At 38.4% G+C, this 466,901-nt stretch overlaps 1 protein-coding gene and 1 pseudogene across 7 annotated transcripts; both read right to left on the bottom strand.

Moving 5' to 3' along the window:
* Nucleotides 1–12,922: 12,922 nt before the first annotated feature.
* Nucleotides 12,923–384,953, bottom strand: PDE1A (phosphodiesterase 1A). Of its 7 annotated transcripts, none has more exons than XM_051849383.2 (16): nt 384,936–384,953; nt 384,110–384,220; nt 118,018–118,131; nt 94,546–94,728; nt 89,161–89,227; nt 85,948–86,064; nt 84,997–85,137; nt 76,472–76,572; nt 67,796–67,921; nt 63,929–64,030; nt 63,706–63,826; nt 55,639–55,720; nt 53,402–53,522; nt 52,835–53,022; nt 18,918–19,034; nt 12,923–15,436 (listed from the first exon to the last, which is right to left on the bottom strand). In XM_051849383.2, the coding sequence occupies exons 2-15, from the start codon at nt 384,208–384,210 to the stop codon at nt 18,961–18,963; spliced, it is 1,638 nt and encodes a 545-aa protein (XP_051705343.2). In that variant the 5' UTR covers nt 384,211–384,220; nt 384,936–384,953; the 3' UTR covers nt 12,923–15,436; nt 18,918–18,960. The 7 variants fall into 7 exon arrangements, with proteins under 7 accessions (XP_051705343.2, XP_051705342.2, XP_008257034.2 ...); XM_051849382.2 differs by lacking the exon at nt 384,936–384,953 and adding an exon at nt 384,856–384,899; XM_008258812.4 differs by lacking the exon at nt 384,936–384,953 and adding an exon at nt 384,489–384,625.
* On the bottom strand, nt 292,628–305,926 carry LOC127491739 (FUN14 domain-containing protein 1 pseudogene; annotated as a pseudogene).
* Nucleotides 384,954–466,901: the final 81,948 nt, after the last annotated feature.

The raw sequence follows: 466,901 nt of genomic DNA, 5'->3' as shown, positions 1-466,901 counted from the left end.
ATTTAAATATGAGTATTATAATTTAGGTATTAAAGGAGTTATGTGAAAATGTTAGAGAATATAGTAGAAATAACAATCATTTTGCTTTGTTTATTTTCCCAAAGAAAATAAATACAGAGCTCACTAAAAGAAACAGCATGAAGATGAATAAGTGCTCTGGTTTCTTCCTGCTGTCATCCCTCTCTACTTTCACTCTTCCTCCCTTCCTCTCTTTCTCTTTTCCTTCACCAGCTCTCCTCCTTCCCCATGTGACTTTTTTGGCAAACAAGTTTCTCCCAAAACTTTCTGGAGTTTCTACACCACCTACTATGACTTTGTTTGATTTCCTACATTTTTTCTACTTAAAACAAGATTAATAGCCTTATTTGTTTAAAGTGATTTTGAATTATTTGTGTTTGGAGAACATCTCAACACCCTTTGAGAGTGTTTGAGACACCGTGGGGTACTAAAAAAATACAACTGCCTATCCCTTTTCTAGAAGAGACACTTTTACAATTTTTTAAGCAAATTTTAGCCAAAATCAAAACAAAACAAAAGCTTTTGTTTAATTTGTAAGAGCATTTGGGGACATATCTAACATAAATTATGAATTCTTCTATTCTGTTCTCTATTCTGAAAAGCAAAAAGAGATCAAAATAAATTAAAAACATAAATTTTCCTTGGGAAACATTGATTTCTTCTCTTCTCTTCTTCATTCTCAAAAGACAAAGAGATTACAGTTATTAGCTAAAGTTTTCCTTGAGAAATGTGTTGGATTTCTCAGAAATTTGAAGGAAACTATCTGATATAGTGGAATTTCAGTTTCCTTTTCACACAATTATAGTTAACTACAAAAAGGTTTTTTAAGAGGACCAGTTGACTTCCATTTGGCTGAATGGGCAAAGAAACTTTCTGACCAAAGCAAAACAAAGCTAACCAAAGTTTGTGTTTCTGAGACCACTTTTATATATGATATCACATAATATAATAATTAGTATGAGGGCTTTAAGTCCCTCTGACTTGGATTTAAATTCAGTGTCTACTTGCTTTTAAACTTAATGTCTTCATTTGTAAAATGGGTACAATCCTACCTAAACTAATTGGTTGCTGTTAATCTTAAATGAGTTAAAATCTATAAGAAGCTCAATCCAACATAGTGTGCTTTCAATAATTGGTGTGTACTATAATTAGTATCAGGACTTTGAAGGTCATATTTCTAAACCTTATCTAATGTGAGATGCTCTTCAATATCACAGACAAGTGATTGATCTTGTATCCAAAGCTTTAATTGCTTGTATATTGAATCCTACCTTTTTCCTGTACTTGCACTTTAACCACTCTTTTCTCCTTTGAGGATTCCAGAATAACTCCATTCCTATATCTTAGACATTTAAATATTTAAAAATATTTAATACCATCTCCTTAGTGGTTTCATTTCTTTGATCAAACATCATCTGTTCCACCAAAACTTTTGGATTCTCTTCAAGTGTTTGTATTGAATATAAGAAAGGCTATGTCAGAAGACAAAGTTATAGATTACTATTTTCTCCTTGTATATGCAAGAAAGGCATAGTGTGGCAAGGTGAGGCAAGCATCTAGGCCAGAGTTCTTTCTATTGGACAATAAATTTGTAACCCCTTTTTCTTCCAAGAAATGTCCATTATAGAAGTACCTATAACAAAACAACATTGTCAGGCTAATTTCTGTTCTTAAGTAAATTTTCACAGTTCACTTTTAATTGAGTATTTACCAATGTTTACTATTGTGAAAAACAAGATGATTTTAGTTTGGACAGGAATAAATTATTTTTATTTTTATAGTTAAATATACTATTATAATATGTATAAGAACATACAACTGGATGCCCAACCCCATGATTTTGTGATTATTATTGCTTAGGATGAAGCAATTTAAAGTATGAGTATACTTTGAGTCCATTTAAAGAAAACTATTAGACAACTATAGTAGAAGTGATACCCAAAATCACAAAATGATATACAATTAAATGAGTAGAGGCACTGGTTTTGGATATTTCCATAGCAAACAACTCAAGTATAAGGATTACATAGTTCATTTAACTGCAACATGGATTTATGAATTAATAAATAAGCCATGTATGTTGCATTGATTTTGAAAGTATTTATGTTTTTCATCTGCAAAAGGAAACTAATGCAAAATGAATAATAGGAAAAGCCTGTCTATTTACATAAAGATATTTATGTCCGTGTGCAATTCTGAATATTTGTTTTCCTTGAGTAATGGTTATGCGGGAAGAAATGCTGTTACTTATTTTCTAAGTCTATGATTCCAAAAACTAGTCCTAAAAGTTCCTCCAGGTATATTAAGTAATAAAAACGTCTCTATTGTTGAAATGTGAAGTCTGTTGAAGAAATTAAATTATTAGATTTCATAACATTCTGACAGACTATATGTCAGAGAAAGAGTTTAGGAAAATGCTGGGGGAATCTGAAGATGCCTGAATTTTAGTGAAATAAATTCACAAGGTTTGTAGGGCACTTTATCATGGCTGTATTTTCAAGGGATGAGGCCATCCTAGCTACAGAAGCCAGCATTGATTGAGCTGAAAAATGCAACAGAATTCTGGTCCCTGTCTTTATTTAACAGGTGGGAAAACCACGGCCTAAGATTTTTTTTACTGAAATATATACACTCAGTTAAAAACTGTGCCAGGTAGGAGAGCATTTCTCAGCATATATTAGAGACATTTGCAGACAACCATGGGGAGGTTGGATTATGATAGGCAATGAAATATTCAGGACAGGAACATTCTATCAAAGCTCTAACAAGCGGCCGGCGCTGCGGCTCACTAGGCTAATCCTCCGCCTTGCGGCACCGGCACACCGGGTTCTAGTCCCGGTCGGGGCGCCGGATTCTGTCCCGGTTGCCCCTCTTCCAGGCCAGCTCTCTGCTGTGGCCAGGGAGTGCAGTGGAGGGTGGCCCAAGTGCTTGGGCCCTGCACCCCATGGGAGACCAGGATAAGTACCTGGCTCCTGCCATCGGATCAGTGCGGTGCGCGGCAGCCATTGGAGGGTGAACCAACGGCAAAAGAAAACCTTTCTTTCTGGCTCTCTCTCTCACTGTCCACTCTGCATGTCAAAAAATTAAAAAAAAAAAAAAAGCTCTAACAAGCAACAGGCAATTTTCATTTTCCTTGACAGTCTCAGAATTGTAACCATTTGAGCTCAAGAGCTGTTGCTCCAGGTATCTGATCTTTTCCAAGCAGAAAGAAGACTAGGAAGAAAAGCAGGGATGGGAAGTGGGTCTATAGCTAAGAGAGAAAGCCTTCCCAGAAACCTTGAAAAAAGCAGCTTAGAGGCCAGAATTGTGTCTCTCCTTGATACAGGAAGTTCTGGAAAATAACTATCTTTAACTGGATGCCTTGTCACATCCCAAGTAAATTAGCGTTCTCATTGTGACACATAAAGTCATTGTGGATATTGGCTAAGTGGACAGCAGTATCTGGTTTTCAACTGAACAAAATCTAGGGACTTTGCATTTCTCCAGTGAATTTGAAAGAAGTCTAGGCAAGGAGTTGAAAACATTAATACTCACAAGATATCACTGCTAATTAAAATGATTAAATTAGTAGTGTTTATGATAGATCTGTAGCTGAATAAAACCAGTCAGATATTCTAATTCTATACAGTTTTCATAGGATCATTTGGTATAGGTTTTAAAGCTTTACTTTATGAACAAGAAACCCAAATTCTAGTTCACTATTCAGTGAACATATATAAATGCCTATGCCACACAAGACATTATTTAAGTGCTGGAGATACAGCTATTAACAAGATAAATCAAAGGATGTATATTCTAGTGTGTGAAGGCTGCCAATATACACATAAATTAATAATTAAGTGAGAATTTCCGAAGATGAAAAATTTTTGGAAGAAAATTAAACAAGGGGATATGACAAAGAGTGGTGTCTTCTGTTTATTGTAGAGTGTGACCTTGGGTAATTCTTTTAATCTCTTGGGGAGTCAGTTTTCTGATTAGGAAAATGGAATGCATGATGTAGATGACAAGATGTTATGGTGAGGCCCCTTCAGACTCTAAGATCTGTGTTTCTCCATCTAATTCCTTTTCAGGAATTTCAGGAAGCCACAAAGGAGCAGAGAAGATATGGGAACAGGAAGAAAGCAGCAGTAATTAGGGGAAGATGGGATTAGAAGAAAAAAGGGGTATCCTTGTATGACAACCAACAGAATAAAATTAAGTTAGAACTATACAAACACACACACTTGTACGTACATCTGTAAGTATGAAACAGCATTAACACCGTAACCAACTGTTTTCTATCTTTCAAAATATCTTCTTCAAAAATGGACTTTTTTAGGATTTCAAAATTCTTCTGGTAAAAATTTCCTCCTACAAATCACTAATTAGATAATTTACTGTATCCTCGTGGACAAGCTTTGTTACTATTAAGTGCTGCATACCAGATTTTTCTCTTTATAGAGATTTATGTAATGTAGTATTAAATTCTCTGGAATGTTTCCACTGTGTTCTGGAGTACTTATTTTCTTTCTCTCCTTCAGGTGCAAAATAAGTTGATAACAACCAGAAGCTGACTTTTCACTTGAGCTTGGAAAAAGACACAAAACAAGTACTACCACTACCACCTCCAACTCCAATGTGATGGATTTACTCCCTACCAGTTTGCCTTCTGAACAACTAGATGTTTATACATAAATAATGCCATATTTTTCAGAAATAACCCCTTCATTTTATTATTTTTTTCTAATTATATCATTGGCCAAATTCTTCTGTTTGGTATTAATTAAAACTGAAATTGAATTTAAAAGAGAGATCTTGAATCTGGATTAGTTTTAAGTATTTCATTTTTAGTTTTTCTAATTTTAGACTCTAAATCTGCTCTGACAATAGGGAAGCTTTCAAACACATTTTCTTTTTGAAATTCATTTCTTTGTTACATTTTCAAATTCCAATGTCCTTGATTCAAGTTAGTCCTGCAAAATCTGTGTTCATAGTCTACCTTCCAAGTACTGATTGAAACATCTGGATTGTAAAACTGAAAAGGCTATTAGTACAATGTGAGGCTGGTAACAAATATTTGTTCAATTCTTTATAATTGATAAAATGGCTTGAACTATGTTTCTCAGTTAATAATCATGTTAAATATTTCTGTCAGATAGGACTCATTTTATAGATAAGGAAACTAGTGTCCAAAGAAAACAACTGACCCAAAATGAAGCAATAGCCAACAAATCCTTAAACTAGCTCATCACCTGTTTGAGAGGTTGTGATCATTTTTAGTATAGAAAATCCCAACCACTTTAGGAGCCATTGGCTTTTGTGCTTTCTTAGTCTTATAGATAGACTGAAAAGTAAACTTACTACTTTCAGACATAACTATAGGGTAATAATCTTCTTAATAAGACTGAGGTAGGAAGATGAACCTGGATTTTTCTTCTTTTTTCTCAAATGTTTATTTACCTATTTTCACCTACTTGAAAGAAAGATTGACAGAGATAGAGACAAAGATGAGAGAGAGAAGAGAACACCTTCTTCTAGCCTCCAACTGGTGGTTCACTCCTCAAATAGCTGCCAGGACTGGACCAGGTTGAAGCCAGGAGCCCTGACCTCTGTCCAGGTCTGTAACTTGAGAGTCAGCTGCCCATTCACTTGGGCTGTTATCTGCTGCCTCCAAGAATGCATTAACAGGAAGTTGGATTGGAAACAGAGTAACTGGGACTTGAACCAGCACTCCCATATGGAATGCGGATGTCCCAAGCAGTGGCCTAACCTGGTGTACAACAAGGACAGCCCCTAGCTTAATTCTGTGCTATTGACTTCAAACTAAGATGGCCTTGGCAAATAAGAGAAGCAAGTTTGAAGTTCTCTGGTTTATTTTAAAATATTTTCTGTTTAAATCTATATTTTAAAAATAATCTCTAATATCTTAAAGATATTTGCTGTATTTATGACACTTAGGTATAACATTCTCTTACCGAACAAGGCATCAATCTTTGTATTTTATATAATACAGTATACTATCTTTATATATATATATATATATATATAGAATATGTATATAGAGAGAATATGTATAGAGACAGTATTGTTTCTAATAAATTATAAAATGAAACTTAGATCAATCTCATAATTGACTTTAAAAGTTCTTTTTCTTCCCCTGTCTTTCTCCCGGATTTCAGAAATGATAATTTTCACTCAGTACTCTAAGACTTTGTATTGCCAAAGAAGTAAAATAATGTAACAAGCATAATTCCCCCTAGATCTAAATGTGTGATTGTGGAATATACTATAGATGTTGTGACATGGAAAGAAACTACATGCTACTTAATGAGGAACCAAAGAGAACATTTTAGCTGTTGCACTCCTCAGGCTCACTGAGAAATGAGTTTAGTTGATCTTAAAATGCTATTTTTCTCAAAAGTAGCAAAGGTGTAACATGGCTTTATATAGATCAAAGCAATGAAACCATGAGAACTTTATAAAAACAAATAGCTCACAGAAGGTTGAACATCTCTTCAATCATTACGGAGGAACCTTTTCTTCTTTGTTGTTTAAAGAGGAGTGCATTTTTCAAGGCATGGCAGCAGATAGGCAGCTTTCCCATTACATTTCCCCTGCAGCATAAATTCTGCGAATGTGTTTCCCTAATCATACTTGATTATATTACCATATGTTGCTCTCTTTTTCCTTCTTTTGCCCTAGCGGAACATAGATTTCTCATTTTTAATTTGTCACTAGTTATATTTGCCATGTGTTTTCAACATTATTTTGATCCCTTATTTGCTCCTGGGAACACTCAGGAGTCTAAAAATTAAACCAACATGAAGGTCAATTATAATTAAGATAAGGATTATGCAACTAAATCTTGGGCTTGTACATATACTAAACTTGAGCTACATGTTTTCATTTCTGATAGAAATGGAGTTTACATTAGGAAGTAGATCATTGGAACTGGTATATAGCTAGATGACATGTTAAAGTTTTGTAGTATGGGTAGAATATATTAAAGTTGGCATTTCATAAACTATCAAAATTTTACTTGTATAAAATAATTCAATTTTCCAGGAAAAATATAGTTGCCAAAATCAATATTGTTTTCTTCCATTGTGTAATGTGGAGTAAAAATTTTTCTATGGAAGAACATGTATGAATGTGTTTGTATTCATGTGTGTGTATGTATGTAGTATTTATGTATGTGTGTTTGTATAGGTAAATATGCACACATATGTATTTGTATAAAAATGTATATATACACATATGTAATTATTTTAATTACACTAAAATAAAATAAGGAAGACTGAGAACAAATTTAGCCTCTAGTTAAAATAAGCACAGAGAATTCTAACTTTATTAAACAAATACTTCCCAAAGTTATTTCTATGTTCTCTTCTGTTAGGAGAGGCCAGGTGAGAGTGGGGAGGAAAAGGCCTGGTGCACAGCCAACGCCTGCTCCTTCCCTTCCCTGCCTGTGGCCACACAAGTTGCGAGACTCCTGCCACTGCTGCTGCCAGGTTGTCTCCTTAAGAATGTGTCTATTGCATCTGGACTAAATCTAGTGGCCCTGTGCTCTGTTGTGGGCTTGAAGATTACGACGCCAATGTTGACACAGTTGGCTTCTAGATTGTATCTGACTTATCAGGCTTGGTGAGCATAATGAAAGGTCCTTCTGTTTGGTTTTCTCCAAATAAAATGTTTTTGTTTTGCCAATGAAGAGTTCGTAAAATCTGGGAGTGTGCTGGGTGTGTGTGTATGTAGTTTTTCTTTTTGAAAAGCTTCTATGACTGCTTCTGCATGTCCAATAATGTGTTTTATTTAACAAGCCACTCCCCCAAATAAAAATAAAATTATTTTATTTTTATGTTGATAATTTTCCCTTAACATTTGCAGTAAATCTCTTTTTTTGCCTTAAAATAGAATGCATGGTATAGCAACTTACAATCAATGTATCTACACATATTATGAATTTCTACCTCCATCTCTATATCATCTGTGTATATACATTTATGCTTAATTTTTACCTTCTCCTCCTCGAGCAAAGTTCTAAATGCAGAAGTTGGTGGTAACAGGATCTCTGCTGTGGAGTGTCAGGCCTCTTCTTTGCATGGAGCAACCTCCCCATCCTGTGGACTTTGAGGATATTGCTACCGAGTTGAAGCCATGCATACTCTTGAAGCTGTAAACGTCAACTAATTTTAAAGAACAGGATGGAGTTCTAGGAATGTTCTTATTTTTGTAGCTCATATCATTTCATGTTTTTCTAAATGTCAGACAATATTCTCAGTGTCTTACATGAACCATTTCTTTTAATCCTTCCACCAATCCTGTAAGTTGGGATTTCTTACTATCTTACTTTATAGATATGAAAATGGAAGCTTGTCTAAGCCAACAGAGTGAGAAAACAGCAAAGTCCAAAATTGAACTCAGGGCCAAATTCCATGCTTGAATAAGACATCTCTTGCCTCAGGTCTTCTACATAAAATCCAACAAGAAATAATAGCACCTGGATAAATAAGAAATAATATTACTTTCTGTTCATTGAAAATCAACAGTGTGTCAGGTACTTCCTAGACCCTTTAAATATTTTTATTATTTTGCCATTTTGTCAATATCTTCATGGTGAGAGATTAGAAAATGTCAAGATTATTAGTTACCAGCCAGTCATAACTAAGATTTAAAATCATCCTTCCTTCAAATCCTGTATGTTTCCCACTATTAGTCATCAAGGCTATAGGATTCACTACAGTTAATGTACCTCTGCAATGCTGACCCATCTCCCTAAGGGCAGAGACAAGAGACAGATGGAAAGATCTTAATGTTTCTCCCACAGAGTTCAGGTTTGCTCTTAGTAGGCTATTAAGAATAAATTAAGAATTAATGAACTTCCCATTTGTATACACTGAGAAAAAAGACAAATGGCTTTCTGAGATTCTGCAGATCTAAAGTGCTTGAAAATGGAGTCTTGTTTTGATGGAATTAACAGGAGATATTATCTAAGAAAGCTTCACTCAATCATGTACCAGTGAGGACAAAAAAGAAAAACTTTCCTTCCTGCTGTCATTGATGTATTCAGCAAGTACTCATGAAAAACCTGCTATGTGTGAGTCTCAGTGCTTCTTTACCTGCAAATCCAACAGCCAGCGTATGATGAAAAGAGCTACAATTTTTTTGCACAGAGCAATGAAAGATGGCTCATCCACAGAAGAGGAAGTGAGCATTCTCACCAGCGTGAGAAGAAACTTTGTGGGAGAGCTGGCGTATGCATAGATCTTTACAGGAAGGAGGGATCCTGACAGATAAAGATGGCAAAGGAAGCAGCAAGACCCAGACAGAGAAGAAACTGAGTGCAATCCAGTGTTAGACTGGGAGGGACTTAGAATATTATGCTAAGGGGTTTAAGATTTAACTATAGGCCAGTGGTTCTCAAAGTGAGTGTCCCAGGCCAGTGGTATCAGTTCCACATGGGCCCCCATCACAGACCTTTGGAATTAGACTCTCTGGGGATAGAGCTCAGTCGCTTGTATTCTAACAAACCCTCCAGGTGATGCTGAGGCATGGGCCTGGCTGAGAAGCGGTGCTGGAGCTAGCCCTTCCAAATGAATATGTACACTGGGATGGAAGCAAGATATACTGAGGATACTCATCTTGCCAGTGCTTACAGTGGCTGGGCAGGGAGCAGGCAGGCTGGAGCTCTTGCGGATGACTGTTGGTGGCACCAGCAGGCTTATTCTCTTCCCCATAGACACCAAATACCTTGATCTGAAAGAGGCAGTATATAGAGCATCCCTATGGGTCAACTCTGCCCTGTGGCCTGTTTTGGATGCCATTTCCCCATCAGGTGAAGAATTTTTTTTTATAATTGGAAAGGGTTTTAAAAGAGGTAAAAGGAGGGAAAGAGAAAGGGGAGAAGAAGTAAAAAGGAAGAAGAGGAGGAGGAGGGGAGAGAGAAAAGAGGAAGGAGTGGGAGCAGGCAGAGCAGAAAGAGGAACAGTGGAATATATGTGGTCTGCAAAACCTGAAATATTTACGCTCTGACTTTAGAAAAATTTAATGACCCCTAGCACAGGAGAACCTGGTTTTAAGAAGAGGCACCAAGGGTTGGAAGAAGCTCGCAGGTAAGAGGGAAACATATCAAACTGTTCTGAGGCTGTTAGGTGACATGGTTGTCACTTGTGAAGGTAAAGTTGGCCTGGTACACATCATAATTCAAGTACAGTACTTGATAGGTGAATGAAAGCGGGATAAATCATCTGTGTGTGTGGGGAGCAACCCGGACTGGACTGAGTTACTGGAATTAAGACTTATTCTATGCATCTGCTCTCCCACAATATGGCGCTGGGAGAGGAGAAAACAGCTTCTACGCAGCTGCCTCCAGTTCAACCAATAAACTGTAGGACCTGCTCCTGATTGGAGGAGAGCAGCGTACTCGGCGTGTGGGTAGCAGAGTTGGGATTGGTGGAAGAGGACTATAAAGGAGGAGAGAGACGGCATGCACCAGGAACATCTAAGGGGAACACCTGTGCAGCCCCCGAGAGAGCCGGCCAGCGGTGTGCCGCTCCCCTGCGGAAGTGGGGAATGTGGCCAGGGGGAACTGCCCTTCCACGGAGGTGGAAGGGATAGTAGCCAACCCGGGAAGAACCAGCAGCAAACCCGGGGAGGGCCGAGCAGACGAAAGAACAGCGCAGGGTCCTGTGTCGTTCCTCCACGAAGAGGGGGAGCGACAGTGTGGGCTACCTTTATAAAGTTGCTTTCAGTCTGCAATAATATTCTCCTGGAAAACCAAATGGTCATATTCACACACTTATTGTTTATTCCAAGCTTTCACAGCTCTTCCTCTTTTAATCATTCGTGTAAGAATTCACATTTTTTAACACAGAAATTATACCTCATTAGAAGATACAACAGCCTGGATGTGTGGCTTTCGTTCTGTTATCCATGTTGATGGACCTGAGGGAAAGCACGGGAGTCAAATGACACTGATTAATAAGCATCTGTAGTGTGGAAAAAAACAACCTTGTATTTAAGTGCTTAGTGGGTGTTTAGAATTCCTCCATAATATTTAATTACTGTTTAGAGCAGCCGAAATCATAGAACTCACCAGTTATCTATTAAAATGTCAAGTCAAGTTTAGTAGGTCTGCATGGGGCCTGGATTCTTTATTTCAAGAAATTTGGAGATGTAGACTACAGTTAAGTAGCGAAGATCTATATTGGGCACCTGTGGTTATTTAAAAAGCACATTTTATGGTCACATATGAAGCATGGTGATTCCTTCCATCATGAAAATCAAATGCACCTTATCTACAGTGATAATTTGCTTAACTGTCTTCAAAGCACATGCCACTGTGCTCTGCCCACTCAGGGTGTGGGAATTTTAGGGACAACTGCCTGAAAATAGAATAAATAGCAGAAAGGGCGCGTGAGAGTTATGGTGGTCGGAGAACTTGTGATAATCCCCACCACCACCTCGTGGCCAGAGGCAATGCAGCTTAGGGGTTTTGAGAGTCAGATAGCCTCTAACTTCAAATCTGTGCTTCTCCACATATTAGCTGTGTGATCTACGTGAAGCGTTTCATCCTCCTCAGCACATCTTCTAGGCCAGGTTGAAGCCAGGAGCCAAAAACTCCATCCCAGTCTCATGTGGTTGGCAAGGGCCTGAGTACTTGAGCCATCCTCTGCTGCCTTCCCAAGTGCTCAAGCAGAAAGCTGGAAGGGAAACAGAGCAGCCAGGTCTGCATCCAGCCCTCTGATATGGGCTACCAACATCACACGTGTGAGTTAACCTGCAATACCACGGTGCCAACCCTAAGAACATTATTGTCTATATTTTGATTCTAAAGTATATAATGTCCTTTTTGTCTAAGGTTTGTACTAAATGAAGCATAAGCTTTATCGTATTTCAAAGAAAACCAATTAAACAGAGAACAGAAGGCTGAAACAGCTTCTGAAGCTAATTATCTAAATGAAAATAGAGCCTTTAGAAACTTTATGATATAAGGTGGAAATTTATCATGTAATCAAATTTAAGAACAAAGTTAAGTATCATGTATCTGATGACGAGGTAAATTTTGCTATTTTCATCTGGAGCTGTTTGGCATCATGGAGACACAACTTGAGGTGACACATACCATGCCAATTCTTAATGTGGTTGATTGAGCTCGCGTATTCTTCACCTTGACATGACACACTTGGCTTATTTATGCTTCTCTGATGTTGCCTTCTTCACAATGCTCTTGTTCACAGAGTTCTTGTTTCACTGTGCTTCTGCCGTACCCCACATAGATGTGGTAGAAAGAAAAAGAGACAATGGGTGGCAGAGAAGTCTAGAATCACATTGAGGGCAGAATCTGCAACTGCTGACTTGTGTGGCCAGAGGCAAACCTCTTTTTCTGAGATGTGGTATTATTCATGCATTCAACAGCACCTTGTTTGGTTATCATGAAGTTTTCAAATACTTATTTGATAAGTATTTATGTGGACACCGCACATGCAAAATAAGCAATGTGTCATCATTATTTGTTGTGTCAATTCATATACTACCTATTTTAAGTCTTCTTTAAAGCCCTAAACATGGAAACAGTTTTTAACCTCCTGTAATAATCACATGTGTATTTCATTTGAACCTGGCTACTTTTGTATGTGTCATTATAGTTATTATGTATGAATTACTGTATTATAGATTATCTCTTCTATATGACTTGAAGTTTCTGGAGTGAAGATTCAGGTTTCCCTGCTTTTATATGCATCATCCTTGTGGCTGAGCACTTACAAGTAATAGCTGTGATAGCATGTTCAATGAATATTTCTTTAATAGGGGAAAAAGACTTTATGACTCATGTCAATTTTTGAGATGCACTACTTCTGTTTTCCTCCAACTTCTTGATTATCCACCAAACTGAATTACATAAAACACCAAAAATTTCACAATGTTTCCCCTCAAATATTATTTATTTTGTAATCATATATATATAATAGGAAGTACAGAGAATTACAGCATAATAAAAACACAAAAAATCATAAGTTGCCATGTTACAAATTAAATAAAAGAGGTTCTGGCTAAATGAAAAGGCATATAACATGCAAGATATTTATTTTGAGTAGCTGAGTATAAAAATGAGAAGCAGGACATTCAAGGGGCTGCAGCCTAATTCATCAATCCCTCTTTCAGAATGGACTCAGCATTTGTATCTGTAGAAGAGATGGCCACAGGCAATCTCCATTCTGACTTCCTGGTAGTTAGTGCTAATTACTATCTGTCTTAGAGATACAGAGAGAGAGAGAGAGAAAGAAAGAAGAAATATAAAAGCTAAGCAGGAAAAACATGGAGAGGGAGTGTAAGAGATGGAGAAAGGGAAGAGAGAAGTTAGGAAAAGAACAGGTACATCAAGCAGAGTGACAACCCCACTGAAGAGCACTCCACATCCTCTGGAATTTCCGTCACAATGCTTTATAAGCCACATCACTTGGGAAATTAGGCTATAAACTCCATATACAGAAATTGATGAATTCTTTATATTCCTCTATTTTTTTAGCAAAAAGGTCTATAGATCTTAAAATATTAATAAGAACACAGTGGATATGTTTCCCACAATGTTTGAGAAGCGTTTCAATTTACTTCTCCCTTAAGAGTGTCTATAGATTTACTGAAAGACAACTGGCTCAAATAGAAACAACAGTAATTAGACTTCCCAGATACAGCAGTCAGATTCTATCTTAAGTGCAGGAGATTTTCTAGCTCATTTTAAAAAGACATTAAAAGCAAAAGTTATTGTTTCTTCATAAATAGAAATAAAATATACATTTTAAAAGACAAAAAAATCACCATGATGTACATATCTATAAATTTCCCTCAACACATTATTTCAGATCAATGTTTCTTTACTGCTTACATTTAAAATATTGATTGCATTGTAATGTCTATGATACAATTGAATTATTTAGCTATGTTCTGCACAAGATTCAAGTGAAACTAAATCTAGGGACTTTATTCACAAAACAATTAAAAGCATTTTATACACAGTCTAGATGCAAATATATCTTAAATTACAATGATGCATACTAAATATGCATAGAGAATATGGCTTACACATTAAAAGAGATCTAAGTTGTGAGTTACAAAATCTCATTACTTAGATTTAAAAGCTTATGATTGTATTCATTTCTAAAATATTGCTTAGCATTGTGGAACCCAAGAGGGAAGCAGGTACAACAGAGAACTTATTGGAATGGATGCACCTCCATCATGTCATTTAATTGATGGCTATTCTTGACTCTTCCCATCCAATTTCTACCTTTTACAAAGATGAATTCACTTAAGCTCACAATCGTTGAAGCATCTGTACAGTGAAAAGCTATAACACTTTACTGTGCTTGACCTTTCTCAACAGCTGATAACAAACAAAGGTAGTTCTCCAGTTTGGAGCAAAGGAAAGGCTTTGCACATGCTCAGGCAAAACATGACAAGGAAGCAGGGTCTCACAAGGGTTGCAGTTTATTTCTGTGTAGCAAAATTTAAAAGTCATGACCAATAATGTTATCTATACAGAAAAAGTGTGGGTTTCCTTTTTCTTAGACATTTGTAACACACACACACACACACACACACACATGCTTCTTGCCTCTTATCCCTTGTCCTGTAATGTAGTGTGTCACATCCTGCTGCTGTCAGCATCCCAGAAGACAAATTCCATTCTGGATTCTAGTGTCTGTCTCCCACAGGGGCCGATGGTTCTTGTTAACCTTATTATCCTGGACTGTGGGTTATGTGTGAGTGGCATTATGACCACACCCAGGTAGTGCTTTGAAGCCAAAGGGATGGATGCAGACTCGTCCCCCAGTTTCCCCACTTGAGAGTTACCAAGAGGTCATTGGGTCACTGAGCTGGTGCTATGATGCACCAGTATTGTCATGGGACTTCAAACACAGCTTCCGAGTAGCCCACCTCTCATTTTGTTCCCATGCATTTAAAATAAGAAGGACAATCTAAATGGCTTGTTCCACAGCACTGCAAAAATTTTTTCCATAATTATGTTTTTGCTTTCCTTTTACATAAGAACTTGAAAAATTTGTAGTTACAGCACTATGTGATACAGTGCAAGAAAGTCAATATGAAAATGCTTCATCTTCTATCAGTATTTCATCATCCCCGTGACTAGGTTCAAAGTGCTGAGAATTTAGAACTGTCCAACTTTTGTCTCTCTGGCTTGATTGAAGAAGGCTGAATTGTGGAGGAAATACAGTGGCTGAAGCACTGGCCCATAACTCTGATAGCAACTTGAGTATATTTGGCCAGAGTTACAATCTCAAAATTTGTGTTCTTCTTAATTCTGATTTAGATCATAAAAAAATGATCTCATCCCATCAGATGTTGAAAAAGGAGAATACAGCTTTGTGGAGACTTGAGACTTGAGGATTTAGGCTGTTTTAGCTCTGTTTTCATTACCCTGAAATAAAATCCAAATGAAAACAAGATCAGAGATGAAAGGGTTGGGTGGAGAGAGGGTACAACTGGAGAGGCACTGGTCAAAGATACAAAATTTCAGTTAAAATTAAAAGTTTCAGTTAAAAGTTCAAGAGATCTTGGCCGGTGCCACGGCTCACTAGGCTAATCCTCCGCCTTGCGGCGCCGGCACACCGGGTTCTAGTCCCGGTCGGGGTGCCAGATTCTGTCCCAGTTGCCCTTCTTCCAGGCCAGCTCTCTGCTGTGGCCAGGGAGTGCAGTGGAGGATGGCCCAAGTGCTTGGGCCTTGCACCCCATGGGAGACCAGGAGAAGTACCTGGCTCCGCGCCCGCCGCAGTGCGCTGGCCGCGGCGGCCATTGGAGGGTTAACCCACGGCAAAAGGAAAACCTTTCTCTCTGTCTCTCTCTCTCACTGTCCACTCTGCCTATCAAAATAAATAAATAAATAAATAAATAAAATTTTAAAAAGTTCAAGAGATCTCTTGTACAATATGGTAACTATAGCTAATAATAATGTTTTGTCTTATAAATTGCTAAAAGAGTAGATTTTAAGTGTTCTAACCACAAAAATTATGTGAGGTTTTATATATATGTGTATATATATATATATATATATATACACACTCAATAGCTCACTTCAGCCATTCCCTAATGTATATGTCTTTCAAAACAGTATCTTTTATGATACATAAACATAATTTTTATTTTCCAATTAAAAATGAGAAGCAAATAAAAAACAGAAAATGAAGGCCATGATTTAGTCATATACAGTCATCAACTACTGTGTGGAAATTTCACATTGGACTTTATATATCTTTTCAAAAAGAAGGGAATTATTGTTATAGACTAGATACTGGTTTTATATGAGTTGCAATTTCTCTTTGAATTTCTGCTCTCTGTGTGTGTGTGTGTGTGTGTGTGTGTTAATCCTAGGAAAACTTTGGTTCTTTGGGACAGATATGGTAAAGTCAAATAGCCACGTGGGCCTGGCAGGCAACGTAGATGAATTAAGTGGACCTGTGTTAGTACAAAACAGCTAGAGTAGCAAGGATTATATTGATCTAAAGAATAGAAACCCCAACTAAAGGTATGAAAAAGAGATAAATTATCATGGAAGTCAAACAAATCAAATCTATAGGCTAACTATTCCCATAGGCCATCATTTTTCCCCCTCTTTTTCATTGGAAGAAGAGGAAAACACCCAACACTAAAAAGCTGACATTGGTATTTTTTTCTGACAGGCAGAGTGGACAGTGAGAGAGAGACAGAGAGAAAGGTCTTCCTTTACCGTTGGTTCACCCCCCAATGGCCACTGCACTCCCGGGCCACAGCAGAGAGTTGGACTGGAAGAGGGGCAACTGGGACAAGAAATCTTGGGCCAACATAAAATATGGAAAAATTGTTGCGCGAATACCTCTTAGTCACTAGGGACACCTGAAAAGAGTGGGTCCATATTCTTTCATAGTGGAAATCTGCTGTAGCCAGAGTGGCTGGCTGTAGCCTTCAAGTACAGAGTGCTGTGCCTTCTCTGTTTTCCAAACTGATCAGTCCCTGTTGTTTCCTAGACAACCATGCCTGAGTCACAACTACACCAGTCTTTATTCCTGAACTCCCAGAGCTTGCTGGCTTCCCTTCTTTAAAGGACTTGCCTGTTCCTTGAAGGTGAATTTTGCCTACTGAAGGCCATGTTTCCTGGATGATTGTGTACCCAGAGAGAGGCAAGGTTGTCTTAAGCAGAGAAGAAAGATAAAGGATTGAAGTGGTCTTAACTGGAAAAAAAAATGTCAAATCATCCTCTGGGATTTGAGTAACATATTTAGTTTGAGTGAGTCTCAAACTTGTTCAGCTTTGGAGTTTTTTTAGTTGAACAACAAAAAAAGAGACTTTATTAATTTCCTATTGAATCTCATCAAAAACTCTCAGTGATGAATTACTAGACTCTAAAGTATATACGTATATAGCCTTGGACATTTTCATATATTGAACAGTCACTTTTACAAATGTACTGGTAATCGGTGTTTCCTACATATAATTTGAAAAATGTTTGTAAGTATTTTGGAAATACTGATCCCAAAAGTTGGGGCATATTTGTTTGTTTTTCTTTTGGAGCTAAATGAAAGCACCTCAAGGAGATCAAGGAAAATGGAATTAAAGATAAATTTATTTTGGTGCACATTTTTGAAACCCATGCAGAGTTTTTTCATAATAAACATTTCCACAAAGTTTTTGAAGATCTTTCATATAGCATACACTGGTTTGGAGGGGTTCTATGGAAAAGAACATCATTCAATTTTATTTTACTCCATTTTCTGATTACATATTTGCCAACAAAACCTTCTGTTATTTAAAATATCCATAAATACTCCACTGAATTGGTTTTCTTTAAGTATACTTAGGAGCTCCCTAATACATATCAGGACCCAAGGACTCTTCTAAAATGACCATGGGCTCTAAAGATAATAAATTTACAGTTTGGATGGGCAGGACGGAGAGGCGTTGCTGTGGTTAATATGAGACAATATAATTGCTAAATATAGGGATGAGTTTTAGTTGCTGTACAGCCACTTTATGTCTTGATTTGTTTCTAAACTTCATATATAAAACAGGAACCAAACTAATTCTGGAACTGTTGAGAAGACTGAGATAATACATGTAAAATGTTTACCCAAGTGCCTAAAACTTGATAGCTACTATTAATGAAACTGTTATTACAAATAAAGCAGTCTTCAAACTGTCTTTGTGAGTTAAGAATAGTGAGGATTTATTTTAAATCCTAATCACATTTTAACTCTTCCATATCTAAAACAAAGTCTGAGGAGCTCATGGCAACATGTCAGAGCCCTGAGGTGGGACCCTCAGTGTTTTCTCTTTTCTCCAGGGTGCCCTCCAACCCCACAGCAGCAGGACTTATCCCAACACATGGGTTTTATTTTTCACCTTTCCTTAGGAGACATTTACACTTCCCACCTTGCTAATTTCCTCCTTTGTATATCTGAGAGAGTAGTTCTCAGTGTTAGTGAACAGAAGTACCAACAGATGGGCTTATTAAGAATTAAGATTTCGAAGGGATCACTTCCAGAGTTAATACCTGAGTAGACTGAGGGTGAACTCTAGAAGCTAGTTAAAAAAAAAAAGTCCATAAAAAATGTCCATAGAGTATAGCAAGCATACTTGTTGCATTACATATATTTGCTTTATTTTTATCACCAGGTGTGAACACTGATATTTCTTACATGAGGTAGAAAAACAAGTGAGGACTAAACATCCCCATGGACTTTTATGTCTGATGATTTTGAAAGGAATAGTTTTTCTCAGTAACTATAATTTTATTGATGAGCAAGTTAGGAACGCTTCCCAAAGACTGAAGACAGAATTCTTTATAAAGAATCCTGGAGGGCATTTAAATAAGATAATGTTGTTTCAAAAGACATTCTACAAATCATTAATTTAGATATTAAAATTACCTCTCATGTTCAAAATGACAGACGTCTTGAAGGTGTTTCAGACCTACGGATGTGTGTCAGCATGTTTTTCTTCAGCATTTACTAAGTCTTCTGAGTTCTTATGAAGATCAGAATCACCTACAGAAACAAGCAAACAAAACCAAACAGGCCTTTGAAGCAACTCAGTAAGGTCAGGAGACTCAATTTCTCAATGGCTTTTGCAATCCGTTTTTCAAAAGTACCAACCATTTTCTTTTCAGCCTGTGTATCTAGAGTCATCTTTTCGTGGTTATTTAACTTTTGAAGCTGCACTTTAATCTGCTAACACAGAACCAAAATCAATGAGACATGTTTAAACAGCTATTAGGTCATGTAAAAATGATGCGTGTTTTTCCTCAATGATTTTTAATTGAAAGAAGTTCTTTGTGGAAAAAAATACTCTAATCATCAATGTCTTTTATCACACACTCTTACTTTCTAAAATTAAAAAAAAATGAGAGTAAGAGAAAATATAATGTTCAAAAGAAACTAAAGAAGCTTATAATATTAAAATACCTCAGCTTTTATATAAATCTTGAAGAAGGCTAAAACACAAGCATGGAAAAATGTTCCAACAGTTCTGGGGAGGTTGCAGAGAGACTGTCAAAACTAGAACTAAAACTTAAAATGTACAAAGAACAGAGTCTTACTGCACACAAAGAAAGTAACCAAAATAAGCAGAAATGATTTTTTCGAGTCAATGACACCAAATACTTTTACATTTTAGGAAATATTGATATATGATGAAATGTTCTTTCTTTCTGAAATTTGATTGAAGGTATTCTAACAATCAAACTTTCTACCAATTAACTTTGAGGTTACTCCTTCCACATATATTGTAAGACTGTGTCAGTTCAGTTGTCATAGATTTTTATTGAGGTTATATAATTATTGACCACATACATAGAACTCATAGGGTGCTTTCATAAAGCAAATTTATGTTGTCTCCTATTGTCCTTTAAAAATATATTGTGTTTCCCATTTTCCCTATAAAGTACATACTTTTAAAAATATTTTATTTATTTACTTGAGAGGTAGAGTTGCAGACAATGAGAGGGAGAGACAGAGAGAGAGAGGTCTTCCATCAGCTGGTTCACTCCCCAAATGGCTGCAACAACTAGAGCTACACTGATCCAAAGCCAGAAGCCAGGAGCTTCCTCTGGGTCTTCCACGTGGGTGCAGGAGCCCAAGGACTTGTGCCATCTTCAACTGCTTTCCCAGGCCATTGCAGAGAGCTGCATTGGAAGTGGAGCAGCTGGGACTAGAACCGGTGCCCACATAGGACGCTGGTGCCCCAGGTGTGGCCCACTGTGCCTCAGTGCCAGCCCCTGAAGCACATATTCACAGTTATCTTCTGTACCAAGATCAAAATGTCAGGGAGTCTCGTGACTCTGATTATTTCTGATTGTTCTTCTATGGTAAAAAATATCCTGTGATCACATTAACTTACTAAAGTCTCAACTCAGACATTAGAAGAGGCTGGTAACAAACACCAAACAGCAGAGACAAGACTTCCTTCCCATCTTTGGTTTGTTACAGAACCCAGAAATGGTGTGTGTGTTGGGGTGTGGAGGGATAAGACTGAATTTCTTTCACTTCTTTGTCATTCTCTCCCAAATGGCTCCTTGGGACTCCTGAGCTGCAGCAAAGGAGGAAAGAGCAAGGCGAGCAGCAGAGTCCCCACTTGACTCGCACCACTGTAAGATGGCTTTGTGCCCACTAGACCTGCTAGACGCTTAGAGCACACCTTCTTCTGTGAGCATATTCACGGGCTCTTCAGAAACTCCGTACCAAGGACCCTGCCTGGAGATGATGCACCAGCTTGGTTGGGCAGAGAAAGCTTTGGTTTCTTTACCATGCTCACAGCCCATGGAAAACTGTTGGTTTTCACCGGCTGTCTGCTGAGGTTCCAGCTTCAGAATATAGGTGGGCCGTGGAGAATGTTCACTCATGAGGCCTCCTTGCCTGTGAACTCCTTGAAGAAAGGCTAAAACCCATACCACCTTCTCTCCTGTTTTACAAAGAAATTTTTTTTGTATTGTTGAATGTTGTAATGTTGAATTAGTTTTAAACAGATTCAATATAGTTTGTAGATACAATTCTGAGAGTACAGTGATATTCCCTTCCTCTCTCCCTCTCTTTCTTCCCCTCCCTTCCTCTCCTTGTCCCTTTTTCTTTCTCTCTCTCTCTCTCTTTCTTTCTCTCTCTTTCTTCTTCTTTCTTTCCCTTTCTTTTTCTTTTTTTCCTTCCTTCCTTCCTTCCTCCCTCCCTCCCTTCCTGCCTTCCTTCCTTCCTTCCTTCCCTTCTTTCTGCTTTTGAGATACTGTATTTTCAATTTACATTACAGTAAACAGGCGTAATGCTTCCCCAACTAAAAAGTTTAACAAGTAAAAAGCAAAAAAGACACTAGTTTAGTGGGAATATAGGCAACATCTGTAAACAATAATTGAACGGAAAAATGACTCATCTGTCACAATCTAACTTTATAGATCTCTAAGTAGCAACTAAATTCTGTTCCCCAAATCCCCTTAACCTCACACTCTCCAAGGGTCCTGTGGATGCGCTGTGCTCCAATTTGAAGTGAAGAAGGAAGCATTTCTATTTTTTTTTTAATTTGACAGATAGAGTTGGACAGTGAGAGAGAGAGACAGAGAGAAAGGTCTTCCTTCTGTTGGTTCACCTGCCCCCTCTCAAATGGCCAATACAGCCGGTGCTGCGCTGATCCGAAGCCAGGAGCCAGGTGCTTCCTCCTGGTCTCCCATGTGAGTACAGGTGCCCAAGCACTTGGGCCATCCTCCACTGCCCTCCTGGGTCACAGCAGAGAGCTGGACTGGAAGAGGAGCAACCAAGACTAGAACCCGGCACCCATATGTGATGCTGGTGCCGCAGGTGGAGGATTAACCAAGTGAGCCACAGCGCCATCCCTGAAGGGCACATTTCTATCCCTTCCCAAGTGGCAGAGACCTCTTTCAGAAAACTCTCCTCATAGATCTTTTCTTAACATTTGCATCCTGACCCTTTAATTATTTGTACAGGGTGAGGATTTTAAGCTTCCTATAACTGGCTTTTTAATCTTTCTTGAAATTTCTGTCTCACAACTCTGTTTTATGACATTGGTCATAAGTTTTTAAATTAATTTCCTATCATTGAAAACTAGATAAGAACAGAATGAATATTCTAGGTAGAACAGGACAGCAGAGACCAGCACAGAGCAGAGAAAAACATAAGTAATTAATTCACTCACTAGCTCGCAAAAATGTTAAGAGTATTTACAACAGATAAAGGACACTAAAGTGGGCTTATTACTAAAGATGAAGAAAATAATCAAACTGTAACAATGAAGCAATTACCAAAAAAGAAAAAAAAGGCACATTGAGTCCAAGGACAATTTTGCATATAAAATTAGAAAAGACACAACGGCAGTCTATGATCAACTCAAAACAACAGTTTGGCAGTAGTGAAAAAATGTCTTTCTTAAAAAGTAAAATTCCACATTTTTGAAAAAAAATTATTTTATTTGAAAGGCAGAGTGCTAGAGAGAGAGTGAGAAACACAGAGAATTTTCGACTCTCTGGTTCACTTCCCAAATGGTGTCAATGGTTGGGGCTAGCCCAGGCCAAAGCCAGGAGCCAGAAACTCCACCTTGGTTTTTCATGTGGATGGCAGAGAACCAAAAGTTTGGTCCATCCTCTGTTGCTTCCCCAGGTGCATTAGGAAGGAGCAGGATCTAAAGCAGAGCAAACAGGACTTGAATCAGTACTCCAATATGAGATTCAGGCATTGCACGTGGTGGCTTAAACCACTGTGCCACAACGCTGGCCCCATCCACCTGTTTTCAGTTGTAACACACACATACTTGTTAAGCAATTTCATGGCAAACAGATGGTTTACAAAAATACTGAGAGTCCTCACCTCTCTTGACTTACTAAATCATAAGTGATCTGTGTAAAAAAAAAATTAGATCATAAAATAATGAATAAGAATAAGCTGCTTATTCTTATTCTTAGCAGCAACGGAAAAAATGTAAACATTCAGAGGACAACCACTGTGTTTAATCTCTCACATATTTTATCATTTAATTCTGCTGACAATTTTTTTTTTTTTTTTTTTTTTTTTTTTTTTTTTTTTTTTTGCTCAAAGCCACCTACCACATCAGAGACAGCTGGACCTTCAACCTCACGGCCAAGTACTTCACCCATGAGTGAAGAGTTTGGTCATTCATTGCTGACTTTCTGAACCAGAGGAGAAACTTTCTACTGATCTGTGAGAGGAATAGCATTCCTGTGGTCTGGAAACGTACAGTTATGAAGTTTCTATTGGGAAACACGCAGGCAACATGACATTTTTCTTCTTCCTGCTCTAATAAGCTGCTAGGATTTGAAATCCAGAGGTGACTGAGTTACCCAATTGTAAGAATTGTGAGCAGCACTTTTTAAGAGAAAAGATTCTCTTCGTCATTACTCTGTGCAGTGAAGCCTGCAGGAAAAGATAAGCTAAGGAGGGCTTGAATATCAAAGCCCACACAAGTCCTATACTCTTGACGATTCCAAAATAAAGAGCTGCCAGTTCCATGGAGCATGATAGAAATTTGAGACTCCAAGAGTACTGGCAAGTTATTTCATTTAAAATCGGTAAAAACATATGACTGCAATTAAACATCTATCCTTTAAAATCCAATGCGTAAATGAGTGCAAATCTTTCCATTATTTTTGTCCTGCTGAATTCTGACCTCCATCCTGTGACCCCATTGCCAACTACCTCTAACAGATCTTAGCAGTGTCACGTTGCACACACTGTTTTCCTTGCTTGTTCAAACACAGCAAGAGTAATGGATTGCTTCTAACCCAGAGACTCCAAACATCAAAAGTTTCTGTAGATCCATTTTTAAGGTTTATGTTCAACAAATTATTCAGAAGGGAAAACACTATAGTATTTGTTTTCATCTAGGAAAGATGAGAGAAGAGGGTCAGGAAAGCATGTCTTTTTTGATTTTCCTCTGTTTTCACATGGTGACAAACGCCACGTCAAATCTTCACCAAGCTGAGTACATACTTTTCACCAAGTGGGTAACTCTTACAGCAGAAAGATTCAGCAAATGCTGGCAGCATGTGTAATTCAAAATCCTTGGAGGTTTTAGATACCCTCATGCAATTCTGTAAGTGTTGCTAGAAAATGCGTACACTGAATTGATTGGGGCTATCAAATACTCTCCTCAATGTTTTTAATCTTATAATAAACTGATACTATCTTTTAGTTTTAGGTCATCAAATCATAGATGATTTAAAAATTTGGTATCTTTGTTGATTAAGCCCAAGAATCAGTAAAGATGGAAATTGATTCTACATATTCAGCTATCTGTCTTAACTTCTTATTAAAAAAAACTATTTTGATTTTATTTGAAAAGCAGAAAGGAAGAGAGGAAGGGAGAAAAAATGGAGGGAGAGAGGAGAGAGAAAGAGAGTAAGCTGGAGAGAGATTTTTGCAGCCTATTGTTTTTTCCCCCAAAGCCCTTAAAAGCTGAGGTGGGGCCAGGCCAAAGCCAGGAGTCCAGAACCCAATCCTGGTTTCCCAGACAGATGTCAGGAACACTTGAAACATCATCTGCTGCCTTCAGGGCATGCATTAGCAGGATGCTATATCAGAAGCAGAAGAACCAAGACTCAAACAAGGCACTCTCATATGGGATATTAGCATCCCAAGTGGCAACAACCACTGCACCAACAGTCTGCCCCAGACTCTTGTGTTCTTACAAAATTCCTTCTAAGTTATTTCTTTCTTTCCTACACACACACACACAAATATACAAATTGCTCCTATTAATGTAAGCTTCTAATTAATGTAACTTCTAAAAAATGAAAGCAATACAATTAGTTACAAAGTACTTTATTGATTTTTCAATTTTCAGCTAATATTGTGAAGAGCAGTGGGATTTCTACTATTTACAAACTCACATAACAGGATTATTCTCATAGTGGAGGTTAACATCTAAACAGAACTGTGGGGGCTCTATTATCTCTTCAGCAAACTAACAAAATGAGCATCTTGTTTTTGTTTCACTGACTTTATTTGGTGATATTTCTTTTTTTTTTTTTTTTTTTTTTTTTTTTTTTTTTTGACAGGCAGAGTGGACAGTGAGAGAGAGAGACAGAGAGAGAAAGGTCTTCCTTTGCCGTTGGTTCACCCTCCAATGGCCGCCGCTGCAGCCGGCGCACCGCGCTGATCCTGGCAGGAGCCAGGAGCCAGGTGCTTTTCCTGGTCTCCCATGGGGTGCAGGGCCCAAGCACCTGGGCCATCCTCCACTGCACTCCCTGGCCATAGCAGAGAGCTGGCCTGGAAGAGGGGCAACCGGGACAGAATCCGGCGCCCCAACCGGGACTAGAACCCGGTGTGCCGGCGCCGCAAGGTGGAGGATTAGCCTATTGAGCCACGGCGCCGGCTCTATTTGGTGATATTTCTATTTATTACTGGTGTTACTGGATTTTCCTTAGTTATCAGACTTGGTCATTACATTTTACAGCAGCCTAACCTAAGATGGAAGAGTGATACAGGAACACAGGTCTCTTCTAAATGAATCACAGATTTAGAGTGATGAGTTAATATTCCTGAGTGTATCTTTGGACTGAATTTCTCCCATTGCTTGCAGCAAGTTTTACTGATATGAACCAAAACTAGTGGAAGTCTCCTAGCATCACTCACTACCAGCTGTCTGCTAAAGAATGGATCTGGGTTGTGTTCTGAAGATGACATTGTTCTCAAATTTGAGCATCAGATTCCTGAAGGTTTTCACCATTGCCTCTTGAAGATTTTCATACTGAATCCCACTTGAAGATATCTTTCATTTTATTTGGAAGGCAGAGAGAAAGGGAGAGAGTAAGAAGAGGGCAGGTAGGGAGAGAGAGAGAGAGAGAGAGAGAGATAGAAGATTTTCCTTTTCCCCTCATGCTAGAGCATTTCTTCTATGGAGAAGGAATCAAATATGAAAATTAAATATATATGAGACAAACATAAACCTGAACTATAATATTTTATACATTATTTCTGGGAATTTCCTGTATTTCTATAGTTACCAAGGGAAAATTCTATTAGCCAAAGTATGAAAATAATCCTACAAAAAGTCAATTTGGGGGAACTAAAGAATCTTGGTTGTATTTAAACTGTAAATTTAGGCATATGTTAAAGGATAGAAAGTAAGAAGGTAAAAACTCTTTCATGAATGAATTGAATTGCCATAGACCAGATTTCCTAAATTAACCAAAGTATATTCTTTTTGAGAGCATCTGGGTCTACAAAACACTCTGTTAAAGAATATTTTTCTCAATTGATAGGAACTTCAATAAAAATATTTAGATAAAGTTTGTTCACTTACAGTTTGACAAAATAAATAGCTCTTTAAATCATTTAAAATAAGCCAGTTTCATTCTCTCATTCACTCAGGAAGGAAACTGAATGGATCTGAGATACTTGGGAGATACAGGCTTTTTCAATGGATGAATTAGGAATGGTAAGGTGATAATTGCATTTTTAATCACAAACAGTTCACCATACAGCAATCCACTTGATTGATGGAAGTGTCCTAATGGATCTCTTATCGTGAGTTAAGCATACTCTCATAACAAAACTGTTTTTGAGTAATTTTTCCCATTATAAATTTAAGGAAGCCTTCTATAAGGGCTCCATAAATAAGGAAGCATATATATGAGCCCTGCTAATAATTGGAATTATTATAGAAAACACCAAGTTTTGAACATTGACTCATTTTGTTCTCATAACATCTCTTTGGACAGACAAATGATCAAACTGAAACACGACGAGATTCAATTTTCAGTATTAAATAATTAATGAGTAGCAGAATTGAATATAAAAGTCAGCTTTTAGAGCCCTAAATCCCAAGTCTATGTCATGTATGATTTAACATCTGCTTGTTATTGTCTTTACTTAGTATAAGGACATTCCTTATATTAGAAATTAAATCTGATAGTATATTATAGCCCATTTTCCCCATTGAAACATGACTGTAGGCATAAACATTCTTCTTTGTGAAAGTATATTTTTAAATTTTATACATCACTCATTCTGAACTAATTAATTTTAGGATATCCTGATAGTCTAGTACAACTAACCATTAAGTCAGCTGTTAGATCATAGTAAAAGAGGATATATAAGGGCAGCTCCTATACAAACAAACAAACAAACAAAAAAACCCAGGATTCCTCCAGGAAGAAAATGACTTTGCTTAAACTGAATCACGCAGTGAAAAAGCCATTTTCAAATCCAACAAAGACAAGTATATTAAATCATTTTAACTCTGTCATTTATTTCTGATTTTATATATATACATATGTGTGTGTGTGTGTGTGTGTACACGTAATGCTGGAAATAAAATATATACATAAAAATATCTATTTGTGAAAAGTTTTATGAATTATTTTTAATGTTAGCAAACCTACTAAAGCATTTATTCAGGAGGATGAATGGAATTCAAATGAAAGATAAGGTTACAAAACACACACAACCTTTTTATAGTTTAGAAAAGGGACATCCAAAGAGAAAAATAAGTGGATAGACTTTATTGGGAAAAATGACAAAATTAGTGACTGGCTGCTCAAAAAATTTATTGGCACTCATTATATTATCTCAGTAAAGAGAAATGCCACAAAATATTATTTAAACAGATATTTAAAGGCATAGTGATGTTGATGTAGTCACCAGATGAATCTATTCCATAGCAGTTTAGTCAGGTCAATCAAGGAATTTGTAGCTGCTATTTATATGGTTCGTGACGATATATTTCCACAAGAATATTGAAATCTCCAAGTCTTTTTGTCAAATTAGAGCTGCTACCAAGCATGAGGCTTTACTTAAAGGTGTTTACTCAAAGAAAAACTCAGGCTTCTGTGAACTGGCTTTTGCTTCTGGAAAAAAGAAAGGTACTTATTTTAACAATTTAGAGAAAATTTTATAATTAGCATTTATAATCAGCCTATTTGTAGGAATTATTGTAAAATTTTAAAGACAAATATAGTTGACATATATTTCTTTATTTTCAATATTTTTTGTTTTGCTACTGAACCCTTTTGTGATTTTTTATATTCATCAACACTGATCTTGAGATGATTCTTTTTATATTTTAATAATGAGGGGCCAGGGCCAGCACCGTGGCTCACTTAGTTAATCCTCCGCCTGCGGCGCCAGAATCCCATATGGGCACCGGGTTCTAGTCCCAGTTGCTCCTCTTCCAGTCAAACTCTCTGCTGTGGCCCAGGAGGGCAGTGGAGGATGGCCCAGGTTCTTGGGCCCTTGCACCTGCATGGGAGACCAGGAAGAAGCACCTGGCTCCTGGCTTCAGATCTGTGAAGCGCCAGCTGTAGTGGTCATTTGGATAGTGAACCAACACAAGGAAGATCTTTCTCTCTCTCTCTCTCACTGTCTATAACTCTACCTGTCAAATAAATTTAAAAAAAAATAATAATAATGAGGGGCCAGTGCTGTGGCGTAGTGGGTTAAGCCTCTGCCTGTGACACTGGCATCCCACATGGACACCTGTTTGTGTCTCTGCTGCTCCACTTCCAATCCAGCTACCTGCTTAAGACCCTGGGAGAGCAGTGGAGGATGGCCCAAGTGTTTGGGTCTCTGTCACCCACGTGGGAGACCCTGAAGAACCTCCTGGCTCCTGGCTTTGACCTGGCCCAACTCTGGCCACTGTGGCCATTTGGGGAGTGAACCAGCAGATGGAACATCTCTCTCTCTCTCTGCCTCTCCCTCTCCATGTCCGTGGCTCTACCTCTCAAATAAATAAATCAATCTTTGGGGGAAAAAAAATGAAGCTTTTTTTTTTTCTCCACTAAAATTGTTGCCTGAATTCTTAGGAATCTCAATTCTGCTTAATTTCACTACAGTAGACATTCTCAGAATGTAACGCAAAATTATTTTGAAAGATATTAATATCATTCACGAACAAATAGTTTACAAGTATTTGGATGTAGTGCTATATCATACAAGGAGATAATATTTTACCTGTAATTCAGTCTAAAATTAAAAATCACGATTCCATATTTTATCATAAATCATATCTATCTCCTATTAATCCTGTTTATTAACACTAACAACAGTAACAAAAACTCCCAGAAATTTCTCCTAGGAACTCAGAGCTAGAGAGGCCAATGCTCTTATACAGGTCGTAGTATGATTTTCAAGTAGAATTTCACTCTACTGTTATTTAATCTTTTGAGAAAACATCAAAAAGTAAAGACTTGTGTGTGTGTCTCACAATTTGTAATCATGCCCAATATAATGCTACTTTAAAAATAATATAAGTACCATATGAGCATTCAGTAGATTCACACGCATTTTGCTAGAATGTACTATGACAATTTTGCAGCTTTTAGAGCAGTTCTTAGCTCATTGAAGGTCAGTTTTCCTCCCTTCACTGTTTATAAGCCTTTACAGTGATTCCTCCATGTTTGAAGAGTTACGAAAATATATTTTTAAAGTACAGTATTGTACTCTGAAAAAATACACTGTGATAAACACTGGAAATTACATACTAAGAAATATGCATATTTAGCAATTTGTCCACAAGTGTGGAATAAATTTTATTTCTGAACACAATATATATCAAAAGTTCTGAGTGTTCCAATTAAAAGGATGAAAAAAAATGGCATTAGATAAAATTGATAATTACTATGGGAGTACCAAGAGAAAGAAAGAAATCTGTAATATCAATACGGATCACCAGTTAGGGTTTTCTTGACCAAATAGGAATGAGAAGATATGTTCCTTGAGTGGAGGAACCTTCTGGAAACACCTTCTTCTCTCCTGCCTACATCTAAGTATGGGTAAGATTTATGAGCTGCTTTAAGATGGATCAGGAAGAGATCACCCCACTTACAAGTCCATCAAAGCTCAGTCTTCTGACAACTCATGCTCCTACTGTCTCAGATCCCCGCTCATCCTACTCCTAAAATGCTCTGGAGAAAACTTTATCTTCATGGAGGCAAGCATCAATTATTAGGGGATGCAGCCCATTGCCTCTACCTTCTTTCCTATGTTCATTGTCCATTCAAATACTAATGGGCAGGACACATACACACAGTGTCACTTAAAATGTCCTTAATTCTTCTGCTATCACAATTTCTCCATCAGCCTGGGCATGTCTTTGGCTCTGAAGGAAAGTTTAGAAAATGTAACTAAAATCACCCTTTTACAATTAACTTCTAGAACATAATCTAGAAATTCCTGGACTTTGAATTTAGTTAAACTAGATGCATATTCCAGTCTTTTCAAAGACTAATTTTATGAATTTAGACAAATAATTTAGGTGCTCTGAGTTTCAATTGCATCAGGCTATAATTCTTGTGGAGAAATTGTAATACATTTGTGTATCGATGATGAATGAGTGAATAAATAAATGATAAACAATTTCATTCCAAAATTCAAAATTTTAATATTTGCATAAATGCACGGATGAACCCATTTGAAAAATCCATGGATCAGCTGTTCTAAGATTAGACAGGAGTAAATTTAAGAAAACAGTTATGCAGTCTCTGGGGTAATGTTCCACAAGAAATCGTTTCCTCTTGCAGTGTTCACTCCCATCACATTTTCTGTGTCTACATGAAACTATGCGAAAGGGTGAGAAAGGTGGATTTATTTGTAATGTGTATACGGACCTCCAATGTTGGGTGACTTATCAAGTTCCCTTAGACCTCAGTTATCACCTTGGGAATAAGGTGACAACATCTAATTCACAAGACTGCTTGGCTGACTAACTAGCGTGACTATTCTGCTCAATATGTCACCTGGAACATAAATATGTACTTAGTAAAATATGAATCTACATTCTGTTTGACATTAATATCAATATAATTATAACATTACTTATTATACATAATATATAATACTGTATTTTGAAGTATTTTAAACACTGTAGAGCCTCCTTATTCATAGTTTCACTTTTTCACAATTTCAGCTACCTGAAGTCAACTGTAGTACAAAAATATTAAGTGGAAAATTCAGACATAAGTAATTTGTAAGTTTTAAATAGCTCATTGTTCTGGGAAGAATGCTGAAATGTCATACAGTCTCACATCCCACCTGAGGCAAGAATCACCTTGTTGTCCTGTACATCCATGCTATATCCATCACTCACAGTAGCCCTCTCTATTATCAGATTGGTTGTCACCATATAGCATTATTTGTGTTCAAGTAAACTTTATTTTACATAAAAATGGCCACAAGACATAAGAGTGGTAATGTTGGCAATAGATATGCCAAAAAGAGGTCATAAAGTGCTTCTTTTAAGTTATCTTGAAAAAAAGAAAGAAAGAAAAGTGAGTACGGTAAAAATTGAGAAAGAAAATTTGGGGGCTGGCACTGTGGTGTAGCAAGTAAAAGCCATCATCTGTGGCTCCAGGATCCCATATAGGTGCTGGTTCGAGTCCCTGGCTGTTCCACTTCCAGTCCGGTTCCCTGCTAATGCTCCTGGGAAAGCAGTGGAAGATGGCCTAAGTCCTTGGGCCTCTGCACCGGCGTGGGCGATTTGGAAGAAGCTCCTGTCTCCTGGCCTCAGGTTGGTCCAGCTCCCTCATTGTGGCCAATGGTGGAAAATTCTCTCTCTCTCTCTCTCTCTCTCTCTCTCTGCCTCTCTCTCTCTCACTGTAACTTGCCTTTCAAATAAATAAATAAAACCTTATAAAAAATTTTGAGAGATAACATCCACATAACTTTTATTATAATATAGTATTATAATTATTCTATTTTATTATTATTTATCTTTCTGTGCCCAATTTATAAATTAAATTTATCATATGTATGCATGAGAGGTGTTCAAAAAGTTCATGGAAAATGCATATTATGAGAAATTTATGTGCCATAATAATCTCATCCTAATTGTTATAATATGCTGGACGAGATCTAATTTGAGGCACTAAGAAGGATGAGATCAGTTTTAAAAGAACCTCAATAAAGAGTAACATATGCTCTACTAAAATTGAAGCAATAACAACCATCAGATTTATGATTACGCTTAAAATGAAGATTGGTGAAATCACTAATGTTCTATGAAAAAGTTATGAGGATGATGTTCTAATGGAATCAGAAGTTTATAAATGGATACTAACTTTAAGAAAAATATTGAAGATGAAGCCCAAAGTGAAAAATCATCAAAATCAATTTTTGAGGAAAATTTAATCTTGCTATGGGCTGACAATGAACAGCAATAACAACCACCCGCACCACAGACAATGACATTGGCTCAGCTGACACATTCTGAGTGAAAAATTAAAGGGGGATATATTTTCTGCCTTATGAGTGCTAGAACTGTTGTGCCCAGGTCGGTTTCAGACAAGAGCTGTGCTTTCAATGGAAATTTTAAACAAGCAGAATCAAGAACTCTGAAATATTTCTTCATAGAATTGGAGCAAGAGATGAAACATGGCTTTACCAAAATGATCCTCAAGACAAAACACAATCAAAGCAATGGCTACCAAGAGGTGGAAGTGGTTTAGTCAAAGCAAGAGCAGACTGATCAGAGAAAAGGGTTTGGCAATAGGTTTTTGGAAGGCTTAACGTGTTTTGCTTGTTCACTTTCTGAAAGGCCAAAGAATGATAACATCTGCTTGCTAGGAGAGTATTTGGGAAAGGTAGTCAAAGCCTGAGCGGAAAAACATCAGGGAAATCTCATCTGGGCAAGTCCTCCTCCACAATGATGCCCCTGCTGATTCTTCACAGCAAAATGAGAGCAATTTTGTGAGAGTTTCAGTGGAAAATCAGTAGGCATCTGATTTGGTACCTTCTGATTTTCCTTTTTGCTAACCTAAAGTGTTTTTTTTTTTTTTTTTTTTTTTTTTTGGACAGGCAGAGTTAGACAGTGAGAGAGAGAGACAGAGAGAAAGGTCTTCCTTTTTCTTTTGGTTCACCCCTCAAGTGGCTGCTATGGCAGGTGCGCTGCACCAATCTGAAGCCAGGAGCCAGGTGCTTCCTCCTGGTCTCCCATGCAGGTGCAGGGTCCAAGAACCTGGGCCATCCTCCTACCACAGCAGAGAGCTGGACTGGAAGAGGAGCAACCGGTATAGAATCCGGCGCCCTGACGGGGACTATTACCCGGGGTGCTGGCGCCACAGGCAGAGGATTAGCCTAGTGAGCCGCAGCGCCGGCCAACCTAAAGAGTTTTTAAAGGGCACTGATTTTTCTTCAAGTAATAATGTTTAAAAGACTGCATTATGAGGTTAAATTCCTAGGACTCTCAATTCCTTAGGGATGGACTGAATGATTAATGCAATCGCTTACCAAATTGTTTTGAATTAGTTTCAGCTTCTGTTGAGAGACAAATTTTATATTTTTCATCTTTTAATTCCATTTTCCACAAACTTGTTGAAGTGCCCCCAGGAAGAAAACATGCATCCTCGCTAACTGTTTTCAGGAAAAAAATGTGCTACACAGTCCCTCCTTTGGCCATTAAGTATCCCTATAAATCTTTCTGCCTATATTTACATTTATAAACACAATAAAATAACATTTTCTAAAAGAAGAGGAACATAAGTCTATGATTTTACAGAGAACAGACATAGTAGGGACATATGAAGAGATTTACACTGTCTTCTGAGATGTAAGGTTAAGAAAAGAAAGCTGTCAGTGTACGTGGAACTATGTTTATTACTGGGGCTTTGTGACAAAGTCTTAAATCTAGCCTTGGTGTCAAATTCTGGTTACACATCAAACTCCTATAGTTGACAGAGGTATGTGGATGAAAGAATGGTCTCAGAGAACTCTTTTCTACTTCACCCAAAGTCTGTTGCCTACTGTGACCCCAACATCTCTGTTAAACAGTACAACATCCAATCTGTCATCCTCTTCTCCACCTAGTCTACATTCCAAATGTCCACTGTGATACTTTTTAAAAAATATTTATTTTATTTTATTTGAAAGGCAGAGTTACAGAGAGAAGGAGGGAAAGACATTCACAGAGAGGTTTTTTTTCTGCTGGTTCACTCACCAAATGGCAGGGGCTGGGCCAGAACAAAGGCAGGAGCCAGGAGCTTGTTCCAGGTCCCCCATGTGGGTCCAGGGGCCCAAGCACTTGGCCCATCCTCCATGGCTTTCCCAGGTGCATTTGTAGAGAGTGGGATTGAAAGTAGAGCAGCCTAGGACTCAAACTGTGTGGGATCAAAAACTCAAACAATGTGGGATCCTGATGTAGCAGGTAGTGGCTTAACCCACTGCCACAATATTGGCCCATTGTCACACTTCTTCCCCAACAGTTTTTAGAGGCTACAAAATATTTGTGAACTCTTATAGGCACTATTCAATATTGCAAAGTAAAATTGGAGCATGGGATTAGATTGGGGGTGTCAGCAAACATTTTAAGTGAACCTTTAGAACAAGAGGAAGCAATTTGAGGGAATGTGTTCAGCATTTAGTTTTCCCTTTTGTCACTCATCAGTAGGCTTTTTAGGTCCTCTAGTTAAGAAAAATACAATAAGAATATTAGTTAATGCCATTATATATACATATATATATGGACTCAACATTAATAGTAGGTAATTCCATTTCATTTATATGGACTCATTTCCATAGAGTGGAGGCAACTCTCCTGCAGTCAACACCTCCTGAACCTATGTCTGGCTCCGAGAAAGAGCTATGAGAGATCTGGGGAAAATAACCAAGAATCCATGAGTTCTGCCCTCAGAAAAAAAAATCTACAGCACTTGTGTTAAACCAGCACATAGGAGGTCTCTGTAAATTCTCTGTAAAGACTTCATTATTGGGTACCAAATCTTTGGTCAGGCACTATACTTTTTACATGTGCAACACAGTTTGATCATAATATTGCATAATATGCAGTGGTGCTCACTGGCTGGAAAGATGGTACATACCTCCAAAGGGGAATGTCAGAACTAGTAGAAGGTGTGTGCGGCTGACAATGTATGCTGACTGCCCTCTTCGCCCCCACTCCTGCTAAAACACTGATTTTGATAGATTCCCTGCAAAGGCATTTCTCCTGCCCATTGTGAGACTACAAGGTAGAATGTGGTAACTACTCCAACTACTGGAAAATAAATAAGACAGCTAAGAGTATATAAGTGATCTTCCTTGGAGAAGATGGCATTTAATTGAGACTTGGAGGTGGGTGGTGTTCTAATAAGCAGAAGGGAGGAGGAGTTTTGAGAAGAGCAATCATTGCGGAGGAAAGAATAAGGTAGTGAGGTGGGAAAATGCAAGGCATGGGCGGTCTTCAGATTGCATAAAGAAGGTTAATCTTATGTTCCAGGATGCAGTCATGATCTTGCTCCCTGACTGCCCCAGGAGTAGAGGGTCACCATTCCAGGCTACAGCAAGGGTGATCAAGACACAATTATTATAAGGGATAACATCCCCAAGGTGCAGCCTATAAAGGTGAAGCTGGATGAATCAGATTCAGATCTGTACTTGGCCTTTCTTGACAATGAGCTCAGGAAGTTTTTTGCTCTCTCCTCCCATGCACAGAGATGTCCTATTTAGATTCCACCTCTGTGAACATGAGACAGGCCATGTGGAACGTCTGAGAAACATAGTAGCCCAGATGCTGCTGATATGCTGCCAGGGTGGAAGACTATGTTAATGAAGATGTGCATGACTGAATAGCACACTGGCACACACTTACTGTTCAGACTGTTATTTAAGCTCTTTTAGGGCTAAGTAACTTTGGTAACTATCATCTCTCAGAATGTTAAAATTCTGAATTTCCAAATTTTCCATTTTACCAAATGCATGCCCTTCGCTCATAATAGTAGTATAATGTGGAATACAAGCTGCAGAGGTTAAACTGAAAGTGGAACAATAAAATACATGAAAAAATAATTTACTAATGTCGCTCCCCGTCTTCGTGGAGGAACGACACAGGACCCTGCACTGTTCTTTCGTCTGCTCGGCCCTCCCCGGGTTTGCTGCTGGTCCTTCCCGGGTTGGCTGCTGGTCCTTCCCGGGTTGGCTACCATCCCTTCCACCTCCGTGGAAGGGCGGTTCCCCCTGCCACATTCCCCACTTCCGCGGGGGAGCGGCACCCCGCCGGCCGGCTCTCTCGGGGGCTGCACAGGTGTTCCTTCAGATGTTCCTCTTAGATGTTCCTGGTGCATATTGTCTCTCTCCTCCTTTATAGTCCTCTTCCACCAATCCCAACTCTGCTACCCACACGCCGAGTACTCTGCTCTCCTCCAATCAGGAGCAGGTCCCACAGTTTATTGGTTGAACTGGAGGCAGCTGTGTAGAAGCTGTTTCCCTTCTCAGCGCCATATTGTGGGAGAGCAGATGCATAGAATAAGTCTTAATTCCAGTAACTTAGTCTAGTCCGAGTTGCTCCCAGTTGCTCCCCACAACTAATAATATAAAACATGTAACAAATTACTAGTAACACCTCATTTAAACTATTTCATTTTGAACCATAATTAAGAGGGAGAAAAGTGCAAACTCTAGCTATTGACTACAAAAGACTCTGCTTCCCTCTGGTTATTTGTCCCCAGAGATGTTAGGATTCACTCTCCTGGGAACTTAGCTATTATGCTTTACATGAAGTGTTTTAATTTACTCAAAAGGTAATGGAAAACTATAACAAATACTTAAAAATAGAGATATCTTATAATTAGAACTTCTTGGGGCTGGCTCTGTGGCATAGCGGATTAAGCCGCTGCCTGCATTGCCGGCATCCCATATGGACACCAGTTCGAGACCCAGCTGCTCCACTTCTGATCCAGCTCTTTGCTATGGCCTGGGAAAGCAGTAGAAGATGGCCCAAATCCTTGGGGCCCTGCAGCCCCATGGGAGATGCAGAGGAAGCTCCTGGCTCCTGGCTTCTGGCTTGGGATTGGTGCAGCTCTAGCTGTTGCGGCCAACTGGGGAGTGAACCAGAAATGGAAGACCTCTCTCTCTGCCTCTCCTCCCCCTCTCTGTGTAACTCTGACTTTCAAATAAATAAATAAATCTTTAAAAAATATAATTAGAACTTCTTAAAGTGTATGGAGCATGATATAATTTTGTTCTGTTGAAAAGATCTATTTTTATTTTCTGTAAATAACAGATGCAGAAGGTAAAGACCAGTTTAGGGGACTAATAGAGATTGCAGGCAAATAAGATTAAAAAAAATAGTCTTCAGGTGTTATTGCCATCAACTGGTTTGGATATGAGACAGTCTAGCCATTATATTTTTTCTCATTAAGCAGCCTGCTATCCGTAAGTTCTACGAGTGCACTCCTGAAGTCTCTCTGGGCGCCCATGGGCCAAGGTTTGGAAGAGAGCCAGCGTCATTTCCTGATGACACGTGTGGACAAGAAGCCAGGCTTTCCCTAGAGAAGCAAAGGATTTGGCTAGAGGTAGCGTTCAGATGAAGGATTCTTCAGCGTTCCGTTATGAAATCGAAAGGAAGAATCGGCCTGGTTTAAATTGTGGAACTTCTCAGAAGGGGCAAGAGAAACTGTGGGTGTCAGTGGGGGAGTGTGAAACTACAGTTTACTTCTGCCTTAGTTCTGATGTTGGCAGGGAAGAAGCCAGCAAAGAGGAGCTGAGGATTGCCAGCACCTGTGCCAAAGCCTTACCTGCACTGCACCCCCACCCCCGCCACCCGTGCACCACCCAAACCCTTACCCCTTTATGCAGGTGCAGCTGCAGGGGTTTTGCTTGTTAAAAGGTGGCACCAGCTAAAAACATTCAAGACAGCTGCTGGCTGTGTCCCCGGATTGAACTGTAGCTCATTATAAAGTCATAATAATAAAATTACTATGACAGACACTCCCACCCCCAACATGCACCTGACACCCTGACGCTTCTGAGATTTCTAAAAAGGGCAATGGGAATGGGTAGTGTCGCTCCCCCTCTTCGCGGAGGAACGACACAGGACCCTGCACTGTTCTTTTGTCTGCTCGGCCTTCCCCGGGTTTGCTGCTGGTTTTTCCCGGGTTGGCTACCATCTCTTCCACCTCCATGGAAGGGCGGTTCCCCCTGCCACTTTCCCCACTTCCGTGGGGGAGCGGCACACCGCCGGCCGGCTCTCTCGGGGGCTGCACAGGTGTTCCTCCAGGTGTTCCTGGTACATGTTGTCTCTCTCCTCCTTTATAGTCCTCTTCCACCAATCCCAACTCTGCTACCCACACGCCGAGTACTCTGCTCTCCTCCAATCAGGAGCAGGTCCTGCTGCTTATTGGTTGAACTGGAGGCAGCTGTGTAGAAGCTGTTTCCTCCTCTCCCAGTGCCATATTGTGGGAGAGCAGATGCATAGAATAAGTCTTAATTCGAGTAACAGTCTAGTCTGAGTTGCTCCCCACAGGTAGTACTCAAGCCTCACCTCAAACTCCACCCTCTTTGAATATCCAGTTAAAATTTGCCTCAGGTGCCATGCCCCATGGCCCAGATCCTATAAAAGGCTGGCCCATTACATTCTTAAGTGCTACTCTCTCCCGAGCTTGTGTGCACTCGCCCTTGGGTGTGTCTTTTCATTTTTAATGACCTCTGCTTCTCTGCTGACCTTTGCCTACCTGACTCCTTAAATTCTTCCTCACCTTGTGACAGAAGCCTGGACCCAGCCTAGCCAGGGGCCATTCCTGCAGCAGTTCCTGGAGATTCTTATGTTAGATACTGAGCAGGAATGAGAGGGTAGTGACTACGTTCACTCCACTATGTACTCAATTTTCTAAGCTTTTAGGATCTTTAACTCAGCTCATGTACTTAATGGGCCTTAAAACTTTAAGCTTTAGAAAGAACAAAAAATTTTCTAAAACTTAGATTTCTCTAATCAAACATCTCTTTCCCTGCTGCTTTTCTCTGAAACATTGTCTTTGAAACTCTTAACCAGACTAAAACCTCAAAATTTAAAATTCTGCATGTATCAGTAAGAAGAATCTCAATTCCCTTTTTCCTGCAAAGTTAAAAATACTTAGTTAACGTCACTAGAATAGTATTTTCAATGGGCAATTCCACAATCACATTTCATTTTTCTCGGGGTAGGGAGGGGCGTATTGGGGGGAAGCCTACAAGTGCTGTTTGCCTAACTGGGCTCCGGTGAACAGTTAACTTCGCCTGGTTTTGTTCTCACTGGTTTATTATCAGGAGCCCAGGCCCAGTCCCACAAGTAGAAGCAGGTGTTGTCACCAGGGTATCTGGAAACAAAAGTACATTCGTAGTCTATAAAAATCATGTCCGCCGCCGAAGGGAAACAGCTTTCCTTGAAAATCCTTACTGCAGCTTTCCTTCCCACAAGGACGTCCATAAGAGATGTTTCTTTCTCCCTGAATATGAATCCAGATTTTCCCCAAGAGAAGCCAGATTTAGCATAGACTGGATGAGGGAGAGGTTCGAATCCTTACAGTCTCAGGGGTCATCTTTTTGACACCCTAGAGAACCAAAAGGACATGTGTGAGGACAAAAGTTTGAAAGTTGAAGAAAGATCTTGGGTCGCTGACAGAGGACCCAGGGTTCTGCTATGCCTACCAAATTTTGCAATATTTCCAAGTGGGTGAAGTGTGAAAAAATTATTAGATTCTGGAGTCACCAGAGACTTTGTCCGGGTATCGTATCTGAAATTCTTAGAAGTAGAGGCCATGTAGGTGTTCTCAGTGTGCAAGGAGAAGAGGCTGTATGGACTGTGGGTCAAGAGAGCCACGCGGAGCCACTCAGCTTGCAGGGAACCCCAGCACCTCTGTAGTGTGGTGAGCAGCTTGTTCTCTGGCCCTGATGGAAGAAGGAAAGAGCAAAGGTTTCATGGTCTGGAGTAGAAACAAGGGGTCAGGTGTTGGAGGTAGAAGGTAGTAGCATGAAGCAGGTGGTAGGATGAATTGGAAGAGAGACCTGAGGTCAAGTAAGGAGCCGATCCTTATCCTGAGTTTGGGATACCACTAGTCCCCTAGCACAGCAAGGCCATGTGAAGGAAGATGAAAGCCTGGCCAGGCTTACTCTGCTTCAGTTAAAACACGGAGTGACAAGCTATGTCTTCAAACAGATAACAGAGGGACTTCAGCTGGAAATGTTTTTGGTACAGAAAAAATGGAAGTTATGTTATTTGTGTGCATGATCTATGGCCTAAGGAATTCATACATGCTATTAAAATACTGTTTGACAAACTAAATGCTAATTTTTTTAAAGTTCACAGTATTCAGATGCTTTCTCATGTTTTCTAACAACAAGAATCCCTGCTAAAACAGAACTGTATCTGTTCTGAGGGATAAATCGCATAAAATGGACACTGAATGCAAAGCAATTCATAAAATACATACAGCATGACTGTTTACAGCAAGTGCTAGAGCAGACAAAACTAGAACATGAGTTGCTTAAAATTATATGAAGAAGCATAACAGCTAAGGAAAAAAGATAAAGGGATGATGATCACATAATTCAGGATAGTGGTTAACTCGGGAGGGAGAAAAGATGAAGTTAACTGAAGAGGCCAGGAAGGAAACTGCCAGGGCAGTGCCTATCCCGGCTTCCAAGTCAGGCTTCCCTTTTCTGCCTCCTCCATTCTTCCTTTCCTTCCCCTCTGTGGCTCTCCTCCCCTACCCCCACCACCCTCTCTCTCAGCATGTGATTATTTGAATTCTTGGTACCAGGCACTGTTCTAGGATTATCAGCATTCAAGGCAGATATGACTGTTCTAACAACAACAAAACTTTTTAATGAGGGGAAACAAAAATTAAGCTATTAAGTCAACTACTTAGAAACTAGACTGAGAAGTGTCTTGGGAAAAATACCTGAAGGTGAGATCAGAAAGGCAAGGAAGAATGTGAGTGGAATTTGAATTTTTTTTGTTTGTTTTTGTATTTGTGGGGTTTTTTTGGGCCAGGAAAGACCTCATTGATAAACTGACAAGGAAAGCTAGATTTGAGAGAGGCAAATTGGCAGTGTAGGAAGGAAAAATTGCTTATAACAGAGATGCAAGTTCAAAACTCAGCAAGAAATACAAATGCATGGAAAGAACAGGACTGTGTGGAGGTCAGTGTGGCTGGAGTAGAACAAGCAGGTGAGGGAGAGCAGCAGGAGCTGAATCAACAGAGAAAGGGGTGGGCACAGGTGTGAATCACAGGGCCCTATACCTGGTGCACCTGGCCCTCACATGTTGGTGGGATCTCATGGTTTCATTTTAGGAATTTAAAATGTGGTTGTTACCTTTTCATTTGATTATTGGTTATAACCCTTGCCTGTTTCCTGCTGGAATATGTTTTGTTGTTGTTGCTGAATTTTTTGCATTATGGCCTTAACTGAAATGTTAATTTAAAATGTTAAATAGTACATAATTTAGAAAAATATATCTTGTGAGTCAAACAGTGGTTTCAAATACACTCATTTAAAAAACACAATGTTACATTAAAAACAGGTAATATTTAAAGCTCATCATTTCCTAAGTATTCTGATACATTTTACTATTTATATTGAGGAAGTATTCTACGATGTGACCACTTTTTCTAACTTTGTGTGTAAAGACACCATAATGATAGCTTGAAACTCGCCTTGCTGGGGATATTTACACCGTAGATATCATTAAATGTTATGAATCAGGGCTTCATTTCTGAACCATACTCATTCTCTAGTTATAACTATAGGTTGAATATGGATAAAAGTTTGGCAAAAATCAATGAAAGCATTAAGAAAGGATGGATTTACTAAACAGAATTTGCAATAAGGACTTATATATTTTACTATTATAAATTTGTGTGCTACAATCTTTTATATTCCTTAAATGTATAATAAATTTATACAGTTATATGTGGCATAATATTTCAAAGATTGGCTACATATACCATTGGTGGCTAGATTATATCACCCAGTGACATAGCCATCTTAGTTTGTGTGAACATTATGGAGTGTCTTTACACAATGACAAAATCATCTAACTGCAATTCTCAGAACATATCCCTGTCATTTGTGACACAGGATTGTATATATATGTGTGTGTGTGTACGTTTTAAAAATGTAAAAAGACTCAATATCAAAGAGCATCTCTCACCCAATTTACATCAGAACAATTAATGAAAATCTTATTTTTGTTTGCTTTTGATGGAACTTATGAGTTACTAAGCCAAAATCAGGTCTCAACAATTTCAAATGAATATACAAACATATTTCATGACCATAGGACAATCATGTAAGAAGCCACAAAAAGAACTAAATAACACATATAGTTTGAAAATTTTAATACCTACTCTAAAATGGCAAACTTGTCTGATGCTCATTCTGGGTTTACTCTAGTTCTAATCACCTGGACTCATGTACAGTGAAAATCCCACTGGGGCCTCAGATCCCACATTTCCTCCTTTTCTCACATCCTTATTCTTTTATCAGGTATTTTAGGATTTCAACACATAGCAAATAAAGCATAAAATTACCCAGAACAGTAAGAAACATTGCATTCCATTCCAATCTGATCTCCAGATGGGGGACTTCTGGGATGTAACTAGTTTTCTTAAACAGATGTTCTCCTTGACAAGAGCAAAGGAAAGTGGAGCTGGAGTTGATTCTTGGTCTTGGCTATTATCAAGATGGATTGGGTGAACCTGATTCTGTTAGGAATTCCTGAGACTAAGGTGAATCAGTATTTCAGGTGGAGCTTACAAAAGTAACTGCTTTGCCTTGAGGGAGAACAAAGATCATCTTTACCATAAAGGAGCTGCTCCAAATAGGAGTGCTTCTCCAACAGTACGACACCGAATCTCCATTTCAGCTCCAGACATGAATGTTGTTCATGGCAAAGAGTGGCAAGGCACTGGTGAAAAGGAGCCACACGAAATGGCCCTTCAAGAGTTGTACATTCCTTTCCTGTGTATTTCCTATGCTGGTAATGAGGCATCTGTCATCCCACCGGCCACTAGTAAAGGCAAATGCAGTTTTTCCCTCCATACCTCACTTCTTTAGGTGCGTTTCTCTTAAAGCATCCTAGATCTTCAAGACGCCCTGAATCTCCACCAGGAGAGTGGTCAAGAATTTATGAAAGTATTGGCTCCTTTTGAGGAGCGAACTTGCTTCAGACCAGACAGTATTATTTCAACTTGTTGAGGCTAACAAAGGTTATGTGATTTTTTTCTTACATTTCATAGGTTGAAATGAAAGGGAAAGGGGAGCTCTTCACTGTTCTTTTCTACCCACTTCTGTAGAAGAATAGCTACATACTCTCTTAAGTCTTCTGTTGGCTCTTAAGTAGCGCAGGAGATGGTGGAGACTGGGGAGGTTTAAGATGGTGAGGAATACTGAATTAGCAATGACAGCATTTTCCTCACTAATGCAGAAAAGTTAACCAAAACAGTAAACAGCTTTGAATGAAGGAAAGTGTTTTTTCTTTACTTTTTAAAAATATCCTGTGTTCAAAAACAGTGTATATACAATCTTATAGGATTCCAGCTCCTTAAACAGAAGTCTTTTTTTTTTTTTAATTATGTATTTGAAAGAAAGGCAGGATTATAGAGAGAGGCAGAGAGAGAGAGGTCTTCCATTCGCTGGTTCACTGCTCAAAAGGCCACAGAGGCCAGAGCTGGGCCAATCCTAAGCCAGGAGCTTCTTCTGGGTCTCCCACAGGAATGCAGCAGTCCAAGCACTTGGGCCATCCTCTACTGCTTTCCCAGGCCACGTGACATAGCAGAGAGCTGGGTGAGAAGTGGAGCAGCCAGGCCGGGAACCCACGCCCATATGGGATGCTGGCACTGCAGGCAGCAGCTTTACTTGCTCTGCCACAGCGCTGGCCCCCAAGTATTACTGAATACAATTATTCCTTAAAAATTTTTTTGTAATTTGATAACTAGGTGCTCAGAGCCTAGGGATCTACAACCTTTCACTGCTCTGGGATTAAGGGATGTTTTTGAGATATCTATTGAAATATAGTTGAAAGACTAATATTATGATGACCTAACATCTATTCCTACTCAAGCATACTGTTGAACATACCATTTTTATGTATTCAGAATTTAGACACTTTCTCCATATCATTGGGTCTAAACTCCTAGCTTTCTCCTAGATTATAAACTGTACCCTTCTTCCTGGACTCTTCCCATTTGTGTCTCTTAAATAATGGAAACAGCTTTTCTATTGGGTAGACAGGGCAATTCTCTTAAAACCTTAGTTCAGATTTCTCAAAATTCTATAGCTGGCTTGCTTTGACCAAAACCAATTACCTGGCACCACACTGCCCATTTATCTCATTTTCTTCACTATTCCCACTTGTCCAGTTTTTCCATTCTCCACTGGCCTGTTTATTTCTTTGTAAGCCAGGCAAGTTCTACCTCCATAGTAATGTCATGGCCATTGTATGTGAGAACTTAATGCTACTCATTCCAGAACACCCCCACCCCCACCAAGGCATGCAGTCTAAACTATCACTTTCTCAGTAAAGCCTTTCCTGACCACCTTATTTAAAAGTGTGATTCTGCATGAAAAAATGTTCAAGGTCACTAGCAATCAGGGAAATGCAAATCAAAAGCACAATGAGGTTTCACCTCACCCCGGTTAGAATGGCTCACATACAGAAATCTACCAACAACAGATGCTGGCGAGGATGTGGGGAAAAAGGGACACTAACCCACTGTTGGTGGGAATGCAAACTGGTCAAGCCACTATGGAAATCAGTCTGGAGATTCCTCAGAAACCTGAATATAACCCTACCGTTCGACCCAGCCATCCCACTCCTTGGAATTTACCCAAAGGAGTTTAAATTGATAAACAAAAAAGCGGTCTGCACCCTAATGTTTATTGCAGCACAATTCACAATAGCCAAGACCTGGAACCAACCTAAATGCCCATCAATGGTAGACTGGATAAAGAAATTATGGGATATGTATTCTTTAGAGTACTATACCGCAGTAAGAAACAACGAAATCCAGTCATTTGCAACAAAATGGAGGAATCTGGAACACATCGTGCTGAGTGAAGTAAGCCAGTCCCAAAGGGACAAATACCATATGTTCTCCCTGATCGGTGACAACTGACTGAACACCAAAAAGGAAACCTCCTGAAGTGAAATGGACACTATGAGAAACGGTGACTTGATCAGCATAGCCCTGACTGCTAATGGACAACTTAATACATTATCCCTCATAGTATTTTTTTTTTGTCTGTTCTACTTAATATGACTGGTTTAATTCTGTAATTATCACACAGTTATTCTTAAGTGTTGAAAATTAACTGAAATGTGATCCCTGTTAAACATAAGAGTGGGAATAAGAGAGGGAAGAGATGTATAATTTGGGGCATGCTCGGGCCGACTTGCCCCAATTGGTAGAGTTGGAAACATACCAGGGGATTCCAGTTCAATCCCATCAAGGTGGCATGTACCAATGCCATCTCACTATCCCAAGTGATCAATTTCAGTTCACAATTGATCATAATGAAAGGACTAAGAGTCAAAGGGAGCACATAAACAAGTCTAGTATCTGCTAACACCAACCGATAGAATAAATAAAGGGGAGAGTGATCCAACATGGGAAGTGAGATACTCAGCAGACTCATAGAATGGCGGATGTCCTAAATAGCACTCTGTCCTCAGAATCAGCCCTAAAGGCACTCGGATCTGGCTGAAAAGCCCATGAGAGTATTTCAGGCATGGAAAGCCAAGACACTCTGGCAAAAAGATCTCTGTGAGTGAGATCCCAGTGGAAAGAACAGGTCTTCAAAGAGGGAGGTGCCTTTCTCTGAAGGGAGGAGAGAACCTCCACTTTGACTATGACTGAGTCTAAACAAGATAAGAGTCGGAGAACTCAAGGGGCTTCCATAGCCTTGGAAACTCATAACTGGTGCATAGGGAGATTACTGATGCCATAAACAGGAGTGTCAATTTGTAAAGTCAACAACAGGAGTCACTGTGCACTTACTCCTCATGTAGGATCTCTGTCCTTAACGTGCTGTACACTGAGGCTTAATGCTATAACGAGTACTCAAACAGTATATTTCACTTTGTGTTTCTATGGGGGTGCAAACGATTGAAAACTTTACTTAATGTACACTAAACTGATCTTCTGTTAAAAAAAAAAAAAAAAAGAAATTATCAATTCCCAACTTGACTCTCACTGGGATTAAACATGACAATAAGTCTGATCTGATTTCATCATCATTTAAAAAAAATCATCTATTATTTTTCACTTTATGTTTCTGTTGGGAGCAAACTGTTGAAATACTTACTTAAGGTATACTAAGCTGATCTTCTGTATATTAAGATAATCGAAAATGAATCTTGATGTGAATGGAAGGGGAGAGGGAGTGGGAAAGGGGAGGGTTGTGGGTGGGAGGGACGGTATGGGGGGGAAGCCATTGTAACACATGAGTCGTACTTTGGAAATTTATATTCATTAAATAAAAGATAAAAAAAATAAAAAAAAAAGTGTGATTCTGCTCCTCTCCTTCATTCTCCCCTAAGGTTATGTATTTGCATCTCTTTCGTTTATTTCCATTTCCTTACTTCTTAGAATACATCACAAAACTACAATAAATATGGTAATAACAAACTCTAAAAACTTCTAAACAGATTACATAAATAACCTTACAGAATTCTCTCAAAACCATTGCTGAAGAAGAGGAGTTTCTGTTATGGTGTTGTAAAAGGTCAGGTTTCTCCTCTACACCGAAAACAAGTGTAAAACTGGATAACATTAATATCAACAACTCTTCTATAACATTGGAAGTCAATCACAGGAATGCAATAATTTGAGATTTTATTCTTAAAAAAAGTTTCCTATGCAGATAATGAACACCAAGTGGGATAATCGTAACAAAAGAATCATCCCTGGGCATATCGTTTTCAAATTGCTGAAAGTAAAAAATGATCTGGAATTCATCAAGAAAAAGACAGGAAAATGATAATGTAGTTTTTGACTCCTCATCTGAAAGTCTGGAAGCCAGAAGGCAAAGGACAGAGTACAAAAAATATAAATTGGTCAAGAATTTTGAATCAAGCAGAACTTCAAAACTGAAAGTAAAATTTAAAATATTTCCAGATTAAAGAAATCTAAGGGAATTTTTGTCAACAGACCTGGGCTATATGAAAATAATGGAGGAAGCACTCTGAGTATGAAAGGAAATAGCACCAGATAGTAACTCAAATCCACAGAAAGAAATTAAGAACATCGAAATGGTAAATATGTGGGAAATTCAGAAGGTTATATATGCAAATATGTCATGTCAAAATTCTCCAGGAATTCGTGTTGCTTCTGGCCCTCTGATCTCATTTGGTGATCCATTTGAACAATCTTGTATCATGGCCAGACTGATTTGGTTTCTACAGTGTGATAACAAGTTTTGGTTTACAACATAGCAGGTTTCTCGCCTGTCTCATCCTTCAGGGATATTGTGCCTATGTTTAACCCTTTGTAGTATCATATAAATTTTAGAATCAACTTCTCAATTTCATGAGAAAACATACTGGAAGTTTTTGACTCCAAGTCTTACCTTGGAGATAATTAAATACTTGAATATACCATGAATATTTTATTACATATAAAATTTATCCATAAAAAATAATATTCTTGGGCTCATGAAAATTGTGAGAGAAGCACTTTCTTGCTCCACTAGAACACCTTAGATAACTGTTTAATATGGGTTTTGACTATTAGAAAGCCCACTGTTCACACATACCTAAGATCTTCTGTGTCATATTTAATAGCCCAACAGTGATATTTTAATCTCAATCTTTAACTTCACAATTGGTTGTGAGTTTAGGTGGTGACTTATGGGACATAAGTTGACATTATTCCCAAACCTCTATAACAATGGTTATATTTCTTAACACCTAGTTTTTAAACATATTTATAATAGATTTGTTGCTGTTTTTATAGAAGTACAAGTGAGTTGTTATAAAAATCATATAGTGAATCAAACTTGCAAATTTCCTAATTGTGACACCATGTGTATATATATTTTTCAGTTTTTGTTGAGGCAATTATATGTCTGAAAATCACAATAGTTCCTATCATTCATAGCTCCTATCATTCAGACCTTAGATGTCTGTATCCTATTTTGTAATTCTGCCATTAGCACTATCTTGATTTTTCGAAACAAAGGTCAGCAATACTCATATTCTCAAATTTCAGTAATTATTACTAATATAAAGTCTTTAATTTGAGGGAAATTTTAGACATTAAGGCTTCTAAAATGTTTTATTTGGTGAAAAGGTAAAGTTATTGATTAACTTCACTACTACTACTATTTATGCATTCAAAGCTTTCCAATTAATCATGAAAATAAGAATATAGCATAAACATTTCAAATCACAAAGGAAAGTAATTGTACTGGGTTAATCAAGAAATAAGTAATAAAAATGGGAAAACAAATAACAATTAAGTATTTGTTATGGGTATTGAATTTTGTTTACTCTTAAATTTTACATCTTTATTTTATCATTAAAATGGTGAGTTCTATTAGCAGGATTTGAAGATGTAGAATAAAACTTGTACTTCTGGCATAAACCTAATAAATTCTAAATCTACTCTGCATACTCATGATTGTGGCAGGAATAAGCATATAATGTCAGGGGAGAGTCTAGCTCTGAAATTTTTTTATCCCCCTGAATTTGTTCTATCTTCATGCAAGCAGGTTCTGAAAGTATACATTTCATGCCAGCAATATCTTAATATTTTCCTAGCATTTAAAATTTTAGCTTTGGATATATTTAGTCTTTAGCTTTATGTATTTCTCCTAAGTTTGCCTAGTTTATCATTGCACTGAAAATATAAACCCAAGAATGCAAAGAAATTAGGCATTATTTGTTTACTCAAAATGTTATACTATATGCAAGCACCCACTGGGGTTTATCAGTGTATACTATGATTTCAATTTAACCAAAGTCAAAATGCCTATGTTCAAACCTGTGTTAGACATTTCCTCATTGAACATCTGAATTATTTCTCAATTCCAGCAATGAAAAATGAGAACATTTTACGTATCAAAATTGTACTATCTGTTCTCAACAAAATATTCAACAGAGCATAGTGCCAGAACATTTGTTAGAAAGGAAGAAATTGTAATCCTTAATCCATTTCTGACAACAAATTTCCCTCCAGGTTTACAACAAAGAGTCCAGGTGGTGGGCTGATGTTTGGGGTTCATTATTTTAAAGACTGTTGAGCGGGTATTTATGTTAAAACCTTCGTAAAGGACAGTATAGTTTGGCCTATTAGAGTCTCTGGATTTTTATCACTAGATAAATACTTTAACTTTTCCCAATTTTTTTAAATCTCCTATTTTATTTTCACTCCAATCTCTTGAAAGGCCAATATGAGAAGAGGTAGCAGAGTTGAAGGCCAAAACTTTGGTTACAAAATTGGACAGCTTTGATTCCCATGCTTTGGAGTGGTGTGATCCTCAGCTTCCATATTCATAAAATAAGTACAGTAGTTTCCACTTTGAGGGGTAGGAAGAAATGGGATAATGTCTGACTCATAGGAGGGATATCAGAAATCATTTCCCTCCCCTCTTTCTTCCCTGCTGAAAATATATTTCCCCTTCTAAATAAGTAATACATTCAAAGTGGAGTTTAAGCATCAGTTAAATCATTCATTTAATAATTTATTCAGTGGGGTCAGCACTGTGGCATAGTAGGTTAAGCCTCCCTCTCCCACATGGGCACCGGTTTGAGTCCCGGCTGCTCCACTTCCAATCCAGCTCTCTGCTATGGCCTGGGAAAGCAGCAGAGGATGGCCCAAGGGTTTGGGCTCCTGCACCCACATGGGAGACCTGGAAGAAGCTCCCGGCTCCTGGCTTTGGATTGGCCCAGCTCCAGCCATTGTGGCCATTTGTGAAGTGAACCAGTGGATGGAACCAGCACACTGATGATACAGCTTTGTCTCTCCCTCTCTCTGTAACTCTGCCTCTCAAATAAGTAAATAAATCTTAAAGCTAAATGTGTTTGCTAAATAAAAATTTTAAGACACTGTCTCACATCAGAGTACCTGGACTTGGTTCTTATTTCTGGCTCCTGACTCCAGCTTCAGGCCTGTGCAGATGGTAGGAGACAGTAGTGATCACTCAAGTAGTTCAGTCCCTGCCATCCAGGGGGAAGTTCTGGCTTAACTTCTCAGTTTCCAGCTTTGGCCCTAGCCCAGTCCTAGATGTGAGCATTTGGGGGAAAGAACTAGTGGCTGGAAGTGAGTCTCTCTCCCTCTCTCTCTCTTCCCCCAACTCCCAATAAATGAATAGTGTGTTTTCTTTGGTTTTGTTTTGTCTTGTTTTTTAAAAATGGGGGCCAGCATTGTGATGCAGCAGGTAAAACTGCTATCTGCGATGTCGACATCCCATGCAGGCCATATGGGCCCCGGTTCATTTCCTGGCTGCTCCACTTGAGAGCCAGCTCCTTGCTGGTGGCCTAGGAAAATCAACTGAAGATGTAAGTGTTTGGGCCCCTGCCACGCATGTGGGAGACCTGGAAGAAGCTCCTGACTTCAGCCAGGCCCAGTGCGGGCCACTGTGGCCTTCTGGGGAGTGAATCGGTAGATGGAAGATATGTCTCTCTCTCTCTCTCTCTCTCTCTCTCTCTCTCTGAAACTGACTTTCAAATCTTTAAAAATGAGTAAGGATTAAAAACTCCTACCATAAACAATTCTAAAGCACCTACAGTGTAAGGGACTTGCTAACTAAGAAAATAATGGCAAGATATTTCTGTGCTCAAAGAACTTATAGCCTAGTGATTTTTATCTTTTGGTACTCTAGGGTCAACATCTTGAGTATAATTTGTTCTTTCTTTAATAATTTTTTATTTATTTGACAGAGTTACAGACAGTGAGAGAGACAGAAAAAGATCTTCCTTCCATTGGTTCACCCCCCAAGTGGCCGCTATGGCTGGCGCTGCACCAATTTGAAGCCAGGAGCCAGGTGCTTCCTCCTGGTCTCCCATGCGGGTGCAGGGCCCAAGCTCTTGGGCCATCCTCCACTGCCTTCCTGGGCCACAGCAGAGAGCTGGACTGGAAGAGGAGCAACCGGGACTAGAACCCGGCACTCATATGGGATTCCAGTGTCACAGGCAGAGTAACCAAGTGAGCCACGGCACCATCCCTATAATTTGTTCTTATAGAGGGGTAATTTTGATTACTTGAAGTTCTAGTTGGATGAATTTGGCAATATTTAGTACTATCCTTCGAATCTGGTATTGTGAAATAATTTATTGAATAATTATATACTATTGTAAAGATGTTCTGTAATGGCTAGTGCTGGCAACATAATTACAGGGGCAATACAAGATGAAAATGAAGACCCTTGCACAAAAGCTATTGGGGATTGCAAGATGATTATATTTAGCCACACAGGACCATTCTAAGCATGGGGCCTTTGTGACTGCACAGGTTACACACTCATGAAGTGGCCCTTGTAATGTCTGTATAGCGTGACCACTGCATGGGAAGCAATTTCTTTTCAACTCAGTCTTACATGTGGGAAAATGTGACTTACAGAGGCAGATGGAGGTATTAGTTCAGCAGTTTTATTTTTTTAGTTAGAGATTAAGGCATAACATGATACAATATGAGACTAATTCCTCAATTAAACAAATTATTGAAACCTAATTAATGAGTTTCTATTACATAGCACTATGCTAGGAGTGGGAGATACACTAGAAAACAAAGTAGATCATGTGACTATTGTGATCATTAGACTTCCATGTAAAATAAACAAAATAATAAAATAAATGTTGTTTGATACCAGCTTTGAAATGACTAAACTGGGCTCTCAGATGGAAAAAGGGGACCGAGACCTAACTACATTTAGTCACCAAGGAGGGCCTCTGTGGGCTCAAAGCATGGGATTTTAGGACACAATTTGGAGAGAAGGACTGATGTTGGGAGAGTCGCATAACTTTCCTCTACCTCAATTTCCTTATCTGTAAAATGGGAATAATAAAACCCATGTGAGGGGTTATGATTTTTGAGTTAAAAATTTTAAAAACATGAGACTCAATAGCCAAGAAACAGAGTTGCAAAGAGCCCAAGAAGAATTCCTGGCTGAAGAAACAATAATTGCAAAGGCACTTGGGTGTCATAAACTTCCAGGAGGCCACTGTGCAGGGGTGTGGTGCACCAGGGAGGCAGGGTTCTAGGAAGGGAGTGTGACAGTGGAAAGGCCAGATCTGGGAGTTTGAAAGATAACAACTATTCTGATACTGACTTCCCAAACCAGAGAGGGACCAATTAATTCACACCAGCAAGTATGTCAGAAACAATTATAGTTAAGTTTCTCATTTGGTTTCTTAGGCTGACTACAAATGAATTTTCTAATTCATGAGAGATTTTTTTTTTTTTGACAGGCAGAGTTAGACAGTGAGAGAAAGAGACAGAAAGGTCTTCCTTTTCCATTGGTTCACTCCCCAAATGGCCGCTGTGGTCGGCGCACTGCACCGATCCGAAACCAGGAGCCAGGAGCTTCTCCTGGTCTCCCATGTGGGTGCAGGGCCCAAGCACTTGGGCCATCCTCCATTACCTTCCCGGGCCACAGCAGAGAGCTGGACTGGAAGAGGAGCAACCGGGACAGAACCGGTGCCCCAACTGGGACTAGAACCTGGGGTGCTGCTGCCCCAGGTGGAGAATTAGCCTAGTGAGCCACCGAGTCAGCCGAGAGAGATTCTTAAAGAAGTAAGTTGATCAAAGGGTAAAAAAAAAATAAATCTGCTGCTAAGTATTACTTTCTTAGTTCAGAATTGAAAAGCCACTTAAGAAACCTGAAGCACAGGCTTAAAAGTACCTCTACATAAACACAAAGTTATTGTACCATGAAGTTTAATTACCGTTTTGTGCCATCTCTCATACCCAGTTTGCTTCCACACACACACACACACACACTCCTACAGCCTATGGCATTAACAGGGAGAATTGCCTTTTATCTAACAAAAGCCAGCTTTCCCACGATTGACCAAAGTGGGGTTATATTCCAAAAATAGCACCAAGAGCTTGCCTGAATCGAAGCTATTCAAGGAAACATTAAGAGAACTGTACCTTGTGCAGCTAACTCTTTCCACCGCTCTTTGTTCTGCTGGATGATGTCCACCAGGTTGTTTTTGAAGCTCTTCAGGTCCACAGCTGAGAGGGAGTAGTCGGGGGAGTAACTTCCATCGCTCACAAAGCCTTTTGTATTTGATCGTCTCAGTGCATCAGCAGCGTGTAAGCCCGCAATGGTGGTTGAACTGGCAGTCACAACCACAGAAACCAAAAGATCACAAGGTCAGGAGATGGCATGAGGGAACAAAGTCTGAGAACTTTACAAAAATGACTTGACTCTGGATAGCAGGTGCACAGCCCTGGTGTTCAGCTGATGGCAGCTGCTCACCTCTCTTCCCTCCCTCATGGCATGGAAAGGGCTAGGGACACTCCTCACTGCACTCCTGAGTACTTCCCATTTTTTTAGTAGTTTGGCCACAGGCAGATGTTGTATAACATAAAGCCACTAGGTGGCAATACTACCTAACAATTCTTGTAAGCATTCCCTGCCTAGCTGTGAGAAACTAGGATAATTATCAAGAAAAATTCCCTCCACTCATCAGAGACGAAAAACGATGGTAATACCTGCTTGCCCCATAGTTAGAAGTCTCGGCTTTAGAGGCTTCCTCTATAAGAGGAATAACAATTTTCTCTGTTGAGTCCGTCAGAAGAGAAAATGTTGGCTCTACTATGAAATCGATGAAACCTACAGAAGCAAAAATTAATAAATTAATCCATGGTATAATTCTAGAATTCTAAAATCAGTAACAATGATGGGTCTCTGGCACCCCTTCCCTTTTTGATATTAGTTTTATTCAATAATGTGATCTTTAAAGTTCCACTGCCATATAAAATTTCTCAAGTGGTAGAAGTGACACAACTTAAGCTTTCTGATTTTGAATCTTCCCTTGAGAACCTCATAAACTAATAGTACATTCGGATCTAATGATAGTGAAGATATTTTCTATTAATGAGGAGAATATTACCTCTTCCAAAAATCTTTCACTTGTTAAATTTTATTATTGACCAACATGCAATAATACCAAAGTTCCAAAAATTGTTTTTTTTTTCCCCCTCAGGCTGTAGGAAAGCTAGCACATTTTTTTCCTTTACTGTATTAGTCTGAGCTTTCTGCCAGCATGTTAATATTTCAAATTTCTGTTTACTAGTCTGTGGATGTAAAGTGTTAGTTTGCAGCCTGCGGGTATGTTCTATCAAATCAATGAAGAGAACATCTCAGGAAGACAGCATCAATCCCACTTGAGATGTCAATCCCATTGAGATGTCAGGATTGAATCAAGACTTTTCCATTGAAGCACTCCTCGAGATCGAAAAGAGGCATTGTCCTTTGGGACCACTCGGTGTTTAGGAAGACAAGGAGATGACCTCTTCTAAGCTCTGTGTATCCTCCCACACCCCAAGGTCCCAGGTGAGGTTTGCTGCTTGAAATCAAGTGCTTGTTGAGTGGTAGCAATGGACCACCACCTAAATAGAGTAAGTGGAGGGAGAGGTTTGAAGTGATAGTGCCCTGGGAGATAGCCACATTTGAAGAACACCTATTGGATGCTCAGATACAAGTAATTCACATTTCAAGAAACTGGATTACTCCTAGTATACATTAAGGCACATTTTTAACTCAAAAAAACTTCAACAGTTTTATATTTTAATTGATGCCATCAACACAAGGCAATATTAATTGGCCACATAGGCGCTATTTAAAGTTCTGTATGATTTTTAGTGCCTGGAATATGTAGGTTGTCAAATGACATTGCCTCTTTTAACTTGGCAATATTGTATGCCTTTATAATATAGCAGCAAGCCCTGAGTACTCTTGCCTTCTCAGCTGGCCAAATGAGGTCCTTAGCCTGCCACATTCCCACTTACTGAACAGTGATAAGCACTTGTGTTACAATGGCTAGAAAAACAGTTGTTGGAACTTGAATAGAAAGGGGAAAGGCCCAGAGAGCAGCCTCTCTGTGGCTCAGCACCCCGCAGCGTTGTGGTAGGTGTTGCTGGGACAAACTGGAGAGGGAAGGGTGGTGATCCTTCTACTTATTGCTTATAGAGTTCAGTAATAAAGATGCTGACTCAGTAATGACTGTGACAAATATTTGGATCACCCAGCATTGCAGTAATGTTTTCTAATAATGGGTTGGACTTGAAACACCTAGACAAATACAGATGATATTGAACATGGTTGGAAGCAATATCATTTTGCAAATTTCCTGTTAGCTTATCTATTCATGAGAATTTTTTCCAAAAGAATATGAGTTAGTGATAACAGAACAGGTACATTCATATTTTTATTGAATTATCCTATGCAGGAGTAGGGAAGCTTTTTTTCTGCCAATGGCCATTTTAATATTTATAACATCACTCATGTATCATACAAAATTATCAATTTACAAATTTTCCTGCTACATGAATTTCAAGTCCTGCCTGGAGTTGCTTTGACAGGGTCAGAACAAATGATTTTTGCAGGCCTTATACTGCCTGTTGGCTAGACCTTCTCCACCCCTGAAAGGAGTAAATCACAGAAAATAATCAGCAACAAAAAATATTCTCTTACAGGGGAAGAAAGTCCTCTTGTGAAAAGATAACAACAAGAATAAAAATTTATATTTACTAATTCAACTTCATTGAATGCATATTCTGAAAATGCTTCATTTATTCCTATCATTCAGCATCATATTGATCAGTCTAAAGATCAAATCTATCATGAACGTGGAATGAGGTTTTCATGGCAGAGTTTGAGCAGCATGGTGAATACATTGGTAAACTGATAAGAACCTTTCCCCTTTCCACGACCATTGCAATGTTACCTATTTGTGACTGGGCCACCATGGTTGACTTCCGATCACAGAGTGGGGAAAATGGAAGCCCTAATTCCGCTTCTTTATCTCCCTGTGGAAAAGAAAGGTGGGTTCGTTCACATTGGGGTAGGCAAAACCAAGGTCATGAGCAGACTGGATACAAAGCCTTTAAAAAGTCACATCTTTCCTTTTGTTCATAACTGTCACTTTTTCAAAATATATAAAACAAAAATTTTATAACTGTGCTCAGATGGCCTCTTTTGGCAGACATCTTGCAAGGGGAACATTCTCAAAACCTGGAGCTGTTACTCCACTATTACAATCCCTTGATTGTAAAAAAGCAAAACTTTGCCTTTTGAAATTTTAAGGCAACATAATATAGTCATCTCAGTGTACTGGCATTTAATTAAAAATCCAGCTCATGGAGTTTTCTGCTGCTTTTTAAAAATGCCAAAAACACAAGCATGACTTCAGTATTGAGATTTCAAGATTAGGCTGTTTTATGAAATGGAAAGTATATGAACACTTTGAAACATCTTACTAGTCATTAATCAAGTTTTATTAAATAACCTACAACAAATAACAGCATACCTTCAACACTACATTCTGTGTGCATAATTTTATTCTAATAGATTCTTAGAGATATTAAAATGTCAATGACTTTTTACTATTATATAAATATCTACAGTAGATTGAGCATATATGTCAAATAATTGCATTTGTGTTCAGATTTAACACGAGAAGCAATTAGATTTTCATCTCCTAAGATAAAGGTGTCTGCTCTTGGCAAATACTTATTATTACAAGGTTTGTGAAACATTTATTCTTTCCCTTGCATTCATGGGAATGTGCTTAGGAGAGAAAGGGAAGAGAATTCCTTGTTCTTGCTCCCTTGAATGTGTTTGGCCATTTGAAGGAATCTGACTCTATTTTCATGTGGTTTACTGGCTATAAACCCTCATGCCGTAGCCCAGTCTTGCATAGCCCTCCACATCTATTTAAGGAGTTCAAACTTGCCTTCTACTCAGTTTCCTCTGAAACAATTTTAGCTTGATCTGTATAACATGATTTCAACACATGCCTTTGAGAATGGTCTCTGATGTATTCCCCATGTGCTGGGCATCTGATTATGAGGATTATAGGAAAAAAGTTTTGAAACCAGAATTGTTTGGTAAAACTCTAAATATGGTCACAAAAGAAGTAGGTAAAGTAACCACAAACAGGAACATTTTACCATTTCATGACTTAGAGAAGATAACAATTCCAGTGAGCTCTGCAAGCAACTCCCCTAATCTCTCATAGAGAATAACAACAATTCTACTTGTAACTGAAATTCAGATCCAGCTTAAGGAATGTGTGGAAGGGAATTCTAAGTACTACTTGTGATGGAGTCAGAGGATAATTGATTACTGCTATTCATGGATTATCTGTTACTTCAGACATGTCACAGCCTTTACTGAAAGAAATTTTCCTCATCTGTTATCTAAGTTTGTGATCATTTTAGAAATAAGATACAATATTATATACCTAGTAGGATTTTTCTAAACTTACCCAGATAATTTTTGTGAAGTCTAAGGATAATGCCTAACGTTTATAAAGTCATTAAATTTAGCTAATAAAAATGATAATTCATAATAGCAGTAATGTCATTAGGCAAATGAAGGTATTGATGATGGCAAATGAATATCTTGTATGGTTTTAAACCACAGGAATAAGAATTAGTTTTCAATTTAGCATGTAATAAAGAGGCATTGGTATTTCTACCTCTTCTTTCATGCAGGAAGGAATTGATGTGGTGGAGATTCTACCTTTGAAGATGAATTTTCAGTAGCATGAAGGATGGTTAGAGTGACTTAAAGATGATTCTTGGGCTTCTCCTTGAATGAGTAAGAGCCTATTGGTGCCATTATTTTAAAAGTAGAAATAAGGCTACTGAAAGACTTCATGAGCAATGTAATATTGTAGATCCTCATTTGATATGTGCAGATACAAGTGAATTTTATATCCTATTGTTTATTAAATGTAGGTAAACTGCATTTAACCGGTTTCATTGGTAAAGGTTCTGCTATATCTTGAACACAAATTTATTATATTATGTATGTATTTAGTAGAGCTAACAATGATAATCTAGGACTGAAAAGGCCATTGCTATGATTTAACTTCCAAGAGTCTAAATTTTAGACTGCTGGACATTTCTAGATGACAACATTTTCAGCTAGGACTTGGGTATTTGATAGATACAGGCAGCTTGACCTTCCTATAGATGAAGTGAGAGATTAATATTTCCCCTCCTGTGCCCCACAATTAAATTAGAATACTAAAATTCTTCACCTAAGGCATATTTGAATGCTGAAGTCCATTAATTATTCAATTTATTTATAAATATTTCAAAATGTTATTCTTCAGCATGAATAAAGGCCATGAATGCAAGATTAGTAGGGTGGCTTCGGGCTGGACTATGGAAGAATTAAAAACCCAACAAAGAGGCAATACTACTGAGGGAGAGGGGGAAGATAAGAAGCCAGCTGGGATCTCTGAAGCCAAATGTGATCAACTTTATGATACTCCAACTCCATCCCTGGATAGAGAATATACATTGTCCATCAAGATGAAATCGCTGCTCAAAGCAAGGTGCATTGTGGGACACTCAATTTATAGTTTTTGGAAGTTGTAGTTTCCTTGAGGCTAATGCCTTCAGGAGGCCAAAAAGACACTTAAAGAATCAATAACTTTACATACACATGTCCTGGCATTTAAATTGATATACTCAAGTGGTTGCAGCAGTTAATCAGTTAGTGCCAGTGAAAAATGTTATTCCTGGATCTCAGCTCTGTGTTCCACGAGCTAGGGAAAGTGGCCCCATCAGAATGGGAACACTCTGCCTGGCAGCTCACTCCTGTCTTAGCAGTCCCCTTGCAGTTTGCTGAGCTTCCTTTGAAGGCCACAACAAAGGCACTTGAACTGTTTTTGTGCTTTTCTAACTGTAAAATGCTCTGACAGCCATTGGAACTATCAAATCAACAAGGCGTCTAATCCCATGGCTTACCAGTACTCCTCCCCCCCCCCCCGCCCTGAAACTGAAGCATTTTCTATCATTTTTAAAGAAATGAAGGAGAGAAGTGTAGAAATCTTGAACCCTCTTGCATTGAAACCTGTTTTACGCCCAGAAACATTAACAACAAACATTCAGGAAGCCCCTGACCACAGGCGTAGAGGCCACGGTGAGGCTGAGGGCAGAATCTCAGGGACCACTATTTCTATGGGCAATTGAAAGAGGGGAATGAGGGAAAATAACACTAGTTTAGGCTTCTTTGTACATTCTATTTATGTAATCAGATTACCTACCTTCATTCCTTAAAAAAAAAAAAAACCGTCTAAACTGTAACAAAGCCACAGAACTATTTAAATGTTTGACAATTAAAGCAACTAACACATTTACCTTTGGTAAAATTTATGATATGTTATAATTGTATTTTTGTGAGTATTATAAATGATTTATACACCATTACAAGTCTCTATGCAGTCGATGTTTACAATACTTTTATGTCTTTTAAACTAGAAGCTCTGATGTTTACATTTTAAGTTATTACCCTGGCTCATAGCTGCAGTTTTTAATATTATACAATTTTGAAAGTGATATCTATGACTTTTTATGCCAGATTCTTGGCTGAGAATATTCTAAAAACATTTTTATTACCAGTAGAAATAAAATTGATTTTTGAAATGACACACTTTGTACTATTTCTAGCAACATTGAATATTGTATACATTTTAGGGAAAAATTGCCATTTTGACATTTCAAAATAACTTGTATTTGCAATTATTACCTTGGCTAACATTTATAAACTAATGTACGTTTTTGCTCAAATATTTTTATGGGTGGCAAAGCTATTAGAAGGAAAATTATGTTAAGTTCACAATATAAAATAAGAACAAATTTTAAGAGGAGCATCTAGTTTTAAAATTTAATTTTAAAAATATATTAACATTGTCAACTTAATGTATGTTGGAGAAAAGACTAAGAACGAAAAATTTGAGGCAGGTGTTCAGTGCAGTGACTAAAGCACTGCTTGGTTCATGCCCATCCCATATTGGAATGCCTGGAATTCAGTCCCTGCTCCAGTGCTGCATCTAGGTCCCTGCTATACCCTGGGAGACAGCAGTGATGGTTCAAGTACCTGGGTCTCTATCACCCACAGAGTAGACCTGGAATGAGTTCCAGGCTCACTGATTTTCAGCTGGTCCAGCTCCAGCTGTTGTAGATATTTGGGAAAGTGAATCAGTGCATGCATGATCTATCTGTCTTCATTTGCCTTTCAAATAATTATTTATCAAACCTCCTCCCCAAAACTGTCTTCCTTTAATTATATTTTCTGGAGAGTGCTGGAACCTCCATCTCAGACCTTTAATGTCAGTCATAGTAGAAATGAAGTTTCTTCCAAATCTACCTACGACAGTACAGAGTTACAGAGGGCATCAATCACGAATATCTCATGATTATTTTGAAAATGTGTTAGCGATGGAAATTTGCTTTTACTTTACCCTCAGCTGCTCACTCAGTCATAAATATACATTTCTCAGGACTGCAAATTCTGTATGTAATTCTCGTGGCTTTAGAGTGTGAACTTAAAATAGTTGTACCAAAGATTGGGGTAATGATGGAATTTTTAAGAATGATACAAATAGCATAGTTTATACTGGTTTGCCCTCCAGAAATACTTGAATAAAATGAGCTTGGTAGACAAGCTAAAAATACATTGATTTAGAAGTCAAATATCCCCAAACCATTTGCATATTTATGAAATATTAATTGATATACACATCACTTTTCTTATTCTTGAAATTTCTAAAAATCTACTCAGTCTGTTTTGATTTTTTTGAAATTTGTATCCTATCTCTACTTTTGTTCCAAACCTGTTGAAGGAATTGAAAATCTGGTGCTATATTCTGCAGAAAAAGAAATACTTAATTGACTACTTTTAATCCCTGTAATTGTATTGAGAATGTGTTTCCAAAATTGTACCTAGATAATTTACAGCTCAACTTTAACTATGAAATCTTTCAATCAATGAGTATCTGATGGTTTGTCTTAGAAAAATATAAAGCTTAAAACAGACTGTGAAGGTTATCAAATGCCACCCATTCTTCACTATGTGTCATGGCTGAGAGTGTGCCAAGCCCTCTTGCGTTCATTCTGTCATCTTGTTCTTCACCACTAGCCTGGGAAAGAGGCAGAACGTGTACACGTAAGAATGTGAAGATTCATGCCCACCACTTCTGGAAGATAAAAGCTAGAAGTTACCCTTAGGTTTTTTGAAGCAGAGTCCAATTGCGGCTCCACTTCACACTGTTTAGTTTCTATTTGAACAACATACATAAAATATTTTCTCTAGCAAGAACCATTAAATGTTCACCTTTATACTACAACTGAGGGCCCTGATGAATTCTTCAGACCTGCTTTGATTTGCTTCATAACCTCTAGTAGAGGCCAGTGGTTTATAAGATGCAGGATTTAAGTTCTTGGTATATTTTGAAGGAATGAAGGAATTTATTTACAAAGTGCTGTATAAAAATGCTGTTTTTACTGAGATGAAAAATTCCAACTACTCAAGCTAGATGCATAGGAAGAAAGTATCTATCATTACAGTAAGTTTGACAAATTGATAAGTTTCACAGATGGCTATGTAATGATAAACAGAGAAATCATATGTAAAACCACTGCAGTTCTGCCAGTTTATAGAAATCTGCACAGATACACAGATCCATTTTAATAGCTTATATTAAATGCATTCTGAACAATGCATGTAACAAGAAGTTTCAGAAGCAAGAGTGCTCTGAGATTAATTCAGCTGAATTCAAGAAAACATTTTACCTGTTGGAGTCAATACCATATTTTAATGCAAGTCTCCCATTGATAAACTTGCTTTGCTTCAAAAACATTCGATGTCAGTTCAAACTTGATTGCTTTGACTTTTAACTCCATATTCTGTTTTACTAAATACACCTCTGAAGGGCATTTGAAAATCATTCCCTCATTAAATTCCAGAAACTGAAAAATGGTATTTCAGTACAAAATTCTATCACTCAAAGCTGAAGTCCTAAATCAATTTGTGATGATCTGAGATTTTCATTTTGGGAGAGATGAAGCAATACTAACCGAGATAGTTTGATTTTAGAATAGTCCATATAAATATCCTTGCTTTTCTCTTCTTTGGCTGTTTTGCAGCCAGAAGGGCATTCAAGCAAAGACTACCTATTTGTAAACACTTTGGGGTTATACAAAATCTTGTTATCACCCACTCTTAAAAACAAAAGAAAACCCTTACACCTCCTTACTCTTTGCAACATAATCAGAAAATGTAGACAACAGAAATATTCCAAGTAGAATGATGTTGTACCTTTCCCAAGACTTAACCTTTCATATTGTATGTGTTTTTAATTTCTGCTAGTCAGATATGTGAGTCAGTTTACCAGGCACCAAAAATGACAAAGAGGTCCACCCACTATAGGCACCCACTGCTCTGGTTTATATCAACATAAATTAACTTTGCAAGTTTTTTAACTTCATATAAATGGAATAAAACTATGTTTTGGGGATTGTTGTTTGTGTGAGTGTTATTAGTCTAATTTTTATTGTTGCATGATACTCTATTGTATGACTATTTCATGATTTTATCCATTCTATCTTTTGGTGGATACTTGGAGTGTTCCTATTATAGGGATACTATAAGCAATACTGTGATGATCACCTTTATAAGACATCTCACGGGCATGAACAGTACTTTATCTGGTTGATATACCTTTGGGAAGAAGTGGTAGATCACAGGAATATGAACTTTAGAAGCTGCTATGCAGTAGTTTTCCATGGTGTTTGTAAAGATTTATATGGCCCCCATCTATGTATGATATGTCTACTTTCAATATATGATGTTCCATATTCTTGGTAACACCTAATATTGTCAGCCTTTTAATTATAGTTGTTCTGGGGGCCAGCATTGTGGTGTAGCAGGTAAAGCCCCTGCCTACAATACAGGCATCCCATATGGGCACTGGCCTCCTGTACCAGCTGCTCAGGTTTTTATCCAGCTACCTTTTAATGGCTGGGAAAAGTAGCAGAGTAGTTGTTGGTTCCCTGCCACCCATGTGGGAGACCAAAATTCAGCTCCATATTTCTGGTTTCAGCCTGGCCCATCCCTGGCTGGCTCACCAGGACCCTCCCACATTTTCCCTAAGCATCTCTTCATTTGGCTGTTATACCACCTTATCCTTTCTAATGAAACTGTTGTTGTAACTGTAGGACCCTCCTGAATTCCAAGAGGACTTTCAGCAAGTTACAAGACCTACGAAGGCTCATAGGAAATCCTGACTTCGTAACTGGTGAGTTGGAAGTCCTGGTGTCCTGTGGCCCTACTGGTGACTGACAACTGAAGCAGAACTAATCATGTGGAAGTCTGAGACTCTACCTCGTAGGAGTTGATGCTAACTCTGGGTGGTTTGCATCACACTTGTATTGCAGTACCCCAGTTGGAAGTGGGGTCAGAACAGTACACTGGAGAAAATTAATATATCTTTGTGGCAGACAACATGGACCATTATCTATGTCCAGGTTTGCTTTTTCACAAAGAATGTGTGTATGCACACACATACACACACACACATAGTTAGACAGGCACATCTTCACACAACTAAACTTCCCTGTGGTCCCCATTACAGCTATGCATATGTGACTAAACGTTAGTACACAGAAATGTTACATATCTTTCTCTTTTTATTACAAAAGCCATCTGCTGTCTTTGCTCTAGCAGCTACCTCCTAATAGCAGGCAACAATTCTAATCCCTCCCTTACTATTTCCTGAGAATAGCATCTGACACCCAAGATGACTCTCCTTAAAATATGTAATTTACTACATAGGTCTATTTATCTGAAACACTAATACATCAGTGAAAATCCTCAAGAATATCTTGGAGACAGTTGATAAAAAGAAGTTACCAGGCCTGGATTGTGTTCAGAAAAGTATATATCAATATGTAGAGTGACGGTTTCCATAAACATGTGCATAGTGTGCAAGAGGCACCTGTAGGAAGAACTCCTCCATTAGGGCTGTGGTCCACCGGTAGTGCAGCTTCCAGGATTTGGCTGGGTGGCTTATATCAGCTGCGTGAAGAATCAGGGACATAGTTTTGGCTCTATCAATCCTGTCAAACCAAGGATATGGTCAAATTATTGAACAAAGTAACCAATCACAGTGTTGATGTAGTTTCCAGGAAACTTTCACAAGACAAAGGAAAATAACCTACCCTTCCGGCTGCTGCAAGCTGCTTCTTATATTTTTAATTTGCTGGAAGTGGCCTGACATGTCTGTAGATAAAACCATTTCAATCACGAGATTCCGAAGATCCCTGTAGAATCATCAAAAGGAGAAACGTTCATCTGCCCTTTATTGTTCTCAACTGGAACAGTTCCTTCAATTCCCCTCATCACATTTTAGTTTTCTTAAGGGACATGGACACAGGATGACACTTTTCAAATGTAAAAGTAACTACAAGAAGCATGCGATTAACTTTAACTCCCATTGATTTAAGAAGTTACCGCTGTTTATCATCTCCCCTGCAGAAAGGAAGGCTTCCCCTTCCCACCGCTACACTACCACAACCCTCCTCCCCTTTCAATTCCTAAATTTTTTCTATCTGAAAGGATTTTTAGCCAGTTTCAAGAAACATTATTTTAAATAGAGTATCTGGATGCTTTGGAAGCAAAAAGAAAAATAGCCCAGTGGGGCTGAGAACGTTCTAAATCTAAATGGTCAACAAAACTAAAAGCCTCCTGTCTCAGAAATGACACAGATAAGAAAGGCTTGTATTCTCAAGACTCTGCTTTTGCATCTTTTTAGTAAAATCGCTATTAGCAAATCCAGTACTAGTTATTTAGTATTCATTTAGTCTAAGTACTGAATAGAACTACGTTGTAGTTGCTTTGCATGAATATTAAGACTCAATCTTCATTAGATGACAGGGTATTCATATTTCCTACCAGGGGAGACTGAGTCATTGGGCCAGTCACACATCTATTCAGTGTTTGGAATAAGAATGAACCGCTAGAGTTCCTCTCTTGAGAGTTGGAACTTGGAAGGTTGGCACCAAGGAGTGGTCCATCATAAGAACCCCAGAGAAGCCAAGGTGCTAGAGTGAGTGGAGATTCTCTGTTTAAGCTTTTGGAACTTCTCCCTGTATAATTAATATGAGAAATTTTCATTGCAAGGCAGAACAAGAGAGACAGATAGGTGGAGATCATCCATCAGCTGGTTCACTCTCCAAATGCCTGCAACAGCTAGGACTGGGCCAGGCTGAAGGAAGATGCCTCCATCTGGGTCTTCCACATGGGTGGCAAAGAATCAATTCTTGGACCATCTTCTGCTGCCTCCCAGGGTTCACACTGGCAGAAAGCTGGATTGGAAGCTGAGTATCCAGGGCTTGATCCCAGGAACCTCCATTGTCGAATGTGGGTATACCAAGCTACTGCTTAACCCACTGCACCATGACACCTGCCCATATTGGAAATTTTAACCAAGACACTGTAAATATGGTAAGCCTATAATTAACAACTTCGCATTAGGTAGAAAACAATCCACCACAGCAAGGCTTGCAGATTACACAATTTGGTGTTTGCTCTGTGCAGATAGGCAAAAAGTTGCTTGCATAAGAACTGTAATTTGTTTCAAAAATATATGGCTCATGGTGTGAGTTAAATCAAAGATTTGGGGTAACTTTAATTGTGATTTTGTGTCAAAGATGTTTTACATCTGGATGATATGATCAGATTATTTTTCAAAGCAACCACACATATTGGAAGTTCTTAGAAATTGTGGATACTCAGTTCAATTGGATTCTGAGATGGGAGCCATGAGCAGCTATTAATCTGCTTTTTGTATATTGAATGGTTTGCTTAAAACACTTTTATCCCAGCCGGCACCGCGGCTCACTAGGCTAATCCTCTGCCTAGCGGCGCCGGCACACCGGGTTCTAGTCCTGGTCGGGGCGCCAGATTCTGTCCCGGTTGCCCCTCTTCCAGGCCAGCTCTCTGCTGTGGCCAGGGAGTGCAGTGGAGGATGGCCCAGGTGCTTGGGCCCTGCACCCCATGGGAGACCAGGAAAAGCACCTGGCTCCTGGTTCCTGCCATCGGATCAGCGCGGTGCGCTGGCCGCAGCGCGCTGGCCGCGGCGGCCATTGGAGGATGAACCAACGGCAAAGGAAGACCTTTCTCTCTGTCTCTCTCTCTCACTGTCCACTCTGCCTGTCAAAAAATAAAAAAAAAAAGAAAAAAACACTTTTATCCCAACATTAAGGTAAATGAAGCTATTACTAGTAGTTAGGAAATTGTTCTCAATTACATTTTTTCTCAAATTATGACAAGATCTATATTAACACAAATATTTTGGTTCACTTGATATTCTAAATAAAATGAGATTAAAGTTTTATGAAATCTGGAATCTAACATGCTGTGCTTTGTACATAAGTGATCAGTAAATGCTAGATATTGTCAATAATCAATCAGTAACACATAAAACTAGGCAACATTGTATAGAAGGGAAATGTTAATCTAAAATGAAAGGTCTGAACTAGGTCCCAAAATAAAGTTCCTCATCCCTCGCTCTCCTTTAGTACTTTATACAGTTGCAAATATGAACTCCTATCTGGAAGCGGCATGGGCAATCAGGAAGAGTTGGAAATTTAGACCAGTAGTCCTGGGAGTTTATGGCTTGCTTGTTAACCTTTTGTTTTGTGTTTGTTCTTAAAAGGCAGTTCTTGATCCCATGTCACTTGTCTTTTGGATATTTCTTTAAATTTTGCTTTATAAACACAAATCTTTTGATATTTACATGTTAGAATCTTTTTCACTCCATTACTTTTTTTTTTTTTTTTTTGAGATTTATTTGAAAGGCAGAGAGAGAGAGGCGGAGAGAGGTCTTCCATCCACTGGTTCACTCCCCAATTGGCTGCAACAGCCAGAGCTGCGACAATCCGAAGCCAGGAACCAGGAGCTTCTTCCAGGTCTCCCATGCAGGTACATGGGCCCAAGCACTTGGGCCATCTTCTACTGCTTTCCCAGGTTGTAGCAGAGAGCTAGATCAGAAAAGGAGCAGCCAGGACTCGAACTGGTGCCCATATGGGATGCTAGTACTCCAGGTGGTGGCGTTATCCGCTATGCCACAGCACCGGCCCCCGAGTCCATTACTTCTTAACAGGATATTTATTAAAGATAAATTATTTATTAAATATTAAGTATTTATTAAAGATATTTATTTAATATTATTAAATATTAAATATATTAAATATTTATTAAAAATTATTTATTAGAGATAAATTATTTAAAGATAAATTTATTAAAGATAATCACTTTTTTTGTCTCAGTATAAGTGTCCCTTAGAATATTTAGGACTCGTGCTAAAAAATATTTATGCTTATCTGAAGTTAATTTTTGTTGAACTCAAGGTCCTTTCTTTTTATTTGCTAGATCTGGCAAACTTCTAGTCAAAATATGAGCATGATGACAACCAAAAGAGGAGGAGGAGAAAGAGGCAAGGTTATGCAGAGTGGTGGTGTTACATCTGGTTATTTCCTTCTATGACAGTAAGAATCACCATTTCATGCAATGTTTTAAACAAACAGATGCCCTGGAGAAACACACGACCTTTCCCTCTGCACTAAGATCATTTTAGTGTATTTGTGAGTTTTTCCACCACACGTTGAAATTTTTTGATTGTTTTATAAAGAATAACAATATATGTACATACAGAAAAATAACAAATGAAGGAATAAATACACTCAAATTTTGAATTTATATAATGTACATACTGAATACAGCTCAGTATATTCAGTTGAAGAAAGTGTATCATTGTGTATCTTGAATTATTTTTATGTGGTGTGCAGTCTTGTACATGCATGTGAATGTTGAATTCACCTGGAAATATTTCAGCTACATTTAAGAGATCCTGGTTCCTCATCAAAGTCTTTTAGGTACTTATCCTTCTCAGATTTATCCAGTCAATGGTAATTGAGTTTGTAGTATTGGGAAGGCATTAATTTTACCTGTTTCCTTCACTTTGTATCACATAATCTATCCTTTTCCCTAAGTTAATTTTCCTCTAGGTTCCCCCTGAAACTCACCTCCAATCATCTTTGGATAAATTTATTAAAATATTCATCTCTTCTTCTTGCATGAGTCGGTAAGCTGCACTCACATGGTGATTCTCAAGGACGGAGCGATCATTATACAAAATGGCAACATCCGACCTAAGAAGCAAAACAAAAGGCCAAGTTGAGGATTGATTTACATACTGCAAGTGTCTGGACAAACAGACTCAACTTTCCAGTTACCTCACCAGTAAATCCTTTAATCAAAAACTTAAAGCTATGAAAGTACTTAGTTTGCTTTTTTTTAAAACGATAATATTTTAAGTGCTTTATATAGGCTTTATTTTTTTACAGTAGTTTTAAGGTCACAGAAAAATTGTGGAGGGTAGAAAGATTGATCATGTATCTTCTGCCTTCACTTGTGTATACCCTAAAGAGTGGTATTTTTGTTAGGATTGATAGACCTATGCTTACATGGTTACCCAATGTACACAATGTACCGTAGGGTTCACTTTGGCTGGTGCACTTTCATTGGGTTTTGACCACGTATGATGATATATACCTATCATTAGAGTCTTTTATGAGGAGTTTCATTGCTGTAAATATCCTCTACGCTCCACTCTTTATTCCTTTCTCAGCTCCTAACCACTGATCTTTTTGACTGTCTGTATAGTTTTGCCTTTTCCAAAACATCATACTGTCAGAATCATATTTTGTATTTTCAGGTTGGCTCCTTTTAACTAATATGCTTTTAAATTCCCTCTGTGTCTTTTCATGGGATGACAGTGCATTTCTTTTTAGTACCGAATAATGCCCACTGGTTAGTGGTTCCAACATTTATCCATTCATCTACCGAAAAAAAGTTTGGGGAATTATAAATAAAACTATTGTAAATATCTGTGTGCAGGTTTTGTATGGACATACATTGTCAACTCTGTACCAAGAAATGCAATTTCTGCATCATATGGTAAGAGTGGGCTCATTTAAGAAACTTCCGAACTGTCTCCCAAAGTTGGCTGTACCAATTCTGCATTCCCACCATCCATGAATGAGAGTTGTTGTTGATCCATATCTTGGCCAGCACATACTCTTACCAGTTCTGATATCTCATTGTGAATTCATTTTTCCATTTGCCTGATTATATCTGATGTAAATATCTTTCCATATGCTTATTTGCTGTCTATATGTCTGCTTTGCTGAGATACCTGATAAAAACTTTGGCCTGCTTTTAAATAGGATTGTTTTCTTGACTTTCAAGTATTTGCTGTGCATTTTGAAGGACAATCCTTTATGAACTATATCTTCTTAAAATATTTCTGCCAATCTGTGTTTTTTTCCCTTCACTCAAGACTCTAGCAGAATAAGATTTAATTTTAATGAAGTCCAGCTTACCAATTCTTTCTTTCATGAATTGTGCCTTTTGTGTTGTATTTTAAAAGTCATTGTCAAACCCAAGTTCATCTAGATTTTCTCTGAAGAGTTCTACAGTTTTTTGTGTTACATTTAGGTTTGTGATACATTTGAAGTTAAATTTTGAAAGGAAATAAGGTCTTGCTGTGTGTACAGAATACCTAAAATTGGGTAGTTTATAGGGAACAGATATTTCTCACAGTTCAGAGGAAGTCCAAGATCTGATGAGTGCCCTCCTTCTGTATTGTCACGTGACAGAAGGAATCACATGGGAGAAGGCTGAGAGCACAAGTGAACCTGCTGCCATGATCCCTTTTTATAATGGAATTAATCTATTCAGGAGGGAGGATCCCTTGTGACATGAACATTACCAACAAAGCCCTACCCATCAACCCTGTCCCATTGGGTATTAAATTTCTAACACATGAATTCTGCAAAACGCATTCAAACCATGATAATCTGTATCTAGATTTCTTTATAAAAACATTCGACATGTGGATCATCCAGTTCTTTTAGCACCATATACTGAGAAGTATACTTTTACACCATTATGTTGCCTTTACTCTTTTGACAAAGATCAGTTGACTATACCTTTCTGGATCAATTTCTGGGCTGTTTATTTTGTTCTTTTGATCTACATATCTATTCTTTCACCAACATCATTCCATCTTGATTACTGTAGCTTTAGAGTAAGCTGTAAAGTCAAGCAATGTTCAGTTCTCTAACTTTGTACAATTCCTTCAATATTATATTGGCTATGTTAGATCTTTTGCCTATCTTTATAACATTTAAAACCACTTTGTCAATATATTTAATGTAAGTTGCTGAAGCTTTTCTTGAGATTCCTTTGACTATATATAGGTCAAGTTGGAAAGAACTGACATAATAACAAGAATGAATATTTCCATGATTATGGAATATTTATGCATTTATTGTTTCATCAGAGTTTTGCAGTTTTCCACAAATAGAGTTGTATATATTTAGTTAAACTTAAGTATTTCATATTGGAGGTACTTAATTCAAAGATACTGTATTTTCAGTTTCAAATTCCACTTGCTTAGTGTTACTGTATAGGGAAGCACTGTTTTTCATGCTAACCTTGTATCCTATAACCCTGCTATAATCAAGTCTTAGTTCTAGAGAGTTCTGTTGAGTCCTTCTGATTTTCTACACAGATGGTCATATCAAACACAGATAGTTTCATTCCTTCCTCCCAAATACGTTTGCCCCACATCCACATTTTCTGTCTTATTATGTTAGAAATTTCACTATGATGTTGAAAATCAAAAGTGAGAGGTTATATGCTTGCTTTGTTCTTGAACTTAGTGGGCAATCTAAAAGTTTTTTCACTTTAAATATAATGTTAGTCATAGGTTTTGTGAATATATTGTTCCTTTACTGTTAAAGTTAACCAAGATTGTATAACTTATGTATAGATGTTTGAAATATGTACATTGTAGAATGGCTAAGTCAAGCTAATATGCATTTTTCAGATATCACTTATGTGTGTAGAAATAATTTAAAATCTATTTTAGTAATTTTTAATGTCACAATATATTGTCATTAACCATAGTACCATGTTATATAGTAGATCTATTGAGCTTATTTCTATCCAATTGAAATTCTGTATTTTGGGGCCAATGTCTAACTACCACCAACAACCTCAAACCCTGGTAACAACTGTTCTATCTTAGGAGATACCCTTCATCAAGTTGTGAAAGTCCTCATGTACTCCTAGTTTAATGACAATTTCTAGCATGAATGGGTGCTGGATTATGTCAAATTCTTTTCCTGTGTCTATTGATATGTTCACATGAGTTTTCTTTAGCCTGTTGTAATGATATTAATTATTATAAAAATCATTAGGACTCCTCTATCCCAGATAGTCTAATTCCATTATGAAAAGGGCCCATGAGAGCAGGTTTACTCATGTTCTCATCCTCCCACCATGTGACTCTTCCCATCACGTGACAATGCAGCAGAAAAGGCACTCCTCAGAGCTTGGACTTTCTGGCCTCCTGAACTGTGAGGAATATCTTTTCCTTATAAACTACCCAGTCTTTGGTATTCTATTATTACTAACTACATTAATTGAATTGGTGTTGAGGCTAAATCCTTCTTTGTCATGGTGCTTAATTTCCTATTAATTGTGTGGTTTAAATGTGTGTTGGCTTTTTTTCCCCGATTTATAATGCATATACCTGTGAGATCCTCTACTTATACTAAGGAGAAAGAAATTCTCAGTCTCATTAAGTCAATGAAGAAATAAAAACTCCTTATACTCATTCCAGATGATTCATACCGCTATTCCTTTGGATCAATGTTACTTTGGGTAAGAGGTAGAGAGAATGTGGAAAATCATTGTCCATTTGTAATTATCACTTTTAATGTTATGATTAAGTTTGAATATTACAGAACCTTGTGCTTTAAGTCGCAGTGGAGAAAATAATTTCTTAAATAATCAATTATATTTCAAAATTTCAAAACAAAAATTATGTCTCACCACCAATTTATACTGGACACTTAATTTTTAAAATGATGAATTCAAGGAAATGTTTTTATTCATCTATCTGTATTTTTATATCATTGGATTATTAAATATAAATTACTTCATGTTACATGGATGTGTTTGGTATTCTCCTGTAGTCTGAAATATTCCAAGCACTCTCATGTGTGTAAAATGGAGAATTTGCCCCTCCTTGCTCTGTCCTCCTAAGTTGCCATATCTTTTTATAAATGTGGAATGAAAGCAAAACCACTGTGCTCAAATGAAGAGCCCATTTGTGTAACTTGGCAAGTTCTAAACAGGCAGCAGAAATATGGAGCAAAAGGAAAGTCAAGTAAAAAGTTTGCTTCCATAATTTTCAACATTTGGACTTCTCTACTTTCCTTCCTCCTGGTATAAAATTTCCTCCCTCAAGACTGACTTAATGTTTCAGGCTTTGTGTTGCTAGAGTCTTAGTTATAACCCAGCACTTCCTCTCAACTGAGTGTTCACTGAGGAGTAAGACAAAATAAATAAAGAAGTACAATAACCACAAAAACAACAACAATAAAAATGTAGCTGAGTGAGATGAGGGATATACTAATTTGCTTCACACCATTTTATTATCCATATGCTTCCCACTACATTATGTTGTATACCTTATATAAATATAATAAAAATTATTTTACAAAAAGAGAAACAACTAAAGAGATCTGGGGTCCCCTGCAGTAACCAAGATTTGTATCAGATGGTCTTCCAGGTGAGCCAAGATTTGTTATTAATGCAATGTAAGGTATATAACCTATCCAGCACTACAGTAATTCATTCCTCTTTTTTTCCTAGCACTGCTATAAAGGTGTGGTGGTATACACTTAGCTAACAGTTCAATTTTTCCAAATAGATTTCCTTTTTAATCACAATAGGTTCCTAAACCTGTATATATGAAATACATGAAACTTGTATAACTTAAATTAAATAAAAAATATCTCAATTGGGCCGAAAAATCATTTAACCGGCTGGCGCCATGGCTCACTAGGCTAATCCTCCACCTGAGATGCTGGTACTCCGGGTTCTAGTCCTGGTTTGGGCGCCGGTTCTGTCCCGGTTTCTCCTCTTCCAGTCCAGCGCTCTGCTGTGGCCAGGGAAGGTAGTGGAGAGTGGCCCAAGTGCTTGGGCCCTGCACCTGCATGGAGACCAGGAGTAAGCACCTGGCTCCTGGCTTTGGATTGGCGCAGCACGCTGGCCGTAGCGGCCATTTGGGGAGTGAACCAACGGAACGAAGACCTTTCTCTCTGTTTCTCTCTCTCACTGTCTAACTCTGCCTGTCAAAAAATAAAACAAAACAAAAAATAATTTAACCAATTATTGTGATTCAGTCTGCATAAACCAGAAATAGAAAGCATACATGAGATAATTAAATATTGCCCAAATAAAACATGTGGATTTCTAGACATTTGCTGAAATCATGGGAAAAGCTGATTTTTCCCCTGAATAACACACTTGTCTCATATAGCCCCAAATCCAGCCACAGCAGTTTTGTCAAGGATATTACAAGACAATAGCTTCAGAGATGACCAACTCTTCCTTTAGAAACAAGCAAAGATCTGTTTTTTGAACCAGGTTTTATTATAGATAACTGTGCATGGTTTTCTCTCATAAATCCAACAAGGATGCTGGGAATACAGCATGGTCTTAATGTTTGAGATGGTCTTTGCTAAGAAAAGAACAAGACTCTAAGCAACATTCAGTATCCATGGTAACATGCAGCTCAGCGTTTTCACAAAGAGGAAATTATTTCCACTTATTTATACTTTCAAGGATTACATGAATTATTATATCTGCGTTGAACTCAAATCCAGCCTCACCCTATGTTCTAAATTACTTTTCAGTTATCTTATATTACACAGTAAATGGGTTTCCAAATTAGAAATGCACTCTAGGCTCAAATAAAAAATGAGTAATGTGAAATACAGAATTACCAATATCAGTGATTTCTAACCTTGTTTATGCCTTGATAAAATATGAGACAGTAATGAGAGTTTGGGGGGAAAAAGTGAATGTACTATTGTTATATTTGGTTGTAACAACAATTGTGCTCATAGAATTTTCAATTTCATGTAGAATTTTCAATAACTGACCATTAGATAATTTATAAGAAAATAAGTAAAATACAGACATTTTTGCTCTCTTATATAATTTCTTAATATAAAATAGGAAAAACATCAATTTTTTACTCCCCCCTGCTTACTCTTTAGCTTCTCTTTTTTCCTGTCTTCATCTTTTTCTTTCGTCCTTTTCTTCCTCTTCCCTTTCCACAGCCCAAACCAAACATAACCTAGGGCTCTTCATGCATTTGCAAAATAACAGCAAAAGAAGAAAGCTAACAAGTGATAATCTAAAGAAGCTTCTGGAAAAAAAGACCCGCCCAGGACCTGAACATTTCAGCATAAAAAAGTGAAGCCCTCATATGAAACAATTTACTTCTCCAACTCCTAAATCTGTTGTCCTGTGCAGATTCCAGCTCGGTAATGAGCCATCTTTCATTAAAATCTTCCTCTTTTTGAGTTCAGTGGATGTCGGGAGACTTTGATAAGCAAAGGCTCTTTCCTTTGATGTTTAACATAAATAAAAGCAGAGGAACCATCTCTACTCTGTGAATAGGTGAATATGAATTAACGCTGCTGCCATCGAACCAGGCTGCAAGCTTCTCCTTGCCCATCATTTACTGTCATTCTGTGGGAGACTGGGGATTTCTTCCATTCCAGGGATGGACAGACTGCTTTCCCCATCATTTCCTTACTTGAATTTCAACCCTCACTGTGTTTCTATCAAGTAGCCACGGTGTGTCTGTGGCTGCAGGAGCACCGTTGTATAAGTAACCTGACGTGAGAGAGTGCCCCTTGTCTCAGCTCCTTGGTCCAGATCCTCCCATTACCAGATTACAAGCAGATGGATGGTTCAGTTCTTCTGGAGATCTTTGTTTTCTCTTCTTAAACTGCAAGTCTTAGATGAGATGGTTTTTGAGCTTAGTCACCTTAGGGTCTGTTTAAGTTCTACAGTGTCTAATATAGTAATTAAATGTTTCTCTACTTCCCATATCAACACAAAAACTCCATATCCCTGGAAAATATAGTTTTTGGAAATATTTCAAAGCAAAAACAAATGAACCAAAGACACAAAAACCTGCACATGTATGCCTATGCCATTGTTGTTGATATGTACCAAAGTCTGGAAACAACCAACATCTCTTTTAATAGGTGAATAGAAAAAACACACTATGGTACATCCAGACAATGGAATATTATTCAGCAATAACAAAATGGTTATTGAGTTATCAAAATACATGGAGGAAACTTAAATGATCATTTCTAAGTGGAAGAAGTCAGTCTCTACAAACAGCTTTACACTGTTTGATTTCAACTATATAGAACTTTGAGAAGTATGAAACTCAGGTGATACTAAAAAGATCAATGATTGCTACAGGAATATGCAGAGGAAAAAGAGAAATAGGAGCAATACCAGAGATTTTATGGCAGTTATCTTATTGTGCATGATTCTGCAACAGTAGGTTCATGACTTTATGCCCTTGTCAAAACCCAGAGGGTCTATAGTACAAACAGTGAGCCCTAATATAAGCTATAGATGTCAGCTAATTACATGTATCAACATTGGTTCCTTAATTTTGGCAAATGTACCACACCAATGCAAAATGTTAATTAATAATGGGTAATTATAGAATGACAGGAGAGACTATATGGGAATTCCTTGTAATTTCTGCTATTTTTTCTAAAAACATAAAATTTCTCTAAGAAAGTCAACTAAACAAAAAAAACTTCTAAATTTAGTTTTCCCTCAGTAAGAATAGGTGGTTATACAGTGGTTCCAGGGAGACATCAGTCTCTTATAAATCCCAGCTAAGCATTCCTGACTAGTGAAAGACTTACAGAAACTTCAGGAACTTCTAAGTATAAATAAGTTAGACCCTTTTGGGCACCAGACCAAGTTCTGCCTCTCAAGAATTGGGATCTCTGTTCAACTGAGTTTAGACTACCTTCCTGTTAGGCTGATTGGTTCTCCTCAAAATGAATATGGTTAAGCTCGAATTCTCAGTGTGAACATACCACAAATCCAACATAATTGATGTCCTTATGTAAAGAAGACTGGACAGCAGGGATGCATGTGCATGGAAAAAAGACAATGTGAGGACACAACAGGCTGCTTGTTTGCAAATCTAGGGGAGAGACCTCAGAAGGAACCAAATCCAGACTGAGCATGATTTCTGTTGTTTAAGCTTCTCAGTCTGTCGCATTTTTTTATGGCAGTCCCTTTTCACTCTGGTATTTTGAGTCAAGTAATTGTCATTATAACCATCATTTCAAACTTTTTTTCAGTTTCTTTAAACTTAAGACTTTATGCTGTCCTAGAAGTGAGATTTTTTTGACTTCTGTACTTTTTTAGGAATCTAATTTTATTGCTTTCAAATATATAATGACACAGAACCAATGCTTTAAATTACATGTTACAAGATAAGTCTGAGTTGTGTGATAGCTCACAGTATAAATTCTGGGCAGAGAGGAATTGCCTTATACTTCTTTAAACTCCTTAAAATGCTTAATATGCCACACAATCTATGTAAGGTTCTTGCAAAATAATAATTAGCTATTTACATATTTGTGGCTGAAGTAATTTTCCTCAAATCTAATAAACCCTTTCTTATTAGTCTTGATTGCTTTTAATTCCCTTAAAATAAGTAATATGAGAAAGAAACACTTTCAAATGTTAACTTATGTAAGTTAGTATTTTATCCAGCTTACCTAGTCTGAATATGAAAGTTGTTTGTGGTCCCTGTATGTTCGTAATCATGAATGGCCGCGGCAAAGACCATTGCTAAAATTTCCAGTTCATTGAGCCAGTGCTGGTAAATAAAAGAAAGATTTCATCATATTTAGAAAGGTGAAAGTTTTCAGTCCACTTAGTATATTTAAACATATAAAATCTAGCAGGTTTCTTTCAAAATTTCTTTCACTGTGTAACTTTCAACTAACTAAAGAGAGAGAGAGAGAACGAGAGAGAGAGAGAGAGATCTTCCATCCTCTGGTTCACTGCCGAGATGGCAGCAACAGCCAGGACTGGGCCAGCCAGAAGCTGTGAGCCAGGGGCTTCATCCAGGTCTCCCATGAGGGCTGCAGGGGCCCAAACATGTGGGGCATCTTCAGGTTTTCTCAGGCTATTAGCAGGGAGTTGGGTTAGAAGCAGAGAAGCTAGGACTCAAACTGATGCCCATGTGGGATGTTGGTGTTGCAGGCAGCAGCTTAACCCATCACACCACAACATTGGCCCCTGGACTTAATTTTTACATTTAAAGATTAGAAGAGTTTCTGAGAATTCAGTGTTTTTCATCATAACACCTATATGATTGCAATTCAATTTAACAATCATAAAGCAAAGTATAAATGTTTTCACTTAATTTTGGACCATGTATCCATACAGACTGATCTTTCTGTTACCAACTAGATGGCTTAATGAAATTTTTCTTCTGTTTATTTAGAAGTAATTAAATAGTTTATTCATTATATCTTGTGAAACACTTTCATTGTGCTATCTAATATGATAACCATAACCACATTTGACAACTTAAAAATAAGTATAATTAAGGCCGGCGCCGCGGCTCACTAGGCTAATCCTCCGCCTAGCGGCGCCGGCACACCGGGTTCTAGTCCCGGTCGGGGCGCCGGATTCTGTCCCGGTTGCCCCTCTTCCAGGCCAGCCCTCTGCTGTGGCCAGGGAGTGCAGTGGAGGATGGCCCAGGTGCTTGGGCCCTGCACCCCATGGGAGACCAGGAAAAGCACCTGGCTCCTGGCTCCTGCCATCGGATCAGCGCGGTGCGCCGGCCGCAGCGCGCCGTCCGCGGCGGCCATTGGAGGGTGAACCAACGGCAAAAGGAAGACCTTTCTCTCTGTCTCTCTCTCTCACTGTCCACTCTGCCTGTCAAAAAAAAAAAAATAAAAAAAATAAAAAAAAAAAAAAAAAAAAAAATAAGTATAATTAAGTTCGCTTTCCCAGTGATACTAGCTACATTTTTATAAAACTATTCTATCATTGAATAAAATTCTATTGGACAACACTATAGAGATGACACTTTATGGTAGGAATGGAGGATCCAAAATTGTGGTCTTATTCCATATATTTGAAACAATTAAATTAAACTTTACACAAAACAACAGAAGAATATTATAATAAGAACACTTGATAAAAATTCAAAGATTAAAGGTACAATCTGTTGAAATAGCATTGCTGAAAGTACAGTTGTGTTGGATGGTCTAACGAGGTGAGATTGAAAAGTGAAGAGTATAGGAAGAGTTGATGGACTACCTTTAATAGAGCTGATGAATTTGGATTTGTATGAAAGGCAAGAAGGAAGAGACATTGTAGGTTTATGGGTCAAAAATGAAGGCAGCAACAATGCTGACTTTCACAATTGTGAAAAACATAGTCTTGTTAATCTTTTCTCCCTTCAAAGAATCTATTATGGTATTTGGTGCATAATAGAAACATAATGTTTGTTGAATTGAGCTTCATCGCATTGTACAAGAAATAAGTGGTAGGGAATAGTGAAAAGAGACTGCAGGATCAGACAACCCTGACTTTAAATCCCTGTGGATACTTAGGAAAGTAAGCTATTTACCCTCTCGCTGCAATTCTCATGAATATGAAATTTAGTAATCATTCCCCGTGAGATTTCAAAGTGGTTGAGAATCAATGTGTTAACTGCACCTGTCCAGAATCTTGTCATATAGTAAAATATGGGATAAGAGGTCTTTTCACTAACTTACTATGTTAAATACATGGTTCAAGGCATTAAATCTGGAGAATAATTGTTAACATATTTCTAATGATTGCAATTAAAGGATAAATGCCTCACAACTGGCTGACTAAAGCAGAAATGATTTTCAAAACAAAAGGGAGTTGATATAACAAGCTGTTCTGTGTTTATATACACAGTTAATTGTGAGTCATTAAAAGGAGGAAAGCGACCTTACTTATGGCCTTTGTAATAGGTTGAGCTGGGACTGAGCCTCCAATGTCCCCAGTGAGACAGTGGAATTAAACACCATGAAATGAATAGCAATTGAAGTTAAACCAATGTTTGTGCCCCAAGAAACCTATGGTTCTATTAGACAAAATTGTTTCCTGGAAAAAAAAAATCACCTAATTTCTTAGAGTATGTCTTATTGGTTATGAATATGCAGATTTAACTGTGGCTTTACAAAAAGTAACAATGTTTTCTATGATAATATAGGATATGAAATTGCAATATTAAGAAAATTGAGATGGAATTTAATTACAAATTAGCTCACATGTATTTGAAATTATCATCTTCCAGTTGTCAAAATTTAATTACAAATGCATCTTCTGGTTTTATTCTAATTAATCTCTGCCTCCCGTGAATAGCACTTAGTCTGTGAACTCTACTTATTTATTGCCACACTATGGCCTTAATTATAAAGTTTATACTACAGAATAGTTTGGGAAGAAATAACAAATTGTCACACCTGGTTGAAAGACATGTCTATTTTGTATTAATGAGAATGGAATTCTGAATTGATTGTTAACTCCTTAGCTGTTCATTCACTCTACATCAAATGAGAATTCACTTGTGTTAAATGAGAATGATAACTCAAAAAATAGATGTTTAAATTCATGGATTTTGTAAGCGATTTGTGAAGACAAGCCAAAGAGAACAGGGCTGAATCATATCACTCTTCCCAACCATATCTTAGGTGCAAGTTTGAGCTTCTGATTTCCAATGAGCAGAAATAACGTTATAACCAATCAAGATAGTGTGCTCATCTGTACCGTAGATTACATTTTTTTTTTTTTTTTTTTTTTTGCCTACAGAAATGCTCAGGTACACTGTCTTTAAAGTGCGCTGTCCTCAAATTGCATTATAAACCAGTATGAGCTGCCAACAACAACATATATAGTAATGACATAAAGGAAGGGGAGAAAATTAGCATTAACTGGATGCTTCAGTTAGTGGTCTCATTTAGGTCTTATAATGACATATTATTTACTAGGTAAACGTTTGATCCTAATGTTATGGATAATAAATCTGAGTCCTAAAAATTTGGATCAATATGACAAAGGGCACATAGCATGGCAGAGCAGGAATTCAACCCAAAATCTGATTCTACGGGTCATAATAATATTCACATTTCAAGAGAGACAATGTGTTGAACCTTCTAAAGTTTTGAAAGCAGCATTTTTAGGTAACTTAGCAGGTATATACACAGAAAAAAGCTAATAGAGCTTTGCTTTAAAACTTCTAATATAATTTCACATTTGAATTTCTCTCTCACTGTGTGTGTGTGTATATATAGGGTGGGAGAATTTCAGGACAGAAAATCAGATTGACTTTTAGTTTCTGATGTCTCTAAAAGAGCTTAATTAACAACTTTTTCCCAAAGTTATGAGTTTGGACACTTTTCTCTATCTCATATCATAGACTGAGGTAGCTTGTTAAAAGTTACAGTATGGAAAACAGGTAAATTATAATTAATTATAAATAATGTATATATTAATAGCTATTATGTTTCAGGCACTAGTTCAGATGCCTTACAAATATGATTTTATTGACTCCTCATTGCCATTGTAGTTGGTATTACTGACTATATATATATATATATATATATATATATATATATATATAAAAGTTAGTGGTGGGGAACCAAGCTAGTGAGTTAGGCATGAAACCATGCTCTGCTACTTCTTATCTTCTACTTCCTTCATTTTCTGCTAAGCTCACACTCTTGCCACTCTTCCAAACAGCATTGGTTGAAAAGCAATTTAAAGGAATAACATTTCCACATAGTTCTTAGAATAAACACAAACTCTCAAATTTTTTGTAGATTGTTTTTTCCTAATCAATCATTTCAAAGCATGGAGACCACTTCTACAAGTAGTCAGTGTACTAAAAAGTCCAAAGGAACCAGCTTCAAATCATCACTATTTCTTCTACTCTCACGGTTAGAAGCAGGAGTGTCAGGAACCCTAAAAGGCATGTACTCTCTGGCTGAGGCCTGTGTACGTTTTCAAGTCCAAGATGACAAGCTGGAAGGAGTTTGGCAGTTCTGTAAAGCCTTTGATCTTTAATGGCTGAACTGAATTATTATACATCACTGTCACCATGGCACAGGACTACATGTTAAGTGACAAAAGGAGAAAAATGGAAGTAGGTTTGCTAGTTTTAACTCTTGTCTGTATTGTCTACTCTCAGGCTTGCTGGTACCCCTTGTGACATTAACAGAAAGACAATGACTTCATTGCAATCCCTTTTAGGCTGTGGTCCTGAATATCTTGCAGATGACAGGATGTATTAGTCACCTGCCAGTGTTGGGCTGCCGCTGGAGTGCTCCATGAATATCATACTGATAGCGCTGTCCTGAAATAGCAGGGCACCAACTAAGACACAAAGTAACTGACTAGTGTCTTATCGGATCTGGGCAGTGAGGAAGGATAAAGAGTTTTAGCTAAATGAACGTTCTACAATGCTATTTTGTTTCAAGGAACTAACACTCCCATATTCATGAAAATAAAAACACACACCACTTTTCCCCGTAGAGAAAAGATTGTTGAAATAACATCCCAAAAATAGGAAAATTGGCAGTGTAACCTAGCTTTGACTAGTATCAACATATTAATTCATTCTGCCTTTTCTTTCACCATTTATTGTAAAGTTTCTTATTTTTTTCTGTTTAAATATATTTTATTGGTCCTGGATAACACTAAAGTTCTACCATCATTACTTTTTTTTTTTTTCACAGGCAAAGTGGACAGTGAGAGAGAGAGAGAAAGGTCTTCCTTTTGCCGTTGGTTCACCCTCCAATGGCCGCCGCAGCCGGAGCGCTGTGGCTGGCGCACTGCGCTGATCCGATGGCAGGAGCCAGGTACTTCTCCTGGTCTCCCATGGGGTGCAGGGCCCAAGGACTTGGGCCATCCTCCACTGCACTCCCTAGCCACAGCAGAGAGCTGGCCTGGAAGAGGGGCAACCGGGACAGAATCCGGCGCCCCGACCAGGACTAGAACCCGGTGTGCCGGCGCCGCAAGGCGGAGGATTAGCCTGTTGAGCCGCGGCGTTGGCCATACCATCATTACTTTTATAATGACCAAACTATTGATGAGTAAACAGCCTGTGACACATTCTTACAAAAGAATGAGTAAAATGTAATCCAACTTTCCAAGTCAATCTTGCTGAATTAGGAGAAATAACAATGTTTGGTAAATCCTGGCCTTCTCAGAAAGTGCCTACGAGAACCTTACTAACATCTTCAACTTTCCAACAGTCATGCCAGCTGGGCCAGATTTCCCAGCTTCCCAAGGAAGTGGGAATAGTTTGTTCTGTTCTGCAACATCTCCCTTGTAAAAAATGATCACATTGTAGAATTGAAGTTCTCTATTTACCCAGTAATATTAGAGAATGTCCAAGTTTGTGCAAATGTGAGATTAAAAATAAGTTCATTTTGGTGCAAAAATTTTATTCATGGACAGTTTTTTCATAGCGGGCATTTTCTACAAACATTCTGAAACCCCCTACCTCTTCAATGTCTCCTTCTGAGCAGACATCAGAAGTTGAAATAAGACATTTTATTTGGAACCCCTTACACTTGTGTCAAACCAAACAAGCAAAAGTGTAGTTAAAATAGAAACATTTTAAAATGATAAAATTCTTATCTCTAATCCTGAATGGTATATATTTTCTCATTGTATTTCATAATTAAAGAAGGTATTTTATGCTGAAGTAAGTATTGCTTTTCCATTCCATCTTGTTCTGAGAAAAGCATTCAGTTCAGTTTACATTTCAGTGATATTTAAATATCTCATTTTCAGCTAATTTCTTCAAAGTCACAGCTTTCAGGAAAGAGGAAATGCCAAGCACATGACAGGACAATTGCTATCAGATTCAGGACAAAGGCCTTAAGGAAAAGCAAGCAGCTCTAAGCAGTAAGGCATTGAAGCAACTTGCCCAAGTATAACAGCATCTGCAGCTGCCAGGAGGCACTTTGTTTAATATGCATCGTATATTCCTGTGAAGACAAACTAGAAACAATGAGTTCAAGGACAGCTATGACAATGAAGCCATATTAAACAAAAAGGTCATTAAAGTAATCTTGGTGAGTGTGTGCGCACACACATTTAGTCTGGAATGGGAAACGGGTAAAGAAGGTCACATACGCTATGTTGAAAGGCTTACAATATTTTTAGGCTATAGTTTTACATCATAGAATGTTAGCATTTGTACTTATAACTAGTAACTACTGTTGCCCTCTTTTCAATTTCAAATTGGACTACTGAAATAAAGGAAGAACAAACTTCAGTCAAGGACTGAGACTAGCCAGGATGTGTTTGATCTAGCCCATTTACACTTTAGATGAGTGGTGTCTGTGTCTGCATTAAATGGGGAAACATATTGTACCTGATTACAACACATCTAATTCAGCTTTACAGAAGGTCACAAGAAGGGTTTTGCCACTGTCTTGTGAAGTTTCTGAGATTTATGTCCCCCTAAAGGTAAGGCTTAGCTCCCAAGCAGGTTATGTGACTTCATGAACTTGTCATACAATATATATTTCTATAGATTTGCAGTGAGATTAAGACAGCCACGCTAGTGAACCATTGGATATCCTGTTTAGCAATGTCCTCAGATGTCATCAGTCATGGTCACTTACTGGTGGCAATCACATGACAGACCCCAAATGACAGCTTTCTAGTTGGGTCCATTCTAACCACAGACCCTACTAAATACCCTACAATACTAAAATATGATTTTAATCCATTATGCTTTGGAATGATTTGCTTTGGATCAATAGATGTGTGGAAGAAGAGACAGGAGTGTGATCTAGGCCCAAAGCATTGATGAATCTGGAACATTTAGGAAGAAAAAGATGAACAGATAATTTCTTCAGTCACCATATGAGACGTTATTGACCAAATCATAGCAAATGGGTGTTATGTGTAATAAACCAGAAGGTACTCTTTCTTGAGGGAGATGACATGATGAGGAAAAATTCTGTATGTGATAAATGCACCTGTTGGGAGTTTTCAAGATCTTTAGGACCCCATGCCATTGGAGAATGATGAAGTATTGAGAATATTTGGACTCCAAAGAATACAAAGTACACAGACCTGAGTGCTAATGATTCTTGCCAGTAGAAAGGATTGGACTTCCCAAACCCTAAGAGATTAGTAGTGCATATTTATGGGGTGAAGCAGAACATTCCATTTACATACATTATTATCTAACTATCTCAGCCTACATTGACAGATGAGGAACCAAGAAGGTAACAGTATCTGGAATCTCACTTGGCTCATATCCCTTTGAACCCCCTTATTTTTGGTACCTTCAGAAAAAAGATGCCCCCCCTTCACATTTAGGGTCATCCTGAGATATAAGACATTACAGAAAGTTGAAGCTGTCTCAGAGTTCCTGTTTTACTCACTGTCACCCCAGTACTTGCACTGTTGAATCATTTATTCACTCATACAGGATTTGTTCATATGCAAAGAAGAGGAAAGAGAATTTGGAAGAATTCACATAAATAATTTCCCCAAATCCCAATTAAAATTTGATAACTAGCAACACAAGAAAAAGAAAAATCTACAAAGTTTAGAAGAGCATAATTAAAAAGAGAAAGCATCCTAATTTTTATTTAGAAGGCTCCTTCTCTGGGTCAAATTTTTAATTCCTATAGGAAAATTTACAAACACAAAGTACAATGCTTCAATTTTAAAAAAACTCATATACTGCAATGCATCCCTAGAAATAATCTTTTTTTTTTTCTCACCAAGTTAAAATACATTTTGAAAAATGTTTTAAATAACTCAATAAACCTCAAAATCCAAAAGATTATTACTGATAATGCTTCTATGGGCACTAAAGAGACAATGGGGGTGGAACCCAGGCTGTGGCACAGGAAGCTAAGCCTTGGCCTGCAGTGCTGGCATCCCATATGAGCGCTGGTTTGTGTCCCGGCTGCTCCTCTTCTGATCCAACACTCTGCTATGGCCTGGGAAAGCAGTGGAAGATGGTCCAAGTGCATGGACCCCAACACCAATGTGGGAGACCCAGAAGCTCCTGGTGTCAGATAGGCCCAGCTCCAGCCTTTGGGGCCATTTGGGAGTGAATCAGCAGGTAGAAGACCTCTCTGTCTCTCCTCCTCTCTGTTTGTAATTCTACCTTTCAATTAAGTAAAATATTTAAAAAAAAAAGACAGTGGGAGATTGGGAGAATGAAATTTGTTGATTCCAAACCAAAAAACTTCAGTTATAAAGATGTTCTTACCATAATACCTGTATGAAGCATTATATAATGCACAGTTTGAGTGACATCAGCTGCATGAACCAAATTGTGATACGGATTTTTGTACTTGCTGTAACCAACTTCTAAAGCTTCTGCAAAGGCAATTAGGCAAGAAACAGGAATCTGTGGAAAGTAATAATTATGATTAAATTTTGACTATGAAAGTGGCACAATGTTTGGAAGTGAGTGCAAAATAAGCAGTGATATCTTTAAGCTCAATGTAGATGGTTCTGAAAAATGACTTCATTAATGTGTTAGCTTTCAAACCTTCAAACCTAAGATGAGTGATCGTAACTCCCAAGTATTTAAATAGCAATCTTATCCACACTATGGTTCTTTAAATGTTTCTATCTTTCAGAGTCAAATAAGACGACCAGTTCTTAAAGGGGTAAAAATCTCCAATTACATAAGGTGAAGTTAAATTTTCTATCTGTAGTATATGAGGGTTAAAAGGGATGACCCCCTTCTCGTATTTCTGGCATTAAAAATGCCATAGTTCTATAGGACTGCAGACTGCTCAGACATCTGGACCAACTCTGTTGTTTAGATGGCTCTAAATGAAGTCAATTAGAAGCCCTTTATATAAGCTTGAGCAAAGCTACCAATAAAGGTTCATTCAGTGTTTTAGGTACCCTGGAGATCTATACTATTTCTTTAAGACATGGCTTCCAATCTCTACATTAATGTTCAATGAGCAATTTTGAGGATGTTGGTATCTTGTTGGGATGAGGCCATCTTGGCCCCATGATCTCCAGGAGGATATACAAGCTGTGGAGGATGTTTCTACCATGTGGTAAATTCATCCACCTTGTTCTGTGACTGGCTAACTAGGAAAATTCTAAATGAATTGACTAGTGACTCAATGTTCTGCATCTTCAGTCTTATTCAAGCAACCAAATCTAACAGCATTTCACTTTGTCCCATGTTTCTGACCTTGAAACGGTTGATCAGATCATATCTGGTAAACAGTTCATAAATCATAAACTTCAAACTATGCTCTCCGCTTGCTTCATTTAGGGCAAATACATCAAAAGACCATTTATCAACATCCTGTAGACAAAAAGAATAAAAATTTCAGGTGGCAATATTTATTTCTACAGAAAATATTGGAAAGATTAGGAATTATACATATGACAGGTCATATTTCAATTCAGCATGTCACAATATATTTTTACTATAGTCTGAAATGACAGGGCCACTTAGTATCCAGGAGTCCACAAAAGTGAGCCCATAATGCTTAATATAGCACAGAGATCTTCCCACTTATTCCAAAGTTATTACAATGATGTAATAAACTAGATAACACTATAATATTACTATTACCTTTAATCTCTCCAACTTTCTGCCATAAATCATTTTTCCAGAGTGGCTCTTGTTTTAAGGTAGAATGCCTGGTAGTGTCAAGTGATGGAGAAAGGAAGGGGGCTTCAAATTCTCTTTCCCACTCACCACCTGCTACATTGCTTAACATTTCACCGTAACAGTCAGCCAGCCATTTGGCTTTAAGTTGTGATATTTTATGTTCTCTTTTAAGAGGCAAACACCATGGACAGAGTATATACCACCTTGTTACTGCTTACTTGAACCTTGGCTAAATCACGTATACCTAATGAAGTAGGCAGGCATACGGTTAAAGTTGATTAGGTTTGTGAGCTGGAAGGCCACCCCTTCGCCACACCCCTGTGTGACCTCATGCCCTGCCTGGCCACACCTGAGTGCCCAGCGGCCAATCAGGTTAATTAACCACTCCCCTTTGGAAGTAGGTTAAAAGCCTGAGACATGGTGTGTCCCGCCCTTCTCTCTTTTCCCTGGCTTCTTGCCAGGAGGGGGCTGGCTGTAGCCCTGGGCCTCCATGGCGCGTGGCCTTCGGACTACCCACCCTAGGCTTCCTGGCCTAGATGCTCCTCCATGTGGCTGGTTCCTGGTGCTCGGTATGAACCCAGATTTACCCCTCTCTCTCTTAGATAAAGCTCTCACTCTTCTATGTATCTTTCTCACTAAATAAAAGCCTAAAATGTACCATGCTGCCTTGTTTATTGATGCCACTATTTAGAATTCTTCTCTAAATATTAGGCAAGAACCCTCTTGGGCTTATTAATATTGGGGATTTATTAATAAGCATATGGTGATATTGTCTGGCACCCCAAATTTCGATAGCATATGTGGCACCCCACATTTTCATATATATTTTAGGGGGTCACTTCCAATATCACCTTTCTCTAGGGACAGATGGTGAGAAAAAGTGGGCATTGTGGTTGAGTTGCAGGATGGTGATTTTGGCATTTCATCCAGTTCCCTAGAGAAGCAGGCAGGCCTGTTGGGCAAATATGAACTAGGAAAGTACATACAACAATGTGAGAGGACAGTGAGCAGGGACGGCAAACTTTACCAGATGCCTGTTGATTTTGCTTAAACCTAAAGAATCACAGTTGCCAGTTTAAAAGATGATCAGAAACTGTTAGCATTGAATGCCTAGCGTTTGCTCACAGTCTTAAAGCTACATATTAATTTTGAATTCAAATAGGCACAGTTTAGAATTTCATTTGCTTAACAAATTTTTAGAGTTCAACTCTCTGTGCATAAAAATTTAACTATGTGATAAAAAGTATTCAAGTTTATTTTTAAAATGAATTCTATGAAAAACAATAGCAATTGCCTCAAATAGCCCCTTTGAGCACTTGGAAACAAACATCCATAAAATACTTTTCAGTTTGCCTGAATACCATTGTTAAAATCTTGCATTTTCATTCCCAACCACTTGATTTATATTTTGGTAAAGTAAAAATTTCTACAAGTTCTGTTTAGCAGGAGTTTTACCACCAGTAAAGCTCAAATGAGACTAACATCTTTTATTGAATTTCAAAACTAACAGGGAAGACAGTTCAAACTCTTACAAAGGTTGCTATTTATAGTTCCAAGTAGGGGTCTCCCAATGAAGATTTACATTTGTAAACTATGACAGATGAGGACAATTGCTTTACTTGCAGACATCTCCTTGGAAGTGTGCATTCACGTGTTTTTACTATAACACATTTTAGAAAATCTATTACATTCTCTCACACCAACATTTTTATTAGTTGATTTCTAAGCAGAGATTATCCAAATAAAGAAAATAAAAATAAATAATTTCCAATAGTTGAGGAAATAATAGGGAAGACAAGATGTCTTGAACTGAGGAATAATTAGTATTCTCTAATGTGACATTTCAGTTATATACTTGTCTGTGTTACAACTTTAGAGACCTAAACCTAAAAAGAAAAATGTACTATTTTTGTAGATTATGACAGAAATCTAATGCAGCAGAGGAGGGACAAATGCAAAGAGGATACATGAAAGGAAATTTAAAAACAAAAAGACATGCAAATGTAAAATAGAAAAGTAGTATAATAAATCAGAAATAAGGCAACCCAAGGACTTTTCTTGCCAATATCCTTTTGGTTTTGAGTTAAGACAGGAAAACCACGATGAAGCTGTCAGACAAATTGGAATTTCCCCAACCAAATCAAGTCATAGAAATGAGGGATTTAGAAAAATAAGCCCATCAAGTGCCTCTGTAGAAATATCATCACAAGCACACACCGTGGAGACAAGACAGCCAACAACTTTCCTCATGTCAGAGCTTCAGAGTAAAATTCTGCAACTGGGCCTCAGAACGGGGGAAGCCAGACATAAGAGATGGATTTTTTTTTTCCCTTAAATTTCTTGGATCTTGCTCTTTTTCAGAGATGAAAGTCTAATTTTCTTCTATGTTTTGTCTTTTGAAAGTAATTCACAATAGCATTAACTTATGATGCATTTACTTCTTCAATAATATACATAACAAAGTATGTTTATGTTTTCACAGGTACTAGAGCCAGCTCAAGATGGAATTCAAGACCCACCTAAATAAAACATGATGGGAAAAATCGCATCCACACACACACACAGATGCATATATTTTGATACAGTTTGTCAGTGTACGTATATCCTCCCTCAAGTTTACAATGAGTCCATGGTTCAGAATTCACTGCCTTTTGTAAATGGTACAAATATTTTTTACATTCCATTATGTAGGCTGCAACAGAGACCTATTTTCATTTTCTCCTAACCATTAGAAGATTTTTAAAATGACTATTCTATGGAAGAAAATAATTGAATTTATTTCACCTTTAATGTTACTAAGACAGCTGCTGGATATGCCAAACCAACCATATGATAGGTTTTTCTGTACATCCTAAAAAAGAAAAAAATAAGCATATAAAATCATTTATTCAAAATTTTCAACTATGTATTAAATGTAGAGGTACAGGTCATGTTTGAATCATTCACCTTTTATCACTAGTTTCAAACTTTTGTGCCAAGGATAACTGTAGTCACTATATATAAAGCATCCACAATTAGGCAAATGTTAACAGTATTTTATCTATTCATAACCAGCCTATAAAGTTAATGTGATTTTAGTTTCCGTCTGAAGATCTTTTTTCCTGGACTTAATCTTATTAAAAAGGAAGACTGTACTCTGCCTATGGCACAAGAATACTTTCTAATGTTCTACCATATCCATAACAGCTGAATTTTATTTTTGTGCCACAATTTTTAGTCTTGAAGTTGAATGTCATTAAAATATTTCCTTTATAGATTTTTTTTTGAAATTGTAAGAGGGAACATGTAGCATCATCAGAATTTACATAACTTTTTTTGTTAAGGATATTCAGGGAGATCTTGTCGGCAAAAATTGCTTGCTTGTTCAAATTGTCATTCAATATGATTTAAGAAAGATTATTCAGAAAGAAAATACTGTTCTTTCCATTCTGTAATAGTATCCATGAAATATTTTTATTAATCAGGGATTTATTTGATCTTTCCACCTTTTGATGGACAACCAAAATGACGTAAATGAAATAAAAGAACCCCCTCCATGGGTTCATATAAAAATCAATGCAGTAGCCACTTGTGTAGAAATAGCATAGGCTTCTGTTTAGGACTTTGATAGCTACATGGTTCCTCCACAAAATCCTAGGAAGAAACAATTCAACTGATTAATCATGTTCCTAAACTTTTAGAAAAAGTTAGCCTATTACTAGATTAACTTGTGCAACTTCTCCCACCACAATGCCTGTGGAAGACATTAATCTTTTTCAAGTCAATGAACCTTATAGTAAAAATCTGTGAGCCATGTTAAATAGTTTCTAAATAAGGGCCATTTTTTAAAAACTAAAACCAAGTAATTGATCATGTCTAATTTTAATCTTCTTGCATGTTCAGAATTAAAATATTGTTTAATTAGATCTCTAGCCTACGCTTCCTTAATCAACTATTTTCCCAATTTATCCCAGAGACACTGTTGCTTTAGTTTTATGTTTATTTTAAATGATTTTTATAAATCATTTCTGGGTGTGGGTGATCAGAGACAAAAAAAAAATTTATTCTTATCCCTCTTCTAAGATTTCTGAGCAGTTTATAAATAAAAATATATTAATTATAGCCATTAAGATAGGTATAATTATTCTTACTTCTTACAGAGCAAGGAAACTACTAATCCCATGACAAAAGATTTAGAAAGTAATTACTGTCAACAGTGGGTGTTATTGGTTTTTTTTTGTTTTTTGTTTTTTTGTATTTTTTTAAACAACTAGACTTTTCTATTTTTCTAGTCATTTTTACTAAATGGAGAAGGTGCAAGGAAAATGGAAGGGTAGCAAGTAGGGTAATTTTCAATATGAAAATCAGGAACAACAAAACATTTAATTCACATTAAATCAGTTTCACTTCATGGTATGAAAGGCAGCATGATACAGCAAAAGAGAACACATGCTTTGAATCACAAGTTAGCCAGTCACTAGCTGTGTGACCTTTGGAAAGCTATTTAATATCATTCATTTGTAAAATGAGAATAATTATAAGCTTTTTGAAGAGAGTAAGTGATATAAATGCCTAGGTTAATCTAATAAGTACTCAATATAAGAGAGCCATTATAATCATTACTTTAATTATTCTCATTAGTCTGTAGCCAATACCATTGGTTCCAATTCCTACATTGTTCAGAGCTCCCTGGGCTCAGTGGGAAAATGTGATGCTACTGAGTTTAGAGTAGGTTGAGCAGTGATTTTCAATGTACTTTTCCATCATATGGAATATAAAGAAAGAAAAAGAGGATTAATTTTCCAAAGAGGTAGACAAACATTTCTATTATCATTACCTTTCTAATTGTATAATCAAGAATAGAATTCTAGGGGACCCATTGTGGCACAGTGGGTTTAGCTGCCAACTACAACATGAGCATCCTGTATCAGAGTGTGGGTTTGAGCCCTGGCTACTGTACTTCTGATCCAGCTCCCTGATAATATGCCTAGGAGAGCAGCAGAGGATGGCCCAAGTCCTTGGGTCTTTGTCATGCAAGTGGGAGACCCAGATTGAGTTCCTGGACCTTGGCTTCAGCCTGGGCCAGCCCTGACGGCCCTGGCTATTTGGGCAGTGAACCAGTGGATGGAAGATCTTGTTCTCTTGTGTCTCCCCCCGTCTCTGACACTTTGCCTTTCAAATAAATTAAATCTTTTTTAAAAAGATTTATTTTATTTATTTGAAAGACAGAGTTACAGAGAGAGGTAGAGACAGAGAGAAAGGTCTTCCATCCACTGGTTCACTCCCCAAATGGCTGCAATGGCTGGAGCTACACCGATCTGAAGCCAGGAGCCCGGAGCTTCTTCTGGGTCTCCCATGTGGGTGCAGGGGCCCAAGCACTTGGGCCATCCTCCACTGCCCTCCTGGGCCACAGCAGAGAGCTGGAGTGGGAGAGGAGCAGCCAGGACTAGAACTGGTGACCATAAGGGATGCTGGCACTTCAGGCCAGGGCATTAACCTGCTGCACCACAGTGCCGGCCAAATAAATTAAATCTTAAAAACATAAAATTCTAGGATGAAAAATTAGACATAAGAAATTAAGATGGAAATTCATGACAACTGAGCCTAGAATCAGGGTGAGTGTGGGAAACACCTTAATCCAGTTGCCTTACACTTCAGTCATTAGACACATTACAAGCTTCTGAAAAAAAATAATGATTTTCCTAGGCTCCCACAGGTTATGAAAATCAAGCTGATAATATGGTATTTTACTTCTTGAAAATTTTCTGTAATTATAATATATAATTTGAGAAACTTTTAAAAACCCCTTTTGTGCCAGATACTGTCTGTACTAGGCGACAGATTATTTCATGGAAAGCAAGGGAAATATGACTACATTCATAGGGGTTTATAAAAATGATGAAGAGAAAAATATACCAGGGATGGTCTCTGATGAGAAGCAGTGGTTAAGTGCTATAAGGTAGACCACTGGTTGGTCACAGCAATAGTGAGAATCAGCACAGAGGGTGATGAGAAATTCTCTAGAAAATCAGAGTCAGCCCTGTGTCAGGGTCGGGAGAACTACTTCTGTCAGGGGGATAGCAGGATGAAAGGTTCCAGGGCAGGACAGAGTTCAGCAATGTTTTTGGATTTGAAATCGGCTGGCATAGATGTTCAGTCAACAATGATGCCATCACAGCGAAGCTACAAGGTAAACAGGCTATTCAGGCAAGGTCTGTGATTAAGGGAAATGGAAAAGCATCGGGTGGTCTGGGAGTGACAGGAGCTAGTTTTTATATTAAAACTGTGTGTTTAGAGAAGGTGAATGAAGAAGAGGGGAGCCCACTTAAAAAGCTGCTGTCATACTGCTGATGGCATGATGATGGCTTAAAATCGGGATACAGGACCTAACAGGAGGAAGTGAGTAGATCTAGGATACTTTTAGATAACTAATTGCCAGCCCTTACTGAGAACTTAAATCTTGAGAGGAATAAGCCATAGACTTCAAGAAAGATCCCTAATTTGCAGGATTGAAGATAACTATTTTTTAATGTTCCAGGTACACCTGTCTCATTATTTTTAGGCACTTACCATTGGAGATCCACTAGTGATAAAAACCGTTCACTTCCATATATTCTTAGTATCTTGATTTCCTTAAGATTGCTCATTAAGTTACCTTTGGAACATTCTGATATTTTCTAGAGACTTTTAAAGGAAATGTGTTTTACGGAGCACGTAAACATGGATATTTAGGATGTGAGTATACTTTATGGCATTCTTCTTAACTTTCTCTTGGAAAGAATTGGAAAATCAGTTTGTATTTCTTCTCAGTTTGCCAAGTTCCACATTAACAAAGAAGACAATATAAATATTCCGTCAGCAAATCCAACATCAGCTCTTCCATCTGTGATGCTCTTACTGACCCTTTGAAATACTGCTTAGAGCTTTAAGATTTGATGCCAGGGGGAAACCATAACTCACGCACTTGCCGAAGCTGTTCTTAAAAGCAAGAATATAATTAAGGAAACTTCCTCGTCAGCCTTGCCTCCCTGCCTCAGACTTCTGGTCCTACCTGGTCCAGAACTCAGGTGGTTAATGCACCATTAGGAGTGGTGATCGCATCACCAAACTGCTCAAACTACTTTTTGGATACTTTAATCTGAGCCAATTAGATAAGGTTAATAAATTTGCAAAATAATTTGAATATTCACTCTGCTGTTTTGGGATACAACCAAAAGCCAAGATACTAGCAGCTGTGTGTGCTAAGGTTACATCTTTAAATCTCACAGTATGCACTGCCTCCTGCAATGCATTCTCATTTGCATTATAAAAATACCCAAGTGTCTTTCAATTGTTCTTTTGAAAGACAAATGTTAGTTTGTAGTGTTTTAGAGGTATTGCCGTAATATATGAGAGGATGAGAAATGATATGGTCTCACTTAAGTTTTAAGTATGTGGACAAAAAATGTTTTTCTATTCCTCAATTTCATTAGTTTTTAAAATATTAATACAATTTTGTAATGTAATTTAATGTAAATTTGCAATATAAGGAATTTCTGATAATTTTTAACTTTGTCAAATATAAGATTGTTATTTTTGGATCTTTTTATTTTTTCAGTTCTGAAACATGCACCTAGAAAAAATAAACCTTTCTTTAGAGCTTAACGAACATAAAATTGAGTCATGTTAACATGCATTTTCACAACTGAAACTCTTGTAATTTGACTCTGTGTTCTAGGGACCAATGAATACCACTTGTTTTATTGACAGAAATGTTGAAAAACTCCTCTAAGTTGAAATTAGAGAAATCTCCTTCCATGATGGAAAGATGATTTGAAGATGGTCTTTTTTTTCTTCAGAACAGAAAAAAAGGCCTGCATAATTTTGATATATAGATTGTTACCCAGAGTAGGATTTATTTTTGAGATGTTATATTTTATTCATATGTGTTAGAGTTGTTTTTAAATAGTTATTTGCAAAGGCTCATGTGAGAATAATGGTTATTCAAAACCTTTTGCTTTCAATCTTCCTGCCAACTTGATACGTTCAGAACAAGGCATTTTTGTTATAGTAGATTCATTATAAAATCCCTAATCTGGTATAATTATGACTGTGCCTTTCCTCATTTAAGACTTATTTTAACTTTGGTATAGTGAACATATTTGCGGCCTTTCAAACAGTATTATCTTGAGATACTAACAGTGCACTTACCTTTCCACAAAAATTCCGGCTTGAACAGCATGTACAATGCTTCGGAATTTTGGTTTTTCCTCAGGTTTCTTTTTCACCATCCCCATTTTCCGTGTAAAGGTAGAAGCCAACCAGTCCCGGACTTCTGAGGGGACTGAGTCTGTCTGAATGTCGCTGAGCTCATCTTCGGTGTCTAGCAGCCGTCTGCCAAAGTTCAGATTCAACATCAGAAAAAAAGTGAAACTAGTAATAGATTTAAAATAAAGATATCTGTCTCTGACCATTATTTATATGAGCTATTTAAAGGAAAGAAGTGAGGTAACATTTCAAAGCTCTTAATTTCTCAATATCATCATTTCCTGGAAGCAAGAATAGACCTGTGCATTTGAAGCTTTTCAATGATACCAGTCTGGACATATAGACTACTAATGTCAATAGTATGCTATTCTAATAATTGATCAAACTAGGGAATGAGAGGGAAGAGGATTCATAAATACATGTCTGTTAAAGGAAAGGACTACAGCAAATAGAATAAAGGGGTTGAAACTATGCAGAGCTATTTCCAGGAGCCTTTCAACAGAATGGAAGCATGCTTTGCTTGACATAACGCATTGCTGTCGGTACCACTGACACCAACATGGTGGGCGAGCCCAATGCCAGTACATATGCAGCTGCCAGAGGCACCTCTGTCTCCTGTACCTAAGGAGAGGATGATAGCGCATCAGGAGCACAACACAGATCTCTGCTAACAGCACAAAGTCCCGGCTCTGTCTCACTGACAAACCACACATCCTCACAGTAGCCCAAGTGCAGGACCCCACAGGTGTGTAGCAGTAAGACTTCATTAGTACTTTATGGTCCACATGATCCTTTAAGGAGGGTTAGAAGCTTCTTTGGCCGAAGCTATTACTGAATTAAATGACGTTAACTAATCTTTGTGAGGTGAAAGTCGCTGTTCCTTGGCATACAGTTTAATGGCCCTACTTCTTTGGCTACTTATTTGGGAGAAGCTGGTATTTGTTTCAATGGGAAGCTAGAAACAGAAAATTTCAGAGGCAAAATTGGGTGTGTTTGCCAATTTTTCTATTCAAGTGTGATACTAAAATCAGTTTATAGCTTTTTTTGCACTTTGTTTTTGGCTAAAATTTTGTTACACTTGAGTTTATAGCATCAAGAGTAGAATAAAGGAATCTTTTTCAAGTCAGAAAGTACTATAGGGGACGAGATTAGAGACAAAATTATTTTATAGCATGAGTCCAGCAAAGATGCCTGTCCCCACCCATCTGCACCTTGGGTGCACGACGACGACAATTTCAGGAGTAATGGGGAGCCTTTCATTTCTCCAAGACCATACTGGGAAGTGTCAGACTTGTCTTTCTACTTTACTATAAACAACCACATAAAATGTCTTAAATGGTGAATGGTTCTCCTTCTACATATCTATCCTGGAAGAACAAATAGAAAGATCATCACTTTGAGCTAAGAGCTTACCCCCAACCACATTCTAGCTAGGGGTTTCATAGTGGGCACTGGGGCCTTTGATCTTCATGATACAATGGTTTTCTACTCATTTACCCCATGCCCTGTAATGTGTGAGCCTTTCTTCATATAAAGAAATCACAACAATCGGGAAATAATTTTATCAGTAGATCTTGAGTAATGCAGAATCACTCTAGAACTATGTAGGTGGGCCTCATTGAATCCGTTGAAAGCTTTAAGAAAAAAAAAAGCTCCCTAAAGTGGCAGGCAATCTGCCTCTAGACTGCCCTCAGGATCCAGACTGCAGCACCAAGGCCGGAATTTCCAGCTGGCTGCCTTGCCTTGCAAATTTCAAACATGCCAGCCTCAATAAAAACAAGAGCCATTTCTTTAAAATAATCTCTCTCTCCCCTCTCTGTGCCTACTTGTTCTTCTAAGAAAGGATATTTTCCCCACTCATGAACACTCTGTGGTAACTCTCATGTGGGTTAAAAATCATATGGAAGATAAAAGTTCAACTGTCTGTTAATATTTACAGACACTATCAATCATATTCTGGTCTTAGAATATGGTAAATGTTCTATTAGCAACTAACTGCCTTTTTAGCTTTTATGAATCTAAACACTGTACTCTTTAGATACTGAAATATTATGGTCAACCTATGAAGTAATTAAAAATTGAAAGAGAATAATCCCTCTCATATGGCCCTTATATTCTAAAGGAAACAGAGCAAAAAGAAATTAAGGAGGGTGACATTAATGAAAATAATTATGAGAAGAAAGTCAGAGAACATATGGGGAAGTCTGAGGAAAGACCTCCCAGACAAAGGGGAAAGCAAGTGCAAAGGTCCAGAGACACTGTCAGTATTGGTGTTCTGAGAAGTAGAAAGGTGACCTGCTTTCCTCTGCACTGCCTTTTCCCCTACCCTGTGTCTTCCTCCTTCTGAACACTACAGGGATCCTCAAGTTTATTTAACCATGCTACACAGGGCTAGAAGAAAACTACAGCATAAGGAACAGTCATCCTGAATTTTTGTGGATAAATAATTATCATAAACAATTTTCCTATATATTTAAGATGTGAACCATTTTAGTACTTTAGGTGATGACACTAAAACGTAAAACTGTATTTATATCATTTTTGAAATACATTCATGCAGCTGGGATAACAGCACAAGATCTCAAACATTAAAATTAACTTTACTTCCCACTCTAGAGCAGGATTGATCTTCATCCCAGTTAGTGGGGGAAAAGTGTGCACCATTGTTGATGCTGTGAGTACTATTAAAATTTTGAGAAATGTACCACGTGAAAAAAATAACTGGTGCATTTTCCTTAGGGATTCTAAAATGCGTTATTCAGAAAATAAAGATATGGAGCACACGTGTAAAATATTATCACTGCTGACCTTTGAAATACGCTTCCACTAGTGTTTGGCATGACTGTTTTGTTAGTCCCAGTGGGGTCAGCAAAGCTGAAAGTGAAGAGTTCCTAAATACGGGCCGTGTGTTGATGGGGGAGCAGCAGGCTGTGAAACCTGACCCTGCACTCAATGAGTGATCAAATAATCTTTGAGAGCTATTTATACTCCAGATTTTCTCTTGAAATCAGATGATACAACTCCCCAAGGGCTTATATTTTGAACTAGAAGTTTGCAGGGGACGGGAAGTAAAGAAGGCGGCAACCACGGAAGGAGAGGTCATGGGATTTTGACTCTTAAGATTACGTCAGTGAACATTTCTGGTCACAGTGGGCTCTTGGGAAGTGGTTACAAACATGTAGGTACAGTTATTTCTATGCAAATCAGGCCTATAATGGTACCTACCGAGTGTCACAATTTGAAAGCTGGATGCAGTTAGGAGAAACCAGCTCCTCAAATTTGAAATTTTCTTTTCCTGCATTCCTATTCCTGTAAGGGCACATTGCAACAGGCACCTCTTTCAGTTCTGCACCTGACATTTGGTGAGCCCAGGGCAGAATCACTTTGCTCCCAGATATTACAGAATCAATGTTTTACAGTTATTTATCAAGTGAACAAACTACTATAGGTTCTGCCCTTCTACCTTTTAATAGGTTTTCTAAAAGGCTGGCAAGTTGAGTTTAGATTGGCTCCTGGTGTGACACTGTTGGGTGAGCTGGCGCTGCCTGCCTGTGTACATTTCCCATCATGGGGTAGGCCCCACACAAAAGCAGGAGGGGACTGTGCCCCCAAGTGCCACTTCCATCAACCTGCCCACCTTGGAAATGGGTTTCCTGGTCATACTTCAGGATGAGGGATGCAAACCCCAGTGATGTTCTGAGCCTCTTCAGGAAGGAAAACTGAACAAGAGGGCCCATTAACACCTAGGAGACTGGCTTAGGGACCTCTGGGCATAGAATTCTGAGGTTTCAGCACCTACAGTATGGTAGATAATCCCAGGAAGCAGAGCAGGTAACTCCTCCTAGCACCTGGGAGTGGGAGAGAGGCAGACAGAACCATCACTGTGATGAGGGGCACATACTGTCAAGCACCCTGAAGCTGAGGTGGCATCCAGAGAAGTGATTCTACTGGCCTAGGGCAAACATTGGTGCTGAAGTCATAGGCTGTAACCACCTTGCAAGACAAACCCTTCCAGTATGGCTAGGAGAACTGAGAGGCTGATCTTTCTGCAGCACAGAAGAGTCCATTAGTAGTATGTTACTTTAACAGATGTCTGTAGTCTGACCCCTGCCCCAATAAACAAAGCACAACAGGACATTAAAGGCAATGCCCATCTTTCACTCTTGCTTCAGAACTCCCTGAGGACAGATATAGAGGACGATACCATCAAACTTTATTGCTTTCTTACCATGAACCAGACCAGGGGAAGATTTAATTGTCATTATTGCCTGTATTTTGCCAACACATTGAAGCACAGACTCCTTAAGTGATTTGCTCAAAATCATACAATGAGGAGTAGCTATGCTACATTTTGAACTCTAATAACTCTCATTTTGGAGTTTAAGTTCTTAGCTGCTACCCTTTACCTCACATGGATGCTTGTCTTACTTCTCACCCAGATTAACCTCATATTCAGAAAATAATAACATTACTAGTCTTTACTTTCCCATCTCTTTAGAAATTTGGGGTTAAAAAATAATTTGGGGCAGCCACATTCCATATCTGAATAACTGGATTTGAGTCTTAGTTCCACTTCCAATTCCAGTTTCTTGATAATGCACAACTTGGGATGCTTCAGGTAATGACTCAAGTGGTTGTACACCTGCCATTCATGGGTGACAGGATTGAGTTACCAGCTCCTGGCTTCAACTTGGCCCAGCCCCAGTTGTTGCTGGCATTTGGGGAGTGAACCAGGAATGGAAAATCAATGTTTATTTCTCTTAGAAAATTTTTAAAAAACTTAGAAATTAATCTCAAAAAAGCTTAAAATGTTTTCTTCCATTAGGGAAGTTCTCACTTGAAGGAAGCTTGAATTTATTTTCTAAGTCTGTTGAATCATTCTAAGTAAATGTATGTATATAGCAAAATTTCAGAGTACTTTGAAGTATAATAAATTAAATATCAGGATGGAAAAATGTAATACTTTTGATATGCTATTTTTACTTGTGATTAACCTACTTTCTGAGTCATAAATACGTTTGAATGAATTCTTCCAGGCCATCACCAAAGCATGTTTATTTATTATTTATTCCCTGTCTTATTCCAAAAAGTATTCAAAATGGTAGTCTCACAAAGCCATTTCAACATCTTGTTTGGCAGTTTCTTTGCTTTTTCTGTCAACCTGATGGCTTTGTTCAATGTTCCTTCTAGTTCTGTTAGTCTAGTTTTTGTTCGTTTAGCTGTAAAACCATTGTATGTGAGTGACCACGAAGACTGAACTTTTGGGTGGAGAAGTCAATTACGCTGACATTAGCTCTGTTTCCAAGAGGTAAATCTTGACTAGAATGAGGTTGACTATGATAGTATTAAAGTTGGATGCCACGTTCTTCAAATGAAGGCCTAAGGAGGGCATGGTGCCTCCTCTGTTCCCATCCAAGGAAGAAGAGGTTGAGGTAGGAAGGCACTGTCCCTCAGGACAGGTAGAAAGGGTCCAGAAGATGTTGGTGGCAAGGACTGTGAAAGAGCCAAGATACTTGGAGGACTGAATCAAGATTGCATTTTTGGAGTCAATTGGAAAGGGAAATGGGAAAGGAGTGAGGCAGAAAAGTACCCTAGGCCTGGCTGATGACTCTTGGCTTCCCACCAGGAAATTATCGTAGCTCAAAAATATCTTTGAAAATATTCCATTAGGCACCCAGCCTAACATTCCTCTAATTACCACACTGTTGATTAATAAGCATCCGCTGTGGTTAGAAAAAACTGCCTCTGCAGTCTTATCCCTCGCTTCATCACCTATTAGCAATGTATTCTTGGGAAAATATTTCATCTGTGTGTGAGACTCAGTTCCTTTCAGTACAATAGAGATGATAATAATAGCACCCTGGTGGCAGGTTCATGAGGATGAAATGGACAAATGCACGGACAGCACTGAGAACAGCATCTATCACAATGCAAGCCCTTGGTCAACATCACCTGTGGGGATTAGTCTAAGCAGGCATCCTTTTTTCTGAAGGGTGGAAAAAGGAGGTTATTGAAGGGTTGGAAGTGCTTGACATTGTGGGAAGAAGATGGTCAAAGCAGACTTTGGGGAGCCAAAGAATATGAATTCTATGGGTTCTAGGAAGGCTGTGAGTTCTCAAAAATAACTTTTATCAAGTGGAACAGAAATTCACAAAGGCAAAAGCAAAATAGAAATTGCCAGGGTCTGAGGAGAGGAAGAAATTGAGAATTACTATTTAATGAATACAGATTTGTTTGGGATGATGGAAAAGTTCTGGTGATGGATCATGGTGATCCTTACACACATTGTAAATATGCTTAATTCAAATTGTATACTTAAAAATAGTTAAAAATTGAAGCAGCCATTTGATGCAGTGGTTAAGACACTGTTTAGGATGATGACTGCATCCCATATGGGAGTACTTGGTTAGGGTTCTGGCTCCACTTTTAATCCAGTTTCCAAAGCAGCAGATGATGGCTCAAGTACTTGGGTTCCTATCATCCATGATGAAAATCTGAATTGAGTTCCAGGCTCTTTATTTTGGCCTGACCCTGCCCTGGCTGTCAAATATAAACATAATCTTGGGTCTCAGATTTTTTTTTTAAACATTCAAGTTTTTGCAGTAGTTAGGTGTTAGCCCAGATGAAGAATAGCCATTTTTGTTTATTTTGATGCATATGCTATAATGTTAACATATTCACTCCAACCCTCTACTCCCAACTCCCTACCCGTGGGTGAAACCTGGAGGACAGAAAGATCCCAGTGCAGGACTGCCTGGTGTGTGTTTAGACAGATGGGCTTGAGAGGGTCTGATGGATTTGAGTGACTCTCACTAGGTTGATGGAGATGGATTGCAAGAAAAGAGAAAGCAAACTGAACCAGCGTATATTTTCAACAGGCTTGCTGATGGAATATAGAAAGGAATGGGGAAATATACTTTTAGTTAATGAGGGAAAAAACCCATACTTGATACTTACTCAAGAATTATCTGTGTTACTTAGCTTCATCAAAGAATCAATATGTTCTGTGGGCTACCTTGGAAACTTAATGAAAATCTTACCTTGTTGTATAAGAAAATAGGTTCTGAATTCTAAATAGCTAATTTAGAGATAAAACATGTTAGGGGGACTGGTGCTGTGGCATAGTGAGTAAGGCTTCTGCCTGCAGTGCTGGCATCCCATATGGGTGCGAGTTTGTATACCAGCTGCTCCACTTCCAATCCAGCTCTCTGCTATGGCCTGGGAAAGCAGTGGAAGATGGCCCAGGTCCTTGGGGCCCTGCACCCACGTGGGAGACCCAGAAGGAGCTCTTGGCTCCTGGCTCCAGATTGGCATAGCTCTGGCTGTTGCAGCCAGTTAGAGAGTGAACCAGCAGATGGAAGACCTCTCTCTCTTCCTCTCCTTCTCTCTCTGTGTAACTCTGCCTTTGAAAACAAATAAATAATTTTTTTTAAAAAAAAGCACTGGCTGGGAGGACCATAAGGTTACCAAGATGCTGCCGATAGTTTATGTTTGATATCACTTGTCAAAGTGACATAAATATTAGAAATGTTATTCTGCTTAAGAAAAAGGCTAAAGATAGACTCCATGCAGTAACAAAGCTTTGATATCAGCTGGCCAACACTATCATTAAGGACTTACGTTTCCTTCATCTTTCTATGTCATGAACTTTAGTATCAGGTTTAGCTTTATGTTTGTGGCAAGATGGCTATTTTGGTTTCAAGCATCATACTCAGTACAACAATAACTTTCTCTACATAGGAAAAAGCTTTTGTTAATACGTCTATCAGTCTTCCCTTTATGCAATGTTCACTGGCTGGGGAAATGGGCTAGTAACTGGTTTAAATCATTTAGGATGCACTCAGTCTAAGCCTGGGTTTGAGTTTTGTCTCGCCTAAATATATTAGACTTGAAAATTTGAATAACTAAAAAATTGTTATTTTGACAAGGAAGGAGAGCAGGTTGAAAGTGAGATTTTTCTATTTAGGTCTGAACTCATCTCTAGTGCTTCACAATTGTATAATCCTAAGCAAGTCAATTAATTTATGCCTCAAAGTTAATAATGTTAGTGTAAATAGTATAAGTATCTAGTTTATAAGATTTTTTAAAAAATTGTGTGCAATTATATGCAAAGTGCATAATGTTTCAAAAGATTTTTCATTGCTACTCATATAATTATAAAAGAATAAGATTTAAAATATTCTCCAAATCTAGGAATATTTATATTATTGATTCAAAATATCACAAATAGTGAAGTTATAGAGCTTTCTTGTGTGTCATTTCTCAAAAGATCTGGTCAGATTGTTTTTTTTCCCTTTTCAGTGTTGAGGCTGTTTTTGAAAGTTTGCAGAAAGTAACATACCACAGATGGACAGAAAATGTGAAAACCAACCAAAAGGTATTGCAACTTTTTCTAAGCCTGCCTTTCACACTTCATCTTTAGGGTGAGAACAGCCTACAAACACAGCACTCCAAAACAGCCACCTCTCTCTCAACTCATACCACAAAAATGGGATTCATAAAAGCCATAGTCTGTTTTTTCATGATTCACTGAGCTCCCGCAATGTCTCAGCACATTTCTCAGAAAATGGTTTCTTCAGGATCTCCTCCAAACAGAAACAATCTCAAAAACCAAGAACCTGTGTTTATAAACTTCCCCTAAGTGAATGATAAGTAGCACCTTCCTATCACCCTCCGGGTGTGCCTAGGGTAGTTTGGTAATGAGCAGGTCCTCACCAGTCCCCCTGTGGGGACTGTGGATAAAACAGAATTCCAGAACAGAAGTGGACTGGAAACTTCCTACTCCACGTGAGAAAGGCAATGATGGGAGAAAAATCTCTCGCCCAGATGTTAATCATCAGTAGGAGTGAAGCCAGGAAAGGAGTTGCAGAGCTGCCAGCTAAGGACTTTTCTCAACATCCAACGCACACCTCAATTCAGGTCTTTCTGCTGGTGGTTGTAACATAATAAACATTTTTAGAGAATGCATCAACCATTCTCAGTTTTTAGGCATGTGATTCGAATAGAATTGAGCTTCTACCTATCCTACCTGTCTCATGAGATGCTTGACCACTGAACTTGTGTGTCCAGTTCCCTTGGACACAATGACTGGTTGAGGGATGAGCAAATTAGCTATTGAGAACCAATGAAACATAATAATATGTTAGCTGGAGCCTCTGGGAAAGAAAACCTTTCTCCTTCCTGGCGGTTTTGGTAGTGTGCATATGCAAAGCTTGAAAATACTGCCACCATCTTGCTGTCATTCCAGGCATCAAAGCAGGCTACTCCCAAGCAAGCAAAACATAGAAGTTGCTCTGTTGATAGTATTGTGAACTGAATTTGATCTGCTGATATCATTTGTGTTCTATGTTCACTACCCATCAATATTTGGGCAGAGGAAGCCAATGAATTCATTTTTTCTATGTTTGCTTGATTGGCTCTCTGTCACTTACAATTAAAATATTCATGAAGATTGCTTTTTAGTCCAGTTTTTTCCTTCTCTTTACCCTGACTCTGATTGTCAAAGGAGCATGCATGAGTCATGCACCAACAAGTATTAACCATAAAGAGTTTGTGCTTTCTGTCACCTTGACCTCCCCAAGTTTTACAATCCATTGCTGACACTTTGACCATAACTATTATAGTACCCTTTACCTGAGATGAGGAGCTGAGTTTAAAATCAAATGCTAACTAGTATAACATAGCATTTGGTTATGCACTAGTTAGCTCCATCGTCATACATATTTCTTACCTACACTATATCTCTCTTTTCCTAGAAATTTTTCCAACGATAATTCTTGACCTAATCTTTCTATGAAAATGTTTTTTTTTTTTTTTTAATTTTGTATTTTATTACAAGTCTCTTTTTAAAAACTATCTCCAGGGTACAAATATATCAGTCTTGCATCCTAAAACCAGCATGAACAAAAACAACAAACAAAAAGTCTTCAAGTACATGTCCCCATCAATGGAATGTTCTATATCTGCATTTTCCTTCACTACCAACTTCTTCAAAAATAGTCTTATTAATTTCTCCATGTAGGCATTCCCCAATAATTCCTCATACTACCAAAACCTGGCTAATGGCTTTTTATATTTATTGAAATTGCATGTCAGAAGCATCAGGACTTGCTAACTCATCCATTAGTTCTCCCTGTAGCATTACTTTCCTTTTTTAGTATCTAAAGTCTGGGCTAATTTGGCACTGCATATGCAAGGTGTCTGGGCCTCTTAACTTACAAGGCCTAAAGCCCACCAGATTATTATCAAGCCCCTTCTGTCAGGTTCTATTTGCCTCTCAATCAGCAAAATTAGTTGTGGCTTAGACAGCACCTTTCTTGGGTCCTCTAATAATGACTCTGTCCTTTGTTCTAGACCCTGTCTAGCCCACCTGGGTCTCATTACTTTGTAATAATAACCTCTACTCTAACATCAATGACTCTACTCCCAACCTGTGTGTACTGATGGTCCTCTCCCCCACTTAATGTTGTATGATTATTCAGAATTTCTCCACAGACAAACCCCTCTACCTGCAAAAGTTGAGTGGCCTTTCTCCCGGTCTTGGCTGGGATCAGCTTTAAACCACATCCATCAAACAATCCTCACAAGGGTCCAGAGACACCCCCCCCCCCCATTTCCTCTCCTCTATAAAATCCTTTCATTACCTGGTTAATGCCACTCTTAGGATCATCGGTTGCTATTCTCACCCTGACTTGTATACTACAGTGTCTGCTTAAGTGTTTACAGCAGGTGATAATGGAATGAACCAAGGCCTTCAGCAACCAGGCAGTCAACCAGATGCCTCTCCATCCATACATGCCTGTCCCTGCAGAGCCCCAAGATACTCCCAGCAGGCCCCTGTAGACGACGTCCCCAGTCAGCAGGAAGTAGCCAGAGAGACTCATCGTTACCCCCTTTCCTATCATCAAAAGTCAGGATGGTAGCTTTGGGATCCGCATGGAGGAAAGACCTATACTTCCAGGAATGGAAAGTTCCTACCTGTACTTCCGGGGAAGAAAAGTCCTTGTCAAGGTCCCCGCAGGTACCTAAAGGTCAGCCAATGAGGATCAGACCCACCTCAACCTTTAACCCCCACGCCCTGAATCTATAAAAGGAGTCCTCCCAAACTCTGTTGTGCGACTTCCCCGGCCCCCACTCTGTTGGGACCGGGGAACCTCGCCCGGGAGCGGAACCCCAATAAAAGTTTGTGAATTAATTGATTCGTTACGTGCCAGACACCTTGCAGCATATTCTTAAGATAAGCCTGCTTTTGAATCTCCTCTTTCTAATTTCTTCTATGGTACCTCGATGCTTAACTTTAAATACCTGGTTCTTTATAACTACCTGTGTGTCTTTAAGTGCCTTGCATTACACAACCCATTTGACATGTTCATCCTTTCCTTTGATTTCAATTATTAGTGCTCATAGTAACTCATTTTGATAGGGAACTCAAGAGTTTTAAAGCCTTAATCATTGTGAGACAAACTAACACTTCAAAGGTCAGAAAGTATTTTCCTTCATAGAAGCTTTGTTTTTACCTATGGTACAGACTGCTCTTGTTTTTATGAAAAATATTTTGAACAGGCCTTTGAATTTCCCTACAATAAAGAGAACTCTCTGGCACATAGAAAATTCAGATAATGGGATCCTAAGAGGTTAAAATTATTGGAGCAGTAATAACATATAAGGTTTTTGTTATGAGCACAGGCACATTTAAAGGACTCTGTATCCTTTAGAAAACTATTAGATTGTACAGTTTTGTCTTTTTTTTTTTTTCAATGTATTGACCCTGGGAGATAAATGCACAACTTGACATTAATTTTGATTGCCATCTTCCTTTATCTTGGTCTTGGATCTTGAGATTCCAAATTCAGAATAGGAAAACATGTTAAAAAGGACTCTCTATAGGGCATGATAACCTTTTCCTGAGAGTTGGGTATCAAAACTTAAAGGGTACAGAGGGGTTTTTGTTAGGGAATCTCTATGAAGAGGTTTGAACTATGGATTCTGAAAGCATACATCAGTCAGTTCTTTAACAAGGGGCAGAAGTCAACTGGGGATGTTTTTATATAGATGTGTACCTCTGTATTAAGGCTTCTTTCTGTTTTTTACACTTAGTTTTTGCTTGTTGGTAACTTGAGTCACCTGCCTTCATTTACTCAGGATCAAAAACTACTCTCGGGAAATTATTTAATACCCCCAATAAGTATGAATTATATATCATTTTTAAAAGATTTTATTTATTTGTGAGCTAGAGTTACAGGGAGAGGGAGAGACAGAGAGAAATGTATTCTATCTGCTCGTTCACTCTGGAAATGGCTGCATCTAACGGAGCTGGGCCAATCCGAAGCTAGGAGCCAGGAGCTTCTTCCGGGCCTTCCATGTGGATACAGGGGCCTGGACCATCTTCTACTGCTTTTCCAGGCTGTTAGCAGAGAGCTGGATTGGAAGAGGAGCAGCCGGGACTCAAATCGGTGCCCATATGGTATGCCAGTGTCACAGGTGGAGGCTTAACCTAATGTGCCATAGCTCCAACCCTGAATTATATATCTTGATGTTTTATGTTTCACAGAGATATTTATATCTTATTATAACAAAAATCATGACTATTTAACTTTTACTCTGCCAGTCAGTGTGCTACATTTAATTCTCATGTCAATCCTATCAAGTGAGCATTCTCCTTATCCTTATTTTGTAGAAGATAAAGGCAGAGATTAAAGATGTTAAGTAATTTGCTTCAAAACAGGGAGTATTGAGTTCCAGGCTTTAAACAACCCACTCTTTCTGAATACAGAGTCTATGCTCAAAACATGGTAATCATAGGAAAGATTGTTTCACATTAACAAAGCTTGAAATTGTGTTTTAGGAGGTGTTTTTGAGAATAATATCAATCTTTGAAAGTGTACCTCCCACTCAACTGCCTACCCTGCTATCATGAGGCCAAGGATGCTACTTTGCTTGGCGGCTTCCCAATTTAAATAAGAACAATCAAACAGATTTTTTTTTTTTTTTTTGGCCACATGTTTCTGGATTACAACTGTGCAACTTTGAAAAACAATAGCCTCTAGGGATACATTTGAAAGAAGGACTCCTAAAATATTGGCATTTGCATATGAAAATGTCTTTTAAAAAATCAACAGTCATATTCACTAGGGAATTGTGCTATGATCTTCACAAAGAAAGTCAGGATTCAATTTCTATCAAACTCTTATTTTTCTCACCAAAATCATCTTTGGGAGATTTTTTTTTAATGTGTTTTCTTAGCAAAGTCCTGCAGCCAGTAAGGAAGAGTATGTGTGTGTGTGTGTGTGTGTGTGTGAGAGAGAGAGAGAGAGAGAGAGAGAGAGCAGTGAATAATTTCTGTTTAATCCTGCTTAACCACAAATTGATCTTTTTCCCAGTCTAGCCCAACTTTTAAACACCAATTCTCTGGAATACTTACTGAATATTTTTTCTAAAAAAGTGACTTTTCCATTAAAAACACCTCAGAAGTCAGTAGCTTTCTCAATAAAGTTTAAAAGGAAACAAAATGCTTCTTGCTTCTTTTTAGAAAATCTTTGTTTTCCTGATATTCTTATATACATATTTCCACAGAAACATTGTCAGTGTTCTACTGTGTGTCTTACTACATATAAGGGAAATCAAACCACATTCAGTGTCTTTCCTCTAAAATTTCTCAAATTGCATTTTGATCATAAAATTAAAGCTCCTAGAAGATTCAAAGAAGTTACCTTAGGTCAAACCAGTAGTGTGATGGTAAATGTTTAACAGGCTTTCTAGAAAAAAAAATGAGTTCTTATTTGTAGCACTTGTCATTTTCCATAGGGCATATACTCCTACAGTACCCAGTTTCAAGTTACTAACATGACATTACTGAAGACAGAATTGGAAGGAGATGCAACAAAATCCATACACTACTGGGTTTGATTACCCTAATGGCATATGAGATGTCATCCAAACTTGCAATACATCCATACATCCCTGATGTTACCTATATGTCCAATGCAACAAAAGGGATGAGAAGAGAACCATGTTTTATAGCCAAAACTCTACATTCATACTGCCAAAGCCTAATCCCACTCGTCAATGTACTCTATGTTCCCTTGGATAAACTACATGTCTCCTCTGTGACTCAGCTTCTGCACATATTAATTCTGATTAATATTATAAAATGGTAATATTAATCATAGGGCTGTTATCGTGTCTAAATGAAATAATACATAGGAAATACTTGAAAAAATTGGAACATATTAAATCCTTTGTACATATTTGCTATTACTTTCCCAGGATTTACATTATCAAGTATTGGTATGTTTTTACATTGTTATCTAAATCTTTCATAGGTCACTGAAAACCATCATGTTTTATAGCAATTTCCTGACAAGAATCAGGTATTGAGAGAAGAATCTAAATGAGTCATAGGTTAATTTCTTGTCCCAGTTTTCACTAACACTTCATTCCATGACCTTTGGCAAACCATTTACTTCTACGAGCTTTAGTTCACTCATTAGTAAAATATAGAAAGTAATAATCACTCTGTCAACTTCATAGGATTGTGGTGAGACTAATGTGAGATAATGAAACTAGGAGCCCTTTGAAGATAGTACAAATGTGGGAAATTATTAGTCCAACTAAAAAATCATGATACCATGAAAGCATTAAAATAAGAATGAAAAGATTTATGTCTTTGGAGTAAAAATTGAGAATGATGTGGTGTTAAAAGCTATTAGGTTGGGGCTGGCACTGTGGTGCAGCAAGTTAAGCATTGGCCTGCAATGCCAGCATCCCATCTGGGCACTGGTTCCAGTCCTGGCTGCTCCACTTCCCATCCAGTTCTGTGCTAGTATGCCTGAGAGAGTGACGGAAGATGGCCCAAATCCTTGGGACCCTGCACCCATGTGGGAGACCCAGAAGAAGCTCCTGTATCCTAGCTTCAGCCTGGACCAGCCCTGGCCATCACGGCCACATCAGGAGTGAATCATTGATTGGAAGATCTTTCTGTCTCTCCTCCCTCTATAACTTTCAAATAAATAAATCTTAGGAAAAAAAAAAAAAAAGCTAGCGCGCTCCATCATAAGGATTAAAATTAACTTCCTACCATGAAGCAGATAAGCATTGTGCTTAACTCTCCCCCCCAACAAAACAGCTAATTTTAAATGAAAAATGACTATAGTTTTAGTGTACTATATGTTTAAATGAGTTAGAGATCATGGGGAACTAAGTTGGCAAAACAGGTATGGAGTCATAATTTTCTGGGAAAGGAATATATCAGAAAAAAGGGGAATGAAAATACCATGAAAGAATCTATCAAACGAAAGATGGAACACATAGACAAACCAGATAGTTAGCAATATGCCAATATAAAATGAATGATATGAATGTGTAAATATGCAGATAATTGTAAAGGTAACTTTTTAAGTTTTATACACAAATGCAAAAACATCTGGTTAAGGACAGCTCGTGAGCAACACAGAGCACATGAGACAAATGAAGGAACAAAGAAATTGTAGGAACATCAGGTTCTTAATACATGCATTTTGATCTTTGTTAATTTACAATAACTGTGTAAAGGGGAGAGCATGATGATACAGTGAGTTAAGATGCCTTTTGGGATGGCTGCATCCCTTATGGGAGTGTCTAGGACTGAGTCCTGCCCAGTTATTATGATGCAGCTTCCTGCTGATGTACCTGAGAGGTAGGAGATGATATACTTGGGTTCCTGCCACCCACAGGAGAAACTCAGCTGGAATTCCTGGCTCCTGGCTACAGCATGACCCTGCCCCAGTGTTTCAGGCATTTGTGGAGTGAACCCGCGGATGGAAGATCGAGTTCTTGTCTCTCTCTCCCTCTCTCTCTCTAAATATCTTTTCCATATTTCATTTTCAGGCTGTGCCTTTGCTAGTGAAGTGAGTTTCTTGTAGGAACAATATCATTGGATACTTTTATTTGTTTTTAATCCATTCAGTCAGTGAATGTTTTTTAACTAGGGAACTTAGCTTACCTATCAATAATAAACTTGGATGTAATTAATGACAGTATTGTCATTTAAAAAAATTCTGTTTACTTTGAGTATACTTTTTTTAATACTTGTTTTCATGATTGTAGTTAGCTTTCTGATGCTTCCATATGTAGGACTTCCTTAAGTATCTTTTATAAAGACCAGACTGCTGCTGGTGAATTCCCTCTGATGTTTTGTCTTAGAAAGTCTTTATTTCTTCTTCATTTATCAAGGATAGTTTTGAGGAGTGTTGGATTCTTGGTTAACAGATCATTTCTCTCTGAACTTGGAATGTATCATTTTGCATCCTCTGAAAAAAATCTGCGTTGTCAAATGGGTTCTCCCTTAAATGTGACTTGGCACATTTCTCTGGCAGATTTTAGAATTCTCTTTTTGTGTTGTATTCTTGAGAGTTTAACTATAACGTTGCACAGTGAGATCTTCTCATGTCTCCTTGGAGTCTTGAGGGCATCGGTATGTAGACTGATACCATACCTTAGCTATTATGAATAGTGCTGCTATAAACATGAAGTACAGGTATCTCTTTCATATTATAGATTTTGTTTCTTTTGGATATAGTCTCAGAAATGGGATAGCTGGGTCACATGTTAGATATTACCTTTAGTTTTTTTTGAGGAACCTCTATACTGATCTCCATAACAGCTTTACTAATTTATATTCCTATCAATCGTGTATTAGGATTTACTTTTCTCTACATCCTCATCAGTTTTTTTAATTTTTCATCTTTTTTACTAATAGCCATTGTATTTGAAATGAAATACCTCATTGTGATTTCTATTTGCATTTCTCTGATGACTAATGATACTGAGTGGTTTTATCCATGTGTTTGCAGATCATTTGCATTTCTCTTTTGAAGAATACCTATTTAAATTCTTAGCCTATTTCCTAACTGGATTGTTTTGTTATTAAATTCTTTTAGTTCCTTATATACTCTGGATATCAGTCCTTTATGCATTCTGTTGATTGCTCTGTTGATTTCTTCCTTTGTATACCAGATCTTATTTGAATAAAGTCCTGTTTGTCTAATTCTGCCTCTTTTTTTGCTTGTGCTATTGCTGTCTTATTCAAAAAAACACATTGCCTTTGCCAATGTCTTCAAGTGTTTTTCTTTAATAGTTTCACAGTTTCAGATCTTTTACTTAGATATCTGTTCCATTCTGAGTTGATTTTTATAAAAAGTGAGAGGTGTAAGAGTTTTGTTTCAAACTTCTGCATATGGAAACACATTTTATTGAAGAGATTTTCTCCAGGAATATTCATAGTACCTTTGTCAAAGATAATTGACTGTAGATGCATGGATTTATCTCCAGGGTTTCATTTCTGTTCCATTGGTCTATATGCATGTTTTTATGCAGTACTATGTTGTTTTGGTTACAATAGCCCCATAGTATGTTTTAAAACCCAATATATTATGCACTAGCTTTGTTCTTGTTGCTCAAAAATGTATTTGGTATTCAGCATCTTTTGTGTTTATGAATTTTAGGATTTTTTTTTTCTAATTATATGAAGATTTTGATGAAGATTGCTTTGGGTGGTATGGACATTTAATCTTTTTCTAATCCATGAACATGAAAGTGCCCTTTTTTTTAACATCTTTAATATCTTTCATTAGTGTTTTATAATTTCATTGTAAAAGTCTTTCACATCCTTGGGGCTGGCACTGTGGCGTAATAGGTAAAGCCAATGACTGCAGTGCCAGCATCCCTTAACGTCCTGGCTGCTCCTCTTCCGATCCAGCTCTCTGCTATGGCCTGGGAAAGCAGTAGAAGATGGCCCAAGTCCTTGGGCCCCTGCACCCACGTGGGAGACATGGAGGAGGCTCCTGGCTGCTGGTTTCGGATCAGCTCAGCTCCGGCCATTGTGGCCATCTGGGGAGTAAACCAACAGATGGATGACCTCTCTTTCTCTCTCTCTCTGCCTCTGCCTCTCTGTAACTCTGTCTTTCAAAAAAAAATAAATCTTTTTTTTTTTAAAAAAACTCTTTCACATCTTTGGTTAAATTTATCCGTATTTAAACTTTTTTTGTTTTTGGTAGCTATTGTGAATGAGGTCATGCCTATAAGTTCTTTCTTAGTGAGTTTGCTGTTGGTGTATAAAAATGTTAGTGATTTGGGAGTACTTATTTTGTGTCTTGCAATTGTGCTGAATTTTCTTATCAGTTATAGCAGTCTCTTTGTGGAATCTTTTGATTGCTCTCTATAATATGTCATCTACAAACACAGATAATTTGACTTATCTGTATGACTTTTATCTTTCTCTTGCCTAATGGCTTTGCTAAAACCCTTGCTGGAGTCTCCGTGTGCACAGGTTCTAGTAGCAAGGAGCAATGCCCTGAGTGGCTAGGCAGAGGGGAGAGTGGGGGAAAAGGACAACCCACAGCCCTGAAGAAGTAGACATCCCTACTTCTGGGATTCTGAGACTCAGGTCTCCGAGGTGCTCTGTATGCATGGTGCTTTGAAGAGACTCCTCTGTGGGCTAGGATGCTGGGGTCAGCTGGAACTGTGAGGCAACTGTCTTTCTTGCCACATTTCTATAATGTCTGTGGGACTCCTGAGATGGATATATGAAAGGAACCGTTGGAATGTCAAAGGTGACTCCTTTCTCAAGATGGCGCCACACGGTAGCAGCCTGTTCTCTGAGGGTTGTGGGAGGAGACAATGAGTTCTTTCTCTGAAGTAGAGTGGCCCTGAGTTTTTCTGGTAGCTCTCTTTACTGAGCTCCTACTCTGTCATGACTAAATTTCTCTCTCCTGAGGATTACCCATGCAAGATATGCAATGGGCTCCCCTGCTCACATTTCTTCTGCAGCAGGGATTCCCAGGATCATGGGGCTGGGGCTTTTATGGCCAGCTGGCTTTATTCTCTCGATGCTGCCATCCCTGGCCTCTGTGTCTTCCTGGGTTCCTGTTATTCTCTTACTGAGCTCCAGTGCTCTTCCTCAGGTACTCACAACAATGCCTTCATTGCTTTGGTATTCAGCCATCTTGCCTGCTCCCAGAAAATCTCAGTAGCTTCTCTATGCCTTTACTCCCTTCTTCCATCTTAGAGATTTCCAATGTTATAATATTTGTTCATTTAATCATTTCTCAAAGGTCTTAGATGCTATATTTATTTTTCACTGCCTTTTTTTTTTCTTAGAAGGGAGAATCTGAGTATCTCAAAAGACTTGGCTTGAAATTCAGATAATCTTTCTTCTCCTTGAGCTAGTCTGTTATTGAGTTTTTCAACTGTGGTTTTTAAAACAAACATCTTTTTCTTAAAAAAAAGATGTATTTTATTTATTTGAAAGGCAGAGTGACAGAGAAGAGATCTTCCATCTGCTGATAAACTTCCCAAATGGCTGTGATGGTGGGAGCTTGGCCAGACTGAAGGCAAGAGTCAGGAAGTTCATCCAGGTCTCCCACATGCGTGGCAGGGGCCTAAGTCCGAGTCATCCTCTGCTGCTTTCACGTGAGCATTCGCAGGAAGCTGGCTCAGAAGCAGAACAGCCAGGACTCAAACCTGAGCTCTAATGTGGGGGATGCCAGCGTCGCCGGCAGCAGCTTAACCTGTTACACCACACTGCTGGCCACCCACCTGGTGTTTTTTGTTTACCCACTGAATTCTTCATGCCTAAGATTTCTGTTTGATTCTTTTAGAGATTTGTATCTCTTTGCTCAAGTCCTTATTCAAATCAGGTATTGATTCCCAATTTTGTTAGACTGTCTGCCTGTATTTTATCTTTGAGCATCATTTAAATTCTTTATAACATATTTTCCCCATCTCTTTGGAGTCTATTACTAAAGCACTAGCTTGTTCTTTTGGGGATCATACTGCCTTGTTTTGCAGATTTCCTATCTCCTGATGTTGATATTTACACATCAGTCAGACCAGCAGTCTCTCCCTTTTGAAGAGTGACTTTCATGGTAAAAGGATTTTTCCTAAATGTATCTTTGGGTGCTGGTTCTGTAGGATTTTTAGGATTTAGTTCCAATTGGATGCTGTAGTGCCATCTTTATCTTCTTCCTCTGTAATCAATGGCAGGGGTCTGAGGAGGAGCATCACATTGGCAGACAGCTGGACGGGGCCTAGGTCACAGGGGCACCTGTCCTCAATTTGTAGTGACTGGAAGAATTGGGAACGCTGGGCAGAAGTCTGGCAGGAGAGTACAGTTCCCCACAGTCCCAGTCCTAGGTTTCTATACAATGTCCTGGCTTTCATATATCTTTTCTTCACACAAACACCTGATTACTGTCTCCATGTTGTTTCGCCTGAGACTAGGGAGGAATGGGATGAGCCTCCTATGCTGCAATGATACAGCACAGCTGGAGCCCACCAAGACCAGTGCAGCACGAGGGTATGGCTGAGGCCCATGCACTCAACCACAGGTGATGATGAGTGGATGTAAGTGCGGTCAAGTGGGACCATGGTTCTTCATCTAGCACTGGGGCATGTCTAGGGGCTCTGTGTGCAGGCACTGGCCTGGGCACACCAATTGTTAAGATGTGACCAGTAAGGAATTTTACCGGAAGAACTCTGTTTTCCAGGACATAGTCCTGTGCTCTCTTGGGTGTCCTTCTCCCCAGTGACTGGCATTGTGCCCAGCTGTACGCCCAAGAATGGGAGAGGAGTGATGAAGGCAGTCCCTTGGTCATGCAGGCTGACACTGAGTTGAGTTGCACCTGGGTCTCATGGTTACCAGGGGCTGTACAGACTCAGGGGTTCATGTCAGGCCTGTGCAATGCGGGTGGTGTTTAACATCAAAATGAGTCCATCCCACCAGGGTGCAGTTCTGTGCTTGATCACAGAAGATAGGATCCAGGATTTGGGACTTTATCCACGGCTGGGTCTTACTGTTGGACCCCCGGCACTGCACTTCAAGGCAAAGTCCTAAACTCACATTTCTGTCCTGCACCCCAGTTCCAGAAGTCTTTGTCCACTGTGTGCTAAGCACTTGTCTAAGGAAGGTCCAAGGGCTCAGTCTGTAGTTTCTGGCCTGGGAATAGGGACCTTAGGGTCCTCCTGTCCAATGCTGGGTTTCACCATACGAGAAGGATTGATGCTGAGATTGAAGTCTAAGATCTGGGCTTAATTCCTTGCCAGCCCCCGAGGGGAAGGAAAGACTTCTCTCTCCAAGCTGAACTTTTTAGGGCAATGGAAAGGGTGATATGGGCACTTAATCCTCCCATTCTGTAATGCATCTATTCTTATACTAAAACCTGACTTCTATAGCTCTTGTGACTTGGTGCCTGAGTAACTGTGCACATCAGTGTTTTTGTGTCTGTGTGGGGGAGATGATCACTGGAGTATCTTACTTCTTCCAAGAAAATAAATCTGTATAGAATTTATAATCTAAACAAATGTGCCTTTTTTGTAACTTATGGCTTCAAGGAATCCTTTGGCAGAGGAATTTTGTTCTGGGGATAATGAAGGAACCACCTGTCCAAGACAACATTAACCATGGCCTTTTCTGCCAACTATTAATGTAAATTGTCAGTTATCACAATATTTAAAATATAGTACAGGGAAAGTTCTAAGTTTTGTTGTTTAGTGGGGGAAAAAAAGCAAGCTGAACGACCATATAATATGTTATCTTCCTTGAAGGAAGAAGAAAAAATACAAAAATACAAAGGGATAATAAATGGCTGAAAAGTGGTACAAGGAATTTATAAAAGAATAAATTGGATTGTAGATTGGATCCAGGGTGGAGGCAAGACTGTCATGTAGTTAGTATCTTTTTTTTTTTTTTTTTTTTTTTTTTTTGACAGGCAGAGTGGACAGTGAGAGAGAGAGAGACAGAGAGAAAGGTCTTCCTTTGCCATTGGTTCACCCTCCAATGGCCGCCGCGGCCAGCGCGATGTGACCAGCGCACCGCGCTGATCCGATGGCAGGAGCCAGGAGCCAGGTGCTTTTCCTGGTCTCCCATGGGGTGCAGGGCCCAAGCACCTGGGCCATCCTCCACTGCACTCCCGGGCCACAGCAGAGGGCTGGCCTGGAAGAGGGGCAACCGGGACAGAATCCGGCGCCCCGACCGGGACTAGAACCCGGTGTGCCGGCGCCGCTAGGCGGAGGATTAGCCTAGTGAGCCGTGGCGCCGGCCGTAGTTAGTATCTTTGTCTTGTTCTGATTTTTGAATCATGTTCCCTTTGTTTTGTTGTAAACATCATTTGTGTGTGTGCGTGTGTGTGTGCTGTGTATGTGTACATGTGTGAAGTCCAGTACTCACACATAAGTAAAACTTCATTCCCATCCCTGGTTTAACATTTCTCACCTTCCCCAAGCTCAGGCCTGACACCTGCAGAGGGGGAGGAGTCAGTGGGTATCTCCCCTCTTTGCGCTCCCATTCCCGCTGCTGCTTTCGGTTGTTCAGTAATGTGATGGTAGAGGCAAGATATTACAGGGCCTATGAATCAATAGACATGTGTTTCATTTTTCCTGCCATCTACATTATTTATGCTGAAATATTGGCTGTTCTTTTTTTTACCTCCTGGGGACTTTTTGTGGTCCTTTTGGAGACAACTAAACACACAAGACAGTACCTTGAACATTTTACATGCTCTGATATCTTGACTTCATTTTTATAATTCTTTCTCTGACTCCTTTACCAACAATCATCTCCTTGCAGCCTCTTAGTCACCATCAAGGTCAGTAATCTCTGGAGCTTCAAGAGATCTTTGCATGACCTGCCATGTGGCTTTAAAAAATTGATGGCTTTTAATAAGTCTCAGGTTCTGTGTTATCTATGAATTCACTTGGTAGCCCTGATCAGCCCATCACCCTCATTTTTTTGTTTTTGTTTTTTGAGGTGAGAATTGGGAACAAGTGTCCGTTCTCTAGCAATGCAAACTGACACTGGTCAAATCTAGATGTGCCAAATGTCACCTAAAGGGTAATTGACAAGCTTGAGAGCCGCAGCACTAGGTTAACAACACTGTCCAAATCCTCTTTCCTAGTGTTCTTATCACTAAGCTAATTATGAGGCGAGGTTTGGACAACAGCTAAAAATACACTTGAGACTGCCCCTTCTCGTGCCCTGCAAGGAAGACCTGATATGTATGGGCACATAACACCCTTTCTCAGCAGGAACTCCGAAACATGACACAATAGGAAAAATCTTTCTATCACTAAAAACCAATATAAGCCTATACATGTCTCCGACATTTAAAATCTGGCCTAAGAAAAGTGAGAGGAGAAAGAGAAAAATTAAGTTTTTTCTCTATTTATAACCTTAGCATTTAACTATTTTATGATATTAAAGTATTTGGATTAAAACTTGCATTTTTCAGATTAATTTTAATCTAACCGTATGAAGAAAACCTTTTATGTTTTAGTAGGGTTTGTAGAAACACTCAAATTCTTGTTTGTGATGAAGAGGGGTTAAGAAAGAGGAACAAAGAGGAGAGGAAAAGAAGATAAGAGGAAGAGAGGGTGAAAAACCACCTGGTTTCATCGATATAAACTGCTTCCAACACAGAGGCCGCATATTCAATGTTCTTCTTCAAGTCCACGACGTTGACATCACCTTTTTCCAGCTGCTTCACTAAGCATCTTAATCTGTTTCAAAAAAAATGCCAAAGAGAAAGAGAAAAAAAGATACGTCTTATAACTACATGGCAAAAAAGTATAATATTAAGTACACAAATTGAATACAACTTTAACATCATTACTTCTAGGTCATCAAAAATAACTTTTTAGATTTTTTGGTATAATTAAGATTAATATTTACCACTTCAGCAATTTGTAAAAACTATATTTACCTGTCACTAACATCAAGGGTACACATAGCTAAAGTGCCACCTTTTAAGTAGTCTTCTTGAAAAATGAAACATTACAGACATTCCTAACAACAGAATTCCATGGAGGTTCTGGTTCCTCAGGGTTGTTGCTAGGAGAATATCTAAAGGTGCTATTCTGACTGCCACGAAGCCATTGGTCACTGGATATGGCAATAGAAACAAAGATGAAAGGCAAAAGTTTCCTACACATTTGCTGTAACGAAAAAAATATATGTGTTGAATGTTTTTATTACAAAGGCTTTTTATATGAGAATCCTGGGAAGTATTTTCTCTCATTTTTGCCCATAGGATGATGTGTTCCAGCTCTCGGAGGAATTTGAAAGCATAGGACACAATTGTGTCTAGATTCCTGATTTAGAGAAATGGTGTGTAATTAATACTATTGTTTAAAGTCACTAAATTTGGGGTAATTGTTGTGTAACAATAGATATCCAAAGAGTGACATTGGACAAATTACATCAAACGTGTAATACTTTTGGAACCCTCTATGCATTCAATAGTAAACTAAACGTTTCTGAAAACATTGCCCTCTACTAAGCAGATAAGTAACAAATATTCCTCATTCTTTACTTACAATAGATGTGCAACAGGAAGACAATTTACTTTCCTAAATCATCAGAAAGGATTTAATTGCACACCCATTTACAGGTACTTCCAAAGAGAATAGACTGTCTACTTTGAGGCACTATATTAGAGGCAACCTACCAGATTTTCTGAAAATTTATTTTGGATGATTTCCAGTCAAGGTTTAGAATACAGAGACAAGTTAGGAATTTCAGAAAAGGTGTTTGATATCCCCCCCCACACACAAGAAACACTTTATTTCTCCATGGAAAAAAGTTACATCTATATTAAAACTTCTTTTTCAGGGAGCTGTAAAAGTTTTTACGATCTCCTATTATGGGATAAAATATTAGCAGGCAACATCATTGAAAAATTTTATAGACCCTTAAATGTCAGCAAAGTGTGAAGCAAAGCACAATAAAAATAACAACTAAAACATGTTACTAAGAAAGGAAAAATAGGCCTGGCTTTCAGGCTCATCTGAAACACTGGCTATGGTGCTAACAGAGCAACACATGGAGGGATTCTAGATTTTTGTAGTGCTTTTTGTGACCCCAGAGATTATATTTAGTAAAATTTTTTTATTCTTTAAAGCAAAAGAAAAAAAAATTTTTCCATAGCTCTACAATGGCTTTTTTACTTGTTGAATATTACAATTAGCTGTGAATTAAATCTGTGATTACAGTGAATTTAAATGAAAAATAAACTGTATATATGAGTTATATCAAAATTTTTCCCTTTATATAGGTAAAAATTTTTTTTCAATGGTAAAAAATATATCATCTTATATCCCTCTTGTGAGGGTTGTATGACGTGTTCTAAAAATCGTAAGTACTTAAGATTGTTGCCTCCTGTTTCTAAAGTTCTGCACTCTGTTTATATTTGAGTTAATAATTTTCCACACTAAAAAGTATTTTATTAGTTTCTCTTAAAGCTAGATATGGTCTTGTGATAAAATTTTCAAAACAGTTATTTTGAAGGGGACTAACTCAGCTGGAAGGAGTGGCTTGCCTGCCTTTCCCACCCTGCAATGCCTGCCGTTCCCACCCTGCAATGCTTGGATGCAGAGAAAGCGTCTGGTAGTCCAGCTGGTTTCTGGGGTTATCAGATGAACTGGTAGAAGCTACACTAAGAATGGGAGATAAGTGGCCATGGGCGGAGGGCCTGAACATCATGCTGTGATATTGTACTTGAATGGATTTGCCCACCTCTGGACTTTTTTGAGATACAGTACAACCAATATCACGTTGATTTCTTTAATGCCTAGCTGAATCCAATCCTGACTGATAAATAAAAAAATAATAAATCCAAACAAAGAACTCAAGAATGAAGAAGTCTTCATACAAAACAAGAGGGGGAAGCCCCTTGGAGTCTATACACAGAAGCACATTCTAACTCATAATGGCCTGCAGGGGAATAATCCCATCAGCAACCAAAACCACAACCCTGTGACCTAAAGAGGCTATAATCCTTGCACAATAAATATGCTGTTTCATGGAGACCTCTCAATGTGGTTTGAAAACAAAATATTATTCATTATCATTCCCTCATGAGAGTATAAACCTATAATCCAACACAAGAACTTCTGTGGGGAAAAATATCTCAGAAAATTTTACCATCTGTTAGAATGTCTAAATACACACTGCTCTAACTCTGTAAAAGTGCATCCTCTCACACACGCATACACCTAAACTCACTTTGTTAAGCCAAAAGACTGGATTACATATAATCATTGGGTTAGTATTACTCCTGTTTTCTTCTTTGCCTACACATAACAAGTTTTAATTAATAGCACACAACTCTCCTTCTATAAATCGAAAACAATTATCTAAAGAATATTTATAATTAGAATACTAGGGTAATGAAATGATTCATATAATTATTATCATAATTGTGAATTTGCTTATGTAATCAAGTTGTACATGTGCTATTTCCAGGGATCTTACTTAGGCTAGTATTTCACTTTCTTCATAGATAATATGAGCACAATGACAAACATCTTTATGAATCATTTTCAAATAATCAAACATTTTAAATCAGTAGGTTCTGACATGTTAAGTTTTTACTGAATACATCTGTGTAACTTATTTGTATTATTGAGAAGATACCACTTACCTAATTCATAATATATACCTTTTTAGAGATTTTTCAGAATAGTTTTAAATGTACAAAGCAAAAATTGTGAGATAATACTACAAAGAGTTCCTCTATCACCTTTCACTCCATTTCCTCTACACACATCTCATATTATGTTTGGCACAATTAGTGAACCATACCCAGGTTCCCCTATATTTTTAATCCAAGAATGTTTTATCTTTCCTACCTCTCCCAATATTCTCTGTTCAGATTGAGTTCTTTTTTTTCCTTTAATTTTAGCTCCCACCTAAGGAAGAATATGCCATATTTCCTATGGACAAATTCTCAGAGTTGAAGAAATCACAAAGCCATATGCAACTATAAACAAGTTCCTTTAATTTATTAAAAACTTTTAAAAATAATTATTGGATTTCTTAAAGCCCATGAGAGTATTACAGGCATGGAAAGCCAAAACACTCTGGCAAAAACAAACAAACAAACAAACAAACACACCTAAATGAAAGATCTCCGCGAGTGAGATCCCAGTGAAAAGAACAGGTCATTAAGGAAGGAGGTACCTTTCTCTGAAGGGAGGAGAGAACTTCCACTTTGACTACGACCTTGTCTAAATATGATCAGAGTTGGTGAATTCAAAAGGCTTCCATAGCCTTGGCAACTCATGACAAGAGCCTAGGGGGATTACTGATGCCATAAACAAGAGTGTCAATTTGTTAAGTCAACAACAGGAGTCATTGTGCACTTACTCCTCATGTAGGATCTCTGTCCTTAGTGTGCTGTACATTGTGATTTAATGCTATAACTAGTACTCAAACAGTATTTTTCACTTTGTGTTTCTATGTGGGTGCAAACTGTTGAAATCTTTACTTAATGTATGCTAAACTGATCTTCTGTATATAAAGAGAATTGAAAATGAATCTTGATGTGAATGGAAGGGGGGAGGGAGAGGGAAAGGGGAGGGTTGCGAGTGGGAGGGAAGTTATTGGGCGGGGGGAAGCCATTGTAATCCATATTCTGTACTTTGGAAATTTATATTCATTAAATAAAAGTTAAAAAAATTATTGGATTTCTTTCATTAGAATGTTAAAGCTGAGTGGAAAATAGTGCTCTTAATGTCTGGCTGAGGCATGTGGGTTTTGTTTCCAGACTTTAAGATAAGTATAGTTTCTTGATGTTCTACCCTGAGCAGTTTCAGACTCAGCAGTCTGTGGACTGGGAATTCCGTTGGCTCTTGTGTTTGGTAACAACAAAAATTAGTAGTCATCCTATCAAGCAATATAAACTAACTGTTAATAAGCAAACTATTGTCAGAAAGGTGTTAAGTCAGTTAAATCAATGATTATTTGGAACAAGTTACTACACTCAGGGACACACATGGGGACACATATAAAGGTACACACACAAATATAATGAATGGGAATCTGTGTATGCACCATACTACTTCTCTTCAAGATATTTTCAATCTGGGGGTCGCACCAATTGTTGAAATGCATGTATTTCCCATTACTGCTTTCATTCATTTCTAATTTCCAAGCAAGCTGGTTTAGTCTCAGTTCCTCATAAACCCTCATATCATCTGAGATTCAAGTTCCATTTCTTCCTGGAATTCCTTCCTCCCACATCCCTACCATCGTTAATTGTCTAAATCATGTTTAGTTACCAGTCATTTCCAGGATGCTTCCTTTGAAGATGCTCATTCCTTATGATCTCCCCCTGCTTAGAAACTAAGCCACACTTCATTTATTGCTCACTAACAGCAATGAAATTTCTCTCACTTCTAGTATCATTTCAGCTCTTTTCCTCATTGATCTCTCATTATAGAAAAAATTACTAGGCATGCAAAGAAGTGGGAAATCTGATCAATAATGAAGATCAAAATAAGTCAGGTGAAAATGACCCAAATATGTCAAAGATAATAGGATTAATAGACAAATTTTGAAATTATTAAAATAAGCAACATTATGTCAAATTTTACAACTTAGATGGAGCGAACAATTTTCTTTAAAAAGACAAAGTGCCAAATCTCAAGGAGAAACAAACTGAATTTGCAGTTTTAAGTCTTCACTAAAAATCAGAAGAGGTTAAGTTAAAATAATAGCTATGGGAGCTGGTGCTGTGGTGCAGTGGGATAACCCTGTGGTGCAGCAGGTTAACGCTCTGGCTTGAAGTGCAGCATCCCATGTGGGCGCCGGTTCGAGACTCAGCTGCTCCACTTCTGATCCAGCTCTCTGCTGTGGCCTGGGAAAGCAGTAGAAGATGGCCCAAGTCCTTGGGCTCCTGCACCTGCATGGGAGACCCAGAAGATGATCCTGGCTTTAGATGGGTACAGCTCCAGCCGTTGCTGCCAGTTGGGGAGTGAACCAGTGGATGGAAGACATCTCTCATTCTCTCTCTGCCTCTCCTCTCTGTGTAATTCTGACTTTCAAATAAATAAATATTTTAAAAAATAATAGCTATGCTGCATATTAACATTAAAATATGACCATAATCAGCAGCACATGGAATCACATGTTGGGAGCTGTCAGAACAAGAAGCCATGATGTCATTTTCAGTAACTCTTGCTTCTTTGGAATCTAAAACAACAAAAAATTGTGGGGAGCAACTGGGAGCAACTCGGACTAGACTAAGTTACTGGAATTAAGACTTATTCTATGCATCTGCTCTCCCACAATATGGCGCTGAGAAGGGAAACAGCTTCTACACAGCTGCCTCCAGTTCAACCAATAAACTGTGGGACCTGCTCCTGATTGGAGGAGAGCAGCATACTCGGCGTGTGGGTAGCAGAGTTGGGATTGGTGGAAGAGGACTATAAAGGAGGAGAGAGACGGCATGCATCAGGAACATCTAAGGGGAACACCTGTGCAGCCCCCGAGAGAGCCGGCTGGAGGTGTGCCGCTCCCCTGCGGAAGTGGGGAATGTGGCAGGGGGAACCGCCCTTCCACGGAGGTGGAAGGGATGGTAGCCAACCCGGGAAGGACCAGTAGCCAACCCGGGAAGGACCAGCAGCCAACCCGGGAAGGACCAGCAGCAAACCCGGGGAAGGCGGAGCAGACAAAAGAACAGCGCAGGGTCCTGTGTCGTTCCCCAACGAAGATGGGGAGCGACAAAAATGAATCCAACAACCCATTACATAACAAAATGATCTTGTCCACTTTACTCACCAATGCTCAGGGAATTAAGATCTAACAACAGGGGCCGGTGATATGGTGTAGTAGGCTAAGCCTCTACCTGTAGCACCGGCATCCAATGTGGGCACCAGTTTGTGTCCAGCATCTTTGCTCAAGGCAGTGAAAGATGGCCCAGTGCCTGGGCACATGTACCTGCGTGGGAGACCTGGAGAAAGCTCCTGGCTCTGGGCTTCAGACTGGCCCAGCTCTGGCTATTGCAGCTGTTTGGGGAGTCAACCAGCTGGTGAAGGACTGTTCTGTCTTTCCTTCTCTCTGTAACACTATCCCTCAGATAAATAAATAAAATCTTTAAAAAAGACCTATCAGTAGTCTAAAAAGCAGGGAATCGGTTATAGATTTAAAGTATTTTTAGACCTTTTTCTTAGTATATATATTTGTAAAGCTCTACAATAGCTTTATTTTATGGGATAAATAATCTCCCCCCCCCAAAAAAAAATTATATCATGGAAGAAAATGGAGGGAAATGGAATCAAGAGTAAAATGTACAGCATGAGGACTATAATTACTAGTATATTATATACTGGAAACTGACTAAGAAAGCAGATCTTATGTATCTTAAAAATCTGAGGGAAGCAGGGTAGGGGGATCTCCCATTCACTGGTTTACTCCCCAAGTGCACACAACAGCTAGGTTCCAAAAACTCAATTCACGATTCCAACACAGGTGGTTGAGACTCAAGTACTTTAGCTATTATGTGTTGCCACTAAGATGCATTAGTAGGAAACAAATTTGAAGAGCTGAGAATCAAACCAGGCACTCGATATGCAATAAAAGCATTCCAGGTGGCATCTTAAACTCTAAGCCACTAAGGAAGATAGTTTGGAGATACCTCATAAATCTGAATGTAGCTCTACCAGACAACCCAGCCATCCCATCCCACTCCTCGGAATTTACCTAAGGGAAATTAAATTGGCAAATAAAAGAGCTATCTGAACCTCCATTTTTATTGCAGCTCAATTCACATTAATTAAGACATGGAATTAACCTAAAAGCCCACAAACAGAAGCATGGATAAAGAAATTATGGGATATGTACTCTATAGAATACTACACAGTGGTAAAATAAAATGAAATCCAGTCATTTACAACAAAATGGAGAAATCTGGAAAAACACTATGCTGAGTGAAATAAGCCAGTCCCAAAGGGACAAATATCATATGTTCTCCCTGATCTGGGACAACTAACTGAGCACCTAAAAGGAAACCTGTAGAAGTGAAACTGACACTATGAGAAACAATGCCTTGATCAGCCCTTGTCCTGACTGTCAAGGATCAACTTACTATTTTATTCTTTTTAGTATTTTATTTTTCTACTTAATACCATTGGTTGAACTCTTTAACACAAAATTATTCTTAGGTGTTTAAATCCAACTGAAAATTAATCACTGTTAAAAATAAGAGTGGGAATAAGAGAGGGAGGAGATATACAGTTCGGTACGCATTCCCTCAGACTTACCCCTTAGGGTAAAGCTAAAAACTTGCCATGGGACTCCAAATCCCATTAAATTGACAAGTACCAATACCATCTTACTAGTTAAAGTGATCCATTTAAGTTCATAACTGATGATAAAGATAGGATTAAGTTCAAAAGGATCACATAAATAAGACTAGTGTCTGCTAATACTAACTGATAGAATTAAAAAGAGGAGAACCATCCAACATGGGAAGTGGGATACACAGCAGACTCATAGAATGGCAAAAGCCCTAAAAACACTCTGGCCTCAGAATCAGCCCTTAAGGCATTCAGATCTGGCTAAAAAGCCCACAAGAGTTTCTCAGGCATGGAAAGCCAAGGCACTGTGGCAAAAAATGACCTAAATGAAAGATCTCTGAGTGAGATTCCAGTGGAAAGAATGGACCATCAAAGAAGGACATACCTTTCTCTGAAGGGAAGAGAGAACTTCCACTTTGACTATGGCCTTGTCTAAATAAGGTTGGTGTTTGTGAACTCAAGAGGCTTCCATAGCCTTAGCAGCTCATGACAAGAGCCTCAAGTCATTACTGACATCATAAATAAGAGTGTCATTTTTTTTTTTTTTGGACAGGCAGAGTGGACAGAGAGAGAGAGACAGAGAGAAAGGTCTTCCTTTGCCGTTGGTTCACCCTCCAATGGCAGCTGCGGCTGGTGCGCTGTGGCCAGCGCACTGCGCTGATCCGAAGCCAGAAGCCAGGTGCTTCTCCTGGTCTCCCATGGGGTGCAGGGCCCAAGCTCTTGGGCCATCCTCCACTGCACACCTGGGCCACAGCAGAGAGCTGGCCTGGAAGAGTGGCAACCGGGGCAGAATCCGGCACCCTGACTGGCTAGAACCCAGGGTGCCGGTACCACAGGCAGAGGATTAGCCTATTGAGCTGCACCGCCAGCCAAGAGTGTCAATTGTTAACAACAGGTATCACTGTGCACTTGCTCGCCATGTAGGACCTCTGTCCTTAATGTGTTGTATTATGAGAATTAACAGTAAAACTAGTCTTCAAATAGTACTTTATACTTGTGCGTCTGTGTGGGTGCAAACTGTTGAAATCTTTACTTAGCATAGAGTTGATGTTCTGTATATAAAGATAATTAAAAATGAATCTTAATGAAGAATGGGATGGGAGAGGGAGTGGGAGATGGGATGATTTATGGATGGGAGGGTGGTTGGGAAGGAAGAACCGCTATAATCCAAAAGTTGTACTTTTGAAATTTATATTTATTAAAGTTTTCTATTTAAAAAACACTCTAAGCTGAATATCTGCCCCAGATTTTACTACCACTTCCCCCAAATGTAATTATGTGAAATAATGGATAATTTGCTTGACTATAGTAATCACTTATACATTAATTTATGTGTTTATTTATATATGTAGTTGGATTTCTTAAAAATATATAATAAAAATAGCATGGCAAATATACTGGCTTTAAAAAATGCTTACAATTTGCATTAAAAGTTGCAAAATAATCCCATTGGGACAGAATTCAATCATCCTTCAGTATTTATTGGGGTATTGGTTTCCAGGACTCCTACAGATACCAAAATCTCAGATAGTCAAATCGCTATATGGTATCTGCATATAACCTGTATACACCCTCCTACATATGTTAAATCCTCTCTAGATTACACATAAAACCTACCATAATGTGAATGTTATCTAAATTATTGAGATACTGCATTGTTTGGGGAATACTTAACAAGAAAAAGAAGTTTTCACAAATTTGGTATTGATATAATTCACTTTTTTCTGATTATTTTTGAGTCAAGGTTGGTTGAATCAAATAAGCAGAACCCACAAATATGGAGGGATGACTATAAATGATGGAAAAGTATGCTTTTTTTAAAAAAATATAAAGGTATGCATAATCTTTCTTTTCTCCAAAAATCACAATTTAGTTAAACTATTACTTTAAGAGATACTGACTTTTAAAAATATGATCAGAGGGGATGGTGCCTTGGCTCACTTGGTTAATCCTCTGCCTGTGGCGCTGGCATCCCATATGGGCACCGGGTTCTAGTCTCAGTTGCTCCTCTTCCTGTCCAGCTCTCTGCTGTGGCCCTGGAGGGCAGTGGAGGATGGCCCAAGTGCTTGGGCCCCTACACCTGCATGGGAGACCAGGAGGAAGCACCTGGCTCCTGGCTTCGGATTGGCGCAGCTCTGGCAGTTGCAGCCAATTGGGGTGTGAACAAACGGAAGGAAGACCTCTCTCTCTCTCTCTGTCTTTCTTCTCTATATGTAACTCTGACTTTCAAATAAATAAATAAAATCTTTAAAAATAATAAAAATATGTTCAGAAATGAACATTGTATAATTCATAAAAAGTTGAAAAATTCCTTTTAGGCATTAGATACAAACATTCAATGAGTTAGCAATGTTTTTAATATCCATGTATTCCTCCTTAGAGACAAAACAAAAACAAAAATAAGAACAAATTGACTCCAAAGAAGGAAGCAACTATTTGTGCTGGGTAAATGCTACCCCTCTGAAATACCATGAACCATGTAGATTCAAGGACTTCCTTTTAAATATTAGATGTTTCAATAAATATATATTGAAATTTAATATACAGGAATTTATCTAAAGCTATGTGTTCTAATGAAGAAAATTAGTGACTATCAACTATTAGTAAAGTGCTTATACCAGGAAACAAGGGTAGGAATAGGTTACACACATGGCAGACCCATAGCTTCATGTCTTATGTCATTCTCTTGGATTCATATGTAGCATTTAACACAGGTAGTCACTCTGCACTAAGTATTTTTCATTTGTCTTTTGGATCTATTCTTCTGGTCTCTTGCCCTGAGAGACTGACATGCAGAGGCTACATCAGGGATCCAGTTGAATTTCACAAATGGGAACATCATTGGAGATAGGAGGAAAGGAGAAGAGAGAAATCGGCACATTATTCTTCTGTTTTTGTCTAAAAACAATCCCCTCCATAGGGGATCACTTGTTAGACAGTCCTCTCATAGTTTTCCTTCTATATTTCTCTCTCTCCATATCTCTTGCCTTTGTCTTTGGGTAGCTGCAGAATCTAGAGGGACAAACCCATAATACTTCAGGTCTGGTAATGTTAACACACAACTGAAGTTCCATGTTACCAGCCCAGAAGTGGTGGATTCTCCTGAGTGGTTCCTCGAACGCCACACAATTTTAAATACTCCCATTAATTACTCCTCAAACTACTGATTTTGACTGTGCTATCTTTTTGTCAAAAATCTGTAACACAACCTACAACATTATTGCCACATACCAAAGACCTTCAGTACAGACCTTCAGTACAGACCTATCGGTTTGTTGAAAATACTGTAGAGACGGGGTTTTAAAGTCAAGGGGGTTACAGTAACAGCATACTATTTGGAAGTATACTTTTTCCTTTAGAAAGAACTATAAAAACTATATACTGAGATTAATTACTTCTGGAGAATTGATGGCTGCATTTTAACAATAACAAAATGAATTTTAACGACATAGTTCCCAATATTCTGCTTACAAAACACATGACTTAGATGTTACGTCCTTCACTTGTGGTTTTAGAGCCAATGTTCACAACAAACATAAATGACTGAAAAATAGCACAATGTCCAACTTCATCTTGAATTGAAAATAAAGATTTTTGAAAGGGTGCAAAATATTCCAATCATGAATTCAGAGTGATATTGAGTCCAGTTTTTCTAGGCATTTTTAAGCAGATGTAACACCAATCAAAGAAACTTGGATTTAGCAAGAAAATTAAATACATACTTACTCATTGCCTATTCGCTGCTCATGTACTGAACTGACTGAAAACAAGCACACATTTTTGTTTTGAGGTATATGCAAAAATGAAACATATTAAGTGAAACAAAGAAAGTGAAATATGAGGAAACACTAAAACATGAGTGGAATAATGTATAATGACTAAATTTATCACGTATTTCTTTTTACAAAATCAGAAGAGAGAAAAATATTTTCCTATGACTTTTGTAAAACTACCCAAAATGTGACTGAGAAAGAATGAAAGGGAGCAGACAGGAGATGGGTAGGTCAAGAGTCCCAAGGGACAGGGCTGACTCAGAAGTAAGAAGGAGCTAAAAAACAGCAATGTCTGTGACAGTGTAAGCTGAGCAAAGCAATCTCAGCACCAGGTCAATGAAAATAACACTGAACTGTTTAAAAGTGGTGTCTAATTTATCTAGGGTGCTGTAACAAAATGACCATATACTGAATGTGACTTATAAACAACAGAAATTGCTTTACATATATATATATATATATATATAGAGAGAGAGAGAGAGAGAGAGATTTATGTGTGTGTGTGTGTGTTGTTTATTTGAAAGGCAGAAAGAGAAAGAGAGAGACAGAGAGAGAGAGACACACAGAGAGAGACAGAGAGAGAGAGACAGAGAGAGAGAGAGATCTTCCAGCTTCTGGCTCACTCCCCAAATGGCCACAATGGCCAGAGTGGGGCTGATCCAAAGCCAAGAGTCAGGAACTTCTTCTTGGTCTCCCACTTGGGTACAGGAGACCAAGCACTTGTGGTATCTTTTGCTTTCCCAGACACACTACCAGGGAGCAGGATCAGAAGTGGGGCAGCTGGGACTTGAACCAGTTCCCATACAGGATGCTGACACTGTAGGTGGTGGCTTAACCAGCTGCACCACAGTGCTAACCCATCAGAAATTTCTTTCTCACAGTTGTGGAGTATGAGAAATCTGTGACCAGGATGTTGGCAGATTCAGTAACTAGAGTGGGCCCTCATCAAGTTTCATAGTGGCTGTCTTCTCACCATAACCTCATATGGAAGGAGTGAATGAGCTTCCTTGAGCCTCTCTTACATGGGCACTATTGATCTAATCACCTCGCAAAGGCCCTGCATCCTCGCATCATCACCTTGTCAGAGGCAGGTTGGGATTTCCGCGTTCAGATTGGGGGGCGGGAGAAGTAGGGAAGACACAAATATAGCAGGTAACTTGGGACATTTGCTCTTAACTACTGCAGTATCATGCAGGCTCCAAAAATACACTGAGAAGGAAAAGCATATAAAAATAGATTTTCAGAGAACTATGCATACAAAAACATAGAACTACAGAGAGAAAAGTCAACATGGAATTTTTCCAATTACAATAGATTGCACAACACGAAAATTCTGTAAACAGAAATATTTCCATGGAAGACACTATCAGAGAGCAGAGAAGTACTCTGTCATTCTTGACACTCAAGGAGAGGAAAAATGAGTCATTTAAAGAAGAGTCTCCTGTAAGGCCAGTCTTCCTCCACACACTTTGGAAAAATAAGCAGGCAAAATTGAGTTCAAATGAATTGATTGAGAAGATGGCTTTTATTGTGATGATTATTGTTGTATTTGTAAAATAATTTTATCCCTCTGATTTAAGTGATTCTCTCTCTCATCTGTTCATATGAATACCTTGGCTTCAAGACACCACCAAAATTGGATGAGAAAAACTTCATGTTTGATTTTACAGAATTTGCTATGCCTCTGGAATGTAACTTTCATATCCATAATCTCTCAGGATCACTGTAAATAATTCCCACTTCACTAAATCTTAGGAGTGTTACACTGACATTGACAATGGCAATTCTGAGAGTGTATCATGGAATACCTACTGAGTCACAAATTTAGTACAGCTGAACAATGGGATAAAAAAATAAATAAAACACTCCCGAATTGAATCAGTCACTGCATAACTAGACAAAGAAAACAACTCTGATCTAAGACTAAGAATTCAGTTCTTGGAACAGTTCCTTGTATGATGGGAGATAATAAAACAACCAGGGAAATAAGCAACTGCAGGAACTTCTCAAGGGTCAGAGGAGGAGAGTTGGTTTACCAAACTATAAAAACTCTGGGGGTTCTGACAGAGGAGAGAGGTACCAGAGGGCCTGTCCGAGGGGAATCTTGCATTACAGAAAAGGGAAGCTGACGTAAGGGGAGGCTTCTGGGAGGAAGGGAGAGAGGGAGAAAAGAACCTGGATTTTCCCTTCCTCCTCACCTATCCCGGATCTCCTGACTGTTTCTTCCATTTGCCAAATCCGGCCAGTTGGCAGCTGACACAGGAACCTGAGAAATTCAGATGCGGGTGCTACAAAGCACAGCAGACCAGGGATACAGCAAGGAATCAATCCAAGGGCAAACAGACTCAGAATCATAGCACACAGTAGTTAGAGAGCATCAGCAATTTTCTTCTGAGATTTGGTAAATCAGGCATAAAGGTGAGTGTATGTCCTCTCTGTCATATTAGGGGCAAAGCAAACCAAGGTTTATATGGAGAACTGTATTTAGTTCACCTCATTATTTGCTGTTGACTATGGAAGCTATTTGTTAACTTGGAGACTTTCGTTTGGTAAGGATGAAAATAATTCCTATCTGGTGAAACAGACTTCACAAGTTCATGACCTCGTTAGTCATTAGCCAGTTTTGAATCTAACCCTGCAATTTTTTCAGAACACTATCTATGTATACCTTCCTAAATGTCCTTTGAACCTGTCACTGATCTCCATCATTACTGCTAATGGTTTAAATAAAAACTTCGACACATGTTCAAATTATAGTTGCAATAAAAGTCATGCAAATTTAATTTTGAAATACATTTTGAGAATCATATTTTTTAAAAGTAGTGACAATGTTGGTAAAACAGCCTCAGTATGTAAAAAACCCTCAGTATGTATAATAACAAATAATGCCCTTAACTCTGGAGAGGGAGTCAAGAAAAATGTTTTCTTTCCTTCCCTCTTCTCTCCCTTCCAACACACCTCTCTCGTTTCTTTCTTTCCTTCCTGTTGGCATTTTCGCCTTTTTTCACTCTTTCGCCTTGTCTGTTTGCCTGCTTTTTCTTTCTCTCAGAACTGATAGACATGGATCTCCTGAGATCCTAGAGTATAGATGAGAAGTCAGCAAAAATTGGTTTTAGGAGGAATGCACTGGATAGCAACTTACTGGAGAATGAGCTCTTTCCCAGCAGATCCACAGAGCAGTAGTTCATAATCCATTTTGTTTTCAAGAAAAATAGTATATATATATGTGTGTGTGTGTGTGTGTGTGTATACATATATATGAAGTAAATATGACAGTGTTAAAATTGTTAAATCTTAAAATTTTAAAAATGTAATATATATGAGTCAAATTGATATTTTGAGATTTGGTTATTTTTTATAGCCCTTGTCTATACTCTTGAGGAACAGTGGTTTTTCTTACTATTTGTTGAATTCTTAATTAGGGAAAGGTTAAATTCATAGTTATAAAGTAAATTGAGAATACATAATTGCAAAGATTAAATGAGAAATAAGAAAGGAAGGGGGGAGGGTGGAAGGGTTGGGTGAGAAGTATCATTATGTTCTTAAAATCATATATATGAAATATATTAAATTTGTTCACTTTATATAAATAAAAATTATTTCAAAAGGGAAAAAGCACTTCTAGGAGCACAAAGGAAAAAGAAATGTCAAATTGTATACTATAAATATGTATTAATAAAATATTTAGAGGGGCTGGTGCTGTGGCACAGTGGGTTAGTCCACCACTTGCAGAGCCACGATTCCTTTTCAGAGTGTATGGTTCTATTACTAGATGCTCTAATTCCCATTTTGCTCCTTACTAATGTACCTGGGAAAGCAGCATAGGATAGTCCAAGTGCTTAGGGCCCACCATGGAGTTTCTTGCTCCTGGCCTCAGCCAGGTCAAGCCATGACTATTGCAGTCATTTGGGGAGTGAACCAGCAGATGGAAGTTCTCTCTATCACCCTTCTCTTACAACTTCCCCTCCCCCTTCCCTTTATCACTCTTTCAGAGTAAATCTTTAAATAAAATAGAATATTTGGGACATGCTCAATTGGACTTGCCCCAAATGGTGGAGTTAGAAACGTGCCAGGGGATTCCAATACAATCCCATCAAGGTGGTTTGTACCAATGCCATCTCACTAGTCCAAGTGATCAATTTCAGTTCACAATTGATCACACTGATAGGTCTAAGAGTCAAAGGGATCACACAAACAAGACTAGTGTCTGCTAATACTAACTGATACAATAAAAAAGGGACAGAACAATCCAACATGGGAAGTGGGATACACAGCAGACTCATAGAATGGCAGATGTCCTAAACAGCATTCTGGCCTCAGAATCAGCCCTTAAGGCATTCAGATCTGGCTGAAAAGCCCATGAGAGTATTTCAGGCATGGAAAGCCAAGACACTGGCAAAAAAAAAAAAAAAAAAAAAAAAAAACACCTAAATGAAAGATCTCCGTGAGTGAGATCCCAGTGGAATAAACAGGTCATCAAAGAAGGAGGTACCTTTCTCTGAAGGGAGAAACTTCCACCTTGACTATGACCCTGTCTGAATAAGATCGAAGTCAGCGAACTCTAAAGGCTCCCATAGCTTTGGCAACTCATGACTAGAGCCTAGGGAGATTACTGAAGCCATAAGCAAGAGTGTCAAATTGTTAAGTCAACAACAGGAGTCACTGTGTACTTACTTCTCATGTGGGATCTGTCCTTAATGTGTTGTCCAATGTGAAGTAATGCTATAACTAGTGCTGAAACAGTATTTTACACTTTGTGTTTCTGTGTGGGTGCAAACTGATGAAATCTTTACTTAATATATACTAAACTGATCTTCTGTATATAAAGATAATTGAAAATGAATCTTGATGTGAATAGAACGGGAGAGGGAGTGGGAGATGGGAGGGGTGCTAGTGGGAGGGAAGTTATGGGGGGGGAGCCAATGTAATCTGTAAACTATACTTTGGAAATTTATATTTACTAAATAAAAGTTAAAAAGAAATTATTACATTTAGACAATTGTAAACATTATTTCCTAACTGGTGTAACTTAATACTCACCATTTTTACTATTTTGAGTTTTAAAAAACAGAAAAAGTAACTTTTAAAATTAAGTAAAATTTTTTTAAATGACTGAAAAAAGATAAATTATGTCAAAATACTGAGAAATTTGAGGCTGCTCACTATCTCTACTCTCACATTCCAAATATTTATATTTATACGTATAGTTTTTTCCAAAATACTGATTTTATTTCATTTTCAATAAACAGGAACCCAAATTTTTTAAATGTAGAAATGCTTGAGCTATGTTTTTAATCTCAAAAACAAATAGTTACTAAAGTGGAAGAGGTATTTTGATATTCTATATATGTACAATAAACTTTGTATAATACTAAATAAAATAAATAAATAGAATATTTTTAATGTTTACAAAAATAAAATATTCAAAAAATATAAAGCATCAGGTATATCCAGGAGCCCACCATAGTTGCACTGCACAGGCAAAGGATCCTTGACACAGTTTTGCTTCCCTTATCTGTCTGTCTGCTTACAAACAGACAAAAAGATGAGTAATTCAACCAGGCAGTTTCTGATTTTAAACATGGAATGATATACTAAACAAGCAAAAAACTTTTCTAGGCCAGTTTTTCCCATAACTCGTCTTCAGAGAATTTTTCATACTCTGGATTCTTACTAGAGGGTTGTTGGATGCTATGGCAATACCTCATATAAGGTACTTTCTTGCAAATTCCAACTCACCTGGGAGAAATACAGTTTCATCTATATTGTGATGCATTGCTACAGAATTTCAGTGGGGATTTCAGATGAAATTAAATTGCTGTGAAAAAAATTATATGGTACTCTAACACTATCAAAAAGCTTTTCACATAGAATGGTTCACAAAACCAGTAAAAGTTCTTATTTTTTTTTTCTCATGTGCCTTCCATGACTAGATTACAGTGAATGATTGACAAGTACCACTCTGTCAATGTTAATTAATCCACAGTACTGGACAGATGTCAAGTCCATGCCCTCTATTACATATTTACCATATGTGATCTGGTCAAGTGGTTACGATCATGATGGGGATGGTCAAAATTTCTTCATAAAATATCCTTATTGTGGTGATTAAATGGTCTGATTTCTTGGGAAAGTCTTGAATTCTTAACCCATTCCTTCATCCCAACAAAGATTACAATGCACACAAAGGCAAAGGCTAATCTGCAGTTAAAGATGTGATTTAACATGCTTAAAGAATTAAGTCTTCTAATTTCAAAGCTCCCAGTAGTTATGACACAAGCACTCAGCCATTTGTTGGGGAAGATGACCCAAGAAATAAGCTTTTGACATTGTTTTTCTAAATATTCAACCATAAATGCTGACCAAAGTCTTTAATTATATGATTTGGTAACCTTTACTGGGAGGTTTAGCATCCAAATAGAGCCCTTAAAAATCATCAACAAAATCTATGTTTCTGTCATCAGAATTCGGAAATCACTTTTTAGCAGCTCCTTCCTAGTTTTGATTTGGGTATGATAGTAACTGAAGATTTGTTTTCATGTGTGTCATGCACTATACTTCAAAATCAGACATGTATTTAATGCTGAATGCTAAGTTTTTAAATTAATGAATGATTTATGTTAATCCAAATGTAAGAGCTAGTTACAAGTCAACACCTGCTTGACATTTCAGAAACAGCCCTCATCCTAGTAAGTTCAAACCTGCATAGCTCAGCAATGGTTAACTTGTGGGGAAAGAAAAGCCTGGTGGGATGGACCAACCCAAGAAAGTTTGAGATTTTTTTCAAAATTATTTTAAGATTTTAAAGTAGGCCAAAAACAGTTTAAACAGATTTGTACAGGATGGTAAGAACAGAAGCATTAGTGTAAAAGCTTAAAGTTGAACTTCCAAAGTTAGTTTTTTTCTTCAACTCAGATTCCTTAATCTAGTAAATAAGGGAAACTTTTTAGAGTCTTAGAGATTCCCTACAAATTATCTCCTATTAAACAGTAACCAGAGTATAATGAAAATAGAGACAAGATTCTTGAATATATTTTCATTTTTTAGTTTAGTTTCTAGTCTTACATAGGCAACGAATGTTCACTGTAAATAGTCAAAGGATTCAACAACAGCCTGCAGTAGGTGAAAGAAAACAAACCTCTGCTTCTTGGGCAAGCACCAAGTCATTGTAACATGGAGGCACTTACAAAGCAGGTCAATGCCACAGAAGCAGAGGGCTCCCTCCCTCACAGAATAAGGTAAAGTTAATATTCTGTGTGTGCTTCCTTATTTATTTACAGTCCATGCCCCTTTGGGATTAAACTTTGACCAAATTCATTGCTATGCCTACTTCCAGCTCCCTGAATAACTCCAGAGTACAGAAATTGCATCTTTCATGTTCCCAGAGATAGAGAGCAGTAAGTTGGAGAGCTACACTCAAAGGCCCATGTGCTATCAGTCTTCTTCAGGGTTGTTTTCTTGAGGAGCCAATGACCATCAAAGCAGAATGCCTTTGGTTACGGGAAACAGGAAACTTTCTTGTAGATTGTACCTCATATGCTCATCTTTTTAAAATCTTGCTTTCCTCTTTCCACAACGTGTACATAGGCTTGGAAAAATATCAACTCCAGTTTCCTACCCTGATTCAAAATTATAGGGTTTAATTATAAGATAAAAAATATGAATTTTTTTCTTTTTGACTCTTAGGCATTTACTTTAAAAATACCTTTGTTAGAGTAAATCATGCACAAAATTAACCACACATATTTAATTTACAAGTAATTTATAATACATAATTGAATACATTTAATCAGTCTCATCTATATAAATATCATGTCTCTGAAATCCTTTTATAACAATTAGCTGTTTATTCACCCACTCAGTCTCACTCTGTGTTCTGCTCTTCAGAGACATCTACTTTAACGTATTTTTATTTTTCTTCAGGGTTTTTCCTCCACATTTTAAAATAGTGTGCTTATTTTGTTATTTCTTGGTTTATCAATATAGGATATTACCTACTGACTTCCTGTTATGGTAGATGACATTTAGTTTTTTATATGTCTGTGCCGTTTTACCTAACCTTAAGGTCCCAGTAATGTTCTCTCTTTTAAAACCCGTTTTTCTAAAGTTTTAAGCCCATTTATTTGAAAAGCAGAAACAGATCCTTCATCCACTGAATCACTTCTCAAATGCCCCACAAAGTCAAACTCGGAGTAAAAACCAGTCCAGTTATCCCACATGGCGGGTAGAGACGCACCTACTTAAGCTATCACTTGTTGCCTCTCATAGTCCACCTTAACAAGAAGTTGGAATAAAAACCCAGATACTCGATATGAGATGCAGTCCTTCAAGCAATGTCTTAAGCACGCTATCAAATGCCTGTCCCTATGATACTGTTATCAATAGCTAATGATCATATTTAGTTGATTATTCATATCAAAGTAACATATGTTTCCTAGCTGAATTGTATAGGAAGAGTATATTTGATACCTGGATTTTAAAAAATTCACCTGTATTATTCATTACTAGCATTATTGTATCTATATCTATCTAAAATTGACACTTCAGCCCCATTTACATCTTCCAAGTAATCAAGTATCAATTTCCTTTTAATCTGGAGATCTCTACTTTGGAGTTCTTTATCTCCTGGCTCCCACATGAGTGCATTATATCCCAGATCTGATACACGACTCTCACCATTAAGCCTCCCTTGACCACAGTCTTTTATGGATCTCCTGTTTCTGAATGCTATGACTTTTTTCTGAATTCTCCTATTTTGCTGGTAAGAGCTCATTCTCCATTAACTTCCAAGAAATGTGCTTGTGACATAAATCTGAGTCTCTGGGTGCTAAAAATCTTTGTTGTCTTCCCACTTGATTGATAGTTTGACAAATTATTTTAGATTAGGAAGCATTTAAAAAAAAAAAAAAACTGGAAAGCTTTGCCTCATTTCTTCTCCTGTGGAAAGTTCTATGCTTGATGTCTGTGCTCTGCTCTGACAATTGCCACTATTCTTCCTGTTTTCATACTTCAAAAATGCATTTTTTTCCAGTGGGTACTTGAACATTTTAATTTGAAAGTTTGATACTCTGACGTTTTGTAACACAGATGTTGGTTTCCTATTGTAATTTGGTATTAAGCTGTCCCATGAAAAATATTACACTGAAGAATGTTTTAATGAGTACTTTGTATTGGTAGTATTTAAAAGAATATTGTTTTTCACAGAAACTACTTAAAACAAGTCAGTGGAACAAATGGTCATACAACTTTAAACTGATGTCAATAAAATAGCTAAGCAACCTCAAGAAACCTATCTAAACACTAACCACATGGACCAGGAGACTCAATTGGAGCTTTAATAATCAACTGTTCTAAGAAAGAATCAGCTGTTAGGCAGATGCTGTTGCTACTGCTGCTAAGAAGGGAAAATAACTTAATATCTAGAATCTACATTAGATTCGCTATGTACTGTCATGGCCCAAATAGGTCTGAAGAAATCCATGGAGTGTGACAAATGTCAGTGAGTCTTCAGAAATAAGGCTGTGGAAGTATGGGTACACTCCTACAGTATACCCATCTTAATGACAGCTTAGACAGTGGTTCACTCTGTCTGATTTAGCAACTGAAAGGAGGAAATATTTTTAATTCCACAAACAAGAAATTGACCAATTCGCCTTATGTACAACTGAATATTTTAGAATTCGATTCTATACATAGTTCAGAAATTTTAGAGAAATATATAGGAAACAAATATTGAGGGAAGAAGCCAGCATTTTATCATCATAGTTGTGTATGTTTACTATTGACTTCTCAGAACATTCCTCCAGGGCCTATGTCCTTTATCTGCATCCATACCACACTCAACGGTGAAGCTTTTATTACAAAGAGTTATACTGCTTAGATTACTCTTGAATGGGAGTTAGCTAGTTCTGGTGATTAAGTTTGCTTACCTTTACAATACAGAAGCTCTTTAACTGTAATCTTAACCTTCTGTCACTACTCCCTTCACTTGCCCTATCCAGCATCATGTTCTCGTGCCCTCTCCTCCAATCATTCCCAGTTATGTAAGCCTTCTTCCATGACCCAGGCTCAGTTAGGTTGTGGCTATTGCTCTGCTCCACGAGAATATGGTCAGTGTCAGGGGAAGTCAAGGCAGCCTCCTAACATCTATTTATTTTTCCAAGTTGGTTACATTTCCTGCCCTAACTTTAGCTGTAAATCATCTTCTGTAAGGAAAACATTTCATGTGAATGAAATGCCTCCCTTTGAACTCATTAGGATCATAAGACTCCTTGTTACTGTTCTACCCAGCTTACAGCAAACTTAACTCAGGCTTACAAAAACAACATTTTCTCCAGATATCAATATCCAGTTCCACTGCACAGGACACACTCAAGAGTCCTAATATTTCTGTCTCCTCATATCCACATCGTGTCTTATATCCTAACATTTAATGTCATGCCTTTTATATTTGTATACAAATATATACTTATAAACAAGCACAATTCCAAAAATTGGCATTATTTTCCTTCTTATATTATATGATAATATAATACATTCTTCCTAAATTCTTTATACTATCATTCCTAATGATTAGTCAATATAATAGCAAAATAAAAAAAATACATCATACATCAATTGCGTGCATACCTATATACAGCCAGGTAAGGCCTACATTGAGTAGTAAATAATCACTGATGTAGACATTTACAGTGATTCCAATGGAATTTTTCAACCACCAAAACTTCTCATTGGTAACAAATTGCTAATATGCTCTTTACTTTCTTCCCTTTGAGGAGGCTTGTTATATACATACATACATAGACACACACACACATACACACAGACACACATGTTGATACACACACACTTGGTCCCACTCCAGCTGTGGCCATCTGGGGAGTGAACCAGCGGATGGTAGATCTTGATCCCTATCTCTCTATCTCTCTGCCTCTGCCTCTCTGTAACTCTGCTTTTCACATAAATCAATCTTTTGAAAAAATGAGTGGTCATTAGTTTAACAAAAAAGACATAAATCTGAAGTTTTTCTAGAAATAAATAAAAGATATATTCATCCAGAAGAAAATAATTACTCTTTACATAAAAAAATAAAAAGGATCATCACTATAACTAGACTTTTTTTTGACAAAAATATAAAGATTATAAAGTGAAAGTGCAGACAAGGAAGAATTCTTTTGATTAAATTAGTGGTTAGCTAGGACTCCATGGCAACACACCTACACTTGTGAAAAGCACCATGGCTCTTAAAATATTGTACATTATCAAGTCCTTGTCTAAGGATGGTGCAAAACTTCAAAGACTTTTGAGACTTAATGTCATTTAAGATTACTATAGCATTAGTTTAAGTAAGTGATTCTTTAACAGCAAAAGTTGCTACAATCAATTACATATTCCACTTTTCTCCAGATACAGCTGAATTAAGTCCCATGTTTCAAGCTGCTGATGACCTGGTAGCCCTGCCCTGCCGGAATTAGTTAGGGATGCCAGAGACCACAAGATAGGAGATGATTCTGTGGAAGAACACAGACATGGAACACTGGCAAGGAAGAGTCAGATCCCATTGTCTACGATTTTAATTCTAGTTTGAGAAGTCTGTGCCCTGTTGTACATGAAAAATTTTAGGAAATGGTCGTGATAAAACAGTTTTGATAGAACAACTTGGCTTAATTCCTAGGTAGAGAAAATTTTAAAAGCAAAATAATACTTCTAAATACCTACATTAAGGGATTTTATTTACTGATGCATCTCTAAGTGTTTAATTAGGTAACTTGATAATTGAAATACAAAGTTGACATATAAAATATTTTCTTAATCATAAATTTTAAGAAGCATTGCTGTGGGGAGCAACTCGGACTAGACTAAGTTACTGGAATTAAGACTTATTCTATGCATCTGCTCTCCCACAATATGGCGCTGGGAGAGGAGGAAACAGCTTCTACACAGCTGCCTCCAGTTCAACCAATAAACTGTAGGACCTGCTCCTGATTGGAGGAGAGCAGCATACTCGGCGTGTGGGTAGCAGAGTTGGGATTGGTGGAAGAGGACTATAAAGGAGGAGAGAGACAACATGCACCAGGAACATCTATCTGAAGGAACACCTGTGCAGCCCCCGAAAGAGCCGGCCGGCGGTGTGCCGCTCCCCCGCAGAAGTGGGGAAAGTGGCTAGGGGGAACTGCCCTTCCACAGAGGTGGAAGGGTCGGTAGCCAACCCGGGAAGAACCAGCAGCAAACCCGGGAAGGGCCGAGCAGACAAAAGAACAGCGCAGGGTCCTGTGTCGTTCCTCCACGAAGAGGGGGAGCGACATAATGGTGCCGTGACTCGGATATGAAGCCTAGGCAGGGTTTAGTGTCGTTCCTCCATGAAGAGGGGGAGCGACATAATGGTGCCGTGACTCGGATAGGAAACCTAGGAGGGAAGAAATGGGAAGAAGTGGGAAAATACCGGAGAGAGAGACTGGCAAAGAGCCTAGGGAAAAGCCGGACGGAAAAGGTGCCGGAAGAAGCTATTGAAAGCCTAGGCATAGACTCGGATACAGACTGTGGGAAAGAAGTTAGGATTGAAAGCTAGGATTGAAAGTGAAAGTGAAACCAAGAAGAAACTTAGACTCGGATGTGGACTATGGCGGGGAAGCTAGGAGATTAAAAGCAAAAGTGGAAGCTGGGAGAAATCTCTAAGGTCGAAAGCGAAAGTGAAAGCTAGAACAAACAGACTTGGATACGGATTGTGGGGAGAAGCCAGGAGAAATGAGGGAGGAATATTGTTGGAAGAAAAGTTAGGAAACATACCGGGTAGAGAAAAATGTTAGGGAGGATGAAGCCGTGGGGGCAGGCCAAGGCGGAGACGTAAGCTATGTTGGAATTCTTCAAGTCAGCCCGGGGAACAAGGGGCGAAAATCTGGAGCCAGAGGCGAAGACGTGGGCCAGGTTGGAATCCGTCAGATTAGCCTGGGGAGCAAAAGACGGGAAGCCAAACCGAAAGGCGCAGACGTGAGCTAGGTTGAATTCGCCAGGTTAGCCCGGGGAACTTAGACTGAATACCGGTGGCGGAAAGGTGAGCTAGGCTGTGTGACTCGCGGAAGCCGCCGCATGCAGAGAGAGCGCACGGGGCACAAACGGGGAGAGCGCACGGGGCGTGAGTAGGAAACGTGGGGCTAGTACGAAGGCCGTGTTGCGGGCGCTAAGGGCGCGGAGACCGCGGAGCGTGCGTGAAGCCGGGGAACCCGTGCAGATGAGAGAAGCGCGGGCTGAAGCGGCGCAGAGCCGGGCAGCCGCCGCGGGGTGAGGCGCCGAGAAGCAGCCTCGGGGCGGGCGCTGGGAAGCCGCGGGGATAAGAGAAACAGAAGTTTAGAAGTGAAATGAGAGAAATAGGAATGCTGGCAGATAGAAGTAAAATAGCAGAAATAGGAATGCCCGGAGATAGAGAAACAGAAAAATAAGGCCTCCCCACAACATGGCAATGAGAGAGCTTGGATTCAGTCTGCCTGATTAGTAAGACGATAAGCACCTGTGGGCGGCTGCAGGTCACCGAAGACAGGCACAAATTAACATCAATAAGTCTCCCCACAATACGGCAATGAGAAGGCTTGGATTCGGTTTGCCTGATTGCTAGGGCTTGTAAGCACCTGCAGGCAGTTCTAGCAGAGCAGAGCATGCGCTGCAGGGCACGAACACAGGCACGCATCAGCGCCTAAAAACCTCCTCACAACATGGCGAAGAGAGGACCTGGATTCGGTTTGCCTGATTGGTAGGGCTTGTAAGCACCTGTGGGCAACTCTAGCAAGCAGAGCAGAGTGTGTGCCACGGGGCACCGAAGACAGGCGCGTATCAACGCCAAAAAAATAAAAAGAAAGGGGGATCTGTGGGGAGCAACTCGGACTAGACTAAGTTACTGGAATTAAGACTTATTCTATGCATCTGCTCTCCCACAATATGGTGCTGGGAGAGGAGGAAACAGCTTCTACACAGCTGCCTCCAGTTCAACCAATAAACTGTAGGACCTGCTCCTGATTGGAGGAGAGCAGCATACTCGGCGTGTGGGTAGCAGAGTTGGGATTGGTGGAAGAGGACTATAAAGGAGAAGAGAGACAACATGCACCAGGAACATCTATCTGAAGGAACACCTGTGCAGCCCCCGAGAGAGCCAGCCGGCGGTGTGCCGCTCCCCCACAGAAGTGGGGAAAGTGGCTAGGGGGAACCGCCCTTCCACGGAGGTGGAAGCGTCGGTAGCCAACCCGGGAAGAACCAGCAGCAAACCCGGGAAGGGCCGAGCAGACAAAAGAACAGCACAGGGTCCTGTGTTGTTCCTCCATGAAGAGGGGGAGCGACACATTGCCTAATTTTTTTTTGCAATCTTTATTTTGTGTGTGTGTGTGTGTGTGTGTGTGTGTGTGTAAAGCAATGATTTTGGACTTTATTTAAATGATGGAATTCTTAACACATCCCTGTTCCCGCATTATTACATGCTAAACGTATGGAAAGTAAAATGAACATTTAAATTTAAATTTCTATTTTGGAGGTACCAGAGAATTAAGGAAGACTAATAAAATCCCCATTCCTTGAAGATCTTGTTTTTTTTTTATTTTTTAATTTTATTTTTTAAACTTTTATTTAATAAATATAAATTTCAAAAGTACAACTTTTGGATTATAGTGGCTTTCCCCCCCTTAACCTCCCTCCCACCTGCAACCATCCCATCTCCCACCCCTCTCTCATCCCATTCACATCAAGATTCATTTTCAATTCTCTTTATATAGAGAAGATCAGTTTAGTATACATTAAGTAAAGATTTCAACAGTTTGCTCCCACACAGAAACATAAAGTGAAAAATACTGTTTGAGTACTAGTTATAGCATTAAATCTCAATGTACAGCACACTAAGGACAAAGATCCTACATGAGGAATAAGTGCACAGTGACTCCTGTTGTTGACTTAACAAATTGACACTCTTGTTTATGGCATCAGTAATCACCCTAGGCTCTTGTCATGAGCTGCCAAGGCTATGGAAGCCCCCTGAGTTCACTGACTCTGATCATTTTTAGACAAGGCCATGGTCAAAGTGGAAGTTCTCTCCTCCCTTCAGAGAAAGGTACCTCCTTCTTTGATGACCTGTTTATTCCACTGGGATCTCACTCACGGAGATCTTTCATTTAGTTTTTTTTTTTTTTTTTTTTTTCCAGAGTGTCTTGGCTTTCCATGCCTGAAATACTCTCATGGGCATTTCAGCCGGATCCGCATGCCTTAAGGGCTGCTTCTGAGGCCAGAGTGCTGTTTAGGACATCTGCCATTCTATGGGTCTGCTGTGTATCTCACTTCCCATGTTGGATCATTCTGTCCCTTTTTTATTCTATCAGCTAGTATTTGCAGACACTAGTCTTGTTTATGTGATCCCTTTGGTTCTTAGTCCTATCATTATGATCAATTGTGAACAGAAATTGATCACTGGGACTAGTGAGATGGCATTGGTACATGCCACCTTGCCCCATCCCTCTTCTAAATGTCTTTGCAATACAATAGGGTGAGTGACCTATGACCTTCTCTTCCTAACCTTTTCCTAGATTAATGTTGACCTCAACCATGTGAGCTGCTTTGGCAAATGAAAGTTTGGCAATTTGAACTTAGTAGCTTTCTTACAGGTATTTAAACGGTAGCGGCCATTTGGGGGGTGAACCAATGGAAAAAGGAAGACCTTTCTCTCTGTCTCTCTCTCTCACTGTCTAACTCTGCCTATCAAAAAAAAAATTTAAAAAAAATCGTTCAGCTTGGCATGTAGGTTCCCTATGACTCACCCTGATAGGTAGTAGCTGAGTAGTAGCTGTTGAGAACAATGAAGGAATCTATGGAATAGACTTGAATCTAACCTCTAACCTGGAGCATGGAGCAATGCCCAGGTGTTCTTATCTGAGTTCAGCACAGAAATGAAAGATTTGTAGACCAATGAGCAAAAACATCGAACGTTACCGCTGTAAACCTCTGGATGGCCACAGGCTCAGCTCTACTACTTAACATGGTATAGAGTTGGAATTGGTGCTCATAACTTCCACTCATACTACATTAAGGAGAAATCAGTCATATGGTCACATCTAACTCTAAAGCAATCTAGCTATGAGCTATACATGGCCTCCATGACTCTAGCCTCGTTCTCTGGATGCCAATTCCTAGTAAGAGTATGGGGTTTGGTTTTCTTTTTGCTTTCTTTATTAAGTTATACATAAATTGGATCATATAATTCATATTTTAACTTCTCCAGAGTCTTCCAGTAGCACATTAATTGAAACTGAAACACCTTACTTTGAATTGTTATTTACATAGAATGATCTTTATAAAAAGGTAGAAAAATTTATTACATGCTATTTAAAAGAAAAAGAACAAAACATTATTACAAGGAAAGCTGAACACTTGATATTTCAAACAATGGAAGACCTTTCTTAACAGTTAACCATTGCTTACTAATTGTGGGGAGCAACTCGGACTAGACTAAGTTACTGGAATTAAGACTTATTCTATGCATCTGCTCTCCCACAATATGGCGCTGGGAGAGGAGTAAATAGCTTTTACACAGCTGCCTCCAGTTCGACCAGTAACCTGCAGGAGCTGATCCTGCTCCTGATTGGAGGAGAGCAGCGTACTCGGCGTGTGGGTAGCAGAGTTGGGATTGGTGGAAGAGGACTATAAAGGAGGAGAGAGACAATATGCACCAGGAACATCTAAGAGGAACACCTGAGGAACATCTGAGCAGCCCCCGAGAGAGCCGGCCGGCGGTGTGCTGCTCCCCCGCGGAAGTGGGGAAAGTGGCAGGGGGCACCGCCCTTCCACGGAGGTGGAAGGGTCGGTAGCCAACCCGGGAAGAACCAGCAGCAAACCCGGGGAGGGCCGAGCAGACAAAAGAACAGCGCAGGGTCCTGTGTCATTCCTCCACGAAGAGGGGGAGCGACACTAATATAATTAAATTAATTAGATTTCTTTATTTGAAAGGGGGTGGCAGAGAGAAAGAGTGACAGAGAGAACTCCCCAAATGCCCACTGGGCCAGACTGAAGCCAAGAACTTGGAACTCAGCCTGAGTCTTTCACATGAGTGGTAGGGTCCCAGTACTTGAGCCACTTACTGCTGCCTCCAAGGTGTGCATCAGCAGGAAGCTGGTTTAGAAGGAGAGAAGCCAGTTCCTTTTAAATGCCCACAACAGAGTTTTTAACATTACCATTAGGAGAGCTATAACTGACCGAGTGCCAGATTTATGAAGAAGCAACCTGGTTGAATTATGTTTAAAGCACTGCTGAAAAGAATCTGAATGGATATCTAGGAGTAGACAATACAATACATTTTTCTCCACTTACTCATGAACTTTTTTTTTTTTTTTTTTTTTTTTTTTTGACAGGCAGAGTTAGACAGTGAGGGAGAGAGAGACATAGAGAAATGTCTTCCTTTTCCTTTGGTTCACCCCCTAAGTGGCCGTTATGGCTGGCGCATTGTGGCCAACGTGCTGCGCTGATCCAAAGCCAGGAGCCAGGTGCTTCCTCCTGGTCTCCCATGTGGGTGCAGGACTCAAGGACCTGGGCCATCCTCCACTGCACTCCCAGGCCACAGCAGAGAGCTGGACTGGAAGAGGAGCAACCAGGACAGAATCCGGCGCCCCGACCGGGACTGGAACCCGGGTTGCCAGCACTGCAGGCAAAGGACTAGCCAAGCGAGCTGCGGCGCCGGCTGAACTTGTGTTTTTTTTTGTTTTTGTTTTTGTTTTTTTCCACAGAAACTTTATTTTTAAGTGCAGTGAAATCATAGCCTGGGACAATTAAATTATTATTGTTTATCTAGCATGATCTTTGTAGATCATTTGGTATTTAAATGAAAAAAGGGAAAAATACCATATTAAAAGAACAAATTATTGATACTTCAAACAATGAAAGCCATTTCTTAATAATTGTTTTAATAATCTTATTTTGAAGTCTACAAATTGGAAGACTTTTATTTGATTCATCCAAGTACAGTGTTCATAGTAAGAAAATCATAGCAGTTAACAGTTGCTGAGAACTTCTGATGTACCTGTAACTACACAAGATCCATATGAACTGAAGAAATTGAGACCTATTTTTAAAATTTTTTAAATTAAACTGTCGTATAAAATTATACATATTTGTGGGGTACTATAAGATGTTGTGGTACATGTATACATTTTGTAATGTCTGATAGTTTCCTGATTTCAGGAAAGCAACGTGATCTCTATCAAAGGTAACCTCCATATATTGTACAAATATAACTTGCAAATCACATTGTAATCATGACATCCTGGATTACTGTCAAAGTGCAGCCAATGTGTTATGCCTGTTAATAGTCATTTTCTCTTCAGTTTGAATACTACCAAAAATTGCATACATTTACATTTGTTCTATAATGATCATCCACTACTCTTGGATGTTGTGAGGCACAATATATTCTGAGAAATCAACAAAAGTTACCTTCACACCCCACAATTTGATATATGATCTATGAGCTACCTTTAGTGTTAGTTTCTGCATATGTGAGACACCATAGAGAAGGCAAGTACAACTCAAAAAGGTGGTAGAGCTGGACCTGTTATCCTTGATGAGCTACTAACCATGCTTCTGGCATTTCTATGGATCTCTCTGCTTAGCTTATCTCTGACTTTGCTGCTTCTTCATTCCTCCACTGCCCTTTCTGCTTAAGCACACATTAGACCTGATGCTGCATTAGAAGTTATGAAATCAACAGATTACAGATTTTGAAGGATTTTTTATGGTAATCAGTTTTAAGATCTTTCTTTTGGCAATGAGTCAGATTAGTTCAGAAGTTTGCCATTGGGACACTCAAACTAAAACGCCAACCCCCTGATCCTACATTCACATTCTTTTTGCTGTACCATACTTTCTCACCTTGTTGCTTGTGGTTGTCTATAATTCCTAAGCATTCACTGAACTCTTAAAATCTATGTCATTCCCAAAGATCCTCACTGTAATATCAGTATCCTACTACTCTTATTCTCAGTGCTGTATGTTTGCTAAGACATTAGAAAACTATATAAATGTTAATGGAAACTAAAGACTGAAATACTCCTGTGCCTTTCTGAGCAAAAATTTCTTTATTTTAAAAATGCATTGTCTAAATCTAATAATTTGGATTTCAGAGAATTTAGTAAACCAAGAATAAGGAGATTTTGGGTAAGGATTTTTCAGATCATCTCAAATCACTTGGGATAGAACAAGCTTCACATACAAGGACATAGAGACAGAGAAGTAGTGATAACATAACAGCTAGATCAAGTTAAATAACATGAGTATAAATATTTAAACTGGCGTTATACATCACTCCCTGTGTTTTAATATTATATCTTTTTTAAAATCACAAACACTACTTTGTTTAATTTTGTCTTCTGGTTTCAAGAAAAAGCAGGGTTTCAAAAGCAGCCATTTCAACATTTAACAATAGGGGCATTTTCTATCATTACTTCTCCAAATGAGAAAGTTTGCAGTTTGCTCAACATTTTTACTGAGTTTCCAGATCTGAAACTTTCTATTGTGTTTTGTCAACTAATGGCAATTTTGTGTACTTAATCCTAAATTTTCATCTTCTCTTTTGACTCTATTCTTTTTTAATTAATTTTTTGAAATTTTAAAACAATGTAAAAAATCAGCAATTATTTTCAATAATCATCAAAAATATTTAAAGAAAAAAATCTAAAAATGTGATTCCATTTTGAGTCAGCCTCAACTCTGTAAAGTAAGGTCAAATATCTTGTACTTACCTAAACCTCATACTAGCTTTTATATATTTATTTGAAAGAGTTATTAACAAGATTTTTTGATGAAAAATTGCATGCCATTACTATACACAAGATGCCAAAATGAATGTTTCTAGTGTGTAATTCAATAAATTATAGATGGTTTCTTTGATTCTAAAGCAATGTGCTTAATATATAATTAAATCACCAATAAATTATCTCAAGAAAATTTTTCATTTGCAAGAATTTTTTATCCACTAAAAGTGAGGAATTTTCAAAATTCATTCATTCTACAACTTGAGAATACATGGAATATGTTTGTTTACATTAGTATATTTGTAAGTGTCTTGTTGGTGAGATTATTTTTCTTAGAGTGTCAAGCATGTTTCCACATTCAAACAAAAATAATACAATGCTTAATAATCTTCAAATTCCAAAGATGAAAAGTGTTGTAATGTTTACTAATTTCCACAAAGTTTAAGACTATTCTTAAGCAACGCTAACTAGGGATAAAAGGAAAAAACAAGGGTTGAATTTGTGGTAATTTTGGTTCATCTTAACACATGCAAAAACTATGACAGATAAGTCTCTATCCTGACCATAAAGAATCCAGTCTGCCTTGAGGCTCCCCAGCTCCATGTTGTTCTCTGAAATTCAGTAGTGTTCCCACGGCTTCTATGACTCTCACTGAGTTCTCATTTTGTTCCAATCTGTTCTCTTTTAGAGGCTTTTATTATTTGCTTTATCATCCTGCTCCTTAAATGTTGATTCTATCCTTGCTCTCTTCTCATTTTTGCCTACATGACCCCAAAATATGTTGGTGCCATATGAAGATTACATAAATCTATATTACTTGCCCTGCCTCAATATTCCAACATCCTTACAACACTTATTTAAATTCTCTATTTTAGAACTGCAATCAGCTATAGCACTCCCATAATCCCAGGTGAAGCTTGTTACCTTCCTCCCAAAACATATTCTTTCCCTTCTCTATATATTCTTTATATAATGGTACCACTTTTCGCCCAGTCCTGAAATCTATAGGTGTGGTATTATGTTAGACTTCAACCTTACGCTAATGCATCAGATTCAGATAGTCATTAATTGCTATTGGTTTCCATCATATCTCCAGTATCCAATTTTCCTTCCTTGCAGCCGTGACTTTAGCTCTGAAGCTGATCCTGTGTTGCTTTTGCTATTAATTCAGCTAACTGCCTGCTCCACTCATGTATGGATATAATTTTATAATTCAAAAAGTATAGTTATGCGCATGACTCTAATGAAGCATAAAAACATCATTGTGAGGTTTGTATGCAAGGCAGGTATTTACACTGTTTCTCATACATTTTTTTAAGGAAAAGTCCAAAATCATTTCTCTAGGATACTCTTTAGGTAGTATATTTAATATCCTATGCCTTTTAGCACCAATCAGGCAAAAGTGAGCACTGATCCAAGGGCAGCTTACAGAGTATCAAGCACTCTATTGTAGCCTGGCACAAAAAGTTAATCTGGGATCAACATTTTCTCTCTAAAAAATGTTAATTGTGAAACAGGAAGAATCATACAGATAATGGCAGGTAAAGATGAAAGTGAGTTTAGAGGTAGAAGCCATGAGGTACAACCAGGGACATGGGAATCATGGCAAATAATTATGAAGGAGTAGAGAAAAACAAAAATGCCATGGAAGAAAGACTTTTGGCCTTTAGGAGCTGCCCCAAGTGTCTTTAAGTAACTTAGTTGCTTGTCTATTTATTGCAATCAAAATAGATCAATAAAATAAGTAATTTAATATCTGCTTTATAGATCAAGTAACAGAAGTTCAAAAGAATTGAAGTCACATTTCTACTTTCACATGGTCAAAGTGTTTTAGTTGGTAGTGGAACACAAGCTTTTCAAAGTGAAGCCAAATGTTTTCTTTGCCATCATTTCCTGAAATTCAGGGGATTGTCAGAATTATTAGGAGAGTTTCAGAAAATGCAGTTTTCTGGGCCCTGAGCAAGACCAGCTGAATCATAATCTCCAGGGGGTATGACTATGGCTTCGTTTCAGAAATTTAATTAAATTCTTCAATATCTTTTCTGATGGTCATCCAGATTGAGGACCAAAATGCCTACTTTTAAAGCAATTTAAAACTTTAAACTTCCTGAGTTTGTCTACTTACAAAATTAGCCTCAGACCCACTTTCTGAATAAAGTACATATTTATATATAGAGAGAAATGAAGATATCTGATTTAACATTATTGGATAAGTACAGTGAAAAGACAGAATCATGGATACTACTGAGTTCTTATATGGAAAAGAATCTGAAATTTTGTGGTCACATTTCTCTGATGTGCTGTGCCTGAGAAAGAATTCTACCATAGTCCAGTCAAACAGACTTGACTTACTAGTAAATTATCAGACAACATATAAACTCTGAGTTCACAACTGTTTGAATGTTTAGCAAGGTATAACTCTTGCAGGGTTTCCACATTAACATCAGTCTAGAGAAACCAAAAACATATCCACAATTGAGCGGAAATAAAGTTGTATGTGTGTGGTGCTTTGGTAGCCACAAAATGAGCGGGAATCATTGACTAAAAGTACATTGCCTATACTTGAGCTTTGGAGTTGCTTTTGCGCTCATTTCTAGATTCTCTAGGCTGCTGTGCCCCAATCTCATGATGTAGATTTCTATCATCATTTTCTTAGTTTTGATACAGCCCCTACTCTTATACAGATAAAGGAGTGAGGGTGAGGTCAAATATTACTTCTGCTTACTTACCAACTGGGGTGTAATTAGGAAAGAAAGCACATTTGGTTTTTCAAATATTTGGATGGTATGTGGATGCCCCCAAGGGAAACCCTGGGTATATAGATACAAGTATAATCATAGATAGATACAGACAGTGATCTTCCTTCCCTAAAGATATAGGGGTGAGTGGCCTATGAGGCCAACTAATAAGGAGGACATCACCAATCTTTAAATAAGGAATACCTAACATAATTCCATTTCGAGGTCTAGAGTCTGTGTGTGTGTGTGTGTGTGTGTGTTTGTGTGTGTGATGGATAATTTTATATATCACCTTGACATGGGTGCCTAGATTAAACATTACTTCTGGAATATCTATGAGGGTGTTTCTGGACAAGATTAGTATTTAAACCAGTAGGTTCAGTAAAGTAGATGATACTTCTTAATACCGGTGAGCATTATCCAATCTATTGAGGGCCTGAAGAAGAAGAAAGAATTTGTTTCCTTTGTTTTTCTGTCTGCTTCAATTAGGACATCTGACTTCTTCTGACTTTGGACTGACACTGTCACTCTCCTGTGTCTCAGGCCTATGGACTAGACTAGAATTACATTTTGGGCTTTCCTGGGTCTCCAGCAGATCGTGTGCTTCTCAGTCTCCATAATCATATGAGTCAATTTCTCATAATAAATCTCCTCCTCTACATATCCATCCTATGGGTTCTTTATCTCAAGAGAGCTCTAGCTAATACATTGTACTATGTTTTATATTGTGCCATTGGAAGGGTAAATTGTAAAGTAACATTTGGCTGACCCTGGCTTGCAAAAATGATTGCTTATTGCACAAAACTTCCACTGTTTTTTCTTTGTTTTGATCTTTTCCATTAGTGGAAAAAAAAAAAAAACTCTACTTACCCTTTCTTCCTCTCCCCAATTCCCACCCACATAACAACATTGTCTTTCCTTGTTAAATTCCATTTCCTGTGCTCAAAGCATGAAAGACGAGCTATTTATTAAAAATATTTATCTTTGAAGCAGCAACAAAGAGGGGTTCTTCTCATTAAATCATAGTGGGTCTCATTTCTATATATGCCACTTTTAAGTAAAAACCTGACAACATTCTCTCAGGACAAATGTGAAAATTACCAAAACAAAAGTTGGAAATCAAACATAGGTTTTCTATCTGCCATGTAGAGACTGTGATGTCAGGCCAGTCACTTATCAAAAAAAAAAAAAAAATCGCTATCATTGCCTTGTCCATAGCTGCTCAGGCTTTACCATTGTAGTGCATGTCTCTTCCATGTCCAATAACCAGCACCTAAACCCCTTCATCTGGGAACTTCCCATGAATGCTGCAGCCTACTCTGCCTGTTCACGCATCATGCTTGACTCTGCCGTCAACCACAACCAATGGCTGCCAATCTTTATAGAAAGAATGATTAAGGTAGAAAATCAAAGCGTAAGTCCTTGAAACTCTTTTGTCCCTTATGGCCAGGAATGTAACAAATGCAGTGTGGCTTTCTAAGTGGAATGGTTACACCATTCTAGCCCTGCAAAGCAGTCCATATTATGACACATAATGGCTAACAACCAAAAATTAAATTTACTGTTATCTCCAATTACAGTTGCTGTGCTAAACATGTTATCTTTTCTAGAGAAGATCATCAAAGTTTCTGATATGTGGCATGAAATTACCAAATCAGTAAGTATTTCATTTTAAATGCCCATAATAAGGTAGAATCAGAAGCAGTTCAGATTCGCAGGGTTTAATAATAGTATGTGTTTACGAACATTGTCCAGATTTCTAACCCTCCTGATTTTTTTTTTTTTATTTGACAGGTAGAGTTATAGACAGTGAGAGAGACAGAGAGAAAGGTCTTCCTTCCGTTGGTTTACTCCCCAAATGGCTGCTACTGCCAGTGCTGTGCCAATCCAAAGCCAGGAGCCAGGTGCTTCTTCCTGGTCTCCCATGCGGGTGCAGGGGACCAAGCACTTGGGCCATCCTCCACTGCCCTCCCAGGCCACAGCAGAGAGCTGGACTGGAAGAGGAGCAACTGGGACTAGAACCCAACGCCCATATGGGATTCTGGCGCTGCAGCCGGAGGATTAACCAAGTGAGCCACAGCGCCGGCCCCCCTCCTGATTTCTGACACAATATAGTATAGAGGAATCTTGATCATTTGGACATTTCATTTGATCTCAGAACATCACACTGATTCACTGTATTTATGATTACATAATATTCATAGTGGAGTAGAAGGAAGTGATAAGGACTGTAATCCTTATTACAGTTATATGTAATCACACTGTTACATATAACTGACAAAGGTCTATTACATTGATGAAGCTCATAGGAGCCCAGTTGCCTGGGACATGCTGTACTTTACCCTCCAAGATAAGGCACAAGTTATTATACTTTGCACTACTAGTGTTAAGAAAGAAATATTGCACTTAGCATAGCCTCTTCATATGTTAGACCGTTCATTTTTATCATACATGTAAATTATCCTCTGGCCTATTTATCAGTCACCTGGATGTTCAACACAACAGAGATAATACATTTGTGAGTAAATAATCCCTAATATACTGATTATACTGAAAAAGTAAAAAGTTTCATTAACAGGTAGATTGGACTTCCACATTGCACTGAATCTTCTTTCTCAGTTCTCATATATGAATCTTGAAAGGTTCCATACGACCAACTGATAGAGCTGGAAAAAAACTTGGGTGTGGTTAATTTATGGGCCATTGCAATAAATCATTAGGGGTTAAAAATGTCACACTCCATGTTCACTCAGTAAAAGCCTTGAAGGACAATATATGAACAATACTCCCAGTAGGCAGATTTTGAGCAGTGTATCTGTGTATCTGGTTAGTAACTGTGGAAGGGTATAATGGCTCAGGGTAGGGATATATATATATATATATATATATATATATACATACACACACACACACACACACACACACCACTGAACAGTGAAAAATGAGTTGGCTGATAAAGTGCCTTGGGTAGAGCAGTGCTTGAAAGCTAAGGAAGATAATTTCTAGAGAAGAAATAGTAGAAAGAATTACAGGAATTGCATAAATTATGTGGATCTTTGTATCTTGTATGAATGTCCTCTGTAATAAGGGCATTGAGCAAACAAATAGAATTATTAGTGAAACTGTTTTTTTCTTTCCCTGGATACTACACTAGTTGTGTAATGACCCATGAAAAGAATAATTGTTCTGGGATGGATGTAGGCTATGGATGATCTCTCTCTTTAAAAGCTTGTCTAGTATTGCCTCTGTTGAATGATTTTCCATAATCAGAGACCAAGAGAGATCACTTGATATAATAGAATCCCTTGAGGAAACCAACCATTCATGTGTGAGTTGATAATATTTGACCTTTTCCTTCCTGGAAAGGGCAGTCATTTATCATTAGTGAGATCAATAATTATTTTAGATATGAGTTTGACTTTTCTGTCCAACAATACTATCCAAGGGCTTGGAAGATAAAATGGATGATTTATCATGGGATTGTGTATAACATCTACTTCAACTAAGTGATCCACATTATAACAAAGGAAAGATGATTAAAATTAGACTGGAATATCATTCATTTTATTACAATATATTGTTTTTCCCCAAATCTGGTGGCCTGATAGAATGTTCAATTAATACCTTAAATGCACAAATAACTCACCAGTGTGAATGCTAGTGTGGGACTGAGATGTCACCTTTTAAATACCAGTGGCTATTGTATGGCACTGTGTCTGTAATAGCTAGAATACATGGCTCTGAGACCAAGCTAGAAGCAATCCATTTTACTATCTCTACAAGAGACTCACTTGCATGATTTGAACTTTCCATACACAGTTTTTAACTCAGCTGCATAAGAGTCACAACTGTAGAGTGAGGGGATGCTTTTACAAGGGAGGATAAAGTAGATTCTTCTAAACTATGGCTACTTTTCTGGTCATTGGAGCATCCTTGTGCTGGTAGAACAGAATGCAAATAAGAATGGCTACAGTGGCACAGACAATAACATTGATTATTGTATTGAGTAAGAGACACTGTAGAAAATGAGTTCTACAAAATCAAAGTAATAAGAATGTCTTAGAATTTGGGAGACTCAATGAGGCGCACTTGATGTTTCCATGCCTCATGATAAGCACAGATGAACAACTACAGCGACCTCGGCATGAAAAGTTCTTTATAGCCAGGGATTCCGGCTCCTTAACATTAAGATTTTTTTTTTTACTCTACTCATACCCTCAGCTCTTGCTGTTTCAACATATGCCATATGAAATATCTGCATCTTTTTCTGACTTATTTCTCTAGAATCTGCACTGACCATGCACGTGGCAGGCCAGATTGCCAGAGAATTAACATACCAGGAGAAGTTCTAAAGCAGTTTCTAATGGCTATTAGTGTAAAAATTCCTCAACTCTATTGCCACTCAGATGAAATAACTGAGGAACATGCGTTGTGTTTCCCCCCAGTAGGACTGAGTTTTAGTTGTCCACAGTGGGGGTGGGGGACACCCACACATAAATTAGTAATAATCTCTTAACACATGCGTTATTGGCTTCCTTATCATCATCCCTTCTCTATTCCCTCACTGGTATTTACTGGGGCTACTTTCCCAATAAATGACTTAAGTTCACATTTTTTCTTTCAGAGCCTTTTATTGGGAAAATTCAAACTAAGATCACAATTAATCTCTCAGTACCACAACTCCCTAATTAGTAAGTAATTTTTGCTCCAGATAAGGAATCAGCAATTTCCCTAGAAATATGAGATCACACACATTTTTTAAAAATCCAAATAGGCAAGGATATCTTTAGCAAAAAGAATAAAGCTTGAGCTTTCATACTACCCAATTTCAAAATACATTATAAAGCCATTGTAACTAAAACAACATAGTGCTAGCATGACATAGGAACAATGACCAACGAAACCGCACAGCAGGCTCAGAAATGAGACTATACATTTACCATCAATTGCCTATCAATGAAGGTGAGCATATACAACAGGAAAAGGGCACAAAGGATGTTGGGAAAATAATATTCAATGCAGAAAATTGATGTGGAGCCCTCTGTCACACCACATACAAAAAATCAAATCAAAATGGACACAATACTTAAACATAACACCTGAAACTGTAAAACAATGCAGCACCCACCTGGGCAATTATCTTAATACATGACCACCAAAACTCAGGCAACAAAAGCAAAACTAGACAAAGGGATTACATGCAAATAAGAAGCTTCTGCATAGCAAAGGAACAATTAACAAATTAACAAAAAATTGATTGGAAAAAAATTTACAATGTCTACAACTGATAAGCTGTTACTGTCCTGTAATTCAGTTCCTGTTACTGTCAAGTAATTCAATATCAAGAAACAAGTAACTTGATTTTAAAGTGAAAAAAGGACTTGAAAAGATGTTTCTTATAAAAGACTTGAAAGTGACCAACAGATCAATGAAACATGCTAACATCACTAATTATCAGGAAAACACAAATTAAACTCATGTAATGATATCCTCTGACACATGTCAAAATGGCTGTTATCAACAGAAAGAAAGGTAGCAATTATTTTGAGGGTGGGGAAAAGGAAACTCGTATTCAGTGCTGGTGGAAATTTAAGTTAGTACAGTCTTGTGGAAAACTGTGTGGTGTTTCCTCAAAAACATCATTAACTTGAACATTTAGGAAAATTGCGTTGACACTTACATTGAAAATACTTTGAAAATAACATCCACTTGGGAAGCTCTTCTCTCATGTCAGGCCCTGTTGATAATATTATTCTGCCTAAGTTTAATAATTACAGCCTAGATCAGAACAAAATCACATCCAGCTAGAGCACTGAGAAAGAAACACCAGACGTAACATATGTAATACTTAGAATCATGAAAAAGTTGTTCTTTAAAGGCAACTGCTATAATTAAATTAATTATGTAAGTAATGTAAGAGAAGTAACTTTTTCTTAACTCTGGTAAAGGTGGATCTGTGTAATGCAAATTATCACTTTTAAATTGCAAACAGTATGTTAAATACTGAAGTTCCAGATAAAATATATTGCTATAAATTTTTAATAAAGAGCCTGAAATATAATTTCAAGTTACTGAGAAATTTAAAAAGCAAATATCTGCATAACCAGCAACTCTAAATCAACAAAACTCCTACATACATCATCTCTTCTTTCATGTTCAACAAGGCAGAAATTTAAAAGGATGGAATAAAATGGAACAATTTAGAAGTTAAAAGAAATAACTGGAGAACAAATGAATGAATTTTAAAACAATGAAATTGGTCAAGCACAATTCTAAAAACTACAAGCAATAATGATGTGACTGGTTACTACATGGCCTAAAAATAAAATACAATGTTAGAAATTACTGCCAGCTCTCTCCTGCACTGCTAGGCTGTTGATAAAGAAAATTTCACTTTAATCCTACTGCACATCTATATATTTTTTCAGACAAGGCATGAATTACATTATGAAGTATTAAAAGCCTATGAAAAAGTCAAATAACTTCTTATATTTAAACTGAAGAAACATGTGTTTTTCTTATTATCATTATACAATGAAATGTGTATCCCTTAAAACTCTATTAGCATTGTTAGGAATTCATTTTAATGGTAAAATTTAACTACTGAGCACACATGTATGTTGAGAAATCCACCCACATTTTCCCTTTTTAAACTGGCATAGTATTTTCCATGTGTTCAGTGTTACTGATAGAATTTATCATAATATTAAACATCCATCAGTAAGAAAGTAGTCATTTGTCTTACTTTCAAAAAATAAGTGACAAAAGTGTTCACATACAGAAAGAAAAGACAGAGTTTGCACATTAATCTAATAAATTCAGGTTCATTAACTTCAGACTTTCTGTTAAGATAAAAAGTTGAATTTGCTTTTATGTTTTATTTAAGAGACTCTTATAATTCATTCTGAAGGGAGGCAAGACCTATTAAATTACCCCTCTATTTTATTTAAGCATACTTTTTTTTAACATTTATTTATCTTCATTTTTATTTGAAAGGGTGAGGATAACAGAGACAGACACAGAGTCAGAGGTGGAGAAAATCTTCCATCTGCTGGTTCACCCCAAAATGCCCACAACATCTGCAGGTAGACCAGTTTGAGGCCAGGAGTTGGAAAATTAATCCATGTATGCCACATGTGTCAGGGATCCAACAACTTGAGCCACTATCTGCTACCTCCCAGGGTGTCATTAGCAGGAAGGCAGAATCAGAGGCAGAGCTGGGACTTGACCCCAGGCACACAACTATCTCAAGTGGTATCTTAACTGCTGTGTCAAAATCTCCTTTAAGCATGCTTTTCACTTCAAATGTGTAAGCATAGAAAAATCAGCATGTTATGTTTTTATTAGAATGAAAAATAATATTGAATGCACTATTACCATAATTCCATAAGAATGTGTAATAAAAATGAAGGGTAATTTATTGCCCTTACATATATCTAAAACATAAAACATTTCTAATGAAACGTGGGGTATAGAAAATGTAAAAAGAACAAATACATATTCAAGGTAAGAAAAAGTTAGAGGGCCTACTTCTGAGAAAAAAATCATAATTATTTTCTAAAACTCTTAACATTCACTGTACTCATATTTCATGAAATTTGTTAAAATACCAAAGGTAAGAAATGTTAAAAATACTTAACTTGAACAACTCACTCATTTTAGTCCAAATCTCATTGAAAAACTGAACATTCATAGAGTGAGAAGAATGACTCGATTTAAAAGCAAACTTATTTTGCAGCAGCTAAAGTGTGCATGAAAATATAATTGGCAGAAAATATCAGGATGATTTTAAATGTTTGTGACATGAAGTTATGGAAAAGTGAAGTAACTGCATGTGATTGATGTGAATAGCTCAAGGATGCTGGAAATGTTGCCCTAGAACTCAATAAAATAGATACAATAGAATTCAAAAGCACTGAGTGGGTAATTAGAGAGAGAGGGATGTGGGGGGGGGGGGTAGGGAGAGCGCCAATGTAATGAACATCAAATTGGGTTTAGAAGTGACTACTTGTCAGACAGCCCTCAGGTGAGAAGCAGGGCTATCAAAGTAATTGAGGTAGAATGAACATCATAATGATAAGGAGGCCATGTGAATAAACCAAAAAATAAAATCTGCAGAGAGAAGAAACAAAATAGGACTTAACTTAGTTTTTTGAAGTGATAGTTTACCATTCCATATTTCAACTATATTTTTATGATATTATTATTTCTACTAGTACAGATAGTAAGACTATTAGCCACAAAACAGCATGGTTGCAAAGAAGAGACACGTTCTAAGAAGTGCTGTGGTTTCCTTCCCTTTATAGTTATTAACATATTAATATCTTCTCTTTAGAGGGTAATACGACAGGCAAAGAAAATAACTATTCCTTATGGGGGAGTATGGACAGGATCATTAGCAAAGCTCAAAAGTTGTGGGGAAAATTATCATTTTAGGGAAAATTAGTGAAAAAGGAAAATGCTTTGCATTGCAGAATTTTTTCAAATTAAATCAAATATGTCATATATATTTAATACCTTATATACCTTGAAAAATAGCTTTAGTGTATTATCCTGTTCCATCCTCAGCATACCTTTGAGTGGTAGGCAATTTTCACCCTATTTCATGAAGATACATTAAAATTCAATGCAAATGTCTCAGTTTTAGCATTTAATGTCCTTCTTTAGTTCCTCTCATTTTCCCTCCCAAATGTTGCTAGCTTCCAAACCAGATTCCTCACCACTTCTCTTCTCCATTCCTGTGGCAAAGACATCATTATGTGTTCAACAAACTAGTTTCTTTGTCTCCTAGGAATCTAGCTTAAACTACATTTCAAAGCATTTTTTTTTCATGCTTTTTGACTAATCGAGTACAGGTAGAAATGATCCATTCAACTTCAATGGCTGAACTCCAAAACCCCCCAGTCAACTTCTAGTGTTCTCTTTCCTTATCTTTCCTGGCCCCTTTCTAGTCCAGGTATAGACAGCAGTTGACTATTCCAAGGACATACACCTCCTGGGACTTGGGATCCTGCATCATCCCTTAGTAGATTTTCCTCCAACTTACCTAAGTGTACTGCATGCAAGAAATGTATAGATATGTACTATTACCACATTGCACCAATGAGTGTGGGGATCACAGTGTAGTAGTGAGTCTTCCCTAATATTACAACTTTGCTCTTCCCTTTTATCTATACATATATACATCTACTCATTTCTCAACCAAGTTCAACAAACTGGCTCTAGGAAAACTTTTACTACTACTTCAGCACGGTTTTCTCTGCTATTCATCAGTTCTATTTACTGTTTAGTGTGTGAAACTCTATTTAAATGTCAGGTGCATTGACATGTAAATTACATAATAAAAAAATCTTATGTGTTCAGAGCTATGAGTTTATACAGTCATGCAGCTATCAGTAAAATAAAGAAACTGAACTTTTCCGTCCTCCCTTAACATTGCACAACTTCCCTTTTCCATCAACCCTTTCCTACTTCCGATGCCTGGCAACCACTGACAATAACTCAAGTCCCTACAGTTTTGCTTTCCTAAAATGTACCATGAGAGGCTTTTATAACTGGCTTCTTTAAGATTTACTTAAGCCATTGCACGTTTCCTACATTTGTTTGTTGTTGTTGCAGAGTTATAGTTCATTGTACAGATGATCACAATTTCTTCATTCATTCACCAGTGGATGGACATCCACACAAAAGACTATGTATTGACATGATTGCATTTATCTTGGATAAATCTAGGAATTAGATTATATCCTAAATATAATTTAGAAAAACTACCTAATTTTTATTGTGTCATTTTATTCCCTACAGCACTATATGACTTCTAGTACCCTCATATCAGTACCAATACTTATTATGGCAATTCCTCTTAATTTTAGTCATTCTTTTTTATTTATTTTTGTATATTTGACAGAGTTAGACAGAGAGAGAGAGAGAGAGAGAGAGAGAGAGAGAAATAGGTCTTCCTTCTGTTGGTTCACTCCCCAAATCGCTGCTACAGCCGGAGATATGTCTCTCCGAAGCCAGGAACCAGGTGCTTTCTCCTGGTCTCTCATGTGGGTGCAGGCATCAAAGCAGTTGGGCCATCCTTCACTGCCTTCCTGGGCCACAGCAGAGAGCTGGACTGGAAGAGGAGCAACTGGGACTAGAACCTGGTGCCCATATGGGATACCTACACCACAGGCGGAGGGTTAACCAAGTGAGCCACAGCGCCGGCCCCTATTAGTCATTCTAATAGATGTGCAGTGGTATCTTCTTGTGGTTTACATTTCTCTGGTGCTAATGCTTCTACTGATATGAATTATCTTTTCATATGCTTTTTAGTCATTCAAATATCTTCTTTGCCAAAGTATCCTTTCTATTTTTCCAAATTTTAATTGAATTACTTTTCCTTTTTTCTCACAGATTTTTTAGCTCTGTATGCATTCCTTATATAAATCCCTTTTCAGATATATTATTTTCCAATATTCTCTCCTTAACCATCACATCCTTTTATGCTGAAAGTGCATCATTGTAAAAATGTGGGAGAGAGAATGGAAGGGAGGGAACAGGAAGAGTGGTAGCGTGGGCAGGAGGGTAGGGTAGGAAGTGTCACCATGCTCCTAAATCTGTATATATGAGTTACATGAAATTTGTCCTCCTTATATAAAGTAATAAAATAAAAATAGTAACTAAAAATAGTATCTTTCAAAGAGCAAAAGTTTTGTGTGTTTCTGAAAAAACTGACAACCAATTATCCATTTCTCCTTAGATTTGTAAATTTTGTGCCAATCCTAACTCAAGATCAAAAATCATTTCTGCTATAATTTTTTCTAGAAGTTTTATTGTTTTAGGTTTTATGTTTAGGTCTCTTACCCATTTTGAGCTAATTACTACATATGATTTGAGGTATTGGTAATTTCTTTTTTCTATATAGAGATCCAACTTTTGGTAGCACTGTTTGTAGAAATAATTAGTTCTCCACTGAACTGACTTTGTAATTTTGTGTCACAAGACTGTAGGTAAAGTCTGTTTATAGACTATTTTCTGTTTTGTTTTTTTATTTGAATCTTTAATACCAATTCTGCACTGTTTTTACAATAAATCCTAAAATCAAGTACTGTCAGTCTTCCAATGTTGTCCTTCTCTTTAAAAGTTGTTTCAGCTGCTATTGGTCCTGGCTTTTACATATGAATTTTAGGATGAACTTCTTATGTTTTATAAAAAAATTAATAAGCCTTCTAGGATATTCATTAGAATTAGACTCTACTTATAGAACAATTTAGAATGAGTTAATAACTTAACAGTGTTGACCCTAAACATGGCATACCTATCTCTCCACTGGTGACTACTTAACCTACCTCTGCTTTCTTCTATAGCCTTTATAGTCTTTAGTCTATAGACTTTGCATATCATTTATATTTACCCTAACTAGTTTTATGATTTTTGTTGCTATTCAAAATATTAGGTGACTTATCATTTTGTTAAATTTACTAATTTTTTCTAGGAGGTTTTTTTTTTTTTTTTTTTTTTTTTTTTTTTTTTTTTTGACAGGCAGAGAGAGAGACAGAGAAAAAGGTCTTCCTTCCATTGGTTCATTTCCCAAATGGCCGCTATGGCTGGCGCACTGCGCCAATCTGAAGCCAGGAGAAAGGTGCTTCCTCCTGGTCTCCCATATGGGTGCAGGGCCCAGGCACTTGGGTAATCCTCCACTGCACTCCCCGGCCACAACAGAGAGCTGGCCTGGAAGAGGAGCAACCGGGACAGAATCTGGCGCCCCAACCGGGACTAGAACTCGGTGTGCCGGCGCCGCAGGCGAAGAATTAGCCTAGTGAGCTGCCACGCTGGCCCTGTTCTAGGAGGTTTTTTTTTTGTTTTTTTTTGTTTTTTTTTTTTTTGACAGGCAGAGTGGACAGTGAGAGAGAGACAGAGAGAATGGTCTTCCTTTTGCCGTTGGTTCACCCTCCAATGGCCGCCGTGGCCAGCGCGCTGCGGCTGGCGCACCGTGCTGACCCAATGGCAAGAGCCAGGTGCTTCTCCTGGTCTCCCATGGGGTGCAGGGCCCTAGCATCTGGGCCATGTTCCACTGCACTCCCTGAAACAGCAGAGAGCTGGCCTGGAAGAGGGGCACCTGGGACAGAATCAGGCGCCCTGACCAGGGCTAGAACCCGGTGTGCTGGCATCGCAAGGCGGAGGATTAGCCTAGTAAGCCACGGCGCCAGCCTCTAGGAGTTTTTAAAAGTAAATTCCATCAGGTTGTCTATATAGATAATCATGTGTCCTGCAAATAAAGGTTTTTTTTTTTTTTTCCTGTTCAATCCAGATATTTTACTTGTTTTATCTTACTGTTTTTACTAAAATTCCCAGAACTACATGGATTAGAAGCAGTGAAAATAGATATTTTAGTTGGCAGTTTATTTTATTTCCATGCTTTACTTGTTTTTGAACACCTTAATATTTCACTTGTAGTCATATTTATTGAGGATCACATCAAAAAGCTGAAGGAAGTGTGTGCTATTAGTATCTAATAATTAAAACTGCTTTTTATAGTGATTGGGTGGTTATAGATTCTATTTTACAAATAAGATGAAAGACTCATAGGTTATAAGTGTGGATATTATGAAGCAATCTACTTAAAAATAACTGTAGTAATTATGTAAATATTTGATTAATTTAATAATAAAGTGTAGTTCATTTTTTTTTTAAATTTTATTTAATGAATATAAATTTCCAAAGTACAGCTTATGGATTACAATGGCTTCCCCCCCATAACTTCCCTCCTACTCGCAACCCTCCCCTTTCCCTCTCCCTCCCCCCTTCCATTCACATCAAGATTCATTTTCAATTCTCTTTATATACAGATGATCAGTTTAGCATACATTAAGTAAAGATTTCAACAGTTTGCTCCCACACAGAAACATAAAGTGAAAAATACTGTTTGAGTACTAGTTGTAGCATTAAATCACAATGTACAGCACACTAAGGACAAAGATCCTACATGAGGAGTAAGTGCACAGTGACTCCTGTTGTTGACTTAACAAATTGACACTCCTGTTTATGGCATCAGTAATCACCCTAGGCTCTTGTCATGAGCTGCCAAGGCTATGGAAGCCCCCTGAGTTCACCGACTCTGATCATATTTAGACAAGGCCATGGTCAAAGTGGAAGTTCTCTCCTCCCTTCAGAGAAAGGTACCTCCTTCTTTGATGACCCGTTCTTTCCACTAGGATCTCACTCACGGAGATCTTTCATTTAGGTTTTTTTTTTTTTTTTTTTTTCCCCCAGAGTGTCTTGGCTTTCCATGCCTGAAGTACTCTCATGGGCATTTCAGCTGGATCCGCATGCCTTAAGGGCTGCTTCTGAGGCCAGAGTGCTGTTTAGGACATCTGCCATTCTATGGGTCTGCTGTGTATCTCACTTCCCATGTTGGATCCTTCTCTCCCTTTTTTATTCTATCAGCTAGTGTTTGCAGACACTATTCTTGTTTATGTGATCCCTTTGGTTCTTAGTCCTATCATTATGATCAATTGTGAACAGAAATTGATCAGTGGGACTAGTGAGATGGCATTGATACATGCCACCTTGATGAGATTGAATTGGAATCCCCTGGAATGTTTCTAAGTCTACTGTTTGAGGCAAGTCAGCTTGAACATGTCCCGAAATGCACATCTCTTCCCTCTCTTACTCCCACTCTTATATTTAACAGCAATCACTTTTCAATTAAGTTTCAGCACTTAAGAAGAATTGTGTATTGATTATAGTATTCAACCAAAAGTATTAAGTAGAACAAAAAAAAATACTAAGAGGGATAACATATTAAGTTGCTCATCAACAGTCAGGGAGAGGGCTGATCAAGTCACCGTTTCTCATAGTGTTCATTTCACTTTAACAGGTTTCCTTTTTGGTGCTCAGTTAGTTGTCACCTATCAGGGAGAACAAGTGGTATTTGTCCCTTTGGGATTGGCTTATTTCACTCAGCATAATGTTTTCCAAATTCCTAACAGGGATCACTTTTCAGTTAAAATTTAAACACCTAAGTATAATTGTGTGTTAATTACAGAGTTCAACCAATGGTACTAGAACAAAAAAAAAATACTAAAATGGATAAAGTATTACATTGTACATCAACCGTCAGGACAAGAGCTGATCAACAGCCTTTGTATACACAGGCAATGCCACGGCTGAGGAAAAACTTCTAAGATCAATCCCATTCACAATAGCTACAAAAACAATCAAATACCTTGGAATAAACTTAACCAAGGATGTTAAGGATCTCTACGATGAAAATTACAAAACCTTAAAGAAAGAAATAGAAGAGGATACCAAGAAATGGAAAAATCTTCCATGCTCATGGATTGGAAGAATCAATATCATCAAAATGTCCATTCTCCCAAAAGCAATTTATAGATTCAATGCAATACCAATTAAGATACCGAAGACCTTCTCAGATCTGGAAAAAAATTATGCTGAAATTCATATGGAGATACAGGAGACCTCGAATAGCTAAAGCAATCTTATACAACAAAAACAAAGCCGGAGGCATCCCAATACCAGATTTCAGGACATACTACAGGGCAGCTGTTATCAAAACAGCATGGTACTGGAACAGAAACAGATGGATAGACCAATGGAACAGAATAGAAACACCAGAAATCAATCCAAACATCTACAGCCAACTTATATTTGATTAAGGATCCAAAACCAATCCCTGGAGTAAGGACAGTCTATTCAATAAATGGTGCTGGGAAAATTGGATTTCCACGTGCAGAATCATGAAGCAAGACCCCTACCTTTCACCTTACACAAACATTCACTCAACATGGATTAAAGACTTAAATCTACAACCTGACACCATCAAATTATTAGAGAGCATTGGAAAAACCCTGCAAGATATAGGTACCGGCAATGACTTCTTGGAAAACACCCCAGAAGCACAGGCAGTCAAAGCCAAAATTAACATTTGGGATTGCATCAAATTGAGAAGTTTCTGTACTGCAAAAGAAACAGTCAGGAAAGTGAAGAGGCAACCAACAGAATGGGAAAATATATTTGGAAACTATGCAACTGATAAAGGGTTGATAACCAGAATCTACAAAGAAATAAAAAAACTCCACAAGATCAAAACAAACAACCCACTTAAGAGATGGGCCAAGGACCTCAATAGACATTTTTCAGAAGAGGAAATCCAAATGGCCAACAGGCACATGAAAAAATGTTCAAGATCACTAGCAATCAGGGAAATGCAAATCAAAACCACAATGAGGTTTCACCTCACCCAGGTTAGAATGGCTCATATGCAGAAATCTACCAACAATAGATGCTGGAGAGGATGTGGGGAAAAAGGGACACTAACCCACTGTTGGTGGGAATGCAGACTGGTCAAGCCACTATGGAAGTCAGTCTGGAGATTCCTCAGAAACCTGAATATAACCCTACCATTCAACCCAGCCATACCACTCCTTGGAATTTACCCAAAGGAAATGAATTGGCAAACAAACAAGCTGTCTGCACATTAATGTTTTTTTTTTTTTTTTTTTTTTTTTATTTTTTTTTTTGACAGGCAGAGTGGACAGTGAGAGAGAGAGACAGAGAGAAAGGTCTTCCTTTGCCGTTGGTTCACCCTCCAATGGCCGCCGCGGCCGGCGCGCTGCGGCCGGCGCACCGCGCTGATCCGATGGCAGGAGCCAGGAGCCAGGTGCTTTTCCTGGTCTCCCATGGGGTGCAGGGCCCAAGCACCTGGGCCATCCTCCACTGCACTCTCTGGCCACAGCAGAGGGCTGGCCTGGAAGAGGGGCAACCGGGACAGAATCCGGCACCCCGACCGGGACTAGAACCCGGTGTGCCGGCGCCGCTAGGCGGAGGATTAGCCTAGTGAGCCGCGGCGCCGGCTCACATTAATGTTTATTGTAGCTCAATTCACAATAGCTAAAACCTGGAACCAACCCAAATGCCCATCAACAGTAGACTGGATAAAGAAATTATGGGACATGTACTCTATCGAATACTATACAGCAGTCAAAAACAACGAAACCCGGTCATTTGCAACAAGATGGAGGAATTTGAAAACATCATGTTGAGTGAATTAAGCCAGTCCCCAAGGGACAAATATCATATGTTCTCCCTGATCAGCGACAACTAACTGAGCACCAAAGGGGAAAGTGTAGTTCATTTCAAAAGACAAAATACCTACAGCTGGCAGCAAGGTGGAACATCTTGAAACCCAGAAATTGTAGGAACACAAAGTGGCATAGTCACTGAGGAAAATAGTTGGGCATTTTTCTAACAAAGTATTCATTACTCACATATCCCAGTAATTCCATTCCTAGGTAGCTACCCAAGAGAACTGAATGCAATATGTTCACATACAGATTTCTGCATGAAAAAATCTATAGGAGCTTTTGTTTTAACAGCCAAACAGACTAAAAGTATCCCAATTGTTCAAAATATGGATAAATATTGATATATCCATACAGAGGAGTATTACTCCAAATACAAATTAATGACTAATTGGTACACATAGCAATATGACCGATTGTTAAAATAATTATAAAGAGTAAAGGAAATTAGGCAAAAGGAGTATCTCCTATACACAGTTCTAGTAATGGAGCTAATTGATACTGACCAAAAGCGGGCCAGTGGCTGTTTGGCACCAGGAAGACAGGGAGAGGATGAAGGGAGGAACATCCAAGAGGATGAGGAAAGTTTTGGGGTGAGGTATATGTTCACTTGGTTGTAGTGGTAATGTGATGAATATATTTATATACCAAAACTTACCAAGTTGTACATTTTTATGCATGTAATCTATTATGTCAATTATGCCTCACTAGAGCTATTTTTAAAAATGACACTTTCCCCCAAGGTTTAATTGTCTTCCAGATTAACTTTTCTTAGAACCAAATTTCTTCTGAGCTGTCACAATTACAAGCATACTAAAATAAACCGTATGTAAAATGAATACTCAGGGACTCAGAAGGTATGCTTTCTTACCCAGAATAAGGATTTTGTGAAAGCTGCTTCTATGAACACTTCAATATCTTTAAAAATAATCATAATGGCTTTAGTTAAATATTTCAGTTAGGGGACTCCCAGATTAATTCATTTTTTCTGATACTCTATTTTTTCATGTTAATGTAATATTAATACAAAGAGAACAGATTCAATGTATTTCATAAATACAGTTCTAAGAATATAATGATATTCCTTCCCTTTCTCTCACATTTCCCTCCCTCTCTCCCTCTCCCTTATTTCTTTCCTTCTTTCTTTTTTTACTTTTTGAGATAATATTTTTAATTAACAATATGATCAAGGGCTCAATGTCCCACTATATAGAGATCAACCAGTAAAAACTAAAAAGACCCCTGTTCAGCGGTAGTATAGGCAAGAACTACAAATAATAATTAAATGGAAAGATGACCATTTTCCCCATGAACAATACATTTTATCATAATCACAGATCATTAAAATACTTTTTTGTGATTAAAAAACTACTAAAGTATCTTTGTAAAAAATGACTGGCTATTAAAAACTAAATTTAAGATGTCTTCATACCCATGTAGTTTTTCCTATAATTTCCATTAATAGTTCGGGAATACTATCACTTTGAGTATATTTTTCTCATTTTTTTTTTTTTTTTTTGACAGGCAGAGTGGACAGTGAGAGAGAGAGAGACAGAGAGAAAGGTCTTCCTTTGCCGTTGGTTCACCCTCCAATGGCCGCCGCGGCCGGCGCACCGCGCTGATCCAATGGCAGGAGCCAGGTGCTTCTCCTGGTCTCCCATGGGGTGCAGGGCCCAAGTACTTGGGCCATCCTCCACTGCACTCCCTGGCCACAGCAGAGAGCTGGCCTGGAAGAGAGGCAACCGGGACAGAATCCGGCGCCCCGACCGGGACTAGAACCCGGTGTGCCGGCGCTGCAAGGCAGAGGATTAGCCTAGTGTGCCGCGGCGCCGACCTATTTTTTTCATTATTTATCCATTCATTTTCCAAGAATTATTTTTTGACCCTCTACCATGTGCCAAGTATTAGAGCTACAATAGTAGAAAAATCAACACAAATTAAGGTGTGTATTTGACCTATCAGTAAAGATACTGTTTGGGATATCCTCACCTCATATCAGAGTGCTGAGTTCAAGTCTTGAGTCTACTTTCAATTCTAGCTTCTTGCTAATTCACATCCCGGAAGGCAGTAGATTATGGCTCAAGTTCTTGGGCCCCTAACACCCATGTTGGAGAACCACATTGAGTTGTTTGCTTCCAGCTTTTCCCTGGCTCAGCCTCAGCTCTTAGGAGCATTTGGGAAGTGAACCAACATATGACAACTCTCTCTCACTCTCTTTCAAATAAATAAGTATTTTTTTTTAAAAAACCTTCAATACAGAACTAATCTCTTGAAACTTAATTCTAAAAAGCTAGGAAATAAACATTTGTCAATAAAAATAACGTAAGTAAAATTCTGTAAGGAGAAAGAAAAGACAGAAATGTCTGATTAACTTTGGGGAAGCTATAACAGAAGTTTATTTCCTAAGATGTTTCACTAAAACAGGAAAAGCTACTTTTGGGTCACTTGGGATTAAGAGTTGGTGAATGAGATTAAAAAGAGAAGACTGTTCCTGTCTCAGGAAATGGTCCCTATCTCCAGTTTGTAAGACTGATTCTACTAGAAAGAGCTGGGACATCTATTTTCATTTGGGATTTTATGGAACCTTGGGGTACAAGCAGGATGCTTTAGTGCCCAGGCAATTAAGAATGGCATGGAGTAGAGGACAGAAGTATTATTCCAACAGTTTCAAGGACTACTATGTGGTTTGAACTGTTGGAAAATTTATTGGTCTCGGTACTTCAAGAGTTTGCAATGCTCAGAGCCCCAGGAAACAGCACCTCCTAACAAATGCATCCATTGCACTGTTAACACTGGTCTCCAGGAGCCTGGAAAACCTCTGCACACAAATGACTTCAAAAGTTGCTGGCTGTGGTTGTTGTTGCAGCACAGCCAGTTAAGTCATCGACTTTGATGCCAGCATCTCATAGGAATACTGGTTCAAGTCCTGATGGCACCACTTTGCCCCAGCTCCCTGCTAATGCACCTGGGAAAGAAGCAGAAGATGGTCTAAATGTTTGGGCTCTGGCATCCACGTGGGAGACCCAGAGGTCCAGGTTCCTGACTTCAGGCTGGAGCAACCCCTACTGTTGTGGCCTTCTGTGGAGTGAACCAGCAGATGGATGATCTCTTTCCCTCTCCTCCCCTCCCTCTCTTTTTGTAACTCTGCCTTTCAAACAGATGAATAGATATTTACTAAAATGAAAAGCCATTGGTCAAACAATGTGAGCTTAGAGAAGAGGTCCTGGTGTATCCTAGAAATAATGGAGTCTCTGAATATAGCAGGAGGACCTGTGCCAAGCAGAGGGAACTCAGTGTCCAAGATGAGGAATAAGATGCACCATTAAATTGTCCTAATTCAGCTGGTGCCGCGGCTCACTAGGCTAATCCTCTGCCTTGCAGTGCTGGCACACCGGGTTCTAGTCCTGGTCGGGGCGCCGGATTCTGTCCTGGTTGCCCCTCTTCTAGGCCAGCTCTCTGCTGTGGCCAGGGAGTGCAGTGGAGGATGGCCCAAGTGCTTGGGCCCTGCACCCCATGGGAGACCAGGATAAGTACCTGGCTCCTGCCATCGGATCAGTGTGGTGCATCCGCCGCAGCGTGCTGGCCGCGACGTCCATTGGAGGGTGAACCAATGGCAAAGGAAGACCTTTCTCTCTGTCTCTCTCTCTCTCACTGTCCACTCTGCCTGTCAAAAAAAAAAAAAAAAAGTAAATTGTCCTAATTCATCAACAAGGTCCACAACATGGTCCACAGCATAATAGATAACTCACATAAAAATGAGATAATATATGTAGTCACATTTGGAAAAAGTGTGATGTTTTATAAAGTAACAACGCTTATAATGATGCATTCATTCATATGTACTTACAAAGAGTTTTCATGCATTTTATCCTATCATTAAATAAACATTAAGTAAAAAAAAAAAAAACAGGAATGATTGTCTACTTTACACAAAAGTGAACTAAATTCAAATGGGATGAGTGATTTCCCCAAGACCACAGATTTGGTAAGCAGCCTGGGCAAGACTAGGTCTTTTGAAATATAACCTGAAGTTCTGTCTGTTCCACTAAACTCCTCCTGGTGAGAATGGTTTAGAAACACCAATTTTATTAATAACTAACAACATTTGTAAAAAAGTTGCTGGAGTCTTCACTTTGGATTCAGGGTGGAAGACAGGATAGTTAGAAAGTCAGGAATGAAGAGTTTATTTTTCATTTTTATTATCTTTTCTGAATTGTATTATAATAGATTTTTACATCCATATAGTTTGTTTACTTCCAGTAAGTATTATGTGGACTATACATTCCAAATAGCATTTAAAAATTATCTGAGCTGGCTATTACTAATGGTTGAAAATCAAAGGTAAAAAAACATGGACATCTATCTCATTTCTGATATGTATTGGCTTGGTGTTAAGCAATGAAAATATGCCAAATTGCTGTTGGATTGCAGCACTCATTTCAAAAAGTGAAAAATGGTTTATATCCTTTTGCAAGACTTCAAGGATGGACATGTTTTCATTGTTCTTCCTCTGACAAGCCTGTGTTTAGGTTTAAAAGGCTTGTGTTTTGGTTTCATCTTGCTTCCAAATAATAAATTTCTGGTTTGGAATTTAGACAAGTTTGGTTATGCAATGTGTCTCAGTACTCACACTTAAACCTGTCTCCATGCTGACCAGATGTTAGCACTCTCGTGCATTTATACCTTTTGACACTTGTAGTGATGCATGGCTCCAAAGCTGTTTTAAATATTTATGCTTAATTTTTTAAGAAAGCAGATGTGCTTTGAACATTTCTCAGAATCTTTTCTTTTTAAATAAGAGTATTGTTTGATAAAATCATGATTTATTGAGCTAAGCATTCTAAATAGTATCTGTCCACACAAAAGGTCAGCATTATCCTCCTGAATGGACCATTTGTTCTTAAACTACAATGTTAGCAAACACGTACTGAACACCTACTAGGCACAGTTAGGGTAGATACTATGGCAGAGTCCAAAATGAAAGGTGGGTTCTCATCCTCACAGACTAGAAATGCAGACAGACAAGTCTGCTCACAATCACCATAGAATATTATATATGCTCTGACTAAAATGTACACATAGCTATGCAAAAAAAAAGTGCATCTTTCAACCTAGACCAGAAAGAGAGTTTGCCGAGGGGATCTTTGGGAATTATCCTGAAAATAAGTACTGACATTACAGTAGGAGTATTCTAAGTGAAGAATGGAAACTCAGGCACACAGAACAGCATGTTTGAAGACATGGAGCCGTGCCAGGGCAGAAATCCTTGAGGAAGCTGCAAAGCATCAGAGACAATGGTTCTCGCAGCCCCTGTCAAAGATGTGGCAGTTGATGACCCTAGAACACAGTTAGGGGCCACAGACATCATTAATATAGTTGGAGACTGGCATTTGGTACAGCGGTCAAGATGCTGCTTAGGATTCTCACATCCCGTATCAGAGCACCTGAGGCTGAATCCCAGCTCCTCTGCATCTGCCCTTGCTAAAGTTCTCCCTGGGAGGCAGCAGGTGATAGCTCAAGCTACTGAATCCTTGACACCCACATGGAAGACCTGGGTGGAGTTCTAGGCTCTTGGCTTTAGCCTGGTTCAGCCCCAGCTGTGGTGCACATTTGGGGAAAGAACCAGCAGGCAGAAGATCTCATTCTGTCTCCTTGTCTCTATTTCTGTCTCTGCTGAAAATAAATTTAAAAATAAAGTGAAGAGGTTTATTCAGAGGCCTGTAGAGGAGCCAAAGTCTGTTTTAAAACATTGAGCATCACTCTAGCAGCACTGTGGTATGGTGGCAAGCATATCTCGAGGGTTGGGGCTACAACAGAGAAACTGAGTCTATTTTGTTTAAGTGAGGAATATGAGAAAGCAATGAAAATGGAGGAAGGGATGATATACGGGATAAGGCAGTAAGACAGAGGGAGATCCTTGAGCTTATCTCAGGTGCAGGAGGTCGTAAGCATCATCATAGCAGTGGCCAAGCGATGGGGAAAAGGCATGTTGAGATGAGAGAAACGATAGGTTCAATCTTGGGCACACTAAAGTGGGGCTTATAGGGCATCCAAACAAACCTGCCCAACCAGAAGTACAGTTCTTGGTTCACTCAAGGAGATCTGAAATGCTGATGGACACACATGGCCTCCTTTTTTTTTTTTTTTTTTTTTTTTTTTTTTTTTTTTTTTGACAGGCAGAGTTAGACACAGAGAGAGAGAGAGACAGAGAGAAAGGTCTTCCTTCCATTGGTTCACCCCACAAATGGCCGCCACTGCTGGCGCTGCGCCGATCCAAAGCCAGGAGCCAGGTGCTTCCTCCTGGTCTCTCATGCGGGTGCAGGGCCCAGGCACCTGGGCCATCCTCCACTGCCTTCCTGGGCCACAGCAGAGAGCTGGCCTGGAAGAGGGGCAACCGGGACAGAACCGGCACCCCGACCAGGACTAGAACCTGGGGTGCCGGCGCCGCAGGTGGAGGATTAGCCTAGAGAGTTATCCTGGCACCAGTGATTCTGAAGATGAAGTCCAAAGAAAAAATCCTAACAACTACTGATTGGGTTAGGCAGCTGAGGAAATTGGAGACTCTAATAAGACCAGTGATAGTGGAAACTACAGGTATCAAAGTCAGTTGTAAAGTGGAGAGGCTGGACTGGTTCATGGGAAGTGGACATAGTGAATGTAGATGAAGAATTTCACTGTGAAACAAAGAATGGTGACAGTGTGGTGGTGATGTGGGGACCCAAGAAGGATGGATTGAGCTCCCTTGTTAGCGAGTAATTCTTTAAGTACACTGACATGCCGAGAGGGAGCTGAAGGGGATAGATATGGGAGAGTTGGAAAAAAAAAAAAAAAAAAACAAGAGCCAGAGGTGGGGCAGAAGAAATAATTGTAGAAGAGGAGGGAATGAATTACTATTGGGTTAAGCCCATGTGCCTGGCACCTCAAACACTGTCACGTTATTTCTTTTGTTTTAATGTGCAGATGTGATTGTTCAGCTATAGGTTTGGATATGATTATTCCAAATATATGGTTTAACTGAAGAAATAAGATACAGCTACACAACCAGCATGGCTGGATCCAAATACAGGATTTTCTGATTGTAAAACCCAATATATTTTAATTACTTCAGTTTCTTGAACTTTTGAAACCTTTCTCTACCTTTCACAAGCATTCAAATTTCACCCCCACAGTCTCGGCTGGCTTAATATAGGTCACTAGAACCTATATGTTCTCACCAGCCAAGAATTTTAATTTCTGTAGTTTGTAATATAAGTTGAATCACACTTTTTATTTACAAATTATGAAATTATACAATTCCAATGATTTTTTAATTTATTATTTTTTTGACAGAGTTTTCAGTGAGAGAGAGAAAGAGAGAGAGACAGAGAGAATGGTCTTCCTTCCATTGGTTCACCCCCAAAATGGTCGCTACGGCCAGCACTGCACCAATCCAAAGCTAGGAGCCAGGTGCTTCCTCCTGGTCTCCCATGCGGGTACAGGGCCCAAGCACTTGGGCCATCCTCCACTGCCCTCCCGGGCCACAGCAGAGAGTTGGACTGAAAGAGGAGCAACAGGGGCTAGAACTGGTGCCCAAATGGGATGCCGGCACTGCAGGCAGAGGATTAACCTAGTGAGCCATGGTACCGGCCCTCCAATGATTTTTAAGAATTTAGTTATTTATATATTTGAAAGGCAGAGTGGCAGAGAGAGGAAAAGGGAGGAGAGAATGAGAGAGAGAGAGAGAGAGACCTCCCATCCGCTGGCACACTCCACAGATGCCCACAGTAGCAGCAGTTGGACCAGGCTAATGTCCAGAGCCAAGAACTCCATCCGGATCTTCTATATGAGTGGCAGGGCCTCAAGTGTTTGGGCAACCATCTGTTGTCTCCAGGCATTAGTAGGAAGCGGGACTGGATGCAGAGGCAGGACTTGATCCCAGGCTCTCCAGTATGGAATGTGGGTGTCCCAAGCACAAGGCCTGCCCTACATTGACGTTTTCTCCACCTATATGTACTTTCTAACCTCAGTTGTCCCCTGCAGAAAATGACTGCACCACACCATACTGTTCCCTGCCCTAACCTCGCCTATGCTTCTTAACATGGAGAAATGATTCCTGCCACTTCCCATTTTCAGTATGCTGTTTCTAAAGATTGATAACACTATATACATGAATCTTTATAATCAAGAGCCAGTTTTCTTTTAATATTTATTTATTTATTCGAAAGTCAGAGTTGCACACGAGAGAAGGAGAGGTAGAGAAAGAGGTCTTCCATCCTCTGGCCCACTCCCCAACCAGCAGCAACAGCCAGAGCTGTGCCAATCCAAAGCCAGGAGCCAGGAGTTTCTTTTAGGTCTCCCACTTGGGTGCAGGGGCTCAAGGACTATCCTCTACCGCTTCCCCAGGCCATAGCAGAGAGCTGAATTGAAAGTGGAGCAGCCGGGACTTGAACTGGCGTGCATATGGGACGCCAGCACTGCAGGTGGTGGCTTTATCTGCTAGGCCACAGGCCCGCCCTTACACATTTTGAGTCAATGGATTGCAACTTGAGTAATCCAATCATTAACTATTCTTTTCCCTATGTCCTCAGTCTCCTTTGTAGCTATGGTGGTCACACCACAGCACGGGCCCCAAGAGCCAGTTTTCATAGACAGCGTTGATATGTGTGGTCAGACTCTTCAGCAGAAAATCAAATGTTGCAATAGTAATGTTCTGGTTTCAACTCTCCCTTGAGTTCTTCCTGATATCCTTATGACAATCAAGTTTGTGGAAAAAAAAAAAAAAAAACTTCACCCACAAGACCAGCCTTGGCAAATGCTCACATCAGTGCCAATTAAGACTTCAGTAGAAAGCTATGCATCAATATGATGCTCTTTTGTAGCATTTTTCCTATGGCTTGCAAAAAACTAGTGGTCCTGATTTTCACCAGAATCACCCCCAACATTTTCTATATAACATGGCCTGTTCTTTATTCCCCTCTTTTTATAACCTTTAAGAAGACTATGTTCAGCCCACACTTATTTCAATTTGTCTTAGCATTCTCCACGTGAATTACTCATTTTCTTAGTCATTCTTCCTATGTTTATACAAATGTGTTGAGAGCTGCCTTTGAGAATGAGTATTTTCTTTTCACTCTATCGCCCCCTCTTCTCATTTTACCCTTCATTTCTTTATGTTCTATAAGTGCAGTGCTTTTTCTTATCATGTAAGGATTTTCCTACTTTAGCAATTTTTGTTTAAGGAACCATGTAATATGCCTTTTACCTCGGTTTCTATAATGGGATCCACTGGTTTAAAAATCTCAACAAAAATGCATGAAATTGGGAGGAAAAACAGATAACACCTAATCTTTATATCACCTAAACATATTTTGCCAGGTCTTGGTTCATTTTATCAAACATTACTTTTAAAAGTTCTTATTTTTAAAGATTTATTTGTTTGAAAGTCAGTTAGGTGTAGAGACAGAGAAAGAGGGATTTTCCATCTGCTGGAGAGAGAGAGAAAGAGACAGAGAGAGACAGAGATGCATCTTTCATCTGCTGCTTCACTCCCCCCAGTGGCCACAATGTTCAGGACTGGGCCAGGTCCAAGCCAGGGGCTTCCTCTAGGTCTCCCATGTGGATGGAAGGGGCACAAGCACATGGACCAACTTCTGCTTTTCCTAGACCATTAGAAGGGAGCTGGATCGGAAGAGCAACCAGAACAAAGTGGGGCAGCTAGGGCACCAACTGACGCCCACATGGGATGGATGCCAGTGCCTCAGGCAGCTTTGCTCAGTATGCCACAACACCAGCTCCAATTAAACACTATTAGCTATGAAATAGATGATAAAAGTTCCAGTCATCAAAAATTTGTTTAAAAAAATTCCATTACAGGGACCGGTGCTGTGTGTAGCCAGTAAAGTCGCCGCCTGCAGTGCCGGGATCCCATGTGGTTGCAGTTTCCAGTCCTGGCTGCTACGCTTTCGATACAGCTCTCTGCTGTGGCCTGGGAAAGCAGTAGAAGATGGCCCAAGTCCTTGGGCCCTCCCCCTGTGTGGGAGACCCGGAAGAAGCTTCTGGCTTCAGATCGGCCCAGCTCAGGCTGTTGTGGCTATTTGGGGAGTGAACCAGCAAATGGAAGACTTCTCTCTCTCTCTTTCTGCCTCTCCTCTCTCTGTGTAACTCTAACTTTCAAATAAATAAATAAATAAATCTTTAAAAAATTCCATAACAAATTAATTCTAAACCCTAGCTTAAACATTTCTTTTTTGGTTTAAGTTAATCAACAAATTTTAAATTATTCACTATGGTTATGCCCTTTATATTAGATCTTTTTTTTTAATTTTTATTTTTGGACAGGCAGAATGGATAGTGAGAGAGAGAGAGAGAGAGAGAGAGAGAGAAAGGTCTTCCTTTTCCATTGGTTCACCCTTCAATGGCCACTGTGGCCAGCGCACCACGCTGATCAGAAGCCAGGAGCCAGGTGCCTCTCCTGGTCTCCCATGCGGGTGCAGGGTCCAAGGACTTGGACCATCCTCCACTGCACTTCCAGGCCACCGCAGAGAGCTAGACTGGAAGAGGAGCAACCCAGACAGAATCCGGCGCCACGACCGGGACTAGAACCCGGGGTACCGGTGCCGCAAGGTGGAGGATTAGCCTATTGAGCCATGGCGCCGGCCAATATATTACATCTTATATCTACCTGTATTTATCAGTAATTGTATCTTTTATTTACTGTTATACTTCTATGTAGAAGTTACTTTGCTTGAACAGCCAGCACAATATACATTAAAATGGTGATATAATTACATGTATATGGAGTTCATTTACTCCTGTGAGAACCTAAGGGACAATTTTCCCTAAAAGATCATCTAGACTCAAAGGGACAGTAGGAGTGTGCCTTCTTCCCTCTTCCCTTAGCTGAGTCATATCTATACAGCTGTTCTTTAGAAATTGCCAGAATAACTTCAGCTCCTGCCAACAAGCCTAGCAACTCAACAAGGAGCACACAAAAAAATGATTCTTTTCTTCTGAAAACTGGCATGACAAAGGTAATAAAGATAACACGCGTTGTCATGAGGTTGTTTTCTAGATCACACAATTCTGAATAGTTTCTACAGGAATTACTTTTTCGCTTTCAAATATTTTTCTTCTCTAGAATAATAAATTCCATCAGTGGTCTATGTTCTCTTGGTAGGACCTGTATTGCCTACACTCAGTGATTTCATTCATTAAGACACAGAAAATAATGACCAGCTAGAAATTATACCAGTTGTTTGGGTTTGTAATAAGGATTATAAAACATAGTATTTGTTTAAATAATAAACATTCTAAGTAATGAATGTGGGTAGATATTGACACTTATATTAATGATAACATAAACTCAACATGGGAGCCCTCTTCTACCTCCTTTCTTATACCCTGGGGCCAAAGAACATGGCTAGTTGATTTAGCCAGCTGTTTGATTGGATCCACGCATAAGGACTGCAGAGTGTATCTAATCATTCACCAGAAACCTGGAGTGATATGCCAGATTCTCTGTATGGTGCTAGGGTTAGAGATTTCTGTCTTAAAGCAGGACACATTGGCCAAGAGGAAGTTCACATAAGAAAATTCAAGAATTCAGCTTCACATAGGCTTAAAAAAATACTTAAAAGCATTTAAAATGATTGACTTGCAGTTTTATATATTTACACAAATATTTTACAGATGAATTTGATTATAACGTCAGATTCAGGGCTGGCGCCGTGGCTCACTAGGCTAATCCTCTGCCTTGCGGCGCCAGCACACCGGGGTCTAATCCCGGTCGGGGCGCCGGATTCTGTCCCGGTTGCCCCTCTTCCAGGCCAGCTCTCTGCTGTGGCCAGGGAGGGCAGTGGAGGATGGCCCAAGTCCTTGGGCCCTGCACCCCATGAGAGACCAGGATAAGTACCTGGCTCCTGCCATCGGATCAGCACGGTGCGCTGGCCGCAGCGCGCCAGCCGCGGCGGCCATTGGAGGGTGAACCTATGGCAAAGGAAGACCTTTCTCTCTGTCTCTCTCTCTCACTGTCTACTCTGCCTGTCAAAAAAAAATTAAAAAAAAAAAAACCAGCAGATTCACTATTACTTATTTTGTGAATTTCACGGTTTCCATGGTATCTAATCACCAAGGTCTATCTTAACTCAAACATAGTCTACATTTAAACTAATACATATCTGTTTTTTAAAATTTTGTGAATTAAATTATTTAAGTCATAAATTCAGTCTTTTCCAATAGGTTCTAATAAAGTGCTTGAGGAAAATAAAGCTGGTTTTAATGAAAAAAAAAAAAACAACAAAAATAGCACTTAGGGCAAATGATTGCTATTTATTTAAAGCAGATATTTTTATGTTGAATGAGATATAAAACCAAGATAATCTTGAAAACAGAAGTAATGGCATTTTCCAAAAGAACATTTGCTGGTGCCCTCTGACTGGCTTCCAATTCATGAGATCACAGCCAGAATTTCCAAACTCTCCTGTGGTTCCAATTGGCATACTTCTCCACTTCTTGCTTATTTCTCTGTGAAAGGGACATGGTGTCCCATTTTTTAATGGTTCACAATGTCTCCCCAAGGCAATATGTTAGAGTGAGCCTGAACATTTTAGTTACAAGTCAACATGTGGCTGTAAAAACTACTTTTCTTTCCCAAATTTAGCATAAAAACACACACCGAATCCCATCTAAAAATGTTAATTCGTGCATGCTTTGCTGAATTCATTAATACAAGACTTTTGAGTTTCTATTAAATTTCAGATGCTGTGCTAATAATGGGTTTTGAAAATTAATGAAAAGAAGAATAAAAAATAAGGTCAGTGTCCTACTGTGTGAATCAAGGTGAAAGGAAAAGCCACAAAGCAAGCAGTCTTATTACTTTCACAAAGCACAAAATGATTCTTTCATTTTAAATACATGGCTAAAAATCTTTTTGATGTATGGAATGAAGATGCTGGAATTTCCAGTGGTTTTGCAAATTACTCCCCCTACAACTTAGACCTGCAAGGATGCTTTAGGATTTTCCAAGAAAGCAATTTAAGCTGAGAATTGTGCAAGCTTCCCCATTTCTCATTTAATCAAGGGCTCCAACTTGTATATTTTAATTTTTAAGCTTCCGGGTAATATTTTATTTGAAGAGCTTCATGGCTAAAAATCCATTTATAACCCATTAGGCTGGGTATTATTTTCAGTTCTCTTCCAGCTTCACCATTCAAGGTTTCCAGGAAATGTTTCAGTCTGGCTCCATAAAGCCAAGGTAGTCATGCTTAGAAGAAGAGTATGTTCTTCTACCACTAAGCCTTGGAAGTGAGAGCTCCAAAGTCACACTGCACATTGAATTTCTTCTCTGCCACTTGCAAGCTTGTCTGACCTTGGGCAAATTAGGTTTTCTTCCTAAACCGCAATCTTCTCTTTTATAAAAGTAGATGAATGGAATCTGTGTCACCAGAATTAAAATCAATGTTGGATGGAAATTTATGCTGGGCATATAGTGAGCTACAGAATCACTGGCAGCTTTCACACATTCCTGAATATTAGAACCTGAATTCACTTTCTGGGAGACAGAAGCTGTGTTATACAAGTAAATAGTTGTGTTATTGACTGCTAGCCTTTGTTTTTATCATCATGAACTTTTCACTTAAGATATTCAGAATAGGCCGGCGCCGCGGCTCACTAGGCTAATCCTCCGCCTTGCGGCGCCGGCACACCGGGTTCTAGTCCCGGTCGGGGCGCCGGATTCTGTCCCGGTTGCCCCTCTTCCAGGCCAGCCCTCTGCTGTGGCCAGGGAGTGCAGTGGAGGATGGCCCAGGTGCTTGGGCCCTGCACCCCATGGGAGACCAGGAAAAGCACCTGGCTCCTGGCTCCTGCCATCGGATCAGCGCGGTGCGCCGGCCGCAGCGCGCCGGCCGCGGCGGCCATTGGAGGGTGAACCAACGGCAAAAGGAAGACCTTTCTCTCTGTCTCTCTCTCTCACTGTCCACTCTGCCTGTCAAAAAAAAAAAAAAAAAAAAGATATTCAGAATATATTACAAGTTTAGTAAAAGTGCTTATAGAACACTCTAATGAAATAGATAGGTAAAATTCATTTTAGAAAAAATAATGAAGATTATTTAAATTTCTTCTCTGAAATCAACAAACAGCTAAGCAGTAGCCCCCAGAAATCAAATCAGATTATGTTCTGTCAAAATAATATAACTACCTTTGTCAATGTATTTTTAAAACATATTTATTTTCCTAAAATGAACTCTTTCTGGATGCCCAGAATACTCAATATTCTGAGTGCTATGTATTATATAAATATTTTGCATTTTGTAAGGCTCATGAAAAATTCTCACTTATTACAAAATAAACCATATTTTAAACATATAAGTTTAAACAAACAAGTCTAAAATAAATAGCTTTATGAAAATTTTTGGGCTTGTAAACATGTTAAAGTAGTGGAAGACAAGGACATTCCAGGAATGAAAGTACTTCAAAATATTCATGGAAAATGTGTATTATGCAGTGCCCCAATATATATGTAAAAGACAAGAAAGCATACCCACTTTCTTTCTTCTTAGTGACTAATTAAAATTATTCACCTATTATCAGTGCTGGTTAGTATGTTATGATTTTAATGAGATAAAAACGAAAGCAAAAAATGCACCCAATTCCTCTCTGCGAATAAGAGATTATCAGTGAATAAAAGATCACAACCAAATCCCTCTCAATGGAAGAGATCAGTCACAAAATTCATGAAGAGAAATTCTTTACTATGAGTGATAGCTACAAAAATGAGCATTTGCTGTAAGAAGGGACAGAGACTACTAGGAATTTGTGCATAGAGAGGAGCCTTATCCAAAAGTTAAATACAAAGGGAATTTTGGGGAAACATCTGTATCCCTATCCTAATATCTAGCAGTTACAGTCAAACATTTCTTTCAGCTCTATGAAAGAGAGGGAGGAATTCTTTGAAAGATGTAGGTACCTGTCAGTAGAGCACTGGAAAAAAAACCATTTTCTGTGTGAGCACTGCTTGTAGGGACTTTATTTAGAGAAGTTGTCTGGCTTGGCTGTTGTCAATGAACAGGGACAAAAAGTCCCCATGGACCACAAGGAGGAGGGTCTCACAGGTGCAGCACCTCAGGAGCTCTGAGAGTGACCTTCTGAGGTGCCTTGCTCTGCCATTAGTATGAGGTGGAGCTGGCTTCCAGGCCCTTCCTGGCAGAGAAGGCCAGCATGCCAGTGAGTCTCTGAGCCATCCTGGGCACAGCTACAAGCCCAATATTGCAGTAATGCTGCACAGGTTTCATGAACGGTACACAAATGTTTCCATGGCACTTTTTTTTAAAGTGCACCAGGGAATTAATCAGACTCATTACAATGACTAGGGAAGACAATCCTGTCTTCAGATACTATAGGAGTGTGGAAGACAGAGCCATAAATATCAGTGGTGATAAAATTTTTAGTATCATTTTCCTAGACTGGTGATGGGAAACAACACTCATTATGAGTGAATATGCTTCTTTTCATCTGAGCCTCAATACATCACTATGAGGAAAATAGGATAAGAAATATTATTTCAGTTTTATTGAGGAGGGAGTAACACAAAGGATTACATATTTCAGCGGTTAGGGAACAGGGAGCAGAATCTATCCACTCTTAGTTTCCTTACTAGAATTTTGTTTCCACTACATTAATCCACTAAAACTCTTATTTTGGGATCACATACATAAGACAATCAATACCAACAATTTTAGGCAAATATAAACCTATAATTATGCTTTTAAAATGAAACATAATTTTGCCTAAATTTACAGAATTCTAAAATATAATAACAATTACCTGAATATGAGGAAAAAATAAAACAGATACAAATCAGGCTTAAATTTGTAATCTTAAAAATTTAGACTTTTTCCCAACTCCAAGCATATCATATTTTAGAGATCAAAGTTTTCGCTGCCATGCCTATTTAGTTGATGTTTTATAATTTGCCCTCTATATTCAAAAAAATAACACCACTGCACTGTGGGTGCCCACTGAAGCAATATGCTTACCTCACATCCACACCTTTATGATGTATCTTGACATCTGTTTATTTTTTTTTCCCAGCCTGACTGCTTTGCCCTCTACATTTTATATGGTTGAGTGCCCCCGACACAAGATCAAGTCAGCTGAGATTAGTCATTCAGAAAAAAACCAGTAGTTTGGCCTTTTGCAATAGGTTCAGTCAGCTCTGAAGTGTTTATTATGTGCTGATTGTTTTCACAGAGGTTATCAAAACAAACTCTGAGGTAGGTATTGCTACTCCTGAATTCAGTAAAGTTAAATGAGTTTCTCAGGGTCATGGAACTAGGTATTGCTGGGATTCAATACAAGATCTTGATTTTGAACTAATTTGTGCCTTTTCCAATACCAATAACAGATCATGGTTAAAATCTCAGGATAAAATGGGCATTTGACAAGTCAACAAAGTCAAAAGTGATAATGAATGAAGTTCATGCTGAATGATTAGAAATAGGATGATGTAATATTCAAGAGTTGCAGTAATTAGCAAGTACAGACTCCTTGGTTAGCAATTAATTTAGTGCTACACAGCTATTGTGCCAACCTATAAAAGCAAATGTGACTCAAAACTTTATATATTGTCTTACAATATACAGAAAAAATAGCTCAATGGTATAAAGACATAGTGTAAGATCTAAAACTATGAAAATCTTAGAAGAAAACAGAAAAAATAAATTTGTGCTATTAGATTCAGAAATGATTTCTTGGCTATGACACCAAAAGCACAGGTAGCAAAAAGGAACATTTAACTTCATTGTAATTACAAACTGGTGCATTAACACTATGAACACAGTGAAAAGGCAACTCATAGAGTAGGGGGAAAAATTACAAAACATATATCTCATAAGAGATTAATATCCAGAATATATAAAAAGCTCTTATAGCTCAACAACACCAAAAATCTCTCAAATCAACCAATTTCAAAATGGGCAAAGGACTTGAGTCGACATGATGCAAAGAAGGTACACGAGGGCCTGGCGGCACTGTGGCATAGCAGGTAAGGCTGCCATCTGCAGTGCTGGCATCCTAAATGGATGCCAGTTAGAGTCCTGGCTGCTCCACTTCCAATCCAGCTCTCTGCAATGGCCTGGGAAAGCAGTGGAAGATGGCTCAAGTACTTGAACCCCTGCATTCACATGGGAGACCCGGAAGCTGCTCCTGGCTCCTAGCTTCGGATCAGTGCAGCTCCAGCCGTTGCGGCCAGTTGGGGAGTGAACCAATGGATGGAGGACCTCTTTCTCTCTCTGCCTTTCCTTCTTTCTGTGTAACTCTTTCAAATAAAATAAATAAATCTTTAAAAAAGAAGGTATACAAATAGTCAACAAGTATATGAAAAGATGCCCAGCATTTCTATTCATTAGGAAAATGCAAATAAAAATCACAGTATCAGTTTACACCACTAGGAAGGCTAGTAAACAAAAGAAAACAAACAAGAAAGTAAGTGTTGGCAAGAACATGGAGAAATTGGAACTCCTATATACTACTGGTTGGACTATAAAATGCAAAAGTCATGTCTACCCAAAAGAAAGGAAAGCAGGAACCTGAACAAGTATTTGTACAATACTATTTATAGCATTATCAAAATAGCCAAAATATGGAAACAATTCAAATGTCCACTGATGAATTAATGGATATACAAATTGTGCTATATGCATATAATGATATATTATTTACTTTTAAAAAGCAAAGAGATTCTTACATACACTGCAACATAAATAAACCTTACACATTATACTTGATAAACTAAATCAGGTGCAAGATAAACACTATGTGATTCTTAGAATCATACATGGGAAACCTGGAATAGTCAAATTAATAGAAACAGAAAACAGAATAGTGGCTACCAGGGATGTGAAGTTTAATGAGTGCAGAGTTCCAGTTGGCATGATGAAAAAGTTCTGGAGATGGATACTGTGTGATGGTCGTGCAATAATGTAAATGTAATTCATACTGCAGAACTGCGCACTTGAAAATAATTAAAATGATTGTTTTGTTATGTGTATTTTACCATAATAATTTTAAAAAGAATGTTTCTGCAGTTACTTGAGTAGCATAAATTAGGAGCCCTTAATAAAAAGTATAGAGGCAGGCACTTGGTATACAAATTAAGACACCACTTGAGACACTTACATCTCATGAAAATCAGAGTGCCTGGTTTTGGGTCCTAGCTCTACTTCTAATTCCAGCTTCCTATTAATATGCCTGCCTATCACTACAGCAGGCAGTCAATGATGGCGGAGGTATCTGGATCCCTGCCACACACATGGGAGACCCAGACTGAGTTCCTGGCTCCTAGGTTTGGCCTGGCCCAGTCCTGGACATTGCAGGCATTACAGGCATTTGGGAAGTGAACCAGTGCTTGCTCACTCTCTCTCCCTTAAAATAAATGAAAAATTAAATATTATATATGTGGATCGGGGCAGAGACTTATGAGGCACATAACATTATTTTTCTCTGAATATCAGTAATGCAATGTTTTCATGCATTTGACATTTAAAAGCACATGTTAAGCCTCCAATGCATTTCTTCATAATGTAAGAAACGCATTATTCCTGTGCTTGGAGCATTTACAGACTGTTCTGATTAAACATTATCTCATACACAAATTTATGATGCTAAGAAGGTTCTTCATCTTCATTCACTTAAAAAATAAGGATTGAATGTCTAGTACATGTTAAATACTCCAGGCTCTGGGGATACTACAAAGTATAAGACAAAGTTCCTTCTACTAATAGTGTTGACATTTCTTTAAGAGGAGAGAAACAATATGCAAATGAGTAAAGGTGCAATGTTAGATGGTGATCCATGCTTGGTGTTGGGGCTGGGGAGGGGGAGGCAGGAATTAAGCCTTGTTAGAGGGGGAGGGAGTGTTTGGCTTAAAGGAGCAGAGGAGTATTTTATCAAATGGCCAGTGGGAAAAGTAGTAATGTGATGTTGGAGCAGAGAACTGAATGAATACAGAATTTTTCTGTAGGAAAAACATTCCAGTCAGGGACAAATGTAATTAAATAAGCCAACAAATTCCCTGAGATAGAGACATGCTTGAGTGTGCAGGAATAAGGAGTGTAGTAAGGCTGGAATACAGGTTTTTAAAAATACTCCAAATTTAAGGGTAGGGGAATGAGGAAGCTTCAGCCAAGGTCATGGAGATGGAATGGTCATTGAGTTGAGGGAAAGGGCAAGTGAAGAAATGATTTAACAAAGAAGAAACATTCAGTCATCTCAAATGCTGATGACTGTTTTCATAAGCAGAGATGACCAACGAGTTTAGCAACACAAGACCACTGAAGGCTGACAAGAGCTGACAAAGCCTGATTCAAGAGGATCTGACAAGTGTGGAAGAGGGAAGGGAGAAAGCACATAGACAGAACACATTAGAATTTTGCAGTAAATGATAAAGAACATGTGGAGAAAACAGGATAGAAATGTGTTAGGATCTCTGCATTACTTAGAATCAAAGCAACATTTAAGAACAGTGATAGAAAACATCTCATACTCCACAACAAGAACTTTTACCCTGGGGCCTTGCTTGGTGTACATAGGTGCATTTTTCTAGGAGAACAATTGCCAGCTTTCATCAGGTCTTCAAAATGGTCTAATGCCACAAAATACAAGAAAATTACCACTAAGGTATAAAACTATGCTTAATAAAACAATAATTCAAATGTAGCCCATTCCTAGAACTATCTTTACTCATAGGTATAGGAGACTGTATGGCTTCATGACTGAAATTGCCAAGCCCCCATTTCACATCCTCTCTCCTCCTCCTCCTGTAGCATCCTCTCAGTCACCAAGCCTTGAACCTGTCAAGGTATCTGCACTTGTAGGCCATGGTACTCATTGCCCTACTGTCTGAAGCTATTTCTAGTAAAGTTCAGTCTCTCACTGCTTTCTGATTTCTACTCATCAAGTGTCTGTTTATTGAATAAGACTTCTATCTCCTATCTACAACAGAACCACCACCCTTCCAAGGACCACTCTTCCTGCCTCTCTACCATGCTTCCCCTTTCTCCATTCTACTTATCCCCAGTGGACACATTTTGTCATTCCCATACGTATTGTTAATTTTAGATAGACCCTGCCTTGGAAGCTCCATGAAAACAGGAATTTGCCTGTTTTGTTTCTGCTGCTGTTGTTTTCCCAGCACTTAAAATGGCATGTGATGTATATGGACCATCTGTATGGTAGCTATTGATTGAATCTCAAATTTTGATCAGTTTTTTGAGTAACAGCACTGAAGGAACTGTTGAAATGCAAATGCAAATTGTTGGGGCCGGTGTTGGTATGGCAAAGTGATTTAAGCCTTCATCTGCAATGGTAGTATCCCATATGAGCACTGGTTCGAGTCCCAACTGTTCCACTTCTGATCCAGTCCCTGCTAATCCACCTAGGAAAGGAGTGGAAGATGAGCCAAGTACTTGGGCCCTTGCCACCCACGTGGGGACCTGGATGGAGTTCCAGGTTCCTGGCTTTGGCCCAGCCTCGCCCCAGCTGTTGCATCCATTTAGGGAGTAAACCAATAGATGGAAGATCTCTCTTTCTCTCCCTTTCCATCTCTCCCTCTTTCTATCTCTGTAATTCTGCCTTTCAAATGAAGCTTAAAAAATCAGTGCAAATTGTTGGAAAGTATGCCTACCTCTTTTTCTTCTTTCCTATTCTCTTTCCCCCAATTCTCAATCCTGCCCTGTTCTTCCTCTGATCCTCTTAATCTTCTGATTAAGAAACACATTTAAGAGTCTCCTAACCATGAAACCTTCTCAAAGCTCTCTGTATCTCTTCATGTGGGGCTGCTTGCCCGTCATTCTCCATCCTCCCTCAGCGAAGCCCTCTCCACCTCTAAATTCACTGAAACCCTCCCTCCTTCTACAATTCTAGAAAAGGGTCTCCCAAAAGGTCAGTGATGACCTCATTGCCAAACATAGTGATCTGCTTTTACTTCTCAAAATAGAAAAGTTATGTTTGGCCTTGCTGGATGGTTTCTCCACTTATCTAGCATCATTCTCTTGTTCTGTCCCAGTTTCTTGAATGTCTCTCCCAAAGAGTGATTCATTGCTCCTGGCCATCTTTTGGAGCCAAGGTAGAATCCCCCTTCACCCTGCTTCACAGAGTCAACTTCTCAGTCCACCTTTTCTTGGAGACCTCATCACTGGCAATTGTGGATGGCTGGTCTCCAGGCTCTGTGCTCCACCTTGCCTCTGCAATTCCAGAGCCACATTTTCACCTGTTCACTGAACATCACCGAAAAGAATGAAGATTATCTCTTTAGTTTGTACTCCCCCACCCCACAAATACACCCAACCCTCTAATACAGAGGAGCAGATGGAGGCATAGGGAGGCTTATTAACCTAGCTGAGTACACAGAGCCAGCTCCTTAGTTCAGGATTTTAATCTTGGAAAATTTGAGTAAGTTATTTAACTTTTCTGTGCCACAGTTCGCTCATTTACAAAAGGGAATAGAAAAATAGTTCCCATGTCACAACTTGGCTGTGAGGATTAAAATGAAAAATGCATATAAACTACTTTAAGATTAAATGGTGGGGCCAGCGCTATGGCGTAGCAGGTAAAGCCACTGCCTGCAGGTCTGGTGTCCCATATGGGCACCAGTTCAAGTCCCAGCAGCTCCACTTTCGATCCAGCTCTCTGCTCTGGCCTGGGAAAGCAGTAGAAGATGGCCAAATCCTTGGGCCCCTGCACCCATGTGGGAGACCCAGAAGAAGCTCCTGGCTTCAGACTGGCGTAGCTCCGGCCTTTGCTGCCAGTTAGGAAGTGAACCAGCAGATGGAAGACCTCTTTCTTTCTCTGCCTCTCCTTCTCTCTCTGTGTAACTCTGACTTTCAAATAAATAAAATAAATCTTAAAAGATTACATGGTAAGTGATGAAAAACTTGTTGCACAGTGAGTGATAAATATGTTAGGCTTTATTTTTCTTACCCAGAGCTTGAATTTCTACTTATACATTGCAGTGCAAGATCTCAAATGCAGGGAAAAAGTTTGATCAGGCGAAGATAAGATTATAACCTTTCGTTTGAAAGAAATGCGTAAGGAAAGATAGCAGTAGAACACTAAATGGAAAGAAAGAAAATCTACACGTTAAAAATTTCACAGTAAATTCCATGTAAATAGTATATGAATCATACTTAGTTGACTGTATCAGATCATTGAGCTATAGGCAATTTACCATCTAAATGGGAGAATGTGTGTAGAATCTTTGATGGAATTGTGTGTAATTATATCATTCTCAAAGTTAAACAATTATTAATTATCTAAAGCATTTAGCAAATAACATACAATATTATCAAATGGAGCCCAGAACTAACTTTTAACCAGTGTTTCTACATATCTGCTAAAGAAAGTCCTTGCCTTATATTTGGGATGCCAGCACACTCAGGAGTAAATAGAAGCTCATTAAAAAGAGCTGCATAGTTTTCTTTCCTTAAACATGGTCAACAGCCTTTGATTCCTAATCTAAAGCGATCATCTAGTCTAATAATTGTCACAAGATATATTTTTATCAGATTGGACTAAATATATTTTTCTTGCCTTTTGGGCAAAAAATTGATTGTTTTTAGTGTACTAAAAACAAGTATAATTTTTTTTTAGTTCATAAGAAAAGGAAAATATGACATCCACTGCTTTTGGTTATATATAGGCCTAAATATCAGTTACAAGTCAAAATCTTCCTTGTCAGTTTTGTTTTTGCTGCTAATGCACTACCCGCCATTTGATGTGCTGGAGTCTTTAGGTCCTTATCATATTTGACTTTCTATTAGGTCCTCCATTTTAAATTGTCTTACAGCAATACTCCACACTGTTAGCAGACTGGTAGTTTGGGCTGACTGGAATATTCTAGTACTAATGTTTCAGAGGTAATGCTATTGGAAACAGATAAGCAACATCTTGGATTCATTTATCTTCTATATTGAATAGGGTCAGGGGAGAAGTGAGAATGCTAGAGCCATCAACACATACATTTGAACTTGCCTCTTCCATGCACTAATTATGTGATAGGGTCTCATTTAAGTCAACTCTGGAGCTGTTTCATTATCTGTAAAATAGGCACCATATAACTTACTCCCAAGGAATTTATAAGACAACCATATAAAATGCTTTTAATAAACATCAGTTCACTTCCTTGAACTGACGTATCTTGATTTGCACTTAGAACACCAACTTGCTTAAGCACTGATGCAGTCAAAACAACTGTACCAATTACATCATTCACTGTCGTTGATTCCAGGCCTTTGTTAAGCACACGGTTTTATTTGTAACTAGGAGGCTAGAGCCTGAGATGACAGGCAAGTAAGGCATCTGTTTTCCCTTGCATGACTGCACCAATGGCAGTAACCAATATTTCAGTGGTAACTACACTGCACTCAGTGAGCTGTTTGAAACCCTTAAGCTTATTTTTAGTTGGTGATGATTACTGCCGTTCTGCACAACTTGAATCGTAATTAAAGTCTTCCTTACAGATTTGTGCGGAAGATATTATTCTTTCAATATATTTATGAAAGGATAGCCCTGTCTTCACCTCAAAGGCATTTTTACTTTTCTTTTTACTACTGCACAAAAGACAATTTTATAGGGTGTGTGACAAGGCCCTTGGTAGAACTCAATGAGACAATAAACAGAAGCTTCTTCACATGCTTAATAGACTATGAAGTTTTTGAATGGTAATTTCAAATGTTTCTCAAAGATGCATTTATTTTACTCTGAATCACTTTATATTACATTTTTATGCAAGTTGTTTGTATAAGAAAATACTGATGCTTTTACCAGCAAATTTCCATATTGAAGGTGAAAGTATGGTAATAAAAATTTACTCCTTGAAAATTACCTTTTTTTTTTTGACAGGCAGAGTGGTCAGTGAGAGAGAGAGAGAGAGAGAGAGAGAGAAAGGTCTTCCTTTTTGCCGTTGGTTCACCCTCCAATGGCCGCCGCAGCCGGCGCGCTGCAGCCGGCACACCGCGCTGATCCGAAGGCAGGAGCCAGGTACTTATCCTGGTCTCCCATGGGGTGCAGGGTCCAAGCACTTGGGCCATCCTCCACTGTACTCCCTGGCCACAGCAGAGAGCTGGCCTGGAAGAGCGGCAACCGGGACAGAATCCGGCGCCCCGACCGGGACTAGAACCCGGTGTGCTGGCGCCACAAGGCAGAGGATTAGCCTAGTGAGCCACGGCGCTGGCTGAAAATTACCTTTTAACAGTTATAAAATCCAAACATAACTCAGACTCAATAAAATAAAGTTTATTTAGTTTGAATAAGATGCTTTCACTAATATGTAATCTTACATAATCATCAGAATATAAGTGCTTTGAAAAGTGACTCAATCCAATTCTCTGGGTCAAATACTCACAGAAGAGTTCTGTTTAGTCTGGGGGAAGCTAATGCACTTTTGCATCTTGAATAACTGGAATCATAAGGCAAGGACTGATCTCTCTTGAAGAGAAAATTAAATATTCTACTGTCATCTATGGCAGTAGCTCCCAAAATAGCTCAATAATGGTCATCTACAGAACTTAAAAAAAAAAAAATCAGCAACCTCTCAATATGTAGATTTATTGAATTGTCAAAGGGAGTTTCAAAATAAACAAATGGCTGTTTTGAGGCCATTTGTAAGTTCTACTAGTTTGCAAGCAATTCCATTAAATTTAAATGTTTTCCCTTAAAGTTTATCAAATAAAATCAAACACTGTAACTTCTGCATGGCTCATGTCTGCTCTCAGCATGGAGGACTAGCTTGCTGTCACAACTTGCAGAGAGCCTCCAAGTAGAAACACTAAAGCACAAAACTTCTAAAGGCTGTTTTGTCCTCACCGCTCCTTTCTCTTTAGGCCATTAAACTGAGCCAAAGGCACCTTGTCTTATAAAACTCACTTCATAAAATACCTTTTGTAAAACAGCTGGAAGTGGAAAGTTTGAAATTACCGAATACAATAAAAAAAAATAAAACTAGTCTTTAACCACATCTATCATCTTCAGATTTTTCAAGTAAAAGCAAAAATGGTTAAGGAAAAGTTTTCCCTGAAAACTATATGTTTTATGTTACCTGCCATTAGAATAGCCAGAATGGAGGTTGGAATTGTTCAGAGAGTTAAATTGCTGCTTGTGACACCAGCATCCCATATCAGAGTGCCCATTTGTTTTCTAGTTGCTCTGCTTCTGATCCAGCTTTCTGCTAGTGGACCTAGGAAGGCAGTGGAATTGGCCCAAGTAATTGGGTCCTTGCCACCCTAGAAGGAGACCAGGGTAGAGTTCCTGGATCCTGGTTTCAGTCTGACTCAGACTTTCTAGACCTCAGAACCTCATCTGTAGAATGGAGTTTGGATATGTGATTTAATTTCCAAGATTCCTTCACAGTTCTCTGGACTCTGATTAAAGCACCATTTCTCCCAGGAGCTTCCAAAGTGTAATTTTTTTTTTAAATTGGTGACTGTATTGTGTGTTTCTCTGGCATCTTCTGGCAGATGACACTTGACTATTAATTAGTGAGAAAATATGTTTTCAATAGGACTTTATATTCTCCAAACACTTTTATAAACACCTCACTTTCAGTCTCTAACAACCTGCAAGGCGGAATATTGGCAAGAATAATTCACTGCTATAACTAGTACTCAAACAGTATTTAAAAAAAAAAAAAAAGAATAATTCACTCCTTTTCATTGAACTGAGAACAAAAATTCAAGGGGATTATGGTCCTGCCAAAATTCCAAGCTCAAGTAACTTCTAATCTGGCTGAACTCAAATTTCTGATAGCTAATTCAGCGCTTCCTATTGATGTCATTTCTATAAGTCATGCTTGTATGTAGAGGCTACTTTTCTAAGATTCAAACTACAAAAAAAAAAAACAGTATTTGTGGCAGTAACTCTTGCATAGGTTTATCCATTTTAAAGATTTATTTTATTATTTGAAAGGCAGAGTTACAGAGAGAGAGAGGGAGAGACGGAGGTCTTCCGACTGCTGGTTTACCACCCAAATGGCCACAAGGGACAGAAATGGGCCAGGACAAAGCCAGGAGTGAAGATCTTCTAAGTCTCCCACGTGAGTGCAGGAGCCCAAGGACTTGGACTATCCTCTGCTGCCTTCCCAAGCCATGGTAGAGAGCTGGATCCGAAGTGGGCAACCAGGACTGAAGGGACCTATGGGATGCTGGTGCTGCAGGAGGTGACTTCATCTGCTATGCCACACTGCCAGTTCTGTATCTTTTAATGATATCTTTGTAGATGCCAAGATTTCTAAGCATCACAGATCACACCTGTGGTGTATTCACATGGGAACTCTGGCATCCACCTTATATATTCCTGCCCCAGAATTCCCAGAAACTCCAACTTGACCCAGTCAGATACTTCTATATACAAGTACGAGATGCAGTTTTACCTAAGCCATCACCCAGACATAGCAGAAGCCCTTGTGAAATATTCTAACTTGACTGAAAGAGCCCCTACTAGGAAGAGGCCTTTTTTATTAAAAAAATTTATTTATTTATGTATTTGAAAGGCACAATTATAGAGAGGCAGGGGCAGAGAGAGAGAGAGAATCTTCCATCCACTGATTCACTCCCCAAATGGCCACAACGGTCGGAGCTGGGCTGATCCAAAGCCAGGAGCCAGGAGCTTCTTTCAGGTCTCCCATGTAGGTACAGGGGACCAAGGACTTGGGCTATCTACCACTGCTTTCTCAGGCCATAACAGAGAGCTGGATTGGAAGTGGAGCAGCTGGGACTCAAACTAGAGCCCATAAGGGATGCCTGCACTGCAGGCCATGGCTTCACCTGCTACACCACAGCACAGGCCTCTGAGACCTATTTTTATTTAAATGTTTTATTGTGTCAGTGTGGGACACTTTATTTGAAGAAATTGCAAAATTGTTCAGATATTTTCTTTAGTTATCATCTATATATTAACAGAATTTGATCATATGTGCTACTGAGAATTTCACGTTCATGTTCATTTTATAGCCATTAAATAATATTTTATGAGTTGAGAATATGTTTAAGACCAAACTTGGTAAACAAGCCAGTAAATCTTTCAAAGATTCAGAGGGAAAAGAAACACTGTTAAGTTTTACTATATTGAGTTTCTATATAAAATGTACATATAATAGTCACTGATAGAACCATATAATATTACATAATTGAATATGGAACTTTTGCAGCAGTGGAAAATCAATATACTCTTTTGTACTTATAACTAGAGATTCTAGTGTGCTATACTGAGAGAGGGGTGAAAGGCTCCAGAAAAGATACTTTCCCATTTAGAATTGCACATATGCTAAGTGTATTAATATAATATGATATACACATACAAACTATACAAGGAGAATGTAATGATGTTTACATTTTGCTTTTCCATAGCTAAGCTCATAATATTTCCTGGCTGATGACCTAAAAGTTCTGTGTGAACGAATTCACCCAATTACAGTGTGCATAATTACACTGTCACTGCCTCAAAGGACACTATCAGTTCAGGTATAGTCACAGTTCAAGGTTACTTTGCTTTGGCATTTTAATATTAAACAGGCAGCTCTAACTTCTGCCTAATCACTATAAATTAGACTTACTTGGTATTCTACCTGTCTAACTTTTTATTTTGATACAATTTTCTTAAATAATAGATCCTCTTACATTTAATTCTCAGCTATGCATTCACCTCAATCCCATCATTACCACCAACCCTGTTCTCTCCTTTGACACTCAAAGTCATGTTGAACTATCATGTAACCACTGAACTCTTAGGAGCTATTATTTAATGATACTATGTAACATTAAGTATATTTGGAATTAACAAGTAGATCCGAAACCTCAAGAAAAAGATGGCAGTATTTGAGTATTTATTTTCAAGAGTATCTTTTAGAATGCTCTGCCCATTGAACTCACTTGGTTTATTTTTGAACAAATTATCCCATGTGAGTGAAAAGAAAGACAATACTGAAAGAAATTTAAAAATGGATTGGTAGCAGTGTAAGCATAACTGGAGGGAGGAAAGGACAGGATGCTTTCTCGACCTAATAATTTTTTGTAAGCAAAATTAATACAAGTATTAAAATAGAAAAGGTTCTCTGTGCACTTAAAACTTCCTCTCAGATGCAGTATCAAATGGAGTCACTACTCTGAATAAAATAAGTATATTATCACTTCTACATCTATTAGAGAAAGACTAGGTAATTCAGGTTAATACTGCTCCTGAAGACAGTTTCAAATGTTGAACAAAACATTTAAGAAATTCTTCTCGGCCGGCGCCGTGGCTCACTAGGCTAATCCTCCGCCTAGCGGCGCCAGCACACCGGGTTCTAGTCCCGGTTGGGGCGCCGGATTCTGTCCCGGTTGCCCCTCTTCCAGGCCAGCTCTCTGCTGTGGCCAGGGAGTACAGTGGAGGATGGCCCAGGTGCTTGGGCCCTGCACCCCAATGGAGACCAGGAAAAGCACCTGGCTCCTGGCTGCTGCCATCGGATCAGCGCGGTGCGCTGGCCGCAGCGCGCCGGCCGCGGCGGCCATTGGAGGGTGAACCAACGGCAAAGGAAGACCTTTCTCTCTGTCTCTCTCTCTCACTGTCCACTCTGCCTGTCAAAAAAAAAAAAAAAAAAAAAAAAAGAAAGAAATTCTTCTCATGATATCCAAGATATTAAAACAATATAGAATCAAGTTCAAGTATAAGAATTCAGAAAACTGGGCTCAGTCCCATTTTTATTCAAATACCATTTTTATTCAAGAGGCATTTGATGATAGGAGTAAGGTTAGTTAAGCAGTTGAACTTCACACGGATATACCAACGAAATTTGAATCCAGGGTCTACTATGGCAGGGTACTTGGTAAATCACCGTACCTTCATCAGCTTTGACCTGGGAGTTAGAAGAGCTTCATTCTAGAAGGAATAACAGCTAACTACCCAGCCTGAGTCATCAAAGTGGTCTATAATCCTAAACTGTGACCTTGGCTTTGGCAGTTGCTGGAGATTCAGAAGTTTAGTAAAAATAATTGAAAATGTCTTTTGGAAAAAGATAAAGTATACCTAAATATCAGTTATTTCTAAAATTATTTGTCAAATTCATTGTTCAATAGGCAAATAAATCAATTCACAAGAAGACAAGACCCCACCTGCAGTACCAGTATCCCATATGGGTGCTGGTTTGAGACCCGGCTGCTCCACTTCTGATCCAGCTTTCTGCTATGGCCTGGAAAAGCAGTAGAAGATGGCCCAAGTCCTTGGGCTCCTGCACCCTTATAGGAGACCTGAAAGAAGCCCTGACTCCTAGCTATAGATCCACGCTGCTCTGGTCATTGTGGCTATTTGGGGCGTGAACCAGCAGATGGAAAACCTCTCTCTCTCTCTCTCTCTCTCGCTCTCGCTCTCGCTCTTTCTGCCTCTCCTCTATCTGTGTAACTGTGACTTTCAAGTGAAATAAATAAATATTAAAAAATAAATAATCAAATGGAAATTCTAGAACTGAAAAATATAATAGCTGTAAGCACTCAGTGGATTGACTTAACAGCATGTTGTATGCTATCAGCAACGGAAGGAATAAATTAGAAATTATATCAAGACTTTACAAAAGGAAATAAAAACAGATGGAAGCTGGTGATGTGGCACAGAGGGTTAAGGCACCATCTGCAGTGCCGACATCTCATATAGATGCCAGTTCAAGTCCTGGCTGCTCTACTTCCAATCTGGCTCCCTGCTAATGTGCCTGGCAAAGCAGCACAAGATGGCCCAAGTGCTTGGGCACCCACGTGGTAGACCTGGCAGAAGCTCCTGGCTCCTGGCTTCCAATCAGCCCAGTTCCAGTAATTGCTGCCATTTGGGGAGTGAACCAGTTAATGGAAGAACTCCTTCTCTCTCTCAGCCTCAGTGTCTCTGTAACTCTGCCTTTAAAATGAATAAATAAATCATTAAAAAATAGACAAAAGGGAATAAGGAAAAGAAACATACGGAAAACATTATAAATATGTAAAATATTATGTTTAGGGCTCCATAAAAAGAAAAGAGAATGGAGTTAAGGGTGATATTTGACAAGATTGTGGAGGAAGATTACAGAATCAAAGAGCATCATAAAGGTGAACATATGGATATTTAAAACCTAAAGAACACCAATGGTACAAAACAATAACTTCTTGTGTGTTTTAAATATATGCATGGAATTAAAATACCTTACAAATTAAAAAGGAAATAAATGAAACAAGAAATTTAATGTTTGCCTTTCCTAGGAAAGGGTAAAATATACATTGATATTAGATTTTAGTAGTCAAGCATGCATATTATAATATCTAGGGGATCACAAAAATGACTGGAAAATGAATTTATCTATTCCAAACGAATATTTAGATAAGAAGTAAAATGGCAAAAAACTACCAGTGTAAAAGCAGAAACTAAAGGTGACATATATAAGAAGTAAGACAAAAGGAAGAAAATTGTAGGTTAGCTTACTGAAACCAGAATATATTTTAAATTATGTTAAAGTTAAATAGGGTAAGTAGATTAAAAATTATACGTATCTTTTTTAAAGCATTTAATTGTATATGATTAAAAATGAAACAATGAAATGGTAGATACTACGTAAACATTATCCGAGAGAAAACTATACATTAATAACTGAAAAAATAAATTTTAAAACAAAAATTATTGTTAGAGATATGGATAAGCCCTACTTGAATACATAAAATTCAGTTTGAAAGAATTTGTTCCAATGTGTGTTCCTAAAAGTATACGCTAAATATATTTAAAACAAAAGTGCAAGAGCTACAAACAGAAATAGACAAATCCAAAATCATAGAGTTTTTAAAAATCTCTCTTAATAATTGAGGAAAAGCAAGAAAATGTAAAGTAAATACATCAAGAGAGTTGAACAAATTAAGAAACTTAACCTAACAAATAAAAACACTGTGTACAACACTGTACACAACAAATACAGAACACATCTCCTTCCAAAGTCATAGGAAACAGTTACAAAACTGACAAAATACTGATGCAAATCTAAACAAAATTCAAAACTTGAAAACATGTGAGTACATTTCCTGTTCACATTGCATTAATGACAGAATTCAACAATGAGAAGATAACTACAAAATCCCTACTGTGCTTGGAAATTAAGAAAAACCTTGTGATTAACTTGTGGGTATGACAATAGAGAGCATAGCAAAATATTAGATGCATGTACAACAAACAGAAAATCCACAACATTAAATGTGTATGCTATGAATAATAAAGATTAGTAATTAATAAACTAAATGTTCATTTCAAGAAATTAGACATCTGTGTTTGTAGAATTTGACCATTTTACTCCCATTTTATCGGTAGTGATGGATCTAACACAATGACAAGTTTTTTGTTGTTGTCCTTGATGGAGGTTAAAATGCGTTGAATTCTCTAAATTGTTGTGTACTTAGAAAGTAACAACTCTAAGTACCTTTCTTACATTTTCTTTTCCCTTTTTAATATTTAGAAACGTTCTCAATTTAATGCAGGAGAGTATTTTATTGTTATATTAACATGTTCTTATGGTTTGATTGTTTACAGAATATTTCAAAATAAAAGATTTTCATAATGGATAAAGTAGCATAATATGATGTAAACTCTGCTTCTCCATGATAATTATAAAGCAAACATTCCATTCAGTACAGCATATACAATACTGGAATTTATTCTAACACAATAATGGAATTTATTTCACAAACTTTCAGCATTTCCTCCACCCTCAAGTGAATTTTGAAGAACAGGCTGTACATAGCTTATCTTCTCAGTTCTCTCAGGCTGTCCATTGCAGCTCACTTGCTGTTGTTATGGGTCCCTGACATTCATCTGTATGCCTGATCCTGCTCACACATTGGCATCAGTGACCAAAACATAGACAGCAAACTTTCCCTAATAAATCTCAAAACACAATTAGATTTAGGCTGTACTATTAAATCAACCTCTGCTAAAGACCAAAAGCACACACACACACACACACACACACGGATTAATGGTGGTGTCCAGGATTCATAGCTGGCTACTTTATGACAGAAACATAGTCTGTACAGATATAAGCATCTCCAAATCTGTAGCATTTCATCCCAATCATTCAGAGCTTTCAGCTTAATGCTGCCTTTGTTTCTTAAACACCTTCAGTTCTATTCATGGCCTCTACTTTATAATTATGTAACCATTGTTGTGTTTCTTCTGGACAAGAAAATATTCAGCACCAAAGGAATATCCATGGCCTTACTTTTGCAGACAGAAAATTTGCATCTTTAAAGTAATAGTGTGTTTGAACAACAGAGACAATGGGACAGAGAAAAGAATTGAGAAAACAAGCAGAGAAGAAGAAGCATAAATCCACTCTGGACACAATTTTTTACTATTTTACATGAATAAATATTTCTTCCCCTTTTGTCTTCCTATAATCTAGTTTAAATGGGACAGCCAGAGTGATCCTTTAAAAATGTCAGAGCTTGTCATTCATAGGCCAAAAAATACCCATAGTTCTCTGTCTCACTCTAAGCTAAAGCTGACTTCTTTAGGATAACTTAAAAATTTTACTGATCCTACCCCGATTACTGCCAGATCTCCTTGCCTACATCTCTTGCTCATACCACAGTCACCCCCAACTCCCTTGCTATTTTTAAATATTTATTTATTTGAAAGGCAGAATTATAGAGAAGAAGAGAGAGGCAGAGAGAGAGAGAGAAAGGAGACAGATCTTACATACTCTTGGCTCACTCTCCAACTAGCCTCAATGCCCAGGGATGGGCCAGGCCAAAGCCAGGAGCAAGGCACCCCCTCCACTTAGGTACAGGAGCCTAAGTAGTTGGCCCATCCTCTGCTGCTTCTTTTAGGTTCACTGGCAGGGAGCTGGATAAGAAGTGGAGCAGCCAGGACTTGAACTGGCACCTATACGGGATGCAGGCACTGCAGACAGTAACTTGCTATTTTTTAGTCCAACTTTTTTCAAAGATTTATTTATTTATTTGAAAGGGCAACAGAAGAAAAAGATAAACACAGAAAGGGAAAGGGAGATGGGGAAGGGAAGAGAAATTTCCAAACACTGGTTCACTCCCCAAATGGCTGCAACAGCCAAGGCAGGGCCAGGCAGAAGCCAGGAGCCAGGACTCCCATCCCGGCCTCCCATATTAATGGGAGCACCTTTCCAGGTGCTGAACAAAGGTGATTTGAAAGCAGAAGATCCAGGACTAAAACAGGCACTCTAATGTAGGAGACTGGCATCAAAATCAGCAGCTTAACTCCTGTACCTAAACACTGGCCCCCTTTGCTATTTCTTGAACAGAACATTCTTCTGTTTAGAGTCTTCACAGTGGTTTCTCCCTCTACCTTCCAGTTGCTCTCCCCCTGGATATCTGTGTACTGTCAACTCCAAGGTCCTGGAATAATGTTCAGACACATAATAGATAGCACATTCTTTCCCCTAGTGAATATTTATATCAGTGTTTTATATCAGTAAGTATGTGTTTTAATTTTAAAAACATCCTTTAGACTAGTGGTTTCAGATAGAAGATCAAGAAATATTTTCATGAAATAGGATGAGAGTAGAAAATTAGGCTAGATGAAGAAAAAGTATAAGGAAAATACTGGTTGTTAATGGTGATATATAGTTACCTTTGCAGGAACTAATACCAGCCACAAATGAAATTATCCCTTTAATTATGGTCACCCCTCCTGGAGAGTTGAGGGCATTATTGAACTCAGATTCATTCATGATATGCTAATTTAAAATTGACAAGCATTTTGTCATCCATTTGAGATCTGCTACTTAGCTATAATCCAAAATTCATAAGAGAAATAATGCATCTGTTAAATTAAAGACCACTTTATGTTAAGAGCCATGAAGAAGTCACTATGAGCAAAGAAAGTATGCAAAAAGTACAGAGATCATTTCTCCATTCTGGGCATGCTTCTAGGAATCTTCAGGAACCTGATTAGGTTACTAGTCTCCTCCAGTAGGAAAAGAAAATGATCAGACTCAAGAAGAGGGACGGAGACAGGAAAGGTAAATGTGGGGGGGGGGGGGACATGAAGAACACACCTGCAGTCTGTCATCTGGGATCTCGACACACACATTAGCTCTCAGCTCACCAGGAAGGCAGTCATTGATACCCAAGGAGAGGCTGCTCCCATGTTCTGTCATGCCCTGGAGAATTTCACCTGCTTCTCCCATGCTGAAGCTATTCTCTTCTGTGTAGCACATTTTACCAAGGAAGGTGGAGCACATCATCCCAACTAACTCTCTGGACCCCACACTATCCTTCCCATTGCACTCCATTCTGTTTCTTTTTCATCTAGAAAACAGTCTTTCATTCACCTTAGCTCCATGTCTAGCTAAACTCTTAGTTGTATTCCTGAATCTAAAAATCTTAATGTCTACCAGAGCTTTGGGCTATTCTATGTCAGGGAGAGTAATTGAACCTTATTCTAAATATTAAGTTCAAATTGGTCTATACTTCACTTTGCTTAAACAAATTGAATGAAATGTTTTTGTGGATAAAAAAAAAAAGAATTTAAGGGGCCGGCACTGTGGCGCAGCGGGTTAAAGCCATAGCCTACAGCACTGGCTGCATCTCATATGGGCACCAGTTCGAGTCCCGGCTGCTCCACTTCCAATCCAGCTCTCCGCTATGGCCTGGGAAAGCAGCAGCAGAAGGCCCAACTCCTTGGGCCCCTGCACCCATGTGGGAGACCTGGAAAAAGTTCCTGGCTCTTGGCTTCGGATGAGCTTAGCTCTGGTCATTGCGGTCATTTGGGGAGTGAACCAGCGGAATGGAAGACCTCTCTTTCTCTCTCTCTCTCTCTCTCTGGCTCTACCTCTCTCTGCAACTCTGTCTTTCAAATAAAATAAAATAAAACTTTTTTTAAAAAAGAAAAAAGTATTCAAGACAGAAGAGACTGTACAAAGAAGGTGGGATAGTTTGAATTTCTGTAAAATGTTTTGTTATAATGCAAAAGAAACTAATATGTTCTGATAAATGTTATATTAATAGGCATCTCCAGTGAAGATCTAGGTAGACTCAAATGTCATTGCTATGGTGACTTCAGTCTCAGGAGAATTAAAAAATACCCAAGTGAGTGTACAGACCAGACCTTTGACTGCTACGTTTATTTAGTCAAAGCTCCTTGCTGCAGTGCCCGGAGAGGTACTTTGCTATACTGAAGAAAACAAAGTGCAGCATGCAGAGAAAAAGCAAAGCATTTGTGGGCAATTTTGGTTTTTTAAACTTCATAAATAAACAGGATAAACATAGAATCTGTCTGAAAATGATACACTTTCCATTTCTCTTTGCCAAAATCACATAGTGACCTCCAACTAAGCCAGTACAGGTCAGTGTAGTAATATGACTATTGAGTCCTGGGATCTTAACCTCAATACAACCACACATTGAATTGAATTGCTTTTCAGCAACAGGCATTTATGTTTAGATTTTCTGTCATGTTTTTTGTTCTTGGTCTGAGACCAGCTGAGCGGAATTTTTAGTAGTGCTTGTGACATAGAAAAGCACTTGAAATTTCTGCAAATTGTCATTCTTCTGATTGGAAGGATTAAGATTTGTCAAACTGCATTCTTTATCAAAGCCATAGGTTTCTAGGACTTGATCTGAAAATCAAAGTAAAAACATAGGCACACATACACACATAGATTTGAGAGGAATGACATCTAAAATCTCTGGAGGGTGGCCTTAGAGGAATATTTTATTTTGCCATGCTCATACAACAAAGGCAGACTGAAACCCAAAGTACTGATTTCCCCCATCCCAATATTTCCTCAACTACCCCAAATGCTGAGGGAATGAAATGAATATTCAGTCAACTACAAAATATTTTGATTACCATAGTAGAGTACAAAAATCTTTTTCCTAAAAGCAAGAGTATGATAGAAATTTGCCAGCTTCCAGTTGGTTTTAGATTTTTCTAATAATCACCCATTCATGCAATGCAGTTGAGCGCCAAGTATGTGAGCCAAGTACTGACCTAATTCTCTTGAATATGAGGACAAGTTCACTTTGCTTCCTTGTAGCTTAGAGACATACAATCAGAAATATGATAATATTTTCAGCTAAAAACTGTTACAGAAGAAAGAATGAAATTCCACAAAATGAGCGGAACTGGTAACTCTGGATTCAAATTGAAGACTAAGGGAAGTAAAGGTTTTATAGGTAAAATAGAAGAGCAGGCACATGAGTGGTCATGACACAAACCTGAAACCACAACAGGTCTAGCCTTCAGGAATGATAGGGAGAAATGGCAGAAGATACGTGAGAGGTACAGTTGGAACGAGGGTAGGGTCAGATTATGAAGAAGTTAGTGAAACATGTTAAGTAAACTATTCAGTTGAATACGTTACAGTCAGCTGAAGTTTATCAGAAAATATTTAATGTTATCAGATTTAGCTTTGAAGAAGTAACTCAGTATAGAAAGGAAACTGGGCTACTCCAAGGAGATTGCAGGCAGAGAAATCGTAGAGGAAGCTGTTGATATACTAGAGGCAGAAATAATGAATTAGTTCAATACTTTATCATTAAACATTTATTTTTCTATTACTTTTATCCTTATTGGATTTGAAATTACCTAACAAATGATGCAAATGTAGAGAATGCTGCAGATTTTAAATATTCTGTAATTATTTTGTAAGAAATTGCATTTGGCTGGCCTTTGCTAATTTACCAATATTTTTATTAAGTTTTCACTGCTCCTGTGAGGAAAATTCTTTGGGGCTATTTGAAAATGTCTCAATTGATTATCCACATATTATCCATATAAATCAATATTGACAACGAAGGAAAAAGACAAAAAATACATAACTGGACTAAATCAATAGTATGGTCCTCTCGCACACCCATTGGGTTATTAATTATAAAAACAAATTGTTTTAACCTTATGAAAGTGGTTCTAATTCCTGACCAAAAATCCATGGGACATCTCTCAAAATGTTAGCACATCCAAATCATTCATGAATATCTATAAAGAATGCCTAAACACAGGGCTGAGTATATAATTTGCAAGGCGCAATGTAAAATAAATATATAGGGTGCTTTTTTTTAAGCATGCTAAAGGTGCAGTTAATGGTAAAACATTGTTTTCTTTCTTCCACAGTCATTCTTTTGACTTACCAAGACGATAATTATTTGTTATGTAACTAGATTCTAAGAAAAGAAAAATGAAAGATTTTATGTTATAGTGTGATTTTTAGCTTTTGGGTCCATGTTGTGCAATGCCAGTTTAAAATGGTAATATGGCGCCACCCAAAATGCATAATCCTTATTTCTGAGGGTGATGTTAGTGGGCTTGAATTGATTAAGCCAGACTCTGGAAGATTGGAAAAAGAGAGGGCCCCTGAAGAATAGACTTAGTAGAGGAATAGCTGAGACCTTGGAATCTCACAGTTGAGTGCAGACCTTCCTAGGCAATGGGACCCAGCTGGAACTAAGATAGCTGTGCATTCAGTCAGATAGCTGATGAATTTCCCTTTGCACGAATAACTGGCGCCACACTAGGCCCCAACTGGGACACGCTTTGTGAAAACTGAAGAAGGCATCTTTCCTTCCCAGGTGCCCACTGCCCCAACCTACAGCAAATAGGCAACTTCCAGCAACCTTTATTTATTTTTTTTGGAAGATTTATTTATTTATTTGAGAGGTAGGGTTACAGACAGAGAGAAAGAGAAACAGAGAGAAAGATCTCCCATCTGCTGGTTCACTCCCCAGTTGGCCACATTGGCCAGAGCTGGAGCTGGGCCAATCCAAAGCCAAGAGCCAGGAGCTTCTTCCAGGTCTCCCATGGGGGTGCAGGGGCCCACGATCTTGGGCCACCTTCCACTGCTTTCCCCGGCCACAGCAGAGAGCTGTATTGGAAGAGGAAAAGCCAGGGAATGAACATGCACCCATATGAAATGCCACCACCAGAGGAGGAGGCTTAGCCCACTATGCCACTGTGCTGGCCCACACCAGCAACCTTTAAAATGATGTTTGGCAGAGTTAGGTCCCACTCCCTTAGTTCTCTAATGAGTATTTTCTATCTTCCATACTGTTGAATCTACTGGATGGGTCAACTGAGACACATAGGAGTTGGGACTGGCTGCAAAGCCAGAAAAGAACATGACAGCACCACATGCTTGGTGGCGACCACACTGATAGTCCCATAGCATCCTGGCTGTGGCAGTGAAGCCCTTTACCCACTCCAGTCCCCTGTAGAGAATAGCCCTAACAGCTTCATGCATACAAACCAGCCCATAAGAATCAAATGGGCGAGCCAGCTGCAGGCTGACCCTTCCAAGACCAGTACCTGTGGGCTCCAGTATATCCTACTCATGCATAGGAGCATCAGGAGAGGCTGAGACTGAGAAAATCCCTTCTGAGGTCCGCCTGACAATCTGAATCTATGGTGAGATTTAAGCTCCTTCTCACCCAAGGCAGGGGGTTGTCGGGGAAGTGGTAAAACCAGGCCTCTAGCACCTTGGAGTTGTCTGTAATGATCTGAAAGGCCCAAGGACCTTGCCCTATCTGGACTTCCAGGCCACTACATCCATTTTATATCGCATCACAGAGAGACTTGTTCTCACAGAGGGGAGCATCCCTGTGAAGGTAGTATTGTGAATAATTTTCTATGTTTTAATTTATTTTAATCTGTAGGTTGGAATCTCATTTTAAAATTTTATTAGAATTCATATTTTAGAAAAAATGATTTATAGTAATAAACCTTTGACTAGTTTTATCAGAGAATTTTATAGACATCCTCAAAATACAGATTAAGCGTGGAAAGAATGGCCTCATGTATGTATGTGAAGTGAAATTTTGTTGTTTTGAATTCTTTTGGCTTTTGTTTTTTGTTTGTTTACAGGATCAGATAGTGATCACTCTAACAGATGGAAGCCAAGAATTTGTAACTATGATATTTACCTGTAATCTGTAGAACATTCAACAACTATTTTTAAAAGTTTCTGTGAGAGTGGGCATTTGGTTGATAGTTAAGATGCCTACATCCCATATGAGGGTGCTTGGGTCAACTCCTAGCTCCGGCTCCTGAGTCTAACTTCCTACCAGTTCAGACCCTGGAAGACGGCCATGACGGCCTAAGCCATCTGGCAGACCTGGATTACATTCCTCGTTCCCAGTTTAAGCCTTGGCTGAAACCCAGCTTTTTTGGGCATTTGGAGAGTGAAACAACGGATGGAAGCTCTCTTTTAGTGTACTTATCTGTTTCCTTAGTTCTCAAATAAATAAATATTTTTAAAGAAATTGACTATTTGAATTTCTTCATTTAAGTTGTATCTATTCAAATAATTTGCCTATTTTTAAAATGAATTATTTGTGTTTATGTTATTAAACTTTTTCAGTGAGTTACTTATATATTCTGAATATTGACCCCTTGTCAGATTAATAGGCAAAATGTCTCTCCTATTCTGTAAGCTGTCTCTTTACACTTCTTTCTTTGCTGTGCAGAAGCTGTTGTTTAATATAATCTCCTTTGTCTATTTTTGCTTTTGTTGCCTGTGCTTTTTGGGTCTTATCAAAAAATATCATTTCCTACACTAATGTCATGAAATGTTTTCCAAACATTTTCTTCTAGTAGTTTTATAGTTTCAGGTCTTATATTTAGAATAGTTATTATCAAAAATAACCAATGCTACAGAGCCTGTGGAGAAAAGGAAAGCCACACACTGTTGATGGATATGCAAATTGCTATAGCCATCTGGAGAACCATATGGAAGTCCCTCAAAAAAACTAAAAATAGATCTACACTATGATCCAATTATCCATTTCTGGGTTTATATCCAAAGGAAACCAGCTTATCAAAAAGATGTCTACACTCCCATATTTATTATAGCACAGTTCCAATAGCTAAAATATGGAATCATCCTAGATATCCATCAATGAAAGAATGAATAAAGAAAATGTGGTATACATACATGATGGAATATTATTCAGCTATAAACAAGAATGATATCCTATCATTATAGCAAAATGGATGGAACTAGGGGACATTATGTTCAGTGAAGGAAGTCACACAGAAAGACAAATATTAAGTGGTCTCCTTCCTATGTGGAAGCTGAAAGTCATCCATCTGAACATCAAATAGTGATTATTAGAGGTTGGGACAGGTGGGGTGAGATAGAGGGGGGTTGTATACCAGATACCTAAATAGTGTTGGATGGAAAGAATACATTTTCCTGTTCCATAACACAAAAGGATGACGTGACTATATTTTCCAATAACCTACTATATATTTATGAATAACTAGGAGAGAAGCTTGATAGAAATGCTAATTACCCTAATTGATCATTAAACATTGTATTGAATTGTCACTCCATACTCCATAAATATATACAATTAAAATAACGATGGTGTGGGCATGTAGCAAAATGGTTAGACCACTGCTTGGGATATGAACATCTCATATTGGAGTGCATGCTTTAAGTCCTGGCTAGTCTGCTTCTGATCCAGCTTCCTACTAATGAGCACCCTGTGAGACAGCAAGAACTTGTGATGACTCAAGTACTTGGATCTTTGCTATCACATGGGAGACCCAGATGGAGTTCCAAGTCTTTGGTTTGGTCTAGTTCAGCCCTGGCTATTGTGGGCATTTGAGAAGTAAACCAGCCAACAAAACCTCTCTCTCTCTCTCTCTCTCTCTCTATCTCTCTTTCTCCACCTGTGTGTGTGTGTGTGTGTGTGAGAGAGAGAGAGAGAGAGAGAGACTCTGCCTTTGAAATAAGAACATATATACATAATATAGGTGATAAAAGATGATAACACAAGGCTGTGTTGCTGCCATCGTATAGTGGGGACATCACCACTATATTCCACATTGAGATTCCCTACACCAGACCCCAGTCATTATCCTCCAGACGGCACATCCTGGTCTCTGTCAGTGCTGGAGGCAGGGAGTGAATGCAGGTCTCTTTTCCTTCTATTCCTCTCCCCACCATGGATACAATGAATTGTCTTCTCCACCTCCCAGAAAGTGGCAATGGTCATCAGGCAGGATAGGAAGAGAGGAGGACAAGGGCTAGGAAAGACCCAGGTGCTGCCAAATGAAGAGCGGTGACCAAGAGAGTGGTACTAGATGCCCCCAAGAATGAATGAATATTAGCCTATGCTCCTGGCACTTGTGCCTCTGTCCAGTTGAGCTTCATTTGAAAAATAAGGCTTCGAGGGTAAATTTTGTAAGAATGCTAAAATATCCTTGTAGGGGGCCTTTTTCAGTCCAGGGCCCTATGTGACATCGGTTACACACCTTTGAAGCCAGTCTCAGGTACTTACAAAAATGACAGTGATGGGGCCGGCACTGTGGCATAGTGGGTAAAGTCACTGCCTTCAATGCCAGCATCCCATATGGGTGCTGGCTCAAGTGCCAGCTGTTCCATCTCCAATCCAGCTCTCTGCTACAACCTGAGAAAGCAGTGGAAGATGGCTCAAGTCCTTGGTCCCCTGCATCCATGTGGGAGATCTGGAAGAAGCTCCTGGCTCCTGGCTTTGAATTGGCCCAGCTCTGGCCATTGCAGCTATTTGGGGAATGAACGAGAAAATGAAAGACTTCTCTCTTTCTCTCCCTCTCCCTCTCTCTCTCTCTCTGCCTTTCAAATAAATATTTTTAAAAAGAAAATTCCATTTACAACAAGGATACATCTGTAAAAAATGTTTATGGTAGATTCCTCCATATCTTTGTTGTCTTTCTTAACATTTATCTGATACACATGGGGAGAAGCACAGGATGAAGTATGGGAGAAGCAGTATGGAACTTCCATGCCCTGTCCAGGGAAGCCACCCTCCAGAAATCTCCACGTGTCCAGATGTCAGAAAGTCCCTCCAGTTCTTCTTAAACCTCATCAACTTGTGTACATCAATTTCATTTGAAATACTGGCATGAACAGCTACAGCATCATCAGGCTGAAAAAGCTGGAGAGATGTGTTGTAAATGAAAATGTGCAGACAGACTTGAATGATAGCAAAAGAAGAAAGAAATACTGCAGTTTGACCAGGACAGGAAACTTGCTGAAAAAGAGAGAGCTGAAAAATAACAAAAGCAAGTAACTGAGGGATAGAGTTCAGTGAAGTGAGCCAAGTAAAAAGGAGTGAAATAGTTCTAGAGCACTTGGAAGTGTGTGTCCTTAAAGAGGAAATACATGACACATGTTTATAAATTAAACATCTGTGAGTCAGGCAGATTCGGCAAGAGCAACATCCATAAGAGAGCTGGTGAGCTCTCAATTGTGGAAAGAGGCCACTGGCAATCTTTTTGAGTACAGTGCTTAGTAGGTGCTCGGGTAGGTAAAGTTACACCTACAGACATTCGCTACAGTGTGGAGTTCTAAGATACTTCAGTGAAGTCTGCCTGTGCCTAGGAAGAACTTCTGAGATCACGTGAATATCCCTTGAAAAGTGAAGGAAAACACATCATGGCTCCAGAAGTAGATGGTAGGAACTGTCACCATCAGGCCAGTCCACTCTGAGGAAACAAGACTTGGGAGAATCTCATGCAGGGCCTAGATGCAGGCTTCAATCTGCATGGATTTGAGATTCTGGGACTAGGGGTTTTTCAAATGTAGTCAAAAAGAGAGATGTGTGAAGACTCTGATGGCATGTCCAGTATCCCCACGCTCCTAAGCTGAGGAGTGGGGCAGAGCCAGATGACGATCAGAGCAGAGACCAGGGAAGGGATCCCAGCACCCAGCCTTATGGACAGTTCTGAGCCCACCCTGGCTCCAGAAATATCACTCCCAAAAGGTGACTCACCATCTTTCTTTGCTCCGTGCCATACAATTTTCTGATCACTGATTTTCTCTAGGCTAATAAATGGCTCTTGTTAATGGCTTAACTTCCATAGCTTCTCTATTTTTTATGAAATACAAAAATTCAAGGTTGGCTTGCAGTGAAAGACGGCCATTTTGCCAGTTCTTGTTTCAGCAAGAGTAACAGAAAGCACAATGAGCAACCACACATGCTCTTCTTGGGAATATTTGGATAAAAGAGAAACTATTGGAAACAAGCAGACCCTGTCGGCTAGGGACTGTAGAAATTCTCTCCTCAAACCTGACATCTCCTAGCAGAACTTGAGGACTGCAAGCAATTCTACCCTCTTAGCTCACTCCCTCTGCAATTTGGCCTGGGTTTCCCATAGTCATCAAAACACGCATACTGTTCATAGCTGACAGTGCAGGTAAGTGCTTAACCTGGAAACACTATGTGGTTGTTTCTAGACATTTATTTTCAGCTAAATGTCTCAAACTGATGAAATCCAATTTCTTAAAGAATAACTTTGAAAGTTAGCAGATATCATTTAGAATGCAATTATCAAGCTCTAAGTGGAAGGAAATTGGTACCAATTTAAAAACTAAAGAAAACACTGAATAGGAGATAAAAATTTTCCAGCAGAGTCATATCAGGGAAAAAGTCATTTTCATCACAAAATCTCCATACATGTCACAAATGAATCCTTCATTTGAGGTGCTCCACGTGTTAGCTGCAGCACTTTCCCTTGACGTTTGGTGATCGAGTGTAGCAGACAGCTTTAGCTTCTGAATGCAGAATCACAGCCAAGACTCTATCACCCTTGTTCTGTTGTGCACATAAACTTTGCTGAACCATGGACGTTTATTTTTAAGGCAATGTACCTGAACTATCATTTGTTAATGTTTATAATTTGCTGGATACTGATTTCCCAAGAAATAATCTGTATTAAGAAAGTGAATAGTTAAATGCATCATTTATCATATGAACATTTGGTTAGCCATATGCCAAAAAATACATAATATGAGCATATACCCCCCTGAAACTGAGTCGTTCATGTCAAAGCATTTACAACTCCCACACATAAGATGTTGTAAGATAGAGGCCTCCATGGGTCTCCAGCTCTTCTCCAGGTCCTTCTGGGTTTCCAGGACTACAGGGTCATGATCAGTTTTTACCCAGGCTATTTCTCAGGTTATGTTTTCCCTAAAGGGATATGGTGATTCTCTTTTCAAGATTAAGAACAAGCTTGCCTACTATTTGCAATCCAAAGGAGTGTCCCTCAGTTGTGATACATAACCAATGCATAGGCAGTGTTCATCTGAGTCCATATTGTTTGTGCCTGTGAGACTTGGGGGCAAGAAGAACCAACACATATGCTGATACTCATGCCGCTTGCAGTGCTGTGTATTATAAAAATTTTCGCTTTTGACCCAGGAGTCTCATGTCTTCTACCAGCATCCACAGGGAAATAATAGGCTAACTTACTGGCTTGTAAGTAGGGTTAGATATATTCTAAGACAAAGATCTTCAAATATAAAATACTGAGACAAAATCAAGGTGAGAGAATCAAATAGTTTAGTGTTACATCTAATTTCCAAGGAAAATGGTAGGAATAAACAAAAGAAGAAGTAAACTTAAAGAGAAAGGAAAGAAACTCTTTTATAGATACCATGATAAAGACATTCAATGTACTGTAAAGTCATGCTCATGCTGTTGTGGGTGTTTTGTTGGTACTTTTTTGGTGAGTATTCCACTCAATTGCCAGCTGGACAAGGATTTGTCTACAGGAGTTGACTTGATATGTGGCAGAAAGCATTTATTTTAGATAAAATTTTGCAAACAAAACACAGCTGCTGCATTCATTTAAGCTGGAAGTACATTCCATATTGAGTTGAAGAAACCATTAGCCAATTCTGCTTCTAATCTGAAAACTCTAAAACCATTCTTTAAAAAAACTAAGTGTATCTTAAGTATGTGAAGCATAAATGGAAATTAAATACTTGAATAGCACATTTCATTTGTGCTAGGCACAGGGTTCCAGTGAGATAACTACTAGTGCTATTTAAATATGAATAGCTAAATAGACAAAAAAGTACCCAAACAACAGCTATTGTGGCTGAACAAAAACTATTACAAGTACAAATAGAGAAGCTATATGTGTATTTTGCAGGTGAAAGCTTAAAAAAAGACACTTTTTAGTAGACATAGAAGATAGGTAAAGTGAGTTAAATCAAGCCTATATTTTACTCAGTTTCTAAAATTTATCCGGATAGCAAATAAGTTAGAATATCAGCATTTTTTTTTTTTTGACAGACAGAGTGGACAGAGAGAGAGACAGAGAGAAAGGTCTTCCTTTTTGCCGTTGGTTCACCCTCCAACGGCCACCGCGGCTGGCACGCTGCGGCCGGCGCACCGCGCTGATCTGATGGCAGGAGCCAGGTACTTATCCTGGTCTCCCATGGGGTGCAGGGCCCAAGCACTTGGGCCATCCTCCACTGCACTCCCTGGCCACAGCATAGAGCTGGCCTGGAAGAGGGGCAACTGGGACAGAATCCGGCGCCCCAACTGGGACTAGAACCCGGTGTGCCGGCATCACAAGGCGGAGGCTTAGCCTAGTGAGCCATGGCGCCGGCCAATATCAGCATTTATCAATACTTGCAGCCTAATTACATTTGTGCAATCTAGAATTCATTGGTATAAAATGTGTATTATTAAAATCAAATATACTTATGGAATACAAATTTAGGCTCACTTACTGATTGCTCTGCATCTGAGTAAATATGTTCTAACATTTGCCTTTCTAAACTGAAGTACAAACTTAAAATATGGTTAGCCAACTAGCTAGGAATTTTTTTGCTTGGTATATTAATACACTTGGATATTTTGTTATGGCTTCATCTGTATAAGGCAGATGGAGTAATGAGATAATTTCATAAGCTCCCCTGTAGTTATAAGACACATAATTTGTGGATCTATATGCATATACATGGCACGTACACATATACATACCAGAAGGGAATAATGAAAATTCTTTCCTTTAATTAGAACAGGATTTAAATTGCAAGTACATATTTACAATATATAAAACCATCTGTTTTACTTTTATGAAGCTGAGTACAGACAGAACAAAATACTCACCACATTAATATGTAGTTAATCAACATGGCTTGAAACTGGAATTTCTGAACAGCTAAATTCTCTGCTTAAGTGAGAGTTTAATTTTGTTTTTAAAGAATTTAATTATGTGGTGATTCCAAAATGTAATATATAGAAACCTGTACTTTAAGAACTATTTGTAGGTGTTCATGATTATATCACATTATCTATACACTACAACCTTTTTAAAATATATTACTTTGGAACCACCAGACTTTCATAAGCAAATTGAAAGCCAGATTTTTATGATAGAGATAGCACGCCTATATATAAAGTTAGCATTGTCTTAGATTATTTGAACTAAATGGAATAAAGATGCAGACAGAAAAAAAAATCCAAGCTTTTATACAGCATATGTGTTCTCAGCTTAATACTAGAGAGAATTAGCCATGTTTGCAGTTTTCCTCTGCAAGGCACTGAAGCAGTACTTCCCCTTTCAAGTCAGGCACAGCCAAGTGACTTGTTTTGGCCAGCAAGATATCAGTGAAAGTGAAGTGTTTCGTTTTGGTGTGGATGCATTTGCTGGCAATGGAACACACTGTAGATCCCCCTTCCTCTTGTTGCAGAGACCTCTGTCAGCCCAGACAGTAAACTCTCGGTCAGCCTGCGTCCCTGCATGAGGATGATACGGAACACTATGAGCCCTTGTTTAGCTGGTAATTGACACCCAGTGCAAGAAACAAATGTTGCTGTTTGGTCCACTGAGATTTGGAGGTTATCTCTCTGCAGCACTGTCTACCCTATCCTGAGTACTAGAAATTCCCCTGAGAAATAAATGCTGTTATTTTGTATTACACATATTTTCATACTGGTGACTGCTAGTAGATACTCTACAGCTGTAGAATCTGTGTATTCAAATATTTGAAAGCAGGAACAAGCTCATATCTTATTGAGCATGTAGTTTTCCCTTACATTAGAAGGATAATGTCTTGTTATTCACAATCACATTTCTACCTTAAGTTACATTTCCAGCCAAATTTTATCTGGAGCTATCTGGATGATACAAGTCTTCCATCAAGAGTTGACTATGGATGCTTGTGGTTTATCAGAATACGTGTCAGAACCAGTTGACAATCAAGGCCACTATCTCCATTTTAAGAGAAAATCCAGAGTGAAAACCATCCGCACTAACTGATACTTGAGAAAAGACCATATATCTGTGGACAAGCACAGTGTTGAGATTTATGATACATAAAGGAGGTGGATTTTTTTTTTTTTTTTGCCAGGCAGAGTTAGACAAGTTAGACAGTGAGAGAGAGAGAGACAGAGAGAGAGTTATAGACAGTGAAAGAGAGACAGAAAGGTCTTCCTTCCGTTGGTTCACTCCCCTAATGGCCACTATAGCCGGCATGGTGCCGATCCAAAGCCAGGAACCGGGTACTTCCTCCTGGTCTCCCATGCAGGTGCAGGGACCCAAGTACTTGGGCCATCCACCTCTGCCCTCCTGGGCACAGCAGAGAGCTGGACTGGAAGAGGGGCAACCGGGAATAGTACTTGGTGCCCCAACCGGGACTAGAACCCGGGGTGCCGGCGCCGCAGGCGGAGGATTAGCCAAGTGAGCCATGGAGCCGGCCAAGGAGGTGAATTAATGTAGCTTTAAAACAGAGAGAATAATTCAGATGAGGAAATTTAATACATAGAACATATTTCAGTTAACATACAAATACCCTGAAAATAATTCTTGGAATAGGAACTAGACTCTTAGAACAGAGGTTTGCAACCAGAGGTTTGTGGATTAACTACATCAGTATCACTTTAGGGAAAGGTTGATTCTTTATCAAACAGGTTCCTGAACTACCTCCACTCTACTAAAGCAAGCCACAGAGGATTCTGTATTTTTAATAGGGCCGCCAGAGAATTATCTATACTTAGTGACAACTAACACAGCTAGCACACATTTGAAATGTTAATGCTCTTGACTTGTGGGTTATTCATTTCAAAATGTCCTTGGTAAAATAAATACTCTAATCAAACTTGGAAGATAAGGAGGGATAAGGTGAAGATTTGTGCTTTAAGTTACTTCAATATTTCATGTTAGCTGACTTTCACATATACATAGGAAACTAATTAAATACAAAGTAACACATATATACATGAATATTGTATTGCCAGCCATATCCATTGCTAAATTATACTAAAATATATATGGATACTTCTACTTTTAAGAGTTAGGAACATATTCCCACCAATATTTAAAAATCAATTTCCTTTTTTTAACTTTTATTTAATAAATATAAATTTCCAAAGTACAGCTTATGGATTACAATGGCTTTTTCCACCCAATAACTTCCCTCCCACCCGCAACCCTTCCATCTCCCATCCTCTCCCATTCCCTTCACATCAAGATTCATTTTCAATTATCTTTATATACATAAGATAAATTTAGTATATATGAAGTAAAGATTTCAACAGTTTGTACCCACACAGAACATAAAGCGTAAAATACTGTGTGAGTACTAGTTACAGCATTAATTCACATTGGACAACACATTAAGGATGGAGATCCTACATGAGGAGTAAGTGCACAGTGATTCCTGTTGTTGACTTAACAAATTGACACTCTTGTTTATGGCGTCAGTAATTTCCCTAGGCTCTTGTCATGAATTGCCAAGGCTATGGAAGCCTTTTGATTTCGCCGACTCCGATCTTATTTAGACAAGGTCATAGTCAAAGTGGAAGGTCTACAAAGAAAGGTATCTCCTTCTTTGATGGCCCGTTCTTTCCATTATTATCTCACTTGCAGAGATCTTTCATTTAGGTTTGGTGTTTTTGTTTTTGTTTGTTTGTTTGTTTGTTTTCCAGAGTGTCTTGGCTTTCCATGCCTAAAATACTCTCATGGGCTCTTCAGCCAGATCCGAATGCCTTAAGGGCTGATTCTGAGGCCAGAGTGCTGTTTAGGACATTTGCCATTCTATCAGTCTGCTGTGCATCCCGCTTACCATGTTGTATCATTCTCTCCTTTTTAATTCTATCATTTAGTATTAGCAGACACTAGTCTTATTCATGTGATCCCTTTGACTCTTAGACCCATCATTATGATCACTTCACCAAATAAGAGGTTTATTAAGTAAAATTAAAAAGACTAGTTTAGTCAGAATACAGACAATGGCTATAAACAATAATTGAATGGAAAAGTGATGATTTTGCCCATGTACAGTACATTTTAAACTAATCACAGATCATTAAAACTATAGCTTTTGTCTTCAGCCTTACCATCCTGAACATGCCCCATCCTATTTCATAGTAATTCAAAGTCTAACGAATGTGTAACAGTAAGAATACCTTATTACAATGTCCTTTTTGTATATTAGTTACTAAATTGCTTTGGGTGAAGTCTAGGAGAAACTAGCTTTATAAGTAATTTTGTTGTATTTTTAGTGATGTTGAATTCTCAACTTGATTTTAATTTAAATTTCCTTATTATACATTTCAAAGACAGCTTCACTGAGTTGAGACACTTATCTCAAATAAATAAATTGGCTATTATCAATAGGTCATGAAAAACAAGCTAGAGTTGCAGTTTGTGCCAATAAAGCTTCAGGGGGCTGTACTGACTTCTAGGACCAGATCCTAGATCAAGGGAGTAGGAGTAGGGTGGACGCTGAGTACCTGTTTCCTTGTGGTGAGCAGTGTTGCTGCTCTAGCCCATAATAGTTGGACATGTATTGGATACAACTCAACTGTCTCGTAGCCTCCTGACATTTTGCTCACAATCATTTGAACTTCCTAGCCATGTGTTTGGAGTGTACATGACTTGTCTTTTTGGACAAATACAATGATGTAAATCCTTCAATGGCTTCCTCATGGACATATGTTACAGTTCACAGAAGCCACAGATAGCCTGATCCCAACCTTCCTTTCCACGCTTATCTTCTTCAACTCAGTCACTCCTTCCAGGATCACCTAACCAATCACCTTTTCTTAAACCTGCTTGATATTTCCATGGCCCAAGTCCTTTGTTGATGCCCTTTTCTCTGCATATTTTGGAACACTTTACTAGACTTCCAGTTAAGCTCCTCTTTGAGTTTCTGTCTGACCCCACTAATCAGAGTTCATCTCCTCTCCATTGTGCTGTCTGGAGTTGGTTTTGTCATCCTTTTTCATCACCTTTTTCTCATCACCATTGTATTTTTTTCATCTGAGATCATCTCTGTGCTTCCACTTGTACTTTGCTCAGATTTGTATCATTGCCATTATTGCGCTGTTATTTTGCTGTTTTTCTACTACACTGTGTGTTTCATGGCAACAACAATATGGCGTCAATAGCTCTCATTTATTCAAAGTTTACCAAGTGCCAAGCATCATTCTAAGCACTTATAATGCATAAACCCATTTGATCCTCATAACAACACTAGAAGATTGGATTGTCATCATCCCAATGTTAAAGATGAGGAAAATGAGGGAGAGAGAAGTAAAATAATTTCCTCAATGTTTTTCTTCTTGTTACCAGAAGAAATAACACTCAAATTCAGGCAAGCTGACCCCTTATCCCCTGCTCTTAACCAATTTGCTACACGTTCTTGTTCTTTCATCTCTCTCCTGCTCCATCTCTCTTTCATTTACATCCAACCCTCTGCTGTTTCTCTTCTCATTGCCTACTATAACATGCAGCAGTGCCTGTTTCTTTGAATAAATTAATTAACATTGTTTGAACACGCAAGAGTACATCTTTGGGAAACGTAGGCATAGCTTCTTCCCAAGCAAGCTTTTTAAAGTTAAATAAATCCAAGTTGCACAGAATATAAACAGTTCTGTTTCCTTAATTTGAAACTGATGATAACCAGAATCCATTTGAAGCAAAATTTAAGTACTCTTTCAGAGTATGTTCTCTTAATTGTTTTTTTAAAGAAAGCAAACCTAAAATTACCATGTTAAAATATGTAATAAATAATGGCAATAAAGCCCTTCATTCTACACTTGAAGGGTTTTATTGAGCAACTTTATAATGTTAAACTGCTTTTAGAGATGACAAATTTATAAGCTTTCAGTTGACACATCAATGATTAATGTAAATGACTTTTTCAGTTTTAAATCGGTTTCTGGGTCAAAGGACTCAAGTGTCTAAGTTTACATGTGTACTAATGCATTTCTCTTAGTTTGAAACATCCTTTTTATGCATCAAATTACTGATGTCATTTTAATAAAGCATTTTTTAGTTTGATTTCCACATCCATAGAGTAATAGAGTGATTAAAATCTGCACGAGTTTGTATATCATGGACACACTTCAGTGTTTTTGAGAATAAAGCTCCCAGAACTCAAGAAAAGTAACAGGGAAAAGGTTACAGAAGGCATTTTCCCATGAGCTTCTATTCCCTGTATTCATAAACCTTCCTGTTTGAGGAAATTCAGATGGTCACACCACACCCAACATTACCCAGCAAAGAAGGAAAGGCTTATCCTAAGATTGCCAAGCAATGATATATTTATTTAGCTTTGTTTCTTGATGATGGTCCAATGATATTATACAGTTCAAGTCTGGAATTCCTAAATTCTATATAGCCCTCAAAATGGAACCCAGATACCATGAAGGAAATGCTAAAGAAGTTTCAGATATACCATTCCTCTTTCTCAGAAGTAGTGGCCGGTGAAGCCTCCACATTTAAAATGCACAGCCCGTGCTCCTCTCCTTTCCTGATTCCACCAACTGCAGACACTGACTTTGATTCTCTTTGTGAGCCCTTAAGATAGATTCTGCTTCTGAAGAAGACGTAGTGAATTACTACACACTTCCTAGTATACATTTGTTTGTTTGTGGTTAAGCTGAGATGTCATAATCTGATGTAGACAAATTGTTGTGTGTTATGTGTTTCAAAATATTAACTTCTTCTTCATGGACTTTTAAATTTGTATAATCCCATCCATCACTCACAGAGTGAGGCAATAGGATTTGGCAGGTGTCCCAGTTTTATCTAACTTGGTTTAGAAGCTAACTATAGTACACTTTGTGAAGTGCTGTGGGGGTGGCTGTGAGACCTCACCAGAACACTCTCTGAGCTGCAAGACCAAACATAGGGATAGAATGATCCCTTGTTTTTATAATTTGTCTCCAGATGAAGCAATTTCTTCTGCCTTAACTTTGATTGAACCATTAGACCCAGTTAGCACAGTACCCAATAGCCACAATGTGCTTTATAGAGACCCATGAAAATGTTCTAATCTTTAAAATATTAACACTAGGACATCTGCCATTCTATGAGTCTGCTGTGTATCTCGCTTCCCATGTTGGATCGTTCTCTCCCTTTTTTATTCTATCAGTTAGTATTTGTGGACACTAGTCTTGTTTCTGTGATCCCTTTGGCTCTTAGGCCTATCATTATGATCAATTGTGAACAGAATTGATCACTGGGACTAGTGAGATGGCATTGGTACATGCCACCTCGATGGGATTGAATTCGAATCCCCTGGTATGTTTCTGACTCCACCGTTTGAGGCAAGTCAGCTTGAGCATGTCCCGAATTGCACATCTCTTCCCTCTCTTATTCCCACTTTTATATTTAACAGCGATCACTTTTCAGTTCAGTTTCAACACTTAAGAATAACTGTGTATTGATTACAGTATTCAACCAAAAGTATTAAGTAGAACAAACAAAAAAATACTAAACGGGATAACATATTAAATTGTTCATCAACAGTCAGGGCAAGGGCTGATCAAGTCACTGTTTCTCATAGTGTTCATTTCACTTTAACAGAATTCCTTTTTGGTGCTCGGTTAGTTGTCACCAATTGGGGAGAATATATGATATTTGTCCCTTTGGGACTGGCTTACTTCACTCAGCATAATGTTTTCCAAATTCCTAACAGGGATCACTTTTCAGTTAAAATTTAAACACCTAAGAATAATTGTGTGTTAATTACAGAGTTCAACCAATAGTACTAGAACAAAAAAAAAATACTGAAATGGATAAAGTATTACATTGTACATCAACCGTCAGGACAAGAGCTGATCAAGTCACTGTTTCTCATAGTGTCCATTTCACTTCAACAAGTTTCCCCTTTGGTGCTCAGTTATTTGTCACCGATCAGGGAGAACATATGATATTTGTCCCCTTGGGACTGGCTTAATTCACTCAGCATGATGTTTTCCAGATTCCTCCATCTCGTTGCAAATGACCGAGTTTCATTGTTTTTGACTGCTGTATAGTATTCTATAGAGTACATGTCCCATAATTTCTTTATCCACTCTACTTTTGATGGGCATTTTGGTTGGTTCCAGGTCTTAGCTATTGTGCAGACTCATAGAATAGCAGATGTCCTAAACAGCACTCTGGCCTCAGAATCAGCCCTTAAGGCATGCAGATCCGGCTGAGAAGCCCATGAGAGTATTTCAGGCATGGAAAGCCAAGACATTCATGAAAAAAAAAAAAAAAAACCCTAAATGAAAGATCTCCGCAAGTGAGATCCCAGTGGAAAGAACAGGTCATCAAAGAAGGAGGTACCTTTCTCTGAAGGGAGGAGAGAACTTCCACTTTGACCTTGTCTAACAAAGATTGGAGTTGGTGAACTCAAAAGGCTTCCGTAGCCTTGGCAGCTCATGACAAGAGCCTAGGGTGATTACTGATGCCATAAACAAGAGTGTCAATTTGTTAAGTCAACAACAGGAGTCACTGTGCACTTACTCCTCATGTAGGATCTCTGTCCTTAATGTACTGTACATTGTGATTTAATGCTATAACTAGTACTCAAACAGTATTTTTCACTTTGTGTTTCTATGTGGGTGCAAACTGTTGAAATCTACTTAATATATGCTAAACTGATCTTCTGTATATAAAGAGAATTGAAAATGAATCTTGATGTGAATGGAAGGGGAGAGGGAGTGGGAAAGGGGAGGGTTGTGGGTGGGAGGGACGTTATGGGGGGGAAGCCATTGTAATCCATAAGCTGTACTTTGGAAATTTATATTCATTAAATAAAAGATAAAAAAATAAAAAGGAAAAAAAATGAACACTAGGACTGGCATTATGGCGCAGCAGGTAAAGTCACTGCCTGAACTGGCATCCCATATGAGCACTGGGTCAAGTCCCAGCTGATCTACTTTCAGTCTTGCTTCCTGCTAATGGTCTGGGAAGGCAGCAAAAGATGGTGCAAGTGTTTGTCCCCCGCACCAAAGTGGTAGGCCTAGAAGAAGATCCTGGCTCCCGATTTTGGCCTGGCCCAGGCCTGGCTGTTGCGGACGTCTGGGGAGTGAACCAGCTGATGGAAGATATCTCTCCTGTCTCTCCCTCTGTCTGTAACTCTGAGTTTCAAATAAATAAAGTAAAATATAAAAAAATGAACTCAGTGTTCCCCTGTGATCCACCTAAGAGACCCTAGTGAAGCTCTTAGCTCCTGGCTGTGTCCTGACTCAGCCCTGGCTATTGTAGTCAGTTGGGGAGTGACCAGCAGGTGAAAGACCTCTCTCTGTCTCTTCCTCTCTCTGTGTAACTCAGACTTCAAAATAAATAAATATTTTAAAAATATATGAACAAAAAGTGACTATGATAGCTATGCATAAACCACAATGAATCACACTTGAGTTTATTTTAATTTTTCCTCTGTAGTGGATGGAACCTGTGAATACAAAACTGCCCAGAGTCCAAGGAATTCATAACATAGCTGTGAGCTCAGTTGATCTGCTATGTAGACTCATGACAAACCAAAATATTTCTGTCAAGGCCTGTGTTGTGGCGTAGCAGGTGAAGTGTTCCCTGCAATGCCATAATCCTTATGGGCACCAGTTCGAGTCCTGGCTGCTCCACCTCCAATCCAGCTCCCTGCTAATGGCTTGGGAAAAGCAGTGGTTATGGCCTAAGTATTAGGCCCCTGCTATCCACGTGGAAGGCCTGGAAGAAGCTCCTGGCTCATGGCTTTGACTAGCCCAGTCACGGCTGTTGCAGCCATCTGGGGAGTAAATCAGTAGATGGAAGAGCTCTCTGTCTCTCCCTCTCTCTGTAACTCTGACTTTCAAGTAAATAAAAAGTAAATTTAAAAAATAAAGAAATATTACTGTCATTCCCAGAGGGAGAGAGTTCTCAATTTCTAAACAGGTTCTGGGTTGACAAGTTGAGTTTTTCTTCACTTCAACAAATCATATCTTCCCTGACCCTCAGTTTCTGTATCTGTCAATAGAAGCAATAGAGGCAATGGCTTAATTGTCTGACACTTTCCTAGGTACATGATGAGCATTGCATCATTGAGTCCTGCAACAACTTGGAAAATAGTTGAGCAAATGTGGCATGTGCTGCACATGCCATCACAGTGCCTACAGTGAAGGTCAGCGAGCTGACCTGATTACCCCCGAAAAGCCACAGTTAGTGTGAGGTAGAGGAAAAAGCTGAACCCATTTAATTTGAACACCTGTTGTCATTCCAAATGTCACTGTTCTGATCAATAGACAAAATGACTGATTTCCATACAATTAAGCATCATTTAAAGTATTCAACTGAAAAGGGTGACATTTGCTTTTGCTAACTTTTTTTATAAAGATTTATTTATGTACTTGAAAGAGTTACACAGAAAGAAGGAAAGGCGTGGTGGTGGGGAGGGGGGGTCTTCCATCTGCTGATTCACTCTCCAATTGGCTGCAATGGCTGGAGCTGTGCCAATCTGAAGCCAGGAGCCAGGAGCTTCTTCTGGTCTCCCATGCGGATGCAGGGGCCCAAGGACTTGGGCCATTGCATACTGCTTTCCCAGGCCATGGAAGAGAGCTGGATCAGAAGTGGAGCAGACAGGACTCGAACCGGCACCCATATGGATGCTGGCCCTGCAGGCTGCGGCTTTACCCACCATGCCACAGTACCACCCCTTTTGCGAACATTTTTACCCAAAGCAATTTTGATCCAAATATGAAAGCCCCATTTACATGAAACTGTTTGTTTCCTGTTTTGCTTAAACTCATGAGGAGCTAGAATAAACCTAAATATTTGGGTGATAAGGAAGAAAGACAAACCAATAAGCTTCCTTTTTTATACACACACACACACACACACACACATACACACACACCACTCACATATAGTCCAACTTCTATCTCTATGTATGTGTTTAGTCAGTAATCTTATGATGAAGTTGCCTGAAAATTATTAAATTTAAATTGTTCCAAAGACAGACTTATTCCTCAAAGAAAAACAGTTTAGCAGAGAACACAACTGCTTTAATAGCAAAATGTTCAAGAAACACATCAGACTTTTCATTACTGGAAGTCTTAATTGGGAAAAGGCAAGGAAGGCACTTGCAAAGAAAAGATTAAGCAGGCAAAATTCTCCTGGTCTATTGTGCTCCAGGAAGCCTCCTGGTTTCACTGAGTGTGAAATTCTTTGGTTGAGAGGACAGCAGTAGCTAGCTGTCCACCAAACAAAAAAGGACAGTTTCAACCACAGGTCAGAAGAAACCCCATAGAACAGATCCCTAGAACATCAGTGGTGAAAAGTCCTTTCTGGAACATATGTTCTTTCCCCATTTTATAAAACAACTGAGGCCAGGTTGGTAAGGTGACTTGAGTGGATTAATAACAGAATTGCCACTAGAATCCAGACCAGCTTGCTAATCTAGTACCTCATCCAAAAAACCATGAGAAGTCTTAGCAGGAAGAACACGTATTCACTCTGCAAGTCAAAAAGAACCAAAGACAGGACACAATTTAGACTTATTAATTACAGAGTGAAGTCCCTCAGGGTGTTGCATAGGACAAACATTTGCACTCTTATTAAGGAATACTGAAAACTACTGTGGCCTCAGCAGCAATGTAGAGAAAAAATAGAAGAAAATTTAGAGAAGCCATCTCACATCAAGATAGAAATAAGGGTCAAAAACAACAGGTAATCACATGAATAAACAGTGACCAACTTGCCCAGTTTGCACAGAATTTGACAGGATTCCTAGTTCAAAGAATTTACAGTACTAAGACTGAGACATTAGCAGGAAAACTGGAGCAAGATGCCTACTTTAAAGTTTCAGTTTGCATTTTTACTGTTCATCCTCTTGACAGCTTAGTTGTGGATATTTGATAAACATATGGTTACCAGTACATATAGCCCTGTATAAATGAGAGAAATCAAAACAAGATAGAAATCTGTACTTCAAAAACACTACATCCTAATGAGGGACATGAGAGAAAATAAACACAATAAATCAATGAAGTATGTAATGTTAGAAAATTCCAAGTGTTGTTGAGCAATAAAACAGAAGAGAAGGATTGCTCTGATTGTAACTTTGTGAAGAATGATCAGGGAAGATCTCACCAAGAAGGCAAAATTTTTAAAATGTTACTTAAGGAATACATGTAGACTTAAGGGAGGTAAAAGAGTAAATGACAAAGATATGTGGGAGAACAACACAGATATGTTCCCAGCAGAGGGAAAAACACACATGAAGACTCCTAAGGGGAGAGCAGGCTTTATGTATTTTAGGAAGAGTGAAAACCCAGTGAGCTTGGAGACAGAATAGGAAGAAATAAAACCGAAAAGGAAGTTTGAATTCTCTATTTAATGCAACACTAAGTAAGCGAAGAATTGGACTGCTTAGGACATTTAATTACCACAGCAACACTTACTACAGGCTGGTTTTATCAGGATCAATTAGAAATTAGTGCCTCTGCCTTCTAGAGTAAAATTTCCAGAAATTAGAAACTAACAAAGCAATAACATCACTAGAAAATTTTTTACTGAAAAACCAAAGATACAAGATCTGAGGCTTAGAGCTCTGATGAGTGTGTGTACTGATTATGTAATACACATATGTCTCATAAGCTTAGAGATAGAAGAAAGAGTACTTATATGTCTAAAAATAAATGTAGGCAACTCACTTTGTCAAGTGTCTCTCCTACATTATGTGAATAACAGTTTTATATCGGCTAATAATTCGCTTTAGATATTAGTAAGAGACAACTGATATTATTGAGCATACCACTTGTGTTTCAGAGATGTGTGAATTTCAACAGTCTTATATTTTCTAACAGGAAGCTAAGCTTAGGGAAAAACTTTCTGATGTTATAAGTAAAATGACTAAAAAGTTAACACATACATTCCAGAACTGAAGTGTAATCCAAAAGATATTTTACAAATATGTGCAGTATTAGGCACTATTTTGTACGTGACAGCAGTGGTGTGAAGAGCTAAAGCTGTTTAGAAATTGAGAGACAGGATCTAGTCCTCAATTGCTCCCCAATCTTGTGAATCTCCTTGTCCACCCCTGACAACACTCCCTTCCCACGTGAGCAGTTGTCATGACCTACTAATCAATCTTGCTCCACGCCTTTCCTCTTGGCCAGAGTTACCTCTCAAATTGGAAATAAAATCATGACATTCTCTTCCCTAAATTCTTCAGACACTCCCCTTCACCCTCAGAATTCATTCTAATTGTCCTATCATAGCAGAAAAATCATCCATAACTTGATGTGTCTGACTTTCCATGTGGAATCTATACCCATTTTCTCTTTTAGATGCCCTGCATAATGTTAACTTTTTCTAGCCACAACTAGTATTTTTTTGAACCCTCATCCCAATTCTCTCACCTCCCTCAGTTCTTGTTCAGACTTCAACTTCTCTATGAAGCTTTCCTTTACAGTGCCTCCCATCCCACTCCCTCCCTTGAGTCTCCAAAATAGATCCCTTGGAAAGGTGTTAGATTTGAACTGACACTTTGTGTCTTCCTTACCATGCTGAGTATTTCACATGATCATGAAGACATATGGTCCTTGATATATCACTAGCATTTAGAAACGCATCAGCCATCTAAGTAACACTTGCTGGAAAGGTGGATCAGTGCATTGTTGATAAATAATAAATGTGATCTTGGGGAACCCAACTTATTTAAACCACAGTTTCTCATCTATGAAGATATTTTGTCTCCTTTTATTCAGTTTAAGTATGAAATCTTATTTTCAGTAAATTTCTGCCACCAGCAATTTTATTAGGGGTGAATGGCTCTATTACATGGTCTGAAATGATAGACTCATATAGCATGTGTAAGTCCAGTAGGAATTTTCTTTTCAAATTCCAGAAATGATGCAATTTAAAATGTTATTTGCAATTATGGAATTTCAAAGCAAACTTAAATACTAAATAATTATAAATAATCTTTTGCATTAGCTTTCAGATTCTTTCATTAGTATCATTGGAAGACATTTGCCATACTAGATACTGTACAGAATATACAAAATAGTAAAAGTAGAAATCACAGCTGTTCAGGTAGAAGGTGAAATGAAGACATTCAGTCTTCACATTTGTTTTCTTCTCCTATCTTCCTCCTTTGGGGCTGCAATGTTGAATAGTCAATTCTGCTAAATGGAAACAAGAAAAAGAATTGGGATAGAAAAAAACTCACCTGTATAGCTACCAAACAGGCAATTGGCTTGTGAAATTCACATGTTAACAAGGGTCCAGAGACCCCCCTCATTTCTTCTCTACTATGAAATCCTCTCATTACTTGATTAATGCCACTACTAGGACCACTGGTTGCTAACCTCACCCTGTCTTTATACTACTGTGTCTGTATAAATGTTTGCATGAGTTGATAATGGAACAAACCAAGGCCTTCACCAGCTAGGCAGTCAATCAAATGCTGCTACAGGAACATACTCGGCTCCCCACCCAGGAGACAGAGGCTTGAGACATTGCCGCATGCCAGCAGAGAGTACCTCGTCACCGCATATCAGCAGGAATAGCTCTAAAGACAGATCATTATCCCTCTACCCGTCCTGGATTTTTGAGGCTAATGTAATCCCATACAACTCTTGCTTTATGAAAAACAAAAGGGGAGAATGTTAGTAAAATGGTACAGTCATATATATGGCACGATCTACACCCTGGACACCATCCTAGGCTCCAGCCCCTGCTGCCATGGCTGGAAGCCAGATGACTCCATGGCCCAAGCACTGGTGTCAGCCTCATCCCCATCTTAATGGGGTTTGCTGCTCCTACTTCCCTGCCTGCCCCTCAGCAAAGTTTTAATAGGACCTGTTCCTAAACACGTCGCTCTGTTTCTCTCCGTCTGCTGATCTCTCTCCCTCTCTCTTGCTCTCTCAATTCTCTGTCTTTGATCTCTCTCTCTCTCGATCTCTCTTACATTCTCCTTCTCCCTCTTTTCTTTCTTCACTCCTTCCTTCTGGTCTGTTGGGTTTCCCCCAATAAACCCTTTTCCTTAAAAAAAAAAAAAGAAACTCATGTGTTAAGTAAAGATAGAAAATAAATTTCTAACTTGTAATATATATATATATATTATAGAGAGAGAAGCAATGAAATATATTCAAAAATGAGTGAAATATGCAAGAGTATCACTTATAGATGGAAAAAAGAAATACCCAGTAATGATACAGTCCATGCATTTACAGATCGACAAGTTTGTCGTGAGTCAGTCAATGTATCATGGTCCCATTTGATCCTTTTACAATCTCCCTACGTGTACAGAGAAAAGGCATGGCTATTCCTTGGATGATGTGAAAACTGCAACAATATTAGCCATGCCCTGTCCCTAATTGTCTCCAAGAGAACAAAGACATGTTGGTCTCAGGCATTTTCCTTTTCTGAGCCTCCTCCAATGCAACTATGGTACCTCTAACCATCCCTCTTGGAAGGAAGGCTGATGAGGCAGAGAGAAGCAAGAAGTATAAAAATGCATGACACCAGATTCAGGTAGTGCAGTCCTTCTGCTCCTCCTATGCCCTAACCCAGGAAGGTTAACCTGCCCCCAATTCTTCCCATTCACTTATCAGTGTGTAGCTTCACTTGCTACAATAAATATACATGATTCAAGCACCTTATTTGGGATCTGTGAGTCTTTCTGTGCTTTCCTTTCTGAGAATGTCTCCTGGTTAATATGCCTGGAAACTATCAAGGCCTCAGTGTAATTTTCTCACATGACAGGAGCCCCAGAGACTATTTCTGTTTTCAAAAAAAAAAATTGTTAATGATGCAATCTCACAAATCAATAATATAAGCCTTACCTAAAACTTAAATGTTATATGATTTAATCTAAAATAGCTTTTATAGCATTGCCAGACTATATAAAAACCCATTGTTTGCGTTTTCTTGTTTTAAAAGAAATAATGTTTCTCTGAGTTATTTTCTAGCAAATTTACCTCTTACAAGGAGGGGCTAATACATAGTTCTTACAACAGCTTGGTATGAAAATACACCCAATTTTTCTCTCTGGTTTCAATGACGCCTCACTGATTTATGGGCTTTAATATCCTTTTAAGGTCATAAAAATAAATATTTCAATTTTTACTCTTCCTCATGAATTTTTTTTATATTAAAAAAAATCCCTGAGTGGGGATTTGATATAGCAGTAAAGACGCCACTTGAGATACTTGCATTCCATGTGGAGTGCCTGGGCTTTAGTCCCACCTCTACTATGGATTCAAGATTCCTGCTAATCTACGTTCTTGGAGGCAGCAGGTGGTGGGCCAAGTACTTGGGTATGTTCTACTCATGTGGGAGGGACACCTGGATTGAATTCCTGGCTCTTGGCTCCCGTCTTTGACCTGGCTCAACATAGGCGGTAGAAGAGTGAACCAGCAAGTGTGATATCTCTTGCTCTCTCAACTCTCTCTTTTCTCACTCTTAAATAAGTAAAACAGTTTTTTAAATTCATGGATTCCTTTTCTAATGCAGATTGTATTTTTACAGGACTTTGTATTGGCTTGGCCCATATGAAACTGACAGCATTTTAGTGTAAAACAGCCAATTATTGGCATTTTTGTACAATTCAAATGAATGGATCTGCAACTCTAACCATTATCTGGAGTAGGCTTCCAGACAAATTCTTAACTACTGGTTTTTTTCAGCACAATTGAGGGCTTCTACTGGCTCTCAGGACAATACCTTCCACTGATGGAGAATTTTAACTTTTTGGAGGTTCTTCCTAATTTTGAGTAAAAACCTGTATCACTATAACTTTAGTTCATGTAGAGAGTGTTTTTATTATTTATCATGTATTTATCATTTGGAGAGTGAAGCAGGATATTCAGTAGTTCAGCAGGGATAGCCGCTGTAGACTAAGATGATGCCAAGCAAATATGTGGGTACGATTATCCTTCTTTAAGGTCACAAAGCATCATTGTCACAATCTCATCTTAAACCATGGCAGGATTTATTACTAAGACAAGATAACTGTAAATCTGACAAAACACTGCAAACAACTCCTTTTGGAAAGTTAACCTTTAAAACAATTGATCTACTACAACTGTTTTCTCCTGTCTTCATGAAATTAAAAACAACTCCATTTCTTGATCATTTTTTTACTTGTATGATTTTGAATCATATACATTTAACTCAGTATGAATGTATTTAATATGTACTACAAAGCAAGGATAAATTGAATTAAACCATCTTCTTAATCACAAATGGACAAATTATAAAACTAATGGTAATGCATACACCTAGGTTAATTCTCAGTTTCAAATCATTGACTCCCCAAGTTTCCCTTTTTCTACTCACCCTATATCTTTCTTATTTCTTCCCTGTCCTTTCAGCAGTGTCTTGGGATTAATATTGTTTCAGCTTGCCTTTGCTTCTCATCATTGGAAATGTGCTGGCTCACCCCAGAATTATTTTAATTGGATACATGATTAAAAAAATTCTCTTGTTAGCAGATTGGCTTAAAAATCTGTCTGTTATTTTCTATTGTTCCCTATATAATTGAAATCAAACTACTAGGTGACAAAAGTACACAGAATTTATTACAAGACACTGTACCTATCCAAGACTCGATAAATCAGTGATGTTCACCTCTATTTGCCATGCCCTTTCTAGGTGTACTGCCAAAACCTGAAAGTTATAGAAGTTTCTGCAGCATGCAGGAATTTGCCTCCTGAGTATGAAGAGAGCTCATCTGGCAGTAAACAATTATATTCAGTGACATACTGTGGAAAGATGCTGACGTGAATTGTGAGAAGTTGTGATTATTTCATAGAAACAGATACTGTGCAAATTTCCTCCAAGAGAATAATGTGGAAATTTAAGTATTCTTTCTGTGTTCAGTGTTGTTTTGATTTTTAAATCTCTTTAAGACTGACTCCAAAAGTTAAAGCATCACTTTGCTTCAAACAAGAAAATGTTGAAATTCATTGTAGTAAGTGTTTATTTATATATTGATATATTGGGACAAGTAACAATATGAGAAAAAAGTAGAATGAGAGTAGAGTGAGGTGCAGGGTCTTTTCTGATAGAGCCAAATCTAAAATCAAACTAATCTATCACATAATGCTAAACTAACTATCTGTATACAATTAATCTTATCCATCTACCCCTAGTAATTTAAACACACATGGTTCTTTAATTTTAAAAATTAATTATTAATGATTGTTAAAGTATTATGCTTATATTGAGGAATACAGAGAATAAGAAATTGGAAGCTCATCTCACTTTAAGGACATTTTAAGCATGAGAAGGCAGTCTGTTTATGTAAAACTTTATTTTGGGACATTATCATTCCTCTTAATAGAATATCATTTCCTCAGACTCCAAGGGTTACTATGGTATCCTGCTTATATTTGCTTCTGGTAATGTTCTCTTGTCCATTAGTGTTCAGTTGTGAAATGTTTTGACTGGAAGACTTGGCAGTCATGGCTCATGTGGAATGAAGGAGAGCAGGTCCTTGAGCAATCCGAGTGGTACAGAAATAAACAGAGTGAAGCATCATTGTCACAAACTCATCTTAAACCATGGCAGGATTTATTACTAAGACAAGATAACTGTAAATCTGACAAAACACTGCAAACAACAAAAGCAAGTTTCAAGTACTTATTGGCCATCTTTCTTTGAGTTACTGTTGGACACCTTGGCAAAAAATGGTGCTTCTTTTGGTCAAAATTATCTATTGGTTTATAATATTTATAACTTAGAAAAATGTTTGTTTTGTTGATTCTTTTGATTTGGAAATCACATAGAAAAGATTAAAAATGTGTATACCAACTGCATATAAGTTTTAAGGTCCTTTAAGGCAAAAGATATCTCTTACTGATTTGTTTTTAATCCTTGTAACTGTTTATTTCTCTTATGAGTAGAATCAGTTGTAAAGTGATTTGATTCTTTGTTAATAAGAGTATGATATGAACATAATGCAACATAATTAGCAAATTTGTTCATTACGGTTCCTGTAATCCTTTTATCTTGCTGTATCAGCTAAGCAAAACTAAAGAATTTCCCTGAATGCTAGATACTTGACTTCTTGAGACACGGACACTGTCAAAGCTAATTCAGGTGTGAACCTGCATGTGGTGCAGACAGTAGGGTTATAGGGTTAGCTTAGGGTAGGGTTTAAGTTTAGTTAGGTTAATTTTTTTAAAAAAAACCATTATATTTTTAAGCTTTAAATAATTTCTAAGTAATTTAATATATTGAAATAAAATGTTATTTAAATTAGGAACACTCCCATCACTCACCTTCCAGCAAAAGAGCAAACATTGTATTTGGTTATGTCCACTAAGTCTTTTAAAATCTATAATTCCCCTACATACTCATTTTTATTCATGCAATTCATTTATAGCAGAAACCATATCATTTTTCATATAGAATATCTGAGTTTGGCTGGTTTTGTCTTTGATAAAGTTTTTATTTTTAAATGATCTATGTATTTGAAAGGTGGAGTTACAGAGAGAGAGCTGGTTCACCCCTGAGATGACCGCATTGTTTGGGGCTGAGCCAGGTCAAAACAAGGTGCTAGGAGTTTTTTCCTGGTCTTCCATTTGGGTGCACGGGCCCAAGCATTTGGGCCATATTTTGCTGCTTTCCCATGCACATTAGCAGGCAGTTGGATGGGAAGTAGAGCAGCTGTGACTAGAACCTGTACCCATATGGGATGTGGGCGTTGCAGGTGGCAGCTGTACCTGCTATGCCACAGTGCCAGCCCCAGTAAAGTTCGTGTCACCTCTTTTTTATAGAAGATTTTACTGGGGCTACGATGGATAAAATGATCCATCTGTGCTCATGCAAATAAATTAAAAATGTAGGGCTGAAGGTCAGAGTCCCTGCTGTCCAGTCCAGAGCTTTATACAGCAGGATGAAAAGGAACAATAAGAGTCAAAGGGATCACACAAACAAGACTAGTGTCTGCTAATACTAACTGATAGAATAAAAAAGGGAGAGAATGATCCAACATGGGAAGTGGGATACACAGCAGACTCATAGAATGGCAGATGTCCTAAATAGCACTCTGGCCTCAGAATCAGCCCTTAAGGCATTCAGATCTGGCTGAAAAGCTCATGAGAGTATTTTAGGCATGGAAAGCCAAGACACTCTGGAAAAAAAAAAAACACCTAAATGAAAGATCTCTGTGAGTGAGATCCCAGTGGAAAGAATGGGGCCATCAAAGAAGGAGGTACGTTTCTCTGAAGGGAGGAGAGAACTTCCACTTTGACTATGACCCTGTCTGAATAAGATCGAAGTCAGCGAACTCAAAAGGCTTCCATAGCCTTGGCAACTCGTGACTAGAGCCTAGGGAGATTACTGACGCTATAAACAAAAGTGTCAAATGGTTAAGTCAACAACAGGAGTCACTGTGTACTTACTCCTCATATGGGATCTGTCCTTAGTGTGTTGTCCAATGTGAAGTAATGCTATAACTAGTACTGAAACAGTATTTTTCACTTTGTGTTTCTGTGTGGGTGCAAACTGATGAAATCTTTACTTAATATATGCTGAATCGATCTTCTGTATAAAAAGGTAATTGAAAATGAATCTTGATGTGAATGGAATGGGAGAGGGAGCGGGAGATAGGAAGGGTGCGAGTGGGAGGGAAATTATGGGGGAGGGAAGCTATTGTAATCCATAAACTGTACTTTGGAAATTTATATTTACTAAATAAAAGTTAAAAAAAAGAAAAGGAATAATAAGACATCTGAAGCTTAACCACTAGGTTTGGGATCCAATTTTTCTCTTCTGACTAAGTGACCTTGGGAATATTACCTAAATTCTCTGAAACTCATTGACTTTTGAAAAATGAGAATAATATCACTTGCTTTACAGAGTAGAAGGTGATTAAATGACAAAATATGTGAAACCCCCTCTGTCAGAATGGCCATTCATTAAACAATAACTGCTTTTACACTATCATTCCAACCTTTACTATTTATTTATCCCTTTGTAAAAGAGCATGCAGGTTTTGGTTCTTCAACTGTCCTAGTAGTAGGGAATTAGACTTGGATAATGAACTGTTGAAATAATCACTATAGATCAATATTTCCTTATTAATTTTCTGTCTAGATGACTGTCCAATGTCAAAAGTGGGGTATTTAAGACTCCAATTATTATTGTCAGTGTACTCTTCCTTCAGATATATTAGTATTTGCTTTATAGATTTAACTACTCCCATATGGGGTGCACATGTATTTATAATTACTTGATTAATTATTATGAATCACAATACTTATATATACTTATATTTCTGAAAGAACATATTTCTGACATTTAATATTAAAAATATACTTATGAGATGATAGATATGCCAATTAGTCTGGTTAAATCTTTTTTTAAGATTTATTTTATGTATTTGAAAAGCAGAGTTAGAGAGAGAAAGGGAGAGAGAGAGAGAGAGGTATTTCAACTGCTGGTTCACTCCCCAAATGGCTGCAATGGCCAGAGCTTGGCCAGGCTGAAGCTAGGAGCTTCTTTAGGGTTTCTCACATGAGTGCAGAAACACAAAGACTTGGGCCATCCTCTTCTGCTTTCCCAGGAGAATTAGCAGGGAGCTGGATTGGAAGTGGAGTAGCCAGGACTAGAACCGGCACCCATATGCGATGCTGGTGCTGCATGCAGCTGAACCTGCTACAACACAATGCCATCCCCTGGTTGAATCTTTCTATAATGTCATACAGATAAAAATACTACATTGTACACTACAGATTCATACAATTTTGTCAATTAAAAATGTTTTTAAGTCACTAGTTATTTTTAAGTATTAAATCAAGTAATAATCATTGTCCATCACTTTTGATTAATTCCCTACCTCTCTTTGCCAGCTTTGACCCATCTCAGCAAGCCTGATTTAGTAGGGCAGTTAACATTCCTCTTCACATTCACATTCTGTCTGTCTCTACCCTAACTACATCTCCCAAGGCATCTAGTAACACTGCCTAACTCAGTGACTCTATCTTCACCTTCCATAAGCCAGCTTAGTGTACGTCTTTATTTTTTATTAATGTAAAGAAAACCGGTTTCATGTAGTTCACAGATACAATTCTAAGAATATGATACATTCTCCCCTCCCTCCCTAAGCTAATCTTCCTGATACTCTATTTTTATATAATAGCTTCTTATCAGAGGTATTTGCTAAATATTTCATTGAATTATAATCTATTTCATCTTGGGTAACATAGAATTAATTTCAGCTTATTGAAAATAGAAGTGATTGCATAAAAGTCAGCTCCAGTTAAAAATGTAAGTAACATGGTTTCCTTCCTGCTTAACAAAGAAATTACTGGAAATGGCAGGGAGATAATTCATGATAACTGCATCTTCACCAAAATTAACTAAAGTGAATTTCACGGCTCTAGCGTGCTATGAAAATGAAAGATGCAGAACATCTGATGAAGAAGTGGCCAGCAGTGATAAATCCTGTAGCATGGTCAAGGAAGATTGAGAAGAAAATGTGACTTAGAAAACAAACATTAGCCATCAAATAATGCCTCAGGCCTTGGAGCAGTACCATTTGGTAAGGGCTAAAGTTAACTGCAGTGGCATGAAGAATAAACTGGCAATGTGGAATTAGAAGCAATGAATCGAAAGTCAATTTGGTCACAAATGAAAGATTAGAGAAGGACTCATTGCTTGAAATGAAAATAAGTGTGAAGAAAGCCATGGAAACATATTTCAATTTTTCCTTTGGAATAAGAAAAGAGAAGGAAAAGATAGCTGATCAACTTTGAAATGGATATGAATGAAATTAATAAGGCCCATGCATCACGCACACTGATGGTTTCTTGAATGCACAATAACAGACAGTTTATTGAGTTTTAGGGTGAGTGTTTTAGAAAGTCATAAAGATTTCAAGCAGCAGGTAAGAGAATGTGAAAGAGACTGAGTAGGAATTCAGAAGCTCTGAGTATGGTTGGCAACTGTATTGACTGACAACAAAAGGCCATGGTTATTGAACACCACTCAGGCAGGGAGTAAGTGGGAAGAAAGTGGATGATTGAGCTGACAGCAAAATAAGCCCGACCTAAAGAATATGAAAGACTGATTCGACTGGCGAGACAAACTGGGGATCAAATGAGCTCCAGTCAGGTTGGGAAGAGAAAGTAACCCAAGGGCTATTGACAAACTGGGCAGCTGGAACTACGATCAGCTCATGGACACTATGGGAGGATACAAAGACGAATGTGGTCAGAAACGGGATTCTTTGTTCAAGAGTGCAAAGTCAGCACGACGTGCATGTACTGTAGAAACAGAAGAAATGACTGGATCAGAGGTGATGAAGGGACTGTTAGATGCACTATCATTGAGGAGACTGAAGTTACAGTTTTTCAGGAGCCTTTGGGCCATCCAACAAAGAAGCAGAAAAGAAAGAAAAAACGATGAAGAGAGGCTCTATAATGATCACAAGAGACAGAGAAAGCCAGAGGGAGAATGACTCAAAGGGGATGAGGTACAAGAGCATAATTTTTCTAGAGTTACAGGGTAGACAGAAAGTCTTTTCCTATCCAAACAGCAGCTGGGTGGAATCACAACATCACTTGATTCTAAAAACCATTGAAAAATGTTAGAACAACAGTTCCAAAAAAAGATTATGGAAAAAGTAGTTATAAAATATGCATTATAAACATTTTTAAATATAGATTTCTTCCATATTATTCTTTTAATACCTACAGGCATCAGACCCCAGTTAAGATCAAGGCCCTGCCAAATTTATTTTGTTAAGAAAAAAATCCAGGAGAAATGTCTCCAAGCAATATTTTATTTGAAATGTTATATTTAGAAATGAGAATCAGGTTTCCTGAAATTAAAACTTCTTTTGATAAAAATTTATTATGAACACTGCTGCAGGAGTTGAGCAAAAAAGAGCTGATTTCTCAGAGATAAGTGACAATAACTTCAGATAAGAGTACAAGGAACTGTCCCTGCAGGGTCTCAGTAGGTGGGAAGAGGAATGGAAACATTTACACTTTCCCCCAATAGATAAAACTGTGGTTTTCAGCTACAGCATTTGCATATTAGAGATTTCAAAGGTCAAAGATGTTCATTAGGATAACAGTGACCTTCTGCAAAGGGGATAGCAAAAACTATTTAGATGTCTCTGACACTTTCATTGACACTATTACAAATCATGTGTTATTTTATATTAGGAATGTTCAAATGACCCACAACATGAGATAATTTTAAAGTATCCATATTACTGTTAATTGGCACCATTCTTTTCAAATGTCCATGTCTAAACTTGACTAAAAAAGTAAGAATTTTTTTAGGATGTAGTAAAACCATGTGTTCTACTTTTAATTATGTAACTTATACAACCCATCTGTTGCCTAACTGCTGTGGGAAAGGTGTTGTGTTTGGCATTATAGAGGGAAGAAGGTATTGATAAAAAATAAATAAAAAACCAGAGAATTCATCTCAGAGCTTAGTTAAAATATTACACATATGAAATAAATTGAATAAATTTTGAGAAATCAGATAATAGTGTTCATTTTTTTTCAGAAACTCTAAGCATGAATATTCTTAAATAAACCAAGAAAAAAAGCATTTTTTAAGAAAAACTTTGGACAGGTTATAGACCAGGATGTGAAGATAGTGAGAACAATGAATTAAACAGATATTGTTGTTAAATCCCAATATCATAGCCCCCCCCAAAAAAAAATATTACACAACCTTCAGAACTAGTGAGGAATCTAGAGTCAGGTGGGATGGGGCCTGGGGAAGCATCCTCCACTCCAGCTGTGGGTCTGCAGAATGGGAAGGTCTGCCGTCCAGGGACAGGTCATGCCCTGATTTCAGCTTCAACTTCAGGGAACCACCAAGAGGGTCAATGCAGAATGAAGGGAAACTCAGGAACTGGCTGAATGCTCAGACGGAAGCACTCCAGTGGTTATGACCCGGGGAGTGTTCCCACAAGGAAAAGCTCATGCACCAGGTTGACCCATAGACAAGGATCCATTTACAGGGTACGCAACCGATTACAATGAGGCCAAATGGAAAACAGAGATGTCAGAAGGGTAAGACTGAAGAAGACGAGTGTACAGGACAGGAATGAGGAGGAAGACAAAAACTCAAGCCCCATTGACTGGGGTAGCATGAGGTTGGCAAGAAGGATTCACTGAGGTTGGCATTTTCACTTCCTCACAAAATGTTGTTGCTTACTTGCAGTCAGTGAAAGAAAAAGACGCCACAGGAACCTCACAGACTTGGGGGATTGGTGCCAAACCCTGCATTATACTGGTGGTAATGGAAGGGAAACAAATTCTTACCCAACCTGTCCTTTTGCCCATCGTTCTAATGAGAAGCCTAGATTTTGTGTGATGCTGCCAAGAGAACAATTGTTCAACTTTCATAAAAAGCCAGAAAGCAAAGCCAAGTAGCAAAGAATTGACAAGGAAAGGAGGGAAGAAGGGGGCAAAGAAATCAACAGCGTGAATGACCTCTTCCAAAGCAATGGGAACCTAAACCACACTCCTTATGTTTGAGAATTTGGACAAATTTAATCATTAGGTAATCTTCTGGTCATGATGAACTTATAAACACTAATTGAAAGTTCAGCAATAGCTTAGTAAACATTTAAGATGGTCATCCAGAATAAGGATAGTTCACATATTTCTCTTAAACTGAAAAAAAATTTCTCATAGAAAAGTTACAGACCCTCAGAAATACGTCGTTAACACCTCAACTGATAAACAGAGAAAGGAATGAAGAAAGAGAAAGCATATTATTTGATGAGTAGCAAAGATGGAAATGGGGTAGTTTTTTTTTTTTTTTTCCATATTTGAGCTTGTTTGAAGGCTGTGAAAAAAGAAATTAAGCCATGTAGAGATAAAAACAAACATTTGGCATACTGGTTAAGATGTCTGCATTCCATACTAGATTGCCTGGATTCAAGGCCCAGCTCTACTGCTACCCCTTCCTGCTAATGCATGCCCTGGAAGGCAGCAAGTGATGATTCAAGTCATTTCATCCCTGCCAAGCCTGTACAATCAGTCTGGGTTTCAGCCTCTTGGCTTTAGCCCAGCGCTACCTGTTGCAGAGCATTGGGGAACAAACCAACTGCTGAAAGATCATTTTCTTGATCTCTCTCTCACACACACTCTCTCTCTCTCTCCCCCTCAATAAATAAATTTTTTAAAAAGAAAGTTTCATGATTAGTTGGGAGAAATATAAAAAGGAAATATTACGAATATCTCAAGACTACATTCAATTACCAAATCCTGTGCAACCTTTGTGAAAGGACTAAATAGCATGTGGTAAATAGAAGATGACAAAAAGTAACACATGTAAATGGATCTTTCACCATCACCATTTCAGCAACAAATATTTACTGTGCTTTTTGTGAGTGGTAGAGAAGATATACTAGATAATGTATTGGTGTTCAAAGGATCTTAAATTTATTTAGATAGACCAATGTACATATAAGATTCATGAACATTTCATTATAGCATATAATTCTTATTTTATGTGTGATGTTTAAAATTTATATGTACATTTATTCATTCATCAAATTAAATTATAAAACTCTCAAAGATTGATATCTAAACTGTATGATTAATATTACCATAAACATGTGGGTATGCACATGGGAAAAGTAAACTTTACTGTTAACTCACAGAATACACAAAAATTAATTCAGGATGAACCAAAGATAAATAAATAAATAAAATTATAGGAAAATGCCTTTGTGGCCTCAGTTTAAGCAAATTTTTTCCAAAATACAAAAACCCTAATTCTAAAAAAATGATAAAAATATCAAAATTGAACTTCTGCTCTTCAAATGAGACCATTAGAAATACCATTAAGCAATGAAAAGGGAAGGCACAGCCTAAAAGAAAATATTCATCAGACATAATATATTTAATAAAAGTATTCCATGAAATACATGAATTCCTACAAATCCACAATAAACCAAAACCAATATAGTAAAATAGACAAAATACTTCACAAAAGACATACAAATGGTCAAAAATCACACACAAAGGTTTTTAATATCATGATGCTCAGGAAAATCAAAATTAAACCTAATGTGCTATCACTTTGAACCCACTAAAATAAAACTAATTTTTAGAAACTGATACTGTCAAGTGTTAACAAGAAAACGAAGCAAACAGAACTCTGCTACTTGGATGATGGAAGTAAAAAATGTTTTACCATCTGTGAAATTAATTTGACTATTTTTTGTGGAAATTAAATAACATAAACCTTTTCTGACCCAGTAACTATACTTCTTGGTAGTTACCCAAGAGAAATAAAAGCATGTCAACAAGAAGATGCACAAAACTGTTCACAGTGGCTTTGTTCATGGTACCTCCCAATAAGAAATAGTACACATGTTCATGATTCAGAAATCGGAGAACAGATTGTGATCTGTTCACACAATGAAATGCATGGCCTGGAAACTAATAGGGAAAATCAAGTACTGACACATAAGACAACATGAATTAGTCTCAGAACTACTCTGTTGAGCTAAAGAAGACAGACACAAGAGTGTGCACGCTCAATGGTGCCACTTATGTGAAGTTCTAGGACAGGGAAAGCTAAGATAAGGTAATAGAACAGATTGTCAATGTAGACTGGGTCATAACGAAACTTTTTGGAGAAATTAAAATGTTCAATATTTTAATAGGCGTTATGGTTACATATTGTGTCAACAACTATCAAACTTCATTGAGTTAAATACTTCAGAGCTATGCTTTGCTATATTTAAATTATATCTCATTTAAGAAGAAAAAGATCTGAATTCGAACGAAGTGGCTTCTAGTAGTCCCTTATTATTCTCCATTTTTGTCAACTGTAAGAATTTCCAAGCAGTAACCACAAAGAAACTAATTATTGAAGAAATTTTGTAAGTTAAACTTGGAGCTTATTTGCATGTTATTGAGTTAAAATGAAGTATTTTATAACCCTTTAAAATGTTGAATTTGCAACTAATGAACTCTCCAAATAAAATGCTATTATGTGTGACTGAAACATCATGTACTGTATTTTTGAAAGAACCTCAATCTTCAAAACTTCTGACCAGAACTACATTACTAGGAAAATCCTGTGTGTGTCTTTGCATATGTTATCATCTTAACTCTTTCTAAATATACACATATATATTTAGAAAACATATATATATATATATATAAAATATGTTTTGGGATTTTTATAGGTTACCCTTATTTTAGCATAGTTTTATCTGAATCAAAATTATACAGTCCAAATAGAAACACAGCATTTGCATAAGTGTTGAATGTATCAAATACAGGCAACCAGCACAGGTAGAGCTTCATTTCTGACAAACCTTTTTGAAATTTTCATGACTATTATGTTATGCTATTGGAAAATAAAAATAGGAAAGAAACAGCTTTGCTTAAATTCAACTGATATCTACTTGCAGAATTCAAAATAATTTGTTATTTTTGACTAGTATAAAAATGATTTAAAATATTTGAAACCAGGCCAAGTGTTTGGGTAGCAGTTAAGACACATGTTGGGACACCACATCCCATACCCAGGGATCTGAGTTTGAGTACTTGCTCTGCTCGTGATTCCAGCTTATTGCTAATGTGCACTCCAGGGGGCAGAAATGTGATGGCTCAAGTAGTTGAGTCCCTGTCACTCACATGCAAGATCTGGACTGTGCTCCCAGGCCTTGACTTTGGTCTGGACCAGCCCTGGCTATTGTAGGCATTTGAGAATTTGGGGGAGTGAACCAGCTAAAGAAGTTTCAGTCTCAGTCTCTCTCTCTCCCTCCCTTCCTCCCTCCTTCCTCCCTCCTTCTTAAGTAAAATATTAAAATAAACACATTTAAAATTTTTTAAACCTATTTAATACTTGAGATAAATCTTACATGCTCTACCACATCAATCTGTCTTATCTTCCACTTAACTAAGTGAAACATAGTGAATCTTAACTCCTGCAAAAAAAAAAAAATCTATCCTAATATACTTAAATCTATGTTTTAAGCAAAATGACTTCACATGATGGAATAAGGACATAATTACAACTTTTCAAAAACGGATTTAGGACAGCAATCACAAATGTCCAAAATTGTTAAAAGCCAAATATTAGAATCAATTCCTTCTCACTTTCTCTTCCATCCTGGCACAAATTACAGATGTTTTTTCCAAGTAAAACTGTATGAATATAAAGCTACTGAGAAAGATCATGAGAGCACATGGCCTTGCTGACCTGAGCGCCACAGATCCTTTTCTTCAAACACAGAAACTACAGAATCCCAGCTGTTCACATGTCTGATAGAAATAAAAGCTAGGATGAGTTCCATCTGGCTGAATTTTAACAGCACAAATAGGAATAAGGCAGCCCTCACAGGCAAGGAGTTTGCAAAAATGATCCTGCAAATGGAGGAAATTAAAATGCATCATTCTGGAAAGATGAAGTAGGAGGGGATGTACAGGAATATAAAATACGGGTTTAAGGATCAGGTGTTAACAGGATTTTCTTTACTTCTTCAAGATTCCAATCAAAGTATAGTCATGAATTTATGAAATACCTGTTTCCAAAAGTGTGAACTTGCCATGATCATCTTGCTTGATCTGAAGAAAAAGGAATGGATTCTGTGAAGAGAGAAAGATCTTTCCCATTGTTTTATTTATCCTTGGTGACCCAGAGACTTGAGTGAGGTTCTGATGCACTGTTGTTATCACACAATTCTCAGTAGGGCAGACAACATTTACCAAATTCTGAATTTTCTTTTTGCTTGCTTTATTCCCTCCTTCATACTCTTCACTATAGTCCCTTGCTCTGTCATGCTTCTCTTTTTTAAAGATTTATTTATTTATTTATTTGAAAGTCAGAGTTATTTAGAGAGAGGAAGATACAGACTGACATATCTTCCATCTGCTGGTTCACCCCCAAAATGGCTGCAATAGCCAATGCAGGGTCAAAGCCAAAAAATACCAAGGATGCAACAGTGTGGTAGCAGTGAAAAATCACACACAAATTTGGTGCAGGGAGGCTCACTGAAGATTGCCAGTCAAGACCACCAGGAAAGACAAGTAGCCAGGGGCAGAGTTTTATGGTTGCAGATGAGCAATATGCACAGTATTATTTGCATTACAAATACTATGTATTACATTGAAAATAATTTTGAAAAAAATGAAATACACAGCTGTAGTGAGCAAACTTCTTAGAATGTTACCCAGTGATCCTTATCCTTTCTTTTGAGTATGATGATGAACATATTTATTTTGCTGAGAATATATTACATTTTGTTATTCAGTTAACATTAAAATAGGGAATAATCTAGCTCTCCAAATCTAATCACAACTCTCCTTTAAAAACAGAGTTTTCCTTGAATGGGGGCATAAGAGGAAAGAAGAAGAGAAAGATTCAAAGCAGGAAGAAGATTCAAGGCTCAGTCGAAGATAGAGCAGCCACATTCAAGGACCAAGAACAGCTCCACAAAGCTGAAGTGTGGCCACTGGCTAGCAACCAGAAAAGAAATGCTACTATTAAGTGAATTAAGCCAGTCCCAAGGGGACAAATATCATATGTTCTCCCTGATCAGAGACAACTAACTGAGCACCAAAGGGGAAACCTGTTGAAGTGAAATGGACACTATGAGAAACAGTGACTTGATCAGCTCTTGTCCTGACTGTTGATGCACAATGTAATACTTTATCCATTTTAGTATTTTTTTTTTTGCTCTAGTACTATTGGTTGAACTCTGTAATTAACACACAATTATTCTTAGGTGTTTAAATTTTAACTCAAAAGTGATCCCTGTTAAATATAAGAGTGGGGATAAGAGAGGGAAGAGATGTACAGTTTGGGAAATGCTCAATCAGACTTGCCCCAAATGGTGGAGTTGGAAACGTGCCAGGGGATTCCAATACAATCCCATCAAGGTGGCATGTACCAATGCCATCTCACTAGTCCAAGTGATCAACTTCATTTCACAACTGATCACACTGATGGGTCTAAGAGTCAAAGGGATCGCACAAGCAAGACTAGTGTCTGCTAATACTAACTGATAGAATAAAAAATGATCCAACATGGGAAGTGAGATACACAGCAGACTCATAGAATGGCAGATGTCCTAAACAGCACTCTGGCCTCAGAATCAGCCCTTAAGTCATTCAGATATGGCTGAAGAGCCCATGAGAGTATTTTAGGCATGGAAAACCAAGACACTCTGGCAAAAAAAAAAAAAAAAATAAAACCACCTAAAGAAGACCTAAATGAAAGATCTCTGTGAGTGAGATCCCAGTGGAAAGAATGGGGCCATCAAAGAAGGAGGTACCTTTCTCTGAAGGGAGGAGAGAACTTCCACTTTGACTATGACCCTGTCAGAATAAGATCGAAGTCGGCGAACCCAAAAGGCTTCCATAGCCTAGGCAACTCATGACTAGAGCCTAGGGAGATTACTGATGCTACAAACAAGAGTGTCAAATTGTTAAGTCAACAATAGGAGTCACTGTGTACTTACTTCTCATGTGGGATCTGTCCTTAATGTGTTGTCCAATGTGAAGTAATGCTATAACTAGTACTGAAACAGTATTTTACACTTTGTGTTTCTATGTGGGTGCAAACTGATGAAATCTTTACTTAATATATACTGAATCGATCTTCTGTATATAAAGATAATTGAAAATGAATCTTGATGTGAATGGATTTGGAGAGGGAGCAGGAGATGGGAGGGGTGCGAGTGGGAGGGAAATTATGTGGGCGGGAAGCCAATGTAATCCATAAACTGTACTTTGGAAATTTATATTTACTAAATAAAAAAAGAAAAAATAAATAAATAAATAAATTTTTAAAAAAGGAAAAAAAAAGAAAGTGAGGACACAAATGCTTTCTCAGAGACACCAGATAACAGCCCAACCCGGTTGACACCTTGATGTCCCTATGTGATACTCTGGACATAAAACCCAACCTAGCATGCTCAGATTTCATTAGCTCAAAAGGTTTTGAGCTAATGAGTGGATGGTGTTGTATGCCGTAATATTTTATGTAAACCATAGCATAAAATAATATATTTCCATAAGTTAATGATTGTAAGTCTTCACAAAGATTACCACTATTCTGTGAAAGATATCGTTTTTTTTAAACTTTTATTTAATGAATATAAATTTCCAAAGTATGATTTATGGATTACAATGGCTTCCCCCCCATACCGTCCCTCCCACCCACAACACGCCCCTTTCCCACTCCCTCTCCCCTTCCATTCACATCAAGATTCATTTTCGATTATCTTAATATACAGAAGATCAGCTTAGTATACATTAAGTAAGGATTTCAACAGTTTGCTCCCACACAGAAACATAGAGTGAAAAATAATAGATGATTTTTTATAAATGATGATGAAATCAGAGCAGACCTATTGTCATGTTTAATCCCAGTGAGAGTCAAGTTGGGAGTTGATAATTTCTTTTTTTTTTATGGTTTTGAAAAAAATTTTTTTTAACTTTTATTTAATGAATATAAATTTCCAAAGTACTATTTATGGATTACAATGGCTTCCCCCCCATACCGTCCCTCCCACCCACAACACGCCCCTTTCCCACTCCCTCTCCCCTTCCATTCACATCAAGATTCATTTTCGATTATCTTAATATACAGAAGATCAGCTTAGTATACATTAAGTAAGGATTTCAACAGTTTGCTCCCACACAGAAACATAGAGTGAAAAATAATAGATGATTTTTTATAAATGATGATGAAATCAGAGCAGACCTATTATCATGTTTAATCCCAGTGAGAGTCAAGTTGGGAGTTGATAATTTCTTTTTTTTTTTTTTTTTTTTTACAGAGGATCAGTTTAGTATACATTAAGTAAAGATTTCAACAGTTTGCACCCCCATAGAAACACAAAGTGAAATATATTGTTTGAGTACTCATTATAGCATTAAATCTCAATGCACAGCACATTAAGGACAGAGATCCTACATGAGGAGTAAGTGCACAGTGACTCCTGTTGTTGACTTTACCAATTGACACTCCTGTCTATGGCATCAGTAATCTCCCTATGCTCCAGTCATGAGTTTCCAAGGCTATGGAAGCCCTCTGAGTTCTCCGATTCTTATCTTGTTTAGACAAGGTCATAGTCAAAGTGGAGGTTCTCTCCTCCCTTCAGAGAAAGGTACCTCCTTCTTTGAAGACCTGTTCTTTCCACTGGGATCTCACTCACAGAGGTCTTTTGCCAGAGTGTCTTGGCTTTCCATGCCTGAAATACTCTCATGGGCTTTTCAGCCAGATCCGAATGCCTTTAGGGCTGATTCTGAGGCCAGAGTGCTATTTAGGACATCTGCCATTCTATGAGTCTGCTGAGTATCTCACTTCCCATGTTGGATCACTCTCCCCTTTATTTATTCTATCGGTTAGTGTTAGCAGGTACTAGACCCATCAAGGTGGCATGTACCAATGCCATCTCACTATTCCAAGTGATCAATTTCAGTTCACAATTGATCATAATGAAAGGACTAAGAGTCAAAGGGAGCACATAAACAAGTCTAGTACCTGAAAGATATCTTAAAGGAAATATTTTAAAATAAGGGATGTTGGTTGATAAATTAAAAGTTTCCATAGCTAAGCTACTGAAATTCACCATAAAGATAATTATTAAGTGATCTTAAAATTATTAAGTGATCTTAAAATCCAGAATGAGTATCCTATGGTCCAAAAATCTTTTGACTCACCCATGATTAATCTTCCCTACCAAACCTCTCCCTACTCTGAAAATAGCTTACAGTTTCCACACTGTCTTCATATTAATCCATTTCTCACAACTTGGGCTCCCTTTTTTTTCCTCCCTTCCTGTCCAATATCTTCCCATAATTCAGAGATAGTTGTCTTTCAACCTTCTCCTGCCCTGAGGATTTCCTCTTTTTCTGAATTCCCAAGACCTTCTTGTCTGTGCTGGAGTTTCTTTAGTCAGTGTATTTATTTCAGTCATCTCAAACATCATCCTGAACTATTACTTAACTGTCTTTATCTCTTATTATGGATGGCAGTTTTCAAGGAGGACAGAGATCATGTTGTAAACAAATGAAATGATAAATATATGACAGTTTATTTGAATTTTTATAAATAGGATATTTAAATATAAATTTAGAGGCCATGTCTAATTCAACATAAGTGAGAAATAAAAATTAAACACATTTCTGCCATGACAGGATGAAAAAGAAAACATGCTGAGTGTTCTCCCAGATTGTAGTCCTGAAGAATCTGTATTTTATCATGTAATTTAGATGAACAACATGGAAAAAGGTTTTCAAGAAAGAACAAACTTTTTTTTGGACAGGCAGAGTTAGACAGTGTGAGAGACAGAGAGAAAGGTCTTCCTTTTCCATTGGTTCACCCCTCAAATGGTTGCTATGGCCGGCACGTTGCACCGATCTGAAGCCAGGATCCAGGTGCTTCCTCCTGGTCTCCCATGCGGGTGCAGGACCCAAGGACCTGGGCCATCCTCCATTGCCTTCCAGGGCCACAGCAGAGAGCTGGCCTGGAAGAGGAGCAACCGGGACATAATCTGGCGCCCCAACCAGGACTAGAACCCGGGGTGCCGGCACCACAGGAGGAGGATTAGCCAAGTGAGCCACAGCGCTGGCTCTAAAATGAATCTAAAATGTCATCCTTGTAAGACACACAATTATTTTTATACCACTAAGAACCAACTAAAAAATCATTTAAACTGGAAAAAAAATCCACTTACAGCATTCCCAAATGACAGTGGGGTCACATCAGTTTCTTACCCCTTGGGCATTTATTTCATCAGTTCCAGGTGATTTGTCACCTGTTTTCTCCAGCTCTATTGACTGGAGAATGAAAAAGCAGTATTTGTGTTATGCTTCTAAACAGCATAGCACAGTTTCACCTACTTGTGTTTCTCTTTTGAAATCTCTTTAAGGATTGGCTATACCTTTATGAGCTGTAGTCATTGAGGTCATTTAGCCGATAGTTAATATTTGCTCCCATGTCAAAAAGGGACTCTACTTATCAGTTTCCATGGCTTTCTGCTTGTACAATTACTTTTTATTTCAATGTTATACTTTGTATATTTTAAAGACATTTTGAAAGACAGTAAATCCAACAAATTTGGTGATAATAAAACACCTAACACAGCTGAGATGTTGACAAGATAAACAGAAATGACAAAATTTACATGTGGGCTAGCAATTATTTTATGAAATTTCTGATTGTATAAATCAAGACTTGTTGGATATTGGCAAACCTAATATATCATGACTTCCATATGATACAAAGTAGTTGTACAATAGCACTTATACAATCTAATTTCAGACATTACAAAATGGGGAAAATTTATAAATCAGAATAAAATTGATATTTTTCAGTAGACTCTCAGAAAATTACTCTTCAAAATTTTAAGAATTGTTAGAGTTAATGCCAGACTTAAGAAAATATCTCTGGAATAGGAAACCAAGTGAAGAAATTCAATCATTTCACTGGATGAAAGATGAGTTAGAAAAAATGTTGCACCAATACTACATTTTCTTTCAATTTTTTCATCACTTGACCTCACATAATATTTAGGATTGGAGTCACATATACAGTGGATCTTATCTCTCCTTCTTTAATATCAAGCATGTGTTTAGGTTAATCTGATTTCTCCCTTACCAGCTAGCATGGTGCCTTGAACAGAGTAGGTAATTTATACCAACTTGATTGGATGGATGGAGGCTAGGGAAATGTAACGGGAACATGATAAAATCTCTGCAAGGATGGGACTTATTTTTATTTGGAGAAATGATATTAACATCATTGAGCTAACAATCTTATACTCTTACTAAGAGTTCAGAAAATAAAACATTCTTTCCAAAGATGTTTAGGTGAAAAACACAGGATTTCAACTGACTCAGAAAGAATGGACATGGTTTGGACAGAATAGACCAAAAAAAAAAAAAAAAAAAAGGTGGGAGGGGTGTGGGGGGGGCATTTGACACTGAAAAAGCAACAAAAGCAAAGAAAAAATGTTGGGAAAAGCTTTCAGTTGGACGAAGTCTGTGAGAAAATCCTATTCTGCTCTTGGAAAACAGTTTATATCTAAAATACACTCTGAAATTATGATCATTGACAAGGCAGACAGAAACTTAATAATAATATAGGAAATGGCCATATCAATGCATTATTATTTGAACTGTCAACCTTGAATTTGCAACTTTGCTTCCTTTTATCACTTAACTCCAATTGACATAGAAACACAGAGTTCAAAATTGTCATAAGATGTGAATACAGTACTACCAAAGATATTTCAAGTATATTATGTTTTTAGTACGATTACTCCATATTAAATCATTTACCATTGCTTCTTTCCCTCCTGTGATTTCATCAAAAGCTCCTTTACAAGTGTGTAGACAGTTCTTTTGCAGATTGCCTCACAATTCTTCTAAGGATACCGTACTACTTCATTTTCAGTATCCTGGATTGAGCTGTACACATTGATGGTTGTAATTCCAGACGACTGAGCTTTCAGGGATGGCCATAAGTAACTGCTTGTGTTGAAGGTCTATTTTATAATTCTTATAGTATTAGAGCATATTCTAGCTCAAATATTACTGCTTTTTTTCATTACTGCCTTTCATAAGTAATTCATACATATGGTTTGTATCTTGTATATATTTTACTTTTGAAAATCTCTACCTCTTTTGTTTTCAATTTTTGGATTTCATTTTGAGACCCTCACTATATAAAATTATGATTTGAATGTTCTAGTGCAACTGATGTAGAAATAAAAATAATGGAAGTTTGAAACACTTGTTGTCTTTCCATTGTGGCCCTAAAATCTTCTAATTTATCTTAATCTAGCTTCTGCTGGATCTTCAGAAAAAGGAAAAATTTGGGTTAATTATTACTGGTATTATGAGTCTAGCAACAAAGTCCATTGCTACATGTAGCAAATCATCCCAATCTACATAACCAACTGAAGCTGACAAGCAGCAAGGTGTTATATGCAAAGCGAAGAACAATTTTATACTACAAAATAAAGCTCTGTTAAATTAGCATTGCTCTTAATTCTTCTTTTAAATTCTATTTGAGTCTTCTCTCCTAAAAAAATGAAAACCAAATATTTAACTAAGACTAATGTAATTAAGCATTTAAATACTAATCAGGTAAATGTTTAAAATATCTAATGTGTTTTTTAAATTTCAAACATTATTTTATATACTACAATTTCACATATCACTTAGCTACTGACCTACTCATTCTTTTTTTCTTTTTTAAAGATTTATTTATTTTACTTGAAAGAGTTACACAGAGGAGAGGCAGAGAGAGGTCTTCCATCTGCTGTTTCACTCCCCAATTGGCTGCAATGGCCAGAGCGCCACCGATCCGAAGCCAGGAGCAAGGAGGTTCTTCCAGGTCTCCCATGGGGGTGCAGAGGCCCAAGGACTTGGGCCATCTTCTACTGCTTTCCCAGGCCATAGCAGAGAGCTGGATAGGAAGTGGAGCAGCCAGGACTCGAACGGACACCCATATGGGATGCCAGCACTGCAGGCGGCGGCTTTACCTGCTATGCCACAGCGCCGGCCCCAGCCTACTCATTCTTAGTTTTAGAAATGATTAATTACCCATCACTGGAGGAAGGAAAAAAGGTTTTTCTCTGGCCTCAGTTTCCCTTTTTTGTGACTGGAAGAATCAGAATGTGGTTGATCTCTCATTTTCCAGGTGTGCTAGGACCAGCTCCTGGGGATTCAGGGTGCTCATCTCTTCTCAACTTCAGTTCCAGGGAAGATGAAACCAAATGATCATTGGAAATCAGCCACGATGGGAATGTTTACCGTGGAAACTGGCAAATGCTACGAATCAATGCCAGATCACCAACACACCACTGCTTCTAGTTCTATTGATGAAAATAAACCGAGCCCTGTCAATGGAAGCAGTGAAGTCTGAATTTCATTTCATTACAAAATAAAGGGGCATTAGACGTTTAGAATAGTAGGCAGGAGCCAACAGAATTTAAGTGAAAATGAGTTGGATTAGTTGGTCACATCATTTTATGAATAGAGATAACAGAAGTCTAGTTGTTAAGTTCCAGATTTAGACACAATTCTCTACTGACTGCTGCTCTTCTGGTGGCCAACACTTTCCCCACCTCCAAAATTATAGAAACACAGTAGTGGTGGAAAAATGTATTGCACAAAAATTCCTTTCATACGAGCTACTTTTGTAGTTACAACTGAATTACAATTACATTTTTTTTTTTTTTATTTGAAAGGTAGAAAGAGAAACAGAGAGACTTCACTTCTACTGGTTCACTCTCCAAATCCCCACAACATCCAGGGCTATGCCAGACTGAAGCTAGAATCCCAGAACTCAGCTCAGATCCCTCATGTAGGTGGCAGGGACTCAAGTCACCACGTGCAACCCCCCAGAGTGTGCATTAGCAGGAAGCCGAACTGGAAGCAGGGGAGCTGGGACTCAAACCAGGCACCCGAGAAGGGATGGAGTACCTGAAACGGCAAGTTAACCACTATGCCACTCACCAGTCCCTCTACAGACACTTAGAGAAAGCAAATACAGTAATCTAAATTTGACTTCAAAATAAAATACAACAGAAACAAGAATAAAGCATTCAAATTCCCAGTTAAATACTATGAGCTGTAGAGAGCTACTTCTCAGTGCAGTGCTTTTTAACCACAGACAGCATTTTCACTATAAACTTTCATCAGGAACTAGCAAGTGCTCTGGACCAGGAATGTGGAAACCAGGCTTCACCAGCTTCTGCAGTCTCTCACCCATTCAGTTATAGTAAGTATAGGAATAACACAATGCTGCCATATCCCCCAAGGAGTAGTGTTAGATTTCACTGAATACAACTCAAGAAGGATGATTATGAACTATAAAAATACCCTATGTAGTTAAGTTTATTATTTCTGTAGTGGCTAGAAGGGAAAATGGAGAGGAAAGAATTGCTTTTACCAAAACCAGCAGGCAATAAAAAGTGAATCTAAAATGAGTCAACAGATGCAAATGACAGCAGAGTGAATCACATAAAACTGATTGAAAACTTAGTGACAGTCAGTGCACATCACAACTGTGTTGGGGAATGGCACCAGCAGGACGAAGAAGAGATAAGAATTAGAAATATAGCTACATGATTCAAGGGGAAAGCACTTCCCAACGAAAACAGGAGGAGTATACACAAGGAAGTAAAGATTCAAATGAGTCACCGTTCTTCTACTTTCTTTGGTATTATTTATATGAAGAGAACAAGGAGACAAAGCTGATTTTGAAAGGAAGCTTATCACTGTCTAACACGCCTAGTGTCAACAGGTCAATGGAAACTTGCATTTCATGGAACTAAGTTATGGGTAGTCTTTTATCAAATGGTCCCTACACATAAATATCACTTCCAGAAAACTGAGTATAACACTTATTGAAGGTATAATTCATTTCTCCAACCATGATTTTTATTCCTTTTTAATTTTTATTATTTCTGGCTTTCACTTAATTCTATCAAATACTATGGTCACCAATTCTTTCTGCCATCCTAAATTTTCAAGAATAAAATATTGGGAGACAAGAGTGAAAGGATTTGATCAAAGGGTACAAAATTTCAGTTATTTAATAACAATGTTTTTTGAGATCAATTACACCTATTATAGCATGGTGACTATAGTTAGAATAAGTAAATTTCAAATATTCTTACTACAAAAATGCTAAGTATTTGAGGTGGCATGCATGGTAATTAGCTTAGTTTAATCACTCCATATTTATATACAGAGATCACTCAATCACTTTTACTCTCTGAATGTATAGTTACAATTTGTCAATCAATAGATATTAATTTTAAAAATAAAGTATTGCTAGAAAAAAAGAACAAAACATTTTCCTGCAAATGTTTTCCTTTCAAATTAAAAGGTTTATAGTTCCATTTTAGCTCAAAGTAATTCTACCAAAAACTTTGAATTTTCTGTGATAGTTGCCATTTATCAAGTTCCTAGAATATTTTCAGCATGAAGTTAGGCACCCTATATTTGTTATCTCATTTTATTCTCACTTCAACCCTATATGGTACTAATATTACTCTCCCTATTTTTACAGATAAAGGAATAAAAATTCAAAATCAGGTCATACATTCCTAAACCTTTCATAAAGTATTTTTAGGGAATCAAGCCTTAAATACTCCGAGGCTTAATACATTGATTCAGTACTTTACATATTCAGCAAAGCCTAAAAGGGCAATTTTAGTTGTCAAACTATTTTTAGATTTTTAGGCTCACAGCAAAAATATAAATTTCCAGTAATGCTAGGAGACCGAACATGGACTGTTTTAAGCATTTGTTTGTTATCCATTCATCATCTAGTCTTGCATTCACTAAGTATGTATTATCAACTGCTGTACTCAAAACTGGAGTGAACACAAGAAATAAAAATCTATTTCCCATAATAATCCAGGAAGCTGAAAAAATAGCCCTTGCTTTTAAGTATGTTGGACACCAGAGCAAATCATTTTTGACATTCCTTTTATACGTATGAAGCAGTTTTCTCAGAAACAACCATAAAATGAGATAACAAGAATAGCTAGAAAACAAATGCAGACTAAACATATTTTAGTTGAACTTGTGTGAGTAAGCCAGTATGAAAATACAAAAATAATGAATACTATAGAAATTTACAAAACCAATTCTTTTTTAACTAACATTTTTATAAAGCAAAAAAGTATACTGTGTTGTGCTGTCATAGTAATCAATGATATTTCATTTTCTGTTTTGTTTTGTTTTGTTTTGTTGACAGGCAGAGTTAGACAGTAAGAGAGAGAGACAGAGAGAAAAGACTTCCTTCCGTTGATTCACCCCGCAAATGGCCGCTATGGCCGGCGCGCTGTGCCAATCTGAAGCCAGGAGCCAGGTGCTTTCCTCCTGGTCTTTCATACAGGTGCAGGGCCCAAGTACTTGGGCCATCCTCCACTGCCTACCTGGGCCACAGCAGAGAGGTGGACTGGAAGAGGAGCAACTGGGACTAGAACCCCGCGCCCATATGGAATGCCAGCGCTACAGGCGGAGGATCAACCAAGTGAGCCATGGCGCCAGCCCCCATTTTCTGTTTTTGAACTTTAACTTCTGCATATTTTTCATTGGTGCCAAAATTTAACTTCTAAAACAGTATTCTGAACAGTATTCATGTTCAGTAGACAATATTGACAGATTTGTTGTAGCTCCAAGTGTAAGTTTTATTAATTTTACTTTCAGAATATTTCTTCACATGCAGCAACAGGTATAAAAAATATATGGGAAAAGTCTTACAGACAAGTTATGCAGAGATTTACAAACCTCATTTCACCACTAAATGCTGCTCATATCTTCGTTCCTTCACAATTGAGTTACAAGCTTTCAGATGCCTCTGTGCGGAAAAGTTGCCACTAAACCATGACCAAAAACGTTATCATCAATGTGTCTTATACTTAGCAAAAGTTTCCAAAGTTTAGAATTTCTCAGAATAATTTGAATTTGCTTTAAGGACAGTTTTTGCTTCCCTTTCTCTAACTCATTTTATTATATTTTTAAGATATCTATCTGAAGGGCATAGTTAGAGAGAGACAGACAGAAAGACAAACAAATTTTCCATCTACTTGTTCACTCTCCCAAATGGCAGCAACAGCCAGTGCTGGGCCAGGCCTAAAGCAGGAACCTTGAACTCTATCCTGCTTTCCCCCATGGCAGGGTCCCACACACTTGGGCCATCTTCCACTGCTTCCCCAGGTGTGTTAGCAAGGAGCTACATCAGAACCAGTGCTTCATATGGGATGCTAACATGGCAGGTGGTGGTGTAGCCCACTGTGCCACAACACTGGCCCCTCCCCAACGCACTGTAAACAGTATATTTGAAACAAACAATAGTGCAATGACCAAAAAAACAACATGACAAACCAATTACTCTTAAACCAAAGATATTTGGCTGAGCCTTCATTAGTTGGGAGACTACCAAACAACTGAAAATTCTTCTAAAATATATCTCATGGTGGATACCATGTTTATTAAAGAATCAGTAGCAGATACATTTATATTACATATGTATGTATATACTTTATACATTGATATTGCATCTGTATAAAGTAGATAATTGGAACTCAACAGTAGCCACAGCAATTATTTAGGAGCTAGACCAACACAGGACTTTAAATGAATATTTTGTTGCTAATGTTGTTTAGAATTACTGCCACAAGATAATAACAAATTGTAGACTAAAGCTTAACTGATTATTATTCACTTCCCATTCTTTATAGAACGTGTAAGTCCACATTTCCTGTACCCAGGATTTCTACATTTGGTGTATCACTGCTTTGAGCCAATGGGATTTTAGTTAACCAACTTGTGCAAAATAATTTCTAAGTATCTGTGAATGAAAAATAGCAGTGGCTCCTCAAATCTGCTTCCTTTTATTCCCTCACATTAGTGCTTCCCTCTGTTTGGAAGAAGAAATATAGATAATGTGTCCTTCCCACAGACTTTGTAGTTTGGCAGATCCTGGCCCTGCTATCTACTAGCTGTGTTACCTTAGACAAGTTAATGAATCTCTCTTTTAATCATTCAAAGCTGAAAAAGACTATCTAGAATGCCATACTTAAGTAACAAATGAAAGAGCACCTTCATATATTAGGTGCTCATTAAATGCTAACCATCAGGATTATTCCTTAGCTATGGCCCTGGATCTGTCATTTGTTGCAGACCTCTAAGTATTTCAGTCCTAGGTTAGTAATTACTAGTGAAAAGCGTGGACTGAAGAAAGGGATTTTTCCCCTAAAAGACCAATTGGAATAAATGTACAGTACATTACCTGCTGCTGACTCAATTACCTATAAAATGTTCAAATAAATGATCTCCACCTACTGGCTTCTCGTTGTTGCCATTCAGAATTCATAAACTGCCATCTTTCACCCCTTTCTCCAAAGGTGGCACGTAAGTGTTACAAAGAGAATCAAACCTACGGTCTTTGCTCATTCTAGCAGAAGGTTTTGCAAAATTCAGAGGCTGCAAAATCTATTGGATGGTTACTAAGCAATCCACTAGAAGTCACATCATGCACACAGCAAAGAGAAAATTGACTATCAGTTGGAAACAGGGTTTGTCCACTAGCTGGAGGCTGAGTAGAACTACAGGTCTCCAAATAACACCTTATACTCCATCTTTAGTATTTGTCACTTGCTGCTATGGAATTCTTCATTCTTCTTCACTCTTTTCTAATTCTCCTCTCTCCTCCTAATGCTAGCAATTTCTCTTTTTTGTTTCAGCCTTCTTTCCTTCCACTTTTACAGTTTTCCTTGGAATCTAACTTCTTACCTTTATTCATCTAGCACCTCTCTCTACTTAAGTGTCTCCTGGATTTGATTCCAAGTATCTACTCCTAGTTTGAGAATAACTTGATAGAAATTTCTATCTGAATGGGTTAATGACTTCGATGATTAATCTCAGATATTTGGTTAAAATTTATGCAACCTGTTAATCTCCAAATCTCTAAAATATTCACTGAGATTATTCATTTATTCAACAAATATTTATCTAACATTTATTATGTATGGGACACTATGCAAATCATTGGAGATGCAATGTTTACAAACTCAATCCCCATTCCATGGACATAAAACACACATTCTAGTGGAAGAGACAGACTCTATGTAAACATGAAAATAAATAGTCACGCAAATAAAAACTGTAGTAAACATTTGAAATGGAAGTTATTAGGTACTATGAAATAACTATGTCTCCTTTCCTCATAGGCCTGTGGTAGCCTCCTCCCACTCATTCTGTTGCCATAAATGAAATACTACAAGGGTAAGGGTGGTCATAATTCTCTTCTTATTGATGAACCTTCACCCTTGATGATCTTACACAACCACAGCAGGCAGAAACATTAAAAACTGACTTGCCAAAAGGTCTGTAAGTAAAAATATTAGTATAAATTAAATATGATATTCCTTCTCTCATGGTTGATACATTTTTTTTTGACAGGCAGAGTTAGATAGAGAGAGAGAGACAGAGAGAAAGGTCTTCCTTCTTCCATTGGTTCAACCCTCAAATGGCCGCCATGGCCAGAGCGCTGTGCTGATCTGAAGCCAGGAGCCTCCTGGTCTCCCATGCGGAGACCACTTGTAAATGGACACGGTGTGGCAAGGATAAGCATGGAAGGAATAAACAAAAATTATTTTCCATGCCTTGTCCATGCAAACCTGTCAAAGAGATAATAAATGTGCTGGACAATTAGGAATTGGTTTACTTACATATCTTGTAAGTTTTATTTATCTACATTATCAATGAAAGAGATTATAATATATTCATGAACTGACTTTGAGAAATAGAAGAGTTTTGCACAGAAAGACAATCATGTGAGCCCATCTATATTGTTCTGACAGCATCTATTTATTGTACTGTAATTCTTATATTCTCATTAGAGATATACTCCCACACTCATATTTTGATTATTAATGCTATTGCATTTTGAAATCTTAATAATTAAAAATAATAATCTTGCTGTTGCTTGAGATTTGGCTATTTAATGGTGTGATTTAAATGTATCAACTGTGGCCAGCACCGTGGCTCACTTGGCTAATCCTTCACCTGCAGTGCCGGCACCCAGGTTCTAGTCCTGGTTGGGGCGCTGGTTCTGTCCCGGTTGCCCCTCTTCCAGGCCAGCTCTCTGCTGTGGCCCAGGAGTGCAGTGGAGGATGGCCCAAGTGGTTGGGCCCTGCACCTGCATGGGAGACCAGGAGGAAGCACCTGGCTCCTGGGTTCGGATTAGCGCAGCACACCGGCTGTAGTGATCATTTGGGGGGTGAACCAACGGAAAAGGAATCCCTTTCTCTCTGTCTCTCTCTTACTGTCTAAATCTGCCTGTCAAAAAAAAAAAAAAAAAAAGGAAAAGAAATATGCTCAGAAATACAGAGCAAACAAGTAAATGGTGTTACTGCCATAAAATTTCAAGGAAGAAATGAGTCTTCTGGCTGGAAGAATTAAGGAACACTTCATGAATACAGGAGCATTTGAATACAATGGCATTTGAAGTAGGACTTAAGCACAGATAGGAACAGAGAATCATTTAGATAGGAGGTGGAGGGGAAGCTTCCAAATGGGACCGAAGCAAGAAGAGAAGCACAGACAGATTCAATGGAAAGAGATGAAATGGGTAGAGAGTCAGAAGAAAGTGTTGAATACCAAAAGAATCCATCTTTCACTTGGAAGAAAATGAAAGTTCATGTCAAATTGCAGAAAAAAAGAAATGACATAACCATAACAAAGTTTTAAAGACTAACCTGCTAATTCTAGAACCAAGGAACTGTTTAAGAAGGACCAGAGATTAGAGGTCCAATTTGAAAAACGTCATAGAGGGTCAAAAGCTTTAACATGAAAAAGCATAAAGAAAAGAAAGAAAAATAAAACATTTTCTAAGGACATAATTGAAATAACCTGACAATGGTTTTTCTGTGGGAAACTACTTGTAAAGGGGCTTCAAAATAACTGAAACATGTGGTATGATAATAAATCTCTTTTGGATGAATTAGTATCACTTAACTGGAGGTCATCAAGTGGAAGAAATGTGAAATGTTACTCAAGACAGAGTCTGGATGTGAAAATATATATTTAGGGGCCATCAAAGAAGCAAGTACTTTTCTCTGAAAGGAGGAGAGGACTTCCACTTTGCTTATAGCCGTGTCCAAATACTGAAGGAGTCTATGGTCACAAAAGGATTCCATAGCCTTGGCAGCCCATGGATAGAGCCTTGGGTGATCATTGACGTTATAAATAAGAGTGTTAATTGCTAAAGGAACAACAGAAGTCACTGTGCACTTACGTCTCATGTAGGATCTCCATCCTTAATGAGTTGTAATATGAGAATCAACTGCAAATCTTGTTCTCAAATTGTACTCTATATGTTGTATGTGGGGGTGTGCAAACTGTTGAAATCTGTACTTAACATGGAGTTGGTCCTCTGTATATAAAATCAAACTAAAAATGAACCATAATGAAGAAGTGGATGGGAGAGGAGAAGGGAGGTGGGATGGGAGTTGGGATGGGAGGGTGGGTATGGGAAAAGAACCACTATATTTCTAAAGTTGTTCCTATTAAAAAAATGCATCATTAAATAAAAACTTAAAAAAATAAATTAAATTAAATTAAAAAGAGAATGTATATTTCGGAATCATCAGAGAAGATAGTGGAGATTATGAAAAGGGGTGTTTTTGCAAAGACTGGAGAAGTTACTAAGATGTGGAACTGGTAAATAGTTTACATAGTAAAGGCTAATAAGTGAAAGGTTAAATGTTACTTGATGGAGTTGAAAATATAAGGAAAAATTATTTTAGAGTGCACAACTCCAAATAACTCAATAAGTTATGGAGATTTAACTCAAGCATTCTAGCCCAAGAAGAGTCTCAAATGCAAGATTTCAGAATCCCCCCCAGGGGCCCCATTCTTTTGGGGAAAGCCTAGAAATAACACTCCAACTGAGTTCTCAGGCCCACTATCTGCTCAGATTTAAGCTCATATTTCTAAGGTGGCCTAAAACACCTGAACATTTACAGGTGTAGGTCAAACACATCATGAGAACATAGTAATTGATATCATCATTAGCTTTCTAAGTGTATAATAAGTTATTCTCATGTAGGAAATGCTAGGTATTCTGGTGTCTAGCAAGGAAGAAGAGAAAAAAAGGCAGCAAGTAGGAAGGTTTATATCACATTGTTATCTCGATATTTAGCTGAGGAAAAAAAAATAGATGCAAGTAGTGTCCTTCACCAGCCCAGTGAAATTAAATGTGTAAGAGAGGCTAAATTGACAATTGGACTAATAGGAAGAGGGGAGTAATAATGTGTGTGTTGATAGCAAAAAGGATAAAGCAGGAAAAAATACAGATTATACACACGGTTTAAAATTATTTTAACTATAGCAGCTTATTATTCACATCAATTTGTCTGAAAGCTGATACAGAAGAATTAAAGAATTTTTAACTCATGTACATTTGGGACAGCTGTTTAGCTTCTCAGAATGTAGTCAAAAGTGTTTTTCATTGTGCACATAAGTGGTACTTTTGAGTAGATTATTATTAAACAAACATCATGGGTCTATCCTAGAAACGGAATGAATCTTAAACAAGTTGTTTCTTCACCACTCTGTACCACATAAAATATAGTGCCTGTAGTAAAGATTTTCTAAATAGTCAATTCTTTTTTAGAAGAATTTTTTTAAAAGGCAGAATTACAGAGCTAGGGAGAGGTATAGAGGTCTTCCATCCATGGTTCAACCCCCCCCAAATGACCCCAAACGCTAGGGCTGGGACAAGCTGAAGCCAGGAGCCAGGAGCCAGGAGCTTCTTCTGGATCTCCCATGTGGATGCAGGGGCCCAGGGACTTATACCATCTTCTGCTGCTTTCCCAGGCAGATTAGCAGGGAGCTGGATCATAAGTGGAGAAGCCAGGTCTTAAACCAGTGCACAAATTGGATGCTAGCATCACAGGTGGAATATTAACCTACTACACCACAACACCAGCCCCTCAATATTCAATTCTTAAAAGAGAGAAAATACTTTTAAGGAAACTATATTATTCTTCTGACAGAATGTAGGATTGTTGTCTCTCTGGAAAATAAACTGTTAGTGTAATATTTCAGGGAAAAATTGCAATAAAGTAAAATATTTTAGAATAACAAAATGGGACATTTCCTAGTATATTAAATTAAATAGTGGATATCCAGCATCTTGGCTATTAGGGAATTTATAAAAGTAATATCTAAAATATAATTAATAAAATCCTAGTATCAAATTGTATTGAAGGATTTCTATTAATGAAATCATATAGAAATCTAGCTTTATCTTGCAAAACCTAAAAGCTACATCTTCAGTATCTCAAGGGTCCTTCTACTGCCTAGGAAAATGTTGTTTATGTTATAAGAGCAGCAGATCCTTTCTGTTTAGAAAGATTTCCAAAGCCACTGCCTGAACTTTATCTCTCTTTCCCCTCCTCTCCTTACTTCAGCTTCTGTTTACCTTCTAACAGTCTCAGTAAGTGCATCATATGCGACATGGCCTGTGAGCGAAGTTATCATAGTAACTCAGATGACACAGAGAACACAAGAGAATTCATTTCACTCAGTTTCTTTTTCCACCTCTACTTCTGGATGAGAAAACTTTCATGCAAGTCATGGATATTAAATAAATCTGATAGCTAAAAATGCTTGAAAGAAATCAAGTTATTTCCTTGGTGTAAGAATGGAGCACACTTGAAAGAAGAATCATAAGGCTGGCCCTCCACTCAGCATGAATTCAAAGGCAATCTTTCAAAATAATCTCTTCAGGGCTGGTGCCGCAGCTCACTAGGCTAATCCTCCGCCTGTGGCTCCGGCACCCCTGGTTTTAGTCCGGTTGGGGTGACAGTTCTGTCCCGGTTGCCCCTCTTCCAGGCCAGCTGTCTGCTGTGGCCTGGGAGTGCAGTGGAGGATGACCCAAGTGCTTGGGCCCTGCACCCGCATGGGAGACCAGGGAGAAGCACCTGGCTCCTGGCTTCAGATCAACGCAGCGCACCTTACATAGTGGCCATTTGGGGGGTGAACCAACGGAAAAAGGATGACCTTTCTCTCTGTCTCTATCTCTCTCTCTCTCTAACTCTGCCTGTCAAAAAAATAATAATAATAATCTCTTCAGGAGGAATAAAGGAAAATGCTAGGTAATGCACCTAGGTAATGCTGCCAAATTTGTGTGTAACTGGACACCTGGGTGTGGGAAGCCACATATACCTTCCATCTGTTAGTTCTTAATTTGCCCTCAGCTGTTTCAATAATGTGACATTGTTGATCACTTCTCAATCTTTTCAAAATATTTCTTCTTCCTTTTTTTTTAAGATCACACCACTGCAGTTATGCAATAAAACATTAACTATTCTCTCAACTAGGCAACAATGTTTGCTTAGCTTCTCCAAGAACAGATGAAAAAATGTTAACTAGAGAAATTTCTTGGGATCAGATTATCTTCCAGAGAACAAAAATAAGTAATGAAACAACTGAAGGAAGAAAAAGACTAGTCAAAGTCAAGTGAATTTCAGAAAAATAAAGGAGACACATTTGTGGATATTTTAGGAGAATAAAACAGAGTTTGGAACACTTCTTTCTGTGGATATTAATTTAAATATAACATAAAAATAAAAATAAGCATTTTACATAAATGGAATCTGTTTTGGGAAATATTAAATAAGTAAGTTTTGCTTCAAAATTTTTAATACACTCTGTAAATCCCAAAGCAGCGAATGAGTATGCCAGGCAGGATTTCCCGAGCTTGTTTGATGTTTTTTTCACAGTATCTCAAGGGAATGGTGTCCTGTGATGAAATCCCGTTTTGGAAACCCTGAGCTCAGGAGTACAGTTCATTGGAATTGTCAGTTTTAATACGATTAAACATCAGACCACATGGGCGACAGCACATACAAAATGAATAAATGACTCTTAACTGTAACCCTACCCAAACTTCAGACACACATCCATCCACGTGCAGATGCTCAACTCTGTGTTGGGCAACCAGGAATACTCCCTATTCCAAAATTTTTCCAAACACCATGTGCTTTCATAATTCCATGCCTTTGGACATGCCACTTTCTCTTCTTCTTTTTTAACTTTTATTTAATAAATATAAATTTTCAAAGTACAACTTTTGAATTATAGCGGCTTTCCCCCCAATAACCTCCCTCACACCTGGAACATCCCATCTCCTACTCCCTCTCCCATTCCACTTTTCATCACAATTCATTTTCAATTATCATTATAGAAAGAAGATCAACTTAAGTATATACTAAGTGAAGATTTAAACAGACTGCACACACAAAGACACACAAAGTATAGAGTACTGTTTGGGTAGTAGCTTTACCATTTTTTTAACTTTTATTTCATGAATATAAATTTTCCAAGTACAGCTTATGGATTACAATGGCTTTTTCCCCCCTATAACTTCCCTCTCACTCGCAACCGTCCACTCTCCCACTCCCTCTCCCCTCCATTCACATCAAGATTCATTTTCAATGATCTATATATATACAGAAGATCAATTTAGCATATATTAAGTAAAGATTTCAACAGTTTGCACCCACAAAGAAACACAAAGTGAAAAATACTGTTTCAGTACTAGTTAAAGCATTAAATCAAGATGTACAGCACATTAAGGACAGAGATCCTACATGAGGAGTAAGTGCACAGTGACTCCTGTTGTTGACTTAACAAATTGACACTCTTGTTTATGGCGTCAGTAATCACCCTAGGCTCTTGTCATGAGTTGCCAAGGCTATGGAACCCTTTTGAGTTCGCCAACTTCAATCTTATTCAGACAGGGTCATAGTCAAAGTGGAAGTTCTCTCCTCCCTTCAGAGAAAGGTACCTCCTTCTTTGATGGCCCCGTTCTTTCCACTGGGATCTCACTCACAGAGATCTTTCATTTAGGTCTTCATTAGGTGTTGTGTTGTTGTTGTTGTTGTTGTTGTTTTTTTTTTTTTTTTTTTTTGCCAGAGTGTCTTGGCTTTCCATGCCTAAAATACTCTCATGGGCTCTTCAGCCAGATCCGAATGCCTTAAGGGCTGATTCTGAGGCCAGAGTGCTACTTAGGACATCTGCCATTCTATGAGTCTGCTGTGTATCCCACTTCCCATGTTGGATCATTCTCTCCCTTTTTGATCCTATCAGTTAGTGTTAGCAGGTACTAGACTTGTTTATGTGATCCCTTTGACACTTAGTCCTATCATTATGATCAATTGTGAACAGAAATTGATCACTGGGACTAGTGAGATGGCATTGGTACATGCAATCTTGATGGGATTGAATTGGAATCCCCTGGCACTTTTCTAACTCTACCATTTGGGGCAAGTCCGATTGAGCATGTCCCAAATTGTACATCTCTTCCCTCTCTTATTCCCACTCATATTTAACAGGGATCACTTTTCAGTTAAGTTTCAACACTTAATAATAATTGTGTATTAATTACAGAGTTCAACCAATAGGATTAAGTAGAACAAAAAAAATACTAAAAGGGCTAAAGTATTAAGTTGTTCATCAACAGTCAGGGCAAGGGCTGATCAAGTCACCGTTTCTCAAAGTGTCCATTTCACTTCAACAGGTTTCCTTTTTGGTGCTCTGTTAGTTGTCACTGATCCATCATGCCTACAATCTTCAGGCACATAAGCAGCAAACTGAATAAGAAGCGGGTAGCTGGGGCTCAAACCAGACCTCCAGGCACAAAGCACTGTGCCACAACACTGCCCAACAATGGAATTTTTAAAATTTCGCCAGTAATTGCAAGACACAGCCAAGGTTGAAAACCATTACTTTGAAATTCATAGTAGTTTTTCTCTGTTCTTCGCAGACCTACATCTAAGAGGAACTTTGAGATTTTTTTAGAAGAAAAATTTAAACCTCTTCATATAAAAGCTCCCCTGTACCTAAAAGAAATTTTTAATGAAAAAATTGAGATTAAATTTTCCAATATAATACTGATCTTATTAAAAGTTTTTCCAAATTGTTCTTTCATTTCTGTTATATGTAAATTATATCAATAAGGAAAGTGGGTCCCAAATCTAGCTATGAATCAGCATAAACTAGAGTTTGTAGAAATGCATCAAAGCTTTCCATCCCCAGATAGGCTCAGTGGAGGAGCAGTTCACAATTGATCATAATGAAAGGACTAAGAGTCAAAGGGATCACATAAACAAGTCTAGTACCTGCTAACACTAACCGATGGAATAAATAAAGGGGAGAGTGATCCAACATGGGAAGTGAGATACTCAGCAGACTCATAGAATGGCAGATGTCCTAAATAGCACTCTGGCCTCAGAATCAGCCCTAAAGGCATTCGGATCTGGCTGAAAAGCCCATGAGAGTATTTCAGGCATGGAAAGCCAAGACACTCTGGCAAAAGATCTCTGTGAGTGAGATCCCAGTGGAAAGAACAGGTCATCAAAGAAGGAGGTACCTTTCTCTGAAGGGAGGAGAAAACCTCCACTTTGACTATGACCTTGTCTAAACAAGATAAGAATCGGAGAACTCAGAGGGCTTCCATAGCCTTGGAAACTCATGACTGGAGCATAGGGAGATTACTGATGCCATAGACAGGAGTGTCAATTGGTAGAGTCAACAACAGCAGTCACTGTGCACTTACTCCTCAAGTAGGATCTCTGTCCTTAATGTGCTGTGCATTGAGATTTAATGCTATAATGAGTACTCAAACAATATATTTCACTTTGTGTTTCTATGGGGGTGCAAACTGTTGAAATCTTTACTTAATGCATACTAAACTGATCCTCTGTAAAAAAAAAGAAAAAAAAAAAGAAATGATCAACTCCCAACTTGACTCTCACTGGGATTAAACATGACAATAGGTCTGATCTGATTTCATCATCATTTAAAAAAATCATCTATTATTTTTCACTTTATGTTTCTGTGTGGGAGCAAACTGTTGAAATCCTTACTTAATGTATACTAAGCTGATCTTCTGTATATTAAGATAATCGAAAATGAATCTTGATGTGAATGAAAGGGGAGAGAGAGTGGGAAAGGGGAGGGTTGTGGGTGGGAGGGACGGTATGGGGGGGAAGCCATTGTAATCCATAAGCTGTACTTTGGAAATTTATATTCATTAAATAAAAGTTAAAAAAAAAAAACAAAAAACTGTTGCTTGCAGCACTAGATCTCATGTCAAAGCATCCATTCAAGTCCTAGCTACTCTGATTCCAATCCAGCTCATTGCTAATATGCCTGGAAGGCAACAGCAGATATCCAAATGATTGGGCCTCAGCCACAGAGGCAGGAGGCCAAGATGGAGTACTGGGTTCCTGGCCTCAAGCCTGGCTCAAACCAGGCTGTTGTGGGCATTTGGGGAGTAAACCAGTGAATGGAAGATCTGCCTCGTTTTCTCTATCCTTCCCTCCCTCCATCTCTCTCTCTTTCTGTCACTCTGCCTTTCAAATAAATACATCTTTAAATATTGCTTTCTAAACCCAACAAGGAATCAGAATCTCTGAAGTTAGTGCTACAGAAGCTTGTTTTGTTTTGTTTTTGTTTTATAAGCTGTAGTTCTAATGTCAGTAGCAAACAGATTCATTTTATGAACCATTGATTCAAAAAGGAGGTTATATAATTTGTGACTTTTATGAAAGAAAGTATTTACCCACTATAATGGTGTTTAGAAGGGTTCAGTAATAGAAAGCATTATCATAAATCTATCACATAAAGAATAAATAATTTTTAAAAGATAATAAACTTTAATCCCAAGAGAATTCCCATTATGGATGTGCCTCAAACATAATTCAGATGCATAAGGAAGCTTTATTTCATTATTACTGTTTGCAAAGCTTCCTTTCTGTGTCACAGTTTTAGGGAAATTGGAATTGAATGGCCCAAAATTATATAATTAATTACATTCAGCTTCTATTAAAATAACTAATTTCCTCAAGTCTGCTGGCATGACACTTGGCAAAAATCAATTATCCAAAAGGAACAAGGGAAATCTGGACAGTCATTAGTAGTGTAATAGCTCATGGTTTGGGCAGGTAGGTGAAACTTTCTAAACTTTCAGCTGTAAAAATCTGTTTTCAACCAGGAATCTGAGGCATGCTGTATCCCTGGAGTCAGGTGAGCCACGTGTGACTCAGGGGCCACAGGAAGGGCATCTGGGCCCCACTGCTCGGTTAATATTTTTTCCTGAGCTCACTGGTCACTCAGAGTACTTTACAACATGAGATGAGGATTAAAATGTGTGCTGTCTCCTCAATGGTTGAATGACCCATGAATTCACTGAAGAGAGATGACTTAGAAAAAGCCTAAGGGCTTTCAGAGCATATTATTGCATTAGCTTGTCCAATTGCATGTGCTTCCCCGAATCAATACCCTCCAGTAACGCCCTCCCATGCTGATTTTGGGCTCAGCCAGCTGACTTTTTGATTTTTCCCAGTAGGACAACAAAAACCTGACTCAAGCAGAACCTTGAAAAAGTGTTTTTGACTTTCTACTTCCCCTATCTACTACTATGCTATGAGCCTGTCCTAGTCTGGAGGGTAACATGAGAGACACAGTGGAAAAAGCCGGCATGGAACCAAGGACCTCCCAGATCAGCCAACCCAGAGCAAACCACCATCTGGCCACAGTGGCCAGAAAGCCCTTCGAAATCAACCAAGCCTGGCACAGATCAGCAGACCCACTCAGTTCATCCATGGACTTTATGTCACTATGTTTTAGGGAGATCTATAATCTCCCTAAATAGCTGATAGGATTATTTTCAGTGTTTAGAGTGTTGTCCTGTGTAAGAAAGTTTAGGTTCTCCTTGTTCCTGTTCCACTGAGAAAAAAATGTATTGATAAGAAGACAAATTTCAATTTTTTTTTTTTTTGACAGGCAGAGTGGACAGTGAGAGAGAGACAGAGAGAACGGTCTTCCTTTGCTGTTGGTACACCCTCCAATGGCAGCAGTGGCCGGCGCGCTGTGGCCGGTGCACCGCACCTATCCGAAGGCAGGAACCAGGTGCTTCTCCTGGTCTCCCATGGGGTGCAGGGCCCAAGCACTTGGGCCATCCTCCACTGCACTCCCTGGCCACAGCAGAGAGCTGGCCTAGAAGAGGGGCAACTGGGACAGAATCCAGCGCCCCGACCGGGACTAGAACCCGGTGTGCCGGCGCCGGAAGGCGGAGGATTAGCCTAGTGAGCCGTGGCGCTGGCCTAAGAAGACAAATTTCAATTTAAAAAAGTATTTTCCAACAAGTCATAGTTGTTCAAAGACAGCATGAACTGATTGCCACTGAATTCCCTGATACTGGAGTCATTCAATTTGGGGTTAACAGGAACACATGTTTTCATTCAACCATCATATGGTATCTATTCCTTTAATGTTAAAAAGTTTCAGAACAGGTATACTGTAGAGTTCATTGGTTTCTCAATTTTTAATAAATACTAGGAACAAGAACCTAGTCATTTTCTTGCATGTAGCTGCCAGAATGTTCAGCCAAGCATTACTGGCCATCATTCACCCTGAAAATGGAGAGATGGCCACCAAGTGGTCCCAAACAAACAAATGATTTATTCCATCATTCATTTATTTCAAGGGTCGCTAACTAGCAATCTGCAGCTGATTTTGTGTCCTTTAACGTTTCAGTGTTTTTAAAAATGTGAAACGAAATGTCTTTCGCTTCCCAGCTACCACAGTTACCCACACGTCCTGCTTTACAACTCATAGTGTCAATCAAGCTTATCCTCTTAGGTGTTAAAATGTGAAGGCTTGGGTAAATGCTTACTTATGAAACACATTCTATTAAAAGTTAGGAGAACTACCAAGAAGAACTCAGTATTGATTCTGGCTTCAGGAATATTTCATTTTTAAAGTGATCTTATCACCATACTCAAATAATGATTATGGAAGGAAGCATATGTGTATAGAAGAGATGCAGATGGGATGCCATAGCTTCTCAGAGTTAGGAACAATGGGATGCAGCTGCATGGATCAACAAATGATGAATTAGCTGGCTGGCCCAGAAATTAGCAAGTCTTTTTTTCTGTTTTATGTTGTTTCAAGGAAACATCAGTCCTGGAACAAATATAAGTGCTTGTAAATTTCATCAGACATCTAACAGATTGTGACATGTCCCTGCATTCATCCAACTTTTAATTTAATTATATAATTTGAAAGTGATCTGACCTCATGGTATTTTCTTTCCTTTTCTCAATTAGGATTCATGAAGTAGTCACTTTTGTATGTTAAAGACATTACATTGGTGTCTAAATAATTTGTTCCTAGCTCTTTGATACTTAAAAGTCAAGTTAAACATTAATGTTTTTGAAGCTGAAGTGATTTCTGTTAACAAAAACCTATTTGCCATGTTTATATACACTTGGTTAATAAATATAAATACATAATTATTTTAACTATCTGCTAAAAAGGCCTCTTAAAAATAAAATTCTAAAGTCTGGAGTCACCAAAGCAATAAAAAGGGACAGCAGTCTCATTTAGAATGAATGTGTCTCCACAACCAAAAGTATGGATGGCTTGAATGGAGCAGGACTGGCTGTGATAAAGATAACAAATCTGGAAGTATCATCATCCATTCTTTCAAACGCACTGTGCTTTGTCCCATACACTTCCAGAAGCTCCTATTCAGGAAATGTTGGATTTTCATCAATTAGAGCTCATGTCCAAGTGGCTGCAATCAAATACATAAATAAACCAAAGCTTTCCCATGAGAACGAACTGTCAAAACTATGTTCTGTCCTGTCACAAAACTGAGGAGGATGGACTTTAAAAATACTGCAGAATTACTAAACCTACAGGTCATCTTTTTAACTAGTAGTTACTAGTATGACTGAGTTTTTCACTGGTTTTTACTTTAGGACTCTCTCTAATAAATTTAATAATCTAAATATAAACATTTTCAGATGGTATGAAGCTAATAAATATTCCCAGTGTATCATTTTACCAGTATATCTTGGATTGCTCTCATTTCAAGCATTCCAAATCTTTGAACAGCCATTTTTCAATTATACCAATACCCAAGATAAGTGCAAGTATCACTAAGTTACTGTAGCTTAGAAAACAAGATTATGAAATTCCTGAGTAAGAAATTTTCTCATGTTTTAATCTACTTTATGTTCCTGAACTCATATCCAAAATTATGATTTGTGGACTTCTTACCTCCTCATGGAGTTGCCCTGAAGATTATTTGTGTGAAACTTGTCTAAAAATATACTAAGATTTCAGTGAATGGTAGCTCCTAGAATTAATATTAATATCTGCTACTGCTGCTGCTGATAATAATGTTTGTCAGATATTTTTTAAATTTTTTATTGATTTATTTGAGAGGGCAAGGGAGGGAAGGGGATAGAGAGGAAGAGAGAGAGAGGGCGAGAGGGAGAGCATTCATTTGCTAGTTCACTACTCAAATGCCTACATAGGGCTAGGGTCAGGAGCTGGAAACTCAATCCAGGTCTCCCACATGGCTGTTAGGGATCCAACTAGTTGAGCCATCACTGCTGCCTACCAGGGTCTGCACTGGCAGGAAGCTGAAGTCAGGAGCTAGAGCGAGGAAGCAAACCCGAGCATGCCAAGGTAAGATGTGGGCATTTAACCGCTAGTCTAATTGCCTGCCCCTATTGGAGATAATTTAAATTTCTGTTGGTCATTGGTGAAATAATACCAGAGATGTAAATTACTTGCTACCTGACAATAAAATGTAGAACAAATTGTAGTTTATTTATTGATGATGACCATTTAAAAACTAGAGCTATTTTTACCTCACACTGAAAAATAATAAGACACAGTGATGAATGATAGTTTTCATGATAAACATTACCTGTCTTACATTCACATGCATTTGTTGTTTTACTTTGATCTTTATCAACTATTTTAAAATTTCATTGGTGCCTTTTCCTTGCTGTTTAAATCATACAACAAAATTTTGACCAGGAGGAATAAAATACTGACTTAGACAGTAAAAAGATTGAGTTTTCGTTAACAAGTCTGTTATAAAATGCTTTTGTTCTTCTACATAATGGGCATTATTTTCTATAATGTTACAAACTTTAACTCATTTCACCGTGTCACATTCTAGTGTTCTTCACTTTCAGCAAGATGGAATAATCTAAATATAATTCTTTGTTGTGTTAATTAATCATCACTTACATAAAAGTTAACAGCCACACTTGAAAAAATCCTCACTTTTTAGTAACTATGTCATTCTTGCATTTAAATTCATAGTTTCCTTTATCTCTTTTTTTAATTGAATTAATTCACCATCACATTCATCATATAGCCCCAGACTAGTAAAATATTTTCATAAATATAGAGTGGTGCTTGATTCACATACAGCTTTTTTCTATTAAAAAAAACTTACTGTATAAAAGGACAGGAATAGTTAATGTAGTAATCTGCTTCATCAGTTCATACTTAATTATTTCTATGTATTTTCTTTTCACACTGATGACTTTGAACTAAACTGTATTTCTATCTAATGTATATATCTCAGTGTAAAACTATTTAAAAGAGGTTTACATCTAAGAATGTAAGTAAGGATTTATTAAATGATAATATGTCATAAGTTCTTTAAATTGTGAAGTGATTTTATGTTTTAACCTGTTTGTTCAGGATTTCTTTTGTTCCCAAAGCATGACAGGAAATAGACCTGAAACATCTCAATAACTCAGTACTATCTGGACAACTTGCCTGGAAAACTACTATACACTAGCAAAATCAGTCAAAGCTTTACCTCATAAGTGTGAAAGTTGAAAATGTGGCATGGCTTCTGCATGCCAGCAACTTCTAGCTTTGACAGCCATGTTAATAAACTTAGTTAATGTGAGAATAAATAAAACTGATTACATTCCAAAAAAGTTTAGAATTTTAAGTATATAACATATTTTATGATACATGCATAACATATGTTTTACAATGTTCCTCATTAAGCATAAATCCCAGGCCTTGAAATTAGAATTCAGACACAGCCATGGATTACCAACCATCTCCACAACAAAGTTATGATCTGCTGCCCTTTTCTCAGGCTTTCTTATTTCATCCTATTGCTTTCTGCATATCCATGCAAGATAAAATGTCTGCCAAAAACACACTCAGAATTACTCTGCTAACAGATACTTGTAAAAATAAGACTTTGGAAAGACATGAAGAGAAGAAACAGCATGTTCTAAATGCTGTTTAGCATTTAGTCCTGGACTAAATTAGTCCTGGACCCTAGCAGTCTTGTACTTTGGTGTCTCAGATCCTGGATGAATAGACACGTTCTCAATTGTAGAGCTGATGAAGCATTATTTGCATGATTTTGTTTGTGTCTTTCTAGTGTGACTCTTGGTGGAAAATCACCACAAGGAGAATTTATCCACCTTTGAACCCTGAATGAGTTTCAAAATGTTGTTGCTTCCAAAGAACACTAAAATTTAACTTATAAGAATCATTTCCATTTATTTTTAAAATTTATTCTTTCACTACCTACTTCTAGAAAGAATTTGAAGCAATAAACAATAAAATTCAGATAAGAAATATTTTCAATGATTCGGTCTTGTAAAAAAGACAGATTTTTCTTGGCATCACAATCTATGTAAGGTTAACTTACCACATGGGAACATTCAGAAAGTTTACTAAGTAGTTGTATGTGCAATCAAATTGAGGTGCCTTCATTGTTTTACTAAAGTTACATAAAGATTCTCCATTTGAAGGAGTTATGTAATATTTAAAAATAAACGGATGAATCTATTTACAAAGAGAGATAAATTATTATAATTACCAAAGGAACAGTTCTCTGCAGTACAGAAACAGAAAAGATTTTTAAGAAACTAAAGGAATGTTTCTATTCAAGATCTCTAATATCAAGTGTTTATTTAAATCTTGGATTTTAAAGATCTACATAATTTTATTTTGCAAGTGCTGAAGGACAACACTCAGTGCTGTTGATTAAAAAATTAATGTTCTTCTGTCATGATGTTTCCTCCCCCAAGAAAATGATAAAAACCCAAGTTTTCTATTGAATGAAAGGCACATCATCCTTTTTCTGTAAAAGTCTGAGCTCTAAGAGCATTTGTAGGTAGAATCACACAGTGTGATTCACCATCTGCACAAGAGGAGAGCTGAATTGTCTCATGGATCCTAAAACTCCACCTGATATTCCTTGAAAAGATGAGAAAGACTCCTGGTTTGGCCATAAAAGAAACTTTGCCTTTGTAACTTGCCTCATAGACATGGTGGGAAATATATATCTCAAATTCTGCTCCCCCCCCCCAAAAAAAAAGGCTTTAGAAAAGAATATTGATGACCTAACTAACTGCGTGAGACGAGTTGGAAATCTTCCTTATAGGAGGCCCAGACATTCTTACTGCCAAGATCTAAATAATATGTCAGATTCCTCCCAGACATCCTGGCATTTTATCCAGCCATGGAACTTCAGCACCCATCACCTACCCCTAAACCTCTCAACCAAGTTTTTCCACTTGATGGATGATTTTACTCCATGAAATTTACGGAGATTATGCTAATGGAAGTTTGATTTAAATTGTCTTGAAAACAGGCTAAAAAAAAGTTACTTCCATCTCTGTCAGGTCACTTGTCAGAATTAGTCATTATTGCAATCTGTCTCTTCCATTTTAATTTCCCAGGAATGATATTATCTCTTTCAGGGCACCTATCATTTGCCTGTATCATGGTTATTTAGGTACAGACTAGATGATACATCATGTGAAGGAAACCAGATTTTCTGTTTTGTTTCATATGTAAATATCTGAGTGCAATAGACTCCAGGTGAGTACTTGTAGTCAGTCAGAGAAAGCCAGTTGAGTTAAATTAAAGCTATGAGTTCAATTATAGGAGAAAGTATCCTTTAATATAGAAACCTGGAATGGTGCCAGTAAATAAAATCTCACCCCACCCCTGCCCCCTGAACAGAATCTTGGACTGGTATACCTTAGTGAGAAATTGCTTATAAACAGTCAATATATTTTTCTCACTAACTTTGCGTTAAACTGATAACTGGTTCCACTAGCACATCTGAAACAGACTAGCAAAGACCTGCTTATAAAGTGCATTGAGATCTAAAGTTCAAGGCCTTTGCAAAGTGGGGTGCAGACAAGTACATGCTGAGGAGGAAAAGTCTATTACTTGGGTCTGTGTCCAGTAAAGTCAGGCATGAAGAAATGTGAAACCCAAGGATAGCCTAAGGAGAGACACTACCTGACAAAGGAGGCTGACAAAAAAACAATAGAGGAAGAAGAAATATGGCGTGAGATACAGACAAAAGCACCAAAGGTAGGTTTAACCCACTTACCAGAGTGCCTAAATATACAATTAACTATTAGGAAATCCATGATGTATTTAACTGAAAAACCAGCCCAAAACTTTCTCTGAGGAATGATGCCTTGTTAGTTGAATCCTTTAAGATACTCTTAGCTCACTGTTCCCTCATCACAATCATACTCTGGTAAAGGCAAGGCCCATCAATGTGCTGTTGACTCCCACTCCCACTTCCACCACTCCTAGCCTTAACTTATTTTCCAACAGGGATTCAACTCTGCACTTGCTTGAAACAATTGCCTGGGTTCTAACTGCATTTTTCTTGTAGACCACCAAGAGTGTAAAGCAATCATTTGAATTTACCAAATCCTATTCTAATTATCTGAGCAAAAAATCTCAGCTTGCACAAAGGATCAGTTTATGTAAAAATGTTCAGAAGCCTAGTCATGTTGCAACTCACCTACAAGTAGCACATTAGGATATAATTCACCTGAAGTAGAAATGAAGCTTTAACATAAACCAGTGGTAAGCACCATCTGCCCTGACCCCAACCACTTCCCAGTGAGACAATACACTCAAGATGATGGCTAGGTGGATCTGATTTTAGCCAGCAAAATCTTGCCTTCCTGAACTGCTGCAGGTACCCTCTTCCAGTGCTGCCTCACTGGCCACCACTGGAATCAGCTGTGTAACTATTATGCAGTGTTGAAGTCACATATACACTTGAGAAAACAGAGATTAATTAAATAGGATTGGAAGAACATTGAAGAAAACACAGCAAGGGAAAACACATTTGGAGAGTGTTCTGGATTTTTGGTATTTTATTGCCATTACTCTATGACATCTACAAACGCATATTTAAATAGATGTAGATTATATTAACACACATTTGTATTTAAATACAATTTATGTTCAAAAGAAGGGTTTGAAATATATTTGAGCTAGTGTTGTAAGCATAACAAAAGTATATTATTGTTACTAATACCATAGTAATGCTTAATCAATCAATAAAAATGGCCACATTTTGCATAACCATACCTTCCAAGGTCCACTCTGCTTCATTATAAAACAACCACAGAAAGCCAGTAATTTCATCCACAAGCTTCCATTATACTGTAGTTAGTTCTAAATCAACAAGCTCAACAACTGGTGCTTACAAAACAACTTGACTTTAAGTGTTAACTTTGATATTGTTAACATAGAGGATCTCTGTTATGTTTAGAATATTATTTGGGGGAAAACATAAAAGTGATATATAATTAGCTTCTTCCTTTCTTTTAATCTTTTATTTTCAGGGCAGAAATTATCTGTCTTCATTTTCTAGCTACTTTAAAATTATTAATTCTCAATTCTGAATCCTGAAGTATATATTAGGAAAATAAAGAATCAAGAGTTAACAAAGAGTTAGTAAAGAAATTGTTACTCCCTCAGCTAAAGTGTTCCACTCCCCCAAAATGAGGCTTCGGCTCAGTTCGTTATACTGTCTCTACATTTTGCCTGTTCCAAGATTGCACCAGTGTACAGTTTTTCCTATGGCCCTACTGTTTCTGTAGCTGTTAGTCTGATATTCCTGAACAAGCTGTAAAATGTGCACTCTAGCACAGCAACTATCCAGTGCAAATTTATCTCCAACATAGAATTCCAGAAAGATGTAGCATTTACAGCACTAAAATACTTCTCTGGAGTTTAATCACTTGAGCGAAGCAAGCACAATGTTTCTTCTTGAAAGGCTGTGCAAAAGTCCTCAGAAACAGCAAGAGATTGCATTATGTTTCCAAAGTTTTTCCAGGGCTATGTCATTCATGTGCTCGAATAGTTACGATGTTTCCAAAATATATTTTGAGAAGTTGATAAGAGTTTGTGTACAGAGTTTCAGAAAATGGAAAACAAAAGGACTCCTTCAGAATGCCTGAAGTTAAACTTCAGGCACACTCTTCATTGCTCTGCTATAGGCTACTGTCAAAATCCTCAAATGAGGGATGGAGAGAAACAATTGCTCCTGACAGCCCTCAAGCCACCTGGGGTGTAGCATTACTTACCGAAAGATGGGTCTTTGGAGATGTTTCTTCCTGATTGTGACATGGTCATCCATTTAAAGGTGAAGGTTTAACTTCTTCCTGGAAAGCACTCCAGAAAATCCAGGGAGGGAATGTGGAAACTTATCCTGATCTATTGTGCTGCAAAGAGCCCAGAAGGAAAAAGTAGTTTCCTCTTTCTCTTTTTGGGTGCTGGGAGAAAACTTCCCTGCTCTCTGCCAGCTGAGCAGTGTGTCCATAGAGGCCACATAAGACAGGCACGTTGGGGCACTCCCCCACAGAGCAGGGTGTGAAAAAACCACCAACAGTCACGTTGATCCAGGCAAGAGAAGTGCACGGGACCCTCGGAAACAGAACCAAATTCACAGAAAACTTCCTACCCCGAGTGTCACCCAGGTAGGAGCTCCCTAAATTATTGCAGCCATAAGAGCTCTCCTTCCACATGCTGGTCAAGCTCGGAAAGGCTAAGTCCCTCCCTGTCTTTAAAACAGCCTGTTCTGAGGCTCTACTTTTTTCTTCAAAATAAAAGTTGTACAGCTGGTTCAGCAGTCCCATGTGAGTACCCTCTGAAAGTTTGTCCTGTTAAAATAAGAACTGTATACAAATTAATGAAGAAAGATGGGCTCGGGTTGCAAGGCTGGCTCTGCTTCAAGAGATTATAATTATTTTACAATCTTGCTTTTATTCATGCTGGATGAAGTGTGGAGACGACTCATCATTTCTGGCACTCAGAACATAATAACCTACACTTGGCTGAAGTCAAAGATGCCATTTCAACTGATAGAAGCCCATGTGAGCTGGCTGGAGCTACAAAAGTTAGAAAAGCAAAAATTGCTCAATCTATTGGTAACATTGTACCCAGATGTCTGTACCCAAATGTGGCTGTCCAACTAGGAGGAGACACTGAAAAAAAGACTTTGAAACACACATACACACACACACACACACACACACACAGATGCTTTTTTAAAAAGCTCCCCAACTGCCTAGGAGCCATGGTTTTCTTATTATCATTATTATTATAATGAGATTTGAGCTTATAAAAACAAAAGGAGAAAAGCAGATATAAAAGAGATTGACAAATAGCTGAAAATAAATGACATTTAAAGTTGTTTTATTTAGAAGACTTGAACTTAACATTGCAGGAACTCTTGTTCTAGGTGCAGATAAAGTGAATTCTCATATATTTTGGAGACTTTCCTATATTTGAAACTCCACCATTGTGCTTAATCCATCAATAATGTCCAAGATTTAGGCCAAAGGTTTGGTATGCAATAAAATAAAACTTTCTCAAAGCATGATTTAAATATCTCTAAAATACTCATGTAAAAAGCGGGGGAAAGGATGAAAACCACACATCTTCAGTGGACATGTCCATAAAAATAAGGATCAAATGTCAGGAAGGAGAATAGGATCTCTGGTCATCTACACTCTGCAAATACCTCCAGGCTAGCAAGAACACTCTTTTGTTTTTCTTCCAGAGATGAGATAAGAAAAGGGAGGAGAATTACAAAGAAACCACTGATTTTATTGAAATGTTCTAAGCCACACTGGGAAATGTAATCAGGCTGAGAGCCAGGATTCTAGTGGTTTCTAGTGTTAGTGTAATCATGAATAGCTGGGCCATTGTGGGTAAGATTCCTAACCTGTCTGAGCCCCAGTTTCCTAGTTGTAAAATGAAGATATAATATTGATTAAATCCCAAGCTTTTTTAGGCTTCAGTTTTACCATCATCTTATTTCTAAATATGCTCCATTAACTTCAAACTGAGATAATATCAGAGAATACATGATGCCTGAGCTCCAAAACCTGCACTCTTCCTATATAAAGATGTAGATAAATAAGAAAGCTATAGTAAAAATGAAAATAATTGTATATTAAGTATTTATTTATGCAGATGTGTTTACATAGTCATATCTGCATCCATGTTCCCTTCACAATGAATAAGCATGCAATCATAAATTCATCTATGTGTGATTCAGTGGAATATATATATCTAAACTCATGCTTAGACCTTTCGAGTTACACTTTATTGTAAACACATGCTTTACTTTTCTTTAGGAGAATACATAAGCAATAACACATGTACGGATCTTCTGAGAGGTTTTTTTGCATTTGTGGGTGGCATTCAATTTCTGTAGTCATGGTTTATCTATATTACTATTAATTTAGCATGAATGCCCCCCCCCCGAGGAGCAATCCAAGATAATAATAAGCCCATTACCAACTGTTAAATAAAATTCCATTTTGTCTACTTTTGAATTATAAATGTGAGTTGATTTCTACATGAACACAAAGAAAGGAACTCACATGAATACTAAAAAAAAAAGAAAGAAAAATCTAGCCAAAGTACAGTCCAAATAGCAAGCAAATGTACAATCTAACTTCAGGCTCAATGATTTGATTATCAAATAAAGAATCTGAAAACTATTAAATTAGTCCAAGGAAACCCATTTTTCCATATATTAGGATTACATTCTGTTTGCTTCAAGTGAGTATAATGGGAAGCTTATATTTGTATCACCAACTATATTTAAACTCAACTTCAAAATCTAACGCACAATGAGGAGATATAAGTAAATTAAACATTCACTTGGCACAAATAAAATAATATTTATTTCTTAAATTTTTTCATTGACATTTTATCCAAGATTGTTTATACTTAATATTAGGAAGAAAAGTAGGTATTACTAATTTCTTCAACTTAAATATATATTCAGTATGATGAAAAGAAGTCACTGTTTAAACTACAAAAATATTTTCCTTATATTAATACTACTGTACAGTTTACAATACTAAAACTTATGTTATAAATAACCTGGCCATCTCTCTTATAAAATAAAACAAACATATGAATAGTTTTGTCTAGGGGCAAGCTTCAAAAATGTTTTTCACATTTTTTTTTGATTTGGTGAATCAAAGTTAGCCTGACTATGTAACACTTTAACACACACAAGTACACACTCACAGTTACACACATGCACTCTCTTCTGCATTCACACACAACCACTTGTTGCGGTTGATTTGTTCTGAGAGGAGGAGCGTGGTGGGGGCAAGATGCGCAGAGTCACCACACAGACCCCGGGAGTCAGGTGAAAGCAGGCCAGAGGCGAGCAGCCCGAAGACTCATTTATTTCAGTTGGTACAGCAGCTTAAATAACCAAGGCAGCCAATCCGATCAAGGGGCGGTTTATGCCCTAACCAATCACAGTCTGTTGCCAGGCAGGCTCTGTTGCCAGGTGGTTTCCCAGAGGGTTTCTCAGGGGGTTTCTGAAGCTACTCCTGAGTAACTGATGCTCACTTGCCAGCAGCCATCTTGGCATGGCCTTATTCTACCACATTTCTCATGCCACCACAACCACTCACATGTACATCCACAGTACATACTTACAAATACGTGCTAGTTTTATTAGTTTGTTAAAACACTCAGTTGAAACACACCAATACATTTATCCTAATGTATTCATTTTGAGTGATGAAATACATGAATCAACTCATGACTTTTACAACCAATGAAATACTAAGAGTGTCATGCTATTTTCTATTAAAGATTATAGAAAACAAGTACACTCTCTCTCTCTCTTTATCTTCTTTTCTTGGTCTTTATAGTCTACTCTCAGGCTCTGTCTGTAACAGGAGCATGCAAATGTCAAGCCATACAGGGGCAGAAAGATCATGTGACACTGTGGTAGCCTCGCATCTCTGCAGGTTATCACTTTAAACACATAAGTCTAGTCAAATATCAGTCTGATATCAAGTGTGTATGTGTTCTTTTTCTTTTTCAAACACAATTTATTCATACACAGTGCCACACATTATGTAGTTGAGTTTTAAGTGAAGGAAGAGAAAGGAAATACAGGAAAGAAAGGATTGGATGACATTTTAAGTTATGATTATGATATATTTACATATGATGCTGTTATAAACTTTAAAATTATGATGTTTCACTCTTAACTCCCTATCCTATAAAGGTTAAGGATAGCTTTATATAGCATATACCTACTCTCCAGTTTTTTTTTTTATATATCATACAAGAAAGATAAAGTGTACATGTTAGTTTCCCAGAAAGGTACCTAGATCTTGATAAAACCAAGAAAAATAAAACATGCACATTGGATGCAGACAATACCATAATTTTCATTTGTCACAGTTATAAACACTGTTTTAGTAAAGTGGAAACCACTGGTCATCTATGTCATGAGAGAAACGGCTAAGTGTGAATTATTCCTGATGGACTAACCATGACTCCACCCCTTACCACTGGGAAAAACTATTGCAATGACTGCAAAAATGGCTTAAAGATAATTTAAATCTGATGTATTCTTTCAGTGTAAGTCATTCACAATTTGCAGAATTTTCTTTTTTATACAAATTCCTATCCTCAACTTTCACAATCAATGAAGCTATCCGTTACATGGTAGAGCTGGGATTTGAACTCAGATGTTACTTTTTATTAAGTAGGCCTTTACCTTGGTAGACACCTGCATGTGAGGTTACTTGCGTTTTTTGGGGGGGGGGCTTTCTTCATTCAATGGAGGAAGAGAAGAAACAACCAACAACCCCAGTGAGTCTCTTCTCCTGACCCCCTACCTTATTTAAATATAACATGGCCTATTTTCCCAGCATGACTAAGGACTAGGCCTGGAAACTCTTCCAAAGGGCTCTGATATCAAAGTTAACAGGCTAATCAATGAGTATTTCCTGCTACAATCTAAATGGAAGCTCTGTTCTACAAAAAGAATCCTGGTCTAACAACAAACAGTATTTGTGAGGGTACTTCCAAAAGGTCACAGAAAATGGAAAGAAAAGATAATTCACATATTCCACAAACTTTTTGAAGACCCAGTGTACTTAAACCTCAGATCTTACTGGCACATTTCTCTTCAACTCCCTGTATGTCAGTTTCCTCACTCGACAAAGAGGTTGGGTCAGATAACCTCGAAAATCCTGTCCTGCTCTAAAATTCTGTGACTCTCTGACTGACCCTATGATAAAATGTTGTTATTTAAATTTAGCGTCCAACCAAGAATAAATGCTGTAGTCATTTTTAGCTTTCCTTAACCACAAGGTCATATGTGCCACCAGAATACTTTTCATTCCCATTGTTGTAGGATTAAAAATGTAGAGCATTACTCAAACGTGAAAATAACTCATAGCATTTTATTTTTCTAATGGTTTGTTTTGTATCTTTGTTGCTGTTTTTGGCAGATGTGCATTTTTTAATTAAGCAGCTATTGGTTCTTTTTTTTTTTTAAAGATTTTATTTATTTATTTGAGAGTCTTATTTGAGTTGACAGTGAGAGAGTAAGACAGAGAGAAAGGTCTTCTGTCTGTTGGTTCACTCCCCAAATGGCTGCAACGGCCGGAGCTGCACTGATCCAAAGCCAGAAGCCAGGAGCTTCTTCCAGGCCTTCCATGTGGGTGCAGGGGCCCAAGCACTTGGGCCGTCTTTGACTGCTTTCCCAGGCCACAGCAGAGAGCTAGATAGGAAGAGGAGCAGCCAGGACTAGAACCTGCGCCCATATGGGATGCCAGCGCCGCAGACAGAGGATTAACTCACTGTGCCATGGCTACAGCCCCAGCTATGGGTTCTTAATGCTGGCTGGATATTAGAGTCATCTTAGAAGAGCTTATTTTTCTTCTTCTTCTTTTTTTAATTTTAAATTTGCAAAACAAAAATTGAAAGTAGCAACACTCTCATATGTTCTCATATGCTCCTCACCCTACTTCCTGTGTTAACATCTCATGTTATTCTATTTGTCACAATTAGTGAACCACACCCAGCTTTAACTTTGAACCATCCTTACTAGAATCCAAAAAGGCGGGATGTTCCTTGTGCACAGTAGAGAGGAGACATCAAATTGTTAGTTATTAAATGAATAAACACATGAAGTAAATGATCATGAATGCTATCTCATCACTTTCTTTTATAAATATTTTCTTTCCAAAAACTTAGTCATATCTGGTAAATTCCCAGGCTTTCATATTTCCTCCAGCCCACTGTTTTTCTTCAAGGAGACATCTGAGTTTATAAGGAGATGGGTTTCTATGAATTATAGGTGGCAGAAAAGAGGTGAAGCCAGACTTCCCTCTGCAACAGTGGCCCTTGTCCGTCTGGCAGCTTGGTTCCCTGCAGACACCTACAGCTAAGCTCCACAGCTGCTCTGTTCACTTGACTCATCGTGGGGACAGCAGTCATTGCCTACTGATTGACCCAGTTCCTCCGTCTGGGTCTATATCGTGGCTGTGATCCTGTGGCATCTGTGCAGGATTCCCTGGTCCCTTGCTGCAGCCATGGCAGAATCATGACACTCTGTCACCATTCGAGCTGACTTCTGAAATTCCCACAGGGATCTCAGGATTTCCCAAGACCTGGCTCCCACGAAGGCCCTGAGGAAGATTTGGGATTGGCCACACCACACTACCACAGTCAACTCACGAAATCACAGCACAATCCTGTCTCTTTTCAACTTTCACTTTCAACCAGCTACGTTCCTCCCTGAAATTTCAACTTAACAAGAAAGAGGTCAAGATACTTCAACATTTGCACGCAGGACCTTGTATTTTTTCCCATTTCCTATACCTCACCATAACAGAGGAGATAAGCTGTCCCCATCCCTTGGAGCAGAAAATCTCTTCATTTCTCCTCTTTTTTTTAAAAAAAAATTTTACTACTTTATTTTGAAAGCCAGAGTTACAGAGAGATGGGAGAAACCATCTTCCATCCCCATTTGGCCACAATGGTCTGTGCTGGGTCAAGCCGGGAGCTTCATCTGGGTCTCCTACACAGATGGCAGGGGCCCAAACACTTGAGCCATCTTCCACTTCTTTCCCCAGGCATTAGCAGGGAGCTGGGTCAGAAGTGGAGCAGCCAGGAACACAAACCAATGCCCAAATGGGGTGTCAGCAGCTGCGCTACGCCACAATACCAGCCCTTTCATTTGTCTTCCGAGTGAACTTTATGCATGGTTTATAAGAAACTGAACACCCAGTCTACAGGCCGTGATCATGTCTGTTGCATAGAGTTTCCAGGAATTGGGAGACCCTTTGGGTATAAACAAAGCCTGGTTTTCAGGAGTATGGTCTGACAGGATTCAACATTTCCATTCAGGTTTTCAAAGCTGAGCTTCTTATTTCTCTTTGCTTTAATCTATGATAATGTAAATCCCACACTCCCTGCCCCTCTTCCCCAGATGATGCAGACAGGTACATCTGGCAGACAGGGAAAAGGTCACGTTCATCAATATGGAAGAGAGAAAAGCACATTATCCACCTTGTATTGTGGCACTTAGTCATTTCGTTGATGCATAGTGAGCCATCATACCACAATGTGAGCTACCTAATATGACCCTCACCTACCCACACCTCATCTCATCTCAAAACCATGACCCTGCTCCTTTCCCACTCACTGCCCTGGCACATTGTTTTCCTTGACCACCCACCACTCTTTCCTGCCCATTTTGTGCATACCGCCCCTTCTCTCTGCTTATTTCGAATGTACTGTCCCCTCCTCAGACAGGCCACACCCTATCTGAATTTCACAGACAGCACTGTCTTTGTTTCCCTCCTATCAAGTATCACAAGTTGTATGTAGCACAATTTGTGTCATTATTTGTTCACAAATTTGTCCATTCTGTACACACACAAAAAAATTCTGTAAGATGTAGTAATAGGAAAAATCGGAACTCTCCCTGGTTGCTGTAAAAATAAACGTAGTTTATTAAACTAAAATATATTTTTACTCATATTTATGACTGTAAGAACCTAAATATGGACTCTTTTATTGGTCTCTTACAATACTTCAAAACATTTTCTCATTTTTATACATGCTTCTCATCTTGAAATGTATGAAATTACACTTCTTCTAATCAGAGGCTTTATATATCTGAGAACAAATACAACACGATTTTAGTTCACAGAATATCTGATACTGGGTAATTCAGAAAGAACTGGAATGCATTTCCTCACAAGTCAGGAGGCTGGGAAATTCAAGACTCGGTTGCCAGCATCTAGTCTAGTGAGGGCTTCCTTTTGTGGCCTCATAGAGCAGAAGCAAGAAGGGTAACCCTCTCTTAAAGGGTCTTTTACCAGTTAAGAAAGAAACAACAGTTCTCAGAGTATTATCACCTCCTAAAGGCCACATCTCTTAACACCTCCTTAGGGACAATGCCTGTGTTTTGCAAGCACCACAACCAAATTATACCAAATTGGAAGATTAAAATTAACATTATAACTGAGAATCACTCTGGAATTCATTCTCAATTACACCAAAAATGTTTTCTGATTCTGGGAGGAATGAGGAACGGATTCTGGCCGGAAATTGCTTTAAACTAGTTGTTGTTGTTTTTTTTTTTTTTAATTGTGTGTTGCACTTCAACTTCATTGGCTACTTATTCAATAACAAAATACATCAGAATTGTTATTTTCTTAAATGAATTAATAAGGAAATCTGAATATATAGCTTCCAGTGACAAGAAACCTGTTCCCCAAACTGGCAAACTCTCTGGTCATTTATATACATCAGAGATGAGCCTTTGTACTTCACAAAGTGAGAGAAATTCCTCTTTGTCAGTGAAGTGTGGAAGCAGGTCAGTTAAAGTTTGATTGGCTCCAATTAGCACTCCCACAAGTTCTAACAGTGTTTAGTGCTGGCAGCCAAACAACTTGCTTTGAGTAGTGTGACATTTTGTGAAAACATCAACAACAACAACAAAAGAAGTCATTGAATTCTCATAGCCAAACACCCACTGCTCAGTGTGCCACCAAGCAATGTATAAATCTACTATAAAAGGAAATGACTTTTGCACAGCAGTAAAGCAGCACTACTAACAGAAGCCTCCTCCATAGAAAACTCCCTTTAAGTCAGGGACTAGAAAGGAGATGTTTGAACAGCAAGAGTAAGGATCAAGAGTGCTAGTAGCAAGGACAAGCAGAGTATTTCAAGAGCCCACAGGGGCAACAGCGCAGGATTTTCAGGCACTTTATGGATGAAACTGTGTAGTGTGGTTGGTACTCCCTCAGCCTGCAGAGTTACAGAGGAGCATGCATTACACAAGAAGAGAGAATGCAGTTGGGGAAATAATCCATGTGATATCGTGGCTCAAAAACATGTCATTCTGAAGTTTTCATTACTCCACAAACATTCCAAGATAGCCTTATTTGCAATTCCTCTTTTGGTGAAAAGTTGTTCAGATGTCAGTACACACTGAGACTTGTTTAGTGTCTACATCACTCTGAGGTCCATCACTAAGTACCAGCTTTGCTTGAGGGCTGACTCATTGCTACTAGTTCTGATCCAAATTTTAAGTATGATTTCAACATAAGTCTAAAATTCAATTAGTAATTGGTTTTTCTAAGTCGGTCTTAAATTTCCCGTAATGTCTATGAATAAACGTGAAGAACAACCACAAAGAATTGAACTGAATCAATGTCAGTAAATGGAAAATTCCTCAATGCTAACCTATTGACTTCTCTGAGCTTTTAGAATTATACAGCAATAGAGATAAACATGACTCATGCTGACTTTGAATAGAAGTGACGGCTGAGCCTGCCAAATGTTCAATAGTATGTATGGTAGGTTCTGAGCAAATAAGCCAGATGTATAGAAATGGATTGCTACTGCTATTATTTTTCTAAAATAAAAAATGAACTATTAGCATAGAGAATAAATGTAGACCATATGTATTTGTACCCTTACATTGATATTACACCCCAGACACCTCATTCCAGCCTCAGATCTTTTGCTTTGCTTCCAGTGGCCATTTCCTCCACTATGTCCATGGTAATGATCTCTTCTTGCCAACCTCACCTCTGGAATTGCCATCTCATGTTTCATACCAAGGCATCATTACTATTAATTGTTCTTTGATATTGTTACCATAATTAACTTGTACACTCATTTCACTTACCTCAAAAGTAAAATTCCATAGGGACTTATATTCTTCAGTGACATTGTTCCAAGCCCAACACTGGACACATTGTCATCTATATCATCTGATACATGACCCAGTGCTAGAAAATAATACTGGAAATCAAGACCACTTTAGAAATTCGGTGAGTTTTTAACATTAAGAAACGCAATATTCTTCTTATCTCTGCTCTTTTCTCCACTAAACACAATGGAAAGTGAGGAAGCAGGAAAGCCGACGTGTCATTTATTATGTATTAAGACTATTTCAGATAATTCTATATAATACCCCTAAAAGGCAGATTATCACACATCCATTTCACACTCAAAAAAAGCTAGAATCAGAAGACTTATAAAATTGGCCAAAGTCTGTATATGTGGTAAGACACACTGCCCCTCCATGGCCATGTTCTTGGTTTTAATAATAGCCTTAAGTAAGAAGTGTCATGGTTAATATTATCTTTAAAAATATAATTCTCTGAAAACATAAAATAGATTAAATTTTGCAGCAATTAAGATTTGATTCCAGAGACACATTAGTTTCATTTGAATCTTTCATACACAATGAACTTCACAAATGTAGAAACCAGAGAACCAAGTAGAGCAGAAGACTAAATATTTGGAGGCTTTACTACTTAAATTTTAACATATTTATGTTGTGCAATCCTCAATGAAAAAAAATGGGTAAAACTTCTGGTCAAAGCATATACAGAGACTCCAGAAAATCAACTCAGACTAAATATACAAATGAACTCGTGGTTCTAGCCCCAACATAGAGAATGGCTGTCCAATACTGAGATGTGTTTCAGGATTGCAATTCTCTCTTTAAATTCATGTTGACATCAACATAAATAACAAAAGAATTATTGAATTAAAATTAAAACATCTTTTTTTCAAAACTACATCACAAGATGTTTTACCTTCACTAAAAAGACTGGAAAGGCTACATGAGTGCAATCCTAAAACTATGAGTTTATGTTGCTTCCATATTCTAGTAAAAGAACTTAGCCATTTATTGAGCAAATACTATCAATCAAGCACTGTTTAGGGCTCTGCATCCCCTATTGCAATGAATTTTGCTAATGACAAGTTGGGATAGTAATTGGAATCCAGATTTTAGAGAGAGATAATGTACAGCTAGGGCTAGAAGAGCAAGAATTTGAAGCCAGGACTATTTTCCTCCATAGCCCATGTGTTTAACCACTACTGCCTGCCACACAGTTGGGGCCATCTGATATGATACACTTTGATTTCCTCTCTCTGTTCCTTATGATCATTTTGTACTTTAATCTTTACTCTCTTACTCCTAGTTCATGAATAATTTTCTTTACAAATTATAAGGTCCAAGGATATTATCAATTAATTTGAATCTTAAGTTATGGTACTGAACATGCTTTCCTCCATTTTTCTGCAAATACAGAACATAGCTATACTGAAAGCACATATTATTTCAGTATGGGAACTCATATACACCTAAGTTTTTTTTTACCTTGAAGGGTTACTACTTGTTATAAATAGAAGCACAGCCTCCTAGAATCTGAAGGAAATTTCAAGGTCAAGTTACTCACCCTCCCAAACATTGCAGAGTTCCTCTGGCTTTTCCATTCAGAAAATGCTTATCCCCAAGTGCCCCTGAGCTTCAGGAAGTAACTCTGCTGTTCCCTTGATCTCCAACTTCAAGAAGCTCTCTTAAGAATTTCATCTGGGGCCAGTCCCATATGGACTGATACTAAGGAAGAAGTGTAATGACAAGCTCATTGGTGATACACAGTGAGTTTGCAATACTAATGGCCCAAGTGGTGAGGTTTAGGTAGCAGTTAGATACTTGAATTAAAATAGTTGGTAAATTGATGAAAGCAGAGAGCTAAAATGGGGACCACTGCATGAATATGAGATTATGAACATGAATGGTGTCACAGAGAGAACACGTGGATTGGATGTGTAAGGGCCCAAGCAGTTAAGCTCTGGCACTTGAAGGATGGATAGGGAGGAGCATCCAGTGAAGATATCCAGTAGACTGGGAAGTTGGGATTAAAAATTTGTCCTACAACAAAATTGGGGTGGATGTCAACTTGGACAATGGTGTCGTTGTTACCAGAGCTGAAAAGAAGAGAGAACAAAAATATTTGTGTTATAGTTGACTATGGAAGCCCTAGTGGCCTTAATGAAAACAGTTGTTGGGCTAGAGAATCACATGTTCATAAGATAAAAAGTTCTGAAGCCAAGAAAACTATGGAGGTTGGAAAATGTTTCTAATAGGTATGCCAAACACTTCATCAATTGTGCCTATAAAAATTCATATTAAAGAAATATAGGGTCTAAATGAACAAATATTTGAGGTCATAGAAGAAATGTGACCATCTGTTTACATGACTACATTTTGCTACAAGAAAGTTGGTTATTTGGTATCTTTGGTTTTTCCCTACTTTGACAATTTTATTTAAAGTTTTCAAGAAAACTTTTCTTTTGGGAGAACCTGTGCAAGAATTCAACTCCATTCAAGGATCCAAGAAAAGATCAGGGCAAAGCTGCTCTGTCTTCTTCAGCTTGGCATTAACTTGCATCAGCTTACTATGTGGTTAATGTATATGTAGAAAAGGTGACACTCTGTTGACTGACCTCACACAGAAAACCAACTCTATGAGTAAAGAGTTCAACAATTTGCCCCCCCCCAAAAAAAAAAACTGTTCCTCAATAGTCGAGACAAGAACTGTTCAAAGTCATTACACCTTGAAGTTAATTTCACTACTTTTTTTAGAAACTTAATTATCTTTAAAAAGCACCCAAGAATGATACATCTTTGCAAGCACTTAGACATAATTGTAATACAACTCTTTGAGGACAGAAGTTAGTACATAGTGACTCTTGTTAATTTAACAATTAACACTCTTATGTATGACTTCAGTAATCACTCCAGGCTCTTACATGAGCTGCCTAGGCGATGGAAGCCTTTTGAATCCACAAACTCAGTCAGTATTTAGACAAGACCATTTTTCTCCCTTCAGAGAAAAATACCTCCTTCTTTGATGACCACTTTTTTCCACTGGGATCTCATCCACCAAGGTCCTTCATGTAGGACATCGTTTGCCACAGTGTCTTGGCTTTCCACACCTGAAATGCTCTTATGGGTTTTTCAGCCAGACCAGAGCATCTTAAGGGCTGATTCTGAGGTCAGAGTGCTATTTAAAGTCATTGCCATTCTATGAATCTGCTGTGTGGACTGCTTCCCATGTTGGAATATTCACTCTTTTTTAAATTCTATCTAGTATTATTACCAGACACTTAATCCTATCCATATGATTACTTTAACACTTACGATGGTATTTTTACCACCCAGCTTTAGGGGATTCGGGGTTCCATGGTAAGTTTTTAAACTATACCCTTAGAAGTAATCTGTAGAAATGTGTGCAGAACTATACATCTTTATAGTTACAAACTTCATACACTTACTAATTACAATTTTAGGAACATGGTGATTCTTCCCACCATGCCCACCCTCCCACCCATACTACCCATCCCTCTTCCTCCTCCCTTTCTTATTCCCACTCTTATTTATTACTGAGATCTATTTTCTTTTCTTTTCTTTTCTTTTCTTTTTTTTTTTTTGACAGGCAGAGTGGACAGTGAGAGAGAGACAGAGAGAAAGGTCTTCCTTTACCACTGGTTCACCTTCCAATGGCCACTGTGGCCAGCACAGTGCAGCCGGCGCATCGCGCTGAGCCAAAGCCAGGAGCCAGGTGCTTCTCCTGGTCTCCCATGTGGGTGCAGAGCCCAAGGACCTCCACTGCACTCCCAGACCACAGCAGAGAGCTGGATAGGAAGAGGGGCAACTGGGACAGAATCCGGTGCCCCGACCAGAACTAGAACCCAGTGTGCTGGCGCCGCAGGTGAAGATTAGCCTATTGAGCCGCGGCGCCAGCCGAGATCTATTTTCAATTGACTTTATACAAATATGTCTAACTCTACATTAAGTAAAGGGTTCAAAAATTGTATATAAAGAAAAAAAACCTGTTCCACAACAGTCAAGACAAGGGCTGTTCAAGTCATAGCTTCTCAAAGTGTCAATTTCACTTCTACAGATTCCCTTTTAAGTGCTCTATTAGTTATCACAGGTCAGGGAGAACATGTGGAATTTGTCCCTTTGGGACTGGCTTATTTTACTAAGTATGATGTTTTCCAGATTCATCCATTTTGTTGTAAATGACCAGATTTCATTTTTTTTTACCACTGTGTAGTTGTGGTATATCATCTTGGGTGATGTAATCATGCATGATCCTGGACTAGGAGTGACATAGTATTAAAGGATACTATTGGGACAAAGGCAGAACTTGAATAAGAACTGTAGATCAGACAGCAGTATTTCATCTGTGTTACATGTCTTGATCAAAATATATAAATATATATTTAAGAGGCAAAGACTCATGCAGAGAGATGGGGAGAGGATAGAAAGGAAAAGTGAGAGATCCTATCAGCTGGTTCACTCTAAAATTACACTCACAATGGCTGGGGCTGGGCTGGGGCTGAACTGATAGTAATTCAATCCAAGTCTCCTGCACGAGTGACAGGAACCCAACTACTTGAACCATCATCACTGCCTACCAGATTATGAGATAGTGAGAAGTGGAAATCAGGAGCCAAAATAAGAAATTGAACCCAGATACTCAGATGTGGGACATAGACATCTCAACCAGTGTCTGAACCTCTAGGCCAAATGCCTGTCCAAACTCCTTGCTTTTAATCACTGTATTATATATATACAAATGATTTGTTACAAGTTTAATGCATTATATAACACATATTAACTTTATTATGTCTTACAATAAAAGTTCATATTTATGTGTGTGTTTAAATATGTATAGAGAAAGAAAGAATTAAAAATAGTAGAAAAGATAAACAATTTTCCTGGGCTTTCCTGCTCTATTCTTCCAAATTTAACTTTAAATTATATTAAATTTAAAAATTATTTTAACTTTCTAGAACTTTAATTTATTATATCAAAATCTTTGAAAATCAAAGGAAATTTATAATTCAGCTTATCTAATGCTTTTATCTAATAATAAACTTTAACACCAAAATTTTATACCAAAATTCAGAAGCAAGATTACAAACTTTAGGACAATGATTCGTAAGTGTTTCTAGGTATTTTTCAAGTTCACAGTGAATTTCAAACAAACAAAACAATCAATAATGAATAAAATGGAAAAATCTATGACCGTGTTGAATATTAAACCAACCAAAATGCTTCCCCTTCCCCAAAGTTTACCTGAACTCTTTGAGTAGAAATAATCTTCCAGCTCTTAATTCGTCTATCATTGTTTAATTTTCCCAAGACTTATAAAACTTTCAATTTTGCGTAATAATTATGTATACATACATTTTCTTTCATCATTGGGTAAATAAAACTCCTTAAAGTTATAATTCCTATTCACCTAAAATCCTTCAATGGATTCCCAGATGCCCCGATGATGGCCAAACTCTTTAAGATCATTTTATATAATATGAAATATTATATATTGTATTTAAGCTTCATAAATCTTACATATAAATATTGCATTACAGCTTTGTCTCTCAAACTTCCCACCCACTCATCCAGTACATAGACACACATTCAAAGTTTCAGATATATTAAACTTTCAATTCAACTAAAACAAAATGTTCTCCCTCAAGGAATTTACAGACGCCAAGCTCCTTTGCCTAGAATATGATTTCTTCAAATTCTTTTCATAGCCACTTCCAGCTTTCCATTCAGCACTCAGTGTGGATATGTCTTACTTTTAGAAACCTTTCCTGAGAAAATCTGAGTTACATGTCTCTCTTTGTGGCTGTTGAGAAACTTGACTTCTAATTCCAAAAAATTCACAGCATCCAGGCAATAGCACTTTACTTCCCTCTGGTTAATGGTAACTGTGTCTTTCCTGTTTTATTTTGTGCAGAATCAAGAGAAAACATATTTGTATCCTGTACATCTATTTGACACTGTCTTACATAAACTGGATTGCTAATTATTAAATGCATATTTATATTGTATTTTAGCAGAAAACTACCTACAAATTTTCAGTTTGGAAAGAAATATACTTATCTATATATGTATGTATCTATAGCTATCTATCTTCCTATGTTTGTGTATGTTTGCATGCGTGTGTGTGTGTGTATCCTGCTCTGTGTGTTGAGAAAGCTTAGAAGCTATGACAGTTCAATAGCAATGATTATACTTACCTCCAAAACATTAGCTTCTACATACTATCTTCTAATAAAAGATTCTCTGTCTATCCACACATAACTTCACAGATGCATATCTCACTATAGAATACTTTTTTCCCAGAGAATGTCTTAAGTATTTAATTTAGTACTCTTATTCTCCTTTATGAATAAAATGAGAAAAAAGAATGGAAAAGATAACTAACCTTTGGGATTTAGTATGCTAATATAGTCCTGAGATACACAAGATAAACTAGGCATACGTTGGATCTCTGCCAAAAATTTGCTTTTATTGGCTGTAGAAAATGGAATTTAAGAGTATGTTGGACCATACACCATAATTTTGTTTGGAAATGATAAAGGGGTGGTTGAGCATTCAGTACAGTTTTTTTCTCAGCACCTATGGCTAATTTAGATAGAAAACAAAGATGTTTAAATTGTTGATAAAATTTATTGAAGATATAGAAACATAGTATTTTAAAAATGAGAAAATAGGGATTTTATTCTAAATATAATTATTAAAATCTCAATGGGGATGATAGAATAGTCCAAATCAGCTTTTCATTGATATAAAATCAACAGTAAAACAAGTCACTTAGAATAAATAGTTTATGCCTTGAACTTTCTCCTCAAAATAAACATTCCCTTTTCCCATCTGACATAGAATCAAATGACATTGTTTTGTTTCTAACTAGCATTGTTTTTTCTGGGTTCCATGAATGTTAGTGATTCCCTTCAGGAGAGTTGAAACTGATAAATATTGTTCTTGAGAGTAATCTCAGAGTTTAAAAGAAAATAGTTTTGCTAATAAAAATCAAATTAGCTTCAATGTAAAAAAAGTATAGAAAAGAGGAAAATCCACAGGACAAGAAGATAAGTTAGTGGTTAAAGTGACACTGAATCAAAATATTGTATGGTTTTTGATCCTATTACTTGGATCGGTTTCTGCTCAGAGCAATAACAATGTAAACATATCTTGTTTCATTCCTGGCTGATATTGTTATTTTTTCCATTTGTGAAGCTTAAAAATACTTGGGCTGTTTTAAAGATTAGTGTGTTGGCATAAAACTGCAACATGTCTCCTAAAAGTATTTTCTTTAACCCTCAATTAAATCTTGATTTAAATTGTTTTCAATATGGTCAAGGGCCTTTAGCATCAAAAGAGAATTTCACCAAAACGCATTAAGCAATTAGTATGATATAAATGAGGTGACATGCTGAGCCATGAATATTCAGTATTTATCAGTATTTAAAATGCTAATATGTCAGATAAATGTACCAGTTTTTCAACTGAAAAAATTTAAAGTCAGAATGCAGCATCATTTTTATATCATCTCAGCTTGTATCATATTACTGTTCTAAGTAGAAAAACCAGAATAAATTAATTAAAAAGTATAATGGATACAGCTGGTTTCCCAGGGATATTTTCTGGCATCTTAAGTGCTTACTGGATGAAAGGCATACACAGTTACCAAGTCTCCTGCCAGGAAGAGACCAGGGACCCCTCAGCTGTATCAGATCACCTCTGTCGGTTTAGTCAATAGTTAACAAAGGGTTACAATATATTTCTTAGCCATTGATCACTTACTGGCATTCTGTTTATCATAGATTAAATCAACTCAGAGGAATAGGGTAGAGAAAAGTTTACTGTTATTAAGCATCTGTTGAATTAAGTATAATCTCTCGTGTAGGTCAGGAGTGATTACAACAAATGCCTTGACTTAGGGAACGAATTCTGTCTGAAATGTGAGAGATAACAAACCAACAAGAGACAGGGCTGGTGCTGTTGCATAGCCGGTAAAGCCGCTATCTGCAGCACCGGCATCCCAGTTCAAGTCCAGGCTGCTCCATTTCCGATCCAGCTCTCTGCTATGGCCTGGGAAAGCAGTAGAGGATGCACCTGCGTGGGAGACCTGGAAGAAGCTCCTGGCTCCTGGCTTCCAGTCGACCCAGCTCTGGCCTTTGCAGTCATTTGGGGAGTGAACTGGCGGATGAAAGACCTTTCTTTCTTTCTTTCTCTGGCTCTGCCTCTGCCTCTGTAACTCTGCCTTTCAAATAAATAAATAAAACTAAAAAAAAAAAAAAAAACTGACAAGAGATAGTCATTTACTTTGAAGCAGAGTAGCTATTCATATTGAAAGTTAACAAATCTGCTAATTTTACTGTTTGGTTAATTAACTAACCTATATTACATATTAGTAATGTTTAGTTTAAATGATTAAACATTAATTTAATATGCTTTTAAGTGATTCTCTGATACAGAATAAAAAGCAAGAACTCTGGAAAAGCATGCTTTGACTAGAATCTCAGTTCCCCCTCTAACAAGGTGTGTGATCCAAGGAAGTCATTTAAAGTAGTTAATCTTCAATTTCTTCATCTGCAAAAAAGGGAAAATATTCATGGACACCTTAGAAAATATTTATTTATTTATTTATTTATTTATTTTGACAGGCAGAGTGGACAGTGAGAGAGAGAGACAGAGAGAAAGGTCTTCCTTTTGCCATTGGTTCACCCTCCAATGGCTGTTGCGGCCAGCGGGCTGTGGCCGGCGCACCGCGCTGATCCGAAGCCAGGAGCCAGGTGCTTATCCTGGTCTCCCATGGGGTGCAGGGCCCAAGCACTTGGGCCATCCTCCACTGTACTCCCGGGCCACAGCAGAGAGCTGGCCTGGAAGAGGGGCAACCGGGACAGAATCCGGCACCCCAACCGGGAGTAGAACCCCGTGTGCCGGTGCTGCAAGGTGGAGGATTAGCCTAGTGAGCCGCGGCGCCGGCCAAATATTTATGTTTTATAAGTGACATTACAGCATTTAGACAAATGTCTGATGCATAGCAACTGCATACTTTTTTCATTTTAATCTATATATTAAACTCTAGAATTGTATCTTCAAGTTGCCTAGTTTCAAAAAGAAAACCATTGGGGAAATGTTTACTTTGACAATTTTTTTCATTTACACACACATGCACGTACATGCGTACTTTTTGTTCATATCAAATTTACTACAAGATGTTTCCCCTCATAAATTTTTGTGTCCTTCATTTTCCCTATATAATATTGCACTCAATTTTGCTGTCCTCATAGTTTATGTCATCTATGAGCAATAATTTCCAAGTGGTGGAAGAGGGCCATGGCCATATAAGAGGGCCATGGCCATATAAGAAGGCCATATGGAAATCAGCCAGCAGCTGTTTCAGACTGAAGACATACCTGACCTACTTCTTCCAAAATTCTGAGTCCACCCACTCACCCTCCCCTGTATGAGTTCAACTCATAAAGAGCCCCCCGCCCCTTTTTTTTTTTTTGCTGATCCAGCATATGAGTAGAAAGCAATAGAAGAAACCTGCTGGGGACTGCCAACAAATAGAAGTCCTCACACATCCCAGTAAAGATGATGCTTGTGGACACCTGGCATGTTAGGGATCTGTCCACTGAGGCATTCATGCCTACTCTGCAAGGCCCAGCTGCAAGGCTACCTTTCCACCATGTTTTCTTTAGTGACTCTCCTTTCTCTGGTCAAACACAAACTTGTATCCTTTCTCACAACTCACTGTCTACTGTGTATCATAGTTTCTTATGTCCATGACATGTTGTCCTGCTAGACTCTTGGGTGTTACAGACAGTAAGTGGTAGATGAGTGAATGAATGAACGAGTATAAAATTTCACTCTCTGGACTGTGTCTAAGCTGCTCAAACAACCTTATGCTTCAGAGTGCCATCCCTAAGCTGTCATGGATGTTTGCTGATGACTACAACCACTGGAAAAACTTTTGACATTATAGGGATCGAGCACAAGCTTTGCTTGGAGCCCAGGCGTTGTCTCCTTAACTATGTGACCTTACTCCACAACCCTGGTGTCACTGATGTTTTTGCAGACACCAGTTATGCCATATGACCACAAGCTATAGTTGAACATTTGAACTCTACAATATGAGCTTAGGAAACCTTCTTCTAATTATGCAAATCCTTGACTTTCTTAACATTCCAAGATCCTAACATTCATGTTTGAAAAGTGGGTGCATGTTCAATAACCTTTGACCAACTTCCTTCTTTTCTTACTATTTTGGCCTATTTGTACCATATCAGAGCATATGTTTCTAATGTGAAAAAGAATTTAAATACAATAAATAAGTAAACCCACATCATTCACTTAGTCTTACCATCTAGCTTGTTTTTGTGTCATATTGAAAGCAGATTTTAAAATCAGGTAATTTAGAGTTAACTTTGAATTATTCTTCCAACTTATGAATTCCCTTACTGAATCTGATTTACAAGTACCCTGAAACTCGAGAATTGTAAACCATATGTGACTTTTTAGAACCCAGCAAAATTACAGACCATTTCGCTGTGAAAATTGTAAAGAATCTCAGATATTTGGAACTGAAAGAAAAAACTTCAAAGGCATTTCAAAACAGCTCTGTTCTTTCCACATTACATCCAAAAAAACTATCACCCACTGCTAATGATTGTGCATGACAGCCAATTTTCATGTACCAGCAAATGTATTCACTTACAGTTCTTTTCAGCAGAGTTTTGAATTGGTTTAATTTAGTGTGGTTCAACGGCTCAAACTGATTTTTTTTTTTTATTTAAAGGCTTTATCCACTACAAGGTTTTCATATTCAACTCTAAATCCATTTCATAGCCTGCACAAACACTAATTGTGGTGCCAGGGTGAAAAGATACTATAGAGATCAAGTCATTTTACCTCTGGGGAAACTGAGCCCATACTACATACCAGCACTAAAGCAATGTCCTTTTCCTCGCTCTATAAATCCAGTTAATTAGACGTTATATTTGCAAATATGTTTATATTTAAAATTAAAACTATTGGCAGATGCTATAATTATATTACCTATAGAAGTATACCACACACACACACACACACACACACACTCACCAGGAACAACTTCTAGAGTTTTTGAGGATACTAGTTTTTCAAACCTTGTAATAAGCCTGTGAATAAAAGGCATCAGAGATGACAATACACCCAGATGTGGGTGTTTCCTGCCAAATATAAATGATAAGCAGGAAAAATACACCAAAAATTAAAATGTGAGTAAAAAGATCACCAACTCAGTCTTGCCAAAAACAAAAGTAAAACCACAGACACCTCAATGGGCAATTTATGCTGGACTGTTAATAGTGAAAAGAATGGGATGGGCTGGATAATATCCTTCACTTCATTACCTATAACATGTTCCTTCAGCAAAAGAGGGTGTTTGAGGTTCAAATATTGTCGATGGCATTTCAGATTGAAAGGAGAAAGTACAACTGTCAATTTTCTATTTTGCATAAGTTTGCTTCCCACATTCTTTGAGAGGCACTAGACACTTACTCTTCAGCATTATCTTGATTTCTTTGGCTGGGAAGAGTTATAAAGTGCTAATATCCATAAAACCAGAAAACAAAAATGCCTGAGTTTGTATATCATTCTGTCCCTGACTAGCTTGGGTATTTTGCTTAATGTCCCCATGCTTTCAGTTTCCATATGTTTAAAATAGACTTCAGAATGGTAACTACTTCACAGAACTGCCCTAATTAAGTAAATTGAACCATAGTAATTTTAACAACTGTATGGAGTATGTAGCCAACTGTATAGAGTATGTAGCCTTTAACTAAAAAAAAAAAAAAAAAAAAAAATTAGATTTCTGGGGCCAGGCTTAGAGCACAGCAGGTTAAGGTTCCACCTACAATACTGTCATCCCATATCAGACTGCCAGTTCAATGCGAGGCTGCTTTGTTTCTGATCCAGCTCCTTGCTGATGAGCCTGGAAAGCAGGTAAAGCTGGCACAAGCAGTTAAAGCTGACCCAAGGACTTGGGTTCCTGCTACTCACATGGGAGACCGGGATGGAATTCCTGTCTCTTGACTTTGGCCTGGACCCAGCCCAGGTGGTAGTAGCCATTTGGGGACCAGCGGATGAAGGGTCTCTCTCTCTCTGTCTCTCTGTCTCTCTCTCTCTCCCTTTCAAAATAAATAAATCTTTTTTTTTTAATTTAGACTTCAGCCGTTATAACATGCTAGATTAAATTAAACCAACTAAGATACTCCATTATACTGACTGCTACAACATACAAGATATAAGCAAAATTATTTTTGCTTCATAAATTGTCAAGATTAAATATGATAATATAAATTTATAAAATTCTGAGCATAGTACCTAGAACATAGTAAAATGTACTTACTTTACTTTTGTTTATTTAAATGACAGAGTGATGAGAAAGAGGAAGAGAGAGAGCACGCAACAGAGAGATCTTCCATCAACTGGTTCATTCCCTAAATGTCCTCAACAGCCAGAATTGAGCCAAGTGGAAGCCAGGAGCCAGAAACTCCATCCTGGACTCCTATGGAAGTGGCAAGGACCCAATTATCTGAACCATCATTGCTGCCTACTAGGGTGCACATTAGTAGGAAACCAGATTAGAAGCATGGAGTACCCGGGACTTGAATCAAGCACTCTGATGTGGGATGCAGGCGTTCCAAGTGAAGGCTTAAGCTACTTTGCCACTTACTCGTCCCAATAAATATTGGCTTTTTATTTGTCATCATCAACATTATTATCACTGGCATTATTTGTAACTACTCTTATTGCCAGCTGCTGTCTCTTTTTCTCCCTATAAAAGGAAATAAAAGCATTCTTAAGCACAAAGCATATTTTTTCAAAAGACTGTGGCACCCACAAAAATTTATTAACCCAGAGCCAATAAAGGATTGGGCAAAGGAAAAGAATAGAAAAATTGGGGATATAGGGTGCTAAATTGAGCCAAAATCTTTCCAGTTGGAGAAATAAACCATAAAATCTTCCTTGAGTATAATTCAGAAATGTTCAGTTTATGACTCCAGCTCAGTTCATGTGCCTTTGTTAGCCCAGGGGCCAAAATGCAAGCTCTGCACATGAAAGTGAATTTATTGGCTCAAGGCAGGAGACAATAATCCAATGACATCAAGCTAGTTCTCAAAAAATGGTTTTTTTCTTAATGAAATAAACATTACTTAGGAAATGAAAATCCTTTGCAGTTTGATTGAATCAAGAACTGGTGAGGCTCAAATCAGGCTCATTCCTGTTAATGCTATTGTTTTCTTTACAAATTCCCAGAGTTATGCACTGGTAATTATAATTTCTTCACCAGAGACATGTTACATTAATATTATATTTGTGAGAACTGTGAGATATTCATGATGTATAAAAACACAACAAGTACGGGGCCGACACTGTGGCGCAGTGGGTTAAAGCACCATATAGGTGTCAGTTTGAATCCCGGCTGCTCAACTTCTGATTCAGACCCCTGGTAATGCTCCTGAGAAATCAGAAAAGGATGGTCCAAATCCTTGGGTCCCTGCATCCACCTGGGAGATCCGGAAGAAGCTGCTGGTTCCTGGCTTTGGATTGGCTCAGCTCTGGCTATTGCAGCCATTTGGTGTGTGAACCAGCAGATGGAAGACCTCTCTCTCTCTCTGTCTCTACCTCTCTCTATAACTAACTCTGTATTTCAAATAAGTAAATAAAAATAAATCTTTAAAAATTACAAGTATAAAAACTAAGAATTGTTCTTATTGCAAAATTTCTGTGTCTTGACTATAAAAGGAAGACATCTGCAGCTGGCACTGTGTATCCGTTTCTAAGAACAATAGAGAATATAAAAAGCACATACATCACCCATGTCAAGTCCTTTCCTTCTGACAAATGTGATTTACAAATAATTTAAGCTTATTCTCTGTAATTCCCATTGAAGTTAATGAAGACTGGGCTGTAAAATGCATTCAAGCGATCACAATGTGCCCCTGTGTCCCACGAACTTGTGCTGATAATTAGCCCATGTGGTCAGTAGCTGGAACAGACTCTTGGTGAGCTCCAATGGCACCAAGGCAGAGTGGTTGCAGTGGGATCAATGGAAAGCATTGACAGGGATCTCTTGGAATATAAGGGACCCCATGGCCTGACTTACGACTCACCCAAGAGAAATCTAAAGGGTAAAAAAACTGACTGACACCTCGATGAAGAAAGATGGACCCCCAGGAGCCAACCTGCACTCCTGGTGTTGACGGTGGGGAAGGATCTACAAGGGTTTCCTTGGTCTCGATTCAGCCAGGAAGAGAATGAGCTACTTTGGAATCACCTTGCATCCTGCCAAAGAGCATCTCCTGGAAGAGTGCAAAGACCTCAGCTGCAAGAAGGTGTAGGATCTCTAAGTGCCTTGGAGATGGGGATGATGACTGCTTAGAAATTCACCCTAAGGCAAGGCAGGAGGAACCCTCAAATTGCTCCATCACAGTCAGCCAAAACCTCAGTATAACAAAGGGAAGAGAAGAAAGGAAGGAGTGAGAGAGGGAGGCAAGAAAAGAAGGCATGCAAGAGAGGAAAGGGGGGAGGGAGGGACGAAGGGAAGGAGAAAAACAGTAAACATGAAGCAGCTCTGTGAATGCAGGTGAGTTAGAAATGTGCCAGGGGATTCCAACACAATCCCATCAAGATTGCATGTACCAATGCCATCTCACTAGTCGAAGTGATCAATTTCTTTTCACAATTGATCACACTGATAGGTCTAAAAGTCAAAGGGATCACACAAACAAGACTAGTGTCTGTGAATACTAACTGATAGAATAAAAAAGGGAGAGAATGATCCAACATGGGAAGTGGGATACATAGCAGACTCATAGAAGGGCAGATGTCCTAAACAGCACTCTGGCCTCAGAATCAGCCCTTAAGGCATTTGGATCTGGCTGAAGAGCCCATGAGAGTATTTTAGGCATGGAAAGCCAAGACACTCTGGCAAAAAAAAAAAAAAAAAAAAAAACACAAACAACACCTAAATGAAAGATCTCTGCGAGTGAGATCCCAGTAGAAAGAACGGGGCCATCAAAGAAGGCAGTACCTTTCTCTGAAGGGAGGAGAGAACTTCCATTTTGACTATGACCTTTTCTAAATAAGATCGAAGTCAGTGAACTTAAGAGGCTTCCATAGCCTTGGCAACTCATGACAAGAGCCTAGGGAGATTACTGACGCTATAAACAAGAGTGTCAAATTGTTAAGTCAACAACAGGAGTCACTGTGTGCTTACTCCTCATGTGGGATCTCTGTCCTTAATGTGTTGTCCAATGTGAAGTAATGCTATAACTAGTACTCAAACGGTATTTTACACTTTATGTTCTGTGCGGGTACAAACTGATGAAATCTTTACTTAATATATACTGAATCAATCTTCTGTATATAAAGATAATTGAAAATGAATCTTGATGTGAATGGAATGGGAGAGGGAGCAGGAGATGGGAGGGGTGCTAGTGGGAGGGAAGTTATCGGGGGGGAGCCATTGTAATCCATAAACTGTACTTTGGAAAATTATATTTACTAAATGAAAGTTTTTTTAAAAAGGAGTTAAATTTCTAGCCAACAAAAAAATAGAAGGTGACTGTGCCCCCACTTATTTTCCTACCATGATGTTTTTTTTTTTTTTTAATTTTTTTTTTTTTTTGACAGGCAGAGTGGACAGTGAGAGAGAGAGACAGAGAGAAAGGTCTTCCTTTGCCGTTGGTTCACCCTCCAATGGCCGCCGCTGCAGCCGGCGCACCGCGCTGATCCGATGGCAGGAGCCAGGATCCAGGTGCTTTTCCTGGTCTCCCATGGGGTGCAGGGCCCAAGCACTTGGGCCATCCTCCACTGCACTCCCTGGCCACAGCAGAGAGCTGGCCTGGAAGAGGGGCAACCGGGACAGAATCCGGCGCCCCGACCGGGACTAGAACCCGGTGTGCCGGCGCCGCAAGGTGGAGGATTAGCCTATTGAGCCACGGCGCCGGCTTACCATGATGTTCTACATAAGCAGATCCAAACTGAGAGATTAGAAAACCTTTCAGTTTAAATAATGTTGTATACATTGATGATTATACTAAATGGGGTATATCATTGCTGAGACATGTGTGTGTGTGTGTGTGTGTGTGTGTGTGTGACCAGAATGACTAGATGTCTTTTATGGCTTAAGAGTAATCACGTATCATAGCTCCTGCTCAGAATTTTGTGAGCCACCTGAGTAAAGCATGATGATGGCAAGACTCAGGGTTATTCCTTTACATTGGTATCATCATATCAACCATGTATTATAAAGTAGGTACTCTGACTAAACAGCTCAAGAAACTTTCTGGAATAGTCACTGCAGGAGGCCATGTTACTCTTCGTCCTGAGAAATATTAGTAAGACCATTCAACAGCCCAATGCAGAAGCATGCTGCCCCCATTTACTCTGTTTATTTTCTTTTTACTACCACCAGCAGAATTAATAATAATTATTATTAATATTATTATTTATAGAATTATTAAATATACTGATTACAATTATTTCTGAATCCTTCTACAAAAGGACATTGTGGTTCTTGAATTTATTGCAAACGTATCTTTTTTTTTTATTTGACAGGTAGAGTTGTAGACAGTGAGAGAGACATAGAGAAAGGTCTTGCTTCCATGGTTCACCCCGTAATGGCCACTACGGCCAGCGCTGTGCCAATCCAAAGCCAGGAGCCAGGTGCCTCTTCCTGGTCTCCCATGCGGGTACAGGGCCCAAGCCCTTGGGCCATCCTCCACTGCCTTCCCGGGCCACAGCAGAGAGCTGAACTGGAAGAGGAGCAACCGAGACAGAATCCAGTGCCCATATGGGATGCTGGTGCCGCCGGTGGAGGATTAACCAAGTGAGCCACGGCGCCAGCCTCGCAAACATATCTTTAAAAACAAAAAGTTACCAGTACTATACTGTAAAACACAATGAATAACATATTTATACAAAAGCTAACATTTCATCAGACATTAAGTCCAATTGAATTTTTTTCTTTCCAAATCTATATTTACTGATGGTATTTTATAGACTTGTTTCTAAACAGATATACTTTTTTAAATTTATGAAAGTCGTGTTTTGCTCGGGAATACTATTATTCACATAGTGCATAGGTTGTTTTATCAGAGATGCTGGTTTGCCAAGCTTCGGATGCAGAAATAGTAAGACTTGAGTTCAGTTTTGTCCAGCTAGTCATTCCCCTTTTCCTGGAGGCTCTGGCAGCGGGTACTGCTGAGGAAGCGTCCTGTCACCTCCAGTTCTGCTCTCACATTTGAATCCACTATGGTAGAACTCTCATGTCCTTAAGATGCAAGGCCTAGCAAAAACCCTCCCACAAAGCCTCTGGATATCCCAATGTTCTGTTTGATAAATTCTTTTGCTTCTTTAATTATATTGTTGATTTCAATTGTTGCTTTATTTGCTCATTTCTTAATCTATATTTTTGTTTTGTTTACATCTTTTCAACTCTCTTCCACTCATCCTACACAAAGCCACTGTAAATGCCAATCTGAAGGAGAAGAAAACCATCACCTACTGCAATTGCTGCAAGTCTTACAAGTTCCTGGAACAAAAATACTGCATACCAGCCCGTCATGAAACCTATTACCATCTGGCAGCTACTAAGTATTTTTCTACAATAGGTCCCAAGCTATGGCCAAACACTTGGATTCCCACAGTTGTGTCTTCTTAAATCTCAGTTAAATCCAACACTACTTAAGAGTTGTCATCACTTTCGTAGTCTTGGGGAGGGGTGTTCCAGGTCTCCATGATACAACCAGAACAAGTCTGCTTATTTTCTGAAAGTATTTTGAACTTATTAAAAAAATACTTCTTTGCACAGGGCATTCCTTTAATGGGAGAATTTACAAACAAGTGTGTGGGCTAGCCATTCAGAATAAATTATGATTAGATGATTTCTGACACATCACATACATGCTTGTAAAAAGTTTTATTTTCTTTTTAAAAAGACTATTTATTTATCTGAGAGGTAGAGTTACAAAGAGAGGGAGAAACATACACACACACACACACACAGAGAGAGAGAGAGAGAGAGAGAGAGAGAGAGAGAGAGCTTCCAGCCGCTGGTCCACTCCCCAAATGGCCACAATGGTTGGAACTGGATGTATCCAAAGGCAGGAGCCAGGAGCTTCCTCTGGGTCTCCCCCATAGGTGCAAGGGCCCAAGGACTTGGGCCATCTTCCACTGCTTTCCCAGGCCCATTTGCAGAGAGCTGGATCGAAGAAGCAGCCAGAATACAAACTAGTGCCCATACAGGATGTCAGCGCCACAGGCAAAGGCTTAGCCTACCACACCACAGCACCAGCCCCAAAAGTGTTTATTTTCATCTACTCAAAATCATCTTCTTGAAAGGAAGGGAGAGACATACCTTCCATTCTTTCATCCATCTGCTGGTTCACTCCCCAAATGCCCACAGCAGCCAGTGCTGGGACAGGCGGAAGCCAGGATTTGAGAACTTCACCTGGATCCCCCAAATGAGTGTCAGGGATGCAAACACTGAAGCCATCATCTGCTGCCTCCCAGGATGTGCACTAACCAGAAGCTGGTTTGGAAACAAGGTAGCCAGTACTCAAACAGGCACACTGATATGGGATGAGGGCATCCCAACAGTGGCTTATCCTACTACAGCATGATGCATGCATGATACCTGCCTCTCATGTGTACATTTTAATACAAAATAATCCAAGAAAATTCAGGTCTATCTTTGCAACCAGATAGATGTGGACTCAAGATAGGTATAAAATGTTGCTTCCTTAATCGTCAGTGTTGCTTAGCTCTACTCAGGGTCTCAAACCAATTAGTCCCTTCCTTGCTTCCAAAGTGTGCATTTTGGATCAGCAGAATCAGCACCACCAAGGAACTTGTCAACAATGCAAATGTAATCACAGTTCCTCCCAAGCCCACTGAATCAGAAACACTGATTCAGTGTTGGGACAATAGTTTGTTATTTTAATAAGGCCTGGGGGAGAGTGTGATAAACACTAAAATTCCAAAATCATTGTGATAGACCCAAAGATCCATTTATTAAAAAAATTTTTGTAAATTCAATGCAATACCAATCAAGATACCGAAGACCTTCTTCTCAGATCTGGAAAAATTGGTGCTGAAATTTATATGGAGGCACAAGAGACTTCGAATAGCTAAAGCAATTTTGTACAACAAAAACAAAGCTGGAGGCATCACAATACCAGATTTCAGGACATACTACAGGGCAGTTGTAATCAAAACAGCATGGTACTGGTACAGAAACAGATGGATAGACCAATGGAACAGAATTGAAACACCAGAAATCAACCCAAACATCTACAGCCAACTTATATTTGATCAAGGATCTAAAACCAATTCCTGGAGCAAGGACAGTCTATTCAATAAATGGTGCTGGGAAAATTGGATTTCCACGTGCAGAATCATGAAGCAAGACCCCTACCTTACGCCTTACACAAAAATCCACTCAACATGGATTAAAGACCTAAATCTAAGACCTGACACCATCAAGTTACTAGAGAACATTGGAGAAACCCTTCAAGATATTGGCACAGGCAAAGAGTTTCTGGAAAAGACCCGGGAGGCACAGGCAGTCAAAGCCAAAATTAACTATTGGGATTGCATCAAATTGAGAAGTTTCTGTACTGCAAAAGAAACAGTCAGGAAAGTGAAGAGACAACCGACAGAATGGGAAAAAATATTTGCAAACTATGCAACAGATAAAGGGTTAATAACCAGAATCTACAAAGAGATCAAGAAACTCCACAAAAACAAAACCAACAACCCATTTAAGAGATGGGCCAAGGACCTCAATAGACATTTCTCAAAAGAGGAAATCCAAATGGCCAACAGGCACATGAAAAAATGTTCAAGGTCATTAGCAATCAGGGAAATGCAAATCAAAACCAAAATGAGGTTTCACCTCACCCCGGTTAGAACGGCTCACATACAGAAATCTACCAACAACAGATGCTGGCGAGGATGCGGGGAAAAAGGGACACTAACCCACTGTTGGTGGGAATGCAAACTGGTCAAGCCACTATGGAAGTCAGTCTGGAGATTCCTCAGAAACCTGAAGATAACCCTACCGTTCGACCCAGCCATCCCACTCCTTGGAATTTACCCAAAGGAATTTAAATTGGCAAACAAAAAAGCGGTCTGCACCCTAATGTTTATTGCAGCTCAATTCACAATGGCTAAGACCTGGAACCGACCTAAATGCCCATCAACGGTAGACTGGATAAAGAAATTATGGGATATGTACTCTTTAGAATACTATACCGCAGTAAGAAACAATGAAATCCAGTCATTTGCAACAAAATGGAGGAATCTGGAACACATCATGCTGAGTGAAATAAGCCAGTCCCAAAGGGACAAATACCATATGTTCTCCCTGATCGGTGACAACTGACTGAACACCAAAAAGGAAACCTCCTGAAGTGAAATGGACACTATGGGAAACGGTGACTTGATCAGCATAGCCCTGACTGTTAATGAACAACTTAATACATTATCCCTCTTAGTATTTTTTTTGTCTGTTCTACTTAATATGACTGGTTTAATTCTGTAATTAATACACAGTTATTCTTAAGTGTTAAAAATTAACTGAAATGTGATCCCTGTTAAACATAAGAGTGGGAATAAGAGAGGGAAGAGATGTATAATTTGGGACATGCTCAAGCTGACTTGCCCCAAATGATAAAGTTAAAAACATACCAGGGGATTCCAATTCAATCCCATCAAGGTGGCATGTACCAATGCCATCTCACTAGTCCAAGTGATCAATTTCAGTTCACAATTGATCATAATGAAAGGACTAAGAGTCAAAGGGAGCACATAAACAAGTCTAGTACCTGCTAACACTAACCGATGGAATAAATAAAGGGGAGAGTGATCCAACATGGGAAGCGAGATACTCAGCAGACTCATAGAATGGCAGATGTCCTAAATAGCACTCTGGCCTCAGAATCAGCCCTAAAGGCATTCGGATCTGGCTGAAAAGCCCATGAGAGTATTTCAGGCATGGAAAGCCAAGACACTCTGGCAAAAGATCTCTGCGAGTGAGATCCCAGTGGAAAGAACAGGGCTTCAAAGAAGGAGGTACCTTTCTCTGAAGGGAGGAGAGAACCTCCACTTTGACTATGACCTTGTCTAAACAAGATAAGAATCGGAGAACTCAGAGGGCTTCCATAGCCTTGGAAACTCATGACTGGAGCATAGGGAGATTACTGATGCCATAGACAGGAGTGTCAATTTGTAAAGTCAACAACAGGAGTCACTGTGCACTTACTCCTCATGTAGAATCTCTGTCCTTAATGTGCTGTGTATTGCGATTTAATGCTATAATGAGTACTCAAACAATATATTTCACTTTGTGTTTCTATGGGGGTGCAAACTGTTGAAATCCTTACTTAATGCATACTAAACTGATCCTCTGTAAAAAAAAAAAAAAAAAAAAAAAAAGAAAGAAATGATCAACTCCCAACTTGACTCTCACTGGGATTAAACATGACAATAGGTCTGATCTGATTTCATCATCATTTAAAAAAAAATCATCTATTATTTTTCACTTTATGTTTCTGTGTGGGAGCAAACTGTTGAAATCCTTACTTAATGTATACTAAGCTCATCTTCTGTATATTAAGATAATCGAAAATGAATCTTGATGTGAATGGAAGGGGAGAGGGAGTGGGAAAGGGGAGGGTAGTGGGTGGGAGGGACGGTATGTGGGGGAAGCCATTGTAATCCATAAGTCGTACTTTGGAAATTTATATTCATTAAATAAAAGTTAAAAAAAAATTTTGTAGTGTTCCCTTTATTATACATTTATAACTTATATAATTATAACTTAATAAATAACATGATTTGACTACCACAATAAACAAAATCAATATGATTCCTTATATATAATATAGCACAAATAAAATTAATAAAATAATATGAATTTTCATATATACTAACATACTCAGGTATGATGAGATGTAGAAGACATCCTGAAATTACAAATGATTATATTAACCACTGCAAACAAACAGCTACACATGCAGAAAAGAGCTATGAACCACTTAGAAAATTTCATGGATACTAAAAACCTTGTCAAGGAGGCTGGCGCCGCAGCTCACTAGGCTAATCCTCCGCCTTGCAGCACCGGCACACCGGGTTCTAGTCCCAGTCGGGGCACCGGATTCTGTCCCGGTTGCCCCTCTTCCAGGCCAGCTCTCTGCTGTGGCCAGGGAGTGCAGTGGAGGTTGGCCTAAGTGCTTGGGCCCTGCACCCCATGGGAGACCAGGATAAGTACCTGGCTCCTGCCATCAGATCAGCGTGGTGCGCCGGCTGCGGTGGCCATTGGAGGGTGAACCAACGGCAAAGGAAGACCTTTCTCTCTGTCTCTCTCTCTCTCACTGTCCACTCTGCCTGAAAAAAAAAAAAAAAAAAAAAAAAAAAAAAAAAAAAAAAACCTTGTCAAGGCATATGTCAGGCATATTGTGTGTAAATGTGTGTTGATATTGAAAACGTAATTTGTTTCTAGGCATATACATATATATATATATATAGAGAGAGAGAGAGAGAGAGGCACCTTTTCAAATGTCTTGTAGGGGATTTTAAAATATTCTAGGATGAAAGACAGCTTTTCATATTGTGAGACTTCTAGCACCTCGCACACTAAGTGCCTATGGTGTTCCTTAGTTATTAGAAAAAATAAAAATTATACCCCAATATTTTCAAACACTTCTATATGGATCCAGCTGGACATGAATGAAGCCATCTTGGTTGTAACTGCCAACTTGCCTTTTAGATGACCCTGACAGTCATCGCAAATACTACGGGATAAACAAAGTCATTAAGATAATCTACCGAACATTTTATCCTGGGAACCAATGCCTGGAATGTCTTTTATCTGATGCCTGAAATATTAATATTTCTTGAGAAAGTCCAGGTGCACTTCAGTTAGCTATGAACTACCTTTTGTCTACAAAACATCCTTTTTCTGCTGCCTTATGGCATGGGAATTCCCTTGTCTTGTAGCAGCCCAAGACCATACTTCTCTCTGTAAGTGCCTAATATATTATGCTTTGTGTAATCCTGATTTATCTACTACTTTCTTTGGTCTCAATGCCACTTCTGCTTTTCACACCCAGTTCTCATAAACTTGGTTTTCCCAAAACAATTTCCTAATAGTCAGGATTAACGTATTTGAGAATCCCTATCTGGATGGATTAGGTTGGTAGATGTTCCCTTTCCTGTTAGGTACTTAAATACATTTCCAGGGAAGCTGTGCTCTCAATCTCAGGTAACAATTCCGCTGACCTTGAAAAAGGCAAATTCATTACTACTTTTAGTCTGCTGGATGATTTTTGCAAAAAATTTCACATTCTAAAATAGTCCTAATTATTTGCTGGTGACCCCTCATAATCTTATTTTACTGACCTTGCCGTGAACTCTGCTATGTCTAACATATAAGCCACTTTTCTCAAGTATCATACATTCTTATATTAAGCACTTAACTTACAAGATAGGAAATTATAAATAAACAAGATCTTCTGCAGCCATCTACCTGTAGACAATTTAAATGATGCATTTGAACAAAAATTACTAGACAAAATTTCAGAAATGATTGCACTTTGTAGATGGTAATTAAGTATACTATAAAAAACTTAAGATTCTTCAAGGTGACTTCCAAATCTGAAAGTCTATGGTTCTATGAAAAGGTTTGATTGGACACCACAGTGCCAGAATAGGTCAGTGCTAATGAATGGCCTTGGTGGTGATAATGATAATGATGTGATGACTGGCAAATCTCAAAGTAGAAGTCTTCATTCTTATGTAAGTGAATTATCTGAAATGAATGTGTGTACTGACAAGCAGTATAAAATAGAAATAATTCTAAGAAACACTTTGGAGATATATATATATATGTATATATACATGTACATATACATTATATATACACACAGAGATAGATTTACATATAGATATAATGTTTTTGGCATTATGTGAAGGACTTTTTCTCAACCAAAAAAAAAAAAAACTGGCTAAATAATAGCTATGAGAGGTGGAAATTTAAGATGATTACAAGGAGAATAGGCTTGGCTTAATGAGAGAATTACTCATGGAAAATGAAATTGATTATATTTAAGGAATATCTTTGTTACTTGTGTTGGCTGAAGTAAAATTTAGGCTCTGATAAGTTCAAGTCAAAACTCCTGTACCTTTCGCTGTTGATAAAGGAAATGTTCATCTATAAGTCACTGATACTATCAAAGGTATAAGCCAAAGATACATGATAGTGAGATACATTTTCAAAAATAATAGTTTTCATAGCTTGTACAAAAATTTCAAGAGGAAGTAAATGATCTTCTTTTGAAATAAAATGGAGTAACAGTACAATGGATAACAAAGATCATCAACCGAATATGAGAAGGCTTCCTATAATCCCAGGTCCTAAACCCCAAATTGAACAAGAAAGACTTTCCCCTGCCTTCATTTCCCACGGTGGTACCCAACTGTATTTATACCCTCCTCTTTGCCCTTCCTTGCCTCTCATGGACCACTATCTTACTCTCTTTCCATGAAATACACTCCTTAGCTACAACAAAAGGGTGAGAACGTGTCTTTCTGTGTCTAGCTTGTTTCACTTAACAAGACATCTCCCAGTTCCATCCATGCTGCCACAAATGATAGGATTTTATTCTTTTTGTGGCCAAATAATATGTCATTGTGTATTCATGGGTACTCTAAAATTTTGTGGAAATGGAACCAGAAGATAATTTTGATTTGGCATGAAAGAAATTTTTGTACTTAATTTATTTATTTGAAAGAGTTACAGAGAGAAAGGAAGAGAAAGAGTGAGGAGAGGTGAGGAGGGAGGGAGGGGGGAAGAGAGAGATTCTCCTCAGCTGCTGGTTCACTCCCCAAATGGACATAATGGCCAGGGCTGGGCCAGGTCGAACCCAGGAGCTAGGAGTTTCTTACAGGTCTCCCACATGGGTATGGAGGCCCAAACACTTTGGCCATCTTCCGATGCTTTCCCAAGCACATTAGCAGGGAGCTGCATGGGAAGTGGAGCAGCAGGACTTGAACTAGTGCCTATATGAGATGCCAATGCCTCAGGCAGCAGCTTTACCTGATATGCCACAATGCTGGCCTAAAAAAAATTTGAAATCCGTGTATACAAGTGGTCTTCAACAAGTTCATGAAAACTACTTATCATATAAAAAAGAAACCGTGCATGGGTTTCAAAGATTTTGCAACAAAATAACAATTTTTATTCAATTTTTCTATGGTTTTTTTTTTTAAGTACTCCCACATATGCAATATTTTCTTTATCCATTTATCTGTTGGTGGCCACCTAGGCTGACTCCAGGCTTGGTTATTGTAAATCATGAGAACAGGCATCTCTTTGATATGCTGACTTCATTGCCTTTAGAGATATACCTGGTAGAGGGATTGTTAAACCATATGATAGTCCTTTTTTTTCAGTTTTCTGAGGAGTCTCCATACTGTTTTCATAATTTACATTCCCACTAATAGTGTGCATGAGTTCCATTTCTTTACATGCTAGCCAGGATTTGTTAACTTTTATCTTTTTGATAATAGCCAAAAGTATAGCTAGAAAAGGGAAAATGAATTCCAGTGTTCCATAGTACAATAGTGTAACCACAGCCTATAATAAATTACTATTATATATTTCAAAATAACTAAGAGACAATTTATTCTTAGTTATTTACCAAGTCATAGAAATTATAAATGTAGAAATAGAAATGTTAATTACCCTGATTTGTTCATTACACATTATATAGATATATCAAATTATCTTATTGTACCTCAAAAGTATGTGCAAATATTATGTATAAATCAAAAATGATTTTTTGACTTTTTAAAATTGGCACAAGCACCATGGAGTTATCCAAAATGAACATTTTTTAAATGGTAACATCTTTATTTTCCTGTTTAGTCAACTACATTTTACCCAGTTCACAATCTGTATCAGGCACCACTCTGCTTTTGAAAGAAAAGAGTGAACAAAACACAGAAAGTCTCTGTGTTTATGAAATTTCCATTCTATCTCAGGATGAGAATAATTCAGTAACTAAACATGTCAGGTATAACAAGTACTACCCCGATAAACAGGCTGTGGATGGGGGATAGTGATGAAATGGTATTTTTTAATTTGTTGCTAATTCAATCTTCAGAATAACACTCTTAAGCAACTAAAAAGGTTAATGTGAGTCTAATCTTCAAAAGAGAAAACTAAAATTCAGAGATGACTACAGGAAATAGAGAATTCAGGACCAAGTCTGAGAATTCCCAACTCAGCCTTGTATGTTTTCTTATGTCAGGCATCACACATCAGGGGAAATTGTGTTGGCTGGAAGAGTTTCTTTAAACAAAGAAAAATGTAGGGGAAGACAAAATTGGTGTGTAGGCAACCACTTTTTTTTTGACAGGCAGAGTTAGACAGTGAGAGAAAAAGAGAGAGAGAAAGGTCTTCCTTTTCCGTTGGTTCACTCCCCAAGTGGCCACTATGGCCGGCGCATTGCGGCTGGTGCCCTGCACTGATCCGAAGCCAGGAGCCAGGTGCTTCTCCTGGTCTCCCATGCGGGTGCAGGGCCCAAGGACCTGGGCCATCCTCCACTGCACTCCCGGGCCACAGCAGAGAGCTGGCCTGGAAGAGGGGCATCCGGGACAGAATCCAGCGCCCCAACCGGGACTAGAACCCAGGGTGCTGGCCCTGCAGGCGGAGGATTAGCCTAGTGAGTTGCGGCACCGGCCTAGGCAACCACTTTTTAAAAATACTGGTCTATAAAAACAATCTAAGCCATAATAAATTCTGGATAATTAAAATGATGGTAAGTGCTCCCAAAATTGCACTGATAACTGTGCCAGCCCACTCTTCTATATTTAAGTGGCCCAACTGTTCTTTTATCATATTCTAAAGATAACTCTTTATGCTTAATAATATCTTCTCTTTTTCCTTTTTTAATTTTTATACAATACAGTAAAAATGCTTTACATTGTTACAATAACTCATTTGTAACAAGTTCTCTGAAGTCATGAAATCTTTTATGGTTTTAATACATTTAATCACAATTTTCATTAATCCTTACCATTTATATATATATACATATAGTGAGAGAGAATATATATAACATATATAATTTGCTATTTATATATATATAATTTGCTATTAAATTATGTGTATAATTTGCAACTTAATTAATCCTAACAAATAAGTGGAGGCTCCTGTGTAAATTGTCAGTATAAAGTTAATGAAAGTACCAACACAGAGATAGAAGACCCTATACAAAGTGCTAAATCCTTTACTTCCTTAACCCAGAGAACCTGTAAACGCTAAGCTCTCTAAGCAGGGAATATTAAATCCTTCACCATGAAAAGGTTCTCTCCAATGCATATTAAGAGGAAGTTGACAAGTCTCCTACTTATTAAATTGTTATCTGGTAAAACATTAAACCTTTTTACTGTAATGTAAATTTAAGATATGTTTATTAAAAAAAGAGAAAGAGAGAGACAAAGAAAGAGAGAGTAAGGAAGAAAGAGAAAAGAGGATGAAGGAAAGGAAGAAAGGAAGGGAGGGCTGGAGAGAGAAAGGAAGGGAGGGAGGGAAAAACGGAAGGAGGGAGGGAGGGAGAGAGGGGGAGGAAGAAAGGAAGGGAGGGAGGGAGGAAGAAAAGAGGAAAGGGTGGGAGGGAAGGAGGGAAGAAGGGAATATCATATTTTTAAAATTTTATCTACGCACTATATTGAATCCGTTAAAAACTAACAATTTTGAAAATATAAAAATTGTAAAAAAGAAGAAAATCAGCAGCAGAAATAAAAAGTTGAAGTTGGACCACGTGAACTTCCTTCAGTATTGACAGCAAGCTTTAAAGGCCTGGCCCTTCCTGTTTACTAAATCATGCCTCGTATTCTCTTATGTGCACTGGTATCTATGTTTATATCTGTCATGTCAAATTTACTTAGGAAAGGAATTTCCTGAAGGACACTGGGTGGCTACATTTTACCTTGACTGATCTCTAAGTCCCCAGGACATTAGTAACTCCACATTCTGAGTCTGCTCCAAAACATCCAGTCGACTCAGCCTAGCTGCCAGGAAGTGTGAAAGGAGAGAGAACATGTGGCCACCTTTGAACTTTGCAACAGGAAGTCCAACTCTAACCACCAACACTCAGTGATGACTTCTACAAAGGTGATTAAATGTGAGAGCCAAAAAAACTTTACAAGCCTCTAAATATCCAATGTACCTGTGTTTTTCACAAATTTCTGAGTTTCTAGAGAAAAAAAGTAATCTTCCCCATTGTGCTCAGCACCATACCTAGTACATATAGAGGCTGAGTAGATGTTTAACTTGTCTCATAACTTTACATTCTTTAAGGTCACAGAGCTTATTTATGAGTCACTTCACTAAGTCATCTTTTCTTCCGCCTTCCTCATCCCTGTTGCCTAGTTAGTCTCATGTCCACTCTACTGTCTACTTTAGCACCTTGACCACTCATTCCAATCCATCTTCTAAGTTACCATAAGAGTATATCTTTCTAAAATGCATATATGCCTAAAATAATAATTAGCTATTGACTGTTATATAAGTCACAGGCAAGAGAACACGTCACACTCGGATGCCTTAACACACAGCTGTTACTCTCCACAATCCCAGTGGCCCCTCCAGGAACAGGTACACACACTCAGCTCCCTTCCTCAGTGTCACTTACTATCCACAACTCCACCTTACAGTCAAGAGTCAGAAAAGTCCTTTTATCCCATGGAATTTTGCAAATTTAATATTACAGTCACCTGTTTCCTTTTCTCTTGTTTATAAACATGACTTATCTTTCATATATGACACTAAACTGAAGAATTGTTGGTAGTTAGAAACTGGACTACATATGTACAAACAGGAATACTAAAAACAAAGAGCCTCCAATGTCCAATTGTGTTTTAACAGAAAGAGCATATTGTCATTGTAGTATCAGTCTTCTCCAACTCACTCTGATCCACTAGGTATTACAACAGAAAAAGATGGAGGGCCAGGAAGCAAGCAAATTCAAAGTCAAGAGAGCTAAGCAAAAAGAAATAAGCTGCCTAGCTTTATTAAGTGTCAAAGCTTTTAATATGTTAATGTGCTCTGTGCGTCTTCCAAGAGTGACCACATAACTCAGCTTTTCACCCACTTCTTTGACCATGGAGACCTCTCATCAAAAGCTTTGTGGACCTGAAGTTCTGAAATGTACTCTTTAGGAAGTGTTATTCCAAAGCCTAGAACCACAGGGACCTCAAATGGGTAAGGAAAAAAAAATGAAGTAAAATTCAGTCACTTTCACCCTGGCACATATTCCATTCCGTTACACAAAATAATATGAGGGTCCTTAATAAAGCACATGAAAAATGCAGCTAAAGGAGTTTTCCGGGGGCAAAAATTTTCAAAATCTATAAATACAAGAGGACTTCAAAATGTTATGGAAAATGCATATTATGAGAAAACTATTCATAAACTTCAAAAATTTGAGGCACCAGAATAAACTCATATTTGAATTTCATTCCCATGAACTTTTTGAAGTACCTCTATATATCATAAAACCATAAAATAAACTATTTAAACATTGTGAACTGTTCTCTCCATCAGAGAACTTAAAAAATAAAAGCCTTGAACACTATTATTTAGACTAGAGCAACTTTTTATGCTCTCATATAGTTTTGCAATCAGGCATGTTGAATTTGTCCTGGATTTTTTTGTCTCCCTCATCTCTCTCCATGTAAAGTCCCAGAGGGAGGTAAATACTAAGAATGGTGGCCAAATGAGAAATAAAGTATAACATTATTAGTAGTAAACCCTTACTAGCCATCTCATGATGCAATGCACTATTCCAACCTCCTATACTGCCCTGTAGCAGAGTCTTGTATGTTACAAGTGACAGACACCAAGCTCATGTGTAGGACCCACAAATGATGATCCAAGGCTAATTCTTCCTTCAGCTGTGGTTCAGATCAGAGTTTCCAGTATTTGTTTTCTGTGTCTCAGCTGTGGCCTTTCCCTGTGAGAGGGCGTCATCTTCATAGTGGATGTTCTTGCTAGAAAAATACTGCACAGCTCTCTCTTGTGTCTTCACACTCCCACATCCAATAGAAGGAAGACCCACAGAATTTTTCCCAGAAGCCCAGGCAAATTTCCTTTTTCCTCATCTAGCTCTGACTGGATTGCATGACAACCTGTGAAACACGCTCATGACCAGGAAGACAGACGACGTTTGCTGGATTAAGCCAGCATGGGCTTTCTCCTGGCATTGGGAATGAAGTCAGTCTCATAAATCAATACTAATGGAAGAAAGAAGGTTTTCAAAAGAAATTTGAGTCTGTGGTTTAAAAAAAGTGACACTTGGTTCTGAAAGCAACCTCACAGCCAAAATTTTGTTATTCACCATTCTCTCTGTCAAGGCTTGAATGTGGAGGGGGATGTTTGATAGTTAGTACCCTCATTGAGGCTTAATCTACTCAACCTGTGTGTAGATACAAGGATTGGAACAGAGCATGAATCCTCCCTTGTTGAATACAGTGGTTATGACCAATTTTCCTACACACCAACTGGTCCAATTAGCAATGCTTGAACCTTGCAAATGAGGAAAAGGAAAATAGGAAGCAGAGAGCTGCAGGCGCCATGCTAGAGTGAAGAGGGCACACATTTCCCCTCCCCAGCAAGAAACGCTCAGATCTTTTTTTCTCTACTGATTTTTAAATTAATGATAAGGCATAACAATTTGAAACCATTATTTCTCTTTTCTTTTTGAAATTTTACAGTAAAATAATAAGAAATTTTTTCACGATGTGTTTTAGGAGTCTTAAATCAGGCATTAAATATATTGTCCCCGTGACTAATGTTATACATTATTATGAATAACAGACCCCAAGTCCAAAAGTCTCAATATAACTGAAAATACGAATCCATTAAAAAATGCTTATTACAAAGCTAATCTGTCATCCCCATGAATGCTGTAGCATTTATATATATGTACATATATATATATACTTATACACAAAAGACATTCATATATACATATACAAAAAATACTGTGTTCATCGTCTCCCCTGACCTTCAACCTTCAGATATTAAAAGCAAACCCATTCTACTTTATGTGAAAAAGAGAATATTTATGCTGCACTGTGCCAGCTGGAAAATAAGTCACCTGCTGGCATTTTCACAGCCCCAAATAATACTGGTTACTATAAGAAAAGAGTTGTGGAAGACATTCTTTTATTTTCTTCTGGCAAAGAGAGCAGGAACAATTCAAGATCTTCCCACTCACATATCGCTCTATAAAAAGAACAAGTGCGCTTCACCAGGCAAAAATGTAATGTTTTGTTACTATTGATTAACAAATATACAGGAGAAAACTAATGCCCAATTCCCTACACATTTTAAACTATGCAAAATATGTATCATCTTTAAAATTTCAGAGTTAATTTTCAGAACCACAGACAAGCGCAAGCTTCACTTAGGGCTGCCAAGGAACACTTCCAGGGGCCCATGGTAACCGAGCTATCTCCTGGCAAGGAAACTCCTGGCACGGAGAATGAGCTGGTAATGACAGGGAAAGAGCGGCTTCCATGCCAGCCCAACCTCTTGCTCTATCTGTTTGATAAGTGAACAGCAATTTGGAGCCAAAGAAATGCCAACACTGCCTCTGCGAAGGCTTTCTGCCCCTTCCCAACCTGGCCACCTAGGACACATGTCACCAAGTATCTGGAACTCAATAGACTTGTGTTTTCTTTGTTCTGCTGGTATCATGGAAATTCTAGATTTCTTCACCTTCTGACATCCCGAGTAGTGTTAATAAAATCAAGTAATTCAATGACATTTGTTAAATATTAAAAAGGAAGACTTTTTTTTTCTTTTACAGGCAGAGTGGACAGTGAGAGAGAGAGAGACAGAGAGAAAGGTCTTCCTTTTGCCGTTGGTTTACCCTCCAATGACTGCCAGCACACCGCGCTGATCCAATGGCAGGAACCAGGTGCTTCTCCTGGTCTCCCATGGGGTGCAGGGCCCAAGCACTTGGGCCATCCTCCACTGCACTCCTGGGCCATAGCAGAGAGTTGGCCTGGAAGAGGGGCAACCGGGACAGAATCTGGCGCCCTGACCAGGACTAGAACCTGGTGTGCCAGCGCCGCAAGGTGGAGGATTAGCCTAGTGAGCCGTGGCGCCAGCCAAAAAGGAAGACTTTATTCAGGGCCATTATAGGGACCATCTCAGTGGGGTCCTATAGGGGGATGGAGAGATTGAGCTCAACTCTGAAGACAAATATGCAAGTGGAAATTAATAGCTAGAGAGCAATGTGGGAGTCAGCAGGTAATAAACTACTGAAAGGAAACATTAATAGTAAGGGGGAACCTAACTCAAGGGACCTAACAAGATTCTTGCTGAAGGCCCTGGAGATCAGACATCACCTGGGAGACAGCTGAAAATGAGGAAGCTGATAGGATATTGAGGGTGATAAGATATTGAGGATGAAGAGTTCCTGATAACCTGACACTGCAAGATTCTTTGCTAACTATGGATTTGATTAGTGCATAGATAAGCCTAGAACAAGGATCAGGACCTTAACTAAAGTTCAGCCATGTTAAGAATCTTATTTAGGGGCTGGTGCTGTGGCTTAGAGAGTAAAGCTGCCACCTGCAGTCCCAGCATCCCACATGGGCACCAGTTTGAGTCCTGGCTGCTCCATTTCTGACCCAGCACTCTGCTATGGCCTGGGGAAGCAGTGGAGGATGCCCAAGTCCTTGAGCCCCTGCACCCACATGGGAGACCTGGAAAGTTCCTGGGTCCTGGCTTCAGATTGGCACAGATCCAGCCACTGTGGCCAATTGTGGAGTGATGCTGCGGATGGCAGACCTCTCTCTCTCTCTCTCTCTCTCTCTGCCTCTCCTCTCTCTGTGTAACTATTTCAAGTAAAATCAAATAAGTCTTTTAAAATAAAAAGAATCTTTGTCAACCAAAACTACCAGTTTTGTATTTAGCTCTACGAAGTCTCTAATGCCAGATAGGGACTGCCACAGAACTTTGCATTTTCTTTTTTTAATAGAAGAGGATGAGCATCTCCCTGGAACAGTTCAAGATGGAGTTATATTTATTGGAAGACTTACAGAGAGGCTTTCTGAACAGGTAGAAACACAGAAATTCAGAAAAGAGGAAGAGAAAGTTTTCGGGGTAGGAGGAAAGTTGTGACAGATCATTTGGTTACTGAGAAACCTTTTCAGCTTCAGAAATCCATTAAACACTTCAAGGTTCTTTTCAAGGATGCTCAGCTTTCCTTCTAATCAAATAGCAAAGATGCTTATACAAGTGAGCACTCTGGGTTTGCACTGACAGAATTTCTTTTCAGTCTCAGTCAGGTATTATAGCAGCAACAAATTTCCACCCAGCTCAAAAGATGTGTAGGGAGAAACCTTTATTGCTTATTACTAGGTTCAGCCTAAAGTACTTTTAATGACAGACAAACAAGGAAGAAAAAAAGCATGCACATCGATTTAATGTAGATTTTCCATGATACTGGAGCCTGTGCCAGGAAATGGAGACCCAAAGAAACAAGGAAACACATGTGTTCTTATGCTTAAATTTGAGGAAGAATGAAGCATCATGGAGAAACGTGATTGGACAAAGGAGATCTGAGCTAATGGTAATAAACTGGGAGAACATTGCAAGGCCTGTTTGTTCAGATTCCTTCTGTCCCTCTTTCTTAGACATAAGAACAGTGCTTTCTTCCAGAAGAGTTTAGGTGGCCAACCCTCACAGGAGGATTGTATTAACTACTTTAGGGGAAGGTCAGAACTCCTTTCTGGGTTTTATGGCCTGCTTCAAGGAGAAAAGTCCCTCCTGCATCTGCTGTTTTCTCATTTGCCAAGCTGCTACACTTGGTGGTAGAGTGTCCTGAACTCCATCAGATGCACAATGTTCAGACAACTAGGCAGGACAGAAAGCAAAGCTAGTCAACTGTTTTTAAAGACAGAATTGTATATAGCCTGATTTAATCAACAGAGTAGCATGTTTGTGTTGAAATATTACACTATACTGAAATTGATCACTTGGACTAGTGAGATGGCATTGGTACAGGCCACTTTGATGGGATTGTACTGGAATCCCCTGGTATGTTTCTAACTCCACAATTTGGGGCAAGTCCGATTGAGCATGTCCCAAATTGTACATCTCCTCCCTCTCATATTTCCACTCATATTTAATAGAGATCACTTTTCAGTTAAATTTAAACACCTAAGAATAATTGTGTGTTAATTACAGAGTTCAACCAATATTATTAAGTAGAACAAAAAAAATGCTAAAAGGGATAAAAAGTATTAAATTGTACATCAACAGTCATACTCATAGTCTAAGAGTAAAGGGATCACATAAACAAGACTAGTGTCTGCTAATACTAACTGATAGAATCAAAAAGGGAAAGAACGATCCAACATGGGAAGTGGGATACACAGCAGACTCATAGAATGGCAGATGTCCTAAACAGCACTCTGGCCTCAGAATCAGCCCTTAAGGCATTCGGATCTGGCTGAAGAGCCCATGAGAGTATTTTAGGCATGGAAAGCCAAGACACTCTGGCAAAAAAAAAAAAAAAAAAAAAAAAAAAAAAAAAAAAAAAAAACACCCTAAATGAAAGATCTCTGCGAGTGAGATCCCAGTAGAAAGAAAGAACGGGCCATCAAAGAAGGAGGTACCTTTCTCTGAAGGGAGGAGAGAACTTCCACTTTAACTATGACCTTGTCTAAATAAGATCGAAGTTGGCGAACTCAAAAGGCTTCCATAGCCTTGACAACTCATGACAAGAGCCTAGGGTGATTACTGACGCCATAAACAAGAGTGTCAATTTGTTAAGTCAACAACAGGAGTCACTGTGCACTTACTCCTCATGTAGGATCTCTGCCCTTAATGTGTTGTTCAATGTGAATTAATGCTATAACTAGTACTCAAACAGTATTTTACACTTTATGTTCTGTGTGGGTGCAAACTGTTGAAATCTTTACTTAATATATACTAAATTGATCTTGATGTGAATAGAATGGGAGAAGGAGCGGAAGATGGGAGGGTTGTGGGTGGGAGGGAAGTTATGGGGGGCAAAAGCCATTGTAATCCATAAACTGTAATTTGGAAATTTATATTTACTAAATAGAAGTTAAAAAAAGAAGTATTACACTATACAACAAATATATCTAATCATTACATGTTAATAATTTTCAAAATTTTTAATAATATGCAAATATTGCATGTTCTCCCTTGTATGTGGAAATTAAAATGAATCTTGATGAAGAATAGGATGGGAGAGGGAGTGGGATATGGGAGGGTTGCAGGTAGGAGGGAGGTTATGGGGGAAAAAGCCACTGTAATTCAAAAGTTGTACTTTGGAAATTTATATTTATTAAATAAAAGTTGGAAAAAAGAATTAAAATCAAAAATCAAAAACAAAAAGAGAAATGTTATCTATATCAGTATTGCTTCAAATATAGTTTTCTCAAATGTTGTTTTGTGTCTTTGTCAAACAAATTGTTAAGAATGATATCCTACTATAATTTTAATCATCTGTGATTGTTTTAAAATTTAATTTATTAATGAAATTGGCATCTCTTCATTTGATTATTGTTCATAGTCCTTGCCTATATTACTGCTGAACTATGATCTTTTTACTTGTTGAACACTTTAGTGGGACATTATTCCTTTGACTATTATTTAAATTAAAAAATATGTTATCTCAATAAATAAATCGTTAAAAATACGTTATCTCTGGAGCTGGCACTGTGGTGTAATGAGTAAAGCTGCTGCTTGCAATGTTGGCATCCCATATGGGCACCTGTTCGTGTCCTGGCTGCTCTACTCCCAATCTAGCTCTCTGCTATAGCCTGGGAAAGCAGTAAAAGACAGCTCAAATCCTTGGGCCCCTACAACTGTGTAGGAGACCCAGAAGAAGCTCCTGGCTCCTGGCTCCTGGCTCCTGGCTTCAGATTGGCCCAATCCTGGCCATGGTGACCATTTAGGGAGTGAACCAGTAGATAGAAGACCCCTCTCTTTCTGCATCTGCTTCTGCGTAACTCTGCCTTCCAAACAAAATAAAAAATCTTTAAAAAATTATCTCAAAAAATTTTGTATTTGCAAAAAAGAAACATTCTTCAAATCTATATTACAACACGTTTATAGCTACAAGTTTGATACCAGAAACGAGAATGACATAAAGATCAAATTTATTATTACCTCCAGAAATGTCAAGCCCTTCTCCATTTTTCCAGTTTGCTAATGTCCTTTAAAAGTCTGTTAAACATGTATGGGAAGTGTTAGAATTGAAATGGCATCCTGGATGTGCAGGAAAAGCTATTTCCTCTCCCATTCCTGCCTTTTGTGAAGGATTATTTGGTTTTGTGGCAACTATAAAGCTAAATCCAGTCCTTTGCATCAAATTTGTAAATCAATCATATTAAGATTCCTTAGCCCTCAGCTCAACTGATATCATTCAGTAGGGTCCCTTCCAACTACCTTATCCTAAATAGATTACCATCAGCCATTTCTTTCCTATTCCAAAGCTTGCATATTTCTTTTGTCAAAGAAAATCAAGCTGTATGTAGCTAAAATGCTAAAAATAATATTCTATTATAAATATTGCAATAGGGAGAAATGGGACTTCAAGAGAATGCAGCTCAAGTTCAAATACATCAAAGTAATTAGTTTCATGTTTGTCAAATAATATTGTAAATGTCCATATCTATACCTAAGAATTTTTACACTTTCCATTCCAAACATATATACAAAAGAATCAGAATTTGAGATCCTAAGTATGTTTTGGTTAAAAACAATTCAAAACAACGTCTAAAAAAATTTTAATGCTGTTATTGATGCATTCATTTAGTAGCTGTATAATTCCTAACAAACCACTAGAGGTATAAATGTTACTTTAAGTGGAGAAGTAGATCTTCAGTTTACAAAGCATTTACTTTATTCTAGCTCTTGACAAATGAGTTCAATGTTGAAGACAGCACTGTCTAAATTACTGCATGAAACATTAACCTTAAAACCTATATGATGCAATAATTTTTCCATTAGATACAAATTAATATTTTCTATCTTCATTTCTACTCAATAAACTTATCTTCAGATAAACTTGCAAGACATTCTTAAATATTCCTCTGACAAAAAGTATTTCTCCTATTTAAAGTTAATATGCAGAATAAATTTTTTCTAAGTCTTAATAAATTTGTGGCATATGCATTCTGATGGTGAGATCATGTTCATTCATTAAAGGGTCTACTCTTGTGTCCTTAGTGTCTATAACAATGCCTAAGAAGAATAGATGGTCAAAAAGTATATGCAAAAGTAAATTAAAAGGTATGAACAATTTGAAACCAAACATGATAACATTTCGGGTAATGTCCTGCTAGTTCTTTGTTTCCAAAGTCTTGGGTGTGTTGCCATTCATTTTGTTCATACTATCTTTAAATCCATACCTTTCTATTTGCCCACAACCCTTGGCCTGACCTGTATCCTCAGAGATATCCCAAGCCTCTTAGCTTTTATATATGTCAGAAGTTTCATAAAGAAACTGTTTAAAGACATCAGGTTTATCTTTCTCAGTTCACATTTTCTTCTAAAGAGGTATCTTCCTAGGAATCTCAAAGTTACCTTGCCCTGTTTCTGACCAGGCAAAAGCCGAACCCTTCAGGCTGGGAAAGAAAACTCCTCAATTAGGTTCTTTTTATTTTTTTTTTATTTGACAGGCACAGTTGGACAGTGAGAGAAAGGTCTTCCTTCTGTTGGTTCACCCCCCAAATGGCCGCTACGACTGGTGCACTGCGCCGATCTGAAGCCAGGAGCCAGGTGCTTCTTCCTGGTCTCCCATGCAGGTGCAGGGCCCAATCACTTGGGCCATCCCCCACTGCACTCCCGGGCCACAGCAGAGAGCTGGACTGGAAGAGGAGCAACCGGGACAGAACCAGTGCCCATGTGGTATGCCGGCGCAGGCAGAGGATTAACCAACTGAGCCACGGCACCACCGGCCCCCTCAATTAGGTTCTTATCCCCATTCTCTCCTCAGTTAAGTGCTGGCATTGATCAATTTGTACCACCTCTCTGGGCCTCAGTTGTTCTAGAAAACTCAGAGAAACCAACATGTAGAACACCCCCCATCATGAAGAATCAGAAACCCACTTCAGACAGAGGTGAGAGTGGAAACATCGTGAAACAGAAAGCTGGAACGAGGAAGGACGAGAGAAGAAGGCTTCAAAGCTTACTTTTCTCATAAAAGATCAGGGTCCTTGAAGGTTTTTGAAGAGGGGTGTTATTCATACTCATCACTCAGTTTTCAGGACAGGGCTCTTGAACAAAGCAATCCAAAAAGTCCACACAGTAGGATCATGGTGCAAAAGATACAGCTCTCAGTCAAAGCTGGGAGGTAAATCAAGGCACTATTCTTCCTCCTGAGTCAATTCCTTTTCTGTTAACAGGAAGCCTTATTCTCAGAAAGCTAACAGGGGAAGGGCAGTTTTGGTGACTAGAAGCATGGAGGATATTGGCTCTACTCTGCCAACAGGGAAAAAAAATAAGGGGATTTATTATAGTTTCTTTACTGGGCTATTAGGATCACCAGGCTACAGATTAGTGTGTACATAGCTGGTATTTTGGAGAGGAGAGAGAAAGAAAAAGAAAGGAAGTAAGGGAAATAGAAAGAAAGAACAAAGGAAGAACGAAAGGCAGGGAGAAACAGTGAGAGGAAAGGTGGTATAATGGAAGGAAAATTGGCTGGCGCCACGGCTCACTTGGCTAATCCTCCTCCAGTGGCGCGGGCACCCCAGGTTCTAGTCCCAGTCTGGGCGCCGGATTCTGTCCCAGTTGCTCCTCTTCCAGTCCAGCTCTCTGCTGTGGCCTGGGAAGGCAGTGGAGGATGGCCCAAGTGCTTGGGCCCTGCACCCGCATGGGAGACTAGGAGGGAGCACCTGGCTCCTGGCTTCGGATGGGCGCAGCATGCCGGCCATAGTGGCTATTTGGGGGCTGAACCAACAGAAGGAAGACCTTTCTCTCTGTCTCTCTCTCACTGTCTAACTCTGCCTGTCAAAAAAAAAAATGGAAGGAAAATTGCCAATATCAGGACTAAAACAGACTGCCTCAGTGTAGTTCTATGCACAAGGCAAAGATGAGGAAATTGCAGGATATCATAGACAACTTTGTACCACTAAATTTGGCAACCTAAATGAAATGAGAAAATTCCTAATAAACACATGAAAAAATATTTTTAAAAATGAGCAGCCCTCACCCTGACTGTTGATGAGCAACTTGATGTGTTATCATTCTTAGTATTTTTTTTGTTTGTTCTACTTAATACTTTTGGTTGAATACTGTAATCAATACACAATTCTTCTTAAGTGCTGAAACTTAACTGAAAAGTGATCGCTGTTAAATATAAGAGTGGGAATAAGAGAGGGAAGAGATGTGCAATTCGGGACATGCTCAAGCTGACTTACCTCAAACGGTAGAGTTAGAAACATACCAGGGGATTCCAATTCAATCCCATCAAGGTGGCATGTACCAATGCCATCTCACTAGTCCCAGTGATCAATTTCTGTTCACAATTGATCACACTGATAGGTCTAAAAGTCAAATGGATCACACAAACAAGACTAGTGTCTGTGAATACTAACTGATAGAATAAAAAAGGGAGAGAATGATCCAACATGGGAAGTGAGATACACAGCAGACCCATAGAATGGCAGATGTCCTAAACAACACTCTGGCCTCAGAAGCAGCCCTTAAGGCATTCGGATCTGGCTGAAGAGCCCATGAGAGTATTTCAGGCACAGAAAGCCAAGATACTCTGGCCAAAAAAAAAAAAAAAAAAACCTAAATGAAAGATCTCCGTGAGTGAGATCCCAGTGGAAAGAACGGGTCATCAAAGAAGGAGGTACCTTTCTCTGAAGGGAGGAGAGAACTTCCACTTTGACCATGGCATTGTCTAAATATTATCAGAGTCAGTGAACTCAGGGGGCTTCCATAGCCTTGGCAGCTCATGACAAGAGCCTAGGGTGATTTCTGATGCCATAAACAAGAGTGTCAATTTGTTAAGTCAACAACAGGAGTCACTGTGCACTTACGCCTCATGTAGGGTCTTTGTCCTTAGTGTGCTGTACATTGAGATTTAATGCTATAACTAGTACTCAAACAGTATTTTTCACTTTATGTTTCTGTGTGGGAGCAAACTGTTGAAATCTTTATTTAATGTATGCTAAACTGATCTTCTGTATATAAAGAGAATCGAAAATGAATCTTGATGTGAATGGAAGGGGAGAGGGAGTGGGAAAGGGGAGGGTTGCGGGTGGGAGGGACGTTGTGGGGGGGAAGCCATTGTAATCCAGAAGCTGTACTTTGGAAATTTATATTCATTAAATAAAAGTCTTTTTTTGAAAAAAATGAGCAGTTCTATAATGAACTTAAATTTTTTCATTTGTAATTAAAACCTTCCGAAGTAGAAAACTTTAGACTCAGATGGGTTTAATTGTGAATTCTCTTAACATTTAAAGAAAAAGTAATAACCATCATACACAAACTGTTTCAGAAAATAGAATATTACATAAATCTTGCAACTTATTAAGCCAAAATTACTCTGAACCAAAGCCTAGCAAAGCTGACTCAAGAGAACCACACACCAATATTCTTTGTGAACAAAGAAATAAAAAGTCCTTAAAAATATTAGGAAGCCAATTTGAGCATTATGTAAAAAGGATCATATATCATAACCATGGGGATGTTTATCCCAAGAATGTAAGGTGGATTTAGTGTCTGACAATCTTTGTAATTTACTATATTACTCAAACAGAGAGAAAACCACATAATAATTTCAGTAGATTCAGTAAAAGAACTTAAGAAACCACCATTTCATGGTACAAATTCTTCAGAAAAGGAACTAAAAAACAATGTCCTTAACCTAATTAAGTACTCCAAAATGTCACAGCTAACACAGAATTCCATGCTGTAAAGCTTAAAGCTCTTCACCATTCTAAGTGTTCAGTTTAATTCAATTCTCCAAATATTCATTTAGCAGTTATTTTCTCCCAGTAGTCATTATAGGAGTACCCCTTAATAGTAAATAAGAACACTGTCCCTCCTCTCTTGGCACTTAAAGTTTAGTGAGAGAGAAGAATAAAAAATGTTATTAAAGATGTGATCAATGCTTTGAAATCGGTAAATATAAGGCACTATAAAGTCACAATGGAGATGGTCCTAACTCTGTCTTGCAATGCAGGAACACCCCAGGAACTGGATTTCTGTAAAGTGAGGTCTTAAGGATGAGGAAGAGTTGGCCTTATAAAGATGACAGATGCAAGAAACATATGACAATGGTAGATGCAAGAAAAATAGATATTCACTGTTCAGGGAATGGCAAGTAGGAAATAGAAATGGATATATTTGCAGAATAAGGAGAATGTCTATTATTTTACAGAATACCCAGGGTGGAAGGTTTTGCACATGGCACATTATGTTCAATCCAGTAGGAGATGACATTTGACTTCACATTTTTTTAGAGATACTGTGACTATTTTGATACAGTAATTTGTTTTTCATGAATTACCTTGTCTGGTGTTCTAAGTAATTTTTGTACTTGAGTGCTGCATGTAGGTGGAATAGCATTTCAAATACTTAAAATTATATACACTTATCTTAAAAACAGGATAGACAAATGACAATCTTCACAATATCAAGAACTGAATTTTCTAAGAGGTAGCATGGGAATCAATTTGTTCTCTAGACCAATGTGTTTATATATACTAGCAATAATCCATAGTCATCTGGCTTTAAGACACCTAAACAATTGACAATTAAACAATTAAAACAATCGTAAGGAGGTTTATATTTTAACAAATGGGCATTGAATAACATGGGTAACATATCACAATGGTAAAACATGTCAGGCAGATAAAAAATACGTACAAGAAGTTTGACCTATGCCTACCACAGAATAGACCCACTCAGTCAGCCACCATTAGAAGTTCTGGCAACTCTTCTTACATCACAAAATTATTGGCTGTTATCACAGGAACATGAGTGAAATAAAGCAAAAAAAAAAAAAAAAAACTCCCTTTAGTGTAAAGTGTGGTATCTCATATCTGGGCTAAAATGAGACTAGTCATTGAAGGTTAGATGAATGATAATTTAAAAGTATTCAATTCTTTCTCCTTTCCAATGTGTATACCATTACATTAGTTTTCTTGCCTAATGGCTCTGGCTAAAACTTTAAAAACTATATTGAATAGCAGTTGTGAAAATGGGCATCCTTGTCTGGCTCCAGAGTTTAGTGGAAATGCTCCCATGATGCTGGTTGTGGGCTTGCCATCTACTCTTTGATTGTACTGAGGAATGTTCCTTCTATATCCAATTTGCTTAAGGTTTTTATTATGAAATGATGTTGTATTTTATCAAATGTTTTCTTTGCATCTATGTAGTTTTTTTAAATTTTATTTAATGAATATAAATTTCCAAAGTACAGCTTATGGATTACAATGGCTTTTTCCACCCCCATAACTTCCCTCCCACCCGCAATCCTCCCCTCTCCAACTCCCTCTCCCCTTCCATTCACATTGGTTCATTTTCAATTATCTTTATATACAGAAGATCAGTTTAGTATATATTAAGTAAAGCTTTCAACAGTTTTCACCCACATAGAACATAAAGTGTAAAATACTGTTTGAGTACTAGTTATAGCATTAAATCACAATGAACAACACATTAAAGACAGAGATCCTACATGAGGAGTAAGTGCACAGTGACTCCTGTTGTTGACTTAACAAATTGACACTCTTGTTTATGGCATCAGAAATCACCCTAGGCTCTTGTCATGAGCTGCCAAGGCTATGGAAGCCCGCTGAGTTCACCGACTCTGATAATATTTAGACAAGGCCATGGTCAAAGTGGAAGTTCTCTCCTCCCTTCAGAGAAAGGTACCTCCTTCTTTGATGACCCGTTCTTTTCACTGGGATCTCACTCACGGAGATCTTTCATTTAGTTTTTGTTTGTTTGTTTGTTTGTTTTTGCCAGAGTATCTTGGCTTTCTGTGCCTGAAATACTCTCATGGGCTCTTCAGCCAGATCCGAATGCCTTAAGGGCTGCTTCTGAGGCCAGAGTGTTGTTTAGGACATCTGCCATTCTATGGGTCTGCTGTGTATCTCACTTCCCATGTTGGATCGTTCTCTCCCTTTTTGATTCTATCAGTTAGTGTTAGCAGACACTAGTCTTGTTTGTGTGATCCGTTTGACTTTTAGACCTATCAGTGTGATCAATTGTGAACAGAAATTGATCACTGGGACTAGTGAGATGGCATTGGTACATGCCACCTTGATGGGATTGAATTGGTATCCCTTGGCACATTTCTAACTATACCATTTGGGGTAAGTCCGATTGAGAATGTCCCAAATTGTACATCTCTTCCCTCTCTTATTCCCACTCTTATATTTACCAGGGATCACTTTTCAGTTAAGATCAACACTTAAGAATAATTGTGTATTAATACAGAATTCAACCAATAGTATTAAGTAGAACAAACAAAAAAAAGACTAAAAGGGCTAAAGTATTAAGTTGTTCATCAGTAGTTAGGGCAAGGACTGATCAAGTCACTGTTTCTCATAGTGTCCATTTCACTTCAACAGGTTTCCTTTTTGGTGCTCAGTTAATTGTCACCAATCAGGGAGAACATATGATATTTGTCCCTTTGGGACTGGCTTATTTCACTCAGCATGATGTGTTCCAGATTCCTCCATTTTGTTGCAAATGACTGGATTTCATTGTTTTATACTGCTATATAGTATTCTATAGAGTACATATCCCATAATTTTTATCCAGTCTACTGTTGATGGGCATTTGGGTTGATTCCAGGTCTTAGCTATTATGAATTGAGTTGCAATAAACATTAAGGTGCAGACCACTTTTTTTGTTTGCCAATTTAATTTCCTTTGGGTAAATTCCAAGGAGTGGGATGGCTGGGTTGTATGGTAGGGTTATATTCAAGTTTCTGAGGAATCTCCAGACTGACTTCCATAGTGGCTTTACCAGTTTGCATTCCCACCAACAGTGGGTTAGTGTCCCTTTCCCCCGCATCCTTGCCAGCATCTATTGTTGGTAGATTTCTGTATGTGAGCCATTCTAATGGGGGTGAGGTGAAACCTCATTGTGGTTTTGATTTGCATTTCCCTGATTCTTTGCAGCTATTTAGATAATCATGTGATTTTTATTCTTCAATTTGTTAATGTGATGAATCACATTTAATTATTTGTAGATGTTGAAACATCCCTGCATACCAGCAATAAATCCCACTTGGTCTAGGTGAATGATTTTTCTGATGTGTTGACGGATTCAATCAACTAGTATTTTGTTGAGGAATTTTTCATCTATCTTCATCAGGGATATTGATCTACAGTTCTCTTTCTCTGCTGTTTCTTTTTCTGGTTTAGGAATTAAGGTGATGTTGGCTAGTAGGAGTTTGTGAGGATTCTCTTTCTTTCAGTTGTTTTGAATAGCTTGAGAAGAATTGGAGTTCTTTAAAAGTCTGGTAGAATTCAGCAGAATTCAGAATTCAGACATCTGGTCCTGAACTTTTCTTTGTTGGGAAGGTCTTTATTAATGATTCAATCTCTTGCATTTGGCACCGTGGCTCAGTTGGTTAATCCTCTGCCTGCGCCAGCATCCCATATGGGCACTGGTTCTGTCCCGGTTGCTCCTCTTCCAGTCCAGCTCTCTGCTGTGGCCCGGGAAGGCAGTAGGGGATGGCCCAAGTGCTTGGGCCCTGCACCCACATGGGAGACCAGGAAGATACACCTGGCTCCTGGCTTTGCATGGGCGTAGCTCCGGCTGTGGCAGCCATTTGAGGGGTGTACCAATGGAAGGAAGACCTTTCTCTCTGTCTCTCTCTCACTGTCTAACTCTATCTGTTAAAAAAAAATGATTCAATCTCTGTCTTGGTTGTTGTTCTGTTTAGGTTTTCTAGACTCAATTTTGCACATTGTACGTGTCCAGGAATCTATTCATTTCTTCTAGATTTTCCACTTTGTTGGCATATAGTTGTTTGTAGCATAATTCCTGATTATTCTTTTTATTTCTGTAGCATCCATTGTTACAACTCCTTTTTCATCTCTGGTTTTATTGATCTGGATCTTCTCCTTCATTTTTTTTTTTTTTTTGGTTAGTTGGGCCAATGGTGTATCAATTTTGTTTATTTTCTCAAAAAAAAAGAAAAAGACTTCATTTCACGGATATTTTTTGTTTAATTTTATTTATTTCTTTTCTAGTTTTAATTATTTCTACCCTCCTACTAGTTTGGGGTTTGATTTGTTGCTTTTCTAGGTATGTGAGATGCACTGATAGCTTATTTATTTGGTGCCATTACAGTTTCTTGACGTAGGCACTACTTGCTATAAACTTCCCTCTTAACACTACCTTTGTTGTATACCATAAGTTTTGGCATGTTGTATTGTCATTTTCATTCATTTCCAGGATTTTTTAGATTTCCCTTGTGATTTCTTGAATGACCCATTTTTCAGTCAGAACCATGTTGTTCAGTCTCCACATGTTTGCATATTTTCTAGAGATTCTTAAGTTGTTAACTTCTAGTTTCATTCCATTGTGGTCAGAAAAGATACAATACTTTAAAATGTGCTGAGACTTGCTTTATGGCCTAGTATATGGTTCATCCTAGAGAAAGTTCCCTGCAGTGATGAAAAAAATGTGAATTCTTCAACTGTAGAATGAAATTTTCATAGATAATGGTTAGGTCTATTTGGTCCATAGTGTAGGTTAGCTCTGTTGTTTCTATCTTTATTTTCTGTCTATTTTTCTGTACATTGATGAAAGTGGGGTATTGAAGTCCTCCATTTTTATTGTATTGAAGTCTATGACTCCCTTTATGACATGATTCTATATATGTGGAAACCAAAAGACTCCACTAAGAGACTACTGGAACTCATAAGAGAGTTTATTGTACTTAGTCAAATAAGCCAATCCCCAAAGATAGTATGTTCTCCCTGATCTGTGGTAACCAATAGAGTACCTAAAAGGCAATCTATAGAAGTGATATTGACACTTTGAGAAGTGATAATTTTCAACAGCCCTTGTCTTGACTGTGGAGGAACATATATTTTATTTTCCATACTATTTGTTGAACTCTTTACTTACTGTAGGGTCAATCATTTGAGAAGAAAGGTAATTGAAAATATATTTGTATAAAATAAGAATGGGAATAAGAGAGGGAGGAGGAAGAAAGGTGGAAGTGTGGGTTAGAGAGAGGGTAGGGTGGGAAGAATACTGTTTCTAAATTAGTATATATGACATATACAAAGTTTGTATACCTTAAAAAAAGGTTATCAGGTTAAAGAAATCACCACACAAAAATCAATATACTGTGTATACATACAAAATGGTACAGCTGAGAAAGAAGTTGTAAGATCAGTCCAATTCACAATAGCTGCAAAAATTTAAATAACCCAGAATAATTTTTTTTGTTTGTTTTCCTGTCTTTTTTCTTTAGCAAAGTGTAGATTATTTGTCTTATAGTTAATCTCAAGGGACAGTTTCACCTCTCCAAAATGTGAATTTCCTCTAAATTTTTTCCATCTTCCAGTAGCAATTTCCTGAGTACCTGTCAGCTAACCCACTAAGCTGAATTGAAGTATTTTAGTTTTAAGGTTTTTAATAGCCAGTTTCTGTGTCCAGGTGGGCCAGTTTACATGGGATATCAGTTGCAAAGTCTCAGTGTCATACACCCTTGTCTGTTGAGACGTAGCCAGGGACTTCTTTCCTTCATGTGGACAGACAGTGGTGGACAAACTTCAGCTCACAAGCAAAATACGTCCTGCTGCTTTTTTCTTTAAGTATTATTGGAATACAGCCTTGTCCATTTATATATGTCTGTGGCTGCTTTCATTTTACAATAGTAGAGTTGAGTAGTTGTGACAGAATGTATGCCCCACAAAGCCTGAAGTAATTATTATGTGACCCTTTATGGAAAAATTTCGCTTTTAAGTTCTCATTTTCTGGGACCCAGGTTGATAAAGCATGTGCCATTTGGGGTGTGGCTTTTCACTTTGGGAAATGAAAAAAGAAGTTTGGCTAGTAATTTATAGGTCCTTTAAAGCACATGGTCACACTGAAGTTCAAGGAATTTCATCCTTCCGTATACCTGGGAAGAAAACCAGAAATACTTGGAAAACAATACTACTGGTTAACATGTCTCTATATCTCTCCAGTTAGAGAATTTTTTGAATGTTTTTTTTTTCTTTTCATTGAAGTAAAACTTAAAAGTGTATAAATATTAAGTGTACACCTTAGTGGATTTTTATATACACCCTTTATGCCCCTCTCATACATAACTACTATTCTGACCTTTATCACCATGGATTAGTTTTAAAGCTTTATGTAAGTAGAATAATTATGCACTTTGTGTGTCTTTTGTTCAATATGTCAGTGAGAGTAATCAACGTTGTATGTAGCTGCAGTTCATTTTTAACATTTGTGTAGTATTCCATTATATGACTGTATCACAATTTATCTATTCTGTTGGTAGAAATTTGGGTTATTTCTAGTTTGTGGTCATTATAAATAAAGTTGATATGAAAAAAAATTTTTAAATATTTATTTATTTATTTGAAAGGCAGAGTTATAGAGACGCAGAAGCAGAGAGAGAGAGAGAGAGAGAGAGAGAGAGAAACTGTCTTCCATCTGCTGATTCACTCCCCAAATGGTTGCAACAGCCAGAGCTGGGCTGATCTGAAGGCAGGAGCCAGGAGCTTCTTCTAGGTCTCCCACATAGGTGCAGGGGCCCAAGGACTTGAGTCATCTTCTACTTCTTTCTGAGGCCATAGCAGAGAGCTAAATCAGAAGTGGAGCAGCTGGGACCTGAACGGGTGCCCATATAGGATGCCAGCCCTGCAGGTGGCAGCTTTAGCTGCTATGCCTCAGCACTGGCCCCTGGAGCAAATTTAACCAAAGAGGTGAAAGATCTCTACAATGAAAATTACAAAACATTAAAGAAATAAATAAGACACAGAAAAAATGGAAAAATCTTCCATGTGCATGGATTAGAAGAATTATTATCATTAAAATGTCCATACTACTGAAATCAATTTACAGATTCAGTGTAATCCCAATCAAAATACCAAGGACATTATTCTCAGATTTAGAAAAAAATGATGCTAAAATTCTTATAGAAACACATAGCTAAAACTTAACAAAACCAAAGCCAGAGGCACCACAATACCAGATTTCAAAACATACTACAGGGCAATTATTATCAAAACAGCCTGGTACTCATATAAAAATAGATATGTAGACAAAAGGAACAGAATAGAAGCATAGTAAATCAATCCATAGATCTACATACAACTGTTCTTTAACAGAGGCGTTAAAATCAATCCCTGGAGCAAGGACAGTCTCTTCAATAAATGGTGCTGGAAAAATTGAATATGCACGTGTAAAAGTATGAAACAAGACCATACTTTATACTTTATACAAAAATCAACTCAAAATGGATCAAGATTTTAAATCTAGGACCTGATAACATCAAATTATTAGAGGAGAACACTGGTGAAACTCTTCAAGACATTGACATAGACACAGACTTCTTGGAAATGACCCTAGAAGGACAAGCAATTAAAGCAAAAATAGACCAATGGGATTATATCAAGCTAAGAAGCTCATGTTCCTCAAGGGAAACACTCAACAAAGTGGGAGGGTGGGTTCAGTGGGCAGAATCACTATATTCCTGAAGTTGTGTGTATGAAATGCAAGAAGTTTGTGTGCCTTAAATAAAAGGTTTCGGGGTGGGGGGGTGGAAGAGGCAACTAACAGAATAGAATAAAGTATTTGCAAACTATGCAAGCAATAAAGGATTAATATCCAGAATATATAAAGAGCCCAAGAAACTCAACAACAACAAAATGAACAATCCAGTTAAGAAATGGGCAAAGGACATGAACAAACATTTATCAAAAGATGGCATTTTTCAAAAATTGAAACAGCCAATACATACATGAAAAAAAATGTCCAAGATCTCTAGCCTTCAGGGAAATACAAATGAAAACTACAATGAAGTTTTATCTCACCCCAGTTAGAATAGCTATCATACAGAAATCAAGAAACAATAAATGCTGGTGAGGATTTGGGGAAAGAGTACGCTAATCCACTGTTGTAGGAATGTAAACTAGTACAGTCATTGTGGAAGACGGAATGGAGATTCCTCAGAAATCTGAAAATAAATCTACCACATGACCAGCCATCCCACTCCTGGGAATGTACCCAAACAAAATAAAATCAGCATATGAAGGAGTTCTCTGTGTCCCCATTGCAGCTCAATTCACAATAACTAAGTTATGGAATCAACCCAGATGTCCATCATCTGATGACTGAATAAAAACAATATGGCATATAAACACTATGGAATATTACCCAGCCATGGTAAAGATATGAAATCCTGTAATAATAATAAAGAATGAAATAATGAAGAATGAAATCCTGTTTTTAGCAACAAAATGGATGCAACTGGAAACCACAGTGCTTAGTACAATAAGCCAATCCCAAAAAGACAAATATCATATGCTTTCCCTGATCTGTAGGAAATAAAAGTATAAAAAAAGTAATGTATATGAGTGAAATTGGTATTTTGATATTTGATTATTGTATACAGCTCTTGTCTTGTCTTTACTGTTGAGAAATAGTGTTTTTTCTTCCTTCTATTTGTTGAATTTTTTACTTACTGGAGGGTTAAGCTTATGATTATAAAATAAATAGAAGGTATGCCATTGTAAAAAATGTATTAAATTCTTTTTATACTTTAAGATGTTATGCACTGTTCACTACTTTATCATAACATACTCTAGAAAGAGAACTTTTTCGCTTGTCATGTACTTCTTTTTAAAGGATTTTTATTTTTTGGTTGAAAACTCTCTCCAACAGGAAAGAAATTATCACACTCTTCAGTGATCCAGCTCTTCAGTGAATGTCAAACAGAAAGTCAATGCTCAGCAATATGATGGCAAAAAGGGTTTCACATGACATCTTTCCTCTAAAATTTCCTTATTTTAAAATCCATTTAAAACCTAAAAGAAAACCTAAAATCCATTTAAAACCTAAAAAAAATGCCTTTAGAGAAGGCATTTGGCCTAGTGAACACTGTTGAGACATTCAAATCCCATATTGGAATGTCTAAGTTTGAGTCCTGACTCTATTCTGGATTCCAGCTTCCTATTAATGTATACCCTTGGAGGCAGCAGGTAGTGGCTTAAGTAATTCAATTCTTGCTACCCTTATGAGAGACCATGATTGAGTTCCTGGCTCCTGGCCTTAACTTGGCTCAGCCTGGGACCACTGAGGGCTTTCTCTCCCTCTTAAATAAATACATAAATATTTCTTCAAAAACATACCTTTACTATCTATACCCTTAAGTTTCCCTCAATAAGACCATAAAAATTAAATTTAACACAAACTTTGTTTAATGTATATGTAATATGTACCTCTTTGGTATTAAGTGACAAATAAGCACAGAGTAAATTTTTGCTTAGATCTAGATATTTTAAGGTGTTGAAAGGCTTACTTTCAAGCTAAGAAAGTGTCTGAGTGAAGAAAGATATCTTTGTAAATTATTAATTAAAGGAAGGGACCAATAGGAACGCCTCCACGCAATGTGTAACACAAGACAGATCATTAAATTCTGTAACGAGCTGCAAGCAAACTTGATGGAGTAATCCAAATAAATGTTGCCCAAGAGGTCGTTAGAGCAAGGACTATGGGCTATAGCAAAATGCACTAGCATTGAAGTTTGACTGCATTCATAGTTAAACTTGTGATCTTGTACAAGCTACTTAACCTCTCTATACTTGGGTTTCTTTATCTGTAAAATGTACATTCCTAATGTTAAGGATCTTGGAGAATAAAAGGAGACTATTTTGAAGCACACAAGCACTTAATTAGGTCAGTTCTCTTGAGAATATAGAGAAGTTCTCTAGAAGTGCTGCATTCCCTCAGTAAGAGGAAAAAAGAAACAATAGAATGTAAGAAATATATATATATATTTCTGAGAATATAAAATATTTTCAGATTCTGTAGTTTTTTATAGTTTTATATTATACCTAGATAGATAGATAGATAGATAGATAGATAGATAGATAGATATCTCAATTGTCCAAGACAATGGTATAAAGTCTCACTTACATGAAGACAAAATAGAAATCCGGGAGCAAAATAAATGATAGTGATGTAGACAACAGGTCCAGACACACAGAAATTAAGACTCTTTCAGTAAAGGAAGGAAAAATCCCTGCTCAATGCCTCTGAAGGGAAATGGACAGTTGTTGAGAGAGAGGAGTCAGAATATCTGGACATCCTTCTGTGGTACCCCCTGTGTAGCACTTTTGGATGTAGTTCTTTGTGATTCTCTTTCTATAGCTTTCCTAGTCTCCAAGACTTGTCTATACCTTCTTGCAAAGGCAGCCTGAAAGCTTAATCTTCCTAGGGAGCTGAATAGGAAGGTAGATCTTTCTTCCATCCAACAAGTGTGGTGTCAATTGATTCCTGATACAGGATGACTTCCACATAAGCAACATCATTCAAAACAAACCTATCTGGGATAGGTAGCAACAGATACAGAGTAAGGCCAGCAGATGACTGAGCACTGACTAGCACTACTCATGAAGACAGGCAAAGGACAGGAAGTGAACTGAGTGAAGAGTCTCTGCCTATTTCTCTGCCCACCCTGTTCAAATCAGGCCTGGTGTTAAACATAGGTTATCTCACTGAGGAGAAATAAAATGCTAACTCAGAAATGCTTTGCAGTCCAAACTCTTGGAATATGAAGGGCTGGAATATCGAGTCAGGCTATAGTTCTTGAATATTTCCATTATTTCTTTGATTTTTAATTAATAAAGCATTCTGAGAAACCTAGGGTTACATGTTTTTGTGGCTGAATATATTTACACTTCTTAGAAGACCAACTGGCTATTCACTCCTTCCTGCATCACTGGGGGCAACATAATGCTTCTCAAAAACATTAGATCTTTCTTTTATAAGCCACATATTTTTATTAGCATACTTCTTAAAAAACCATTAAAATATTTTTTTTTCATTTTATATGACTGAAGCCTCGGAGCTCCTATTTCCATTTGTTCAGAAAACTTATTAATTTGAACTATATTCACCCCCACTATTCTGTGTAACACTAGAAACTCATTCTGTCTCTCTGTGACGTGGTAGCCATTATACAAACACTATCTCCCACGTCCCTGCCAGCCTTTCATAGTATCTCTTCTATGTTCAGACTAACTATATTTTTAGTTTCACATAGGCAGAAGAACATGTGATACTCCTATTTCTTTATCTGGCTTATTTCACTTAAGATAATGTCCTCTACTTCCATCCATTTTGCTGAAAATGGCAGGATTTCATTCTTTCTTCAGTATGAATAATACGTATGTGTATATACCATATTTTCTTTATCCACTCATCTAATAATGAGTGGCTAATTGTGAAGAGTGTTGCAATGAATGTGGTGGTTCAGGTAGCTCTTAGATATGATGACTTCATGTCTTTTGGAAATATACCCAGGAGTGGGATTGCTGGATCAAATGGCATTTCTATTTTCTAGTTTTTTAAGGAGCTGCCATACTGTTTTCCATAGTGGCTGTGCTAACTTACATTCCCATCATGAATGTTTAAGAGCTTCCTCTTTCTTCTGTTTTAACTACCATAACTTCTTAGTGTGCTTTGAAGTCAAATAGTGTGATGCCTCCAGAGTTACTTTATTTATGTTCAGGAATATTTTGGCTATTCTGAGTCCTTTACGGTTCCATAGGAAATTTAGGATTTTTTTCTATTTCTGTAAAATATACCATTGCTATTTCTATGGAAATTGCATTAAATCTGAAGATTGCTTTGGGTAGTATGGACATTTTAATAGTATCAATTCTTCCAAACCATGAACATGGAATATCTTTCTGCTTTTGTGTATTCTCTATGAATTCCTTCACCAGTGTTTTATAATGATTACTATACAGATATTTCACTTAATTTAATCATATAAATTTGGTTAAATGTATTTCTAGATATTTAGTTTTTTGGTATATATTATAAGTGGGATTCTTTTCTTTTTTTGGTATATAAAAATGCTACTCTTCTTGAATGTTGATCTTTTTTTCTACAGCTTTAGTGAATTCATTTATCAGTTTTAACAGCTTATTGGTAGAGTAGTTAGATTTTTCCATGTATAAAATCAAGTCATCTACAAACATGGATATTTTGATGTTCTTTTCAATTTGGATACCCTTTATTTCTTTCTCTGCCTTAATTGTTCTTGCTAAGATATCCAATACTTCTTGAAAAAGAGTGGTAAAAATGGATCTCTTGCCTTCATTCAGATCTCAGGAGAAATACTTTACCTTATCACCATTAAGTATATTAGCTATGGGTATGTCCAAACACCATTTTGTTAAGGTGTATTTTTTTAAGGTGTATTCCTTCCCTGTTTAATTTGTTGAGGGTATTTACCACAAATGGACGTTGAATCTCATCAAAAGCTTTTTCTGCAGATTTTGAGATGATTTAGTCCATGGTCTTTTTTTTTAAACTTTTATTTAATGAATATAAATTTCCAAAGTACAGAATATGGATTACAATGGCTTCCCCCCCATAACGTCCCTCCCACCCGCAACCCTCCCTTTCCCACTCCATCTCCCCTTCCATTCACATCAAGATTCATTTTCGATTCTCTTTATATACAGAAGATCAGTTTAGCATACATTAAGTAAAGATTTCAACAGTTTGCTCCCACACAGAAACATAAAGTGAAAAATACTGTTTGAGTACTAGTTATAGCATTAAATCTCAATGTACAGCACACTAAGGACAGAGATCTTACATGAGGGGTAAGTGCACAGTGACTCCTGTTGTTGACTTAACAAATTGACACTCTTGTTTATGGCATCAGTAATCACCCTAGGCTCTTGTCATGAGCTGCCAAGGCTATGGAAGCCCCCTGAGTTCACCAACTCTGATCATATTTACATAAGGCCATGGTCAAAGTGGAAGTTCTCTCCTCCCTTCAGAGAAAGGTACCTCCTTCTTTGATGACCCATTCTTTCCACTGGGATCTCACTCGTGGAGATCTTTCATTTAGGTTTTGTTGTTGTTTTTTTTTTTTTTTTCCCCAGAGTGTCTTGGCTTTCCATGCCTGAAATAGTCTCATGGGCTTTTCAGCCGGATCCGCATGCCTTAAGGGCTGATTCTGAGGCCAGAGTGCTGTTTAGGACATCTGCCATTCTATGGGTCTGCTGTGTATCTCACTTCCCATGTTGGATCATTCTCTCCCTTTTTAATTCTATCAGCTAGTATTAGCAGACACTATTTGTGTTTATGTGATCTCTTTGGTTCTTAGTCCTATTATTATGATCAATTGTGAACAGAAATGGATCACTGGGACTAGTGAGATGGCATTGGTACATGCCACCTTGATGGGATTGAATTGGAATCCCCTGGTATGTTTCTAACTCTACCGTTTGAGGTAAGTCTTCTTGAGCATGTCCCGAATTGCACATCTCTTCCCTCTCTTATTCCCACTCTTATATTTAACAGCGATCACTTTTCAGTTAAGTTTCAGCACTTAAGAAGAATTGTGTATTGATTACAGTATTCAACCAAAAGTATTAAGTAGAACAAACAAAAAAAATACTAAGAGGGATAACATATTTAGTTGTTCATCAACAGTCAGGGCGAGAGCTGATCAAGTGGTCTTATCTCACAGGGTTTTCAATACAAAGTGGAAAAGAAAATTTGAATTAATTTTAAATTATTCAAAAGAGTTTGTCACATGGGTTATTTCCACTCCTCCACCTACTTTCTCAACTTCCAGAATGATTCATTTTCTTGTTACCTTCGTTTCCATTCACTTTGTCATTCTGAGGGATTTACAATATTTTTTATGCTTTTGCTGTCATGTTAGATAAAATTAAAAGCATAATAATTCAAAGGCTTTCATGTGCATCCATCACTTCTAAAGAACATCAACAAAAAAAAAATACAGAATGCTGAGGATCTGTAGCAGTAATTGGTGTAGTAGGATAACACAAAGTAATTCATACATGTAATTTTCTGATGGTCTAACTAATGATAAGGGTAAAAGAGATAGAATCATAATCACATCTCAGACTGTAACTTTGTCAACAGTATTCATTGATTATAATAACTGCCACTAATTGGTTGTTTATTGAACACAAGTGACTATGCCACCTGCTTTAATTACTTGACCATTTAATCTTCCTAATAGCCCATTTTTCTCCAGACAGATGAAGAAAATGGGGCTCAGAAACCAAGGACTGTACCTTACATCTCCTTGTTAGTAAACAGTGAAACTGAGATGTGAATACTGATTTGTTTGGCTTCAAAGACAGTGCTCTCATCTCACATGTCATCTTGCATCCACATTTGGTAAGTGCCATATTCTTCTATGATGGGTTGACGCATGACTGGCATTTGTTTAAAGCTGTGCTGGCATTTGTGCATAGTTAATTCCACATCACAAAATAAATTCCAGAATTAGAGAACAGTCTCAGAGCAATCTCCATTTACAGATAAGAAAACTGAAGCAGAAGAAGCCCCAGATTGCAAACTTAGTGTAAACTGAGCAAAGGCTCACTCAAGACTTAAAAATCCAAAGTTCTCCCCTGCTTCAGACAGCAGTTATGTGATATAGTTCAAGCACAACATCCAGCTGATGGATATCTCTTTTGTGGACAATTGGGGCAATCTTAATTTTCTAGAGCCAGGTGTACAGGAAGAGGTAAGGTTTCCTTGCAGAAAAAACAGTTCCTCATTCTCGCATGACAAAGGACAGTTTCAGTTCAACATGGAGAGGAGCTGAGAGAGCAGGGTTGAAATTTATCTCAAAAAAAAAAAAAAAAAAGAACTCACATCAATATAAATAGAAGCATAGATATGATTCATTACTAAATTTACTTTTGTTTCTTTTTACTGGAATTTGGAAAATAAATAACACAAAAAATAGATAACTTTGTGGCTGTATAGTTGCTATATTTTCCAAACATTGAGTGAACTATGTCAAGTATAGACCATATTTTCAATGCAGTTATGGAAAAAATATATTAGATATTCTATAAGTCAAGCATTCAATTTGTTATTCCTGTTATGCAATAAACTGGAGTGCTTTCTAACTCTGGTCAGTCCAAAGTAGATTTTTGGAGCACTGTGCTGACAGGATCATGTCCAGCATCAGTGGGAGGAGATGCTTTTCTGGATTAACAAAGTCTGACATGAGCACAGAAGGAAAACTCTACATGTGCGTGTCACAATTTGTACTACTCCCATTTCATGTGCAACCCCATATTTCCTGTATGAAGATACATGAAGAGGTTCGTGGAACATGAAATTAAAATATGCATTTATTTGGGTGCAAAAAAAAATTGAAATCCGCGCATGCTTCTTTCAATATGCATCCTTTCCATTACTTTTTTGATGACTCCTGCTCCAGTATATCACTTATCCCTTCAATTATCTTTTAGTCCAAACCAGTTTAACACTGAAAAAATCACAACACAATAGTCATATATAGTATCTGGACTAATTACATCTGGATAGTTTTGCCAATGTATTCATCCTATTGTCTTCAAAATTTTGTACAATATTCCTTAGCCAGCACAAACTCTTCTTAGCTTAGAAAAGTTCGGCTTTTTCTATATGACTTGTCATGCCCCAGTTCCCATTTGGAAACTAATATAGTGAATGCTTGACATCTCCCATCATGCAAGAAAAAAAGGGGGTTATGAATTTAACTTATTTTTAAAAGGTTACTGGTACCCCAATCTACTTTGGGTGACTTACCTACCACAACATTCTCTTCTCCAAACTAAAATTATGTCACAATGTCTGATAAATGACTCCTGCTCTGTTATATTGTTTTATTATAGAATATATATACCATATGGGCCCAAAACGCAATAGATATGATTGATGATGTTTCCTTTAAATTGACGTACTGAAACCACACATATATATTCCTTACCACTGATCCCATTTAGTTAGAAATGAGGAAAAAAAGAAGAAAGCCTTAAGAAGAAAGCCCAAATACAAAAAGATGCCAATGTTAATTGGAGGAACAGATAATTCTTTAAGATTCTATTTATGGGACAGACTATATAAGGAGTGTTAGAATTTTTGTAGACAAATGAGAGGCATGAAAAGTGAACTTCACTTTTGCAAAGATCAACAATGGTAGGTAATCTTAAAGATGCATGAAAGCAATACACCTATCATGACATTTATTGCCACTTGCAAGTTCATCCAAAAGACATTTATGTTGACAGCTTATCATAAGACTGGCAACCATAACAATTCTTTAATAAATTTGGGCATTACAAATTACACCAAAATGTGAGAGCTTTAATTCAACCCCTAATTGACAGAATAGCTAGTGTCGAGCTTACAGGCTTAATTTTATCCTCTTCATTAAAAATGGAATAAAAGGAAGTAAGGGAAGGAGGAAAGCAGGCTTAGATTTATATATAGTTCCAAAAAGATAAAAATAAATTATATGCTGATTGGCAAAACACAGATACTAAGATTAAACCCAGATCTGCTACCAGAAAGGAAGGTGGGAAAAGGAGTTGCCTGAATTGGAATAGCAGTTATTATGCCGATTAAAATGCCCACATCCTGTATCAAAGTGCCTGAGAATGAGTCCCAGCTCCCCTTTCAATTCCAGCTTCTTGCTAATGAAGAGACAGCAGGTGATGTTCAAGTAGTTGTGTCCCTGTCACCCATATGGGAGGCCTAGTTTGAATTCCTCGCTCCTAGATTTAGCATGGTCCAGCCTTGGCTCTTATGTGCATTGGAAGGTGAATCAGCAAATAAGAGATTAATTCTCTGTTTGTCTCTTCCTCTCCTTCTCTACCTTTCAAATAAATAAACTAAAAGCTAACAAATCAAATAAAACATAAAAACAACAAATTATAATTAAAATATCATCAAAAATCCTTAATTTTAAGAAATATTCCTGAGAAAAAAAGAAGATAAAATATTTGGACATTCTAACTATGGGATGAAGACTTGACATTGTTAGCATGGCAATGCTCTGGAATGGGTTTATAGAAACAATAACATGAGCATATTTCAAAAAGTTCATGGAAGAGTAGAATTTAAAAGATAATATACTTTCTTCATAAATGTTTTGGAGACCCTTTGCATCCCTACCAAAATCCCACAAGACTTTATTGTAGCAATTGGAAATTTGATTCTAAAATTGTTATGACATTACAAAGGATCTAGAACAGTCAAAAAATGTTTAAAGAAAAAGCTGCAGGATTTACATTTAGTGATTTCAAATTTATTATAAAGCCACAATAATAAAGACAGATTTTATTGGTATAAATTAATGTATAGAAAAATGGAACCAAATTAAAAACCCACAGGTAAATTCTTACATGTTTGAACAGTTCATTTTCAGTAAAGGAACCAGTGGGAAATGGATGGTCTTCTCAACACATGCCAATTGAATACCTGAATGCAAATATATGAACTTAGAGTCTTTCTTCAGGCTGTACACAAAAATTAACTCTTATAGGAGCTAATTATGCTTCATTAGAATTAAATTTTTTTGCTCTTTGAAAGTTAGCATAAAGAAAATGAAAGATAAGTGATAGATTGGAAGGAAAGTATTTGTAAATCAGAAATCAGGACTTACAGTAAGAATATATAAATACTTCTTAAGAAAGGAAGGAGGAGGACCGGCAGCAAGAGTGTGGGAGGGAGGGAGAGGAAGGTGGGAAGTATAACTATGCTGCTAAATCTGTAATATATGAAAAACATGAAATCCATTCAGCTTATATAAATTTTAAAAATGTTCTTAAATTTCAAAATAAGAAATTAACTCCCTTTAAAATTAGGCAAAAAATTTGAGTGCACATTCTATAAAAGAAGATAAACAAAAGGCTAATAAACACCTTAAAAGACATTCTCTGTCATCAATCATCAGAGAAATTCAATGTAATACAAGAAATTACTGCTGGAATGATTTTAATTTTAAAAACTGACATACTAGGTCAGTGAGAAATTTCAGCTTCTACAGAATCTGAAACTCTTATATATAACTGCTGAGAATATAAAATCATGCACCTGCTTTGAAAGTTTAGAAAGTTATTAAAGAGTTAAACATAGACTTACCTTTGTATCTAACAATTCTATCCTTAGAACTACACCCTATATGTGTCGATGAGATTCCACAAATAAGACCAGTGTAAGCAAATAATGAAGGATAGAATTAAAAGGGAGAGAATGATCCTGCGGGGGAAACAGGACACACAGCAGACTCATAGAATGGCAGCACTCCTGCCTCAGAATCAACCCTTGGGACATTCAGATCTGGCTAAAAGGTCCATGAGAGTCTCACAGGCATGGAAAGCCATGACACGGTGGCAAAAAACAATCTAAATGAAAGATCCTGGTGAACAAGACCCCAGCAGAAGGAACAGGCCATCAAGGAGAGAGGCACCTTTCTCTGAAGGGAGGAAGGAACCTCTACTGTGATACGGCCTCGACTAAACAAGTTCAGGGTTGGTGAACTCAAGGGGCTTCCATAGCTTAGACAGCTCATAGCAAGAGTCTCGGGTGATTGCTGATGTCATAAATAAGAGTGCCAATTGTTAAATCTACAACGGGAGTCACTGGGTACATGCTCCCCACGTAGGATCTCTGTCCTTAATGTGTTTTACTATGAAACTTATAAACAACACTACTAGTCGAACAATACCCTATACCTTGTGCGTTTGTGTGAGTACAGCCTGTTGAAATCCTTGCTTAGTATATACTAAGTTGATCTTCAGTATATGAAAGTAATTGAAAATGAAACTCGATGAAGAGCGGGATGGGAGAGGGAGTGGGAGAGGGGAGGGCCACGGGAGGGAGGTTGGGGGGGAGCCACAACAATACAAAAGTTGCACTTTGTAAATTCACATTTATTAAATAAAAAAATAACTATATAACAAAAAAAAAGAACTACACCCTAAAGAACAGAAAACATAAGCACACACAAACTTTATCAACGGATGTTCAGAGCAGCATTATTTGTAAAATCTAAAACCTACCAACCAAATAAAACATAGTGTATCCATAAAATTGAATACTACAAACAACAATAAAGAGGAACAGACTTTTGATATCAATGACAAAGTCATTAAACACTTTATATTGTACAATCCCATTTATATAAAATGTCTACCCATAAAAAAAAAAACCTATATAGAAACAGAACACAGATCAATGTTTCCCTTGAGTTGGGAGTTGAGGGGTACAAGTGGGCATGACTGCAGACTAACACAAGGATCCTACTTGAAATCTTTTTGAACGAGGACATCGTAAAGCATGCATAACCCAACAAATTTACTAAAAATTATTGAATTCTATAATTAAAATGGATGAATTTTATGATATGCAAATTAACCTTAAGAAAGTTATTCAAGTTGGGCACAGGAGGTTAGTATGCTGCTTGAGAGGCCTGCATCCCATAATGGAGTACCTGGGATCAAGCCCATCTCTGTGTCCAGTCCAAAAGGTGCTTTGTTATGCCAAGTTTCCATATAGGTATTGTACTGTGTTAAACCTTTTATTTCATATTTTAATATCATGCTGGATAAAGTGATGATAAATTCATATGTGTCTACTACATACATAAAATCAATTATTTTTAAAAGTTATAAAACATGTTTTTAAATTATAATACATGAAGTGAAGATGAAAGGTGGACTACAGAAGTAATCAAAACAACTCAATTGTATTTTCCACACTAAATTAACAGAAATTAAAAATAATAGCCAAAGTCTGTAAATGTATGATTAAACCATACTTCACAAAATTGGGTAATACTCATTTTGATAATATGATTCAATAATTTATATAAGTGCTATTCATTCATCCATTCATTAAAAATGAAGTCCTGAACAAAGAGAGCATGATCAAAAGAAAAATAAAATGCCTACTTTCATGAAGTTTAGATTTTTATGGAAAATAGGCAATTGAATAAATAAATAGTACCCCAGGAGATGAGTTCTACAAGTAAAATAAAAGACTACCTAGGTAGTGGAGGAGATATTTTATGAAAGGCAGTCAAAACCTGTATAATAGGTGAAATGTAGGCAGAGCCCTAATGGAAGTGACAGGGTATACTGCGTAGATAACCTAGATAAGAGTGTACCAGGCAAAGGAAAGGACAGACACAAAGGTACCAAGGGACAGTCAAAACCTCAATAGGAGATGATTGATCAACACTGCTTTCAGAGAAAAATTTTGATCCAAACAGAAAATGTGAAATTAATCAGAATCAAAACAGAGCTCTTCTGTGGAGTCCTAACCAAAAAATAAAGAAAACCAAATTGTTACAAAGGAGCGGATCACATGCATGCATTCCTGACCACAAGAAATGCTCACGAAAGACTCTGCCAGAACCACAACATTGAACAAAGGAACTAAGGCCAGCACAACTTTACACAAGCAATATGGCTGCAAGGATACCTGCCCAACCTCTCTGTTCAACCTCATATTGGCACCATTCTTATTATTAATCCTTCGATACAAAACTATTGTTTAAAAATCCTCATCATCTCGCCTTCAAAGCTCCCTTTGCTTCCACCTCCTTGAATATATTCCTGGTTTATCATGGCATGTATATTCTTATTTGAATTCTCTGCTATTCCCAAATAAATACCATTATTCTTCATAAAATAGTTCTCACTCTTTCATTGTCATGTAGGTTAAGGCACACTGAGTTTAGAAGAAGCAAGTGATCTAATGTGAATGGAGCTTGATGAGAAAAAAAAAAAAGTGGTAGAACACAAAATTAAAGTGATGGAGAAAGAGGCGCAAATGAGAAAGAATAAGTATTTTGATGTTATAATGATATAAAGAATGAATGAAAGTTTTTAAACAGAGAAGTGACAGGATCCAACTGAGGCAGCTTACAATGTGTGGAGAAGGGCAGAGGTACAAAGGAGGAAGCAAGGAGACATTAGCAGGGCATTGCAGATGAGATTATTACAGATGAGAAATGGTAAGGTCTTAGACTAGAGAGGTTGTATTAAAGATGTGAGAGGTGGAAGAATTCTAGGTTTATTTTCAAAGTAGATTCTTTAGGATTTTCTGCTGAGTTGGATGTGGTTGTATAAGAAGTCAAGAATGACTCCAATGCTTCTGGAAGTTTTTAGTCTGGGACCATGACAGAATTGTCACTTAGCTAGATGATGAAGTCTACAGAAGAAATAGTTAATAGAAAGATAAACAGAGAAAATCAAGTTTGGCTTCAGAAATGTTAATTTTAAGCAACAAGAGAAACTGAATAAAGTATGTGTTTTGAAGTCTAGAGAGGTATATAGGATATAAATTTGTCACTAACCAGTAAATTGATAGAATATAATACCATGACACCAGATGTTATCGCATAGAGTGTGAATCCAGATATAGAAGACAACTAATTTGAGAACTGAGTTCTGGGACATTTCAAAATTGAAATGTTGGAAAATAAGGAGAAATCATCAAAGAAAACTGAGAAGGGGTGGCCAGTGAAGTAGATGAAGAAATAAGAAACTGTTATTCTGGGAGCAATAAAGAAAATATTTCAAAAGGAACATTAACTCAAATGTTTCCAATGAGCCAAAGAGAGTTGAAGATGGAGAAGTAAATTTTTTAATCCAATGAAACAGATTTTTAAGTACAATCTGAATCGCAGGCAGAATTTATGAAAAGAGTTACTCCCATATATACATACATACATTCCCACACACATGCCAAGAAGTGATTATTGTTGTCTCTGTTATTCATGCAATTAATCACAGGAAACACACAAACAATTTCCAGGCTTAGAATGGATGTCAGACAGTGTAATGTATTCTATTATGTGTTCTATTATGGTGACAACAAACGGGAAGGCACAGCAGGCTTTTCAATCACACTTTTCTTTACTGTGTGAACATCTATCTACTCTGTGCTAACCTCATCCAGTCATCAAGCAGATAGACGAACACCAAACAAAGAAAACAAAAGCACTTCCAGTTGGCCAAAGCATTGCTTGTTATACACGACAAAAATCTCCCTTAACTGACCAAAAATTCTGATCCCTCAAAGGGATTTCTGGACTATTTTTACAATGCATTTTAGGCTAATATTTTGGCAAATTCCTGATAATGGCACTTTACTATTTATGTAATCAAGGATGATAGCACTCTGTAATTGGTGGTTTTCTTAAATCCTTGAGAAATGTGCATTTGTTTAAAAATCTATTGCAGTGGACTTCTATGAGACATAAAAAAAAAATTATTATCTGGGTCCACTACTGAGCCATGTCATTATCATTTGAAGAAGGTTGAAGGTTCAAGTACTTGGGTTCCTGCCACCCATATGTGAGACCCAAACTAGATTCCCAGCTTCCTGCTTCAGCTTATTCCAGCCCTGGTTGTTCTGGGTATTTGGGGAGTGAATCAGCAGTTGGATGCTCTCTCTCCTTGTCTGTCTCTCTCTATGTATCTGTCTGTGTGTGTGAATCTCTCTCTCTCAAACAAAACAAATACAAGCAACTTTGAGTGTCAATTCACTGCTCTCCAAGATGATGATGACAATACTACATGACAAGATGAATATGGAGATTTAATAGAATAGCAAATATAAAGTTCCTGACATACAACAGATGTTTCTTCTCAGTCAGAAAGAAAATACATATCTTCCCTATTTTATAAAATAGCTCTAAATTAATAAGAGTTAGATTTATCTACATAGTTAAAAGAAAAACTAAATATTTTATTTTACATCCCTTGGCAGGATTAAATTTAGTGTTAAATATATAATAAAAGATCATACACTCTTGTCTTGGGATTGGTATTGTGGCATAGCAGGTTAAGCCACCACCAATGATGCTGGCATTTCATGTGGGCATCAATTCAAGTCCCAGCTTCTCCACTTCCAATCCAGCTCCTTGCTAGTGGCCTGGAAGGCAGTAGAAGGTGGCACATGTGCTTGGATCCCTGGCACCCACATCAGAAACCCAGAAGAAGCTCCTGGCTCCTGGCTTCAGCCTGGCCCAGTCCTGGCAGTTGTAGCAAACACAGGATGGAAGATCTCTCTGTCTCTGTCTCCGTCTCTGTCTCTCCCTCTTTATCTATAACTCTGCCTTTCAAATAAATAAATAAATCTTTGAAAAAAATTATCTTGCATCGAGATATTAGCAAAGATCACTGAAAGCAAAAGCCTTAAAAGAAAAGCATATCAATTACACTATTATATATTTTAGATGATCACTCCATCTGGATGACACACTTTAATGTAAATATTATATCTTCTATTATTAATGGAAGAAAATAATAAAAAAATACTGGAAATCACAAAAATTGGCATCTGGTAGTAGCTTTGCCATCAATCAGCTATACCACCGTGGTAGATACTTCTTAGTAACTAATTCTGTTTTAAAAGATTTGAAAGCTAAAATGTATATTCCTGGACCATTTCAGGTAAGGTTCTAGATGTGATTTAGATACTGCCAATTGAAGGCAGTCTTAAGGTATCTAGTAGGCAAAATGAGGAGGAGCCAACTTCTTGCTACTCTCTGTGGCTGATAAGCAAGGCCCTGAGACCACTGTGTTGGCTGTATTCTACCTTTGCACATGCAGCCTTTGGCTTCATGGCTATCTGGGGGCAGGGTGCTGATGGCAGTAATGATGGCCATTTCCTGACTGAATCATAGCTATGGCAGTGAGCTTTCAACCCACTAACCTATTCCAGCTCCTAAAAGCATTCCTTCAATTTTTGTACTGTATCTCGTTCTGTCAAATACCAGAGTGATTTCTGTTTCCTGCACTGAACTCTTTGTAATCTAATTACTCTCAGATGATTATCTCTTTTAGTGTTCTTATATGAAACATCTTCAAAAAGTTCATGGAAAATGTATACTATGAAGATAATCATATACAGTTTTGAAAATTTTTTGCACCAGAATAAATGTATCTTTTAATTTCATCTTCCATAAAGTTTTTCAGTTACTCTCATATGATAAGCAAAATTAGTCGATGGTCTTAACTCAGCGGGTTTTCAAGACAAACTGGAGAAGAAAATTTGAATTAATTTTTAATTACTCAAAAACTTTCATGTAATTTTTAACCATGGCTAATTGAATACATGCATTTATCATTGTTACATGCTAAAACTCCACCAGCATGACAGTAAGGGCATAAAAATGTTGTAAGTCCCTCAGAAGCACAAACTGAATGCCAAAGAAGGTAACAAGAGAATCAGCCATTTAGGAAGCTTAGGAAGTAGACAGAGGAATGAAAATCTTAGCAGATGATAACAACGGGAAGCATAGGTTTCACTGGAGAGAACCCTGGAAAGGTGCAGGAGCAGGAGGCACCAGCTGTTGTAGAAGACAGGGAATCCGATTATCCCTGAAAGCAGGGTTTTGGTTGAAAGTCTATATAAAAAAAGTACATTGTCATTTTCCTCCTTGACATCTAGAAACCACTGCTCCCACATCACTGTGGAAGAACAGAAGTGTATATTCCAGGAAAATTAAAGCACAGACATGAGAGAGGTAAAGTGCTATACTTAAAAAGCAAGTAAAAACTATATAGTGACTCCCAACTTCTTTCCTCACTCAGCTCTAGAATAGATGAAAAAAGCCTTAAACATCCCAGACAGGGGATTAACTTTTCCTACATAGAAAAGAAATAGCTCCAGAGAAAGACCTGTGGATACCGGCACTTGGTAGTCAGTTGATTGAATGGCTGTTATGAGACCCACAAGCCAACAAACATTATCTATTCCCAGGGAGCATCCATAAGCTTTCCTGTGTCTCTCTTTTAACTGTGAGCAGCTAGACCTCCCAGGAATGCCTTTAACAGGAGAGATACATTGAAACAAACACTCAGAAAAGAGCAACTCCTTGGTTATTCACACATAAAGAAAAAATGTTAACCAACTGAAATTAATCTCAGAGCTCTAAAAATTATTATTTGCATAACAAAAGAATGGAGTGCTATAATTAGAATCAATCAAAATAAGAATGAGATAAAGTCTTAGGAAGTATTAGAAAAGGTTGATTATTGAAATTTTAAATTTTGGGGGCCAGCGCCGTGGCACAGTAGGTTAATCCTCCGCCTGCGGCACTGGCATCCCATATGGGCACCAGTTGTAGTCCCGGTTGCTCATCTTCCAACCCAGCACTCCGCTGTGGCCTGGGAAAGCAATAGAAGATGGCTCAAGTCCTTGGGCTTCTGCACCCACATGGGAGACAGGAAAGAAGCTCCTGGCTCCTGGCTTTGGATTGGTGCAGCTCCAGCCATTACAGTCATTTGGGGAGTGAACCAGTGGAAGGAAGACCTTTCTCTCTGTCTCTCCCTCCCACTGTCTGTAACTCTACCTCTCAAATAAATAAATAAAATGTTAAAATAAAAAGTTGTCAGTTTTTGCCTTTTAAAAATTTAAAACTGGAGCGAAATATATGACAATTTGAGACTTAATCCAAGGATTACAGCAGAAAAAATGCCAAAATGAAGCAACAAAGAAGAGAGAGAAAAGAAAATTTTCAAATCAAAAAAATGAAAAAAATCTTCCCAAAACAAAAAGGCATGTATTTCCAATTTGAAAAACCAATCAATTTCCCTGGACAAAAATTCTCACACTAAAGCTATTACCATGAAATTTTAAAAGAAGAAATAATAAAAAAATAAAATAAATAAAATAAATGCCTGACTCAAGGAGACTGAGAAGAGCATCACATAAAAAGCTGAGGACTAAATAGCCTCCAACTACTTGGTAATGAACGTGAAAGTTATAGACCAATGAATCAATGCATACAAAATTCTGAGAACATTATTTTTAACTTATTTTATAGCCAATCAAGCTATCTCAAAATAAAAATGAGTATATTTTCATATACGAATGCACTTCTAAAACCATGTGTTTCAGAAACTAGTGCAGAAGCTCATCCCCTAAATAAGAATAAACTCAGAGAGAATGGGATCAGGAAACAACAGACCCGATTCATGAGAGTGTGGAAGGGATTTCCCAGAATGACAGCAAAGGGCAGTCCCAGGAAATAGCTGCGCCTCAGGCTTCAGAGAGTCCCAGACGGAGTTAGGGGACAAAGGCTGCAAAAACAATGTCTCCAGAAAAAGAATGCGACAGCAAAAGCACATGATGTGTTTGAAAGTGTGGGAAATGTATTGTAGGGTGTTTTATAATTCTTTTGGTGAACTTGGAAAGCATTAGTGATAGGTATGCAGTAACTGAAGCCAAAAAACAACAATTAAAATGAGATATTTATTAATTCCAGGAAAAACAAGGAATTATACTCTACAGGAAACACTCATATTTCACTACTTGGCTCAGAAGTAAAGCCAACTCAGTCAGAATACTATAAACACTAAATATTGATTCTCTGAAATGGCAATAGAACTACATCAGGAGGATGAGGGGAAGGGAATTCAAGAGGGAAGTGGTCAGAGCTTGGTCCACAAATGCTGTTTTCAATCACTGCTATATGAAATCAGTAAATCGTATTTATAGATAAAGCAGGAAAGAAGTATATAAAATTATTATTTTTAATGTGGATATGAAGCAGGAAGAAAAATTAAAGTTGAAAGCTGATGTCTCAGAAGATATTGATAGCACCAAAGAGTAGTGAGGAAAGCTCTTGTTTTTATTGTCTTAAATTATTTTATTTCTTTAATAAATTGAGAATTAACTTTTGAAACTAAAACTGCCTTACAGTTTAAAGAATTATTACCAAGGAAGTCAAATTTATATTTCTTTAAATATCCAGCCAAGGTGTATATTTGGCAGATTGTGACATTAAAGTTGTAGCATTGGTAGCAAAACAAATAGGAATCCTACAGTTCCAGATCATATTCAGTTCAGTCCTCAAATGAAGGAAAAGCAAAAGAGAGGATCTGCAGAAGGTGAGAAGGAAATTCAATTTACCAAACAAAAAATGCACTGTATTATCTATGGGGATTTCCACCAAGAATCCAAGTACTACAAACACTATTTTAGGTTACACAGCTTAGTACTAAACTGTCAATAATAGCAATCCTACAATTTCAAGTAATAAATTCAACAAAACTGTCAGAAGATTATTTTTAAAAATGTTGATATCACTAACATATAATCATCTTCAAATTAATTTATTGCATAAGAATAGAAGATTCAACTTCCTGAAAAGCAAAATTAGGTGTAAAACTCTATCCACTAATAACCTCTACATTGAAGTCTTCTAAATCTTTAATATCATCTTCCACCAAATTCTATATATAGTGACACTAATTGCAATAAAAATCAAAAGAAACAATGACTTTTACTTCTCTTCATGCCAAATCACCACAATATTAAATTATTGAATAGGAAATGCATTTACATCAAAAGTATGTAACTATATATTATTATTTCATGAGTGTGTTTGAGTGTTTCTGTGTGTGTGTGTGTGTGTGTCTGAATATTTTGTTAGAAAATTTCAACTCTGGCAAACTTCACTCTGAGTGACAAAGTCACCTAAGTCAGGGACAATTAATGCACACTTAGCATGTGCAGACTTGTGTAAAAATTTGAGTCACAAGGGGGAACTTAATTTTATTATTTAGGTCAACTGATGCCACTGTGGCAGTAGAAAACAACCCTTGTGTAGGGTAGCAATTTCCACATGCCTATGTTTAAAACCATATTGCACAGCAGTCCTTCATTGAAAAGTTGGACTGCTGTTCCTAATCCACACGTTCACATTTTCCATACACCATCATCAGTACCATAAATAGCAAAACTTCAGACACTGAAGCAAGGTGAAAGAACACTGCAAAGTTCAAGTGCAAAAGGAAATTTAATTTTCTTGACCAAACCCAATCTCATTAATTTCTGGAGCTAATTTTCATTGTTGTATAGGCAACATTTAAAAGGCTGTTGTCAAGGAAAAGCAAACTAAAATTAGAAATGCCAGCTTTGTTTTCTTTGCAGGAATGGTGAAGCTTCTAACAGCATCTTCTGTTTTTGAAGAGAAAGCCTAGTAACAAAATGCAAAGAGTGGACTGAGAGGATGAAGATAGAATTGCCTACCACATATTCATTTCAAAAACTGTGTTTCTTTTGTAAGCTTGTCTACACATAATTCATATTTATATCATTTTGTCTCCTTGAGAAGAACCACTGATCCTGTTACCCCATTCCAGCAATGAATTCCCCTCTTCTCCATTTCCAGCTCCTTGACCTCATGTACTTTTTCACTGACCATTTCTCTCACCCAACTTGGATCTCATGGTCAGTTAATGTTTAACACCTATTAATAAGTTTTCAAACCCCAGTTTCCCTGCTCTTCATTCATTGCACTTATGTTTTCTGGCAAAACTCTATAAATCAGGGTCTATCTCTACCCTAAGCCTGCATGGAAGCAACTGAAATGAACGTAGCAAGGGAAAAAGCAGGAAGAGACATCTCAGTTTAGCCAGACGATCACCAAGGAAAGATGCTCACACTGCCCCAGGCCATTGCATTGCCTCAATCACACTGCTCCTTTCTCAAATGATTATTTTCACCTTCTCTCTGCTCACATGCCATGTCCCCTCTCCCTCCTCACTCTCTGCAGATAGCTTCTTATTCTGTTTCTTTGAAGAAATGAAAGTAACCAGAGGGGACCATCTCCAACATTTACCCATCTGCTTGCAAATGTTTCCATACATTCTGCCTGCCTTCCTGTTGCCATGAAGAAGCCACCCCTGCTCTTAGAGCCAATCCCTACACTAACAAAGTTATTTTACCCCTCACCTACTCTCCTTCCCTCTATCTCTGTCCTCACTAATTTTTTACCCCAGAAAGACCTGTTCCCACCAGAATCCTGTAACTGTATCATCGACATTTAACTAACTCCTCTACTTCCCAACTCTCCTCTAACTATCCCCTATCTGTATGGCCATCTTTATAGAAAATGCTTTAAAGAATTAGCTGCACATTCTGTCACCATCTCTTCATACCAATCTTCTATCCACTCCTATGAGGGTTTTGCTCCTGCAATTCCATGGAGTGTGGTTTTTCCAAAATTACAAAAGACCTCACCCGCTGATCGACGCTCGATGCATGGCGCATGACCTCTCAGCGGCATTTGACATTTGACATCCTCCTTCCTTGAAAAGCCATCTTCTGTCGGCTTCCAAGATACCACGTACGCTGGCCACTGCTTGCTCTCCTGCACTCTTTTCTTCCCAGTCTATAAATACTGCAATGCCTAGAACTCAGCCTTTGATTCTCCTCTCACCTATACCAATTTTACCTGCCTGGATGATCCCATCTAGTTCTGAAATTTTAAATGCATCCATATACCGACAAATGTATAGATTTGTCCATGACCCCTCATTTATCCAACTGTCGATTTGCTGAAGAATTTATTTTTATGCATTTAAAAGGAAGACTTACAGAGAGAGAGAGAGAGAGAGAGAGTGAGAGAGCGAGATCTTCTATCTGCTGGGTCACTCCCCAAATGGCCTCAACAGCAGAAGCTGGGCCAGTCCGAAGCCAGGAGCTAGGAGCTTCATTCAAGTCTCCCACATGGGGTTGTGTCCTGGCTTCCAGCTGCTTGGGTGGCCTTGATGTGGTTCACTCCTCACTTCATTTGATCCCTCTTCACAGGTCACTGTTGCAAGAAGCTCCTTCCTCATCACTCTTTGCTAAGAAAGCCACTTTTCAAAATGCAGGAACCTTATTCTCTCACTCAGTGTTTATTAAAGTTATATTATTACTCATATTTATTTTTTCACTTATTTATTATACATCTCACCAATAAAATATAAATTCCTTGAAGATACGAGTCATAATAGCCCTGGTACCTAGAATAATGCTGGAATTCTCCATGTACCCAGTGAACCAATATTTGTTGAATGAACAAATAAACTAAATTGTGTTAAGTCAACTGACTTGGATGCATGAAATAATATTAATTTTATTTTCCAAAGTACTTCAAAAATTTCACAAGGGTCAGTATAGTCTGGATGAGCTTGGGGTATGCTTTCTTTTTTTCTGAATGACTCTCATTCCCAAGATAGCTCAACTCAATGGCTAAGATTGCCATGGTGTGAGTCACACTGTGGTAAATTAGTGTTTACCTCTGTATCCTGTGAGACATATACTTAACAAAACAGTCTGAATTTGTTGTTTTTTTCAATTATCTATTTTATTATGAACTAAGCACATCTCTTTTCTAGGAAATTTAAGATTACTTGACAACATGTTTATAATCCCTAGGTGCCCTAAAATGATTCCATGTTATTTTATGGTTATCCAGGTACAATCTATAGAGCAACCAACTTGTCTAATTTCAGAAAATGCATATTATACAACTGTAGTACAGGATCAGAAATCAAAGAAAATGTAAGAATTAAGAAAATCAAGAAATAAATTTTAGCACTGTATATTTTTATATTTTTAAATATTTACTTATTTATTTAAAAGTCAGAGTTACAGAGAGAAAGGGAGAGACAGACAGAAAGTTCTTAAAAACTCTGATTCCCACCCCATATGGCTGAAAGGGCCAAGACTAGGCCAGGTCAAGCCATGAGCTAGGAGCTTCATTAGGGTCTCCCATGTGGGTAGCAGGGTACCAAGTACTTGGACCATCTTCCACTGCTTTCCCAGGCCATTAGCAGGGAGCTAAATTGGAAGTACAGTAGCTGGGACACAAATCAGCACCCAGTTGGGATGCCAGCATCGCCAGCTGCAGCTTTACTTGCTGTGCCACAATGCCAGCCCCAGCACTGTATATTTTTAAACAGCAAACAAGTTATATTAAAAATTAGTGTATCAAGTGAAACAAAGGAGAATATATACAATCAAATCATTTAAGAGCTAATGCTTTTCCTTAAACTGGAGATTATAATTTTAGGTTGTGAATTTCATTTTGTAACATTCTCAATTGTTAAGTATATATAATCTCCCTAATACAAGATTCTATTTGGCATAGATGAGTTGTCTTTTAGAAAGAGGCATATTTTAGTACATATTTGCAAGTATTCATGCTTAATTAAAATACGATTCACCTGACGGGATTGAGTCAGCAAAAATTTTAAATGATAGTTTGAAAATGTTGACTTTAGTTCAAGCTTCATTGTATACTTTGTACTTGAACATCTGGTAAAAAAAAAAAAAAAATGGAAGCTCAAGAAGTGTTAAAACTGCTCAGTCCATTGGGAAATAGCCAAGGTTATCCTGGCTTATAATCAAGTTTCTTTTTGAGAACCCTTGCAGCAAGAGAATTTGTTTGCCTTCAACTGTGTAGTGGACAGAAGAGTACGGCCTAGAAGCTAATACGAAGTCCTTAGTTTGATTGTCTCCATTTGGTCAGCTTCTTTCTTCTATCTGACTCACTCCAGTCTGGAAATTCCAGCAGCAACGAACTCTCATTGGATACCCAGAAGTCTCCACCTCCACTCACCAAAAATTCCCCAAGCTGCAGGGTCACGTGATGCCAAAACATTCACTCATCAATGAATGATATTCTCACCATCATCCAAATTATCCAACTGTATTTTTTTAACTTTTATTTAATGAATATAAATTTCCAAAGTACAGCTTATGGATTACAATGGCTTCCCCCCCATAACGTCCCTCCCACCCGCAACCCTCCCCTTTCCCACTCCCTCTCCCCTTCCATTCACACAAGATTCATTTTCGATTCTCTTTATATACAGAAGATCAGTTTAGTATACATTAAGTAAAGATTTCAACAGTTTGCTCCCACACAGAAACATAAAGTGAAAAATAATAGATGATTTTTTAAATGATGATGAAATCAGATCAGACCTATTGTCATGTTTAATCCCAGTGAGAGTAAAGTTGGGAATTCATAATTTCTTTCTTTCTTTTTTTTACAGAAGATCAGTTTAGTATACATTAAGTAAAGATTTCAACAGTTTGCACCCCCATAGAAACACAAAGTGAAATATACTATTTGAGCAATAGTTATAGCATTAAATCTCAATGTACAGCACATTAAGGACAGAGATCCTACATGAGGAGTAAGTGCACAGTGACTCCTGTTGTTGACTTTACAAATTGACACTCCTGTTTATGGCATCAGTAATCTCCCTATGCTCCAGTCATGAGTTGGCAAGGCTATGGAAGCCTTTTGAGTTCTCCGACTCTTATCTTGTTTAGACAAGGTCATAGTCAAAGTGGAGGTTCTCTCCTCCCTTCAGAGAAAGGTATCTCCTTCTTTGAAGACCTGTTCTTTCCACTGGGATCTCACTCACAGAGATCTTTGATTTAGGTTTTTTTTTTTTTTTTTTTGGCTTTTTGTTTTGTTTTGCTTTGTTTTTTGCCAGAGTGTCTTGGCTTTCCATGCCTGAAATACTCTCATGGGCTTTTCAGCCAGATCCGAATGCCTTTAGGGCTGATTCTGAGGCCAGAGTGCTGTTTAGGACATCTGCCATTCTATGAGTCTGCTGAGTATCTCGCTTCCCATGTTATCCAACTGTATTGTGAAACAGAACTTTGAATTTTCCTAGGATATAAGTATCAGATAACTTAGAAAATTTGAATCTTGAATTAGGAAGTCTGGTCACTCAATGTTTGAATTGCTTCTGTATCCTATCTACCATGTAGTTATTTAGAAACAATTTTTACTTCAGTCTGTTGTATGACAGAGGAGTGGGAAAAAACACTATTTTGCATACAGTTGTACCACAAAAGTAATTTACAACAACCTTACCACTTATTTTTTTTTTATTTTTTTGACAGGCAGAGTGGACAGTGAGAGAGAGAGACAGAGAGGAAGGTCTTCCTTTGCCTTTGGTTCGCCCTCCAATGGCCGCTGTGGCTGGCGCACCGCGCTGATCCGATGGCAGGAGCCAGGTACTTATCCTGGTCTCCCATGGGGTGCAGGGCCCAAGCACTTGGGCCAACCTCCACTGCACTCCCTGGCCACAGCAGAGAGCTGGCCTGGAAGAGGGGCAACCGGGACAGAATCCGGCGCCCTGACCGGGACTAGAACCCGGTGTGCCGGCACCGCAAGGTGGAGGATTAGCCTAGTGAGCCACGGCGCCGGCCCTAACCTTACCACTTATAAATGACTATTCTGTGCCAGTTACAGGGCCTGGGACTTTGAGAATATTACTTTTTTTTAAAGATTTATTCATTTATATGAAAGGCAGAGTTACAGAGAGAGAGAGAGGGAGAGAAAGATCTTCTGTCCTCTTGTTCACTCCTCAAATGGCCACATCAGCCAGAGCAGGGACAGGTCGAAGCCAGGTTCCAGGAGCCTCCTCTAGGTTTCCCACTGGGTGGCAGGGGCCCAAACCCTTGGGCCATCCTCCCTTGTTTTTCCCAGGCTATTATTAGGGCTGGATCAGAAGTACCGCAGTGGGGACGTGGACCCGAGCCCATATGGGATGCCGGGGTCCCAGGCAGCAGCTTCACCACTGTGACCCAAGGCTGCCCCAGATCACATTACTTTTATCCCTCACAACAATCCTCCCAAGATTCTCACTTCAATTTTACGAGCTTTTGTTTTTGTCTGTGATACAACTCCATCCTTGATGATCTCCATCAGTCATGTTTTTCCAATACCTCATCCTCTTCCTCGATTCAGAGGCAGTTCAGAGATAAAGCATAGAGCTTTCTTGATCCTCCAGCCTGAACTAATGTCACTGCTGAACAATTGTTAACTCCTACTGTCTGTCCCATTCACTTGCAGGATCGTGACGTGGCCTGATTATCTTTTTGGTTTTTGTTAATCGGACCATTGTTAAGTTCTACCTTTATGCCATGGACTGAAAATACACTTGGCACTGAAAATACCATATTGAACAGGTAGAATAATTCTGTATCTTCTGTCATGTTACCTCAAAGAGAAGATGAAGGATTACCTAAGAAGGCAGGACAGTTAAATTTGAATAGCAAGAAGACATGGACTACGACTAGAGTAGATAAAAAGATCACCAAATCTAGCCTCACATCCTCGAAAGTATTTCTCTGACATTAACAATACTCTGAATAAGCTCTAACTCTCCTACCTGCTCTTTCAGAAACTCAGTCTTTTTTTTTAACTTTTATTTAGCAAATATAAATTTCCAAAGTACAGCTTATGGATTACAATGGCTTTTTCCCCCCATAACTTCCCTCCCACCCGCAACCCTCCCAACTCCCGCTCCCTCTCCCATTCCATTCACATCAAGATTCATTTTTAATTCTCTTTATATACAGAAGATCAATTCAGTATATATTAAGTAAAGATTTCAACAGTTTGCACCCACACAGAACATAAATTGTAAAATACTGTTTGAGCAATAGTTATAGCATTAATTCACATTGAACAACACATTAAGGACAGAGATCCTACATGAGGAGTAAGTGCACAGTGACTCCTGGGGTAGTACTGAGAAAGAGAGCTCTTCCGTCCTATGGTTTACTCTCCAGATGGCTGCAACAGCCAAGACTGAGCCCAGCCAAACCCATCTTCATAGGTATGGCTTAACCAGTTGCACCAAACTGCCAGCCGCTGTTTTTTGAGGCAAGACTTTGCTAACACTTTTGTCTTCACCAAATAAGACTCCTGGTTTAGTATAGAATTTAAAGCTGTTATTCTACTTTTAAAACAAGGAGAGTCAAATAAGAGTTTGTTTTAATTCACAAGAAAATATGTAAAGTTTGGCCGGCTCCACGGCTCACTTGGCTAATCCATATGATATGAGCCATATATTATGAGATGAATGCAATATTAATTCCATTATATTTATTGTGTAATAAATCATATTTATCATATATTTATTTCAAAAATAAAGTGAAAGGCCATTTCTTTTATGTAATAAAACCAATTGCTTAACAAGGAAAGGAAAAAAGAAATCTATCAATTTGCTTTCTTATTAATTCTTCATGATAAGAAAAGATGAGTGATCAAAGCATATACTAGAAAATATTTCCGGGAAAATGGCAGGGCAAAGTCACTACGTATCAATTGTCACATTGAACATTAATGGTCTGAATTCTTCAGTTAAAAGACACCGTTTAGCTGACTGGCTCACAGAACACAACCCAACTATTTGTTGCCTACAAGAAACACATCTCTCTAACAAAGAGGCATGCAGACTGAAAGTGAAAGGTTGGAAAAAGATATTCCATGCCAACAGAAACCAAAAAAAAGCAGGTGTAGCCATATTAATATCAGACAAAATAAACTTTAATACAAAAACTGTTAAGAGAGACAAAGAGGGACACTATATAATGATTAAGGGTTCAATTCAACAGGAAGATGTAACTATTATAAATGTATATGCACCTAATTACAGGGCACCGGTCTATTTAAAAGATATGTTAAGGGACTTAAAGGGAGATTTAGATTCCAATACAATAGTACTGGGGGACTTCAATACTCCACTCTCAGAAATAGACAGATCATCCGGACAGAAGATCAACAAGGAAACAGCAGATTTAATTGACACTATTGCCCAAATGGATCTAACAGATATCTACAGAACTTTCAACCCTACATCTACAGACTTCACATTCTTCTCAGCAGCGCATGGAACCTTCTCTAGGATTGATCACATACTAGGACATAAAGCAAATCTCAGCAAATTTAAAAGAATTAGAATCATACCATGCAGCTTCTCAGACCACAGCGGGATGAAGCTGGAAATTAGCAACTCAGGAAACCCCAGAAAGTATGCAAACACATGGAGACTGAACAACATGCTCCTGAATGAACACTGGGTCATTCAAGAAATCAAAAGAGAAATCAAAAACTTTCTGGAAGTAAATGAAGACAACAACACAACATATCAAAACTTATGGGATACAGCAAAAGCAGTATTGAGAGGCAAATTTATAGCAATAGGTGCCTATATCAAGAAATTGGAAAGGTACCAAATAAATGAGCTTTCAGCGCACCTCAAGGACCTAGAAAAACTGCAGCAAACCAAACCCAAATCTAGTAGGAGAAGAGAAATAATTAAAACCAGAGAAGAAATTAACAGGATTGAATCCAAAAAAAATTACAAAAAATCAGCCAAGCGAGAAGCTGGTTTTTTGAAAAAATAAACAAAATTGACACCCCATTGGCCCAACTAACTAAAAAAAGAAGAGAAAAGACCCAAATCAATAAAATCAGAGATGAAAAAGGAAACGTAACAACAGACACCACAGAAATAAAAAGAATCATCAGAAATTACTACAAGGACCTGTATGCCAGCAAACAGGAAAACCTATCAGAAATGGATAGATTCCTGGACACATGCAATCTACCAAAATTGAACCAGGAAGACATCGAAAACCTAAATAGACCCATAACTGAAACAGAAATTGAAACAGTAATAAAGGCCCTCCCAACAAAGAAAAGCCCAGGACCAGATGGATTCACTGCTGAATTCTACCAGACATTTAAAGAAGAACTAATCCCATTTCTTCTCAAACTATTCAGAACAATCGAAGAAGAGGGAATCCTCCCAAATTCTTTCTATGAAGCCAGCATCACCTTAATCCCTAAGCCAGAGAAAGATGCAGCACTGAAAGAAAATTACAGACCAATATCCCTGATGAACATAGATGCAAAAATCCTCAATAAAATTCTGGCCAACAGAATACAACAACACATCAGGAAAATCATCCACCCAGACCAAGTGGGATTCATCCCTGGTATGCAGGGATGGTTCAACATTCGCAAATCAATCAATGTGATTCACCACATTAACAGACTGCAGAAGAAAAACCATATGATTATCTCAATTGATGCAGAGAAAGCATTTGATAAAATTCAACACCCTTTCATGATGAAAACTCTAAGCAAATTGGGTATAGAAGGAACATTCCTCAATATAATCAAAGCAATTTATAAAAAACCCACAGCCAGCATCCTATTGAATGGGGAAAAGTTGGAAGCATTTCCACTGAAATCTGGCACCAGGCAGGGATGCCCACTCTCACCACTGCTATTTAACATAGTTCTGGAAGTTTTAGCCAGAGCCATCAGACAAGAAAAAGAAATCAAAGGAATACAAATCAAGAAGGAAGAAGTCAAACTATCCCTCTTTGCAGACGATATGATTCTGTACTTAGAGGATCCAAAGAACTCTACTAAGAGACTATTGGAACTCATAGAGGAGTTTGGCAAAGTGGCAGGATATAAAATCAATGCACAAAAATCAACAGCCTTTGTATACACAAGTAATGCCATGACTGAGAAAGAACTGCTAAGATCAATCCCATTCACAATAGCTACAAAAACAATCAAATACCTTGGAATAAACTTAACCAAGGACGTTAAAGATCTCTACAATGAAAATTACAAAACCTTAAAGAAAGAAATAGAAGAGGATACCAAAAAATGGAAAAATCTTCCATGCTCATGGATTGGAAGAATCAACATCATCAAAATGTCCATTCTCCCAAAAGCAATTTATAGATTCAATGCAATCCCAATCAAGATACCAAAGACATTCTTCGCAGATCTAGAAAAAATGATGCTGAAATTCATATGGAGGCACAAGAGACCTCGAATAGCTAAAGCAATCTTGTACAACAAAAACAAAGCCGGAGGCATCACAATACCAGACTTCAGGACATACTACAGGGCAGTTGTAATCAAAACAGCATGGTACTGGTACAGAAACAGATGGATAGACCAATGGAACAGAATTGAAACACCAGAAATCAACCCAAACATCTACAGCCAACTTATATTTGATCAAGGATCTAAAACTAATTCCTGGAGCAAGGACAGTCTATTCAATAAATGGTGCTGGGAAAATTGGATTTCCACGTGCAGAAGCATGAAGCAAGACCCCTGCCTTACACCTTACACAAAAATCCACTCAACGTGGATTAAAGACCTAAATCTACGTCCTGACACCATTAAGTTATTAGAGAACATTGGAGAAACCCTTCAAGATATTGGCACAGGCAAAGAATTTCTGGAAAAGACCCGGGAGGCACAGACAGTCAAAGCCAAAATCAACTATTGGGATTGCATCAAATTGAGAAGTTTCTTTACTGCAAAAGAAACAGTCAGGAGAGTGAAGAGACAACCGACAGAATGGGAAAAAATATTTGCAAACTATGCAACAGATAAAGGGTTAATAACCAGAATCTACAAAGAGATCAAGAAACTCCACAAAAACAAAACCAACAACCCACTTAAGAGATGGGCCAAGGACTTCAATAGACATTTTTCAAAAGAGGAAATCCAAATGGCCAACAGGCACATGAAAAAATGTTCAAGGTCACTAGCAATCAGGGAAATGCAAATCAAAAGCACAATGAGGTTTCACCTCACCCCGGTTAGAATGGCTCACATACAGAAATCTACCAACAACAGATGCTGGCGAGGATGTGGGGAAAAAGGGACACTAACCCACTGTTGGTGGGAATGCAAACTGGTTAAGCCACTATGGAAATCAGTCTGGAGATTCCTCAGAAACCTGAATATAACCCTACCGTTCGACCCAGCCATCCCACTCCTTGGAATTTACCCAAAGGAGTTTAAATTGATAAAGAAAAAAGCGGTCTGCACCCTAATGTTTATTGCAGCACAATTCACAATAGCCAAGACCTGGAACCAACCTAAATGCCCATCAATGGTAGACTGGATAAAGAAATTATGGGATATGTATTCTTTAGAATACTATACCGCAGTAAGAAACAATGAAATCCAGTCATTTGCAACAAAATGGAGGAATCTGGAACACATCATGCTGAGTGAAGTAAGCCAGTCCCAAAGGGACAAATACCATATGTTCTCCCTGATCGGTGACAACTGACTGAACACCAAAAAGGAAACCTCCTGAAGTGAAATGGACACTATGAGAAATGGTGACTTGATCAGCATAGCCCTGACTGCTAATGGACAACTTAATACATTATCCCTCATAGTATTTTTTTTTTTGTCTGTTCTACTTAATATGACGGGTTTAATTCTGTAATTAATACACAGTTATTCTTAAGTGTTGAAAATTAACTGAAATGTGATCCCTGTTAAACATAAAAGTGGGAATAAGAGAGGGAAGAGATGTATAATTTGGGGCATGCTCGGGCTGACTTGCCCCAATTGGTAGAGTTGGAAACATACTAGGGGATTCCAATTCAATCCCATCAAGGTGGCATGTGCCAATGCCATCTCACTATTCCAAGTGATCAATTTCAGTTCACAATTGATCATAATGAAAGGACTAAGAGTCAAAGGGAGCACATAAACAAGTCTAGTACCTGCTAACACTAACCGATAGAATAAATAAAGGGGAGAGTGATCCAACATGGGAAGTGAGATACTCAGCAGACTCATAGAATGGCAGATGTCCTAAATAGCACTCTGGCCTCAGAATCAGCCCTAAAGGCACTCGGATCTGGCTGAAAAGCCCATGAGAGTATTTCAGGCATGGAAAGCCAAGACACTCTGGCAAAAAGATCTCTGTGAGTGAGATCCCAGTGGAAAGAACAGGTCTTCAAAGAGGGAGGTGCCTTTCTCTGAAGGGAGGAGAGAACCTCCACTTTGACTATGACCTTGTCTAAACAAGATAAGAGTCGGAGAACTCAAGGGGCTTCCATAGCCTTGGAAACTCATGACTGGTGCATAGGGAGATTACTGATACCATAAACAGGAGTGTCAATTTGTAAAGTCAACAACAGGAGTCACTGTGCACTTACTCCTCATGTAGGATCTCTGTCCTTAATGTGCTGTACACTGAGGCTTAATGCTATAACGAGTACTCAAACAGTATATTTCACTTTGTGTTTCTATGGGGGTGCAAACTGTTGAAATCTTTACTTAATGTACACTAAACTGATCTTCTGTTAAAAAAAAAAAAAAAGAAAAGAAAAGAAACTATCAATTCCCAACTTGACTCTCACTGGGATTAAACATGACAATAGGTCTGATCTGATTTCATCATCATTTAAAAAAAAATCATCTATTATTTTTCACTTTATGTTTCTGTGTGGGAACAAACTGTTGAAATCCTTACTTAAGGTATACTAAGCTGATCTTCTGTATACTAAGATAATCGAAAATGAATCTTGATGTGAATGGAAGGGGAGAGGGAGTGGGAAAGGGGAGGGTGGTGGGTGGGAGGGACGGTATGGGGGGGAAAGCCATTGTAACCCATGAGACGTACTTTGGAAATTTATATTCATTAAATAAAAGATAAAAAAAAAAAAAAAAAAAAAGAAAAGATGAGTGATGATAAAACAAAATAAAAGCCAAATAAGAATAAAAAGGAAGAAATTTATACTGAATTAAGAGTTAAGCTGATAACTTTTTTATTATTATTTACTTGAAAGGCAGATTTACAGAGAGACAGAGGCAGAGAGAGAATGGTCTTCCATCCTCTGGCTCACTCCCCAAATGGCCTCAATGGCCAGAGCCAGGCCGATCCGAAGCCAGGAGCTTCTTCCAGGTCTCCCATGTGGGTGTAGGGGCTCAAGGACTTGGACCATCTTCTACTGCTTTCCCAGGCCATAGCAGAGAGCTAGATCAGAAATGGAGCAGCCAGGATTCGAACCGGTGCCTGTATGAGATGCCGGCACTGCAGGTGGTGGCATTACCCACTATGCCACAGCACCAGCCCCAAGCTAGCAATTTTTTATAACAATATATCATTTCATGGTGGTCACTTGTGTGTTACCTGCTCACAAAATTGATCTATTCAGTTAAGCAGCTTGTTCCTGAAGGTTACCCTTCCCAATGAACTCCCTAAAACAGAACCAAGCCTAACCACTGCAGCTGAATGAAACACACTCCAAATCAACTCTCAATTTCCAAATTGTTCCCATACTACTTTGTTTTTCACAACGTACTCTTCCTATTACTTTGATTCCCTGCCTCTCATGTTTTCCTATCATTCACTCCTTTGAACCAATCAGATATTACCAAATGTTTCTGAGTTAATGAATACAAACATTGAGGTCACTGTTTTCTTAACCTTTCGTACATCTGCAAAGGCAATTTTAAACTGGAGTAATTCAGATAATAAAAGAAATATGTAGGTAAGGAGAGGAGCAAGATGCAACAGAGCATTGTTCTTTTCCTTTGTGGTTGCAAAGATGAGGTCTAGAAGACTGGGCACTGGGCCTTCCCATGCCCTATGTGACCTGTTGTCAGGGCAACTGAATATGTGGGGAGCCCTGCCCTTTCTAGCGCCTGTTGCCAGGGTAACCGGATATGAACCATCTTCTTTTATGCAAAGATGCAGCTTGCCTGCCTTACTCTATGTTTCTTCTCTGTTTGGTGGGAAATTAAATTTGTTCACAGAAATGTAAGAGCAATACAACTTCAAAACACAAGCTGCTAAGGGAGCATATACTGGAAGAAATAATGTAAGTAGATAAATGTTGTTGACACGGTTGCTGGTGAAAATAATATGGAGGAGAATTATATTGAACTGATTAAGAAGAGATATTTCAATTTTTATTATCATAATCTCTGAAATATTTACTAGATGTTGGTTAGGTCAAAGAAATGATAAGAGATGACTAGAAGGAAGGAAACAGGGTTATAGGTACAAAAAACTGCTGAAACCAGAGAAAGCATACAGAATGAGAGCTTATTTGGAATGCATGTCAATTAGGGTTATTTTGATCAGCAAACCACCTCAATACTTAAGGGTCAAAATTAATAAACATTTATTATTTTCTCAAGATACTGAGGAAGTTGGGTAGGTAGTCCAGGATGACCTCATCCCACATCTGGTTGGCGTTAGAAGCCCTCAGCTGAAATGATTGATAGCTGTTCTTCAGGTCGACCCTGAAGTAGGATTTTAGTATATGTGCTGCCGAAGAGAACACCCTGAAGTAGGATTGACCGGGCTTCTTTGCAGACCTAACATGAGTGTTTGAAAGAGTAGCAAAAAGAATAAACTCTGATGTATAATCCCTACTAAGCCTTTGCTTGTGTCACATTTGCTAAGGCCCCACTGACCAAAGCAAGTTGTGTGGCCAAGTGTCAGTGTGGGAGGGATTATCCATAAGTATGGATGCAAGAAGTCATGAACAAATTGGCCTATTACTGTCTAATACAGTTGAAAGAATTTCTGGGAAATAGAAACCTGTTGGAAAACTTGAACTATTAAAATTGTGACTTGCTGAGGAATGAGGTTTCAAGAAGGAAATAATACAAAGTTTATTTGATCACATTGGAAAGATTGGGAGGTACTAGAGATTTGGTGAAAAAATCTAAGTTAGATCAGCACTCCCTATGCCATATACTCACCTTCTCCAAATGTAGTCTTTTTATTTATTATTTTTTTTTTTTGACAGGCAGAGTGGACAGTGAGAGAGAGAGACAGAGAGAAAGGTCTTCCTTTGCCGTTGGTTCACCCTCCAATGGCCACCCCGGCCGGCGCACCGCGCTGATCCAATGGCAAGAGCCAGGTACTTATCCTGGTCTCCCATGGGGTGCAGGGCCCAAGCACTTGGGCTAACCTCCACTGCACTCCCTGGCCACAGCAGAGAGCTGGCCTGGAAGAGGGGCAACTGGGACAGAATCTGGCGCCCCGACTGGGACTAGAACCTGGTGTGCCGGCACCACAAGGCGGAGGATTAGCCTAGTGAGCTGCAGCGCCGACCCCAAATGTAGTCTTAAAACAGATGAGAAAAGGTTTGTGTAGTTTAAGTGATTTACACTCATTTGGGAATATAAAGTAGAATAAACATTACAATGATTTTTCTGAAATAAACAAATGGGGGAAAGATGGCTCACTTTACCTTGGAGGAAAGCTTTCTCATGTGCTAAAAATTCTCCATGATAGAACAGAAGCACAAGTGAGAATATAATAGCTTTATGTTGAATGATTAGAATTCCTGGATTTATTTTTATCGGTAAATAAAAATCACTGGGGATGGCTACCCAGTCATTACCACCTGGCAGGGATTTCTTTCTCTGCAGTTAGAGTTACCAAAAGCCAAATAAATTAAAGGGACCAAGCAAAGCTCTGAGGGAGCAAAATGTTTTAGGAAAAGTCAAATTCCCTTACATATACTAACATCACTGTTTAAGTGAATAAATTAAAGAGATAATGGTAGTGCTTGTCCTAAAGGAGAAAAAACAGAACTGGGGAATTTCTGACATCTAAAGCATATGCCAAGTGATAACTCCCTTTGGTATTCAGCTTCAAGAATACAGAACTAGGCAAACAGATGGCTGGACCATAGGAAAATCAAAACAAGAGAACAGTTTTTAACTCCTGAAATGTCAGGTTTTAGAGCGAGTCTTGAGTGTTAAATGGAATTGTCTAAGGCAGTATTAAATGGAATAAATATGATGAGCCTAGGAAGCTGGTCCTCCCCTTACTAATTGTGAAATATTATCCATGTCATTTAATGTCTTGGCGGCTAAGTTTCCTCATCAAAAAAATGAGATAATTATGTGCAGCCAAATAGAGCAAAGTATGTTAGACACAAAAGAATTATAAGTTATTGTTACTACTATATTCAACTATGAGATTGTTTTGAACAGTTTGCTATTCAGAAATGTGGTTGATGTGTAAGTTCAGATTTTTTTTCTTATCTCACTCCACTTATAGTTTATTTTTAACCAACTCTTAGAAAGCCCAGTTGTGTTTTGTAAATTTTACTACTTGAGAGGCAGAGGGAGAGAGAGAGAGAGAGAGTCAGCACATGCCTGCAAAGGCCACAGCAGAGCTGGACTAGAGCCTGGAGCCCGAAATGTAATCTAGGTCTCTCAAGTGGGAGGGGGGAACCCAATTACATGAGCCACACCTGCTACCTCCCACAGTCTGCACTGGCGGGAAGCTGGAGTTGGAAGAAGCCAGAAATCAAACCTCGGATTTCAATGCAGGGTGCAGGCATCTTAACCAATAGGCTTAACATTTGCTCCCAGAAAGTCCAATTTTAAATGGACACTGTTGCATTTCTAATAAATTTATTTTTATTTCCTTCTAATTTTTTAAGATCTTTTCTACAAGAATCCCTTGATCACCAGCCTTATGCAGAACTTAATTAAAGTCATCCTACTTTCTTTTTCTGTGCAGTCTGAGGCTTAGAGATTTTACTACCTTTTTGGTGACTCATTATAAACTTGTTTGGGGTGGGTGGTGTGGCTTACTGGGTAATGCTGTAGCTTTACCACATGGCTCCAATTCAATTCATGGCTGTTCTGCTAACAATCCAGCTCCCTAATAATGGGCTGGAAAAAGCAGTGGAAGATAGTCCAAGTGTTTGGGCCCCTGCTACCCACTTGGGAGACTAGGAAGAAATTTCTGGCTTCTGGCTTCAGCCTGGCCCAGTGCTGGCCATTGCAACCATCTAGGGAATGAACCAGCAGATGGAAGATCTCTCTCTCCCCTCTCTCTCTGTAATACTGACCTTCAAATAAATAAATAGATCTTTTAAAAAAATGTTTTTGAACTATCAAAAGAGTTAGAAATGTGCCAGGGGATTCTAATTCAATCCCATCAAGATGGCATATACCAATGCCATCTCACTAGTCCCAGTGATCAATTTCAATTCACAATTGATCATACTGATAGGTCTAAGAGTCAAAGGGATCACACAAACAAGACTAGTATCTGCTAATACTAACTGATAGAATAAAAATGGGAGAGAATTATCCAACATGGGAAGTGAGATACACAGCAGACCCATAGAATGGCAGATGTCCTAAACAGCACTCTGGCCTCAGAATCAGCCCTTAAGGCATTCGGATCTGGCTGAAGAGCCCATGAGAGTATTTTAGGCATGGAAAGCCAAGACACTCTGGGAAAAAAAATGAAAGATTTCTGCGAGTGAGATCCCAGTGGAAAGAACGGGCCATCAAAGAAGGAGGTACCTTTCTCTGAAGGGAGGAGAGAACTTCCACTTTGACTATGACCTTGTCTAAATAAGATCAAAGTCGGTGAACTCAAAAGGCTTCCATAGCCTTGGCAGCTCATGACAAGAGCCTAGGGAGATTACTGACACCATAAACAAGAGTGTCAATTTGTTAAGTCAACAACAGGAGTCACTGTGCACTTACTCTTCATGTAGCATCTCTGTCCTTAATGTGTTGTTCAATGTGAATTAATGCTATAACTATTGCTCAAACAGTATTTTACACTTTATGTTCTGTGCGGGTGCAAACTCTTGAAAGCTTTACTTAATATATACTAAATTGATCTTCTGTATATAAAGAGAATTAAAAATGAATCTTGATGTGAATGGAATGGGAGAGGGAGCAGGAGTTGGGAGGGTTGTGGGTGGGAGGGAAGTTATGGGGGGGGGGGAAGCCATTGTAATCCATAAGCTGTACTTTGGAAATTTATATTTCCTAAATAAAAGTTAAAAAAAAAAAAAGAAAAAGAAAACTGAAACTTGAGGCCTGCGCCACGGCTCAGTAGGCTAATCCTCCACCTTGCGGCGCCGGCACACCAGGTTCTAGTTCCGGTCAGGGCATCAGATTCTGTCCCGGTTGCCCCTCTTCCAGGCCAGCTCTCTGCTGTGGCCAGGGGGTGCAGTGGAGGATGGCCCAAGTGCTTGGGCCCTGCACCCCATGGGAGATCAGGAGAAGCACCTGGCTCCTGGCTTCAGATCAGCGTGGTGCGCCGGCCGCAGTGTGCCGGCCGCGGAAGCCATTGGAGGGTGAACCAACGGCAAAAGGAAGACCTTTCTCTCTGTCTCTTTCTCTCACTGTCCACTCTGCCTGTCAATAAAAAAAAAAATTGAAACATGATAATAAAAAATTTAAGGATATAAAAAAGTTTGTCTTGCATGATTGAATATTTTAATGACCTACTCAGTAAATATTTATGTTTTGAATATTTTATAAAAACATAGAATGAAATATAACCTCTTTAAGCTGCTTGAAGAAAGCATACCTTAAATAGAAAGCAAAGGGGTCATAATATTTCATTTCTATGCCTTTAATGACCTGTTATCATTCTTATGGCTTTTCCTAATTGCAGTTATTCAAGCCTAATACCAAGAGCAGATATGTAGAATATGATTCTCAGGAGCCTTTACCATTATCATCAGTTTAGTCATGTTGATGAAGATTCTTTCCAATCCAAAAGGCCCGTGGCATGTCCTTTATGATAATCAGTCTTGCTCATGTATTTATGTTTGAATAGCTAATTGAAGCATGGTAAAAGATAAAATCTAATAACGTAATGATCATATGTCGTTTTCTAAAATTAATCAGCGAAGGGATGAATGGGAGCATGACAGAATTTATAAGGACAGCTACCAGGAGTGGATTGGAATAAGACCTAAAGAATAATTTTCAAGCCAGAGTGACTTAGGAAAGCAATCTAATCCTGAGTCATATGTAATTATAGGGACTTAAAATCCATTCTGAGACTACCATAAGATGTGGAACTGAAGGATCATAAAGCCAATTCTATCCGTGAGACTCTCAAGGGCAGCCCACTCTCTTCAGCTCTCTCTGTCTCCATATGTGACCTTGGCTCCTGCTCCAAATTCTCAAGTGTAACTACTTTGGCAAAGAGAAATTGGGGGACACTTCTGACTATTTCCATTGACGGGTATACTCCGTAAAGATTCTGATAAGAAGGGTACCTGAACAAATACAGCATTCTGCTTTTGTGTGTCATATGAGTACTAATAATAAGAGCTGGAATTCTTGAATTTTGGGCACCATTCCAAACAATTTGCAAGCATTAATTCATTAATCTTCTGAATACCTATGAAATAGGTAGTGATATTACTCTCATTTTGTAGGAAAGAAAATTGAAATATCAAAAAATTAATTTGGAGAAGATCATATGGCTGTTAAATAGTAGCTGTGAAATATACACAAGGATGGATAAAGTTATGGGAATTTTTTTTGACAGGCAGAGTGGAGAGTGAGAGAGAGAGACAGACAGAAAGGTTTTCCTTTGCCATTGGCTCACCCTCCAATGGCCACCCCGGTCGGCGCGCTGCGGCCGGCGCACCGCGCTGATCCGATGGCAGGAGCCAGGAGCCAGGTGCTTTTCCTGGTCTCCCATGGGGTGCAGGGCCCAAGCACTTGGGCCATCCTCCACTGCACTCCCTGGCCACAGCAGAGGGCTAGCCTGGAAGAGGGGCAACCGGGACAGAATCCGGCGCCCCGACCGGGACTAGAACCTGGTGTGCCGGCGCCGCTAGGCGGAGGATTAGCCTAGTGAGCCGCAGCGCCGGCCCAAGTTATGGGAATATTAATAATAATTATAATATTGCAGGCTTAGCATGTTCCAGGTATATGCTGTATTTCTTACATATATTATTTTGTTTAATACTCATTATTATCATTTGTATGATATACGGATTCCAGGATCCTAATGCTCTTTTTGAAGTGGGAAATCCTTTCATTGGAGAAGCCTTCCAGGCCTCTGCTTTGCAGCTGTATAAATCCTTTTAAAGAGGAGGAAGTTCTACTCATTTGGTTGGTAAATTGTGGAGATGGAACGGGACGTAGAGATGCAAACTCTCTCAGGGAGTAGGAAAGGGATTTTCTGCATTTAGAAAGCACAGTCTATCTACTCTAGGCTATTACATAAATTTAGGAGGGAAGATTTTGTCCCCTGCTGAGGAGATCTGCAGTTTAGGGAATGCATTGAATACAAGCTCCTTCTGGCTTATCTAGCTGCACACAAAAACCATGTCTCAATACAAGCTTATTCTGCAAAAACAAAACAAAACAAAAGCTTATATTTTGATCCCTATCTATAGCACTCCTGTTCTTCACTTAAGTCTGAATCTGGACAGAGATTAAAAGTACTATTCTTTAGCACCCGACACCCCACCCTTCTCACTCTATCACCTTAGATAATTTTGTCCATGTTTTGGCTGAAAAGTCACCTAAAAGAAATCATCCTGATTGCTCAAAATGCTTTCCCAAAGTCACTTGTGCACAGTTCTCCTTACTTTTTCTTCCATTCACTTCTTACTGTATACTAGCTTCATTTCTATAGTTCACTTTTGCTGCTGTTTGTTTCCTCTACCTGTATATGAGCTCCTGTGTCTAACAGTACCAGATATAGTACATAATCAGTGAATATTTATTAAATAAGTGAAAGAATTATTAATTAAATAATTATATTTATAGGTAGGAAAAGATAAGTTTAGAGAAATTCATAACTTTTCCAATGTCAAACAGCTAAAAAAAACTAATGATCTAGAAAATATCTGATTAGAAGAATGTGCATTTCGGGCCATTGTTATGGCGCATTGGATTAAGTCACCATCTTCAATGCTGGAATCCCATATGTGTACTGGTCCAAGTCCTGGCTGCTCCACTTCCAATCCAGCTTCTTGCCGATGTGCCTGGGAAAGCAGTAGAAAATGGCCCAAGTTCTTAGGACCCTGCACTTATGTCAGAGGCCCAGATGGAGTGCCACGATCCTGGCTTCAGCCTGGCCCACCCTAGCTGTTGCAGCCACTTAGGGGGAAGTGAACCACTGGAGGAAAGATCTCTCTCTCTCTTCTCTCTCTCTCCATCTCTCTGACTTGCAAATAAATCATTAAAAAATGAATAAGAATAATGTGTATTCTACAGCTATTTGAAATGTTCTCTAAATATCTACTAGGTCCTATAGAATGGCTAAAATCTGATGTGTCTTTATTGATTTTCTATTTGGAATATCTGCCCATTAATGACAGTGGGGTGTTGAATTTCCCAACTATTATTGTATTGGAGTCCATCACTCTAATACAATAATAATAATATTTGCTTTATATTATTTGGATGGTTTAGTATTGAGTGCATATATATTTACAATTGTTATATACTCTTGCTGAGTCAATCCTTTTATCACCATATAACAAGGTTGTCCCTTTTTTATAATTTGGACTTACAGTCAATTTTATCTCATATGTGTATAGCTGCTCCTACACACATTCGATTTCAATTTTTATGTGATACCCTTTTCCAGGGCTTCTCTTTCAGCCTATGTATCTTTACCTGTGAAGTGAACTACTTGTAGGCAGCATATAGTAGGGTCTTTTTAGGAATACCTATATCTTTTGACTGAGGATTTTACTCTGTTCACATTCAACGTTAGCATTGACAGGTAAAAACTAACTCTTGTCTTTTTGTTCATTACTTACTGATTGTTGTATATATTTTTGCTTCTTAATTTCTCTCTTACTATTCGTCATTATGCTTTGGTAGTTTTGCATTATGATCATGTTTGATTCTCTTTCACTTTCTTGTATCTGCTGTGTTAGTGAGTTCTTACCTTTGTGTGTTTTCATGATGGTTCTAATGATCCTTTTACTTATAAGGTAGGATTTTCTTAAAAGTTCTTTTATTATTATTATTATATATTATTTTTTTGACAGGCAGAGTGGACAGTGAGAGAGAGACAGAGAGAAAGGTCTTCCTTTTGGCGTTGGTTCACTCTCCAATGGCCACCCCGGCCCGGCCGACAAGCTGCAGCCGGCGCACCGCGCTGATCCGATGGCTGGAGCCGGGTGCTTCTCCTGGTCTCCCATGGGGTGCAGGGCCCAAGCACTTGGGCCATCCTCCACAGCACTCCCTGGCCACAGCAGAGAGCTGGCCTGGAAGAGGGGCAACCGGGACAGAATCTAGCACCCCGACCGGGACTAGAACCCGGTGTGCCAGCACCGCAAGGCGGAGGATTAGCCTAGTGAACCGCGGCACCGGCCAAGGAGTTCTTATAGGCAGCTCTGGCAATGGTGAAAAGCTGAAGAAAATGTGGTGCATAAACACAGGAGAATATTATTAAACCATAAAAAATGAAATTCCGTCATTTGTTACAAAGTGAATGAAACTGGAGATCATTATATTAAGAGATGAAGCCACACACAGAGAGAAAGACAAATATCAAATGTTATCTCTCATGTGGAAGCTGAAAAAAATTGATCCAAACATAGACTAGCAATTACTAAAGACCACGAGGAATTGAGGCTAAAGGGAGGTTAAATATTAGGTAACGAATCAGAGTTAGGTAGAAGGAGTAGGTTCCTAGTGTTACACTGCTTAGTGGGGGTGACTATAGTTCATAACAGCCTCTTACATGTTTTATGAGAAAATAGAGGAAAGGAGTTCCAGGGCTCTAATCATAGGTACTGATAGGGAGGAGAAAATGCCTTGGTTGGATAAGTAGACACTATGCGCATTTGTTAAAGTGGTACACTCTAGAAACATGGATAGCTATTGTTAATCAACAAAATGTTAATGTTTTAAAAGAATATGCATATCAAAGAATATATATATATATATATATATGGTTGACTCCAGAGTTCCATTTCTTTTTTTTTTTTTTTTTTTTTTTTGACAGGCAGAGTGGACAGTGAGAAAGAGAGACAAAGAGAAAGGTCTTCCTTTTCCATTGGTGCACCCCGCAACGGCCGCTGCGGCCAGCGCACCCCGCTGATCCAAAGCCAGGTGCCTCTCCTGGTCTCCCATGGGGTGTAGGACCCAAGCACTTGGGCCATCCTCCACTGCACTCCCGGGCCACAGCAGAGAGCTGGACTGGAAGAGGAGCAACCAGGACAGAATCCAGCACCCTGACCGGGACTAGAACCCGAGGTGCCAGCGCCACAGGTGGAGGATTAGCTTAGTGAGCCGCGGCGCCGGCCCATTTCTTAATCCTGAAGGTATTTCACTTCAATAATGTTCATTCTATAAACCATAACACAATTTTCTTTAAGAACTGAGATTTACATTAATATATCTACACAGCAATATAGGTTTTGGTGAGATGAATATCTTCAAAGTAAATTAGTATTATGATTAAAGTTCAAATTTTTAAAACTGATTTGCCTGATTAATCCACCCAAATGGTCACAGTGTGAGGGCAGAGACTGATATTAACCAATAATCTGCATGGAATGTAAAATAATTATTCTTTTTTGACATTTGAAGTAAATCTAATATATACCCTCAATATCAGAGATCAGTGAGGAATCATGGTTTCAGCATGTAAGGCAATGTTCAAGACAGGTACAGTCAGTTGTTTAACTGGTAATTAAAGAGTGTATAACTCCAATGGGCTGTTTGGGGGGGGGGGAGAGTTGGGGAGGGAATAGAGAGAGGACAGGAATGGGCATGTTGAGTATGCATTGTCTTATTCTGGTACAGGAGGCATGTATTAGTTTCTCATTGCTGCTGTAATGCATTTACTTCAAACTCAGTGACTTGAGAGAAACACACATTATCTTCAGTTCTATAAATCATAAATCTGATTAAAGTTTCACTGAGCTAAAATCAATGTACAAGAACCGCATTCTTTCTGTAGGCAGTAGGCAAGAATCTGTTTTCTTGCCTTTTCAAACTTCTAAAGGCATCCATATTGCTTAGCTCATGGCCCACTACCCCATCTTCAATACTGACGAACACCAGACAAGTTAGTCGCATATTACTTCCCTCTGACCTCCTCTTGTGTCTCTTTCTTCTATTTCCAGAAACTGTTGTGATTAACTTGGGCTCACCTGAGTGGTCCAGAATAATCTCCCTATTTTAAAGTTAGCTAATGCTCAACTTTAACTCCATCTGCTACCTTAATTATCCTTTTCCATGTGAGGTATCTAGGGACCTGGGGATTAGGATGTGGATGTAACTAATCTAAGAATTTTGGTTTTTGTTTTAGAATGAAAATTAATAAGAGCTTTAGAACCAGACAGTTACATGTTTAAAACCCAAGTTCCATGACATAATAATTTTGTAACTGACTTAGGATATTTGCTTCTTGAGATCTTGAGAGGAGCGAATAAGAAGACGAATATATTATATCTATATGGTCCTGACAACAAGTTGATGGTAAGAAAACGTGATTTACTTCTACCTTGTCCATTCCTATTCCAGCCATGAATCCATCTCCAATTCTCCAACATGGCATTAGACCCTATTTCAGCACCCTCAGTGATGTTCTGATTCTCTAGTTAGAGCCAGTAGCCAGTATAAAACTCAGAATTCAGTGATTGGTTGATTGATTAAGTTTTATTTATTTATTTGAAAGGAAGAGTGACAGACAGGGAGAGAGGAGGGGTAGAGGGAGAGAGAGAAAGCTCTTCCATTTCCTGCTTAACTCCTCAAATGCCTACAACATGCTAGGATGGCCCAGGCCAAAGCCAGAAATCAGGAACTCCACCCACATCTCCCAGAAGGATACCAGGAACCCAAACACAAGTGCCCTCATCTGCTAATTCCCAGGCACATTAACAGAAAGCTGGATTGAAGCAGAGACATTATTTAATCCCAGGCATTCAGATATGAGTGCAGGCATCCCAAGCAGTGTCTTAGCCCACTGTGCCACAATACCTACCCCAAATGATTTATTTAAAATGTGTGTATTATTATCTCCTATGTGCCAAGTGCTCTGCCAGGTGCTTGAGACCCTAGAGTAAACACAATTATGTGGACATGACTCTTGCACCCTGAAGCTGTGGTCCAGTTGGGAGGGGAGATTTTGCTATGAAAGGAGAACTTCAGGTTAGTTTTCAGACCAAATCCAGCAGACCATCCTAGCATGTAGGGTCAGAAAGAATTTCCTTTAAAAGTGAAATTTAAGCATATAGCATTTCTTAGTAGGGTCCCTATAGACATCTTCATTAGGATGATGCTTCCTGATACAGAATGCCTTGAAATCTGTAGGACATTTGCCTGTCTAGACTCTTGCTCACTAAGTGCAGCAAAGCTCTGTAGTCACTACAACCATAATAAACTTTCCACACAACTCCAAAAACTTCCTGGGGAACAAGAGTGATCCTTGGGGCCGGCGCCATGGTGCAGTAGGTTAATCCTCCGCCTGCAGCGCTGGCATCCCATTTGGGCGCTGGTTCTAATCCTGGCTGCCCCTTTTCCAATCCAGCTCTCTGCTGTGGCCTAGGAAAGCAGCAGAAGATGGCCCAAGTGCTTGGGCCTCTGCACCGCACGGGAGACCAGGGAGAAGCACCTGTCTCCTGGCTTCGGATTGGCATAGCTCCAGCTGTTGCGGCCATCTGGGGAGTGAACCAACGGAAGGAAGACCTTTCTTTCTATCTCTCCCTCTCACTATCTTTAACTCTACCTCTCAAATAAATAAATAAAATCTTAGAAATGGTATTTTTCTCTATAATAGAGAAAAAATGAACAAAAGCGAGAGGTTAGCAGCATTTTTTTCAGGCAACTCTGGGTATGATTGGGAAGAAGCCAGAGGAGAAGCAGAAGAGGAAGCCCCAAAGACTAAGCAGGTGCCTAAGACCTGAGAAGGATGCTAACCTTTAAAGTGAGGGCAATAAAGGGCTTTAAAGGGTTTTGAGCAGGAGACTAGAAGGATCAGATTTAGTTCTCTGTAATGATGCTTCATCCTATAATATGACTCTAGTTTAGGAATACGATACTAATAGCACCTATCATTTACAAGGTTTTTTTCTGCTAGTTTTTGTTCTAAATGTGTATTCCTGCTTCATCTTCTTGGTGATGTATGCTTGAATAACTTCATCTGAGAGTGTGCGGTGTACTGCCCTCTTCAACAGTAACAGCTAATTTGAGTTAACAAAATATTGGCAATCATGCAAAGCTTCCTTTCTCCCTTCCTTTCTGCTTCTCTACATTTCTATCCTCACTGTGGATGAGCATATTGTCACCAGTCAAGGAGATGAAAGAGAATAGAAGCAGAACTTAATGTGTTTCAATTGTCGTAGTTACAATACCAGATCTTACTGTGAGGAGGACACTTGTCAGCATAGGAGAGTCAAGGAGGTGTGTACCTACAAGGCACTCCAGGAAATTTGTGTAAAATTAAATTAAAAGATAAGTTTATTTTGATGCAAAAAATTTTGAATACCATGCACAGTTTTTTCAGGATATGAATTTTCTGTGAACATTCTGAAGACCCTTCATGTTCATGCAAAATTAATTATATATTAAGCTATTTTGCAACCAAAATTCTGATGGGTTCCAACCCTACACTTATTTTTTTATTGAAGGAATTATCCATAAGTACTACAGAATGCTATTACACTTTTACGGATAGTTTTTGGTTTTGAGAAATTCAATTCTTCATCTGATGAACAACTAAGTTAATGCTTTGATCCAGTTTCCCCACAGCTTCAGTTGATTTTCCCTGGAATTTGAACTTGATCAAAATTTTCTGGAACTGCTGTAATCTCCAAGACAAAATTCTTAGAACAGCAACACTGACTAGAAGAACAGGATCAATATTTTAAAATAGTTAATTTTTTTTTTAAATCTACAGTTGTGGAGCTCTTTGTACATTTAGAAAAGAGAAAAGGCAACAATACAATGTCACTAAAAAGGCAATATTTCTGAAGTTAAAAATGCATAAATGAAGTAAGATGAAATTGTCATATCAATTTTCCATATAGGAATCAATAAAATCAACAATCTTTAAAAGGATCAGAGATAGATGAATTGTCTTTGTATACAAGAATCAGTGTAGGTCCCAGATTCACAAGAAATTTCTCTATAAGAAATTTCATCCAACGTAAAGGTGGAATAAGAAATAACAAATGTGTTCCACACTCTGAACGTTGATAAGTCAAGGCCATGGGTGTAACTTTTTAAACATAGTCTATGAAAGACCTGATTCCATAGTTATTTGCTATTATTCCTACCATTAGATAGTGAGTCATAGTGTAGAATCTAAACTGTCATGTTGAGTGACAAATTAGTGGTAGCAGATGGACTGAAGAAATTTAAATAAAAAATAGTAACTATAAAAAGAAAATTAATAGAATTAAGTCTTCCTTGGAATGGGATTATTTCACCTTTGTCTCATAAAGGAATAAGATTTCTTAACACATCACTTGATATAGCATCTCAAATATCCAGGAGATGTGGAAGGAGCTCACTGAAAGAATCAACAAAATGATAGAGAAGTATAGATACTTAATTTAGTTTACCACTGTCTTCCACATGTGCTAGAAAATTTTAAAAATCTTTATATAGACACAAAGAGTGACTAACATCTACTACAGTTTGGTTCATGTTTTCCATGCTTAAGGAATAATTGAATAAACATTGTTTTACTTTCACCTTCTTCTGTTTTTGATTAACCTCAAATTGTACAAATTGTAAGCCCAATTAAAAGCAGAATATCCTGTTGAAATAGCCAGTGTATTTGTAAAGTTAGACAAGCTAAAAAGATTTTTTAAAAAATCACTTTCCAAACAAATATCTAGCAGTCTTTATTGAGTCTGTTTTACCAAAACTAAGAATATTAATAAGCAATTGTTTGATAACTTTTGTGAGTAGCATGATTTTAATTGTCAATACTTAAAAGTAGAATTCTATGGCTAGCAATTTTGAGAAGCTAAAATTCTATCTGTGTTAATATTGCATTTTAAATAGGCATGACAATTTCAGCAAAGGAATAGGGAGTCCCTCATATCACTGCTTTGAATGCAGACTACACAAAAGACCATAATTAAACAATTTGGTTGTCATTAGTCATGCAGATTTTAGATTTAGAGCTTCTTGCTTTGACAATCTTAAACCTAGACTATTGAAAATGCCTTAAGCAAGAGCAGTAGTACCAAAATGCAAATTCCTGCTCTCTTCAATGCAAAGCAATTAGTCTTTTTCATTACTTCATTAATAATGAATTTTTAAAAACAATCTGGCTAATGGTCTCTCAGTGGCCCTATGTTGCCACTGCTCAAAATCAATTTATTACATGCATATGCTAATTTACCCTGCTATTAAATTGCAACAATCTACTGTTGAATGATGCTATCATCCTCTCCTGAAATAAAATGGTACACTGATCTTTCATGTAGTGAAAAACTGAGAGTCACATAACTTTGTCCTGAAGTGTTAGGTAAATACAAAATCACTTTTTAAATTTCTTAAAGACAAATGCATAAATCCATCACTCAAGTGACTACAGAAAAATAAAACAAATACAAGCGAAACAAAACATCTGTCCTAATAAAGGAAAAAAATCTAAAATAGCTGCAATATGAGATATAGGTTTTCCAGTGCAGATGTTCACCCACTCATTAGATTAGAACACAAATCATCTGACTGCTATTGATTAATTTGTATCTATCTAATTAATTTTGTAAGTTGTTATCTGCTGTGATAGTATTATTTGCTTCTCTAAGAGAACCACCACACCAAAAAGCTGTAATTTCTAAATCTTCAAAGGATCTTGGAAATAGATTTCTCTAGTTCATTGAAATGATGGAAGCATGGCTTCCTTTTTAAAAGTTATTCTCTGCTAAATGTTGTTTGCATTATTAGTATGCTTTGTGCCAGAGAACTGTAATGCCATGCATAACATTAGGTAATAAGAAAATGTAAAGGGAACACTATTTAAATGTATATACATCATTAAGCATATTCAAAAGGAGAAGAGTGGGAAGAATTTTTATCTTTAAATAAAGTTTGATATAATTTTTCTTCTAAAAACTAGATACCAAAATAGTGACATCAAATTTACTCAAACATTGCATTTTATAAAATAATACATAAACAGCATTAGAGATATTAAACCTAAAATAATCTCTATGTTGTGTGGAATAGAATAAATGCAGCTATTATACCAAAGCAAATATATTTCCTTTGAGATCTCTGATTGCAAGAAGCAATTGCAATGATCTGTAAATATTCACATTGCACTTTTTTACCCAATGTCAATCTGATCTTTAAATTATAATATGATTAAATGAAAGCATATAAAGACAGTATAGCATTGAAATATGAAACAGGAATTCAAAACATACACAGTTTTTTCTAAAAAGTTAAAGGTGTAGATAGTGAGATAAATAGCACTGTAATTAAAGTTTGACTCAGGTAATTACATTTCACGCTTGTCATAAATGCACAACTCTTGATCCATCTTTCTAAGGGCAATTGCATTACTGGGGCCAGTCCATACTATCAGAAGAAGTGAACTGGTTAATTTAAAGCCAAAACTCTCCTATAAGTTGGGGATGCTGCTAGTGTTTTTACCACACACACGTTTTCTAATGCAATATTCTTATTTAAGTCATCAAGAATAAGCACATGGAGTGTAATCACTTTTTATCATAGTAGTACCATCCTTGTTTTTCAAAACCTATTATTCAGTCCTATTTTCTTCTCCTTACCTGAAGGAAATTTTATTTTGGCAAAGCAGTTTTCCTAGTTATTTTTCTACATATCTATACCACATATCTAAGCAGAATGCACAAAATGCACAAAAGACCCCCCACAGGACACAGTGAAGTGACTTCTCTGGGAGTTACCTGACTTCACATAAAATGGGGAGTAGCCAAAACAAACAAACAAAAAAAAAGCTATCCTCCTTCAACAAGTTGCTAACCAAGAAGAATACATTTTAATTTCCCAGGAAAAGTCTTTCTAAAGAAACAGTAGTCCACAAAGGCAGATAGCACCAGTAATGAGTCTTAATACACAAATATTTTGGGTGGAAATAACACTGAACCAAGCAAAAAGCTTACTCACATTCCTTTCAGGCGTTGCCACATTTTCTCAGTCTGTTCTCCTATGAGATATTTAAAAGTGGTGTTTTCCAATTCTTCAATTTCTGTAGCAGAAGACCCCATGCTGAGGCTCCTAGGGCAATACAGTTACAGTCAATTTCAGCAGCTAGAACAAGCATTCCTTAGGCCACTACAAATCTTAGTTATACAGTAGCATCTCTTATCTATTGAACAGTGCGCAGGTACAAAGCCAACGGAAGCCTTTGCCAGAACTGCTATTGACTTTGACAGGCACATCCACAGCTCACCACATCACCCCCCTCACGCAGACAGCAATATAAACAGATGCTCCGACCTCACAGGAACAAGACACACATGTAATCTGCTACTGCACTACTGACCGACAGAGTGCTCAAGCTCTCCCCAGAAGCAGCTCATCTGTCACTGTGCGGTGCGCTGAAGCACATCAGAATTCCACAGTTTACGAGCTCTATTATGCACAGGAGAAACGTGAATGACTTTGGCGCCTCAAAAGACGCTGAATTCCTCTCTACTCACGGAAGGAGCACAGGATGGAATGAGAAAACAGATGGCAGGAACCAGGATCATCAACACCCCCCACACCCCAGAGAAAAAACTTCCTGTTTAAATGCCAAGGATTTTGTCTCCTAATAGATCTGCATCCAATACATAAAAATACATCATGTTCAACTAATAAATGCCACAAATATTAATGACAACAAAGAAAAATAGGATATAAAGTCATACAGAAGACAGCACACAGAGCTCCACAGGTTGTTCCTGAAGGAAAATGCCCATCAACCAATGCTGTCATCATGCTTTATCACCTTCTCCTAGCAACTCCACACAGTAGGTAACTGCCAATTTAACCAGGGGCAAGCACCGCAGCTGCACACAGCCTGCTCGTGAATCCTTTGGGAATCAAAAATAAATTAAATGAAACTAGTGTGAATGCATGTGTGTCTATGTGTTGAAAGAAGGAAAGGGTGTGTGTGTGTGTGTGTGTGTGTGTGTAAGAAACGAGTAGAAAGGGAGGAGAGAGATTGATGCCTGCCTGCCATACTGATTATGCATTTTGGAAGAAAAAGGAGAGTGGACTTAAAAGGAATTAGAACAGAGTCGTCTGCCAAGCTCCCAACACATGGTGAGCTTTCTTTGAAACGAACACAGACTTTGAGTATGAGCTCCATAACAGCTATTGCTATCTGCAAGCTGCTAAGAAAAATACACTTAAAAGCAATATGTCTTCTTGTTTGTTTACAAATCCAGATGTAATATTCCTCCCTGCAAGAAAACTTACCTCTTACCTTGTGTTTTGTGATATAGATATTCAAAGCTAGTAGATAGTACTAAAATCCAATATATGAAGAGTCTCCTAGGTGTCAGATATCTTTTTTTTTTTAATTCATACAAAAGGCATGTAAGGTAGGTGATATTCCTAATTAATAGTTGTAGAAATTGTGAAACCGAGATTTCCTTCAGATTAAAGTCAGTTCTTTAAACATTATTTTAGTCATCAGAGTTTTCCAGTATAAAGTCACTATGTCTGTATAAACATGGATGGCATCTAGAGGTTCTGTACTTGAACAGTATCTCCTTTGGCCATGGAGAAGACACCTGTCTGGCAGGCAGTTCTGTCCAGTATGAGTAGTTCCAATTATGTCTGGTATGAGTACGTCTAGTGAAAGTTGTAATATTTATATAAAAGTAACTGCAAAATTTTGTAGACAATTCCTTCTGATTTACAAATTAGAAGAGGTTAAGTCAAATGAGCATCAGTTTTCCTCTCTCAGGAGATTTCCAGCGCTCAGTCTGAATCTTGTCTTTAGCTAGCACTTTTATTCACTCAAAACCTCACTCCTACGAGCATTTACCAGAGTTGTCCGAAATAAGTTCATCTTTGCTCTGAAAATAACCATTTTATCTTCTCTATGCCTTCATTTACAATAATAGCTAAACTCATACCTGACATTTCTTTAATGCAACAAGCTCTAACTAGATGTTTCTTTCATGAAATAGTCAAAATCTGAATTCTTCCCTGAAATATGAATTGCAACCAGCAATCTCCATAAAACGTGAGTACCCCACCATTATTATATTATGAGCCAAGGTATCAAAGTCCTTGAGACCATAACCCCTTAAAACTTACAAGTGATTTTGTAAATACGCCATGACATTTCAAGCCCTCACATTGGCCAACTGACCAATAATCTTGCAAAGGAAAGAATAGGATTATTCTACTTAAGTACACGATAGTAAATCTTATCCTTCATTGTAAATCATTTGCACTGTGTTTTTAATGTGTTACTTCTATTACATTTGGATATTTAAGAACTCTGAGTCTCACAGTCAAACAGGATGGGTGCATGGGAAACCAGCCACAGAACTGGGCCCTCTCAGCTTCATGGGCTATGCTCAGAACTCCCACTGTCACATGGTACAGACAGTCTACTCTGTGTCCTGCAAGATACCTTGTTCTTAGCCTTGGCAACCTCCAGCAGTGATAGAACTATCCGTTGTTACTCTGCTCAGGACAGAGTTCAGCTCCATCCCCACCACAGCAAATTAATTCTGACAGTTTGGTGGGGATGGGGTGGAGGGAGGCAATGTGGCCTCTCTTGACAGAACAAAGTAGTTGCCCAGACCCCCACCAGCTCCCCACACTGACCTCAAATCCAGGGGAGTGGCCAATGGAATTTTCCCTCAAAGCCACCAGTGTTGGTGTTGCCACAGTAGCATCCCCGCAGCTTACTCTGCTAAGATGGCACTTCCTACTCAGCAGCCAGCCTTGTGGATACTGGATGGCATGACCACACAGCAGGACGAAGTATATCCATCCTCTCTCCACACTGCCCCATGCCATGGAGTCTCTTTTCTGTTATGTTCATCTCCATTGGAAGTTTCTTTCAAGCAGGTCCCTGAGAAAATTGTTCTTCCTTTGTTTGTCTGGTTTCTTTCTGCGGCTGAGGTCAGTGCAACTTCTCACTGTTTAGCCATCTTGCATCCCCCCCCCTAATTATTTGTTCTAGTCTTTCTGTACAATAAAGAATTCTCTAATGAATCTTTTTGCATAACAATTCTTGACTATATCTCTATTTTTGTTTTTCTAATTTTTAACTGACACATAAAAACTGTAGATATTTTGGAATACTGTATGATGTTTCAGTACATGTAATTCATTGTGTAGTATCCAAATGATATTAAATGTATGTATCTTCTCCAATATTTATCATTTCATCATGGTTAATATATTCAAAATCTTTTCTTTGTACTCTTTTTTATGGAAATATACAATACTTATTGTTATCTATAGTCACCACAATGTACAATGGAATCCAATAACTTTTTACACCTATCTATAACTTACACCTCTGATAACCACCATTATAATCTCAACTTCTATGAGTTAATTTTTTGAGATTCCACATATAAGTGAGATTATACATTACTTGTCTTTCTGTGCCTAGTTTATTTCACATAATTTAATGACCTCCAGTTCCATCCATGCTGTTGCAAATGATAAAATTTTAACCTTTTTATGACTGAGTAGTATTATACTGTGTATATTACCACATTTCTTTATGCATTGGCCGCGGCTCACTTGGCCAATCCTCTGCCTGCAGCGCCGGCACACCCGGTTCTAGTCCTGGTCGGGGCGCCTGATTCTGTCCCGGTTGCCCCTCGTCCAGTCCAGCTCTCTGTTGTGGCCCGGGAAGACAGTGGAGGATGGCCCAAGTGCTTGGGCTCTGCACCTGCATGGGAGACCAGGAGGAAGCACCTGGCTCCTGGCTTCGGATCGGCGCAGCACGCCGGCCATGGCAGCCATTTGGGGGGGTGAACCAATGGAAGGAAGACCTTTTTCTCTGTTTTCTCTCTCACTGTCTAACTCTGTCTGTCAAAAAAAAAATTTCTTTTAATTTCATTGAATTGTATTGTGGCCTCTATCAAGCAATATATTTTTATATATACTTCTATTAGTCCCAGAAGCATCTATGCTATTTTATTGCTCAGGTAAAGCAATGATAATCCTCTATTATTATTGTTGTCTATTCTTATATATGTTCCAGAGTTTTATTAAGTTTTTGAAACATTTAAAATTGCACTTAATAGATTCTATTTTCTAACACTTTATCTAGGCATACATTATCTGTTAATGTCACATCAAAATTTCAATTATTCTACCCATTTAATAAATGATGAATACTGAGCTCAGAGAAATTAAGCTCCTTAGCTTGTACATGACAGGCTCAGTATTTAAACCTCGATGTGTATAATTTCAAAGCCTGGATTCTCAAATGCTTTACTGCATTGTCTCTTAGTTTAAAGGTAATATATCTTGTTAGAACTAAGTATTTTCGGTGGCATGTACCAATGCCATCTCACTAGTCCAAGAGATCAATTTCTGTTCACAATTGATCATAATGAAAGGACTAAGAGTCAAAGGCATCACATAAGCAAGACTTGTGTCTGCTAATACTAACCGATAGAATAAAAAAAGGGAGAAAACGATCCAACATGGGAAGCGAGATACTCAGCAGACTCAGAGAATGGCAGATGTCCTAAACAGCACTCTGGCCTCAGAATCAGCCCTTAAGGCATTCGGATCTGGCTGAAGAGCCCATGAGAGTATTTTAGGCATGGAAAGCCAAGACACTCTGGGGAAAAAAAAAATTACCTAAATGAAAGATCTCTGTGAGTGAGATCCCAGTGGAAAGAACAGGTCCTCAAAGAAGGAGGTACCTTTCTCTGAAGGGAGGAGGGAACTTCCACTTTGACTATAACCTTGTCTAAATAAGATCGAAGTCGTCGAACTCAAAAGGCTTCCACAGCCTTGGAAACTCATGACTGGAGCATAGGGAGATTACTGATGCAATAAACAGGAGTGTCAATTTGTAAAGTCAACAACAGGAGTCACTGTGCACTTACTCCTCATGTCGGATCTCTGTCCTTAATGTGCTGTACATTGTGATTTAATGCTATAATGAGTACTCAAACAGTATTTTTCACTTTATGTTCTGTGTGGGTGCAAACTGTTGAAACCTTTACTTAATGTATGCTAAACTGATCCTCTGTATATATAGAAAATCGAAAATGAAACTTGATATGAATGGAAGGGGAGAGACAGCGGGAAAGGGGACGGTTGCAGGTGGGAGGGAATTCATTGGGGGTGGAGCCATTGTAATCCATAAGCTGTACTTTGGAAATTTATATTCATTAAATAAAAAAAGAAAAGAAAAGAAAGAAAGAAAGAACGAACGAACTAAGTGTTTTACATTGTGTTGCTATCATACTTTCTTGTTTTCCAGTTTTCCTCTTATCATTGCTATTTACAAGAAAGCTAGTAGTATTACTAACATCATTTTCTATCCCAATTGTAGGATTTTATTATTATTTCTGATATTTTAGTTAATCACTATGGAGCTTTCATTGGGTAATCCTTTCATGTATGAAAAATGATTCTTGTGCCTTCTCTTTTTGCAACGTCTTTTTAAATATCACTACATTTGGTGGCAGTGTATAATTAATGTTCCAGCCATTCTCTTGACTGTGAACATATAGGCTATCATCCACTCAAAAGAAAACCACTCATGTTCTCTGTTGGCATAAAAATTCTCATGTTCTTTAGGACTATTGTTAAGAGGGCAAACTTAAGTTCTATATCCATGTTTATGTCAGCAAACATTACACTGAGAATTATGGAAAAATGAGTTTTAAATTAATATATCTTGACTTCAGAAAATTTCCATTTTTTCAGTGAAAATCCAAGAAATGCATTGCTTCTGAATATCATCAATATACCTTAAAAGATGCAGAAATTTAGACCCACTGAAATGAAGAAGTGAAAAGCCAAAAAGGGTGTTCATCTTTGTTGATAAAAGGAGCTATATTACAATATTTATGTGACAGATTGAAAGATTTAAATGCTATTTACAACTGTATAATATGTGCACATGAGATTACAACCCAAATTCACACTCTTTATACTGTTGTGATTTGTATCAAGTGAGAATTCAGTAAGTATAAAGCCATTTAAAAATGAAAGTTTTTCCCAAAATTATACAGGAAGCATCTTTTTTTATTTAGTTACACATCATGAAAACCAATTTACTTTTAGGATAATTTTGGTGTGTTCTATTTTCTTATTGTATTTCTGGAACATTTTATAGAATACTACAAAATTTTATTCTGTCTCTAAAGCACTAGTTTTTGTAGTGCTTTCATCACTTCATAGATTATTTGTTCAGGAAATATTCTGCAGCAGCAGAAAGTGCTGTGTGCCCATCAAATGGCAATCATTACCCCATGTAGCCAAGAAGATTGGTCAGCGGTAAAGAAGACAATCAAAGTCATGTCTTTTTTTTATTTTTTGACAGGCAGAGTTAGACAGTGAGTGAGAGAGAGAGAGAGACAGAGAGACAGAGAGAAAGGTCTTCCTTTTTTCTTTGGTTCACCCCCCAAATGGCCGCTACGCCAGGCAGGCTGCGCTGATCCAAAGCCAGGAGCCAGGTGCTTCCTCCTGGTCTCCCATGCAGGTGCAGAGCCCAAGCACTTGGGCCATCCTCCACTGCCTTCCCAGGCCACAGCAGAGAGCTGGACTGGAAGAGGAGCAACCAGGACAGAATCCGGCACCCCAACCAGGACTAGAACCCCCGGGGTGCCAGCGCCGCAGACAGGGGATTAGCCAAGTGAGCCACGTTGCCATCCAAAAGTCATGTATTTATAGAGCTCATTTTGGGCATGCAAACAGGCAATGAGCAGATGGACAACTTCTTTGAGAAAGAATAAAACAATGTGGGAGATAATATTTTCCAAACATTGGAGAATATCTATATCCCATCCCACAAGTTCTTCTTGCAATATCTTATTGACATGTCTTCAAGAAATGGGGCTCGCATTCCCCCTTCTCCCTTGAAGCTGGGTAAATCTCTGTAATTGTTTCAACCAATAGAATGCAGCAGAAGTGGCACTGAGTATCTTCAGAGGCCAGATCATAGTTGGCTAGAGTTTCTCTCACTCTCACTCTCTCAATATTTCCCTTTGCAGCCCTGAGCCATCATATAAAATATCTAACCATCCTGAAGCCACCACACTGGAGAATCCCTATGGAGAAAGAGAAAGTTTGATTAAGGAGCCTCAGGTGTTCTAGTCTCCAGCTTTTTGAGTCTCCCCAGACCAAGTGCCTGATACATTGAGTGACAGCTAAGAGATGACACCAGTCACTGGCACTCTCTGACTGCAGCCAACTGTACCATTCTGAAATTCCTGACCCACAGGAACTGTGAGAAATAATAAATAATTATTGTTGTGTTAAGCAACTAAGCTTTGGTATAATTTCTTATGTAGCCATAGCAACTATAAGAAGCAGGGTAAAGGAATAAGGAGAGAGAAGAGAGGGTTAGATTTTACATTGATTTTGATAGAAGGCTTCTCTAAGGTTCACCATTTCAGCAAAGAATTTGAAGAAATAAAGAATGTGGCTGTGTTTCTATGGAAAGAGATTTTCAATCAGAGCAAGTAAAAATATCCCCAAGCTACAGATATTTTGGCATGTTGGCAAAGAGGTATGAGGCTGATGGAAAGTAAATGGAGAAGGAGCCAGTGCTGTGGCATAGTAGGTTAAACCTCCACCTGTAATGGTGCCAGTTAGTGTCCCAGCTGCTTCTCTTCCTATCTAGCTCTCTGCTAATGGCCTGGGAAGGCAGTGGAAGATGGCCCACGTACATGGCCCCTGGACCTGGGAGAAGCTTCTAGCTCCTGGCTTCAGATCAGCCCAGCTCCAACCGTTGTGACCCTTTAGGGAGTGAACCAGTAGATGGGTGGAAGACCTCTGTGTGTGTGTGTCTCCTTCTCTCTCTCTCTGTAATTCTGCCTCTCAAGTAAATAAAAAAATATTTAAAAAGAGGGGAAAAGAGAAAGTAAATGGAGAAACAATCATTAGGTGGATAGCAAAAGTCACACTGTGGAGAGCCTTGGAGGCCCCTGCAGAGTCCTGGGATTTATTCTAGGTGAAATGAGAACTCTTGAAGAATATGGAGCAAAGCAGTCAGGTCTGAGTTGCGTGTCTAAAAGACCCTTCTGATGATTTCCTCCCCTGATACTCTCCTCCTCACCGACTTTGCTCCACCATAGTAACGAAGCTGTCTTGTCTATGCCTTCAGCATACAAACCTCCTTCCTGTCTTGGGACCTCTCAGATTACAGCTCCTTCTTCCAGCACCCGTCTCGTATTTTCAAGTGGATTTTGCCACCCGGATCCTCCGTCTGTCTGTCCAACCCAAAATTCCACAGTGCCCCCAGTAGTAGGTAAATCAGGTTGCTAGTAACTATGTGTCTATGCTGTTACTCTTTCTCCAATTTAAGTTCCGTGAAAACAGTTACTAACCTCTTGTGAGCTAAAATATCCACAATATCTAGAATAGATGTTAGAACAAAATAAGTGCTCTACACATATTTGTAAAATAAATTCATGACGAACTGTTTTCTACAAGTAATGTGAAGGTCAAAGAAACAGTGTATGAAAAGATACTGGCATGCTTATTTATTCAGAGAATTTTAGATTTTATTTTTTCCATTTTTAAATTTCTTTTTCAAGTAGACTATCTATATTCTGATGCATTTCATGCAATACAAGGAAAATATCTTTGGTTGTTTGGCTCTTTCCATATGTTTCATTTTTAATTCCAAAACTGATTAAATCAGTTTCTTACAAATAGAGCCTAAATATGAGAAAAACTTAAATAAATACGAACGGAGACTTTTAAATATAAATATTCTTTGGGAGTACTTTAGTACTCTTATTCCTCTGCTGTATTCTACAATGCTGTTAGAGCTGGGTGAATCAAATACATATGACATCAAATTTCATAAAACTAGAGCTGAGCATTTGACAGTGATTTAAACACTGCTGGGATGAGTACATCTCATATCTGACTGGGTTTGAGTCCCTGACTCTGCTTCCAATTCTAGCTGCCTGCTAGTGCACACACTCGGAGGCAGCAAGTGACGATTCCAGTTGTTGAGTCCCTACTACCCAACTGGGAGACCTGGATTGAGTTCCTGGCTTCTGGTTTTGGTCTGGCTCAACCTTGGCTTTTGTGGATATTTGGGGAAATGAACCAGCAAAGAGGAAATAACTCCCTCCTTCTCTCTCTCTCTCTCTCTTTCTCTCTCTCTCTCCCTCCATCTCTCAAATAAATATTTTTTGATTTCACAAAACTACATTTTAAGTGGCTAAAAAGTATTCATTTTAAAAAAATCAAACATTGACAATATAAATGATATAGCCGGATCCAGCATTCATGTCTCTACCCTTTTATATCCCAGTTCCGTATCTCAGATCATGTCCATATCAATCTATAGTATCGGATGACCAAGGAATAATTATCTCAGTTGCAAAATCACCAAATAGAAATAGGTCCCATCAAAGTGATCTATTTCAGTCATGACCAATTCCCAAATTATCTGAATCAAGATTAAATCCTATAAAATACACAATATAAAAGATTGCAAACAAGAGAGACTCCAACAGCTAGCATTGGGGCATAGCAGGCGAAGCTGTCACTTGCAATGCCAGCATCCCATATGGTGCCAGCTGGTGTCCCAACTGATCCATTTCCCATTTAGCTTCCTGCTAATTGCCTGGGAAAAGCAGTGGAGGATGGCCCAAGCATTTGGGCCCCTGCCACCTACGTGGTAGACCCAGACGAAGCTCCTGACTAGCTCCTGGCTTTGGTCTGGTCCAGACCCTGTCATTGTAGCTATCTGGGGAGTGAACCAGTGGATGGAGTATCTCTCTTTCTCTCTCTCCCCCTCCCCACTCTGTGTGTAACTCTGACTTTCACATAAATAATTAAATCTTTAAAGAGACAGAGAGTGACTCTAGAACCATCACAAATACTTGGGAGCTTTCAAGGCTTCCTCTGTCTTCCCCAAAGCTTCTAGTCCAAACAGTGGACTTGCATTGGTTTTATTTTGAGTCTTCAGAACAAACAGTGAGCTTTCAGAGGCATCCTAGGAGTCACATACCAAAGCTCTGAGACTCTCAACCCAAAAGGAACATTTTTGAACCTAACTCTGCCTGCTTTTAAACAACAAAATAAAAACAAATAATGTTTCCATGCTAACTTAAAACTATCTATGAGAATGTTTGATTTGTTGTTTAATTTCTAGAAAAAGCTATAATTTTACTTTGTTACATACATCATGGTTTATACTAACAGCCTTCATTTTGCCAGCAAAAAAAGTTATTTTACTCCACTACTGAGCACATTATAGACTATGCATTGCCAAGATCGCCATAGTTTAGCATAAATAACCTAACTGTGGTTTCACACAATGGACTCCTAGTCACAAAAATGCATTTTTAATAAACATTTGTGAAAACACCTATCAAATGATTTGTTGGTTTCATCATCACTTTTATACAGATGTGGGCCAAAGGTTATTTGGCCATGCCGATGAGGTCATTTCCTTCCCTTCAAATATGTCACTCACTTGCTTGAGAAAGCCTGAAACTATGTTGGAGAGAAAGCTTTTTATTGTCACATTACTAAAAATATTAAAATGCAAATAACTCTTAAAGAATGAGACATTGCCCTAAAGTCTCACAAAGCATAAATTACTGACAAGAAATCATTTCTTAAAAGAAGCCAGTGAGTCGGAAGAGGGCATGAGGGCTTTGGTACATGAAGGGAGAAACAAGGGCTACTGAAAAGATGGATTGTTTTGCGAGGGATTACATCTCTCACTCGTCAAAACCTTGCCAAATGCTCAAACTGGCCACACTGATGTACAACAAACATTGCTTAAAATAAATAGTATCAAATCAGATTCTCTATCTTTTTAAACAAAAAATATGGTTCTTTTCTGGTTTTAGTAAGGCCATATTTTTCACATCCAAAAATAATAAGGTCATCTTGACTTGCAGTTTTATGTGATTGTCAAAGACTGGCATAAGATTTTTCACTCACTGAATTGTGTCAATAATAACGACCACAAATATGTATTTATGTTCTCTTCATGCACATTAAGGGAAATGTGAAAAAAATGTGGATGTACTTTTAATACTCTAAGCATGTTAATTTATATGCATGTATATATACAGCACCTCCCTCAACCCATACGCTCCATAAAACACTGCCTATTCGTTATCTATCTGCATATTTGTGCTTATTCCATGCAAGAAAACCTTACTGCTTTCTTCACCACCGCGACAAAAATCCCAGAGGTAATTTCAATAACTATCTAATTGGAGAAGAAAAAGGAAGAAAGGGAGCGGGGGGGGGGGGGGACAGGGAGGAGAGAGGGCAGGATGAGGAAGGAGGGGGAAGGGAGGGAAAAAGAGAAGAAGGAAAGGTTGACTTTAAAATTCAGAAATCACAAAATAAGACTTTTTCATCTAAGAGGATAAATACAGTTCAAAATACACAAAACATCCTCTAACTGGACCTACAGAGAGTCATCTCTAACCTCACAATATTTAAAGGACAAATCAGGCTTCTAAAATCTGTTAAAATAGTTTAGCCCAGTGTGCTGCAGAGTACTGGATTTGGATTGACAGGAACTAGGTTCGGTTTCTGGCCCCACTCTCTGCTAGTGATCTAAACACTTAAGCTCCCTATATTTTAATTTTTCAACTATAAATAAAAAGCCAAAATAGGTTAAGATAAGCTTGGATTTCTTCCCAGCCTCACCACTTCCTAACTCAGTAACTTTTGAGAAATTCCTTAATACTTCTAGATTCCTCAGACGTAAAGCACTAACCATGGAACTTACTTCATTGGGTTGACATGAAGCTTCAGAGAGACAGTGAATGCAGCATGGTCATCATGGTGCTTGGTTGAAGGAAACATTGAATAAGTGGGAGTTTTCAGTATGATGTTGAATGGATATCAGAAAGGCTGCCCTAACAAGTGTAGCATGTGCTTGTGAGGGTCAACCTCTAATGATTTTATGAAAAACTGTTACACCTGTAAATTATTTTTAAGACCATTCCAGGCTGGCTATTATTTTTCATATTTAAATTAATTTAGCTGATAATGAATTATTAAAGGCATAAATATAGAAAAAAAATGCAAGTGTATTGTTAGTCATGAATTTTTACAGGCAAATCTGCTTCTGACTTAATTATCTTCACATGTTAGAAAAGGAAATACTAATTAAGTTTTAAAATTCCAAATAAACTATTGTAAATGAAGACTTACGTGACTCAAGCATGAAATGACTGGCTTCAGGCAATACCTGGGTAAAAAAAATTCCTCTTGCAGCTAATAAACCTATCAATCCCAAGTCTAAAACTCCAAAATTATATGAGATGCTTAGAAACATCTGCTGAAAATGCCTTAAGTGAGTTTGATAATCTTTGATAATTATAAAATACATTGCTTTCACTATATTATTTTCAGGTATTACCATTCCAAATGTAATTTCAGGATACTATGTAATTTACATTAAAAACTCAACATTAAATATTTCAAAATTTGTTATATAATTTGTGATTTTTTCTAAGTATACCCAATTTAATAAAAAATAGAATGTATTTGATGTTTTACTTCACAGACATTAGTTATTTATGTGCTTTAAGGACAAATTACTTTTTTTTAAATGATTTATTTACTTGAAAGGCAGAGTGACAGAGGGGGAGAAAGACAGAGAGAGAGAGAGAGAGAGAGAGAAAGATAGAGAGATCTTCCAGCCACTAGTTCGCCGAATGCTCCCAACTGCCGGGGATAGGCCAAACACAGGAGCCAGGAACTCCAAATGGGTCTCCTTCCATGAGTGACAGGAACCCAGGTGCTTGGGCCATCATCTGCTGCCTCCCAGGTGCATTAGCAAGAAGCTGATTCAGAAGTGGAGGGAGATGAAACTGCTGGTATGAACTGTGGGCATCCCGAACAGTGGCTTAACCTGCTGTACCACAATACCTGTCCCCAATTACTTTTTAACATGAAAGAGAATGCATGAATTTTTCATACTACTACCAAGTAGATTTTCCAAGTAAATTTTTGTAAAAACCTCACTGGAAATGTACGGAAACATCTGACATTCTGCATGTATTAAACTTTTTATAAGTTCAGTGAGTTAATTAAAGCAAATATCTGATGTCGTCCAAGAGTTCAATGTCTTAAATTACTTTTTTATATATCTAAGCTTCTTTGAATCTCATTTTATTATAATATTGGACAATAAAATAACAAGATCTATTTTGGGAATAGAAATGTCTTGGTTTCTTGGAATAGCTCTAGAATTTCTACACTACGAGTTTAAGCCAATAGATGATGAATCCTTGCTCCTTCAAAATATCCAACGAGTGCATGGAAGCCAATTGTCAAGATAATGACTTGGATGTTTCTCAGTTTTGCCTTTTTTTTTCTTTCTTAATTTCTCTGCCAAAGTCATACATTTATCTTTCAGGAGGAAATCATGTTAATGAAAATAAGTACATGCTTCTACAAGGCAAAGCCAGAGCTCACAGGGCAGTAATAAAGGAAACGGAGGGTGAGCAGGTTTGTAAGAATTATCACTGATGCACATTGCTTTCATATTTGTTTTTTCCTTTGGTTTTGTAGAAGTCTGTGTTTTTGTGAGTATGCTATCAGTGAGTCTGCTCAAGGCAGCTGCTCTGTTTCCCTTCAGCTGTAAATCCAGGAAGCAGTGGGTGTTATGAAAGGTAGCTATAGGAGAGAGGGAGGCCTTCTTCCTTCATAGTCAGTGTGAATAGTGGAGATCACTCAAATCATGCTTTATAGCTGGACCATATATGCAATTTTGGTAGTGTAAATAGCTCACAGAAAAATATCAAAATTATAGAAAATAAATTCCAGTTCTCTAAAGATGAGTATGAATAATTCCCAGTGACACTCTATTAACCATCAGATTAAACCTAAATATATCACTGATCACTGTTGTGAGTCACTGTAACTTGCTATTGTAGTTTAATCTCATCTGTTAAACCAGATTACAACATTGTTACAGTCAGGGTCTGATTTCTTTTATGTAAGGTTTTAAATTAAAGTTTATCTTTTCATACATCAAACTAAAAATAAAGAAAGCATGCTTCAAATACAGGCAATAAAGTGAGAGGGGGTGCTTATGTGTTGTATTTTGGTTTATTTTATTTTGTTACAACATTAAAATTGCTTTTAACCCTATGTTAATCAAAAACATGTAATCTATGTCCTTGACAAACTGAATAGTGGCAAATCCTTTTAGAAGTAGATTCTTTTAATTAAAGAAGTCTCATTTTTTCAAGGTCAGTCTATATTAAATTCAAGGAACTCCTCCTGAAAAATTCTTGTGAATTATAATATTTATAACTTAGCTGGGGTTTATTTTTAATGGGGTTTATTTTTAATAGGATATAGACTAAGACTATATGGCAATTGAGCGGAGCATTATGAAACACCATATGGGCTTCCAAACTGAGAAGATGATACACACAGGTTCTGCCAACGACTCCTCTCTGTCTCTCCTCTCCCACCTGCCAGTCTCCCACCACATCCCAAATTCTGTCATGACATTGAGTGCCTTTGCTATAAATTACTCAAACAGTAGTTTCAATCTTCTTTAATAAATATCTCTTAATAAGGGAAGGCACAAAGAAAAAGGAACCCTAACCTTATTAAAAAGCAATGACCTGCTTCAAGTTATAGGACTATCACCATAGAAACTTTTCCAGATGGAAAAAAGAGGTAAGAAAACAATAACCTGACCCTAATGGAAGGCCAGCCCTGGATGATGAACTGACACTGGTGAGATTAAAGCAAGGTAATTTGCTCCAAGCAGCCGTTAGACACATAGCAGTGGACAGAAATAACTGAAGCACAATACAGCTGTTTTGTTTCTCTCCCCCATTTATGTTCAAGTTTTAAGCATTGACTCTTCCAAAGGAAAACTGTTTATGCTTGTTTCTGCTGTCTAAACTTAGATTCTTGAGTCTTCATGAGTTTAAGTCATAAGAAAAACAGTTGTATAAAATATTAGTCAAAAACTGGAATTTGGAACACATCACCAGCTCAGAAGTTTAAACATCTGTGGCACCTACTCTGGTGGCAAGAAATCAAGGTCAGCTTAAAGGAAAGTGGTGCAGTGGGGAGTGAATTTAATATATTCTTTTCCACTCACCCTCCTAAGCACTCCACCTGCCACCCATTTGAATGAGAATGCCTATTACAATGCAGTATTCATGGTATTGTTTCAACCTCTTAAATTATAATTGCACTTGCTAGCCTTGCTTTTCTACCTGTGTCATCTGTGCCTTCTTAATTCTCCCTGTATCCTTTGCCTTACCCTTGCCTCCACCTCCTCTTTCTGGGTCTTCTTCATTTCTTTCCTCCTGTAATGGAGTAAAGCAAAAAGGTGGAATTTTACAGTACAGGGCTTGATAAAGACAAAAAGGAATAAGAAGGACAATGGCCATGACTCAATTTTACCATTTACTATTTGCGTGTTATTCATCATTTTTATATCTTACTGGTAGTAATATCGGAAATCACACCCTAAAATATATACAAAAATGTGGCCACTTAAAGTTTCCCAGAAGTGCCATCTGGGGTGCCACATATGTTACCAGAATTTGGGATGCCATACGATATCACCATATGCTTATTAATAAATCCCCAATATTAATAAGCCTGAGAGGGTTCTTGCCTAATATTTAGAGAAGAATTCTAAATAGCGGCACAGATAAACGAGGCAGCATGGTACATTTTAAGCTTTTATTTAGTACGAAAGTTGCATAGGAGAGTGAGAGCTTTATCTAAGAGAGAGAGGTAAATCTGGGTTCATACCGAGCACCAGGAACCAGCCACATGGAGGAGCATCTATGCCAGGAAGCCTAGGGTGGGTGGTCCAAAGGCCACGCGCCCTGGAGGCCCAGGGCTTCAGCCAGCCCCCTCCAGGCAAGAAGCCAGGGAAAAGGAGAGCCTGGACACACCACGTCCCAAGCTTTTAACCCACTTCCAAAGGGGAGTGGTTAATGAACCTGATTGGCTGGTGGGTATCCAGGTGTGGCCAGGTAGGGGCATGGGGTCACACAGGGGCGTGGTGAAGGTATCAGGTAGGGCGTGAGGTCACACAGGAGCGTGGCGAAGGCGTGGTCGTCCAGTTCACAAACCTAATTGATTTTAACCTGTATGCCTGCCTACTTCAGTAGCATGTTCCTTATGCCCTTTAAATGTTCCCCTTTTGAGTTGTTAGACATGCCATGCATTTCCTAGTCCATATTTTCCTAAATAATACTATCAGGATGACTTTACACCAATTCCAGAAATGAAAGAACTGCAAAAGGAAGAGACTCAAGTGAAAGAATGGAGGACAGTATGAAGGAAGAAGCCAAATACTGCCTATCTCTTTCTGCTTTGGCTGGCTTCTCTGATAACAGCTGTACCTTTTCCATAGCTCCAGATCCACAAACAAGCCCACCCTCTGTGGTCCCTACTTCTGCCAAGGCAGTGCCTGTGCTGGTTCTAACCCCCAGCACGTTTGTTTCAGTAACACACTCAAGCCTTAGCAACACCAGAAGCTCCCTGAAATTGCTATCCTCTGGATTATTTTTCTCCTTGTCTCCTACATTATCGCTGTAACTAATTCCTTCTAAAAATTCCTTCTGTTTAGAAATAACTAGACTGGTTTCCATTTTCCTGACTGGCTCTAATAGATCAGAAATATACTAATGACAAGAGCCCTACAAATGAATTCATAAGATCTGGTTCCCTGTCCCAATTGTGACCAACTAGCTTGAAAATTTGGGTCAGATCATTCATCCCAGGCTCATAAAGTTACTGTATGACTCAAATCTCATGGCTTAGAGTGAAAACTTGAATTTACCTCCATTAACAGACTTGTCAGATTAAGCTTTTCATGCCTATAAAACACATTGATGGACTTCCACAGTATAGTGAAAAGTTCAGTTGTAGTATTCTTTCCAAGAACCTATACTTCTGCTCTTATACTGTAACTTATATTCTTACCAGTAATTAACTGTATTTATTCTAAGACATGTAAATGTCAAATGTAAGAATTACCTTATGCCATTAGTGAGCAACTGAAGTCAAACTGGCTTGGTGAATTTTTAACATCTAGAGATATGAGAGGAAGACTTTTGCCATGCATAGAAGCAAGTAAAAAAGTAAGCTAATTAGTCAACAACACCAGATTTACTTTGTGTAAGTTGCTTTTGTTATTTGGCCTATTTAACCAACAGTATCCAGTAAATGCTAATAAGACACATAATCCATACAGATACTTGACATGCTCTTCTTATTGCATAGGAAGTCTACTAGATAAACATCATGGCAGGGAAAGTAGGTCAACATTGATTTGCATGTAGGCAAACTAGACTGTTGTCTGTGCAGTATGACTTGGCAGCTCGTGAGAGGTCCACTCTGACCCAAAACCTCTCAAACATTCTGTAAAAGAATCCGAAATTTCTATAACTGCAGTAAAGGCATCAATGATGCTTATTTAAATTTATCAAACATTTATCGATTATTTTCCTTCACCACTTCACATGAATTCGTTGATAAACTAATTACTTCTCAGTTGTCTGAGAGACTAGTACATAAGACAAGTATTGAAGAGGAAAATGAAATAGCAACACAGACTGCAGCAGTAGATAAGAACAAGAGAAGCAGGCAGGGTCTGAGAGAGCTATGTAGAACAGGAATGGCTTACCCTAAAATAAATACCACAATTTTTCCTAGGACCAGGCTTCTGTCCAATTTAATTCCTATCACAAGTTTAAAATAAACATCTCCTTTCCCAACTTTATGTTTTTTCCAATGAACTGAAATTTGGAAAGGGAATTTGCTTTTATTCTTGTCTTAAAGTCGATGGATATAAAATCTGCTCAGACAGTAGAGAAGAAACAGTGGACAGAGACTAGACCAGGCCTTAAGACACCCATGTCCAGAGTCAACTCTTAGTAACAGGAAACAGCTGGGTTCATCTTTCCCAAGACCTCCTGAATAGTTCCTTGCTTTTCAATTTTTGTTTTTAAAGTACCTGAGCCAAACGGCAAGCTTGATTTTTAAAATAGGATCAGTGACAAATGCTGAAATGCCAAGTCGAAACGTTTGCACAGGATACGACCAAGCAAAATGCAAGAAAGAATTTGGAAGACAGATTACGGGAATGTGGGCCCAAATCTATGCCTGCCAACTGCTCTCAGTAAACTGTGCTGAGGTCAAAGAAACACTGGACAGTTTATTCAAAAACACACATAGACCATGGAGGCTGATGCTGCCTCTCCTTGCTTTTGGGGGGAATGCTTCATTTGGTTAAATAAGGATGCTAGAGCACTTCCCCCAAAACTAAGTACCTCTACCTTTTTTGCAGGGTGAGGTTCTGTCTCCCAATCCTTAATCTGCCATCTGGAGTAGGTTAGCCCAGATCATATGTCCCTTTGGTACATCCCCCGTTCAGGCACCACTAGTTTTATTTTCCCCACTTGGGACCAGATTGCACTTAAGGTTCTGCATTCCCTCAGATAGGTCACAGTAAGGCCAAACAGCATTCCACAATGGAAAAACTGACCAGTACATGTTCTCTAAATGTTTGCAGACCACTCCTGGAAGAAATTTCCATGTGGATTACCAACTATGTATTTCCTATGGTCAAAACCGGCACGACTACCAAGAAGCAGGGATGTATTTAAGATTTTAAAACCAGTTTCTACAGCTTATAGTACACAGTGGAGATATACTAGTATATGTACATCATAAAAGAAATTTATATTTATAAACTACCTTGAAGTTCTCAAATATAATACACTTTGGATTAGAGAAATTCTGTATCTTTAAACATCATTCTTTTAGATTCCTTTAGCAAAAATTGTTCTTCTAGAAAGAATTGTTCTTATAGAGACAATCTTTCAAAAAGTGTTTAAACATACTTGAATTTTTCAAGAAAAATCTTGAAAAAAATTGTAAAAAAACACCAAATACAATCAATTCTTCTTGGAAATTTTTTAGGATAGACTTATAATGTAACTTGCAAGCCAGAACTCCATTGCTATTAACTTATATTTTACCCATGCAAAAAGACAAAAAAAAAACAATAATTCTGAAAGAACACGAGAGATTTAAAAATCATGGGCTACCCATAAATCAGGAATTAATGGTAACATATTCAGCAAGATGGTGTTATATTATGCATACGCCAGAAGAAAAGAGTAAATTAGAAAATCAAAACATGATTTTCAGATCTGTGTAAAATGTCCCTAAACTTGATCAAAACATATGCTGAAATAGAAAAACAATTGTCTTTTCCAGTCTAGATTACATTAGTGTTATAAAACCATCTGCTCTAGGTGAGGACAAAGCTGAGAAGCTCTAGAGATATACAATGTCTCTCTTAAGAAAGAAGCAACCACATCCTTCCAAGCACATATTACTTCCTCCCTTTACCAAGTTGGTAGTGTTCCTTCAATGAAATACATGTGTGTGTGTGTGTGTGTGTGTGCATAATTCTAATGGGTGGGATTACTAGTTTGAGCTATCTGTATTATACAGTCCCATTTGTGCAATAGTAAATTTGGTTAAGGTCAGTTGATAGTACATGAAATCAGATGGAATGGTTGATATAAATATTAAATTGATATAAACAGTAAATTATATAAACATTAAATTGATAAAAACAGTACATTCCTGGAGAACATGACAAGAACCCAGTTGAATTTGTCTTTTCCCAGTACAGAAAAAATGTCCTGAACATTAGCAAAGTTGTTAAACACCATGAAATAAATAATTAATTAACTTATATTATAAGGAAAATGGAATCAAACCATAGCACTCCGATACAGGACTTGGGTGTCTTAACCAGTGTCTTATCAATCATGCCAGGTGTCCAGCTCTTGGATTGTTTTTAAAACTTTAAGATATGTAAATAAAAGGTTTTGTTTTTATTTTATCATTTCATTTTCACCATATAATGAGCCCAAATATTCCCATTGCCCCTCCAAATACTCATATTGAGCTTGAGTGTCACTTTAGGTTACTATTTAAGATGCCTTTCCAAACTTGTGCTCTTTCCAAGACTCTCAAAAAACTGGGATAGAATAGGCTATCAGGAGGAAGGCCCATTGGTACAAGCAATCTCCAAATTGTTAGATCTCCCTTTGCATGCTTCTCCTTGACAAAACATGCAGCTAGTCATTCCAGGAGTTTTCAGCAGCTATTGTGTACCAGAACTGCACTAGGCAAATTATGTGTGAAATAAGAGATGAACAGAGAATTTAAAAAAAAAAAGGAAAACATGTTGTCTCTTTCCTCAAGGAACACATAGTTGAGAGCACATGAAGATATAATTACAGTTCAAGGTGATAAAATTAAAATTCATCTTAAATGCTCTGGAAGAATTGTGGAAAATGCAGTTAACCCTGTCTGGGAGCAGTTGGGAGACTTAACACAGGAAATTTCATTTAACATGGAACTAGAAGGATAAGTTGGCATTTTCTAGATGGAAAATGATAGGAAAAGTATTCAGACAGAGGTCCCCAAACATGACAATAGGTCTGATCTGATTTCATCATCATTTAAAAAAAAATCATCTATTATTTTTCACTTTATGTTTCTGTGTGGGAGCAAACTGTTGAAATCCTTACTTAAGGTATACTAAGCTGATCTTCTGTATATTAAGATAATCGAAAATGAATCTTGATGTGAATGGAAGGGGAGAGGGAGTGGGAAAGGGGAGGGTTGTGGGTGGGAGGGACGATATGGGGGGGAAGCCATTGTAACCCATGAGTCGTACTTTGGAAATTTATATTCATTAAATAAAAGATAAAAAAAATATTAAATCTTAAAATCCATGAAAAAAAAAAAAGAAACAGAGAAGTGCAGAGACAAGAAGATGTATCATAGATTCAAGCAATACCAAGAATCTGAGTGTTTCTGCAATGGCAAGTGCCTGCAGAAGGGTGTCAGGAGATCATAGATAGTCAAGGCCAAAGTGTGATCAGCCTTGAACACATGTAGATAGGGGAAATCATCAGAATGTTTTAGGGAGACTGAGTCATGTGGTCATAACTGTATTTTAGTAGATAAAACAACTTCTACGTAGAGCTGATGGACAAAACTCCTGGCGGGGAGACCAATGGAGAAGGTACTACAAAATTTGGATGGGAAACAAAAGGCTTGTGGCAAGGCATCTCTCAGAGGAGTGGCAACATTTCTCTCTGACTAAATTTTACTCACAATTTGAAGAAATCTTTTGTTTTGGAATCAAATTTGCTAAACTATTCCATATTCTTTTTAGTGCTTTAAATCAAAACTAATTTTAAATCCATCTTTGATGAAACTCCAGTCACGATTCCCCTTCTGAAGTCTAAAGGTACATAAAAATACATTTCTTACTGATATAAACATAGAATCACAGATTCTCAGGGCTTGAACATTTTAATTCACTTGGTTCACCATCCGTCTGATGTTGGAAGCCTTTCTGGCTATTCTTGCCAAGCCATCTTCTGGACCAGGCTTGATCATCTCCAGGAACGAAGTACTTGGTGAGGTGGTAGAGAGCGTGGGCTCTGGAATTAGGCAGACCTAGATTTGAATTCCTCTTCATCACTTCTACTTGTGTGAACTTCAACGAGTTATCTAACTTTTTTTCTCAGAGCTTCATAATCTTCCTCTGTCAAATGGAGATGTTATTATTTAGTTCTTCATAGTTAGACAAATGAAATAGTGCATACACAGCTCTCGGCACTATGTCCACCACACAATGAGTATTAGAATGTTTGATAATATTATCACAATATTTATTGATGCCATTATTACTATGTTTGCAAGCCATCACCTTCTAATGTTAGATAGCTGCCTCAGGAATTTCTTCTTTCTCTCACCTTGTAGAAAAATGTGCTTTCAAAATACAATTTGGCAAAATAAAGCCAATATTCCATTAGCCATAATTCGTCACAAAATTTGGGGGAAATTCCTTGCAAAGTATATGTACAATCTTATAGCTCTCCTGTCAGGATTTTAAGATTCCTTTCAAAAGAATAAACAGAGAAATACTTCAGGTATTGAGTCTATAAAGCCTTGCCAATATTATCAGAATCATAACACTCATGTAAACTGAAAAGATTTAAACAAACATAATCTGTTACCTGGTATCACTTCTAGGCAAACACTTACATTTAAGAAACAAAGAGACAGATTGACACAGACAGAGAAACAGAGAAAAAGAGACAAAGAGAGAGATCCCATTTTCTGGTTCATTCGCTGAATGCCCACAATGGCTGGAGCAGGCTGTGACAGAAGCTAGAAGCTAAGAGTGCAAATCAGGTCTCCCATGTGGGTGAAATCCAATTACTTGAACCATTACTGCGACCTCCAAGGGTCTATATTAGCAGGAAGCTGGAGTCAGCAGTCAGAACCAGAAATTAAACCCAGGTTCTCTAATGAGAGTTGCAGGCTTCTCAACAGCTAGGCTAAACGCCTGCTTCCTCAAATGGCAAATTTAATTTCAATAGCACTCAGAACAATCATTTTACTGACTTCAGAGCTTTCAAATGACAAAAAGCACTCTGAATAATAAATAGAATCTTAATCAAAAAAGATTTTTATGAAGCTTCTCTTAAATACACAGCAAATTTCCTACAGCTACCTGAGTTCACTACATCATACAGAAACATTATCAGTGAAAGTTTTGTCCAGATAACTCATAGTGTTTCATAAAAGAAGAGAATCAAGATTCCAAGAACTACAATAAAACAAATTACTTCTAATCCATTTGGATGCTACCTACCATAACTAGTAAATTTTGATATATATAAATGAACTTTTTTCATGTAAATTATCCAGTTCTGTTTTTAAAATGACTTTTGTGTTATAGTGAAGTAGAAAAAATGTTGACAATCTAAAAAAAAAATATAATCCCTTTTTCATCATTTAAGAACACATACTGAAATGTTTGTACTTTGCCCTGAGAAAACTTTGCCTAAATAAATTCTTAGAAAATGTTTAAAATGTCATTATTAGTTATCAGGGATATTCTAAAGCTAATACTCTTTAAGAGTAGTATTCTTAACGATATTTTTAATATCGTTAAGAATATAGATACTAATTAATAACTATTAAGTCCATGTCCATGGATTCTGCCACCCATGGGTCAAAGCCATTCATAAAAAAACCTGTGTCTGTGGGGCAGGTATTCAGCCCAGCGGATAAGAAGTCTGCATCCCACTTCTGAGTGCCTGGGTTTGATTCCCAGCTCTGGCTCCTGACTCCAGCTTCCTACTAATGCAGACCCTAGAAGACAACTGTCATGGCTCAGGTAGTTGGCTAGTTGTCATCCATGAGACACTGGTTTGTCCTGGCCTGGTCCTAGCAGTTATCGACATTCGAAGAGTGAACCCATAGGTAGACATCTGTCTGTCTGTCTTTGTCTGCCTCTCTGCTTCTCAAATTAATTTCATTATTTTCTTAAGAAAAGGAAAAGCTTTATGAGGCTGTAAGGCCTCAGGTGACTTGTTCCACCTCTTTTATCTTACCTCCTATTCTTCCCCTCAAAAGAAAAAAGAGAAAGAAAGAAAGAAAGAAAGAAAGAAAGAAAGAAAGAAAGAAAGAAAGAAAGAAAGAAAGAAAGAAAGAGAGAAATCACCATGCAAATAAATGAAGAATTAAAGACAGTATAATAATGATGTAATGACAAGTAAATAATAAGACATGAAGGAAGCTGATCTTTCTCCTAAGACAGGACTTTAAAAAGTTCATGGAAAATGCACATTATGAAAAAATGAATGGGTTTCAATGTTTTGCACTTTTTGAAGTACCCCCCCTAGAAGGAAGTGCTCTTCAATAGCCACATAAGGAAATGACAGCAAAGGCAATCTAAACAGGTCTTCAAATTTCTGAAATTATGAACACTCTGACATTTACAATAACTTTCACTAATATATTGCCCTAATTTTATTTCTTAAAATATTCTCCAATTTTAGGTTATCATGGATTTTAGCATACCATGGATTATCATGAATTTTAAAATTATTAACATACAACTACATTGTCAGCGCCGCGGCTCACTAGGCTAATCCTCCACCTGCAGTGTCGGCACCCAAGGATCTAGTCCCCGATGCTCCTCTTCCAGTCCAGCTCTCTGCTGTGGCCCGGGAGTGCAGTAGAGGATGGCCCAAGTCCTTGGGCCCTACACCTGCATGGGAGACCAGGAGGAAGCACCCGGCTCCTGGCTTTTGATCGGCGCAGCACGCCGGCCACAACACATCACCAGCCATGGCAGCCACTTGGGGGGGTGAACCAACAGAAAAAGGAAGACCTTTCTCTCTGTCTCTCTCTCTCTTACTGTCTAACTCTGCCTGTCAAAAAAAAAAAAAATACAACTACACAAAATATGAATCTCTTAAATGTCTTTGAGCCAAAGCCAGGCAGACAAAAGAGTATTATTGAATGAATCCATATGAGTGTAATAACTGATGCTATATACTTGAAGAGTGCAACATTAGACACTTTTAGCAGCCATCTTTTTTTTAACCCTACATCTTCCAGTACTGGAATTTTCATGTTATATTTCATGTAAAATTGGGAAACCTCCTAGTCATCAATATTTCTGAATAATCAGAAACAAATATTAAAAAGAAAATAAGATGCAGGGGTTGGCGCTGCCACAGCAGGTTAACACCCTGGCCTGCCTGCAGTGCCAGCATCCCATACAGGCGCAGGTTCTAGTCCCGGCTGCTCCACTTCCAATCCAGCTCTCTGCTATGGCCTGGGAAGGCAGTAGAGGATGACCCAAGTCCTTGAGCCCCCTCTCCCACGTGGGAGCTCCTGGCTCCTGGCTTCGGATTGCCACAGCTTCAGCCATTGTGGCCAATTGGGGAGTGAACCATCGGGTGGAAGACTTCTCTCTCTCTCTCTCTCTCTCTCTACCTCTCCTCTCTCTGTGTAACTCTGACTTTCAAATAAATAAATAAATCTTTAAAAAATAAAATAAGATGCAAAACAGAAAAATACAGAAAAGATTTTTGCTTATTTTACATTCTAAATGTATATTATTTTGATAACATATGTTACATAACACAGATCATATAATATATATGTTATATATATGTATGCAATGATACAAGAAATAAGAAATGAATTATGAGCATTAAATTTTAAATACTCTTTCCAGTTATTCAAGGGTGTGATTTCTAAGGCATCAACTTTAAATTTCTTATTTATTTATTTTCATTTTGTTTGTAAGACAGACAAAGCAACAGAGAGGGAGACAGAGAGAATCCATCTGTTGGTTCACTCCCCAAATGCCTGCAATAGCCAGAAGTCACGAGCCACTTGCGTAGCAGAGATGCAAATATTAGAGTCATCATATGATGTCTCCCAGAATGCTCAGGCATCAACTGAAGCTATTTATCTTGATAATAAGCTTTCAAAGTTTTAAAGTTTCAAATTGTGCAAAAACATCTATGAAGCTAGGAGTTGATCTCAGAGATCTGGAATGAATTTGCAGTCTTCATCACTTCTTAACAGTCTAATACCACTTACCAATTATGAATCTGCTTTTCATCTTCTCTAAATAGTAATGCTGCTATGCAGATTTCTTAATAAATTTTACTTTGCATAACAACTTCAAGCAGCCAATCTTGTGTTTTTGTGAAAACAATATTTAATTTAGTGTTCATTCTTGCCTTGTAACATAGAAAAGATCTGTGATAACCTCATAAATGTGGTTTCTTACATAGTCACAATTCAGGATGAATAATTTGAAGTGTTAATAACTCTGGATGTGTCTAGGTTGGTTAGTTAGCTTATTAGTATTTAGTTGTGATACATATTTATGGGGTACTATGTGATGTATATATTGTATAATGTCTACTCAAGATAAATATATTTATTCTTTCAAACAACTAACTTTTTCCTATAGTTAAAACATCCAAAAATCCTATCTTATAGTTTTTTGGTTTTTTTTCAAACCTTTCTTTTTTTTATTTTATTTATTTATTTATTTATTTGATAGGCAGAGTGGACAGTGAGAGAGAGAGACAGCGCACCGCGCTGATCCGATGGCAGGAGCCAGGTACTTCTCCTGGTCTCCCATGGGGTGCAGGGCCCAAGCACCTGGGCCATCCTCCACTGCACTCCCTGGCCACAGCAGAGAGCTGGCCTGGAAGAGGGGCAACCAGGACAGAATCTGGCACCCCGACCGGGACTAGAACCCGGTGTGCTGGCGTCGCAAGGCGGAGGATTAGCCTAGTGAGCCACGGCGCCAGCCTAATCTTATAGTTTTTTAAAAGAGAAATACATAGTAAATTAACATTATATCTCTTCACTCTACTGTACAATAGAACCCCAGAACTTCTTACCCCTATCTAGCTGTAATCTAGTACTCAACACTCTTTTAAAAACAGAAAATGCCTTCTATAACTAAATACAGCTAATTATAGTAATTAATCTTTTGAGGGGAGAGGCAGATTGTGTGTGTGTGTGTGTGTGTGTGTGTGTGTATAAAGAGAGAGAGAGAGAGAGCGCACTCCCATCCACAGATGCATTCCCCAGATGCCTGCAATGGCAAGGAACTCAGTCACTCTTCCATGTGTGTGACAGAAACCCAACTACTTAAGTCGTCACCACTGTCTCCCAGGTTCTGCATTGGCAGGAACCTTGAGTAATGAGCTGGAGCTTGACGTTTAACCCATGCACTCCAATATGAGACATCCTAATTGGTGTCATAACCATTGCACCAAATGCCCACCTCAGCTGCTTGATATTCTGAATCATTCTCACTGATGTCATTTCACAGCAATTTGCTGCTACATCACCATGAAAAGTCAGGAATCAGGAAATAAGTAAAAAAAAATTACCTGATTACCACAAAAGATTTCATTCCAATTAGATGACTAAGAAATTTCATTTTCTTGGCAACTGACTCATATTTGTGCTTGTTTCCTCTGCCTTCTGGTAACTTGATGCTCTAAGGTAATTTTCCAGAAGGGAAAGGGACCTTTATGGCAGAAGTACTATTCATGTACTCTTTAGTGACTGAAAAGGGTAAGAATAAAACCTAAAATAATTGCAGCCATGAATATCCTTCAAGCATCCATTATTACCTATCTTGTTCTTTACCTCACTTCTGAGCCAGACTAGACAGCAGAGACTTTAAGGATTTGTGACCCATGTATTTGCCATGTGAAGCCATGTGGGAAAATGACAAGGAATGGAAACAAAAGCCCAGTTTCTGTCATTTATTTCTTGTAAAGCATTCACTGAGTTACTTAATCTCTCTTAACTTCCTCATCTATAGAATGAGAATCATAACAGTACCCGCCTGTTTCATTTGGTTGATGGTAGGCATTATAACAGTAATATTACTAAGGTCCTTACAGCAAGAGCCAGTACCCAGTAACTGCGATAAAAGAAGTTGCTAATTCATTGTTAAGTAGATGGTAATTTTGAAAGATATATTAAAATTGAGAAGATTGACAAGGGCTTTAATTTTAATGGATGCCCACAAATTATTAACTTAGTGTTTCTCTATTGCAAGGAAAATGATGAGCATTATTATCATGGAAGAAACTGAAGGTTCTATTTTGTAACTCGAAATTTCAGCATGATGTTTTTCATGTGTTTTCTTTTGAAATCTGGGACCTTTAAATATCACCAAGAGGAAAAGAATGGAAAAGAAATGTGTGAATGTGCTTAGGAGCACTCTACAGATCAAATCGTGGAAAAGATGGTATGATTGGACAAAGAGAAATTTGAAAAACTGGCATAAAATGGTTATCTACAAATAGATTTTGGAGATTCATTTCACCTCTTGTTATTTCAATTCCTTTATATGAAGTTAGGTGTGGAGCTGTGAAGGTAAATGTCATGAGTTAAAAGAAAGACAAATCTCTTTGCTGTTTTTAGAATTAAAATCTTAGTCATATGTAAAAACTGCTTATTGCTGAACTAGAGCTAATATAATATAGGAATTTCCTATTAGAGCAAAGTAATATGCTCTTGACAAAATTAAATAATAACTTTATATTTTTATAATAAAAAAGAAAAACGACAACCTTAGAAAATGTTTTAAATCTTTTTGTTTTAATAAGTCTGGTTTTTGAGAACAGTCACAAAGTTTGAGTAGTTTTCAGGTGTCCAATGTTATATCAACTTTTTTTTAAAAGATTTATTTTATTTATTTGAAAGACAAAGTGACAGAGAGAAGTAAAGACAGAGAGAGAGGTCTTCCATCCGTGGGTTCACTCCCTAGATGGCCAATCCAAAGCCAATCTGAAGCCAGGAGCCAGGAGCTTCTTCTGGGTCTCCCAGTTGGGTGCAGTGGCCCAAGGACTTGGGTCATCTTCTTTTCCAGGCGATAGCAGAGAGCTGGATCGGAAGAGGAGCAGCCAAGTCTAGAATCGGTGCCCACATGAGATGCTGGTGCCTCAGGCCAGGGCTTTAACCCACTGCGCCGCAGTGCCAACTACAACTTTTCAGGAAGGGAACCATGGCCCATTGTGACAGCAGAACACGAAATCTACCACAGAACAGCTGCTCAACCATGTCTCATTATCCAGAAAAGATTCTTCTTAAAATTGGTCTTCTTTTATGTTTACTCTTTAAGAAAAGCTATTTGTATGGCTAAGACATCATTGTAATGACCTTGTGACAGTCCACAGTTTATTTCTCTTATCCCTGAAATGTCAGCTGACTCCTCTTAGAAAGATATTTCGGACTGAATAATAAGCTCCTGAAAGGCAAAGGGGGTGGTTTTTATCTCTTTGCAGAACAGGAACTGACACCGTGCCAACATCAAGCAACTGTTCAATATTTGCTTATTGTCAAAACCATGCAAGAGAGCAGAATGTCTCCTCAGGAGCATATTTTGTAGGAAGCCCTTTTGCACCGACTGCTGAGGGAGAAGAAACGAGAAGGACAGGCATTCACTAAAGAAGAGTGCAGGAGATACTCATACGATCACATTTCTTCTATTGGCCATCAAGTGGAATACTTCTGTGACAAAACTGGAGTAACACCAGAAAAGAAGAAAAGGAAGAAAGTCACCTTTCTTCTCTGAAACAACACACCTCCAACATTGGTTCAGAGGTGGTTACCTTAAACCAAAATCACTATAAGCCTATTGAACAAAGTTTGGCAAGAATTATAATACAATTCCATATTGGCGGCCAGCGGCACGGCTCACTTGGCTAATCTTCCACCTGCGGCACCGGCACTCCGGGTTCTAGTCCTGGTTGGGATGCCGGATTCTGTCCCGGTTGCCCCTCTTCCAGGCCAGCTCTCTGCTGTGGCCAGGGAGTGCAGTGGAGGATGGCCCAAGTGCTTGGGCCCTGCACCCACATGGGAGACCAGGAGGAAGCACCTGGCTCCCACCTTCGGATCGGCGCAGCGCGCCAGCCACAACACACCGGCCTTAGCGGCCATTTTGGGGGTGAACCAACGGAATTACTTTGAATTTTGCCAGCACTTGATACTTTCTATTTTGCTTGTTTTAACAGTAGCCATCTCGGCTGGCACCACGGCTGAATAGGCTAATCCTCCGCCTGCAGACCCAGCACACCGGGTTCAAGTCCCGGTCAGGGTGCCGGATTCTGTCCCGGTTGCCCCCTTCCAGGCCAGCTCTCTGCTGTGGCCCGGGAGTGCAGTGGAGTATGGCCCAAGTACTTGGGCCCTGCACCCCATGGGAGACCAGGAGAAGCACCTGGCTCCTGGCTTCGGATCAGCGTGCTGTGCCTGCTGCAGCGCACTGGCCACGGTGGCTATTGGAGGGTGAACCAATGGCAAAAAGAAGACCTTTCTCTCTGTCTCTCTCTCTCTCACTGTCCACTCCGCCTGTCAAAAAATTTTTTAAAAAATTTTTAAAATAGTAGCCATCTCAGTAGAAATGAAGTGGTATCAGTGATTTTATGGCTTGAATTTGCAGTTCTATAATGATGAGAGATTATAAATATCTTGCTTTCTCTCTGTCTCTCTCTCACTGTCTAACTCTGCTTGTCCAAAAAAAAAAAAAAAATCCATATTGGCTCCCAAATTGCTACCTCCTCATAGAAGCCAGTGATAAATATCTGCATGACTGGTAATATTTTAAAAATGAAAGACAATCAAATCTCATCTGCCACCATTGGAGGGAACAATTACACCTGATCTTTATCTGAAAAGGGAAAGAATTCAGCATCTAACTTGTGTTTTTTGGAGGAACTTTATTTCATCACCATTCTTAAATCCTCAATAAATATTGATTTAACTAAAGACAAAACTTCACTTCATCATTGCTGTTAAATCCTCAATAAATTGTGATTTAATGAACACCAAAGCCATTTGAGTTAAGGTTTGTGGAAAATAGGTCTGTCCCATATGTTAATCTATAGGTTCCTTGGTAACTACACGATACTTTTTACAATCCAGAGATTTAACTGACCCTCTGTTAATCTATGATTGAACTTAGTAAAGTCATAGAAGGACAACCTGCTTTCAAGTACTATTAGGATCTAATAGAAAGACATTACTGGTGAGGAATTCCTGTTGAAAATAGCCTCTCTGAACCAATCAGCAAAGCTTTAGAATTAACTTCCAGATATGTAGAAATAGAGGACATAGAGGAATGATCTGAATCATGCTATAAGTAGATTTTCTCTTTTAATAAAGAATGTAGGACATTGCTCAAAATAGCTAGAAGGATCTCTTCAAAAAGTCAGTGTCACAGAGAAAAACAAACATGAGGGATTGTGACTGAACCAGAATAGTCTAAAGAGACGATCAAAGGCAATGCAGGACTCTTGAAGCCCTCTGGCTCGAAAAATTCTGTTTATTAAAGACATGTGGGAACAACCAGGGATATTTAAGTAACATGTAACATTACAGAATAGTTATGAATTTCTCAGTTATTGTAATGGTAGGACTTGGGTTTTTTCTCTAAGAAATGTATGCTAGAGGAACGTTTGGAGCAATGACTTAGAAACTACTCGGGATGCTTCACCCTATATCAGAGTGTCTAGCGTAAGTCCTCACTCTTTCACTTCAAATCTAGCTTCCTTCTACTGAGCACCCCGGGATACTGTAGATGATGGCATCAATTACCCTTGTGGAAGATCTGGATTGAGTTCCTGGCTTATTGGCTTCAGCCTGGCCTAGCCCCAGCTGTTGCAGGCAATTGGGGAGTGAACCAATGGAAGGGAGATGTCACTCTCTGCCTCTCTCTCTCTCTCTTTCTCTGCCTTTCAAATACAATAAAAATTTTAAAAATTAAAGAAATATATGCTAGAATATTTTCATAAAATGTGATAATTTCTAATTTATTTAAAATGACTCAGTAAAATATTTTCTATAGTGTATGAAATTATAATACACAAATCAAATAAATACAAAAATGTATATGCAGATATATATTATATATACATATACAAGATATATATGCTATACAGGTGTTTATTATGCTTTTCTGTCTGAACATTTTTCATAATTAAAAGTTTTTTTCAGGTAAAAGAGAAAACAAGTCAGAGAAAAGTAGTAACAATGATTTTGAACATTATTAGTATTGTTAATAATTATTTATTGATCAACAACCATACATTAGGAGCCACACTAGCTGCTATATACTTGTTATCTGCTTCATTTCTTTTTAAATTACAGTAAGATGCACATAACAAAAAATGTATTATCTTAACCACTTTTAAATCTATTGTTTAACCGCCTAAATACATTCACATTAGTGTGTAACCATTAGCACCATCCATCTTCACAACTCTTTTTATCTTGCAAAACTGAAACTTTATATCCATTAATTAAAAAAAAAAAACTCCCCATTCTCTTCTCCTAGTAGCTGGCAACCACCATTCTACTTTGTATGCCTGTGAATTTGACTATTAGGGAAACCTCACATAATTGGAATAATACACTGTTTGTCTTTTTGTGACTGACTTATTTCACTTAGCATATACTCAAGATTCATCAGTGGTATAGAACACATCAGGATTTCCTTCCTCTTAAGGCTGAGTAATGTTCCATCATATGTGTGTAACACATTTTGATTATCCATTCATCCCCAAACAGTCACTTCCTTTGCTTCCATCTTTTGGCTATTATGAAAAAAGCTACTATGGAACTTGAGCATACAAATGGGAACATGAGTATACAGACGTCTCTTTTTCATGATCCTGCCTTCAACTCTTTTGAGTATATACCCAGAATGGGACCATCTAGTACTCCTAGTTTTAATTTTCTGAGGAAACACCACATTATTTCCTGTGGTGGTTGCATTATTCTTTTTTGTCTTTTTTAATTTGACAGGTAGAGTATAGACAATGAGAGAGACAGAGAGAAAGGTCTTCCTTCCATTGGTTCACTCCCTAGATGGTCGCTACAGCCAGTACGCTGTGCCGATCCAAAGCCAGGAGCCAGGTGCCTCTTCCTGGTCTCTCATGCGGGTACAGGAGCCCAAATATTTGGGCCATCCTCCACTGCCCTCCTGGGCCACGGCAGAGAGCTGGACTGGAAGAGGAGCAACTGGGACTAGAACCCAGCGCCCATATGGGATGCCGGCACCACAGGCGGAGGATTAACCAAGTGAGCCACGGTGCTGGCCCTGGTGGTTGTACTATTCTACAACCCAATACCAACAATGTGTAAGTATTCCAATTATTTTGAATTTTGCCAGCACTTGATACTTTCTATTTTGTTTGTTTTAATAGTAGCCATCTCTGTAGAAATGAAGTGGTATCAGTGATTTTATGGCTTAAATTTGCAGTTCTGTAATGATGAGAGATTATAAATATCTTTTCATTTGCTTATGGGCTATTTGTATATCTGATCTAGCAAAATATCCTTTATCCATTTTTAATTGGTTATTTTCTTTTTTGTCTTGAGTTGAAGACGTCATTTAGACATTCTGGATGTTATTCACATCAAATATACAATTTGCAAATATTTTCTCCTATTCCAAGCTGTTTACATCCTCCATTGAGTCTATCATTTGATACACAGTTTTTAACTTTGATGTAAAATTTACCTATATTTTCTTCTGTTGCTTCATGATTTACTTTTCATATTACTCAGAGCAATTGGTATTTTAGCACAATTTCAAACATTAATAAAGCTCAGAGAACATAATTAATTGGGTCAAATCTACACAACCACAATGAGATAATCCAGTGTTTCAAATTCAGTTCCATCTGACAACTTTACCACACCAAAGCTACAGTACTGATTTAAATAATTATATTGTTATCAAATTAAGAATGATTGATTAGAGTAAACTTTCTTTCCCATCCTGAAAGTTCAGATTTGCTACAGAGTCTGATGGAATTGATTTAGAGAAACTCTTTCCCCAAGATGGCAGCCCTTGGAGATTCAAATGTCCTCTGTATTGTCTTCTTTGACACGTGAAACTTTTGTAAACAAAGGCAAACAGTCACACAGGACTTCTGGCAGATTGTTAACTTTTGGAAGAGCAAATACAACAGCTGAACTGATCTAACATGGTGGTCACGAAATGGTTTACAGAATTACTAAAGAAAGTTGGTAGAGCATCTCAATAGGTAAGAACAGAAATAATTTATTTAAAATTTAAAAATTGAAAGTATCTTTGCACAGGGACCATAAAGCAAGCTTCACTTTTTTTCTGTTTACTGAGCTTTGGTGTAATTGCCCAAAGTCACGAGCCAACCTAAACCATAGAACCCCTATAACAAAGCATAACCTGATCTCTATTCTTCTATCCCACCTCTATGTTTTTAGCTGAAAACAGGAAGAAAGTTTAAAGATCATTTTTGTGTTTCATGCATCTATTATCATTTAAGTTTCTTAGAAATTTTATTCTGAATATAGGAGACAATTAAACATTGCAACTGGGACTTGAAATCTTCTAGTATGTCAAAAAGCTCATATTGTCTGATTTCTAAAAGAGAAGTTTATATTATAAGGTTTAAACTAGTAAGAAAAATGGATAATGTAATCTGACAACATCTATTAAAAATATTCATGCACATTTACCAGTAGACTCACTTTTCATGAGCTTTGGAGGACAGATGGCCTTGAAATTACCTGGATGCTTATCAAAGAGAATAGTCAACAAATGCATTTATGCGATAGAAAAGTATACTGATATTTTAAAACCAAATTAGCTCTTCATATGTGCACTTCAAAGGATATCTCTGTTCTCTGAAAACAGAAAGCTGTAGAAATGGACATATTTTGGACCTAGAAGGGCCAACAGTAGGGTGTTAGCATGGGTTACTTTAGGACTGAGGAAAGTTTAAGAGGGTATCATCAGTCTCTTCAGATCTCACATCCTGACCCTGCTGCAACAACAAAGCACTACATTGTAACTTTTTTAATCTAGCAAAGAAAAATTTTAAAGTCCTAGACAAACCTCAAAAAATACAATTACTGTATTCAAATTTTAGGGAATTTTTTTTTGTTATCTACTCACAAGAAGGGAAATTATTGCTTTGAGTGAAGCAAATAGCCTAAAAGTCCTGTGTGAAATCACAGACACATAATCCTAACTTGATAAAGCAGAAAACTGTGATCCTAAAGGACATCCAAGTACACATGTCACCATGGATTTTAGAAATGATGCATAGCTTTTAACTTTGATGTAAAATTTACCTATATTTTCTTCTGTTGCTTCATGATTTACTTTTCATATTACTCAGAGCAGTTGGTATTTTAGCACAATTTCAAACATTAATAAAGCTCAGAGACCATAATTAATTGGGTCAAATCTACACAACCACAATGAGATGAGCCTGTGTTGACTATCTGAGTATTAAGGTAAAACTACCGGATGGAGTTAACTCTCCCCATAGAATTGGACTGCTGGGTTCAAGTCCTGTCTGTCACTCACTTGTGTCATGAGTGACCTCTCGATAGGCTTCCATTTACTTACTTACAAAGCAGGAGAACACATGGAAGTTTTTAATAAATGTTAGGAGGTAAGTACTCTGTTATAGGATTCAGTGCCAGCCCTCAAGTAACTCATAATGAAGAAGGGGGACAAATTTAAAAATTGGAAAGCAATGCAGAGAATGATTCCTTCTCTAAAGGCTGTGAATTGCTTTAGTTCTTCCCAAGTGGCTTCCCAATGGTTTGTAGAAGCCAGGAAATCAACCAGGGGCTATCAGTGAACCAGTATTTAGCCATGTGGGCTGTCATTGTAAGCATAAGCCTGAGAGGAGTACAAGTTTGAGGGAAGGGGATGACTTTTCCTTTATACCTGGAAGCAAGCACATAGTATGTTCAAAAAAGGAAGGAAGAAATAAGTTTTTCAAATATTCAGTACTTTCATATAAATTATTATTATAACAAAGTGGTATAAACTTATGTGATTTGAACAAAAAGATAATGACTATAGAACTAGAATGAGTTTGCATACAGGGTATTAGTTCCATGAGAAGTAATGAGAGAATGTCTGGGACACCTTTCCTGTCCCCCGAGGTACCGTTAGTATATATTTCATTATAGCTGCTCATGAGCAATATGGCCTCATTAAATACAGACTCAACTTCCATTCTATTCAGGCTATCAGCATTTTCAAAACAAACTGTAACTACTTCTTTGATTACTTAAGGCAAATGAACAAATCAATCTTTTGAACTTCCTAAATTTGTCCTTCTAAAACAAGAAATCCACTATATCCCAAAGAATCACTGAATCACTTACAGGTCAAGTTGTGTCACCCAGAATGATATGTTGATGTCCTAATGCCATGACTGTAACTTTATTTGGAAACAGGGTCATCGCAGATGTAATTATGTAACATGAGATCATACTAGAGTATGATAGATCCTTAATCTGATGAGTCTCCTGTTCTGCATGGAGGAGAGGCTCAGAGCCAAATGGGGAGGATGCCCTGTGATGACAGTGACAAAGGTAGAAATCTGAAGTTATGTAACTGTTGCAAGCCAAGGAACACTAAAGATTGCCAGCAAGCTAACAGAAGTTAGCAAAAGGCAAGGAAGGATTTCCCTACAGTTTTCTGAGTATGTTGGAGTAAGCATAATTCTGATGATGCCTTCACTTCAGACAGTTAGCCTTCAGAACCATCATGTTTTAAGCCAACCAGTTACTTGCTACAGCAACGCAAGGAAAATAATAGCTATTGCATTTTTCTTATGAATACAACCCTTTCACTGGCCTAGCTGTGGTGAATTACAGGGTACTTAAAATGACTAGGAACCACTAAGATGTTTCTTATAAATAGCATAATTAATAAACTTCTGCTATCACAAAGTCAAAGCAGGATCCATCAATTAAAAACTACTACATTCAAAGTTTATATTAATTACCCATTTAGTAGGACTACCCTAATGAAGTATTCCAGTGGCTAACACAATAGAAATTTATTTTCTCACAGATCTGATGGCTAGAAATCTGAGATCACCATGTTGAAAAGGTTGGTTTTTTCCAGAGATTTCTGTCCTGATATTTTTTTCTAAGATTTATTTATTTATTTTAAAGGCAGAGTTACAGAGAGGCAGACAGAGAGAGAGAGAGAGAGAGAGAGAGAGAGCGGCCTTCCATCTACTGGTTCACTCCCCAAGTGGCTGCAACACCCAGAGCTGGGCCAATCCGAAGCCAGGAGCTTCTTCCAGGTCTCCTACATGGGTTCAGGGGCCCAAAGACTTGGGCCATCTTCTACTGCTTTTCCAGGCCATAGCAGAGAGCTGGGTTGGAAGTGGGGCAGCCAGGACTCGAACACACTCTCATATGAGACGCTGGCACTGTAGGAGGCATCTTGTTCCACTATGCCACAATGCTGACCCCTGTGCCAGGCCCTGTCCTGGGCTTATAATAGCTGTCTTCTCCTTTATCTTCATACTGCCTTTCCCCTATGCCTATCGGTGTCCAAATGTCCTCTTCTTATAAGAACACCATGGATTTCATTTCAACCTACTTTCTGCTTCCAATTAAAGTCATTCTCTGAGGTTCTAGAGATTAGTACTTGAACATAGTGGAGTTAGGTAAGGGGGCACAATTTAGCCCATATCAGGTTGAAAAAGATTTTACTGTGATCTAAACAGAAGATTGTGCATCCTACCCATTTTCCATGTATTTACCGCTATTGTAACTACCAGGAGCAATATATAGTAATGTTTTTAAAATAAGAATATTACTAAAAGCCAGAAGATACTTACCAAATTTGTTCTTCTATTTAAAGTCTGTGTAAGCATTGTTTGACCACTTACTCAACAAAAACCTTAATTTTGTATTTCTTCAGTGTTTATTTTTTGAAGGAGTAATTAAATATTCACTGAAGTTATTCACAGAATATTTAAATCTGTTTTTTATTGCTCCATGTGAATTAGATACTTTGTAAAAATAATCTCCAAGTTGTAAATGCATATGTACTTCTATATCTTGTTAATCTTATTTTCTCAGTCTGAAGTATCTTACCTTCCCTACTGCTTTTGGTATTGATTACAATATCAGATGATATCCAGTAGGACAACCATGTCTGTTGGCCACACATGCAGTCATAATTTTCTTCACAAATTGAATTCGATCACAATAAAATAAATGATTACAGAAAAATTAGTCATTTAAAGCAATACTCACTGACTGATTTTAATTCTAACAAAGCAAATTTTAGTCCCTGAAAAATGCTCACATGAACTTAATCAGTGAGATCCATTCCATGCTTCTCAAAAACACCTGGCAAAGGGAAGATTAGAATCGCGGGAGTATTTTTATAGGTGTAATTCTGAAAGAGTAGCCTCAGAGAACGGGATACAAATCTCAAAAGCTCCATGTTGACTGTCTCTTGCCAAGGAAAGAGGTTACTGACCCTGTGGGCATGCAGAAGAGCTCTGTAAGATCACAAGATGGAAAATGTTAGCAAAATGTTCTCTACTGAACAGATTTTGTGCAAAAATTCTTTTAGGTGTGAACCTCCAACAAACATTTTTTAACCTAAAATAATGATACTGTCCTGCACCCAAGTCAGGAATCAAATTAATCTATATACTTCCATCATATAATTTCCTTTGCCTCACATTAGTCATCTCTCAATCTTCTTTGTCATGTAGAAATCTAAAAAAATGAGGGCCAGTGCTGTTGTGGCTTGTATACTACATTGGAGCACCAGTTGGGGTCCTGGCTGTTCCACTTCTGATCTGCTCCCTGCTAATGTCCCTGAGAAAGCAACAGAAGATAGCCCGAATCATTTGGTTCCTGTACCCATGTGGGTGAACCAGATGGAATTACAGGCTCCTGGCTTTGACCTGGCCCAGATATGGCCATGGTGGACATTTGGAGAAATCTCTCTCTCTCTCTCTCTCTCTCTCTCTCTCTGCCTTTCAAATAAATCTTTTTTAAAAACAAATCTAAAAAAAAGTTCAATTGAGATATCAGAATAATGTCACTATAGGATACTCAGATAGAAAAGTCTGTACTTGGAAAACCTTATTTTATATGCAAAGAACCAGCTGAAGAAATAGAAGTTCAGCAAAGTAAAATAACAGGGCTAGAGGGTAGTGGAATTTCCCGTGACCCCCCCTTTTATATCATCTGGGGGAGGCAGGATACACATTTGGATGCTTTGTCATGTGATTAAAATGAACAAAAAATACAAATTCTATGGATTTATCAAGTAGAGTACTCCATAAATTCTCCAACTGTTCCAGGAAAACCAAAAATGTCAGCAAGGAAATATTGAATTGTATATAATTTTGTGTAGTAGAATTTTAAGAAGTTTAGTCTAACATTAAAATGAAGCGTATTACTTGACTTTTCCTTCTACTTTAACCTGCAACTTAGCACTTCAGGATTTCACTTCACAGACGTTCTTGGCCTTAAATGCAAAGATGGCCAGTATAAAAATTTACTTAGATGGACACTTTCACTAAATCAGAAATATAAAGCAAGGTGCCAGGTGATATGAAATGTGAGCATCTTCTCCAAAAGATGTAAAAATTTGTCAACATAATTCAGCAAAAAGCTTTTGGGTGCTTGCTATGTGTTTGCTACTATGCTAGATACAGTTGTTCATTAAGGCATAGTCTCTGCTTTCAAAGGACATACATAAAATCTCTATTTTTTTCCTAGCATCTTAAATCAGATAACAAGATACCCATGATACCTCCCCCAGGTGATATAAATGGGATATATACAGAATCAAAAAAGACACATCACAGTATATGTGAAAACTTAATATAATATTAAATGTCCTAAAGAAACAGGTAAACAATTCATTTTTGGGGAGTTAGAAACTAGTCTGGCACCGCGGCTCAATAGGCTAATCCTCCACCTAGCGGCGCCGGCATACCGGGTTCTAATCCCAGTCGGGGCGCCGAATTCTGTCCCAGTTGCCCCTCTTCCAGGCCAGCTCTCTGCTGTGGCCAGGGAGTACAGTGGAGGATGGCTCAAGTGCTTGGGCCCTGCACCCGCATGGGAGACCAGGAGAAGCACCTGGCTCCTGGCTTCGGATCAGCATGCTGTGCCTGCCGTAGCGCACTGGCCACAGTGGCCATTGGAGGGTGAACCAATGGCAAAAGGAAGACCTTTCTCTCTGTCTCTCTCTCTCGCTGTCCACTCTGCCTGAAGGAAGGAAGGAAGGAAGGAAGGAAGGAAGGAAGGAAGGAAGAAAAGAAACTCTAAAAAATGATAACTGAGTGGGCTCCAGAGAATGGGGAAGAATGGAGAATGTATGGATAGAAGAGATGAGAGGGTGTTATTCCTGGCCAGGCAAACCAGCCTGCACAATGATGCACAAATATAAAAGTTCAGATGTCTGTAGGGAAGACAGTTTCCTGTGGAGCTAAGCTCCACATCTCAGAATGCATGGGCCAGAGCTTAGGATGAAATTTAAGAGAGACACTCAGTTATAAGAAACTTGTACTGCGCTTTATTCTTATAGGCTAGTTCTGTCGCTCCCCGTCTTCATGGGGGAACAACACTAAACCCTGCCTAGGCTTCATATCCGAGTCACGGCACCATTATGTCGCTCCCCCTCTTCGTGGAGGAACGACACTAAGCCCTGCCTAGGCTTCATATCCGAGTCACGGCACCATTATGTCGCTCCCCCTCGTCGCGGAGGAACGACACAGGACCCTGCGCTGTTCTTTTGTCTGCTCGGCCCTTCCCGGGTTTGCTGCTGGTTCTTCCCGGGTTGGCTACTGTCCCTTCCACCTCCGTGGAAGGGCAGTTCCCCCTGGCCACATTCCCCACTTCCGCAGGGGAGCGGCACACCGCCGGCCGGTTCTCTCGGGGACTGCACAGGTGTTCCTTCAGATAGATGTTCCCCTTAGATGTTCCTGGTGAATGCCGTCTCTCTCCTCCTTTATAGTCCTCCTCTGCCAATCCTAACTCTGCTACCCACACGCCGAGTACGCTGTTCTCCTCCAATCAGGAGTAGGTCCTACAGTTTATTGGTTGAACTGGAGGCAGCTGCGTAGAAGCTGTTTTCTCCTCTCCCAGCGCCATATTGTGGGAGAGCAGATGCATAGAATAAGTCTTAATTCCAGTAACTCAGTCTAGTCCTGGTTGCTCCCCACAGATCCCCCTTTCTTTTTATTTTTTGGCGTTGACACGCTCCTGTCTTCGGTGCCCCGCTGCACACACTCTGCTCTGCTTGCTAGAGTTGCCACAGGTTCTTACAAGTCCTATCAATCAGGCAAACCGAATCCGGGTCCTCTCTTCGCCATATTGTGGGAGAGCAGATGCATAGAATAAGTCTTAATTCCAGTAACTCAGTCTAGTCCTGGTTGCTCCCCACAAGTTCTTACAGAACCTGTGAGACTTAAGAGAACTAGTTACCATAGAACCAAAAACAAATACCGGTTTTAAGTTGGATGATTTCTACATTTTACACAGTTTTCTGTCCTTGTGTGTTTACCGTTATGTTTTTATGTTTGTTTATTATCTGGTTATTTCAGGACACTGTAACAAAAAGAACTAAAAGCTGGGGTTCCTTCATTGTTCTTGAAGCAGAAATTTAAACAACTACAGATAGTCCTGGAAAACGGCTTGATGATGGTGGAAGTCATTTGAACGAGGAAACCCAATGATGAAGCTAAATTCAGGAGAGCAAGGAAGCAGCTGCTTGTTCATCTGCACTTGCCTTCCAAAATGATCTCCTTCCAAGGGCAAATTCATGGAGGCTCTGTATTTTGTTTTTAATAAGAGAGGCTGTTCCTCTTTCAACAGCTGACATTATGATTCAGCTATGGCACAATTAATAAGAATTGAAAGAAAACAGCAAAATCTCTATAGTCAGAAAATTTGATAATTGAGGAAATTACCAAAATAATATATGCAAACTGACCACTCAGAATTAGTATCAAGATATTGCAGAGATCTGGTTGACTTTTTATCTGAAACATCTGCGTATTTTTCCTTTTTTTTTAAGATCTATTCATCCATGTGAAATTCAGAGTTACAGAGAGGGGGAGAAGGAGAGAGAGAAAAAAATCCAGAGAGAGAGACCCCCCATCCACTGGTTCACTCCCCAGATGGTTGCAAATGCCAGGTGTAGGCCAGGCTCAATTCAGGAGCCAGGAGCTTTTTCTGGGTCTTCCACAGGGATGGTAGGGATCTAAGCACTTTATTGTCTCCCATTTTCCCAGGCCATGAGTGAGGAACTAGATCAGAAATGGAGCAGCTGCACTTGAACCACCACCCACATGAGATGTCGGGATCTCAGGCAGCAGCTCGATCCACTATGCCACAACACTGGCCCCTGGGTTTTCTTTCTTTATCTTCAGATGTGAGAGCAACATATCTTTCATCTCAAGGACCTGGAAGCCAGCCCTGTGAAATGTATTCATCATCATCAGTATCTTGCTCCAAGTTACAAAACTGCCTCCTGACGTGGAGACAGAGAAAATGTACTTGTCCTTTGGATATGTGCCTTTTGCAAACACAGGTGGCCTATGATTCTGCCCACCCAGCTGTTGAAAATTTTCCAGTCCTTTGTTTTGTGCAAGTTGAGTTCAGTCGTTTTCCCCTATTGCAGTAGTCTTTAATGAACTCTCCTATGCCTATTTAATTTCATCCAGGGCAATTTTTCTTTGACATTCACATCAAAAACGCAATAATGTATTCTCATTATATAGACGGTCTGCAATTTATAAATGTTCAATATGACGATTTTTTTACTTTTCTATGGTCTGAAAGCATACCCATACAACTGTTTTTCACTTTGAGTACAGAATTCAATAATACATGATACTTTAAACACTGTTCTAAAATAGGCATCGTATTTGATGATTTTGTCCAGCTGCAGGCTAATGTAAGTGTTCTGAACAAATTAGATTAAGATTAGCTATGATTTTCAATGGGTTAAGTGTACTGAGTGCACTTTCAACTTATTATGGGTTTATCAGGACATAACACCATCATCGATGAGGCAGTGTCTGCTGTGTTCCTGATCAGGGGTGGGTCTTTGTCTTCATTATGCAATTATTTACTCCAGGAATTTAAAATCACCTGTGAAGTGTTCCCAAGTACACTTGTATGATGACCGCATATAGTTTTAATTAATGTTTTGCACAGAAAATTGAAACTGAGATTATTTAAAGCTTATCAATTAGAGTTGACAATAGAATTGGATCAATGTTCCAATTAAGAGATTCTATGTATTATTAAATCCTTCAACCTCTGATTCCTGGTTAGAAAACAGAGGCACCAATTCGACTTCAAAAGCTGGCCAGTGCTACTTCTCTGATTTGTTAGAAAGAACCACCTGCTTTCAAATATCTTGTCAGGAGCTACAAGGAGATACATAAAGAAAACACAACAGTTTGACTAAGACTTCACTTGGAAGGCCTGCTCCATCATTAATTATTTCTGTAACTTTGGGTAAATTATTTGATTCAAAAGCTAAGTTGCTTTTTTTTAAAAAAAAGATAATAAAACTCATTTGTTCAGAGTCTTGTGAATCCTACAAGAAATAATACATATAAGGCAAATGAGAGCTTTCATCACCTTTTCGGTTATCTTCAACACCTGCACAAGGCTCACCACCTGAGATGGTCAACTTCAGGTACCAACTGACGTGGAGTAAAGAGAACTGAGAAACCTGGAAAGCTCTGTTTCTCGTGTGTCCACAGGGTGTTTGCAAAAGAGATTACTGTGAGTAGGAGTGGCCTGGTGGGGAAGTCCCGCCTTTAACATCGGCGAGCACCATCAGTATGCTCCAAGCCCGCAGAGAACATACACAAAACAATCTGGTCTCTCATTCCATTCTGAGCGCTGCACGTGTTCATCTCCTGTTTGGGGTGTTAGAAATTCTAGACTTGCTGGCCTTCTGACCCCTGGACTTGCTACCAGCAGCCCCTGCTTGCTGGATACTCAGACTTTTGACTTTGAACCATTGGTTCCTCTGCTTCTGAGGCTTTCAGGCTAGTGCTGAACCACTGCCAGCATCCCAGGATCAACAGCCTGTAGACAACTCTTAGTGGGATTTCTCTGCCCCATAGTCATGTGAGCCATTTTCCCTAATAAATCCCTTTTCTGGTATCTACGTAAGGACTCTCTTGATTCTGTCTCTCTGCAGAACCCTGACTGGTACACCATTTATTTAATTTTTTAAAAGATTATTTATTTATTTGAAAGGCAGAGCTACAGAGAAGTAGAGACAGAGAGAGGTCTTCCATCCGCTGGTTCACTCCCCAGATGGCCGCAACAGCCAGAGCTGCACTGATCCGAAGCCAGGAGCCAGGAGCTTCTTCCGGATCTCCCATGTGGGTGCAGGGGCCCAAGCACCTGGGCCATCTTCTGCTTTCCCAGGTCATAGCAGAGAGCTGAATCAGAAGTGGAGTAGCCAAGTCTTGAATCGGTACTCATATGGGATGCCAGCACAGCAGGCTGCGGCTTTACTCCCTATGCCACTGCGCCGGCCCCATTTATTTAGTTTGTTAAAAATATTTATTTATTTATTTGAAAGGCAGAGTTACAGAGAGGCAGAGGCAGAATGAGAGGTCTTCCATCTGCTGATTCACTCCCCAAATGGCCGCAAAAGCCAGGGGTAGGCCAGGCCAAAGACAGGAGCCAAGAGCCTCCTCTGGCTCTCCAGTGCAGGTAGCAGGGGCCCAAGGACTTGGGCCATTTTCCGCTGCCTCCACCCCAGGCACACCAGATGGCAGTGGAGCAGCCCGGACACTAATCAATACCCACATGGGACACCGGCACCTGAGGCAGCAGCTTAACCTGCCAAGCCACAGCACCGGCCCCAATACACCATTTAAAAGGGCATTGGCAAGATATGCCAGTGCACAGTCAGAGACTTCTCCAGAGTGAACTCTGCCTTCAACCCTTCAGTGCCCTCCTAGGGTGATGAGAATCTCCTGCCAGCATCCTGTTGCCTGTTGCCACATGCAGGTAAAGCTCACCATTTAGTAGGAGCATGGTTGGGCCACCTATTAGGTAATTATGTCTCCTCTTCACGCAGGAGAGTAAGGGCTTCAATATCTTTTTTTTTATTTTTTGACAGGCAGAGTGGACAGTGAGAGAGAAAGAGACAGAGAGAAAGGTCTTCCTTTTGCTGTTGATTCTCCCCGCAATGGCCGCCGCGACCGGCGCACCGCGCTGATCTGAAGCCAGGAGCCAGGTGCTTCTCCTGGTCTCCCATGCGGGTGCAGGGCCCAAGCACTTGGGCCATCCTCCACTGCACTCCCAGGCCACAGCAGAGAGCTAGACTAGAAGAGGAGCAACCGGGACAGAATCCGGCGCCCCAGTGGGGACTAGAACCCAGAGTGCCAGCGCTGCAGGCTGAGGATTAGCCTAGTGAGCCGCGGCGCTGGCTGGCTTCAATATCTTGAGCACAGAATAGTCAAGCTCAACATTAACCACACAAACAGAACAGATTCGATCCACGTAAAACATGAAGGAAGATTTGTTTTTGAACTGGTTCCACACGTGCTCAAAAAACCTGATGCAAACAAATAAGGGAGTTTTTCAACTTCTTACTTTTTTGGGTAGGAAACCATATACAACAGGTTCTTAATGTTTGAAATCTAATAGAGGAAGGCAGTGATGTTTTAGCTTTAGCAGAGGATAAGAGGCAGATGTAGAGTGGAAGGAAGTGCTTTTCAGCCCTGACTCTCCAGTAAATTCCATTTAGTCTTTAATATTAGTGATAATCACCTGGGAAAATTTGCTATCTTCCAGGAAATCTCATCAAGCTAGGGAGCCTAGTAAAACCTAGATTTATTATATCAGCATGGCCCATAGAACATCTCATTTAGAAATTAATAGTATATTATTTTATGAAATGTGCTTGGGGAGTCACTTCTTTGGTTAATTTTTATTCTTCAATGTTCTCACTCTTACAGATTTCTCCCTTAAAATATGCTTGTAAAACTGAACCAAAAGTAGTGATATTCATGTCTAACCACAGCTTTAATGTAGAAACCATCTAGATTTGGGTATTTATTTCCTGATTCAGAAAGTAATGCAGTTCTTATAAGTAATTAAGTGTGTAGAACTCTCCTTTAAGGCAATTTCAGGCCTTTTTCTAAATCCTACATCTTCTGGCCTCCAGCCACATGACTCTGCTTCTTCCTGGCAGAACAGATAATAACACAAGGTTAACAAGGAGGGCAACATCTGTGCTGGTAATTCAGAGAAGCAAAATATTTCGTATCTTTGTAAATTTGTTGGAAGCCGAAATAATTTTCCTCTTTGTTTCCATAGATACAGTAATCTGACTATTAATCAGAATGATAGAACATAAATTACAAAGCCACTTAAATATCATCTATCCTTGTTTAATATTACAAACAATTTCTTGTTTACAAATTGCTTCCATTTTTATTATACCAAACATGATTTCTGAAGGCCTGTTTGATTTAAATTTAGATGCATTTCAGATGTATGTGTAGAATAGAAATGGTCTTATTGTGCATAACCGCAGAACTACTGTGACCAAGGGCATAATATAGATGATATACAATGTGTCCCTGTTATAAAGAAGACAGCCTAGAAGAACTGAATGTTTCCTCATCCCCCACATTACAAGAACTTCAGGTTCTATTCCTGCATTTTCCTTTTACAAATTATTTGGAGTTCATTTTCAGTTTTACTCCCCAGTATATAATCTATAATTTTCAAATAGAAGATGATTTTTTAAAATTTCAAAGTCAAGTGACAGAAACACTTTACAGACAGTGAGAGGAAGTTTAAACATCATAAAAGAGTGAGTAGAAGGGATAAGAAAAGGCAACAAATATTACACAGCACATCCAAGACTGAGTCTTGAATTACATCAGCCAGCCCACCACACACACCACTACCACCAGGGAAAATTGACTTCCCTTGCTCTCCATGACCTTATTTCTAAATCACTCTCCTTGTTTCTCAACCTAAACTGCCCCAAGCCTTCTAGTTATTTTTTTTCACTGCTCATTTTTTCTGCTTTCTTTGAGGACACCTTTGTATTACCTGTTACAAGTTATACTGAGTGTGGTATTATTTATACCTGGATTTCTGTCTTGGCATTTTTAATATTTCTGATGAGTAACTCTGATGGGAGTGACCTGTACATTGTAGGATGTTCCCTTCCTACAATGGCCTCTACAGACTACGTGCTCACACCACTGTTCCAAAATCTTATCAAAAATGTCTTCATATTTCCAGGTGGGCTCTGGTAAGCAAGACCCCACTCTTTCTCTCTGCCTCTGCCTCTCTGTCTTCCAAATAAATAAATCTTTAAAAAGAGAGAATTAGTGGTTTAGAATGATACTTGTTTATACATTAATCCATCCAAAATTTGTTTATCAAATGCATATTACATATCAGATACTAGACTGCAACAGTAAGGAGGATATGGCGCTTGTCTTTAAGTCTAGTTGTCGGTGTAGGCAAGAATCATACAATTATAATTCAGTATATAAACTATTACCACCAAGGTAAGAACAAAGCACTAATGAAGGACATCCAACCCAGTTTGTAGGTGGTTGGGGGCCAGGTCTTCACAAAGAAAGAGGCACTTAAGCTCACATCAAAAAGGATGAGTGGGAATTAGCTCAGTGAAAAATAAAACAGGGACAGAGTGCTACAGGCAAAGAGAATAAGCAGACAAAAGCTGGCAGGTGAGAAAGTGGGTCAGCATTATTGGATCTCTGAGAGCTGCAGGCCAGGCCCAGGTCACGCAGTCTTGTGTTTCAGATTAAGGAATTTTGATGTTGTTATAAAGACAATCATAAGCTAGGATATTGTTCCTCAGGGTGGTGATTCTCAGTGAGCTCTGTTGCCTGACTTTGGTGACTCCAGCAAGCATCCTTCTGAGGTAAGTCAGTCCTTGGAAGCATCTAGAACTTCTTCAACAGAACTCTTTCCAAGCTTGGTTCATTCTTCTAACAGGAACAAGAGAGAAACCATTAATCTTGAAGGTGTAACCATAAACAAATGAGAAATTATCTTTGCAATTAAAACTATCTTATATTTAGCACTGTTACACCAATAACTCTATGCTAAAGATATTTCATGTGGGTATAACCAAGTGGGGTAGCAAGGTTTCTGTGTACTGATTATGTTAATGCTTAGAGAAATTTTTTTGAAAGATATAAAAATTCAACTTGCCATTTACAGATGGAACTAAGAAAAAAGCAAATCAATGGCTTGCTAGGTTTGGACAAAGTTTACTTAGACTTCACTTTTTTTATACCCTTGAAGTTATATCTTGTTAGATTTGTCTAGAATTCAACTTGGAATTTCTAGGACATATAGACAAATTTTTTTTTGACAGTCAGAGTGGACAGTGAGAGAGAGAGACAGAGAGAAAGGTCTTCCTTTGCCGTTGGTTCACCCTCCAATGGCCACCACGGCCAGTGCACTGCGGCCCGTGCACCGCGCTGATCCAAAGGCAGGAGCCAGGTACTTATCCTGGTCTCCCATGGGGTGCAGAGCCCAAGCACTTGGGCCATCCTCCACTGCACTCCCTGGCCACAGCAGAGAGCTGGCCTGGAAGAGGGGCAACCAGGACAGAATCTGGCGCCCCGACCGGGACTAGAACCCGGTGTGCCAGTGCCGCAAGGTGGAGGATTAGCCTAGTGCGCCGCGGCACCAGCCTAAAATTTTTTTTAATTTATTTAAGAGGTAGAATTATAGACAGAGAAAGAGAGAGAGAGAAGGTCTTACATCTACTGGTTCACTCCCCAAATGGGTCTAACGCAGGAGCTGGGCCAATCTGAAGCCAGGAGCTTCCTCCAGGTCTCCCACACAGTTGCAGGGGCTGGAGCACTTCAACCATCTTCCACTGCTTTCTCAGGCCACAAGCAGAGAGCTGGATCAGAAGAGGAGTAGCCAGGACTTGAACAGTTACTCATGTGGGATGCCAGTGCCACAGGTGGAGGCTTAGCTTACTATGCCACAGCACCAGCTCCCAGTTTTTACATTTTTAAAATTAGTTGTCTAACACATACATTATATAAGCCCTGGATTTGGTCTTTATGTGAATTAGAAGCATTAAACAGGCAGGTGATGGTTGTTCAGTCTACCACACAGCTAAAGACATTTAACATAAGAGAACATACCTCTCAACAATGTGACTGAAAGTAACATCTGAGTCACAAAGGAGAAAGTCAAATGAATGCTCAACATGTTGGAAGAATTTTTTTTCCAAGCAGAGATTGTTTTAACAGAATTTCTTTTTGATAAAATCAGTTTGGAATTTGAAGGATGAAAATGTGGTAACACTGCTTTGCTATTAAGTATCACACTCAAAGCAAAGCTTTGTAGACTATTTGCAAGTAAATAAGTTTGGAATCATTTCCTCCTTATCATCTGTTCACTAACAGGGAAAAACAATGCTCTAAGGAAAACAAAGCCAGAGAGAAACACTTTTCTGTTCTGTAAAGATTCATCTTGTTATCTGGAGAAGTTCCTCTGGGATCTTTACCTTTGACCTCAGCACACTTCAAAGCAATTCTTGTCCATTGATTTCCACCACTCCACCCCTATAGGTAAACACGTTGCTAGCATTTTAAATTCCCAAAAGTTTTTTGTTTCCTTTTTTTAAAAAAGATATATTTATTTGATTTGAAAGGCAGAATTAGAGAAAGAGAGGAGGAGACAGAGAAAGAAATCCCCCATCTACTGTTCATTCCTCAAGTGCCCACAATGGCTGGGGCTGAGCCTGACCGAAGCCAGGAGTCTGGAATTGCATACACATCTCCCACGTCGATACAGGGGCCTGAGTACTCCAGCCATCTTCCACTGTTTTCCCAGGCTCATTAACAGGGAGCTGGATTGGAAGTGGAGCTGCAGGATTTGAACCAGTGTTCTTACAGGATGCCGGCATCTCAGGCAGTGGTTTCACCCACTACACTACAATGACAGCCCTTCATAGTTCTCATTGTGAAAGTTGAGGAAAACTTACAAGTGCTGGAAAATCCAACCTTCCCCTGAAACTCTTACTGTTTTCTAATTTTTCTTACTAGAAATATTTTTAAAGATTTTATTCATGTATTCGAAAGTGATTTACACAGAGAGAAGAGAGGCAGAGAGAGAGAGAGAGAGAGTGCGAGAGAGAGAGAAAGAGAGGTCTTCCATCCACTGATTCACTCCCCCAAGGGCCGCAACGGCTAGAGCTGCGCCGATCTGAAGCCAGGAGCCAGGAGCTTCTTCCAGGTCTCCCATATAGGTGCAGGGGCCCAAGGGCTTGGGCCATCTTCCACTGCTTTCCCAGGCCATAGCAGAGAGCTGGATCAGAAAAGGAGCAGCTGGAACTAGAATCAGCATCCATATGGGATGCCGGTGCTTCAGGCTGGGGCATTAACCCGCTGGGCCACAGTGCCGGCCCCTAGAAATAAATATCACTGTAGAGTCCTTAACAACAACCACAAGACTCTTTTTGCGTATTATTTGTTGATTAGAGTTTAACAATTATTCTTATCCTTTCTGAATGTTCTTATCTAAATGTCTAATATAATTATAAAACCTGTCAGAAGGACTGGAACCTGATTCCTTTTTGCCTAACACTAAATTTTCAAAGGTATTCAACAAAACTAATAATTTTAAATAGTGATTTAATGTTTTATTGCACAATTATATCAAGTTATAACTTTTTAAATTTAGCAAAATTAAACTGATTCTGAAAGAAAGTGAAGGAAGAATGGGTTGGATGGAGGGAAGTAAGGAGGAAGGGAATAGGTATTGTTACTGATGTAATTCAGAGATGCAACTGTCTATCTCCACTGAGATTTGGAGTCATTGAATAGTGCATGGTGCAGAGTCCCTAGCCCAAAAGACCAGATTCAATCCAAATGAATATAATAACATCCTTAAAGAGAGGGAGTATCTATCACTAATTGGTGCAGGATATGGGAAAGTGAGGTTATTCCATCATGACATCATGAAAACGAAAATTCAGAAAGAAAAACTGGAATTGTCCATGGCTGGCGCTGTGGATCACTTGGCTAATCCTCTGCCTGTGGCACCGGCACCCTGGCTTCCAGTCCAGGTTGCTCCTCTTCCAGTCCAGCTCTCTGCTGTGGCCTGGGAGGGCAGCGGAGGATGGCCCAAGTGCTTGGTTCCCTGCACCTGCATGGACTGGGAGGAAGTACCCAGCTCCTGGCTTCGGATCGGTGCAGCACCGACCGTAGCGGCCATTAGGAAAGTGAACCAACGGAAGAAAGATTTTTGTGTCTCTCTCACTGTCTGTAACTCTCTCTGTCTGTCTCTTTCACTGTCTAACTCTGCCTGGCAAAAAAAAAAAAAAAAAAAAAAAAAAAAAAGCCTGGAATTGTCCATCCAAGTTTCCTTCAGAACAGGAGGTATTGAGGTATTCCAACCAATGGCAATTATAGTACTACAATCTCATGTCAGGGGGTGGATACATCAGGCTAAATAAATTTGTATCTACCTGAATTTACCCTGAATTTGATTTCAGATGAATATGCCTACAGTTCAAGGACATTCTGATCATGCTAACATTCATAAATATTGGTTTCTTAGCTGTCCTATTTGAACATCTGTCTCTTGAGCCAGGTTAATGGGACTCATTACCACAGTGATTATAATGCCACCTCTGTGTCTTCTTGCCATGAACCAGCCAGTCTTCCTCAACTGGCCACCCTGACCATGATATTGGCTAGTGATTCTCCCCATTTGGAACTTCCAAAAACTGAGCCATTTCTTCTGAACGTTAGACTACATGTAGATACCATAAATACAAAATATATGTGCTTTCTGGATGTAGGAATAGGTGATGATATCCATTATTCATTCATGTAGTGCATATACACAATTCCTTTTGTATGCCAGTTTCCTTAATAAGGAGTAGAGTTGTCATTTCCACTTTGACCCAGCTCACCATCTAGCAGGGGAGACAGACATGTGAGCAAACATCATAATGCAAGAAAAACAAGATGTTTTGTAGAAGTGAAATGGAAGCAAGTGAAGAGAGGATTTAATTCTGCCAGGTGCTACATTGGAATGGATCAATTCTTTCATTAAAATAACCGAGACAGTTTACCAAATATTCATCATCTTCTATTTAATGTAGGAATGATCGCCAAATTTATGCTTATAGACTTTTCAATGAATGACTAATCCAGATATTCTGTATGAAAAAGGTTTTCACACACACACACACACACACACACACACACACACAAAAGGGAAAACCTAGTTCAGCGGAAGCTTTATCTGTTATGTGAAATTGAGGATAGCATGTGACTCTGTCCTCCATTTATTTGCATTGGAAATAACTTGCCTACTAGCAAAGGAGTAAACTGTGTTCACAATGGGAACTCGGACATTTTTCTGTAATCTGCAGGAAAGGAAGCATCTCTCTTGTTTGCCAATATGTTTAAAGGAACAATGGCAGTGTGTGGTGCATAGAAGATGTTCAATATGACCTATTGAATGCACAAAGATTTACAGATGTCATCTGGTTATGAAAGTGTCCCTTGAAGGACTTTCCACAATATTTTGACAGCAGGGAGTAGCTAAATGTCTACTCAGAAGCAGGCGACAGAATACTTATTTAAGTTAGGCTACACATGGAACCAGAGTCCTGAACCTGGGAAACCACCGTGAAAAGCCTAGACTGATTTCTCACCCTTGGCATGACCAGTCTTCTCAACTGGATAACTCTTGGAGGGTGCATTGTAGAATTTTCAGCAGCACCCCAGGCATCTACTAGCCAGAAGTAGATAGCAGCTTCCCCTCCCTAGTTGTGACAACCAAAAATGTCTCTGGACACTGCCAAATATTTCAGAGCTTGAAAGTGGTGTTGGGTGGGAGTGGCAAATTGCTCCTGGTTGAAAAATCACTGTTTTCAGCTGCTTGACTCACTGGACACTTAGTCTCTGTGTCTCACTTCTTTTTGAAAGAAGAAATTTACGTTTTATTTAAAAAGGAGAGAGAGAAACCTTCTATCCACTGTTTGGGAGGAAGCAGGTGTTGGTCCAAGTACTTGGATCCCTGCCATCCACCAAGAGACCCAGACCAAGTAGTAATTTACTGACTTCAGCCTGGCCCAAACCCAGTCGTTGCAGGCATTTAGGGAGAGGACCTATGTATCACTTCACACCAAACCATGCATCTGGAACATTCTCATTTCACCAAGGAAAATCATTTCTAACAAGGCTTATGCCGTAATTAGGACATCTACTAGTCCTAATCAGAAAAGCAAATGTGAGAGTGCTAGTAGCAGGTGCCTCTGGAGAGTGCACTCCTGATTAGAGTCTTTCAAATGCTAACTGCTAGTGGTGGGTGTATGCCTGATTAGAGTTTTTCAAATGTTAACTAATCACCCATCTAACTTCTAATGAAAGTAACACTTGTTCTCTAATTTAGACCCCAGGTTAGCAGTGCCCACGGCACTTCACAGGAGAAACCACCGGGAAACCTGAAGTCTGAACTCTCAGGAAGACAAATAGTAGTGCTAATAAAAATATTGCAAGTACTTTAAACAACACATGTGCACCTGCTGAATCCTATTAGAACAACTAAATTGTAGCAAACTCTTCATTTTCTCTCCCTGAGTCCTTTGAAACAAATTATTGTGCTAGTGCACAAGTAATTCATTACAACATATTTTCAGTTGAAAGAATGGACTATAGGTAAAATTTGTGCCAATATGAGGGGGCTTCAAAAGGTTTGTGAAAAACTAATATTGTTTAATTCCATTGTTCCATAAATCTTTTGAAACTTCCTCATATATAGGATAAATATTTGGGTAGTGAGAGTTGATAGTGAAGGATACCTATGTATAGGGTGCTCTTACAGAGGAGATCTGATAAATGCCTATCCATTATCAGTTTCAAAATTAAGAGTTTTAGATTATTTCCATCTCTGAGTTAGTTGTAAGTCAGGACTAAGTAAAACGATGACTATTCTAAACAAAAGAAAGCTACTCCCCATCCAGGGTTGAATACTCTGAGCACTCTTCATGTGTACAAAATACAAACAAAAAAATGTGATGAAATAATTACAGCCACAGGGAGGTGTTTTAAATGAAATTATGGTCCTAGCAGAGTAGGCAGTGGTTTTATGCCTGACCCATTGGGAAAAATAAAGTCAAAGAAGACAAAGCAGTTGTTGTCAAGGCAGACAACTCTTCCATGCACACTGTTTTGTATCTCTGCTTGGTGTACTTGGATGTGTTAATCCATCTAGTGAGGAATCTAAGAAAGGTGTAACATGTCTAAGAGATGCAGAGGCTTCATCCCTAAGGATGTCTTTAAATAACAGAGACAGCGCCCACTCAGAGGTTCCTTGAACCTCTCAGGAGAAATAGAGCAAATTCTACCCAGTAGTTAAGCTCACCTGCAATACCATTAATGTCCACTGACAGGTTAGAATTAAGACTGGGATGGCCCCCATGGCATAACGTGGTGCTGGCATCCCATATGGGCACTGTTTTGAGTCCCTAATAATGCACTTGGGAAATCAGTGGAGGACACACATGTTTGGGCCCCTGCACCCATGTGGGAGACTCAGAAGAAACTCTGGCTTCAGATGGGCCCAGCTCCAGCCATTGCAGCCATTTGAGTAGTGAACCAGCAAAAGAAAGACTGACCTCTTTGTCTCTCCCTCTGTCTCTCTGTAACTCTGCCTTTCAAATAAGTAAATAAATCTTTAAAAAAAGAAAAAAAAAGGAGAGTTACATGTCCTTGGTAGTGCTCCAACATATACTGGCTACCATTATATTTTCCAAGGAAACATTATTTTTTTAAAAAAGAAAAGAATTCATTTACTTGAAAGGCAGAGTTATGTATAGAGAGACGAAGGGAGAGGGCACAGAAGGGGGTGGGAACTTGAGCGATCTCCCATCTGCTGGTTCATATGACTGCGCACACTCCATATCAGAGTGCCTGAGTTTCAGCCCAGGCTCCACTTGTGATTCTTGTTTCCTGCCAATGTGCACCTTGTCAATAGGCATTCAATACCCCAAGAACTTAGAAGGTCCCTGCCACCTATGTGGGATACCTAGGTTGAGTTTCAGGCTCCTCATTTCAGTGTGGCCCAGCCCTAGCTGTTGCAGGCATTTGAGGAGTAAACCAGTTTGTGGGAAGTTTCTCCTCCTCCTCCATCCTTTCCCCCTCCCCAACCCACCTCCTTTCCCTCTCTTTTCTCTCTCCTCCTGCCTCCTACTTTCCCATGTGTGTGTTCCTATCAAATAAATGAAATAAATTTTAAAAATCTGCAGACCTACATTTCTCTGACTCATTCTGGCCTTACCAAAGGCCCCTGAAGCAACAAAACCCCCCTCCCAGCTGCAGCTGCACCCTTGTTTCTGCCTACTTTCTGCTGAACACACACTAATACCTTGTAGCTCTTGGTACTTTGATCCTACTTTTCCTTTAGAGATTCAAGAGAATATCACCTTGTTTTAGTGCATTTGTTGTTCATTATTTTACTGGTTTTGCTATCAAGTTGGTGTGTTTATTTCTATGGGAGATCTTGGGAACGTTCAAAAGCGAGTCTTCTACTGCCACTTCCAGCCTTCCCATCTTATGATTATTTCAACAACCTAACTTATGACAGTACAACAGAGTTCAAAATGGTAATGGTGTTTCATATATAAGCTAACACCGTGTATTTAATGCCAAATTGCCCATGTGTGCAATGTATTATAGTAGTTAAAAATAAACTAACTGGATACCGGCATTGTAGTACAGCAGATTAAGCTACCACTTGCAATGCCAGCATCCCATAGCAGAGTACCAGTTTGTTTCCAACTGCTCCACTTCCCTGCTAATGTACCTGAGAAGGCAGCAGGAGGTGGACCAAGAACTTGGGTTCTGCCTCCCATGGTGGAGACCCAGATCCCTGATGCTGGCTTCTGCCTGGCCCTGACCTGTCTATTGTTTTTATTTGGGGAATGAACCAGCAGATGGAAGATTTCTCTTTTTGTCTCTCCCTATCTCTGTCACTCTGCCTTTTGAATAAACAAAAAAGTTTTGGGGGAAAAAAGCTAACTTTACTTCTTAACAAAGTTTTTAAATGTTAAAATTTTACCAAAAATTACTTTATAACTCTACTTGCCAGATACTTATCCCTATAAGTTAAATGGATTTCAAGAATTCTGGCAAACTAGTAGTCATGACCATTTTCATTACTTCATTGAAATATAAGAGCCATTAAAAACCAAGAATATGGTTGTTAAAGGAAAGGAAAAAAGATATGAAAGATTAGAAATAAATACTTTCCTTAACTAAGAAATATAGAGAAAAGAAAGCATTGTTTCTCAAAATGTTTCCCCCTCAAAAAAAGAACTTCTTATGAAACAAACATGCTTCTTTAAAATAATTTCTTTCCTGAATAATTCATGGAGGTATATGTCACAAATTATGTTCAAAGAGAAACTTCCAGGTCCTACATAATACATGGAAAGTTTATCAACTAAGGAAATTAGCTTGATGTTTTACTTTTAACTAGCCTTGTTTCCTTTACTCTTAATTATTGTACATGCCGGGGCCTTGCATAAAATTACATAGAAGAAATGGATAAGAAAGGTCATAGGTATTTGATGTTTGCTCTTGTGTTTCCATGTCAGAGGCTGCTGACAGATCTCAGGGATCCTGGAGTGATAGATGCCGAATGCAATTGAGGATCTCCAAGGACCTGCATTGCACAATGGTGAGTAAGCCCCTCTTTTGACTCATTTGCAGATTAAAAAATGAGATTAAAAAATAGAAAACTGAAGTCTCAGACTTCTCTCTTATTCTTGAAAGAAAATCTTTTAGATGTTATGATTAGCACTATGAATTGTTTTCATAATTTTTGATTGTATTCCTCTTGAGTATAAAGTCTACATCTACTTTAGGTAAACCAAATTAGCACATACACACACAGAATCACACAGAGTACTCTTCAATAGTTGTAGTAGTGATGCTTGAAAATCTGACTGAAAATGTGATTCAAAAAGAACACAGATTTTACAAATAAAGTAAATGAAAACAATATCTACAAGTGTTGGTATAAAGAGAACTTGTTATTTACTAAGAAGCAGCAAAATCCTTAGCTTACTTATAGTGTCAGCCTCAAACAATTATGAATAGACTAGCTCTGCTTGACTCCCCTACCACCTGCTGGTGAAACTTGGGATCAAACCTAGGGATTAAACTGGGCAAGTCTGCTCTCGGATCCAGGTACAGTTTTCTTTCATTCCTGAAAGATCAGGAAACAGATATCATCTCAGGAATGTGAGAAAAAGAGCACTACAGCTGAACTAGAGAAACAGGAGAGACTGGCAGAGATCAAATGGAAGCCCCATCACCCTGCTGTTGTTCTCATTAAGCACTCAGAGCATCTAGACTGTAAGATAGCCTGATGTAGTTCCACTCAACATAAGGACCTTCTGATGAGTCAAACACACGAGAGAGTCTGTGTTAGATTTGAAGGCTCCTTTGGAGTTTCTGCCAAGCAGCATCTTTTACTAAAATAATATGCAATTATATAGAGTGACTCTTATATCTGTAGATCCCTTCATATTATACAGAATGGAGTCATCCGCTTGCCTATGTGTATGGGAAGACACTATGACTGTGACCTGTAGGACAGGGACTGGTTTGTCTGTACTCTTTCATCTCTGTTGTGTAATATGACAGCTGGAATAAAGTTGTTTTGACTCTTAAATCAATAGGATAGCAGATGGGTCTTTATTCAGAAAAGCTGCTGCCATCTGCATATTTGGGTATTCCTTTGTGTGGTCTCAGGTCAAGTGTTGTGGTGCACTGGGTTAAGTTACCACTTGGGATACCCATATCTCATACCTGAGTGCTTGGGATCAAATCCCAGCTCCACTTCCATTATCAGCTTTGTGCTTTGTGTGTATTCTGGGATGCAGTTGGAGATGGCCCAAGAAATTAGGTCCCTGACTCCCACCTGGGAGACCAGATAGAGCTCTGGGCTCCAGGCTTCAGCTGGTGCAGGGATCTGGGAGGGAACTTCAAATGGCTAATCTCTGTCTCTCACCACTCTCCCTTTTTCTCCCTCTATCTTTGTCATTCTGCTTTTCAAAAAATAAATCTTTTCTAAAAATTTAAATAAAGCTGTCTTGAAAATGTATAAAGTCACTTTTTGTAACAGGAAGTTACCTTTCATCTCTCCTTTTTGTTGTTATATATTTTATCTGTTCATTAAAAATTAAACTTATCAAAGGATTTCTGAGTCTATAAATATAGTATAACCATAGATTCTTCCCAGTTTATAAATAAGAATATCTGCTGAAATACTAACGGGGTTATTCTTTCCAAAGGTTATTCTATTCTTTTCAAAAGTTATGCTATGATCTCTGTTCCAAAGTGGGCTTATATTTATTTAAACTACCTAGTCTTTAACTAATTTTTCATTTATTTTCAACATTTACTGGTACTAAATCTGACCCAAATGAATTTTTCATTCCTGGGCTGCCCATATGCATGCAGGGGCCCAAGGACTTGGGCCATCTTCTGCTTTCCCAGGCCATAGCAGAAAGCTGGATTGGAAGTGGAGCAGTCAGGACTCAAACCGGTGCCCATATGGGATGCAGGCACTGCAGGTGGCAGCTTTACCCACTACGCCACAGTGCTGGCCCCTGGTTTTTTTCCAGTGAAAAATAAAGTCAATTGCAATAAAAGCTGCTTCACTTTGGCAAAGGAGTAATGATCCTACGTCATAGTAGTTCTCAAGGATTCCACATCATTAAGGTAAATGAGGTCTGAAGCCTCAGCAATTTGGGGAAGGGAACCTTTCTTAAAAAAATAATCTTCCTTATTTAAATTTTTAAAAAGTCTGGGACCTAATGATCCAGTCTGAGAGACCCTCAAGCTTCAACTTCATTATTATCAGTAAATCCATCCTTGCAGATTATTCAGAGAAAATTGCATAATTGATTGATTCTTCAAAAGATTATCCTATGATCAATGTAAATTGTGACTCTGCAAAGCATCTATTAAAATTCAGAATTAATATTGCATGTGACATTAACTCTGCTTTATAGTGAACAAGAAAATCTTTAAAAAATGAAGTAATGAATGCAGGTTATTCTTAGCCAATCCTTTTCAAACTTTGCCAAAGACAGTTCTCATAGCTTAGAAGTGGAATCCTTTCAGCATCAGTAAGGCTGTTCTTTCCTTCTTCCTGAAGAAGTCTGTGTTGGAAATTCTTTATTTACAAAAATTGCTTTGGGCTCTTACTTTGAGCACTGAAATAAAACTTAGACTTCTCTACACTCAGATCTTGTATAATCTGCTGTAGGGTTAGGGCTCTTTATTTTGATCTTGAAGAGGAGAACAACTGTTTTACAGACATATAGAATAAAGACCAGGAGTTCAGGGAGGTGAGCACCATGTCAGCCTCCTATCAATGCCTGTAAACCGGAAGTTCTCAACTCACAACACAACATAATCATCTAACCCAACACTGGGGGCCACCCAGGAGCATAAAGTAAGAATCCGTGGGGAAGGGGCTTCAGTGTTTTCAGAGGGATGACTGAAATGGGTGATCCAGGTGGACAAACACTGCTATAAATCTAGAACACAAGCAACTTAAATCAAAAGCTAAAATAAATAAGTAAGTAATAAGGTTTGCTTTATGAGGAAATAACTGAGACAGGACACAGGACACCTGTAAGGAGCATGATGTAAGACTCCAAAAAAAAGCTAAACAAGTAGGGTACATTCTTTGACAGTTAGTGATTTGGTGGCTATGGAAGTTCAAAGAGAGTTAATATTTGACATAAGTATAGGTGATTTCACAGAAGGCACCTACAGGTAGAGCCCAGACAAACAGTCTTTCAGGCAAAAGGGAGTGAGAATTTCGTGGAGTAACAAAGGAAAACCAGGGTAGACAATGTTTTGTGCATGATGCACCCAACAGACTCTGCTAATGCACACATCCTTAGGCAGGCTGACAATTTAATCTGGTAAGAATTTATAAAGGCTTAAAGTAACCACATCATCAGGGAAGAAAATTTGAGCTGTTAGTATGTGATCTACTTGTTATCAAAGACTGGTGATTTTTTAAACAATTATTTTGATTTTTAAATATTTTTACTTCTTTAACAAGATTTTTACTGTGTGCCAGATGACTAAATTGAGAAATAAAGTTACAAAAGTTGAGGACCAAAGTAACCGTGATGCTATGGTATAACATATACTGTCCACATGAATAATAGACTGGGTGGATGGATATGTGGGAAAATGCCAAGTACCTGAGCGATGAGAATGCAAGTAAGGCAAATGTCAGTGTCCCCAGTAAAAGCTGTAGAATAATCAGAAAACTGATTTTTAAAAACAGAGACATGGGGTGGGCTTTGTGGCACAGAGGATTAAACCACTTTTTGAGACTCCCATATTCCAGACCAGAGTGCTTGGTTTTAGTCTTGGCTACTCTGCTTCTGATCCAGCTCCCTTTTAATGTGCCTGGGAAGGCAGCAGATTTTGATACTGTTACTGGGTCCCTGCCACCCATGTAGGAGATCAGGATAGAGTTCCTGGAATGCTCCCTTTGATATGACCCAGCTCTGGCTGTTGCAAGCACTGGGGGTATGAACAAGCAGTTTAAAGAACTCTATGTGTGCACATTTACACACAGCTTCCAAATAAAAACAAAAAATACAATAAAGTGTGAAAAGAATCTTTCATACAAGAAATCCAAATGTGTGGTCTCAAAATGATATGGTGTCCCTCTCGTATTCAAAAGCAGTTATGAGATATATAGTTTGATATCAAAATCTTGGGATTTCTGAGGAATTGTAGTTTATGGAAACCATGGAATATATGAAGATAGGTATATCTGGTCCATATGGTTGTTCTGCCTCACTAAGGGAAAGTATATTGAAGTGGTACAAATGGATGAGATATCCCAGGTTCAAAGGATATGTTTGAAGTGACTTGGAGCAGTCAGTGCTGATGGACTGCAGCATAGGAAGAGAGGAGCTTATAGGCCAGGACATAAGTTGAGAACTGAGGGCTCCTGGTGGAAAGAAAGTACAGACAGTGAAAGAATGCAGGAAACAGAAGGGGAATCTGTTTTAGCAATGCCTGCCTCATTATTTTACCCAAAGTCTTCTCCAAAAACAAGAAGTACACTGCTTAGCATGCAAACAGAAATTTCTAGATTTTAGCTTTAATTTGAGTAATGTGTAGTATAAGGATCTCATCATATTGCAGATTCCTCAAGGAAAATGACTCAACCCTCAATATCTTCCCCACAACTTCTGTCAATTGTGACATAAAAAAATCCTTCCACAAATAGAGACAAAATACTTTCTTTTGCTTTTATCTCCAGTTATTCAGCAGTTTTGAGAATTCTCCAAAGACAGTAGGCATAAAGAAAGTTCTATTTTCCCTAAATTGCTTTGTTCTCCCATGAAACTTTTTTTATTCTTTTAAAATCCATTGTTTCAGAATTTTAAAGAATTTTGGTGTTGAAGTGACTAAGCCTGGTGGGTCACTGATGCAAAATTACTGCGATCTGTCTCAGTTTATCAGTCTCCCCAAAGACCATTAAGTCCTTTGCACAGCCACAATAGCTTCATCTTTAAATGCTCAGAAACACAGAAGCATAGCCCAGAAATTAAGATGGGAGTTTAATTTATTCCTTCTTCCATTCAACCCTTAATCTCTTTTCTAGGGTTTTACAAGCTGATTTGCTTTAAATAGAAATTATTTGAAAAGAAGGATTTTAAAGGGAAAGGAACTATCATCTTTGCCATTAATTCTGCTTGTACCCTTTCCTTTTCTCATTGTCCAAGTCCTGTACTTCCTGTTGAGTTTTTTCCCTAATGTGTGTGGGTTGGGGTGGGGAAAAGTTGGAGAACAGCACAAGGAGCTCTGTTTCTGAGTTAGGGTGAAAAGAGAAGAGCTTAGAGGAAGAGAAGAGAACTTAGCAATGCAGTAAGAGTTGTGTTCCCTGTTTTTTAAAAAAAAGATAACTGCTTAAAAATAAATACACATGAATAAATAAAAATGTTAGTCAATGTTTGGTAAATTGTTTTCAAGTTGGCTTAATTTTTCTTCCCCTATTATTGCCATTGAGTATTCCCCTCCCCACACTGATTCTGACCTTGATCATTTGTCCTGCTTTGGTCAATGGCAAACCTGACATAAACACAGTGCTCATGTTTCAAGGACTTGTTTCTAGGTACTTCTCAGAATGCTGTCGCTGCTACCATGTTAAAAGCCAAGGCTAATCTGTTAGATGATGAAAGACACATGGCCCAGTTATCCTATTACTCCAAACAATAGCCAATATCAACTGGCCAACTGTAAGTAAGACCCTCACAGAACAGCCAGCCCTTAATTGGCCCTGGGACTAACCTGCTCAACCCACAGATTCAGAAGCAATAGCAAAATTGTAAGCTGACTGTTTTGGGGTGGTTTGCCATAGCACAAAAGCTAATATAATATATTAATATCTAACATCCAATTTTAAACAATATGCTACATGTAAAATAGGATGTAATCTTATCATTTCATTCCAAATATCCAATAAATGTTTTCTAGAATCAGCTATATTAATGGTGATTTGAAAGCAGAAAAGAATTGAGCAATAGTGGGATAACTTCACATGGAAAAGAAATTAATATAGGTAGAAGATAAATGATTCAATAGACAAAGAGGATAAAACAATATCAGAAACTATAGTAACAAGCTTTCAAGAAACTGAAGATATCAGAAGGAACAGTGGGTTAGAGGTTGTAGCCAATTATATTAGGCATAAAAATGCAAGGTGGACCCAGTAGACGTGGAGAACACCATGAAGCAGATACTTGGGATGTTTTATATACACAGATATGTGAGTAAAAGCATGGACGTGGAGGCTGATATATACGCTCTCCATCTGCTCATCTTTGACATTAACTTGAAAGGCAACAAGGACAGGAATAAAAATGAACCCCAGTCTGTAGATTAACTAAGGCATGGATATAACCAAGGTACACTGTGTCTTTTATTGCTTCTAGAAGACCTCTCACGTTTCCTGAAGTGTATTACTATTCATTCCATGAAAATGGTATTAATTATGACAACGTGGGCTACCACAAGAGAATGAAGAGCGCTACATTGAAGTGTATTAACAATTGCAAAAATATAGGTAAGGGACTCAAGCAAAATGCAGACTGTGAGAGCTGTGAAAAAAAGAGTGACTCATTGAAGGTTTGGTTAGTTTAACAAGATGTGGCAGTAAGTTAAATTTCAGAAAGAAATGTTATCTAGAAATGTAAAATCTATAGCAAAAAAAGGTTAATTTTATGAATATAAAATTAGCTGAAAAATTGATTTCTGTAAAAAACAGGAATGGGAAAGAAAGAGGGAGGAGGAAGAAGGGCAGGAGTATAGGTGGGAGGGAGGTAGGGGGAAGAATTATCATGTCCCCAAATCTGTACTGAATGCATGAAGCTGCATTCTTAAACAAAATAAAATAATAAAAAGATAGGATAAAATAGGAAAAAAGAGCTGAAATATTAAATAATTTTAAAACTGCAATGATTTAAACTCCTGCAGTTCTTTAAACTGATGTCTAGCTTCCTCTTTCACTGAGATATCTCAATTTACTAATACTTAATTAGATTAAAATAAACAACATTGTGAATTGGCATTGTGGATGCAGTAGGTTAAGTCACTGCTTTTGATGCTGGCATCCCATGTCAGAGTGCTTGTTGGGGTCCAGTTGCTCTACTTCCAGTTCAACTTCCTAGATGATGGTGCAGGTGGTTGGGCCCCTTCCATCATCGTGGGAAACCTACTTGGAGCTCTTGATTTCAGCCTGGCCTTGCGCTGGCTGTTGCAGCCATTTGAGGAATGAACCAGTGAATAGAAGATCTTTCTCAGATTTTGATCTCTCTCTTTCTCCGCTTTCCTTCTCTCTCTGTCTATGATGTTCTGCCTTTCAAATAAATTAATAAATCCTTAAAAATGAACAATTTTCATAAAATAGCTATTTTATAAAATAAATTATATACTTTTCCTAGAAATGTGGTTTTATTCTTTAATTAGTTTGTATACTATTTGTATAGTACATTTGACCTGAACTGAACATAAAGTATTATAAATTATGAAGGAATATGATAGTATGATATTTTCAAATTCACATTTGAAAGTAATTCTAAAAAAACAGTAAAAATTTAATTTGGAAAACCTTTGGATAATTTGTGGTTATCTGTGAATGAAAATAGATATTTTACATACATATAACAATGAGTAGATAACCGGATTATTTCAAAGTGTTATCAGCTTTTAAAGACATAACCAAACTAGCAATGCAAATTAAGATATTTCAAGAGGAAATTTTCTGTTTCTTGAAACTGCCCAGAACACTGTCTAAATGGTCTTTATTTTAAACATGCTCCCAATCATTATCATTTTTACAGCATACAGAATCATATTCACAAAAAAATTTCTCACAAAGAACCACTTAAAATGATAAAGGTAATTATTTGTTCAGTCCAATATGGAGAATGCAACAAAAGTTTATGAAAAAGAGACATTAATAAGAAAAGTTATAAGCTTTTTTTGAACTTTTATTTAATGAATATAAATTTCCAAAGTACAGCTTATGGATTACAGTGGCTCCCCCCCACCCCATAACTTCCCTCCCACCCACAACCCTCCCCTCTCCCACTCCCTCTCCCCTTCCATAAGATTTTTTTTTTTTTTTGACAGAGTGGGCAGCGAGAGAGAGAGAGAGAGAGAGAGATACAGAGAGAAAGGTCTTCCTTTGCCGTTGGTTCACCCTCCAATGGCCGCCGCGGCCTGCGCGCTGCAGCCGGCGCACCACGCTGATCCGATGGCAGGAGCCAGGTACTTATCCTGGTCTCCCATGGGGTGCAGGGCCCAAGCACTTGGGCCATCCTCCACTGCACTCCCGGGCCACAGCAGAGAGCTGGCCTGGAAGAGGGGCAACCGGGACAGAATCCAGTGCCCCGACCGGTACTAGAACCCAGTGTGCTGGCGCTGCAGGCTGAGGATTAGCCTATTGAGCCATGGCGCCGCCCCCATAAGCTTTTAAAAATAAAAATTTTAAGAGATCTTGGGTATTTAACATATCATTCCTAAGCATAGAGTTCCTGAATAATTCTAGTTACATTGTTTGATGCTAATTAATGTGAAAAAATTCATGCTCTGTGTATAAAACAGCAATTCTTGGGAGTTCTGAACATTTTAGAAAATTTACTTCAAGACAGTTTTGGGACAAAGCTTATATTGATTTTTAACTGTTTCATGATGGCTTCTCTTTCTTACCTTATTAAAGATTTACTATGGTGCAGGTGTATGGCCTAGCAGTTAAGACATCAGTTGAGATATCCATATCCCACCTTGGGAGGCAGCAGGTGATGGCTCCAGTTGTTGGATTCCTGCCACCCATGTGGGAGACCTACCTTAAATTTCTGGCTCCCAACTTTAGCCTTACCCAGCCCCAGTTGTTGCTGGCATTTGGAAGAGTAAACCAACAGATTGGAGCTCTACCTATTATCTGTTTATCTATCACTTATCATCTAACTTTCTCTGTTTATATATTTATATATAAATCTGCCTCTCGTATAAATTTTACAAAAATTATTTACTGAACATTTCAGACATTTTCAAAGGAGCTTATTTCCCTCTCCTTACACCAGTACTTTCTAATGCCTGAGATCCAATGTTGCAGCTCATGAACATTCTTTAAACAGAAAACCAAAATAATGTAATCCAAAGGAACACAACTATACATTTCCTTAGATACCAACCTCAGATAATATATAATACAATCACAGATAACAGTTGCTTCAATAGGATGGTATATGGGGCTGGGATTTTGAGAGTTTTAGAATATACTAAATAAAAGCAGTGTCCTTAACTCATGAAAATGTTTTATTTAAGGAGCGTGTATGGATTTATGGATGACAAGGACTTAGAAGCCATAGTAATTGACCTTCTGAAATGTACTACCTCTAATTGAAAAGAAGAGATACTATCTAGAGGAAAGGGGGAGATTTCAAGACCTCTGTTATTCTCTGCAAAATTCCACCCAAATATCATTGTCAGATTTTTGTCTCTGGGCATCCTGTAAGTTAGAGCTACTCTCTTGGGGTAGAGAAAATAGAAAGAAATGGCTTTGAACTAAATGTTAACTCTGCTTGTGATGGGGATTATATTTTAGAATCAAATACCTAATGTAATACACACACAAATGCACCTATACACATATGCACTTCAAAACAGAAAATGCCAGAAGTTACCATCTCAAGATCTTCCTCTTTCATACACTTTCCAATTCCACAACCCGTACCCTTTTAGTCTTCCAAAGCCTGTCTCCTGTGGCTTTCTTCAAAAGCTTCCTGGAAGATATCCTGTAGATGTCCTCAGCTACCATGAGATTACTGTCAGTTTATGAGAATAAACTATATTGCAATGACTAGGAAAGATATAAACCATAACTATTCCAAACTTTAGTACAAATGATGGTATATCTTGGATATTGTGAGTAAAAGAGGAAATTGGAGTTGGAAAAAATGTTCCCAACACAAAGAAATTATCAATATTGGATGTGATAGGTACAAATACATTTTATATCTAAGTTTCCAGAGTGGAGATGTCTGCCTAGAAAATAGCCCTAGAGGAATGTGAGTGGGTTCTTGAAGCCAGCTGAAGGGAAGCATCAGGATGAAGGGAGGATAAAAGCAGTGAAGCAAGAGTGCAGCTGGCTTACTTGAGTAGTAGCATGTACTACTGGTATACTTGGTTTTATAATTTTTTAACTAAAACATAATTATACACAGTTATGGGATACCACGTGATGTTTGACACACATGTGCATTGTTTAATGTCCAAACAGGATAAACTTATGCATGTCTACAATTTCTTTCTTTCTTTATAGTGAAAATATTCAAAATCCTTTTTTCTAGTTTGCCTTCAGAGAAACACATTGTACGTTGTCATTATCTATAGTTACCCTATGGTGCAGTAGATCCCCAGAACTTCTTACTCTTGTCTAAGAACCTGTTAGATAACTTTGCCCTATCCCTTCTTCTATCACATTTTAAATTTCCCTTGGCATACTTTTCAGTTCAAGAATTTTTGTTTGAGTATTTTAATTACTTCCATCTCTCTGTCAAGTTTCTCTGTTAGAGTATTAAATCATTTCTCTGTGTTCTCTTAAAGTTCATTGAGTTTCCCTTAAATAGCTATTTTGAATTCTTTATCTGATAATTTGCAAGCCAAATCCTAACTGGCTAGATTTCTAGAACTGTATTTTGTTTATTGGGTGAGGTCATGGCTCCCTGAAAGTTCTTTTAAAAAAAAAATGTTTATTTAACTATTTCATCTACTTGAAACAGGGTGATTGGGGGTGGGGATGGAAGAGAGAATCTTCTATCCATTGGCTTACTCCCCAAATGCCTGCAATAGTCAGGGCTTGGCAGGCCAAAACCAGAAGCCAGGATTTCCATCCATATCTCCCATATCAGTGGCTGGGGCCCATGCATGTGAGCCATCTTCCCGGGATGAATTACCAGGAAGGTAGATCAGAAGCAGAGTAGCCAGAACTCAAACTGTACTCCGTTATAGAATGCAGGTGTTTCAAGATGTGTCTTAACACGCTGTACCACAACACTCACCCTTCCCTGAAAGCTCTTGATGCTTGTTGATCAATGATGTTGTCTGTACATGGAAGGATTAATTTTTTTTCTTTTTTTTCCCCCAGTCTTTATAATCTAGTTTCATTTGTGGCTGTCCTTCCAGAAATTCTAAGCATTCTGTTTATTTTCTCTGATTCTATAAACACTTATATTTCAGCACTAGATGGTGCTCTAGGTTGAGATTTTCCCGCAAGTGCACTGTTGGTACGTTGTTGCTGTTTCAGTCCTACAGAATATCCCAATCCAAATTTGTAATTGGTGTGTTTTTCAGAATGAACCAGGGAAATTGTGGGTGATCCTATGAGACTACCTTCCTAGCCTACGCAATCAACCTGGCTGCTGGCAGGTGGCAGGAGCCCCAGGCACATTTCCCCCACCCCTGGCTTCTGCCAATCAGGTAAACTGCTCCTGGTTATGGCCCAGTCCCACCTGGAAAGCTACCATAGCTACGTGACCTTCAAGCTGATTGGAGAGGCATATTGGTGCCAGTGTCGGTTCTGTCCTATAGAGTTAGTGTTTGCCCTGAATTAGTTACGCCCCTTCTGCCTGCTCTTCAAAGACAGTCTGTCCCTTTAAGCCTTTTCCTGGGACCAGGGTAGGCCCAGACACCCAGTCCTATAGCCATCAATGCTGCAATGCTAGATCACACCTCAGCCACCAAGACCAGCCTAGTGCTGGGGTAGGACTAAGCTCATACTGCTATGAGCTGTCTGCTCCTGAGATGGACCAGCAGCCTGAGGTGGCTCCAACTAGCCACAGGTGATGCTGGCTGGGATGTAAGTCCAGTCAACTGAAGCCATGGGTCTCTATATGATATCAGAAAAGGTTCAGATGATATGTGTACAGGTTCCACCTTACGGATGGGGACCATTGGATCTGCTCAGTGTAGGTTTTATCAGCCCAGCACTAAGTTCCAATCCAGACTTATGATTCCATGTTATCTGCCCAAGATTTGTGGAGGGGAGATAAAGGCACCCCATTGGCCACCTTCACTGGCATTAAGCTAAGTCACAACTGTTTCCCCTAGGTCCTGCACTGTCTCACCAAGTATTCACCAGGTTGGTAGTGAAACACACAAAACAAGTCTACTCCACTGTGGCACAGATCTCCATCTAATGTTGAAATAATTCTAAAGGCTCTTTCAGTAAGCCCTGGCCTGTGGGTAAGGGATTTGGGGCTTTATCAGATGTTGATTCTCACAGACTGACCTTGGCTCTGAGCTTTAAGGCATGATCCTTAGATTTCTTTCCTGAGTTACTCTACGGTTGCTATAATATTGCTGAGTATACTACTGGAGGTTGGGAGCATGATGAGGAGGCAGTCACCCAGACACCTCTCCAAAGAGAATCCAAAGACTCATTCTGCAAGTACAAGCTCTGGTGCAGGGGCTGTGGGGCCCTATCTGATTATGGTGCTTTTTTAAAAAAGTATTTATTTATTATTTGAAAAACAGTTACAGAAGAGAAGGAGAGGCAGAGAAAGATCTTCCAGCTGCTGTTTCACTCCCCAAATGGCCGCAGTGGCTGGAGCTGGGCCAAGTTGAAGCCAGGAGCTTCTTCCAGGTCTCTCACATGGGTGCAAGAGCTCAAGCACTTGGGCCATCCTCTGCTGCTTTCCCAGGCACACTAGCAGGGAGCTGGATCAGAAGTGGAGCAGCGAAGATACCAAGTGATACACGGGATGCTAACTTTGTAGGTGGCGGCTTATCTCAGTATACCACAACACTGGCCCCTGATCTGGCTTTTGTTGTCACATTCTAATACTGGGTTGCAGGTCTAAGATCTGGACTTAACTCCCTCTCCCCCTCCCAAGCAGTATGCAAGGTGTTTGGTTCCATGCTGTGTTACTTGGAGCTGGACAATGGATGACACAGACAGTTCTTTCTCCCTGCTATCTATAAAAACCAGTTTATATTATTATTATTATTATTATTATTATTATTGAAAACCAGGCACTGTGGTCTCTCACATGGCTTCCATAATTCTTGTGAAGGTGGTTTGGTGTGTGAATAGCTGCTCAAATTTGTGTCTCTGAAGAGCCAGAGCACCTTACTCAACTGCCATCTAGATCTACTTCAAATTGGTGAAATTCACTCTACGTAAATTTACCTGTATATAAAACTGTTGATGCATTAAAAACAAAAGGCTGGTAAAAATGAGTGATGGAATGAAAGCAGATTCTGAGAAGGACTTCAGTGTTCATGACACAGGAAGTGACTTTGGGAAAGGAAAGAAGTAGAATTGAGCAGAGGAAAAAGCCATATCAGGATTTCAGCTGAGAAAAACCTCTGCAGACTCCACAGAGACTAAGGCAGAGGTTCAATGATGACTTGCATTTTGCCAACATTTTTATTTATTTATTCATTTTATTTTTCCACAGGCATTAGTCACTCAGTAAGGGCTGCTGTGGGAAGGGTATCATCTTAGTAGAGATTCTCTCTGCAGTTCAATATGTAAAATAGCTTACAGGTTATCGCTCCCCCATTCGCAGAGGAACGACACTAGACCCTGCGCTGTTCTTTTGTCTGCTCGGCCCTTCCCGGGTTTGCTGCTGGTCCTTCCCGGGTTGGCTGCTGACCCCTCCACCTCTGTGGAGGGGCGGCACCCCCTGCCACTTTCCCCACTTCCGTGGAGAAGCGGCACACCACCGCCCGGCTCTCTCAGGGGTTGCTCAGATGTTCCTTCAGATGTTCCTCGTGCATGTTGTTTCTCTCCTCCTTTATAGTCCTCTTCCACCAATCCCAACTCTGCTACCCACACGCCGAGCACGCTGCTCTCCTCCAATCAGGAGCAGGATCAGCTCCTGCAGCTCATCAGTCAAATTGGCGAGAGGCAGCTGCGTAGAAGTTTTACTCCTCCCCAGCGCCATATTGTGGGAGAGCAGATGCATAGAATAAGTCTTAATTCCAGTAACTTAGTCTAGTCTCAGTTGCTCCCCACAACAGGTGGAAACTATCCACCTACCAGCACTCATGTAGCTGGAAAAACAGTTCCATCCTTGAAAAGTGTTATGAATGACATTTTAAAATATTAAATTAAAACAATCAAATATTAATAAATATAGAAAGTCAGAAATCAAAAGCTAGATACAATAAAAAAAAAACAAAGAACAATACAATTAAAAATATATCAGTCAATTACAGAGTTCAACCAATAGTATTAAGCAGAACAATTTTTTTTTTTATTTTCAGAGGGGCCCAGGGCTCCTGGTCACGGCTAAAAGCTCTGTCACCAGGGTGAGCAGAGCCCAGACCAGGCCCTCCCCATCCTGGGCAGCCCGCCTGGCTTCCAAGTGGAGAAGCAGCGTCCTCTGTGGTCATAGGTTCCTCCACTGCTCCACAGGAGGGAACTGGTCGACCTCGCCCACCTCCATGCTCAGCTGTTCCCTGAGGGTGAACATCAGCCTGTAGCGAAGTCGCACCTTCTCCTTGAGAGGATTGGCCAGCAGCATGACCTGGGTGATGGCTGCAGGGGGCTGGATGGGACTGAAGGGGGAGAGCTCGGTTCCAGAGGACAACTACAATTCACTTTCATCGACTTGGGCACTGCAGCCTGCAGGACAATGCTCTTGACTGGCAGGGGAGCTGTGTTCAGCATGGACACCACCAGCAGCGGCACGTCAGGCCATCTTGGAGGCATTCCTTGGCAAAGTGGAAGAGGATGCGGAAGCCATTTTTATCATAGGCTGTCACGGGAAGGGCACTGCTAGGCTTGATGGATTCCAGGGGCACATGGACGCTGGCCAGGGAGAGCTCGGGCACTTTCACAGGGCTCTCTGGCCCCATGGAGAAAGGAGGAGTGGCCTGACTGGAGTGCTGGTGGAGATCAGAGCCGGGGCAGCAGCCTTGGAAGGAAAGCAGGAACTGGGTTTCACCAGGACACTGAACTCTGTAATTGACACACAATTATTCTTAGGTGTTTAAATTTAACTGAAAAGTGATCTCTGTTAAATATAAGAGTGGGAATAAGAGAGGGAGGAGATATACAATTTGGGACAAGCTCAAGCTGACTTGCTCCAAATGGTAGAGTTAGAAACATGCCTGGGGATTCCAATTCAATCCCATCAAGGTGGCATGTACCAATGACATCTCACTAGTCCCAGTGATCAATTTCAGTTCACAGTTGATCATAATGATAGGTCTAAGAGTCAAAGGGATCACATAAACAAGAATAGTTCTGCTAATACTAACTGATAGAATTAAAAAGGGAGAAAATGATCCAACATGGAAAGTGGGATACACAGCAGACTCACAGAAGGGTAGAAGGGCAGATGTCCTAAACAGCACTCTGGCCTCAGAATCAGCCCTTAAGGCATTCGGATCTGGCTGAAAAGTCCATGAGAGTATTTTAGGCATGGAAAGCCAAGACACTCTGGGGGGAGGGTGGGGGAAACCAACCCTAAATGAAAGATCTCTGCAAGTGAGATCCCAGTGGAAAGAACGGGCCATCAAAGAAGGAGGTACCTTTCTCTGAAGGGAGGAGAGAACTTCCACTTTGACTATGGCCTTGTCTAAATAAGATCGGAGTTGGGGAACTCAAAAGGCTTCCATTGCCTTGGCAACTCATGACTAGAGCCTAGGGAGATTACTGACACCATTAACAAGAGTGTCAATTTGTTAAGTCAACAACAGGAGTCACTGTGCACTTACTCCTCATGTAGGATCTCTGTCATTAATGTGTTGTCCAATGTGAAGTAATGCTATAACTAGTACTCAAATATATTTTTCACTTTATGTTTCTGTGTGGGTACAAACTGTTGAAATCTTTACTTAATATATACTAAATTTATCTTCTGTATATAAAGATAATTGAAAATGAATCTTGATGTGAATGGAATGAGAGAGGGAGCAGGAGATGGGAGGGTTGCGGGTGGGAGGGAAGTTATGGGGGGGGGGAAGCCATTGTAATAAAAAAATATATATCAGTTGAAACCAATAGTTCAAAACTTGATAGTGTTGGACAAAACTAAATTATAACAAAGTTATAAAATACTTCTTTAAAAAATACACTATTAAGATTTTAAAATAAAGTATCTTAAAAACAAGAAGACAGAAGCAAAGATATACCTGAATAAATGGGATTATAGGTTATTACTGCAGTAAACATCAGGAGAATAAATTGTATAACTGTGGTATTTTACATACAAGATATAAGGAAAGACAAATGCAAGCTTAGAGCAGAAGATTTAAAGAATTTCTGCTTTTTTGACTACATGCTTTTCTGAAAATTCAAAGTTCTTTGAAGGAATTTCAAGTAAAATCTTTCTAAGAAAAGTAAATGCCCAGGTCATAAGAGCTGTTGGCCTTATGACTTTTATTATTTCTGTCTCCTCCTCCCCCTCACTCACCTCCACCTGGGTCAACCCATCACTCAAGCAGGAAATGTGGGGAACATCCACCCTTATAGGTCTAATTTTTTTTCTGTGTATCCTGGACCTCCAAAACTGCTGTGTGCAGTTTAGTGGCTGGGCCACTGCCAACTCCATGCTTTTCTATTTAGTGGTACTGTACAACACAGAAACAGCACCCGAGCCCCACAAAACACAACACCAGACTGTTCACCATGAGGACAGGGCTGGAATAATCATAAACATTAGTGTAAGATTTGGTGAATGACACGAGGTGTTTGAATATGTAGTAGTCACACTGCCAACACTTTGCATCCCTTTTGTGACCTAACTGACAAACATTTAAATTTATTGCTGCAATTCTGTTTTGCTATTGAATAAAAAGATGTTTCAGAAAAATTTAAAAAATAATAAAATAAATAAAACCCTGATCCCTTGTGGTACCAAAGGAACTTTGGTGCAGTCCATTCAATATTTATGAGTGGGTATTTCTCAAATTTGCCCCATAGCAGCCATTCTGCAGCTTCATCTCTGATTTCTTTCCAGAGTATTGTCTTTTTCTAATTATCCCCATCAGGAATGACAACATTCATTAGTGGTAGAACCAAAATTCTTAATGTGGTTTAGGAGATAAACCTAAAGCCTTAACATGTACTACGTTAGGGTTGTCTTTGTCCATTTTCATCTGCTACAAGTGAATGCCACAGACTGAGTAATTTACAAAGAAGTGAAATTTATTTCTTACAGATGGCAGAAGTTGGAGAACAAGAGAAAGTGACAACATAAGAAGGCCAAACTCACTCTCCTAACAAATCTACCCTCCTAGTAACTAACCCACTCCTGTCATAATAACATTAATCTACCCATGAGGTAAGGTAGAGTCCTCATCACCCAACCTCCTTTGATTCCACTTCCAAAACCGTTGCTTTGGGGATTAAGTTTCTAATATATAAACTTCAGGGTACACAGTCAAACCATAGAAGATTTAAAATTGAGAGCAACATTGTATTAATTGGCCTGGTAATCTACTTTAAATATAAAGGAATATCAACACAGTAGAAGTGATGAATTTCTGGAAAGTCTTCTAAAAATTTAGTCATCCTCAACTCAAAAGAAGTTGATTATTTTATTTCTTTCTCTACACACAAATTTTGTTCTTTCAAAATAACCACTTTGACAAAGGAAAGTAGAATCACTATGTTGAATTACTATGGTATACCCTACTGAGGCCACTATTTCTGATGCTCTTTCTTGTTACATTCAATAAAATCATATAGAGAAGTAAACAGAAAAAGAAAAAGAAATGAGCCCCATCTCCCAAACTGTGTCTCAACTGTATATGCCGAAAGGAAGATTCGATACAAACAAAATAAGCACGAAGTACAGCATTTCCTCTTTGTTTTACACCAGTCTAGTCTTCTTAACAGTATCAACAGTCAGGAATCATAAATCTCAAGTCACCAATCATTTTGCTTGGAATATCAGTAGATTTCTGAAGCCTAAGTTAGTAGACTCTCAGAAAATCATACAAATCTACCTCCTTGCTGTAACCTATGGCCTAAAATAACCCTGAAAATTTACCCTACTGTTCAATGTTTTCCAAAGATGGTGATTTTAGGTTTCCCCTCGTAATTATTTTAACATTTAACAATTTACACTGCCAGAAAATAGATATGTTGGAGAAAGAATGAGGAAGAAAAAGATCAGATCTACTAGAAAGCAAGAGTTACACAGTACAAAAATATGCAAATAAAGAATTATCACCGAAATTGCTGGTTGACTTTAAATTGAAAAGTTAAATGTAGCTGAAGGAAGATATTTGGCCAAATTACTAATTTACTCTAAATAAGAATAGCAAGGCCAATTGCTCCACCTTCCATGCTCTGCTTATAAAATCTACTCCTAATGAGACAACAAAGAGTCAGCTCAAACATACTTTGCATTACAAAGGACTCCACCTCAGAACTAATTTCACCCAAAACAGGAATGTATAATATTTTGGTATTCAGGACAATCTACAAATTAATCTGTCAAAACAATCTCATTTGTAGGAATTCTGTATTCCTGATGAACCTGGTTAATATTTAACAGTTCAGTTCTAATGATTCATGTATTAAAGGCTAATCAGGTTGCTTAGACAGAGACATCAGTTTCACAGGTATTCAAGATAGGAAAATGTCTGAGGAAGCATTCCATGGATTGAAATGACTTTCCATAAACTATTGTTCAGAAATAGATTGAAGTAAAAAAATGAATAAGCTCTAATGCTTACCTTTCTTAAATTCAACTTATTTCTAATATGTAAGTACACATCAGACAAATGCACCAGTGGAAATTTACTTAGATTTTGAGCACCCTATGCTGAGATTGGAACCTTGTGTTTTTCTTTTTTTTTAATATTTATTTATTTATTTGAAAGCCAGAGTTACACAGAGAAGGAGTGGCAGGGAGAGAAAGAGAAGTCTTCCATCTGCTGGTTTATTCCCCAATTGGCTACAACAGCATGAGTTTTGCCAAACCGAAGCCAGGAGCCAGGAGCTTCTTCCAGGTCTCCCACATGGGTGCAGGGGCCCAAGGACTTGGGCCATTTCTACTGCTTTCCCAGGCCATAGCAGAAAGCTGGATTGGAAGTGGAGCAGCCGGGACTTGAACTGCTGTCATATGGTACGAGGGCACTGCAGGTTGCGGCTTTACCCACTAAGCCACAGTGCTGGCCCAGACCCTTGTGTTTTTCAGTCAAATCATATCCTAGTAATAGAAAAACAAAAGCAAAAAAATAATAAAAGTCTCAAACATTTACATTCAAACTGTATGTAAATTAGTTATCTAACAAAGCAAGAGTAAGAGTTGAGGGGTGTTAGGCTCAGGTTAAGCTACCACTTGGGATACCCACATCCCATATCATAGTACCTGGATTCAGGTCCTGCCTCTGCTTCTGATCCAGCTACCTTCTAATCCATATCTTGGGAGACAGCAGATGATGGTTCAAGTACTTGCATCTCTGCTATCCAAGAGGGAGACCAGGATGGAGTTCCTGGTTCCTGGCTTTGTCGTGGCCCAGTTTTCAGTGTTGTAGGCAGTTGGAGAGTGAAACAGTAGACATAAGATCAGCTTCTCTCTTTCGCTTTCTCTGCCTTCAAATAAATAAAAGTAAATAAAATTCTAAATAAAAATAGTAAACCATTTATTAAAAAAAGCTTGCCTTTCACCATACACTATTATTCTTTTCACTAACGACCCTGAAAATATTGAAAGAAGCAAAAAGAAGGCAGAAACACCTTCTGTTCCTCCTTAATCAAGATGTCAACTGATTGGTACTGAAAGAAAGCAGGACTAATCAGAATATTTACATAAAAATTAAATTGATCATAAACTAAGTTACATTATAAAGTTTTCTTCTAAGGTGAATCATGTATCCCCATCAAAGAAAGAAGAGAAAAGGCATTTGTTGGATCAGTCTCCTCCATAAACCATTACTATTTTTTATTTCTGTAGTTTCATCGGTTTTTTATGAGTTTACTCCCCCAGTGAATCTGTAGGACAAAAGCTATTTTAAAATGTACAACTTTGTGATGATAAAATTTTCACATGTGTATACATGAAATACATGAAATTTGTATACCTTAAATAAAATTTTAAATATAAGAATAAAAATAAATAAAAAAAATTGTAGTAAATTAAATAATCATAGTTTTAATGAAACATAAAAGATTCTAGTATTTTTATCTTTCTTCTACAAGAGTAATTTCATATGAGATTACTATTTTTTATATTTTCAGGCATTTAAAAATTATACCTTTGAGAAACAATTGTCAGAGATCCATTCATTTTTATTATACATTCAAATAATATAAGTAAATATTTTTGGTATAGTCAGTTCTCTGTATCTATAACCAAGGTTTTAACCAACCATGAATCAAAAATATTGGGAAAGGGGCAGTGTAGTGGAACAACAGGTTAAGCTACCACTTGCAACACTGGCATCCCATATTGGAATGTCAATTCAAGTCCCAGCAGCTCTGCTTCCAATCCAGCTTCCTGCTAATATGCTTTAATTTCAGCCTGACACAGCCCTTGGTGTTGTACCCATTTCAGGAATGAACCAACAGATGAAAGATCTCTCTCTCTCTCTCTCCCTCATCTCACTCTATGTGCGTGTGTGAGTGTGTATCTTCAAATACAAATAATGCTTTGTAAATTGAGGGAAAAATACTGAATATGTATAGGCTTATTTTCTTGTCATTATTCCCTAAATAATACAGTAGAACAGTTATTTACACAGCTTTTGAATTATATTAAGTGTCATAATTAATTTAAAAACAAGTTGGAGTATATGGTGGGATGTATGCAGATTATATGCAAATACTATGCATAAGGTTAAGCATAGGGTGCTGATTTGAGTTTGAGGTGCTTCACTTTTGATCCACTTCCCTGATAATGCACCCGAGAAGGCAGCAGAGGATGCCAACTATTTGGCCCCTGCCAACAATATGGGAGACTAGGATGGGGTTCCTAGCTCCTGGCTTCAATCTGTCCTGGCCCTGACTGTTGCAGCCATTTGGGGAGTGAACCAGTGGATAGATGAAAGATAATAATTTTCTATCTCTCTCTCTCTCTTTCTCTCTCTCTCTCCCCTTCTTTTCCTCCCTCCCTCTCTCTCTCACTTTAAAATAAATAAATCTTATTTTTAAAAGTGAAAGTACTATGCTACTACTCTGCCATTTTATTTAAAGAACTTGAGTATCTGTGGGTTTTGCTATGGGCAAAGTTCCTGGAATCAATCTCTCCCTAATACCAAGAAATAATTATACTTAGTTTTAGATGGGATTCCACTGAAAGTATATTGGTACAGTATTTGTCAATAAAAGATCAAATGTCTTCCACAGTTAAGCTGTTTTGAAGGTGCACTATGGCCCCAAGTTTTAACTTCAACTCTTATTAGCTATCTCATTTTATAAATTACTTCATTTTGACTTTCCCAGATTGTGTACCAAGGTATTTCCAAGTTTTCAACAGCAATACAGTGATACTCCACATCTTTTCCACACAATATCAAGAGTAGATCCTTCCACATTCTGTCCAATAATGGCATATGTTTGTGAGGCTGGGATCTCATAAACTGCTGTGACAATAGGTAAGTATCACCTGCAAACAGTGTAAAGTAGGAAATGAGGATAGAGAAATTCACTCTAATGCAAAGTTTGCAGAGTTGCACAGGGCCCAATAGTCACACATATCCTATTAGTGGTTGTTTTTGCTGTTTAGGAATGAAGTTAAGATACTAGTTTTAGGTCAATTTATATATTTTTTTATTTTCAAATGGTTGCTAGATTATTGGTGTTTAAATATTGACTAAGGTTTTGAGAATTACAATTTAAGAAACCTTTTAGGAATGTCTTATGATTGAGTGATGTCATGAAAATCTGAGATACTAGAGACATCATAAACAGAAAAAAATTTTGAGAACTTCTGAGCTTATCCTTCTGAGATACAATTTCTTTACCTGTAAAAATCAATACAATATGTATTGCTGAGTACTGTTGTGAGAGTTCAGAGTACAAAAGGAATATGAAAGTATTTAATGTAAGATCTTTATTCATTCACATTTTTAACCCACTCTTTCTCATTCAACATAGTTTATCCTGAATGTCATCCATAGCCCGTCTGGATTATGTGTTCTAATTGAATCTTTTGCGCATGTTTAGGAAACATTTGTCAAAAAGAAATACTCCAGGGCACCGGATTCTGTCCCGGTTGCCCCTCTTCCAGGCCAGCTCTCTGCTGTGGCCAGGGAGTGCAGTGGAGGATGGCCCAAGTGCTTGGGCCCTGCACCCCATGGGAGACCAGGAGAAGTACCTGGCTCCTGCCATCGGATCAGCGCAGTGCGCCGGCCGCGGCAGCCATTGGAGGGTGAACCAATGGCAAAGGAAGACCTTTCTCTCTGTCTCTCTCTCTCACTGTCCACTCTGCCTGTCAAAAAAAAAAAAAGAAAAGAAAAGAAAAAAGAAAAGAAAAGAAAAGAAAAGAAAAGAGAAGAAATACTCACACCTACAGCTTATCGTTGTTCTCAAATATCCTTCACAAGACTTTGACCAAACTCCAATTGTAATAGCAAAGGAACTTCGAGGTTTCATGCTCATCTTGCTTGATTTCTTATTTCTGCTATATTGCCTGTTTAATGTTCTACAGTCATTGACATTGTGTTTTGAGTTTTATTTGAGTTTCATGATTTGTGAGAAAGCATAGCAAAACCAAAACCAAACGGCAACCAAGAGAAGGATTAGAGTAGGAACAAGGGTGAAAAGATAGCAAAAGGTTATTATTGGTTCAAGTGGAGGCAGAAGCAGGAAAAGAATTTGACAAGGAAGGTGAGCAATACAATGACAGTCAAAGAGTAGTGGGGCCACAAAATTCTCAGTGAGAATAATCATCAGAATGGTGATTCTGCTTGCTAGAAAATGAGTAGGCGTAAGTGAGAACTTATATGGTATAGAAAAAATCATCCATTTTCTCTGAATACTGGCAGTAGGTTTACTGCTTTAAAAGGTGATGTCTATCACTTTTCTCATGTATCTGTTTTTGATACACGTGACTATTTGCAGTAAGGAGAGTCAGTGACAATAGGGTTCAACTGAGAAATTATCTGTTTATGGGTTGAGTTTCAGGAGGCAGGGGCTTTTATCTCTGTGTCCCTGGAACAAAGCACAGGCCTGGCTTATGTTTGTTGAATAAATGAACACCTTACAAAGAGAAGATAAACCTCAGAGAAAGACAGTCTTTGTTCTGACACCACATTAGAATTATGGGCACCACTGAAACTGGCCAGAACAAAAGGGTCCTGATTTATGATAGTGAGTCCCAAATTTCAGTCTTTGGTCCAGTGCCAGTTAGTGATTAAATTTTCATTGATTCTATTGGAAAAAATATACTATAACAAGTTTATCCTAATGCTAACTTAATTCCACATTCTTAATTTTTGCAATTATGTTTTCTCTACCTATCTCTAATAAAAAATCTCTACCTGTTCAATGTGGTAAGAATAGATAGGGGGGATATTTGATGCAGCTTTTAAGATGCCCTTATGACCCACACATCCCATATGAAGTGCCTGATTTGAGTGCTACTCCTCTGCTTCCAGGAGCAACTTCCTGCTATTCTGTACCCTGGGAAGAAGCAGATGATGGCTCAAGTCCTTGTGTCTCTGCCACCCACGTGAGTGACCTGAATTGAGTTCCTGGTTTCCAGGTTCAGCCTAGCCTAGAACTGACTACTGTGGACCTTTGGGGAATAAACCAGTAAATAGAAACTCTCTCTCTGCCTTTCAAACAAATAATGTTTTTGAAAAGTGAGCATGTCTAGAAAATGCTACAGGTGCTTCAGAAGACCACAGAAAGGCAAACTTATGATGTGACCTCCCAAAGCAAAAGGGGCCGCATAGCCAGTCACACCTCACAGCAAAAAGAGCAGTCACATAAGCAAACCAGGGCAGCACAGGGAAATGCTGCAACTTTATCAGAGCCACTCAAACAGTGGATACCTGCATAAAAATATTCCTTTTGCAGAGAGGTTTCTGGCATGGGGAAATATTCTTTGTGAAATGTGAGATTCTAAGACACTGTGGGATTTACATCACTATAAATCACCTGCTACAAAATTATTTTTCTTTTATTAAAATTACCTTCTGATACTACTGTTATGCATTCAAGTTCAGGAAAATTTATACCAGTGAGCTTGCACAGGGTAAGTGTTGATGGGATATTTGGTGAGAAGTAACACAATTCAGTGTCTCATAAAATAGAGATTAATAACCAAAGGAAAAAATGTTTATTTACTTATTCAATAAAAAGTAGTTGAATGGGTCTATTCGATTCTCTGCAAATATAACCATTAATATATTTCCATAATAATGTGAATTCTAATGATTTTATTTTTAATGTTTAAAGTGATATAACTATCCATTTAATATTCATTGTCTATTGCCTTGAAACATCAGACTGAAATCTATTTTCCATGTAATTTTTAATTTTGACCTGGAAATTTATTAAAACATGGAATAGAAATTAGAATGCAACAAGATTGAAGACTTTTTTTTTTTTTTTGACAGGGAGAGTGGACAGTGAGAGAGAGAGACAGAGAGAAAGGTCTTCCCTTGCCATTGGTTCACCCTCCAATGGCCGCCGCGGCCGGCGCACCGCGCTGATCCGATGGCAGGAGCCAGGTACTTCTCCTGGTCTCCCATGGGGTGCAGGGCCCAAACACTTGGGCCATCCTCCACTGCACTCCCTGGCCACAGCAGAGAGCTGGCCTGGAAGAGGGGCAACCAGGACAGAATCCGGCGCCCGGACTGGGACTAGAACCCGGTGTGCCAGCACTGCAAGGCAGAGGATTAGCCTAGTGAGCCGCGGCGCCGGCTATGAAGACTTTTAAAGCAACAAGATTTTTTAAAACATTTATTATTCTAAAAGATTTATTTGAAAGGCAGAGTTAGAGAGAGAGGAGGAGATCTATTGATTGGCCACATCAGCCAAGACTAGGACAGGTCAAAGCCAAGAGCTGAAATCCTCTCCAAGTCTCCCACCTGGTACAGGAACCAAGGACTTGGGCCAACTTCTGCTGCTTTCCCAGGCATTTTATCCAAGAGCTGGCTTAGAAGCAGAGCAGTGAAGACACCAACTGACACTCTGATATAGAATGCTGGCATCACAAGTTGTAGCTCAACCTGCTGCACCACAAGGTCAGCCCCAAGCTACAACATTTTTAGTGCCATTTAAAGAAAATGAATGATGATAAATACTCTAGAAATTTCTTATCTATTGCCATGTCTATTACATGATGCTGTGGATTTAATTTCAAAAGTTACATATGTACAAATGCAATTTTCTTTACATTGCTGAAAGTCTGTTTTAAGCATCATGTCACCAGGATGGCAAACCTTAATCTTAGCTAATTTAATCTCCCAATTTCTGTTTTTCTGAGGTTCTAAATCCTGCGTGTTTACATGATTCCAGAGGATTAGGAGAACATAGTTTATCCTCAGTTCATGTGATTCTGCAAATGTATACAAAGCTGTCCAGTCTCAGCCCACATTAGGCATTATTGAGAAATCCGTAATTCTGGCCTGCATGGCCCTCTCAGGGTCGCAAGTTCTCCCTACTTCTGCATGTTACTCCTAGTGACCCAGAAGTCACCTCAGCAAGGCTCTCTTGCCCCTGCCACCCAGAAGTATAGAGCAGTCACTTTCTCTCTGAAACTTGCACACATCTCAGGACTCTAGGTCTAAACTTGGGATCAGATCCATCCCCATCTATCTTTCCACCTATTCAAGTTAACAGCTCAGAAGCAGAACTACACATCTCCTGCTGTTAACCCCAAACCATCAGCCCTTTTGATATTTTGCTATCTCTTTAATCTTGCTTTGAGACTAAAAGAATAACTTTTTCTATGTTGTTGCTTCAAAAAGTACCTAATGTAATCTCCTCCATGGGGGCTGAGCCTTTTTGAAATGCAAAGCCCACAGACCCCAGTTTTCTGCTACCCTCCAGTCTATCACACTATCCTAATGAGAATGATCATGAGGAAAGATAACATATATTTGTAAAGATTTATTTATTTATTTGAAAGTCAGAGTTACACAAAGAGAAGGAGAGGTTGGGGGGAGGGTTCTTCCATCTGCTGGCTCACTGCCCAGATAGCTGCAATGGCCAGAGCTGCGCCGATCCAAAGCCAAGAGCCAAGAGCTTCTTCTGGGTCTCCCATGTGGGTGCAGAAGCCCAAGGAACTGGGCCATCTTCTCCTGCTTTCCCAGGACATAGCAAAGAGCTGGATCAGAAGTGGAGCAGCCAGGACTCAAACTGACACCTATATGGGATGCTGGCACTGCAGGTGGCGACTTTACCTTCTGTGCCACAGCGCCAACCCCCCAGTAATATTTTTTAAAAGATTTTATTTATTTGAGAGGTAGAGTAACAGACAGTGAGAGGGAGAGACAGAGAGAAAGCTGTTCCTTCTGTTGGTTCACTCCCCAAACGGCCGCAATGGCCGGAGCTGCGCCAATCTGAAGCCAGGAGCCAGGTGCTTCTTCCAGGTCTCCCATGCAGGTGCAGGGGCCCTAGGACTTGGCCCATCTTCTACTGCTTTCCTAGGCCATAGCAGAGCTTAACTGGAAGAGGGGCAGCTGGGACTAGAACCGGCACCCATATGGGATGCCGGTGCCACAGGCAGAAGATTAACCTACTGCGCCACAGTGCCACCCCCCCCAGTAATATTTTTAATATCATACCTTCAAGTATTTTTTGAGAACTTAAAACAACTTTTTTTGTTTTTTTTTTTTTTTTTTTGGTTAGCATTATACAAATAATTCATTGTTTCTCTCCTTTTCAGTGAGTTCTCAGCCAATTTGGTCTCCAATAGGAATTTGTAAATTTTTATTTCTGTGTAAATACAGTGAGATGATTGTTTTGCCCAACATTATACAATTCCTGAGGATCTGAAAATATTTAC

This window comes from Oryctolagus cuniculus, chromosome 3, assembly GCF_964237555.1.
Source record: "Oryctolagus cuniculus chromosome 3, mOryCun1.1, whole genome shotgun sequence".
In the NCBI taxonomy this organism is placed as follows: domain Eukaryota; kingdom Metazoa; phylum Chordata; class Mammalia; order Lagomorpha; family Leporidae; genus Oryctolagus; species Oryctolagus cuniculus.
Note: the sequence above shows the minus strand (reverse complement) of the source record. Positions and strands in the feature narration are given on the sequence as shown.

Coding starts and splice junctions, on each gene's coding strand:
- PDE1A (XM_051849383.2), bottom strand. CDS start 384,210: ATGGGGTCTTCTGCTACAGAAATTGAAGAATTGGAAAACACCACTTTT. Junction 85,138..85,947: donor ATCTGATCAACCGTTTCAAG/GTCAGAAACATG, acceptor TACTTTCCACAG/ATTCCTGTTTCTTGCCTAAT. Junction 67,922..76,471: donor AACTTTCATATTCAGACTAG/GTAAGCTGGATA, acceptor TTTGCTTCTTAG/GTCGGATGTTGCCATTTTGT.